This window comes from Cuculus canorus, chromosome 1 (genome assembly GCF_017976375.1).
Source record: "Cuculus canorus isolate bCucCan1 chromosome 1, bCucCan1.pri, whole genome shotgun sequence".
NCBI lineage: Eukaryota > Metazoa > Chordata > Aves > Cuculiformes > Cuculidae > Cuculus > Cuculus canorus.
This window is the reverse complement of record NC_071401.1, coordinates 170,476,974-170,991,195: the sequence shown is the minus strand read 5'-3', so window position 1 is coordinate 170,991,195 and position 514,222 is coordinate 170,476,974. Positions and strand designations below refer to the sequence as shown.

Genomic DNA, 514,222 nt, shown 5'->3' with positions numbered 1-514,222 from the left:
AAGTAATCCGTAGGCTTTGTAGTTAGCACACAAACATAGTGAAATGTGAGCAGCTGGTGAACAACCTGATTTTACAAGTCTAGAGGCTTGAGTAATTGTTGAGAAAGTCAAATAGTGAAAACTATAAACATATTAATTTATTGTGATACTATTATAAGTTTCTGCCAGAAAGCTTTCCTTCTCTCTCCACTCTGCTCTCATGAGACCTCACCTGGATTGCTGTGCTCAGTTCTGAAGCCATCAGCACAGGAGGGACATGGATCTGTCAGAGTGAGATCAGAAGAGGGCCATGAAGATGATCAGAAGGCTGGAATGGCTCCTGGACAAGGACAGGCTGAGACTATTGGGATTGTATAGCCTAGAGAAAAGAAGGCTCCAGTGAGACCTTATAGCAGCCTTCCAATGCTTAAAAGGAGCCTACAGGACACCTGGAAGGGGCTCTTTATCAGGGAGTGTAGTGAACAAGCTCTGCCAGACTCTTGCCTCTCTGACACCAGGGAAGAGATGATGATATCTTGATGATCTTAGAGGTCTTTTCCAACCTTAACAATTCTGTGACTCTATAAGTCTAAGAGCACAAAGAGCAATTATTAATACTAAATATCAACACACTTAGGTAATGCGCCTTTTATCAAGAGAAATCCTTGCTACATACTACATCCAGAGGTGGTGGTGGTGTTTTTGTTACACATAACACCTTTTATTCCACTTGTAACAGATTTTCAACAAAAATAACAACTGGATGGGTGACACAGGTGCAGGGAAGGGCTGGGTCCACCAGGAATACGCTCCACGGGCAGGTGGAAGGATGGAGCCTCAGACATTTTCAGAGTTTTGAGGGCTGATGAGAGAGCTGGCTGAGAAGAATCATAGAATGGTTTGGATTGGAAGGGACCTTAAAGACCATCCACTTCCAACCCCCTTGCCGTGGGCAGGGACACCAGGCTGCTTAAAGCCCCATCCAATCTGGCCTTGAACACTTCCAGGGATGGAGCATCCACATCTTCTCTGGGCTTCTTCTTTTCTGTGCCTGTGCCTCACCACTCTGATGGTGAAGAATTTCTTCCTAATGTCTAATCTAAATCTTCCCCCTTCCAATTTAAAGCCATTCCCACTCATCCTCATGAGGTTCAACAGGCCAAGTGTATGGTCCTACACCTGGGTCAGGGCAATCCCCACTTTCAGTACAGGTTGGGGTATGATATGATTGAGAGCAGTCCTGCAGGGAAGGACTTGGGGGTGCTGATGGGTGTGAGGCTCGACACCAGCCAGCAACGTGCGCTCGCAGCCCAGCAGGCCAACCATGTCCTGGGCTGCATCAAAAGAAGCATGGCCAGCAGGGCGAGGGAGGTGATTCTGCCCCTCTATTCCTCTCTCTTGAGACCTCATCTGTAGTATTGTGTCCAGTTCTGGAATCCTGAGGATAAAAAGGATATAGAGCTGTTGGAACAGGACCAGAGGAGGGCTACAAAGATGATCGGAGGGCTGGACACCTCCTGTATGAGGACAAGCTGAGAGAGTTGGGCTTCTTTAACCTGGAGAAGAGAAGGCTCTGAGGAGACCATGTAGTAACCTTCGAGTACCTGAAGGGTCTACAAGAAAGCTGGGGAGGGACTGTTCACAAAGGCTTCTAGTGATAGGATGAGGGGCAATGGGCATAAACTGGAGAGGGGCAGATTTAGACTAGACATGAGGAATGTCTTCATGCTGAGACTGGTGAGGCACTGGCACAGGTTGCCCAAGGAAGTTGTGGCTGTCCCATTCCTAGAGGTGTTCAAGGCCAGGTTGGATGGGCCCTTGGGCAGCCTGATCTGGTGAGAGGCGTCCCTGCCCACGGCAGGAGGTTGGAACTGGATGATCTCTAAGGTCCCTTCCAACCCAAACCATCCTACAATGGGCGGGCAGCGCTCAGCGGGGCGGGAGCCCCGCCCCCTCCCGCCCCCGCGGCGATGCTGCAGCCAAGATGGCGGTGGGCGCTGCGTGAGGGTGAGCGGCGGCTCCGCTCCCGGTGCGCTCCCCGCCCCGGGCAAGGCGAGGCGGAGGGATGACGCGCGTCCCCGTTCGCCGCCGGTCGTCGTGAGGGGCGGGGGGGGGAGGGCGGCGGCGCGGGCCGGCAGGCGCCATGGCGGGGATTATTAAGAAGCAGATCCTGAAGCATCTCTCCAGGTTGGTGCCCTGAGGGGGGGCGGGGGGAGCCGCGCTTCGTTGCGCCCGCGGAGGGGGAGGCTGCCCGGGGGTGACAGAGGCGGGGGCGGCCCCCTCGCTCGGTGACCGGCGGCGCGCGGGCGGCTCGGTCTGTGCGGGAGGGAGGGAGGCACCGGGAGAGCGAGTGAGTCACCCCCGAGCCCGCGCCGAGCCCAGCCGAGCCCGCGCCGAGCCGGGCTGCCGTGGTCGGGGAGAGCTGACCGCGCCCCGGAATGCGGGGGACGGCGTGGGAAAGAAAGCAGAGGGTAACCCAGATCCCTTCGTAATTCCAATCTGAGCGCCTGCGGATTGGGCCGGGGGACAAAGGCGATGCGTTCCCGTGCGGGCAAAGGGATGGAGTGAAGTTTGAGGTTTTCCGAGGGGCTGAAATGATATCTAACGTACCTTGTGGGTTAAGCAAAAATATAACCCAACCAAACAAAAAAAACGCTCCAACCAACCAGAAAAAAATCTCAACCTCTACTGTAAAATTTCATAGCTGTCAATGTCATTTGCCTGAAATCATATCTGACGTGCCTTGTAGGTTAGAACAAAAAAAAAAAACAAATGAAAAAAACCTCAACCAACCAACACCCCCCCAAACTTCGTAGCTGCCAATATTGTGTGCCTGAAAGATGTAAAACCAGCAGAAAGTACACAGCTGATTGATACAACTTCAAAAAGCCATATTACACTTCTCTCATTTTCTACAGACAGTACCTAAGTACCTATTAGGTACTTGATCTGTCATGGTATCACAGCATTATTAGTTTTCAGAGCTTACTTTTGTAAATTAAAAAAATGTAACCTTCAGTATTGGCTCCTTATTTGCTTATTTTTTCAAAATGTCTTACTCTGGTGTTGTGTGGTACTTCTGAAAGGTTTTTATTTTCATCAGTGCCGATAGACAGTCAAACAAAATTAAGTGACAGACTGTCATTTGACTAATCTGTTGATGGTACACAGGGAAAACACAATTCTCATTCCATATTCTTTGATCTCTATCCACTAAAGGTGATGTATGAAGCAGTAGTAGAATCATTTTTCTCCTGCCCTACTAATGACTTTTGTAGCTGGGATTGCTGGTAAAGAAATCTTGTCTTCACATGAAAATAACTGAGTACTGTGCAATAGGAAATGGGTTACGAAGATGTCATCAGCTTTGAGTCAGTTTTCTAACTGGAAATGTGCATGGACTTAATTTACTGATACAGCTCACTTCCTATAGTGCTATTTAGCAAGCTGTGTGGAAACAAATAAACTCTAGTTTCTGTGCTACAGGTTAAAGTCTAAAATGGTTCTAGGAAATGAGCATTAGTGACATGAACTGTTTTTTTCTTTTTCAGATAATTGCGTAGTTTAGAATTAAGTACTTTTTAATGTTTATAAATCTGTGTTTGCTTTCTTGTGTGATCTGATAATGCTAAGTCAAGAAGACTACATCAATTGATTGTGGCAAGTTTCATTCTTTTTAAGAAGCTTGTGGGATATATCTAACAATCTAGGGTTTGCAAGTTGAAGTTGAGGCTCATAATCCGTGTTATGTTGACATTAAAAGAGAATATAGGTATTATTATTATAAAGCCCCTTATTATTGGTGTTCTTAATCATATGATCAGATAATATCTTTTCTTCCTGCCAAACTGGTGTTTCAGTGGTTCCAGAAGCTGGTTACACAGGAAGACAGATTTCAGGTGGCATGAGCATCTGTAAGTCCAGGGACTTTTTAAATTTCAGGAACTTGTTTTTTCAACACAAATGGTAGTGTTCTTTATTTCAGAATTTTGTATGATATACTTTATAAGAACATGATTAAGGTAGGCTTCAAACACTGTTTTATTTCAGTCTGGAGCCAAATACATATGGCATTTCCTGTAATACAGAGGGTGCTAAAGAACACTTTCACTTTGTACTGTATTACTGTATTAGTTCCTGTTCTGCAGTTTTCATAGTTTCTCAAGACTGTTGGCTGTTTGCTATCTTCAACAAAGCAGGTGTTTAGTGGCAGGATTAAAATGTAGTCTGTATATAGTGAAGGAAGAGTGGAAAGAATTATCTTGTTATCTCAATTTACTTCTGTTTTTGAAGATCAAATTTAGTTTTGGATTTTTGAATGTTTGAACATAATATGAACATAATGAATAGAAGATTTGAACCTGTACCTTCAGTTACAGAGAAGTACTTTCCTTTTTTTTTGCCACAAATCACAGAGTTGTGGAATTGTTGAGGTAGGAAGAGGTCTACGGAGCTCATTTTGTCCAGCTCCCCCAAATCATCATTGATTTAGCAATGTTTTCTATGAAGACTGATGCAATATCTGTTACTCATGTGTTAACAATTTTCATCTTTCTTACTATCTGGGTACTATGTATGCACATTTCAAAGTGTTGTGTTATTCAGGAGCGTGGTTTCCATTTAGCAGTTTACTTTTAGATGAACTGATATGGACACCTGTGTTGTGAAGGAGCCTTATCATTCTACGTTTCTAAACTAGGGAAAATTTTTACATGGCTGTGAATCTTTAAGGTCTGAGAACAGGAAGAAGAGGGAAAGCCAAGGTGCATTTTGGAACAGCTGTGGTATCTAGATGTCTTTCTACCTTTGTGAAAGATTTTTCTTATTGCTGTGTTACAGCTCAGCAACAGTGAAGATAGTAGAGCTTATTTACTCAGCTTGTAACAAACCAGTATATTATGTCAGGATCTGGTGATGAGTTTTTCATTTTCTCACAGTCTTTTAAAAACTTCTAAAGTGTAAGTTATGTCCTCTGTCTTCAACATATGTTGCTTTTCTGGGAAAGAAAATGAGAAAGAGGGAAGATGGAAGTGCAGAGTAAAATAAATTTTTTTGTTGTTCTTCAGGTTACATGGTGCTTGGTGTAGGCTATGAAACTAAATGCTATCTGCTAAGCTGAAGACATGAGTTTGTCATTTGGAGGCTTGTATTTTTGTCAGCTCCATGTGTGTTAGGTGTGTTTTTTGTGAATGTGGATGGTGGAATGTCCTTATAATATATGTGCTCTAAAATGAAACAATTATCTGGTTAATGACATTATCCTTTACCAAGGTAGGAATGAGACCTTGTGCCTAGGAGTCTTCTGTGTAGTGTTTGGATTGCTTACCGTCAAAATCTTCCTCAGTGAACTAAAACTTGAGTTGAATTTTCCTATGAGCTATTACATGTTTTCATGGCTGGAGGCTTGTTGAGCAGCATCTTTTATTGCAAGATTTTCTGTGCACTGCTCTGTGTTCAGCGTTACTACTTTTTCTTCAGTTAGACTTTGTAGACAAGTGTATAAAAAACCCAATGATGTTACGGATTTCCAGTAGCACTCTAGGTTGCACTACACAAGTTCACAATACAGTCGTAGAATGGTTTGAGTTGGAAGGGACCCTAAAGATCATCTAATTCCAACCCCCCTGCAATCGGCAAGGACACGTCCCACTATATCAGGCTGCTCAAGGTCCCCATCCAACCTGTTCCTGTTAACCTGTCTGTAGTTATAAGGGGATCATCTTCACCACAGGGGTTTGAATCTTGAGTTGTTTGGATCCAGGATATTGACAGAGATTGAGTATTACTGACAGAGACTTGTATAAGGGTTTTTTCCAGGTGGTTTTGGGGCTTTTGGATGTTAGCGTCATTGACTAAAATTCGCATTCTAGGTAATAAGTGGCCTAGCCGACTCTTCTGTGTAAATATCTGTGATATCCATGCCTTTGAGTAAACAACAGTTCAGTTTTTCAAAATATGTTTGAGCAGATGAAAGAAAGCTTACAGACTTTGCCTCCATGCTGAGTTAATTAGTCCCATTGAACATGACATTCTTTGTCTCAATTACATATTAACTCTAAAGTTTACCAGTGATAAGACACCAACTTAACTATGTTCTTTGTTTGGATCTTATTTACTATTTTCAAAAAGAAAACAGGAGAGCTGTAAAAATGTTTCGTGTCGCAGAAATGCAAATTGGTTTCAGTTTGTGTCATTAGTTAATGTTCTGCCTGATCTTAGACCTTTGCTTTTGTTCATCTGAAGCCATAGATGTAAAAATACTAAGATTTCAATAGAAGAAAATTGCAGTAAATTTTGTGACAGTTTTTTTCACCTTACCATTGGGGAACCCTTCTAAAATGCGTATGAAGATTGGTTTTATGAAGAATAGCATACTAATTGTATGGATATGAGGAATCAGCTGGTTTCGCTATAAACAGTGATATACTCCATCATCTGGTACAACTTCACTAATACATGTCTAACCTAAATATTTGGCTTGCATATCACCTTGCTTTTATACCAATAAGATATGCCTGTTTGGTGAGGGATATAGCCACCTTGAGATCTGAAGAGACTCCTTGTAGAAGCGACCAGTGTAACACCCTTATTTGGCCCAAATGGTCTCATTCCTTCCCATAACTAAATAACCAAAGTTGTTTGGATGAGTTTTGAAGCTTCTGCTAGTAGCAGAAGAAGTAAAATTTTTGCTTATTTTCAGTTTTATGTATTCTACTTGTATATCGCTTCAGTTTTGTGGAACTTATCCAATTCTTCTAGCCAGCCAAAGAAAACAGACTGTGTACTTCTCCTAGAATAAGTGTAAAACAGCCTCACTTTCTGCTTGTACTGGAGATTTTACGGAGTATATTCTATATAATTGACTTTATTGGCTTCTGTGGTATTTGGGAAAATTGAAAAACACAACATAGACTTGAGAATCTACATTGTTCTGAATCAATCTATGTTAAATCTGAATGCTTTACGGAAAGTGTAAAATATACATCTGTCGTAAACAAATGCTGCACCTAGTGAAAAAGGAGTCTGAGAAAGGACAGATAGTAAAGCACAACTGCTTGAGACAGCAGAAGAGAATGAGGAGATAGAGCAATTTGAAGTTTTGTTATAGTCCTGTGTTTCTTATATTCCCGCGTGTTTGAAATTCAATGCTTTTTCCATTTAAGTGGAGGGTCTATGCCAACAATTTTGTCTGTGTGAATATGCTGGTAGTGTTCTGATGGGCATGAAGGCATGAATCAATGCTTTTTTTCAACACAAATAAAAAACTTTCACTTTCTTCTATTTTTTTTAGTAGCTTCATGAGTCATTACATTTTGAGCTTTTGTAATGGAACATCTTACAGAAGGCCAAACTGAAACTGTTGTGGTGCTTTATGAAGTTATTCCTGGTTTATCTCCAAAATACCTTTTTAATGTATTTGCTGGTAGAACTCTTAATCATTACATTTATTAAGATTTAAATCTATTAAATCTCGTGTTATACCTCAGAAGGATCTCCTGAGCTTTCAGTAGCATTTGTGTTAATAAAACGAGCTCACAGAATTTGATTTCTGGTTTTCAGTTAATTTTGCCATATTTTTGCAAATGTCTTATAAATCTGGATGTTGATTCTGCAGACATTTTATTTGTACAAAGAAGTTCTGCTGAAGCTTTGTTAAGTCAGACAACTCTTGTGTATACATTATAAAAATGCATTTGCACAATTAACAGGACTTATCACCAGCATTTTACTTGTATAGTATGCAACCATTTTCTTTAAATTCTCACAATATTTTTACTGGGAAATAAGTTTCAGAATGAAAATCATATTGAAGATTACTTTGTGTTCAAGTAGCTGATGTGCTAGTATCTAACGTTCTCTTGAAAAAGGGTATTGAAATAAAGCCTATGAGGAGTAAAATTGTCTTATGTTCTAATGATTATGGAGTATGTAAGAATCAAAACAAAGCCCAGAGTTACATTATTTGAAATATGATACTTCTGCTGAAGCCTTGATTTTTTTTTTTTTTTTTTTTTTTTAATATCAGGGGTATAAAGTTATCTACTAAATAACGTTCAGAGCGAGAGATGCCTGTTAAAGTGTATTTTATTTTATATTCTGCTTTCTTCTACAAGCAGATTGGACAAAGGACTTTAGATAATATCTGATGAAACATTAATAGAACTATAGGGGATTACACAAAATTACTTGTTTCACAGATATTTTGCAAATCATGAGAATCGTTACTAACAAGCAACTACACAAGATACGTAGGTTTTGGCTGCTAGCAGGGGAGCCCAGGTTTCTCAATCCAGTAGCTCCTGTAGGAGTTTTTCTGTCACCACTGTCGAGCTAGTGCTAGCCAGCGTTTAGATTTCTTAATTCTCTTTTCATCAGAAGGAACAGGAGAGGAAAATAAGAAAACAGCTCCCTCTCTGGCTGTGGCTTTCAGTACTTCCAGGCTCCTTTGTGCAGATGTGAGTCTTGTTGTGTGAAGCACGCCCCCAGCACATATTTTGTGCCGTGCAGCTTATCATATAGCTTGAGAATACCAGAGCTTTTATTTTCTCAGAGAGGTTGGCTTCTTCTGTTGTCTGACTCCCAAGGAGGCAACCTTGGGATCCATCTACCCAGGAATCTAGAAGTTAGGTGGTTGCTTGCTTCTCCAATAATTTTCATGTAGTTTCTGCCGTTGCTGGGGTTCTGAGAAAAGAGATCATTCATAACTACGTATCTGTAACTTACTTTAGTGATAAATCTCTTTAACATTGTTCAAATATCGCAACGAACTGCCTACTAAAGACACTGTCCAGATGCTTGCATTTCATTGTACCCAAAAGGATGAAAGTGTAGGAATTAATTTTATTTAGGCTGAAATGTCTTTTCAAAGTGAAGACAGTTAAAAAATGCTTTTTTTTTTTTTTAAATTACTTTGCCAAATTAAACATTCTGTTTTTCAGTTTTTGAAAAGCTTAGCATGCTAACGTTTCATAGTCTCCGAAATCAGAATGTCAGAAGTGCTCAGGCCTCCATAGTGCTGCCCCCAAACCAAAATCGAAGAAGTCCCATTCCCTGACTCTGTGGAGTCGTGTTTCTTTAGTGCTGGTTGTGAATAGGTGAAGTTGAGACACTGTGAAAAGGAGCAAATAATGTGGGCTGAGAAATCTTAGGCTAGGCAAACCAAAATTGAAAAGCTGTCTCCCATTTCAAAATAAACTAACTGTTCGGCTGCGTCTCTGGAGTATCTCCCTTCTTGCATTCCAGATAGACTTACTGAATATCTCTTACACCACTTGGCGATATAATGTAGACCTTGTCTGCATGATTAAATTTCTCTCCACAAGTTGTTCATTGAAATATGGCTGCAGTATTGTAGTATCGACAGCAGGGTAAATGCTCATGGGAATCTAGCTTTTTACACAGATCTGTTTCCTCTTTAGTTCTCTAATGTCATGATGTGTAAAAAACTGTTGTAAGTGCAGCTATCTTTAGCAAAAACTCTTACATTATTGTATCACTCCTTTTTCCCTTTGAACTTGATCCCTTGTGTGTTCCCTGTGTCCCGTTCCCTGCAGCGATCCCAGCTGACTCTGGTGGAGATCGGTATGCTGTGAATATCCTTTCTACCAAAATGAGTACCTGAAGCTTCTCAGAAGCCGTGGCAACTGACCACTTACTTTCACCAGGAATAGGGGCCTTTTGTCTGAATACCTTGCCCTCAGGTAACTTCCCCTCTCCCGCCTTTGTAGAGTAAAGAGGTGGTATGCATTTATATATATTTTGGAGTGAAATGGGCTCTATAATATGTTAATTGGGTTTTCTCTCTCCTGTTTGTTTCTGTAACTTACAGTTCTGCCAAAAAATTGTTTGCTGTGCATCTATGTTTGGTTTTTTTTTTTAAAGTCTTAAACTTAATTTGCAAAACTGGTTTGTGAAGTAAACCAGCAATCCCATTATAAACATACCTTTAGGTGCAATTTGTAAATGTAATCTCCTTAAGTGTTGTCCAATACCTGCAGACTATTTGGCATTTCCTATTTATAATTTTCACCTATTTAATTCCTTTGTGTAACTTGATGCTTATTACCTGTACTGATAGATATTTGAAGGATCAGTCAGCATTTAACCTAGTTTTCATAAGAGAATAGATGATTTTTTAGAATTAAGAAGTCCTTGCAGTTCCTGTCTTATTGAAAAGAACGTGTTTTATTGTGAGATCTGATTAGTTAGCATTAAAAGGGTATCTGCTAATGTCGCTTAAATAAATGATGTAGTTTCTGAAACGCAGATGTTTTCATGCTTTTACCCTGCATGTTACTTCTGGATTTTAAATTTATAAAACTGTTTTGCATCAAGTGTCTTTTCTTTCTGTTAGTTACAGAATGTTGTATTTTGACTGGAATGTGATAGTAACCAAGTATAACCAAATTCTCAAAATATTGTATGTTATTTTTGCTGCCCGCAGTACAGAAGTTGCATATAGCTTGCCACATATGTTTTAGTATATTAAGGATTTCATGTTACTTTGTACTCGACGTATGCATTAAGGTCTGTCATATATAGGATTGTCAAGTTTGGAACAAGTTTTTTTGGGTTTGATAGTGCTGAGCGATTCTGTGCTTGTGTAAATGGTATGTGAAAAGACTCATAGAATAGAAAAGCTAGTATTGAGTGAGGATTTATCATAAATGAAACAGAAATTACTTGAGTGATATTTTACTTACAAGATAATTAGCATTCATGCAGCGTAAGCTTCTCATTTATGCACAGTGCTTGGCTATGTCTAAACAGATCTGCTGCATGACAAATAATTAGATAACAGCCATTGGTGACAGCATCTGTTTCAGTTCTGCCTGTACCCGAAGAGCAACCAGTACAGATTTTCCAAATAGAAAGAAAATAATTCCCTGAATGTATTATTACAGAACTAACTAGGGGAAGCTTTATATACTATCAATTTAAGACAGTTAGTGGGAACGTCAGTACTGGAGAAAGTATGGAATGGGTCTTAAAGTGAAAGGATGAGTGTATTAAGCTGTCTTTAGGAAGTCAGCTGGAGTAGGAATACACTGAAGTCCTTCTGCATCGTGATGAAATGGAAGCAATTATATGGAAAGCATCAGCAAAGCAGATGTACAATTCAGCGCCCTGCCTCCTAGGATGGGAGAGGGAGGGCAGGTGATGTGACACTGCAGCAGATGCATTACACAAGTATTATGAGCTGGTTGTTGAGTCAGGTTCCTAATTAGTGATTTGCCTGAAGACTAAGATCTGTTTTTAGGCTATGATAAGTCAGAAATGATAGGTGGTTCAGGTCCTGAAAAGTGCCACTCTAAACTGTAGGGTTGTAGGTGGTGTTTTGGACTTGTCTAATGTGCTATAACTCATGGCCAGATGAGAGCAGTAGGTCCAGGCTGAGTGTACAAATGACAATGTCCTGTCCTTCTCTAGAGGGCTGGCCTGTTAGTATATTTGTAAGATGGTATGCGGCAGATCAAGCAGATCATCTCAGTGCTGCACATCTCGCAGGCCATGCAGGGTTTCCATCTTACACTCAGCCATGAAATACATACCTGACAATTCTACAGAACTTCAAGGTCTGATTAAATAGAGCATGGAGTCGTACGTGTGAGGTGGCTACAATACCAGTGGGTAAAGGGGTGACAATCGTTCTCCTCTTTACTTACAAAGTAAAGAACTTAAGTGTTTCTGTTTCAGAGTGTATCTGTTTAATCCTGGTATGTTGTAGGCATAAAAGGTATTGCCTCTAACTACAAACCCTACTGTGAGTGTGTGAGTGCCTTATTTTTTTTTCCTTTCAGCCTTTTTATTTTCTTACTGTATTCTGTTGTGGTGTTTTCATGGGCATTAAATTATTCTGTAATTAGTGTTTCCTTTTATTGACTTTAGATATGTTCTTTATTAGTTTTGTGTGTGTTTTTGTTCTTTTGTTAAGATAAATGAGTCTCCAATTAACCTTTTTTGTAATGTTCATTACCTTGTCATTAATGTTTCTTTCTATCCTCTCCATTTCTAAATTAGTTTTAATATTTTCAGAAATGTGAAATTAATATTTTCAGATATAGTGTCCAAGCTGAGGGCATGCCATCGTATTTTGTGGTGGTACTTAGTACTACTTACCATTCATTCTTTATATGGAGTAGTACTCTTAACATTCTTGTGTCCCAAGCAGTTTTTCATTGTGTCTTATCTTCAAGGTTTGCTGTCATACCTTTCACTTAGAACCCAGTAATTTCTGTGAAATATATCTTCATGTGTCCAGTATCTCACATCATCAGCGACTCAGCTGTTTTTGCAAAGCCATTTGCTGATGTGATGGGTTCCTCAGGTGGTCAGTTTTCTCTGGGCTTGATAATGAGACTTTAATGTTACCTGTCAACTTTTACACATTTTTATCTCAGCCTGTGGAGCTAAAATTACTTTACTCCAAATCTTACATAAACCATAGTTAATGGTTTCTTGTTGGGTGAAATACTACTTAATACACCACATTAAAATTAGAATATTCCTAGGTCAGCCAGGATCCACTCAATGGTTTCTGCAACTTCACAGTTCACCATTTTTTTCCAAGGCATTACTAAATATACTGAAGTGCCTCTGGATTTCTACGTATATGGACATATTAGATATTGCTGCTCTTGCAGTGTTCTGAGCAGTTTCTGCCACTCTTAAGTCCTTTCTGTATAGTTAATTGTATAGCAGCTTTTGTGATGCTTTTTGGTTGAGGTTTTTTTGAAGTACCAAGAGAAGATACCAGTTGCTTGATTCTAATCTTGTTTCATAGGCCTGAAGGATTAAAATAGACACTTTTTACAGAAGTTTGGGTTTTGTATTTGTTTTTTTTCCTTCCCCTGATGTATTGCATCCATGCAAAATTTTCACTAGTGCCATACTGCTTCAATACAGGTCAATCACTTGTTGTATCTGTAAACTCTGCCTGCCATTCATATAATGGCAGCTGAATCATTAATTCTGTATGACTGTAGTCCCTCTCACCTTTTCTTTTCTCTCCTGTTATACATGGATCAAGAAGGAGATATTTCTAAGAACTTTTGTAAATGTCGTTGTACTTCATGTTACTGGTATGCCAGAGTTGTTTTTTAATCTAGAGAGTCTGTCTTTTTCTCATGTAGGACTTGCCGCCGTCTAAATAGGTCTGAGCACCTTGGTAATTTGGATTTAACTAATGATGTGCTGCCATGGGAAAAATGTAGCGGTATTCCTGAACTCTGTATTTGCAGATGCTATTTTGTTCCTAATACCTAAGACACTGAATTTCTTATGGCTACAGGAAAGGAAATTAAAAAAAGAGTAAATTGTTGTGTTGCCTGCATCATGCCATTTGCTAAGGCTTTCATTTTTTACCTCTCTTATTCAAAGGTGAGGGAGATTTAGACTTCAACTTTTTTTCAGATCAAACAAGTTATTGAAAATCAGCTTTGATTTGTGGTGTTACACTGGATGAGAGGAACTCACTCATAAAAGTAAACATTGGTGATCCCAGTGCTTTGTTACTATGGCAGATGTGACAAAGCATTAGCTCTGTTCCTCTCCTATTTAAACACAAAGTCTTAAAATTTGAAGTGCCCCAGTGAGCAAATGATAGTAGACCTCCTACTCTCTGTTACCTAGGGTCATCGGAAGCAAATATCTTCTCAGAAATGCAATTGAAAAAAGACTGCTTTTCTTGCTTCAGAAATCATATAGAGTTCCTTAGCGATCTAATAACATGGTTCAGCCAGGTGGAACAGGACTAAAAACCAGTTATCGTTCTGTTCCATTTCTGCTATTTTATTATTAATACAGTTGCCAGTGCTTGTTAGGCTGTGTTGCCCCTTTTCAGAGCTTGTTATTTTGAACCTTGCATCTTTTTAAGGAGTCCTAGTTCATAACAAGGAGACAGGCAAAACATAGAACCATAGAATCATTTCAGTTGGAAAAGGCCCTTAAGATACTGAGTCCAACAGGAAACCTAACACTGCCAAGTCCACTCACTAAACCATGTCCCTAAGCACTGTGTCTACACGTTCTCTAAATCCGTCCAGGGATGGGAACTCAAGGACCTTCCTGGGCAGCCTGTGCTAGTGCTTGATAGCCCTCTCAGTGAAGAGCTTTTTCCTAATCTTCAATCTAATCCTCCCCTGGCACAATTTAAGGCCATTTCCTCTTGTCCTGTGACTTGCTACTTGGGAAAAGAGACTGACGTTCACCTCCCTACAACCTCCTTTCAGGTGGTTGTAGAGAACGGCAAGGTCTCCCCTCAGCTTCCACTTCTCTAGACTAAACAAGCCCAGTTGTCTAAGCTGCTCCTCACCGGACTTGCTCTCTAGATCCTTCACCTGTGGCATGTATTATGATTTAATAGTCTGTCATGATTAAAGCATACACATAGAGTCAAATTGCTTAAGAAATTTTATTTAGCAACGTGATCCAGTGGAAGGTGTCCCTGCCCATGGCAGGGGGTTTGGAGCTGGATGATCTTTAAAGTCCTTTCCAACTCAAACTGTTCTGTGATTCTATTATTTTAGAATTCTATTTAAAAAGCAGGGGAGGCATATGATAGAGCCAGCTGGAAGAGATTGTGTATTCAGGAGATGTGCAGAACAGCTGAGAATTCTGTATCCAAATGTGATCCAGACTTCTGTTATTTCTCTATTAAATCTGGATGTTGGAATTTCTGATGAACTTGACAAGGCATCTGGTGTTCTCTTCAAACCTTTGTGGAGTACTGCTCTAAGCTTCATGTGGTCTGTGGCCTTTGTTATACATGTGATAGGCTTATGCTTTCAGAGTAGTGTTTTCCCCGTCTTCTCTACTATTTTTGATTATTTTTTGTTTCTGGTTTTACTTCTCAGCCATCTTCTCTGCAAGCTTGTAGGAGTTCTCCATTCAGAGTTCCAAGCCTGTAGTGTTGCAAACCAAACTTTAGCAAATAAAATACTGGGCAAGTTAAAAAAAATGAATCTTCTGTGTGGATTTTAGTTGTTTTAGAGAGGAAAGGACTAAAAGAACTGTTGTGATCCTGACAAAATACAATGATTATAACTTATTACTCTACATATGATTCTTACTACTGTGCTGTTACTATGCAGTCTTTTACACTTTCCACCATCTCACTGTAAGTTAAAGTTAAACCATCTATCTAACAGTACAGTAATATTTAGTGTGTGTGTGTGTGTGTGTGTGTGGATATACATGTGCCTAAGGGAGCTATGTTAGGTTGTTTGTGGTATTGATAACTTTATATTTCTGGATTCTTGCCTTTAAAGTATCAAACATTTTATAGCATTAATCTACTTTATGGGATTTAATATTAAACTGAATTGAACTTCATGCTATCAGGCACACTGATTTGAATCTCAAATCCTCTGTTTTGAGAAAGGAAGGGTAGTTTGTGAAGGTGAATCTAAATCAATGAAAATGTTTTTACTTAGAATAGCTTATGGTATTAGCAAACCAAGTATGTAATGCCTCAATAACAGTGATGTCTTACTGCAACAGCAAAACAGTGTGACAGAAAGCTTTGGGGAGCTCAGCCATGTCCTTTATTTTATTTCTTTACCTCTTGCCCTTCCTTATTATTTTTTTCTATTCTGCCTTATTCACTTCTTGTACCTGGTAGTGGGCGATAACACTCAGTCTGTTCCCTAGAAAAAGGAGCATTGGTCAGGAGTTCATGGGATGTTGTGCAGGGAAATGGCCGTGTTGTTGAGGCCTCTGCTCCGGTTTGACCCACTTTTTAAGGAGTAATTAACTCATTGTAAGGAATGAACACCAGGGTGAAAAACAAATGGCAAGCTGGAAGGGGAGAGCTGTTTGCTTGTGCCAAGTCAGAGAGAGGAATGTGTGCTTATCATGAAATTGGTGATGTTAATTCTGAGTTGTTAAATGAAAAGCTAATGGAGAATTTTTAAATGGTTTTTGTGGAGCAAAGATTTCTGATCGTGAAACACCATAACACGATCTGCTGGAGGGTAGGGAGGCTCTGCAAAGGGATCTGAACAGGCTGGACTGCTGGGCCAAGACCAATGGCATGAGGTTTAACAAGGCCAAATGCCGGGTCCTGCACTTGAGGCACAACGACCCTATGCAGCGCTACAGACTGGGGGAAGAATGGCTGGAGAGCTGCACGGAAGAGAAGGACCTGGGGGTGCTGGTTGACAGCCGACTGAACATGAGCCAGCAGTGTGCCCAGGTGGCCAAGAAGGCCAATGGCATCTTGGCTTGTATCAGAAATAGGGTCACCAGCAGGTCCAGGGAGGTTATTCTCCCTCTGTACTCAGCACTGGTGAGACCGCACCTCGAATACTGTGTTCAGTTCTGGACCCCTCACCACAAGAAGGATGTTGAGGCTCTGGAGCGTGTCCAGAGAAGAGCAACAAAGCTGGTGAAGAGGCTGGAGAACAAGTCTTATGAGGAGCGGCTGAGAGAGCTGGGGTTGTTTAGCCTGGAGAAGAGGAGGCTGAGGGGAGACCTTATTACTCTCTACAACTAACTGAAAGGAGGTTGTGGAGAGGAGGGAGCTGGCCTCTTCTCCCAAGTGACAGGGGACAGGACAAGAGGGAATGGCCTGAAGCTCCGTCAGGGGAGGTTCAGGTTGGATATCAGAAAAAAATTCTTCACAGTAAGAGTCATTGGGTACTGGAACAGGCTGCCCAGGGAGGTGGTCGAGTCGCCTTCCCTGGAGGTGTTTAAGGAACGGGTGGATGAAGTGCTGAGGGACGTGGTTTAGGGAGTGTTAGGAATGGTTGGACTCGATGATCCAATGGGTCCTTTCCAACCTTGTGATTCTGATTCTGTGATTCTGTGATATCTGATTACTGAGTATTCAGAATAACCAGAGTCTCCCCTAGCTTTATGGGAAGTACTTCTCTACTTATAGTTTTTATTTAATTGTAAATATGATAGCCTAATATGCTCTCACATTTCAAGCAATTAAGCATTCTAAGAGGCAGACTTGGAGACACAGTGGTTCCTTAGATATAGAGATAACTTGCCAAACTCTGAAACTGTATTGCCTCCTTCTTAAATTTTACCTAGCAATAAATCTCCATCATCAGAACATTTAGAATAATATTAACATTTAATTTAATAACAAAATAAAAAATTAATAGTATTAAAATATTCAATTTCAGATTTTATCTGGGAAACAGTTTTGTCAGTGATGATTATGCCAACTTATGGCAGGTTCACAACAGCTCGCACCGAACACACATCCGTGTGTCTATGGTATGCGTTCTCTTGGAGTCTCTGTTGGCTAAAGGTGAAGCACACCAAAAAGAAAAGTCAAAGCAGAGTGGCTCGGAGGGACATATCCTCGCTTGGTGTACCATCAGATGCTAGAATAAAACCATTTGACAGTTGCGGTTACCCTAAAGCGTTGTTTTTAAAAGAACTTCTAAATGCTCCTTTTTTTTTTTTTTCTTGTCATTTGGCTCTGATTTTATGCATGAAGATCTGATTTCTTATTAATTCTTACTAATAAGTATGATCACATTGTGTTTTGCAGGGCTAGCTGCCCAAATAGGCTAACTTATAAATTTTTAGGTTTTTAAGTCAGAGACCACTGTATAAAACTGTATAAAAAGGGTTTCCTGTTTTAGCAAGTAGTATGAAATGGTTCTAAATCAGTGAAAATATTCAACAGGCAAACAAAAACGTGTTCTGTGGAACAACTGAGTTTGCAGGGAACTGGCACAGAAACATAAAGTGTTGGCATCCTCAGTGGAAAATTGGTTCTGGATGAAGCAGATAGACAAAACAGCTGTGGTTGCTCCTCAGCATCCACTCATCAGTCACATTCCACCTGTGGAAGGGGAAGGAAGAGATCTGCTGCTAGAGGTGCCTACACCTGCTGTATCTCGTCGTAACTCTCCTGTTAAGTTTCTTTTTGTGACCCTCCAAATGAAGGGTGTAGTCTTACAGATGGTCTGTGCTGAATGAAGCAGCACTCTGAGCTGTTTTTGTTTTGCTGATAGCAGGAGAGGTAACAGATTCAAAGCAATGCTCTCAAGATTTTTTAAAAAATGTAGAAATGGGAGGAAAAAATTATGTTCTTTGCTGAAATTGTTTTCCCTGTCATTCTGCCCCTTGTTGGAAGGAACTGGCTCCTAGTTTGTCTGTTTGAAGGATGTCGGAAGTAACTCAAAATTGGCTTTGCTGTCTCCATTCTCCCGTTTAATGGTGTCTTTGTTGCTATGAAGTTTAGAAACTCATTCTTGTTGATCATTTGGATTCCACTGTGATGTGTCTGCAGTTGAGACCAAGGAGGTGGTTAGATCTACCTCCAAATTGTGTGAATTTTCTTACGTGACATAGTGACAGGGAACTGTGAAGCAACTTTTTCCACAGAGTGTGAGTCTTGGGAGACTGTGTGCGCGCAATGGCAGAATACGAGGTTTGACACAAGACCAAACGAGACTAGCCCTGTAGCTTGGGAACCGAGTGCATCAGTCAATAATTGGAAACTTTCTGTCTTGGATTTCTTCAGTTTCATAATAAACTTGATATTAACTCACTGTTAACTCTTACATGCTGACATTTGCTGACCGAGGGTAAGAAAACGTCTCTTTGTTTGAACACCCATCCACACATACTGGGTGAAGCAGTTGAGTTGAGCCCTGTCTCACTGTGACAGGTTAAAACATGTTCTGTGACTGTCTCTTTGTCTCTCTCTTCCCACTCCCGGTTCCTAAGCTAGGGTTAGTCTCAGGGTGTTTTTGTGTTGGACCTTGTTTAATGGCATTCATTGTGTAAATGTGACTTTAAAATAACAGTATTTTGTGATTCGTATGTATACCTGCATCTAGAAAGTCAAAAGAAGAGATACTATGATGTGATTGAGAATGCTGAATGGCTGCTTTCTCTCTTCTAGGAATTTGAATTAGCTGAGTCAGCTGAGACGTGTTGGTGCTATTTGAGATATGAGGCTTCATGTATTGTAGTTTTACTGAGGCAGGTTATTCAGTTCTTTTCATTACTGTTGTTGAAAAGGACAAGGAAGGGAACCAGAAAATTAAATAATTTGAAGTCATTATTTTCCTCTTAATGTTTCTAGGCAGAGCATTTAGTACATTAGTTGTCAAGGAAAATATGTTTGTCAATGGTATTATTATATTTTTAATACTGGAATTTTAAAAATATACTATTCACAAATCAAAGCCCATTCCTTCTGTATAATTTATACTTTTTAAGCAGTACAGAAAGAACTACAAGACTTTTGTCATAGGCAACATGTCTAGTATTATTTGCAAATACACCCTGAATTATTTGAGACTTGGCATAGTTAAATGAATAAATAATAAGTGTATTTTTAATTCTTAACAAACTTCTTCATGTACATTGTGACTATCCCCAGGTATCTTGATGTCTGAGAGCTCCTCTTTGTGATTAAATTGATGAGTGATGAAACTCTGCAAGTTTATGATGTCTGGCTGGATCTTTCATGGGAGTGGTAAAATGAGGGGTTGGGTTTAGTCAGCTTAGGTAAGCGGATTTCCAACGCTTGCCATCAGAAGAACACATCTGAACACTTGGGCTGAGAAAAATGACTGGCATGGTTTAAGCCCCACTTTGAAGCTCTTAGGAGAAAAGCTTGCCAGCTTTCTTCACCTTCTTCCACTATGTCCCCTGACTTAATAAGTACCTTGTAGTTCAGACAGAAATTATTCTCTTGAATGGGAAGGAAATGTTGGACTTGCACCTCCTGGGGCATTGCTTCAGGGTGATGTTCAGTCATTGTGGACAGACAAACCTCTTTGCTCTCAGCCTACAAAACGTCAGCATGGAGATTTCATCGGGAAAACTCCCAGAGGGTAACGCAAACAGCAGCATTTTCTGCTACCTAATCTTGTAAAGTTAGACCTGTTTCTGGGCAGAACAAATATCCATGGCAGAGTGCAAGTGTGATTAAGTACAGCCTGTTGTTCAGCTTGTGGTAGGTAAGATGCTGTGGCTGTTGATTTGAGCATAAAGTATTCAGGATTTTTTGTCATCTCACAAGGATGTGAGCAGTTTGACACAGAGTCACGTAGACTGTTCAGTTGTATCAGGAAATCATAGTGCCTTTGAATTATAATGAAATTTATTGCATATGTACTCTTGTAATTAATAGATTTTGTGTATTGGCTTAACCTGTCAAGTTTTCATCAAATATATTATATGCCCCATGCTGCTGTGTGTGTATGTGTATATATATTTGTAAGTTACATTTTTAAATTCTGTGATTAAACCCAATGGATACTGTAAATAAATCTTTTCATTTCAAGATTTTAACTGTAAATACATATGCAAAGTTACTGTTTAAAAGGAGTAGCTTTTTGCTACTGCTTCTGAGTGAATCTACGTCACACCTGCTTGCACTAAGACAGTGTATGTTGTAGAGGGTTTGGATGTTTTGGACTTTTTTTCAATTCTACCTCATGTAGTTTAAAATAAATAGTTAAATACTTCATTTTTTATTCAGGGTGATGGAGAAATTAGAAGATACTTCATAATATATTAGTTCTCTTTATGTACTTGTAAATGGAGTTGATGAGATGCAAAAATTTAAAAGGATAAAGGAATTCCACGGTACTATTACTTTCCAGGGTGAAATTGTACCTAAGAATCTAAGAGAATTTCCTCCCCCAGCCCCCCAGATCATTGCTTTAAGTCAAACTGTTGGTATATGTGGGACAGCTCTGATGGCTTCATGTGCTTTTTCTTAAAGTGTGTGTTTGTTTTTAGGTTCACCAAAAATCTTTCACCTGACAAGATCAACCTGAGCACGTTAAAGGGAGAAGGGCAGCTGACCAATTTAGAGCTGGATCAAGAGGTGCTTCAGAACATGCTGGATCTTCCAACATGGCTTGCTATAAACAAGGTCTTTTGCAATAAAGCATCCATTAGGGTGAGTGTTTTATTGTGCTGGAATGGTGATTAGGCAAGTCTTTCTTTTTTCACTCTCTCTGCAACTTTCAAGCAACTTTGTATTAATAGAAAATTGTGATGAGTGCCTGATAGACTTTTAGAGAAAATCAAAGACGTTACCAGGAATAATTTCTTACTAAATTGTTTCTCATGTAATAACATGAAATATGTACGGAAATGATGAAAACGAGCAGTGATTTTTTTTATTATTATTATATTTTTTCTTGCTGAGTAGAATTTATTTCCTGCACATTCTGAAATAGGGGTAGAGGTAGAAGCTTGTATTTGCCCTTAGTAATTGGTCTACTATAATTATTTATTATTCACTTTTTTATGTGTTATTTCTTCTCTTCAAGAAGAAGAGAAATTAATGAAGAAAATTTCAAGAGAAGTGTTGTGTCTGTTGTTTTCACTTTTTTACCTTTCTTATTTCCAAAAATATCTTTCCAAGGGATTCTGATCCCTCTGGGAAATGTGGAAACACTCTAAATCTTGTAGGTGTTGCGTTTTTTTTGTCCTTGTGGCTGCAAAAAATTGAAGCAATGTATTATCATCTCTCCTAGATTATACTAGTATGGGAGAAAAAAATGAAGCTATGTTTTTTTTTTTTTTTAACCTAAGTTATGATCTAGTCAAACTGGCAGCTCTTCAGTTTTCCCCTCCCCCTTTTCTCTTTTTTTTTCCTGGATGGGAGATTGTCCTGATTTTTCTGCAGTGAGCTTGATGCTTTGTCGCAGGCATCCAATTACTTGTAGGCCAACAGAGCAAATGTGGGTTTTCTTTCCTTTTAAAGGAAAGAATCTGGAAGACGGTGTTGCTTTTTCTGATTCTTGGCAGCTTAGTATTAAAAAGAGAGATTCTATTTTGCTTCTCTGTTTTCTGCTCAGTGATAAGTAGATTTTTGAAGTTCTGTGTTTAAACACCTAAAATAAATTTGTGTGTGTGCATGAATTTGCTCTACAGTATTTTCAGATAAACTTGCAATTTTGCAAGTAATATTGTTTTGAGTTCAGGTGTTAAAAATATAATTTGTATACACAAGCTGCATTTTACTGTATTTTTAATATCTACTTTGCTTTAGAATAATGTTTTTCCTTGCAGATACCATGGACAAAATTGAAAACACATCCCATCTGTTTGGTGAGTTCTGCAATCATAACCTAAATGTACTCTTTATAGCAGAATTTATCTCAATGAATTGACCCTAGAAATAATTGAAAAATAACTGAAAGAACAATTGAACCTGAAACAAGCCTTTAATAAGTGTTCTCTGAGTAGCGGAAGATCAAGACACATTGCCTTAATGTTTTTGTTGGTAGCTTATATTTTTTAATCTATGGCTTTGGGTATCATCACTGTTATGTTTGACTGTTAGCTGATTTGTATCAAATTCTTCAGTCATTGCATCTTAGTTTGAGTTCAACTGAAGAGCCATTATTTGTCCAACTAAGTCTTTTAAAAATTCCTGCTTATCTTTTTGACCTATCTTTTCTAAGGACTTTTCTGTTCCGCATTTGTGCTTGGTGATCTCAGTTATAGCAGAGTTGATACATAGAACATTTATAAGGTTTCTGTAACAGCCTAGGGTTCAGCCTGGATATAATCAGGATGCAAAATAGATAAATTAGAAATCATGGTAATTCTTGCATTTATTTAATCTTGTTCTCTAAGTGTGCTAAGAAATGTGATAGCACCGGAAGTGATTTGCTTGATGATGACTAAACTTTCTTAGTTGTGGTTGCTTAAGAATGAATATTCCTTTAACTGTCGTGCTTCCCAGTCTTCCAGTGAATTCCTGAATGTGCTTGTGTTCCTTAGTTCTGAATCAGACTTGAAAAAGACATGTTATTTTAAAGACTTGATACATTTGCTAGTGACCTGGTTGTAATGTACCACTTCTTCCTGATACGCAGAGCTTTAAGTCTAGTAATGCTGAAGTGGGATGATTCAACCTTTGACTGCAGGATGCAACTACCGAATTAGGAGATCAGTTTAAGCTGTGCTATTCTTAAAAGATTACGTACTTTGACCTACAGTACCATGGCCTGATTGTTTGCTTTGCTCCTGTTGAACTTACATTAGCAATCTTTGAGGCTAAGATAACTTTCAAGGTCACCTTTTTTACATAAGGCTTTACTTGAATAAGTGCATTAAATGGAAATTGATAACAAAAGTTCACTCTGCAATGGCAGACTGTATAGCCTTTTTAATTTATTAAGGAAGGTGAATTCAATGGGCTAAATGTCAATCATGAGTCTTTTATTGAAACACTGAACTTCCACTATTTTGGTGCGGATTTTTTTTTGCTACTGAGAATTCAATTAAATTGCAACAGCATCCTTTGTATAGCTTAGGGGGTAACTAGAACCCTCTTGTCTTGTCAAAGATATTTTATTTGACTGGATTTGCCCTTTGTGATAATCTGTCTGTCAACATAGTGGCAAATATAAGTTATCTTTGCTCATAATCAATTTCTGTTTCTATATGAGAAACAGCATCATTTTGAGGAGTGCTTTGGGGACCAAGGATGCTATGCAGAAGTTTTTCCTCTATCAAAGCGCAGTAGTTGCTGGTGAGAAAAGAATAGACAGATAGCTACACCTAGGTTTCTTCAACTCATTAAATTGCTGCTCTACTGTTCTCTGTTCTAGTCATGTAGTGAAGGAAATTATTCTGAAAGTCTTTATTGAAGAAATCTTAAAAGAGTGGGCAAGCATCCAGAAATGTTAGGATAAGCAGGTGAAATCTTGACTTCCTTCTGCCTCCACTATCCTCGAACTAAGGGATTGGGTTTTATCCTTGTTATTTTTTTTCCCTGTTTTTGTTTTGCAGGAGAAGTTACTTATTGAGACAGCAAAGAAAATAATTTTAAAACGTCCAAATTTACTGTTAACAGCTAGCATTTCCCTTTAAGCATCAAAATATAGTGAAGTATGTATAAATCCAGGATAGAGTTTATGAATTTCTAGGCTGTAGTGAGGGCATTTCATGGCTAAGAGTAACACAGAAAAATACTTGTGGAGCGAGTGTATTATGAAGACAGGCACAATTAACACAATGTGACAATAAAGTTCAGTAGGTAGGGTACATTGAATCATGAAAAATCTAAAATTGAGGGCGAAGCTTTTTAGTGTGGTTTGTCTGACCTAAGGGAGAGTAGGTGGAGGAGTTCAGAAGAGATGGTATAAAGTCAGTGGCAGACAGGGGAGTAGTATTAGCTGTTCTGTTGTGAATGGGCTTCCCATTCTGTTCACCTGCTGTTAGTATGCATTATTTATAAAGTATGTTATAGTTCTGCTACTTATATATAACCTTCAGTTAAAACAGAACTTAGATACCTCATTCCCTTAGTTCCAAGCTCGTTTTGTAAGGGTCCCACCTCAAGTACAAAGAATCCAGTAATAGCATACAATTTTACTGTAATAGGATGTGTTACCAATTACACTAGAATAGATCGTTTTAGAAATTACTTGTTTTACTTGTTGAATGTACTGATTCATATATACACACAGAGTGCTTACACACTCGTTTAGATATTATATATATTCATATTTTTGTTCAAACATGCAGCACAAAAATTCATCTACTGTCACGAATTTTAGTGGACTAGTTTTAAGTCATTTCCCATTAAAATTTTCTGAACTTATTGAATCATGTAGAAAACTTGGGAGGTATTAAATAATTCAGCATAAGAACAACCAGATGGGAAGAAAACCTGGATGAGTATGCATTAAATTGTGCCCTCTTGAAGTGCGATTTTTGAAAATGTGTATGGTGGATAAATAATACTTGGGGATCAAGAATTCTGTAATCCAACAGTTGACTGACAAGGCCTGTTAGAATTCACAGAATTTAAAAACATATGAAGAAATCTTAAAAAAGATAATTTGGGTGCGTTACTGAAGTTTGTGGGAAAATTGACATGGTAAGAAGTGTTTTCTGTATATTTCAGAAGGAGTTCTCAAGTGTTCTTTTTTGTTTAGTTGAGTTTTTGTTCTTCCTATGTCATCTATTTACTTTGTAAAATTTTAGGTCTCAAATTATTTGTTTTGTTTTGTTTACCAAGTCCTTGGATAAAGTTGTAATGGAAATGAGCACATGTGAAGAGCCACGTGCCCCTAACGGACCCTCTCCTATAGCAACTGCATCCGGACAGAGGTCAGTGATGATGCTTCCATGTAATTAGATAAAAAAGTTTTGATGACACCTTCTGAATTTCTATAAAACAGTTAGATCATCTGTACGTTTTCAGAAGTATATGGGGTTGAAGCTTTCCATTTCCGTCTCTGCAAAGTATTTTTTATTACTTGTGGCTGGAGTTACATATGTATAGTGATAATGGAACTATCCAGAACCAAGCCTGGAAAGAACATCTGAACTCTGTATGGAGTTGTATGGCATGTTTAGTATGGGTGCAACTGCTACATCAAAAATTTACCAAATTTAATTGATTTTTTTTTTAAGAAGAAACTTAGAGATGTCTTGCCTTCAACCTATTTGAAAAATATATATATATATATATATATATAGTGTTTGGGCGGATTTTTAAAGTTTTATATTTTTCCTTTGTTTGGTCTAAAAACAGTATTAAGGGCTGTTTGTTAGTGTGGTGTTTTAAAGTTCTGTTTCTTTTATTGTGTCATCCAAATTTTACTGGATGAGTTCATGCACAGGTATACAGGCACAAAAGTCAAGTAATTTGGTGGAACAAGATAGCTTTACATCAGTGATTTCCACACACACATCCCCAGTAATGTCCTTTTTATGCACCCACAACATTTTTCAGTGGGCCTAGGGGACCTGTAAACAGAGAAATTAATTTGATGATACCATTGCTTTTCTTATTTTAACTTCTGCATAACATCTAGAAGTCCATGGTCCTTATGTCTTCTAGGGTACAGCTTGAAAATCATTGCCATAGAGATTCTGTGTAGGATGGAAGTTATAAAAAGGAAAGGAATGGCAAACCACATAAAGTGTTCTTTTAAAACAAGTCGGGGAGGAAATAAACAAAACAGAAAATTTTAGATGTTATAAGAATATTTAAAATACAATTTTCCATTTGCTAACCTAAAAAAAATTAAGAACGTGTAGGATTTTTATTAGAAAATTAATTGCAACTGCTTTTTTCACTACTGAAATGCACGTTACTTTGGTGCAGAAATGTAACCACCATTTAGGATGCCTTTCTTTTATAGAATGAAAAAAAAGCAACTACTTTATACGATTTTGCATATATGAAAGGTATTAGTTTTAATGGGTGGAATAACTTGGATTATAAATACTAACCAGACTGAAATTCTGAAAGTTATTTTGACGTGAATTATTCTTTGTATACGTAAAGAAGAGTGAAATGTCTGTGTAGTGCTGTAGACTGTTATCCTTATGTACGTGTAGTATGTATTTTAATTTTTATACGTTTATATATCTGTATACAATATTTATCATGGAAAAATTGCCTTAATTTATGGAGATTGATCTTGGTCCAAAGTGTGTTCCTTAATGACTATTTTGAGGTTAGGGTCATAGGGTGGGAATTACTGTAAACTAGATCAAGTATATTTAACAAGAATTCGTAACTGGTGAATACATTAGGAACTTATTTTATGGTTTGTTTCGTGTTGTATTTCAGCTGTTTAATAAGTTTAATTTTGTGCCCTTTCATTAGGTGAGTATTTAATATGTTGACATTTCACTTTTTAGTGAATATGGCTTTGCTGAAAAAGTGGTAGAAGGCATTTCAGTTTCTGTGAACTCCATTGTAATAAGGATTGGTGCAAAAGCCTTTAATGCTTCATTTGAACTTTCCCAGCTGAGAATATATAGTGTAAATGCAAACTGGGAACATGCTGACCTCAGATTTACCAGAATACAAGAAGCTCAACGTGGAGAGGTAAATACTGTATTTTGCTCACTTTTTTAAAATTTGTTTTTGTGGTAAAGGAGGAGGAAGTTGAGTTGCAACCTTATACAGTCTAGGAAACTTGCTGTTACTGGGAATGGAGACTTTCTGTGCTCAGTAATTTCAGCTGTTCTCTAGGAACACAAGGACGTGAAAATGGTGGATATGAGTCATATCAACTGTCATGTCTCTGGCAGTGGACACAGTGGGTGTTTAGGGAAGACCGAAAACCAGAGCAAGCACACATACTGTTTGCCCTTACGTTCTCCAAGCTTGTGACCATTTTAAAATGCAAACTAGACCAGACTTAAAGAGTACTGAAAGAAAAAACAATGGTCTATTAAATGTAGAAGGATAAAGCATTGTGCTATATATTAATATTATTACTTAACTGGTTATTTATTTGCTTGTGAGCGTTTACCTAATATGGTTGTTTTTCTTTAAGCAGTTTAAACTGAATCTTAATATAAGTTCCTATGCAAGAATTAAATATTTTTATTGGATTAACTAAATCATATGTCAACAACAACAAAAAAAAAATAGCAGGACATAGGCTGTACAATTTTCAAAATGACAAGGTGAAAATCATGGCTGGAAAATGAGACACATACCAAACGAACTCTTCCTCTTCCACTTTTTCCATGGCTGATGTTTTTTCTTCAGAGAGTAATGTATGAAAGACTTTTGGGGAAACTAGAATTAGTGTGTTTTTCTCTGATGACCCACTCATTTGATGTTCTCCATGATGTTGCTTCTGGACAATGACTACTTTTGCTGTATTTGATTTCTGACATCCAGCTATAATTGCTGCTCTTGTATGATTATTCTAACATTTGCTTCCTGTGTCTTCTGGAAATCCATGTCATGGGACCAAAGGTTGTGGGATCTGTATGGCACAAAATGTGCTCAATGCTTAACTTTTTCTTTTAATTGAGAGAGAACACTGCAAAAACACTTCTCCCATTTTATAGCGTTGCTTCCTTCGTGACTCTGTTCTTATATACTAGGATTTAGCATTCTTAAGCTGAACTATACAATCTTCTTTTTTTGTTTTCCGTCTACTGAAAGCAAAACAGGGCACAACAATTGTGACCTTTATTTTCTTCTGAATATTTTAAATGCTGCTTGTTACCTCTGCCTGCTTGGCATTAGCTTAACATTTCTGTGACATTCTGGAGGTAGAGAGGAGGATCAGGGCTTTACTTCCTGACACCTGTAAGTGGAATAATAAGTGACTTGTATTTGTTCTGTTTCTATCACCCTGTATGAAGGATACATGTGAGTGTGTGTATATACGTACAGATGTATATGTACACATGCATATGATTAGGTGCAAGTAAACTATCATATTGTATGAAGGTGTTTTTTATCTCTCTTTGAAGGTTTTGACTTTTAAAGAAATTACCTGGCAGATGATAAGAATAGAAGCAGATGCAATCCAGAGTTCTCAGCATGAAATCATGAGTGCTCCAGTTCGACTGATTACTAACCAATCAAAAATTAGGGTCACACTTAAAAGAAGGGTAAGCTTGAAATCTTTCATTATGTTATGAAGTAATTTTTAACTCATACTCTACATGCACGTTGTAAAGGTTTCAAATTTAAGCCATATAAAATATAGAATTCTGTGGACTAAATTTTTAATAACATAATTAGTGAGACTGTAGAGTTTACAGGAAATATTGTAGGCAGAATTTGGAGATGAAGACCTTGTGCAGGTCCTACTAATGAAACTGTTTATCTGTAGAGCTTTCAGAGAATAATAGAATCATTAAGGTTGGAAAAGACCTCGTAAGATTATCAAGTCCAACTGTCAGTCCAAACCTAGCGTGCCTACTAAACCAGGACCAAAGTGTCACATCTACATGTTTTTTGAACACCTCCAGGGACAGTGTCTCAACCACTTCCCTGGGCAGCGTGTGCGCTTTCAGTGGAGACGTTTCTCCTAATCTCCAATCTAAACCTCTCCTGATGCAGTTTGAGGCTATTTCATCCTGTCCTATCACGAGTTACTTGGGAGAAGAGACCCACATCTCATTACAACCTCCTTTCAGGTAGCTGTAGAGAGGAATAACGTCTCCCCTCAGCCTTCTCTTCTCCAGACTAAACAATATTGGTTGCCTAAGCTGCTCTGTATAGGACTTGTGCTCCAGACCCTTCACCAGCATCATTGCTCTTATCTGGACATGCTTAAGCACCTCAAGGTCCTTTTGTAGCGAGGGCTCTAACACTGCACAGGGTATATGAGGAGCGGTCTCACCAGTGCCAAGTACAGAGGGACAGTCACTTCCCTATAGTTCTGCTGGCCACAGTGCTTCTGATACAAGCCTGAATGCTGTTGGCCTTGGCCACCTGGGCATGCTGCCTGCTCATAATTCAGCTGTCTGTCAGACAGCACTCCCAGGGTGTTTTCTGCCAGGCAGCTTTCTAGCCGCTGTTTCCCAAGCCTGTAGTGTTGCGTGCGGTTGTTATGGCTGAAGTGCAGGACCCGGCAGTTGGCCTTGTTAAACCTCATAGAACTGGCCTCTGCCCACCGATCCAGCTTGTTCAGGTTGCTCTGCAGATTCTTCCTGCCTTGGAGCAGATCAACAGTCCTGCCCAGTTTCATGTCATCGGCAAACTTACTGAGGGAGGAGCACTTCATAGAATTATCGAAATCATTGATAAAGATATCAAACAAAGCTGGTCCCAAAACTGAGCCCCTGGAAACACCACTTGTGACAGGCTGTCAACTGAATTTTATTCCATTCACTGGATTTTATTCCATTCACTGGATTTTATTCCATTCACTGGATTTAATTCCATTCACTGGATTTTATTCCATTCACTGCAACAGTACTCTCAGTACTCTTAGTACTCTTGAGTGAATCCCATCCAGCCCCATAAACTTGTGAGTGTTAAGATGGTATAACAGGTCACTAGCTGCTTCCCATTGTGAGTTTATCCTGCTCTCTGTCCCTGTCTTCCAGTTCAAAGGGCTGAATACCATGAGGGTAAGTGGTCTGACTATTAAGGGCTGAGGCAAAGAGGGTTTAAGTACCTCAGCCTGCGTGGTGGTAATGTTCCCTCCTGCAGCTAATAAAGGATGGAGATTTACCATGGCTGTCTTTTTGTTTGTGATGATGCACGTTGTCTTACCTTTCTAGATTCAGGCAATGTTTCCATCACTTATATTTAGAGAAATGCGTTGACTAAATCCAATGCATGCCAAACAAACAAAAAGTAAGGCATAAATATACTGTTACATCGATACTTTATAGTTAATGAGAGGAATACAATTTAAAATAAAAAATGTTTGTTATTTATGTGGAAGAAATTTGCCTTTTGGGTAGTGTCGTTTTTGCATTCAGTGTATTTTTTTAAGTATTTGATATAAGAAATTATGTATTTAATGGACCCATTTGACTTGTTTACATTTTTATTTTATAGTTAAAGGACTGTAATGTTGTGGCATCAAAACTGGTTTTGATTCTGGATGACTTGCTATGGGTTTTGACTGATTCCCAGTTGAAAGCCATGGTGCAGTATGCCAAGTCTCTTAGTGAAGCCATAGAGAAATCAACAGAACAGAGAAAAAGCTTGGCTTCTGAAACAGCACAGGTACGGTAATTGATTGTCTCACTCTATCATCATCATCATATGTTCTAAAATACAACACACTGTGGTTAGTTATATTAATTTATTTTAGAGAATGTTCAATAACTCATTTCCATTTAGCTGTGTATCTTAAATTACATTAGGAATTAATCACAGTGGTATAAAATAGACTTTATTGTACAAGATTTGGTGTATTGATGTTAATTGCAGGAAACAAGTTTTATTTCTTTATCCACGTACAGAGTGTTTAGACTTTGTATATACTTAACAGTTGATAGAGGGTTTAGTAAATTTGCTTTCCAAATAATTTCTGGTTATTAGCCTGGAAAAAAAAAATAAGGCACAGTAAGGTAACCTTAATTTGTGGATAAACTTGCTTACTAAAATAAGCACTAAAGTGCTCATCTGGTTTGTTTTCGTAGTAGTGCAAAATTTGCTCTTAGGAAGAGTTTTCCTTCATGCAGCTCTCTTGTTGGACTATGTACTGAAAAATATTTCTACTTCTAAAATATTTCTGCTAGCATAGATGTGATATTGATCCTGCATGTAAGATAGTCTTAAGTAAATCTTGGTTGTCTTTCAGCACATATGGCAGACTAGAACAACTGGGCTTTGTGAGCATTGGAGGAGAGGGGTGTCTTCTTGTCTGTGAAGAAACAGCACAAATACGCTGATGAGATATGTTCTATAAAAATAAAACATGATTTACTACTAAGACTTACTGGGTAAATTTGCTACACTAAAGCTAGTGTACTGTAATGGAGGCCTTCAGTTCCTTTGGTGATCCTCATCTCACAGAATCATAGAATCACTTGGTTGGAAACGACCTTTAGGATCATCATGTCCAACGGTACCTGTCCACTAATAAACAGTATCACTGACTAGTTCATCTACCTGTCTTTTAAATACCTCCAAGGATAGTGACTCAACCACTTCCCTGGGTATCTTTTATGATCTGATTTGATGGTTTAGCTACAGCAATCTAGCAGTTAGATGCTACTGAGCAGGGAGGTCTTGATTCTTAAGTTCCCTGTACTTGCATTTCACCAGTTCTCTGGGTACTGGTACCAGCTCACGTTTGACCCTATTGTGATGTAGTTTGGGGAACTAAACTAACAAAAATGAGCCTGACAAAACCTTGATAGTTTTCTACTGGTTTAATTGCCTGAAGAGCTTGCCATAAAAATTAGAAAATCACCAGTACTGCAAATGACAAGGTTGTAAAGAAATGTGGGGGAAAGAGAGGAATGGGAGATGAGCTGATATTGCCTCTTTGTGACACCTAGCCATTAGTTTAACTTGGCTGTATTCTGAGACAGCACAATTAAATCTCAGTAATCATCCAAGGTGAGTGTGCGTGGCACAGGTTTTTCCTTATTTCAAAGGCCTGATGTGAGAAAGTAGAAGGATACTTATTGATTGAAAGGAAGGATAAACTCTGTAATTCAGTATGACTAAATATTTTTTTTCAGAGCTCTGCCCCTGTGCCCAGCTCCCAGCAGGTGAAAGCACACCAGACAACAACAGCGCCTGATCAAAACGATGCGATAGTAAAATTATTCAATGATTTTGATGTTAAGGAAACTTCTCATCACTTAGTAATTTCCCATTTGGACCTACATATATGTGACGATATCCATTCTAAAGAAAAAGGTAGCTTTTTTTTTTTTTAAAGTAGCATGGCTGAGAACTTCTTATTGTCTCTACTGTATTCCTCAAAATGTCTTTTGGTATTAGTCAAGAGTCTGTCTTTATTTTAGAGGAATACTGAGAATTGTCTTCCAGTGTCTGTAGACACATTTAAAATTAACTGTCTCTATCAGGACAACATCTTATTATTAAATGTGATTATTTTAGAATAAATGCAATAGAAACTGCCAGTAGTGCCAGTGGCTTCAGTACTTTTCCTGATTCTGTTCAGTCTGATTGATACTGGTTTTTTTTTGTAACAAGTTAATTGGTTTGTCAAGAATGTAGTGGCAGCATTACTGTGGCTTGAAAAGGTGGCTGTACACTCTGCTCCTGTAATACTCCTTATAAAATACAGACCAATAAAAGAGCACTGCTTTTTGTTACTGATTAGAGAATTTGGTGTGCTCTGCAGCAAACTGAAAGAATGGAACAAGTGTTCTGAGGTCTTATAATTTTGTGTGTTATGTTTGTACTTCTTCAAATGAAAAACTGTTGCAGTGTGCCATATTTATAATCAGGAAAAGAAAAAGACAAACGACACTACTTTCATGCCTTTTAAAAGAAGTTATCAGAAAAGAATGGCATATCAGTGTATATGCAAGGAGCTGGCTAGTCACTGCAAAAATATATAGAGGCGTACAAGGTCTACTAAAGAAAAGAGTTTGGAAGAACTTAGGATTTAATGACTGTATTGCCCTGATGAGGGAAGATACTTGCAGAGCATGAGCTTAACTGATAAGAGACGCATTTTTTTACATGTAGTGTATCGACTGCAGTTGGGATTTACCATTCTTAGTGAGATCTCTTTATTAGTACTTTATTTTTGGTCACGAAGTTTAAAATTTAGTGATGAAGAGATCAGAACAGAGGACTTTCAGAAGACCTTTTCACTGCAATAGTATTTGTCAAATAAGAAAACTGATTATATTTACAATATTCTCGAAATTAAACATTGACTTTGAGTGACTGATCATAATCATATATTCAGCGTAAAAAAAGTTTTGTTTCAGGAAAAACTGTAGCAGTGGGTATGTAAAGAGTTGTCTTACCTCTCAATACCATTTAAAACAATACGCAGTTTGTTAGTAATGACCAAGTACAGAACAGTGACAGAGTTCTAGAGGCTGATCTTTAGAAACCAGTGAAGATCATTTGAATGAAAATTTTGAGGGGAAGATAAGGCAGTTGTAAGGAGAGCCAGTAAAGGGGAGGAAAAAGTAGCTGCTGGGTGTTTAAAGGAGTGCAGCAACATGAGAACTAACATGCTAAATACAATGGCTGCAGGGCTGAGCATTGTTTTGTTTTACAGACTCAAATAGACGCATTACAGGAGGGGCCATGCAGCTTTCCTTCAGTTATTTAACAGTGGACTATTATCCATTTCACAAAGCAGGTATGAAAGCAAGGTTTTATGAATTATCTGTGAATGTAACTATCTTGCTTAAATACTAAAAAATTTGTATGTATATACATATGTATAGTTATAGGTATATGTATATGGCTTGGATAATGATGTTCTAAGTGTTTGATATACACACCTTTTAAATTTCATACTTATGCAGAACCAAACAAGAGCAGCAACCTGGTAACCAATTTGATTTCTGTTGAATGAACTCCTTTAGACCAAACGCTTTTCTGATGTGAAAAGAATTGTGTGTTGACAGGGAAGGCAGTACAACAAATGGAGAAATCACTCATTGGTTATCTCCAAGAGTAAGATGCAGTCATTTAATCTAACAGGCTTTTTTCCATCTAGAAGTCTATAATTTTATGGCCATTTCCAAGCAATATTTTGGGTTTCTTTGTTTTGCTAAGCAAGATTCCCAGTGTGTAGAGGTTCAATTGTGTAGGCTTTTGTTATGTGTGTAGGGAATTGTTATTAAACAGATGTTGGCAATTTCCAAATAAGCATTTCTTAAAAATAATTCCTAGTAATTAAGTTTGTAAGAAATCTGAAAAATTTAGAAGAGACCATGTAAGTTTGCTGTTGGTTTTGAGATTGAAGGCAATCCAGTACAATGTTGGGGTTTTTAGTTGGTGGAGGGGGTTGATTATGCTTTGTTTTGCTTTTTACTAAAAGAAACCAGTTACTCTGGAGTGGTTATCCACCTATATTAAAGATGTGACTTAGCAGTGGGTTGCCTCACGTCCTCTTTGTCATTCATGGTTGCAAATGGAATCCTGTAATGTCAATCTGTTTCATTCATAAGTAGCAGTTATACTTTCTGTTAGGTCAAATAAACATACACAGCCACAGAAAAAGATATGCTTAAGAATACTAGTATTCTGTCTTTGCTATAGATTGGCCTATTATGGTTTGAAATTTATGATGTTTATTTCCTTTCCTGTAAAAGTGGGACTTGAAGTTGTAACACATGCCTATGTTGTGACCCAGGCATGTTTTTTATTTACTGTCACTTGTAATGTCTGCTATGTCTAAGTGAGGGTCTGATCTATCTATGATTTCTGTGAGATCTCTTTAAGAAAAAGAGAGAGAACCAGGGAAATAAATAGTATCTTTTGGAAGGATTATTAGCCAGATTGAACCACACACTCTAGGTTTTTGGATGAGCCTGTTAGAAGCTCATTGAGAATGCTTTTAGGTTATGCCTACATGGGACGTAACTCCCACTACAGGAAGACAGAGATGGAAAAGATCATAAAATCATACAACAGTTTGGGTTGAAAGTGACCTTAAAGATCATCCAGTTCCAACCCTTCTGCCATGGGCAGGGACATCCCACTAGATCAGGCTGCCCAAGGTCCCATCCAGCCTGGCCTTGAACACCTCCAGGAATGGGGCATCCACAGCTTCCCTGGGCAACCCGTGCCAGGGTCTCATAAATCTGGCAATGTATCTCCATATATAGAATTATAGGATAATTGCCTTCTTGGCCTGTGCTTTCCAAAGAGCCTGTGTCCATCCTTTGCAGCACTTCAGTTGTGTTTGCCGTCTCACTATGCCTCTGTGATCCCAATGAGATCAATGACACAACCTGTGCCAGTGTGTCACCACTCTCATAGTGAAGAAATTCTTCCTAAAGTCTAGTCTAAATCTGCCCCTCTCCAGTTTATACCCATTGCCCCTAGTCTGTCACTACAAGCCTTTGTGAACAGTCCCTCTCCAGCTTTCTTGTAGCCCCCTTCGGATATTGGAAGGTCGCTATAAGATCTCTGAGCCTTCTCTTCTCCAGGCTGAACAAGCCCAACTCTCTCATCCTGTTCTCATAGGGACGGTGCTCCAGTCCTCTGATGGTCTTTGTAGTCCTCCTCTGGATCCGTTCCAACAGCTCCATATCCTTCTTATGTTGAGGATTCCAGAACTGGGCACAATACTCCAGGCGGAGTCTCACAAGAAAGAAATAGAGGGGCATAAGAACACTATTCTGTTGCTTGCTCTCATGTTTTTTTTTTTTCAGTGAAACATTTTTTGCATGTTCTCACATAGGAAATTAACGTGTCATCAGATTTCTCTGTACTGGAAATATCCCATGATGTTTTGAGCATTAGTCAGTGGTTTTAAAAGGCACGTGGCAGTATTATGGTGTTGTCTGAGTGGATTTGTGAAGCAATGAAACTTGGGTTTATGTAGTGTATAACTTCTGTTTGAACATCTGTTATAACTTCTGTAGTTCTATAATTACAGCGTACAATGAGATTATATTTTGAAGAGAAATTTTGAAATAGTGGAAATTTATTATTGGGCTAGAAGCAAACTTCTAAATGAGTTAACATTTCCTCCATTCCTCTTACTTGCAGGAGACAGCTGTGATCACTGGATGCATTATAGTGATGCCACGAAAACCAGAAGTGGATGGGCCGAAGAATTATTAAATGAATTCAAAGGAAATGTTGAATTGCTTAAGCAGGCTGTGAAAGATCAGGTCATAGAGTCTCCTCCCAAATCGCCACCTGCTGTATCTCCTCAAAATTTACAAACAGGTACTTTGTTTGCATCACTAATGCTTTAATTCCTTAAAATGTTAAAACTGTTCTAAAAAAAGACTGTTCTTTTCAATGATTCCATCACTGTTCTTTCCTACAGGCAAGGAACAGATACCGAAAGGAACATCTAGGGCTTCCTCTGTATCTTCCCAACAACCAAAGGGCAAACTGATGTCTAGTCCTATTGTGGTTAGACTTGCAGATTTCAATATATATCAGGTACCTATCTTCAAGTTAGTAAAACTCGGGCTACTTTGCCCTTAACTGTTACGTAACTATGTTTTTTAAGGGATGACTCTGAAGCCCATTGAAATTAATAGAAGTCTTTCCATTCATTATTGGATTAGACCTTTATGGGCCTGCTTCTGCTTGGATATTTTCTTACCAACTTTATATTAGATTATGCCCTATCACAGTTATGTTTTGGGTACAAGTTGTACTGTTCCCCAAATCCTGACATTTGGAATTTCACATCTCTTCATTGTTTTTCTTTTTGGCATCTTTTTTAAAGTACATGGGTTATTTTTTTTTTTTTAGAAGTTAAATTGAAGGGTTTTAACATCTTTTTCTCCATTCCCTCCCCCACTGATGTTTTGAGTAGACACTTTAACCGTTTTCCCCCTGCCCCCATTTGTTTCTGTGACTAGTTTTAGTTGCTGGCTGTGGTTCGGATTCACTCTTTGGTGCAGATAGGAGGCAACTGGAATTGAAAAGGAACATATGTCTAAGGCAGAAATAGTAGTGGTATAGGAAGATCTAGTCTAAGTGTCGGGCTCTAACAAAAATGGTTAGTGTGTGCCCTTTAATTATTGTGATTTCTGCTTGCTGTTGTTCTAATTTTCAGTACTTTTTTGACATATCGCTTCTGGTAGAGTGGGAAGTTGGAGCTTGCTGCCAGGGGCTTTCATCTGGATTTGAAGTAGTTTCATATCTTTTTCTACTGTCTGTGTTTTCAGTTGCCTTCTATTCTTCAGATGCTTGTCTCCTTCTCCTCCCTGTACAAATACATTTTCATTTTTTTTTAATTGTCATTATTTCTATGCAATTGACAAAAAGCTGTTTTTCTGAATCAGTCTGTTATTACTTCAATTTTTGTGTGTGTTAATACAAAGATGTTTGCAGCCTGAAAACAGCTACACAGAGTGAAGCAGGCTTATAAAGGTTATATATTCATTATTTCCAGTGAAACTGGAAATAATCATATATTCAGTATTAATAAGTTGGCTAATTTAAAACTAGCAGTCTGACCTACTAAGTGCTGGATGAAAGAGCTTTGTTTTGGCAACATACTTTTTAAACTAGGGTACATTCCAGAAATTTAAGGTCAAATATATATTAAAAGTTGATCTTTCTTTCTTGTTTCATAATTTGCATTGCAAGGAAACAGAAATGAAGGATTACTGTTCTACATTGTCTTGATTCTTCTCTGAAGTATACCTTTAAGCATAGCCAAGTGCACATCTCTGCCAGTTGCATGCTGAACACCTTGCTTAGCAGTATACAGTTGAGAGCTGGCCCTTACACTGGAATCTGTCCTTATGACAGCATAAGAACTTCCCAACCGTTGTGTAATAAACTTATCTAGCTTACCTGTTCCTTATCATCTACATGTGGGATCTTTTTGGACAGATAATATGCAAATGTACCACGTCTTAGCATAATTGGTTTTACAGGTGCTGTAGTATTTGCATTAAAGATAATGGATCATTCTAGGCTTCTACTGAATGCCTTTCAAAGCAGGCTGCTGCCTCCTGCCTCGCATGAAGGAAAGGGATCTGGTACCATTAACTTTATGTAGTTTGCTTGTGAAACTGTTTTATGTAGATTGCTTCTTCTACAAGGGAACTAGGTGTTTCTCATTGCACTTTGTGTAGTCGGGGATCTACATCTGAGAGCACTGGAATGTTACCTACCCTACTAGGGACAGTGCCTTGCAACTACAAATGCTTAATGATTCATAAAAATATAATGTATTAATGAAGGTAATTTTTTATCTTTTACAGGTTTCAACAGCAGACCAGTGTCGTTCTTCCCCTAAAGCTCTGATCTCTTGCAATAAAAAGTCACTTTATCTTCCATCAGAGATGCCAGCTATTCATATTGAATTCACTGAATATTACTACCCAGATGGAAAGGACTTTCCTAGTAAGACTTTTTTTTTACCAAACCATAGATGTTGTGTGTTACCTTCAGCTTTATGAACTTTAATACTGATTCCACTTTTACAGTTGGAAATAGATAGTGGCTTTCTAAAGCAGAAAAAATACAATACTGCTCCATTTCCTCAATGCTTGGTTGTGGCAAACTCCTATAAATACTGCTTTTTATGAACATGGTTTTTAATCTGAAAACACTCAAAGCATTCTTACAAAGACGTAAATTCTTCATTCTCCAGTATACATGTATTATTTCTGCAATCACCCTGTCTGGCTGCTTAAAAGAGCTCAATGACAACATAAAAAAACTATTGCAGTAATATCTAAGATACAGTGAATCTCTGCTGGAGTTATTAATGTGTCATGGGGCTGGCCCTGTTTTATATACAGAAGTGTCAGTGGATTTCTTTGGGATGGGGCTTAAGGACAGCAAATCTCCTTGGTCCTGCTGTTACTTTGTAATGAGGACTTTTTTCCCCTCTTTTCAGACTTCCTTCTGTTGTAATACTAGTTTTTACATTCAAAAATTCAGTTACTTGCTCAGAGGTACCCCCTAACAATTTATGGTGAAGTGTAGGTCTGCACTAATTTTTAAAACAAATGAACAAAAAAACCCCAACCCCCAAGTATTTACTTGTTCTCATGATTTTGTTTTGTTTTCTCTTTTAGTTCCATCCCCAAATCTGTATGGCCAGCTGAATGCTTTACAGTTCACCCTGGATGAGAGAAGTATTCTTTGGCTAAATCAGTTTGTACTGGATTTGAAACAGAGTCTTATTCAGTTCATGGCAATGTACAAGTTAAATGACAATTCAAAATCAGATGAACATGTTGATGTTAGAATTGATGGATTAATGTTAAAGGTACGCTGTCATTGGGGAGGGGCTCTGGTTTTTCAGAAGAAAATACTTTCTGTCTCATTCTGAAAAGCTGTTCGCCAAGCAGCTTAAGGAATAAATGAAGAAATAAATGAACAGACAATCCACGCAATAAACAATGCTGGTTTGGGAAACTATGCAGAATATGTTGGTTTAAAGATGACATCTGTCTTCCCTACCGCTTTATTTGTGTCCTGGGAGCATTTTGGTTTTGTGTTGAAGACCTGAACAGGGATATCAACAAGTTATTTCACTGTGTTCAATGAAACTGACACAGCAGAAGAAAACAAAAATTGAGCACTGAAGTAAAAATAACTAGCAAAAATTTAATATTTAGCCTCTATATTAATGCAAGAGCTCTCCCTTGCTCCTGTGGCTGTCCTATACCAAAACTCTTTTGTCTTGTTGGTGAACACATAGAGTAAAGAAAAGCAGTTCATCTGAAGGCTTATTTCCTTCTCCAAAACCCATTCTCACCATTTTGTTTCACACTGGGCCTTGGCTGGGCTCTCTATATGTTTATTCCAGAGGAGCAGCGCTTGTTAATGAGCTGAACATCAGTTTTGCTTCCCTTGTCATCGTCTTTGGAGGAGAAGGATTATTGAGCAGACAAGTTTCCGCTCCATCCCCCTCGACTTGCATTGGGCAGTGGTTTCCAAGTTTCAGAGGTGAACAAAACAATGAGTCTATTTGACGATGCCCAGAAGAGAGGTTTAAAGGGTTCTAAAAAGTCAGTGTAGGGAGAGATGGTTGTCTTTCTAAGGCTCTTGGTGCATATTTAGTGGCACACTAAAAGGACATGGTTTGTACTGAATGAAAACAGTACAGTACAAATACAGACTGATGTAATATTAAATTACTAGATATGAGTAGCCGACTAAACTAGGAGAAAAGTGAAAGTACTCTTAAATGCCTCAAAACTTAATTCATACTATTTCATCCCTGTCTTAACTGCATTATTTTTATTCTAGCAAATTACGAATCTTTTATTATTGTTGTGCGTGATGTTTCCATATCATATAGTTGGATATTTGGTTACTTTGTCCTGAGTCCTTTCATTTACATAAAGGAGCTACATCACTCCGGTCTCTTAAGTGCCTTTAGGATTCATATTTGACTCTGATCTTTCTTGCTTCAGCATGGAGATATTATGACAGAAGGCAATATTGCTGATACTATCAAAAGTGTTGGGGCCAAAGTCTATGTTAGCAACATCAGATAGAGGATTTGGCATAAAATACATATTTCTTTTAAAAGTTGCACTAAAGATATGCAAGTTAAATCCAGTATACTGAACTATTTTATTTTTTTAGGAGTTGGAGTATATTTTTCTGATAAAAAGAATGAGTATGTTTATCAGATAATGGTCACAAAATAACTATTCTGTATTCTCCAATGTTAAGAATGCTAGCAGTGTTAACACATTCCATTGTTCCTTGTACTTTGCGATAGAAATAAAATACTGTACTACACGGTGTAGTGAAAAAACCTATTTCACAAATCAGCTTGGAAAAGAGAGATTTGTAGTTTGGAGTACAAAGCTGTAAATAACTTGGAACACTTGAAGAAACTTTCTGCCAAGCTGTTTCTGAGTCACTTCCCCCTGATATAGCTGATGTAAATATAAGTCCTTCGGATAAGAAAAGTCTGAGACTCGTAATGTTTTTGTACAAATATTGAGTTTTAGATGCCACAGCATCCTTCTTAAAAATGAGAGGAAACACAAATGATAATCTGTGAACCTCACTCAACCCTGTTCTGTGTTAGTATAATTGAGGGCTCATCAAATTATAGTGATATTCCTTTGTTTTAGCTGTCTTGGCTACTATTTTGTTTCTTTAGTTGTATACCACCTTAATTTACATATTTATAACTAGTCAAAATATATTTCTCTTTTGCAGTTCATCATCCCTTCTGAAAACAAACCTGAAATTCATAAAGATCAACCTCGTGCACTTTCCATTCAAAGTTCAGAGATGATTGCTACGAATACGAGATGCTCACCAAACTGCAGACACTCTGATTTAGAAGCTTTGTTTCAGAACTTCAAAGACTGTGAATTTTTCAGTAGAACTTTCACTGCTTTTCCTAAGTCCCAGAAGAATTTTAATCTTTTACATCCAATCTTCCAGAGACATGCACATGAACAAGATACTAAAATGCATGATGTTTATAAAGGTTATATCACCCCAAAATTGAATAAATGTGCATTAAAGACATCTGCAGCTACTGATGTTTGGGCCTTGCATTTTTCCCAGTTTTGGATAGATTATGAAGGAACAAAAAGTGGGAAAGGCCGACCAATAAGCTTTGTGGACTCATTCCCACTTTCACTTTGGATTTGCCAGCCAGTAAGATTTGCAAAGTCACAAAAAGAGCTTTTATCACATAATCAGACAGCTTTGAACATTCCAAAAAGTGAATCTAGTGATCTTGCTAATAGACTGCAACGTAAAAAACTTTTAAAGGAATATTACAGCAGTGAGATGGAGTCCTTAACCAATGGCATTCAAACGTCAGACCCTTCAGGAATGCTTTCAGAAAACTCTTCCTCCGATGCAGATGTCCATGTTCTTGTCCATGTCCAAAAGCATGTGAGCGTGCAGATCAATCATTACCAGTATCTCTTTTTGCTGCTTCTCCATGAATCCCTTGTATTGCTCCTGGAAAACTTACGGAATGATGTAGAAGCAGTGACGGGAAAACCTGCAAAGCAAACAGATGTCTGCATTGGGATCCTACTGAAAAGTGCAGAACTTGCCTTACTACTCCATCCAGTGACTCAGGGAAACCCTTGTAAGTCTCCAGTTGCAGAAGAAGAAAGTCCAGTGGCATCAGAGCCCTCCCCTTTGGGAAATGGGGACGCTCTTACTTCAGAGAGTAAATTACCTGGCAATAAGATTGTGCAAGCTGGTATTACTGATTTTGATTATGTAAATGATTGCAAGCCTCTGAATGCTGACATTAATAAAGGAATTTTAATAGATCCTCTTTTGTTTAAATCAGACAGTAATATGGATTTTCAGAAAGGAATGTCATTTTCAGATGATGCATCGGATAAAGGTTTGGGAGATATAAGTGAAGGAGGAAGCAGTGGACTTTTTAGTAGAAGTGATTCAGAGGAGGTCTGTGGACCTCTCAGTGAGAAAAGCAGCTTACATCCTAGGGATTCATCATCCATTTTAAACAGGAGAGAGGATTCTGCTGAATTTTTCATTGATAAAGAGGATGACAAAAACATCTTCTCAAATAAGTTAAGCGAACAGGAAGGTACAACTGAAGAATATCCTAACCAAGTCACTGACTTGGAACCAGAAACTGCCTTAGAATCTCAAGAGCTTGAAATCAACAAAGAGAAAGTGACTTCTGTTAGAATGTTTGCATCCCAGTCTTCATCAAGGTATAGAAGATGCAATACTAAATTAATTTTCCTACTGTTTGAAAAGTATTTGTCAGTCTTGCTGGCTATATCTGTTTTGTAATGGTCAACAGAGGTGAACATCTAGGAGGTGAAAATTTTGAAAGTATACAAAGATATACTATGCAGTATCCTGCATTCAATGAAAGCTAAAATGAACTGTTAGTTAATGGATTTAAACTATTTACTTTCAGTTTAAATGTTATTGAATGCATATTGAGAGAAATATTGACAGGAATATCCACAGGAATGTGTGTTGTTTCTGTGCTTGTCTCCTTTTCGTGCCAAAGGATTACTGAATAATCAGATTTTTTCGTTTGTGTCTTGGCTAGTTTAGAGGGATTTTTAAAAGTAACTTCTATGCAACTCCTTTAATTTGAGATAATAATTTCCTAATGTCTTTATATTTAAAAAGTGCAAAGGCTAAGGAACGCTGCCCGTCCAACCTCCCTGCATTCTCTGTTTCTTACAAGAACATGAAGAGAAGTCCATCACAAGTCTCTCTGGATACCATCTCTATTGATAGTATGATGCTAGAGGATCATTTGATAGAGAGTGATGGAAGTGACAGCCAGAGCTTTCTGGAGAAAGGTAAGTAAGTTTAGCAAAATATTTTTGAGAAATACGTGAAAATGTTGTTTGTCACTAAAATAATACTCAAACGGATTGTAGTGCAACAAATCCTGGATACTTTACAGCACTAGGAACAGTTGGACTTGATGATCCAAGAGGTCTTTTCCAACCTGGTGATTCTATTTCTGTAAGCTTCTCCAGTCAGTAATATCGTCATCATTTCAATGGAAGGCAATAAGGGGTGCTATTTAAGTAGTGCTGCTTAATTAAAAATAGTTAATTTTTCCTCTCTTGAGGATAATAAAAGCACTGCAGTGCTATGTTGCAAGCCTGAATTAAGCAGAGGTGTTCTCTGCTTTGCTTAAAAGCCATTCCTTTGGCTGTAGGTGTTCACAGATTTGTACTCTGAATCAGTCTTCTGCTTGAAGTGATAAAGAAGCTTTAATTTTAAGAGCAGATGAAATGGAAATGGATTTTCCTTAATACTCACCATGCCAGTTACCAGACAGGTAGATTTGGTAGTCTCCTTGCAGCTTGTCCGTTCGAGAGTGGTTCCTAGCTATTGACTACCTAACAGCAGGTATTTGTCCAGTTCTTGCTCCTCTGTGCGCGAGTGTTTGCTCCTGTCAGAGAGAAATTCAGGCATATGGTAATTATGTCTGTACTATTGTGGATTTACACAATCGTAGTGATAAAGAAGCTCTCCAGCAAAACTGATAAAATACTTTCCTAATGTCAGGAAATAGAAGACGAACCTCTGATAAATTCTACTTTGACTAAAGAATGACTATATTTTTCTGTAGGATTTCTTTTCCATCTAGAGCAATAGTGAGAAGAATGCCTCAGTTGCAAGCCTGCTATATATTTGGATTGTAGGAGTGTTATTGTATGTGCTTATGTGGGAGAATACCATAAAATACGTTTTCCATTTTAAATAACCTTTATATGTCTTTTTAGCTTGTTAAACAATGTTTATCTGCAGGTTAAGTCTGCATGCTTTCTGGTTGTCAAGGAAACACTGCCATGATCACTCTAAAGAAAATATGTAAAGCTTATTTCTCTAAACATAAATCACAAACATTTGTTCTAAAGGCACAGTGTTTTAGATACGTGGCTTGGAATCTTTGATCTTTTTTTTGGTAGGATCAGTTTTATATTTGATTTGAAGGACTGAAAAAAGCCCTTCACAATGTTTTAAACAATGCATATATAGTGCCATTTTGGTTTTGTCACTATATCCTTCCTTACTTGTTTAGCACGTAGGACTTTGAACTCTCTGTAAGAGGAATGGATTTGGCAGTTCAGTCCTAAATATTTATTCAATAAGCTGTTAAATTCATCTTAAAAAATAAGTTAATGTGTGCATACAGTAACAGACACTAACTTTATTCTTAATGCATGAGTGATTCGGGTTATGCCATGCTAATTTTAAATTATTTCTGATGTATATATGGAAGGTATTACAGCCACAAACTATCAAAGCCCATCAGAAAATGCTCCTGAGGGAGGCACAGTGACTGAAAATTGTGATGGGTCATCTCCAGATGCCATGAGTGCCGCTTCAGAGAATGCCCATGAGACTAGTGAAGAAATGGTAATATTATTGAATTCCAATAGAATATGTGCTCCAGTAAATTAAACCTTGAAATAGAGATAAAATGAATGTTGTTAGAGGTGATTTTTCAAGTAGTTTTGAGAGTTTTTGTTAGTGTTGTGTAAGCCTGTAGATTTAGTACACTTTTATAAAGTACAGATGCAGATTATAATCCAAGTTACACTAAACATTTGCTGTGCTTGTTATCTTCTCTGTAACCACTGTTAATAAATGACAGTAGCCACTTAAAAATGTTAGAAAATACTTCTGCTTTAGTGTACAGCAGTATTTTGTAATACCATCGTGGTTTTTTTATGGTCTGTTGAATATGCTGTTTAAAATGAGCTTTGTAATGTCGTCAAGTATAGATAAAAGAAAGCACCATAACTCTGGCTTCTCTTAGATGGACATGTTTCCTTAGCACTGGTAGCATTCTGTAGTATTTGCAAATTGGAACATAACAACTGCCCAGTTGGCCCAGTATTTAGAGAAGGTTGTAAGAATAGAGCACATACAGAGAGATTGCCTCCCTGAGATACTGTGCAGGGTCCAATGTTTTCCATCTGCATATCTACTTGTTTCTTGCTGATCTTTGCCCTAATCGATGATTCTTAAATTGTGTTGTTGTATCAGTTAAGGCCATGAACTAGAAGCCTAAATATATATAAGCCCAAAGAAAGACAGTGAATTTACTGAAATCTGTTGTGTGCTTGCTGATGTATTTAATAAGGAAAGTTTTTTGTGTTTTTCTGTGAGCAAGGGTTATGGATGTAAATATTCTTTTCTTTTTGTGGAAGAGAAGGTTTAGACAGAACTTAAAAATAACCACTGTAAACTGAATTTATAGTCTCATATTGTTTTGTCTTGATTTTGTTGACAGATGTCTGTTGTGGTTTTCCAAATATTTGGTGTGAATGGTGAGATTGACATCAGAGGTGAAGACACAGAAATATGCCTACAGGTCAACCAAGTGATACCACATCAATTGGGAAATATCAGTGTTCGACACTATCTCTGCAACAAAACTGTTGGTAAGAATTAACAAATGAGATTTGTGTTGTGAAACTGGAGTTGGAAACATCTGTCCTAAGTAAATAAAAACAATGTGTTAGCTGTAAAGCACAAAACTTGTTCTACGTTAGCACAATAGCGTCCTTTAATGCTGGTTTAGAATACCTATTCTGATTTCTTTCCTAATTGCCATACACTGGAGGGGAAGGAAGTAAAAATGGAACCATATCGGGTACTGTAGGTAAAAAAAATGCATCGCATTGATTTCTGGTCATTATTTTTATTTTTTAAAATCAAATAAGTTGCATTACACTATTTTATTGTTTTATGAAGATGGAACTCCTTTACTGCTCTAATGGTACTTTCTACTTTGCTTTGTAGGGCTTTTCAAGATCTGTTTCTCTAGATTAACACCTATTATTATTATTATCAACACGTTTCTACAGTCTGAAAAAGTTAGAAGTTGAGACTGTGTCTGGAAAGACGGGCTGCAGGCTTGATAAGGAACACAGAGTGTAGTTCCATGACAGATGTTTGCATAACTAGATAAACCAGTGTATTGTCAGAGCTGTTCTTGGGCATGAGTACCTACACATTCTCTGCCAGAAAACCTAGTTCACATATTGTGAGGTGTTTTTTATTGGCATGATGTGTTGGCGTGCCACTTCATGTCGCAGTATGCCTTGCTCTTCTCTGCTTGCCTTCCACACAGATTGTTGGATGCCAGCTCTGTTGCACTGTGAGGTTTTGGGGGCAGATCCATGATGCTTTCTGCTTCTGGTTCATTTCCTTTCCCAGGAAACAGCTGTAGCAGCTGTTGGCTGCCGTTTATTTCCAGCCTTGCAGCAGCATGGACTTTCTTCGGGAAATTGTGCTTGTGACACAGCCTCTAATGCCCTAGCTAAAAAACCCATTTGCTGGTAAGCTTGAGCAGTTGCCAGCAGCTGCTGCCTGAGCAGGTGTTGGATTGTGTTGCAGTTGTATTCAGGCATATGAAGGCAAGAGGGAGGTCCAGGTGGGAAGACTCAGGGCTGACCTTCAGTTCATACAGTAAGCAAACTGATTTCTCATTATCTATCATATCCTCTGTAAAAGCAAGAGGGAGTAAATAGTAAGAACATGCCACCTTTCTGCTCTCATGTGGATCTAAAATTAGAAACTGCTGCCTGTGGTTCAGCTGCTTATGTGAGAGGCTTGTGTGCTGGCTAATTACCTTATCGACAAAAGCTTATAATGTGATTGGAATCTCCAAATACTGCCACTTAGTATCTCTTCCTTTCTCTTTCTGGTGGATATCTGGATGGGTGGGCCAACAACACTTTTGTGTGCATCATGGTCACTCCTATTCTGTAATGTACATCTTTTCTTCTCTCCTTGGATCTTTTTTTTCTCTCCATTGTAGGGCTCTGCTGAGTCATAGAATCATAGAATAGTCTGGGTTGGAAGGGACCTTAAAGATCATCTTGTTCCAACCCCCCTGCCATGGGCAGGGACATCCCACTAGATCAGGCTGTCCAAGGCCCCATCCAGCCTGGCCTTGAACACCTCCAGGGATGGGGCATCCACAGCTTCCCTGGGCAACCTGTTCCAGTGTCTCACCACTCTCATAGTGAAGAATTTCTTCCTAATGTCTAGTCTTATTCTGCCGCTCTTGAGTTTGTAGCTGTTCCCCCTGGTCCTGTCCCCACAAGCCCTTATGAATAGCCTCGCTCCAGCTTTCCTATAGGCCCCCTTCAGGTACTGGAAGGTCGCTATAAGATCTCTTCTGAGCCTTCTCTTCTCCAGGCTGAACAAGCTCAACTCTCTCAGCCTGTCCTTGTAGGGAACGTGCTCCAGCCCTCCCATCATCTTTGTAGCCCTCCTCTGGACCCGTTCCAACAGCTCCATCCTTCTTCCATTGAGGATTCTAGAACTCAGCACAGTATTCCAGATGTGGTCAGGAATATTCCACTGCTCCCGATCTCCCACATTTATTCTAATAGTAGAACTAAGGGAGGAAACAGGTTGGTAGAGAAAGAATTCCACAGGATCAAGATTGGGAAAGAGTTTGAGAATTAGATCAAAAGAAACAATTTAAATGAGTTAGTGATAACAAAATACACCTAGAAGAACCAGTGAGCAAAACTAAGAAAATATCCCAATAAAAGCAAATGCACCCCCCTTAATGAAACTCAAGTGCTGAATTAACAATTGTAACCAGTAAACTGAGGAACCATGCAAAGCAGTGAATAATCAAGTCATAACTACTATCTACAAAGGTGTTCTGGGTAAAAATAACCATTTAAACGTACTGTACTGTTAATATGGTAGGTGTAGAAAGAGAACAGTGTACCTAACAGCTGGAATAACCTTGAGGGCAATGTGGCAGCTGTGCACGTTTGTTGGATCAGGAATTGGCTGATGGTTGCATTCAGAGAGTGTAGTGGTCAGTGGCTTGATATCCAGATGGAGATCTGTGACAAGTGGTGTCCATCAGGGGTCCATACTGCGACCTGGACTGTAGTATTTTCATCAATGGGATAAAACAGCGAGATCGAATGCACCCTCAGCAAGTTTGCAGTTGACACCAAACTGAGCGGTGCAGTTGTCACATCAGAAGGTAGGGATATTATCCAGGGGGACCTGGACAAGCTGGAGAAGTGGGCCTGTATGAACCTCGTGAAGTTCAACAAGGCCAAGTGCAAGGTCCTGCACCTCGGTTGGGGCAATCCACAGTTTCAGTACAGGATGGGGGATGATGTGATTGGGAGCAGCCCTGCAGAGGAGGACTTGGGGATATTGATTGATGAGAAGCTCGACATGAGCCGGTAGTGAGCCCAGAAGGACAACCGTATCCTGGGCTGGATTGAAAGAAGTGTGGTCAGCAGGTTGAGGGAGGTGATTCTGCCCCTCCGCTTTGCTCTTGCGAGAACGCACCTGTTGGAATGGTCTGTAAAGATGATCAGAGGGCTGGGGCACCTCCCATACAAAGACAGGCTGAGAGAGTTGTGGTTGTTTGGCCTGGAGAAGAGAAGGCTCTGAGGAGACCTTATAGTGACCTTCCAGTACCTGAAAGGGGCCTACGAGAAAGCTGGGAGGGGACTTCTTGCAAGGCATATTGTGACAGGATGAGGGGGAATGGCTACAAATTGGAGGGGGGAATATTTAGACGAGACATCAGGAAGAAATTCTTCACGATGAGAGTGGTGAGGCACTGGAACAGGTTGCCCAGGGAAGTTGTGGATGCCCCATCCCTGAAGGTGTTCCAAGGCCAGTCTGGATGGGGCCTTGGGCAGCCTGATCTAGTGGGAGGGTTCCAACCCCCTCCCCATGGCAGGGCAGTTGGAATTAGATGATCTTTAAGGTTCTTTCTGACCCAAACCATTCTGATTCTCTGATTACTTAATATTAGATAGTACACAGCAAAGAAGCCACCACAGAAGAAATCTGCACTTCATGGAATCGCAGGATAATTTGGAGTAGAGGAGTGGAGGCAATGTCAAGATGTTTCTAGTCCAGTCCTGTTCTTCAAGCAGCGTCAGCTCTGAGATCAGGCGAGGTTGCTCAGGGCTTTATCCCATCAGCTCTTGGAAAGGACCTTGAAGGCCAGAGATTGCACAACTCTCTAGGAAGCCTGCACCATTGCTTTATTTCCCTCATTCCTTACATTCAGATTGAACCTCTCTTGTTGCAATTTGATCTGTTATCTCTCAACCTTCTGATGAGCACCACTGTGAAGAGCCTGGCTCTGTCTTCGTAACCTCATCGTACATATTGGAAGGCTGCTTGTAGGTTTCCCATACACCTTCCCTTCAGCTTTCTGGTAATTGCTTAGATATGCACAAGCAGAAATCAAGAAGGGGAGATTCCAATAAACTGCATGCCAGTAATGTGGTGAGAGGAGAAAGAATAGTATTGAAGAAACAAAAATAGAAGAAGGAAGTATTGCTTCATGTTTGAATTTATCTTTGTCTAATTTTTTTTCCAATTAATACAGTTGTAAACACTGGACTTTCCTGAGGGAACTGGAGTCTAAATCAAGCAGCAGCTTGTTTTGATTCTCTCATATTTGTTTAACAGTTAGATGCTTTACTAATATAAATTGACATGATTAATTTGATTTCACTTGAGTTACTTTGATTTCAGCTGTCATTCAAGTTTCAATGTTTGCTGCTTAATATAGTTAGCATGAATATGCTTTTTGTAGTTGTCATGGCTTAGCCCCTGCGCAGCCAATTTTGGTAGCTAAAACTGAGCATCTGAGCTCCCAGTTACCTTCCTCTCCACCCCTGGCGAAGGAGAAATGAGAGGAAATGACTTGTGGTTTGGAAACTAAACTTAAACAGCTTTAATGAAATATAATAATAACAATGAAGAAAATAGTAAGATATATACAAGTATATGAAATTGCAGCCCCACCCCTTGATGACAGTATATCACCATAGAGGCTGTAGGGCAGGCAAGGTGAATGGCAGAAGGGAGGCTGGACCCAAGAAGTGGATTCGGGAATGCACGGGTCTGGGATCAGGGGCAAACAAAATGAGGTCCCCACTGGACCATCACAGAAGAGAGCGAGACCCTTGTGGTCACCCGAGGTTATACCGAGTATGACGTATATGGGATGGAATACTCTGCTGGTCAGTTTAGGGTCACCCGTCCTGTCCAACCCTCCCTCTGTCCAACCCTCCCTGCAGGTGTGACGCTTTTTTGGCCTCTGACTTGCAGCATTCTGTCAGCTTGAGGATGGCCTTGGTTCCTATAGAAATAATGGCCTTTCTGCACACCAATGCTCTGTGTTATCACTTCTAGAAATGCTGTCTGAAAAACATGCAGTTATCTTTAAGAAAATAAGGCTACTTAGATGAGACTTAGCTGAAGTTATAAAACTGATTCTACTTTAGGTCAAACCAGAATACTCATACTTTCTGTAGGCCAGACATCATAGTGACCAAATGACTTTATAATCCCATTGGGTAATTATTTCTGGTTGTGAACCCACATTTTTGTGCAACACACGGATACTGGGTACCCCTGACACCGCAATATATGGTTACCTTAAATCATTTATTTTATTTTTAGAACTGTTTAGTTGAATGTTGCAGTTGTCTTTACTGGTTAAAGAGTCTGAAACTAATAAACTACTAGGGTTTTTGTGCGTGTTGTTACTTCTGTATTGTTGTCTTCTGTTGTAGCAGTGAGGTACTAGTACTTGTATGTACTGTTTATTTCTCTTTAGTACTTCAAAGTGATATACTTAAAAATTTGCTCTGAAGTTCTGTACTTGCAACACTAATTAGTGGCTAACACTTCTCAAGTACTTTTGGAAAATTAGCTGGACAAAAGAGAAATATTTGCGTCATAATTTTTTTCTACATTGCAAAATTTTAACACAAACTTGTTTTCCTTTTGCAACAGGTTCTGACTGTAAATCTGTGGCTGGACCAGTTAATTCTTCACCTGAGATTAGTTTGAGATGGGAAAGTGGGCCTAGTGCTGTCATACATTCTCTGCTTGCTGTAAAAAATGGTTTTCTTCAGTGTCACGTAGAGAACTTCAGTGCTGAATTTCTAACGTCTTCCCTCACAAATATTCAGCATTTTCTAGAAGATGAAACTGTTGCAGAAGTGATGCCCATGAAGATAAAAGTTTCTAATGCAAGGATTAATTTAAAAGTATGTTAACAGTGAGCTATTTGGCTGCTCTAAAGAAATTGTGTTCTTGTTTCTTTGATGATAAACTGTTAATATGGATACAGTTAACTTCAAAGGAACTGCTATCAAACTCTGGAAGGTCTTTAGATAACACTAAAACAACTAAAAATCCATAAATTTTCTTAGTTCTGTAGTATGCCTAGAAGGGAATTCTCTGCATGACCAAGCTATTTGTGTGAATTAATATTTCATACTTTTGTCCTCCTCTCCCAGTCTCTTTTGTAGAGTGACAGTGTCTGGGAGTTTTATGGGTAAGGTATACCAAGTTCCTAAGGGCACATTGTAGGGTTTTCTCACTCAGCTTTTTTTGCTTAGCATTGTAATGGTTTTCTATACAAAACACATGTTTTAATGGTTAATTCTCTCTTGTACTTATTGGATAGTTGTTCCAATGAAAGTTCAGTACAAAGAAGGGAAATGTGAATGCTGTTTCTTAGAACCCAGATTTCGTGTTCTGCCCTACCTGGAAACAGATACTAAATAATGCAAGCTTTTTTCACTGCCGTAGCTAAGAATAGTAACGTTAAGAGGGCACTCCTGCTTGGGTCTCCTAGGGGATTTTCTTTCAGACATTTAAAGGAGGTGGTGAGTTTTGTGCTGCACAATCGTTGAATATAAAGATAAGGACCCTTTTTTTCTGGGGGGGAGTAGACAGTGTTCAACACAAATGCAAGCAAACATAAAGATAAGATAAGTATAACATTGCTTTGGAAATTATCACTGATACAAACTTTGAACAAAGTCAGGACCGGAATAGCAACTGCAGTCCTGCTTCTGGGGCTAAAGGCCTTGATTCTGCTAAGATAATTTTAAACTGGAAGGGCAAGTATTATTTCTACGGTGTTCTACTCAAAATGCATCAATATTCGCTCCGTAATGCAGCTTTTCCATCCCCTGAGGATCCTTAGGCAATCTTTTATAGCCGTTTTTACTACAGGAGTAGCACTTTCTGTAAGAGCTGTGGGTCTGTTCCTCTGATAACAGTGTATCACAAATATGAATGCCCAAATGCAAAAAGGAAAGTCTTAAAATATAGCCATTTACACTTAAAAACAGAATTGTGCTGATTTATTGGGAAGAAGGCAGACCTAACGAAAATGAGAAAGCAGCTGTTTGAGATAGGGAATATACATTAATAAATGGGTGATAAGGATCTGCTTGGCAGTGAAAACACTGACGTGCTCACTCAAGAGTGCACACCAGTTGCAGTGAAGTTACGAGGGTTGACAAACTGCAGATTTTGATATATGGGTAGGTGATTCGTTTCTACAGAGGATGGTTGACAAACTGCGGATTTTGATATATGGATAGATGGTTCATTTCTACAGAGTTGAGTAATGAAGAGGGAGAGGATGTGGTTCAGATTTTTGCTGCATGGCCCATTCAGTGCAGTATATTCTGTTTCTTCTTCATGAGATCTGGTGTAGTGTGTTTCATGCAGGGGGAAGAATTTAAGAAAGGTTATTTTACTTTTTTGCTTTTTCTACTGCAGTCTTGGTGCTATTGCAAGAAACTTGGGCAGTTATATCTCAGCAGCTTTCTTGCTACATGCTTAATGCTGATATGTATAGTTTCTGATTATACTGGCTGCATTATTCTGCTTCATAGGGATAAAGAACTAGAAAGTCTTCTGGGGAGACCCTGAAATAAGTAATTTGTGAAGTTGTTCTTCTGTTGAGTACAGTAATATAACTGAACTGCAGCTGTTGTCATCCCAAACTAAATTCTAAAAAGACAAAATCCTCTCAGGAATGATAGCAGTGCCTATTCAATATTTAAATAGTTCAAGGGAAAATCAGATACTCTATGGTGCAAGCTTATCATCTCTGGCTCTGCGAGCTCCTGAGCTAAAGAAGGTCTTGAGTTGAGATATAATCTTATTGAGATGTCTGTGGAAATACTTTGAAGCATTTCAGTCAGACCGTATATATAGGCTGAGTTCAGCAGACTTCCTCCAGAGATAAGTTTGAGTCTTTAATATGATCCCTGGGGGAAAAGAAAAAAGCAAAAATTTAGTGGAGATCCCATTAGAAAATTCTACTCTGAAATGTTCCCTTTCAAGTTTTGCTAGATCAATTTATGTTGAATTGAACATCTTAATTAGCTATTTTTATTTCCTGCTAAATTCATTTTTGAAAACTTGTATTTTTTAGGATGACAGTCCACGTGAAAATCTCAAGGCATCTGAGCTCGTACCCATAAAATTACATATTGACATACTCTGGATAGAAAGAGATGATGATGGCTCTTTTCTCATTAGAGGTTTGTGTGTTTCAGCACCTTGGTGTCTCAATGCTATAACCTCGTTATTATTAATACTGTGTTTTTCCTTTGTGCAGATGTGTGGCTAATATCGAAAAGATAACCAATGATAATCTGTGTAAATTGCAATGCCATGTGCCTTAATTATAAGTGTAGTCACATAGAGGAATGCTGCCTTTTTTGAATAGTGTATTGGCTGTGATAGTTACCCATAGCTGAATCCATCTGAGAGAGATTAAAATATGCATATAATGTCATCAGATTATGCTTTATCAGTACGTATCACTTCTACATGAGAAGCCTAACGTTCCTTTGATTGACTACGAATCAAATAAAAATCTTTACAGATCTTTACAGATTACCAAAGTACTTACCTGTTGTTTGTGGTTTCATGTTATGGGTAGTAGTAGAGCATATTGTAAAACAGAAGACTGAGAAGTACAAGTAGCGGTTTTTGGTTCTGTATATTATGGTGATGGCCTTGCAACGCATGGCTGGGATTGTCCTGAGACTTTTATTTTGAACAGCAGTGTAACTTCATACGTTACATGAAACGTGTATACACTTACAGGTTGTTTTTTTTTTTTCTACATTTATAGGCAAATAGTTAAATATTGGTAACAAGGCAGTACTTTTAAACCTAGAACTTTACTGTTGTCTTTTACAGATATGTCAAAGAATCATAGAGTGCTCTAAGTTGTGAGAATCCTCTAGAGGTCATTCAGTCCTGCTTCTTGCTCAGAGCAGTAGCAGGTTAGGTCAAGTTGCTCAACGCCCTGTCCAGTCAAGTTTTGAGAATCAAAACCACAGCCTTGCCAAAATAATCTGTCCCAGTGTTCAGTCAACCTTATGGGTAATTTTTTTTGTAATGTTTAGTTGGAATTTCCTTTGTAGCAACTTGTGTCTGTTGCCTTCTCTCCTGCCGCCTCAGAAGAGAGGTGCCTGAGCGCTTCCTAAGCACCTCAGGGAAGTCTGGTCCATCTCCTTTGTACCCTTCTGCTAGGCAGGCAAAGGTGGCAGGCATTAAGATCACCCCATAGCCTTCTTGTCTTCAGATTTGACAAGTGCATCTGTCATTTGTACTTCATGTGCTCCTGGCCACAATTATCTTGGTGCTCCTTTGCTGTCAGTATCTTTCTCACAGTAGGGAATCCAAAACTGGATCCGGTATTCTAGATGTGGTCTCATTGGTGCTGAGTATAGGGGCGTAGTTACTTTCCTAATCTTGCTAGTACAGCCTGTAAGTGCCAGGTCTTTGCTGTGAGAGATCACTACTGACTCATAAATCTTCTTGTTAACCAAGGCCTACAGGTTATATCCTGCACTGCTGCTTTCTGTCCAGGTGATCCCCAGCCTGTAGTGGAGCAAGAGTTCATTCATTCCCAGCTGCAGGATTTCACACTGGCTTCAGCTGAACTTCATGAGGCTCCAGCCAACACATTTCTCCAGCCTGTTGCAGGTTCCTCTTAAAATCAACGTTGCTCCTCAATGTGTCGGTCACTTACTCTTAATTCGGTGTTGTTCACAAAATGGCAGAGGGTGCACCATTTCATCCGGGTCCTGAATACAGTAATCCAACCAAATGCCATGTATTTATATGACTTGAGGAAGAGGAGGCTGCAGAGTGATCTTAATGCCCCCTTCACCTACCTAATAGGAGGTTATAGCAAAGCTGGAGCAGACTTCTCAGGGGTATGCTGTGGCATGATTTGCTTGTATTTTAATTTCTCCATATTACCAAATAGGTTGTTTGAGTGTTTTAAGATGTTCAGTGCGTTTTGGTCATGTTTTTGTGCTAAGCATTGGAAGAAGTAGCAATTTAGTGAGAAAATCCATAGTTTTAAGGTTTCTTTCAGCTTATACTTTTCCCCTCTTTTGCTGAAGTGCTTTGATCTGTACTCTTGTCGTGGATTTCTCAGGTACAGTGGCTTCAAAGGCATAGGTCAAATGCTGTCTGCACTGCAGTGATATATGTGTCTGCAATACTACATTTTTGAGTCCTGACATGTGTGAGTGATGTAAAGAGAGGAGTGATGAACAGAAAACTCATGTTTAGAAGGAAATATTTAAAAAAGAAAACCAGATTATTTTTTTAGATAACTAAGAAGCATGACCCTTATTTTTCCCTTGGTATATAGCAGTATATTTTAATAGACATTACAGTGTACTTCAGTTATATATGCTGGAAAATGTCTTTAATACCAAGTCATTTAAGTTATTTTCAAACTGAAAAACTTGATCCTGTGGGTTTATCTCACCGTGTCTTCAAATATAAATGCACTCTTCAAATCTGTTTTGGATCTGGAGGCAGTATATTAATAGCAATATTAATAGTTCTCAACCTCTTGATTATTCAGAATGCATATTCTGTGGTGATGTTCTTGGTCAGTATAAAAATACAATAATTTTCTTCAAGCTGGAAGACACATACTACTTCTTCTCACACCTCCTTTCCTTTCTCTCTTTCTCCAAAAGTGTATATGACTTCCAATTCTTTTTTGTTTCTAAAATCAATTTTGGGAGGTAAATATAAATGTACTTAATATTACAAGTATATTTTTTAGGTGGTTTTAATTTTGTACTGGTGAGAATCAAACTTTTTAAAAAGAAAGGTGACAAAATGCCCATAGCATATAAACCCCTAACCCTCTTACATGTCTTTCTGTGATATAGACAATCAAAGAGTAAATGATGTGTCAAAAATGAAGAATTCAGGTAGTGCATTGCAGCAAGCAGCCAGACCTGTTGGACATAAAACACAGGACAGAGCCACACAGACTACTTGTGAAATTCCCAGGCCTTCTAAATCAAGCAGGGATTCAGACGACTTAAATAAAAATGAGGTATTAAGAAATTCCTTTTGACATCCGCACCTTTCCTCATTTCCCCCTCCCCCCAAAATTGTGGTATGAACGTGAGGCGTGATAATTGTTACATTATCTAGGGGTGGGGCTTGGGGGTTACATCTGTTTAAAATCTGTTTGAGATGGAAAATAAGAGTTATGGATATTATAGTATGGTTCAGCGCTTGAGCATGGAAAATAAATTTAATGCTACTTTCTAAATAGGAAAATAATACACTGTAGACTCGTTCTCCTTCAGAGGGAGTTTTATGAGACGGCAAGTCCCTTCTTTCCTGTCCATGTACAACACAACTGCCACTGACAAGGGACTAGACTGTTAAGTCAGACCCTTACTAATCTATTCAGTCATATCTGAATTTTGAGTTGATGATGACAGAACTCACACATCAATTCGGCTGTTTTTTCCACTGGGTAAGAATACTAGAGCTCAGAACCTAGTGTCATTTCCGCTCCACTCCAGAATGGAAACGGCACAGCTAAAACATTGGGTATCTTGTATTTTGAGCTAACCGTGTCAACTCCCTCCATGTCCTACACTCATTGACTGGGAATTGGTCACAACAGACCTGCTCTCAGTGATGAACTCAGTGTGTGGTGTTTTAAAAGTTGCTGCAATGAAAAAAGTTGACAGCATGCAAGAATACTAATAACCTTCTTTTCTGACTCAATCATTTCAGCTTATTGACGAAAATGAATGTCTCAAACAGGAACTAGCCAAAGCCAAAATGGCTCTTGCTGAGGTCCAAATGGAAAAAGATGCTCTGCTTCATCGTATAAAGAAGATGAATGTTGATCATCAGTAGGACAATGTTCTGTTAGTGCAAGGCATCATCAACAGGTCTTCAGGGGATGGTGTCATCTAAAATACTGTTTGTAAATTGCTGGGAGACACAGTTACTTTTTTTGTCACAAAGTTTTCTCATTACAAACAAAATGTTTGTGAACTAGTTACTGTTCCAAAATTATCATTAAACATCGTAACTTTTTTTATCCCATTTTAAACTGAAGTGACTTTGGAAAAAAAATGAGTTTATACTGTACTTTATTAATTTACTGAAAAAAAAAGATATACTCTACTTCTAATATTATCAAAGGAGATGTTATTTTTAAAATGTTTTCTGAAAAATGAATGGCTCAGCAATTAAAGAACGTGCCTAGGTGCATGATGGAGTAAAATGTACCACGCCTCGTTAACAAACTGTACCTCTGTTTGTTAAGATTATGTTGTTTTATTACTACCAGAAGGGATTTGTAGAGGAGGTTACATTTGCACTATGTTGATATGGGCTAGATCCTCTAGAATAGTATAGCTACTGAAAATTAAAATACCAGCCCTAAACTGGCCCTAAATTCAGTGTAATTTGCCCAGAGAGGATTTTAAGAATAGTCCTCTGGTGCTATATAGTTCCGTATACCCTTCCCACGTGCACTCCTAAAATACCACAGTAAATGCTGGAGAATTTAACTAAGAGGGCATACTACAGAGCTTTCTTTCTGCATGGAAGTCTGCTGCTTCTGTACAGCTGATGTAATTTAGACATTCACATTTTTCCCCGCTCTCCGTGATGAGGATATAGCCCTGCAATAGGACCCAGCCCTTTGTGAAAGATGAGCTTTGAGCCATTTTGCCAGTGTGTCTGATTTCTGCACTACTCATCAGACACGCCCAAGGATTTGGGCCAATATATTTAAATATGTCAGTGGGTGGGGTGGGGAGGAGTCCTACAGGGATTCATTAATTGTATATTGCCTTTTTTGATTGAAAAAAAAGCTGTAGAGAATCATTTAATTACCCAATGAAATTGTGAGATTACATGCAACGTAATTCTGCAGTTTAAATAATGGGTAATTTGTAGAAATTGAACAATAATTTTCAACTAAGAACTGGTACAGATAATAAAAAAGCACAACGCTGTAAAATAGAAAATGTAAGAGTGTGCTTTTAAACAATTTGGGAAACAACATACAAATCCATACATGCCTGTAAGAGATTGTTTTTACCATAAGTAAAAATGACTGGATAATTTAACCGGTGACGTTGAATCTGACAACTGAAAATCTTTCAATTGCTACCACAATTTTTTCTGCTCCACGGGATGTTTGACGGAAGTTTTGTTTGTAGATGTACAGACGAATCTCAAAGTATTTACTATACGATGGTTTGACTTCACATATTCAGCCTGTCAAACTGGTTTTAATTAAAATGGTTTTCATTAAAAATTTTTGGAGGACATGTAATTTAGGCTGCTGAAAATAGTTACTGAAAGTATGCAGATTTTATTTAAGAACTCTGTGGAAGAACTGGTTCAGGCACTATTTTAAAGCCTGCCTTACAAAATTCTAGTTGAAACTCCCTTTAAAGCCCATGGAAATGGTTTTTTTTCTTATTATTCTGAATAAGATGAAAAAAAATACATACAGCTGTTTCTAATAGAGAAAATAAATATTTGTATTTTAAAAGGTATTTAAGACAATGCAGTATTAAATGTGAGTAGTCCAATTTCACAGGAGTATCCTGTCAGATTCAGGGGATGAGTTCTCAACGGGTTTCATTCCTGTTGGTACTATTAAAGTCAGTAATTCTAACTCGGTTTATCCCTGCCAAGATCTAGCTGGAATTATTCTGAAGAAAGGAATGTATAGAATGCTTAGTAGCATGTTGCTGGAATAATATGTTAATAATTGTTTAATTTTTAAAAAAGAAATAAAGAGCAATATCAAACGCTTGTCCTTATTACTGTCCAAGCTGCTGCTTTTGAGAAAAAACACAAACCAAACCCAAAGCAACAATCCAAATCAGCTCTTCTCAGTACAGATGTTGGAATTCAGGGCGTCACTTATACTATAATATATTTCTACTTCATAGCAGTTTTGCAGTTCTGAGCATCATCTGTGGACAGTTCAGATGTGATGGGTGGGCTTGATTGTGGACAGAGGGATTGGGCTGTGTCACTCTGAAATGAGTTTTGCTATTGAAAGAATGCAGAGGGAGAGTTGTTTTATTAAGTTTGAAAGTAGAAAGTTAAATGGAACCTTACTAAGTTATACTAAATATAGTGATTAAAGGCCTTGGATTAAACAAAAAAGATTAATTAATTCATTCTTGGTGCTCTGCTATTGCTCATAACCTCCTTAATCCTAGATAGGAAATGTATATCATCAGTAGAACCACTTGAATAAGCTGCAGGTTTTGTTGTGCAAAGAACTAAGCAGGTCAGAGTCTGGAGAACTTCAGTGTATGCAGAAGAACTGACTCCAGAAGTTTTGCAGGCAAACTTTTACCAAGTTTTATTTTCTATTTTCTGTGGAAATTTAAACTGATCTAAAGATCACCTTAACGCTCATTCAGCTTTTCAGAAGTAGTGTTTTCATGTCTAATACAGCTTTCGTGTTAGCTCACTTTGCAGAGGCCGTGCCCTTTCCCAGGTGAGGTCATTGAGTCATTTGGGCACTGACTGTTCCAGTTCTCGCAGTAACTGATGCTGTTAGCAAGCACCAATTTTAAATCATAGTTGTGTGGCCTTATAGAATGGCTTATAAAAGGAATGTTGGAGAGGGATCTGTGGAGATTTATGCTTGTTCTCTGATGTCCCTGCTTCATGACATTAGCTATTCCAGTTGCTGGCTCTTGGCACAGAGGAACTACCGTTTGTTTCTTTTTCTGCCTAAGTCTATTATTTCCTGGTCCCATTAACCATGTCTATTTGTACACTGTCTTCCCAAGGCGTTGACTTGGGATCTTAAACTGGGATCCTAATTGGTCTCTAAAGGATAAAAGCTGGCTACAGAGCACTTCCTACATCTGACATGATTAGTTGCCTTTATTCATAATAAATGTAAAGGGAACGTGATAATCATCGAATCATAGAATGGTTTGGGTTGGAAGGGACCTTTAAGATCATCCAATTCCAACCCCCCTGGCATGGGCAGGGACACCTTCCATTAGACCTGGTTGCTCAAAACCTCATCCAACCTGGCCTTGAGCACCTCCAGGGATGAGGAATCCAGGACTTCTCTGGGCAACCTGGTCAGTGCCTCGCCACCCTAATAATAACACAGGTAAAGACTTTATCAAGCATCTACAATATGAGTACAAAATATGTGAATGTATTGCTGAAACAAACTCCCTGTAGTGACCAGATTTGTGGTAAGTAACAATAGAGAAAATGGTTTCTATATAAAAATACCCCTTGTATTTTCTGGTTCTTAAAACGTTAATCACAAAATGCTTGAAACGTATTTCAGCTCACTGTTGCCATCTGCAAATTTTAGAGAATGCTTCAGATTCTGATTCAGCTGTTGATACAAATCAATGTCTTTTTATCTATTGTAGGAACTGAAAATGACCTTGCTAATACTTTAAGTAGCAATGGAACTGTGAGTACCTGCTGTGAAACGCACTAATTCATCCTTTGCAGTAGGGAACTGTGTCTTTTGACAGCCCTGCAGTGCAACCTTATGTGTTTTTTTTTTCCTCCAAGCTGTGACACTTCACTTTTGCTGACTGTCTTTTGAATAGCTGCCCCATTTCTTATGCCTCATTGAAGAAACCTGTCCTTGGGAACCTCGTAGCAGCCTTAGTAGTGCTAAAGCACCTCTTGAATGTATTGAGGCAGACACGTGGCTTCAAACGGCGCAGGGAATCTGCACCAAGCTGCATGCAATATTTGGTTTTGTGGTAGTGTACCTAGTGATCTTCTACTCCTTATTAATGGTATGGAATCTGAAAGCATGAGCAGCATAAAGATCTCATTAATCAGTATTAAGGGGTGCAGAAAATGTGTGGTGAAAGGCTAGGAAAAGTGGTCTTGTCCTGGAGGAACAAAACTATTAATCAAATTAAGAAAGCATAAATCTTAATAGTAAACAGAAGCTGTGTAGTTACAGTTCTATGTATTTTTTAGCAGTCATATAAAATCTTAAACTTTAAAACCTCGCATTTCTAAAATTATTTTATCTTTGAAATTAGTTTTAGGGTGTTATTTTAACGTGATGGTTGTATTGCAAGTAGAGGGCCAAACCTGCTGTCACTTCAGTGAAGTAATTATGGACTTACAAGGGTTTCAAGGAACTTAAAACTGCTTCATGAGTGTAAGCAAGGATTAGATAACTATCTTTGAATTATCTGGTTGCTAATTAAAACCTGCATACTGGCTATTGTGTATTTTGCATATAAAAATTAGAACTATTCTAATTACAAAAGGTATTTTTGAAACACTTCAAAGTTAATATTAAAAATGAAATACTTAAAAAAATATTTTCCAGCTTCTTAAATACTTTCAAGAATGTGTAGTGCTACTTGCTAGCTGAAACGTTGCAGGCAGTGGATCTTCAAAAGACAGCTAAACTCTGGATGAGCCTGTGTTCCCTCTCAAAATAGGGGGGAAGCTCTACATCTCAAAGAGATGAATCACGTCGCCAGCTCTTACATGGGCCAATATTAACTTTGTTGAAAGATCATTTTGATTTAGTCCGTCATTGCTCAAGCTATACCTAACTGGTTACGTTAAAGTATCTGTATTTTGTTATTTCTTCGCTATCCCCTGCCTTTCTTTTTGTTCCCATCACTTAGGGGATTAGGGTTAGGGGTTAGGGTTAGGGTCACGGGTTAAGTATATGTATTTCCTAAAGTTTTCCCCATGTATTTTCAGGATGAAGTCGTATGTTTAATACATTCTGAAAGCATAATTTTGGAAGTGAAAAGATTCATCAATGATTCAAGAAATCATTGAAAATGCTGATTGCTTTATAAAGTGTACAATATGTGAACTAATGCTGTAGTTCAGCTCTTCTAGGTTATACTATGTTTAAAACCACCATGATTTGGTTTGAGTTAGATATCTAATCGGTAAGTAATTAAAACATTTGACAGAGAGGTACACAAATGAGCACTGCAGAGAGGTTAGTCTGAGCCAGTTGGTGCAGAATAAAGAATAAGGCTCTAAACAGCTTATCTGTGGAGCAGATCTGGAGGTCTTCACATTGAAGCTTTAATACACCTTCACCACGCAAGGTGCAGCTGTCATAAAAACTTTTTATCATGGTTAATTATTGTACTAGTGACTGTTGAGGTCTTTAAGCACTGGAAAATTCTGTTACAGTAAGAATCCTCATCTTGAACTCTATGATGGTTAATGTTTTACTAACCAGAAAGACAGTGCTTAACCAGTTCTTAGAGTCATGCATGAGTTTTCAGACGTTCTTTTTAACACGAATGAAGCATTGGTGCGGTCTCCCCTCGCCAAGCCACCACTAGATGGCAATCCAAGAAGTCACTTGTGGCTCCCTGTTCCCCTGGGTGCCAGTAAGCCTTGTTCCTTGACTCATGAACAGTCTCATTACACTAGAAAATGTCAGGATACCATTTGGAGTTTTCATAAACTTTCGATGACTAATTTCATAATGTGATGTTACATCAGGCCTTTTTGCTTTTAATTTAGATAGCTTGACTTTGTTTCTACTGCCTTCTTCATGGCATATTAATTTTTTTCTTCTTTAAATAAACCATATGAACTGCCTGAATGTTGTTAGAAGAAATACTTTCTTCCCCCTTTAAGGTTCAAATAGATTCTAAAAACATGTTTTTGTAAATATTGTCCCTTTTATAGAAAATTTTTATCATATTTGTAGTGCTTCATCACTATCAGTTAAAAAATTTAGGATTTTTTCTGTTTTTCCTGTCATTGCATAGACGAACAACTCCACCTTGATATCATCAATTTATTTGTCTAATTTCCCTGCTACCTAGCAAAAAAAAGTTTTACCTTTTCTTGCGGTATAACCAAATGTAATCCTTTACAAATGCTTACCTTACCCACCTTCACCGACTGGAAATCTAACAAGACAGTTTATATTAACACTATTGTCTGTGGTAAGTGGTCTGGAGTCATTTCTTTTTATATCTTGTTCCGCCTTTCAAAAACTTACAGGCAGAATGACTAAGCAGAGAGAAAAGCAATCTATATGAAATTTACTGTAGGAATGAGGTCACTTTATTTTTGTCAGATAGTTAGAGAAAATAGCATAGAAAGCAGATGTCTTTTCATTCCTCTGGAATCTTAATGTGGATTGTTCCTTCCACATATTTTAAAGTTTTATTTCTAATAATGGACTGCAATTCACAATAGGTGTGATGGGGACTTATTAAGGTGTCATCCTGCAACGACACATGCCAGAAAACATTGCAGAATTTGACAATACACTGGACACCAACACAGTCACGGACACTTACCTGAACTGGATTTGGTGTAGAATCTATGCTTCTCTGATCAAACTTAGCAGGAAGAATCCTGAAAAATCATTTGCATCTGAAATATAAGAGTCAATATTTCTGCATGTTAGAAAACACAGCCACAAAAAAACCCCCAAACAATCACAAATTTCTCGAGTACTTGAAAATATTTATATGACAGCTTTCTTAAAAGCTATAAAAAATATAATCAGCTCCAGCATTCATTTCTTATCCAGCAGCAATGTAAAAAATATGGAAAGTTGCAAACAGTCCTTGAAAAATTCTTTAAAGCAGGATTAGAGCTCTTTGCTTTAACTGGATCCTATATCCTCCCAAGTCACTAACTGGTGATGTGTAACTCTCATGGGAAACTGTGAGTTATAGTTTCCAAGTCAGATTTGCCTGAAGATGTATCTGAAAGTGGTCATGACATGAATGGTGAGGTTCTTGAAACTTCCTTTGCAATTATTAGAAGCATTTTCAGCTTATGCAACAGGAAAGTATTCCTTCAAAGTCATAACATTAAGAAGATTTAAAAAGACTCTTTGAAACGGGACTTGACAAAATACTTCAGTGCGTAAAGATGATGTAGAGTTAATCTCTTTTGCCTTTCCGTTATGCGAAACACGTCCCTTATTTAGCTACTCTAAGTCACTGCTGTCAGGAAAAAGGGAGGGTATTTGAAATAAGTGCAGGGAAAACAACATACTACAACAAATTCAGGGCACCTTATTCACCAAAAGTTATTCCTATCTGCCTGAATAGTTGTCACCCTCAATGTCATTGTGGCTGCCTTGAAATCTACAGCTGCTGGAGTCAAAAGCAAGATTTTTACCTAGCAGCAATTAGTGATTTATAGGTTATAACAGAAAGTTTTTATTCTTCCTCCTTTGGTGATAGAAACTTGTACGTGGAGCACTGGACTGTGTGTAGTAGCTGGCTACTAACTGACTGACGCTGCCATTTGAATATCGCTGTCATAATTTTCCACTTTGCTGATGTCCCTTCACTTTAAGGGCACTTTGGAACTTCTTATGCCAATCAGGAAAACCTGTATAAAGTAAGATTTATGAATAACAGGAGAGCTACATTAGATACTGTGAGATCTCACCCATAGTAGATTCCTAAGATCCATCGGAAATGGGCCTTCCAGAAGAATCTGGGACTCGGAAGCACTGGAGGTGAAATTACTGGCTGAAATTAACTGAACTCACACATACTTAAAAAAAGGATAAGGCAGAGCTGTAACTCAAACATGTCCAAAGCGCGATGTACGTTTTCACCACAACCACCCTAACAGAATAATCTTCCTTGTGAGAAATACGGAGTGATATTAAAGAAGAAAAGGAAGCAGAAAGAAGAAAGAAAGAGAATTTTTGTGAAAGGAAGTTTAAAAATCATGGTAAGAGAGAAATGCACAATAAATGAAGACATGAAGTATACTAAATCAGGTGGTACGAGTGTTTAAACACCATGAAGACAAGCATACACAATGTACATTAGATCAGGTACATCACAAAATGTACCAGGAGATTAAAAGTAACTGGAGAAGATGGTACGATGTAAAAACAATCCTACCCAAAACAAAAGAAATTTACTTGGCTTCTACAGCAAATCTGAGTTGTTTCCTTGCTAAAATAATGGTGAAACAAACTGGGTCATAAAAAGGTATAAAAAGACCAATGCAGGGCAGTGTCTTCACTGGGGTATTGGTCAGGGAAGCAAAGGTTTGAAGAAATGCTAACACCCAAATAAAACCAGGCAGTTCCATATTTTGCTTTTTATTTTTTAAAATGTTTTATGGCATCATCACCATAGAGAGGAATGATGTGATGAAATAGTAGTGTCGCAGCAGCTTGCTAATTTGCCATTACAAAGTTTATTTTTGAGAAGTTATATGGTTCTGGGCAGGTTGAGAGGTGTGAAAGGAGAAACAAATGTAAGAAAAAATTCATCACAGCAGTTATCAGATTTATGTGACTTAAGAGGTTTCCTACTCAAATTACTCACCCTACTTTAGTCATCTACCTTGCTTTAATGTAGTTTCATGCATCTCTTTATTGGAGGGGGATCTTTTTAGCTTCAATTTCTGGTATGATTAATTATTTGATTAAAGATTACATTGCATTAATTAGTGCATATTTTTCCAGGATGATGCTAGCCTATTTACATATCCCTAGCAGAGTATATCTCGATACTCTCTATCCTCTTAAGAGAATATGGAAATAGAACATCTATCATGAACTTGCACACTAGTTTTCTTCCTGTGTAAAAGACTCCAAAGATTAATCCTAAATTGTTTTGCTGAATCAGCTCCAGTTAGAAATGTGTAATGGATGTGCTGTTCCTCCTGTAATCCTCTCTGCTACCTTTGCTGCTGATGCTGTGGTGCAGGTCAATACGCTACTGTGTTCTTAAAACATTTATCATACATTTAATATTTTTTTGTGTATGTTTCTGCCTCTAAGATCTTAGCTTTAACTTAGCTGCTGAATTAAAATTAGTAGGGCTGTTTGCCTGGGGATGATGGCCACCTTCCGTTCAGATAAATAATAAGCGTAAATCAAATGAATTGGCTGGTTTAGCCATAGACTTTACTGATTTTTATTTTTGACCAAAATCTACTGTATTGTCTGAAGGCTGAAAATGAAAGAGATGTCACATTAGCAAACAAATTACTCATGCTAATATTTTCTTTTGTAATCCAGTTACACGAGAGATAAATGAGATTGAGAAATTCACTGCATAACCACATTTTCTCATGAAAAAGCAATAACTTTCTTCCCTAGGCAGTACAGGACTAGTCTTCAAATTTTAATAAACATTCTAGAATGTTGTTTTGTGGGTCTTGGAGTAGTAATTGAGAATGAAGAACCTTTTTACTGTTGGGCTAACTGAATAAAATGTGTCAGTGGCCCTAATATTTGCTCCTAGCACAAGATTAGCCTTATAAATTCACTCCCTCTGACAAATACGGTATTAATTGTTCTTCTTGGCAGACAGCAGAATTACCCTTAACATCAGAATCGCTGTGTGTTTGTATATGTACTGTACAAAACCATAATAAGCAATACTCAGTGTATTTAAATTCACATATGAAGACTAAATTAAACTGTGCTCTTACACGAGGCAGTGTTCTGAGTCAAGACAGATTAGCAAGATTATGAGCAAAGCTCACAGACCCATTGCTTGTGCTGTGTTGTTATCAGTGCTTATGCATGGGCAGCAGTCTCCACGCTAAAAGGTGATTTATCAGAATAAAAGCAAGTACAACCAAGCTTAATGCAAAGCAACCCTACGCCTATTCTAAATGAAAATATTTGAATGAAAAAATACATTAATGTGTTTTAAGCCTGTCCCCTGCCAATTTCATTTTTTTTACCTTAGTTCTTGTTTAGGAAAAAATAATGGATAATGGGTTTATATTTACTTTTTCATACTGCTAATAATTTTATATGCTTTTACTATATTTCTTATGCTTATCGTCTTTTTAAAGCTAATGTGGGTGGTCTGTTTAGGTTGTATGAGGGCTATACAACACATCTGATTAAACCACTCCTCATTTATTGTATCTTGCTAGTTCTGATGTAATCTTTTTGAGACAGAACTAACACAGTGATTTTATACATTGACATAACAATGCTGATTTCTTTTTCTAATTATTCCCTGTGATTTTATTTGCCATTTTGATTACCATATAGCATTAAACGGACAATTTCATAGAAACATCCACAATAACTTGAGATTAGGGAGCTGTAACAGCAGTTACAGTAAAAGGGAAATCTCCCTCCTATGTTGCAACAAAGAACGATTACTTTCTTTTGTCAATGTTGAATTCCACTTTCTATTTTACTGTCTACTCGAATAATGCTGTGATGTACTCTGCCATATTCAGTTTTTGTTCAAGCTATTTCAGTTCTGAAACCCGTTGTTTTGCTAGCAAACTTTGTTTTTCACATTATATTCTCCTGAGGGACTTGTGGACAGTGCAGGTCCTAGGAGAGATCCTTACACAGCTGTCCTGACAGCCTCTCATTGTTGTGAAAACTGGACATTCTTCCATTTTGCTTCCCCTCTAACCAACTGACCATTCACAAGAGACGCCTCTTATTTGATTCATGCTTCTTATTTGATGATAGTTTAGTTTCTTTAAAAGTATTCAGTAAGCACCTTGTCAAAAGCTTTTTGGAAAGCTAGATTCTATTGATTGAATTAGCATTTTCCATATGCTCTCTGACTCCTTTAAAGAACTCTAATAGATAAACGATATACGACTTGCTTCTCCGAAAGCTGTACCGAATCTTCGCTATTGTATGTAACCAGATATCTACCAATTTGCCAGGCATGGAAACCAGACTCAGTAGTTCTCCAAATCCCCCTTCAATCCCCTTAGAATTTATTAGTATCAAATTTACTGCCTTCCTCTCACCAAGGCCAATTGAAACAGTAGCTCACACCTCACCATTTTAATTTAATGAGTGATAGATTTGAGGTTCCTTCACACTCAATGTGGGGAATTTAATCTGGTCCAGTGAAGTTGGTTTTATTTATTGATTTATTTCATAAAACCCTTACCTTATGGGACTGTAATTTGAGTGAACCCCTTGGACCTCACCTGTAAAGAAATGCCCTAGTAGTTGAAGGGACAACCACTTTCTCACCACAAATGGTTATGTTCACTCAAAAAAACCTGGCCAGACACAAGAATCCAGTGCAAAATTAGCCAGATGCATAATTTGTATTAAGAATAACTATCAAAATCATAGATTGCAAAGATTGATAAATTACTGCTAGTAAGAGAATCAGCGGATGATTGTTCTTTATCGTATATTTGACAGTGCTGCCTCCATTTGTTTTTTGAGAAAAAAACCCCAGTGTTGTGTCTATTTGGTTCCATGTTAATTCCCACTGCAAATAAACTCATAAATATCATAAACTAAATTCATAAATATCATAAATTTCTTTGTCATGTATTTCTCCTTTCAATCATATTCCTATTATTCCTAGTTGTATCAACCTCTTACTGCCCAGCTCCCAGTCTGAGATTTATATCTTTTAAATACATATAGACAGTTCTGAGCCTTCCCAGACCATTACCTAAATATATTCTGTTTTTTTCTGTGTGCATGATTCATTTCCAGTAACCACTCTCTCTTTTTGACCCAATGAGGTCTTAAGCTATGTATGGCAGAGCAGCACAGCTGAAATTTCAAATGCATTCTCCCTTATTGGTGGTCATCATAATGTGTATCCACAAACATAAACATACCTGAAGGACATATAATGCGCAAGTGTTCGCTCAAACATTTCTGTTAATCCTGAGGAGTGATTTACTGCAATATATTCCTATATAATAGTTGCTGTTAGGACAGACACAAACAAAATGGAAACCATTGGCAGAATACTTCTAGCTATGCTGTTTCCTTACAGGGCATCAATTCCCCTCTGGTGGCATTCCTGTATGCCTCTGTTCAAGAGCTGAGGACAACATCCGTGCACGGATTTTAACAGCTGTCCATGTTTTAAGTTGTGGTCCCTCATCATTAGCATCTTTCAGCTGACATTTCTCTGTAATCCTTCTTTCAGGCAGTCAAAATCTGATGTGTGGGCAACGTTGTACCTTAGAGAGAAGGCAAGAATGGGAAAATATTTTAGAGTCCGAAATAGCTTGCAATTTATCAAAGGTAGAAACAAGTTATTTTTATTGCACCAAGCTGCGGATTGAGCAGTACAGGCAAAGCTTTAATACTGTATGGTACCTGTCAGCATACACTGGATTAGGGCATCTAATCAGCATTTTGCTCTTGACAGCTTGTATTCATGTTTGATTCTGCATTTCTCTCTAATGCATGAAAAATAGTCTTAGGCATATTTTGATAGCAAACTGCTCTAAACCTATGGCAAAGCAGAAGGATTGGATGAATAATTATACTGCTTAATCCCACCTGCTGTCACACAAGAAATATATGCAGAGAAATGTATAGATATACCAGTTAATCTTAGCATCTGCCATCAGGGCAAAATTGCAATTGCACTGGAAATGGCACGGCAGACAGATTTGACTCTAAGTACTATCCCATCAGCATCTTCTTGAGGCTCAGCTCTCCAGGGCAGACACACCCTGCAGCCTGTAAGGACTTGAAACTTTCAAGCAGTGGGACCCTACAGCCCTCTGGGGAATGCAGCACGCTTCCCATGGTACTCTCAGGTGACTCTGTCAGTGTCTGGGTGACAGAATAATAGTGTAATTTCTTGCTCTTCTTCAGTGTGCTCAGAGCCCCATGAGAATGATGCAGTGGGGTCGGCCAGTGCACAAGCTGACACAGCATCTTGCTGTTGTGCAGCATTGCTAAGGGTACGTTTCCTTGCATGTTCTTTTCCATTACAAATTTACACCATGACGACATTCCTGAAAGCAAATAGCGTTTACAGAAAATGTGATCTAGTCAGAATTGTGTAGTCAGAGATAGGATTGTTGTGGATTAGTCATCAAAAATTGCTTTTTCCTTACACGTTACTTCAGCTTCTACTCAATCCGAGGAGTCCGAGCATTCATGCACTCTTTTGAAACCTCAGCACTGTTGGTGGTTTTGTAGTCCTCGTGAGTTAGGTTTAGTACCTTCATATTCTATCATTTTCTTCTACAGTGGAGGAGGATGTAAGTCCCTTTGCGTATTTCCATGGAAAGCTAAACTAAAAAGCACATGAGTATTAAGGGGTGTCCCAGTTATCTGAACTGAAGGCCTGTCCACTGTGTCCATCTAACTTCTGAGCCCGTCACTGAGGTATGTCTTCAGAGGAAGGCTGGTGTGCACCGAGGTTTCACCCTGCCAGGGAACCAGGACACGATAGGCATTGACCGCTGGCCTCTAGAGCTCAGATGTGCACATGGAACCTCCACTTTGGACTTAGCCCTGAGCCCGATGTTCAGATGTCTCCTAGAAGAGCAGTCCAAATACAAAGCTGGTCATGGCTGGTTGAAGTTCACTGTGTGTTTTTCACACTGTGAATATACTGTCAAGAACAAAAAACAATAACAAGCCTGAAAAACATTTGCCACCTTGGTGCCTGAGAAACAGTACTATATTTTGGGCACTTTGCAGTCTTTGTCTGTGAATTACCATGGGTGTACAAAAATGAGAATAATAATTAGGCCTATTTCATGCTAATTTATTTTCTACTGCCAAACTGATCTGATGGTTTATTCCAGCACTTTGCGCTCTCTCTCAGAATATCCCTCAGAATTTTTAATAGAGATCTTAGATTTTCCTTCTATCTTTACATGAGAGAATTGATAATAGACATCCCTGAAATGTGATATTAATATATTTGCTATTCAGCACAACTATTTTTAATATCACTGACTTGTTGTTTTTTTTTTTTCAATACTTGCTACTAAGTTTTTCATATCCTTTCCATGCTCCTGCTTTAAAATAAGGAGGGGAAAGTCATGGAATGTTAGAAAGAGCCCATTTAATTTGTCTATAAGTTTGGGAGGAGGAAATGAAGAGGTTGTCACCTTGACAGGAGAAAAAAGCCAAGTGATAGTTGTATTATAAAAACGTTAAGAAAAGTTCCTGCATATTACAGTCAATCCCAGTCCTTCCAAATGAAAAACTAGTAAAAGAATTTCTAGGTAGGCTAACTGCTTTCTCTGGTATCTTAGAAAATGGAAGAAAACAGAAGGTAGGGCATATGTTGTGTTAAGAGAAATTTTGAGATTGAAGGTGTGATGCCACTTAGACACTGACAGCTGCAGTGGTCATAACTTAAAATGTCTTTGCAAATACTAAAATCATAGAATTAAAATTCTGCTGTGGTATGGAATAGCACTGCTCAATAAGGATACAATGTTTTGAAAGATCTCTTGGCTGGTTTACAAATTATTTTTTCTCATCTGTAGCTGCTGCGAATTATACAGCTATGTTTCTACTTTCCATGTCTAGTTAACATATTTATAGTTCATACAATTTTTAACACTCCACAGTGTTGTCCTGATATCACCAGAAACAAAGAACTTAAGACATTCAGAAACAGAACAGAGTCCTCCTGATCTAATAGGTTTGACCATTTATATTCAACTCAATCTTGGTATGTTTTCTTTCTTACTACAGTCCAACATCGATTTAATCTCTGCAGACAGACCAACCCATGTTGTGAATTCTTCACTTCAGTAGCTCTTAGAATTTATCCATGTTTAACCCTTTGATTAAATAGTGCTACTTAAATTCCATTTTACTTTTCAAATTGATAGAATAACTGGTTTCTGCTCTGTTTGCTAATGAAACTAAATCCTCTGGGCTTTGCAGTTTTGTTGGGCAACTAGGCTGATGAGTTTACTGGGGTATGTTTTGAGCATCACTACATTCATAAAAATCAGCCTGAATTTGCTGGCTACCGCATGCATCTGCTCCACTGATATTTCTGTCTCTGCACTGTTCTTCAACGGCTTTCTGGATGATCTTTTCAATTAGAGCACAGTCTTGAGATTTTATTTTCCCAAGAAGAATTATGTAACGTTTATACTGAGTCATATTTGCCATCTGCTGATCCAACGACATAAACAATCCAAATTCTTAAAAGCCCGAGTTTTCCTTAGTATCTGCCTCTAATCTGATTTTTCACAAATACACAGGTTTATGCAAATATCCCTGCCCTACAATTAGCCCTTCACAGAATACTGGCACCTCTTCAGAGGCTTTCAGCAAACTTAAAGAAATCTATTAACGCAGAGCATGCAGAGGATACATGTAAGAAGGTGTTTGTCAGGCAATGCACGTGACCGCATACAAAATCTGATATAAGACAGAAATAATGGGAAATTATAGCTATCTTAGCAGAAGACATCAAGAAGCTTCTGAATGCAGGGGTATTCATAGTTTATGGCTAACTTCTTCAAAACTAGTCAATGCTCAAGTGGCTCATAACAAGATACATAAGTTTTTATTCCATTTTCAAATTACTGTTTTCCACTGTGACTCTGCTGTGACTTAGACTGTAAATCCTAATTCAAGTGATTATGCATTTATTTATTTAAACTATATCTGATCACAGAATCAGACCTTAAAATTGCTGTTTATATTAGACTCTCTCCATAAGGAAGGCTGTAGTTACAGAGCCCCTCCACCTAATAATTTTACACCAGTATTCACTTTTGTGTCCAGTTGACAACAAAGAAGAAGACATCATTTCACATCCTGAAAATGCCAAAATATGTAAATTATGTTTACTAGCTAAAAAATAGTGTTTTTTCTGCTGTGGACAACTATATTGGAGCAATAGGTCTCCATGATAGTTTTTTTCCCTTCGTAACAGAAAATGTGACACCCGAAAAAACAATTCTGTGGATTTTTAAAAGATTAGAATTAAGTTTAAGTAGAAAATAGAAATAAGAAGATATCAATAAGACTGTTCCTGACTAAAACCAATCACTTGTGAAACCAACATGGATCTTCCCATTGACTTGAACGTACCGTAGGTCTGGAGTAACTAACACTCTGAAAACACAACATGGAAATCCTGCTTACCACAGTTATTTTGCCTTGCTTTACGTCTTGGTAGCACAGTTTGTGGCAGAACATCAGCGGCTGGAGAGGGGGGACAGTAAGGGGTCTTAACTTATTTGCAATTTCTACCTATGGAGGACCTTCAAGGAGCCAGGACATGGGGTTGTAATTTGGCTTTTCATGCATACGGTGCATTAAGGAAGGATGTGCCTATGAGTTTGCCAGAGCTGAATATTTTCAGTGTAGCTTCGTAAGAACCCAAAAGCCGTAAGGAATGATTCATTTTGGCGCCTGGAAAAGACGTACGATTGAAAAGGCTACATGTCTGAAACCTGCGACAGAACCAGGAGGATGAGAACAAGGGATGACTGAACGTGGCACCAAATATATGCTGTTAAACATCAAAAAGCCACGATCCCGCCGTGCGAGCAATCCCTCCTGGCTGATTCTCGCATTCGCTCCCGACCTCAGCGGAGCCCGGATTTTTCCTTTTTGCTCCACCTTTTCGCTCCACGAAGGCTGCCGGCATCCGTGCCGTGTCCTGGCTGGGGTTACATCCCCTGCCGGCGTTTTTCCTCCCCGAATCAGGGATACAGGCACACGGCGGTACCCGCCGCCCATTCCCACTACGGGGGAGCGCATCAGCTCCCACCTCCGAACCCCACAGCCGGTTCCTCGGCGCTGGGAGCGACATCCCTCCATCCTTCCCCTCTCCTCGATCCCTCCCTGCCTGCTCTAGGCGGGGATGGAAGGGCTGGGGCAGGAGGAGGGGGACGCGGGCAGGAAGGGGGGAGCCCCTCCCGGGCAGCCACTGAGAGCGCGCCAGCCGCGTCTCCCCAGCAACGGGCTGGGCGAGTCAGGGATGCGCCTCCTCCCTCCGTCCCTCCCTTCTCCCATCCCTCCCTCCCTCCGTGGGGGTCGTTGTCCCCGCTCAGCCCCGGCCACGGGCTCGGGGGGCTGCCCGCACCCTGCCCGGTGCTGCGGGGCCGGGGGGGGAGCGGGGCGGCGGGGGGGGGAGGCTCTTCGGTGGCCTCGTCCTTCCCCCCCGTTCTCTGCCACACTCCACCCAGAAATGATCCAGTGAAACTAGGAGGAGGTGATTCTCCTCCTCCCTCCTGCTGCTGCTCCTGCTGCTCTGGAAGGGACTGCAGGAATCCGCTCTGAGGCAGGGGCTGGGGAGGGTTTGCTGGGCTCCTGACCATGGGGAAGGACCAGGAACTGCTGGAAGCTGCTCGCACTGGGAATGTGGCTCTGGTGGAGAAACTCCTCTCTGGCAGGAAAGGAGGGATCCTGGGCAGTGGATCTGGAGCTATTCCCTTATCCAGCTTACTGAGGTAGGGACACCGCTCCCCGTCAGATGCTGGGGATGTTAACCTCTTCTTCCCTGCCATCACCATCATCGCCCCTCTCATCTTCATTTCCATTCCTGCATCCTTCATAGTAACAATAAATCGTTCACTCTCCAGCCAAGTACAAGTGCTTAAAGTCACAGGCGGTCATTTTATTCGCACAGCGACACTGAATTTCTCGCCTTCAATGCGTCTGTGAGGTACTTGTTCATTCTGGTACGTGCTGTGGTGCAGAACTTAGGGTTTTTTATTGCTGGGCTAATATGCACCGTGTTCTAATTACCCTGTGATATTTCATCTTCAGATTGCTCCTTTTAAATCACAAATGAAGTGTCAATCACAGACAAGGCATCGCATGTTGGAATTCTGTGTACAAAGCCATAGCTTCACCCCATACCCTCACTTGCAGAAGAAATTAGGCGTGCTGTAGTAATGAGCTTACAAAACAAAGAAGGGGAATCTTTTCTGTCATCAGGGCAGAGGACATGTAAAACTTAGGGAGCAGGTTAGGCAAGAGCAGCATTACTTTCAAGGTACCTGGATTTGGTGGTGTGAAACTGGGTTACTGGCCATGTTGTGTGAAAGGACTTAACTTTAGTCATTAGTCAGACCTCAGACAATCTACACCACGGCTTTGATGCTACATTTCATCGTGCTCCGAAGGATGTTGTCACAAGCATTTATGACATTTGACAGGATTCAAAGAAGAGGAGGGCTGCAGCACACAGCCCAGTGCCAGTGTTCAATAGTACACTGGAAATAGCAACAGAAGACAAAATGAACTGAAGCACCGTTGACCTAGAACTTGAATAAATTGGGGTTTGGCTTGTTTTTTTCTTTTTTTTTTTCTTTTTTTTTTTTTTTTTTTCTGGAAAGAAAAGGCCTAGAAAAATGGAAATTTCTTAAATGAAGATACATTTGTGATTTTATTGCCAGTACCTCCTTGTCAATGTATTTATAGTATTTCATCACTCTCTGTCAGAGGAAATTTACTCTAACTGTCCAAATTCTACCTGTTTAAATTCTATTACGAAGCCTCGGTATTTTAAAACTGCTCCAAACAACAATTCAGATATTCACAGTTTACCAAAGTTCGGTGGTGCCTCAGTTCAATTACTTATTGCACCATTGGTTAATTACCAGCCCACTGACCAAAATCAACACACACCGTGTCACTGCTTTCTGTGCTGTACCTGAATAGGCTGCTCGCTTGGGAGTGCACCAGGTAACCAGGTGGATTTAAAATGTGGGTCTTAAAATGTGATACCCGTTTTTTGTAAGTATGGAAGTAAGATGACTCGCTGTTTATAATCCAGTTCTGCTGCGTGATTTGTTTAGTGACTTTCTTCAAGGCCAGTGCCCATGCTATATTCTTGCATTGTTGCTTTCATGTTGTATATTGTCAGCTCTGTATATCCAGAGGGAGTGTATTTGCTTGTGTTGTTCTTTTTTATTAAAGAGCGGTGTTTTACTTTGTGTATATGGAACACATGAACTGTGTGTTTTGTATATACAGATGGGTCATGACAGTCATTGTTTGTTACTCAGAATATAAGTATTTTATGTTGTAAACTCAAATGTATTTTTTCTTCTTTTCTGGAAGTGCACTTACCTTATAGAGAAGTAGAACAAAGTAAAACACTTACTGTTTTATTTATGATATTTCTTGCTAATGTTATAAAGAATTTCTATGGCTTCTGTAAATGTAACTTCAAAATTTAAAAGAAAAAAAATTAGCATACAGCTGCCAAAATACTTTGAATTTTAAAGAAGTTATTTGAATATATTTTAAAAAATCAGTAATGGATTGATGCATAAATGTTCACAGTCTAACACACTATTGAACATAATGCTTTTTAGAGAGAATTGTAATAATTTCATTGATTTCAAAAGGAATGCTCAAAGTAGAGCCTACTACGCATTATAGAAAGTGTTTTCAAGAAAGAATTGTATGTGCTAGGTATCATAACATACCTTTTTTTGGGAGTGTTCCACAATCTAACCAATAATTGTGGATTAAGTTCAGAATGACATGCAAGATTAACATTGGATCAGTCTTGGTACAGAACACATGGAAACAAAAGAAAGTGCTGAGAGGGACTCGTATTAAAATCTTGATCCTGTTTAGGAAATTCACACTTACTGAAAATAGCAAAGTTGAAGTGCCATAATTGTATGGTATGAAAGTTTGAATTTCATGTTGAAAGTATTTTTTTAATAGAAAACCTATTGAAGAAGTTTAGTAGGAAAGATATAGTAGTATTTTTTTGCATATAGTTTATTAGACTAAAAACTGCTTTTGAATGTCATAATAGAGAGAAAGCAATAGAAAAAATATAGGGACATAGTTTTCTTCTTTTTTTGAATCTTTAGGAGACATTATGTTTGACAGTAACTTCTGACATTTCATTGATCATAATTATTGTTTGGTTCCTAATATTTTGCCCTAGTACTGTACCTGTCCCATTGCAGTGAGAAAGGTCCCTGTTGCTTTTTCTTTCTCCTTTTTGCAGTGCTGCTCCTAGCATTAGATTGGAAAAGTCCAAGCTTTTCAGCGTACAAATGGACTAATAATGTGTCCGATGTGTTGGTCTAAGTAGCAGCACAATTTGCCTTTTGATTTCTTCTAAGTGCTGAAGACAACTCGGTTTATGTGGCTGGATTCTCTATGACTTGATGCCTTTTTTAATTGTGGAAATCTGCTTTGAAGTAATTATGTACCTTGTGAATGAAATTTAATATTCATGAATTGACAAATCCTCATTGATTGTTATATGAACCAAGGAACGAACTCTCTGAGCTCTTACCTTCTATTTGCATCTTCACAGCACTTTTTTTCCCTGACTCTTAGTGTATTTTATGGTACTTTGGGGAAAAATAGGGCAAGCTTTTGTATGGTTATTTTATAGTTGAACCTAGTCTTTGATGTTAATTACAGTGTAAATTATCTAGTTTTTAAGGGCTGACTTCTAATTTGTAAGTCATTATATTAAATTATGACAACAGTTCTGGAAAACAACACTCTACCAGGCAGCTATTTAAGTATATGAATGAATTCCTGTGAGGATTTAAACACATGCTTAAAGCAGAGTATGTGCAAAGTGTATGAAAATGATACATGCTTGATTAAGAGGTAATAAACACCACAATATCTGTAATAGATACTATGTAGGACCTCATGCTCAAGTTAATTTATCTAAAGCAATGACAACAAAACAGTGATGTTTGACTGTGTGGACTGTATAACTTGTTTCAGTTCAGGAGAAGCACCGAAAGGTTCTAGGTTAGTTTGTGGCCCCCTTCCTCAATCTCCATACTTTGCTCTGGAATAAAAATATTGTGCGTGAATATACTGAAGGTGAAAGCTTCCAATGCGAAAGTTAGAATAAGGCATTGCAACATACTCAAGTAAATCCTCAGTAAACACCAGACACAGAGTATTTTAGTTGCTTAAATCCTAGGTATTTGTTGGCATTTTAGACGATCATGGATTTCTGGGGCATCAGCATGGGCTGGTGGACTTTAACAAAGGACCATGCCTTGTGGAGATATAGATAAATTCCAGTTGGGACACAGTAGGACATCTAAAGGTGTGTTATGTGTATGTGTAGACTACAGTCTTCAAACCAAAACAGTAGAGGAGGGCTGGGGTCTGTTCTTTTGCTATGAAACAAGGCTATTTCAAGACACCTCAGAAAACATTCAGAGATTTTTCTTAAGACCAAACTTCTTTTTCTCTGTTTCTTCTGGGATTCCACTCCCTGGAACTGTCAGATATTGATATATAACTATGTTTCCTAATATGTTTTTTTTTTTAAATGTTTTTTAGGTGTCTAAGAGATTGCAAAGAGGATTTTCAGATTTTTAAGTTATTTCACTGGCTTTTATATTATTCCATATAAACATGAATATTTGAGAGTGAAATCCCACTGTCCCTCTAGCAGAGTGTGCAATTCAATTCTTGTATCCCAAATCCTTAAATGATTTAGCACATAAAAAGAGCGGAGTGTTTCTAACAAAACTGCTATTTTTAATTTGCTTAATTTGACTATATTAGTACATAAGCATATATACTATGCTTATACATAGCATGTTTTTATTGACCGAACAGTTTTTCATTATTGTGGTAAAGACAGACTTAATTTTTTTCAAAGCATTTTAGGAAAAATAACTTTGAATGTTTTCCTGTATCTCAGAGGCCTTATGTCACTTTACCAAATGCAGACTTTTTGGCCTACTCATATCTTACAACCTAAAGAAAAATGGATAGTTCTTGCCTAATGCTAAATTTTAGTCTTTTTAAACTTTACATGTTAAAAAAAGCTTTGGATTTTTAACAGGACTATGGGATAGAATATGAATTAGTGTGATCTGGCACAGAGCAGTAGGAGAGGGTGAGTTGGCCCCTTTTTGCTCTTTGTTGGCTGCTGCCACTACACAGCACGGGAAGGCGGAGCAGCCTGTGTGGAGCTGTTTTTTTCCCCCTTTTATGCTTGGCAGACTGTGGCAGGGAATGGCTCTGTTCTTTGCTTATCCTTACTTAGTGCAGCTACACCGTGTATAGGCCCGGCCCAAGATTTTTCTCTTCTAAAGTATAAGAAACCCAGCAAGCAGATTGTCAGTCTGCGAGTTGCAATCTGTTTCCTCATCTGTTTCTCAGAGCAGTGTCTTGCTCACAGCAAAGCCACAGTTTAGCCTTATGGCCTCGGTGCTCGTTGAGAACCACACAATTCTACTGCCATCCTTGTGGCAGAGCCTTGTGACTATATTTAGCTTCCTGTGCAAAACCAGATCACACTTGCATATGGCTTGTGGGACAGAAAGTATTTAACAAATTTATTTTCACAGTATAATTTAAATAAACGTAAAAAAATAAAGCTCTAATTCTGTTTTACATTATAGATAATGTTTAAAGTAAGAAAAACTTTCTTAGATTGATATTATGAAGACATTGTATTATGTGAGGCTTGCAGTAGCATGCATGGGCTCACATACTTCGAAGGACACTTATTTCTGTGTTAGAAGGTATTTGTTTCAGTACAGATAATAAAACGGCAAGTGTTTGTTATGTAGAAGTAAATGGGGCAACCAATTAATCTATGTTTTTTTCAATATTAGTTACATTACTTTTAATTAATACACTGAGGGTTTTATTGTGATGTCCCAAGCAGAGAACAGCATTCCCAGATTCCCCAATTACCTTCTTTATGCTATTAGAGTATGAAACTTGAGATTTTTTGGGACATATTTAATTTTTCTTACTTATGTCTTTCAGTACAAAATGGAAATGAACGAACACTACGACTCTTAATTTATGTTGTTCAGTATTAGTTGATTGCTGCCTTGATTCTGCATGTTTGCCCTTTCAAATGTACGAGCCTCTTTTAAAACTTGAATTTTATTATTTTATACCTTTCTTGGACTTCTTTTTATGCTTATTCCTGATAAATGCTTTCAATAAAAGTTTAGACAAAATTTTATTCTTGGAATTCCTTAGATTCCTTTGCAAGTTTGAAACATTTACAATATACAAAGGTAGCAGCATGGGCACTATCCTTGATGTCTGGCAGAATCTCATTGTTAACGGCAAGGCAAAGTTTGTGTAGTAAATCTTCGCTTGGAGCTCAGAATGATTCTGGATTCACAGCTCTGTGGTTAATCTCTATGGATAAACTTTTCACTTCTTGCTCCACATCTTGTTTTCTGAGTGATGTTCAAGTGTACGTTCTATTGATTTTCTGAAGTGTTAGACCAAATGTAAACAATGAACAGCAAGAACTGTAGATCTAGTGTGAAATCTACCGAGTTCGTATTATCTGCCAATAGATAGGATCAAGATATGGGATGTAGCACTGCTGGGAGGATTTATGGAGTTTATGATGGAGTCAGGAGGACTAATAAGAGAAATTTTAAAAGTACGTTAAGAAGAGGGTAAGGAAAACGTCCAGAATGTTGAATTGTCTGTAACTTCAAAGACTCTTAAAAAAAATTCTTCTAGAATTCTTAGCTGCTAGATGGCCAATGTGTAACTCTGCAGAGAAACATATAAATGCATTTTGATCACCATCTTCTTTCCCGCTCGTGTCTCACACTGATGATTTTAGTACTTTGGTAATGAAACAGAATTAATATTGCTTTATAAATTTTAAAATTTGATACATGGCTCACATGGAGGGGGATGTTGATTGATGAGAAGCTCAACATGAGCCAGCAATGTGCACTCGCAGCCCCAGAGGCCAACCCTATCCTGGGCTGCATCAAAAGAAGCGTTGCCAGCAGGTTGAGGGTAGTGATTCTACCCCTCTGCTCCACTTTTGTGAGAGGTCACCTGGAGTATTGTGTCTGCTACTAGAATCCTCAACAGAAGAAAGATATGGAGATGTTGGAATGGGTCCACAGGAGGATGATCAAGGGCTGGAGAACCTCCCATACAAGGACAGGCTGAGAGAGTTGGGCTTGTTCAGCCTGGAGAAGAGAAAGCTCTGAGGAGAACTTATGGTGACCTTCCAGTACATGAAGAGGCTACAGGAAACCTAGGGAGGGAGATTTTACAAGGGCATGGAGTGATAGGACTAGGGATAATGGCTAAAAATTGGAAGGAGGCAGATTTAGACTAGACATTAGGAAGAAATTCTTCACGATGAGAGTGGTGAGACATTGGAACAGGTTGCCCAGGGAAGCTGTGGATGCCCCATCCCTGGAGGTGTTCAAGGCCAGGCTGGATGGGGCCTTGGACAGCCTGATCTAGTGGGATGTCCCTGCCATGGCAGGGGGGTTGGAACAAGATGATCTTTAAGGTCCCTTCCAACCCTAACTATTCTGTGATTCTATGATTGCTGCTTTCAAGTAGTAGTGTCATAGCAGAACTAAGAGGGGAAATAAGTGATGTAATCTGAAAGGTCTGCCGTCGTATGACTTGTCAAAGTTGGAAATATTATGATGAGAAAATACAGATGCTTTTAAGACAAGTATTTTCACAGTCACTGCACTAGTGATCAAGAAGAACATAACCATGTTTCTAAAAATCTACCGGTAGGTTCTTTTATTTGCCTCAGTTTCAACGTGCATGGCTATTCATGGATGAACCATTAACAAAGTGCTTATAGCTCTAGGACATTTTTTTTTGTTGTTGCTGTGACATAGGCACCAGTTGAAGCATCCTATAAACTACTTTATTTTCTGCTACTGGCTTATAATCTCTAAGGGACCGTACAGTATAGAGTGCAGTCACACTCCCTTTCCTTCAGCAAGCTTTGTGGGCTTGCCTGGGGAGGTGACATATACAAGAGTTCCACATCTGGAGTTCCCTTCTGCCATGGATTTTTTCTGCTGGCCACTTTCAATCAGAGTAAACATCCTAATGCTTTTTATTACGTAAAGATGAAATATTTTGACAGCTTTTAATGTTAAATGTGTAAGGCATAATAAGCAGTGTTAATTCCCTCCTACTGATATGACATTTTCCTGTACATGGATCCTTTTGAGAAGCAGGGAATACATTGTCTTTGACCTTTATGGAAAGACTTTTATTACTTTTTAATTACTTTTTCCTGACAACAGTATTTTCAGTATGTTCGTTTTGCATTTAAGAAGTGATATAACAAGTCTTTTGTACCTAATTTAACATCTATGAATCTCTAATAATGTACAGCTATCTAATATAAGAAAGGTTCCATGTGGTTTAATTCCATGAGGTTGTGCTTTTATTAAAATACTTTTATACTGTTTCCCATTTATTGCACATATATTTTCTAAAGAAAGAAAAATGTTAAAAATTGCATTTTGAGTGTAGTTTTGTTCCAAATTAAAATGCCCAGTGGCAACTATGCTTCTGTAGGTGTTGATGTCTCTACTAGGTGTCTTAAGTTCTTGCGTTAAGTAGCCAATGGAGGTCTAATCACGGAATCATAGAGCACACAGAGGGATTCCGCTCACTCCAAAGCAGATACTGAATGATTTTATTTCAAACTGAACAACACCCTAATTTAAAAATTTTTGTAGGTAAAAATATTTCACCAAAGAAAAGTTCTACTTGAAGGTGTATACATAGAATATATATATATATGTAAATGACCACTTTAATAGATAGCTTAAAGCAAAATCTGGCTAGAATTTATCTTCTTTTTTATTTTATAAGTAGTTTGGATGAATTCAGCAGTAGTACTGGCCAGATGATGATCTGGTTGGGAGACAAAATCAAGTATTAGATGGTTGAAGTTGGAGATACATGAAAAATAAATAGAATGTATGATGCTGTGTCCCATGATATTTGATACAAGTGCTCCAAGTCTGCAAGACTGAAGTTAGAAAAACCATAGATGGAGTTGAAACTAGTGAGAGATGGGAGCAGTAGAATATATTGACAGCAAAAGAAAATGTAAGCCCACTGCTCAGTGAGGGAGGAGACCTAGTGATAAAGCATATGGAAATGGCAAGGCACTTATTGCCTTTTCTGCCTTGTTTTTTTTTGGTAGTAAAGTTTGACTTCCCAGGTTCCTGAGCCTCCTAGCAAAATTTGTGTGGCTATGAGACACTACCCACAATAGAGGAATATCAGCGGAACACTTAAATTCAAGGGGCAATGTTATTGTGAGACCATCTTTGGAAGGTCATGTCAAGCTTAGGAAGTTTCTGATGACAGGAAAAGGAAAATGTCACCTCTGTCTTCGGGAAGGGCAGGAGGAACATTCTGGGGTCATCAGGCCCATCAGTCTAACCTCAGTCCTAGGGGAAGTTACAGAACATGTCCTCATGGAAGTAATTTCCAGGCACATGAGGGGTGACTGAGAACAGCCAGCATGGGTTTACCAAGCTCAAATTGTGCCTGATCAACTGCCTTTGTGGACAAGTGGAGAACTGTGAATGTTCTTTAACTTTTCTTTAGAGTGATCATGGGCTGATTGGAGCCTCTTGAAATTCAGCCAAAGCCAGTGTGAAATGGTACAGCTGGGAGTAAATAACCTCTTGCACCATTACGGGCTCTTAAGCTGTAGTTGGACAATTTTTTTGTGGTTTTCTTTTTCAGTCATATTTGTCATTCCAAGAACATTAATATCACATTTAGCCTTTGAGTTTACACATTCGTAACTTCTTTCTCCTTTAAGAATCCTGACTGGCGTGTGGATATATTTCCTAACCCTTCATAGCCCAGACGAGTGCTGAGATAGGTTGTGAGTAAGTATTCATGTTGTCACAGTACGGTAAGTGTCCAGGAAATAGATTACTTTTAGAGACAGGGTTAATTTCATTCAGAGAAGAGTTTTATAAATTAGTTTTGGAAATACCTTCTGGAATAGGCATTTTCCTTCTGCACATTGCCTAAATTTCAAACCTTTATGATGTAACTTGCTAGTGTTTGTTACTGGTAGTTCTGAGAGTTAACTGTGAGTTTAGTGTCTTCCATGTTTACTTGTTGACCTTCCAAGGTAATTGTTTTCTATTTTTAAATGAGTACTGAATCTGTGTGTCAGGTTATTTTTGCAGATTAAAATCCCCAACACATTAATATTAGCTGTTTGACCTCAGAATCTCAATGAAGTCATTGGTAAGGTTTCCTAAAAAACATAATTTACAGTTATTTTTAGTTTTCAGTCTTGAGTAATTATTTATCATCTTCCATATCATCCTTGTCATCTGTATAGCTAATTTGTCAGATTATGCTTATAAGTAGTTTGCAATCACTCTGCTTCCTGTTTTATGCACATTTATTGCAGAGCAGTATTTTGCATAACCAAAAGGTCTAATGATCTGCCAGAAGTATACTCATAATGTGCATGAGTAACATTTCAGTGAACCCTATACTAAATGTAGAAATAAGGCATGGGGTATATAGTATATGTATATGGTACGAATCTATTGTTTCCCTGTCACAACACTTAAATCTATATCTATTTTCACTTTCACATGGACTGTGTAAGCCTTGGTTTCAGAAGGATAGAAGTTATGACATAAGCGGAAAATGAAGCCTCTGAAAGAGTGGAATGGGCACATGTTCTGAGTGAGGAGATATGGCTAAAAGACAAGTGGAGGGAGAGAGACTTGAACAGGGGCATTTGGAGTGTTTTGGAAAGAAGGCTGTATATACAGTCTGAGAAGACCGGAATGCTAGAAATGGCTGGTGAAGGAAATGGGTATAAGAATTGAAACTAGAAATAAGAACTGTGACCGGTTGACCATGGATGCTAGCACTGGTGAGGAGTAGAAGAGACAAGATACAAGGATCAGGGCAGAAGAAAGATTCAGCAGAATGAAGAGGGAGTGTATATCCACTGACATAGTTTTCATTCAAAGCCTGACTTTCCATATTTCCTTGCTGTCATAAATATTTGTGAAATGCATTTGCAGATTGTCTAATTTTATTTTAGTGCTAACAGAGACAGAGGTTAATAAAGTGTCATCAGTCATTCCATTAGTTTAAGTGGAAGAGGTTTGTGATGGGTATAGAGATACGAAATCATCTGGTAAAGTTTTGCCAAGATGACACGTGGTGCAATTTCAGGAGTTTTAATTTGCTTTTTTATTAATGGTAAAAGTAAGGCTGCCCGTGCAGTTTTTATTTATCACCCTGAATGTATGCCTTAGATTTTTTTAATAACACAATCCTGTAGTCTTTTCTTTCACAAAGTCCTTTCCTGAGTTGTGGCCTTGTGATTGAGTAAGGATGTTAATAGCTGCAGTTCACAAATGCTCCCTGAGGCACAGTTAGATTATGGTGAGAAGGGTCCACTGACTTTTTCTAACAAGGAGCTCATTTTTCACAATGTTAATATAGTTCCTGTAAAAACGTAGGAATGAACCTTCTTGGTCAGAATGAAGGTCTATGTGGCTGGATGCTCTTCTCCAGTAGTGACTGAGAGTTAAGAGGCTGATCTTAGAAGAGTGTAGTAGCAAAACAAGCATAGAATAAGTAACACTCTCACAGATTCCAAGAATTTACAGCAGCTTTCTGAGACAGTTGTATTGTCTTTGTTTTTAATAGCCTCAGTGGATTTTTCTTCCATACATTTGTTCAATTGGTCTTTGAAGCAGTGCAAATTTTTTTAGCATTCACAGCATTTCACAGCAAGGGTTTCACATCTTAATGAAGTTGTATGTGAAGAAAATTCTCTATAATACGTGTTCAAATGTATAAAGATCTGTTCAGATGTTCAGAAGTTTGTTTCTGGAGTACAGACATGGATGGAATCCAGTTCTGTGGTACAGCATTAAACTGCTGTTCCAGTTCTGAACTTGTTTTTGTAAATGATTTAGTAAATACCAACGTGCCTTTTAATACCTTTGATTTTCTAAAAGAAAAGAGTTCTTATTCAGTAGGGGATAAACCTTCAACTATTCCAAGATAAGTATATATTGCACGGGGAAGAATAATATGGAACCATGTAATTATTGAGGCTAATACATATGTGTAAGTAGGATGACTTAGCAGCAACACTTTAATCCTTGCCTTTAAAACCTCAATAATTTTAAAATGCAGTTTTCTGTATATATGTCTATATATATTTTCAGAGAAAAAAAATAATAATTTTCAACAGAAAAATATATTTCTTTTTAGGTGTAGCTATAGACTGCCAGTGTGGTGGTGAACAGAACATAGTGAATTTGGAGGTTTACAAAAACCAAAATTCCTGTTATGTCTCCTATATGCTTACTTTGTCAAGTAATTATATGCATTTGAGCAAGATTCCCATTATATTGCCTGAGATAGCAAAGGTAAGGTGAAGGAAGCTTTAATTGTTAAGAGCAGTTTGTGAAGATGGAAATAAAACGGTTACCTGTAGGGGAAGGATGTTACTTTCCTCTTTTCTTTTGTGGGAATCATCTATTGAGGAAAGAGCAAGGTCATTCCCCAGTGATGAAATATTTCCCCTTGTATGTCATGCCCTAGAAAGACAGTTTGAGGCATAAACGGAATGTGTATCATTTCTCCACTTAAACCGGTAAATGACAGTTAATGAGTTACTACAAGAGTAAGCAGATGAAGCCAGTCCTGGTCACTGATACTTACCATGTTGCTGTTGCTATTTCTTAACCAAAAAAAGAGAGAGACTTTAGTGTTCAGCCTCCATATCTTTGTCATTCAGTCAAGACAAGTTCCCCTGCAAAGAGCAGGGACATCTTCAGCTAGGTCAGGTTGCTCAGAGCCCTATCCAACCTGACCTTGAATGTTTCTAGGAATGGGGCATCTGCCATCTCTCTGGGCAACCTGATCCAGAGTTTCACCACCCTCATTGTAAAAAATTTCTTCTTTCTATCTAGTCTAAATCTACCCTCTTTTAGTTTAAAGTCATTACCTCTTGTCCTACAGCAAGAGGCCTTGCTAAAATGTTTGTCCCCACCTTTCTTTTAAGCCCTGTTTAAGTACTGAAAGGCTGCAATAAGGTCTCCTGGGAGTCTTCCTTTTTCCAGGCTGAAAATCCCCAACTCTCTCAGCCTGTCTTCACAGGTGAGGTGTTCCAGCCCTCTGATAATTATTGTGTCTCTCGTCTGGACCCACTCCAACAGATCCTGTGCTGAGGGTTCAAAAGCTGAATGCAGTACTCCAGATGGGATCTCATGAAAGTAGAGTAGAGAGGCAGAATCACCTCCCTTGACCTGCTGGCCATGCTTCTTTTGATGCAGCCCAGGTTATAGTTGGCTCTCAGGGCTGTGAGTGCGCATTGTTGGCTCATGTACAGCTTTTCATCCACCGGTACTCCCAAGTCCTTCTCTTCAGGGTTGCTGTCAATCCCTTCATCCTCCAGCCTGTATCGATGCTAGTTGCTACACATAGGTGCAGGACCTTGCCTTGTTGAACTTCATGAGTTTCACACGGACACTTTCTGAGCTTGACCATATCAAGACTTAATACCAGTGTTTGAGGACACACTCATCCTATGTGACTTGAAGGAGAATATGTGGGATTGATTTGGAGCTGCCTATAACAGTCTAAAATGTTAATACTTGATTGTGACGTTATTGTGATACTACTTTTGTGCACTTAGTGAATTATGGCGAAGATTATCAGAAATGTAACCCAGAAAGAGGATTTAGATCCAGATGTGATTTTGCAGAAAACCCTGGAGAAACAAAGAGAGGTACTCAAGTTGGATATTTTCTATATTCCAAGAGACTTATCTTGAGGAGCAAGTTCAGGCTTGGTCATCAGCTAGGCTTAGAGGCAGACTATTGAGTCAGAGGGAGTGGAGTCTTGAGAAATGCAGTGAGACCCAGAATGCGATAAATTAGAGTTCCTTTACTTGCCACTCATTATGAGCTAGATCACATATATCTATAATTTCCAAAAATACATGGCAAATTTACCTGGAAGTGATAGAAGCTGTACTTAAAAAGCATGCGCCTTAATGCTTTTTGCAGTTCAAGGATTAAAGTGGCGAATTTTTCATAGAGTTAAAGTTCTGGATGTTTGTCAAGTGATCTCTATGTGTATTTTACACCTGCTTTTACATCTAACAAGCCACTGCTTAATGATTTGACCTTAAAGAATAGTAGTTTATTTTGAGGTATTTACTTCTCCGCTCCAAGTATGCAGAGTGCCAAAATCTTCATATTAATATGAAAATATGTTTCACTAGATTTGAAAATATTGCAGTCTTTTGTTCTTTGAAAAAATTTTATGTATCTTTTAAATAAAGAAAATAGTTGCAAACATTTTGGCTGAAAGATCTAGGAAGTTATATAATTAAAGGGCTGTCAGCAACAAAACACAACAAATTTTTAGATTTCAGAAATACTTCTAAGGCATTAACTTGTGAAAAAAGGACTCGGCCATGCTGAAATGAGAACTTTTTTCTTTTTGTCCTATATTTTCCTTTGTTCAATGTGTCTCATATAATCAGAAGAAGAATCTTTGGCATGTATTGCTCACTGACTCAAACTAGACAAGTATACTGGTCTATACTTCAGTTAGTATCCAGGAATAAGTTTTATTTAGTTGAATTTTTTGACACTATTTCTCACAAAATGCTGGATGTTCATCTTCTGGCTAAATAAAACTGAGCCAGTTTATGATGTGACTTTTAACAATGACAGATACTCAAACAATTTTTCTGTTAGTGAGAGTTGTATAATGGGAAAATTATGCTTTTTGTTTTCAGTTTTCAAAACAGTTGGAGTTGACTTTAATCACATGGTCTCTTTGCTCTATTGATCAAACTTGTAGGTATACAAGAACTCCAAAACCTAGACCCTTAACAGCAGTTGTGACAAGGTATTGCCACAGGAATCATTTAAGTGCTCCAAAACTGTTTAAGAGTTATATAGGTACAAAAGTAAGGAAAGGAGTAATAGCAACAGAAATTTTGTGTTGTCTTTCCAAAGCATAAATAGTTTTTACCACAAAATCAACAATTGCAACATTCACTTCTCCTCCTCTTTCTTCAGTGCTTACCTGGTAGGAACAGTGTGCAGACTCAGGAAATAAGTTTTGAGAAAAGCAAGTGTGGTTGCTAAGAAATGTCTGCTTTTCAAACAGTCGAGGGAGCATCCTCTCTGTCGGGTGGCCTACTTCAGTAGACAACCCCCAGGGAATAAATTGGCTAATTATGATAGCTGTGAGAGACAAACAGAGTTTTCTTTCCCTTCACTCAGTAACAAAGTATCATTTTCATAGAGTATTTTCTCCTCATTATCCCTCATTTTCCTCCTGGTGTAACTGTTTTTCTTACCTTCCTTTCTCTTAATGTAACACTCAGCTTGAAAAGGGGTAAAAAGTTAGGAAATGAAGAATCATGAAGTTTCTTGGACCAGTCTAGAAGAAGATGACCTTGCTGCAGATATTCACCCCAAGGCCAAGGAATCCAGCCTGAAAAGTTGAAAATCTAAGTTCATGCTTTTGGAGAATGCCGAAGGCACTAGAATCAACACTGGCATGGAAAAGTAGAACATAACCAGGCCAAAATTTATTGGGAAGCTTGAAAGAACAGACACAATGTGGGGCAAAAGTGATAAGATCAGGGATACAGAATTGATTTGGGAAGTGGGGTATGATAAATTCCTGGAGACAAAGTGGTCCCCCTTCAGAATCTCCCTCAAAGACTGATAAAAACTAAGAAATGGCAAATAAATTTATGTAGACTGACAAGAAAATGCATTTGAGTGGCTGGATATTGTCTGGTCTTTCCCAACAGTCCTGTAACATGCATGAATGAATCCACCTAGGTACTTGGGAAAATGCCAAAACCAAACCCACCTTTTTTGTCTGAAAAAAAGCAGAAGGAAGGAGCTGAATCCCTTTGTGGTATTTCTGTTGAAATGTGTTCTTGGTTTAAAAAAACTCTCAGGAGAGAAGGAGACAGCAGGCCTCAGGATGACTCTTTAAAGGATGGAGCCAGTATGTCTAGACCTCTTTGGAAGGAAACATACTCCTTTGGCAAGTCTTCAATTCATAGTAGCTTATTACTCAAATCTTTGAAAATATGACTTTCACAGAATCACCCAAAATGTCACCATTTCTGGATTAATTCCCAATAAACTCCAAAGAGTAAATAAGAGCAATTATCCCAGAAGGTCAGCTTATATTATATGTCTCTCTCCAAGTTTTACTTGCCTTATGAGATGCTGTGGCATTGTCAGTACTTTCAGCAACCATCATGCAGCATTGTTATAGTCTTTGGAGGTTCCTGGAAAAGTCCAGAATGCAGCTGAGATCTTCTCAGGAAGAATGAACCTTTTGGTAAAACTGAGAATTCATCGTATTTCTGAAAAGTGTATTCAGTTATTTTTGGGTCTTTGGAGATTTCCTTTCTCAGCTCTGTAGAAAGCAGTCTGTATACCAAATTAATTGCACTACTATACTTAATGGGCGTCATTTGAGTCACCCCAAACCCATATGAAACTCTGGAAATGCTGCTGTATATTCACTGTAAATAAAAAACAGTTGCTACCAAAGCAGTTGGATTGACACTCACACAGGGAATTGTCAGGAACTTTTAAAATGAGTGCAGAATTTTCAGCGAAGAGGGCTGTCCTGGTTGTGTAAGCACTGCTCACTGTATTCCTGTAATATACAAGTTTAGTCACATGGCCAAATCATCACAAGTAGATGCAGTATAGTTTTAATGACAGATCTCTTCCCATTTCAACCCTGTTAGGGCTCATTATTGTACATCTGAGCATATAGAACTTGACAGTGGTATGAATGATTAATATATTTGTTTTTCATTTAAAGTTGGTACTTAAAACACTCTTGGTTAACTTATAATTATTTTCTAATAATATCTTCAGTTTAGTTTTGATGCATGTCATGCAAAGATATTTAGCTAGATTTGAAAATGCTGAAAAACCTGTAAACAAACAAAGTGGACGAAGATTAGTGACCCACCTTAAAAATTGTCAGAAATGGAAATAATGGCCTGCCTTTAACTTCTCATTTGAAACCTAATTTGTCTCTTAATTTGATGCTGTGTTGCTGTGCTGAAGTTGGCCATATGTAACACAGTATCTGATTTTTTCCCATCCTATTGAAGTGATTGTTTGATTTTTGAACAGATTTTTTGGCTGGTAAGCATATGCTCTCAGTAGCAATTACTGTACTCAAAAGAGAAGCTTGCCATGCATCCCTTAAAACTGATTCTCAGGCTTAAGCTGTGATAATTAATATTTAGCATAACAGCTGAAGACTTGCACACCTAAACATTAATTCACATTCCAAGTGAATAAAATATATTTTGGCTAACAGCAATATATTCTGTGACTATACACTGAACATATTAATGATACCGTGTAACTGAACGTTACTGCTCCCATTTGTGCTAAAAATTACATATCTAAAATTCTGTTAGTGCTTTGATTATTAGATTCTCTATTCCAATTGAAACACTATCAAATTGTGTTTGTGTTTGCTGTTCATCACCAGTGAGCTAGCCTATCTGTTTGTCAGTAGGTTGGTATTTTCCAATACAGCTTAAAAACGCAAATATAAATAATTGTTCACTTCATCTTCACTCTTATTTCTGTTTAGGAATGTTACTTAAATGCTAGTGAGGCAGGGCTTGGAATCACTGTCCTCCAGAAAATAATGCAAGTATGAGAAAAAGTACTGAAAAAATTTTGCAAATAAATTAGAGTGATATCTTGCCTATAGAGGGAGCCCTGAAAAATCTGGAAATGATCACAATCACAGTTAGGTAGCTCTGTGTCCATTTGGATCTATGCTTCAGTGAAAGAGCCAAATTCCCTTCCCTAGAGGCACACGTTCCTCAAATGATGCAACAACATTGAAGGTATCTGTTCTTTCTCCTCACCTATCTATTTTCAGGAAAGTAGAAGTCTCAGTCTGTATGCCTGTAGGTGTGCATAAATACGTGACATAGCCATGAAAGATGGCTAATCTTACTGAAACACTTTGTAAAAGTAAAATGGATAAAGATCTCTTTTTTTTTTTTTCTAACAGCCAACTTTAATAAAGAAATAGCAGCTTTTCCTCTTGAACTGCACTAGTTTTTGTGGTACGTGTAGAGATCTAAGTTTCTCAGCATAGAAATGACATGGAGTGTAAGAAAACCCAAACCAGCAGTAACATAAAAATATTGAAATAGTTTCAAAAAGACTTAAAAACAAAACTTACAAGCATTACTGGTCAAGGACACTTGCTTGGAAAACAGAACGGTGGCAAAGAGGGAGTTTAACCTTCTCATCATAGTCCCGCAGTCTTGAGTTTCACATTCTGTTATTTCCTTTTTAAAAAAAGAAAACACCCCTCCTCCCACCTCACTTCAGAATGAATCTTAGTTTTAAGTTTCACATCCAAAAGTGGAATTATAAAAAATGCAAAAATTAGAAGTCAAACACTTTACTGATTTGTAAAGGCAATATGTTGCAAAGTAAGAGTGTTCTATTTGCTCTATGCTGAATCCTTTCAAAACTACACTTCTCGACTCCAATATGTTTTGTGTGATGACTTTTTTGAATGAATAAGAAATGTGTTAGAGCTGTGATGGTAGCTTCAGAAATGTTAGGACTGTTTAAAAATGGACTTGCAATATTCTCTGTGGCATGGACTTCAGAGTACAGGACTCTCAACTTCTCCAAGTATTAAGACTGGATTTTTTCAGACTTAGCAAGACCTACATAGTTCTGCATGTATCAGTCATAGGGTTGATTTGTTTATGTACTGAACAAGATTTAAAACTGTTCCCTTTTCAGATTGGTTTCATCAGTCAATTTTTGTCCATGGTGAAGTTCTATGTTTGTACAATAATTTTCATTTGCTGAAGTTATTCCTGTTCATATGTGACTTGTAGCTGAACTGTTTGGGGAAAATATATTCATCAAAAGATTACATTATTGAAATATGTCCTTCCTGAGAATGACCCAATGGCAAGTGTTCTTAGGCTAAAACAGGACAAGTTACTGATAATCCCATCCAACATTAAAAAGGAAAAGATTGAAATAGAGAGGAAGACATGTCTTACTTAGAATATGGAAATCTTCTTGAGTTGTATACTCTTTTCTATTGAACTGAGACTTACCATATAGGAATAACAAATATCCTAAAGAATTGCTGGAGTATTTGACTGATGGTACTAAGTTCCTGAAGGAATAAAAGCCTGTGGAGAAATACCTGAGAGGAACATGAAGAACTTCAAACGTTTAAGAAAAGAGCTTAAGATGAGAATGCCTGATATGTTTTCAGAGATAATTTAGATGACAGCTACAAGTGAAAAGGAAAAAAAAGTGCATCTAGGGATTACTGACAGTTAAGAAAGAAAAGTTTTAGATTCACAAGCATTTGATTGACTTTGGTGTTATTACTAGATTGTGTTGGATGGGTATCACATGTTCAGAAATGCCTTTCTTTTTATTTTGTTGTAAACAGAAGAATTTAATACTCAAGTGCTTGAGATTTACAATGGAGTTGCTTTTAAATAAGCATGAAAAATAAGATAATTGAATTAATTATTTGTATAGAAAAGCAAAAAGTGGGGAAAAGTAGAGTGACTGGCTAATTTAGTTGTTTATAACAAACCTGAGGAGACGATTTTGTTCGTTAAAACATAAGTATGGATGAGCATGTTCTATTATAAGAGATATACAGAGAAGATATGGAAGGGAAGCTCTTTACAGTCAGTTTGCAATTGTCTTGAGAAAAAGGTAATTCTTATAATGAGTAAAAAAGCTGTCTCGAAAAGATCGAGGTCATGTACTTCTGCACTCCACTTTCTAAGCCTCTCTCTCTTTTGAAAGTTCATAAGTCTACTTCCAGAGAGCACATTTAGGGTCTCTCAGAACCACATGCATTTGGAATCATGGTAAAGTTAATACTTAACGATATTATCTGTGTCAGGGTCAACAGAGCCAGGTAATAATCTATATATGGCTCTGCTTAGATTCACATACCTGGAGGAATGTCATCCAGCCTAAATATACACAGAGCATTGGGTCTAGCAGGACTTTTTAGCTCAGATTCTGCTGCATACAAATGTGACATCAATTCTTCCAGATCTTTTGTAGCTTTGAAAGCATTATAACTGCATGTAGTTGGCTAAGTAGTCCTACTAGATCCAAACTGGCTTTATGCTGGCAGTTTGTATGTCCCTGTACAAAAAAATTCACTCCATTTCATAGTAAAAGATGGATAGTGCTCTCTTAGCTAATTGCTATTTATTATATTATTTTGACATTGTTAGTGGGGACTTTTGCCTTTAGTGCATATTATGCAGGTGTTTCTATAAAGATAATTATTTTCCTCACATGCTTCTCATCAGAAGTTTGCAAACAGTGCATTTATTTTCAAAACAAGCTTGTTTGGTGACGGGGTATTATTACTCCATTTTACAAATGGATCTGTGAAGCCCTGAGACATTAAGAACATTATTGGGTAATTTTAGATGCATAATTCAAAACACCTAAGACCAGGTTTCAGATTTTGCAGCATGTTTGTCATCACATAGTATTTAAAAGTGCAAAGCACCATTTCCTCTGACTACAAGGGCAACTGCAAATAGTGCTTTTGCAGTAGAAATTCAGGATATGAAGTTAGGCCCCGTGAAATTTACATGCTTAATGATAATTTTTGCAAAGTAGGATTTAAAGGACTTTCCTACTGTCAAAAAAATCTCGGTGGTAGAAAAAGGCTACATCTCTTGGGCAACATTGCACTACCCTGCATACGAATTTGTTCTTCTTCCCCTTGCAGCCCTCTAGTAAATTCAAGATATATTCCCCTTTCTCTTTAACTTTACATTCAATAGCTTCTGTTGCTACAGAATCATGACCTGCCTATAGAGTAGGTTATATAGACAGGCTTACTGAGGAAAGTTGGAATTTCACATTCTGAGGCAGGTTTACTGAGGAAAATAAATGTGCAACTAATAGATCACGGAATCAAAGATTATGCATGCATAAGTAGAGATTTAATTAAGATCAGAAAGTATTATTTGTGCTATTCATTGACTTTTCAGTGTGACATGCTATAATATTTTGACATGATTTTATCTGGGTAATTTGCTTTTGTTTATTTGTAAACCAAACCAATAAACTAGGAATTCCATTATGTTTGTAGTATCAAAGCATTAGATCCATGCAATTTTTGCATCACAGCTGACCAGCTGCATAGTAACAAGTCATGGGCCTAAGAACCTGAGTGTTCATGGCCAAAGAAGTAATCTTTTAGGCCTGATCAAGCTTGCAAGCCACTGACTGGATGAGCCTGATGTAGGTCAATAACAGAGTGGGCACCTTAAGATGTGCTCCACAGAGTTCAATGTCCTTTAGTGGAGTGCTTGGTAGGAGTAGCCAGTGATCATGTGCATTATTATTTGGCAGAAACTTGCTGACGTTTGCCCAGTTTTCATGGGATGCAGGCTTTAGAAAAATGTGTTCTAGCAGAATGTCTAACAAATATTTCTGCTCACTTCTGGAAGTTAAACTCTTCTACTCTATCCAACAGTATTCTTAGGTTTAGCCCTTACTCCAAATATCTTGTATGTCATTGTGTCCTTTCGCAGCTTTTAGTTTTGTCCTGGAGGGTGATATTTCCAGTATTTTTACTAAGCTATCTTCATTCTTTCAACTCTCCCCTCTTGAAATTTCTGGTCTTGCTTGCACTAGTGTGGTGCTCTTTTCTGTCTTCTCATTTAATTTTATTTTAATATCCTGTGAATTTCCCTTCAGTGGGGTGTCATCCAGAGGGACCTGGACAAGCTGGAGAAGTGGGCCTGTGTGAAAGTCATGAGGTTCAACAAGGCTAAGTACAAGGTCCTACATTTGGGTTGGGGCAATCGGCAGTTTAATACAGGATGGGGAATGAGGTGATTGAGAGCAGCCCTGCAGAGAGAGTCTTGTGGGTACTCTTTGATAAGAAGCTCGACATGAGCTGGCAATGCACGCTCGCCAACTGTATCCTAGGCTGGATCAAAAGAAGCGTGGCCCGCAGGTCGAGGGTGGTGGTTCTGCCTCTCTATTCCTCTCTCATGAGACCCCACCTGGAGTATTGTGTCCAGTTCTGGAACTCGCAACATAAGAAGGATATGGAACTGTTGGAACAGGTCCAGAGGAGAGCTACAAAGATGATCAGAGGGCTGGGGCGCCTCCCATATGAGGACAGGCTGGGAGAGTTGGGGTTGTTCAGCCTGGAGAAGAGAAGGCTCTGAGGAGATCTTATAGAGACCTTCCAGTACCTGAAGGGGCTACAAGAAAGCTGGGAAGGGACTTTTAATAAAGTCTTGTAGTGACAGGATGAGGGGCAATGGCTCTAAATTGGAGGGGAGCAGATTTAGACTAGACATAAGGAGGAAATTCTCTACAATGAGGGTGGTGAGGCACTGGCACAGATTACCCAGGGAAGTTGTGGATGCCCATCCCTGGCAGTGTTCAGTGCCAGCCTGGATGGGGCCTTCAGCAGCCTGTTCTGATGGGAAGTGTCCCTGCCTATGGCAGGGTGCTTGGAACTGGATTATCTTTAAGGTCCCTTCCAACACAAACCATTCTATGATTCTGAGATTCTGTGATCTGCTCACTCACATTTTCTGCCCTTAGAAATCCTGTTTTCTCTTTTGACTCTAGATCTCCTTTCCTAGAGTTTTTTACCCTGAGGTAGGTGTCTGAAATGTGAAATTCCAACTCAAATAAAGTAGTTGTAGTTGTAAGCAAAGTAAAATGTGATTTTACACTGGGGAGAGGAGGTAATGCTTAAGAAATAGGGCGTTTTCTAAATTTACCATCCATAAAGAAGAAAAATTGGCTGAAGAAAGAACGTCCCTGGATCTGTGTTTTACTGATGGACAGTAACTTTTCAACATGTTTGTTCAGGAGACCCTAATTTATTTAATTCTGCACGGTAGGATGGACAGATTCGTAGAATGCACTAGTGCGTGGATGGCACACTCAACAATCTGATTATTATATTCAAATGAAGGGAATATTGTAGCATGGGGTAGTATGGAAACAGTTTGAGAAATCCTAAAATAGTATTCAGTTTTAAGAGATTTAAAAAAAAACATGCATGGCAGTGTATGAAAATGTATATATTGAAAAAATCTGCTGGTTGAAAGGGTAAGAAAGGCTAGTTTTTTATATTTGAGTATGTGTATATATAAAAAAGGAAGAATTAAACCTCTCAGTAAATGAATAAAATTTTATTGGTTTAACTAGTTACTGTAGAGAGTGAATGTGAGAAGTGCTTTGTGCCAGTTAAAGCACTGTTTCGCTCACATCTAGCGTATATGTATGTCACACGTACTTTGTATTACAATAGTACTGCTGTACTGGTAGCATGTTCCAAATGAAGAACTAGCTTCAGAATGCCAATACATCGACACCTTTATAAATCTTTTTTGACTATGAAATATACATTCTCAAAGTATTTGATGGATAAGTAAATGGAGAAGAACTTGTAAAATTTCACCAAAGTATATGCAGATATTAGAATACATGATACTTAGGTATTTTTTTGTTATATAGGCTGGATGTATTATTTTATTTAGGATATTTGCTTGAAGATGCACACATCTGAGAATTCTTTTTTAAAGAAAATTGCAAAGAATTGAAATCATTCCAGACTATGGTTTATAGTTTTCAAAAAGGAAAAATATGATGATAAATATTGCTTTCCATAAGGCTAATGTAATATTTTACTTTGAATATGAAGAAAAAAAGATCATTAATTATCTAGAACCTGGGCAGAAAGCATTAATGATTCATGACTCATAATTTATGAAAACTCAGTTCTATTTTAAAATAGAATTATAAAATTAGATAATGAAAAGAATACAGAATATGCAACATTTTTATTTTAAATATATAATTGGATTTAAGTAAACCAAATGATACTTGAAGTCTTAAAAAAAACCCATTGCACTAGTTTGAATATAAATGTTGGATAGGTTTTACTAGATAAGTTATTTTAAAAATGGAGACTATAAATGATAGCTTATTCTGTCAAATTCTAAGGTTAGTAACTAGAAGGTTACTCTAACAGAAAAACAGAGGAAGATGCATTTAAATGTGGCTGACTCCTAATCTAACCTCAAAAAATTCTGATATGAAAGCTGTCATGTTCCTCCAACCTGTTTGTTTCCATTGTTTGGTGTCTTGAAATAAGATGTCACTTGGGGAAGTGCCAAAGTTTGGTTCTGCTGAGTATTTTCATTTTGGAAGAAGAAACCAAAATTACTTTAGTCAATCTGATGGATGCTGAAAAACTGGATATGATTACAAAGTACTCTATAGGACAGGATTAGACTATAGTAAAACCTTGATATTCTGCAGTAATGGCTTGAGCTCAGTAAAATAATTTGATAATTAAAGAATATTTATAAGAATACAGATAAAACAATAAAGACAGATTATATAAAGAATACTGAGTATGCAGAATCTGATATCAGATCCTTTAGGTCAGACAGTCTGTTTACGCTATAAAAGACATTGAGAGATCCCAGGAAAGCTCAGAGTGTCTTAATTCTCTAGCAATGTATAGTTAGAAGACTCCTAACACCAAACAATTTTAAATACAAAACCATAGGCAAACAAAAGACATAGAACCCTCCAATGTTATATCTCAATTTTTCCTCAAGGCTAAAAAATAAGGATGTGTCAGAACTGTGATTTCTTTTCGCATCTTTTAGTCTGTGGTTCTTGTCTTTTTAGAGTCTGTCTAGAGTTCTTCAGATGTCTGCATTTTGGTATTCAGTTCCTTTTCAATATTAGCTTGTCTACTTTTAGTCTTTTTAGTCCTTTTTTTTTTCTTTCTTTCTTCACAGCTCACATGTAGGAGTTTCTACGTCTGAGTATTTGTCTTCTTTGATGTCTGTAGTAGAAATGGTGTCACTTGTACAGTTGATGCCTAGGACACATTCTGGTGCCTAGTTCATTTTGTGTTCAAACACTCAGAAGAATTCATATCTGGCAGTACCTGCAGGTAGCTGGGGCAAAGTCTGTTCTTTAGCCATGTAGCTGATGTAGCACAGTTCACCATGATCTATTCCTAGCATTTCAAATAATGAACTTTTTTTTTACTTAATTTGTGTATTAAGACTAGCATATTATCACTAGCAATAAGTTGTATCATATTTCAATTATTTTAAAAATAATTTAAGGTTAAAGCAGGTCCTCAGATTGGTGAAAATTTTCTCGTGATAGTAGAGTGCTGATCTAATCTGTGCTATTTTCACTTGATAAAATTATTCCTTGCATCTACAGGTTTCCACTTCATTTTCAGAAGATGTATCACACCTAATGATAGTCTGACTTCCACTATAATGAAAATTAGTGACTATAGGCAGCAACTAACTTGTTTATTTATAAATTAAACTTGATATCTAGGTGCTCACGTTTTGAAATGGATCCTTATGTTTTATACTGGATCTGTGACAACTGTCCTCCCTCTCCTTCCACACTGAAGATGCAATTTACAAGTTACAAGACCACCTTTAGCTGGTGCTGTTTTAGCCAGAATCTGAGAACTGAAATGCTTCTATGAACCTCAAGAGATAGAACTTTCACTGTCAGTGTATTTACTAAGGTTATTGAAGCCAGCAGGGTCTTAAGCACATCTTCAGTGCGTTGCACTGATGTTCTAAAAAGAGTATTGTATTTAAACAGTTGGAATGGGTGCATCATGTATTAGTCTTGTATTACAGTATTCCAGGTGTACTGGATTATTTCCTATTCAGATGTTTATGAATGTGTTTAGTGAACTGCATGACCGAAAATTCATGGTAAGCGTAGTAGACAGTGAATTAGAAATGAGAAGGAGGAATGTATAATATAATATATTAAGGCTTAATTTAAACAGAGCTAGCATTACCCATCCCCCTAGAAAATCTTCCAGGCATGTAGTTTGCCTTCTAAAGTGATTTTGTGGCAGTTGTGGTCAAAGTAAAACAAAGGTCTCATTCTTTATCAGGCTTAAAATGGAACAAAATTTGGAAGACAATTTGAAATTGTTATTAATTTTTTTTTTTATAAATAGATCAAGTATTCAAATAGTTTTGTTTAGGAATACATCTTAATAAGATTGGAGTAGTTCCTATAAGGATAATAATTATTGTTAATGTTTATCTTCTAGTTTACGTTATTAATATAATACAATAAAATACCAAGTTTTATTATCAAATTGTTCTCTATTTATCTTGATTGTTTGCCATAAAATCACATTTTTAATGGCAGTGTTTTCAACTGAAATTTAATTCCAATCAGTTTTAAAGACCAATATCTATTACTATACGAGTACAGAATAAAAAAATTAGCTGGTTTGCAATTGCTGAGTTCAAGATAAACTAGGAAAACAAGACTTTAACTAAATCTGAACAAATTTCATATTTCTGTAGGCATCCAATGTCATAGAACTAAGTATATTCATAAGCATCTGCAAAATGGAAGCCTCTATAAAAATGTATTTATCATGGGGAGAAATGAAGTAAGAGGAGGGGACCGAAGGGGGAAACGTCTTCTTTGAAAGTGCAGATGCTCTTCAGGAGCAAGTGTAAAGTGTTGGATAGTAAAAACAGGGAGGTTGCATTCAGTGAGAATGAAGAAGTGCATATATGTGTGGCTAAGTGGATATCTTGCTTGGCAGTGATTTACCCTGTCTTTTTGCAAGTAATTTTAATTTAGAAAGACAATATTTTCTCAAGACTATTAAATTTAGAACAGAATAGTAGGGACAGCTGGCTTCAGGATAATTGGTAAATTTGAACTCTGACAGACCAGGCTGACAGCAATGAGAACATATTTTGCTTTAACCATTTAATCCCATAAAACAAGTGTCTCAGTCCTTAGAATCCTAAATTGTTATAGCTCCCATACCTTTTCCCAGCTTTTTCTTTCATGCTCTCCCAGCATAATCTTACTCTTCTCTCAATCTTCTTTCCTTCTAAGTGTCTACTGCTCTTTTACCAGATAAAATCTACACAAATAAATGAGGCACACCTCCATTCGCTTTTTTAATTTAATTGTTAAGCAACCACCCTAATCCTGAAGTATTCTGAATCCTTTGACTATTCTCCTCTCGTCCTTTTTGAGATGAGTAATGTGCATCCTTTCCTGCTTCCTGCAAGGAGGGCCAGCAGTATTAGGATCTAGAATTAGTTGTTATTTGGGTCTGAAAGGATTTCAGATCATGTGCAGTGTAGGATAATATGGATTGTATCCTTTCTGATATGTATTAATCTATCAGTTGTAAGTCCAAGAAACAAAACAATCCTGAAAGTGTGGTGCATTTCAGAAATAACTTCTGACCACTTCACTGAGATGTTCTAATTTCCCTTTGTTGTGACTCCATAGATCTATTTATTTTTTAAAAGAGATAGCTTACCACAAACCGTGTGTTTGTTTTCATTTGACTGATTTTAGTGAAACCACCTGTCATTAAAAACACAACCCATTCACAGCATCTTATGTAATATATTAGCCTACATTCAGAGATTGCATGCAGGTTTTCTCGTAGTCTAGTCATAGTTACCAAGAGAAAATCCTTACTCTTTTTCATGGTTGGAATGTTCTGTTGCAAAGCCAGTGTTAAACAATCTATTATTTTTATGATTGTTTCTATATTTTATCTAGAAATACCCAAAGGTAAAACATAGAGCCATTCACTAGTGAATGCTCTAACATCTTTTTTTAAGGATTTGCCACCGTCACTGAGCACCTTGGAAAGAAAGAAGTCAATTTTTTCAATTCTTTGGAAAGAGGAGATGGCTGCTTATATTTATGAAAGGCCTTCTGAACTACGGGTCTTAGTTTTTCTTTAGTCTTGAGATGTCTCATCCTTGAAAAAAGAGGGGTTTTCAGAAACAGGCATATCTTCAGTGTTTCCTCCTTACTATTTTTAAACACTGCATACTGAATATTCTCATTTCAGATGATTCGCTGCTGAAATGCTAGCTGAGGTGCCTAATTCTGGCAATGCAATGTACGAGTGGGTGACATAGGTACGTACCTCAGGGTTCATCTTAGGGAGACAGACATCTAAAATCTGTGGTTTTGTCCTGCCTCATACATGCTGTCCTTTTCGTAATTCTAGGCCTTAGGAAGAAGCAAAACTACACTTTAAAATGAATGAAAAAGAATTTCAGGTCATGGAAATCTGAATAGAAAGCACAGAACATAGAATCCTTTCAGCTTCAGCCAGATAATATTTGCTTACTATTTCGTATACCCTTCTTTTTAGAAAAGCTCTGGAAAATAAAAGAGTTTTGCAACAGTAAATAAAAGGACAATACCTAGGCTTCAGTCTATCAATAAAGAGATAAGATCAAGATTTGAAAGTAAGATCACTTCTATTAAACTCTATATAGAATAAAGAACGTGAAATTATTATTTTTTTCTTGAATCATCTTCAGTTGTTTTAATATCCTGCCCCCATCAGGGTATCTGTGTTTTCTTCAGGATGCCAAGTCCAATTGCAGGAAAGGCAAAAGGGTGAATGAAGGAGTCGGCATGGATTTACCAGGACTAAATTGTGTTTGGTTAACCTGACTGTCATCTGTGGTAAGAACATGAGTCAGCAGTATATTCTCACAAAAGAGGAAGTATATATATGGTCAGCAAGTTAAAGGAAGTACGTATTCAGCTCTGTTCAGAGTGGTGTACAGTTTTGTACTCCACAATAGAAGACACGAACAAACTGGGCAAAATCTAGCAGAGAGACACCAAGATCATTAGGAAGCTGGAGCGCTGACATACAAGAAGTTTAAAGAGCCATTTATTCAGTCTGAAGAAAAGAGGACTAAACGGGATCTCGTTAAGGTTTCCTCAACTACTTGATTTGGTGCTGGAAAGAGCCAGACTCTTTTTAGGTGTGCACAGCAAAGAGAAAAGACAAACGATGCAAACTGCTACAAAAAAAAAGTATGATTAGGTATTAGAGATAAAAATCACAGTGAGGATAATCAAGCACTGGAAAAGACTGGCAAAAGAGGCAGTGAAATTTCTGTGACTGAAGATATTTAAAATGTGACTGCACAGTTTCCCAAGAAAATGGATTAGTGCCAACTTTGAAGTTTTCCTATCTCAGAGAAAGTGGTTGAATCATGTGATTCCAAAGGTCCATTTCATGTGTTCTGAGTCTTCACAATAACAGTCTATGCATGTTATTTCCAAAATGTGCTTTCTGACCATGACCATTCTGTCTTTTCTGGCAACAATATCTACAGCTGCCAAGTTCTTTGGGTGCTTGTGTTCAGGCATAGAAGTGATCATGATCAATCATGTCCACTGTTTGCTACTATTACTCAGCTTCTTGAGCAGTGAGACTCTTGGACAAGAGTGCTGTTCTCCTCTTTAACTATATTTTTTATAGTCTGTTTTCTTATTGACTAATTTAAAATACCTTAATTTAGGGACTTCCCTCAACAGTTACTTTCTTCATTAAGAATTGGTAGAGATGATTCTCTCTCTTCTAGAGGCATGTTCTCTTTGTTTTCTGCTGTAAAATATGTCATTCTTACATATGGCATTGTCCACAAATAATTTCACAGTAGAGCAGTTCTGGTACGTAGAAGTTCCTTCAGACTCTGAAAACTAACAAGTTATCTTTTATCGGGGCTGAGCTTCTGTTCTCCCAGTCAGCCCATTACCTACCTTGTCAGACACTCTGAAAAGATGTAATTGGTCAAATTGGCTTGCTATCTGGACCACAAATAGATTTTTAGCAGAAAAGAAGTTAGCAAGTGTGCAAATTTACTTGGATATTGTCATGTATTGTGATCTTACTTTTGGTACAAGTATTTACCACATTTTGACTAGTATCATAATTCTTATTGCAGTAATTAATAGAGGAATTTTTGACACTGTCCAGTCAGATTCTATGTGTTTCCAAGGATGGAGAATTCTCAATATCTTGATGTGTCCTGCTTGAGTGTCCAACATCCTTTACAGTAAAAAAGTGTTTACTTATTTTCAGAGGGAGTTTCATGTGTTGAAGTTTGTGCTTATTACCTCTTATCTTGTCACTGAGCATCACTGAGAAGAGTCTGGCTTTGTCTTCTTTACACCTTCCCATCAGATGTTTATTGATAAGATCCTCCCCAGGCCTTCTCCAGCCTAAAAAGTCCCAACAGTCTTAGCCTCTATTCTTATGGAAAATACTCCAGTTCCTTGGTTTTGGAAGTAAAACACTTTACTTTTTTTTCCCTTCTCAGTAACAGCTGGGAAGTAACTATGCTGATGGTTTGGACTTACATTTGTAAAATCTTTTTATTTTGATTTCTTTTATCCTGGAAGGATAACTTTATTTAAAGAAACTTTATACCTTCACATAGAAAAGGATTATCAGGAAAAAATCCACTTTTATATATATGTATTACACAGCTATAACTTACTCTCATTTTTTGTTTTCACCTTAACTACCAGAAAAAAGAAATAACAGTAGAACCAATAAAAATAGAACAAAATGTTGGTGGAAGCACTCATACATGGAGAACTGCTGCTTATGTTTCTTCAATTATTGACAAAGCAACTTTTGCTCATTGAGCTTCAAAATATTTTATGCAGAATTTATGCATGATAGGATAGTACAAAATGTAGTAAAAATTATTTTCTATTGTGGTCTTTACATGGCTGAAATATTGTTGATGATTTGTATTGTAACTATGTTGAATTTTGTATAATATATATTCTTTCAAAACTTAGGGTGGGTTCAGTATAGAATGACATTAAATGGGCACCTTTATAAAGATAAAATCCATACATTGTCTTTTGGAGAATATGAAATATTTTTCCTCAGATAGGTTACAAATATAAATTCTGCCTAATGTAGCTTAATGTTTAAGTATGAAAATGATATCCAAAGAAGGAAATGGCCTTGGAAAGAAGTGAATAATCATACTAAATGCATACACTTCTTATTTACAAAACCCTCCACAGCATGTTGCATTTAGAAGATTATTTTATACTTTGCTTGCAGATGTCTCACTTTGCTTATAGCAATAACTATATTTAAAATGATTTCAATTTAAAATAAGGTTACATTATACAGTGTGCCAAGAGATATGTAGTTTCTAACTGTGGATTGTATGCTTATGGACTGTTATTTTATATTTCATTTGAGATCCATGGGTTGGGGTCTGAATTTAAAACTATGTACTTCTTTTGGCTCACAGTGAACCACATCACTAGAAAGTGAAAACAAAGAGTAACAAAAGAATGTGACTTTTATACTATATCTATCTTTGGTTATTGTTATATGTAATCATGTGGTTGACTAGTGCTTTGTGTAACTGAGTAGGAGCAGTGCTATTTTTTTATCTTCTCCCCTTTTCCTTCTTTTATGTCATTGTTGTCCTCTTATTACCATGATTCCTCTCACACAACCAATATCCAATCCTGTCTATGAGGGCTTGACTTCTATTCCATTGTCTCATCCCTTAAGCCCTTTAAAATATTATTCTACCTAAATTTTGCTCTATGATTGACTTCTGCACACCTATGCCCATGCAAATGAATTCAGAACTTTCTGAATTCAGTAAGTGTCTGTAATTTTTTTATATCCGCCATGTACAGTGTAAAGGTGGTACAGCCAAATAAGAAGTCTTATGTTCTTTTAATGCTTGTAATCACAAGATTGAACTAGTAGGATCTCAGTTCAAATAATTTGACATTCTGATTTCCTTCTTCCTTTTTCCTGTATTGTATTTAGTTTATTTCTCATACACAGTATTAATTGCTTTTAGTTTTTTATAGGTGTTTTATTTTCTGCCTGCTATGTACTTTTTAGGACTTCAAGTCATAAGAAGAGATGGAGCAACTGTAAAACTTCTGTCTGCTAGATCCCTTTCTTTGTAACCAGGTAGTGACACCACTTCTGTGACCTCTTTACAGTCTTGGAAGAAGAAATCAGGAATCATTAGGAACATATTTCCAATGTGCATGGTGGTCAGGACAGTGATATCCTCTTATCAGATACCCGTGAATTGTTGCAGCATGTAGAGGACACGGGAGAAAAGCAATAGGAATCTTGGATTTTCCATAGTCATTCTTAATACCAGGACAGGGTGTTGTAACTGGACCCATCTGTGTCCAAGAAAAGAGTTATGAGTACTTCAGTTTCTAGTTATTGATGCCAGAAATGTTAACATTTGAGTTTTTTAGGGAATTACAACATTAAATGAATGATCCCTTGGGTTATATGAATGATGACTTGTCTCATTAATTACAAAGCTCACAAACTGAAGAGTATCAACACAAGGAAGATACCTTTTCAAGGAGAACTCTTATGTCTGTACTGTTGCTGTTTAGTACATCAGGTCAAGGTTCTGTCTCATCTTTCCAGGACAACACTGTTCTGTACAGATCTGTCCTCCATATTCTGCTGGCAGTTTTTCAAGCACACTGCAGAATGCAATTCGCTTGTGGTTCTGTGCATGGTCAGGCTGGCAACAAAGTTTGAACTGTAAAATACTCATATATGTCTAATATACTAAGAGGCTATTATCTTTTTTTTTTTTCCAGAAAAAAGGAGAAATAATAATATAATTCACTTTGAATTCATCAAAGTTATGTTTAGAATAAGGGCACTCTAGTTTTGTTGTGTATCTTTGTACCAGACATCACTAACATTTCTTAAAATATCCACGTACATGTATCCTTCCAGCCCCACAACAGTACAGAACATTTCCCATTTTCTTTCAGCTTTGGGTTAAAGTGGCCAAGTTTTCAGTTCCATTTTGTTGCATAGGAAACCAATAGTAAAACAGTTACTTTCAAGTATGAAAGAAAATTGAGATCCACGTTGAGCTTAAAGAAGAGTTCAAATGATAATATAAAAATAATAATATCAATAATCAAATACAATGATACTTTATGTTTACATCAACAGGAGTCATTTATATCTCTTGGTTTGTAAGATCTTTTTATTCCATAATGTGATGTATCTGTGGGGAATATGTTTTACTTAAAATTGATTATGACCAATTCCAATAAAGATTCCTGCAGTTTGGAATCTCTGTGACTTCAAGTGTCCTCAGTGAAAGTTTCCCATTCCCAGGTGGACTGGAGTTCATTTTTATCCTTACTGTGATGATTACGTGTGGAAAGGTAGATCTCTTGAACAAATATTAAGAAGTTTTCATTTGCATCTCCTCTACTTTCTTGGGTAGAGTTGACTAGAGTTGCTGTGTAGAAATCTCATAAGAGTTCCTAAAAATTACATTGCTCATAATTTCTAAAAATGAGAAAGCTTCCAACAGCTCTTCAAATTTCTGTCAGGTTGTGCTGGACTACCTGGTGTCATTTAATAATCTTTCCTGTCAGAATCCACAGACATTATAAACTTGTTTTTTTTGGTTGCTTGTGGCACTTTAAAACTTTTCAGTACTCCCAAACTATTTAGATAGTAATTTGGCCCGTAAGATTTACATTTTTCCTAATGGAAGCACATTCCATTTAGTGGTTCTGAAAAGATGCTCCTTTATTCTGAATTCCTATCCATGTCTCTTTCCTTCTCTGGAGACAGCACTAAGCCTTGCAGCAAAGACTCTCTGGTATTGACAGCAGACTCATCTCCATACAAATATAATGTTGAAAATATTTCTTTACCAAATCAAAAATAAGGAGATTGCATATGGCACTGCCACAATGTGATATATAAACAAGGAGATATGAAATTTCCTTCTGTATTGGGAACTCATTAATCTTTCATATTGGTATATCCAGTGTAAGATTTGAATTCCTAGAAGCTCTGAATATACTGTCAGACAGTTGACCTATTTTAGGCTTGTGAACTGTGAGTGGGTGAATTAGGACAACATTCTGAAATTTAGTCTTACAACTTGTGCCTCCCAGAAGCTGATATTTTTGTCTTAGAAATCAATAGAAAGGGACCCCCTGCCCTGCTTCAACTGTAGCAAGACCCTGAAACCTCGATTATCGATTACTTCTCTGTTTAAAGTCCCTAATGTAGACTTTCCTTTAATTTCCATTTTTTCTAGGAGTTCTCAGGGAAAGTACAAGAAGCTGACATTGTGGAAGTCCCTAGTTTTAGGGCATCCTTCATCAGTGGTGTGGATATCCAACTCTCGCTTTCATCCTTGACCTGTTCTTAAAACACACAGATTTGTTCTTTCTGGAGACACGATATAATTAATTATAAGAAATAGTATCTCTGATGAGTAGGCCAAATTTCCAGTGTTTAACTAGGTCCCTCTCACCTAAGAAGTCTTCTTTCTCCTTGATTTGTGATGACTGGGAAATTAGAAGTAAGACATCCATCAGTTTAGTTAGGACTTTGGCTGTCCTTAATTTCAGCTTGTTCTCTGGTTGTGGGAGTAATTATTTTTTCCCATCCAGTCGTTTCTGGGCTCCTCCCATACAATTTGGGTGGGAGTGGTTTTTCCCATGAGCTCCTGTTCCTCTATAGAACTTACATTTGGGTGTTTTTCATGAGAGAATTTTTCAGGTCTATGCCTACCTTGTCTTTTCTGAACCATGTTCTAAAGACTGCTTTTTTTGATAAGTATTCTGCCTGCTAAGAAGTTGAGGATAGTCATGCCGCAGTTACCATTAGCCGTCTTTTCCTGGAATAATGTTACTCAGGGTTGATTGTGTATTCCTGTCTTAGCTTGATACCAGAATGAGACTCCTAGACTACCTTGCAGGTAAACTGTGCAATTATGGATGCACTGCCAGGAATTTCTATCAATATGAGCGTGCATGTGAAGAAGGAAAGAGAAGTAAATTTAACTTGCCAACAACAGAATGTTGTTTGGGATATTCACATATACAACTTTCCTTCCTCTTCCTCTCTATCTTGAAGTCAGGCAAAGGGCAAAATAAGGAGATGGAATCATACTTACAACTCTTCACTTCTGTGACCTCTGCTGGGAGGATCGAAGGCATAAAGCACAAACATGAACTAAGGTCAGATGCTTATCAGATCTATCTGGTTCCGATCTCAGACAGTATTGCTCCTGTATCCTCTAAGCTGAGAAACCTATGACAGGAACGTGAGGGCACATCTAACTTTACCCTTCCACAGAACATTTCTGTGTACTGACTGGAATGTGCCGTGTAGCATTCTCCCACAGAATGAGCTACCAGGCACAGCTGAAGATCTGGGTCTAGGGCCTGATAGACAGTCTGGATGCAGCTATCCTGTTTGGAAGGTTTGAGTAGTGTAGGTATGCAGCATTCTATGGCAGTATGACCTCAATACCAGAAAATAGTTCCAAACATGTTTAATTTACTCTTGCTGTTGCAGCTTCGCTTCCTAGATGGTTCAGACTGGAGGTGATGAGGGAACTGAGATGATGTTCAAAGTCTGGCAGTACGTAGAGTCCTAACATGCATATAATTCATGACATAACTTCTGTGAGCTAAGCAGAGCCAGACAGTTTTAATGATCCAGATTATACTTCAAACTCAAGAATATATAAACGTTCTAGATCCCAGAATGCCCGCTGCCATTTTGTAAATAAAAAGGTGCAGTGAGTTCTAAAACAATTGTGCCTTTGTTACATTGAAGACAAGTACAAAAAACTTCACTACCTAAATATGATTGTCTGGAAAGAAATGTTATTTGTATTTATTTTATGTTGTTCAGAGGGACTGGAGGTTTTAGGAAAGTCTATCAGAAAAACAGCTTCTGTTTGTAAACTTAAAAAAGACAATCCAATATCAGTTTACCTTCAGGTGAAGATTTTTGTAGACATAATGGCTACAAAACTGAGGTTGTAAAATTCATCTTGCCATTTAAAAAAGTCTCCAAAGTAATTCTGAAATTATGTCATGTCCTGGTTTTATTACTAAATTTTTGTCTCCTATGTGGCAGAACTATGTGGTCAACTAGGTTAAAATTTGTGTTTCAGTGTCTTCATTGGCTACTGAACTGTTAAAGTTTTCTGTTTTGCAGAAAGGTCAGAAGTTATGTTTCTGGTTTTGTTTGATGTAGATTTGGTACAGTTTTAAAATTTCTGCTACCATAAACTACACTCTGGTATTCTGTTTCTGTGCCCACAGAGAAATAAACCTTTCAGCTTTGTTTGACTACTCTTCTACTGAAAATGTTTACAGATTGTCTATACATTCAGACTACTCTGAACAGGCATTATCAAAGTCTGTAAGGGACTATTTTGATCGTGGCTGACAATTCTTTATGCTAGTAATGTCCTCCTGATTAATTCTGGGTCTCAGTTATCAATATTAAAGGAGTACAGCTGTTGTACAATCTTGTTCCAAATCCTAAAAGCGTTATCAATGTAGGTATTATGTATAAATCAGCAATGAGCTCTCATGGCTTGTAAGATGCTAAGTTCCTTCAGATGACTCTGCACTCTTTTCACCTGGCTTCTTGAAAACCTGGAAGAGATGGATGTTGTAGTAACTAAGTGGTATTTAAACATTTGCCTTTTACTACAAAACCCCCACTGGCACAAATATGGCTCTGGAATTGCACTAAAGCTATGACATGCAATGAGATTCTTAGCCTGATAGCAAGGCCAAGGGAGATCAGCCAAGAACCAGCAACTAGTCAGGCAATTTAAGGAACAAGTCTCTTTTTCTGTAGTTCTTGCTGGGTGCTGGTTATCCAGCTACTCAGGAAAGCTGACCTAAACAATCTTACTTCAATTTAGTACTTTCCTGGCTGAAGCCTCAGCCACTTTTTAAATTTAATTCCACTAGAAGGATATATATTTTTCTTTTCTGATATGAGTCCAGATATAACAAGTATCATTTTTGATCAGGCTTCAGGACTCGGAGGAAAACTTCCTCAAAATCAGATTGTGCACCTTCTGGTGAAATAGTAGTTTATTTGACAGAATAATTATACTTGCAAGGTTGAAATAATAATCAAAGCCCCTTTTTGAAAGTGACTTTAAAATGAGACGTAGAAAAAGAAGTTTGTTTTTTTCAAGGTTAAAGATAATGAAAATTCAAAGTTAACTGGGTATAAGGTAGATTCAACGGGAGCCTGTTCTTCAAGGGGTCTTGACTGGATTCTTTCACCATTACTATGAAGTAGTTTGCAGGTAATCTAGCCCATGTATATGCCACAGGCCTTCCATCTCCATTATTCTATAAAACTCTGCACCTTTCTAGAGATTTCACAGACAAGGATCTCTTCCTCTCTGCAAATAACTTAAGTTTAATGACCTCTAATGTAAAACAACAAAATAAGTATGATGTATACATATAATAAAGGAAAGAAAGATGGAGTCTGCCATCTCACAAGTGTATTTCATAACCTTTTTTGGTGTATCACTTCCCCCTTTTATGTTGTAAGCTACTCTATCCTAACATGTATGTTTAATTTAGTACCTAAGATATTTAGTCATAGAATCACAGAGTTGTAGAATAGTTAGGATTGGAAGGGACCTTAAAGATCACCTAGTTCCAACATCCCACTAGATCAGGCTGCCCAAGGCCCCATCCATCCTGGCCTTGAATATCTCCAAGGATGGGGCATACACAACTTCCCTGAGCAACATGTTCCAGTGCCTCCCCACTCCCATGGTGAAGAAATTCTTCCTAATATCTAGTCTAAATCTGCCCCTCTCTAGTTTATACCCGTTCCCCCTCATCCTATCACCACAAGCCTTTATGAATAGTCCCTCTCCAGGTTTTCATAGTCAGGGATTGTTCTTTTATTGCTGCATTATACAGAGAGCTAGGAACACTATTTGTATTAAACATAGCTAGGCAAATCGTAGTAATTGTTGTGTGAGTCCTGCATATACTGTGGTGCTAATAGTAGATTATAGGGAGAGAGAGTTGGGATGAATCATTTTGCACAGTGTCTTATCATGGAACTGGGATCTCTTCTCCAATGTTTCTCAGAATCTGTGGTATTGGGAAGAATATTTGCACTCAAATTTGTATTCTCCAGATATCTCTTACCAAAAAGCCAGTTGAGAAAAACATTAAATTATTCCTGTAATGGCTGAGTCTTATGATATATTTTACATAAAGATATCTGCCAAAACAGATTTTGTGGAGTATCCTATCTTAAGGAGCAGAAAGACGACAAGATTATTCTGTTAACATTCTCAAAATGTTTTCCCTCAAATTTAGCATTTTTATTTTAAGATGCTGAAAAGTTCGTGATCCACGGGGCTGCGATTGAACAGAGCACTTACAGTAGCTATGGAGTAGATGGCTGCTTCGTTTTCCAAAAAGCATGCCCCAGTAGAACTATTTGAGGTACAAAGGACATTTAGTTTCTTTGTTAGCATTTCATTGCTTCTGTCGAATTAAGAAACATAGCGATCACTTTAGATACATGTAGAAATAAATGGGGGTTTTGGTCTTTTTAAGCTGTTCAAAGTTCTACAGCAGCCAGATCTTCCTTTATATTAGAAACTTCTGCATCTTTTAAACCTCCTAGTCTTGGATTTAATTTCTACATTTGATAAGGCTTTTAAATAGAAACAATAACTCCTAATGGATTTGAATAGGGAATTCAAACATAAATAGACTGCAGATTTAGTTAATATTTTTACTGTAATTACATTCTGCCTTCTAAACTATGTGTCATAAATGATTTTTTTCAATAAAAGGCATCATGCTGGATGAATTTATATTTTTCTGAGTGATCAAAGTCATTACTAGTACTTCTTACCACTTACATACTTTGTTGATGATGTGAAGAATATGGCCTTTGTAATTATTAAAGTAACAGTGTTCATGAAATCTTAAAGCGTTGAGATTCTTGTCACATACCCAAAAGCTTTGGAAGACCTTTGTAATATGTAGAGTTGTAAAGCTTCAGCTTCTCTGGTTAAAATATGTTATTCATCCTTCTGAAAGTAATTTTGTGGTGATAAAGTAATTCCAATCATGATCATAGTAAGACTTTGGATGCTTCTGAGGTAATTCTGACCTCTGTTGGCAAAGCACAGCAAATGAAATGTGTACTCCATAGCACAATTCTATTTTGACATTATTTAAGATGTGATGTGTTACTGAAAGGAGAAATTAAGACATTAACTGTGTTTTTATATTTCGAAACCTTTTTTCATCCTACTATTCTGATTAGCTTGAGCATAGGATAGAGGATTTATGCTCAAACTGCCCTTAGTTAATAACATTTCCTGGTTTAGTAATTATTGTCAGAGAACATAGTTTCATCCAATATCTTTCTTATCCAGATTTTCTATACTATGCCAACAATATTTAACCACATCACATTATAATAACTCTATGTGTTAAAGATTGGATTTTGCAAAGATTCCATTTTAGGTTATCTGGTATGTCTGATGTAGCCACCATTCTGTAATCAATATTTTAGCTCCTGATAAAATGGGATCTGTGGATTGGTTTTGCTCAGTTGTACTTATTGCAATAGCTAATTTCACACTAATCAGCTTTCTCGTTTAATGTGTTAATCCAGTTAAAAGAAAAGAAGAAATATTGATATAATTTGAAGGGTGCTATTTTTTTTTTCTAGGCATTAACTATAATTTTTACCATGTATTTGTCACATCTAACTTTATTTTTGAGATGTCATTCCTAGGTAGTGTTCTTATTGACAAAGGCAATATAATGCCGATGGAAAGAATGAGAGATAGCACTTTGATGGAGCCAGATAACATGCCGATACCCTATGCTAGCATTCTGGTAAAGACATTAAGTTCACCTCTGTTTGGAAACTACGTTACTCCAGAAAACACACTCAAATTGTTTAATGATTTATGTTATGGATAAGAAGGGATTTTATTGCTATATAGATTAATTTTGACCAAGGTCCATTTCAGCTGCAAAAATCCACTGTTCCAGGCTTCTGATATTCTCTGTCTTTCCTCATTGTCTGCTTGGGGCTATGGAGTCTGAGTAATCGAGGAAGAATTTTACCAGAAAACACAAATGTTGTCTATGTGTTGTATTTATGTCAAAGGTCATTGATAGACTTCAAGGGCCTTAATATCTCAGAATTCGTATTTTGGAAGTGAGTTGTTGGAGCTGCATTCTTTCACTGTTTTGGGTTTAGGTTAAGTTTATGGTAGGTTGTCCGAAAGGGCTGGAAGTCATTGCTGCTGTTGTGAGATGGAGATACGTAAGCTTTGGACTGAGAAAGTGGGAAACCATAGTTGATGTAATATCATGTGGATGTAAACATAAGATAGGATGCTCTTATATCTGTTACATTCTCATCTGTCTAGATTAAGACTACCATAGGTTGATTTCCAAATCTCCTAGTATCTGATAGAATTACCCTACTTTTGAGGAAACACAGATTAGGAAGGACAACATATTAAAGCCAGATGAATTGCAGACTCTGTAGACAGCAAATTCTGTTCTGTTTGTCCTAGAGTTATAACAATGAGTCTCATCCAGGCTGGTTTCTAGGCTGAACAGTCTGTGATTCTGGATGAGGTTGTAGTTCTAAGAGCATCTGTATTTCAAAAATTTATGATATATATTGTTACTCTTCCCAGTTCTGATTCCAGTTCCAGAGCTTCAGGAATGTCAATATGCATTCCAGGATGCATAATTAATCATTTAGAGGTTTTAAAATATCTTTTTATAATATTGACTTTACTTGTCTGTAAGAACAAGTCTTTAAAAATGCAAACACCGTGAATTTATGATAGATGTGAATACTGTCTTGGACCTCCAAAAATGTATTCTGGAAAAACTTTTAATAACTTTTCTTACTAAAGATTCAAGGTCAGTTGCATTAGGTAAAAGAATGGCTAAAGGAATGTCTCCTAACAAAATATGTCATCATATCTGTATTCTTGAGAGAAAGAGAAATAGGACTTAGCTTCAGTGTGTTTCTGATATGAGAAATATTAGTTTTGTTTCATTTTAGTGTTGTCTAGCTTTTACAGAAGAAGTCGTCAGAGTGGTCTGTCTGGGACCATGTACTGTTCTTCTAAAGAAAATACTGATGGTATATAGTATACTTCAGTGTTCTTAGGTATAGTCTTCTAAGTGTATCATACAATCATGAGACATACAAAGGCTTTCAAAAGCCTTTCGGAAGATCCACTTGCATTGCTGTGCTTACAGAAAAATAATTATTGTTTATATAATTTCACTAAATAGCAGTTGTTTGGGAAGACTTGAAAGAACCCAGTATTTATTTTATGTATTATAACAACACTGGAAAAAAGATATGGTCAAGTAAGTCTCTTTTTCTTTCTCTGTTATGTGGCCTGATGTTACCTAACACAGTGGGGCTCTGTTCCTGCTTGATCTTGATCAATCTGTATATCCTATACAAAACGTAAAAGTATGACTCGTAACAAATGTGCATAACCTGTCTACCTCATATGTGTAGGGAGCCCAAACTCATGATACAAATGATGTGGAGTTGCCCTCCACAGGAATAGTTAATCTGATGCATTGATCATCAGAATTAGCCATATGGCATCCTTGGAGATCATATAAGATCATAACTGTAGATATCATAGACATAATTTTTAAAACATGGTTCACATAAATGGTTTTAACTCATTAAAGATACTGTCTGTTGATCTGGTTTTGGACTGAGTATTTTCATAATTTAATTAGGAGCTGTTCTCACAGCACTGTTCTCACAGTACAGGATGATGCCAAATGAAAGTTAACATTTTTCCTGTCAGGATGACTGCATTCTCAAGGACAGAACTCTGGAGTGGATCCAAGGATCTGTCTGACTCATCGTTGATGAGCTGAATTTACCAAAGTTCACTATGAACTATGCAAAACCCCAGCTTGTCCCTATAGACAAGTAGAACGCAAAGGAACAGGGCTGTAATAACTGATGAAAGCTTTCTCTCTTTTTTGCCACTCCAAGCAAATTGGTCTTGACTGTAAGGATAAGGCAAAGCTAACCAGTACTAGTCAAGAACATATTGCTCTCCGAATATAGCCACAGTATTATGTGGTATACCCAGCCAGTGTATCCAGATGAGTAGTCTTTAGAGAATGATGAAGCCAAGCTGGTTAGATAAAGGTCAAATGCAAAGTGACCTTATATATGAAAGATGCTTTAATAAAGCATGACTAATTTATTGCCTATTCCTTTGATATCATCAAGAAGTCCAAGTGTTTCTCCTTTGCATTTTTCTTATTAACTGATTTTTGTAACATTTAAATGATATAACTTAACTCTATCAGAATAAAATTATATACCTTAAATGAAATTGATTCCAATTTCAAGCACTCTGAGTCCTAGCTTAGTTAAACTAGTTCATGTGACTTTTATTCAGGTTTATTTTATGTAATTTTTACTTTACAAAGTACTTAACTGGAGACACTGAGTATTCCTCAACATGTTTCTCTAGGTAGATTCTTTTCCAAAATGAATATACTGAAATTTGTTTCTACTTACACATGCACAGACTGTCTAATCTGTCTAACCCAGGGAGGTGGTCGAGTCGCCTTCCCTGGAGGTGTTTAAGGAACGGGTGGATGAAGTGCTGAGGGACATGGTTTAGGGAGTGTTAGGAATGGTTGGACTCGATGATCCAATGGGTCGTTTCCAACCCTGTGATTCTGTGTGATTCTGTAATCTGCACAGCCATAGACCACACCTCCCAATGGCCTAAGTCTGCCATTCAAGACCACTTATTTCTCTAATATTTTTAATACAGATGCTCAACGCTGGCTAAGAAAACCCCAATATAGTTTTTGTGGCTTCTGCAGAAATCTGTTGCTCATCTTTTGGTGTGCAAAATTAAACTTTCACCCTGTTGTCATGTGACAGCCCGTTTCTTGCGTGGTCTAAGCCCCAGAGACATGCAGGCACAGTGGCTCCCAGGCTAAAAAAAAACTTAGCCTTTTGCTAAAATAAGATTTGTTAGATTAACTTGATCACACACCTATAAAGAAGGAAGAACAATCTAAAGTTCGTCAGCTTTTTTTGTTTTAATGACAGGAAATACATACTTGTTATGAAATTCATTCATGATATCCAGTTATTAGGAGACTTCAAGTGACAGCCTCCAGATATATGGACTCAGTTTCTCACTGAGATAGATAGATAAAATTTTGCGTGAGGTATTGTAGGATGAAGTAGTTTATTGTATATAACTCTATCTCATTATCAGACCATTGTGTAGGATTGAGACTTGTATAGGAACTGCTCTAACTATAGCAACAAGTAAATGTTGTATAATAAATAATCAAAGTCATAATATTTACTGTATTCTGCATTTCATATTAAATAGAAATGTTACCAATTGAACAGAAGTAAAATCACAGTTTGGTGAAGTTCCCAGTTTTACGGACTTACACTAGTTTCGGCCAAGACTATAAAGAGATGAAGTTTAAAGAAAACAAGTAAAATAAGCTGCTTCAGAGACTGAACCTGAATAGCGTACTTAATCCTATGAATTAGTTAACCATAACTTCTGTTGTACTATTTATTTTGAGACAACTTAGCAGCAGGAATTGAAGAGAGATAAGCACTTGCCACACATTAAAAACTGAAATGTTATGAAGTCACGATTCACACTGATACAACAAAGACACTGAAATAGACAATTGGGAATATATAGACAATATGATTTAAAAAGACAGTTAATATTAATTGAATTGATAATCCTTCTGTCCTTCTAAATTTTATTTTTAAATAAAAGTAGTAAGAAATGATTATTTTAATTTTTAACTCTCACTTGCTACATGCAGCAGCTGCTTTTAGTGCTGTAAAGAAGATTGAAAAGAACCTTTTTCAAGGCATCATTGACTTTTGTCAATTTAAGATCTATCGCTACATTTCCTCAAAAAGAATCCTAAAATGCATTTTTCGTGTTGTTTTTCCATGTACAACATATGAGTACCTTGTAATTATTTACTATTTATTTATTATGATTTAAAATATGAGGTTCTAGAAGAGTTTTTTTCTCCCCTGCTGTCACTAAAGGTAAATATTTAAATTTGCTTTCCTTGATGTAATCTGAAGATATATCTCAAATTCAGCAAAACAATGTAAGCAATAGGTAAAAACATACATGAAAAAGACATACATTCTTTTTGCCAGATAATATATCTTACATAGCACTGAATTCCATCAAAAAAGAATCTATAGAAAGAAAAAAATACCACATTTACTAAAATGAGACACATAGATATTTGATAAATAACATTAATTTATATATGTTAGAGCACATGGTTGTCAGTTTGATTTATTTGTGCATAAAATGAATAATGGGAGCTATTTTGCTGCTGTTCACAGTAGGTAACATTACTTTGTGTCTGAATAACTGATGATACATATTCTTGTGTATAAGCCTGCGTTTTCAAAAATACTGTGTAAAATTGTCCTTACATGTTGTATAAGCTCAGTTTACAGGACTGAAAATGTGTAAGAATGTAGGCAGAGCACTAATGAGTATAGAAGCCTGACTGCATTCTCTAGTAAATTTATGCAATGTATTTCCATCAGATTAACACCACAAATTCCGGTAATATGTATTTATTCTATTGAATACAGGAACAATGAGGAAACCAGATTTATATCTGAGCTGGTTAGTGTTTGCTGCCAACATCAATGGGATGAAGTTTGGGATTTTCCAATATTGACACTGACCTGGCAAGATGAAATTCACTACTTCTATAATCCTGAAGAGCCAGGGGATCTATAAGAAGAACTTTCAAAGATATTGAAAACTTGGGAAGGAAGGTGGGGAGAGGAGTGAAAGGGGTGAGGACTAGGCATGTGCTAAGACACTCGCAGTCCTCAACAGGGTTTAGAACCTAAAATATTGAGGCATGAACAACACTGTTAAGGAATTTTGCATCCTCCATCCTGGGTTTCCTGGGGCAGGGTCTCAGACGCTAAATACGTCAGGGTAATTTATTGACGGTACAGCATCAGTTTACAGCTCAAGCAATTATAACCTTACAATCTAAGTTTCCAGCCCATGTGTGCTCTTCATCTGCTGTCTACACGCTGGGTGGTCAAATAGTGTTTTAGGGGCTGGTACCTTCTCATTCTTCGTTGTGTTCTTCCCTCGTTTCTAGGCTCCCTCTTTGTTTATCTTTAAGGTTTGCAGCTGGTGGTAGTTCCCTAACCTTCTGGCTGGAAGCAGGTCTGGGACCTTATTTTGAGTAAATCAGTAACAGTTCAGCATAACTTCATTGTATCTAGGTGAAAGTTCACAGCTTGATGCCTAAAGTTTCACAAATTCAGCAAAGAGTGCTAAGCAGGTTCTGCTCAGTCATGCTGGAGTTTTGGGCGACTTCATTTATAGTTCATTTTTACAGCTTGATGCTAAGGAACTAACTCCAGAAGTTTGGATTGATTATATTTCAGACAAAACCGATTAATATTCTTTAACAACCATGCTCTGTCCATCTCCTCTGGAGGGACTGTTTCCATCCAGACAGCATTATCCGCTTCCTTGCTGCTTCATTTCAGAGAAGAAATAAATGCCAATGAGAATTACCAGTCAGTTGTCAGATAAGATTTAAGTGAAACTAATGGGCAAACAGACACAGACGTCATCAGGCAGCTTTCTACGGCTTTTGAAGACTTCTATCATTGTTTTATCAAAATATTTTCACCTTGGCAAAACTACCAGAGCATAAATATTAAATAACAATGAGATAATAAAAAAAAATTAATAGAATGAAAGTGTATGGACAGAGGGGAAAATATGATGGAAATATTTAAGGTTGTAATGAACATTCTGTGCATGTATGCATGGTTTTTGTAATGTTGATAGGGAGTGTGCCTGTATGATGCAGATTAGTGGAATTAGCTTCAGATTTTGTTGCTTTCATGTTCGTATGTGTGTAACAACAGCCACTTCACAATTATTTTTTTGCACATAGCAAAAAACATAGTAAAACAGCAAATCAATCAAGTAACCAGCCTTTTCTTAAAATTGTCATTTTCACATCACTTTTGGAATGTTACTCTTTATATGTAATTATCTTCAGCTCACAAAAAAGAAAAGATGTTAATTTTCTTGCCAAGTAAAGAGTATTTCCAATTAATATTTGACATGAGTTGAAAAGGTCAATATCCTTTGTCCATAGTGGGAGCAAACTGTAATAATAAGGTCTTTCTGCTTTTAGCAATAATGTGTCAACAGACTTCACTTTTTTTGTGCCCCACTGTGGTGATTTATAGTGGAAGAAACTAATTGATAGTCATGTTTTAATTCAGATTTAATCTATCATTGACTGAAAACTGATTTTTTTGCACAAAAAGTAGGTTAAATTACTAGTAGGTTTCTTAATATTCCTTAAGTGATGGAAACGTTTTCCTAAATTACTGATGTACGTATGAAAAAAAACCCTAACTCACTAATATATGTAAAAATAAGAAGCTTGATTATTGACTGCATCAAAGAATTAGGAGAAACATGTTTTTGAGAACATTCAGTACTAATGGTAATCTAAAAAGCTACTAATCTTCTGTCAAAATCTTCTTTTCTAGAGGTTGGATGTTAATTTGTTTTTTTCCAAAGTGTTGCTTTCACAGTAACTACTGAAGTGTTTTAATACACAGATAAATCAATGTTGGATAATTGCTCATAAATTGCATGTGTTTATGATGCCAAAGAAATGTTCTCTAAGCTTTTTCTCTTTCTCCCCTACACTTTTCTCTGAAATTAGATGCTTTTTTACAGAGCTAATACACCACTTTACTTTTGCCTTGCTGCATTCTGATCACAAGAGAAGAGCTTTAGATGAACTCTCAACACAGCTGAGAGTTGTAGGAATAAGAATATCTATTTGCAGACTGTCCAATTTGAATTTGATTGTCAGCTATTAAAGCATAAATATTCAGTTTATATACTGAACCTGAATTCATTTTGTAGGAAATAATGTCGCAATACCCTACCAATGCAAGATCTCCTAGGAGTGGATTTCTTTGCTGGCCCAAGGGAAAAGAAATTCCTGCAGCTGAGTCCTGCTTATGTCTCCTGTGATGTTTAGTTTCATAACCAAGTTCTGATTTTGAGCATGTCTTTCGGTACTTTTTGAGAACTGACAGTGATTATTCTGTCCATCCCGTGTCGTCTTTCTGAATCACCAGGATTTACTTGCCATCTGTTGTCTCCCAACCTGAATGTCCTCAGATGCTTCACATAGGTGCATTTATATACTTATTAATAAAGTTTCAGTTTTCAAAAAAAAAAAATGAACTCAGTATAGTTTCATTTGAAATATATTTCATAAGTCCAGAGTCAGAAGTAGAATCCGTTAAAGAGTTCTTGGATTAAAGGAGAAAATTAGGGAGGAAAGGACTAGGTTTTGGTTGCCTGTTTTGTTTCTTTTTTTTTAAAACGCCTAATGCATCATGAATAATATATTAACTCATGGATCCCTTGCATTTTGAAAAAAACAAAAACCAGGCAAATCCTGAAAACTGTAAACCAAAGTAAAAAAGCAAGCAAACCCAAGTAAATTAACATTCTGGTCATTTGTGTATTTATTTTAATATTTAAAATAGGGCTGTCTACAGCATTTTCATTTTTCTGGTTCACTCTCTTATAAGCTGGTACAACTCAAAGGAAGAAAGTAGAATCCAATAAAGAAGAAAATAACTCAGAATTGAATATGTAAAACTATTTAAGAGGTTATAGAATATTCATAGATAAGGACTACTTTCCTTCCAAAAGATAAGGACATCCTGTCTTTGACCTGTAGGTAACATCTGTATATTATGAAAGAGATATTGTTCATGAAGTTAAAATAATTTCTTTTAATTGGAAAGATTAGGGTGACTTTCATAGCTAGAAGTCATCTCCTGTAGAAAAGAACATCTGCAGACTTTTGAGCAGATTAAAAAAATTACTTAATTTTTTGATTCTTTGCACTCAAGAAACTATTTGTGTCCTGTTCTTCCAAGAAATTAAATTTCAGGGAGAGGTGAGGTACGCACCACTGTGTAGAATTACACTCACTGTGAACACAATTTGTGTCGCAAAATGATTCTGTATGCATTCAGTATTACTTATGGGAAAACAACTGTTTGAATTTATGAGCTAATTAATCATTCAAACATACACAGTGAAAAAGAGGCCACCAGTATTCCATTGGTAATAAAATATGGATTCAGTAGTAAAGAATTCTTGAAAAGCATATATTAATTATAACATGTAATTTTATTGATGTAGTTCATGGAAAATATCAGCATGAAACCTCTTTTAACTTATTAGCTTCAGATTAAAAACTCCCAGACATGTGGATATGGTGGTGTTGGGCTGATGTTTGGACTTGATGATCTTACAGGTCTTTTCCAACCTTAATGATTCCATGATAATTTTCTTCGATCCTTTGGTGAAGGGAAAATATTGCTTGCCAATGACTGTTTAACATTGTGTCTTAGAAGTTTTAATACTAATGATTTAAAACTGTGCTACAGAATAAAAACTAGGCAGAAAATTGCTGGATCGATGGGCTGAGGCCAATGGGATGAGGTTTAACAAGGCCAAGTGCAGAGTCCTGCACTTCAGACACAAAACCCCTGTGCAGCTCTATAGGCTTGGGGAAGAACGGCTAGAAAGCTGCCTGACAGAGAAGGACATGGGGTGTTGATCAGCAGCTGACTGAACATGAGACAACAATGTGCCCAGGTGGCCAAGGAGGCCAACAGCATCTTGGCTTGTATCAGAAACAGAGTAGCCAGCAACACCAGGGAAGGGATTCTCCCTCTGTACTCTGCATTGGTGAGGCTACACCTCGAATACTGTGTTCAGTTTTGGCCTTCACTACAAGAAAGACATTGAGGTGCTGGAGCGTCTACAAAGAAGAGCAACAAAGCTGGTGAAGGAGCTGCAGAACAAGTCTTACGAGGAGTGGGTGAGGGAACTGGGGTTGTTTAGCCTGGAGAAGAGGAGGCTGAGGGGATACCTTATAACTCTCTACAACACCTAAAAGGAGGTTGCAGAGAGGAGGGTGTTGGTCTCTTCTCCCAAGTGACAGGTGATAGGACAAGAAGGAATGGCCTCAAGCTGCATCAGGGGAGGTTTAGATTGGACACTAGGAAAAATTTCTTCACAGAAAGGGTTACCAAGCACTGGCAGAGGCTTCCCGGGGAGGTAGTGGAGCCACTGTTCCTGGAGGTGTTTAAAAGGCAGATATATGAGGTGCTTGGGGACATGATTTAGTAGTAGACAGGTACTGCTGGAGCTGATGACCTCTAAGGTGTTTTCCAACTTAATGATTCCATGCTTTCACAAAGGATATAGTCAGCTTCAAATGTAATCAGTTAGCAAAAGATGTGCAGGTACCCAATATGCCTCAGTATCCAATTTCTAGGCTTTGATACTTGTTATTTTTTTGGGGTTTGTTTTGGTAGAGTAGCAGTCACATTTTTCCACTTTGAACAAAAAATTCTCCTTTATTTTTTTGTGTATGTCCATAATAGACCAAAAAACAATTGTACAGGACAAGCTGACTGTAAAATAAATGCTGCAAAATACAGGATAATAACAAAAAAGAAATATAATTTATTAAATTTTAAATGTATATGCACACATTCATATGTAATTTATTTAAAGGTATAATTAGTTTAAATTGGAGCTAAAATATCAGGCCAAGAAAAAGAATAAATTTACTGTCTCTTTGAAAGAGATGATTGGATCTCACTAATCTTACGTTTGCATGAGTCTAGACTAACTGAAGTAAAGTCAATGGAAACATGAAGAAAGTAGCGCAAAGTCAGATTATAGCCTCAGTGTAATTGCAACAGTGATACTGGGAGAACTGCTCTAATTGAAATGTCAGAAGAGTTATTAGTCTTTTGGACTGCCCTACATGAAGTTAATGACTTCTATAAAGATGAATGTGTAAAATTATTTTTATAAATAAATTATATTGATGTCAACGTGACACTTTAAGTTCCTTTCAAGATAATTTATCTCTTAAAGTTTAAACACACTTGTTGCAGTGACCTTTAGATTATTTATACATCACATTTCGGACATTTCTGTACTTGCCAAGCAAAAAAAGTAACTTTACAATTGTGCTTTATTTGCAGCATCTGGCGAGGACCAAATATAAACTGCACAGACAGCTCAGGTTATACTGCTTTACATCATGCAGCTTTAAATGGACACAAGTAAGTGCCTCACATTTAATTTTAATGTAGAATGATATTTAACTGAGTAACTTAAAAATATGTGGCATAGTGCTGAGATTTTCATAGAAAGTTGACAAAGCTGTCTTACTAAAATAATCTTATTTCCCGTGGGATACATTACTATAACAATTTTCGAAACTGTCATTGATACCAGCATGTAGTAACAAAAAATGGGAAATGCAGTTTAGAAGTTATTGATTCTATACTGGTTATTCCAAATTCCTGCTTGATTTTGACTAATTTATTATTGTTATTGCTAGTGGTGGCTCTAGTGCTTTTTAGCTGGTGGAAAACTACAATAGAAAATTTTGTAGTATATTTGTGTGTGTACAAATACATAGTGAGTTGAATGCTTAAGGAAACAACATTGTGGAACAAAAGAACAGTACAGATTAATCATTAAAGTAAAAGTAGCATGATAATAGTATTTAGAATAATATACCTGAAAGCAATAAAAAAATGCCTGTTACCTTGTATTGAACCTTGTAGCTTTTCCTTCCTTGCTATCCATCTAAGTTACCACGTGCTTGTGTCAATAAGCTTGGGGAAAGCCTGTAAAACCCACATGGAGGGGTACGGTACAGGCGTGCCAGTGCAGGTCACTCTTTAAGGCATTGACATGTCAGTAAAAACCTGGAAACTTGCTGTTCAATTTGTTATTACATCTTGTAATTACTTTTGTGTTACCTCTGTCATTACATGTTGCCCTTTGCTACGTTACCTCCATTGTATTATGCTGCCAACCGCATGTTGTTATTAAAATAGAACAAAGCACAAAGATTTTAGCGAGGTCTATAAATTTCTGTATGGGTAAACCCCACTGTAACCAAAGTAAGAGCTGCCCCACCTAATGCAGACCAGCTATCTTGTTTGTGAACGGACAGTGTTAACGCTGTATAGATTTTCACTGAGGAAAATGTTGACATAAGACTTTGGGTTTTTCCTCTGTGGGAGATAAAGCACTGGGCAAACCCCAACTGGAACAGAGACTGATTGATGCTATCCTTAATGTGATTTGGACTATCCATAAAGTAACATATGAACCCATAATAATTACATTTAGTTTACTCATTTGGCAATTTTTGCATTCTTCCTTGGAAAAATTAAAACTTTAGGATGTCTCTTCAATTGTATTCTAGAAACCTGCATATTTTCTTTTGAATAGATTAATTTTGGGTGGATATATAATATCATGTTTCTGAATATATAAATAAAGTTAACATACTGCTAAAACCAATATTGTGCATTTTGCACAATTCCAGTTCTGTAACAAGATTCAGAATCATGACATTAGTGTATTTTACTTCCAACGAATTAAGTCTAAGTCCTTATATGGTATATTAAACTCAGCCTTTTAAAAAACAGAGGCAATCACATTTCTCTTGTTTATAGTTTATAGGCTGTTTCTTGTGCCATTGCACATTTCTTGACTGACAAAAGCTCAAGCCTTAGCTTGCAAAGATTGGTGGTTTTAAATAGAAAAACCCCTCATTTTAATATGTTTAATACCGACTATAAACTATTGGTTACCCATCAGAATAAAAATATTGCTGTATAAACACTGAATCTATCAGAGATTTCAAGTGAATCCTAGCAATATAAACTGCAAAATCCCATAACATACAAAAGGGAAATAGCATTTTCTGACACAGCATTGGCCCAAAATTCTGCTGAATTCAGAGAGGACTTCAAGATGTGGACTTATGCACAGTAGCAGATATAACTGCAGCTGCTGAAAACGTCATAATAACCAGTGGGTGCTATAACTCCTTACTCTCACAGCAGGGTAAGTAGTGTTTACTGACATCACATTTATAGGTTGTTATAATAAAGTAAACTGCAATCCATCATGAAGTATTTAATGATAAATCATAATGGTTCAGGATCTGCTATCCAAGCTATAATACAGATCCTGCTACAATGGTAGCACTGTCAGCAAGAGAATCAGACAGACACCTGGTGGTGGTAATTGTGTTAGTCACCACAAATAACAAATAAATAGCTTGGCTCTCTGTTTCAGATTTGAAACTTGATATTCACAATCAATATTGGGTACTATCCATTGTCATGAAAGCCTTCCCAGTTAAGAGAAGTTCTTGTCCTTTGAAAACTTTTGGAGTTTTTGTTTTCCACACTTCATATTTTCATGAGCTTGAGAGACATCAGAGTTTTTCAGGAAATGTGAGAACGTAAGACTTAATGACTCAACCAATAATTTGTGACTGCGAAACTTGTTGAACACCAGTGTTCAAGTCCCCGTGTGATCACTGTATGTGACGAATTCCCTCCTCTTGGTTATTCTGGGATGGTTTCTTTCTTTTTGAAACTATTCTGCTTTATATAAGTAATTAAATCATATCTGGGGCAAGAACCTGAATCTCAGTCTCCCTAAGTAATTTTACTTAGCCCGGTAATATTACTGGGCTAAGGACTCTCAGTCTTCTCCTCTCTGAAATTTTTTTCTACAAAATGAAAAAGTTCTGGCAGAGCGCTAAAAACAGCTCACCCTAGAGAAGTGTGGTGGGTCAGGGCACTCTTGAAGGATGAAGGAGACTAGGTTCTATTGTAGCTTGTATCTTGCAACAGACTCTTCCCAATAGTTGCTGTGTATCATTAGCTATAAATTTCAGTTATGGAGGGGTTTTTTATGTTTTCCTCCCCACATATTTCTATTCTGTTTTGTTTGAATTATATCCCTTTCAGACTACTCTGCATCTTAGACCTTCTACTGCGAGACCAATTATTATGACATGAGAAGGCTCTCAAAGCTTATTTGAAGTAAAAATCCGGGGAGTCACTTTTCTGGAACATTTGGTGTACCAAAAGTCGTTCCTGTAGTGAAGATACTCTTTCTTGGTTGTTTTCATATTATTTGACCTTGTCAGGAGTAAGCAAAATCCAACCTAAATTCTCCTTTAAAGCTTAGGTAGCATGACTCCACTATCTCTATGAATTTTTTGGAGACAATTGGGAGTTTCTTTGGAGCTGGATATATTCACTCTTGCTTGCTCCTTTTTTCTCTGAAGACACAATTAAATAAGGTTCCATCAAGGTTAGGAGAACAATTGCCTCGGGATTTTCCTTCTGTCTTAATTTGTAGTCAAGTCATAACACCGGCTGCACCAAACTCCTTCCATCACACCCTAACCGCCCCCTCCCCCAGTTTTTTGAGCGAAATTGGTAAGGGCCAGTGTTTCCATGTTCAGCAAAAGCATGCATAGAACTGCCCGCATTGGATAAGAGATGCTATTAACTTAATAACTAATGAAGTCTGACTGTGTCAAACTATGAGAAGACAGATGGAGAGATAAGACTGAACGGATTTAGTGTTTGACATACTTGATAACCAATGATCATACCATGCAGCTGATTTTTAAGTTTAACCTTTGAAGCTAAGTATAGGAGACTGCTTAAAAATCAGGGATGCAATATGCCAGCTTATACTAATCTTTCATTTAATGTATGATAAGCCACACTGAAAATACAGAAAGTAATATAATAAGAATTAAAATAATAAAATTCACTTTTTTTCCTCACTGCTCTCAGGAAGCTGGATGCGGGAAATGAAAATAGAAGTAGTTATTCCATAGAGGATAGCATATATCTAAGTAGACCATCATTAAATTGTTTTTTCCAAAAGAACTTCTAATGTTATGCCTTAAAGAAGAAGAAAATCTGCTACTTTTAAAGCTACTGCAAGAACTATGTCCATAAAGCTACCCTCTTGCTTCACTGCCTCCAGAACTCAGCAGTGATGGGGATAGGAGTATTTCTCTGCCATTAGTGACTGGAAGGTTTGTCTTGAGGGATACACACACGACCTTGACTGTCAAATTCTAAAAAAGATTCTATGGCCAGGTGATATTGTTGGAAGAAACAGATTCAGAGAAGTGATAGATATTCATAAGAGGTAAGAATCATTACAATGAATAACACTTTGGCTATGTTTTACTATCTCGTTTGTTCTTAGAAATAATTTGTCTTCATTTTTGTAGCAGTGCCACTTCAAATACCTTTTTTTTTTTTTTGTGTGTTATTCAGGGTAAAAGTTTTGGTAATATTTGTGTTCATGTAAAAACTTAATAAAATAACCTTCCCATAAATCTTTAGATTTACTTCCTGTTTTTCAGGGATATAGTTCTCAAATTACTTCAGTATGAAGCATCGACTAATGTGGCAGATAATAAAGGTTATTTTCCTATTCACTTGGCTGCTTGGAGAGGAGATGTAGACATTGTGAAGATTCTCATCCATCATGGACCATCACACTCCAGAGTGAATGAACAGGTGAAATGATAAAAAATATTTATGTACATTATTACAAAAGAGCAGCACATATTCTTTAGGTCTGGCAAATTTATAGCCAAATTAAAAAAATATATATCTACTTTCCATTGTGTCAGTAATTCCTTCTCCAAGACCAATGAAATCTTCCAGTATAAGCATACCAGATATCTTTCTTCTGGAGGAACACTGACCTAAAGAATATTAGATTTTAAAAGTGTGAAAAAACTTTCTACTTGTTTCTAAAAATTGTATGAAAACAAACTCCAACTATGCATCTTGTATATATTAATGTTGATTTGCATAAACTGTGTCTTTTTAATTTTATTAGATATTAAATTGCAGTAAAACTTTGAGATAAAATTAATATTCTCGGTATATTTGGAGTACACTGTAGATGAACCGATGCACAGAGATATGATCATTCTCATCAGCTGTTGCATGTAGGTTGAAAACAGTTGAATTGTAGGATTACCTTTTGTCAAGGAGAAAGGGTTTTTTTTTTGTTTTACCTCTGAAACAAAATACCCCACCCCAACATTCTGACTGCGTATTATCCATTTGTTTGAAGAGATGCCTTGTACTCTGCTGACAGAAAACTGGAGCCTATGCAGGAATTTCAGAGAGAGGGACGGTGAAAAAATATTTCAGTACAATCAGAAAGAGAAATGTATATATAAACCCAATTCTTCCCAATCCCACACATATATCCAAACTTCTAGTATATTCTTGAGCTTGATTATGTGTGCTGTCCAATCTCTCTGACCAGTGGAGCAATTAAACAAGGTTGCACCTGATTCTATACCCCACTGATTCAAAAAGGTCTTGTTGTTCGATGATCTGCTCTTTATGCATTTTACTCAAAAACTTTATAATGGAAAATGTATAAGCAATCTTCAAAGGAAATATTGGACCCTAATTCTCTTAAGGGTGTCTGTATCACAGTAAACTTTGAAGTTAAACCCATATATACACAGTTCTTCTGACCTTGTAAATCCCCTTGTGTTCTGCTCTAGACTGTTGCCAGCTTTAGTAGGTGGACCACTTTTCTGGAACCAAATTTCCTGTGCTAATTAGCGTTCTGCACAGAAGAACATTATCCATATCATAGAATGAGGGAAGTGCCATGTTGATATAAAGCCACCCCCACCTACAAATCCTCAAATAACACCTGAGTGGCATCCTCACCTTGATGTCTGTTGTACACACCTATAAATCTATACGTTTCTGAGGTGTTTGCTTATTTCCCAATAGACTGTATAAGGCTCCCCATAGCTCTTATAGCTTCTGCCAGGTCTGTGGAGCTGAAGCTATAAATGTTAGAAATACTGGGCTATTTTCTTCCTTATTTTCTGAGAGCTGGGGATGACAGACATTTTTCCTATCACTTCCTCACTACAGAATTTATTTTCCTATTTTGTTTGTTTGTTTTCAGAAGTATTATATTAAGAATATATGTGCTTTCAGTTTAAGAAGATAATTACTGTCCATTATTTAAAAATTATGGAAATTAATTAGTAATACATCTTTTATTTTCATCTATTTTATTAAAATTCTGTGGTAAAAAATGCTTCTTTAAACTAAAGTGGAAGTAATGAACAAGACGACAAAGATGTAAATGAGAAGCTATCGATGCATAAATGTATATTACATGAGTTAGTGGATTTAATATGCTATACTGTACATTATTTGGACTGAATTCTACACATTTAAAATGCAGTTAATGAGCATCATAGGATCATATCCAGCATTTAAAGCTCTGAATGCCCCCTACTGTTCCTGTTCCGTAAAAAAAAAAACAAATCAGCAGTAAAGAGGCAAACAGTTAAACTACCATTGTTTTATGAGAGTGGTGGAATGTAGCCTGGCAGCTCTACACACAGAAAATGGTTACGGCATAACAATTATGTAAGAATAATTCTATCACTGTTTAACATAGGTATCGTAGTTGACATGCATAACATATTTTAAATTACAAGATACGGTGAAATTACATAAAATATAAGTGTTTAAACTTTAGCAGTGGAGACTTGAAAATATGTAAATTATAAATTGAATTATATAGGTAGTGTGACATCAAGATTTGGTAGTAAATTGATACCAAATATAATAAAAAGGTGTGCTGATAACAGTCAGATTACTTACGCGTTTGTTTATGGAAAGCCATCTGAGTAGCACAAACATTTATTATGCTAAGAAATCCCAGTCTGTGAAAAAAATATTAATAAATAACAGTGACATAGAGGTCAATATGTAGTGTTTGATATTAGAGCAGGAAATCACATAAAAAAGATGAATGACTTCAGGAATAAATATATTAAAATATATATATTTAATGTATTTCTACAGAATATGAATAGTAAAACATTTACAGGAAAAAATGTGAACACTTCCAAAATTTCTCAGTGATGTTGTTCTCTGTTTTGCGATTCTGCCTGTTTTTCTTTATGCACGTTACATGTCTTCCCCTGCACTTACATATTTAATGTACTGTAGATTTTTCTTTTCCTGTGCATCAGATTGTAGTTGTCATAAAACCCATATTTACTTGAGACTGTTTGACAGTTCTTCTGAAATGTGAAGGAAAGGCATTCAGAATACGTCCATAATATGTAAATACCTAGCATCTGACATATTTACCATCTTCCCCAAATCACAAAAATGAAACAAAGACATTATATGGTTCTTTCAGTGACACTTCAGGGACTTCCAGAAGTGTAATTCAGTTCCAAAGTAGCCTGCAAAACCAATCGTTTTGATGTTCCCCACACTCCTTATATTAGAGAATATGTGGATGAATTCCGAAATTTCCCTTGCAACTTTTATTATACCTATTTTAGCAGAAAAAAAATGTGAGGAAGCAATTTTTTTGATTTGAGCCAATTACAGCAATAAATTTGAAGAAAACATTTATTCAAAATACTCAACCAAATTAGGGAATCACTCTGTTATTTTCCACATTTCTACATATATTTCCACATAAGAGAAGGAGAATTTCCTTCCCTCCCTTCCCTGTAGTGTGCCAATAGCACCAGTCAGCTTGGTGTCACCTACAGACTTGTAAAGTGTGCACTGAATCCTACCGTCTATGTAATTGATGATGATATTGAGTAGTATTGTTCCCAGTACTGACCTTAAGGGGACACCACTGATCACTGGAATGTTGATTGGGAATTAGAATACAGAGGTTTAAACTACACTGAGAAGGTAAAAATGGAAATAGAACAGAGTAGCATGCAGAAAAGAAAAAATTCAAACAGGAATGGTAGGTCTTAAAAAACTCCAAAACATTGTCAGAGAAACACATACTATGAACACCTTCTTTTAAATATCTAATAGGTATGAACTGTCAGGTTTCTAAATTTTTGAATGTAACCAAAGTTTTGAATAGTTTTTCATCTGTATACGGTTACAGTTGTAGCAGAATGGAAGAAGATTTAGTCTTGTCTTAAATGCTTTGAATTTAAAATTAATTTTGAAAGTATTTCTAGAAATATTAGGGATGCCTAAATTCTGATGCTTGGTTTTGCATTTAAGAGAGTACTTGATAAGGAAGTTTAAGGGCTTTGTGTTTCTTTCACGAATTTCAAATTAGACAGATTTATTGAAAGCATGTGTAAGAAGAGGAATGTAATTAACTGTTTTTCACATAAACTGTAAAAACCTATGCACCATGTAAAAATCCATGCATCATGTAAAAATCCATTCTCTTCCTCAAAGAAAATGGACAATAAAGCCACAATGTTGTTCCCAAGAGCTCTTCTCATTCTTGTCTGTGTTTAGGGTTTCTGCTGTACATTGTTTAGCCTTTGCCCTAGACATGAAGGAAAGCAATTAAATTCCCATTATAATTAAATAGTGACGTAACTGAATCAATCAGGAAAACTTCCTTGTATTTTTGAGAATTATTAACTTATATTGGTAGAATTTCTTAGGAAACTACCTTCCTATTTATAAAGATGAAGTAAGACTATCTTGAGATCATTCACTTCTCTGTCTTGAATATATTGGGGCATTGGGATCATGTGATAAAGAAATGGCTCAATGATTTAGGAAGTCTCCCTTTTCAAATTAACCATAAAAATACTTGGTAAAGGAGTTGAGTAGTCTTTGGCAAGGTCTGTAAAATCACTACTTGACAGTCATTATTACCTGTATAGTACTTGCATAGACTTCAGAAGCTTTAAACTACACAACTATGCAGTAAAAGTTCTAAATATACTCACTGTTTAATAGCGGCTTTACAAGAACCTATATAATATTAATGAGAGCCATTCATTCTCTTGATATTTCCTGTACCTCTTCACTGTGTCAGACTGCCAAGCTACAATAGTTGCTTCTAGAACATATTTGCTAATCTGTCCTCTAATGAATAGACTTGAAGAGATGTTCTAGATTTTGCAGTGACGTGTATTCCCAGTAGCTAAATGACGTAGTACAGTCTGCAGAACTGACCAGATGCAAAGCTGTGAAGGCATAATTGAAGTTGCAGCAACACCTGTCTGACTCTGGCTGTACGTGGAAGAGAATAGATTCAGAAAAAAGCTAGAAAATGTTAGGACGGTGTTTATGAAGAGGCCCAGGGAACAACTGAAGAAGAATATTGTGAAAAAACTGCATCATGAGATGCTTTCCTTATTTCTGAAAGAGGTCCATTGGGACATATGTATAAGTACTTGTTTAAGACATTATCATTAATGGATATTAGGGACTTCTGTCTTATACTGTTTTTGCATGATAGCAGTCTACTCTTCTCTTTTTGTCTTACATTTTTATGTCTGTCTTGGTTATGATTTCTAGATCTTTCTTTTTCTTGTGACACTCAGCCTTGGGATCTATCTTGTAGTTTCTAATGTAATGAAGTATTGGCAATACTTCATTATTTGAGTAACAGATGGGTAGACAAGGTGCTCAAGGACATGTTTAGTGACAGATAAGAATGGTTGGACTCAATGATCTAAGAGGTCTTTTACAACCTAGTGATTCTATGATTCCATGATTCTATGTGTCTATGAAATTTATAAAAGCATTGTGGTCTGTTTCTTGAGCACTTTAGCCTTTGGATATCAGATGTGGAGAGCTAATCTCACAATGGTAACTTGCATGCAGATATTTGTATACCCATAGCAGGTTAATGGCTCATGGCAATGAGTTAGCGCATCAACATTCTGTACTCCATAAACAAGTGTTTACATTTGGGACTGAAAATGTAGGCAATAGTACTAAATTATTATTTATGTCTCCAAGAATAAGTTTTCATGGTTTTTAAATATTTCTTAGAAATAATAAGCTATTTTAGAGATATGAGGACAAACAGTAACGTAAAATGAATAGAATTTCACTTAGGTTAGTTTGTCCGCACAAAAGATGAGTCAAAACAACAGCATTTTTGAGATCAAGGAAATCACATAGCTTCAATACTTGAAATATTATCATATGATGTTTGTTTTTGGGTTTTTTTTTAAAAAAATTATTCTTATTGTATGTATGTCTTTTGTAAGCAAATGCCTTAAGGAGGAAGTTCGTAACACAGACTGAGACAGACATGTCCATCTTTCCTAGAGGGGTAAGAAGAGGAAGACATTTTTTCCAGTCTCAGAAATACCCTGTTATAACTTCCTCCGTCACAAGGGTCCTTCGGGGAATGCTGAACCCACGAAGTTCATCTGTTAGGCATTCCCTCCTTTCCTAAATCTGAAGATTGTGGGCTGTGTCAAAACCTATGTAAAAACTCAATGCTCTCTTCTCAATAAAAATCTTTTTCTTCCAAGGTGCTTCATTTTATGTAGACACTACCAAACTGTCAAAGTGAACAAATTTAGAGGGCAGTTAAACAAGTTGTAATTCTCTCTTTGAATGTTAAAAATAATTCTCTCTTTTATATCTGAATTGAGTTGATTAATTTATATTTTAAAGAGGGAAGGATGTTGCATTTTTACATTTTAATTAGGTAGTAACTCTCAGCTGTGATAACACAATACATACAATGCCTATTCTGACCATATATATGTACGTAATTCAATTATCATGTTTATTCATGTTGAATTATTCTATTTAATCCAGTGATACCTATTTCTTTTTAATTTTGAATCAATTTGATTTGTCATTAACTGAAATGTAGCTTTAATTTGACAAATGCAAGGAAAAACATACAGAAATGCTCAACACTGTTCATTTAAAAATAATAACTTTTTTTTCAGATTTACAGTTGCTTTTATGCACCATGCTGTTTTAAAATATACTTTTCTGTAAATATGCCCTTGCATGAAATTTTGGCTGGATATTTTTCAGTTAGAGGAAGCAAATTTCTGTTTGCTGTACAGTAGCAGAGATTTGGACTGGTTGGTCTCTATGTGTCCATATCCGTAGCTGAAATTTTGGCCAGTAACCACAGTTTGATGAACAGGCCATAGCAAATTTAATTTTTACATATCTTTGAAAATTTAATCAGAATACTTTTAAACAACAAAATTAGCCTGTTGGCACAAGATTCCAGATACTTTATCTATCTTCCAGAAATCCTCTAAAAAAATTCAGGCGTAAGCAGATCTTGGATAGACAGATATATCTGTTTGACAGTTGTATAGTAAATGTGTATTTTGCTCTTTACCTCACAGAATATGCATATAGTTATGCGTCAAATTTCTTTGTGTAACAATTTCCATTGGATATGTAAATTCAGTAACTGTAGGCAGAAATTACCATAATTGGCCATTTTCTGTCCAATTATCTGATCTTCATACTTAATTGTGGTAATTGGACACAAAATTAGGCTGCAATTGCCTGTTCTGTCCATGAAATATTGAAAATCTAAAAATAAGTTCTAATAAACTATGCTTGTGATTTGTGAGTATACCACTGTACGTAAAAAAAGTGCTCTGCCTTGTCCTGTACAAAGGATACATTCAAAGTCACTAGAGCACAAAAAGCATATCACAGGTAGTTGACAGACCATTGCAGCCACCTACTATTGTGATAGTACGTATTCTAACCTGAATTTCTGGTCTATGCGATAGAGAAAAACAAATGGTGCTTTGAATAGGATATAATGACTCAAATACAAATTAGCCATCAAGCTATGTCTCCCAATGGAAATTTCTAACTTTCTACCTAGTGCTTCTTACTTTCCAGCTTCTGTCTGGCAGTTTAGCACATTCCAGCCTCTGGGATCTTGTATGGTGTTGCAGCCACTCAAAGAGTTTATCTGCAACATTAATTTGTCTGAATATATTGGTTGCTCTCTTCTGTCTCCCAGGCTCATCTGAGTTGTTTTAATATACAAGATAAGATGAAAATGACAGCAATGTTGTTAAAATCACAAAGCTGAGATTTAAGTATTTGATTATAGAATTAGAAACGCTGTTACGTAACAGAACAATGTTTGCCCCCTTCTGACTTTCTAGTCATTACTGTGCAACATGGATTTTCTTATCCCAGCTAGCTTTTCAGTAAGAGGCCTCGTATCTGATTTTCTCATACTTTCTGTCTTTTCAAAGACAAATGTTTTCTTTCTGTTTTCAGTTCTTGGTCGCCAGAACTTTCTTCAATTTTTCCCTTGAGAAATACAGCCTAGGGATTCAGATTTGTCTCTTCTCCTCTCTTTAGAATTATATTTCTGGCCTTCTCCGGTATCTTTTCTGAATTGACATTAAATTTTTATTTATTTATATGACACTTTATCTTATTGGCCTTCTACTTTTCAGACATTCATGCATCAGAGGAGGTATTCAATACACAATTTTTAAAATTTACAGTGTCTAGACTATTTTAAGGCTTTGTACAGACTACATGAGTTATATATTAATAATATAGATGGCATGTAGAATTCAGAGAGCTCTATAAGTTATTTCCTTCCTCTCTACCTGAAGTCATTTGTCTGTTTGGGATTGCAAGTGTACAGGAAGAACTGGAAGGATACAAAGAAGATACTGCCTATTCTCAGTATTTATTTATTATTAAGTTTATTAACTAGTGTTTGGAGAAAGGCCTGGGGGACATTGCTTTATAAACAATAAAAATTATTCAATCCACGTCATACAAATAGGCCTTAAAATGCACATGCAGATCTTCCCGGAGCCCTTACATGGGCTGCTTACATGATCTGTCAAGTCTTTCTAATATTTAGTTGCTTCCAAACAATATTTAGTCTTCTTCCAAGCTTTGATTGTTGTTTTGATAGTGACTTTTATAGTGATATATGAAACTAGGCTTGCATACGATACATTTTAATTGCACAGTTTTTCTCTGTAGTTTCACTACTCCATTAACAAACTGTTATGATTTAAAATCAATTACACTGAGAAGGAAGACTTAAGGTGTCAGAGTACTTCTAAGAGAAGGACTCAGCTATGATTTCAGGAACAGCAGAATCAAGAAGTGTTAACATATTTAGCATATCGTGAACAACAAGGTTTTTTGGGGCGTGTTGTTAGAAATGGATTGTGAATAATGTGGATACACATGGACCTAATCTGCTTCAGAGCTGCAAAGCTGAAGCATTAATGTATTGAGCAGAAATTTAGCAGAGTAATTCTGAAGCATTTAAATTGAGTTACCATCCATTATATCGTAAATCTTGCCTGTGTAGTGAACTCATGGAGGCAATTTATAGAAGGTAGCAGTCCTGTTGTATGATTAAACATGAATTTCTGAAGCTTTTGTTTTGTTTTAACAGAACAATGAAAACGAAACAGCACTGCATTGTGCAGCTCAGTATGGTCATTCAGAAGTAGTTGCTGTTCTATTAGAAGAGCTAACAGATCCTACAATAAGGAACAACAAACTAGAAACACCTCTGGATCTCGCGGCACTTTATGGACGTCTGCGTGTTGTAAAAATGATCATCAAAGCATATCCAAACCTGATGAACTGTAATACAAGAAAACACACTCCTTTGCATCTTGCTGCACGTAATGGCCACAAAGCTGTTGTACAGGTGCTTCTGGAGGCTGGAATGGATGTCAGTTGCCAAGTTAGTGTGTAATTTCTTTCTTCCTTTCTTCCTTTCTTCCTTTCTTCTCTTGCTTTCCGTTATCATTAGAATATGGTTCAAATGAAATAGCTTCATACATTTTTTCCTTTAAAATACACTTGCATTTACTTCGTTAGAAATACTGCAAGGTGAAACATAATATAGATTGATTTTTTACAACCCAAATGAAGTATTCGAAGGGATGACACAAGAAAGGTACATGTATTCAAAGCTGAGTATATATGTATATATTATATTATATATATATATAAAATATATATATATTTTTTACAACATAGACTTTAATGACACTAAACTGATCTGCTAAAGCTATGGCTCCCAATGTTCATAGCAATACGAAACAATGTTTGAGTGACAGCTCATTTTCCCGGGGCTATACCGTTCTAAACTCAAAGTTACTAAATAATAATAACTTTGATTTTCTGCTTTTCCAAACATTTATTGTATAAATCTAGAAGAAATATCTATAGCATTACACTCTTGCAGCTATTGACTTTGACCTCTTAGCTGCTTGGTGCATATAATTCTATGTATAGTAAATTATAATTGTGTAAAAGAGGTAACTTCAAACAAAGGAAGTATAGATGGGAACGGATACCAAGTAAAGCAGCAGTAAATTCTATTTGCAAGTCTTTGTGGTGGAAAGTGTCCAAGCCTTTTAACAACAGAGGGCCTGAATCTGTTATATGTGAAGTCTTGCCTGAGCCGTATGATTTTTTGATTTGATTGACAGCACTGTATTTGAATTTAAACTCTATTTTATCTTCAGATTTAAAGTAACCTTCTTGTTGTCTAAGTATATATAATAAGCTTTGAATTAGGGTTGTTACAGTTTTATATCTATTTTTACATAAACCAAAAAAAAGTTATTACGGCTATTTTAGAGTCACATTGAGGCATTCTTTACCAACAGGTTAATAAAACTTGTAAACTTTGCCTAAACTTTGACTAAATTTTATAATAATTTTAAGCTTTAGGTGCATGTAACCAAACACTTTTTTATGTATAATTACCTTTTGTATAGAAAGATTGCACCTGGATTCCACTCACTTTGGATACTTATAGATTCATACATTAAGGTCATATTTTTCAACTTTGGAGGAAAAGAATGTGAAATAGGAAAGAAAAGATTAAAAAAAACCCAACTAAGCAAAGTAAAAAATATTAACATATTTTAAGACTAAAACCAGATATTCTCAAAGGCCTTAAAAATGAAAATATAGTAAAATTGTTTGGCTACTTTTATTGGCTCTAGTATCTTTTGAGTTAGTATTGTTACTTGCTTAAAGCTATTTCTAACTGAAACAATTTTTGGGGGTGTTTGCTCACTTATTTATTTGCCTGCCATTGTGCTTTCCAATTTAATTTGCCTTTTGTTTTCTTTGTTAGGAAGTGATACACTTCCAAAAGTTAATAAAAGCAGCCTGCTTGTTGCAGCAGTCCTTTACTGTAGCTTCCTCTTCAGTAATTTAGAAAAGTTTAATGCTAAGGCAACATACAATGGAATATGTTGTTCAAACACATGTTTCAAAATGTATAATTTCTCTTCTATTCCTAGTGAATGAATGAGGAAAAAGTCTGAATTGATGCCTAAGAAATAGAGTAATTGAAGACAAATAGTCTCTGTCATGGCAATTTACAAGCTGAGGGTTACGTGAGGGTTGAATATTACACAATGCTTTTATGAAATGTGTTCCTCCTCTTATGTAATCTAGATAATTTTAGCACTACTGTGAATCCTCCTAAACCATTTCTATCTATAGTTAAACCAAATTTTTTTTTTCTGGCCATAGGTGCTGCAAATTTTTTACAATCTTCTTTCAATAAATCACAGATTCTTACAATAATGGTGATCTGTTTGCCATCTACACTAAAACTCTAGGACTTTTTTTTTAAGTCTAATTTGTTTTGAGTAATTTATACTCATAGTTTTCCTAGTAAGTCTTAGGCAAGGGGTATTTTTGAACTGTATTTTGTTTTGTTTTATTTTAATTTATTTTATTTTATTTTACTTTTTGCACTGAATAGTCTTGTTTCTTCTGTGTTTGTGCGACTTACCATAAGGAAATAAAATTTATTTATTTTCTCACTGGAATACATGTTCTCCATCAATATGTTCTTTTTCATTCAGCATCTTAGCATACTGGCAAATTGGCTCTCTACATACTGTGAAATTATTACTTCTACAACCTCTAAATACTGGCAGCTTATTAAACTGAGCAGAGCCTACAATATTAGCCTGTCATTTAAAACAGAAGTCAGCTTGTTTAATATTAATTAAATTGCTCTGCATCACTGATTGGGAAAGAACAATATACGAAGTATAATCCCATGTGATAAACAAAATTGTAGACATTCATACACATTAAATAAATCCAGCTTATCAGCAGTAAAGAGCTTTCAGAATGTTGAGGGGTGATTACAGAAGCAGCCTATCTCCTATCACCCTGTAACTATAAATATTTATTTGTTTAAATGGGAAGTTTACTTTAGCCACATTATCTTTCTCTTCTGTACTCCCTGCGCACTTTTAATCATAGCAAATATTTGGACTAATAATAGATAGCATTTAATTTTTGATTGAATTAATCACACATTTTATTCATTTCCCAGGCCTATCCAATACCCTTCAATCTGAAATTATTTAGAAGCGGGCAATACAAATCTGCTTCATCTCTTTATGCTTCGATGTTTTCTTTTAAAATTCAAGCATATGAAAAATACACAGGTTTTGGGAGAGTGGTGGATTTGGGGCCCTCAGTAAAATAAGATACAGCACAGTTCAGTGTATTTCATCTAAACAGTAATTTTATAATCATAAATACCTTAAAAACTTGGCCCCTTCTGCTTATCCAACTTCTATCTACCCCTACTTACCATCCCTGTCTGTTCCAGTAATGATGGCAATTTCCATTGCTTATCACTGTAGTTCTGCAAAGAGCTGTACCCCTTCCTTTTTTGCTGTCACTGTGTGCAGGGGTTAATTCCGTGAATCAATTTGCAAAGCTACCATTCTATCCTTCAGATTATGTCTGAAATCCATATGAAAACTATAGAAAATTGCCTATGAAAAAGGACTAGAAAAATGACCTAATTACAAGCTCTTGAATATTTATATGGTTAAAAAAAATCTCTGATTAATAAATCCTTGATGCTTCTATGAGAGCCTACAAATAACATGCAAGTTGATTTGTGTATTCCAGTGTTCCTACTGACAATGCTCTTCTATCCTTGCTTGTTTTGTGTGTCCAGCTGTGACATTGTACTTCTTTTAGCTGTTAACTACTTGGGACAGAGACTGTTTAATTATATACTTAGCACAATTTGTGCTGTAGTTCTCTATATTTGATATATAGAAAAATTATGCCAATCTATAATACATTGATACAAACTCAAACATACTTTAGCTCACTGTATTCATGAAAAATATCAGCATTTTTTGCATTAAATATCACTATGGAGGAATTTCTGTATATAATGGTAGTGTTCACTTTTTCAGGAACATACAATCCATGGCAATGAAAGCTTCAGGAATAAAAGTTTTGAATATTTTCTATAAATCTTAAGTTTGCTCTTTGTATACACAACTAGAGTATATTAGCACATAAGTACACCACTATAAGTGAAAAAGATCTACCTGAAAACTCTAGTACATCTTTTAATAATGCATAGAAATTGTTTGCAACTACAATTTTTAATTCTTCCCATTTTTGTAACTTGCTCTACTGCACTAGAATCACCCCTTCCAACATTATTTGTGTCTTCAAGTTGTAATCTACATATATGTTTCTAAAGAGATATACATCTACTCAGCCTGTCCTCTGAGTCTCTCTTGGACCTGTTCATCCTGAGGCCGAGTATTTTCCTTATCTTAAAGTGGAGTTTATTAACTGAGCTCTGGTAACAAGGACATATCTGCCTTCTGGACAGTTTTTGGGTCAAGGGATCTGATTCACTCATTAGTTATTTGCTATTACCATGAAATCCTGCCTAGAGCTTTTAAGATTTATGTCAGCATTTATCTTGGTGACATCTCTCGCAGGATTACACATCTGCATCTTGCAAGTGTGCCTTTAATCTCTATATTCTTATTTTCTTTCATTTTTTGTAGTAATATTTCCCCTCTTGCCCAGAAAATCACCTACACAGTGGACAGAGCAATCCACTGGTATGCCTTTCAAATTCCTCTTTCAAAAAGACTCTAATAGATACCTCTTTTCTGGGATATGGTGCTCAGTGGCATTGTCTGATAGCTTGGTGTTGTAAAGCAAAGACTGTCCCAGAATTCAGGGCAGTGCAGAATGCCTGTAAAGCATTTCAAGATCATGTTTATATATGATAGGATATATCACAATAGAATAGACCAAGAATCAAGAATGTATAAAATGAAAAAACTGCCATTTGGGTTTGGTTTCTGCTTCCAATGCTATGAATAACGTATTTAGGTGGTTTAAGTTTCTCTACTCCATGATAAAGCTTTGTTCATTGTTACAGAACTATCTTCTGGCTCTCAAGCAGCCCACAGACAGATTAGTTTGCCTTAGACATCTACAGGGACTTTCTCCTTCTCATGCTAGCTTTTGTTCCATTTCTTATTAAATACATGCTTTCATCAAGAAAAATATTATTTGCCTTTCATCCAGTGAGGAACTTTGATCAATAGGAAAGAATTCTACCTGTTCTAACAATTATGTAAGGATCTTTTCCACACATTATCTGAAGAGTCTCAGGATAAATCCTCTTCCTTTTCTTCAAAGCTGTTTATTCAGCATGCTGAAACATTAATCTCTTTCAGTCTTAGATCATTAAAGTATGTCCGTTTTTTTCCCATCATAAGAAGGTTCATTATTAATATAAGTACAGAATAATCTGTACAATTTTAGAAAAGGTGCAGCTGGTTCCCATCTCTGCAGTTTGTTCTCAGGTCATTTGGTCCAACTCAAGCAGAGTCACCTAGAACAGGTTGTCCAGGAGCATGTTCAAGTTGGTTTTGACTATTTCTAAGGACTGAAGCATTACAACCTTTCTGAGCAACCCGTACCAGGGCTCAGTCACTTGCACAGCAAAAAATGTTTCCTTGTGTTCACATAGAAACTCCTGTGTTTCAAGTTTTCTCCATTACCTCTTCTATCACTGGACACCACCGAGCCCAGCTCAGTTTTCTTTACATTGTCCCTTCATATATTCATGCATATTGATGAGATCCCCTGCAAGCCTTCTTTTGTCTTGGGTAAACAGCTGCAGCTCTTTCTCATGGGAGAGATGCCTCAGTCTCTTAATCTTTTTAGTGATTCTCTCCAGTAGCTCTGTATCTACCTTGCACCAAGGAACCCAGAACTGGACGGACTCCTTCAGATGTGGCCTCCCCAGTGTTGAACAGAAGGGAAGGTCACCTTCCTTGACCTGGTGGAACACTTCTAGTGCAGACCAGGATGCATTTTGAGGCAAGGGCAGATGCTGGCACATGTTCAAATATGACAGAAAATGTTCAACAGTATTGAATATGTTCAAATAAGAGAGAAACGTTCCTCTTTTCTCAAAACAGTAACTGACTGAACCCCTATTTTGATGTTCTTTTTTGGCAGGTTACCATGCCAAACTTCTCCCTGTTGTGACTTTTGTATTTACCCACTTCTCTTTCCAAAGTCAAATACATTGAGGGTCAAATCTGTGCTTCACATCCTTGACAACAAGTAGTTTTTGTTAATAGTACCAAGTCCAACCGTTAGTCTTGAGGTTTATTCATATCGGTAAGCGACTGATGCAAAGGAAATGCCATATCCACACAAATAGCAAAGAGAATAAAAGGTTATGTCAAAGCCTTTTTCAAGATTGCTGGTGTCAAGCCTTTCAGTAGTCAGATATATATCCATCAGTGACTTTTCTGAGAACTGTTTTCATTCCCAGAAATGTCTGAGCTGCACCTTAAGCTCTGTGTGTACCTTGGTGATTGCACTATATTATTGCAGAGTTATCCAGCGTTAAAGTCAATTGCAGTTGCTGAACAACTCCTGTAGATATCTGAGTAAAGGATTCTCAAACCATCTCCAAGTAAAAGTGAATATTTTGTCTTCTTGTTCAGAAGAAGTCTGTGAATGTTCATCTGGATTGCTTCTGAAAATGAAAAGACTAGAAATTGTTTTTAGATATATGTTTCATACATGTATTCTCCTGTGATTTTCTTCTCTTCTACATTATATACTGTTAGTACAGCCGATATGCTGGATATAAATGACGTTGGGCATGCTCTACTTCATATATTCCTGTACTAAGCATGAAGAAAGATAAAAAGTCAGTGTTCTTTTATGGACATAACAAAGAGTTTTCAGGCTCAGTCGGTGGGGGATGTACACTTACTGTGTGCTCACATCCCTTCTCAGGATTTCTGATTACTTCTTAATATTCTGTACTTGTATTGCTATAGCCTTAGTGCATTCCGATGCAGCTAATAAATAATTAATCACTATTTCACTTCAGAGTTATTTTTTTTGTGCGTTTTAAAACTTTTTCCACCATATCAAGCATGACAATGGTGCATTGGAGAAAATATAGAAAAAAACAAATTCAAGCAGTAAAACCTTTAACATTTGCCCACAAATAAAAACCAACCAAAATCTAATTTAGTGTTAAAGAAAAAAAACAAACAAACCAAAAAGCCAGAGATTTAGTGAGACCTAGTAGTGCTTTAGCTAGTGATAACGTTATTGTACGGAAACACATTCTGTTCAAATTTTTCAGTAACAGTCAGCAGTATAAAATTCTAAGAAAAGTATCTGGTTAAGAGAGGTAGGGTTTTTTCAGTACTTTGGTTTTTTTTTGTTTGAGTAGAAGTCCATTCACAATTTAGTATCATGGAAATCTGCAAAATCAGGTTAACAGACATTTAAGGTAGAATTTAAATGATCTGAACATAGGCATCTAATGCTTTTTGAGGTGCCTTAGGGTTTCCAGGACATCTGCATGTGGCAGATATGATGCAGATCAAATGTGAGCATGAAGTGGAACAGCAGCTGGAGGACAGGTGGGATATCCTAGAGCATCTCTCACTGTGTGACTGAATTGACCTTCTAGGGTTGTGATCCAGCTTCAGATTAAAACTCTTAATTGTAGATGTCCATATGTAAACTATCTGATTCTGCTGAACAGCTATATTCCGCTGAAAGAATTGACTATATTTTCACTGCCTATGACAGTTTAGAAATTTAACACAAGTGCAGGCTTCTTAATATAGAGTTGTATTACATCTCCACTATATTTTCTTACATAGTTACCAATTTTTATAATAGAATTGACAGCATTTATGTTGTTATTTTGAATAATAATAAAAAAGGTAGTATTTGTTCTTGCCCGTTCAATGTTTTTTATGTGTAGATGAAATAGAGAGGAAAAATTAAATACCTCTTTTCTAAGAGTATTCTTTTCAAAAGGATTCATTGATATTTTAATTTGTATTTTAAATGTCACAACATTTCTTTTTCTAGACAGAAAAAGGGAGTGCACTACATGAAGCAGCCCTATTTGGAAAGGTGGAGGTAGTACGCGTTTTGCTTGAAACAGGTAAATCTTATTTACAGGAAAGAGTGAATGACTTTCCTTAATATTCCTAATCTGGTGTATGCTTCCGTCAGTTTTGGTTATACAGATTATTATCTGTATATCTTTCTGATATATCTGTTATCTTTCTCAGCCTTTGCAAATCTAATCATGTGTACCTCTACTTAAAATGGTATGCTTTTAGAATGAGATATTACTATGCACAGAGAACAAAAGGAATGTTTTCACCAAGACTCAGAAATTCCATATATGACTCAGTGTATGCCACTCTGTTCTGAGAATAAATATGATCTGAGAAGAAAATGGCTGCATAAAATTTTGTTATTTGTTCTGAAAGACAGCCAAGAATAGACTCATATTCACATATATTTCCTTCACTAGCTATTCTTAACAAACACACCATCTCTCTTGCTTCTTCATTTCCTGGATAAACTTTGAGAGTCTGTGAAGAAAGAGAAAGGCATTGTGCCACCAAGAATTGCATTTGTCCTGAAAGAACAGGAGAACAGGGATATGGAGTTCCATCAAACACATCTACTACAAAGTCAGAGTTTCGGAATTGTGTCAGCCACACTACTCATCTAAACAACTGTCTTCTCAGGTAAATGAGAAGACCAATGAAAAAGAAAATATCTAGAAATTACTCCTCTGAGATACATGAACTTCCATTACACTGAGAGATCTTATTGATATTTATTATCAGAGGTTCTGGAGTTATATATTGCAAATGACGCTATGTCCTACACACAGCTCCTCGTCTGAGTCTCAGCTAATGCATAACTGATCTGAGATCTGTTTTCAGGGAAAAAAAGGTCCTTCCAAGGTGCTTTCCTGCTTGGATGAACAAAGAAGTAGAAAGAGATCCTCACCTGCCCTCAAAAAGGCAGATCCTTTTTATATTAATTCCCCTAAAAAAGGAAGGACTGAAGAACATCACACAAAAATAGGATGCCCTTAGACTGGAGATAAAGAGTACAATTGTACGAGACAGTGAAGCAGAATCTTCACTGTCGACTCTTTCAACCCCAAATGCTCTGCACTTCTGCAACACTCCCTACCTTCTGCCCTTTTTTATCTAATAGTCCCTTTTTCTCTAATTCTGTTTCAAAAAAGACTCAGAAGATGTTGTAAGTAGCTGCTGCAAAGGAAAGGTGTAAGATTATGTCTCTGGCCTCTGAAAACCAGCTGCCACTGCTAATTAGCCCATCAATATTTTGGCTTTATTTTCAATGAGAAAAAATATCTCTTTCTCACAACAAACTAGGAAACTTTCCATCAAGTCAGAACTGACAAGAACTGCAGCCCTTTCTGGTAACAAATCCTTCCATGCTTCCAAAATGTGCTTATAAATCCTGCTGATTTCCTCTATTCAGTGTCCTGATAAGAATCTCATTCTTTCTTGCATGCTATTACTTTTTATTAAAGTACATCTAAACTGAAACCCAACTTCAGTATTCTACCATAAGGCAAACATTTCCAAAGTAGTCTCTACAAGACTAAGGTGGAGAATTGTTCAATGTTACATACAACTGATTCTCTGAGATCTGTCCAGGATAAGCCTCAAAATTATTTAAGGTTAACATTCACGATTTGAGTAAAACAATTATTTTGTCAACAGTCTGAACAGTCTGTGAGGGAATGTTCTAGCTATTCGCACAGCCCTTATACTACATATGGGTATTTTAGCCTATTTGGAGCATGAATTCCGAGCATTGTTCTTGAAACACATACTGGTACTATGGACCTAAAATTCCCCACTCAATCAGAGCAGTTTGGAGAGAATCAGAATCCAGATACGTAGGAAAATCATTGAGAAAAGTTCTTGATTTGATAAAATATTATTTTGAGGATAGCTGTTTCTTAGGAACCGCCTGTTAAAATAAATCAAGGTTTGGTTTAAGACGCTTACTTTGGATCCCCGTGAGTTACAGAAACATAAAAGCAATCCACGTTCAGCATGTAAATTCTAGGCTATTCAAGCTTCAAACAGAAATGATGCTGTACTTCAACTGTAACACAGCTGTTTATCTGCTACAGTTGTAAAGCCGCTTGCATTCAGTTTGCCAGATAATTAAGTCTGATATGCCACATTTATAATCAGAAGTATTTGGAGTTAAAAATTCCACCACAGATAATTTTCTTTTTCAGGAATTGATACCAACATAAAGGACAGTTTGGGTAGAACAGTTTTAGATATTCTTAAAGAACATCCATCTCAGCAGTCACTCCAAATTGCTGCTCTACTTCAAGGTAAGTCCTATTCAGTTATACATTTGTTAGAGACAAATCAGAATAGCGTGGAGAAATATTAAGATACATAGTAATTTCTATTCTTTAAATATTTCATTATACAAAAGAGAAGTCTTTTGAGTTAAAAAGACAAAATTATTGTTTGCTAGATTCAAACAAATGAGTGGTTGAATATGTGAATTTCAGACTAAATTTTTTTTTTGACAATAGACATTAGCATAATGTGTCAGTTATCGTTACTCTTTGTTTTTCATTACAAAATAACCTTGCAATATTTCTTTGCAGTTCTATTATACTGTGACAGTAAACTACAATTGAAATGTTTGATTCATTCATAAATAACAACTATGACTGAAAGAGGATAATGAACTTCAAAAAAACTTCTCTAATTTTCTTTAAATTAAAAAAAAAATTAAACCAGGCAGCAACTTTTGTCGTTATAACAGAAATCTTATTGTATGTATGTTTGTTTTCATTCCTCATCTTACTTGGGGTAAGACTGATGGAACTCAATTGTTTACTTCAGTTTTTCACTCTAGAAGATGAAAGTAAAGTTATAAAACATTGGCTAGTATATAATTCAGTATTAAACATCATTCTTTCTCTTCTATAGAATTTGTTTCCTGCATTTTCAGTTTAGTCTTTCATCAGCTGTGTTTGACAAGGGAGTTCCCTGCAGGTCTCATTGCTGCATCTTCACCTGTATTGATTATTTCCTTCTTTAAATAAGCCATTTTAATCAGTTCAGTGTTGCTTCTACTTATGAACTAGCTCATGCTTCAGTCTCTTGCGTAACTGTGTTTCATAAAAACATTTCCTAAAGAAAATGAGATCAAGTCGCCCCACTGTGTCCTTTGAGTATTCTTTTCTGAATAACTTCCAAATTTGTTTGCCAGCTTAAGTAAAGTTTTCCAGAGAGATAGTGGACTGAACATACAAAGATCCTGTAAGTGTAATGAAAATTTTGCAGGCTGGAGGAGACGTATTCTCTTAAGGAGAAGATTTCTGTTACAGCTGGACTGAATTAACAACTTGCCTTGAGGTGTCTCTCCTTCCTGTTTTCTTTTTTCCTTTCCTCCATTCCCCCCTTCCTCCTCCCCTACTTCCAACTGCACAGTTTCCTTCCATATTACTTGCTAACAGAAGTTGTAAAGTGATCTGATTAATGAATTAGTAGTATATAAAATATATAGTCCATTATATTACCTATACTTAATAGTATGCAACAATAATTAAAAATACAACTGTGATTAGATAAACATATATTTGTTTGTTTTAATGAACTTGCCTCCTGTGTGATTCAGGTTCCAGAATTAGCTCTGTCTCAGGTAGAAGACAGAAATGTGCATCAAAAAGTGAGGAGGAATATACAGGCAAGGGAAGTAGCATTTTGCCCTGTCAGCAGAAAGGAGTTCTTAGCGTGATTCAAACTGTACAGTGAAACTTCAGCCTTTACGTCCATGCTGAGCAGAAGCATGAACATGCCACAACGTAACACGAAAAGATGGTTAAGATTGTACTGAAACTTCTTCAGTGACAAGAAAAGGGTCACCCAGAGCTTCCATTTAGAGATCCAGGTCACTCATCATAATGTCCTATCACCAACTGAACTATTTTTTATTTTAGTATGTCTGCATTGTTCCATTTTCTCATACTCTGATAACTTTGCAGTCTCAACCCCATTGATGAACAAAGTTTCTTGAAAGTACCTTTGCTTTATGAAAAATAGAACACCCAAACCCCTCTCATGGGTTTGTCATGTCGGTGGATTGGTATCTGCCCTTATATTTTACCACAAAAAAAGAAATATGTCAGTTTCAAGGCTTTTTGGTGTTTTCACTTGTGTACCTTGAACACAGAAAGAAGACTGCTTAGTAGTTTCAGCTCATGTTAGTATGATGAAACTGTTTGTCATGAGCAGCTGTTTAGTGTTACGTCTGCCTTACAGTCAGAAGTGATGTGCAAGGATGAAAAATGTTTACAAAGATGCCATTCTGAGTCTTAAGAAGATCTGAAGAGCCACTTCAGAACCCCCTTGTGGAACCCACTGAGATTTTTTTCTCATCAGCAAAGAGTTCACTGAAGCTTTAATCATCAATGATAAAGTTTGAACTGTGAGCTGAAGTTGGAAAATAAAATCAGGAGTGGTAGGATTCAGAACTTGCACTGTTGATGGTGCAGTAGACCTACCCTTCTCTAAAAATACAGTTGAGTATGCACTTCACAGAAGTGTAGGTTTTTATCCTGTTGTAGCTGAAAAATCAGTAAAGCACTGGGATCTTGAAAAATCTGAATGTACTCTAGTTGAGTCCAACTTCAATGGTTAACGAATTTCATGCAAAGAAAGGGCAACTGCTGAGAGAGTTAAGGTCTTCCACGTACTTTCCTTTTAAACCCCCTGTCTTCAGATGACTGTCTAGAGAAGATTACATGTCTCCTTCATGTAGAATTAAAGGAAAAAGAAATTAAATTAGTGGCATCAGACAACTACTGACCAGATTTTGCAAGTTTCTTCCTATTTTTTTTTCTTTTTTTGCAGACACAATTTCATTGAATTGATTCTTTCACCTTGTTGACAGTATGTTCAGCTGATACAAAACCCACAGGACTGTGAGCCTCCTGTGAATGAGTCCTCCAGAATTTAAGAACTGTGTTTCTTAAGGAAGAATCTTAAGAAAAAATTGTGTTTCTTAAGAAAGAAGTTTCTATTGGTGTTCTCCCTTTTTAAAAAATATTAGCAAAGCTACTTTTGCCAGTGATCCTAGTGCTTTTGTGATCTTTATTTTATATCTTTTCTCACAATCCTTATAAAATAATAACTGAAGTTTCTGCAAAATTTTTTTTGTGTGTTTGCAAAGTCTGCCATCGTTTTTGACATTTTGGCACATTACCTGATAGAAGGAAAGCAATTAACAAAACCACTTTAAACAGCAAAGTGAAAAAGTCTGAGTGAACTATACACCGCTTGAATTTTTTTATTGCCCATTGATTATGGATGGAACTATTAAAAATGACAGTTCAAGTTTTAATTCTTTGTCATTCATAAATGTCCCATAATTTTCTGTATCTTGTTTGGGTTGCACTGAACAGTTGCACTGAACTCAATTAAAAATACTTATTACAGTTCAGATTCTTTATGTGGTAATGAAGAAATAGCTATTTATGCATTATATACTCAAAGAGCAGAGAATTAGAATACTGTGCCGAGTAAGGCTGGTTTGCTGGATGCATTTCACGGATGTAGTGAAACAACAGCATTCAGTGCTGAAGCAGTTAACAATATTGGCACTTAGGGGTGTATAATTAGGCATTGAAGATAAAAGGGATATTGCCAAGAGCTAGTAGGCCTAAAATTAAGTCGATCAGCTGTGTTTTAGTTTTAGCATGTGTGAACGTGATGCAGGTGGATGCTATACTATCATTCAACTCTTTCTCAACAGTCCACTATGCCCTTTATTAGAATCTTGTTTTTATAGTATTTCTGGGAGTGGAATTATTGCTATTATGAAAAATGGAGATAGTAGATAAACAGATGAAAAATGACACTAGCCCCAGGAAGGCACAATAAGCTCTGCTGCATAGACAGGGAGATGTAATGGAAGGCTGTTTCCTCTCATCTGCTGAAGCTGCCTAAGAATCTAACATTGTTTGTTCATGTTGCCAAATTATTCATAAATGGAAAATACATAAGCAGCTGCAGAACCAGGATTCCTTTCTTCTCCGCTCTGCTTGAATAGCTTTGATGTCATTAACACACAATTTCTTTTGTGCATTCTCACTCCCTCTTTCTCTTTTTCTGTGGCCCGGTAGAACTTCCATTCCCTTGAGTGCAGGAGGCCAGCTTCACTGGAAGGAATTGCCCTCTGAAATTTAGGAATCTGAAGTCAGCCCCGCCTCCATCTCAGCTCAAGTTTATCAGCCTAGCATGCCCGAAGGTAGCAGTTACCAGCTGATTTTCTGTAACTGTTGCTGTAAAGAGAAGAGGAATTGGGTCATGCCGCCTCAGGTGGGCTTCTTCACCTGGGAGAATTGAGCTGTTTCGGGAGGAGCTTTTAGAGAGCTTGCAGGCTGGGGCAGGACTCAATGGAGCTGTAGCATCCTCAGCCAGGTGTTGGAAGAGTCTTTGAAGGCAGAGCAGAGGATGCTCTGAAAATTGTTGCCTTTCAGCAAGATATGGAGCAAAAGAGGAGTCAGGATCCCCCTGCAAGGCCGTGGAGGGGAATGGTTTCTAAACCAGTTTTATTCCTCTGGTCTAGTAGCTTGGAGTATTCTGTTTGAAAGGGTGAGTGATCAGATTTTTATTCTAGTAACATTTGGCTTCTTTTTTGAGTTTAAAATGCCTTCTGGCCTCTTTAGGGGAAGTTGCTCTAGGAAGGAACTCTACGTGAATTCACCTCATGGCATGGCTGAAGCAGGCTCTTGAAACAGAAGTTGTTTTGTCTGGGTTTTTTTTTTGTTAAAAGAAAAAGTAATAAATTCTCTGAGCCTAATGTAGACATTGCTTTAAAAGCCAAGGTTTATAAATAAAGCAGAAGTCTTGACCCTTTGACGTCACTGAGGAATGAGAACCTATTGGAGCTGAAGTTAAAGTAAGCTGTGCTCTAGAGCCTGAGCTTTCAATGCTCCTGGATGTTCAATATCAGCTCCAGCTGAGATGGGCCATATTCTCTTCATGGCTGACCTTCTCAGCTCTGGCCACTCTGCAAAGAAGCAGCTCTGTTTTCCTTCTTACATGTTAATGCTTTGCCTTCTGCTTAGCTTTGGCCTAACCATTGCTGCATAAACTCAGAAAGCTGGAGTACTGGCAGTTTGAATTCTCCCTGCGCTTGTCACCTTCTTGGCTTCTTATTCCCCACTGCTCTTATTTCCACTGCTTTGTGATCACTTCTATGCTATTACTTTTGGCCCTAGCAACTAAGCAGCCAAAGCTTTGAGATTTGTTTTATCAATCCTCACTGAATTGTAATCTGCTGTTTGAGTCAACAGAAGTAAAATGTTCCATTCTTCCCAAAGCAGCGTGATGAAGAAACACCTCTGAAATGTGTATAAACGTGCGCTTCACCCCTTGCATGCTAGTCCTGCTGGCTGTCTTTGAAACGGGGAACAAGATGACAGTAAGCCGGAGAAGGAAATGTTACGAATCTGACAGGTCATGTTCCAAACAGCCTTTATTCTCCCCGGTCATAAGATTGACAGGCTTTTCTCTAAACTTGCGAGATCACAGCTGGGGAAACTGTTCTGGTCATTAGGTGGTATGAGTGACTAAGCTTGGCTTTGTTCTGAATTATCCTTCTCTTTTTGAGGAAAGTAATAAAATCCGGAGCAGTATCTCAAGTACACCATAGTCAGAGCAGACGATGCTATTAGTATAGTCTTTGCAGGTAAATCTGGACAGTCTTTGACGATAAATTTCTAGCCAGCTGCAGGTGAATAGCATTCACTCGCTGGTGAAAGAATCCACTGCTTTTGTTTACTTTGTCTTTGGCTCTTGACATACATCACCTGTTTTGTGCCTGTTTCATTGATAATATTATTGGTAAGTATACTTTTATCTAGACTACAAGATAACAACATGGTCTCACAACTGACCCCATGTGTTTATTTGTCTCATGCATATCTGGTAGAATTTTCAATAGTGTAAAACCAAGTTAGGAGTAGAGGTCCCATAGAAGCCCAAAATTTTAAGGGTTTCACTCTTACAAGGATTTTGGCCTGTTCTAAATTTCTACAATGTGCCTTGTACTGAGCATTTTGTGGAGGTTTTCTGGAAGGAGCTCTGCAATTTTAAAGTAAGTATTTATGAAACTTGCATTGAACTTGGATTTTGACCTCAGAACTACCCTTCCAACAGGTAAATGCATTGGTCTGAAAGTGAGGCCTGACAAAGAATGAAAATAAAGTAGTTTTACAACCACAGTCTTTAAATATTAAAAAATATTTAAATATAAAAATATTTAATTAAAAAATTAAATATTGTCCTTCACAAGCTCCATGCATTTAATTTTCTAATAATATCTATGTTAGAATCACAGAATCGGAATACTTAGGGTTGGAAGGGACCTTAAAGATCACCTAGTTCCAACCCCCTTGCCATGGGAGGTTATTATTAATCCAATGGGAAGTTATTATTAATCCAATAATTTTAACACTCCCAACTTGTAGAACTTAATTTTAGGTTTGCTTTTGGACAGTTACACAATTATCAAGCAAATATTTTCAGGCATGAATTCCTTTTTTTCTTCTATTTATCTTTGGTCTAGGTTCCTTTTTATTTCATCTTGCACATTAACTTGATGAATAATATAGCTGACAGCTGTATTATAAACATTCCAGACCATTTTGTCATACTGCTGGTTTTCTCATGGTTTCTTATGCCTCATCTTTGCTTCTTTTTCTTTCAACATTGCACACACACAAAAAATCCCCAAAACAAATGAAAAAACGAAAAGAAATGCCCATTTTCATATGAAGAAATGTATGACTGCCAGCCATCAAATTTAATATATGAAATTTTCAAATCATACATTCTTTTTAAAAACCCACAACAACCTGCAAAGCATTCTGAAACTGCGTGCTCTTCTCTGCCATTTCCAATTTCATTTTGTAAGATGTCTATTTTGTCACAGATTGTATTTGGGGTTTGGGATTTGTTATTTCATCAGGAATAACAGCAAGCTGAACAAGTGCACTGTAGACTGTGGAAATTAAATCCAGAAGATTTCGCTTCCCAGAAACTCTAATTTTTCTGTATGATATTGATGAAAGCAATTACTGTAGTTTGCTTTTGTGTGTGTTGCAACATGTACTGTTGTGGTTACTGTCTAGTATCAGAAATAATTTCCTTAAGTAACTTAAGAAAATGCAGATGCAGAATAACTACCGGAACTGAGAAGCAGTCACACTGCTTGGGGAAAAAAAGCTCCACTATTGCATAAAGCAACTTCTAATTTACTATTTAATATTTGTTCTATAATTACATTCATTAAGGTCTTGGTGGTCCATTGAGGTAGGCTGTGTACAAAACCCCTTGAAAATAATGTATATATTTACACAAAAATAATAGGAGTGAAATGGAAGTTCTGCATGTACATCATTCTGCATTTTTCTCTTTTCATAAATGGCATCCTTAAGGTGGGATAACGAAAGTTTTAAGGAGAAAAGGAAATTTTTTTGGACGCTACTTTTTAGACTGCTAGTTTGAACTAGATTTTTGAGATTGCATTATTTTTTCTCATATACTATCTCTGTGCTGCAAGCAGAATATTTGGTTTTCCTAACGGTGTCAATATCTTATCTACTTATTTTGAATGTCCTGAATGTCTTGACTAAAAACTCTTAACGAATTTAGAACAAGGAAAGACTTTTTCAACAGTAATAGTACAATGTAACAGTTATATAGATATTTCAACCAGACAAGAGAAACACAGGGATAGTCGCAAATCATTACTTCTACAATGAGATTTCTGTAGCAGTTTCAGCAGATTAAAGAACTGGCCATTATAAAGTTATATAGTACTTTAAATAAAAGATTGCCTTGCAGCAGTGTTTACGAACAATTACAAGGCTGTAATAAGAAAAATTGGAGAGGCTTTAATGAAAAAATAAGTAGTAAATATACTTTTGATTTCAATAAACTACCTTAATTCAGGATTTTAAGTGATTGTGTGTATTTAAATTGCAGAATATATGGAAACAGGAAGTGCAAGTATCTCAGAGGAACGCCCACTGGAATGCGCAGAACACCAGTCTTGCGTTTTGTCCTCAGAAGTTCCCCCGTCTCCAAAGGCTAAAAGTAAATACATGTACTCTGTGAATACAGAAGCTGTACTTCACTTCTCTTTAATATTAAAATTATATTGCTAACGCATTCATACAAATATACAAAATGAAATAGAGAGAATAAGAAAGTTACTGATACTGAGAAGCTTTTTCCACCATTAATTACCTGTCTTGACTAATCTGTATTGTATAGGAAAGCAAAGAGCTACATTCTGAGATAAGATGAGATCACTGACGGATTAAAATGTAGTGCATTATTTGATCTTAAATATTTTTTTAATTTATCTGACCTTACACATTTCATAATCGAGTAAAACAAAAGGGTACTAGGTATGTCAAAATACTCTGCAGGCATTGTTCTTGTTCAAGTTAAAGACTGAATTTACTACCTTTCCCAGTGAGTACCTGTTCTAATTGTGTTACATTGGAAGCCTCTTTCAAAGATCATGTGTGCACTGCTCTTCCATTCATCTCCTAACACATCTTTCATGCTAGCACTGACTGTCAATGTTATTTGAGTGCACGAGCTCTGGTCTTACATCCTGCTTCACCCTTTACATACCACAGCACCTAAATAAGCTGCTTTCTGAGTGTGGTGTTGTCTTGCTTTTCCATGAAAATCATCCTCCTGTAGAACCAAATCTGACTTCTACCTTCTGTAATCATCCAAATTAAATGTATTTGACTGCTGGCAACTAACTAAGCCTCTCTTCTTTGTTTTTGTGGTGTGGGTGTGTTTTTTTCATTTGGAGTTTTGGTGTTTTTGTTGGGTCTTTTTTTTTTTTTCTTAAAAAAACCCAAAAATTCACCTTTACAGGGACAGCTTTCATTCATGAGAAAACTGAATTTACTGCATGCCTCATTGTGATCTTCACGGTTATAGTAAACAAATGCATTAGTTCCATTCATGTTTTCCGTTAGCGTACTTAACAGATATATGTTATATGAAGATAAATAGTTCCTTTGAGACTAGTAGAATCATCAACTAGCCTATGCAATAGAAATGTCTGCCTTGAAAATAAGTAGTAAATTTTTCTAAGATTTGTTTTACTTCTTAACAATAAGGGCTTGATCTCAATCCCTTGTTTCCGCTTTCAAGGTATAAATACTGTAAGACATGATAGCTGGCTTTTGCTTGTCTATTGTGTAATCTGATTCTAATGGAAAGAAATTGTACTTGATTGTGCTTCCCATCCATCTGTCTGCCATTCTCTGAAAATCTAACTTTAAATAATTTAAACCAAATTCTGAAGAGGGATAGCAGTATCTATTACCTTTCTGTGACTCTCATGGAAATAGGTAGCTATTATAGATAGAGGAGAGAGCCCTTAATTAGTACCTGTACTGAAAGAAATGGATGAGATGTGTCTTTCATGTATTTGTTCTGGCAGTAGTCAGTCAGCCAGTAAGTGTACGCTTACTCACAGGTTATTCTGCATCCTTGCAGTTCCAGTTCTGTCATACAGAATTCTTTTCTTGCCCAGTAAGAAATATTGCAGGCTGTATGTGGGAGAACATGGGATGAGGGACATGAACATAATTCTAGAGGAAATAGTAGTCCTGTTTCTTTTTAGGGCACCCTATCATGATTTTAGAATAGTTTCTGATATTTAGTTATTTCACTTCCAATTTTTATTTATTATAATATTAATCTGAAATAGCCTCAATTTTTTTCTATTTAAAAGCAAAATATAAATAAACCTGATTATATTTTTGCTTAATTTACATGTTTTGTGCAAAGTTACTGTTGACTAAGTGTAACAAGAATGTTGAATATGAATTTTCATTACTTGGAAATTAAAGTTTCCATTACTTGGATATTAAAATGCAATTAGATGTTTTTAATTAACAAATTCTGTTCTGGCCTCTGAAATTTTCAGTCATAACTGACCATACTTGTATTTTAAAAATATTTTACAGTAGTTATGTTTACCTAACATGACAAACAATGACTATGAAGAAAAATGACACAAAAAGAGCTCCAGACCGAGCAGATATAATCTTATCTGGGGCTGCTTAAATTACATGAATGTACATATGTGTGCTGTATGTATGCTGAGCTTAATATACTCACTCCATTTTTCCTTTTAGCATTTTATTCACAAAGATAGAGTAAAATGGAATTATCTCTGTACTGTATCAAGTCTAAAGACTGTAGTCCCCAACGAGACTCTTGCAAAACTAGTAAAGAGATAGGGTTTCTTATTTGCCCCTGGAAAACCTGGATTTCACTCACATTTTCATTGCTGTTACTGAAGGTACCTGTGTAACATGTACATGGCAGATTATCAGCACCTAACGTAGTTAGTTGTTCACAACAAGTGCCTTTTTGCTCTGTGGAGGTCTTGTTGCTGACAGTGGACGGTTTGCAGGAAGCTTGGTACTCAATGTGATTCTACTACTTATTATTACAACTAGCATGTCTAATAGAGACCCTCACTTAGTATAGGCATATAAAGCCCACTGTCTTACTCTTTTGGTAGATTTCTTAACTAAAGGTATCTGATAAATTAAGAAGAAAACATGAAATACAATGCAGAGTGCATTATGTGCAAGTTTCTGGTAGACTTCTGTGGGGCAACTTGTTTCAAACTTGTGGATTTTGCCCTGTATAACCTTCCACCATTCCATTTAATCCTAGGAAAATGAGCAAGGATTGTTAATAAAACATAGCTACTTTAATGAGGCTGATGTGCATTCTCAGAAACTCAGTTCCAACCTCCTTACAGTTTATGAAAACTATGTAGTGTAGTAATTGCAGCAGCAGCATGAATCCAATGCAGAGTGTGGGACACTGATTTTTGCATGTTTGTAGAAAGTTTCCTTTCCTATATTAATTTTATGTTCTTGGATAGCTGCCATTTCAAGCCAATTTTCAGGATTAGATAACACAGAAAGGGTAAGTATATGTTGAAATTCATCATAATTAAATATAAGGTGCAGGGGAATGCAGAAGTATGTAGATTACCTCCAGTGATTCCCATTCTGGAAGGAGATGCCATTATTTCTGAGCGGACAATTGTGCATGAAGATCGCTGTTTAGATGAGAAGGTGTGGAATATAACAGATAATAAAATTTAAAAAACGTGCAGTTCTTTTTAGGCATAAATTACCCCTGGTATTCTAATTATTGACTAATGGTGTGTCTGTTTTTAAAGGTGAAGCTGTGACTGGAGAATTATCAAAGCTCTTAGATGAAATCAAATTGTGCCAAGAAAAGGAATACTCTTTTGAAGATCTGTCTCATACAATATCAGACCATTATCTGGACAATTTTAGTAAAGTATCAGAGGAAGAACTTATGACCAGTGGAAGCCAAACCAAGCTTAATGTAGTAAGTAAGATGGAATACACCAAGACAATATATTCAGTTGTATCTGCTTTATTTATGGCACATTCAAAAAAGGAATAGTACAAGAGTGAGAATAGTACAACTAACGTTATAATAGATGTGCTCCTTAAAGATTTAGAATTTAATGTTCTCTTTATTTTACAAAGATATTTATTACCAAACCACAGAATGGAGTTTTATGGCACCACTAATATGACCAAAAGTTAGTTGATTTTTGAGTGTAGGGAGTACAAGGAAGGGGTTTTTGAGAAATCAGTTGATATCAGTACATTCAGTAATATATAGAATACTTGCAGAACTTGATCATAAGTGCCACACAAAAGAGAATCTAAGCATCTTCAGTTGATTCTCATACATTTTATTACTATATAACTTTCCCAGCAGCCTAGTCTGTAATACTGAAAATTCTTGTGGTTGTGATATTTCAGTGATTTACAACCACAGGTAAAAGTATGACTTCATTACTACTAATCATGTGACTAAAATGCTGTAGTACAGTGTAACTATATATATATATATATTTTAAGTTTTAAATTGAATTCTCTTCCTCAGTAAGTAAGTAAATGGGATTGCTCAGGGAATAAAGCACATAACAGAGGGAAAATGCTAAGTGCTAAATTTCAACTAATGTTATTGATAAGTTAATAAAAATTATTCTCTTATATGTGGGGGGAAAAAACATGATGAGTTGAGGACTTATATGTTCTAAAGGATTTAGTACAATACACGTGAAGACAGAATGAAGTTTATGAAGACTGTTAGCTACCCTGAAATGCAGGGGATGCTTTTGTAAAGCTCTTTTAGGTGTTTGAATGATTGGATACATAACCCATATCAAAGTTAGTCTGAACAAGGTACTGATCCCATTTAAGCATTTTTATTCATCTTTCTAGTGTCTTTCTGTATGTAGGTGCTAACTGCTATTTAAAATGTGCTTAGCTGCTGTTTTACAGAAAACATAATCCATGTAATTCTGTTTACTCAGATTGACATTTTTAGAGATCTAGATGAAATACAATGTGAATATTAAGTATTGAGACTATAAATCTTTCAGAATCATAGAATGGTTTGGGTTGGAAAGGACCTCAAAGACCATCCAGTTCTAATCCCTCTACCGTGGGCAGGGACACCTTCCACTAGATGAGGCTACTTATAGCCTTATCCAGTGTTGTCTTGAATACCTCCAAGGATGGGACACCAATGACTTCTCTGGGCGACCTGTTCCAGTGCCTCACCACCCTCATAGTAAAAAATTTCTTCCTAATATCTAATCTAAATCTACCTTCTTTCAGTTTAAATTCATTAGCTGTTGTTTTGCGGAATCAAACCCTATAACCCAACCCCCTGTCTGCTTTTGCTCATCACTGTTGTCCTATCACTACATGTCCTTGCAAAAAGTCCTTCTTCAGCTTTCTTTCAAGATTTCCCTTTAGATACTGGAAGGCTGTTATAAGATCTCCCCAGAACTTTCCTCCATGCTGAAAACCCCAAACTCTGTCAGCCTTCTTTATAGGATAGGTATTCTATGCCTTTGATTGTCTTTGTGGCCCTCCTCTGGACTCACTCTAACAGGTCCATATCTTTCCCGTGCTGAGGGCTCCAGCGCCACGTGGCGGAGTCTCACCAGAGCAGAGCAGAGTAGAGGGGCAGAATCACCTCCCTTGGCCTGCTAGCCATGTTTCTTTTGAACAAACGCAGGAAATGGTTGGCCTTCTGGGCTGCGAGCATGTATTTTCAGCGCATGTCCAGGTTTCATTGACCAGTACACCCAAGTCCTTCTTTTCAGGGCTATTTACAATCCATTCTGTGCTCAGCCTGTAACTGTGGTTGGGATTGCCCCTACCTATATGCAGGACCTTGCACTTGGCCTTTTCCAACTTCATGAGGTTTGCATTGGCCCACCCCTCCAGTCTCAAGATGGCATCCCTTCCCTCCATTGTGTCAACTGCACTACACATCTTGATGGCATCGGCAAACTTGCTGAACATGCACTCAATCCCCACTGTCCGTGTCACCAAAACCGACATTAAACAGCACTGGTCCCAATGCTGACCCCTCAGGAACACTACTTGTCTCTGGTCTCCGTTTGGACACTGAGCCATTGACTGTAACTCTGAGTGCAACCAATCAGCCGATTCCTTATTCATCAAGTGATCCATCCATCAAATCCACCTCTCTCCAATTTTATAGACAAGAATGTCATGTGGGATGGTGTTAAATGCTTTGAGCGAGTCCAGGTAGATGATGTAAGGTGCTCTTCCCTTATCCGTCAATGCTGTACCCCCATCATTGAAAGCAACCAAATTCAGTAGGCACGATTTGCCCTTGGTGAAGCCACGCTGGCTGTCACCAATCACCTCCTTTTCCACGCACCTCAGCAGAGTTTCCACGAGCATCTGCTCCATGATTTTGCTTGGCACAGAAGTGAGACTAACTGGCCTGTAGTTCCCCAGATCTTCTTTTTTTTTTTTCTGTTTTTAAAAATAGGAGTTATGTTTCCACTTTTCCAGTCAAAGGGAATCCCACTGGATACCACTTCTCCTCCAATATGAAGGATAGTGTTTTAGCAACCTAATCTGCTAGTGCTCTCAGGACCTGTGTACCTGTGCACCTTCAGGTTCCTTAGTTAGTCTTGAACTTGATCACCTGATCTTCAAAAGTGTGCAGTTCTTCATTCTCCCAATCCCTGCCTTTGCCTTCTGTGCCTTGGTCAGTGTGGCTAAAGTACTTGTCTGTGAAGGTGGAGGCAAAAGAGTAATTGAGTACCTCAGCCTTCTCCATATCCCAGGTAATCATGTCTCCGGTTTCCTTGCAGAGAGGACCCACATTTGTCCTAGTCTTCCTTTTATCATCAACCTACATGTAGAAGTTTTCTTGTTGCCCTTGATGTCCCTTGCAGATTTAATTCTATCAGGGCTTTAGTTTTCTTACCTTTATCCTGCTCACACAATTTCTCTGTATTCTTCCCAGGCTACCTGTCCTTGCTTCCTTCCTCTGTAGGCTTCCTTTTTGTGTTCAACTTATTCCAGGAGCTACTTATTCATCCATGCAGGCCTCCTGATGTTCTTTCCTGCCTTCCCCTTTATTGAGATGTGTTGCTCCTGAGCTTGATGGAGGTGATATTTGAATATCAACTGACTTTCTTGGGTGCCTCTTCCATCCAGGGCTTCATCCCGTGGTACTCTACTAAGCAGATCCCTGAAGAAGCCAAAGTCTGCTTTCCTGAAGTCCAGGGCAGTGAGCTTGCTGCGTGACCTCCTTGCTGCCCAAAGGATCTTGATTTCCACCATTTTGCGGTCACTGCAGCCAAGGCTTCTTTTGACCTTCACATTTCTCACCAGCTCCTCCTTGTAGGTGAGAAAAAGGTCTAGCGTAGCACCTCCTCTCTATCCCTTGGAGAATGAAGTTGTCATCAATACATTCCTGGATTCCTTATGCTTTGCTGTGTTGTCCTTCTAACAGATATTGGGGTGGTTGAAGTTGCCCATGAGGACCAGGGCTTGTCAATGTGACGCTGCTCCTATCTGCCTGTAGAGGACCTCATCGTCATGGTCTTCCTGATCGAGTGGCCTGTAGCAGACACCCACTGTAAGGTCACCTGACCCCGTCTTTCCTTTAATCCTGACCCCTAAGCTCTCGGTCAACTCCTCATCCATCCCCAGGCAGAGCTCCATGCACACTAGCTAGTCATTGACGTAGAGGACAGTGCTTTCTCTTCATCTCCCTTGCCTGTCCTTCCTAAAGAGCCTGTATCCTTCCATTCTGACACTCTAAAGCAGCTGACCCACCACTTCTCTGTGATGCCATTAAGATTCTAGCCCTGCAGGCATGTGCATGTCTCTAACTCCTCTTGTTTATTCCACATGCTAGGTGTTTTTGTATAGAGGGGTTTAAGCTGAGCCCCGAATGAAATGACTTGCTGCCTTGACTGGCCACAATTCGTTTGTGCTACTCTTCAGGTGCTTTTCTACTGTCCTGTGTCCCTTCTCCAGGCTCTGAGAACCTATTGTTGGCATGGGCATCAATCTGGAAGGAATGGAATGGATTGAGGTTCCCCTTCCCTGCCTAAACTTAGTTTAAAGTCCTCTTTCCCAGTTTGGCAAGCCTATGAACAAAAATGTGCTTCTGCTTCTGTGACAGATGGACCTCATCAGCTCCCAGCAGGCCAGGTTTCTCAAAGCAAGTCCCATGGTCTAAGTAGCCAAACCCTTGGCTGTGGTACCAGTCCTGTAACCATTTGTGATTTGCCAGATTTGATTCATCCTTTCAAACCCTTTGACTAGGTGGATTGATGAAAAAGCTATCTGCACTCCAGAGTCCTTTACTGCTGCTCTTAGGGCTCTGTAATCCTTCTTGATACACTTCAGCTGCTCCTGGCTCCTTCAGTGATACCCATGTGGAACAGCAGCAGCAGCCTGTAATAGTCAGTGGATTGCATGACGATTAGTAGTCTTTTGGTGACATCACTGATACAATCTCCCAGTAAGCATCGCATGTCTCTAGAGAGTACGTCAGGTCATCAAGTAGGTGCCTCTGTACCCCTCAGAAGAGAGTCTCCTTCTACTATCACCCAGGCAGCAAGCAAATACAAAGGTAAATTAAGCAATAATTTTTGTGAGATTTCAGCCATGTGTATATTGAACTAAAATTGAAAACAAATCTTCAAAAATCAGAATTATTTAAAGCCTGTTGTGGGTCTCTCCTACTAGTGCACCCAGCTTTTCTTTCAAAGAAAACTAGAATCAGGGCGATGGGTACGCACTCGCAATATGAACTCAGGATACAGGGCAGAGCATGTTTTCCCCTACAGTAAACCAAATTATACAAGAGAGGACTCTGATGTCATGTAGGATATTCTATTTGGTCTAAAACATCTATTTCCTTTTTTAAAGTATTTTAATGTCACTTGGTCTTTTCAGTTGCTACCTGGCTGCCTTGTTATCCGAAAAGGAACTCGCTCCCAGTTTTGACAGAGTCTTTGTTTTTGGGGATGTGCTTCCTTCCCTTGGTATGTAGATTCCCTGTATAGTGCATGGGTGATATGAAAACCCACATGCTCTATAAGGAGCCATCCAAGACTAATTAGGAAGAAGCACTATAATGAAGAGATATGTCTAACTCCGGAAATGGGTAAAGGTGAAGTTTGCCAAACTACTCTGGAGGCAGGACCAGCAAGTATGGTTGTGGAAGAAGTGTGATAGAAGGGTGATGACTGAAGAAACTTAAATGAATATTTATGTGTAAGAATGTGGAGGGACAGAGAGAATGAGCAAAGTGGAGAAATACACAGATATGAAGAGTCAGAAATAGATTCCTTGGATATATATTAAAGAAGAGAAAATTCTTACGGCTTTTTCCGACTTTCATTTTCTCCTCCCTGGGAAGCTTCTGTAAAAGTCTTAGTAGAGTAAGCAGGGTCTTCTCTGTTATCTATTGCAGACTGTTCTAGCATCAGCTCTGAAGAGGTGTAAAAGTCAGATCCCTGGCACTGCATCAGATGATGCCGCTTCCTGGACAAATGTTTCCAGAGACAAAGAGTGATGCAGGCTTTTCAACTTCTTCTGTAATCTGGTGATCCGAACAGGTTCAAAAACCCAAGTCACGACAATTTGTGACGCTTGGGGAGATTCTGCAAACGAACTGGCTGCTAAGAGACATCTGCATTTTTTGCATCATGCTATTGTTCAGACAAATAGGAGAACAATACCGGGGAATTTCTGTTTGGAATAGTAGCTTGTGGGTCAAAAACTTTATAAGATGGAGCAAGGGGCACCGGGAGCCACCTCCTGAGAATACCATGGGCACGTGAAAGAGAAAGTGTCAGGGAGAAGTGTGTTTCAAAGCATTTTTTTATACAGTTACTTCTTTGGAAAAGAGCCAAATCATTTGTGGTACTGCTCTGGTTAAATAAGGTTTAGATCGATTCAGGGCTGTAGAAAGGAGTGTCTGTCTATCTAGGATCCAGAACCTGGAATTCTTTCCTGAATCTTAGTGCAAACCTCTCTTATTTGACAGAGCAGGTCTCACTGGTTTTGTTTAGTGTAAGGATAGTGGGATACTAGGATAGTAAGGATACTTTTTAATGCAGTTACTTAGTAAAAGGCTTAGCCTGGAAGGTGGAAGAGTGGGGTTCGGTTTTCTCTGTGTCACAAGAGTGGGTTTTAACATTGCATTTGTAGTCCTCCAAATAAAAGGACTGAGCATCAGTCTGTTGTTCTCCTCCAGTATCCTTTCTGAATTTTATTAACACTGGAAGCAGGGCTTAGGACTTCCTATTCATTAGCAAATTCTGTTCCTTTTCTGGCCTCAGGCATCTTGCAGTGTTTGTTGCTCAGTGACACAGCACCTGTAGAATACTACATCTTCTTTAGAAGATGTTGTGGGTTGGGACTCTCTTAGGTCAAGGACGGAATTGAATCCATTCTTCCGTTTGCTGAGTTAATGAACAATTAATCATCCAATCACTTAGCAAGCTGTTCTGGTTTAGACTAATGGAATTCCTTCTTTTAATCAAATTTGCATTGAAAACACCACACATTTTATCACTTAATATGCTTCTGTTGGCAGGTGTGTAACATGTGACGTAAGGTATTAATAAAACCAGAGGTTTACGTGCTTAGAGTATTTTGAAGTCAAACAAAGAACAGAGTTTACACAACTCGGGTGAAACTGAAAAAGAGCCTTCTGGATGAAAGTTTTGGGTTTAGTGACCTGAATCCCAAATTACTAGTCAGCTCTGTATTAACCCTTAAGTTTCCTCAGGGAATGGAAGAGCTGAATAGGAAAACTGAAGGGCAGGATCTTGGGGTTTGAAAGGCATGAACATCTAGGAAGGGGAGAGTACAATGGATTAGTAAGTAAAAGTAACAGGCATAGGAATAGACACCCCAGTATAGATGTAAATAAGAATAGATTTGGCAATGACTAAAAATGTCCCCACAGGACACTTCTATTCCAAAAGCTTAAAGGAAAACTGGGAAAGTTTTGAGGTTCTGGAAAAGCAGTCTGCATTAGCCTCTTTAATGAGGAGAGCGGTTAATGAAGGGAATGAAAATTGTGAATTCTTGTCTGCTGAATAGCAAAAAGTCAGATGAGAGTAAGTTAATGTGATCTTTTGTTTGACGAGTACGTTGTAAAGATTAAACTAAAGAAAGTCAAGTTAAAGATACATTGGAAACTTAATTTCAGTCATTGAGGCACACTGTGACTGTGTTTCAATGTACTTTTGATGTGCTGTCATGTAAGGTATTAATTCCATATTTCTTAGTCTGTCTTTACCAGTCATTAAAGCCTGTATATTATAAGATATCAGACAACTTCCTGTTCATTGCCTCCACAAAATTAAAGCCACATGGAACATAATTTTGCAACTGGAAATGTAGGTTATTATGCCACTTGAGAGAGAACTCCAAAAAGCCATTTATAAACCTAGGCATTGTTCCAGTTGGAATTGCCCATTTTTCTCAAAGGCTTGTACTCTGGGTAGGGTTTGCAGTGGGTTCATAGATTTTTACTCTCAATTCCTTTCTGCCTTTTTTCCCCATTTTAATCATGGTGATTTGGATACACTCTTTAGTACCTCTGTGTGTGCAAAGACATAGAGGGCCCTTATAGTTGCTGCACAGGGAAAGCTTTATACTTGTGTATTGTTCAGTGCTAACATATTAGTATTTCTCTGTTTGCTAAATCCAAAACTTTCACTGCAAATAATGAGAATTTGATTGTTCAGCAAGTCAGAAAAGGAGCTGCCCTTCAAAACATGTTCCAGAAAACATGAGATGGAAAAAAATGTAGGAAAGAACTAACCTGTGATACAACCAAGGAAACTTCAGTGTTTCTTTTCTAAAAATTAAACTGTCCCAAATATGATTTGTAACAAAGTCAGCTTTTGACAATAACTTATAGTAGTTTCAGTTTTCAAAAAATAAAAGTATAAATTAAAAAAAATATTTATTTTCCAATAGATGGCAGTCTGGCTCAGTAATTTCAAGAACAAAAGCAGACATCTTATATAAGAGTTTTCCAACTTTTTTTCTCATTGCTACATTAAAATCATATTTTTTTAACACAGCTGATAGTACAAAATGATTAAACTCAAACACCTGTAGTTCTTATAAAAGAAAAATTTCTTGACTGTCCTCATATACATTTAAACTGCAAATTAAAATATCACGGTTAAATTTAGAGGTTTATTACAATGCAGAGGTTACACATTGAGTATGTGTTCAAATGATTTGTGTGAACTGACGAGTAACTAAGAAAATTTATTTACATATAACTTGCATAGCGGAGATCCAGAAAAATTGTGTCAGGGACATTCACATTCAGGTGAATGTCAAAGTGTATGCTGTGAGGCATCTTCTCGAGCTCCTGCAAGTAAATTCCTTTAATTTAGATTCCTCTGTCCTTGGAGTAGTAACTAACACTATTTATTACTGTTTTTTTGTCAGGATTGAGGTTCTTGTGTATATGTTCACGTGAGACTAAATTATGTTAAATGTGATATTAAAACCAGAAATATGCTGCATTTATTGCAATGTATTTACTCATTCTGTTTCTTAATTTAAAAAAAAAATCAGAAAGGAGAATTATGAGCTTTAAAATTTCATAAGAAAAAAGTTCCTGTGGATACCAGAGTATGAGGTGTTATTTTTTATTTGCTTTGGACAGCATATGACTGCAGAACAATAAATAGGATATAAAGAAACTCTGCATTTCTATATACGTGTGTTGAACATATATATATTTTTAAGAGGTACATGTTGGATGCAATTAATCTCGATTTTTTCCTTTCATAAATTTGAGATTTTGTTTTAATGATTTGTTTTTAAAATTGACTCTTAAAAAGAAGTTCTTATGTGTTCAAGAGTTTATTATATATTTCCAGTCCTTACTTAGACTGAATTTGAAAAGCGTTATTTTCTTTTAACTGAGTAGCAATAACTGTTCTCCATATTTTTTGAGGTCATGGGAATTTTTGAACTAAAACTGACTTTAAAATAATAAAAATCTGCCATATACACACACTCAAAACTCCTAAAGCCTTGAACTGAAGTTTTTTCTTCACATAGATTCCTTTTTATCTTGTATGACAGGTGATTGTTTGCAATGTTTGCTTTTACATTTATACTATTGTGCTCAGAAGCATAATACATAAACTATATTATTGATTTCCAAGGTCAAATGCAATATCTTACTGTCTCTGGATATGTGATGTGAGTTTAGATTAAAGAATAATTCCAGAAAGTACTTTTATGCTGTTAACAGCAGAGTATTTCTTAAAGGATTTTTCTTAATTACCTGGAATAAATAATGAGAAACGTAAGTTATAAAATGCCTCTGTTTTTATTTTTTTTACTTACAGAATAAAACTGAAGATACTAAAACCATTTAGTATTACAGTGACTGCACTACAGAGGAATTTTACAGAAGTGGCAGCAGTATATCTGATGAAATTTAATGTGGTTGTATAATAGATAATAAAGGCTGGCAGCAGTAATTTAAATATAAACATGAAGAAAGGTCCTGTGTAGTCTCAGGAAAAGATTTGGGTTTTGTCACAAGCATATAAATGTCAATTCTGCTTACTTCTGTCATCCAGAAAGGGAAGTTGATACTTTTGTACATTAAGAGAGAGTGAAAAATAATATACTTGAAACATCTTATGTTAATTTTGAAAACAGTCATGGTGCACATTCAAAGAGAAGATTTGCTTTTTACTCTCTTATGTCTGAAAATCAAGAAGATGAGGGTATATAAAGGCAATAAAACTATGACCATGTTTGGTTTGTATCCAAGGGAAGATTTGAAAGGATAGAATTGTGTATTTCTGAAAGAAGATGGCTAAGAATGAATATACTAGAGGTGAATGAAATTTATACATGATCCTTTAGAAGTCAGTTATTCTTATTAAGTTTTTTCCCCTGAGGCAAAGAACAATTATTTTTTTATTAATAGTGCACATATAAAAAAGATTACTTTTTTTTTTTTCATTTTACAAGGTAATAATCACTGGAATTTGTTGAAGAATATTGATATAAACAATTTATTAACATTATTCAATAATACTGATTTTTTGTTAAACATAATAAATAAATAATAACATAATAAATAAATTGCCACACACACATAATTGGACAGGATGGTTAAATACTTGAGAAAATTTAACATTGTAAATCAGTAATGACTGGGCTGAAATATTATAGTGGCTAAGAGTGACCAGAGATACTGGATAAAATGATCACTGTCTGGTAGCCTTTAACAATACCACACACTTGCACAGAGGCATTATTGAGCGAGTGAGACAAAATTCCACATGGCAATAATGATAAGCAAGACAGAATATACAATGGCTGACTAATGAGGACACATTAAAAACACATTCAAGAACAATTTTGGTTACTTATTCATTAGGGAATAGTAAGATAATCAGGCCCGATTGTTTGGGACTCCATGGAAAGAAGGAGATAAATTTTATGTTATTTAATAGCTTAACTTATATTGAATTTGATAACATAGCTTCATTGTATTTTGAAGGTAATTATGGTGTTAAAAAAAAAGAGATTTGTACTGATGGTCACTGTTTGGAATATGGTTGCTTAATTCCCCTTTTAGAATAGTGATAGTTAATTTATGTATTGTGAAAATTTGACATTGCAAGAATTTTGTATTAAATTTCTCTTTAACTCTAAAGACCTATTTCAGTTATGAATCTCATTTTACAAGCATATGCTGCTTCTTGTTTCTGTGGGAAATAAAAACATGAAGACCATCTCTCACAGGATACGTAAACCTTACTTTTTAAGATTCCCTTGTTGCAAAGGTCTGCCCACTCTCTGAAAATAAGATTACCCAACTTTACAAACGGTTTTTAAAAGCTACCATCCAACTGAAAACCATCTGTTAGCCCCAGTTTCTAATGCACACAGTGGTATTTCCCACTGAGAAGAGCTGTTATTGCTGTTATTTTTTTCATTAGACTTTTATAATGTGACTACCAGTAACAAGCATCCAATTGGCCAATATATATATAACAAACTTACTATAGGCTACTTTAAAAAAAGATTTCTAAATTCTATCTAAACATGAGCTGGTCATTATAAAGAAGCAGAGTACCAACTAGATGCAAGTTTTTGTCCCTTCCGTTAGGCAGTTTACCAAGCCAAGGGAAGTTCAGACATTTTTAATGTATCCTTTCCTAACCTATGCTCTATAGCTATTAAGATAGACACAAAAAATAACCTATTGGTTATGCTATGCTTGTATTGTAAAGAGTTCTGTGTTAGAGGGATCGTAACAGCAGCCGTGTGGAACTCTACACAGAATAATTTACCGAGTGGCATGCTTCACAGCCAACTAGATTATCCTGCAGCTCCCTGCTGCTGCGATTTCTAGTAGAAGTATTGCTAGACAATCCTCCAGCATGCTGAGTAGACGTACCCTGTGAGATAGCCAGCACTTATTTAAGAGTATAAAATCCTGAAAAATGGTAATGTTTAGTGTGGTGTAAACTACATGGGATATAGTATAACCAGGGAAAGGTGCTGGCCGAGCCGCTGGTTCATCTAATCCGCATAAAAAAGCACCTACTCCTTTTGCACTAGAATGATTTTCTGGAATATTTAACCAGTATCTCCAATTATATATGTGTGGCAAATTCCTTGACTATCGGATAATTGCAGAAATACAGCTTACAGACAAATGAATCTCTGACTGCTGTTATGTCTTTAGGTTGCACTGGTGAATTCTAAATGTATCTAATCCTTTTGCTGCAATCCGTCACATTGTTTACCGCAATGACTCTGTGTTGCAGAACATATGCTATGTTTAGAGGCACTTTGTTTGCCAAGTATATGCTTCCATTTATTCTCCTATGGTAAAATCTGACAGAGTAGGAAAGAAGAAATAGTTTGTGCTTAACCTCCATAACTTGTAATACTTCAGACTTGTTATTTCCTAAAGCTTTTTTTTTTTTCTTAAGTGAGTAATCCTAGAATTTTCAGGTTTATTTTGTGTGTAAATCTTGCCATGCTAGCAACTACTTCACTTGCACTCTTTCATCTTAGCTAAATCTCTTTTACATAAGAATCTCAGATATGGATGTAGCTTTTTATCCATATAAGGTAATTATAATATAAGCTTTTCAGATCAAAGAGCTCATTTGTCTTTATGGCTATAAAGATGTATGTAAATTCGAGGTGCCTTGGAAATGTCTGGTAATATTTTATCTACTCAAGAATTCAGTTGGACAGCTATATTTTATTAAATTAACCACAGTAGATTTTTGCTTTTTTTTTCGCAAGGATCATTTCAGTTCAGATACTGTTGTATGTGTTAGTACTGAGCACATGTGATGTGAAAACTAACCTCTGTTTTGTTATACTTAAATAAATATCAGAATAAATGTACTAATCCCAACAGGATTAGCTATCCAAGGATTCTATCAGAACTGATCTTGAGATCATCTTCCCAATACAAAGTATATTAGCTTTAATTAAATACCATTTTTTTTGTGTGTTATTCAGTGCTTTAGAGACCAGTGCTGTTTTTTCCTTTCGACATCCCTGAGCTGCTTGTGCCATTGTAAACACTGCTGCTGGGCTTACATAGCAGAATGCTTGTCTGTTCAATTTCTTCTATGCCCTCAGTGTTCATCAACCTGTGAGTATGCAGTAGAGTACAACACAATGTCAGTTTTTACGCTACAGTCTCCAACTTCATTTGAGATCTTATAAGAGAATGTCAGTCACTTCTAAAGAATGGAGAGAGAAGATAACATCATGAGATTTCCACGCAGATAGGTGGTTTAGAATTATTAATGCCAACTCTGTTACATTATTACAAAATCAAATCATCAGGAAGACTGATGACTTTTGCTCTTACTAGTGTATCAGTCACCGGAGATATTTCCCCGAAGGCGTGACCTTCCCTAGAGTTCTACAAAAAATTGGTCATGGACTCCTGCCCTGCATTTCCCTTGGGTTTGTCCTCTCAGAGTGTTTTCCTGTGTTACAGCCAGAATCAGGTTCTTTTCACCATGATCTTCCTTGGTTCTCTTAAAATTAATTTTCTCCCTATTTGATCAGATTATCATCAGTAGGGCTGCTGAAATCCCAAAGATACGATTCAGCTGTCTTAACATTAAGTATCTCATGTCTCTGTGGATGCACAAGTTGCCTTTTGTATTGGGCTAACGTGGACTAAGTCATGCCTTCAGGAGCAGCAATTAAGGTTCAACAGCTACCCTTTAGTATCTAAAATGACACTGGTTGCCTATGCTTGGCAGCTGAATCCCACCATAAACTCTCAAGTCAGTTGCATAACACATAGCCATCTAGTGCTGTTCTCGTCAGCAGCTGAGACATCTACATGGGACTGGACAAAGTTCTTGGAGAATCATGGTGGCACTTAGAGACTAGGCAGGTTGCCCAAAGATAGGCACTGGACCTCGGTGTGGAGGCAACTGAATCAAGATCCAAATATCCCATCAGTAAGTTTGCAGTGTTGACATTTAAGGATTGAGAGTTGTTTGTGAAATTCTAGTAATCTGTTTGGTTTATCACATTTGAGCAAAGCAGCATTTAACAACATACAGGATGTATAAGGAGTATGAAGGACATTTAAGTGCTATTAGATTTTATTTCCTGAAAACTTATTTTTCTTCTGTTCAAAATGTAGTTTTGGTAGTTTGTAAAAAGCCTGAGCTGGAACATGTGGGAGATTTGTTTTTCACAGTCGTATGTAGATATTTACCCTAGGGGAAAGATAACTTAGTTAATAAGGAAAGAAGGAGAAAGAATGCTTTAAAATGTACTCTTTTCTAACCTGCAGTCTTAAACAAGAAATACATCATTCTAGAACATTTTAGCTTTTGTTGTTCCTGCATGTTACAAAGCTGGGCATTGCTGTAATTTAATTTCTAGAACCCTATCACTGTTGCCAGTAGGTTCCAAAGCATGTTATATTGTGTTTTTTAATACATAGTGGCCTTAGAATAAATGACTGTTCTATAAAGTCAACAGGATACAAACTGTATAGTGGAAAAAAATTAAGATCTTAAATATCTTTGTTTATAAACCTAAAGTCAATAGGGATTTTGTGTCTACCTTTTTTAGTAAATAAAGTTATTAAGCTTGGAACTGACAGTAAAGCCTGATAATCACCATCTGACAGGAAATGCACGAGAACAGTGAGAACCATATAGATATGTCTTTCAATTGTTTTCTGTAGTGGGGGAACCAGTGTAGTTTTATGCCTATGGTGTAAACAGAAGATGTAGTTTATTAATCCACCAGAGCTATGTGAACCTCTGCAGGGTCTATTAAGGAGTGGAGATAAGTGTCAGTTTCTCATTTCACTATATCATATTCTATGATTCTTTTGAAGATGAATAAGTAGGTGCACTGTTAGCAGCAAAAGTCCCAGTTTCCCTTCTTCAGTGTTTCTTCATAGGAGGTATACAAGTAATACTAATGGTAAATATTCTGCCATATTTCACAGGCATTGCGTTCTCTTGGCAGATTTTTTCCATTCCTGTGAATGGACTCATCAAGTAGAAATATAGATAGCAGAAAAATACATCGAACCAAATTCTTATACCTCTATAAAATATAAGATCAGGAGTAATTCAGAGCTGAGGGGGAACTGCCTAATATTTACAACGCATTAGATATGTAGCCCTGCAGTTAATACAGATCAACAGTGTACTATACATGCACCCTTAGCTTTTCTGTAACTTCAGTATATACTGAAACTCTTGGCTGAGTTCAGTGTTATAAGTTTTTAAATTGTGATTAGAAGCAGAAACCAGGGTTACTTGACCATGTATGCATCTGTTTTTATGGTAGTTTCTTTGCTTTTACAGGGGGATGTAAGAATTGAATGATTTGCAACAAAATTATCTATTTTCTTTTCTCTTGATATCTGCCCTTCCTAAACTTGTTATAAGTTCCAGTTTTGGGTGATGAGGGAATATCTCAGAAGAGGCTCTTCAGTTTTATTTGCTTCAGTAGTTATTTGAGATTGAGAAGTTTCTATTAATACTACTGCTATTATTTCTGTTGATATTGGTCCTCTGCCCAATATCTTTGGAATATGAACTGTTCACGGCCTGCAAAGAAGCAGCCTCAGCACTGCGTATCACTCTTAGACAAAAATAATAATAAAATGTAAAAATAATTTATTGCTATGCTGATCTTTTCTTTACTTATTAATAGTTAAATCCTTGTGAGTATTGGAATATTTACTATCTTGCCTTTGTCCAAAGTAGTGTTTCTTTTAAGGAATCTCACTAATTTTAACAGATCACTTATTTAGCCACAGGTACTTCATAACAAATAGTGTTACACAGGTGTTATAGATGAAGGCATGCTACTGACCGACTTGTTTATCTGTACTTTACAGGACCATTAAGACTCTATATGATGACTGGCTGAAGAAAGGCTTTTAAGTATTAGCTCTTCAGCTAACTAGGAATTTGTCTGGAAAACAACGTAAAGGTGTGCTTGTATTGCGGTAGATCTGTATATACTATGTTGAATCTACCACAGGCAGAAAGAACAGTGCAGATGAGCTAACATAAGAAGAGCAACCAATGTTCTAAATATTCTTGTAGTACTGGTTATTGAGAGGACTGCAGTGCAATCACTGTTATATAAGACAAGAAAAAGCAGCTTGCAATATGTGAGCTTCACACTGGCAGGTTTTCATACCAACCATAGAAAACCTTTGCCTTCCTAGTGAGGATGATCTTGCATTCTACTTTCCCCTGCCTTGCAAATCAGGCTGCGCTGAGAGCTGTTGTCCAGTTGATAGCATTCTGCATCTCTTAGGGCTGTACGTGATCCTTTTCCTAATACCTCTAGAAGAGTCTGAGCTCTTGCATGTTTTACTGAGATCAAAAGGTAGGCTACTACTTGACGGATCTTTTCCAGTTAGGTCTTCAGCTTCTAGAGCACCCTGACCTGCCTGTCAAGATGTTTCAACTGACTGTCAGCTATTCTACTACATTATTTTTATGTTATATTTTGTACTTAAGTGACAATATGACAAACTACTAGTGTTTTGTTACTGGAGGATCTGTAGAGAATCTAAACAAATGTTTTTCAAGGCCTTTTTGATTATCCACTCTAAACCAGCATTCATCTTCAGCTGACTAACTCACTGCTATATATAGTTCCTCTTTAGATTGGCCTTGTCTATTCAGGTATGATTTTCTCTTCTGTCCTTCATTAAGCCAACAGCAACTTAATGGAAAAATAACTGCATTTTCAGTAACAGACTTTAACTGAGAATATGTGTGCTAAATAAAAACCTATGCACCGGAGGAGTAGTAAAGTGGTGACTTCTGCCTACTCCCTCACCACTTGATTTCCCCCCTACTTTAATTTCTTTTCCTTCTGCTCTATTTCATGACAAATAATTTATTTTCTATAATTTTCATCATTCTGCCACCCACTTATACACCCTCTCTTTCACAACTTTAAAAAAAGAAAAATACATGTTTTACAGCTGATTTACTTTGCAATTACATTACACTGAGTTTTTCAAATCTTATATGTTAACATTCAGATAGTATAGGGATGTTAAATGCAGAGATGCCTCTGTAGTTATTCTCCAAGCAGTATTTTCTTTCTGTGACATTTAAAGCCAAAAATACTGATTGTTACTCTGAATGATATTATTTTTCTTCTATGCAAAGGCAAATATGCTTAAGCTTTTAATTCTATTTAATATTTCTAAAAATATTAACACTTTATTTTGCTTTTCTGCAGGCTCTTATACCCTTCATTATCAGTCTCTCATTTTTCCGCTGGTACATGAGTTTTTCACAGTGAGTCACATTTTGGAATGAGTCATGTGCATATTGATTCAGGGAGACACATAAGCCTGTCGTTAACATGAGAAATCCCATTAACTTAATGGGAACTATTCATGTGCTTAAACTTCAAGACTCAAAAAAAAGTCACCAAATTCCTGCATTTTTGCACAGCCCTCATTTGTGTATACCCTTCCTACATACCAACTTGGGTCAAATCTATGATGTTTGAGGGCTGGAAAGGCATTCCTAGAAATACCATGGGGTGTCCTTGCAGTCTATATGGTTTGCTGGGTTGAATTCTGGCATAAGGCTTTATGCTTCAACGTGCTAATTGCATTTCCCTTGGTCAAACAAAGCACTTGAAGTGCTTTGATGTTAAGTATTTGAAATTATTACTAATTGTGAAAATAGCCTGATTTAGGAGGGTTATGTACATGCTCAAAGTTGGACAAGTGCTTAAAAGACAGATGCACTTTATTTTGCCTAATGTTAAGAAAGAGAAATTAATTTGGAAGGCGATACAATCCTGTCCCAAACACAGACATTAGGATAGAGTATATAAGTGCCTATATTCCCATTCATTAAAGACAATTAGTTTAACCCACAGATAAAACAAATAGATCAGATTATGTGCTTAGCTTTTCAATAGGTCAAACTAGTTTGAAAGAATGATGCTTTAAATGCTTTTTTGAATCAGGATAGCATGTATTGCAGCTTCAGATAATACTTCATCCCATTAATTTCACACTGAAAAACAAATGCAGTCTATACTTTCCAAGATATCTAAAACTGAAGATTCTATAGGCTCCATCAACTACATAATTCCTAAATACTGTCTTATTATGGTTAAATTATAGGTACTAAAAACAGTTCTTGTTCCATTCTCTGCCATTTTTTTTGATTTATTCAATTCTTGAATTTTCTGTCGTTTGAAAATCTTCACCCACGTAGCAAAACTAAGCAGGAGTTAGAAAAGAGTGAAGTGAAATGCACTGAGGTGTCTATTGCTTTACACTTAAGATATACACACGAAATATCAGATCACTAAATACAAGTATCCTAGTAGTGCCTTTGTATATAGATGCAATTCCTTTCATATGAAGATTATCACACTCATTTCAAAAGATTTTATGTTCAGTGAAAAACAAATTAGCTAGATCAACCTTTTTATTAACACGACACACCATTTATGGGCCAATTTTTTCTTTTACTTTTTTTATTTAGCAAACAAAAAGCTATTTAAGTCTTGAAAAATACCTTTTTTACCCACTGATAAAATAATTAGTATCTTTTTTAGTCTGTGCTTGTTATTTCCTGATTACTTAATAGCTTGTTAAGTTTTTGAATCCTAAAACTTGTTTCATCATGTTTAAGTATGCATCCTTTTATCACTAATGCAAAGATTCAGCTCTGTCTTAATTGTCATTATTTATACTATGTGCAAGTGTGAATTAAAAATTTGAAATGTATGGCCCTGCTTTGAATACATATTTAGATGTACTCATTCATTTCATAACCTCATTTTTATTTATAATTTTGGCCTTGTTCAGTATACATTGCACATGCCACCTAGTTGCAAGGTGTGTTTACTGCATACTGTCAGATCTTGCTCTGAAGAGAGAATTATTGATTTCTGCGATGGTCTTCATGATAGATGTCAATAGCACTTACCCACTGAGGGGCAGTAACTACACATCCATGTGTTTTTCATCACGTATGTGAATTAATAATGTTTGCCTTACGCTAATACATTTCACAGTTGTTACATATAGTTGATTGCCATGACTGCTGACTTTTCGATGTCATCAAGTTACAGTAATTTCTTCTCAAGTTCAGACACGAACTGTGCTTGAGTTCAAAGCATTTCACTGCTCCAGACAAAGTTGGTTTTGTTTTGGTTTTGTTTGTTTTTTTTTTTTTTTTTTAATGGAGTCTAGTCAGAAAATGCTGTCATATGCAGCTTGGCTTATGTGTAGTTATGTAGAGGTGAAGATTTTCCCTGTCTGGGGCTGCTGGAACTTGGATTTCCAGGGTATTTAATCTCACATGCTATTGAAAGTGGTTGCAAAATATCTCATGCTGATTCCTAATGTAACCTGGCTCTGCTGCAAACTTGCCTTCACAATTTCAATATAGCCAGGAAAAAAGGAACACAAACTTAGCAACCACCTTGCAGAAGTTTAAATTACATGTCTAGTATTCCATGAGGATTATGACAGAGGCAGGTACAGTGTTCAGATGCTTTATGTAAAAGACCATCCTTGTTCTCCTGGTATTCCCTTGCTGAATACAGGAGGTGCAGTCAAACTGTAACCAGTCTCATAGAGAATGAAATGATGAAATAAATGTAGACTAAGAATATATTTGTGAAAGAATGGCTGCAGATGTACAGCGTAAGGTGGAGGACAAGATAATAAGGATGGAAAGCAGTGAGAAGGCTGCCTTAGGGGATTTGGGAAAGGCGTACCCAGGCCATCAAAATATTCACTCCTGTTTGTCTGTAAGACATAGATTGTCTTGTAAAGGAGACTTCTCCTTGTCAGGATGCTTACTGCATCCCAAAAGGGTACATTTGGTTGTTGTAGGGACCCTGCTGTGGAAAAATGGTGAAAATAGTAACTGATGGTGTAGCATTTCGTGCCCAGATGCTGCTTTTTCTCTTCTGCACCTATCAGGCGGTTCCCCCTGGGAACAGCCTAGGGAGCAGCAGGGGGAGCACTGAAAGCACAGGAACGTTATCCCAGCTCCTCTGTCCCTGGCTTTGCTGCTGCAGCTGCTGGGAACAGCAGCAGCAGAGAACAACCCACTCAGACCAATTTGTAGAGGGTATGCAGGAACAGTTTTCTCTTTATTGGTTCTTAGGATAACATAAAATTTGAGTATTACACTATAGAACTGTATTTTTTTGAACTTGTATTTTATGACATAATTACACATCCTTTTGGCCAGGCAAAGGAAAGGTAGAGGCATACCTCTGTAATCCAATGCTTAGGATCGTATGAAGTGTTTTCATTTCCTATGGCTGACGAACTGTTTCTTCAGAAGAAACCTCCTACAGACTTCATTGTTCCAGACTGAGTGGTAGCATTTAGCTTATCAAATGTCTGGTTGCTTTCTACCTTCCACAAGCAGTGGGAGTTTGCCTTCCAGATTTTGTCTCTCCTACTCCATATCAAAAAGCTTGTTTTCTTAATATGTGATATGCTGCAAGATAAATAAATAATTAACATTAGTATCCAGAACTATGACGCAATAGTGAACAGTAAAGTTCCTGTCATTATCTATCTTTTACAATTTCACTGCTATTGTGCTCTAGTGGATTTGCAAGGGCATTTACAATACTTCTGCAAATGGATGATAATTATGCAAAACCAGAGATATAAGAAGTAAAGAAAGGTTTATTTTTATGTCTAATTTTAGATTTCACTGGACTACTACAGGAAACTCTCTGTATCCTGAAATGGGGGAACTTAATCACATTTTAGCTAGCCAAGGGCTGCTTACAAATGTCAAGGCAAAAAGAGGAACTGTTTTCTTTAAAAACTGAGAAAAGGAGGGAATAAAAGGGAATAAGAAGTTGTTGTATGACTTACTGTATTCATAGAGAAAACTCGTCTAGATAATGAAGTCGTATAGTAGCCAGGAAATCACTGACATCTGCAAAAAAGAAAGTCAAAACATATGCTTTATACCTGCCATAAAGGTTCTTGAGCTGTGAGCTTAGTGGCTAATAATTAAGATTAAAGTTTGATTTTTTTTTTGTTTTCCTGTTCTACTTTAAAGAGTAGAACAGACCTTTTTTTTTGTCTATAGTCATCATTCTTCTGTTATTAAATATTGTTTTATTCTCTTAGATCAGGAGAGACATGTCAAGTTATTGCGATAGCCAATCTGATGTACCTAGATGTACTGATAGAACAAACATCCTGTTTATAGAATAAAGTATCCTTCAATATAACATACCCTACAGGGCAAATTTTGCCTTTTGTGTGGATGGAGACGTGAAGAGGAAGGCTTCCATACCTAAATTTTCAAAGGCATAATCTAAATGTTCATCAGATTTGAAAATTAGAGGTGATGTGTCAGTCCCAGTAGAGTCTGAGGAGAACTTGCCACTAATTTTAATGATTAAATGTCCTTGTGCTAGATCTTATTACTCCTTTACTGTTATATTATTATCCACTCTTTTTTACTTATGGAGAAATTATCTTAGTCTCTTACAGCTATAAACGATTAATTTGGTGTTCCAGTTAAAACCAGAACTTAAATTAATCTTCTCTTCTGTATCAATGTCTTGTGATTCCCTCACTGTTTATATATTTTTATATTTTATACATTTTTATAACTTACACCTAATATTTTTCAAAATTTTCTGCTATTTGAGAACATATGATGCTTATACTCTTGTCTGTTCTAGCTTAGGCAGCTTTGGCCTCTTTGAAGCTTATTATTACAGTTTATGTTGACTTCACCATTTCGTAATGTCAAATTCAATTAATTGAGCAACTATGATCTAGGTGGCATTTTGTAATTACATTTAGTTTTTCTTTTTGGAGTCAAAACAGGCATGAATAAAAGGTTCTCAATTGTGTCTGTTTTCTTTAAGTGACAGAAATTTCTTCCTCTTTATTTCTTTCTTGTTTTTTCTTTTTTTTCTTTTTTTTTTTTTTTCCTGAGAAGGCATAAATAACTTTAGTTTCACTAAAACTCTCTCCACAGGGCTATTTCCAGGCTTCCCAGCAGCACACACACAATTAGATTTTCACGTCCAGGGGATTTCTGAGGAGGCAAAATTAAATTATACAATGAACAGAAAAATGAGGGTGTTCTGGAAAAGGAATGACGGCAAGGAGAGAATAGGAAGAAACTAGGTGGCCTGGGTTGGAAGTTTTATGGGCTTATTTGTCTGAGGTCTGTGGATTGACTGTAGAACTCTCTGTATCTCTCTTGTCTCCTCCAGGTGCATCCCTCTACCTGGGAATGCAAACTTAGTCTACCTTATTTGGGGGACTTCTGACTCCCCTTTTTCTCATGCAACTCCTTCATTCCTCTTTGCAAATGCATCTCTCTCCCTTCAACAACCCCCATTTATAACTTTGCACCTGTTGCCTGGGAACAACAGGGCTTCTGCCAGCAAGGCTGGATGAGGAAGGTGATAGAGATAACTGTTTCTTGACCCTTCACAAGTATTTTTCGTAATGCTTCTTTTCTAGTACTTTATCAGTAGCAGAAATCTGGGCAAGAAGACAGAAATCGGTTATTAAGTATAAAAAGAGCCAACTCTGCTCTGCGGTAGTCCGTAAATTAGCCTGCATCATGTAATTCATACCTGGAGTGTCTGGTTGCATAAGAGTACCAGTAATTTTATTCCAATAGTGCATCTAATGAACTCTGACAGCTATTGGTCCTTTTTGGAATGATCAGGAGATCTGCCTGTACAATATGCCCCAGTTCTTTTTTGTGTTGATAGCATCAGTCTAAATTTCTGTGATCCCCACTCTATTCAGGCTATTTATATAAAATAAATCTAATGGAAATAATACAACTGTGTCTCATTCTGCTTGTGTATTTTTCTATTGTTCATCAATGTTTGCTTTGATTTCTTTTTTCAACTCGGTTACTGTAATGGCTAAATACTTACATGTTCTCCATTGAATGATTCAAATGTGTTGAATCTCTATTAGTCTTCCTTTAGTTGTGTTAAAAAATTCTTTATGATATGTTTGTGGGTTTTTTACCTTTAGAAGGTGCACTGGCTGTACTGTACATTTTTTTTTCTTGTTTTGGCTTTTGTCTTCATTCCCATATACTGGTTTGTAAGGTCACACAGCTAATGTGTTACCTGCTTTCCTTTACCTAGTGCTGCTGCAGTTCTTTGCTTTTTGCTCCAGAGGGCAAGAAACACTTTGCTCTCTGATACAACAATTCTGAGATTTAAAATATAAACGTAGGGCAACTACCATGGAAGATGGAATCATAAATAGAAAGGAAAGACCTGTAGTCCGATTCCTTTGTCTATGGAAACGCATAGCAGTAATAGTCCTTCACAACCCACATCCTACAGAGTTAACCCAATCCTTTTAATAATCTGGGTAAGAATATTGGTTGCTAAGGCAACACATTTTGTGGTACCACTTGACTGTCAAAACAACCTCATGAAATATCATGTTAAGAATGTTTTAGAAATCGACTTTTAAAATAAAAAATAAATAAATCCACCTAACTTTAGATGATATGGCTAGATTCATGAAGTCAGCAACCATTTCTTAACTGAGGGGAATCAGACTAGTGGTGACAGAGTTGTCATGTTTCTCATCTTTGGTGAGTGAGCTGAAATAGATTTTGGAAAATGTTTTTCCTCTTAAATTAATGATATACCAACCACATCTGTGTATAAGAAGTTAGCAGAACACTCCAAGGTTAAATGGTCCTTAGATGTTACACAATTTGATTTAGTACCTGTCCGTGCAGTGCCTTTGCTTCTCTTATGGTTACCATCAGCTTGTGTTCATCTTCAGACCTGCTGTTGTTTCTTCACTTCTTTTGCTCCTTACTTTTCCTTCACCTCTGCTTTCCCTTTCTTGCAGCAGGTTTCAAACGTCTTTATTCTATTGACTAAACTAATCTGCAGTTAAGTGGATTCTTAAAATTTTTTATATGGGCTTCATAGTGGTGCTTTTGAGCTGATGTTTCCACCAGATTAACAGATGTGGTCAGCCACAGTCTAAAACAGCATTGTGTTGGTTAGTCAAAAATCCAGCCAATTCTGAAGGATTGTTTAGGATAGACAAGCATAAAAGACAGCATTTAGTATCTGAATACCAGCTAGGCTGCACAAAAAAATTCCAAGCAGGCTAAAACATCTATTACACATTCCAATTTAAATATAAAAAAAAAGAATTAAGATGTGAGTAAAATTTCCTTTTTTTGTCATAGTTTTTTTTAACATGAGATTTTAAAGATCATTTGTTACTGATTTAACTCTAATTAAAGTTGTCACTGTAATTTGATCAGTTGTGGTAGACTGTCCTGTGTAACAAAACAACATAAATATAATATGTTCTTATATATTAAATATAACATTATTATAAATAATAATGCTTCCTGTCTCTGGCTGTCATAAAAACTTAGGATACTTGTTTCAAACAAAGATCACCATTGTTCCCTTATCAATGACACCAATACGGAAACCTTAATGCGCAGCATTGAATGACTTTTCCGCATACCTTTCATTGGTTGATAATGGTTGATAACAAAAAGTGAGACAGGTCAATTTTAAACACATTTTTTGCTTACAAAATAAGCTAACACATTTATTATTGGTAAATAGAATACAAAAATTGAAACCTCGTATTTTGACTGAATTTTTCTGCTTTCTGCAAACACCTTGGACTGATTCAGGTAAATTATTTCATAAAGCTGTACTTTTCTGAACACAGCAGGTGACTACTGAAGCAAGGTCCCCTTAGCTTATATTATTTCCTACTTGAGGACAGTATTTTTTTTAATATATTTAAGTGTTACTTTTTATTCTCTATGGGATATCCTAAACTTAAAGATGTTAAAGAATATTTTTAAGTAAAAGTAAGTAGAATTTACCTGTTAATTGATAAAGAAGAAAATGAAGACATATTTTTAATATATGTTATTATGTTCACTCATATTTAATGTATCATAGCAGATATGTCAATATGCACTTTCCTTAGAAAGTGGATTCTCATACAGCAGCTTGTCAGTTGAATAGTTACTTTGTGTTAAGACAGCAGTTTATATTTTGGAATTTATAAATGGGAATGTTTTAAGCTCTTTTCATAAAGTAAAAGGTTTCCTTATTGTATGCCACTGTGTTTAATATGGAAGTACTTTTTCTTTATACACAGAGGCCTTCTTCAACATGTTTATCACCAAGAGAAGAAGAAGATGATGATGCAGGTGAAAATACTTGTGGTCCTTCAGGTTTATGGGAGGCTTTGACACCTTGCAATGGATGCAGGAATCTTGGATTTCCCATGCTTGCACAGGTATATATTTACTTTTAATCATAAACTATGGAATAACTGCTTAATCTCTTCTCTGTTTTGCTTTTACAGTAATTTCTAATTTTAACTTATTCCCTTTGTAATTGTTACCATCAGTCTTCATTTTAACTTCAAAATGGGGTTTTAAAGATAAATGTCAAGTTTTCATCATCCTACTGTAATGCTCATCCAGATGAGTTTAATATTGAGACTGTTTGATGTTTATTACCCCCATTTCAGACAGATAGTTTTTATGTTGCATAGCTTTCTCTTCTGATTCAGTCTGGAAAGAAATTCTGAAGTCACACAGTTTCTTTTGGGATAAGCACTCTATTTTTGACTAGCTTCCAATTAATATAATGTCATCTCAGCTACTTTCTTTATAGAATTAACTGAGGACACCATGCATAACTCAACTGATGCAAGAATATAGCATAAGACTTCTCTTTGAAGATTATTTAAAGTAAAAAACAAAGTCCCCACACATTTTCAAAGGCTCATGAGAAAGAATATATTCAGAGGAGAATAAATAAAATGGGAAATATACTTGGCTTTAACTGTTTAAGTCTCAACAATTTCCAGACCATACTAGTCTGCAGTATCCACCATGGCACACCAACAGCTGTGTCCTGAAAAAGTGATACTGTATTGCTGCAGAACAGGATGATGTTTATTGCTGCTTCTGGGTCTCCCTTGTTCTCTCCCCCCACTCTACTTTAGCACTCTCATTTCTGTAACTTTTTTTCCCTGTGCTTTACTTGTAGCATTGAATGGAGTCCAGCCAAATTTCTGTTTATAAATGTCTGTTTTTTCAGTTGCATCCTTACTTGACACTGCAATGCTTTGTCAGATTCCTGTATACCAGATTGGAGTTACATATCCTGTCTCAGCACACTTGGTACTCTGTTGCTTTCATACCGTGACTGTAGGTTTTATTTCCTTTAGTCTCATGGGACTTGCACCTGTTTGAAGTCAATGCTAAAGCTTCCACTGCAGTCAATGGAAACAGGATATGGCAACTAACATGCTTGAATAACAATGAGCAGTGCCCTTTCTTTTTATAAGGAGCTTTTATATTCCTTTCCCTTTTCAATAGCTGTTTTCTACTTCATACTATCTATCATCTTAGACATTTGGCAAGGTACAGAGCTGTTCGAATTATACTGATTTACTATAGGAGTGCCATAGTTACTAATCCCTCATTTTTAAGAATTTGTTCCAAAAAATATTTCTTAAATAGGACTTTTCTCACATAAATATGTATCCCATATGGTTTAGTTATTGTAAAACTTCTCTATGACGAACATACATGCCACTTACATGCAGTAGGTCACTTCTGTCTCTACTGTGCTGGAATGTAAGGGCTGTTATGAAAAGTTCAGTGTAAATTGTTCTGCAGGTATCATTTAAAAACTAACATAACAGTAATATAGTTATTCTGGAAATAACCATCTCCCTTTAACAGTCTTGAAATTGGTGAAATCCTTGAAGAACTTGGTGGAAAACTTTGTATCTTGTAAAAATTCCAGGTTTTTAGAAAGTGCTCAATTCTAGATCAGAATGGAGCTAACATCCAGCTTCCTGCACCACCAAAATAAAATAAAAAAGAAAAGAAAAAAAAAAAAGCCAGAGTTCAAGGATACCCAGCTGGATTTTGGGAGACTGAAATTTATATGCCTGTTCTTATTTTAGGAAAGATTGAATTCCATTTGTAGGTTACAAGCTATGGTTAATGTGGGGCTATTTCTTTTTTCTGAAATTGGTCTTTCTTTTGGGGCAGAAATTCCATTCTCAGTAAAACTGATGCACACCTTTGTGAAGAACGTTGACTTCTACAATTGAGTATTTTATGTGTGAAAAAAAAAATTTTTAGGAAAATTCGAGACTGTATATTTTCTGGCTGCCAGTCAGCACGAAGGAAAACCCCCTTTTTCCACCTGAATAACTATCTTATACAGATTCCAGAATTTCTAGTTATCTTAACTATCAGCACAGTAAAAACAGTTTCAAATACTTTCAAAGATGTAAAACCCCCAAAGCCCTTCTACAGTGGTCTCAAATTCTAGGTTTGCAGGATTCATTAGAAACAGTTCACTCTGCAGGACGTCTGTTAGACTGAGACAAAGCTTTTGTAAATGGTATGATAGTACTAGACCCGCTTCCATGGATCTCCAGTTCTTATAAACTCTTCCTACAGTAGCTACCAGGGTTTTTAATGCTTTTATGTAATGGTTGTATTTCTGGCCATCATAAAAATATAATACTAATGAACATTATTCCTGTCCAACAACTGGGACAAAAGAATATGATATTTCATACAGAATTTTCTCTCAGAATAGCCAGAAAAATGGGAATAATGTGACAAAGTATAATATTTAGCTGGAGAAATTTTGCTATGCTGTAGGTAAGTACTGGAAAGAAAACAGATATGATCCTTAAAAATATTTTTGAGTGATGCCTGCTAATGATAAACAAAGCTGGAAGTATTGTCATGTCATTATTGTTGACCATCTTAAATGAAGAATTGCTCAAGAGACAGTTACTTCAGCTAAGTAGAGAATGGGAAAGTTTAGAGGTAGCAATAGCATAATCAGTTTCATAAGTATATTGGTAGTTATAGTTACAAGGATTTCAAAGTAAACACAAGCTGCCGGGACAGAGTTCTGCAGGTAATTGTGTGGACACTACAGCTTTGTTTATGCTCTTCTTTGGCTGGTCGGTGCATGAAATTAAGTTTCTTTCCTCACAAAGGCAGGTACAGTAAATTTACATTGAGTAAGGATTAACACCTTTATATTTTTGGTAAAAATTCCTTGGTATATGTTTGTACATGTCTATGACAATTTACATGGAGGGCCATAAACCAAAGACTACAGAGTTATGGTCATTTTTGGATGGTGCTTTTTCATCAGGTCAAATTTCAACTTGTATCAAAGTTTTTTTCAGCATAGTAAAAGATTTGATGGTACCTCTGTATCAAAAAAAGCCTATAATTTAATAAAAGATAAGGGTTGTGGATGTGGATCTCTAAAACAGAACTGCCCCCGCTCCAGCATCTGAATCATATCAGCTATGACTGCTGTAATTTCTGTATAATTTTGTTGAAGACAGGCACTTTTACCGGCCTAGATTAAAAATAAAAAGAAAACAAACTCCCAAAATGTAGCTAGCTGTTTCCACTGTATTCTGGAAGGAACCTTATCCAGTAGGGGTGTGATGCATTTTCGAGGGACAGGGAGATCATGAATTCCCAGGGAAGGCAGTGTGCTTCTATCTAGATAACGTATTTCTATTTAGATAGTTCAAAAAGATTCAAGGGCATTGTTGTCTACCATATTTTACTACAAATTAATGTTCAGACATAGTCATTAAGCAAACTTTGAGACATACTGAGGTAAAAAAGCTGGCCACAAGCTGCCCTAGCACAAGCAAAGACAAGGTGGAATTAAAATTACAGTTTCATACTTGCTGCTTTATTAAAAGCCAAAAGTTTTAGCATGTGGATATTGTCAGAGCGCACTGAGGGCTGGTGAATCCCTGAGGTCAAGGGTGTCAGGAGCCACAGAGGATGCCTGGGGTGGCAGGGCAAGCCCTCACCAGCTGGGGCTTGTACCACCACCCCTGTGAGGAGCCAGGGCAGGCCTGGGGGTTAGCTGGGGAAAGAACTGAGCAGAACACATCAGGCGAGTTAATGATGCTGAGGCAGGTCCGATGTAAGCCAAAAAGTCAGTCCACATGTTGGGGTCAGGATCAGGCCTGGTGAGGTTAATCAGTGCAGATCAGCAGGATGTTCATGGTGATGAGTTAGTTCTGGATGTGCCAAGGGGCATAGATGTGGCAGAGTTAGAGATGGGCACTTCCGCAGCTTGTCTTAGGCAGGAGCCGAGAGGCCAGGACTGAGCTGAAATCTGGGCACTGATGTGGGTAAGGGCCCCATGTGAGGCTGTTAAGGGACAGTAAGACCTATTGCTGCACTCAGAACTGTGACAGATACTAATAAAAGCAATAAAATACATAACTGGAAGCTGAATTGAATGTAGTAATTTGGCTTGTTACTGCAGAAGAGTAAGACCAAGAAGGAATACTTACTGAAGTACTAGATTGCTTTGCATGCACTTTATATAGAAGTTATCCATATATGTCCGTGATCATATTTAATCTGCTTTTATAGCTGCTTGTCTTGGATGGCATTTCTATAGAGATATTATTCCACCATAGAGTAATTTCCTGAAGATTCTCTCTATGCGTCAAAACCAAATGGGATCTGTAGAAAAATAGAGTTTGGCAAGGGCATTTATTTGCTTTATCAATTTGTTAAAGGCCTCAAGGTAAGAAAGGAGTAAGGAATATGGTAAGTAACCATACTTCTTGGTAAGTAAATGGAATTACTTCTTGGTCTTTAATCTTCTATTCTATAGTGTAGGTTAATTTACTATTCAGCTCCTAATATATTTATTTTACAAAGTTTATCTGTACCAACATATGAGTTCTCACACAAAAAAATACGAGACTAACCTCATAGCTTGGGAATTGGGATTGGGAGAGGAGAGAGAGTATTATAGAACATGTTCTAACCTGTCACAGTGACACAAGGCTCAACTCAATTACTTCACTCTGTATGTGTGGATGCATGTTCGAATGCAGACATTTTCTTATTGTTGGTTGGAAAATGTTGGTGTGCAAGAGTGAACAGCAAGTTAATATAAAGTTTCTTGAGAAACTGAAGAAATCTGCAGCGGAAATATTTCAACTATTGACTGGCTTAAAGTGAATAATACACCCCAAGGATTAAAGGAACCCATTTTTTGTTGGTAGAAGATGTGAAAGCAAAAATGTCAGAAATCCTCAACAGCCTTTCAGAAAACGATTTGCAGAATTGCTTTGAACATTGGCAGCACCGTATGCAGCTGTGTCGACTCAGAAGGGAGCTATGCTGAAGGTGATTGGAGTTGATTTTCTTAACTCGTTGAATAAAGAGAGCTACAGGCACAGGTTTGTTTGTTTTGGGTTTTTTTTTTTTTGTGTCAGACCTTGTACATATATGCTCACATTTTCTATGCAATAAAGCAGCATACTCCAAATATAGGAGACGCTGTAGTTTTCACTGAGTTTTCTTTTTCATGTGTAGCTTAATGTTGGATTTTCATCTTTTTACAAGCAATGAACTTCCACGAGACCTTCACATTTACTTTTAATCCTGATCTATATTCTTCTTGTGCAACTCCAAGATTCACAGAGGTAGGAACTCTAGCAACTTTGTCACAGATTCTCCCGTGGAAGAGAAATTTGCCCCAAAAATGTCTTTTATTTAGAGGGAGAGAAGAGAAAGAGGACTCCTAACTACAGTTTTAGGCGACAAACTCTAAATAATATGGTATTTATATCAGTGTGGGCTGTGATAGGGATTTTTAGAGTTTGGAGTTTGATGTATCATTAAATAGTATTTCAAATCGGGCTTCCAGAAGATCATCATGTCTGTACTTCTATTTACATAAATTTAAAAAGTGATTTTTAATGTTAAACATTTTTGTATTGTGTTTATATTGTAGAATTGGGTTAAGGTTATTCTACAGAAAGCCTGATATTGAAAATTATTATGTTGCAACTATGTTTACAATTGCAAAAACAGTTCTGGATACATGAGAAACAAATGAGGAAATTAAGGAAGGAGCTAACTCAGTTTTCACATAGAAATCAAGTCTATTTCTGAAAAATCTCTGTACTGGTACTCTCTGGAGAGAGGCAGCATGAATCTATGTTGTCTTTTTCTGGCAAATTTTAATATTAGGAAATTTATTGGGTATTATTTATTTTAATTTTAACATACTCTTCAAGTTTGAACTTCTATTTTCAGTTACTTCTAAAAATCTTCTTAGACTTTAAGCTCAGTGGAAGTGTTATACTATAGTAACTTATGGAACTGCTGAGATGCAGAGGAGGGAGTATAAAAGAAGGGGAATTTCTTCTTTGCTCTTTATTAAAAAAAGGTAAAACGAAAGAGTATATTTTTAAATAAACACTATTGGCTAAAGGATTTTAACAACTTGAACCCAAGAAATGGTATCATCCTTTAGTTTACAAACAACTTTAGCTCTCAGTGCATTCAACACAAATACATTTCAAATTAGACTGGTAAAGAAACAGATTTGGCTAATATTATACTGTGCTGAAGTTCACCAAAATTAGGACTAGAAAGCCTTGTGGCATTATCTAATTTATATGTTACAGGGGAGAAAACATGTTATCTTGTTTTGCGATGTACTACTTTGATGGGTGATGATATCGATGTGGTACAGACAGAATTATTTTGCAGAGAAAACCACCATTAGCCAGTAAAACTGTGGCATATAGAATACCTGGAATGTGAGTTGCCAGAGTAGGATTGTAGCTAACCTTCAATGAAAAATATGATTGTTTTTTTCTCTTCTAAATTTAGTATGTTAAACGGTGAATTTACTTTAATAGGATTGACACAGAGAGTTATATTACTGATTAAAAAATATTCATGTTAAACTCTTGATTTACAGTGTTGTGTCTTCTGCAGTAATCCGAAGTTTTACTAGTAATTTCAGGAACACACCACCCACACACTGAAGCAGCTACTAAAAAGTGCAATATGCGTTCTGCCTAGAAAGAATCAGCAGGTGTGTATTATACCCTGCTGAACAGTGATGGGAACTACGTGTATTGAAAAAATTGTGGCTTATTTTAGCGCTATGCTATATTTTCTGTTTGTGTTTTAAGGAATGAAGCTGAGCATTTTGTTCTTATATCCAGTATGGAGCTTCTTAATTTCCAATGTAAATTTCCAGTTGCTTATGACTTCAGATATCTTGAGGCAAATGCATTTTTATTGTACCAGTTGTACAATCTAGACAGCATTATGTGGGTATCTAATGTAACCAGAGATGTTGTAATCTATTTATCCTTGGGTATTTTCAGAACTGACTGAACAAGACCCAGAGCAACCTAATGGTTAAGATAGCTCTGCTTTGAGTGAAAGTTTGGATGAGATGACTTCCAGAGATCTCTTTAATTATATATAAATGTCTACATTCTATTGTTCTCTGAGAGTTCTAGATATGTGACCTCAGATGTGCTAATTTCTTAAAAAAATTAGGACTGCACATTTTGTCTGTAAATTACTGTTTGTGAAAGTACAGATGTCCACGTCCAGCACTGTGCAAATCTGGGCACTGCTGGTCTGTGTTGTTTCTTGGTATGATCATGAAACAGCAAAATTCAGTGAGATGAGACAGAGAAAGAAGTGAGATGTGGAATGATACTGAAATTGTTGATATATGTCAGAAATCATCTGAAGTATTGATGACTGTGCTGGTTTTCAAGATGGACTTTTATTGCTATTAAAGATATTTAAATTCATGTAGAAATTAATGTTGAATCGAACACTGTCACTTTCCAAACTGAAATATGGCACTGTGAACAACTGGGAAGATCTTAAATAGCGTAAGTGTGCTACATTTTGTTGTTTTGTGGTTTGCAGTTTAGTGGTAAACAGAAGACATACTCTCAGGGAACGTTTTTATTTTCAGTACTGCCTGACAACCTATGGGAAAATGGGAAAAAAAGATGTATTTGAATTGCACAGTAAATGGATAGCAAAAATTGGTAGTAAATAGTTTTGTAGATGAGAGAAGTTCATCTTTATATTAAAAACCTCACAGTTGAACTTCAGTTACTTCATAATGGAAATATTAAAGCAGTATGCTGAAACTTGAAAACTTACTTAGAAATCCGACCAAATTGGGTTTACCTTTCAGTATTACATTTTTGGGGGAAAAAACCTGTTGTAGATACTTTGTTGTTTCTAGAAGCAGGAAGAAAGGGTTTATGGACAAAAAGGCTTGTATTTGAGGTAAGTGAAGTTAAGAGATCAGTTAGGTGGTGATATTTGGACACTGTGATTACTAGATGGATTTACTACACAGATTAGCCATACTGTGGTATGGCATACTGTGCCATTAGATTAGGCATACTGTGGTAAGGTTGAGGTTCCAGAAGGGCTGTTTAAAGGCACTTGATATTTCGGGACTTTCTCGAAGCCTTTCAACTTTTTTTTTTCCATTTTGGGTTTTTTGTGTTTGTTTTTTTTTCACCAGCAGTACAAATGTATTTGAGAACCACTGACAAGCTAATACTGCAAACTCTGAGGTTGTTTTTTTTTTAGCTTCAGTTTTCGGTATTAGAGAAGCTCATGGCTTCATAAAGTCCCTTGAGAGGTCTGTAAAATTGATAGAATCTGATTTCTTTCTGAAAAAAAGACCTGGCTGACAACTGAGCATTTAAAAAGAACCTTTGTACTCTGTACTTGTGAATCTTCTCTTGCTGTACAAAAGAAATAGTCTGCTTTTGGTTTAATGTCATGTCTAGCTGTTGTATTTCACCAAAAACTTTAATTGCCACTACCCATTATACTGAGACCGAGAATGAGATAAACCCTGATTCAACAAATTACTTAAGCCTACTTCATCATAAGCATTAATGTTCTTAATCCTGTTTAGGTTTCCATAGATACAGAACTTTTTCAGGAGACATGTGTTCACAAAAATCCAACCTCAGTCTTATGGCTGAATTTCTCAAAATCTGAAACTGATTGTTATGATTTTTACACTGTTAATACTTCATAATTAAGATAAACTCATGAATTTGAAGTCAAATAAAACAAAGCTGAAGTTAAGGAAAATCCATATTTGAGATATCAAAGGAATTGTGTAACACTACTTTGTTGTATGTTTTCATGATGAGGTATTTTGGATTTGTTTATTGATATAAAGTATCATTTGCCAATTCCAGTCAAATACATCTTTTCACTTTAAGGTCTCTCAGAAAGGTAGTTCAGTTACGAAATGAGGACTGTCGCAGTTTATGCTTTTCAGCCTAGGATGGTGTTAATAATTCGTATTGCTGTATTATGCAAAAGCTCAGTTCACTTTCCATAAGCAATAAGCTGTCCTGACCCATAAAATCTTACTATAATGAATAGAAATAACAGTAATACTACCAATAATATAGGGAATAGTTGTGTTAGTTTGGAAAAAGGAGGAGATAGCTTTTTAAAATCTGTATTATAAATGGCTCTCTGTGTAACAAGAACAGTCCACCAGGCATTTTGCAGAGTTTTTCAACATAAAAGATATGTGTGAAGACATTGAGGCAAATTAGAAAATTAACAGTATGAAGTCGAGTATCTTATTTTTGGAGGTGCTATAATTTTATAGCATCCTAATTTTTGATTCACAACATTTTATATTATGAAAAAGAAGAGAGAAAATAAAATCTTTATCCAAAGTTAAGTCCCATTTAATTCTGCCTAATTTTGAATTTAGCAAAATCGTGTCTGTAACTTGCAGATGGTGTTTAAGCCTACATAATTGTCTAAGTACTTACAACCGACAGACTTCTTCCCTAACCAGCCTTTTTGTTTATGAGATACTTAAGTTCTATATACATACAGAGTAAACTGTTGTAATCTAATTTAGACAGGTGCCTAAATTCTGCCATATTCAGATTTGGTTGATAAAATTATTTTTTTTGCATTGTGATGAATAAATATGGTCAGCAGAAAGTTCATTCCAAATCCCATAGGTTTCCCACAGGTGCTTGTGCTCACTGTATCAGTGAGAAAGTGTGGACATCTCTGGAGATGTTCAATTGATACTTATGTCGAACAAGAAGTTACAGGAAGGCAGCCAGCATGAGACATGAAGTAGATATGTTTGACTACATGCCTACATGCCTGGATTTGTGTGCAAATTAAACACCAGAGCACTTACAGAGGGTACATAGCTGGCAAAGCAGAATGACTTCCTTCACTCTTTTCTGCTCACTTCCAAAGTGGACAGTTTGAGTGTATCTTTTTTTTATTTCTTTTGAATGTAATGTTCTATTGTAAAATGTGAGAATGATTTTTGAGCTGCTGCTTAAGTATGACTGTATTAACATCTTTCTCCCAAGGACAATTATTTCCAATGAGGATAGTATGACCAAAGAACTGCAGACACTCCACAGTTTGGATTGGAAGTGTCTAGAATCTCATCTTTGACCCAGAAAGGAAGATCCACTGCCAAGTGTTTCCTGTTGTCTGGTTGCAGGTGATTCTACATGATATGCAGGCTTTCTGGGTAGGAGGTTTCTTTTTCTGACCAACTGTGTTTCCTCATAATGAAATTATGAAAGGACCGTGGGTTTACACATTACTTGAATGTATGTTAGCTTAACGCATTCACATTGCTATTTTGAAGCTGAGTTTCTCATTTACTGGAATGTAAGAAATTAGTTAAATCAGAACCTAGAGCAATAGAGTCATCAGACAAAAAGTGTTGTGTACTTTTTACCATCTTGTTTGTTTGAAACATTGACATAATATTTTGCTCACATATGAAGAAAGGTCCCACATCATTAATAGATAATATCTGTAATAGAAATGTTACATACAGCCAGTGTCACTGCAAACCTGGGGCAAGATTCCTGAATTTTGGGCAAATAGACGTGATTCTGTGTTAATGAACCTGTAGAAAATTCTAAGCTCAAATTTCATTGAAAATGTGACATTGATTCCATTATAATCCTTATTCACTTCATTTTATATGGTCTCCACACTCTTAGTTTCCCTTATGCAATAACGAAGGCTGAGTATGTGTAATAGTAAGTAGATTATCATACCATAGAAATCATTATAGTAACAGTCAAAGCAGTAGAGCTTTGACACAGAACAATGGGATTCCATATTTAAAGAACCGTAAGGAAGTAGCATACTTGTTAACTGAATGTTTCTTCTTCAGAAATGACTAGTGAATTAGGTACTACAGTAATGTATTGCCCTTATATTTCAGTCTTAGCTAATTGAGTTCAACAGAACTTGAGTTTAGTAATTTGTTAAAGAAATAGAATTAATGTTGCTTAATAAATTTTTTAAATTTATACATGGCACTGCTTATATGGGTACGCGTGTTCTCATTGAAGAAGTTCGACACGAGCTGGCAATACGTGCTCGCAGCCCAGAAGGTCAACCATATCCTGGGCTGCATCTAAAGAAGCGTGGCCAGCAGGTTGAGGGAGGTGATTCTGTCCCTCTATTCCTCTTTTGTGAGACCCCACCTGGAGTATTGTGTCCAGTTCAGGAATTCTCAACATAAGAAGGCTATGGAGCTGTTGGAATGAATCCAGAGGAGGGCTACAAAGATGATCAGAGGGCTGGAGCACCTCCCACACGAGGACAGGATGAGAGAGTTGGGGTTGTTCAGCCTGGAGAAGAGAAGGCTCTGAGGAGATGTTATAGTGACCTTCCAGTACCTGAGGGGGCTACAAGAAAGCTGGGGAGGGACTGTTTACAAAGGCTTCTAGTGATAGGACAAGGGGCAATGGGTAAAAATCAGAGAGGGGAAAATTTAGACTAGGCATAAGGAGAAAAATCTTTACAGAGATGTGGACAATATTGTATTATTATTGTTAATATTGTATTAACATTTGTCTACTACTATTGTCCATATTTCTCCTGTTGTAATGGAATTATTTATTTCACAGTTTTAAAATACTGATTCTAACTTACAGTATGAATTTACTTTCCCTCCGATTGCCTCTTACTATTAGGTTTAGTTTTCACACTGCTGGAATACCATGCACACTGTAGAAAAAGGTTATCTGGTCCTCTTTAATTAGAAGATACTAACTGTTACAAACTTTTCATGCATTCCGGGACCTTTAGAGAACAATTACATAACGTTCTTCTGTTGATTTTGTACCTCATTTTCTCTTCAGCTGTGTACCAGATAAAGGTATGATTCACAACAAAGTTTTTCATTTTTGATAATGCAACTTTCAATAACTTTAATATCTGGAAAAACATTTTCTTGTTCATTCTGTTTTACGGTAGGAGCATGTGTAGGAGAGATGTCTTTTGTGAGAATCTTGGCTTTGACTGTTGCAATAGTGACTTTTATGCCAAACATAATTAAATTTTTATTTCTTCAGTATCAAATTAGAAAACTTTAAACATGGAAGACTCCTTTTCCTGAAACAGCAAAAGTTTATGTGTAGCTTCCATTAAATCCATTGTATGTGGCATCAAGTAGTTGGTTTCTATTGTGTAAATTGTGAAAGTATTTACATGATTTCGGAACAAGATGCATGGGCAGGTACAGAATATTTTCTAAAAATACACAGATTATTCGTATCACGAAGATGATGTGTTTTGCTTCCAGATCTAATTGCCTCTATTCCTCTCTCCCCCTAGTAGCAACCCATATATTTTTAATTTACTGGTACCGTAATTGATAGGAATGGAGTTACAAAATGTGAGAAAATTTCAGCCCAATTAACAGAGTAGCGTGTCAGTTTGTTTCTGCACTTGGTGTCTAGTGAGCACTGCCTCCACTTCAGGGTTTCTTGATTTCTAACATTTTCTATGGTTTGGGCTTTTATAATATGAGGGTTTATTTTTACTTCACATTTGCTGCTTCTATTGGAAACCCAAGACTGTTAAATTTTAGAAGAATAGGAGACAAAACTTGTTTCAGAGCTGGACCAAGCCTCTGGGTCTTTCACCTGTGGAAAAGAAGCATGAATGGTTCACTGCCTTGTGTTCTAAAAGCAGAACTATAAATTTGCAGTCACTCTTTCAGGACATATTCCACATTCTGTCTGTTAGATACCAGAAGTGACTTCCTCCTGTTCTTCTGTTTGTTTTGAACTTTGAAGCTCTCCCTTGAAACTGGGACACTCTTCTGAACCTCTTCATTCATCTTCTGAGACATCTTCTGGCCTAAACTTCTCATTTTCCAATGAGATTTTTATCATTTATTTGAGAAGGTGTTGCATGAAAATAAATGTTTGCAAGGGCCCTCTTCGTATATGAAGTTCTAGCTATAAACATATATATGAATACTTTGACAAAGATTAATCAGTGGCCTTATTATGAAACTCAGTGATGCATAATATCCTGTTCTTATTTTTTCATCCTGATGTTTTTAATTTGCAAAAATTGCCCCATGTATTGAGCTAACTCTGTGTGTGTGTGTTTAAAAACTTGGCATTGGAAAAAAAGCAACTTGGAGAGAAGTGTTGTTTCCATGGAGCTGAGGTTTCAGTTCATGTTATCTTTTTAATATAATAGCCTTTCTTTTAAATTGGCGTTTTCCTGTTGCTTGATATTCAAACAAGACATGCTTTTTGTTAAATGCTGTTCATGAAAACAGTAGAAAAAATGGGAGGATGCTTAACCTGGAAATTACTTTCTAGTTTGTAATTGCATTTTGTTTTGCTAAAGTAAGAATCGTTTATTAAACCAGTTATTGTACTATCCTACATCGCCACACAGAGTCGTTAGCATTTGCATAAATCAGATTATGTAGACTTACAGTATATGCTGTGTCACAGCGAGTTACTTATTAGAGGAAGCATCTGCTCTTTTTCATGGCCTGGATGTTGTATGCATGGGAAAGCATGTAACATGACTACAACAATCTTAACTTCATTTGAAATTCTGAATATCTGCCAGACAGATTTATGAAAACTCTGCGGAAAATACAGTGATATGTTTCTGCTGCTGAGGTTAACATTGCATTCATTATACTCACAATTTGCCCATATTTTCAAACATGTATAGTTTAGGCTTCTTTAGTGAGTTTTGAATTGTAAAGCTTTGTAGGAAACTTTAGCTTTCAAGGATTGACATCTGTAGAGTTTTCAAATGAAATTTTAGATTCTAAACAAGATATGTGGAAACATGTGTTTGGAAAGGAGAGGATAAACACACATTTGGGGTGCTATATAAATTAATGCTAATTTTTCCTGAACCACAAAGTTTGAAAAAGCAGACCTAACTTTTTCTCATGTTTTCAGAAAAATTGTGCATTGTCTTCACATTTCTAACAATATAAATGTACAAGACAAGAAATCTCACGTTTTTTTATAATGAACATTTTTCTCAGCTCTGTGGAAGTCCTACTGAAACTTTCCCATGAGGGCTGTTTCAGGTGCTGGAGGGAAAGAATGATTTCTGATAGCTCTGTACTTGTATTATTCCTAAAACAGCAAGCCCACTGTTTCAGACGCTTGGAAAGAGAGTAAGAGAAAATGCCCATTTAAAATTTGTATTATAAATAGCTTGCGAAGATCAGAGTAGACCTTCCAGTGTCATTACCCTTAAGTGAGATTATTGGCGATTTTCCAGATTCTGCAATATTTCATGAAGTGAACTTTATTATCTGTTCTATGACAAATTACATATTCAAGTGTTTCTAGCAGTCATAACAATGAATATTTATCATAGTTTGACTCATAAAAAATTATTCTAATTACAAGATACTATAAAAATTACTTGGGTTAAATTATTAGTAGTAGATAAAAGTGTTTATACTAGCCATAAAAGGATAGTAATATTCCTGATTTCTTTCAGTGAAGAGGCAGTCAAAACAAATACTTCACCATTAATTGTGGGTTTGGGTTATGATGACATAGGAAATACTATCAATTATTTTTCCTCAGTACATTATTGTGACAAAATTGCAGAATACTCTTCAGGTTTGGGCATTCTTCCCTACCACCTTTGCTGCATGTCAGAAAAATTTCCTAATTATCTTCATCTATTGGTCAGGACTATTCCTGATTGAATTCTTGATTCCTCTCAGCAATTTTTCTTACTTCTCATAGATATTTCAGTGTAAAGTGTCCCAATCCAACGATGTTATACATCAGTCTGTTTACAAACATCAAGAAGTATATTTGGTGCAAACACATACGGACTAGACGTAAGGAAGAATTTTTTTATGATGCAAGTACTGGAACAGTTTGACTGGAGTGGTGGTAGATGTCCCGTCCCTGTAAACATTCAAGGTCAGGTTGGACAGGGCTCTGAGCAACCTGATCTAGCTGAAGATGTCCCCTCTTATTGCAGGGGGAAGAGATACACTACTCTGTTGGATCTCAAAGGGTACGTCAGAATTTAATAGCAGTTCTTCATTATCTATATAAATGAAAAAGAAATTTTCTAAGAATTGCAGATATTTGCATTTTTCCTTTCTACATTTATGAGAATATTCCCTCTTTAAATTTTATTATTCAGAAGAAAGGAAACTCTGGGTATCTTACTTCCACTTCTTGTTCTTATATGTTTTTATATAACCAATAATTATACCCATAAAGTTTTCTTTGAAAGTCTGAATTGTCTGAAAATATAGTTTAAGACTATTGAAACTTCCCCCTAATCATTCTTTTTCTAAATCATTTTCCTGAACTTTTATTTTCAGGTATAACTGTGCACAGGGGCATTCTTGTTCCTCCTACTTTCCAAAATAACTGTTTCTTCTAACCTTTGTGAGTCTTACTAGGTTTCTTGCATAAATTGTGAGGTCTTTTTAGTATTTAATGACCAGGAAGTCATGTATCAAAAGACTTAAGCAAATTCAGATCTATTATGTTTTCAAATAACAGGATATGGTGTGGCCTTGACTGTGAATAGCTTAGACACTAGGAGGTTGAAAGAATTGTTCATAAATGTAGAAATTATACATAATAAATAAGTTAATAATTGCATGGTGAGACACAACGTACCTACATGAATTATCACTGTGATGAATGAAATGTTACAGTACATCTTTAAGGAACAGTTTTTATGCTGTTACTTTTCTGGCAGTCATGTCTGACACTGATGTGTTGTCCTGTGTTCCAGGGAAGTAATAAAATTTTAACTGACCTGATTTCTAAAGGAAAGAAGATAGACGGTATGAAAAAAATCTCAGTTAAATACAAAATCTATCTTCTTGTCAGAATGTCAGTTCAGATTAGATGCCTACCTAGCTTCCATAATTTTTTCTTAGGTCAAATGAACACGAATTTGTGCTTACTGCTTATATCTTATTCCTTGAGTATACATCACTCAGACTGATTCTTATAAGGAATGCAAGAGTAACTAGAAGCTTGACAGAAACATGGCAAAAAGGCCTAATTCAACATCATGTAGTTTTTGAAGATTTACTCATGTTATGGAATAGTGTTTCACACTTGCAGTTGCCAAGTAGATATTTCAGAAGCAAATCGATTCCCACTGATCAGCTCCCCACTCCCCTCCCTGGTTTTCTAGTCCTGTTTAAATTTCAGATTACAAATGATAGGTATTATACCATCAAAAGTATGCTCAGAAGAGATTTAGCTGGCTGGAGGCCTCTGAGTCACGGTGTGTCCCTGGCATGTGCTCTCCAACTTCAATCTCCCATTGCTATTTCTTTCCACAAGACAAAAATCTAATTTATATTTTATCAGTATGGACAACTGTTCTCCAGTGCTCTCCCAGTGACTCTTCAACTCTTTCTCTCACTCCTATTCTATATGTATTTTTGTTCTTTCTGCAAAAATACTTATTTTAATGTACTGGCAGTACTGTAATGTATGTTAATTTTGTAGACTTGTAATTTCAAATAAGAACTAATCCTGACTTGAATTGTCTTGAAATGTCTGACTTGAATAAGTGGTGACATATATGTCATCTTCAAATTTTTGGAATAGTTCACAGAAATTCAAGATTGAATAATCTCTAATTAAAAAAAATTAAATTAATTATCTTGATTACATGATTAAAGATTACTCAACTACAGTGAAAGAGTATTTCTTTAGAATGTTTTTATCATGCACATGAAAAGATCTAGCATGTGTAGGATTACTGTAGGTTTACTGGTCATTGGCAGTGGATGAGGTGAGGCAACAAAACTGGTATTATTGAAAAGAATGCTGAAGAACTTTTAATCTTAAAAAAAATTCAACCACATTGCTCAATGCCTCATGCTTGAATATGATTTTATGTCATCTGTTAACATCTAAACTGAATTAATTTACAGCTTAAAACTTTCTTGAATATGCTCAATACCGGCAAAACAGAGAACACATTGCAACAACCAGAAGACTAGACTTTGCATTTCCCCAGCAATGAGAAGTTTATCTTTATTTGCTACATATACACTTTTTAATTAAGGCTTATCATCTTCACTTAATCAGTTGATAGAATTCCAGACTTTTTGAAGTATTAACAATTCTGTTTCTACTCTAACTTATTTAAGTTCTGCTTGGCACACTATTATCATATTTGCTTTATTAGGAAGAGATTTAAGAGGAATTTACTTCTCAGTAATTTACATTCCAACCATTTTCTCAGTAACCCCATCATTTTTATTTATTCTTCTCTGACATTTGTATTCTTGCAAAGTTAATTACAGAATGTTGAATAACATTCAGAAAATCAAATTGAATGTTAAGAGCAATTAGGAAAGAAGTGGAGTACAAAAGAGGGAACATTGTTACATCAGTACAAATTCTTCGTGAGCCCTCAGATGCCATGGGAAAGTTTAATCCTTGTCACCTCACCGAAGAGTGAGAGTGTGAAGGGGTAAGAGGGATGGTCAAAATTCTGTAACATCTGGGTGAGCAGATTAGAATTTCTCATGTCCCAAAGCAAAGGAAGATGTGCAGTTACAAGGAGAGGATAAGAAAAGAAGAACCATTTGTTGCCTTTTGCAGAACAAGAGCTAGGAATGCCAAACTTCGTGAGACACACAAAACAAAATTGGGGCATGCAAACGGTAAAAATTGAAGTGCTGTAAAGGCAACTTGAGAAGGTAAAATTAGAAGGATTTTTTGGTGAGCAAACACGTGAAACAAAGTCAGCACCCTTTGATAATGAGGTGTGGGACCCTCACATTACAACTACACGCTTCTACTGGTCTTGTGCTGGTCTCACTGTTCTTGAGGCCAGCACTGTTGGTTTCCTTTGTGGGCAGAATATTGGGTGACATAGACATAAAGAATGATCTAATGTCTGTTCTTATGTTTTATATATCAAATTCTAGTGTGTTTTTCCTGTAGCTGAATTCAGGAGCTGAGCGGGGTTTCACTTTGGTGTTCGGTGACAATTCCAAGGCTGCAGTGTTTCTTTCAGGGCTTGCCTAGGCAGATTTACTTGCAGGTACAAGGATTAAATTGAAGTCTTCTGTTTCAGTCGTTGCTTTGTTAAATAAATTTTTGCCTCTGTCTTTTTACAGCAAAATTAAATGCTCAAGGCAGAAATTCCTTTCTTCCGAAGTAGAGAGGAATCCTCCTCTTGTCCTGGACTTGCACTTCACCCAGCCAGTTTGAGGCCTCCGCAATTATATAAGTGCAGTCTAGAGAGAGATATTTTCTATATTTATTATGATAAAAAGGCAAGACTATAATACCAACTTAAAGTGCTCTTATTTATAACTTACAAGAATTTTTTTGGATCATCTATAATTTAACCTAGGGTTTCAACTAATGCACTTTAATCCCAGTAATAAAATTCTCTGTTTGATTTCAATTACACTCTTCCATGTTCAGGCATGTTTTTTGAACACTGACCACAAATCTTGTATTGTTTGATAGTACATATTCATTTTTTATTAGAAATGCTTGTTTATATTGTGTGTATTTTATTTTGTTAGGGTTTTTTCCCTGTTAACTGTTTCTACTATTCATTTTTTAATTCTTTATTCAGTAGTGGTTAAACATTGGATTTAAAATTTGGTTCTTCTGAAGCCATCAAATGGAATTTTGAAATTGAGCTCCTGTTGCTGTCATTTCAACCCTATCCTTTGAGAGGTCTTGAATTATTACCAGATTATGAACTCATAAAAATCAGGTCACAAGACAATGAATAAGAAAAACTGCAAAAAGTTCAGTAGTATAATGGTCTACTAATGGTATAAATCATTTACCTAAAAAGGGGCTGCTGTCTACATCCATAGTTTACCTTAAGCAATATGAGATCTTTTGTTGAAGAAATTGCTATACCATATCCTGGTTTGGTCATCACATTCTTCAATCATTTTCTGAGTAGTGCTATGATATTATCTGTCAGCGTGCTTTCTAGCCCTTTGTGTTTTATTATATCACACTTGATTTATGTGCGGTTCTTGACTTTTCCAAGCATCCATATGTTCATTTTAAGAAAGATTTGGAAATATGACTTTGCCCATGCAATTGTTTTCTGTTAGGATTAAAAAGAATAAATCATGAAACAGGAAACTCTGGTTAAACTCTATGGTATTTTCTTATTCATGTTCCAAAGCAGAGGCAGTCTGCTTGATTGGACAGGTTAGTGTACCAGCAAAACTTCTGATCAATTTCTTTTTTCTGTCCCTCAACATTTTCTAGTGAGGTGAATTCACTATATGTATCGCTGTGAAGGCACCTTCTGCCATTATTGTTGTTCAGTCAAATATAGAGCAGTAATTCAGATTCATTCACAACCTGTGATTCTTCCATCAAAATGTAGATGCCATGTCTTTAGCTTTCTTTATATAATATACACATATTATAGAACCATCCCCGAAGAGAAAGTAATTGCAGTGGTTTAATACACCTGTCACCTTCATGAGATATAATTTAAAAAATTCAGTAAAAGACCTCACCTGAATTAGAATTTAGCAAAGTAGTCATGGCAAGACCAGTTATGTTGGAAATTTGCTAAATACAAAGTTTGATGAATAAAGACAGTCCTGTAACTAAACAAGAACTATATTACACAAAAATTTAAAGAAACAGGAAATGCTGTCTTCTAGCATGCAAGTAATTCTTCCAGTCTGTTACAATTCGGATTTCAGAAGAATGTGGTATTTAATTTGCTGAATTGTAAATCTTACTATCCAGTGTTATCGAACCTTGTTCTTTCCCTGTGTCATCTGAGAAATGTTTCTCTTACCTACTTAAATTTTGCTTTTCAGGAATCTTATTCAAAGAAGAGAGGTTATGCATTGGAAGCAATATCTTCTGTACCTCTGGACGCAGTTCCTTCAGAAAATGACAGCAGCCTTTGTGGTTCGGTAGATGTAGCAGTGACCAAAAAACCTTGTTCCCTAGAGATAGCAAGAGTTCCTTCCTCAAGACCAGGTAAATCACCAAATAATCCATTACATAGTCTTTGGTTAAGTGTAATATTATAGAAGGTATAACTTTCTATATAGAATGTATATGTTTGTATTTTTAATAATATAGTACTCTGTCTACTTATCACAGCACGAGTATAGTCTTCTGATAGCGACCGTAAGAGCTTAATATCAGCAAAAATTTGTTTACCAATTTATTTACTTTCTAAGAACAAACTTGTAAGTAGTCTGACTGTTAACAGTACACCTGCTTATTATATTTGGTATCAGTTTACTAACAAGTCTTGATCTCACTTCAAGGCCAGGTTGGATGGGGCCTTGGGCAGCCTGATCTAGTGGGACACGTACATGCCCATGACACGGGAGTTGGAATTAGATGATCTTTAAAGTCTCTTCCCAGCCATGAATTCTATGATTCTATGAATAAAAATTAATAGCAAAATGCTGTAAAAGGGAAAACAAAGCAGAGATTTGAATAATATCATAGGTAAACAGAAGATTGCAAAAAGCCAAATTAGAAGTGGAATTTCTTTAAGCCTTTTGCAGTAATCTATTTACTAATCTGTTTCTGGGTTTTAATGAAGAGCTTAGCAACAATGCTATACAACTAATTAAAAACGTAGAGTACTCTGTATTTCTGTTTTACATAAAGAAAGATCTGCTCTGGTTTTTTAAATGAAACAGTGCATGAGAATTGAAAGAAATATTAAATGACAGTTTGGCAGAATGCTGTTTGTTTTGTATTGGTCTGAATAGCAATGAGTTAGAATCGTTAATAACAACAGAATTATGCTGAGTCAGATAAACAATATTATCTGTAAGGGCTCTGTTTATGTTCTCCAAAATTATATGCTCTTCCATTACCCTTATTTGAATGCTTCCTTAGTTACCACCTGGTAGAGGAATTTTGGAATATAATCATTTCACTATAAATAATTGGGCTGAGACTCTGCTTTGACAAATTACAGCTCTCAGCAGCACAGACCTATTTGAAATGGACAATTGACTTTTCAACCCATACTGTCTTGACTATGAATCATGATTTGAGCTGGCCTCTTCTCCCAAGTGACAGGGGACAGGACTAGAGGGAATGGCCTGAAGCTCCGTCAGGGGAGGTTCAGGTTGGATATCAGAAAAAAATTCTTCACAGTAAGAGTCATTGGGTACTGGAACAGGCTGCCCAGGGAGGTGGTCGAGTCGCCTTCCCTAGAGGTGTTTAAGGAACGGGTGGATGAAGTACTTAGGGACATGGTTTAGGGAGTGTTGGGAGCGGTTGGACTCGATGATCCAATGGGTCCTTTCCAACCTTGTGATTCTGTGATTCTGTGATTCTGTAATATACAAGAATGACAGATAATTGTTGACTAATATAATATTACCTATTTATTCTGTGTAAGGGGAAACACCTTCTTGATTTCACAGCTAAACTAATATTGGAGAAGTGCCAGAGTTATATCAGGCATAATAGATAAGAGCCAGATATCAAGATATAGCTTTGGAGTCTGCAAGGTGATGTGGAGCAGATCATAATTCCCACATCTCAATGAAATTTAGGCTAAAGAAGACCCGAGGGAACATGTATTATGAACAGTGATCTATGGCACAAGTTGGGATAGCTTCTTTACAGAATAGTCGCATACGGTGGACCAGAATTTGACTTGAACATCAGCACTCCTACTTGAGTAAATGAAGGTTTACTTTGTTAATGTTCCTTTGTCTCTCATAATCTAAAAAATTAGCAGACTGTGCAGGTCAATATTACAAGCTGTCATTCAGTAAAGGAAGAAAATGCCAAATTATTTTTGTTTTTCAGACTTCTACTTAATTAATCACCATAATCATACTTATTGCAATAGGAATACTGCCATACACCTACCCCACAAACTGACCAAAGGAGTTCATTATCTATCTCTGTAGAAATGAGAAAGCTTTCCATTGCAATTAGTATTAAGAAAACAGACTGTTCACTAGTTAAAATAGAAGGCTTTGGAAATATGTTGTCTGCAGAACACAGGCATTTTTCTTAGGCATACTAAGTCCATTAACATCAGTATGAAAAACAGATCCTGAAAAGGACATTTTTAGGTCTTAGTCGGGAAATATGTTTTGTGTATAGTTAAACGTGGTGTGTATCAGAGGCCCAGAGAATAATCAAGGAAGCTGTAGGATGTTCATGAAGTCACCCATCATCTCTATAAGATCCAAGAAGGTCAAGAAGTTGACAATACAAATGTACCGTAATTCTTTCTGTGTTAGTTTTCTTTATACCTCTATGATATTTTCCTTGGCAATTTGTTGGGAAGAACATTTGGCTGTATAGATAAGCAGAGTCCAAAATGTGATTTTATTTTAAGCTGTAAATGTAGCAGTTATCTAACCGGCCTTGCTTGAAAGCTATATCTGTAATCATGTTGGCTGTTATATTAAACTACAAATGGCCCAAATGAAATCAACCATGTCACTCACAGTAATAAGGCACTTACCACTATGCATAACTGTATGTGAGTTTCAGTCTGCCACTTCGGTTCTTACAGATTTATTGCTTGAATAAGTCATGTATAATTACAGAGGTTATTAATTTAAAACAACTATGGAACCTGCATCCCCTTTTCCCTGAACTTCCCTGTTTTTGTATCACTGAGACATGCTGACTTTGAGAATAATGTTTCAAATTGCTGTACTATGTCATGTGTGGGGTTCATTGCAGAGCATGATGCAGCACTTTGAGCGTAAAATTGAATCTGTCAGTCTCCTTTCCTTAGGTGGTAGGACACTGATCCACTTTCCCTGCTGTCTGGGGCATTATTACATCTTGGCTGTGGAAGTGACACTGACTGCACTCAGTGACTGAAAATTCTCTTTTCCTATATTGAGAGGAAAGGTCATTCTTGCTGGCCTTTCAAGCTGCAGAGCTGCATGTTGTAACAATTACCTGCCCTGCCAGTAAACTCCTAACAGATTGAGAATAGTCACCTTTCCAGTCATCATTCTCTGATCTACTGGGCAAAAACCAGACTGCTCTGTAGTTCTCCATATTATTTTTAATTTCCTGAATCTTATTTTTGAATTGGTAGGGAGTAGCAGAGTGTAAGAACATATACCACATGGTAAAGGATTGTTATAATAGACATAAGGAAGAAAAACTGAACAGAAAGGAAATAAAAGTAGTCATAAAGTTTGTTACTTCCATTACTGAAATTTGATGTTTTGTGATTTTGATGTCTGTTTGCAAGAAATTAGGTTTATACAAGAAGAAGAATGGCTACATGACTGGTTTACACTGGCAGTTAAAACAATCTCTTCTACTTAGGACTGATCTTACAGTGAAAAATACAGCATGTGTGTCTGAGTTCAAGTTAAGCTGTTCTTTGTTTCTGTGGTAGATTGATAGGACAAGGTTGGCAGAGTGGGTTAGCATCTCTATCTCAGCATCTCTGCTTTTAAACTAACAGTTAAAACTTGATTGGAATATTCTGTAATACTGCACTTTGAGACAAATTTTTCTGCTAAGTAAAATAAATTTGGATTTAAAAGTTCATAAATTAGTCTAATCAAATTAATTTAATGAATTAATTGATTCATTAATCAATCTTACTGACCTTTCTATTGGGCTAATCCAGAACAGTGTCCTCATTCCTTAAACTGGACATTTCTACTAATAATTTTACTTTTTAAACTGCCCTTCCAGTAAAAAAGAGAAAACACATGACATATTTAACCTTGAAAAATAACCATAACCATATTATTCATAAGGCACACATTAGTATTGCCTTTTTAATCTTAAGAATGTAATTAAATTTTGTGAACTATAGTGACAGATTATCTCAGAAAAGGTGTAAAGTTTTAACAAATGTGTAAAGTTCACATTGGATCATTCTAATGCTAAAGTAAGTATTGTCAAGTATCATCATGAAGTTAATGTGTTCTATATCAGTTATCTAGTGTCTAGAATACTGGTAGCAGAAATTTAGGTGCAGCATCATGCTGCATTTGGGGCTGTGCTGTTAAATGTCCCTTCAGACTTAACTTGCATTCTTGGAAGCCTGGACATTTTGAACCATACTCCATCCTTGAACCTCGTAACGTCGTACACTTTATTTAGCAGAAATATTGAATGAAATCTGAGCTATGTTACAGAAGACATGTTAATAAATACATTTTTTTATTGGACTTAAGTGTGTGTCCATGCCCAACAGAGAGATCATATTTCTTTCATTCTACCTCTATAGTTTCTGCTGCAGAAACTCATTAGGAGTAAGGACAGGTGACAGTTGATGTGCTAATATGCCAATGCTACTTAAAGTATTTTTAGGTCTCACTTTGGGTATCATTAGGAATTACAGATGACTTTTCAAACTCTGTTTTTTGTGAATGACTCGGTGACAAAAAAAAATTCACCTTTGGGAGAGTTGATCTGTTCATGCAGGTTAACAAAGGTTTTAATACAGCATCTCAATAACCAGAAGAGACGTTACTGTCCCTAAACTGCATGAAAATCACCCTTATATATGGGAGTTCTAGTTTAAGGACCTATTTTTTCCAGTTATGTTACTTTACCGTGGCTGCAGGTCAAGGACAACATAGTGAGCCATCTTCAACTCTGGAAACAGCTCAGCTGTAGCAATGCAGAAGTCAGTGGGGGCTGAAAATCCAGCTGAGAAACAAGGTAAACACTTAGGAGCTTCACTTAAGGTGAGCTGTCAACTACTGCGGTGTCAGCAGTTCCCAACTTGGCAATTTTGATATAGCTCTGGTGCAACTAATCTACCCAGTTATATCTGAGAAATGGCTTCGGTCAAAGGGATAAAAATGTCCTTAGATATGTGATGAGTTGCCTGCAGTAGGCAAGCAGCGGGCAAGGAATTAAAAATAAAGGAAGAGACATATTAGCAGCTATTCTGATTATCGCTCCAGCTAAATGTACTTTGGAGAAATCTTGCTACAGTCAATCGTGTTTTTGTCATTTAGAAAAATTACTTAATTTGCAATTAAATCCCAGTGACTTGTAAGGAGGACCATGCAAGATAATAAATCTGTAATTAATGATAACTTTTTCTTATTGCCTTATAATCACAGCGGAGAAACTAACAAAAAATGCTTGTCACTGAATTATTACAACATATCAAATTGTCCCCAAGCTGACCCATGTACTGTGAAAGTAGTAAGTTTTGCTTTCTCAGCTTGGCATCACTCTCCTGTCGTTACAGTGAAAATGAACCTGAAAATTTGTAGCCAGTGTGTCAGCTCACCTTTGCCTGCATTCTTGTGTCTACTGTATAAACGATTTGCCATATCAAACAGATATCTAGGAGAGAGTACTGTAGCAACCTGAATTGAAAAGTAACCAGCTGTTACTAAGTAAGTTTGCGAAGATAAGGTAGATCTTGAGTCAAGCTGGAAAGTTGATATGCAGGTCAGGATCAGATCTAGGGACGTCCAGGAATGTTCATTATGACAAGACCAGTTCCATGGTCAAGTTGGGAATGAAGTCTGGGTACACAGGGCACAGTCATAAGCAGAAGACAGGCACTACTTCAACATAGCTCAGGAAGGAACTAAATTCCCCAGCCTGAAATAGCATCTCCAGGACTGGGGATGTGATTGAACGGAGAACCTCAGAATGCTGGTCAGGGTCCTTAGAGCTCATTAGTGCCTCAGGGCCTGACATGATAATCAATGCCCCTTATTCTTCTACCTATCACTCAAGGAGACAGTATCTCCAAAGAGTATAATTCATCTGTATGGTGAGTGAGAAGTGAAGAGACATTCAAAGCTTGTCAATAAGAAACATAAAGCACAGATGTGTAGGGTAATGTGTGCCATGCATTGGTTTGATGGAGTAGGTAACTGACAAAAGAAGTTTGCGTTTCCGTAACAACCTAACCGCTGAAGTCTTTCTTAGGCAGGAACTCATTTCTCTTCTAAGTAATTTTTGGCCTTAGAGAAATGCTCCCATTATTAAGTAAAGTTTCCCCGTTCTCTGTTTGTTTTATGTATTCCAATCCCCCTCTATACAGAAAGATTCATAGGCTGTAAGAAGAATGAATAAAAGCATCTCACAGTGCTCTGACATGATGAGGATACTCCCCATAAAGAGAAAAATCAGTTTCTGGCCTTTGTGTAGTTCCTTTAATAAACCTCTCAAGATACAACTGAAAAACAGCTGGGTTTCTGTGCCTGTTACTCTGAATAGAAGTCTGTTTCTGAACCACTGATTTCTGTACTAGTGATTAAGAAGCTTCTAATGTTCAGCCTCAGTGCATTTGTGGCCAACTGAAGTCAAGCCAGAGGAACCTTAATGTACTGTTTATGGGTAAGTCAAGTCATTCTTCAAGAAGCAATTCTGGACTGCCTCTGAATGATTCTGACAATCTCCTATTGCCTGTACTCATATCCATATGTAATGCCTTATTGTGGTGGCTAGAGAACTCCGAAGGGTGGTAAAATGTTGCATAGAGGTCTTCCAAAGGTGTGTAGCGTGTATCACAGTATGTTCAAGTTATTTTGTCTTATTTCTGTATATATGCATCCATTTAAAGTATTGGCCTTTATAAAAATCTGCATAATAGTATCTACGTACTGTGCCCTAATAACCTTCCCTTTTTCTGTGTAAGAAGAGGAGAGTGAAGTTACAAGGACTATAAGGCTTGAAGTGGTTGAACAAAATATCAGATATATTTTTGCAGTAAAACGTTGTATTTTGTCCAACTGAAAGCAGTTTTTGTTTTTGCTGTTTATTTACCTACTTTTTAGTGAAATTTACTTTAAAGTGAAAATTGAAAATTATCAAACAATTCTCAGCTGTATTTTTCAGTTTATAACCTATTTGTGCTGAAATATAATGCCTAACCTTTTTATAAGACCTTTTCTTTGCTCTTCTTTGTTTTCCTTTAACCTGTATCCGAGCAGTACAGAATGAATTTGGCAATGGTACAGAAATTATAAATTTACTTGTTTTAACAGGGTAATTTATAAAGATGTAAGTCTCACATTCAGAGCTTCAAGATACAAATCTTTGCCAGAACACAGTGTGTTGGAAACAAAACTAACCTTCTGAATGAGTTTCAGTGATGACACATTTTGTATGTGTCATTCCTACTGCCACAGTATAGAGTGCACACTTCTTATCAGATGCAATTTTGTCTAATGCACTAACATATGTTTGAAGTTTGGATTTTTTAATTTCACATGGCATTTTAATAAAGCTTAAGGCAGTGCTGATGGAAGAATAAAATACACAGTAGCTCTTATATCATGCATTTTGTTGTTTTTTTCTTCAGTAAATCTAGTACTTGTTTTAAACACCTTTCTAAAGGTGTAAAAGAAAAGATTTCTGAAAATTATGCCTGGAGAGTGTTTGCTGATATAGTTGTTTCTATAGTATAAATTATAAATCTATAAATTATTTTCTACTCTTTTCCTGGTCTTTTATAGTTCTTTTTATTTTCTCTGAGTACAAATCCCCAAAATATGGGAAGCTTGTTTTATCATAACGACATTTTCATATCTATTTTCTGTATTTCTGATATTTTTATCATAGTAATTGGAGTACAGTTAAGATGCTTTATATTAACTTTTTTAGTACTGTATCTCTTAGAGGACTGCAGTGCAACTGTGTTTCTCTTCCTACATTGATTACTTTTTTTGTTGAGGGATGTTATTAACCTACAGATTTTGACCAATAGGTCTTCAAGTGATCCGAGTCTCAGAGACTGGCATACATGACTAATCTCATTGCTGTTAGGCATGTTTCACCATTGATTTCAGTTCTGTTAGATTTTCATTGTATATATCTTTTACCAAAAGAAGGGACTTGATTAAAATTAAAAATTGATCAATTAAGTATTGATATGAGATCAGGAAAAGTGTGTGACTGGTAGCATAAGATGAAAAATGAGATTCTGTTTGTGAGAATATTTTCCTTTTCTTCTGCTTTAATCTGAAATCAGGAAAGGATAGCAGTTAAGGTATTATAATGCTGATTGATTGACAGACTCTAACTACAAAGCAGTGTGTTAAAATTTCATTCTTTGCAGTGTTGGGAATAAAATAAAAGTCGTGCTTTTTTTGTTTCATCTCACTTCTTACGTTTTGACAAAAGCAGAATTTATCCAGCAGAGCGAAAACATAACACCAGCATAACAAGGTGAGAAGCAAGCATTCAGTGACTGCTGTTTCTTGTGTCTTACTCTCTTGACTGATTCTTGCCCATTAAACTGGCAGCTTTCATGATCCCAACAAAGAGCATTAAGAGAAATGAGGTCTATACAGGGTTTTTTACCTTCCTTCCTCCCAACGGTACTTGTAAGATGAAGATGGGTAAAACTGCTTTGGTTTTTTTTTTTATTTGGGTAGTCTGGAAAGAGCGTATCCTTATATACATACGTCTGGAATCATTGATGGTTAACTATAAATTTACCTCAGTTACAAAAGTAGGCAACTTAAATTAACTTTAATAATAAAAATGTCATATTAACCCAAATGTATTATAGGAGTGAATGTCAAATTAACTCGATTTACTTGTATTAAACAAACATTATTTAATTTTATAAATAAGTTCATAAGACCCAGTTTCTCTGAAGCAAAGCTAATTTGCATGACTCCTTTTATTAATGCTGATACATATCAGGCATTCTATTATTCCTGATGTCAGGCTGAAAGCTAAGGTTACTCCATTAGCTTACTTTTAGTCTTCTTATCAATATTCCAAGTGCTATTAAGAAACAGCAGCATTTATTGAAAGAACATCTTGCCAGATCATTTGTATCTCTTGGATATAAATCAGATACATCTGCTGATTAAAAATCTCTATCTTTATTAACTCTTTTTTAACATTCCCTTTGGATATTTTCATATGAGCGTATTTTCATATGAGTTTGTGTTTTATGTTTAGAGGAAATATTTCACATCTCTATTGTTTTATAATATTATTTGTAGAATAATATGCCATAATTTGGTTTGTTCCATTGTCCATTCCGTTAGTCCTTTATGTCCTTGATATCTTGTGGAGAAACAGAAACAGAAATCATAGTTAGACTTCTTCAGAATGCATATGCACAGAAGGCTGAGTTGAGGTTGCACAAGCCAAGTCAATTCTTACTTATCGCAGCCCTAATGTACTTTCCTTTACAGCCTTATCATCCCTCTAGGAGGTTTATAGTATATAATTAAGATAATTGCACCCCATCATATGCTCCTCTAGATAACATCTCTAATAACATCCTTAACAATGAAACGCTAGTCTTAAAAATAGTCTGTCATTTCTGAAGTTAAAGTACAAGGGAATGACTGATACCACATGACCAGTTCATCATCAAAATACGTGCAGGTCTCCACCAATCCAGTATGTTCCAGTAAATATGTTTATGTTCTTAATGTAATTCCACTTTACAAATGACTAGCTTATGCTTTCTCTGCAAAGTCAGAGAAAAAGGCTGCTGCTTGACATATGTTAAACATTTTCTGATAATTCATTACTTTTTATTATTATTATCAAAGTTGAAAAAATCAGCTTTCACCGGAGTTTTGGGCAATTTTTTGCAAATGAGTCCTCATCAAAGTGCATGCATTTTGACCAACTCTCAGTTTTATCCATCCTGGTGTGATTACCATCTAAAATGATCTCATTATGCACTTGAGCGCATGCTGTCAGACAAAACCCTTTTTTCAAATCAAGACAATAACTCAAAAGAACCTAATTATTTTGAGGTATTTTGCATTTTAAAGCTCACTTAAAAATAATATTTAGCAGGATCTGATTTTTTTCTTTTTTTAAATGATTCTTAGTTTCAGCATTCTTTGCAAGTACTTCTGAGTCAGAGATGAAATATACATAGATTATATATAACATATTCCATTCTAGTAAATAACCCTACACTTCAAAATACTCCTGAGATTGTTTTATAATTAAGCAGATATAAGTCATATTACATTTAAGAAGTGGCAATAATTTAATAGATATATGAGGAACAATATAGCAATATTAATAAAACCCATGTAGTTGCTAATATTACCAGTAATAGTAAAACATCTTATTAATTTGTTTACACTTTATGTGCATCTGGTATGTTCTAGAGGAATATAAGCTTGTGTAGTGAGTATAGCACTGCATGGAGGTCTTCAGTAGACATTTAGCTAATACTATTTGTCTCCTGGTGCACCTATGAATATTCTACAAATCTTAAACTGAATTTTCTTCAGAGCTTTTCAGGTTGAATCTTATTTCGTATTAGAAATTGGGAGGAACCAGCTGTCTTGACTTCATACTTTTTATTCTGTTATACTCAAGACTTTGAGTGTTCTCCTGTTTTGGATTTAGGGGAAATTAAGTCCTAAAATTTGAGACATCCATTGCCCAAGAGTCAGTGCTTCACTTGGCTTATGTCTATAATGCAGTAATGTTCAATTACTGTAAATAGAGCTAAACTGGTTTTCAGAAACACTGTAGATGTAACAGGAAGTACAATATAGATATGTCTTGAATCACACAGAGAACTCTGCTGTCTCTTGTGGAACACTAATTTCTCCATTGTTTGTTCTCTCAATTTCATATTATAAAGCTGCTCGACTCTGAACTATTAATCATTAGACGCTGCAATATAAGTATCTTAGGATCATTTAGACATTCTCAGCTGCTTCAGAAAGCTCGGACATTAACAGAATCACAGAATGATAGGGAGATCAGCTTAGCAATAACATCTGCCAGGTCTCAGCACTTGTGGGTGCAGCCCATTGAGACCCATGGATTTGTTGGCGTCCAGTTTGCCTAAATGATTTCTAACCTGATCCTCATCTACCACGGGACCGTCTTCCTTTCTCCAGACTTGCTTTCCTCCTGGGTCTGAGATTCCCGCATGCCAGCTTTAGAGTAAAGACTGAAGCAAAGAAGGCATTCAGTAACTCTGTTTTCCCTCTATCCTCCATCACCAGGGCACCCACCTCATTCAGCAGTGAGCCCATATTTTTTCCTGGTCTTCCTTTTGTGACGGATGTACCTGAAGAAGCTCTTCTTGTCCTTGACTTCGCTTGCCAGATTTGATTGCAAGTGGGCCTTAGTCTTCCTTGGTGCATCCATGCATACTCTGACAGTGTTCCTACATTCTCCCCAAGTGGCCAGTCTCTTTTCCCACATTCTGTAAACTTGCTTCTTCTATTTGAGCTTTTCCATAAGCTCCTTGCTCATCCATGCAGGCCTCCTGCCTACTTTGATTGATTTGTTATTCCTAGAGATACATCAGCCTTGAGCTTGGAGGAAGAGGTGCTTGAACTAACGTTGCTAATGTAACTAACATCGACATTAACCATCCTCCTGACTCGTCTGCTCCTTCTGTAGTTTTTCAGGCTTTTTGATATTTTGCATTAAAGGTTGCAATTTTAATACAGTTTATCAGGGAGTGTTTTGTAACTTGCTGCGGATAGTAAACAGATGAAGCCTACAGGTGCCTTGTATCACAGTTATTACTATGCGATTGCCTTCAATTTAGATATTTGAGGTGATGACTTGGACAATTCTTTCTATTTCTATGTCCCACATCAGGACACTTATTTGGGATGTGGGGGATTAAGCTGAGAAGCCTAAGTACCAGGCTACCATGTGAATGTAGCTGTACCGCAGGATATTAGCATGCTATTCAGTGCTGGACTCATGTTTCACATCCTGTCTGCATCACAGCTCCATGTCAGACCACGATATATCAACTCAGTCCTTACCCTGCTGTATTAGAATAGGAGTGACTTCCACCAGGACAAAAGATCAGCATTTTGGGCTACTTGCCCTGCAGCACTTGTTTTCCCCCCTCTCCCCTCCTCCCCATGAGTCTTTCTTGAAAAAAACCACACCAGGACATCCATCCTGCTCCAAGAATTATTTCTAATGAAAATATCCCGAAAATTATTCATTTCCCTGAGAAAACAGGTTTGAATTAATCCGAATGGAGAACAAGTCTTACGAGGAGCGTCTGAGAGAGCTGGGGTTGTTCAGCCTGGAGAAGAGGAGGCTGAGGGGAGACCTTATTACTCTCTACAACTACCTGAAAGGAGGTTGTGGAGAGGAGGGAGCTGACCTCTTCTCCCGAGTGACAGAGGACAGGACAAGAGGGAATGGCCTGAAGCTCCGTCAGGGGAGGTTCAGGATGGATATCAGAAAAAAATTCTTCACGGAAAGAGTCATCAGGCACTGGAACAGGCTGCCCAGGGAGGTGGTCGAGTCACCTTCCCTGGAGGTGTTTAAGGAACGGGTGGATGAAGTGCTTAGGGACAAGGTTTAAGGGAGTGTTAGGAATGGTTGGACTTGATGATCCAGTGAGTCCTTTCCAACCTGGTGATTCTATGATTCTATGAATTTGTTTGATGAAAATAAAAGATTCTCAACCACCACCTATCCACTGCATGGTGGCTCTGCTAACAGGCAGATGCCGAGGTCTCTGGATCATAGCTCTGCCTGTCCCCTGTCTCTCTTTTCCATCTTTTCTTCCGTGTAGGGTTCAACTACTGCCACACAGTTACTGTGCTCTTTCAGATATGATAGGGAAGAGTCACTGGCTTTGATATAAATGCAATTAGTAACCTTACTCTCTTTTCTACAGTTGTAGTAGACTCTACCTACCACCAAACCAACAAAAAAGTTTTGCTGGTCCGTCTGACTGACAGTCTTTAGGAGAATTTATTTTTTTTTGTGACTGACTGTATCAAAATTGGGCTATGACTTTAGCTTATATTGTGCAATCAACTGAGTATGCATACTGATAATTTTATTCCAGCGTTGTCCTGAATAAGATCTGAAATAATAATATTTTAGGATAAAAAAGCCTGCCCTATGCCTCCTGTCTTTACTTTAAGTAACAACTTAAAAGTGGCAATTGCGTGAAAAATTTAATTTACATTTAATATTTCAATACCTTTAATCGTGTTCTGCTGGGCATTCACTTTTTCGTGAGAGTATATGTTCTACGAGTTTTTTTGATAACTTTGCTACTCTCTTTAGTACATTTGGAAAGCAAAATTCTTGGCACGGCTTGCTAAAGTTTGTTGAAATCAAAATATTTGTGAAAATATTAAGCAATTACTAAAATAAACCAATTTTGCACATAATGAACAGATTTATTTATTTTGTTCAATGTCAGAGATGATTAAAAATAGAAAAACATTGATTCTTAGTGAAGGTAGTCAGTGTTGCATTCTGTAAAAAAAAAATAATTCCCTTAAGTTAAATGAAAAACACACTTTTGCTTCCATTTTTTCTGCCTCTGTCTCCCTTTCTGCATCTGCTAGTCCTGATGGTAGTACTTAGCTTGCTGCCAAAAAGTTTCCTTGTATTACTTTACATTTTTATTCTGTGAATACTGTTCTCATTTTTGTGCCACCTCAAAAGGAAATTTGAAGTGTGAAAGAGATGTAGGATTTTGCTAAATATCAAAATAGGATGGGAATGGGTTGTTATTACCAGTCCACAAGAGTATAGATGCAGCATATCTTTGCTAGCAGCTAATGATAGAAAAATTTCTGCTGCAGTAGGATATCAAACTTGTCTTTTCTTTTTCTTTTTTCTCTTCTCATGTGCCTTCAAATACTGTAGATTTGGAAGAACCCTCATGGAAGAATATCTTCACACTGCGTTTCTTTATTGTTTTCAGAAACCAGGAAAGGTCTTCAGAAAGACTATTTCATACGTTTTCTTCCGGGGCAGGGTGCATTATTCTTTCTATAGTAAAATATATTATTAAATGCTGCAATATCTGTTCTGGGTGAGGATATTAAAAACAGCTGTTAGTAAAAGTATTCTTTCCACTCTGGCTCCAGCTGTTCACTCTATGCCCTTTCCTTTCAGATATCATTCCCTTCCTGTTGGAAGATACTTAAATATTATAGCACAGTTAAAACCTTTTTTTACCAGTAGTGCTGGGAGTGAAATTACTTTTTTCTCCAAAAGCATTTCCATTATTTTGACATCTATTTCTGTCTTACATTATGATGAAAAAAAAAATCAAAACTTGATTTGAATATTGTATAAGTAAAACTTGGGAAGAATATTTATGTTCTGGTCAGTTTTATAGGTTGTCTTTCAGAGTTCTTCCCTCACAACCTGTAATAATTTAAACAAGGATCTGCCACTGATAAATTTAACAAAAGTTTTAAATGACTTATGAAGCCGTTGCAAACAGAAAGCCATACATTTTAGAAATTGCCTGTTCAGCTGCTGGATATCAGCCTCATAAACACAATGTGGAATAAAATAGTGACTCATATTCTAATGGAATAATGACATATGCAATATGAAGTTGCTTGGGGGCTAGGAGTTTTGGTAATAAGTGTGACGGGAATTCTGTGAATTCTGCCTTTTGCTTTGGCTAAATACATATCTATATTCCAGTGTAAATTAACTGTAATCCTTTCTTGTAGTTTAACAGTTGAAGTTAAGGAATGTTGAATAGTTTTAAGCCACAAAGCTTGGCAAAAAAAGTGTACTTTCACTTAATTATGATCCCTGTTTTGGTATTAATGGTGGATGGGATCAGCTACTCTGTTTCTGCCCCACTGTGCTGGAATATTCCTTCATGTCTGAATATACTGATTTGACTCTAAGTAGAACAAATGGACTAAAGCTGCATGATCTAGAAATTTTGATTTATTCATTTGCTATCAACAGCAAATTCAAATACACTTCTTCAGTATATGTAAAGTTTTGTGCTATCTTTATAATCTCTCAAAAATTCCTAGGATTTATCTGCAGTCCGTATGTGTGGTCTCTGTAAGAAGCATAGTAGGTTGTGTCAGTAGGTGCACTTAATAGGAAGAATTCTAAGAAATATACGAAGCTAGCTTGTGGATATTAGAGAACCTAAAACCAAAACAAGAAGAGAAACCACTGAGGCAAACTTCGCATTGTGACAGTAACTAAATCAAATATGCTGGACTCCATCGAAGGTTCTAAACACTCAGAACAGAATTTATGTCAATCCTGCTTTCTCAGTCAGAAGGTAAGCTAAATAGTGTGTAAATATATAATATGGTTATAACATAGAGTTTCACCTAAATTGCAGCAGATAGAAAATAAAGTAGTGCAGGAATATTAATAAAAAGGTTAGAATTTGTATATTTTTCAGAAGAAAATGCTAAGTATAAATAAAAATATGTAAAAGTAATATTTGGCAAAATTCTTTTTGGTGTGTTAGTTATAAAAAAGAAAATTTGGGAATTAAAAAAATAAAATTGAGTGTTTGGGATTTTTTTAGTTATTAAAAACTCTAATGCTGTAGTGCCACAAATAAGCTGTTAATGGTTGGAAATTGGATTTTGTTATTTCAAAGTTATCGACAGTACTTCTTTGATCTTTCTCAGATCCTTTGGACATTATCAGGGTGACATGTTGGACTAGATAGCTGGACAATTTTTTTTATGCTTAATGAGTATACTGTGACACTGGATACAATAAATATTTCAAGTTTGCACAAAAAACTTTTTTCCTTGTGAATATATATTAAATACAAAAATGTAAATTTTCAGAGTGAGAATTGAGCTTTCTAACGGTACTCAAAAATTATGATCCTTTTAATAGGAATAACTGGATATCAAAACATATTAAAATATAATTTCTAACTCTGGCTGTAAAATATTTTGGTTAGTTTTTTACTTCAGTGCTCTGATAAAAAGCTTTATTAAGTACTTGATACTTTAGAACAACTGAAGCTCATGAATATACAGTTTTGTTCATAAATAATATTTCATCACAACTAAAGAAAGGTGCATATTGGAAGGTTTATCTTCAAGAGCGCTTAAATTATTTATTTACTGAGCTTGATCTGTGGGGACTATGGCTATCGTCAGTATTATTCAAATGATTTGAGAGCATGCACTTACTCTCACTGCCTTTTGCAGTTTATATTCTGAGATAATTTGAAAATGTACCCTAATTCACTAATCATCTATTGCATTTGCAATAGCAGAATTCTTTCTCTGCACAGCAGATTTTGGTTATTCTCTTTGGATTATAGGAGCAGCCTTGTGAAATACCAAGGGGTGCATATGATATCATTCAGTGTCCTTTCAATGCTGAGCTTAATTTAAATATAAGCACAGACATCTCCAGTATGTGTCATTCTTTTTTGGAGGATGTTTTTTTTTACAAGGCTACTAGGCATTCCAGTTTTTAGTCAACGACTGAAATAAACAAAAATATTTTGGCACCTGTAACTACACCCTGTGCTTTTCATTGAGCTTCCAGAAACACAATGACTACATGCTGAGACAAGGAAAATGCAGAAATCTATGAAATATCTGTCATAGGCAAGTGCAGTCATTTCACTGCAAACCTTTTAAACTTTGAAAAAAAACCAAAAAAAGAAACATTTCACACACACACACACACACACACACACAAAGAAGTGTATGGTAACTGTGTAGCATTGTTTTTGAATGCTCAATTAGACACCAACAGCTTGCAGAGGCAGTCTCAAAAGGTTACTCAGGAAATGGTGCAAATCACCCATCATCTCTCATTAGTACTTAATGAGAGATGTTTTTCCAGACAGTTGCCTGGTATTACAAGAGTTATGCAAGCTTGAAGAAGTTCCAAAGTCTATTTGAGCAGGTGGGTGATTAAAGGAATTAAAAAGTTGATAATAGTCATACCCAACTCTCATGGATGATGCAGAAACAACTAAGCAGACCCCCTGCTGCCACTGGAATGCACTTCACTGGTAATTAATTCCAAATACAATCTTGAAATAGCTGCCACATCCATGACTGGGCCAGTTATAGCTTCAAGTGCTTTCAGCAAGACAGTTGCAGATATATATTTACAATCCTACTCAGAACAATGGTTATTCAGGTTTAAGTGTGTGGGAAACAAAACAAATTCAAAAGAGCAAATTCAAACAGTTCAGTCCAACAGTTCTCTCTATGCATCCAGTGTAGCTACATACTGGTTCTATTATTCAGTATTCCATCTGCTCTTTTGAAATGTCTTTTGTAATGTTCATTCCTTGTAATGCTGGAATACAAGATTGTCCTTATCTGTGGTTTCTAGATTTATGCCATGTTGCATAGTCATGTAGGAGAGAAGATTTGCTTTGGAGATTAAATCAAGTTAAAACAATTTTAAAGCTGAATCCTATACTATGAAAAATTGCCTAGTCCTTTAATTTGGGCTATGTATAACATGAACATTTTTTGTCTGCCTGACAAAATAAGAGATATTCTAATTTTTTATGTGTGAACTTCAGCCTGGCTTAATTTACTGTATGCAATTACTCTGAATCTTTGCAATGGGTTCACCACTTACAGGAGACATCACATTTTTATGACATATGTTATTCAAGCAGCCTTATATATGGCAGCTGTGTGTAAGTTCAGGGCAATTAGTATATTTTGTGACCTACTCTGCTCAGTTTTGGGTCTTTCTTACTTTCTTCCTACTTGTTGCCTTGAGCTCCTGCCTTGTAAATTTACTGCTGGTAGAATCTGGCAGCCCAGATTGACCCATGAGGAATTAACCGAGCCTAACTAGTGCTGTTTCCATACAAAATGTTCAGATGCTTTGTTCTGAGACTTGCACTGAAATTTGCCTATGAGTAGGTTTCAGCGTGATGTGGTGATTCTGCTTGATCTGTCTTTATAAAGAGTTAATTGTGTTTTATTAGCCCTCTGTAAGCTTTAGGAAGATTACCGTGCTGAAATTCTGTTTAGCATAAGAAACAGTATTCAGATGATTCCTCTGGGTCTCTCTTTCACTTTTAGATAAAGCTCAGCAACAGTAGGAAAGATTCCTTGAGGCATAATCTGGGTAAGTTTCTTGGTCTGCTCCTCAGCACAGGGATACCAGCATATCTCTGATACAACTTCCATATCTTTGGCTATCCCTGGAATCAGAAAATACTGTTTCTTCTAGCACTCCACTGTGGTTATAAGTGGCAAATCTTCTTCCATTCCAATTATGAAGATTTTTAAAGGACTAGATAATTCTCCCATTACTGAAGAGCAATAACATCTAGTTTACATTAAGCTGTGCATTTCTTAGCCAGCTGATGAAACTAGCCCTGCTGGTGGCCGTGATCTCTGTGTGGAGATATATGTAAATGATGTCACTGGTGACTGATCCTTCAGAAATAATACTATTTCCATATTATCTCCTTTTGTGGTCTTACAAGATTTCTGTTGTGGTTATGATTGATTTCTGTCTGAGAGAGATACTTAGCCATGTCCTTTTCAGAGCTTTGTGCCTCTGTATAACACATTTGATGTTTAGAGGTCATATAACATATACAGACAAAGGCATTCCAACATTTTTTTTCTAAAAACAGATCCAAACTCATAGGAATTGCCAGAATAGGTAAGTGTTTCTGTAATAGTTTTCTAACAGCGTTGAGAACTGAGTCTGCTATAACTGATCAAACTTAAGTCTGTCTTGATACCACACTAAAAAGCATAATGATCCCAGAAAACGCTGAGCCATCTGGAGCTTTATTCACATTTTTTTTGCTGGGGTGTCTAAAGCAGATGCAGGATTTTGGCCTATCTTCAAGTAGTTTGAAACATTGCATGGAATGTTTCACACTGAGCAGAGCCTGAGGAATAAGAGGAAATTATTTACTTGTGATATGGTGCCTTTGAAGTTGTTTTCTATATACGTATGCAAGTCTATCTATACATTTATGCATATGTGTATATGTGCACATTTATTTTTCCACCCTTTTTCTTTCTCCTGGAGTTGCAGTATACAAATCTATCCAAGACCTGAGGTTATAATATAAAGCTCCACAAAGTCATAAAGATTAGGCTTTGTGCTTCAAGTATTTTGTTCGTGTCTAATATTATATTTTCAGAGGGTTTAGAATTTTTTGTATGTATATATATACACACACTATTAGACATGTAGCATATAATCTAGTTCTAGATTATTACTGATCCACACCTCTAAAGTTGAATATGTATTTATTTTGTTTTTATAGCAAATTGTAAGCCTGAGCATATAATATTTAAGTAACTCCACAAATAAGTGGAATGTGTATATAGCTGGATTTTGGTTCAGAGCATTGGATATGAATTTGAAATAAATCATAGTTCCCAGTTACTGTTCATTACTTCAGTTACAGGCTGGTTTTGGAGCACATAAAATAGAATGCTTTTTGATCTAAAGCTCCATTTCAGGTGGGCACCAAAAGTATGAGGTCTTCTGGAAGCTGTTAGGTACATGTATGGTGGAGACGTTTGGCAGAATAGATGAGATGTTATATAGTCCTAAAAATTCAGATCCACATACATTCTAAATCATGAGGATCAGCTGCTTTGATCTGCTGATCCACTGCCATTACACTAAACTGTAGAAATAACTGATGCAATGGCTAATATAGGCAACTATAGACTTTGAAAAGGTTGCTAGCATGCTTCTGTAGTGAAAGTGGAAGACTCCAGATTAAATGTGTGTTCCACTATGAAGATTTATTTCTGAGGTGAAATGTAATTATAATATAATATAATATAATATAATATAATATAATATAATTATATAATATATAACATATAATATATAACATAATATATAATATAGTATAATATAATATATTATATAATATATATTTCTGGAATATCCAGAAGAAATCCTTCCTTGGAAGTCTAAAGATCAGTTTTGAACTGCTCAGGACTTTGAGAACATACTAATACCATTGCATTGCAAAGCATTTTATCTACTAGCATATAAATACTAGCATATAAATACAGAAGTCTAGCTTTAGGACCTGAATTTCAGTTCAAAAATTAGTGTTATTAGATAACATTACATATATAAAACACATTACATAATGGCATTTTAGTTTTATTCAAGAATTGGTTTTGTACCAAAAGACTGCATTGCAAATGAATCACTGAATGCTTACTATGTCACTGATAGTAGACCGACTTTTCTTCCTTGGAAAGGATTGGTTATTATCATAATTCATATATAACTATCTTTTGTGTGAGGCATGAGGCTAGTGTAGATTCGTGGTTAGACATTTTTATGACTGAGATAACTGTATGCTTATATTAAATAGGCTTCAGTAATATTGAACTGGATAATAGATAACACAACACTAATCACAAAAAGCACCTCCCTTTTTTTACAGTCGTATTATATGTGATGGTATGATAAAAAATAGACTTTGTGGGGTGTTTGTCTTGCTGTTTTCTTCCTCCCTTAGTGTTCTCATAGAAAGGTGCTGTGAAAAATAGATGTTTCCAATGTGAAATTACTTAAATACTCCTAAATTAAGATTTTCAAGAAATAACAGTTAGGTGAATCCGTTCTTATTTAATGCTATTAAATTTATTTTTGTCATTTTCCTGTAAAAATATATAAAATATATAAAATAACTGCTGATGATGGGATAATTGGAGTAGACCAGTAAAGAACTAATCTGGATTTCTGGATTTGGTGGAGTTGATTCAATATTAATAGGTTTTAGTGTAACTGAAATCAAGCCACTTGTCTATAATCAAAGAGCGTAGTTCTAACTTACTTAAATAGTGCTAGTGTGTCTTGAGAGTAAAAAGATGGTTTTAAGTGATGGTAGGAACAACATGACCTTCAACTTCCAAGCAATGATATCACCATTTCTAATTATAATCACTTAATACATAAGGAAAAGAACAATAGATATGGGCAATTGGGTCACTAGCATGACCATCGCTGTAAATACTGAGTCTCCTTCTACTGTAAATATTTCAAAAATTGGGAAAAGTTGCAAATAGAAGTTTGAGGGGTATTAGGATTTGGAAATAAAGATTAGGATGTGGAAACCTGTCAAAATCCTGTGAGAAATTTAAGAACTGACTTTTTTTTGTATGTCTATTAGATAGCTAGTGGTACATGTGATTATAATGGAATTGTAACACTTTCTGGTCTTTAAGGCATTGTCTGCTGAGCCAATCAATCAATCAATCAACAAACAAAGTAAATTAGTAAGATTTGCCAGAATTTAAATCAGCATAGCTATTTTTATAGTCCAGACTAGATGAGTCCAGTTAATCTAAAACCTGAGTTTATCTAACCTTTTAAAGATTATTTTGATTATTCTTTACATAGAAAACACAACTTAATATATTTTCTTTATTGTATCCTATTCTGTTTCCTTTGCTCTGAAACAAAGGAAATGGAGGGTGGAAAATCCTCAGTAACCATTTATAAAAATCAGATAAGCTCCAATTACATAATCCTCATGACAGTTTCTCATGTATGATGGAGGCAGGAAGAAATATTGTTAGAGCAGGCTGCAGTTCAGTAGTTTTTAGCTGCCAGATGATCCCTGCAGTCTGGTGTTATCTGACTTGTACAGAAACATCTCTTAGCATATTGTAGCTTGAGCATGGAACTAGAAGAGAATGACAGCCATAAATACTTCCTTGTTGGCCCCATCTATAGCATCTATCAGAAATTTAGCATGGAAGATAATATTTTCTAGGTAAATTTGGTAGGTTCTCAAGTTTCCAAGTTCTTTTTGCCATGAAATGTTCCACTTAAAACTTACAGTATTACCATTGTGGTTACATAAAGGGGGGAGGAGGCAGTTTCCTTTAGTTTTCTTATCGAAGAAAGAGAAAAGATAATGAAAACTTAATTATTATATAATACAATTACAAAGGAAAATATATTCAATTTTATTCTTAATGAAACTATGAGTACCGTATGCATAAACAGAGAAGTTGTCCAAATTGGTTGCAGAAACTAATTTGATGGTGATATTCTCTCTCTGATGGAGCAGACCCAGGTAGTAAATCATTATTTGTTGCCTAATGGGAAGATCCTACTGTGAAAATAAACAGCTGTCCACAATAAAGAGATTGTTTACAAGAAACCATTACATGTCAGACACTTCATTCCCTTGAGAAAGGAGTAAGGCATGAAATATTGGGTTTTTTTTACTGGGATGTTTATTTCAAAGAAAAATATTTTGCAAAGCTTTATTTCTAGATTCTAATAACATGATTCTTTGTCATATTACCACTTTACTTCACTTGGAAGGAGAGATTGTAGCTAATCTTCCCTGATTTCTGCATATTATGAATGTTCCTGATTGTGTTATATTGTATGCATACACATATCTGGAGATACAGTGTGGGCACGTAACAGCCCTGCCTCCCCTCAAGAATATCTTCCAATAAAATTTCATTTCAAGACTTTCACTTGCAGTCAGTTTGATGCTTCTCAGCATCAGGTGAGACTGTATCTAGGGGCAAAACCTAGCCTTCAGGGACCTATCATTGAACAGGGTCAAGAAGAAGCTGTGGTCTTCCTTTGAAAAGATCAAAATCTTGCTCAGACAGCTTGACTGTTCCGTAAACTGAATATTTCAAGGGTCAGTAAAGTAAACTGAGGTGGACTTGTAACACAACAAAATGACGGGCAGAAAACCGTGTTCATTAGCATCAGCACCGACCTGTATTTCTAACTGTCTGTCCTTTGAATGATGCATTTTTGAGATACTTCTGCATCTGCAAGACATCCCAATTTCACTTGGAAGGTTTTCATGTGCAGGACAGCTGAAGGGCAGCTGTGCTTAAGCACAGCCACACAGGCTTCGCTGCAAAAGAACAGTAACAGAAGCTCAAGGACTGCTGAAGTACTGGAGAGTTTGTGTTCTTTGTAGGTTTAGTTGTTCGTCAGAGACAATAGTTTAAATTGTTTATTACACCAGTAAGTAAATAAGTGCACTAAGTACACTTAATTAGACTCATGTAGAACATTTCTGACTCTAAATGTTATTTTTTAGCTTAATAGATGGTGCCTGTATTACCACATCTCTGCAGCAGTATAGTTCTTTGTTTGTTATCTCCATATGCAGTATAGCGCTCTCTCAAAGCAAGTCTCTGATTCCTCAGTCAGTGAGGTTAGTCAATCTATGGATTGAGGTTAGTCTATCTATTGATTAGTCTGTCCATGGGCTGAAAGAATATGATATTTCATATTCTGGAGCAAAAGAGGAAAAGATTAAGATGCTCAGTCAAGATGCTCCTAACACTCATATTTAGTCTTCATCCTCATTATAAGATTTCCAAAGACTCTGGCAGGGCCTTAGTAGGGTATCATCTTGGCAAATCCCTGTGCCTCCTTTGATGAGCTAGGCATTCAAATCACAAGATATTCATTCACATTCTGCATGTAAATAGTTTTCCAGTTAGATTCAAGGCCAGATGGGAAAGCATGGGAAAGATGTAGGGCTTTCTGGAGTGCCACCCAAGTTCTTCCATGTTAGAGATGTTATGAAGATTTTTACCTCAAGTTCCTTACTAAGGCTGTATAAAAATTTGTTTGATTCATCATATTAAAGCACATGTATTACTTGCTGAGTGAAACTAATTCAGATCCAAGATTTCTTTTCACATTTGCAATGATTCAGGAAAAGCCATTCTGTGTCTTAGGCCTGCATACCTAAAGGACCAACAGTTTTGATGCAGATGCTTTTCAACAAAGTTGGAATTGTCTATGTCTCTGACTCTCAGACCTCAGGTAACACCTGAGGTTATGTACAGGTTATCTCCATTTCGGATGTCTGTCAGAATGCCATCTGAACTTTACTGTAATAGTATTGCTTACACGTTCCAGCCTGGTATTTCCTTTAAAAGAAGTTTGTTGGTCAGTATTTGACAGGAATCCATAAGGCTTCATTCATATATGTAGTGTTTCTACAGGGAGTACTTCTTAGAATTATGGATGTCATGAAAGTATCTGTAAGATGGAAAGGTCATAAAGTTTATATTCTTGGAACTAGTCTTATTTATCCTTTGTTAGCAACATTAATGTAACTTGATATTTCCTTCCCTGCTAAATCCCTATCATACTTCCAGAAATTCTTTCAGGTCAGTAGGACTGAGAGGGAGAAACTTCTGTCATTGCTTTCACAGAGGCATTTGTGGACTTATGCAGATGGAAGAGATTATGTGTGTTTTCCTGCAGAAGCTGATTAGGCAAAAATTCTCGAGCTTACAGCAGAGAAGCTGCTTTTATTTAATTAGAGTTCGGGAGGTTTTTTTGAGTGGATTTGCCCACAGAGTGGAAGTACATATTGGAGATACATCTCAATTACAAATAAACAGGCTTTCTTCTGTGAAATCTGCAGGCTGTCAATTGAGACCCGCAGACGTGAGATTTGAATGTAATAATTGTATTAATGCAGCCCTGTAGATTTTTTAGCACATTTAGGAACATGGCGTACACATCTCTTGTGACCCACAAAGAAAGGTACTCTATAAATTCACAGACACCATAAAGACCACCATGACCATGGACAGGGAACGGTATTTTCCCCAGAATCTGAACTGAAACATTTCTTTAATAGTATAGTTCAAAAGACATGAAGTAATGTGGAGCTTTTGGCCTCCTGCTAAGTCATTTTGGTGCTTGGTTACCATCACAGCTGGGAAGCTACACCTTCATTTCACAGCCCTGTCTGTTCTCTGATTTTCACTAACTTAACTTCACCTTGTTCTAACAGCATTAAGAACATTTAGAGAAGGTAAGAATGATACTTTAAGTCCCTTTAATGGTCCTTCACAGTGCCATAATCACAAAATATGTACGAAGAGCAGGTTTCCATGTACCTGCAGGTATGTAGAAATTTTTATGCCAGCTGTAGGTTGTCTAGCTGAGATACTGCTGGAAACGTAGCCACTGCAGTGCAAAGCTCTGTGGAGGGTGGAAATTTCATCAGAGAAGTTGAGTACATTTTACAGCAATTAATTTTTCTTGTCCATTATGTTGCTCACAGTGTCCAGAAAAGTTGTGACTGATGGCTATTAGCATGCTCTAAATTGGGTGTATTTTATATAACTTGTTGAACTGAGTTGTATGTGCTAAGATGTGTAAATTTTGGGGTTGTTCTATTCAGAGATAAGAATTGGACTCAATGTTCCCCAGGGCTCAGTGCTGGGTCCAGTCGTGTTCAATATCTTTATCAATGACTAGATGAATGGATTAAATGTACCTTAGTAAGTTTGTGGATGACACTAAGCTGGGAGGAAGCGTTGAACTGCTGGAGAGTAGGGAGGCTCTACAAAGGGTTCTGAACAGGCTGGATCGATGGGCTGAGGCCAGCAGGATGAGGTTTAATAAGGCCAAATGTAGCATCCTGCACTTAGGTCACAAAACCCCAGGCAGAGCTACAGGCTTGGGGAAGAGTGACTAGAAAGCTGCATGGCAGAGAAGGACCTGGGGGCTTCAGATGTCAGCCGACTGAACATGAGCCAGCAGTGTGCCCAGGTGGCCAAGAAAGCCAACAGCGTCTTGACTTATATCAGAAACGGCGTGACCAGCAGGTCCAGGGAGGTTATTCTGCCCCTATACTCAAGACTGATGAGACTACACCTTGAATCCTGTGTTCATTTCTGGGCCCCTCACTACAAGAAGGATGTTGATGTAGTGGAGCGTGTCCAGAAAAGAGCAACAAAGCTGGTGAAGGAGCTGGAGAACAAGTCTTATGAGGGAACTTTAGTTGTTTAGCCTGCAGAAAAATAGGCTGAAGGGAGACCTTATCACTGTCTACAACAGCCTGAAATGAATTTGTAGAGAGGTGGGTGCTAGTCTCTTTTTCTGCTTAACAAGTGATAGGATGAGAGGGAACACCTCAAGCTGCACCAGGGGAGGTTCAGATTGGACATTAGGAAAAAATTCTTTACAGAAAGAGTTATCAAGCACTGGAAGAGGCTGCCCAGGGAGGTGGTTGAGTCACCATCCCCAGAGTTATTTAAAAGACGGTAGATGAAATGCTTAGGGATATGATTTAGTAGTGGACAGGTATGGTTGGGCTTGATGATTTCAAAGGTCTTTTCCCACCTAGCAATTCTATGATTCTATGATGCTCGTGTGTGCCTTCCAACTTGTGTCATTCTTGATTCTGTGAAGGTTTTCCAGGATGAGATATGAGTTGCATTAGTAAGGTCCATTTTAAGTCACTCCTGTTGTAATGATAGTACTTGGATTCACAATTGGTAATTCAGGGTAACAGAAATAAAATATTTGTGTTTGTTTTGTGCCTTATTTTATATGGAGTGCTATATCCTGCCTTAACATTGAATGAATGTTTGAGCTGATAAAATAAGTGCAGATATGCAATATATTCCTTAGCAAATACATCTAAATTATATTAGGTTTTGTAAGTTGAAGCAGTGTTCTGAGTAGCATTCTGTTTTCAAAACATCTTTTTTATATTTTAAAATCCATGAAGTATTTCTAAGTTCATATAAACGCTATTTTTATTCACAGATAATGCACCTCAGGTAGCAATTACTGCACCAGGATCTGGTAACCATAGAAACAGCTCTACAGGCCCAACACCTGACTGCTCTCCTCCATCACCAGACACTGCACTTAAAAGCATAGTGAAAGTTATACGTCCTCAGGTAGGTGATCACCATAAGCATCTGCTTACTAGTTGTAATGTTCATTTTAAAATGGGGCTATGATGCATGTATTCTAAGAGGATGTTATCACACATATGAATAGGTCAAAGACAAATAAACAGAACTCAAAATATTTTCTGTACTTAGGAAGCAATCTTGATAGCCGGAAAAGATAGAACATTTTTCTTATACCATTTATGATGATTTAATTCTCTATGTAATATTTTTATGTCAGTTTTCTTCCAAGATTATGTTCTGCATTTACCAGCAAAAATTCCCTGTTACTTTTTCAAGTTTACATGGCCCTATAATGTTTCATATCTTCTCTAGTTTACCTTTTTATATAGTATTGCTTCTTGATTTTGACCCTCAATAACTATATATATTTCTAATAGTTCTTGGTAAAGAAGATGCTTAATGTGCAGAAAACTTGAATGCTCCTCATAATTCTTTAAGGACTACAACCTTTTAAAATAAATAAATAAATTAATTTTAGAATTTGTTTCAGTAATATAGAGGTAATCAGCACAGGGAAGTTTATTTTAGCATCACAGGATGCTAGCACAACACAAGTCAGAAGGAACCTGAGAGGATTATCTATTTCCCTGCCCCAAAAGTTGTGACATTAGGTGTGTCAAAGCCAGCTGTGACAACTAGGCACTCATTTGAATGATAGTGAAACATTTTTGGTGTGAACCAAAAGAACTTCTATTCCTCTCTGGCCAATTACTGGGTTCAAATGCAGCCATCTGTTCTTCGTTGTTGAGCTGATCTCTGCAACTTACCTGCTTTGATGCTAGTGGATGCAGGCTTTGCATCATCAGTATGTTGTTGGCATTTTTATTTTTACTTGAGAAGTAAGCTGATGGATACATGATATTTTGGTAAGAATTATATAGGACAGATTGTTTTGGTGCCACACTAGTGAGTGTGTTAGAGTGATGGAGGCAGGTCTTCCTTTCAGTACTCACTGGAGAATGCAGTTCAGAAGATCTTGCAGAGTTAAAGGTAATTACTAGGTGCATCTGCTATTTCTCTAGGAGCCTTTGTTCCCTATGGCAGACACTGTCAATATACAATAATTCTAAACACTGGCTGGTGCCGACCATTCCTCTATGACACTACGGTAGTCTGGGTTTCGCATCCTGGTTTAAATCTAGATTGCAGGTGTCTAAAATAGCTGCTTTTCCTCCTTTCTCTTTTTGTATTTATTTCTTATTTTTCTTGTTCCTGTAGTCTCTCTGTCCCTCCCACCTTACATCGGTATAGAACTGAAATGCCTCATTGCCTCTAAGCTGCTTTTTATAGTGGGCGGCAAGCAAACAGAAAGGTATTGGAATATCATTGGAACAAGCTGTTGTGTGATAGTTTCTTGAAAATAGCATTTAAAGCTGTTTCCATCATGATATTGCCAACAGATGGACCCAGAACACTGAATGGTGATGTGCCTCTGCTAGTTAACTCTGAATGGATTCAGCAGATTCTGGGGAGCTATTTTCAAATTTAAATCATACCATTTACCGACTCCCAGAATTCTCATCATTCTGCAGAACAAAAGCTAGCTGTGTGATATAAATGGTCAGAATTTTCACACATTTGCTAAAATGTCTCTCACGTGGCCCTATATGTGACACACTTCCTATGGAGAAGACAATAGCAGAAAGGCACGTGTAGGCTAGTGCTTAATGTAGGTTGTTAATCTATGCACTAATACATGAGAAGTTGATACACTATATCATTCAGATCCCATTGCGCTTATTGCTCCGTGTGTCTTATGTACACTTTTTCAGTATTTTTCCTTTTCTTTGTTGTTTTATTTTTTCTTAACTAATAACTCCTTCCTCCCAAGTCAGCAGCCCAATAATTTAGACAGAGAAGTTGTATATATTTGCAATGTGATGTTTGCAAACCATTAGTGTTAATTCTGCTTGCATATTTAATTCCTTTATTCCATGCTTTCTGCATTCAATTACAGGCAAGCTCTTTGAAGGTTAACACAATGAGATTCTATTCTTGTCTGACCTCTCACCGCTCATGTAAAACTATCGAATAGTGTTACACAATGCATGCAAAATAATTTATTTTCTGTTGTCTGACAGGGCCTTTTTTCACTCTTCCACCAAAATAAACAGATTTTAAACAGATCTAAACCAAGGATCACATAAGTTTCCAAAACAGCTGTCACTCTTTCCTCTTTTCATATGTCTTGTGCAGCCAGCACAGTAAAGTGCCAGTGAAAGGCAGAATGGGAAACCCTTCAGTAGCCGGTTTTGCTAGCAGCTAGGCTTTTATAGCTTGAATGAAGGTGCTAGGGATATCTGTCCTTTCAACTCATATTGTTATTTTCATTTATAGACCTACTTATCTTTCCTGGATGTTTGTGCATATAACAGTTTACCTGCAATGAGGAGAAACACTGTGTTACTGTGTAAGCAGCAGCAGAGGGGTCCAAAGATTCCTTCCTCCCACCAGTCTGGTGAGGGCAGGTTGTGGCAGAGAATGAAAAAAGGAGAAACCTGGTGAGCTCAGTTTGAAGGCAGAGATGGGGCTCATTCTGCCTCCTGTTTTCCTTGGCCTTTTCTTTCTAAGCCTGCGTGCCAGCTCACATGATAGCAATGCACATGCATGCTTCAGCACATGACAGATTTTCAAGATATTTTTATGAATATGAGGTTTAGCACAGCACAGTAGCCTCTACTGTCTTCTGTCCAGACACTGCTGTACCACAAGCAGCAGGTGGGGACCTGTCAGCTGCAACTGCTGTGTGGGGTCTCTGAAGAAAACAGAGGCTGTGAAGCTGCACTGCCAGACTGAGGGATGGAAATACCACAGCTGGGAGGTGTGAGACAGGAACACTGTCACACACAAAGTGTGAATCCAAGGGGTCTGGGTCATGGACAGTTAAGGGACTCCTCAGAGTACACCCAAAACTTGTTTTGTTTTTTTTTTCGTCCTAACTGTTTCTTAATTTGACCCTAATCATTCCCCTTCTTATATTAAAAACATGCCATCACGAAGCCTGGCTGGGAATTTCTATTTACCCCCAACTTTTTACTCATTGTTTTGAAAAGTTATGCTTTCTTCAATTAATTATAATGAATTCTGAGGTGAGAAACCTACAGTTTGTTGTGACCCTAACAGTCATTCCTTATGAGATCTCATTGCTCTCTATTTAAAACTCTCTTTGGATATATCTCAACAATTTAATTTGGTGTACTAAAGCTGAAGCCTATTTTAACTGAAACTGTGTATCTCCCTGACACAGTGCAGCACTCTGGAGAGATACTCAGATCTCAGAAACAATTTAAGTTCAGTGCCACCCACCTCTACTGCTTCCAATCCAGAAGCGAGCACACTTAACAGTAATTCAGGCATCTGTGCGCTCTTTTATCTGTGCACCTGAGCTATGGCTTGTACACATGATCTAGCATTTTGCAAATATCTGTGTTGTTTCCTAATTTTCATAGGGTCAGTCTCTGAAAAAGAGAATTTGTTGAAAAATTACACCAGTGCTGAGTACAGGGGCAGATAAACAAACAGAATTTAGTTCAGATTTTGAATCACTTAGTCTTTTTTTTTTTTTTTTCAGATTGTTCAGACAGGTCATAGTAAGTTTTTAACTCATGAATTTCTTATTAATGACAACTTTGACAAAGTAATACAGTCTCAAGGTAAAGACGGTAGACCTCTGTGAAGTGTACTAACAGCGCATGGGAGAAAAAATGATGTGGTAGGAGACCAAGTAGGTTAACATGTTAACTAAAGTCCTCTGCAATTATAGGCTCTCTTCCAAGTTTTAACATAGTTACATTAGTATACACAGTAAAATAAAACTTAGCAGACTGGAATTTTAAAATGTGATGGCAAAATTGAGCTTGTTCTAACAGAATTCCTGTAGTTCTCTGGATGAAGTCTCAACAAAATTGGGCTTCAGGAGGTGCTTCATGTATTCTTTGCATTTGTTACTCTTTTTAATAAGATTTTCCTTACCTAACTATTTGTTCAGCCCAATTTGAACAAATAAACTGTATACATAGAGAGAGAAAGAGCATGTTTTTCCTAAGAAGTTGTTTCTTTTCCCAGTGCAATGACTTGTGGGTCATTGGCCAGTTCTCATAAAATTGAGTTGTGACTTCTCACCTTTTACATTTTTTATTTAATGCAATCCAACATTTGCACATTTTCTTCTTGTCTTTCTAAGATATGTTTCAAATGGCTAACTGTAGGTACAGATTTTGTTGTCTAAATATGGATTATTTAAAAGTGACCTGGATTATATTTGTCATAAATTAGTATTTTCCCAGTTTTATGTGAATAAGCAAACTCCCTAAGCATATTGTTACTGTGATATAAAAAGGGCTTCTGATAGAAAGACAAAAGAGCAGAGAATTTCAGTATTTTTGACATAATGAAATTTCATCATCTTGTTCTTCCTGGTTTTATTCCTGAGATCTGTAATAATCTATTCATTATAATATGCTTTTTGTCTTGTGGGTTTGCATGCGCTGTCTTTACATTAGTCATATTTTTTCTATCTGTCTTTTTTAGTCTGTTTAAACAAAGTTACGATTCCGTCTATGGTTCACCATTTCTCTGGCTGAGACATCTAACAATATAATAGAAGATAATAGTTTACACATTAGAGGATGAAAGGAATTGAATCATTTTTCTGCAAGCAGTAATAGGATCCAGCAGGACATCTTTAGCCTCTGAAAGACTTATTCCACTTGTTTGGGCTACTAGGTGTGCCTTTTCTGATGCAAAATGTCTTGAGGTGAGGCAAGGTGAGGCTGGCATTACTATGTAGATGAAGTTCATCTAGTCATAGGGAAAGACAGGAACTATGATGTTTCAGCCCCTGTAGCAGCCTGGACATGAATGGACCCACCAACCGTAGGAGAAATGTGCTACAGAGCTTCTCTAGTTGACCTGAACTGTGATAGTAGTTTAAATTTAAGATAATTATATAGCATCCTTTTTGCAGGTAGGTGCAGGAATTACTTTGAACAAAACAAAGTCATCTTAGAGGCAGCTTTGGAAAATCACAGTTCCAGAAAATAATTTTTCAGAACAAGCTGTTCCATAAACAGGATGTTCAAGCGGATTAGTGTCACTGTTTCCCCACGGTGAAATAATCCTGGTTCCTCCCCTGCGCCAACACCCTACTACAGTACACTTAGTTCTTTGCAAATGAAATGCATCCTTTGTCACACTTAGCTTGAATTAGCACATGCCTGTCCCTGCAAGCTTAGGAACATGGGTCAAATCCCCACTACAGGCTGTTGCACCAGTACACAGATGCCTGAGAACTCTGTGATGTGTCTATTGACGGTGTTTTACAACACAACAAATCTGCTTTGTTACATCCTATGATGAAAAGGAGGGCTTGCAGCACACAGTTACATAATAAATTCTCACCACTCCTTTTTGTAATGAGATCACAGGACAGCTGGGGTGTAAGCACCTTCTTCCTCCTATGAACTGCTTTCTGTGCTCAGCCCAAGTTAGGGCATGCTCAGCCAGACAGGGAAAAACCAGGAAAATCACTGTGGAGAAATACCATGCAGGCACACTTGCTCCCTGTCAGGTGCACACTTCCTTTTCTATTATGTTTCTGTAGTGGACTTTGTGCAACCATGAGTAGTGTCCGTGCTTAGCACAAGAGGCAAATAAGACTAAGTAAATAAGATCTCAGTAGAACTGAGATGTATTCTACTGTTCGTGGATAGACAGATTTATCTTTCATCATCAGTGTGCCTGGTCTGGAGATTTCTCCTGCGTTGTGTAGTGCTTTCAAGGTTGCATGCGTGCATTAAGGCTGCAAGCACTTTAAGGTAGTTAACAGCAGTCAGTCACCTTGATTCTAGGTATGGAGATATATTCCAGAAAATTCTCTCTACATATATTTTTGTGAGCTTTTAAACCTTTAAAGTGCCTGTACAAATCTGCTGCACAGAGTTTGATATCATTCTAATGATGATGAAATGAATAAACAAAGAGAGAAACAGGTCAATAAAGCTCCTAAATAGAACTTTAAAGAAAAGGAAAAGGGGTAAAAGATATACTGTTAATGCCATTAAGATGTGGTTAGCAATTCATCTATGCGTGACTGAAAATAGGACAGACATTATGAAACACTTTTATACTGAGTACCAATTACAAAAAAAGGTTGCCCTGCCCTGGTACCTGAAACGCTTGGAAACAGTAACACACTCACAATCTGGAAGATTAAAGCCCTACCTATTGTGCTTTGATGGGTATCAAACCAGATTCATTGCATTTTCCTTTGTTTCTGTGTAGTTTTATGTACTTTAGTGACTGAGTAATCCTTTGTCATCATCTGAAAATGTGCCACATTTTCACACTTGAAACTTAAAAAACAGCCATCACCTTGACCTTTCAAAATTTGTAATACGCAAATGTAATTATATAAACAATTTTTATAATCTGTGGGTCAAAATGGGGTGTTGCCAGCAGCTGGAAGCTAAGCTTTTTTTTTGAAAATGGCTTACATATGTTTTCCAACTGTTTCAGTGAAAATAACACTATTTTAAAAAAAATCTTTGAAAGTTAGAAACTCTTTATAACTGAAGAAAAAGACATTTGTCTTACTTATCAAATTTATCTCTCAGAATTTGAAGCTTATTTCAAGCAATGTTTTCCCAGAATAGGAGTAATGGTGTGTCTTCAGAATTTGGTCACATCTGTCAAAGAGGGAAACCACTGCAAAGGTATTACAGTTTTTAACATTCAGGATTGCTATACCTGACAACCCACGACTGCAATATGGTTGCAATTAAAATGAAAGTAGAAGGCAAGGAAAATGGAAACTGCGAGAAGATCCATTCTTTCCCTTATTTATTCCTAGTCTGATTTGTCATCTGAGATAAGACCAGGGGTGGAAGATAGCAGGGGGCAACAACTCCCTGACCTTTAGTTACCTATTCCAGTAGAGGACTCCTAAAGGAGGAGCTAGTATAACATGCAGAGGAGAACCAAACTACAGGAACAGAGAGCATTAGGGATGTTTTGTACCTAGAGTCACATTGCATAACTTCCTAACCACAGGCTACAAGAAAGAGCTATGTGTCTGTGTCATCCTTGAGTGTGTCACTAACCGTGAAATGATCAAAGCATGCTGATGGTCCATGAGATTGCTGTAGAGAGGTACACGCTGCTCATACAAGGATGCAAGAGGTGTCTTCCTAAATTAAAAATCAGTCAAACAGAAATTCCTAGGACTTTGGCACTATGTTGCCATTAAAAATGAATTTAGTTTTAAAATACATTATACTTTTCATAATGAAAAAGATCTACAGTTAAAAACAGCAAAACCATTTCTTTTTTTCTTTTTTTTTTTTTTTTAATTCCCATGATCTTGTAAGCTTGCGGCTGCTTGGAATATATCTGTTGCCAGCATTGCATAATTTCTGTCGTCTGCTCCTAAACTAAATTGAGATGTTGAAAAGTAAAAACAAGAATGTCAGGAAAGGTGCTGAAACTGCCTGTATTTTATTTTTAATTGCACTCATACTTTAAAATAAGGTTCTATGAAATGAAATGGAAAAAGAAAGAGAAAATTATATTACCTTATTAAAAAGACAATGTGTCTTCACGTTGTTTAACATGGTATTTTGAGGCTTGGCAGAATTGATTAAGGAGTCTAGTGATAGTTCAGTTCAGTCTTCACTACTAGGTGACATAGATGAATCAAATCCAGACCCATTATAATCTCTGTTTTTTTCAATTTCAAGGCTACTTGATCATCTTATTTCAGATCTTACAAATCAAATAACTCTTGGCAGCAGGATTGACTAATGAGAATGAGTCAGGCCTGCTGATTGCTGCAAACCAAAACTGAGGTGCTGGGAACAGGAATAAGTGACGAAGCCTGTCCTCTCACCGGCTTTTACCGAGAGAATTATGAATGTTATGGGGTTTGATGTAAGTGTAAGCAAAAGAGACAAAAATAGAAACAGAGATGGTGTATTGGTATGTTGAGGAAGAGGACAGAGACTAAGAAACTGTAAAAGTTCAGCCTGGAGAAGAGAAGGCTCCAAGGAGATCTTATAGCGACCTTCCAGTACCTGAAGAGGCTACAGGAAAGCTGGAGAGGGGCTATTCATAAAGACTTGTGGGGATAGAACTGGGGGAATGGGTATAAACTGGAGAGGGACAGATTTAGACTGGATGTTAGGAAGAATTTCTTCACCATGAGGGTGGTGAGGCACTGGCACAGGTTGCCCAGGGAAGCTGTGGCTGCCCCATCCCTGGAGGTGTTCAAGGAGAGGTTGGATGAGGCCTTGGGCAGCCTGATCTGATGGGATGTCCCTGTCCATGGCAGTGGGGTTGGAAATCTTTAAGGTCCCTTCCAACCCTAACTATACTATGATACTGTGAAACTGTGATACTATGATACTATGAAAAGTGTTGTGAAAGTTGCTTTTAAGAGGGAGGACAGAGGTAAAAATTTGATGCATTGAAGGAGAGTGAGAGGGATGTATTGACTGATAAAGTCAGTGGGAGATAGGACCTTTAGGGAGAGTTCCTTTAAGGGAACTTGATGACAAAACCACAGAGAAAGCAGAGAAGCATGTTTTGCAAGATCAAGTATAACTGGAATCAACTAAGATACTACTGTGTTTTAGAGTAAAACAAGTATTGCTGGAGGCACTGTAACATAGTCAGGAGAAAACTGAGAAAAAGAAAGGAGTGAAAGAGGAGTGTGTAGAAACAGAATGGGATCTTAAGAAAGAAGAAAGCTTGAGAAAGGAAAATTTCTGAAGTGGGAGTTAGTTGATCAAAGAGTGAGAAAATGTAATCATTTGCATAGGTAGTAAAATAAGTGATTTATGCTGCTACATGGCTGCACTCGTACTGTTATGTATGTGAGATGAGCCTGAGGGAAGGGGCTACAGCCTCTTACTTTCTTTGATAAGTCTGTATTTTACGTGCTAGATAGAATTACAGAATGTGGGTTCAATTATCTGTGCTATCATATATATTCCGCATGGTGTAGCACAACTGAAATCAGGTTTTACATACGTAGGGCAGCTGGAATTTGTCAGGTTTCACCAAATGCGGAATTTCCTCAAGTTCGTTGGGTCTCAGTGGTTTAATGAGCCACTCACCTGTCCCTTAGGAGAGGTCTAAACCATAGTTGAGTATGTGTAAAATGGGGCTAATAGCTCTGCTATAGTGTGGAGGAGTATTGTGAGAATTCTTTAGCGATCGTGATGGTCCTATGTACAGAAACCCCAAAGATGAAGGAAGGCAGAGTCACAAACTTGTATTGCAGAGTACTTCAAGACTGCAGAAATATTTTGTTGCTAGATTGAGAAAGGAATTTTGCCCTACTCTCTCTTCTAAATATGAGAAATATTTGAATGAGTCAAGGTAGCATTACACAATTTGCATGTAATTTCCAGTCATGGGAACATTAAGCCTTTACCTGTCTTTTTAATAGAAAGGCAATTCAGTATGTGTATTTTGATGTCTTTCCTTGTTCAAAGTGGTGTCTTTCATTGATGTATGTTCACTACTGACTTGACATGACAATGTTCTCTTTATTAGACCTGATTTGAAAGTTCTTATTGCAAGATCTTTAAAGATTTTTGTTGATATATTTTTTATTCTGCTTTGATGATAAGGTTTCTTCATTAGCCTGCTTTACCGTGAGGTTTTATGTAGTCTAGGGTTTTCTAGGTCAGTATTATGACAACTTAATTTATAGTCATGGAGAAATATTTTAAAATAAACACAATCAGTCATTAAAGAGATTTACACATAACAAGTGAAATAGAACATGAATGCAATGAATAAAACATCCACTTAAAGATAAATGTGCATGTGGTTATGTAGCATACATACTGGGGTGAAGTTAAGCCATAAGTGTGCTACAATTTCACAAAGGTTTTCTAAGTGTGTGCAGAGCTTCTGAGTAGTATGAGGCAGATGTTTAATATAGTGACTGACAGAGCTATCTTTAGTACAAAGAATAAAGGAGACATCATCTCTTTGGGAAAGAGTTTTGTGTTTGTGCAATCTTCACAGCTATAAAATGTTGACCCCCGACTACAATTCCTGAATGTAATGGTATTGTATATAGCAAACTGTCGCTTTAGAATTATTCTGAACCTGTCCTTAGAGATCTCAAGGAATAGCTTTGAAAGATGCAATCCAGGAAACTGAGGTAAAAGGCTCCAGTAAGCGATTCATTAATTGCTGGCTACACATTCTGCCAGTAAGGCTGGAATTTGGCTCCAAATCCTAAAAATGAAGTGAGATATACAGAGTATCAATATGTGAGTTAGATGTGGGGTTCAATCTGTGATTAAAACACTTATGCTTTCATCTCCTTATATAAGAATATCTGTCTGATTTGGAGATCTAATCTCCTTTCATGCTCGGAACAGATATAGAGTTCAATTCACTTGCCTAAAAAATAGACATTTAATGTCATTTGAGGTACCATAAAGATGTCTTTATGCACACGGAGGCTGACGGGTATGATATAGGGCATACACAGGGGAAACCTGTACTCTTCTAGACGGTAGTTGGAGACCAAGTGGGATGCCCCAGTGAGTCTCCAGTGATGATGGATACCCCTGTTAAAGCAAGTGAACCTATACCAAAGTAACTGGATGAGGTGAACGGTTCTCTGAAATTTATTGATTGTATTGACTGAATCTCAAGGGACTGTCATGGGAGCTTAAATATCTAGTGTACATGTAATTAGCTATGCTGTAAAATTAGTTATCTAGATATGGAACTGAATTTAATCCTAAACTATTTTTCCTACAGTTTTTGTGCAAACTGTACTTTAGAGAAACACAGACAGAGGGATGCAGTAAACACAAACTGGTTTACTGCATCCCTCAGCATATATTAATAAACGGTTAGCATACTTTAACAACATAAGGTTTTACAGGACCCACAAAAGGTGCAAAAGGCTCCTCTAGTTAGCTACAAAAACTCAGATGCTAGATTCCTATCTAATTCTGTAGAAATTATTGGCATATGTTGCCAGATGGACCTTGTTAACTCAAAAAAAAAAATAGCAGAAGTGTTATAGTGTAGAGCACTAGAGACTGTGAGGTTCAGTGCAGAATCCTTAGATTGGAAGGACATATTAAATTGTGATATGTTTGTCTGAATTAATAATAATAATAATAATGTCAAAGCCTAAAATAATATAGGAGGTATTTTATGTTACCTAGGTCAACAGATGGTTGCATGTTAGCATGAATAAACAGAAAACATGTTTCTGGCTTCCATAATCACCTTTGAAAATCACTCTAGAATTATTTTATAAAATTAACTCATGTCTCTAGAGAAAATCATAGCTATTTATTAATGGAAATATTCTCAGAATCTCCGCTCATTTGCAAACTAAACTGATGTTTAAAAATGCTTTGGAACAGTTGGAGGTTTGGGGGTTTTTTTTGTTGTTGTTTTTTTTTTTCTCCCTCTCTCTGCCCCTCACCAAGGCCTTGCAGACGGTTTTGTGAAACTTTTAAAAGATGTTACAGTAGCTTTTAATTCTACACTAAGGTGAAACAGCTGATTGTAAGTTAGTGAAATGCCATATGCTGCATCAGATGCTGCTGTTCTGATTTCAAGAAAGGGGCACACAGTTGGAACAGTGGCTGGAGACCTAACTGGGCAAAGGCCAGAGCAGTTTTTGAAGATGCATAGGAAGACTGAGCTGGCCACCCTACCTGCCTTTTTCAGTAGGAACAGTCTCAGTTTTGGAATAATCAGAGATCTGACACATGGTATCACTTCAACCGGCACCTTTTCAACTTAGAAGCTGAATTCCCGCAAAACGAGAAAGGCACCATTGCTTGGGAAAGGGCCAGGAACGTGTTTTCAAATGATCAGAGATCTTTTTCAGTTTTAGAATTAATGAGGTCATTGATGAATTTATTGTCTAGCCAAAGTGTGCAGTTTAGGTTTAATTAGCACACATGAATATTTTCGGTCTGATCAGAGTTATTTTGGATCAGGTCCTAAACAATGACTTCTAACCATACTGTTGGATGTTGGAGTCTGTCCCAGTTAATTGAACTCTCCCATGAAATTACTAGCCCTAGGAGTCAGCCTTTCAAAGCAGGAGCTGATTTTAATTATTAAAGAAAGTAAATCCCCTCAGTAGACTGTAGACGGTTTCCAGATGAATGCCTAAATTTCCCCTTTGCAATTTTTCTCAGTTTTAACAGGACACAGTTAATTCACGTGGTGCCCAACACAACTTGAACAAACAATCACTATAATGCAAACCTAAGTATATACAAGATTTTGTCTGACATTCTGATAGAAAAAGTGGACTTTTAGTGAAAACAATCTAGATCTATAAAGCAAACATTGCAGAGTTCATAATCTAAAAATGAAATAGACCACAAACAAAATGAGAAATTACTCCATTGGGATATATTGTATTTTAACAGGTAGTTCTAAGTAAGGGATTGTTCAATAACTTCATAGTCTAAAAGAGATATTATTGCTCCCAGGGTACTAATTTTGTCTTGACGCTAATAAGTAGCAAATTCTCAACTTTTACAAATATTCTGACCTGTGAAGCCTGACATACTAAAAGAAGAAGAGTTAAGGCACCCTTTATCCTCTTTTTCTGTTTACTTTTTACGGCTTTGGTTATCTAAGACAGTAGATCCTGAGATGTTTTTCACTATTGTGAAATACATATACAGACAAATGTACGCCTGGATGCAGACCTTCTTCTATTTTGGAAGAGGCATTTAATGTTTCAGATCATTGGTTTTGAAGCAGCAGGGACAATCATGGGACTAGGATATTTTGAGCATGGAGCCGAATGAATGCTGCAACAGACTACTTAGCATGACATTGCAAACCATCAGTGGTCTGTGGCTTATAGTCCATGACATTGAACACTATTATGTAATGTTATGTTATGTCTATATTAATAAGTAGTGCAACGCAATGGGAACTGGTCTGTGTAGTGAAAAGGTGGTTGCTGACCTGATGATCACCCTAAAAAGGGTTCACTGGTTTTATTTGGCCTGTCTTTAGTATGGTCCTTTGTTCAAAAGGCCATAAGGAATTGGAGCACATATTGCACAATCCTGTAATGTCCCTTATGGTTGTAGTTCTACTCAAAAGTAATCAGTTTCTCATGCTCTGAAGCTGCTCTGCAATCCGAAGCTGAGCCATTAAAAGAGGTCAATGCAGAGGTACACTTCAAAAGTAAATGTTTGGTGATAATATCATGTTTTGCGCTATTCTGTGAAAACTCATGAAGAAAGTTTGATTTTCATGTATTTTTTTCAAGCTGACACTTTCCCCCTAAGCTCTTAGACATTTCAGTCCTTGAATATTTCAGGTAGCCCTTCATAAATTGAATAAATAGCAGAGGTTTGCTTTTGAGTGATGAGTGCTTGGTATTATTTTGTAAATTTCCCTATAGAGACATCAGCAGTCTAATTGTTTAGCAAGATGTACCCAGCAATGCAGCTGGTGAAGAGCTCCCCTTTCTTATCTAAAGATGACTGCAATTATATGCACGGCTCTAAACCCCTTTTTTATTTTGAAGTAAATTGATTAGAACGAAGACACACATTTTTTTCTAATAAAGATTAATCCAGATTTTGGAAGGAAATTATCTACATCATCACAGTTTGTCATGTGAAATGATTTTTACTAGTATAACCTTTGAGTCAAATAAAAAACAGTAAAAAAGAGCAACCCTAGCTAAATTTATTACATGTCAAGTAATGAAAACTCCATAAAAAGTCTGTATTTTTCACTCCAAAATTCTTTTTTTTTTTTTCTTGTAGCCCAAGCAGCGCACATCAATAGTATCTTCTCTGGAATTTCACCGAATGAATCACAGCCACAATTATTTTGAAATCAACTCATCCATTGGCTGTACAAGGTTTAATGCTACTCCTGCAACCAGTCCAGCTAATTATTCCTCTGGATCTCTGGAATACAATGTTGAAGAGAGAGAAATTCCAGGTATAGAATAAAAAGCTTACTTTGCGTATCAACAAAGCTTTATAAAACTATAGGTCAAATTGCTGTTGTCTTTGGTAGTGAAATACATTTATCATAAACACACAAAATTATTCCTGGATTTTTTTTTTTTTTTTGCTGCTCAAAAAAGATTTGTCATATATAATGACCAATATTATTAAAATATAATTTTTTTCTGAATATTATGTTTTGAATAAACCAAACTTTGTTTTCCAGAATGCCTAGAACTTAGTTATTGTAGTTTTTGAAATTAAAACAATTCAGGTACACATCTACTTTTATCATTGTGTGATCAACATACTCTAATATGAATTTTAAGGTGGAAAAATGTAATTGGAAATCGTTATGTAACCATCAGTAAAGATGAAGAAGGGAAGATTTCTAAGTAACCTAACATTGTTTCTGTAGTAGTAATGGGATTCATTATATCAAACTTCCATATATTTGCTCTGATTATAGGATTTGATAGCACAATAGTGTGATTGTAGCTGGGAAGGTTTTATCTATATATAGGGGTTTACACAGTAAAAATGCTTTAAACGACATTAAAATATTTTCTTCTTCACAGACCAAAACTTCAGGAGCAAGAAAGTGTCAGTAAACCGTACATTTAGCTACTTCTGTCCCTTGAAATTTTGTTTCTGATTTGCTAAACTTGTAGGAGAAGAGCTTAGCATTTGGAAAAGCTGATGTATTTAAACAAATGTCTTTGATAGCTAGTTTATGAGGTCTGCAAGTGGAATTATTTCTTTTAAAGAATAGAACTAGATGACTATTAAATGAAAAATAATACAAATGTTGAAATTCAGTACAAATTTATTGGTTAGTTTCTTTAGCATTGGTCTTCAAATGAGATGAGTCCTGTACATGTCTTGATGGTAGGGTTTAGAAATTTGGAAAAGTGTTTCTTTTAAATGATTAAAAAATAATTAAAAATAATTAATTTCATAGTTAGATCAAAGGAAAACTATATTGTTAAAGAGCTGTAATGAAATAAGTTATGAGCGAGAAATTCTCTCTGTTATGATGAAGAAAGAGTTAAAATTATCAGAAAATATTCATTTTTTTTACTTGGACTGTCTGTGTCATTATCTTTGAAACTAAAAGGATGCACTTATATTAATGAATATAGCAAATCTTTTCAAGCCTAGCTGCAAAAAATGGATTTGAATGGTATCTTTTATTCCCTGGCCTGGGGTAATTTCATTCTATATTTTTTGTGGGTTTTTTTAGTTGTTATTGTTTTTTCTACTGTAAGTTGTCTTCCATGATCACAGTATTATTCCGAGTATTTGCACAGTACTAAATATGTCTCTAATGTTTAAAAGCAAAAATTAGAAAACAGAAAGAATATTCATTGGAGTTAGATAATGAACTCCAGACTTTCGCTGTTGCATATATCTGGTTAAGTGTTTCATAATATCTAGATTTACTTTACTTTTGTCTTCTTTGGTTAAATTTACAATGGACTGAAATCAGTAACTTCATTTGGTCTGAAATTGGAACTATAATCTCACGCTTATTAGAACTGTACAATTCTAATTTGTGGATTATTTGATGTATGGATTGAGTCAAGATGCATTTCCTCTTGTCTCTGCCTAGAAAGCTAAGAAAAAATAAAGGCAGAATGACTGAAGCTCTGGGCATCTTTTACAAGTTTTTCTAAAGTACGGTTTACCATAAGTAAATTATTAATTTACTACCAATAAATGAAATAACTATAGTAGAAGCGCAAGTCTGTCCTCCCTGCCCTTCAATGGTGGCTTCTATCCTAGACTTATTTAAATAATACATAGGATCACAAAGTACACACAATCTTAGTCTGAATGAAAAAAATAACATTTTATTTTGTTCACTAAGGTCCTTTCAACTCCTTAATCATAGATGGTGCACTGTGATTCTGCAAGAGACCAGGAAAACTAACGTATAAAGAGAACAACAAAATCCAGAAAGAATAGATCGAATTTTTCCATCTCGGAAATATTCCTGCCCCTGAACCTTGAATAATAATGGTCAGCAAGCAGTAGAAGAAGTAGTGTTCTGCCACAGTTCTTTTTCTGCTTTAGCTAGCTGTTGTTTCACTGAAAGATTCCTTGTTCCTTTTCCAGATCTACAGTGACAACAATTACAATTAATCATATGTCTTGATTATAATCCTCTGAATTGCCAGCTTGTTCTGAAAATTCATGGAAGATCTGCACCTTAAAAGAATGTTTAGTTCAATAATAATTAAGTATTTGTATGCATTTGAGTGTTTCCATTCCTATTATATTCTTGGGCATTTATGTCTCTCATGTTTTTTAAAAAACATCAACAGCAAAAAGCAACAAATTATTTTTGCATACTTATCGAGGTCAAGGTCTTCTGGCTTACCAGAAAGAAACAATATGCAGAAGGAATCTGTTTTCATAGTAACTGCAGTTAGTAGTTTTCTGTTGCCGTCTTTGAAACAATCAAAATGCTTTTTACAGCATTTCTAAATCAGGAACTGCCATCTAAATAAGGCATTAGTATTTCCCTACTCAATTTCAGTGCTTTTTATTTTTTCTTCAGAAAACTTGCAACGATTCATTACCATTCAGATGAGAGCAGGAGATGAATACGACAAAATAATTACTCTAATTCTAAAATCTTCATCATTTTTCCTCTACCTCAATAGTCTGCTGCCAAAGAAGAATCAATCTCTTGTAACTTTTGGTGGGTTAGAAAGAATTCCTTTTTATATCTGGGGATAGCAATTTTGCTCTTGGTGTTTGTTAATTCCCTACATCCCCTGATTTGAAAAAAGGATCCCAGTTTTTAAGAAATGTATTTCTTTCAAGTAGAAAACCACTGAACTCTACCACATCACTGTATTGTCTAACTGACAGCATATGACAGGATTTTCTGATTAATTAGTTGGAGAGCAGTCCACATAAGATGGTATGTGCTTTAGCTTTGGGATCATATGGCCTTGTAGTGTGAACAAACCCATGTATGTTGCCTGCATGGATAGCAGAAGGCATCAGGTTGCCCACAACCAAAATGTAAGGATAAAATTCTGCTGTTTGTTTTGAACTTTAACTGGTGGAAAAACCTGCAACAGGTTGATAGATACTCCAGTATACAGAGAGAGTATTGTGAATGCAGCTTTGGTGTGGCCTATTTTCACACCTTCATTTGGAGCAAGAACATTGAATTCACATACTTGTTCTTGAATTTAGATTGAATGATCATGCTTTTATAGCATTTCTTTTGCTCTCAAGTTGGAGATCACTGGATCCAAATTATATCAGCTACTACCATTAAACTTTCTGTACGAAAAATGAGTCCACTCCATTCTACAAGGAAGTCATTATTGTATGTAACTCTGTCATGGCAAGATGCTAGTCATTGTCTTGATCATCTGAATACATGCTTAGTAGGTGTTTTGTATGACAACACACATGGAAAATCAAAGACCCATAATCAGGTGAGTATTTTGTGAGATGTTCATTCCTCCCATAACTTTGGCCATGAACAAAACCACTAGATGTGCAAGATCAGTCACTCCAGAAGAGGGCAGTCTGGGCTTTCAAGGAGATGTCTCTCTATTATAGCCGTGTGCCTAGTAATAAACATCCCAGAAGTTCTTTTGAAACTATAAATCTTAAAGATTGGAGGCAGTAAAACTGTGGCCAACTTGGTAACACTAGCTTGGCACAATGAACACTTGCAGCTGAAATTATCATTCTGGATTATTTTATTTTTCATCTCTGCTTGATCAGTCAGAATAATTATCTTTCTTTAACCCATATTAATATTCATTATGTCTTCTTGTACTGAATATATCTGGGCTGGAGAATTTAAAACAAGAGTTCTGCAGATATTCTTGTTCTGTTTCAGCCCAGAAAATAGATCTGTGCTCAGATGTGTGTATGCGGCAAAATTGTCTGCAGTTGTCTGTAGGTAATCTCATTGCAATCTTTATTTTCAGTCCATGAAACTCTTTACATTTTGGATAAATTCTGTATACCATTCATCGTGAAAGAGCATACAATTTTTCTCTCATCTTATTGCGGTACAGAAAGATATTTACTGAGTTTATCTTTTATTTGCAAAGTCTGTCTCCGCTGTAGGACCTTAATGTAACTCTTGCTCTCTTTATATGTCTTGCTTTTTGCCTACGCATAATGTTATTACATTCATCTGAGAAGCCTACATTGTTCCTTAGAACAGTTCAGAATGTATAATTCAAGAATTTAATTCTTAATATGTGGACTATATTTTTTCTCTCCTATGAATAATAAGGAGTCACACCTTAAGTTTTGTCTAGAAGTGTCTTCTGATCTTTATTTAAAGTAAATAGCTAATTAAATTGTTTTGTCTCAGAAGCCTGATTTTTTTTTTGAAGCAAAAGCAACCCCATAATTAAAAAAAAAGCTTGCAGTTTTATCTTCCTCTTTTGAGAAAATCAAGATATTAATCATACTACTGTGGCTGTTATAAAGTATTAGAAACTTGGTTCAGAGGTCTGGTCTAAAATTCCTGACCATGTTACATCCTTAGATACTGTCAAAACTTATTCTGCTGCAGGAATGTTCCTTTCTATAACATTAGCAAAGCTACTATTTAAGTATTTGTCAACTTTACATTCTTATTTAAGTATCAAATTTATTAAGATCTGATATAAAAGATTGAACTATGATGTCTATTTAGACTCGTCAAGCCTTGTTTCTTCAATTATCAAAAGTTTTGGAATTACTAGAAATGAAATAAAATTTAAAGGAATGCAAAGGAAAAATAAAATACGTATATTTTTAGGTGTGCTATATGTCAATTCACAGTACACAATCTGTCTGTTAACAATACTTTATATGTTATGAAAAGAAGATATGGTTTTCCAGTGACAGAAAGGGGGAAATGTTGATATGTAATGAGATAAGCATAATCAACAAGTGCTGGTAAATAAAGCATTCCCACTTCCTGTATATGGACACCTGCATCTCCTGCGAGGGAACACCTCCAAAAAAAAAGTGTTATTATGACCCTGTACCAACCTATCATTGATCAAGAACTCTATTCCAGATGAAATGCCTGAGAAGGTCAAATTAAAGCCCTTTTTTCCTCTGTTTTTTTTTTTAATTATTTTTTTTTTTCATCAAATTCTTGATTACCATACAACAAAATCTGCCAGGGCATTCTTCAAACCAGGTTAATTTGAGCTTTTTCATCTGTGAAGATTACCTGTTTTATAGCCAGGTTCAACTGAGTGCAACTACTAAGAATTAGTAGAACTGTTCCAGGAACTGCTACTGGGGATCATACCTGGTATTGTCTCAAACAATTTCTGTTTTGTTCTAATTGACTTATCCAGCAGTTGTAGCATGTTAAGGTCTCCTTATGTTGTCCTTCTTTTTGCTAATTCCTGATTCCAGCCTTTGCACAGTTATTCAAGGCAAAGATAGAGTCTGTCTCACAGGAACAGACTGTAGTGTAGGTTTAATTAATATTATAAACTTCTATTTGTTAACTAGTCTTGCCTTACACCTTCTAGTTTCTAAACAATATAGTCCATGAAGCTCATTGTAATTGTGTCTCACTCTCAACGATATGTCCATGTGTGCAGTATAGTGTCTAAAAATCTAATAGCAGAAAGATCGAGTGAGGTGATGCCTGGAAAGCTGTGCATCAAATGAAGTCCTATAGTTCCATTCAATTGTTTTGCAAGAAAATGATCTTCTGTACTAGGGCTTTTATGAGACGTTAAGTACAATAAGCCCCTTGTTGGAGATACAACGATCCTGTTGGAGATATATTTTTCGAACTTAACCTTAATGACAATGTTACCTAGTTCTTCATTAATGCCTATACTGTGTCATCTTTTGGTCTTTTCTCAGGCTTAAATGAGTCATCTACCTAAAGTCACTTAGTCAGCGTGAACCTGCTCTCCAAACATACTGTTTCATGTCACTAACTTTGTGGATATTCTGATTGCTAAATCAATACCAAACTAATATGAAAATAAAACAGTTTAAAGCAGGCATATTGAAGGAATAAAAATGCAGATGGGTCTCTAAGCCCTGTTGTCAGATTTAGCATTGGATGTGTTAATAAAACAAGAATTGATATGAACAGCTAATCTGTTTTCAAATTATATTCCAAACCATCTGACCACATGTGGATAAGCACACATTGAGCAATGTGAGTGCCTGTCTTTTATTCAAATGGCTCTTCTTCAGAGGATATGCTTTTTTCCCCGACATTATTTGCATTATTTGAATAAAGCCAATTAGCAATCATTGATAATACAGAGGAGGGGAGGGGAATCTTGTGTAAAATACATGTACTAGTTTTGAAAGCTTAGATTCTTAGGCCTCACTCTGGAAAGCAGGAATGTGGGAAATAGAGCAATGCTGTGACAATGCTGGAGGTAAGAATTTCTTAGACTGTCTTAAAACTGGGGAAGATATCCCTCAGGATCCTTAGCAACACTATGTGTTACACTACAATCAGCTTCAGGTACTAGCTATTTATTTTACTCTTTTTTTGCACCTAAAGTAAATGTCATGTATGCATGTTGGTGTACATGTCTATTCGTGCTCTTAAAATATGTTACAGCTCATTTAGTTGCATATGTCCTTTGTGAAATGACAGAGCAGACATGTAACAATGGTTCATCACATCATAAAATGTTTTCCTGAAGGAACATCAGATATTACAACAGTAATCCTACAAAGAATTTTTAAAGAACTTCTTTGGAGGAAAAAGTTATGAATGCAATTGTTAGGAGCAATATAATTTACATTTTTAGTTATGGATATCAGATGTGCATTTTTCCAGTTACAATAATTATCCTGACATATAAGGTCAAAAGGAAAAGTATTTTCTGTAGTGTTTCAGTTGCAATTGTTTGCCATTTCTAGAAACACAATAACTATAGGCAATACTCATATTTATCTGATTGTCATCTTAGTCAACTCTTTGCTTTATTGTTTTCGTTGTTTTTTTTTTTAACATTTTTATTTTTCTCTAAGCTGGAAGCAACATAACTCCTTAACTTGTAGTGGGAGCATTTGCAGAGACAGATAGTTTTAGTCTTTAGCTGTCAGCATGCCTTGAATTGTTTCCTTATCTTTCCTTTGGATATTTTGTAAATAAGATTGACCAAGCTCTGGAGGGATGCTCATGAAAACTTCATCAGTTAGAAGAATTGATTTTGCAAGATGAGAGCTACGAGAAAAGAGCGTTAGGATGTTTCTGTCTTCAGTTCCTCATAGTATTGTCCGTATTACAATAGGCAAATTAGACATTCATAAGTCTATGGGGCCAGATGGGTTTCACCCGAGGGCATTAAGGGAGCTGGGGGAGGTGCTTGCCAAAACTCTTTCCATCATCTACCAGCAGTCTTGGCTGACTGTGAAGTTCCATTGGACTGAAGGCTGGCAGATGTTACACTCATTTACAAGGAGGGCCAGAGAGAGTATCCAGGAAACTACAGACCTGTCAGTCTGACCTCAGTGCCAGGAAAGGCCACGGAGCAGGTCATCTTGAGTGTCATCTCACGGCACATACAGAACAATTGGGTAATCAGGCCAACTCATCATGGGTTTATGAAAGGCAAGCCCTGCCAGACTAACCTGATCGCCTTCTGTGACAAGGTGACCTGCTTGATGGATGAGGGAAAGGCTATGGATGTATTGTACCTGGACTTCAGTAAAGCCTTTGACACTGTTTCTCACAGTATCCTACTTGAGAAATTCGCTGCCACTGGCCTGCACAGGTGCACCCTCTGCCGGGTTAAAAACTGTCTGGATGGACCGGGCCAAAGAATGATGGTAAATCGAGTTAAATCCAGGTGGAAGATGTTCAGAAATGGTGTCCCCAGGGCTTGGTGCTGAGTCCAGTCCTGTTCAATATCTTTGTCAACAAGCTGGGTGAGGGGATCGAGTGCACCCTTAGCAAGTTTGCAGACAACACTAAACTGGGAGGAAGTGCCTATCTTTTGGAGGATAGGGAGGCTCTACAGAGGGATCTGAACAGGCTAGAGCACTGGGCTGAGGCCAGTGGGATGAGGTTTAACAAGCCAAAGGTCGGGTCCTGCACTTGGGGCACAACAACCTCGTGCAGTGCTACAGACTGGGAGAGGAATGGCTTGAAAGCTGCCTGACAGAGAAAGACCTGGGGGTGTTAGTCAACAGCTGACCAAACGTGAGTCAGCAGTGTGCCCAGCTGGCCAAGAAGGTCAACACTGTCTTGGCTTGTATCAGGAATGGTGTGGCCAGCAGGATCAGGGAAATGACTCCGTCCCTGTACTCTGGACTGGTGAGGCCATGCCTCGAATCCTGTGTTCAGTTTTGGACCCCTAACTACAAGAAAGACATTGAGATACTGGAGTGTGTCCAGAGAAGAGCAACAAAGCTGGTGGAGGAGCTGGAGAACAAGTCTTATGAGGAGCAGCTGAGGGAACTTTGGTTGTTTAGCCTGGAGAAAAGGAGGATGAGGGGAGACCTTATCGCTCTCTACAACTACCTGAAAGGAGGTTGCAGAAAGGTGGGTGTTGGTCTCTTCTCCCAAGTGATAGGTGATAGGACAAGAGGGAATGACGTTAAGCTGCATCAGGAGAAGTGTAGATTGGACATTAGGAAGAAATTCTTTACAGAAAGGGTTATCAAGCACTGGAAGAGGCTGCCCATGGAAGTGGTTGAGTCACCATCCTTGGAGGTATTTAAAAGATGGGTAGATTAAGTGCTTAGGGATATGATTTAGCAGTGGACAGGTGCTTTTAGAGTTGATGATCTCAAAAGTCTTTTCCAACCTAGTGATTCTCTGATGGTTTAGAATATTCTATCTGACATTGCAATCTACTTTTCATGTTTTTTTCTTGTTATCATGTCGTCTAGCAGATCGTGACACAAGCTGATGTCAGTTTTCTGCAGTTTGGCAGCATTTTTCACAGAACTAAGGTTCTTAATTCCTGAGACATGGGATCATTCTCTTTTGGCTGGATTTTTTTTTCTAGTTAAGGTTATTTTTCTTCTATCAAAAGAAATCCTTTGTTAAATTACTTGAAAGAAGAGTCTTATTTCCATTTTTGTTGGTGTTTTTTAGAACTCATTAGTGGTTATTTGCTGATATACATTTACAAGAACCAAAGTATGGAAGACTTACTCTGTAGCAGCATTATTTATGTATCTTAATTCTTAATATTTAAGTCATGATGGAGTACCCTGTTAAGAAGAACTCTGGGTTGGTCTTGTTCAGCTCAAAAGGAATATTACTCATCTCCTGAGGATTTTTTTATTTTTAAGAAAATATTTAGTTGCTGTTTCCAGACATATCCCATAGGAATGGCAGGATTCTCTATAATCCTCCTTCCCCAGAATCCACATTGGCAACAGTAGAAGTAGCACACATCTCGTATCACCAAAAATTCAAATATGGACTTCTACATAGTCTTACCGAGGAGTTTGTTTCTGATGATTGATAATTTGTAATGTTACCTGCAGTCTCTTCTTTAATCTGCCAGATAGCTTGTAACTTTGATAATGAGATCTGTACTCCTGGTATCAGTCAGGCTTTAAGTGGCTAAAGAGAAGTACATTCTTGCACAATTATGTGCAAGATGCTTACTTGTCAAGAAAGAGGAATCAGCATGCAAATCATCAAGCTATACGTGAAAACACAAACACATAGAAAAAAATAACTTCATCACAGCGTTTTTAGTACCACTTCAATTAAAATCTAGTTTATTTTAAATTCAACTTAGTTGAATTCTCTTGGCCCCAGTGTGCTTGTTTTTTAAAATTTAAGTGTAAGATTTTCTTCACATGTATTTCTCCCCTAGCAGCTTTTCATTTATCAAGCTATCAAGGTATCATATATAAATAATTTTTTTCATGCTTGTGAGTTGTCTTGTTACTGTTATGCTTAACTTATATGAGCTATAATCAGGAGAATGGTAGATGCAGATTTATTCACTTTCAATGCTCACTGAATTGCATAGAATACTATAATTCAGAAATTAATAAATATTTCAGTATAAATAATTCAATAGCAAATGATTGAAAGCTAATTTACTTTTTTGTTACTAGTTTTGGTGTTTCCCATAAGCAGGCAATGTGGTTGTTGCTGGGAATTTTTGTTTCTGTTAAGTGGGTGTAAGTTATGAAAAAGATACATTTACTTATGGAACAGACCACTGAGAGGTTATTCCTAAGGCAAAAGAAGGCCCAGATATCCTTCAAATGAGCTCAGTATATCATATACTTGCTGGATCTGAAAATATTTTCTCAGTAAGTTAATGTAACTTTAAAACTGGTGAAAGAACAAATCATTTATTTTCTACAAAAAAAGTTAACTAAAGTATAGCCCTCATATTGAAGCCCATCTTCCCACTTAATTTCAGCCAGAAGTAATACAGTTCATGCACTCTGAGATCGCTGCAGGATGTGAACCAAAACATAATAAATGGGAACCTTCAGAAGGTTTCCCAGCCAAACTAAAACACTCATGTAGACACATTTGTAAGTCTTCAGTATAAATTATCTCCTATTAATCATGGAAGAACCAGAAGATTGAAAGCAATGAGAAAGCAGAGACTCTGAATATTTTGGCTATAGAAAAAGTTCCAATTGTCACTTTTACCATACGAAATATCAGAAAGCCCGACTATGAGACTCAGGTTTTGTAAAAGCAGGCTTATTGTTTTCCTTTTCTGAAAGTAATTCCAGGAAATTCAATTGTTAAAACTGTAGATATTCAATGATTTGCTGTTTAGTCAAGCAATTAGAATAACCTTACCTGCTTGCTATGTCACTTGCATCTCTCTGAAAGAGTGAGAGGATACTCACGATTGCCCTCTTCTCCCTCCTGTGGAAGGTATCCTATGCCATCTACATAGGCAAGAGAAAGGCAACACTAAAAAAGGAAGAAATTGGATAACAAAATAAAAAAAGAAAAATACAAAAATACAGCTAAAATAACAGCTTCAGGAAACAGGGAATACTGTTTTTCCCTGTATCACAAGGTTTTTTTCACGCAGGTAAAAACATCCATTATTTCTATTAAGCAAGGTAGACTGCATGTAGTGTACCACCCCAAGCTCTTTTATAGCTTAGGAGGTAGTTTTGTATTATGACAATAGAATAATAAATATTCATCACATTTTTTTTTCATATTGTAAAATTATATGGTCTGTCCATCTTTTCTTTCCCTGAGTGATGTACTCCCCTTCCGAGCTTACCATACTCTAATAATTCCTATAGCTCTCCCGGACATCATTCCAAGTCAGTGGAACTGGCAGCCCATGTCTGCTTGACTGGTGTTCCTGTGGGTTGTCAGGAGAAATTTACTTTGCACAGTATATCACTTACTCAGAAGTACTCAGAGAATTTAGGCAGGCAGCTGTTTTGATGGTTTAACAAGTGGCTGGTCCTCACGTCATCTGCTGTATGTTCCTGCTTTTGTTCTACAGCAAATGTTGACTTAACTTACTTCGCAGTGAAACGGAGCTGGAGTACCATTCCTTGCCATCTATATAGGACCACTAAGACTATACACGTGGCCAGTTACTACAAATGCATTGATGCTCAGGTGACACATTGCCCCTTATCATGTAGCTATACTTCAAAAAAAAGGATGGGGAAATGGAAATATCACTAATCTCAATTAAAGATAAGGTAAGCAGCAGTGAAGTACTAAGTAGCTTGCTTAATTTTGAAGAAAAATTTTGGAGCAGATCTTTTTCAAGATCCAATCATGTGTCATAATCACACTTGTCATCATTTCAGAAAACATGCAGACTTATGATTATTTCAGAATTTCAGAAAATGCTGAACTGATATATTCTTTCTCTTAAGAACATTCTTCCACAGTATAGCAGCAACTGAAATATCACCTATAGCAACAGTAGCCATGGGGAAATATATTTTCTTCAGCAGTGAGAGCAAACCATGATTGCAAAATGTAGTACATACAATAATATCAAAGTAAGAATATCTCATGATTGTGCTTACCTGCAATCTTGATGAAGTATACACTCTTAATGCATACTTTATTTTTTTAAACGATTTCAATAATGTAATGTATTTTAGTCAAGACTGCTCTGCCCCTATTGCTCCCATGTATGTTATTGAGTTGCCTCAAATACTTATGTCAACTATATAAATAACCAGCACAATTACTTTAGGAAGTATCATATGGTTATTTCCTTTCTTCACATTTTGGGATTCAAAGAACCATAGATTATGTCATGAATAATTTTTTAACTTGTACAATTCAATACTGTGCTGTTTTCCTTATGAGATCTTTATTTCTTTTCATGGGAGTTGCATGCACTCTTCTTACGACTTACAAACCAAGCATGATTATTGGATATGCAATTTCCTTCTGTTCTGTTCTTTTGCCTCACAATCAATAAGACCACTCATGCTACTGAACACCATATTCATATGCTCCTACTGAGCTACAATCATTTAGATGAAAGAATAACCCACCCATCAGTCTGTGTATAGTTAAGTTCTGCCTCAACACCACAGACCATAAATCTTGTACGATTAACGTCCTATCTGTAAGCAAATTAAGCATAAAGAATCAATTACTAAATACTGTCATTAGTAGCATTAGGAAAAATACCCCACAAAATAGTATAAGGACATTAACTATATTTCACAGCCTAAGTCTGATAACCCAAGAATAAGAACACTGATGATACAGAAAAAAACAGTGTTTCTGAGCAAATAATTTTTTATCTAATAGAAATGTATTTCTTAGCATTATTATACCACTCATTTATTTGCTGGAAATTTCAGAGCTAAGCTTGAAATAAACTAAAGACATGGCAGTAGATCCAGTGATTGTCTTAAGTAAATGTCAAAGATGTGATTGTACTAAATCTAACAACATATTTAAAAGTCGTTTGTATTCTGACCTAGGGATACTGTTAACTATCGGAGCTGTGTGAAAAAGAGAACAAGAACAATGAAATAGGTGAAAAACAGGAAAAAAGAAGAGGAAAAAAAGCAAATAGTCAGCAGTTTAGTGGTTAGGATAGTTATCTATGCTGAAAATCCTTCTTTCAAGTACTCAGGATGAGCAGGGATTTAAACCTCTGTTTTCAACCTCACCAATGAATACAGAAAACTCCTGGTCTTGTAGGCTTATATGTTCTCTAGTTTCATCCATGCATTCTTGCCTGGAGCTGAGAAAGTTTTTGCCAGGAAAGTATTATGGAAGCCAACAACTACATCTCATGAATCTTCTCTTAGATGAGTTAACATTTTCCACCAAAAAGAACCAAAAATTATGTGAAAAAGTCCTAAATAGTTATCTTCTGAAAAATCAAATAAATGCAGTTACATTAACTTACAAAACAGGTAAAATAATTATTACTCCTTTTTAATGGATATAGGTATTGTTCCACATATTACCACTCATTCATTCATAATCTGAAAACCAAATTAGACTTTTTATGAAGGAACTTTAACCACATGTTGTAATTATATACTCTATACTATTCTTTGAAGTCACTAGATAGACCAAAATGTGTAAATAGATTTTGCAAAATAAAATATTTAGTAACGTATCTATGGCTGTAAAGTCTTCAGAAGACCTTATAGAATGTTTTACCCTGACAATATATACAATTCAGTAAGAGAATGTGTTTAAAATGCTGATTACCAGCATTCTAATCCTCTAGGGGCCTGATCCAAAGCTGATTGGTATTAGTGGCAATATTCATACTGAGTTTAGCAGATTTCAGATACAATCAGACTCCAACACATTAAAAATTACTAGTAGAAGAGCTTTTTCTTTCTAAAATCACTGGAGGCAATTACATTAGTTCAAAACCAGTGGGATATCATTCTGAACTAAATCTATAATTCCAAAGTAGAACATGTGCATGATAGGTCCAAACAGTGATTTAAAACAGATTTGAATTGGACTGGCACATTTAGCTGACAAGACTTGGGATTATTCTGTGCTCTAAAAAAGCATTTAAATCTGCGTGCTTCCTGTTTTTCTAAGGCTAGAGATCAATTTGGGGCATTTTAGCACAGTACATCACTTATTTCTATTTCAGATTCTAAAAATTACTTTGAAGTATATGCCAGAAGCAAAATTATTTCTGCCCATAGATGAAATAATTCACTCTCTGTGACTTCCTCAAATGTGGACTCAATCTCTGCTCAAGAAAAATATCATTTTTAAAAATAGAATAATATATAACTCCTAATTTTAAGTTTAGCACTTAGCATTCAGAAAATGTTAGGGGCTAAATCGTAGTGCATAGTCACAAGCTCTTCTGATGGAGCTACATCAAAGATGATCTGTCTCAGTTGGGCACAATCTGCTCTGGGAAATAAAGGAAAGAGGAAGGTCTGTTGTTGATTGCGCAATATAGCAAATAAGAATGATAGGTGTTTATTAGAAAAGCACGGGGGTGTTAGAAAAATTTGTTTCATTTCCAGTATTTTTTGACCCTTTCTTGAGACCGCATGTTCATGCAAAATAATTTGAGCCTGGTATTCTCAGATATGTAATGTATTACTTGCCAAAAGAAAAGAGGATTGGTTTATCTCTTCAGTCCCTAGCATGAAAAGAGTTCAGGGAGAGCCGCTGTCTGCTTTCTTGAACAGCTGTCTTGTTAGTTGGTGTAAGGTCTTATAGCAAGCTTTCACACATGCACAGAAGATGAGGAGCAGTACGCAGTCTGGCCCTGCATAGATTCAGAGCACTGTATAATTAGAAAATGTAGAATTGTGTTATATTTGAAAGAGATATCAGGTTCAGGCCACCACAGCTATAGTCCCATTACTACTGTCTGGTTTTCAGAACATTTTCTTACCAATTTTCTGCTTAAGTCTGAATTCTGAAATACTGTGAGATGATTGCAATGAAGCATTATTATTATGAAGCAGTCGTCATCTGTCTTGCTGAGGCATTCCAGGGTGAATTATATCTTCCTATGTTAGCATGGATTATAAGGACATATATAAAGTGAAGGTAGGGCACATTACTGCTAAGGACAGGATCTGTGAATCGCACTGTAGACAGTTCTGGAGTTGTCCAGGACACCAAAACTGTTTCATCAGTGGCTGAAGTGGATCTTTGAAGCTATCCGTTTGGTTCAGGTTGCCCTTCCTGGCTTGAGTTTGGGAAGGCAAACACTATTTTAAGACTGGTCACTAAAGCTTTTGTCTGCATAAAATAGTGAATTTAGTTGATGATAGAAAGTCTAAAGTACAGTTCAGAATAAATATATTAAACATGGGAATTAATCTAACATTCTTTTACGAATGTCCAGATTTCTGGAACGAGCAAACTGGATATACTGCTGAATGCTTTAGAATACTGTGTATGAGGAAGTGTGATAGGATAGACATTTACCCACAATTCAAAAGGTGTTTGCATTGTTTAATGGTATGTGGTGTAATGTTTAGCAAATGTACGTGTGTAGAGTATTCCCTTACTGGATTATCTTTTGGTAACTCTGAGCTTCCATCTGGATCCATAAAAACACAATAAACGTGAAGACTCTTTTAAAAAGCATAGTTAACGATGGAAATGTACCTTTCCAATGAGGTATTTACTAAAGCTGTTTGAATCCCAAACCCTGAATAAGCAGAAGAGATGCAAAAGTTGTCCCAATTATGGTTCAAGTGTGATTCTGCATTCTTTTTTTTTATAATTAGACAGCATATTGGAATTATAGAATTGTGATAAAGAAAGATTTGGTGAAAACTGTGCTGCCCTGATATTTTGCAAAGAGTTACTGAAAATAAGTTGTGTGAAGCACTTCCCAGATGGTAAAAATTCACTCCAAAGAATTTAAATTGATACTCAAAATGTTGCTGTGTTCATGAAGCTGCTTTTGCATCTTTAAAAAGAAAATTGCAATGTACTTTAATCACTGCCAATTGTACTGTAATTTAATACAGGGAAGATTAAATGACAACAAGAATTGCAGGTGGAAATTTGATATCTCTCTACATTCAAAACTTGTAGTATAATATTCTCATTTTTCCAGTTTTGACCTATTTTTACTATATTATCATAAAACCAAGATTTCTTCAGGGAAATATCAGTAAAACATTATGCCCTTATGAAACAACTGTCAGTATTAATTTAGATACAGAGACATTTGCTTCACTGTAAGCAAAATTTCTTATAATCTCTTCATGTAAGTATTAATTTTAAAAGAATATTTTTAACGAAAGGATTCATTATTGTATTTGACATATTTGAGTCAGCATAGGATAACAATCTTATACAAAACTTTCTTCAAATTCCTTAGCATTGCAGTTGTCTTACCTGTTTAAATTCCTTAGTTGTCTAAAGTACTCAATTGAGGGTTACCACTGGACTCCTTTTTTTCCCCACAAATCTTGCATAACATTTTGTTTTCTAACATTTGATATGTACTTTATGCAAACTGAGTCAATGCAAGTAATGCTTACTTGATTAAAATATAATTTATTTGACATTATCAGCTTAATAATCAGAACTAATTCATGTAATAAGTGACACATTCTTTGTGAAATGTGACGCACATTGAGAAAAACAAAATTAAATACCTCCATAATTAAAATATTTATAAACTCAAAACAGAAAAAGATTTTTTCAAGTTAAGGAAGTATATGTACATGCTCCAGCATAGACATGCCCTGTTTGCCCAGGATTTCCAACACAGAACTTCAGTATTTTATGAAAAACAAGCAAGAGCAAAAGGACCTCAGCTGTGACTTATCCTAATTCTGTCCTTGCTCATGTATCATTCTGAAGCTGATGACAGTTTTGCCCATATAGGTCACAATAGTTTGTCTGCACACTTTGCATATATTTCTGTGTACAGATACTAAACCATTGTGAAAGAAAGGCATGTACCCAACAGTAGAGGAATATGTCTGACTGTAAGCTAACCTGTGACACACCAGTAAACTAGTAATTGTTTTATATTTAAAGAGGCATTTAGCATAAAACGTGAATTGCAGCAGCTATAGTAGGTGACATACTTATTGTTAGATTTCTTATTAGCCGAAATCATGCATAAAAAAATCAAGTATGTGTTTTTAGTATGTAGTTGAGAAACTGGGTTAAAGGTTGATTCTTAGAATTTTACATATAAATTGAGCTACATAAAGAAGAGTTGTTAGCAGCTTCAGTATCTAATTTATTTTTTGCCTCTTTGCTATGATTTAGGTTATTCTATGTTTGGTGTTTTGAAACTTATTTATTCTAAGACATAGTTGCTGAGAATTAATCACTGTTTTCCTAACATCTTTATCATTGATCTTCTGGTCTTTAGATGGAGCCTCTCCCTTTCTAATACACAAGGAATGACCATGCAGCTGCTATTTTTCTAATTCAGTTGAATGTGCTAAGTACTGAGCTCTTGGCTGTGAACCCAGGCTGAATCTTCCATTGCTTGTATTGTTTCTCTAGCTTAACATACTCTGACTACATTTCCTTCTATATCAAATGACATTCATTTGTTCAAATGAAATTCTGAATATTTAGGAAGACCACATTCTTTAAGATACTGCTGTGGAATGACTGCTAAAATTAGAAGTACTGTTATTGTAAATAGTACTTTTTAAATACTATGGGGAAGTAATAGTAATGCTAAGATCAATATTCTTTATTCCATTACTAGTGCATATTTAAACAGTGCAAATATAGATTACTGGATTATTTTTTTTTAAGACACAACGAGAACCATATCAGCAAATTAAAAGGTGGTACCAAATCTGTGCTAAGACTACCTTGATTTGGTACAGTATTACTAGTGTTTAGTTGAAGTGATTTTATAAAGCTGTGCTTGCTGTTCAGGGCATAAGTGGCATAATTGAGCTCAAGAAGAGCTTACCCGTTATCTCTTACTGACGTAAAACTTCCTGTGAAATAAGGGAATGGCTTCCATAAATTTTGCATATATACGTGAGGTAAATTAATCAAAAATGTTTAAATGCTTTGCTTATAATGAAAGTGGTGGGAAATACCACTGTGTATTTTTGACTGATGTTGGATTTAAGATTTAGCTTCTTTAATGATTTGATGAATTCTGGAAATAATATAAATTGTTGATACCAGTTATTTTCCAGTTTTGTTGGTGTAACATATATATAAAACAGAGACAGTTTTTCTGATCTTATGTGAAAAGGTACTTCATAAATTGGATACTGATTCTGAATTAAATGGATTCCCATTCAGTGAGATTACTTTTTCCAAGACTTGTTTCAGCTCAGTGGAGCTGGGTTGCCTAAGCAACCAGTAAAATACCAAGGCTGGGATGTGACTGCTGCTTTCTTTCTCCCTCTCTTAGCCCGAACACAGTCAGTGCTGTGCTGCGCAGTGTTTCCAATCTTGAGTGCTCATCTGAAGAAAGCATTGCCCATCACACTTTAAAAAGCACAAGGTGAATAAACTCCTCTGGACTAGATGAAACCTGTGCTGTTTCTCCTAGGAGATACGGAACTGTTGCATTGGATGAGGTCAAAGAGCCAGGGACACAAATCTGAGGACATAAAGCTTCGTTAGCTCTGTTCTCTTAGAGCAGTTATCAGGGAGAAAACTGAAGTATCAAGAAGTGGTGTGACTTGATAGGAGACACAGAATATGTGTCACATAGAGATGTGCAGACACACACTTGTTAGAGCTTCACTTTCTCTGCATACAAAGTGAATCTTGCCCAAAAGATGTTTAGCTCTGTGAAGCAGTGTTCCCAGGAAGGATATATTTCAAGAGTCCTGTTTGTGTTTTTCACCTTTCGGCTATTGTGAGACAAAGAGGCACTTGACAGCCTCTTCTCTGGGATTGAACAGAAAGTGGACAGTAGGACCATAAACAGAATTTTTTGCTACGAATTGAAAATATCAAATTGTGGAAGTAAATCCCCTTCCTCTGTTTAATCTACAACAAAATGCCATTGGCAGAGTATCTTGAAATATGAGGAAGATCAGAGATCACTATGTTTCATTCATAACTTTCTCTTAAATGTCTTGATGAGATTAACTACTCTTCAGCTCAGATGCTGTGGTATGAATAAAATATGAATAATATATTAAAAAGATTTGCGGGGTTTGAGTTTATACAGTCAGAAAAGTTTAAATTCTCACACTGACATTGCCTTTCTTTGCTTGAATTGCTTGATAGCTCACATTCATTTTTGAAGCAATTTTTGTCATGCACTTTTCATTTTCTTATTTAGTTATGAGTATTTTCCACAGGGCTGTAATAGCAGATCTTATTTACTTCATTTTCAGTAAAAATTGAGGCAATGAGAAGGTATTTTAAGAAGAAGATTCTTATGCGTAGTGAAAGGGAAAAAAGTAAACTTGTATTCATCTTTTTATTTCTTTTATCAGTGCATAAAATAAAATGTGAATTTAGCATAAACTTATGGAGCGTAACTTTCCTGCACTCATATAGAACTATGAACCCCAATGTTCTATAGTGTAACAGAGAGCATTTTGCAGTCTCCCAAACACTAAAACACTGTGACAGGGACTCTCTGGAAGTTTTTTACATAGCCAGGCTGGATGAAACTATAGAAATCCATGTCTCGTTTCAACATGTCTCTGCTACCAAAGAACTGTGTGCAAAGGTGATTTATTATTTGAAAACAGCCCTTTTGCTGCAATAATTGCTGATTTTATTTTTTCGCTTGTAGAAATCTCTTCTTTAGAGGTGTGTCTTCTAAAAATCTTAATGTTAAACTGAAAATCCAGACCTGTGGCCATTTTAATAACAGGAGAAATCTTTAGAGGGACACCAATCCATGTGACAGTTCCATATATGCATGACTTTTCTCATGCACATGTATACTGACACTAACTGGTCAGCTTGAATGAATGACAATACCTATACACATAATTAAATATAAACCTGGTCTTTTTTTGTATAAAAAATGTCAACATACATTGCTTTCTCTTGAAAAAAGAAAATAAAATGTTTTTCCATAGTTTAAGTTTTTTTGAAACATCTCTAATTAACATAAGAAAAGTGCAGCCTATCTAAGAGGTAATTGCCAGGATATAGAATTGACAGCAAAATTAGTGCTCTTAGTATTTTATCATGTTATTAGCCCCTTCTACATACAGACTGAACAAGTCTGTTTTAAGCTGCTGATAGCTGATGAGAAATATTAATACACTTACTGCAGAGGAAAACACTGACTAATCACTTGCAAACCACATTGAAAAAAAGATCTATACTGAAATAAAAATACAAAACAAAATTGGGTTCGTGGCTTCATTTAGTTTTTGACATTTGAAAACTCAATAAAATGCATTTCAGCCATGAACAGGTATGCATTCTATTTCTGAACTATATCATTATATGGTTCTCTTTTTAGAGGCTTGTGTGTCTTCACAATCTGAGTAAATGTAATAATTAAACAGAAGGCTTGTATCCTGCTAAAGCTCTACATATTAGTAGTGTGAACAGAGTAGAAAAATGTAGCTTAATATAACACTGAGCTTCCAAAATAAAGAGTTAAATGACTACACAACTGTTGCTGAAAAATGCCAGAGAATTCTGGCAGTTATTAGTGTATTGCCAGGAAAACATGGGTTGCTTCTAAAAATACTTTGACTATTTTATTTACTAGATAGTCATTAAAGTAAAAAATTTTAATTGTAATAAAAAGAATTAGCATTAAAACCTAAAAAAAACCCAAAGCAAAGGGTCATGTTAAGAAATAGTGCTTACGTTCATTCTGAGGCAGTATCATACTCTGATTGACTTAAGTAGGCTTTGCACAAGGCTTCATATGTCAAAGTTAATGGCAGTTTATCACCATTTTATGTTTTCTCAGAAGCAGAATTACCACAAAGTCATTATTTTCCTAGTCATTCATGCTATCTATGACAAATGTGACACTCTGGAAATAATGCATAGTATATTGAAAAGTGGTAGATGATAACTCTATATGGATTAGTCAGGAACTATCGTAACAGCTTCATGAGTGTTAGGTGTATCAGGGGATCCTCTGGTTATTTTCACCTAAAGAATTCTGTGGGAATAAAGAGCCAAGAACATCTGAAGTATTCTTGATCTCTCCTGCCATTTTACTGCAGCATAAGTTCTGGTTTTCATACTGTGTCTTAAATTGTTTAGAGGAGCTGTTTTGGGACCTGTAGTTCATGGCATGTTTGTGGATGGTCTCCAAATTCTTCAGTACCAACGTACTCCAGCACCAGTTCCTGTTTTGAAGGACTGTATGTAGTGATCCTGTCTCAGGTTCCTTTATTCAGCCTTTAATGATGGTATTCCTCCATCGATGTCACATTTTCTTCTCAAAACTGAAGTTGATAGATAGTAGCTAATACAAGTGACATGTTTTGGTACAGCTGAAGCATCTTCTCTGTGAAGTTTTAGCCACTAGCTGAATAAGAAAAAAATGAGTGGAGGAAACCCAGAAAACAAAAACCTGGTAATAAAAAGAAATTGCTCTGAGTTAATATAAATATCCCTTTTCCCTCAATCCAAAGACAAATCGATGGTGCTCAGTAAAGAGAGGGCTTGTAATATAGTTCTATAATCTTTAACATTAATGATCGTAGTAGTAGAATAACCATATCTAGTTCTTAAATGTATATTTATGTTAATTATTTCTTACATCACCTTACAAAGGTCAGGATTGTCCCAGTTTTACAATATTTCTGTATTATAAAATGGAAATGTGAAGATGAACTGACAATTCAAGAGCTAGAAAAAATTCACCTGTAGACCTGTGTGAGGACTATCGAGTCCTGAGAGAGAGCACTAAATAGACAAATGCACTAAATGGACAAAAATATCTTGACAATAAGACATCTCAGACCTGAACTTCTATTTTTGAATGACATTGCATAGTGATGCTAGGCTTACAGTTGCATTCAGAATTAGATAAATCACATTACACAACTGTGTGGTATTTGGTGCTTAGTATGCTTTCCCTGGTAGGGATGTCAGATAAGAAGTGTTACAAAGCATAGGGATTTTCTGAGAAGATTAAATGCATAGGAAAGGGGAAAAGGCAGATGATTTGGATTGGAATCATAATTTGGAGCAATGAGGGAAGACTGCACATTGATACACCGTTTGGGGAGCTAGAGCTGTACAGTAGGAAGGTTAGGAATAGTGTTTTGAATGGAAGTTTCAAGATGAATTGACAGTCTTGACTCTTGTATTTTCTAAGGCTAGCACACGTAACTGAGATAGGTATAAAATCTCAAGTGATGTGACTTTTGATATAGAATTAAATTCTTTAAGTCACTCAGGTGACCTTAAGTCCTATCAGGCTCTAGGCAATAAGCTCAACAACTGCCTAGTTAACTAGACATATATGTAAGGGATTTATAATTTTATACGATAGTTTCTTCAAAATGTCTTTTCTAAATAAATATTGCTTTGTTTTTTAGAAAGGTCTCATGTCAGTAGTCAGCTTTGTTCCAGCTCATTTGTGAGCTGGCCACAGCTTCTGAAATAAGGTCATATCTGCTGGGATAATTTGGGGATTTTCAGGAGGATTTGTTTTATTAAAGTATTAAAGAAGATGAATACAGTTTTTACTACCAAAATCTGAGGAATAACAGAAGTCAAGAGCTAAATGGGTTGCCAGGGAAGAGATCATAAAAGGGCCAGGTATTTAATTGAGCTTGGAAATCATGACAACATTGAAGACTCCTGAAAAAAATTTTCTTCATACTTTTCTCTGTGCTGAAAGCAGAATAAAAAAACTTTTTATTAGAAAACTGCATTTCTAGTTCCTTTTCCACTAAAAAAAGACTTTTGAGAATCCTAGAGAGCTTGTTTCTCTAAAGCAGAACAGTAGGCTATCTGACCCACCAGTCTTCTCAGTAGTAAGAATACTAGGTACCATCTGCCTCTGATTTAAATTCATTGTATTGTACTGTGTGAAAAGTCACGTCTTGCAAAATAATATTTAATAATTTAAATATTTTAAAACTTTTAAAACAATTTCAGTAGATTTAAGCCATAATTATGAAACTTCACATTTTCTTTTGAAGTGTGTGTGCCTAGAAATAACACATCGTTACTAGAGCCAAAGGGCTTTATAAAACATTCTCTAATTTTTCAGCTTTCTAGATATATAATGACACTTTGTATACTCCATAGCTGTTTGTTTTTTTCTTATATATTCTGTGCTTAAAAAAGGTTCCTACAGACATTAGTAGAGAAGCATAAAACCACAGTATAAACATTTTTAAAGGACTTCAGAAAAAATCAGTTTTGTTGAAGTCTAATAAACATCTTTAAAGGTACTGAGAATACTTAGCTCTCATATAGTGCTGTTTTCGTTAACAGGTCTAAAAGCCCTTTAGAAGGACTGGTATTATCACAGCCGAGGAAATTCAGGCAAACTAATACTGAACTGATTTTCCAAAGGCACTTGGTATACTGCTGAAAAAGCTAGGAGTAAACGCAGAGGCCAAATATAGGTGGTTTTACTTCAGACTACAGTGGTTTTTTTCTGCGTTATGGTTTGCTTTACAGAATCACAGAATCACAGAATCGCAAGGTTGGAAAGGACCCACTGGATCATCGAGTCCAACCATTCCTAACACTCCCTAAACCATGTCCCTCAGCACTTCATCCACCCTTTCCTTAAACACCTCCAGGGAAGGCGACTTGACCACCTCCCTGGGCAGCCTGTTCCAGTACCCAATGACTCTTTCTGTGAAGAATTTTTTTCTGATATCCAACCTGAACCTCCCCTGGCGGAGCTTCAGGCCATTCCCTCTTGTCCTGTCCCCTGTCACTTGGGAGAAGAGGCCAGCTCCCTCCTCTCCACAACCTCCTTTTAGGTAGTTGTAGAGAGTAATAAGGTCTCCCCTCAGCCTCCTCTTCTCCAGGCTAAACAACCCCAGCTCTCTCAGCCGCTCCTTGTAAGACTTGTTCTCCAGCCCCTTCACCAGCTTCGTTGCTCTTCTCTGGACACGCTCCAGAGCCTCAACATCCTTCTTGTGGTGAGGGGTCCAGAACTGAACACAGTATTCGAGGTGCGGTCTCACCAGTGCCGAGTACAGAGGGAGAATAACACTTTAGTTAGACAGTGTTCCAGATATATGTTGCTCTAATAATTTATAACATTGTTCTTATGGATTTATAAATTAAAAAATACAGTGGTTTATATTTTTAAAGATATCTGACTGAGTTAGACAAATTAAGACAAAATCTAGCTCCCTTAGTCTTCCTTGAAAGCTTCAACATTTTACTTAAATTGTGGAGAATATTTCTACAAAACTAGAAATTATGCCATCTTTAAACTGTCTCTAGCTTGAGAACTGGTATTAAAATGGAGCATAGCATAAGCTAAATTGGTCTGGGGGTTGGAGCAAGTTTCACAGCCTATTCTATACACTACAATGATATTGCAGGATTTCTGCAACTATGTAGGACTTTTTTAAAGCAGTCTTGGACTGTACAGGGCACTGTAGTTCTTGTGAATGCAGTGCATTCATATGTCTCATATGTCTCTTTACGTAGTTTTGGTTTTATTTCTTTTTGCTAATCTTCCATATAACCTGTTACTTTCCTCCTTTAATCATGACTCAGCTGCAGTGTTAAATACGGATGAGAAAACTGAACACAAACAAATGTGTTTGGTTTAAGTTACACTAAAGTGATTGCTGTGGATCTTCTCTATGTGTTTGGGTACGCAGACATTAAACAAGACAGTTTTGAAGCATTTATGTCTACTGAGCTTATTTCTAGTGTAACACTTGTACTAATACTTAGAGCAGAGGGATATTTTACAGAATTTCAATACATACACTTAGTTTCAGTCAAATTAGTTTCCATCTCTTTCTTACACTTCCCATCATCCAGAGTCTTTCAGACACAAAGGAAATTTGCCATTTAATGACAATGAAGGTAATGAAGCATCATCTATGTTTTATAAGCAAGCCTGCGTACTCTCTGTCGTGTCTAGAAGGAGTTGTGTAAAAGCTTATTTTCTCTTAATGGAAGGGAAATTACCACTTCAGGTAGTTCAGATTTTTCACTGGATACCACAATTTATATTTAGAAAGGGCAATATCTAAACAGAATAGTCTAGTGAACAGCTGGTACACAGTTATATTTTATATCATTACAGCTGTCTTCAAAGTGATTTTATGACTCAGCCTTAGGTTGGTACCAAGACTAGAAGCTTATATTGTATTCAGTATTTCTCCCTTCGTACTTCAAAAACATGATTTCTTCAGAAATAAATTTTACACAATTCTTGACAATGTATAAAAAGCTAATAAATAACGGCCCTCTTTCAAGACAATTGATTCCACTCCAGTGGAATACTCAAAAAATCATGTTTCTTTCTAGATATTCTGGTGCTGATTTAGTAGGTTTTGAATATTCTACTGTGAAAAAAAATCAACTGAAAAAAATCAACTTAACTACATTTTTATTCCAATAGAGAATGGCTTCATATTGGTGAATGTAGTTGAATCATTATTATTCAGCTAGTCTATGTCATGTGTGCAAAGATATGTTCCAAGAAATCGTCTTTGCCTTTCCAAATTCTCAATTAAAAGCAGTTGCTATCCTGAAAACTACTCTTAAATTGGGGTTTAAGAAAATAGTGGAAATTTGACATGATGACAGATTTATGAGAGAAACGGTTACAATGTACTTACTGACAGATTTGCAGTATTCCCACTGAAATCGTGGGAAGCGAATTTTTTTCTAAGAATGTAGAAATCTGCAAGCTGGAAACAGGATTGTTAGAATCATCTGTTTGGAGGCCACTGTAGAACATGGTGCCTTTTATTCCAAATGTGTCATTGGCGTGGGTTATGAGAGAAGATGAACTACATCTGAAAATTTATCGTTGGCATCTCTAAGATCCCAGATGTCAATTAAGTGTTCTTGGTACTGTTGCAAGTGCTATAGTAAAGGCTCTACACAATATCCCTGTGTTAGTATTGTTTAATCACATAAAGAGTGTGTGAATGGTGGTAGCTACATCTAGCACTCCGTCAGGGCTGATGCTTTCAGTCATGGTGTTTATGCGTGAAATTAAGAAAGAAGTCTGCCTAGTTTACCAGATTATTTTAAGAATATGTGGGAGCCTAATTCTATTAACAGTCTTTGAAGTTGTCAAGGAAGCAGAACAATAACAATCTTGGGTGTAACAGTTCCAAACTTTGTTTGTGCTCTATCATAAACGGTGGACCTGCATATTGTCAGTGTTTCCTTTTTCTGAAGGATACAGCAGAAAAAGTGTGCAATTCAGTATCTCATCAAATAACCTTTTTGTCAAAAGGATGAAGGGCATTGTGAAAAGGATAAAATTTATCCTTAGATTTGTAATACTCTCTAGAGTAATACAACATGATGACTCCTTTACCTGATAAACTCTTTTTCCCTTTTCCCTCCATTCCTAGCTGTTTCTTTGGTGTAACTTTCATGAATACTTTTGTAGTGATGTGAGAATATAGGGTGAAACTCTATATTTTAGGGCTGAAGTTCTCTCTGTAAAGTTAGTATAAGGAAAAGTAGATTCTGTAAGTGTCTGCATAATTATCTTCTAATTCACAAGAAAGGAACACGTTCATGAAATAGGATAAAAATGTCTTTGTTATTCTGTTCCTTCACTTTGACCCTTCTGGCTACTTTTCAAACTGTTGCTTGGTTGAGGTTTGCCTCTGTTGCCCTCAGTTTTTCGGTTATTACTGGAATTATTCAATATTTCTCCTTAGGTCCCTGAAGTGGTGATTTTTCCTAGTGTCAGTCCAGAGATTAGCTGTGATCATGGTATCTGCTTCCAGCAACGCTTGGCTTCCAGCTTTTTACTGCCTGAAATTTGCACTATTTCTTTGGATTGGGATGTTGTTTCTTTGTTTCTTTTTTGTATGGTTCTGGACACTTGCAAGGACTGAAGGAGTGAAAAAGTATCTGGGACTGAGGATTTTGAGCTGGGGCCTATGAATACAGTAATCTTTTTTCAGGAGTCAAAACACAGGCCATACGTAAGACTGCACAATGAAAGAATAAGCGTGTAAAGACAGAGAAGGTGTCCCTGATTACTTTGGAAAATGTCTGGCTTCATGAGTGAAGGTTATGTTGGCTTAATAATAAATTGTCTTTACAACCTTGTTTGCAAGTCAGAACAGCGTGACACCTGTCACGTAATTTTGATAGCAAAGAAAGACTACCTATCGTGGGATAATTAAAATAGCAGAAATGGAAGATAGAAGCATCTAATTTCAGTATCTTGATCAAATGAACTTCCTGGCAGGAGAAACAGATGTAGCAAGAAGACTGAAAGCACTTGCCAAACAATGCAGTTCTGGTAACACACAATAGTTCCCTGGAGCTGAAATTCAGATTCCCCCATGGCTCCCACTTCTGTGTTTCTACAGTCTCCTTTTCAAATTCACTGTTCCCGAATATGTTTTATTTCACAGGCTTTTCAGCTCTTCTTTAAAATGCCTTTTTTTTTTCTTTTTCCCCAAATCTTCAAGCAGGGTTTTTTTTTTAAATTCCATTTAGAGTGCAGTGTGAAATAGAAATTAAGTGAGAACATAGGGGCTTTGCTGTTTACAAATACTTCAATAAACATTAAACTGTGAAAGAATGATCCCGTGGTTAAAGCTTAAAACTGATTTTTGTATTTACTGTCCTTAGAATGGGGACACTGGCTAACCTATATAATGCCCAAGAACTGGGTTCATCTTTTTTAACTCCTTTGTGTTTGCAATTGAATGTGCATGTTGTTCAGGGAGACGAACCAACTTGTTCTATGCTCTTTTATGCAGAACTAGTACAAATAACACTTTCTGACCTTTAGTTTATGAATTTGAGGTTTAAACTGCTGTGTGTATATTCTTTTTACAGACATTGTTCCATATATGTCGGCTCCAGGAAATGACAAGCCAGCATTTTCTTAAACTCTATACCACTTTAACCATTTGAGAGCCTTTGTCTGATGCCTACCTTTAAAGTTTATAGAGTCATAGAATGGTTTGGGTTTGAAGGTACCACTAAAGTTCATCTAGTCCATTCTCCTGCAAAAAGCAGGAATATCTTCAACTAGATCAGGTTGCTTAAAGTCCCTTCCGGCCTAACCCTGAATGCTTCCAGGGATTGGTCATCTACCACCTCTCTGGGCAACTTGTTCCAGTGTCACCACCCTCACCGTAAAAAATTCATCCTTATATCTAATGTGAATCTACCAACTTTTACTTTAAAACCATTACCTCTTGTCCTATTGATAACTTTCATACTAAAAAGTCCATCCCCATCATTCTTATAAGTCCCCGTTAATCACTGAAAGACTGCAGTAAGGTCTTCCTGGAACCTTTTGTTCTCCGGGCTGAACAACTCCAAACCTCTCAGCCTTTCTTCATAGGAAAGATGTTCCATTCCTCTGATTATCTTCATGGCTTTCCTCTGCATCTGCTCTAACAGGTCTGTGTCTTTCGTGTACTGAGGACTCCAGAACTGGATGTAATACTCCAGCTGGGGTCTCATGAAAGCAGAAGAGAGGGTCAAAATCCTCTCTCCAGTACACAACTCACATTGTAGTGTGTAGAGATACTTCCACACTCACAATGAAGATGAAATATTTCTGTTTGCCCTGAGTCAGTCTTCTAAATGTAGTGATAAAACATACAACAAAAATTACTTAGAGTTCCTACTTTTCAACAGGAATTCTTACATGGTTAGCCATGTAAGGAAAAGACATAGTGCCCTGCAGCACTTCTCTTGCGAATCGCAAAGTAAAGTTGTACAAGTGTGATGGTCTTTCTTTTCTAATAGTCTTCATCAATGAATTAGGTTCAAAAACTACCAAAAAAAGTAGCAGAACTTGGAAATGACTGATTTATGCTGAATCTTTGTCTTTCATGTGATAAAAACCTTACTGTGTTGACTTTATTCCGAAATATGATTTAAATATGTTTAACTGAAGTAGAAGATGGCTGTTTTAAGAAACAGGCAGTTACTTTGATTCAGACTTCTGTACTTCTCTGTTGTGATGTCTTGAGCTGCTATCAAATGATAAAAACAAAGTTCAGATTTATTAGCAGAACTTTGAAGCCACTTTCAAATTATAGACTTCTAGTTTTTGTATTGGCAGTCAGATGGAGAAGTTAGGTGAACTTAAATCAAGTTTCAGTTAAAGTTCACTTCTAAACTACTCAGATCATTTGTCGTAACTGTGAAGTTAATTTTGGTTTGGAAACGCATAGCATATTCCCTCATAGGTTTGTAGATTTTTTTCTTTTAAAATTTTGTCCAACTTATAATAAACATCCACAGAGAAGTTTGGAAGAAAGGAAGCTGCTTTGAAAGAAAAAAAACGCTATATACTTTTCTCTCCACAGATTTGTTCTTTTTTTACCAGTGTTATAGCTATCCCACCTGCTTTGTCTCACCCTTTGTTCTCTGAGGAGAGAAGATTTTAATAGCTTAATGCCTTGTTTTCCATAAAAATAAAAAAAAAAGAACTTGAAGAAAATTCAATATCCTGTTAACTGGGCTAGAAAGAGGCCTGTATACATGTCCCAGTTGGTAATTCATTCCTTGTTTATTTAAGAACTCCTGCCATTTTTCTCAGAAATACCTAATGCATGTCACTTATTCCCACCACCATCATCAGCCTTCTTTGATTTACGTTGGTGCAGACAGGCAGAATAATAACATAAGCTGAAGTGCTAATAATAATATAGAGTTCAAGGTAACCTGTTCCAGGAGAGACCATCTTGACTTTTTCTGACTGTACTTCTTTACCTTAGGTGCTAAACTAAAAATATTATGCTTTCAGGATGCAATTATTGGCTAAATAATTGTAATTTCATGTTTTTATTTTCATGAGATTTTTGAAAAACTAATAAAAAAATAAAAATACTTTGCACATAAAAAAAGTTCTTTTTAGAACCATTTGTAATTTGAAAATCTCATCAAAAGTTTCTGGGTTTAGAATCTTTGGTCGTCAAGATAGTTTCTTTCTTTTCCTCTCTTCTTTCTCCCCTTCGTCTCCCCACTGTTTTTTTTTTCCTGTTAGTTTTAATAGGAGGGCAATAAGGTGTTTGCTTACTTTTAATTAGAAAATTTATTAAAAAGCTTCCATTGTCATTTCTCATTATGTTAACAAGAAAAGCTTTTAAAAAAAATTGAAAAGAATAAAAGAAAGAAAATATCTGCCGGATTTTGTTCTGGTATCTGTTACATTGCTGTCTGGTATGTAGAGGTGTTAGTGAGGCTTGTTTGCTCTTTTAAAGAGAGTAAAAAGTGACTTGTGTAAATTTCTTGGGAGGCTGTGGTCGTTTGATTTTTAATATATTCCAAATGAAGAATATGCTAATGAAAACAATTATAATAGTGTTTCTGCAATTAGTTGTTAAGTATGATTGACTTAATGAACTACTTCTGCATGCTCAGTTCTCCTGCGTGTGTTTGGTAGGTTAGCCAATTTGCTGGAGCAGAACTTCGCCAAAGAGAACACTGGAAGAATCAGTGTTATTTAAAACTAAGTTGATCCTAAACAGTCACAGATTTGTATAACAGCAACAGCAGGCTTGAGGCAATGCAAAGAATTATCTTTTTCAGCAACATAATGTATACCAATGTTAAATTTTCCTACAGCTGTCAATTTATGTGAAATATGCAGTTGTTTTACAATCCCTTTGAATCATGAAATATTGGAACAACTCAGTTTTGCTAGATGACTTCTCAGCAGAAGTAGAAATAGAAAAACAGTAATAAGAAGGCACTCCCAGCACATGGAAGACAGAAACTGATTATTTGATGGTTATTTGATTGAAGATTTATTAAGAAAGAATTTTTATGCGATAGATTGCCTTAAAAGTAAAAGTTAGAACCAAAACATGCTCAGTGCAATGGACCAAGAAGATGACTTCTGTAGAAGAATTCCTGCATAGGTCAAGACCAGAGGGCTTGAAGTTTTATAGATACAAGCCAATGGTTTGAGTAGCAATTTTTAGCTGGGCAGGTAGAGGCCACATTTTAAAAATACTCTGCAGGAGGATGTGTTGAGGCTTAAATAAAAACATGTTAATCTGTGGGCATAAGAGACAATTTAGCACACAGGTTATAGAATAATGCCTATGAGAAAACAGTAGGTCTGCTCTTTCCTACTGCATTTGTATATCTGACTGATAAAGAACTTAGCCAATCTGTCAGTTTTTATAATTTCTCTTTTCTTTGAGGGTAGGAAGGGGTAAGAAAGGAAGAGTGCAGAGGGAGTGTGTGCAAGAAAGCTCTAACTTTCACATGATCCTAACAGAACATAAATGATAAGTACTGTGTAGTACTTGTATTGTGTAATTTTTCACCAGTTATTTAAGTATAGTTTTAATTGGATTAAGCTATGCCTCTCTCTATCAAACTCTATAGTCCTGAAACAGGTATGGCAAAACCTTTGTTTCTAACCCAAAGATCTGACCTGTATTTGGAAGTATCAAGGAAACATCTCCGGGAGCTTATGACCAGCAATTAGTTGGTGATTCATGCAGTTTTTCATTATCATATTTTTCTATTCACATGAGTATACAAAGAGGCTGGCTATTCAAAGAGGCTGTTTTGCAACTTTTGCCTCAGGCAGCTGCAGATTAATAATTTTTCTTCCCTTTTTTCAACTGGTCCTTTTAGCTCCTTAGGTGCTTCTTGTTCTGCTTTAGTAAAATTACTTAGTAAGGCACCATTTGTGATGGAGACCAAAAGATGATTATTGTCTTCCAAGTTTGTTCACTGCTCTTCCATATCTGAACTATTGTAGTCTAATGCTTGTTTTTCCTATAGCTAAATCTGAAATTGAACCAGCTTTTCTGCATCCTAGTAACTTAAGAAAGCAACACATTGACTCTCCTGGCAGCCATAGTCAATTCATAGCAGGTCAATTACATGTTTTAAATGCACATATATATCCAAAAGTGTCTTGAGCTGCTATCTGGAGTCAGCCAACCTTTCATGCTGAGTCGCTCAGGTGATCTGGGTTCTTAACTTGATGGCTAGTTAGGTTTAACTATCCAACAAACATTACTTAAAATGCTGACAAATTTTCAATTCCTATCTAAGGCAAGTGTATCTCAGTCATCTGAGGTGGGTTATATGCACAGAATCCCTTCAAGTAATTATTTATTCTACAGTAATGTATTCTTTGAGTTGTATTCTCTGCACGGGTACTACCATCCATACTCTTTGTCTGCTACTGTTTGACCTCTAAGAAACAATTCTAGTGCCCAAACAGAGATATCTAGGACAGTTTGGACACTTCCGATACCCTTTCTGGTCTGTAGTTACTTTCCCAGAGAGACCCAGGTTTCCAGTAAGTTGTGTGTCGCATCTGTCAGCCATTGCAGCCACCTTGGATACAAAGGCCATATCTGTGTTTAGTCACATGAATCTCTTCCCATCATTTCACAGAAACTGCTTTTAAACAACCTGCATATGATGTTACTTTTTAAAGTAACTACAGTTATTTGTGAAAAGTAAACATCTTTAGAGGTTGTCAGTCTGCCTGGAAAATTATATTCTTAGCTAAATTCTTTCAGACATAATAGTTTAGATTTGTAATCTTCCATGACTGCGTGCATCTGCAAGGAGAACTGGACTGTAGTCCTACAGCCAGAGGTATTTCTTAGTCATTTTTAATATTTATGCACTTACTTTACTCACAGATTTGTTTCTAACAGGAAATTTTGCAAAAATTAAATGAGGCCATTTGGGGTATGTGTGTATGTATTTGTGTCTTTATTTTACGTCATTTCTTATGAAATCACTAACTCCTTTCTTGCTGATTTTGAAACATAGTTATAAGATGAAACAGAGCATAGATGAGCTTGTATGTGGAATGAGAAGTGAGGCAAAGTACTATCACATCTCAAGTATCTTAAAAATACTACTCAGATCTGAAATCTATTCATTATTGAGGTTAGGAAAGACAGAAGTGTATGATTGGTGCAAATGTTAGAACATATATTTTGCATTCTCTGTGCTTTTGTCTCATGCTTGAGGAAACTGAATTGTTACTTAAGGCAAATCCTTCCTTCCATATATAACTGTTGAAATTGTTGAGCAGTGTCTTTTAGAAATAGCATTGTAAAAATCATCCACTATTTCTCTAATCTGTTTTGCCTTGACAATTATTAAGTTTTGTTCCCAGTTGGTGGAGAACATTTGTCTTTCCTTCTTTGCATTTGATATGTGAAATATCTGGAATAGAACAATTAACAAGGTTTCATTAGAGTCTTCAACAAAAGGATATGGTTTCAAGAGCTCATCTGTCACATTCATATTACTTTGCACTGATCTTGGTTATTAAGTGTCACCAAATTTTCCTCATCTATTACTCTTCCCTGATGTACTACATAGTCAAATTAACATGTACTTTCTGAGCAAAGCCACAGCCCACTCAACTGCTTGCGTTCTCCTGCAAGAAGAGATTACCACAGAATTTCTCAATGCAATTTTATGTGATCTTTCTGCAAAATTACATTTTGCATCAATTTTCATTCATTTCTTAGCATTTCTTATGAAAGATTGCTTGAGTGTTACAAAGAAATACTGACTTTTTTTTTTTTTTTTTTTTTTCCTGCATGGTAGGGATGAAATATCCTAGTAGAATTTTAGCTTGATCATGGATGTAGAATTACTGCAGTGTTTTACCTGGGGGATATTGAACATAATTTTATCTACCTCAAATTTTTGGTCCATAAAACATGCTAACATGTTAGTTTTCTGAAGGAATCTTATTTTTATGAGCAGATATGAGGCAGATTCTTCTGCTGTAAAATGTGATGGTTCATGAGAGGCTGTCTGTCATTAAGATGTCTAGGAACTATGCCTTATATAGTCATATAGAAAGATATTCTCATGGAAACAGCACTATGGAGGTGGCAGCTGCAGCTCTCTGTATTTGTCTAGGTTGAATTCTGCAGTTAAAGATTAACCCCTTATGTGATCTATGTAAGAATTACATGTGTGTTCCCCTGAAATACAGATTATACTCTATGAATAACAAAACAATTTCTGGAAATTTACAGGACAGTAAATACATCTCTATGAGTGTTAAAATTACTTTTATTTACATCAGGTTACCTTCCTATTGCTGAAATTTTGAGCAAGAACTATATTTGGATATTATAATGTGCTTTGATTTAGCAGTAATTTCCAACTAATATCACTGAAAGCTTTTTTTCTTCATTAGAGGCTAGCAAGCAGTGTTCAGAAAACTCAATGTAGACCTGTCTTTCCCTCAAAATCTTTCTCATCTTTTGGAGTTCATTACGCGTCACTGGGAAAGAGATGAGTAAACTGTGGACAGTGAAACTACCAAGAAGGTGGTGATAGTGAGGCAGTTGAAATGCTTCCGGTGCACAGTCAAATGAAGATTGTAATGTTAAGGGATTTAATTGGCAGTTATGAAAGGAAACATAATCCACAGAGACTTTTATTGTGATTTCAAAGGGACTGTGCAGCTTTGACATGTTAGTAATGTTGGAACCCGGGCACAGAACCTGGAGATTGCCCACACCAACCTTGCAAACCACATTTTGTTGGTTTCTTTAGATTTAGGAGGAAGTAGAAGGAGGAACAGCAAGCTGGCTGGACACTGTTGCTCCTTTACTGTGTTGTTGCTGGTGACAGTAGAAGCCCACATTCTTCATTAGTTGCTCTGTAATCATGTTGTTATGTCTCCCACACAGGTCCATGGTACCTTGCTATAACATTTACTAGAGTAAGAAAACATTGCACTGCCTCATCAAAGATATTTGCAGCCAACATATTGCCGTCAAAGAGCTGGAGCTTGGTCAAAGCACCATTTTTTTTTCCTTTTCTGGTGAAATAATGCCTTCCTGAATATTGTGTCCTCAGTTTTTAAATACTATGAATTTTCTCTCTTACACCTTTTCTTGCTGATTATCCCATTTTATGACATCACGTGGGGAACAAAACCAATATCATCACTACTGAAGGTATTCTAGCATGTCCAAAGCAATCCTTACTATGCAAAAAAGATGACTTTTTTTTTTACAATCCTTCTCTGAGAGAGTGCTCTCCAAATATTATTCAACTATGACTGTTAGTTTTATCAATTAACTGAGTGTGTGGAAAGCAGAGTTGAGAATACATTTAGCGGCAGATATTACACAGGTACAGAATATGTTGCTAAAAACATCTTTCTGGATCAAATGTAAACAGAACTCGACTAGATTAACAGTGGAGAGATGTCATGATACGTTTGTTCCTATACCTATAGAACAAAATTCTAGTGGATTTTTATTTTCCACTAAAACTTGTGCCATGGCAACAGCAGTGCCAGTTAAAGATGTAAAACTCATTATAATTTATTACATCTCTTTTCATTACTATTATTAACAACTATTATTCTCCTGAATGTACTTTAGCTTTGAACATGGAATCTCTTCAGATACAATTGTGAATAAGCAGATTTCCAACTTTACGTGAATACAACATTCACATTATTTAGTATACTCCTTATTTTCTCAGTGTGCTCTGTAGTCCTGGAGTCAGATTCAGAAAACAGGTATGTAAGTTTGATCATGCATTTGTAAATTATAACTCTTAAACACTGAAAGTGAGAAATGGTATTTCACAGAGTTCTATATAAGTACCACAAGTGACTTTGCTGGGATGCACCAGCATATGAATAAATAGCTGATTGAACTGCAATCCGCTGCCTAAATGCCAGTTTGGGTCTAAACAAACTTGTGATAATAGCAATATGTATCTGTAGCTTTGAGATTATGGCAGAATCGAATTTATTTGTAGTTCCAAATGTAAATGCTTTCCATGCAACACAGATATGGCAGTATCATAGAAGTGATTTTCAGAAGTAATCCACTCAGATGGGTAAGCTGTACACGAACATGTAATAACAGCAAAAATCTGTAGAAATGACACCTGGTTGTGTTTTGGTATTTAGGATACTATTTACAAGTAAAAAGATAAGGTTGTAAGAATAAAAGTAACTAGTGAGGAAGCAAGACCTCTTCCTATTGGTGTTCTTAAGATTATAATAATTAATGTTCTTGCAGAAAGAAAAATATAATTCATCATAAGCAGAAAATTTCTCTCCACTGAGATTCAATCCAAGAGCTTGAACTTTTCCACCTATCCTCTCTCCCTGGTATTTTTCTTAAAGTCCATTCTCAGATGAGTTATTTGAAAGCCCATAAGAAATCTGAACTGGTGTAACTCACTCACTGTGCACTGAGTACAGACCTATGCAATATAATTGTATATCATATTGTTCCTTACTGCCAGTTAGGTTGGTTGAAATGAATAAAATATCTAATGAAAATGTTCAAAAGCATTTGATAAAGTCAGAGAATGGAAAAAAATAGGAATGGAGAGTCTGAATTTCTCAAATATATCAATAGATTTAAGATTAATTCTAACCCCACAGGACATTGATCATCAGTAAATACAATTTAGTAGAAGGATTTCTTTCAATGCACAGCAGTATTCAAAAGAAAAAAAAATGATATGTTTAAAAACAGACAGAAAATTATACATAAAATATCACATTTTGTGCATCACTGCTAAGCCTCAGAAGAAATATTGATTTCAGTATCAGTTGTCTTAAAATTTATGGCAGAATTACGTGACAATAAAAAGGCACCAGTCTCTGACATGGGCACTTATTAAAAACTAAGGAAAGAGTTGGGTTTTTTTTGAGTAAAGTTGCCTATTTTAGCAAGGATACAGAAGAACCATTGTGTTATCTTGTATAGAGTTTATCATACTTTAAGTTCTTGAGACAGATCTTCGAAATTCATGAGAGCAATGAAGGTGTAGTTACAGTTTTAATGTGGTGCAGCTTAAAGGAGTTATTTGATATCTCATGCTTCAGGTCTTAGGTTAACAAATACCTGGTTTAAGAAAGTAAAACATACTCTGGCAAATTATTTTATAACTATCTATTGCATTGATTTTTTAAATTTTTTTTTATTTCTTTAGAAAATACAGTGAGTGGGAGTTTACTCTACTATTTAAAACAGTGGTATAGTCCATCTCTGTACTCTCCTTATTCTCTGAACTTAGAAGTTTTAAGCATTAACTGCATTAGGAAAGTATAATAATAATAATAATAATAATAATAATAATCTGCATTAAAAGAGCATTAGACTCAACAATTCAAAAGATTCAGAATTATAATTGGATCATAAATTGTTGGTTGGAAAGGATATCTGGAGGCTATCTAGCCCATCCTCCTGTTTGGAACATACTGTCATCATCAGATCAGACATGACTTTTCCTAGCCAGGTCTTGAAAACTTCTGAGGATGGAGATGCCACCTCTCTGGATAACGTGTTCTAGGGCTGCAGTGTCTTTTTCATTGCCTAACATAGATGTGGTTTGCATTGATCAATATTATATGAGGAAGAAGGTATAACTATGAGATCTTTGAGTCCTTTGCCATAAAATTATTAAATCTCTTATTTAAAGCAAAACGTATCAAAGGAAAGTTTCATTTATTATAGACACACCAAAGGTATTAGTGAAGATATTGTAGATATTAGCAAAATTGTTGCAATTTTGCTAATAGGTGTCTGTAATTTTTTTCCTGATTTATTCTTCTTTCTTAATTTGTCTTACATCTAGCTCTTAGGTAAGTTCAATGGACAACTGCTGAGACTCACCTCTGGAACAGCAGAATAGAATTCAAACCATGATTAAGGCATCTAGATGTAGGCATCAATGCAAACTTGATGCCATCTCCCATGATCATCATTGGCAGTCTAGTCAATACAGTTAACAGCGTGCGAGGAAAGATTCAGCTGACCAACCTCTACATACAGCAAGTGGCATTACTCTCTAAGACGCGCCAACTTTATCAGTCTGCTCTGACTGTCGTGGGAGCTTACCTAAGTACATATGTAAAGTGAGATGTCTTAATCTGGAGCTGAATGCCAGCTACTGACTTTCATTTTAGGTTCGCTTTCAAAATTATGGACATACGATAAATTCAGCAACTCTCAGAAATCAAGGAAAGTGAGAATGTCTCACACCCTCCTTTTCCTCTGCTTTTTCCCCCAAAACCAACTTTTCTGGCCTTAATTATTCCTTAAGCTCTGTCATGTCCCACTTTCAACCTCTTGCCGCAACACCTCCCATATTTTTAATTACAAAAGTTTTAAGTGTGTATTCTAGTCTGTTGTTTCCCAAAGAACAAGAGTAGGTTTTCTTAGGTTCCACTCTTAATCTTAACTAAAATTTTATGTTATTATTTTAACAAATGAGAAAAAACACATAATTTTACACTTTCAAGCTGCTGACTAGTAAAAGACCTGACACTGTTTTGAAGTACACACCAAAATCTTTCTTCTACCAAAACTTCCTCCTTTTAGAAGTGATTTATGATTTGAGATTTATGGCTGGTTTTTTACTGGCAGATATTTTACCAAATAGAAGGAAACTGTTCCATTTCTTTGCAAATTACGGCATGATGTCATCCATAGAGTCCTGCAGTTAGAGTCTACATGTGAACATACAACTTCTAGCAGGAATGAGATGAATGTATTTACCTTTAATGAAGTAGCTTTGGTGTTAGAGGGGACATAGTTATTCTGAGTAGAATCTGCAAAATTAATGCCATGCGGATAGAGTGATGTTATCTCCAGGTTTTTACAACAACAAGTGTAAAAAGAGCTATAAATTTTTAATAATCCAATCTGAACTGTGCCAAAACTGCATTTTTTCTGTAGTTCCTTTTATTGTGCGTGTGCTAGAATGTGTATAAAGAAGACTTACTTTCCTATTCTTTTCTCCTGATGCCTACTATTACTCTGAATCTATTCTCAGATTTTCCCAGAAATAAAAACAACACTGAGATCTGTTCTTTAAAGACTGTCAGTAAAAAGGCATCGTAGTGTAAATTCACTGATTATAATGACTATAAAAAGAAAAATTACTAACAATACTTCTGACTATACCAGTTCTTTATATGTTTTACTACCTACAAAGTAACTAGCTTATTCACGATACTTATCTGTATAATTTGTACACATTTCAACTCAATAACAAATTAAAAGAGACATCATCAAGTTGATGGAATAGCAATGACCTATTTTATTTTATAGATTAGTTTTTTCTGGAATGTATGTGTAGCACTGGGAGTTTTGGCTGTTTTTATCCAGTCAGCTAAATTAGTCAAGTTTAATATGAGAACCATTATTTAAGATACTAATAAATCAATTTTTGTCAGAAGTATCTTTTGTTTCTGTACATAAAAAAAGAACTAAGCAGCATGCAAAAGTAATTTTGAGGAGAGTAAGGGTTTTGCTGTTTGCCGTATTTTATCGCCCTGTTTCTTTACAAGGTACTCTCTCATTTCAGAGCGTCTTAGCAAAGGAGAAACATCCACTGACAGTGAGCTTCAGGAAGGATACCCCGCTGAACAGTTTGCAGGTTTACTTCATGGATCATCACCTGCATGTGACCCACCTGATAATCCTCTTCATCTGTACAGCAAAGCAATCCAGTGCAGTAGTCCACTAGAGAAAAGCATTTTGAGCAAGACCACAATGCAGCAGATCCAGTTACGGAAAGAAAGCAACAACGATCCTCCCATGAAGAAAAAAAAGCCACCAGTTGTAAACAGAACCATATTTCATACTAAAACTAAACCAGTAGAAAATCATACATTGGTTGGCACCTCCACAAGGATAAGTGAACAATGGGTCATTACCACTGGGGGCTTTGTGGAGCGAGCATGCACACTTGGGAGAATACGATCTTTACCAAAGACTTTGCTTGAAATGCATTTGTGCAAAAATGTTTCAAAATCTGATTCTAATCTCATCACCCATCCACCAAATGACAAAAAAGCAAGAAGCAACTGGAGTGAACCCACACCAAGCCAACAGTGCTCCAAAGGGAATTCAGAGAGAACACCTTCCTTTACATCAGAATGGGAAGAAGTAAGTTTGTTCATTTTGAAGTACCAGCAAATATATGAAAGTGTGAAAATGTTGTTATCGTTTTTGGTTTCAGAGATGAAATAAAAAGTGAATCTTCCACAGTGCAAATCCTCAGAGAGTGTGTCATAGTGTAATGTAAGAATTTGACAGCTGGCACAAAAGGCAGTGCATTTCTGTTCAAAATGCTGCACACTTAATGAAAACTCTTTTTCCTATAGTGAATGAAGTTAACCAGAAGTAGTTCTAAAATTTGTTGTGATACTGAAATTGTTTTCTACTAAAGCTCTCACCTTCGGCACTAATAAAAATTCATAAAGTTCTTGTAGCTATGCCCACTATTTACATATTTGCTCACTATTTTCCACCATGGCAGTGCCTGCCAGCAAGAGTCAAGAGAAACTGGCAGGAATGGAGAGTTTAAGATTTTTAGGTTGATTTTGTGTTCTCCAAACCCTCTCTATATAACATATCCTCTAACTGGAATGTAGCCTGTGTACAGAATTCTTGGCATATGCCTGACTTGTGTGTGAAGAGGGATTACACTTATAGCTACAATAAATTTGGGACTATTAAAAGAAATGGTCACACTGAGTTTGTAGTGAACATTTGCTCATACAAGAGACTTCATTTTAGTTTTAAAATAGTATTTTAAATCTATTCATCTTTTAAATCTATTCAGGTTTAAAATAATATTTAGACATCTTATTTTTAATTTGCTTTTCTCCTGTGCTAATTTTCAAAAATGTAAATGATTCTTCATAGACACAAAAGTTCTTACCTTACTGAGGTAAATTAAGCGAGGAAAATGTTTAGATCTTGTCTGCTATTACAGAGAGACAAGCATTTCTCTTTTAAAAGACAGCTATGGGGAAATGTATATACCTCTAGAGTGCCATTTTATTTCTAAGAGAACCCAGAGCTTGTTTATTGGATTGGTTATTTTCCTAGAAAAAGGTTTCCAGCTCATCTAAAAGTGTGATTTGATAGGGCATCTGAAGGTAGTTTTTGTTGTAAAGGAGTTTCTTAGTGGAAAGGTACTTAGGATCAGGCTTTTAATGTAGTAATTTACATACATGGGTATCAAATCCCGATACAAGCCAGGTCCAAGTTCACATTTTTAGAGGGACATCAAAGTTTTATTGTTCTTTCAAATAAAAAACCCTGTCGTTTATTACAATTTTTTTATAATTCTAAATCTGTAGATTCTGACATAATTCCCAGATTTTCTCCTGTCACTAGTGACTAATACATTTTTAAAAGGAAACACTTTTCCTATTAGTCATAATATTAAGCAGTGTAAGACCTGGTTTTCCGGGTCTTCCTTCTTAGATGACACCAGCCTTTTGATTCACTTTTTGTTTTGTCCTGTTCTTATGAATAATAAAATAGGTACAATTGTTTTGACGTAGTACAATGTAATTTAGAAATTTGCAAATGAGTTTTGGGATCAATGTAATGCTGTTTCACAAATTATACCTTTCTGAGGTATGTGGGGACACAGATATGTCTCATAGCTATTCAGTGGCCTTGGGGCAAATGGAAAAAAGAGAGCTAGGAAATTCTTTGGAAATCTTAATTGATGAGTTAACTTCAATACTTTATAATATACAAAACAATATTCCTATGCATTAACATTACTGCTTAAATAGACCTCTGGTGATTCACAGTTATTATTGAATGAAACAAGACTATAAAATCAAAATGCATTTCATCATATACTTCAATATATGCATTTTTCTCTTTTGTATTTATATACTGAAATACATAACAAAGTAGCTTTGAAGACATAGATAACCACAATCATCAGAATGAAATTAACTGTACTGCAGAAAAAGAAATACTAGTCTTAGTCTTAGGTTTTGGTAGCATACAAAGTTTGTGAAATAAAATTCAAAGTGGAGAAATTAGTTTTCTGACTTTTGATTTTTACATTTTGCAATCTTGATTGATGTTTTCCTAATGAGGGTAAAAATTTATGCATGAAAAACTAAACTAAAATAATAAAGATAGGGCCCATCAATTGTTTTCACTGTTCTCTCTTTTGTAGATTGATAAAATCATGAGTTTAATAGATGCTGGAATTAATACTGGACTGGGGGAGATGAATGATCACACTACAAGTAAGAAAAAATGACTCACTATTGTTTAATTTTGATTTAATGGTCTATAGGGAAACTGTGAGTAAGGAATTGCTAAGTAACCCACTGAGTTGAAAGCATTTGAAGGTATTTGAATAACCATGAATAGAATCAATATTGTTTACTGCTAGATGTACCTTAGGCCCAATATCTGGGAGCTGTTACTTTAAATAACATACTGGAGTCATTAATGTTGTTTTGAAATCTTACAAAAAAATATTCCATTAATGTCTTCTTACTGAAATCTTTCTGCTAGGGGGATATTTTCCAGTATTTTTCAGCTGAGATCTTGTTTTGAATGATGGGATCCTGAGTATATATAATCCAACAGCTGCTAACACTTTTAAAAACATCGTGTCATATAATGCTGCTTCAAGGAAATATTTGGAACATGGCTGAAAATATTGCTGACAGCCAGTGACTGTCGTTAACAATGATGGGAAAAATTTGCAAACCTTCAATACCACAGTGAATTCTAAGAACCCTAAGTCATGACTAGCCTGTTGGTGTGTCACCATAAACAATTGGGCAGTTGTGCTGATAAGAATTTTGGAAGTAATTTTCTGTGTCTTCTCCCTGACACATGGAAATAGAACTGAGTTGTATGTCTGAATAATTTAGTCTTGAGGCAAAACTATGTTTACTCACCTGTACTGATACATCCCTGATAGCTGCATCCAATGACTTGTGTATCGGGCAGGAGACTATGTATCTTATCACTTAATTTTTTTTTTTTTTAGTATTTTAACAGCTGTCCATTTCACAGAGCATTTCATCTGTACAGAAAGAAACTACGTCTTCCCAATTAGACAGAGCTGACGCAGCTATTTTAACACTAGCTGGACAGTGAGAAAGGAATCTAGGGAAAAGGGGAAATACTTGATTTGAATACAAATACAATTGCAGACTCAGATCTTTTTTTTCCTAAAAGAATAAGAAGCAATATCATGACAAGTGCTAGGTGTGTTGTCCTGGCAGGCTACTTTTTCTTTCTGAAACTTGCAGGGAAGGGAGATTTGGAAGGGAGAATTATTCATAGAGAAAATCTAGGTTAGAAGGTAGTTAATAATGTCTGAATATATTATGAGTATTTCAGGATTTGCTGCTTATTATTTTTTCTCATGGTAGTACACAGACACCAAATGCAAAATCAGGTGACAATTAAGAATTTGCACAGCAAGTAACAGCAGTGGAAAGGAGACAAAAGTAACAGTATGCATAGGCAAATTTACGTAGCTTAGTGGTGTGTAAGTACTACTCCGTCCATTCCTACGAATGACCACTGCTTTTCTTTTTCTACATTTTGAGATTAGAAAGTACCTCACAACTCTTGTCATCAGCTGTTTCATGGTTTCTACTGCATGCATTATGTTTCTTGGCATTCAAATGTGGCATTTGGTTCTTCAGCTCTTCCAGTTGGCAGGAGATCTACTCTTTTCTTCACTTCTTCTTTTCCCAGAGGGGACTCTGAGTCCCAACTTTATTTCTGTTCAGTGTGCATCTTCCTGCAAAGCAACATTTTTTCTTTTCTGTCAGCTCCTTAATGGTCTTTAGCTATTACACTTTAGAACAATAATCTGATCTTGCTCTTCATGAAGAAATCAAACTATCTACTATTAATCAAAATATAACCACTTTTCTTTAATTTTAATCAAGTTTGCAGTACATGCACATTGAAATAAAAATATTTCTTTCCGCTATAAAGCTGGCTATATGCAGTTTCACATGTGTTTCATGCTTTTTACTCCTCTATGGCTTTTCCTGGTAAAGTCAAACATAGTTTAGGCAGTAAAGTGAAAGGAACAATTATAGCATAAAATGTACTAAATTCATTTTATCAAATATATGGTACTACAAGTATACTAATAGCTTTTTATTAACAAAGTAATGGGGCCATCTAGCAGAAGATAATGAATCTTTATTTCTCAAAGGTAGTGGACTGGAGTAACCAATCCAATGGAGCCTTATTAGAGCAACATTCATATGTTTAATGACATATTTTACTTCACTTAAGATTTTAGCTTGTGTTAATTACCATTTATTAACTCCACAACACACTGCACAGGTTTTTCTTATCAAGAATACAACCTAAGAGATTTTTTTGATAGGTCTTTGGCCCCACTGCAAGTGTTGCTTTTAAATTTTCTGCAGCAAATCAACATTTTTTGTGCTTCTTCTATTTAAACTCCTATAGTTTATTGGCAAGAAGTGTCTCAGAGAGCCTCAGAGTTACCTCTCATAGCACCTGTCTAACTACTTATAGAAGCTGACACTGTCTGGATCTCTGTCTTTTACTCAAGGTTTTATCTGCCCAAGTGTTTTGATAATGAAGACATAAATTCCATCTCAGAACTTCTCATTCACTTTCTGTCTTCTTCCTGACTCTGTGCTAAGCGTTACACTGCCAAATATTATGATCTGGCCTGTGCTTAGAAATAAAAATTTAGCATATGGTATCAGGTAATATAATGTTGAAATACTTCATCAGTTTATATATAAATATGAGTTTTGATAGTTTTACTTGCAAGTAAGTGTGAAAAAATTATCCAGCAGAGACTAAATTAATGTATTTAATGTTCAGACTGTACAAATCAATGGGATTTCTCTTAGTGTTGAACTGAAAGCATCAAGATTGCTGAGCACTCTATTTCGGAAAAGTAAATTTTCTCAACTAATAAGTTTTTAGCAAACAGTAAAATTTCTGATAATACTGAATAGCAAGTATAGCTTGATATGGAATCCTTCATTTTAGTATTTACTTAGGCCTGTGGTTCATGTTATACGTCACTATTTTGTGAACCTGGTAAAAACAAAATTATATTAAATTCAAGCAAAGTATTCTTAATTTACTGGGCATGAAGAGCTTTTTATACTACATAGTATCTCATTCTCAGTGGAAAAATATTTGAGAGGGAATATGTCATACACTGATAATTTAATAAGTGTATTTAAAATTAGACAACAATGACAACTTGTGATTAAATACTTGAGTGGATTGAGGGGAAATTGGGAATATATTTTCCTGGTGAAATCTGGAAATATTCCTTTTATGTCTGCAGAGGAATCTCTTAAGAAGCAATTAGAGGAGCAGTGAAAGGAGAGAATCAAAACTGGCTAAGTATAGTCATAGAATCATAGAGTAGAATTAATAGAATAACCAGATTGGAAAAGACCTCTTGGATCATTGAGTCCAACCCTTTGAATTCATGAGGACTTCATCGATTTGGAATCAACTGAAAAATAAAGCAGAGCTTTCAGTTCGGTAGCAGTAGTGGAGGAGTAAACTTGAAACTATAGAGGAAGATGGCTGCTGATGGACATGCAGCATTCAACATCTGAATAGCTTACCTCTGAAACCAAAAGCAGGAGGGCTGACCAGGGAGCAAATAAGAACTAATCTCAATGTTAGCAGACAAAAAAAAAAAACATTACACCAAGGGTTACAAAACCTCTGTTCCCAAGAGAAACTAAAAGATTGTTCTAGCTAGTTACCTTGTGCTCAAGATGATCTGGAGACATCTGCACTACCTGGCACTTACATTATGGCTGGTGTGTTTGTTCATGAGAGTCCAAATGTGCCAAGTTTCAAAGGATTCCACCAGTCACTAGCATGTGATAAAGAATCCTAATGATACTACCAAGGATGATCCTAAGCAATCAAAAGTCCTTATAAGCCACTGTGACAATGGATAAAATTGATAAAATGGATAAAATGGATAAAAAGGCTGAACATTCAAGAGATTGTCTCTGTTCTCAGGTCCAAGTCAAATATCAGTCAGATATACCCTAAATATAAATACATGGCTTCCATTCTGACAGAAGAGAACTTTAAATTAAGAACCATGTGGCAAGGAGAGAAATTTTCATCTTAAACAATGCAAATTTGGCACAGGCCTAACTCGTGAGAAAGAAGATTATTTAAAACAGGATTACAGTCATGGGTCAGTTTGCCAGGTATCTTAGCTGTTTGTATACTTAATGGTAAAAGAAAGTGGACCAGAGAAGAACTAACAGAGGTATTAATTGAAGATGAAATTTGCATTGTAGAGAATTTAGCATATATATTACCCTAGTTGTCAGTCATGTAGAGGATATAAATACTTCAGTATGAAGGAGACAGGGAAGAAAAGAGGAAATATTGGCTTGTATTTTAAAAATACGGTAGTTGCTTTGAGATCTCAAAACCAGGATTGCTTAGAGCTGTTAAATACGTGTTGGTATCCATGAAAGCAGGAAAGAACATAGTTGGTTTTGGTGTCTATCCAAAGCCATTGGACTTGATAGTAGCGGGAGATTTTAGTTACCATGGCACTCGTTGGAAATGAAATTATATTGACAGACTGACCAGAGAAAAAAGTATCAAGAAGGTAGATGTCAATAAATTCAGAGAATTTATTTTAAAAAATCTCTCAGGTGTAAGTTAAAGTGAAATCTATGTTCTTCAGCAGAGCACTACTGAAGACCTTAGTATGAGCTTCACCCATGTAAAGAAAAGAAAGTGTAGAAGACCTGCTTGGTTAAATTGTCATCTTTTCTTTCACCTTAGAAATGATGAGGAAAATTTCTCTACTTACTTTAGCATAGTAAAATAACACATGCATATACAGAAAAATCAGAAGTGCCAAAGCCCTCAGTGAGATGCAACTAACAAGAGGAATGATTATTTAATATAATAATATTAGTGAGTAAACAGGGAGAAGAACAAGGAAATCTTTGGCACCTATGTGAGGTACTACAGGAAAAGAAAAGCTGCTTGCAGTGGGCGCAGAGAAGGCAAAAACATACGATGACTTTTTATCACACTGATAAAAATTTATGTTTACTGAAAAGCTCATCAGAGAGCACACAATATGCACAGCTAATCCTAGGGGTGGAATCTCAATTGTAGATAAGGAAAGAACAGGTTACTTAGGTTAGGTATCTTAAAGTTGATTTAATAACCTTCATTTTGTGTTACATAACTGTCTGAAATAAACTTAGGCCTGTTAGTGGATTTCAGTGAAAATTCTTGAAGGATGGAAGACCTACCAACAAACTAAAAGACAATGCTGTAAACTTATTTTGAGAAGGGGAAAGGAAGGAAAGCGGGGAATTGCATTCATTTCATAAGAAAATCACTGAACAGATAAACTACTTAAAGTATCTAGAAAACAGCAAATAAATAAGTAAGAGACAACATGGATTTGCCAAGACCAAGCCTATTTAAGCAATCTTATTCTCTGCTAGGAGAGGATTTCAGATCTTGTAGATAAGGAAGGACCAGTAGAGGCTCACTATTTGGACTTCAGTTAAGGTTTTGGCATTGTCTCATGTGTCTTTCTTGCAAGCAAATTAAGGAAATGTGGGCTTGATGAACATAATGGTAGGTCAGGCAGATAAATCTTATTCTTAACATCTAAATTCAGACTTCTACTGTGTAGACCACACTGAGCACATCTGAGCCACTAATATTGAGTTAGATAAGCGGGCACTTCTTTGATATCATTCATCGTGTCTAAATGTCTGAAGCATGGCAAATGGCACTAGAAGTATCTACAAAGAGAGCCTCAAGGACCTCCCAAGACATAGCTGTCTAAAACTAACTGACATGAACCTCCCCTTTTTCTCCCCAGTTTATTAGGGAGGCTATAACATTCAGCAGCATCTTAAAGACTTCTGGATATTTGCCAGAGTTAAAAATAATGGTTGGCTTATAACTGACCTTGGCTTGAATCAGTTCAATGATTAGGTCACTGTTTTAAGTCACTTTGAGTCAATTTTGTAATTATTCTGCCACTTTGATAACATGATTTAGATCAAACCTGTCTACAAGGTAAAGTTTAATAAATGAAACAGTTATCTTTTTTTGGCATGGTAGATACTTACACTCATTAGTAACATACATTTCACAAATGACTTAGAAAAGCTAATATGTTTAAATATCAGCCATCTGCACTTCCCTGGTAAAAAGAAGAAACATTTCAATTTTATATTTTCTTTGCCTAATTACAAACATTTTTTTTCTACAATAAAAAAAGCCTTTCAAGGCATGCATAGCAATATTTCTGTGTTATTTGGAGCCTAGTAGCTGTTCAAAGGTGTGTGATTCAGAGTTTACTTACACTTGCAAGTCATTTGGAATGGAATAATCAAGAAATAATCTACTTTGGAGACAATTTTTTTTAACATGGGTAATGGATATCATATCATCATCACTAAAGCAAGGATTGTTTCAAGTTAGAACAATTAAAATAATGACAAGGAAAACAATTGTTGAAGGTCAATCAATATCAAGATAATCTACAATCAGTTTAGGACTGTGCTGGGCTTTTGAGAGAACTTTTGTCAGATGTCTTCTAGCACACGGAGGGTGATTTACAATTTTGTAACTCTGCTAATCATGAATTCTTTTTTAGATGTTATCCATAAATGCACTGTCTGGTTCCTGTGTTTATACAAGTGCCCTGTAGTCCGTATTTCTTTGGTCAACTGTGTTTGTACCTATAGTCCATTGTTCTACCTAGAGGCATACATCGGATAGTTTCCTAAATTATTCTTCAGTTACTAGATCGACATTTTTTTGCTTGTGAAATGACTATACTGGTAAGCCTTTTTCTTACAGTTGTGATAAGTAAATTTATTACACTTAGCAAGTTTGGGTTTTGCAGATTTTATTTGTTGCCCTTTTGTGAGAACAGTGCCTTTCCCTATGCTTGGAGATAATTGTAGCATCGTATTGAGCATCTATGTCTAAATATCACGTCTCCAGACTTTGCTCACTGAGGCTACCTGAGTGAGAGCCTTTCAAAGATTAATGCTGTTTGTTACTGGAAGAGATGTATGTAACAGAATTGTACCATATTAAGAAAAGAAAAAATCACTTTCAACAGAGCTAGAAAATCTTCTAAAACATTTACTTGAGCAGCATGTATTACTATGTTTACAACTTCAGGGAAACCCTTGAACTGGCTCTTGTAGAGCTACTTTCAAACCAGAAGGACTCTGAAATACTGACAACTATGCCTAGGTGGACTCCACATGAGCCATATCTCATTTGAAAGTACCAGGGCTGCAGTGGGTTTTGCTGTATTCAGCATAAACCCTATAACTCCCATTTACATCAATTTTTTCCACAAGCAAGGCTTCATTGCTTTTGATATGTGCACTACATATGCATGTTTCTATGTCATGTAGTATATATTTAACGCCAAAGACTGGCAGTAGGTTATGGAGCACTGCATTAGAATACATTTTGTAGTGTACTTTCTCTGATCTTTCACATCAGATGAAAGTTGTAGACAGTCATCATACAAACTTAATTTTCTTTTTTTATTTTACCTTCTCTACTGACATGACAAAAGCCATTGTTATCAATGACTCCTTTACAGTGTGGGGAAAACTGCTAGAAATTTTGCTCCTCGTATTTGTGAAAGACATGATTGCAAGCACAAAGATTGGATAATTAAAGCAGACATGACTTCGGTGGACTGGGAAAAGACGGAATCAGGCAGGACCACAGCCAGAATGTGAATATGTGAGAATGAGAGGAGTAAAAGTTCATGTTACGCCTTGTGTAGCTGTAACATATAGTGGAAATTGTGCAAACCTTTAACTGCTAGAACCTACATGCTCACTGCCCTTTCTTTCTTCCATGTGTTCCACTGCCACTGCTCAGACATGAAGCTTTCATCTTCTCTGCTGTATGGTTATGCCTATAGAACCTAAAACTTCACTCAGAAGTCAAACTTTCTTTTAATAAATGAAGCTTTGATAGGCTGGCTCTTTTCTGTTTACTGCCATATGGTTGCAGTTTTGGCAAAGTGGTCTTCCTCCAAAGCTGTTAATATCCTCCCTCCTCCAAGGGCAGAAAACAGATAAAATGTAAGTACTTAATTAAGGCAGAATTTTAATGAGATATGTGTAGGCATGTTGGCATAAGGCAGTTTTCACAGTGGTAAGCTATATACTTGAAAATATATACTTTAATTATAATTTAGTGTCTATTTTGCAGCAATTCCTTCCCCTTTTTGAATCAATGTATGGTTAAACTAAGCACTTTATCAAAGTGGATTTAATTCATAAATTTTAATAAAGTGATCCATGCACCCCATGGGAGACCTTTTAAGCTTTCAGTATCAAAGCCACAACTCTAATTTTGAAGTAGCCAACCACAACAACCAGACTGTAAAATGAGGATAACATCACTTCTCTACCAACTCCCACCTTCCCATTGAAGTTGAGATGGTGTGAAAAAAGAGCAAAATATCTGTAGCATAATAAAGAGGGAAAAAAAGAAAAGACAGAGGGAACCTGACTCTTCAACTGATGTTAGAGGGATCTGGTTGGAGGATACAGCTCCAGCAGCTGGTCTCTGCTCCTAGGGCTGTTTGATGATTCCTCAACAGGAAATGAATATGAAGTTTGAAATTTTTAAGCTGCAAGTCTGTGAGATCTTTGCCATCAATTATACGAATGCACTAGAGGGAACAGAGCCACATATTTTGGTTTGATTCTGCGCTTCCTTATATCTTGTTAACAACTGCAAAGTGAATGTGGAATTTTAACTTGCAATGGCAGAAATGCTGGGGGCAATTCATACAGCTAAAGTCAACATGAAATGTTATGGGAGGTGAAAGTGATTCTTGTTTCAGGCAAAACTCTTTGCCGTCACTCATGTTCTTGTATGAATGTTACTCAATCTTACCCAAAAGCACTAAGATATGCATGTGTTCGTGTGAGCAATTTGCCTGTCTGTGGTCACTTTTGTGTGATGGAAGGCTGACCATTGCATTCTCATTGCATCTGTTAGGTTCCTTTTGATTAGCAATAGCAAACTTGTTTCTGGATAGATCTTTAGGAGTCAACAGGTCTAAGGCCTGTTCCTTTTGATCCAAAGTTCTGTTTACTTCAGTGGTGCTCATTGGTTTTGCCTCCTTATCTCGGATATTTTAGGGCTAGAGTCTGTCTTCGTTTGGGAATAATAGGAGGATGAATATCACATGTAATGTGCCGTAGTGTTGTTGCTGTCCTCCTATATAGTGTGGGGTCTTCTGTTGATGAATCATCCGTGCTGTTGTTTTATCAGAGCACGGTCCTCCTTTTCTTGATGGAAACACATTTCTTTGTGTTTTACCACTGTCAGGTGTGTCCTTGGTTATCAATACAGACCATACCTTTAACTCTTTATAGCACTGTTTCTTCTGACTCTTTCACACAGGCGTTTCTATTCATGCATTCTTCATACCAATCTTCATATTTCTTTTACAAATCTCTGCATTTTGAATTATTTGAATGGTAATTTAAGCGTATGCAACACTATAAAATAGTGGAGAAAATAAGCTATATAGCTGTAAAATATGTTGAAGAAGTAGTCTGGGCATTTATTTAATAGAACATGATAGTCATAATGCATTGCATGCCACTATACTTACCCAAATATCATATAAATACAACAGAAGAAACCACAAATAATTGGATTAATGTTTTGTTGTCTTCTACATTGTAAATGCCTAAGTAAGAGATAAAGATGCATCTGTTTTAATGATCCATTTAATCCCCAAACAAACCTTACAGAAGACTAGGCAAACTGCGGGATAATTGTAGAGCTTTTAACTCTCTTTTATAATAAATGCAATGGGAGTTGGATGAATAAGGCTGCAAGCATTTATTTTATTTTCTGTTATTCATGTATTCCTATTATACTGGCAATTTTACCCTGTAGTGTCATAAATGTTATATTCAGCTATATGCTCTTCAGAGCATACCAGTTAATGAGGGCTGGGTTTGAAACAGCCTACTACAAAAGAAAACACAGGCTAAACTGAAAATACAGTAAAAATGTTAGTCATGAGACCATGTTTATCCACGTGGTCTCTAACTGGTGCATTTCTTTTTACATTTTCCCTCTCTCTAAGTGCCTATCAACATACTTCTTGTATCTCCGTCCGTGGTTTTTGTGTTCAATGTTAGAGTCTTTTTTCCAAAACCATTTACAAAGCAAAAAAATCATTATAGTCACAGACTTAAAAAAGTGATTTCTGGTATATGTCTTCTAGAATAGAGAAGATTGACAGCAAATAAAGAAACTTAAGAAAATGGAAATATAATATTATAAATATTGACATTCATAAGTGAGTAAATGTATAGCCTAATTCTTGACTATGTTGTTTGTATTCTGCTTGTGACCATCAGATCTTCTCATGATAAATTTAGATACTCAGCAATAGGACTCCTTGAGCACAGGAATCTTCTGCAAACTCTCTTTTATTTCGAGGATTAACATGTAATTTTGACTGACTTAATATACCGAGACTTTTCAGAAGTATTTCCCCACATCAGAAGTAATGTTTTAGTGAGATAGCATAGGAGATTCAGAACCTATGCCAGTACTGATATTTTCTCTTTTGGAAAATTTGAAACCTTGGTAGTCTGGTCAGTTGTGCTGTTATTTCTGAGGTACCAAACTCATAGAATTAATACAGAAGATGCGTTCTTCCTTGGAGAACATGTAGTAAAACGTTTGTCAGACTTAAAAATACCTTTATTTTAATTTTGTAGAAAGTCTTAATCTCAGAAAGATGAATCATGCATATCAAATCCCTACTATCTCTTCTTTCATTTTGTTATTAAGCTAATATAAGATCTTTGCATGCTACTGTTAAATATGGTAAGAATAGAAGTCTATATGACTATGGACATGGAGGGTTTATGTGAAGTTTGAATATACTACTCAAATCTGTGAAAATTCAAGTAGTGTACTTACCACTGTTCTTAGAGCTTTGTTTCAGTATTTTTAAAATACTCTCATATAAAATAATTTCCCTTTAGAAGGAGTGAGAGATATTGAGTTATAAAGAAGACATGCACGTTAACAAGCACATATGGCACAAGGTAGACCTATACCATATTCATATATACTGATAATAATTGTTTCGAGACAGAGTGCAGAACGGTATGAAAACACACAGAAAATCAGATTTTCATTGACTTCCAGGGGTCTGAAGCTCAGAAATATTGACAACTAACAGTAAAATGGAGAGTGAAATAGTATGATATTCAAGTATGCTTGGGGACACTGATAATAAGAAGTTTATACATTACTGCAGAGAAAATCAAATTAAGTGCATAAAAGTTATTCCTACTTTAAAAGTTTGACTATACTTGCCTGTGGCCTAGCCTTATAAAATTCACTGATACAAACTAAACCAAACAGAAGCATCTTCGCTTGTATCAGAAATGGCGTGACCGGCAGGTCCAGGGAGGTTATTCTGCCCCTGTGCTCGGCACTGGTGAGACTGCACCTCGAATCCTATGTTTAGTTCTGGGCCTCTCACTACAAGAAGGATGCTGAGGCTCTGGACTGTGTCCAGAGAAGAGCAATGAAGCTGGTGAGGGGCCTGGAGAACAAGTCTTATGAGGAGTGGCTGGGGGAACTGGGGTTGTTTAGCCTGGAGAAGAGGAGGCTGAGGGAAGACTTTATCGCTCTCTACAACTACCTGAAAGGAGGTTGTAGAGAGGAGGGAACTGGCCTCATCTTCCAGGTGACAGGGGACAGGACAAGGGGGAATGGCCTCAAGCTGCACCAGGGGAGGTTCAGACTGGATATCAGAAAGAAATTTTTCACAGAAGGGGTTCTCTGGCACTGGCAGAGGCTGCCCAGGGAGGGGGTTGAGTCACCATCCCTGGAGGTATTTAAAAGAGGGGTGGATGAGATGGGACATGGTTTAGTGTCAGATAGAAATGGTTGGACTCAATGATCTAAGAGGTCTTTTCCAACTTAGTGATTCTATGAAATCAAATAAGTCAGTTGTAAATGTTGCTTAAAAACAATATTACTCCCATTACCCCTTGGATTCTATCGGTAGTAAATGGGTCCCTAACTTTTTAATGGATTTGAAAACATTTCTCAGGGTGATAACATCAATGCTGCTATCTACTCTTCCTGACCAATTCCCTCATCTGTCAGACCTGTCTCAGAAGTCACTCAGTTTTACATACTGTATCTTTTTCCACCATGGGGTTGAATACTGCTGACCTATGCCCACCTAGATAGGAGATAAAAGGAGAAACAAAAGTAGACTGCAGACTTCAGAACATGAAAAAAATGGTTTAAAATATTTTTCAAAGTTATTTCCAGTAGGACTGAGGTCTTGTATATTTCTCCAGCGAGCCACAACAGTCCAGGCAGGTGTACTAAGAATTTATGTCTACTCCACAAGGACAGTTTGTCTCTGTTTTACAAAGTTAATGCCAGCATGTTTGTTGGTGTGCCTAAAAAGTTACAAACAGTGCCCTCATTCTATAATGCACTCATAAACATCCTACTGTCATTCCAGAGGTTAAGAGATATTTTTTAGCCATGATAAATGAAATTAAAAGAATGATCAGATTACTTGAAGGTTTTAGAATTCACTTGCTTAAATTCAGCATTTTCCTTGCAGTTTAATCTGAACATTGTGACTACCTAATAATTTCCACCCATGTATATATTAATATTTAATTCACTTGATGTCACTTAATTGAACAGAATTTATTCCTTAAAGCAGAATCAAGTTCAATACCAGCTTAAAAATGTATGCAGAATAGGAATTGGCACCTCAGTGGAGTTAAAAGTACCTGATGAAAAATTAGGCTTTCAGAACCTGTGGCCAGGAAATACTTTAAAGTGAATAGAGTATTCCTATCTTCTAAAACAGATGGTGTGAAAATCATGAAGTGATTACTAAGGGCAAATCTCTAAATCTTTGTTCAATATTCTTGATGAGCTTGCGTGTTGTAGGTATTGCTCTTACAAATATATTAGGGTTAGAGACGTTGTGGCAAGCGAGACTATGACGAAGGTTACCTTTCATAAATTACATAGAAATCTAGTGTACTAAAACTGAATTAATAACATTTTCTTGAATGTTCAATTATTCACTCATATTTCGTTCTTAATCCAGCAGTCTTTAGATTTAAATAGATAAGAATCCTTGAAACCTCACACTTCGAGTAATCACAAGAACATCACATGCTAGTTAAAAATCTTTGGCTTATTATAGAATTTACAGCACACAGAATTGTTTCTAGTTTTAGATCCACCTACAAAATCAAAGTAATTTAGAATATTTAACTAACTAAACTGTATGCATTTGCTTTCTAACCCAGACTGGTAACCTGAGTTCATGATTGTAACACTAGAATCAGTATTTTTTTGTTTCATTGCCCTATATTTGGGAAGATATTGTATTGGAATGCCTTCAAGTCCCTAAAAAAATATTTGCTATTAAGTACATACCAGCTCTACTTCATAACCCATGATACCAAGAACTTCCCAAAATTGATTTTCTACTTTTAGCCGCTGCTGCCTTTAGCTCTTTATTCTAACTTATTGAATTATTACAAAACTGAGGTGGCTGGGGTTAAATTATTGATTGCTAATATGAATTTGCATTAAATGCTATTAACAAAATTTAGTGTAAAGATGTGAATTTTTCTGGTATCTAGTTCTAAAATATATTTATTATTTATTACTTCATGCATGAGTTTAGAGGAATATTTTTTATGAACATTTGATTGTTTTCCTGTTATGGGATGTCATGGATCATCTGAGTTACTTTGTGCTATTTCTGTTTTCTGGTAGACTATTTGAAATATTTTATAGAGCATAATTCCAAAGAATAAATTATCTTGTCAGTACACAAATCGACGTATTTGCATATGAATGTGGTGTCCATATAGACACCAGTCATTCCTCTCAAATTTATGCAAGTAAAAATCCTTGTTCATGAAAGTTTTCAAAGAGTGAATAGCAAGGAATGTAGCTAAACAGCTCTAGATCAGAATTTAAGAGAATAACTTTAGGTGTTGGTTTTGTTTACTAAACCAGCTCTAGTTTTGATCTTGTTTGTAATATAAGAAATAGTAGTTAATACGTTACAAAATATTAGCAAACCAGTTTGATGAATACACTTCCAGATAAACTCTACCTGTAGGACCACTTGAGTCTTGCTGAGATCCATTAGCCTTGACAAAGGAATGATGAAAGGAATGATGCCTGGAGTATAATCTATTAAACTTGCCCAGGAATTTCCATGTCTATCATTTCAATTTCCAAAACAAAAACCACGGACTAAGTACAACGCCACCAGAGGTGTTTACACTGTCCGTAGGCATCAACATAGATTCCTGAAATAGGACCCTAGGTTCTGTATGTGGGTAGAGGAAACCAGTTCAGAGTTCCTACTCCAGAGGTGGGAGAGTGAGAGTCGTGTAGTCAGCATGAGGGAGCTCGCAGACAGGATGAACAGGGTTTATATAACCTCATCCATATGCAAACAGTCCAGTGAGTTGCCAGAGCTGTGCCGGCATGCCACCCACTCAAGTAATGTCTTTATTATTCATTGAAAGATGCCGCAGTTTTCTTTTGGTGTCGCAGAGCCTGCGTTAGCAGGGGATAAATATTACAGAAGGTGGTTATAGAGTTTTTATGTAATAAAGCAAGTTCCTATCGAGAGCTTGACTTTTTCTCAGGGAGCAGAGAGGATTGATTTTTCCCTAATGGCAGTGAGCTGTGTTCTTATCCATGGAGTGCAGTCCCATGGGGTCTGCACCCCATAATCAAAGGCGGGTACTGGTAATATGCTCTATTGACCACCCTGAGAGTTATGCCTGAGAGATGACTGATGTCCAGGATCCATTGAGAGAACCTAGAAAGGAGCAAAAGGAGATTGGTTCAGAGATAGGAATGGAGACAAGGCTGTAACATGGATTCATTGTCTATGCAGGAAGCAGGGATGACAATAAGACAGGACAAAAGCAACAATGTATGTCTGATGGGGTCCATCCAGCAGACGAACTACTTACAGTGTAGGTCCAGCATCCATCCAGCAATTATGACTAGAGGCAGATTCAGAGACTTACACTGCGGTGGCATTGCTGGGACAGGGACTGACAGCCTAAGGATGAGATGGAATTGGGTCCTGGGCTACGGGCAGGGTCAGGGAGGCCTGGGGAGATGTTGAACACAGATGGCAAGGCCCATTGGTGCCCTCAGAGTACTGATGCCTCTGGTATTTATTCATCATTATAATTTTGTCTTATTAAATCAGTGAAATGTGGTAAGCCATGTCTGATTTATTTATTATTATTTTCTGAGATTTTGAATGTTATAAGAAATAAACAGGTGAGCGGTTTAGTCTCATTTTTCTGTAAAGAACTTCAAGTTACCTTTGCTCTTGTTTAATCATACTTTCTCCAGTACAGGCTTAAAGTATCATCTTTACAATTAGCTACTGGTTTATATTGAAGAGCTAATACATGTAGCAGATATTGTCCCATATCTAATCTATAAAAACGTTGAAGTTAGGATTACCTCAAATACTGAAATCCGCCCTAGTCTCAACTCTAGGCAAATCATAGGGCGTAATTTAATCTCAGGTAAGTAATTTTAAGATGAACATTTTTTACCTGTTTTAAGAGGCTTGAAAAGGGAACTGGGAGAAGAAATAAGTAAAAGGAAAATGGCAGATGTGAAACAAAACGACTGATTGCCGTACCTGCATATGAAGGATGACAAAAGAGCAAATGATCATAACTTACAAGAAGAATAATTGAGATAAATAAGTAGTGCAGAAAAAAAAGAATTATAAAATGAAGCTAGAAAGTACAGGAAGGAGAGAAGGGAATTCACCTGATCAGATGTTCAAAGGAGATAACTCTAAAACATGGTGCATCAAGGGCAAGGGAGCCTCTGAGCCCAACTAGGCAAAAGAAAACAGAAGACAAAGTGCCACAGTGTCTCAGGTTGAATCTGATTTGTAAAATAACCCCTGGAGAAATCCTTAACCTTTCATCATGCATACTTTCAAGATTCCTGTTTCAAAGATATGCCAGTTTACTGCAATCTTAGTGTCATTTCCACAGGACCTTGCAGCAGTTACCAAATCTATGAAACTGCAGTTACCATTTATTTAACGGCTGTATTTAAATGTGAGATATCTCTGTGCAGTGAGTGTTCTGTCAAATCTTTTTTGAACAGTTCTTTCAAAGCAGTGTTTTCTCTGCTACCATTTTGATTGTTTGGTAGTCCAGTGTTGCTTAGCACAGAGTTGCACAAAGATTTGCTCAAATTTCAAATTATTTAAATTTGCTTTCATAGCGCCAGAAATAAAGGGTTGGACTTGCATAGCATTTTTAGCGCAACTATGTATAGTATACGTTTATATAAACACACACACACACACACACACACACACAGAGCTAGGGTACTAGTTTTTCACAGTGGTCTAAAATCTTTACTGGATTAAATAAAATATTTTGACTGGTCATGGTGTCATGGAATTTTTTTAAATTTTTTTTCTTGCTAGACAAAAACAGTGAAAATGATTACTCATAGATGGGGAGTGTAGTGTTACTATTATCCTGTAAAAGTTCCTGAGGCAAGCACAGACCTTGCTCTAAAAATTCTTTTTTTTGAGAAAATGTTAGTAACTTTCATTGAAGCCAGAATAAGGATGTACCCACGTAATGACAGTCTCGAATGGAACATGGTGCCCTGAATCCCAGTCCAGTGGCTGTGCCCTAGAAAATGGGTCTTCTAATTTTCCAGTAAGATCTGTCTCTCATTCACTGAACAGGATGGGTTCTAAAGGAGACTAAATCAGAGCTGCCAAAGCAATCAACTGAACTTGAAAAATATCCTGAGTTTGAAGTGTCTGTAATAAGTATATGTTTCATGATGGAGTAGGTACTACAACTGAGTTGTTCCTGGGTAGATAATACATCAACACTCAGAAACATAAACTCGTAGAAAGGCCAGTGAGGTTCACAAAGTATAGTTCACAGTTGACAGCTAATCTGTCAATTATATGAATTGTCTTTGCTTACTTTGTAGTTATAGTTATTATAGGTACAGTTAGTGTACTTACATACTGGTAATGCAGAGTTATGATACATATTGGTATAAAAATCAGAAAAGAACTGACTTTCCTAGTCAATGAGGGTTGTTCCATTTACTTGCATTAGCTGTGATCTGAATTATTTTTGTCCCTTGAGCCACACATAAGCAATGGAATGTAACCTTTAGATTATAGATACTAGATAGTGTTATTTAAATTCAAGCTGTTTCTATTGATTTTGTTTTGTCCCTATATATGCTATGAAAAATGTCCCTAAAAGTACTTTCAGGAAAATATTCAGCATTACCAAACAAGATCATCCAAAGTGGCATCATCATCCAAAGATCTAGGCAGCTGATGAAATTGCAGATTTTATGTAAGGCTTTTTAGTGTTTTATGAAAAAGGTCATTTAAAATCTAAGCATTTTGAGTAGCCTGACAATATATCTGAAATGCATAAGATAAAGCAAAACCTTACATGTGCTTCTTGGAACCTACTATATTTCTCCCATAATAAACTTTATTTAATTTTGTTGTTCTGCGGAATGTTAGGCATAGTTTGTCTCGTATAACATACTGCTCCTAGCTAGTCTTACCTCCTTTCCAGGAGGATTAGATTAGTTTATTCACTATAACACCCTGTCACGCTAACTCTGCTGTAGAGCAAGTTCTGTCACAATATTGAGAGTTAACTTTATTATCCGTTTCAAATCAAAAATACAAAGGGGAAAATGGTATCTCATTTAGTGTTGGACAAGGCTGAAAGCTTTAATTAAAAAGTTTACAGTACTTACTCTAGCATTGATTTCTTCTCCAGCTTAGTTAAACTGGCTGGCAACTTTGAAAGAATTATGCTTTCATATTGAGGTACAGTCTCCATTCAGAAATTTCTTAGTCAGTGTCTACTAAAATTCTCCAGATTTTGATTCCTTTATACCAGAAGTGTTTAGCAATGTTCAACAGCTATTGAGCTACCTAAGAAAATGGTTTATAGTAATCCATTCATGATGACAGAGAGAGCATCCTCTACAAATAATCACTGAATTTCTTTCTTTTCCTGACTATAAAAATAAAAGAAAAATAATAAATAAATTAATAAATAAAAAATCCACATTAACAGAAAAGACAATGAAATAAAAGAGATCTTAAATTCCTTCACATTCAGAGCAAATCTGCCTTACAACATGTTTTAAGTCATGTGCTCTCTGAGATCACAGATTCACTCAATTCCAAAACCCACAGTAAAGATATTCTGAGTCTTATTGGGAACGAGACGTCTTGTAGAATTTATCGTATAGCATACCAGATGGCATCTTTCTTGCAGACATCTCTTCAATGTTCTTCTTCTATTGCCTTGGAGAAGATAGAACCAAATATTTGTATCCCTGTAAGAGAAGTGACAGTTTTCCTATGCAGGAATAGGTCCATCTTTTTTTGATTGTGATATCACGGAGGGATTATCAGGGGATTTATGTTCTTTGAAGCCATAGGAAAGCATAGTATTATGTAAATGTGTTGCAGTTGAGACCATCTCCTACAGTTTGTATGATATTTTCCAATATCAGGAGCAGATTTAGGCATAGGCAAAGTAGGCACTGCCTGCAGCCGCACACTGATGGGACTGGCACTGAATCATAGACTAGCAAAACGAAGAGACAGCCTTCTAGTCTCAAAGCAATAGCACCTTTTTCAGGTTTCACTTGCCCTGGCTTGGAAAAACTGTCCAAGGGGTTCCCCTAAGTCTCCTGGATGGGCAAAGCACAAGGAGATTTAAAGAGCTGCAAATTCCCATAATGAAAGACTTAATCCCTTATGCCCTAATCCCCACATTTTGAGCTCTGTGCATTCCTTTGCCTTTATCCTTTGGCAGAAGGAAGGGGGAGGTGTCGGGAGGGGGAGCAGGAAGTCTTGCAGATATCCAACAATTTATTTTCTTTTCCTTTGCTGGGCAGCCTTATGTTTTGTTGATTGGCTCAGACATGTAGTTATACTGGCAGGAGACAGAGTTGGAGGACAGTGCATACTGAGACCAGCAGTACTATAATCCACCAGTCATGGGCCATGGAGATAGACACAATACCAACAGCAACATGAGGAACTGTGTCTGGTGAAGTGCTTAAATACTGATTTTTGCCTACACTGTTCCCAGGCATTGAGCCAAACGCTTCTCATCATCTGCAGCATAATGTTCGTTCTGGTTATAGTAAGCTAAGGAAGAAGAAGTTTGACCATGAAATCGGTATATTGATTATTGGTTGTGCGTTATTGTGGACAGAACATTTTTGTTGTTGAGGGACAGAAGATGCAGAGACTTTTGTGTCAATGCATGTTTGGGAAATGCAGGAGTCAATCATGCATGGGCCTTTCAAAGAGAGGGATTATGCTTCATTAGTTCTCTTTCCAATACCAATTTGTCTGCTTATGGGGAAAAGGGAAAGACAGACTCAGAAATTCTATCACTTAAGGAAAGTTCAGCAAGGATTTAATTTTTGTCTTTTTTTGAGATAATTTGCTCTCAGTTTTTCCCTGAAGAGCTTGCCAAGCCTTTCAAATTTGCTTAGCCAAGGGAAGTCCACTATATTTCAACTCAACATAGCCTGCCCTCTGCCCTACAGCTATGACACTGCCTGGGCACAACCCTGAAGGGGTCATGTTCCATCTATGTACAAAGATATTGATTCACAGTAGAAAGAATTCTGCAAAATACAGAAGATGTATAGACAGGTGTCAACAAATACATTATTTCTGTGAGTCCTAGATTCCTATCAATTTGGTTTATCTACTTTCTCTGAGAAAAAGTGAATTATCCATTAATCCATTCCAAGTATATTTAGCTACTTCTGTATATTTTACTCTTACCAAAAATATACGCTCTATATGGCATGTATTTACATGTTATTGTTATTAAGTGTTTGAGAAAACTCCTAAAAGTTTCTTCAGGAACTACAGATTTACCAATGCCTGATAACCTTCAGCTCTTTGTTGAGACACATAATGAGTCTTTCATTCTTGATGTAGTAACAAATCAAATCAGTACGAAAAACTGAAGTAACATAAGATATAGTGGACTTGTTTTAGGCAACTTTCCAACCACATGAAAGCTCAACTAAAATTACTCTAGAAAGTCATTATGGACTTCAGTTTGCATGAGATGATCCATGAATCGAAGCAGCAATATTGGAATGAAAGCTCATCCATTTTCAGTCCAAAGACTAGTCAGGTTGCAATCAAAACTCTTATAATATTGTTAACTTTAAATATCCAGTGAAATTTAGAATTTGTTCTGGGACTGCTGGGGGAGCTCTGCATGTCACTTGCAGTAACTTTATATCATAACTTGTCGGTCAGACTGTAGGTCTGGATTTCTACAGAACAGATTTCCAGCCACAATACCATCAATCCTAAATGAAGCCTTTAACAGTCATCTATAATTTTCTTATCCCTGGAATTAAATTCCTCCTTAGAGGTGGTCATTACTTGAGATTCACAATGGACAAGAAAAACAAAGGGAATGAATTAATTAATATGTTCAATAAATGAAGTTCTACTGGTCATGATTCTTCTTAGGTTTGTACTCTAAATATACCCATTTTCTGCATTTTTTTGCTAAATCCTCTGATCTTGTTATGAAACACAGAAGTTTAGTAAACATTCCTTTCAGAACAAAGGTATAAAATATTTCATCTTGAAACTGTTGGAGAAAATTCATCATGAAGTATTTTGTTTCTTGTGCAGAAAATGAACTTTGCTTTCATTTTGAATTCATATTTTATTTTTTGTTCCAGTTATAGTTGATAAAATATACACTGTCTCTAGAGATCATGTAAATCTTATCTGTCTGCCTGTTAACATTCATATTTTTATAAGAAAAGGGTATAAACTTAAAATTTTATTTAGCAGAAATTTCTTTTAATTATTCATTTGAAATGGTGACCTTTTCAAGTTGAATTATTGTATGTTGGCATGAAGGTTTTCTTGTGTCTTATAATATTTTACGGTTGAAGAAATCATGCAGATAATCTAATTACTTTGACTAAAATTGTTGTGCCATTTATGTCTTTTGCTGTACTACAAGAGAGAAACTGTGAAATGTATTCATTATCGATTCATTAAAGGGTTTTGCTATTATATAAGCAGAGATGCAGACCACTACCGATCTTGTATTAAAAGAGAAAAGAGGAAAGCATAGTAAACTGTTCCACAGGCTATGGTTTATGTATTACATTTCTTAATGTCTTATGAAACGTAAAAAATCTACAACAAACAGATATGTAAAGCGTAACTGGTATGAAGATTCTATTCAGATTTAAGTGCTCTGGGTTGCTTTTGAATCTTGCTATTTTCTGCATTTGTTTTGACTGCTCTCATCATTCAAGATTGACGCTTGGATGGGTGTGTAGGAGGAAGCAGCAGCAGCAGGCTTACAGCTTGCAGACAAAAAAAAAATCTGCCTTATCTGATGGCTATTATTGAAAATGCGAGGTGTAGCCTAGGCTGGGTAATGAAGGGGAGAGAGCGAGGGGGAGCAAGAAGCATGGAGCTGCATACTGATGAGTGTAGGAGTACTTGATAAAAAGAATTCTTGCTGCTGGCAGTGCATTGCTCATTGTGGAGTATTCCAACAATCACATATAACGGAGAACAGCTTAGCTGACAGCTTGATATGCTTCTTTTTTTTTTTTTTCCTACTGTATGACGTACTGGTCTGTAGTAAAGATTAATAACTAAGAAATGTAGAGCTAGGATCAGATCTTACGCTGCATACTGCCCTGTAAACTATGTTTTACTTCTGACTTTTCTGCTTGCTGAAAACATCAATCTGTCAAGCTGGCGGGCTCCTTTGATACCAACTTTCCCAGGAACACAATGTGGCAATGCCACCTCTCAGCCCAGGACTACCGCTATTATCCAGTGGATGGTTATTCGTTGCTTAAACGCCTCCCTCTTCACCCTCCTACAGGACCCCGATGCCCTGTCCAGACAGTGGGACAATGGTTGGAAAATATTGGGCTACCTCAGTATGAAAACCACTTGCTGGCTAATGGATTTGACAATGTGCAATTTATGGTAAGAAATCTTCTGTGCATAGCTGTCTATATACACCGTAGCTGCCTTTTTTTGTCTGTCTCTTATATGCTCATAAAAACCTTAAAGCTATTCTGCATTGCACTAAGAAGATCGGTTTAGTGTTTCACTTTTCTGTGTCTAGCTAAATTAATGTATGAACTGTCCTTGTATAAACTCCCACAATATACATGTTACAAAATATTCTAGCCAGAAATATGGCAAGGGAAAATCTGAATATTAAGGTTTTCTGTCTCCCTCATCAATCTTCAGATTTAAAGAGAAATATGCACAGTTATTTTTATCCATTGGAGGATTTTCACAATATGTAAAGGCTGTAAACACTCTTATCTGCAATACATCATATTATTACTTATATTTAAATATTAACAGCATTGAAATAATAATTAAATATCATGCCATGCCATTCTTGCATTGAGAGGTATTTTAACACCAGAAAATTATTCAATAAAGTGTGCTCCCTCTGCAATTGATTCCGGATGTCTCAGTTAAATGTTTTTGCATCTTAGATAATCAGGCTATGGGATTCACCTGTTGAAACTTATACTCTGTGTGGAAAAGTAATGCATTCCTTATCATGTTTCAACTGTAGGCATTTATCAGGAACATACAAATGAAATAAAATTTTATGTACTTCAGAATTTACAGTATTGCCATGTGACGCAAAGCAATATAGAGCTGTCATCCACAAACTTTCAATTGAAATGAATATGGTCAGTAGAAAGAGAAGCTTACTTGTAAAATTATTACATAATCTCTTTTCTACCTGCTTCAGTATTCCCATTACGTGAACCTCTTGCAAAAATCCTGACCACATTTCTTATAAAGTATCAGAGCTTAAAATATTACTAATCAAGCCTTTTTAAAGATTTTTGTAGTAACCATGTATATCTTAGAACAGTTCTAACTTTTCATAACTTACACCTGGAGTATAAAAACAAGAAGTGAAACAGCTTGAATATTATGACTCTAAAATCTTTGCAAGTTATGTTTTTCCTATTTAATTTCTTTTGCCAACTTTATTCTATGCCTATGGGTTATTAATTAAGGCAGAGATCTCTGCCATTTCCCCATTATAACATTGTAGACATTTCCTACTGTTTTTACATGGCTGCCATGTGATCTTTTGCTTATATCAGTAAAAAATATTAGAATCTTTACCCTTAAAATAGCCTTGAAAACAAAGCCACAAGGGCATGCTGTCAGCCCAGCAATGTAAAAAAAATAATTCGAAAATGCATTTCAAGCTCAGTTTCCCAAAATGTAACAACATATTCTTATCTATGTTGTACCATTAGTTACATAAGTAGATGATGGTTTCATCTTAAAGACATTACTGAAGAAAAATTTTCACATGAGGTTGGTAGGTGGCATAACAAATGCAGAGGGGTACTCCTACCACAGGTAAATGAGGAGCACGAGAGAAGCCCAAGAAACTGTTCTGGAGGGCTTTCCAGTCATCCTCTGGCTCTGGAGGGGCCTGAGCCGCTTTCTGGGGGAATTCATGAGACTTCCATTTCCTGTGTCTCTTATTAGAATACTTATGTAAACCTACAAATTGTATATGAGATTCTATTATCCAATATGTAAATCGAACTTTCCAGGTATCAGGCAGATTAGTTATGCCTGCATACTTATGTGTTAGCTAATGTTTTCTGGTCATTTTAATTTAGTCCTTTTCTGGACTAAAGTGGTTCTTTCTAAAATATATATCACATATGAAATACATACTTACTTTTAATTGTGGTTGTGGTAGCATGCATATATGAATGGAAGATTAGACTCTTAAATTCAATGATTAAGCAAAATGCTGGAAAAGTGCCTAGTAATAAAAGAATACATAATTTCAGTAATTTAATAATTCCTAATTTATTGATTTCACACTGTTCATGCTGTTATATATTTCAGTTTTTGTTTATACCAGAAACTGAGTAATGCCCATATTTTATTGGAAATAAAAATGATTAGAAAAGACCAATTTCTTTGTATAGTATTCCTTTTAATATATCATCATTATGTAAGGAAGGTCTCTCTTGAAAAACACACATTGAAATTTTTATAATATCATCACTTCTATCCAAAGTGTTAAAGATAAAATTAAAATTGGAAAATATATAGGAAAATGAGAGAACAAAGACCTGCTATGCTAAAAGAGAAAAATCCGATTACTCCAACTTAAATATGTTGCAGTTCTCCTTAATATGAGAGAACTGCTTTACCTTCATTAAAGTGGTTTACATATCAAGCTATATTTTACAATCTTATTAAATTAAGTGATTCAGATAGTTTAGCTACTTTACTTGAATGCAGTAAAAATCAGTTAAGCATATTTATTCTTAATTCTATACCATATTCCTGCTTTTGTTTTTCTGGAAGCACATTTTGACCTGCATTTATTCATTCTGTTGCCTAAGCAACAACCATCACACTCCTATTAAGTATGATTTAGTAATACAGGTCTTACTAGATGTTCAGAACAGGAGAGGGAATATCACAATGATATAATTAACGTCCATGGAATAACATACATCTGAGAACAAATAATATATGCTATTTATACTACTCTTAACAGCAAAATTCTATTCATTGATTCTAATAAAAAGGTGGTTGTCCGATAAAAAGATTTCATGGTTAATCATTCATTAGATCTTAGAAATTAACTCCTTGTGTTTAGTCTCTCTTGGGCATTAGGAAAGTTATTCACTAGGCGGTGTTTAGAATTAGGAAGACGTGTTCATGTTACCTGAAGTTTATGGACTTTACAGTAAGAAAGAGCCTGTTTCCTTTTACTTTATAGTATGAATGTTTTTCCGTAGTTCATCAATATGCATGTTTTAAAAATTTATTGAAATATAATATTTAAAAATCAGTTGTGCTCTCATGAACTACTATATTCCTACTTACAGCATGTTTGTGCACATAGCAAGTGAAATTCCCGCCTACTCTTAGCGTCATGCAGGAATGACACTTGCATAGTGTTTAGTAGGCCCAAGTTAGACTTGGTCCCAAGGCTGGTTTATGTCTGCTTGTGGTACTGGAATCATACTTGAATATCTGTATATATATATATATATATATGCAATCATTATTAACATATATAATTTGTTTTATAATAGGCTGCAATGTCTTTCAGATGTAAAAACTTGTGGTGACTTTGTGCAGGGATACTCTACATTTGAAGATGCAGATGAGACTGCAGTTTCATGATGCAAAGACTACTTCATAGTTAAACTAATCCTAAAGCACAAGAAAACAATTAGATCAGTCATAAATTGGAGTATAAAAGCTAGATATAAACAATAAGGATAACTAATAAATCACTGAACTTTTTTTTTTGATGCATATAGCCCATGGATATCCCTGGGACAAGCTATAATCTTTACACAGACCTGGAGGCCTACTTAACTTAGTAAGGTCAGAAAAGATATTGCAGAGACAGATGAAAAATATTCAGTTTTGTGAGGTCACTAGATCTTTGCATGCAGCTTTCTACAACTCTAGAGCTTCATCAAAGACTTCATTCTGGTTTGACAGAGATAAAAGCAGTTCCATCAAATCACTGCCCAGTGGGAGCTAGTTCTGATTAGGGACTGCGTATGACTATCTGTTTATAGGTTTTTATAATCTTTTAAGATATTCTGAAATTTTATCACTTGCTTAATATTGCAATTTGATGAAGATAATCTCTCTTAGAAATATCTGTAAAATATTGTGTGAGAGAAATAGAGGCCAGGCAACCAAAGTCAGTTAACAGAAAACTATAAAGTATATTATTATACTGTTGTAATAATAAAATATTTCAGTAGTAATAGTTAATAACCTTAATTGCCATTAGACACTAGACATTCACTGCTGCTGTGAATTTGCAGACATGCACCACTATGCTTTCAAGTGCTTGAAAGGCTTGCATTGCCTGAGGATCTAAGTACTGCCCAAGTATTTTTTTAACCTCTCTTTTTCACTGTTGAGAAACTGAGGCTTAGAGTGACTGCAGGGTGGAATTTAAAACTGCTTATACACTTAATATAAGATGCTCTGGTTCTTAAAATAGCTACTAACATGATGCTTAATAGGTCAATTCAATTGCTTAAACATAGGCATTTAGTACCAGTTGAGATACAGCAGGGAATTCAGGAGATCTAGACAGGGATGACAGACATTACTAGGGACAAGAGACAGCCAAACCCTTTGTAATTAGCAGCTGAAGTCCAGCTGGGACACTACCAAACATCTCAGATGGCTCTAGAGTTCTGATGCTTATATTGTAGGTCACATAGAGCTTGTGACACATCTGGGAACTTAATGTAGATGTCTTGGGTTTCTACCTAGTAGCTTAGTTGTGTATGCATTTCTTTTCCTTCTAATAATATTCTGTGTGTGTGAACTTCCCTGCACAAGTATTTATCTGGTTTCCCAGTGCTGGGCATGGACTGACTTCCCATATCCCCTTTCTTTCTCTCTTTCTTTCTTTCTCTCTTTCTTTCTTTCTTTCTTTCTTTCTTTCTTTCTTTCTTTCTTTCTTTCTTTCTCTAGGCCTGAAAGTTTTTTTAGTCAGCTAATATTTATCCAGAGACTATACTCTCTCAGGTGTCATTCCTAGGATTTGCTGTCCTGCGATATCCAGTAATTCTTCTTCCCTTTAATTTCTCTGGAGGATCTTAAACTCTGTATAAATTATAAAGAAGAGAAGTAACTTTATTGCTTTAGAGTGAAATGCCCTTGAAAGAAATTTTATGTGTACGTTGCCTCCAAGTCCTGCACTTGTAGAGGACACAACAGTTTTCACCCAAAATTACCTGGTGCAAAGATTGATGATTTGGGCATTAGATGAAAGTTTGAAAGAGTGAGTCTGCCAACACCTTTCTACAATTAGCCATGCTGAGGAAGATGAGAAAGAGTTTGACAGGGGTTCTACTCTGTAGTGACTTTAGTGATTTTCAGAAGCCAGCTTCTAATGTGCTTAGGAGAGCAGATCAACCTTTGAAACATCTATGCTCTTAGCTCTCCAGGTCCATACTGGCCACTGCAGAGACTCATCAGGGCCCTCATGCATCATCGGAAGCACAAGAAGACTTAGAGAGCATTGTCTACCTGTAGTTTATCCAGAAATGCAGAACCTTCTAAGGCAACTTTAAAACTGGCAGTCAGTGATATGCATATTTTTAACAGAGCAGAAATAATACAAGTCCCACTGATGCTAGAATAAGCTGTAGTCTATACATCTAGTAAAATCTTGGAATATATGCCTGGAGTTTCAATCCTTTCATTTGGACCTCATCTGCCAACCTCAGGACTTGCTGTAAGTCTCATGGCACATCTACAGAACTTGGCACTAAAACTGTAGAGCTCCTCTCAGTGCCAATGTGGCCCTGGCTTCTTCCCTAAGCAAAGCAGCTCTTTTTCACTCTGCTGTCTTCTGAGCCTTCCTCTCCTTTACCTTGGTAACCCTTCCTGACTGTTGCTCCTGAGGCAGGGCAACTCTTCCCTTATTCCAGCCTTTTAGCCAAACATAGAGCTGGACAGAGTTAAAGTTCAAATATAGACATCTACCTGTACACCAGTCAGTAGATAGTCAGGACTCAGTTCGGTCATCCATGTGTTGGAATCACTTGAGATGCCCTAGACATTTGTGTAGGCCTGAAACATGTGATACAGGATCTATAGAAAACACATGCCTGTCTGGAGCTTCAGCTAAGTTCCAGGCAAGGTACTACTGCAGCACCTCAAATGACTCTAAATTCCTATCTGTGGGCACCCAGGTGAAGCACCTAATCAGCCATTAAAGCCAACGGAGCAAATAATGCAATTCAGCTGACTGGCTGACTAACTACTAGGGTACTTGTTTTAGGATAAATTAAAGTAGATTTGTCTGGTCAGCTGAATCACTGTCTAGGCTGTATTGATTTTTTTTTTTTTACTAAGTCTCTTTAAGCCATCATCTAAACACAAAAATTTCAATGGCTCGATTTGGGCTAGAATCCATCCAAGGTTCACCAAAAAGGAAACACAAAGTAATTTTATTAAAGCTTTTTCTGTTAGAACATCCAGCCCTGAGGCCTCAAGATCTTCTTTCTCATCCCTAGCAGGGATTCTTTTTATAAGACCTGTGAAGTAGATCTCAGGTGGGTGCCAGAGAGGAAGATTGTGCCTGTCATCCTGCAACAGCAGCAGGTCTAACAAATCCCATTCCACATGCTCTAGTTAATGCTTCTGTCAAGGTATTCCTCAGACTGATTGAGAGTCAGAAGGGCTTATTAATGTACTCCTCAATATCACATGTGTAAATAATGGCTTGCACTGTCTTGAGGTCTCAGACCATTCTTCATCATCTTGTATGAGTTCATGCAGGTCTAGAAAGGCAATTCTCATTCCCAGTGGAAAGGGATTTTAGAGGAATCTGTTTCATGTTTATGTATCTATATATGGGTGGGTGGGTGTATGTGTGGCACTGCAGCCTGGTGACTGATCCTGCACTTAACAAAGAACTTAATAAAAATTTGGCAAGTAATGTATTTGTAATTGCTCAACAGAGAGAAGAAAAACAAGTCAGATTTTTTGTGTATTTCATGTGAACAAGTGATTCATAAGAAGCCCATTTTGAAACGGACTTTTAACTTCATAAGGGATTCATTGAGAGTCAGAGGGAGTACTTTTTCATCTGAAACTGTTCCTAGCTTCTGCTAAGTTAACATTTTGGTGATTGTTTCTCTGGTTCTCCTGGAATAATCCTACATTTCTGTTTAAATTTTGCTCCATACAAGGTTGTACATGCAGGGCACACAGGCAGGACTTAGGGCTGTAGCCTGGGTAGACACGAGAGGTGCCAGTATTTGCAGTGGAATGGCTTTCTGTTTACTTCTGCCATTCAGGTTAATGACACCTCATATATATACCCCTCTTTGGGAAGATCACTCTACAGCAGTCTGAGAGAAAAGAGCTTGTCCTATGTACATATCAATGTATTGGACTCAGTCTTACCAAGAACAGAGGACCAAATCCAGACTTTGAAAGCCATTGCGTGTACCATCACCACTAAAACTGAAACTATTTCATGGTACATGTTTGTGAGATTCAGCCTCAGTACATATTTCCAGACTCCTGACCTCTTTGTCTCCAACGTTTCACCCTACAAGCAATGCCTTGTTCAAGAAGGAAATGGATGTTGATGTTATTAGCAACCGACAGCTACTGCCATCAGTACTGATTCTGGCAGGGGGGGAAATGCAGAAGTGAACAGAATGTTGCAATGGGATGCAATGGGAAAAGAATAACGCTAGATGAAGTAACAGTGCAATTGGGAGATGAACAAGATATGTAATGGAAACCAGTAAAGAAACAGATGCATTGTACATTGCATTGTGCCTCTCAACATGTAGATGAGAAGCTTTCCTTCCATCAAAAATGATTAAGATTTTGAGAAGGAAGACAAGCCTAGTTTTACTAGTAAAACTACAGCTAACTTTTAAAAGCTGTTCTAGAATATGATATGCCAAAATTGCCATGCAATCAGGCCATTCCTGGTATAGAGTTTGCCTGACAGCTTCTGAATTTCCTGGGCAACTAAACGTTCTCTCCTTCAGTTTAGAGATCTTACGTTTTCCCACACACTGGTAAAAATGTTTCCTTCTCCCATTCCTCACGCTCATATATTTTTTTGGTACTAATAGCCCAGCACTAGTTTTAAGTTTTTTAATGACAGGAGCAGTTAAAACCATGAAGCCATTATCAACATGCTCTCCATTCTGCCTGCCCTTTGCAATGTGATTTCTCTTTTGCCTGTTCACGCACGCACTTGCACACACATGTGCACACTCACATATGTGTACTACACAAAAAAAGTAATTCTCGAAGGTGGAAAATTCCACATGCTCAGAAATAAAGAACTGGAGAGTTACAGTAGCTCTACAACCTCCAATCATCCCTCACGTTCATATGCTTTATGATAAAGTCTTCAATCACAGGTTTCTCTCCTATTTTTTTCCTCAAAATTCCTTCCCCATTCTGAGTGCTGAGATTTCAGTATTCAAGAGCACATATTTCAAAGCATTAGCAGTTAAAAATAAATTTTTTTCTTGATTTTCTATTGTTGCATTACTTAAAGATTTTATTTCCTTAGCTCTATGGTTGTTTAAAACAATTATGAGACTCCGAAACTGTCTTCTCTTCTTATTCAGCTGTGATTTACGCTCGTCTAGTTTGGTTCATCTGGAACATTAGACTTGTGTTATCACTCTAAAGTACTTATGCATCCATACATGCTTCTTGTTTGCATTTGTGTTTTAGAAACTAGGTTATAAAGAGTTAGAAAATATAAAAGGATAACACTTCAGATGATAAGTTCAGACAATTAAAAATGAATATGTTCAGTTGGAAAAATTTTCATCATGATTTTTCAGCTGAGCACTGCGTCAAAGGTCACCTCCAAAAACTTTGCCCAAGTGTTTAATGAAGGTCTAAACAGAAGTTCAGTCCTAAGAAAGTTAGTATTCTAATCTTCCAAGGGGAAAAATGATATACCCTTCAACTCCTGAAAGTAAGATAAAGGTCCTTTGCAGACAAAGAAAACTGCCTTGTCTTTACTATGATTTTAGTCCACATAAGCATGATTGATTGAATTAACAATAGGCTTTTATTCACCACAAATGCAAGGTCACGCAATGAAATTCACACCTGCTCTCTGGTCTTCTTAGCCCACTCCTGATTGAAATATATATTCAGGAAAACAAGTAATACAAATGGTACTTTACTCTCCAAGTAATTTATTTCTATAGGCTTTAAAACACTACATTAAACATTTCAAACATTTTATTCACTATGGAACATATTACATTCTGTATCTTTTGCTATCCCTCATTAAGCTCCAATTACTGTGCATAAGGGATAAAATCTTTATGCAAAAATATGCTATTTATTTTAGGCTGGCTGGTACCTATGAAACTGATGGTATATACACTTATTGTACATACAACCCATAACTTAACTGAAATCTCATGTTTCAGATGTTTATTAGTATTATCTTATGCAATACTTTATTGAATTATTGGAAATTGAATTATTTAATAGCAGTCCTGATGGGAACAACAATGGGTTTAATTGCAAGATGTACCATAACTATTCCAGATTTGTCTTGAAAGACTTAGGGTAATAATTCTTTGAGACCAAAGACCAGATCTGGATGGGAGTTTGGAAATACAACAAACAAAGTATTTGCCCAGGTGACAGATGTCTGGAGAGTTAAACTTACTGTGGATACAAGTGGTAACTGTCAGTTTAAATGTTAAAAACTGGAATACCATAAATAAAAGTTTAGTGGATAAACACCTGTCAAACATCTTTTCTGATCTAAATCCCAGACAATATTTTTTCTTACTGCCTAATTAGCAGTCATGAATTGGTAAAGATTAGTCCTCTGTGCACAGTCCTCCTTTGCAATTAAGAAAAGGAGGGAAGAAGTCTGCATCTTATTCACTGGTACCTTATAGCTCAGGCTAAAGGCAAATATATGTGCAGCTGGTTACAGATCTTTAGATCTCTGAAATGATTGAAGGTCCTATTTTTCAGTAAGCCACACTATTTAACAGCGTGTTCATTGCTTCAGGTATGCTATCTCCAAACAGTTTCTCTTTTAATCACACAGAAAGCCCACCTCTTGAATTTAAGATAGTGTTTATAAAGAAATAACAGTTCTGGCTGCTATGCTAGCTTAGGCTAAATATTGCACAATTCTGAGTTGGTTTTTAGCCTTGATCCATTTTTAAACATAGTATGAATATTGTAGTTCTGTTAGCATCTCTGAACTCCCTAGGTATCCTTCTTGTTACCAGAAAGGAATCATGAATTGACAATGCAAGTTATTTTCCATCTCTCTTGGAATTTGGAAATGTGTCTATTCTGTCCATGAACTTTTGATTTCCTGGCATTCTGATTTTTTAAGTACTTGTTTTATTGCCCGTAGAAATAGTAGATCTTCACTTTCTGCCTGGAAAAATAACTTTACGCAGCAAGAGTAGAATATTATGCCAAAGAACCCAGATACAGACAAATCTTTTGTTACCTGTAATATCAAGTTTTTTGTCAGCAAATTCTACTCTTCCTGCCATATGGTTTGATTTCTCTCTGTCTCTTAACTGAACTATGTGTATAATAGTATCTTGCTTCATATATGTATTTGTTTAAAGTGTTGATTTCCTTCCTTCTTGAACAATAACAAATAGAGACTCAGGGAAAAAGAGAATCAAGAAGACATTTGCTATCATATGCAGGAGAAGCCTGGCACATGGAGAATGCATAGGACAAAACATCTAAAGGCTCTTTTCTGAGGTCAACCTTCAATTTGTATTATGAATTTGGGGAAAACCTATCTCTATTCCCTTAATTATCTGGCTAGGAAATTATGTAATATTGCTTACCCACATACATAAAAGCAAGAGATGACCCCGGGATAGAAGTGTCTGTACATTAAGAGCTATCTTGTGGCCAATTATCTGCTTGGGTCTGTCCTTTGACAGTACAGGTTTCTAAGTGCCTGCTGTTGGAAAACAGTTTCTCAGGAGGGAGTCAGAGGTAACCTGATTGCCTGAAGAATCTCCTTGAGTACCTTCAGTTAAGTTCTGAACAAATTCACTGGCAATGATTGGACTCAAGCTAAAAATAGTGCAGGAAAAGGAAAGACATATTTAATACTTATTAATATTTTTAAGCCTCAAGCAAAATGAATCAGGAACATTTACTCTGTGTGAGCTAGCTATATGCAATTGATCATTACTTTAATCCTGAACTCATGCATTTTATTGCTTCTATAAGCCAGACTTATGGCAGAAACTTTTTCTTAGCATTCCTTTTATCTTTCCTGGAGCTATCCAGGTTCTACTCTTCCTTTATTTTTGTTTCTTGAGATTGTATCTGACCCTCTCCCAAAAAGTGCATCTGTGTTTCTGAGCTCTCTCCCTACCATGCTGTCCCTGCAGACTGGGCTCTCCTTGTGCTTGCTATCTCCTGCTGTTCTCCATTTCTTCTTTCCTCAGAAGTTATTGTATATCTTTTTTTTTTGTGGAAGGAAGGAAGGAAGGAAGGAAGGAAGGAAGGAAGGAAGGAAGGAAGGAAGGAAGGAAGGAAGGAAGGAAGGAAGGAAGGAAGGAAGGAAGGAAGGAAGGAAGGAAGGGAGGAAGTCTAAGTTCTAAGTTTTCTAAGGGAAACTTGAACAAAAGCAAGGGACATTTAATGGGATGGTTCTCACAGAGGCGGCCTTGTCACTCTTTGGGAGACAACTCTGTCCAAACAGAGTTGATGCCGAGTGAGAGTTAGTTTGCTTGGCTGCGCTTAAGCTGATCCTTGCAGAAAGCTGTCTGTGCTATCCAACATGATTTATAGTACTATATTATTCTGAATTTTCATTTTCCAAGGTGTCTCAGGCTTCCAGTTTACCTGGACAGCTAGCTACAAATTATGACAAGCTTTTCAGATAAAACTGTTGCAGTGAAAATCCTTTGATACACATGTGCAAGGGAAGGAGCTGCATTTGGATTTGCTGAAGTGTGAGTGCTCACATTTAAAGCTGAATTTGACTACAGTTGCCCTACATTTAGGGACTGAGAACTAAAAGATTTTTTTAAAATTCTGGTCCTTTAATTCTTTATCTGTATAATGGGTATAAAAATGCCACCTTGCCTTGAAGGAATCTTATAAAATATATTAATTTCTGATTTGGAGCTGTCTAATATTATTTCTATCTAAAAAAATGTCAGAAGAAAGTGAGTCATTCTTACCGGTGAAGTCTGCAATGGAAAGCTATATATAAGATATGGACCCACACAGAGAATGATAAAGGCTAAAAAAAGAAATATTAGCTCTTTTATTTTGTTAGTCCCATCCACCTTCAGCAATGAACTAATGAATTATTAAAAAATATAATTATACTGTGTGCATGGTGCCATGTAGTATATGTATCCTGGGGTGAAGGGTGGTTAGCCAGAGTTGAACAGTTTCCATTGTCATATTTTGTATCTTCATGACACTGCAACATTCCTTTAAAGTGTGGTGGGGATCATCAGCTCTTATTTTGTCTGTTTTATTCATTGCAGTAACCTTTCCTTTTAAGAAGTTGTACAGTAATATAAAAATTATATCAAGTGAAATTGCAGTCTCCCACAATCTTGTGTTGCTAAATTGAGAGCATACAATTTTATTATCCAATTTGTTGGTGGCACTGGTCTGTTTTGGACCTGATATTAAGAGGCAGAAGGGGCCAGTGAGATTCACAAATGTTGACCAGGACCATTAGGAGTATCTTTTTATCACAAAGAAAAGTGAAATTAGAAAATCTTGCTCACAATGAAATTTGCAAAGGAGCAGTAAAAGAACTGCCTGAATTTGTATAGAGGGTGGCCCCAAGGACACCGTAAATGTTAGGTGTTGAATGGAGTAGCCTTCTATAGGGAAGAGATTGGTGGAAATTCTCATCACAATAGCATCAGGAAGAAGGGTGCCAGATGAGGTAGACTGACTGGGATGAAGGTTTCCTTATGACCAAGGAAAATGAAATACTAGACTGTTAGATTACTGCACTTTGACAGTAGATGACCCAATGTGTACTTGGAAAATCAGCTGTGCAGCAACATTGCGGGATCCTTCTATAGTGTTTTGGGACTGGATCAGTCTGCATACAGGTGCTACTACTGTAATAATATGCCAAGCTGTCCTCTCAGTAATTTTGAACATGTTAATTCTGGCTTTTAAGAAAATGCAACAGGTCTATGGGAAGAATAAACAGTGCTTTCGGATCAATAACAGAACAAGTGTACCTTTACTGAGAAGATTCTTGAAACTAAACACTATTTACTAGGCAGGGGGGAATAGCTCAAAGGGTTAGGATTGTCTGTATGTGACCAAAATGTTACTTCAGCTTTCACAGCAAGGAGTTGCTTTGGCTGGAGACAAGTTATACAGTTCAGCTTCAGAGAATAGACTGCAAATGCATGGATTGTTTTCTTCTATTCACTAGTAATAAAAGATTATTCCTGTCATTGTACATCTAAGTAATTTACAGATTTGTATAAAAATGCCATGTTCTGTGAGCAATTTCTTAAATATTCGTAACTTGTAACTACTTGGTTGTGGGAAGAAAAAACAGAACTATGGTAGTCACACTAATTACTGCTTTTGTGTTTTATTGGACATAAACAATACAAGAATATTTGCAAAAGAGTGAAAAATGTGTAAATAAAGCACAGTATGTGAACAGAAAGAAATGTCATAGTATTAGCACGATATCTGAATACAGTATGTGAATTGGGAATAAGTTGCACAGGGAGAAAAAACAGACATGAAGAAAGGAAGGGAACAGAAAGTAGATAGTTTATGATCTGGCTCACACAGCCAGAAACCTTAATTTAACATTTATTTGTTTGTTTATTGGATGTTTTTCTTTATTTTTGCATTCCATAATTAGAAATGTTATTGTGCAATGGCAAGATAATAGAAAATTGTGGGCAAACTCTTTTGATGCCTGTGGTAATTAATATTTTATATGCAATCCAGGCAATAACTACACAGGTTTTTGTATAGGTCCTGGGTGATTGTTGCTGTATTATTGGTGACATAGCTAGACCATTCTATATGAAATAGTATTGCTTAATGTTAAAAATATGTTGTCATGGGCTGGCAAAGAAATATTAAGAAATGGAGTGCTCGGTGAATCAAGCCAGAGAGCACTTCTTATGTGTCAGCGGCTACGTAGCTGTTTTCCAAAATGGAACCTTTAATTTTTAGGGAACATTAGCATAAATGGGCTATCTTTTCCCCACTTATTGGACTCATTGTCCATTTATACCTTGTTCAAGTGCTTTAGGGATCGGTAAAAGACAGAGTGAAATATCTGCTTTATGCATAGAATGAATGCCATCCAGAAGGACATTGATAGGCTTGAGAAATAGGCCCATGTGAACCACATGAAGTTCAACAAGGCCAAGCGCAAGGTCCTGCACCTGGGTTGTGGCAAGCCCCAGTACCAATACAAAAGCATTAATGAAATTAGTAGGAGCAGCTCTACAGAGAAGGACTTGGTGATACTGGTGGATGAAAAATTGGATATGAGCCGACAACATGTGCTTGCAGTCCAGAAATCTGATCCTATACTGGCTGCAAAAAAAGAAGCCAGGGGTGGGGGGAGGGCAGGTTGATGGCAGTGATCTCTCCCTCTATTCTGCTGTGGCGAAGCCCCGCCTGGTATTGCACCTGGATCTGAGTTCTTCTTCGCAAGGAAATTAGACCTGTTAGTCGAGGTCCAGAGGAGGGCCACAAAAATGATCCCATGATGGAATATATCTCTTTTGAGGAAGGGCTGAGAGAGCTAAGGTACTTCAGTCTGGAGAAGAGAAGGCTCCAGGGAGACCTTATTGCAGCCTTTCAATATTTCAAGGGGCATATAGGAAAGATGGAGAGAAACTTTTTACCAAGACCTGAAATTACAGGGCAAGGGGTAACTGCTTTGAACTGGAAGAGGACGGATTCAGATTAAACACAGGGAAGAATGCTGGCTAACAATGAAGGTGGTGAGACACTGGAACTCGTTGCCCAGAGAAATTGTGAATGCCCTGTCCCTGGAAGTGTTAAAGGTCAGTTTAAATGGGGTTTTGGGCAACATGAAAGATGGCCCTGCCTGTGGCAGAGGGGGTGGACTAGACAATCTTTGAAGTTCCCTTCTGACCCAAACCATTCTGTGATTCTAGTTCTGTGACTCTAAGTAAGCTTTCTTCCGTGCCCTCTGCAAGTTTGTGCCTGTCATCATAGTACAGTTTTGAAGGAACTACTCTTACTTTGATTCTTGTGGAATTCTTGTGGTCCCAAAGTCAATTTGTAAGAATGCTAGTCCAGGGCTTCTGCCACCTCTGCAACACATAAAAAGAAATAAACTTTGCAGCACAGAGATGATTTTGTAGCAATCTAGAAAGAGGATGGTAAATCGGCTTGTTCCAAATGCTAAAAACAGCTGAGCCTTATATACTTGTTGAAATCTATGGAGGATTTCAATCTATGGATATGATGGCAAAATGAGGTCTTCTGCCTGCTGTATATCCAGCACACTACAGTTTAGCTAAATGCCCATAGGCTTAACTTTCAATTAGCCCATTGATGATGGAGAAAAAATTATATAAGACAAGTTTATTTGTGGGTTTGTTTGTTTGTTTGTTTTTTCTGGAGAGTTTTGGCTGCTAACCCATAAGTTAGAGAGAGCTTTGATCTCTCTTAGTATGGTCATACTGATGGTTCTTGAGAACTACACCCTCGATGCAGATTCCCTAACATGTTTTTGAGAAGCAGTGTCTGCTCAGTGCTGAACAGAGGCTCCGTGGCGCAAACCATTCCTGAAGTTGCTACATATGAAGTGAAATGCATCTTAATATGATGTCCAGGCGTGACACATGGGATGACCATCCAGTGGAATGATAATTAATACTCCTTTATGAGGATAGGGAAACGTATCTCCCAAATCATTGCTAGAGAACAATAGCACCACGTAGTGAGATAAAGCGTATGGGATCACATCGCAGCAATCTGCTGGTTGCCGTGGTGACAGGAGTGGGCCCACAATGTGAGCCACCTGGCTGCTGAATTGGAAGGGATAAGAAAAACACAGCCCACTTCCCATGTGAAATGAATTACAGGAACAAGCAAAGGAAGAAAAGAAAATTGTCAACCCTTAATCAAATGTTCTCATAGTTTTAGAAAGGGTTTGAATAAAATAAAGGCCATCTCTGTTTACCTCTTGGGCTTCAAGGACCTGGCTTGTAATATCTGTGCACATAGTGTGGAAATAAATCACAACAGTTTGTATAAGAAAAATCACATGTAAGAGAAATCTTATCTGTGTGACGTGGGAGACAATACCTTATTCGATCCTGCTATTCATTGTGCCTGCCTTAGCAAAAAAATCAGTAGGAATACATTAAAATGTGTCTCAACATAACAACTGTGTTTAGCAGGCAAGCCTGAGTGCATATTTTCCCTGTACCCTTTTAATTTTCACCTAGAAAAAGTTAGTATATTCCAGTTCTTTATTAGCTTACAAGTGCTCTGAGCTTTTATCCTTGCTTCACCACTACAAATCAAAAGCAGCATGGTGGAATGTGAAACACATTTAAACATAGCAAATTGGTGATGAATAGATAACATTGTTCGTTTTCCAGTATTTCTTATTTTTGGGGAATTCTATTTTATGCTAGTCTAGTCTAGTCTACTAAACAGCAAGTTCAGTTGACCTAACAGCAGCCTCCAATTACTAGCAGATAGATCCTGAAAACAGTTTGGGAATTTGCAAGACGGGCAGTACCTTCATTTTGCAGTCCACAGAATGGACTCCAAACAGCAAGGTGAAACCTCCAATACTGTATTAAAAATGCGGTTAGTTGTAGCAATGGTGAACATTGCAACGCTTGATTTTAGAGTTCCTGTCTCTGGGAGCAGGATGCCTACAACCGAATGAGGCATGCAAGGCTCTGCTTAACTTAATACGAAGAGAAAGGCACTAAGAAAGAGGTCTGCAACAGTAAGCAGAGGAAGCCAGTAAGACATTCTAAAGATATTCCTTATATCCTTCCTTTGCAGCCCTGCTTTAGACACCATTAGGAGGTTGGATTTCCCATGCTGCTCCCTGGATCTTGATGTTTAAGTTGTCCCTTTGGATGAGAACAGCTATCTTGCTGTTTTCTTTCAAATGACGGTATGCACCAGAAGCATGAGTCTGTAGCTCAGAAGTTAGGATACTTGGTTGAAAGAAACAAAAAGTCCGAAATTTTTAGCTTTTTCTCTGCTTTTTATATTTGGCAGTCAGTTGGTGTAAACCAGAAACATTTCTAGCAACAGCACAAGATTGATTTACCACAGCCAGCTGTCACTTATCTAAAGGATAATATTCCTTCCGGCATACTGGCTAAACTTCATAGGAATTTAGTTTCAGCAGGACCAGTGAATGATTCCTCCTCAATCCCAGAATGCCCTTTCCTAACAATTGCTGCGTACCTTCCTCTCTTTCTAGGAAATTTGAGTTTGAGAGAGACATATGAATATGATCTCCCTCATGCACAAGTCCTATAATGACTGGGTTTGTTCCTTCTTTCTTGTAAGATAAAGCAGCTGCAAATATATTGTATGCTCCTGGGTTTCTGTCTTAGGCATGCTCTTTTTACTAGATCATGCTTTGATGGCATCTAAGAGGAGAAGCTACTTTCTAGACTCACTGATAGGTCTGATGTGGTTTCCAAGCTGCTTTCTTTGCTCAGAATGGAACGCTTGAACACCAGGTAGTGCAATGGGAAAGGTGCCAGTGTGAGCAGGATTCAGCCGCAGGCAGGAGGTGAACAAGCACTTCCAAGACCTCAGTTGTAACTTTAGGGTGTGTGAAGGCTTAAGTATTTTCTTGAGTGTGTTTTCCTTGCTGCTGTTTCACAGACCATTCCTGTGTATAACCTATTTTTCAGACACAGAACCTGTCCAGAATTTTACAGCTGAAGTCTTTGACTCTATAGTGTTTACTCTCCAGGCTGATTTGGGTGGCTCAACATTTTAAACAACATGACGAGAGTTGATAAAAATGTGAGGAAGGAAGCACTTCTGTGAGATATTCTGGGAGATTAACAGAGTTTTTACATTTATCGCAAAAACACTAATATTAGTCCCAAGGTTAAACAGAACTCTGTGTTACATATGGAGCAGGTATTCAGCATTTTTGTTATGTCTGATAACAAATTATGTTATATTAAGTCTATGCACTCCCCAAACTTACACATTTATTGGAGAAAGGAATATTTTTTCCGAGAATTTAGAAGTCTGTTAATTAGCTCACAGAAATATTGATTTTGAAGTGGGTCCATTGAGAAATTTAGCATCTAAGCTAACGAGCTTTTATCTCAAGTAATCTGAATAATGGTACAATATAGACTCTCTGGAATTTTCATTACTCAAGTGACGTGAAATTATCTTCATAATATACGTTCAAGACATTAAGATGTAATTTAGGTAAGTATTAATAAGTATTTTATTGAATTGTTATGACTAAATAGGCAGACAGTTGGGTCAACAGTGTTAGTAATTAAGTGGGCCAAGTGTGACATCAGAAGTAATTTTTTCAGTTGCCGCCTTATCTGTGCAGCTAATTTGCATGTGACAATTGTGTTGGTTGTAATGAATCAGTGCTACAAGGAAGAGGGGATAAAAATAGCAGTTCTTCCTACAAGGATCCTTATCCAAGTTATCAGTATTTTTTAATTATCACTATGCTTTAATTACCTATTACCGTTGTGTGAAAGGTCTGTGACTATGTTCATTTGGATATCAATATTTGAAATGCTTTTGATGGCACCAATTACTTCAGGTTCACTTTTGGAAAAACTTAGTCTGAACCAGAGAGAGACCTTTAAAACACAGCTAAAGTGGGACTAGGGTCTGTTTGGACTCCCTTTTTAAACTGACCTTTCTTACATCACCTTCTATTATTATTCATAGTTTGCAAATTAGGGCTCTGAATTTCATTCACCTCACTTTTATCTATGAGTGAAATGGCCTTTTTTAGTTAACATTTCAATAGTAGTTTATTATTACTTTCTAACAAAATGACAGTAATATGGAAAAATTCTATTTTTGTGGTTTTGCTGGGTTTCTAATTGCTAAGAAAGTCACAAATGTTAAGATTGACAAAAAAGCAAGGTGAGAATTGAGAATGAGTATCAGTATCAGTAGATTAAAAGCAAAATAATTTTGGGAGAATATTATCAAACAATTATTTTACAGCATGTTCGGTCCTTTATTCCTAACATATTTTATAATTAATCTCTTTTCCTCAAGGCAAAATTTCATGCTCTACAGGGGATTTTTCTAACACAGTCTTGTCAGGTTTGGATGAAAAAACGGTTTCGGCAGTATCTCCAGGAATCTGATAAAGCTTTCTGACCTCAAAGTACAAGTTAAGCATTTCACTCAATAATCATTCTTACAGATCTTGTTTTCATGTTAACAGTGGCAATACTAGTGAAAGGCAACCTATTCACTCATACTGAAGCTTGCTAAATTCTGGCTGTTTGCCAGTTCTTGTTTGGAAATTAAACATGTGACTCATTGCCCGAAATTTTTGCACTGATAAGAAGCAGTTTACATTACCAAAACCTACATTTCTCTAGTAATTTCTTGCAAGTCTCTATGAAATAAACTCTTCTAGCTTGCAGAAAAGCTATGTTGTGATGAAAATTTTTAAATCTTCTTGATATGATTTAGTCAACAAAAAAGTCCTGGTTATTCAGTGTGTCCTTAACCATTCCGTGAGGTGTCTTTAATTTGTTCTCAGCCAGAGGACACTTCAGATGTCAACTATTTTAAGGGGATGCAGTTTAGAAGGTGGATGAGAAGCAAAGCAATTTAGAATGAAGAGGGGCCTGGTTTAAGTGAGCCATTCAGAATCTGCTCCAAAACAATCTTTGTTCATATTGGTACCGGATGCCTGCTCCCTTTCTTCCCAGTTATGCGTTTGAGATGGAAGGGGTAAGGAACAACAGCTCTTTGATGTTGTTTGCCTCAGTGTTCTATCATTGACATTAGTCTCCAAGCATGTGTAATGGAAGAACATTCCCATCTGCCCCTGTCTTCTCCCACCTCTCTTGTCTGAAGGGTAGGAATGATGATTCTCAGATATTCCAGCTCTATGTACCACTTCCCAAATTCTCTTTTTTCTTCTCTGTCCCAAGTCATATTTCCTGCAGCCTTGAACACCAAAGTATGAAGCCTGTTGCCCCAAATCCATTCAGCTTCTTCCAGCAGTGCTTCTGCAGTGTCAGGGCTCAGTAGGCAGAGTGAGATTCAGTGTAAACTCAAAATGTTGATGATGGAGCAGATTACTTCATGGGCATCTGGAAGAGAGCAAAGGAGAGCATATAGTGCTCCCCAAGCAGCAGGAGTAACGCAACAACCAGTGCTACCCCATCAATATTGTATTTACCTCAGAATTCATCTTTCCTCTACTGACAACAGCTCTGCTCGTGGGTAAACAGATTTCCTATACACCGAGACATAAAAATGTTGCTGGAGGTTGTTGCCACTTCCAGTAGCGCTTGATTCTCCAGTTGAACTAGATCTCAAAAATGGCTGCTCAGCAAAGTAATTCAACTTAACCTGGTGGGCAGCAGCTCTTACACAGCTTTAGGCACCAGATTCTCTACTTTTCCTGCTCCAGCTGACACAGTTGATCACTGAAAACCTGAGTCAGTTGGTATTGCCAGAACTCTCCCAAATTTCATGCATAACAATCTTTTCTTTTGTAAGAGAGAATAAAGCTTCAACTGCAAAATTTTCTTTTCTCAGCCATTTTTACTCAGTTTTCATAAAAGTGATGCATATGCATTTACCAATGCATTGAGGATTTTTTCCCCAGACCGTTGCTTGCAATGAAAATTTATGAAATGTCTCTCCAATCTTTATTAGGATATCAATCTATTAGCCAAGGTGAAGGGCAAGAATAAGACAAAAAGCATAGGCCAGTAGCTTGTTCCCCACAACCCCCCTCTTCCAACTTCAGTGGTTAAGTTTTCAGATAAGTCTAGTAATGTATCTTCCAACTGTTTTAAAGCTTCTATACCATTTTTATTTTACTTAGATGGCAGAACTAGGAGTTGGAATTTTTAACCATAGGTCTCATGAGCAGAAAATATGAAGAAAGAATAAAAATATAGGTACCAAAAGGGGGCAATGAGAAAGATACAGTATATACTATTCCAATCACCACATTTTATTATCTTCAGGGACAAATCATCAAAGTGCTTTTGGTCCTGCAGATTGTAGAATTCATGTTGGTAGAATTCATTTTTTTTTTAACAATCTTGAAAGATTTGTCTTGATAGTAAATGAAGCTATCTACAAGTTTATTAGTCTTTTGCTTTGATTGGATTTTAGAGGTTCTTTGAGCTGTGTAATGTATTAATATTAGGCTGGTTTTAATAGTTTTTATTTTTTTGCTAGACATATGGCATGTTCCAAGTTAAACTGTTTTCTAAAGATATTGTATATGTACAGCTGTACTTACATACATTTGAAATCTGATATAAAGGTCTAACCCAACGTTTTTTCAAAGGCTATATTAACTTCAAGTTGAGAGTGGCAGAGGTGATTTTGTGTGGAACCCAAATGAATGCTGGTGAAATCTTTATCTCATAGGGTACCCTTATGTATTTTCTTCTGCATTTTTTTATAGAATTATCTCAGATTTTGGCAAAATTTCTGGGTTTTTTAGATTGTGTTGGTTTTCATGTGTCTTTACTCTCCCACACGCAGATTCGGTTTTCCTTCCTTCTTGATCCCAACTGTTCTGTGAAATTACTGCCTTCTTACTCAGGAGACTGGCTTCCTGTATATACTTACAGGGAGAAAGATTACATTCCTGAGAATTGCGTGGGACCACAGATCCCAAAGAGGGGTGGCTACACTCTTTCCTAACTGGAACTTCAGAACCAGAGTCTTTCTAATTCATAAGTAAGGCTATCTCTTACGCAGTAACAAGGTCGGAATTTCAACAGTGCAAACTGAAGTGGATGTGATCTGAATCTATCCTAGTATAAGCAATATCTCAAAAGTCTTTTCCAACCAAGTGATCCTATGGTTCTGTGATTTTGATATATTCTTATTGCTTTAATTCAGAGAAATAAGTTTTCCTTCCAACTAAGGTTTCCTGTAAACTTAAGAAACTACATTATCACAAAGCCTCTTATGGGTTTATTTCATAAAATTTCATAAAAACATCATAACCCCAGAAGAGATTGCTGTCCCATATTTCCTGTTATAAGACCCTATTTTGTAAATAAGCATAACAGAGTTAAATCTTTGGACTCAAATTCTCAAGGTGTCTACTAGAATAATTTCTTTTCTGTGAATGTTTCAACTAACATAGCTTAGCTATTTCTAAGGTTGAAATAACGTGAAAATATGTTCTTGCATTAATATTCATTTTAATTTCATTTACCATGTCATCTCTGTAAAGTTAATTGAGTTAAATTTGGCCCGGCTTATAATGAATGTATGCATGGCAGCTAAGAGGAGGGAGAGAATTTCTCCTCTTGTCTCTGATCTGCTGCAGAATGGAGTGAGGTTTTCCTCACTCTCAACATAGGAACCTATGGAAGAAGTCTGGAGTAGCACCAGAAGAGGAATCAGGTAAAACAAGAATCAGGGACTGGGATTAAATGAAGAATGGGAGCAGACACCAAGGAGATAGGAATAAGGTGGACTGTTTCTTTCTCTTCATAGGCATGTCTGGAAACCAGACAGCGGCTTTCTGCTACTATCAGTTTATTCCTCTGTGTTAAGCCATAGTGGGTATATACTGAGTATCTAACGTTTCCTGGTGTACTCTTAAGGAAAGTTGAAAAGCTGGTTTAGCTCCATGGCAGCAAACAATGCAGTATGTTTTATATGAAGGATGAGTGTCTGCTACTGTTGACGCTGATGGTAACACAGGAAAAGGTCCAAAACCTAAGCACACTGAAAGACCAGGTTGTTGCCTTCCCAATCAGGGAACAAGAAGGCAACATGAATTCCAGGCTTTCCTGCGTTTAAAATATTTTGTATCCTTGACATACCTTTAAAAGATATATATAATACCAACTGCAATGAAACACAATGTGTAATATATTTTAAGATGAAAGAGGGTGGATTTAGATTAGTTATTAGGAAGAAATTTTTACTGTGGGGGTGGTGAGACACTGGAATATGTTGCCCAGAGAAGTCATGGGTGCTCCATCCTGGAGGTGTTCAAGGCCAGGTTGGATGAGCCTTTGAGCAGCCTGGTCTAATGGAAGGTGTGCCTGCCCATGGTAAGAAGGCTGGAACTGGATGGTCTTTAAGGTCTCTTTTAACCCAAACCATTCTATATTTGTATGATTTTATTACATGGTCTAATATATAAGGAAAAACAATAGTAAAGAATTAATAAAATAATGCTCTCTCTGCTATACAGCAAATTTGTGCAAACAAACAGGATTTTTCCTGGGCTTAAGTATTAGCCTAATTGTTTTTTAAAAATTGATATTTGAAGATGGATGCCAAGGTTACTGACACCAGTAAACTGTGTGTAGTAATTCAGTGATGAGTATTCTGTGATTGTGTATAAACATCATGCAGCGATGAAAGGTGAAATCTGAGAATCAGTGAAATGAAGCAAAAGCAATAGCTGTAAACAAAATAGTTGCATTTATTAAATGAATGAAAATGTATAGTCTTTGTTTTGGACTGGATCTTCTGCTGGCTTAATTTGCTTGAATCTGTTTATGCTACCTATTTCCAGCAGCTGGATAATTCAGCCCAAAATGCAAAGTTCTCTTTCCCCAGTTCTTCCTCTAAGTTTACAGACTCCTTTAGTTTATTTACAAGAGAAAGGCAGAAAGGGAAAATCATACTTTTATGTGTTTACCAGGGAGATGAAGGGGGTATTAACCCCACCTCATGGCTATCACTGTTAGCACAGCCTGCGCTGCACAGTCTTTCACAGTGTGATCTACTTAAACTGGCATGATTGCACAGCTTCTCCCTTTAAAACAGATCTCTGCCTGCCCCTGTTCTGAATGCTGCTCACAAATACTTTCAGCACATGATTTGCAGAACTGTAGTCTTAAATCATACCACTTACTGTGAAATATAATTTTAAATGTGACAGCTTTGCCAAGTTTCCATGATTGCCTTAAAAAGACCTCCCCTAGATTTTGCGGGGTACTCTGCACAGTAGCACTTGAGAGTCCTCAAGGGTACATCTGTAAAATAATCAGTCCATCTGAAAAGAATGAAGATTTAGCAGCTGAACAGGGTGAAAGGTTACATATTGCACTTTGCTTTCTGAAAGCAAGTTATGTTGCTGTGGGACAGGAGATTTGATATTCAGGAAGAATTCATATCCATTATTAAGCCCCGATTCAGCAAAGTATTTAAGCATGTTCTGTTTTGCGCCTATTAGCTTTTCATTTTGCTGCTGCTTAAGAGCTCCACTGGTTGGAGATGAAGTTTTCCATGGATTTGCTCACATAAATCCTATTTCGTGATGATGTTAAATAAGTACAAATAATAAGAACTTTTGCTTCCAGCAAATGAGTGTCATGAGACTCCAACAGGGGTAAGAGTTCAAACAGGTCGTCTCATTTTTGCAGGTTTTGTTCACAACTATAATAGTTAGAAGCTATTTAAGACTGATTTTAGTTTTTTTTTCGAATGAGATGGCCTAAAAAAGTGATACAAGAATGCCAGCCTGCTTTGAACCATCTTGATTTCATCCCTGGCTGTAGTTCTCTTTTTGAGCTACTGTTGTGCCTCCTGTGATCCTCAATAGCCACTGCCAGCTGATCAACTACTTTAATCTTCAAATGCTGAACTTGCTCTCTAGGTGGTGTCAGACTCCTTGAACTTAGGAGTTGTATTATCATATTTGTGGAGCTATAGGTCCCCTCCTACAGGTTGCAGCTCCTAAGAATAGAGGCTTGAATCTTGGAGTCGTATTTTATGGACTTTTATGGGCACTTATTTTGTATACTGTTTGAACAGATATTTTTTTTTCTGCTCTTTGCATGTTAGGAGTTATTTGCCCTGCCTGCAAACAGAGAGATATGAGCAGTGATGGATGAAGTTAGGACTGCACTGGCACTGTTACATTCAGGGGATTGTATGGGGTTTGTTGATACTCCTCCTCCTCTTTGATCTTTTCAGCATTTTACTAACAAGGAACTAACTAATGTTATCCTCATCTACTCTGCTCATCTTATTCTGTGCTAAGTCTAAAGAAAAACAAATATTGAATATATAACTGGATGAGGTAGGAGGGGAAATAAAAAATAAGTTTCTGAAAATGTCTCCAGTCACATCCTTGGTTTCACTCAAATGAAAGAGGGTTCGCATCTGGTATTTGGCTTGACTGAGAGTTACAGTTTCTCCACTGGCACTGCTGCCAGCAGTATAGTAATTGTCCATGGGTTCAAGCAACTTGCACCATCTTTTGTCATCATGAAAATGAACTCAATCATCAGTAATTTATGATTCTCGTCAGATACTATAAGTCGAGCAAAATGTTCTCTTTTAAACACAACAGAAGGGCTTGTTTCAGGCTATTAAAGATACTTTCTATTTTTTTGATTTTTATTCTACCATTTTTCCCGTTTTTAGGGAAGCAACGTAATGGAGGACCAGGATCTCTTGGAAATAGGAATTCTTAACTCTGGGCACAGACAGAGAATACTCCAAGCAATCCAGCTTCTCCCAAAGGTATAGTTTCTGTTATTATCCAAGTGAGGGAACTAACACCTACAGCTTTCATGTTATTTAAAACACTTTTTTGAATGCAGGTAAGTGTAGCTGTCTACTGGTTTTGTAGAGATGTTATTTGCATAGGCAAATGTGGCATAATGTAGCATCATTGTGTTGTACTCACTTTGTATGGATGTAATTGATGAACAAAGCAAAGGAGAGTAAAATATATAATTTGAAGTGATGGCTGTATAGAAATTATTTTAATTAATTTTCTCTTTTCAATCTGTTTCTAGACTGCCATTACATGCATGTAAATCAGGCCATCAGTAAATCACAGATATTTGTCTTCACATAGCAGTTGACCTGGAAATAAATTGCCCTTTATATAACTATTCTTAAAAGCCCTGGATGAAACACTGTTTTCCTAATACCTGCCTTTCATGTAAGATATGGAGACTTCCTGGAGGCTTCGTATTTGATTTGCTGCTGTGTTCATGAATTTTGCTTCTCAGCTGTGGACAGAATAACTTGCAGTCATTCTTTCAATCAGTTTTGGTGCTAGCTGATTCAAAGTATAGATTTTAAAATCAGTGATAGAAAGGGATTGTTCTTATATTTCGCATACCAGAGTATATCAGTGGAGGCTTCTACTAGCATTCAAAACAAGACAGATAGTGGGCTTAGCATGAAAACATATATTTGGTTTTGGAAAGCTGCATAAGGAAAACGAATGAGGAGAAGTAGACACCATTAAGGCTCAGAAGGCTGCCACGTGTGATGCAGGCACTAGGTCAGGATTAAAATATAGTGTAGAATGTGTGGAGTGTTCTGGCAACAGCATGTATGGAATAAATGAGGTAAATAGAGATTAATCTGCTTGCAGTTTGATAATACCGGAGAATGAGAAGAGTTATTAAAGGACTTTTCAGCCTAGAACATGAGGCTGAAGTTGCTGGGAGAGGCTTTTTGATGCATCATGGCTTACTGGATGGATGATTTGTTAAAGAAAGCAAGAGTTTCTTTTGAATGGGAAAATTAGAAGTTGTGAACAATTTCTGCATCTGGAAGTGTTAGTCAATCCATACATTCTATAACACAACTCTGTGCACTGAAACACCAAATACTATTAAGCATAGTGCTATTCCACTTACAATATTAGACAAGTGAGATAAATGGTGTTAGCAGTAGGGCATATAAAAGCTGCATTTGATAAATTACAATAGGTATTTAAGGTTTAACTATTAATTTATGCATTTTTCAGCAATGCTATCATTCAGAACAATTTTTTTAATCTCAATCCTTGCTCTTAGCTCATGAAGTATTTTTTTCTGGTTTTCATACTTCTTAAAGAGATCAGCTTTCTTATATTCTTGTTAATTTTTTCAAAATTAATGAACTGATTGATAATGCATCATAATTTTAGTGCTATGTGCACTCAGTAACTGGTGCTCAGGAAAGCATTGTTAATAATGTTTGCTTTCAAAGAGTATGTTAATGCTGAGACTAGATTCTGTCATAAAAACTCTAAATGAGGTCTTTTTAAAATGTGCTTAATGTGAGAAAAAGGGACAAGATCTAGAGATACCCTCAAAACTGTTTTGTTGAGAACAAAATGGTTATGCAGTTATTCAGAAGAATCAACATCTTCTGAAACAAAGATAATTAAGTAACACAGAACAGCTTGAAGCATGGGCTGAATAACAGTGAGGGAGTCTTTAGTAGATTCCCTGTTGAGCTAGAAAAAAGAGGCCTTAAGGACCATGTTTCTAATGTGTTTTTGATGCAAGAATATTACACCAAAACAAAGGTAGTCAAAAGCAGAAGCTGTGCATCACATTTCTTCACTTAAATTACTAAGAAATGCAAGAGACCTTACATAGTAAAAACACATAATTTGCCATTGAAAACTGAGTTCTCTTGAAGGCACAGCTACCAGAATACTTATGGGGCCCAAAAACTAGGATCGTGGTAAGTCTTACTTAATGTAACTTACCCTTGCTGTATTCATAATAGCTTGCTGAAGAGCTAAAATGTTTTACATCCTGCAAAGAACCATGAAAATTTCTGTAGTTCTATTTGTTTGTTGATAAGTTCAGCTCTGTCATCATGCATTCGAAATAGTGCACACCATTTAAGTATTTTAAGATCTCAAACCATAATTGGAGTCTCATTAATTTGAATCTCATCAGATAAAAATTCTTTTAGTTTGTTTGCTGTGAACATGCATGACTTTTCTGTTTCTCATTTAACTTAAAACTTGATGACTCCTTGGGTTTTTGTACTTAATAACACTGTGGATGGTGTTATTTTTAGTTTTACTATTAATGTTTCCTGTCTTGTGATACTTTTTAATTCCGATATTGAGGTGGAAGTTAAGTGCTTTAAAAAACATCTGTGGAACAGCACTTCCATAAAGGCATATACTCAAGTAGTATTGAGCAAGCTTGAGGGTAAAAATCAAGAAACAAAGCTATTGTCAAGGTTTTAAAATACTCTTTTTTTGAAAAACTCTTTGTTATTCTCATCACTACTCCTTTCTGCAGCCTGAAAATGCAACAGGCGTTTAGTGGCTGAAAAGAGAGACTGTCTTTTTTAACTCATAATTGCTGGATTCCTAAAGAGTGATGAATTTCTGTAATACAAACACCAGTAGCCTGTTTAGAAACTGGTTTCTAGAGCTTGAAGTAGTTTCAAATAAGAAAAAAATGTAACATATCTGTCCATAGATGAACTAATCAATGTAGTTTATTATGTAGTGTTTAACCAGTATAAAAAGGTATGTTTACCCAGATTTCTCAAAATATTTTCCCATGATGATTCTGTATTTCAGGGGGACATTTCAGAGAAGGGTAAACTAATATGTTTGTAAGAGATAAGCAGAGTTGAAATCTTTCAGTTAGATTTCTGCTTTACAAAATATCCTTTAATTTTGTTGGATTAGAGCTGGTAGCTCAAATTCTCATCTCTCACTAGTGTAATTTAAGTTATTCGAGTTTCACATTAATATTAATTAGAGCACTTTATAGCTTATTATTATTAGATAAGGTTAAGACAATGCGGTAGAAATATCATTTGTAAAGTTAATTCATGAAATGGAAATCTTTTATGCCTGACATAAGTCTGGGACCAAATTTCATTGCAAAGTTTGATACTGCATTTAAGATTTTTTTGTGTGTGAAAAGAATGAAATTAATAAATTTTTGGAGAAGGACTTTATATCTTTTATTGAAAGGATGTTCAGACTTGTTGAGAGGCAGAGACAATATCTAAAAAGATACCGAAGTTGCAAGTACAAGGTCTTGAGGAAAAAAAGATACTTAGAAAAGAAGTAAAAGAGCTAAAATGTTTTTGAAAATAAGAATTATCCATGCTCATTTGAAAACTTAGATAAGAAAAAAAGAAGGGTTTGTGTGGGTTGCTCAGTGTATGGTTTCTTCTCCCAGCGCATAATGGGAACACATTCTCTCAGCTGACAGATGGAAGAAAGATGTTAGCTGAAAGCAGTTTTCTCCTGGCTTCAGAGTTATTCTTACAGTATGTAACTTGTTCCTTCCTGCATGGAAAGGTCTCAGCACAAAGCAAATTTGGGAATCTGGTAGCAGTGATGTGCAGGCAGCCAGGATCTTTCCTGGGTGCTTTGCAGAACCAGACAAGATGTAGAATATGAGCAGGCTGTGAACACATACTCTCTATGAGTAGTGTTATACGAGCAGAAAACCTGTGCTTCCCAAAAGAGCTGGATCTGTTACATATATGTAACACTTTCATACAAGCACAGTAAGTCTGACATTTAGGAGAACAGAACTGCTGCGCATGTGCACTTTAGTTATACTCTCTGTGTAAGAAAGACCACATCATAGGTTAGCTATTGCTATATTGCTGTTGGCTTAGAAGCCTCAGAGCTTAGCTAGCTAATTTGAATCCTGGTGTTTCTCTCTACCATTCAGCACAGCAAATAGGTAGATCATTCCAACTTCCACTCATAAAGACGGTGCCTAAATTCGGTGATGCTGCAAAGTGGGTACCATAATGTTTATAACCATTTCCTGCTATGACTCCTTGATTCTGGTCTGCTGGAAGTGAAGATGAAAAATAGTATTCAAAGGAAATGCTTTCTACCTTGCTACTTTTCTTCCTTCTAGTGCCTCTAAGAATTACTTTCCTGATTTGGAAGGAGGAAACTCATCTGGTCATTGCACTGCTTATAAGACCTTTTACCATAAAGACAGAAAAAAGTGTTAGAATCCAGCATAACGCATGAACCTTTCAACTGTGAAACACAAAGACGCAGTCTACATTATTTAAGTAATGCAGCACAATAAGGATGGATCAGCAAAACAAGGCGGTTAGATGTATCCATGCTATAGTTCAGGATGTTTACTTCAAACTAGCCTTAGGCTGGTCGCATAGACTAGATGTCCCCTCCACTCACGTGCTTCAAAACTGTCTGATGAAAGCAGTGTCACAATATTTTCCTTCTTAACTGAGCCTATCAGTGAGCCAATCTAAACATGACATGCTGTCATTTATCTGTATTATGTAGATGACAGTAGCATGTCACTGGTCCTTCCACCATTGCCCACACATTAAGTTGTATTTCTCTTCCTGCTTCATATACGCTTTCTTATTTGTGGTTGACACACAACACCTCATGCCTACCACCTGCTCTGAGAACAGCCAGCAAGCAAGGAAAGATGCTATCAGAGTGGAAGCACTATTCTCTTTCTGTGGCAGCTAGACTAGGATGACAGCTTGAATGAACTGACTTAGATTTTCTGCGTATCCTTTTGTTTGAGAGAGAAGGCTCTGACAATTGCTTTCTGGGAGTATTTGTTGGTGTGGCTGTCCTGCCTCAAGCCTTTACTCTTCATGTGTTCGTGAGCTCCATAAAGGCCACTGATAAGATACACGTTCCCATCTGCAGCCTGTCCACCGGCAGCTATAAACCAGAAAGATTACTAATCGATTGTCCCTTTACTGATTGAGGTATATTTATGAACATATTTTCAGGTCATCTAAAGGACTTCCAATACCTCTATGGTCAATAATTACAGTGCTGCATTCAGAGGAAACACTAGCATCTTGTCTATGGATAGCGATAGTGTTGGCATCATCTACATACCGCGTGCCTCGTAGGCAATGCTAAGCACCATCTTCATAACCTCGTCATGAGACCATACACACCCAGAAATGGAATAAGTACCAAATATAACTGTAACTCTGTCACATGTTGTGTGAAAGGACACCATCTGCCTGCCAGATAGCATTTCCCATGTTTCACTAACTGTAGGTCTGGGCTGTGTTCTGCAGATTACAAAGATTACAAAGAAATGGATCTTTGTTTTCTTGTCATTGAACTTTTATCCCCACTCCCATTTCCACACGAAGGCAGTGGAGATGTCTTCTTGGCTTCCAAGCCTTGCTTACTTCACCCATTCACTCCTCAATGGCTTTAGGTTGATAGATATGTTTATTCTACTTACTGGTGAGTGGCTGTTAATGCCTGTCTGCAGTGCCATCTGGAAACTATGGAAACTCTGCAGGCCACATCACCATTAAAAAAATTCCAATTGTAGCTGCTAGAAAATGATTGGTGAGGTGGGAGGAATGAAAAGCTAAGAAGGCATGTGTAAGTGACTGCTGTGACTTGGGGAGGGTGGAGGAGGAACAGCTGAAGATAACTAGAGATTCGGGATCTGATTAGGTTGGAGAGTACTTTTCTATGTTTCCTCTCACCAAGAAGCTCTTCTTCATGTCCTCCTCCCCCTCCTCCTGTGAGATGTAATCCTCTGTTCCATCCTCTCCCATGTTTCATCTACCAAAAGAAATATTTCAGCTACTCTATGCCTATGCCTTTCGTTGAAGCGCTCTACTCAGAGAATGACTCTCCCTTCCAGTCATATGATGGGATCCTAGTATATTGTATTCAAGGTAGTGCCCCAGAGTGTCCCCAGCAGCATATTTTCAGTCTCAGAAACAATCTCTGTCCACACAGCATGCTGTGTTCAAGTTCAAGCTTGAACCTCGGCAGAGAGGTTCAAAGGTCTCCAGAGAGGCAAGGTGGACTCCAGAGGTACCTTGAACAGCCCATGGCTCATAATTCCCACTGCTCAGTCCCAGAGAACACATTTGCATTAAAAAAAGCTGAAAATCATAGTGACTAATGACACAAACATTTTCTTGAGGGCTGACATAGTGCCCCATGGACTAGCAATGACAGAAACTGGTCAGCGTGGCCTAATGAAACAGGCAGGAGTAGCACTTGCAATTGTAAGAAAACCAGAATAAAGTCCAACAGTCTGATGCAACTTGAACACTTAGAAAGAGTCTGCAAGAATGAGATATAGAAGAGTGCCTATCCATGGAAGCAGTGTTTCTTCCTCAGGTTTGGCCTTGCCTCCTTCTTCATCTGTTTCTCATTGCTTCTGTAGCTGCTGCAGAGGAGCATGATTAGACAGCTCTGGACTCCCAACAGCAGTCATGTCAGCAGCCTCCTGTTCCTGACATCAGGTTATCCCCCTATTGGGAAGCTTTTGACTTTCTAGTAGAACAGGTTGATGTACAGCATCGTTTCCTTGGCACTCTAGTTAGCACTCTATGGAACCTTCTGTGAAGCTGAGGAGACTGATGGTTTGTTTAGCCATCACAAAAAATAGCATTAGTAAAAGGTGGATGGTAATAAAACCATTATAGAAGCAACAAGAAATTCAGCAAACAATTCTGAGCTCAGCAACAGAAAGTGAGGCAATTAAACCAGGAAAAGCATCAAGGAAGGAAATTACTTGAGTCAAGAAGAGTTGAAGGGTATTGGCAGAAAATACAAAGGTATACTTCCACCATTTGGTCAATGTGTGCATGTGTGTTCTCTCCCTTTGAAAGTGGTAAGGCTGTCAACCACTTGCTTCAGTTCTTTGTGTCCCAGTTATAGGGCTTAAAATGTGTTTGATACATGACCAATGCTGATCTTCTGGTTCACTTTCCTCCAAAAAGAAAGATGGATAGAGTGTACCCAGACCTCTCTGCAAAGCAAATGAAGGCAAAATATGTTGCTTTTAAAGTGCATTTTGGCACCAAACCATAGTACTATTGGGCCAAATAGATCACCACTAGTGCAACACCTAAGTGCGATAAAAAGCTTAAAGTGTAGTTGATAGCATGTTATCTAAAGTAAACCAGGAGCTACTCAGGATCCAGCATGTATGTATGAAAATTTGACTTTGGAGGTGTCAGGCGGTGCTAATATCCAGTTTTTGAAAGTCTGCCTGTGAGGCTCCAGCTCTATGCACCAAAGTACCAACAAATATCCCCAGGACATCTTCTAGAAATTATACTCATAGAAACTCTTGAGATCAAAGGCCAAAGCTTCCAAGTAGTCCACAAATTCCAGATTTAGGTCTTCTTATGATTATATTATATGTCATTGAAATGTCCTGAACTGTTGCATACATCCTCCTCAGTAATACTAAAGGAGACCTGTTCTTCTCTCATCCCAGACATTGTGTCTGATGAAGAACCAGGAGGCCTTTTCAGTCTCCGGAAGGGGGTCTGTTTAAATTTTTCCAGGAAAAAAAAAAAATATGTGCATGCATCTATTTTCCTTTAAATTCAGAATATAGACTGAAATTGCAAAAATCACAGAAAGAGTGCCTATTGCAGTGCTGGCAATCTTACACAGGAAACTCTGAACCCAGTTCATGGTATTCTGGATTTATTATAACATCGGAGCAGGATCCTGAATCAGGCAGTGCAGTGATGCGAACATGCCTACACTGCCTTTTTGTAGTAAGCTCCACAAGAAGGTGGAAGGCTTTTGATTGCAGGAAAGAAAAGTCAAACCTTATTAGAACACAAGTTTTAATAGTTAAATTTTTAAATAGGTGACAAAATAGAATAGATATCCAAAAGGTACATATACAGCTTTTCCTCACCAACTATGTATTTCCAGACCGGAAATACTGTTTTCACTCAGTGGCTTTTTTAACAGTAGCAAGTACAAAGTCTTCTCAGGTGCTTAAGGAACTGTGCCCACCCCTCAAGAGATATGCCGCTCTGCCCCTGACTGCAGGCTCATATCTGCATGGGCACTGCAAACAGCAGCTCCACGTGGGGCCCCTGTGCCAGTCAGTGTCACTCTCCTGAGCCTTTTCTTTCACTGCTCTGGAGGAAGAATTATCTCCTCTTCTAACAAGATAAGTCCAACTGATAACATTTGTAAAGTACATAATATGTAACAGATAATTCACCAAAACAGGGGGAAAAAGAACTGATACCTTCCCCATTACAATCATCCCGAATTACTCAGATTGATAGTTGATAGTTTCATACAAGTTCCCAAAAGTGCTGCTTAAATCTTTCAGCAAGGTCAGCAGTTTAAAAGAAAGTATTCTGTGCTTGCTAAAAAGATCTTTCTTGCAAACCAATGCAAGTGTAAATTCACTGTAATCGTAGCTATCACTTAGAAAGGTATGAAAGTCAAGTCATCTCTCTTTATACAGCAGATAAAAAGCTTGATTTTAATACACACAGAGTTGAGATCCACCGGATAGTGATATTGCCCATGGAGAAAATAGCATTAGTTCCCCAGCTGCTTGAGAATATCAGAGAAAACTGGTAACAGTCTGTGTCACTGAATTCACCTTGATGTTTCTGGTGAATATATGATTACTTTGAAGCTCTGTTTGTGTTCATTTGGCTACCTTTTAGAGACAAAATCTCAAGCACTTTCTATCCTAATGTAAAAGACTATATAAGTATAGCAGTGATGCACCTTTAAAAGACTGATGTATGGATGGTTTCTTGTAAAAGATTTCTCAGCCCACTAGGATGCTACTTAACATTACTATTTTGTTATGAGAAACAGCTATTTCTGTCTCCTGCTTTCTATTTATTTCAAATGAAGCAATTCTAGTGAGAGATCAATAGGACCTAGGAGAGAAATCTCTTATGCTTTGTGTCTTCTTCCACACTTTGTTTATATCCTGTTTTCTTAAACATTTCTTTTTCTCTAAATCCTATGGACTTCTTTCCTAGCCTTTTCTATAGCTGGCATGCTAAAATTGTTTGTGATGAAACAGCTCACATAGATTTTGTTCTTTAGAGATAACAACCGAATGAACTAGTAGCAGTGTCTGTGGAAGAACAATACTGCCCCTATTTACGAACAGTTAATATGTGAAAGACTGTCATGACTTGAAGGTTAGAGATTTTGTACTGCTCTGTTTGACACCATTGATGCATGTGTTGTAGCTGGTGCAAAGTGATTGAAATTTTATACGTGGAAATACTGTCAGTAGACAGGAGGAGTATTTTCTTCCAAAAAAATCAGTCAGCAGCTGGCATCAGCAAGGAAGCCTACAGTGTAAATGATTTGAGAGAGGAGTCTAAGATCATGGTGCAGTATAGAAAAAATGCAAAGAATCCAAGAACGTGACATATTAACAAGCACTGGGATAAGATGCAACTAAACAGGAGCTCTAATAAAGTAAAGGGGCAGCACTTCCAGATAGCTATTTCAAAGTGCTTTTGGTTTTATTTTAAAGCTCCATAACTTTTTGTATGTAACGCATATACTATTAGTGACACTGTGACATCTAGATAACTTATCTGTCTGTCAATAAATATTTGAAAGAAAAACGTTTAGCCAGCTATGAATGACAGTTAATAAGCTTGTTGATGTTATTAACAGACAGAACAAAATTGTCCATACAAAAGGACAGATACAGAAAGTTTATTAATTCTCATTTATTTGACACACTTTAGAAAGTTTATTTTAGATAAGAGGTTGGTTCTTGGTTCATGACAAAACAAAATACTGTTTCAGTGCTGAAACTGCTGGCAAATAGTCTAGTTCTGAGATTAATTTTCTGTGACAGAAGCAGCAGCAGGGGTCAGTTGAAGGGGGACAATGGGGCAGGCAGGGAGCACCAGCACAGTGTGAGTGGGGCAGGGATGCTTGTAGTGACTGCAGACAGACAAATCCATGGCTAATCCACAGAGAAGCTTCAGGAGGGTGAGTTGGCGGGTGAGGGTCAGCAAGGTGCATAGCTGGGCACAGATGTACCTATGGCATAGCTCAAGTTAGTGTCAGGGACATGGACCTGAGCTCACATGCAGCTCTTACAGAAGGTGGGTTGGTCCCAAACAGACTTCTCACTGGTCTTTTTCACGTGGGCCTAATCCAAGGCTACACTGCTGTACCATCCCTGACACGAACACAGGCAGCTGGAGCAGGGAAGGAGAAAATATTTGTAGAGCCTGCTGCTGCCCAACAACAGACCGGTGAATTTTTGTGCAGATTACTGGGTGACCTGATGAAGATTTTGTCTATTGGTACTAAATCAAAAGGGTGAAATTGCTACACACACTTCAGTTGTTCTCAGTCTTTTGCTTATTGGATTGTTCACCTGTGTTTGGTATCCTGCAGCCCTTCGCAATACACCTTAGCAGAGTGATATCTGTTTTAACAACTCTTCTGGTGGAGATTTCTAGTGGGAACTCAGAATTCAAGAAGTTCTTATGCTGTGTTCGCTTTTTATAGGGGCTGATGTGTTACCAAAATTGTGGACCAGACTCCATGAGATTTCTCAGTCAGCAGGTCAAAAACCCAAAAATGTTAATATCAGGATTTATCAAACATAAAGATCAAAGAGTAATAGACAAAATAAATACTTTACATAACATACACCATCTATATACATTGAAAATAATTTTGAACGTGGTTCCTTTTCTTTGTTAGAGAAAGAGAACAAAAATACCTTATATCTTTCAAAAGTCATGTGGAATGTGTACTTCTCTGTGTCTTCTCTGTATTACATTTTTCTTCTTCAGTTTTTTGGGGTCCTTCCTTTTTAAGTGTCCATTGTTTAAGCATATGTCATTTCAAATCAGCTCTTGAAATAAGTTTCCCAAGAGTCAGAGCTACCAGAGTCATCCAACATTTTTGCAGTCTGCTGGACAGACTACTGTCAGTCTTAAGATTTAAAGTAGATCTGAATGACAACAAAAGAAGGATTTGCCATAAATTTGACATCTAAGAATTTCATTCTAAATTAGGATGAAACTGAATTCGAAAATGTCACTTTCAGCAACAAAACTGAGCTCTTGCTTTCTAATATGACTCCATTGTAACAGAAGTGACCTGAAAGGCTACAGTTCCCATTGTTGGCTACATGATTTCTCTTTTCTCTCTTTAATGATTTAAGACAATTATTTCACTACATTATTTAAATATTTCCATTAATATTTTGTATTCAACTTCTGCAGCAAAATACCGAGGAGTGAACTGTCATATCTATGATGTAGTCTGCCTGCATCACTCCTCTCTGATACTGCAGGGAACCAAGATCAAGATCATGACATGCTGGCTTTCTGCATTTAAACAGACAGATTGACGAACACTATTGCCACTTTCAAATGCAGACTCTGATTTTTTTCCCTGCTTTGAATTCAAATTGTATTTCAAGTAAGCCATTAGAAATTAATCAGTTCAGGCAAGATATTAAGATCAGAATTCTCTCCTTTTTAAATTACTTTGTCACTCACTTCAAAATTAAGCTCAAAACATTATTTTTCTGTCACATTTCACTTGTTTCTCAGAAAGTAGGAATGTACATAAGCTGGCAGAAATGGGAGGCTGGCTTTCACTGTGCACAGCTTCACCCTTGCATGGTCAGAAGATTCTATGCAAAGCACAAGATTTCTAAACCTCTAAATCATCTTAATGGTTTACTAGTTCAGTGTATTATCAAGTTAGCAATATTTATACTTCTATACAAAGATGATGTGCATACAATAGTGTTGAAAGCTGAGGCTATTGCATTGGATTTTCCACTTCTTTCTACTTCTGCCGCTATTGCGTATTACTTTAAAATTCAAGAAAATGGTATGGCGTGACAAGCTGCACAGGTAGAGGCTTTGCACATTATTATCTTTGATGTCTAGCTTGAATATCTTTACTTGGGTCACTGAGAGACGGTTGTGAAAGAGAAATTGCAGCAACCTGTCACGGTTTAACCCTTCCTGGCATCTAAACACCACACAGCCGCTTGGTCACTCACCCCCAGCAGGCTGGGGGAGAGAATTGAAAGAGTAAAAGCAAGAAAGCTTGTGGGTTGAGATGAAGATAATTTAATAGGTAAAGCAAAAGCCATGCACGCAAGCAAAGCAAAACAAGGAATTTATTCACTACTTCCTATCAGCAACCAGATGTTCAGCCATATCCAGGAAAACTAGGCTCCATCATGCATAATACTTACTTGGGAAAACAAATGGCATCACTCCAAATGTTCCCCCCTTCCTTCTTCTTCCTCCAGCTTTATATGCTGAGCATGACATCATTTAATATGGGTTATCTTTTTGCCAGAAGGAGTCAGCTGCCCCAGCTGTGTCCTTTCCCAGCTTCTTGTGCACTTGTAGACCACTCACTGGTGAGGTAGGGTGAGAAGCAGAAAAAGCCTTGCCTTTGAGTAAGCACTGCTAAGCAATACCAAGAGCACCTCTGTATTATTAACACTGCTTTCAGCACAAATCCAAAACATAGTGCTATGCCAACTACTATAAAGAAAATTAACTCTATACCAGCCAAACCCAGCACAGCAGCTTAGTAAAATTCAGAGAAATAAGATGCCAGCAGCATTTCTTAATTTGTTATGAAAAAATATTTATGTAATTATGCTTTCTGTGCCTGTGTTGCTATATAAATGCAAGTAGTGTGTGTGCTTCTGCGTACAACATTCTGTCAATTCCACTCCAATAATGCTTGGTTTCATTGTCCGGTCTCAAGCAAAAAAAAAAAAAGCTTAGAAAAGTGTATTTGCAGGCAGACAGCATCTAAAGCATTTTAAATTCCCAGGAGTTCCATGAAAAATGTGATCAGATAGAAGAACAAGACCTTTTAAACCTCCCCTGGGACTGGAAAAATATAGTGAGGATTCAATCATTATGAAACATCAGATAACCTAGTAGGAGAAATTAATTAGGAATAATATAATCAAGGCAACATTTTTTATTTGCAGTGTGGTACCAAAAAAAAAATCCATTCCTCAGTCTCATTTCTTTCCCTTCTTTGAAATCTTAGGTGCAAAGCTGGCATGTGCAGTCATGATATTAATAATCTCTCTTTCACCCTTTTGCCTCCCCTCATTTATGGATTCTCTGATGTGTAGTAAGAATTGAGCTCCAGCTATGGTCTTAGCATACTCTAGTTTAAAAGGGAAGCAGCCATAAGAAAAAGATCCATTGAAAACTAAGTTTCATTAGTGCTTTTTTTCACAAAATTGTTTCATGTTGTAATAATCATTAAAAGAATGTAGATCAGAGAATAAAATAGATCTAACACAAAGAAAATAATACACATAACTGCTGTTCTGAAAGATGTTTAATGAATATTATCGGTAATTCTTGTTCTTGTTTTTCAGATGAAGCAGGTTGGTCACGATGGCTACAACCCCACCTCTGTAGCTGAATGGCTGGATTCCATTGAACTGGGTGACTATACCAAATCCTTTCTAATTAATGGCTATACATCGATGGACCTTGTGAAAAAAATCTGGGAGATTGAATTAATTAATGTAAGTTGATCAAGTTATACCAGTAGTTTCTGCTAAATACATTGTAATACTTGTCCTTACATAGCAAAGAGAAAACACAAAAGCAAATTGCACTACAAATACTGTCATCAAGTACTGTAATGATTACAGCTTTCATGCCTATATCTGGGTCGACTGTACTCTTTACTTCCATTTGCTTTGCCATTGTCTTGAGCATAGTATTCAATCAGCATGATTGTGTCTGCCTTCAGGATGCTGAAAGACATTTAAAAATATATTTTGGTAGTTTATAGCTACAAGGCATAATTCTTTGCTTTTAAACTGCTTAGCAACAGTACTTCCTGTAAAGATACTTAAAGATACTTACTTTTTCTACATGTTCTGGCTAAATTAAACAAAAAAAGGAAACCTTAACAATAGTTAATAAGTTATGCTACAGGAACAAACCATTTTATTTAATTATCACTTCTGCTTGAAGCTCTATTTACATGAGCTGGTTAAATTAGATGCCCATATATAGACAACTATAGATGTTACTGTGGACTACAGTGCAGAGTGATTTGGAATGAGAAATAAGTTTGTACTTTTACAGTGAAGACATTGACAGCGCAGATTTGCCAATGGAATTTTCATGGAAGTTATATATCTGAAACTGAGTTGTTTCCTTTTATAAAATACACGTGATTATAGCTTCGAATCTGTTGTGGCTTTTGAAATCAACAGTTATTGTCAGTTTATCTGAACATTAGGGGTATCCTTATATGAAGAAAAGCCCCCTATCATATTTTATTGGCTCTTCATGGACAAAAGGACAAAGGGCTATGGTCTTCCTTCCAATATAGGTGATACTGCATCTTTTCCTCTAATTAGTGTCTAACTCTTGGAACAATCAAAGTGCTACAAGTAACAGTAGACAATGAAGCATAAGGTAAAGCAGCTGATATAACTTTATACTGGGAAACAGTTCCCAGCATGTCCCAGGCTGGAGAAGTGGAGAACATAATGATGGTGTGAAGCCATGTTTCAACACGATAACTGATGCATGAGGCATAAGTAGGTACAGCCCAAGACCAGCAAACTAGCACAAAAATGTAGAGTAAGAGAAAAGGACCAAACTCTGCCATATATGTTATGTCTGTTGCATTCAATGTATGTTGCAGGTGTGTAACTGAAGTCAGGATATGGCTGATGCTGTATATGGGTCCTATTTATAACTGTGATTATTTTTCTTATAAGTGGCTGGAATTTTAATAAGAACTGGGAACCCTTTGCTACAAAAGAAAATACAGACTAACAACTAGCACTGAGTTGAAAAAAAAGTGGAAGTGTCTGAGTTACATTGCCTTCTGTAACTCAATTTTCAATGCCAAACATTTTGCCACAATCAATTTGGAAACAAATTACCCTGTAGCTCCCCCAAGTGGATCATTAAAACCTCATTAAAGGCTTGCGGTTTGGTTCCAAACTTGCTTAAACTGATGAAAAGAGAAATATCTACACTGAAATTAACAGGAATGCAGTACTATAAAACTAGTATAAACCAGACAAGTATATATCCCTCTAATTCTAAGACTTAACTTCATGCTCTTTTTGAAGGCCTGAACATTTTGAGAAAACACACCTTTTTGTCATGAGTTGAAAGAAGCTGTTAAACAGTTGTTTTATATTTGTATAGCCATAGATACCTATTCTGATCAACATTTTTCCCACCTGATATAATGTTGGATTATGCTGGTCAAGAGCAGTCTCAGAATTTCTGTTTTAGTCCAGTCAGTATGTATTTGATTCCCATCAATAAGTAGTAAATAACTGTAATGATATAATCTTCACTGAGAAAATCTGTAGCTTAGAAAATGTTTGCTGTTATTTTTCTGTTTCAATTGAGGGAATCTTTCAGAAATTGAGAAGAAATTTGTTTGAAGTGTTGTGCAGAATGACAGAACAGCATACTTATCTGTGACCAGCAGGCGTGCTGTCTGAAATCAGTTTCAAAGGTCTCACTTTCCATTCAGGTGATGGCAAACTGAAGCTTATTACAGAAAGCTTTTCATAAAGCAATGCGTAAAGGTCAAAGCCACTAACTCTGGAACAGGATTCCTGACATGAATAAGTCAGAATGCAAGCATGTAAAAGCCAGAAAAAAACAGACTCAGCATCCTGAAAAGAATTCAGTGGACCCTTGGTTTGGTGGCTCTTGGTGCTTATATTGTAGATGGACCGATAAGTTTCATCTGCACTTATGCCAAATACACAACAAGAATGTGTCAAGAGATGCAGATATGGTAACTTTTTCATTTTAGCCATCATTTTAAACAGTTGCAGCCACTGAATTTTACGTAAAAGCCATTCCTACTTTGGTATGAGGAATCCTTTAGGCATATTTGGTGCTTCTTTCCATTGAACTACTGGGAAATCATCCATGGCTTCTGAAGGTGTAGAAACAGATTTGAAGGTAGAGGTAGTATATACTGTTAGATAAACTAATAGAAGAATAAACTCCATGACAGTGGAAAGAAGGTGACATTTAAATTTTTACGAGCTCTTATTTACATCTTAAAAAAAGAAAATTCTTTTTTATCTTGTTTACACGCTTTTTGTGATCATCAAGTTACATGCCTATGGATGAAATTCAGGAAGTTTTAGATTTTTTTCCATAGATCTAAACTAGTAATAATGTCTTCATTTATGATGATGCATCTGAATATACTATTGAGTTTTACTTATCACAGTTCTCTGAAGTTCAGTGTGTGAATACTTTTCTTCTTCTTCAGGGCATAAATTTATTCAATGAAGTTATTAAAGTAAACAGTTCTTTTTTGAAAGACAGAAAGAAGAAAGCATATTCTGAAAGTCTCCTTGCAGCTGAATGAAGCTAGCCTCCCTGAATTCACTTTATAAATGATAAAGGATGGTGAAAGAAGGGATCATCCAGAGGATGATTCAGAGTGGTTAAATTTAGGTTAATTATCTCGATTACTTGTTTGTCTCTCCCTACTGACATACAGAGATCCTAAGAAGATTAGCTTTAGCATGAATCTTGATGTGCTTCAGGGTAGAAAGCCTCTTCAGAGGGATCTGGACAGAATGGATTGATGGGCTGAGACCAGCTGTACAAGGTTCAACAAGGCTAAGTGTCAGGTCCTGCACTTGAGTCACAACAACCCCATGCAACACTAGAGGCTGGGAGACGAAAAGCTGCCTGACAGAAAAGGAGCTGTGCTCCCCAGCTCAAGAAAGACAAGGAACTACTGGAAAGAGTCCAGCAGAGGGCTGAAGCTTCTCTTCTGTGAGGAAAGGCTGAGATCTGTGTCTGTTTAGCCTGGAGAAGAGAACACTGAGAGGGCATCTTATCAACACTTATAAATATCTAAAGGGCAGGTGTTAAGAAGATGAGACCAGACTTTTCAGCAGTGCCCAGTGACAGGACACGGGGCTGTGGACACAAACTGGAGCACAAGAAGTTCCGCTTTTGAACATGAGGATATACTTCTTTACTTTGAGGGTAACAGAGCACTGGAACAGACTTCCCAGAGTGGTTATGGAATCTCCTTTTCTGGAGGTATTCAGAACCCACCTGGAAGCACTTCTGTGCAGCCTGCTCCAGGTGAACCTGCTTTTGCATGGGGTTGGACTAGCTATTTCCAGAGGTCCCTTCCAGCCACGGCTATCCTGTGATTCTATAACCATTCTGTGATTCTATAACCATTCTGTGATTCTATAACCCATCCAAAGTGTGCACCTGTGCTTTAAAGTATAAATTCTCTTCTACATGACTAATCATATTATTCTTCTCTGTTATTCTGGATTACTTATGTAACCATCCCCCTCGGGGAATCACTTTCTTCAGGGATCTTTTACCAAAGACATACTTCAGGCAAGATATAAACAGTTTAAAAGCACAAAGCAAGTTATTTATTGTCTAACACACACAAAACATTGCAGGACTAATCCACTAGGCATTAAATCAACAACCATCAAATGAGTCACTAAGACTACTGGGCAAATAGTCATCGCTCAGGTAAGAGACGGCTGGCCTCTGTTGCTCCCTGGAACAGGGTGATCTCTAATGTCACTGAGCTGCTGTCTTCTCTGTTTTCTCTGTTTTTCCTTGGGATTTTATACATTTTCATGTGAATGTTGTTATCCTTGAATCCTTGAGGTGCCAGTTTCCCGTCTCAACAATCGTACTTATGCCTACAACTTTACCTTTCTTACCTCACTTGCTTCCAGCCTGTGCACTCTCTTACAGCTCCTTCTCGTGCCCTAACAATTTTCTCAAAAGAAAACTGAGAGCAGTTACACAGATGTGCTGCACAGAAAATAGACCTTGAATCACAGATAGCTGAACTCCTGGGAGGAGGGTTACATGTAAGTGGCCTGCTTTACATTTCTTCTCAATTAGTTCATCCTGTACTGCAAGCTACTTCTATTTTTGTACATCCATCCTTCACACGGATGATTCAGTCTTTGTCTTCTTTAAAATTAATCTTTACCAAAAGGGTTTTAAACTCAATTACTGTCCAGATTTTGAGCTTTTGGAGAAGTGTTCTCGATATTGTCTCTCACAGATTGCTTTCCTGTTCAGGATCAGATTAAATATGCTAGAAAGAAAATAGATAATGGATTGCCTTCCATTAGTTTATAACTACACACTTTGGACCCTCCATAACACCATAGACAAGTTTCACAATTTAGTTTAATTATATACTGTGTGAAAAGTGATTATATGGTTATATTAAAGGCTTCTGCATGGTGATTTCACTACAGTCCGATAGGTTTTGTACTGTAGGAATGAAAGAGCATGAAAATAGACATACTGAAACAGATCAGAGGCTCTACCTGACCCATGGCGCCATCTACAAAAATGTCTTTAAACAGATGACCAGGAAAGTCTACATGAATAGGACAATCTTACTATCAACTATCTGCAGAACGTTCTTCTAGTCATTAATCATTTTCAGCTCTAAGACTTCTGGAATTGAGCCAGTTCTTCCCAAGTAGTCCTTGTCTTTCTGAACCCCACCATCTTACTATCATCATTAGGTTTTGTGATCTTAGTGCTAGTCTTCTTTTCTACGGAATTTGTATTCCAGCAGAGGTCCGTTCACAGATCTCTTCAGGAATTCTCTAGGAACCTTCTTCCACTTTGAAAACTGCATTTTCTCCTACAGTTTCCTGGTTTAACTAGCTATTTACCCATGAAAGAACTTCTTGTCGTTTAGTGCTATGTCTCTTTTTTTGTGTTTCTTTTTTTTTTCTTAAAAACCTTTTGGAAGTGTCTTTATCAAAAGACTAGAAAACCAGGAAAACAAGTAAACCTTCAACATTCTCTATTTTAAAGAACTCCAATAGGCTTTTCAGATATGAGACTCCTTTACTAGCAGTCACTTTAACTCTTCTTGGTTGTTTTTATCCACGTGTCCACTGCTAATACGGATTATTAAATTCCTACTAATTTGCCTGGGACAGCCTTAGGGGACAGTATTTCCATGAATCTTCCATGAAACTCTTCAAAAATTGGCATCAATTTCGTCGTTTTCCAGTCTTCAGATAACAATAAGGTTTTAAGGGAAAAGTTACACATCATTGCTAGCAATTCAGCAAGTTCATCCTTGAATTTCTTTTCTGTTTATCTTTTCTGCTCTGTGGTTAATTTACACACTTCTATCATTTCTCCTTTCAGCCAGCCATTTGCAGACTGACAAGTCTTATTCCGTTTAGCCATTTCATGCTTCCAGAAATCCTTGTTTGATATCTTTCCAGTCCTTCTCTGTACAGCTCCAGTACACAAAGTGCCAGCTACACGTCTAATTTCAGAGTCAGAATTTCTTTATGCATATTTAGCTTAAGCCTGCAGCTCTAAGGTGTAGAAACCACTGTACTGAACTTAGTTCTCAAAGCTTTCGTGAGGCCTTGGCCAACTAATGCACCTAGAATGTCAGTACGACTCTCTTCTTTAAGAACTTAAACATGGACCACAAACTACATTGAAATTCCTTAATCAAGTTAGTGTTTCAGTGTCATGGCAGCCTCCCTATCTACTCCAGTGACGCAGATAGCAATTCCAGAGCTTGACTGTGTAATACATACCAAATGGATGTATTTTATAATCTGTTCACTTGACAGCTTAATTTCCTATGCTCTATAGCGTGAAAAGATGCCCTTTTCTTAGGAGGGCTGTTCTTCAGATTCTGTTCAACAAATTACTCTGTGACTTTTCTTCTCTTGTTATTACTTAATTTCCCAAGCGTGCCACGCTGCAGAGGCAGTTTTGGAAGAGGAATGAGACATTACATTTCAATAACATGTTCTCAGACATTGCAACTGCAAGTCTACAATTCCCGTTCCTTCTCTTGTCTACCTCAGATCCTGTGCTTGATTTCAGATCACTGAAAAGAATTAAGTGTAACCACAGTTCTTTCTGATCTCCTAGAGACACTGCTGACTGATAAAGATGCACATAGCTCTTCCTGTTGTTGCTTTCTAAATGGCTCCAGCAGTTTTGATAGCCAGAAAAATCTTCAAGGCTGTGAGTCTCAGTAGGCTGTGGGATCTCACCTTATTAGGTATCTTGCTTTTAAAAATAACTTCTATAGTTGCTGAGTTTATAAATTGCTCTTTGTGACTTTTTCTGTGCTCAATCTTTCCATGCATTCAGAAACAAATTACTAGCGTACTTGATTAAGAAAGTACTTGAAGTTTATTTATGTGTACAAATACTTTTAAAACAGCCACATATATAAATGTGTGCACACACTCATATATGTGTGTGTATTTATATATAAATGCATATAACTGAAAGTAAAGAATTCTCCAGCAAGCTAAATGCCACTTCTGCAGAGACAGCCATGCTTATGTAATGTGCAAATCCAGAAATCTCGTATTTCAAAGTTCCTAAGAAGCATAAAATTCTTTAGAATCTCTCTGACATCTTGTAAAACAAATGTGCCTCTTGCACTGAACAGATATTTCTAGCCTTTGAAAATTTTATGGGTGTCTTTATAGTTGTCTGTCAGGCAGGCTGAACTTTGGGTCTCTCACTCAAAGTAGTGATGTATGTATAGGATGCATTAACACATTTAAGAAAATCTTTTCTACTGCATTTGTGGTGAGTTTTACTTTAAATAACTACAAATTTGAAGTGCTTAATGCACAACTGTGATTGGTTCAAGGAAATGTGAAGGAAACTTCCAATATCTGGTCGAATTCTGTGGCTAATGTTTGCAAAACTATCCTAATCAACATTAATAATAGGCCCAAGTATTAAGCAGGTTTTTTTGACAACAGGATAGTTTCTAGTATATTTTAAATCAAATGCTACAAAGATGGGTCTGGAATTGAATAGCTTTCATCATAATGTATTACTTCTTCATGAGGTAAGATGTATATAGATTTCCTCAGTTGCTCTTACATTAGCAGAACAATGCTGCAAATGAGATTACACTAATGTGTTAGCTGATACAGTTGTAAACACATAGGATTATTCTCCAAATTACTGTGTTTCCTTTCTAAATGGGATCAGTAGGTCCACGTAAAAAAAGTTGTGAGATATTATACAAACAAGAAGGTTTTTTTCCGTAGTGTATAGTTGTGTAGTTTTCATTCATTCAGAGTACCCACAGGGGTTTCAAAAGAGTTCTAATAATGCACATCTTTGTTTCTTTTGCAAGAATGAAATGCTGACCAATTGCAACCACATAGTAAATTTGGTTCATTAGGTCTTGCATTTGAGAATGATTCTTTCTGCAGTCAGATTCTTTCTACTTTGATTACTGGTAACATCATCATCAATCAGCCACTCAGTTCCTAAATGACTGAGGATGTTACTGATCACATAGAAACTGCTGTTATATTGTAGTATTGCAGTGGATGGTTCTAGAAAGCTCATTGGAAGCTCTATCCTCGAGAAATCCATGTGCAGTATTGTAACTTCATAACGCCTTTAACTTATATAGAATTTATACATGCAATGTTTTGCATATGTAGTGATCTCATAGCCTTCAAATGATTTGATGCACAAACTTCTGTTTGCTCCTCATGGCAATGCAAAATACTTTTAAAATATGTCATCCTCTTTCCTCTATCCTGTTACTTGGAAAAGATCAGGAGATGACAAACCATGTCTACTGTTTACCTCTTCCTACTCCCACCTTGGATCATGGCAGCGCTCAGACTCAGAAGAAGTGGGAGGAAAAACACTTCTTTTAGCTCAAATACAGGGCTTTATTGAGTTTACAATACAACATGGTAAAGAGAGAAAGAGAAAGAATTTGCACTGTGGACATTTTCATATCATTTATTTTTTGGCAGTATGTGATTCTTTTGTAATCTATCTGGTATAATTTTACAGTAGACTTTATTTAAATATAAGAGATTATGTAAGTACTTTGAAATAATTTCCCTAATTTTATATTAATATTTACTTATATCAAGAAAATAATAAAAAGTATTGTGTTCTGATTAGAAAGTAATAGTAAAATAACCATGCTTTATCAGTAAATCTAGCCATAGAAATGTGCAAATTTCTTTAAATGTTTCCCATTTCCTGCATTTATTTTCAAATGTAAGGATTTTAGCCATACCAAAATGATATAATTTTTTAGCAATCACTTTTACCTCTTTTTTGAGGTAAATCTTTGTTCTTATATTAGAATTCTTAAAACCAGAGCTTTTTTCCCCCGTATTTTTCTCCTTTTTCTTTCTCTCTGCCCCACGCTCTCTTCAAAACAAATTATAATCAGGTAGTGATTGGCAGCAATTTTTAGCACTAATAATCAAAGCTGAGCAATTTTAGCACCTATTGTGTTCCACCTGCAGGATCATTTTCTTGTCCTGTAACACACTAGGTAGCACAAATGATTGATTTATAATACAAGATAATTTTTTTATTAAAGCTACCTATTCTGTGTAGTGCCAAAGAGCACACTGTCTCTGAAGCACCCTAACAAAATCTCTCTCCATTCAGACAGCAAATAAATTCTTATCACCTGATTTTCTGTCTGAAATCCTAGTATTATATAAGAAGGTTCCTGTTTCAAGTTTCAGAATGTGATCTCCTTTCCAAGAAGTACAGCAGAAGCAATGTGTCTTCTTATTCTCTTTTAAAATGCTAGAAAAATAACCTCTCTTCCCAACCCACAAGTTCTCTACAAAAACAGATAAAATAGTCACTAAATATTTTGTTGTCCTAGGCAACAACTTGTTCTGCCTTCACTAGCTTAGAAGAGCTCTGGATAAAGAGTTATATTTCACCAGCTTAACCTTTTCAATGTTGTTGAGCCTGCAAGAAAACTAGATTTCTATTTTAAAATAATGTCCTTTCTCAGATCCTTTCATCTGAGATTAATTTAGGAATTTTAGACACATCCTGTTTTGAATTTGGCCTCCTAAACATGCTGTCCTCCATTACATTGTAGATTGTAGTAAAAGTGGCTTCATTATGAGTATTTACATGTTGTTTTCTAGACAATATTTATGCTAGCTTTGCTGGAATAAGTTGATTGTTTTGAATGTTTGCATTTGTTCTCCCCAAACCCTACTTCTCATAGTTCTTGGGGCATTTTTAAAAAGGTGATGTTGATTGAAGGTCAATGTAAAAGCAAACAAACAGAGTGATGTTAATGAGGTAAAACAATACTTCTGTCTTTTCTTTCATGAAAATTTATAGTGATAAAAATCATAAAGTATCCCCTGTTTGCAAAGAAATTAAACTGCAGAATTTATTACATAATATCTTCAAGGACTGCAGTACTATTTTCATACATTAAAAGAATACTGTTTTTCAACTAACTCTCACATTCAGTTGTGTGCGGAGAAGAAATCTTCTTTAAAATGTTTTAAAATCTTTTTTTTCCTGCTTCTTCATTGCTTTATAGGATATTGTGAGGAGATGTTCTTTCCAATAAAAATTATCAGCACTATGTCAAACCTTGACCATCATAATTCGTCTTCTGTTCACAACTTGTTTTAACAGTTAAAGGTAAAGAGTACTGAATGACAGTCATTTTAGCTATAAGGATAATGAAGATCAGAAACATTTTCCCTGTACAGCAGATCCTGTTAACGTTCTCAGATGTAAGAGCAAATGCAGTGCTGTGCCATACAGACATATAAGAGTGATTATTGTGCCGGAAATAGGACAGCTGCATTATCCTGGGTCTTCTGCCTGATCCTCCCTTCTCACGTCGTTCAAAGCTAGCTCGGATAACCCTGCAATCCACTGCATTTGTATCATACAGACGCAGTTCTGGATTTCAAAAAAGAATCAAGTATTATACCAAAGTATTATACCAAGATTATTAATAGAAGTAAGGTCAGAATTTTTCAACACAATAAAGTATTGAAAGATGAGGGGAAGGAAAGTATTCATTTAGCTACAAAAGGTTCTATTGCAGCTTACAGAGTTTATTGCAGTCTACAGCCAATAGGGCTTGAATTCTTAAAGTCATCTTCAAGGATTTTGTCCTTCATTGTTTTTACTTTTCAAAAGAATAAGGTTTCAGTCACTCTCCATAAGGGGGAATTCAAAATGTTGGTAGCTGGTGGTGGCAAGAAACCTTTCATATTCAGTCTCTATTATTTCAGAATTACATACCATTATCTCCAATTATCAACATTCTACAGATCTAAATAACACATTGGCACCCAAATTTTGACACCCCTGACATAGTTATTGGCAATACTTGTGATCCTTTTCATAATGATCAAGTCATTACAAGGTTACATACATTTAACTCCTGATTTATATTCCTACCTCAGTTTGTAATTTTTCTTATTTTAAAATGTATTCTTCCTATCATGTAGAGATCTAAAAAATGTAGTATTCATCCAGAAGTAGTCTATTACATGGATTTTAATTCTCTGCCACAATTGAGAAAGAATGTGAGAAAATGCAGTTAATATGTTTCTATGTGCAATAATATTCAGAATTTTATTCAGAAAATGAATTACGATATAACTATTGCAAATCTGTTACCCTGTTAATAGAAAATCTTTTACTGTATTTTATCTGTGCTTTTCCATGGAGTACATGATTCAGATGCAGTAACGACAGAAGGTACTGGAAAAAATATAGTTAGACCTTAATTATACTTTTTTTCCAGTATTGAGAGCTGGATCAGAACTTGCTTGAGCCAGTGTCAGGTTATATGCACGTACTCAACAGGAAAGGCCATACATCTATTTTCCAAATAGCATTTTATATTTTTCTAGACACAGACCAAGCTCCTGGACATCCTGATTTTCTCAGGGTCTGAAGTCCATGTTACCATTTAAAGCAACAAATTCAATAACAAACATACTGGGCGGTTGCGGGTGAACTGCTAATGACTGTGTGGCAGTCTCTGTCATCAAAAAAGGTTTTGTCATCATCCCCTCTTCCACATGCATTATCTATATGAAGATGGAAACCACAGTCTTAACTTCTTTCTTTGAAACACTTACCCCTCCAGTAAGCCACAAAGAAATGCATATGCACTCATGTGCACACATAAAGCAAAAGAACAAGAATTATGCAGAGCTAAGTATTTTAAACATTTGTGTTCCCACACGCAATATGGTTCTACTGTGTTTTCAGTGAATATAACTAAGCACAAGGTAGTTTGTGCTTCCTGACTTATGAGTTAAATTTATGTAAGAATTATACAAGCAGTAGATAAGCACCCAAGCCATAGCTGAGGAGGATGAATAGCAAAATGCTAGGCTAGTTCACAAATTTACATTACTAAAGACTAGTGATAGATCTACACTGCTTCTTTTGTTGAAGCTGAGCAACAATTTGCAAGCAGAAGTAATTCTTCTTACCTGCTTTTAACAGCAAAGTATACAGTAGCACTAATACATGACATCCACCAAAGAAGTTCATTATCTTCAGTTATTTGCTGTGATATGTGAACATTTTTTTTTGTTAATTTGTGGCTCCTTGGGAAGCAGAAGCATAAGATGTAACTTAATGTGACAAAAAAAATGAAAGTAGTTTAATATGCTTCTAAGCATATGGAGTGTTAGCTTTAGAAATTCACTAGAACTAACGTGTGGGAAAGAGGAAACTGAGAACTGAGGAGAGTTAGTAGTAAATGAGGGAATTATGCGCAAGGATGAGATGTTAAGAGTGGGAAGCAACTGCCATTAGATGCTAATGGGTCTAGACAGAAACACTAGAAATACAAAATGAAATAACTAACACAGAGTATGTAAGTATCATATAAACCAGAAAAATATTAATTTAATTAAGTCCTTACTTTACGTCTATCTAAAATATAAGCAAATGACTATACCGCTACAGAGAGAGTTTCGAATAATCAAAATTATTTTCACAATTAGGTTTTCTCTGTTTTCCTTTAGTCTTCAAATTAGTTTGCAGGCTCCTTATGGCAGGGAAGCATCTTCGTTGATTGCTAAAGAGCTCCTAGAACACTCTCTAAAGTATGATCTAAAATTATAGTTTCTCTTGCTATTTTTACTACTATTACTTATAAACAATTACAGGATATCAAAATGATGGTTTACAGAAAAAGTGAAAGATGGCCATATCTTATGTGTTACAGAAGAAATTAAACACTGGACAGTGTTTTAGGTAAGAAGATTTGTGTCAAGAACACCTTGATGTGAGAAAGAGTTTAAAAAGATTCTTTGAAGATGTTTCGTTTAAACTAAGGTTCTAGGCAAAATAATTTCTTGGGGATTTTAGTATAATACATTTCAACTTTTCACCGTAAGATTTCTAATGGTCTCTGGAATCCAGATAAGGAAGACAAGCAAACTGGCTGCTATATTCTCTGCACTTCTCCAGGGATTTGACACAGATTATTCCAATGTGTCAACAATAAAATATGTTCACTCTTTTGCAGGAGGTGCTGTCAAGCCAAATGGCTGAGATTTTGTGTTTATTGCTGACAATTTGTTATATTTCCATAAGCAACAGCCATTTTAGTGTTTCGTTTGGTTTTGTTTTCATAAATATTTTTTTCTGTGTAAGTATGCAATGAGCTACCATATTTTTTTTCTGAGAATCAACAAAGATATTACTTATAATTCAGTACAGACCCATTAAGAGGGTAATGAAAAAACATTATTTGGTCCTGGAGATCACTTATTTGGTTTGACTGCATGTGGCAGTTATCAAGACAGTAAATACACTCAGATGGTCAGAAATACAGATCTTCTGATGTGAAAATGTCAAGGTAAGTTTAAAGGAAGAAGAGAGTCAGAAATGGATTTACTGATACTGTAGAAATCTGTCACCAGAATCAAAATATAATTCTGAATATCTGAAATCTTGTACTCAGATTCAATTCTTGTCACATCCTACTGATGTCTTGAACGTGGCAAAATTATTAAAAAAATAAAACTAAACCTTTCCCGACTGTCTGTCAAAGTGAGTGTAGGATGATGTGGTAAAGGAGATGTCTCTGTATAACAGATCATTTCACTGACGTGTAAGAGGTGAGTGGTAGGGATAATACCATGGTCAGTTCTCACATGCAACTAGTAAAACAATAAAAAGAATGTGGCATGCTTTGTTTATTTCAGAAACTAGCTGATGTTTGACTTTGAAAAATACCACGTGGAATTAATTCTTTTTGTTGTTCGTTTTGTTTTCTGGTTCATCCTTTTATCTCAAGGGCAGTTTCCATGAAAATATTTTGGAGCTCTGTTTGTTCTCACTGATTTTCCCACCTGAGTTTCTAATAATTTTAGCTGACCTACTGAAAATAAGCTGTAATGGTGCATAAAGAACAATCACTGGTCATTAGAATGTACATTCTAGGACATTTCTGGAAGTTCTATATTTTCTTGGTTTTCACCAAAGAAGTCTTGGAAGTAGCTGAAAACTTGGCTTGGTGATGCATATGTCGTTGTGTGTGTATGCATGTGAGTGTATAAAGCTCCGGACATCTGTTTCTCCTCATAAAGTTTGTTGATATTCTAGTAACCCAGCTAGTTTATTCAGTGCATTGTTTGCCATGAGGCTTTTGAGAACATTTTAAATGCATGAACTGAAGTGACTGTTGCAGTAAGGTACCATGACATGCATAGGTGCTACGTAAAGCTGTATGTATAGGAGCATAAAAAGAAGCAGCATTACACAGTTATTGAACAGGGTAATATAATTTAATATGTACTCACCCAATTTGCTTCTTGTGTTATGTTTAACTTGCCTTCCTCCCCAGGATTTTATTTTTTAAGACCTTTCCTTTTCCAGCCTTCATATGGTATTACAAACCAAGTCAAAAAAAGGAAGATGAATGGCATTCTCACAGTGCTTTGACCCAACCAGTCTCTCTCCTCAAGGATAAGCGGGAGGAACCTCAGTTACATTTGGCAGTATTTTAGAGTACATCATCTAACCAGCCATTCCCAAAATGTTTCAAGATTCCATATAGGATATTAAGGCACATCTTTACTAAATCTTGCAGAAAAATGGGCAAACTTGGGCACAATCCACAACTGTGTCTTTCATTGTGAAGATGAATTATAAAGGCTAATTATATTAATATAATTTTTGCATGTTCCAGTCATGAAGTGGGTGGAAGTGTACTGAGACATTGTGTTGTTGGAAAAACCTATGCTTTTCATATACATGTGTTAACTTTTAAGTTCCTTGCAATGATTGGTGCTGCTGTATTCAATCATGGATATACTGGAAACCTGCTAGAATATTTTACTTCTGCTAAAACAAAAGAACAAGTTGGCTTAAGAAACTATTTTTCGTAACAATATCAAAGTTTTTAAAAGGAAATTCAGCTTTCTTTTTTAAATTTCTTTTTCAAAACTTGAAAAATTTAAAATGTAAAAAATGTTTAAAATTACTTTAAAATCATAAAGTATGCAGAAGTATAAACTTGATTATATATTTCTTGTAGCTAGGTGATGGCTTGAAATCTCAGACAATGAGGAAGAATTCGTTAAGTGTTTTCTTTAACCTGTATTGAACTTACTAAAGCATTTTATACTTTAGCAAAAGAAGGGCATGTGTAGGGATAAAATTTCAGTTGCTGGCTCTGTCGGTGGAATTCTTATTTATGATTCTGACATAGTCATAGGAGATACATGTCTACATTCTTGTTATTATCATTGAAGATATACAGTCATTTCTTTGAAATGATTCATCCTGTTCTAAAGCAAATGCTTAAGTGACATCAGATGAGTCATGCCTTAAAGGTGCCTATTTCTCTCTGCTTAAAGGGACCCTTATGTGAACACTGAGATCTCCATTGTGGATGAATATCACTCTAAATCTGACTGTAGCTTCACACATCAGAAAATAAAATAGAAATTCTTGACAAAAAATGTGATATCCAGGAAAAATAATGACCTATAGTTGGGAGGTGAGGGAGAGAAAAAAGAGAAAGGAAAAAATGGGAAAAAAGTCCCAGTGTCAAAACTTCTGAGATGAAAGCTATTTTGCCTAGAAACCTGTTTCTCATTTGTGGAAACAAACTGGAAAATCTTGGTATGTTCTGAGAGTTATTGTTTCTCATCATCATATACCAACACATTTTATCATTAACAACCACTGGATGTACCAGACTGCTAAATTCTGCCAACTTCATAGGAAAGTCATATATCATACATCTGGAGGTTTTCAGTCTTGCAACTATGTGCCTCATTGACCTCTATGGGAGTTGTATCACAAAACAGAACAACTTTAGCCTTAGCTTTCTAAACCTACGCTATTAATTATGTATTGAAAGAGTGGTCAAAGTAAACACTACTTCATCTTTAGTCTCAGTTTCCTGACTTGTCAGTTTTTTTTGAAAAAAGTAGAGACTAATTGCATATAAAGCAGATTTTCAGATTCTCTTTTAAAAATCCTGTGTCCTGTCCAGGAATTGTGTTTCTTATTCAGGCATGATAAGTCCCATTCAAGTGGAGCAAATCCTGATTTTCAAAGGGCTGTTCTCTTTACCGCTGTGCCTAAAGATTGGAACCTATGTGCACTTCCTAAGGATAAGTTTTATATAGGATGATACTTTCTGAACTTAATTGCAAGATAATAAAAAATAATTCTGTGTTTGGCAGTTAAACCAAGCTGTTGCTGAAAGTATAGCTCTGTACATCTCTGAAGTTCAACTCACCTATTTGCTTTACATTTGAGACCTAGAAAAATTTTATAAACATTTTGTACTGGTGTCTTAGAAAATGTGTACATATATGGCAAAGAGGGATTGACATTTCATAGAATCATAGAATGATTTGTGTTGGAAGAGACCTTAAAGATCATCTAGATTCAACTGCCCCACCATGGGCAGGAACACCTCCCACTAGGTCAAGCTGCTCATGGCCCCATCCAACCTGGCCTTGAACTCTTGCAGGGATGGGACATCCCCAGCTCCCCTGGGCAACCTGTGCCAGTGCCTCACCACCCTTATTGTGAAAAATTTCTTCCTAATGCCTAATGTAAATCTTCCCCTTCCAACTTAAAGCCATTCCACCTTGTCAGATCACTACATGCCCGCTTAAAAATTCCCTCCCCAGTTTTTTGGTAGGCCCCCTTCAGGTACTGGAAGGTTGCTATGAGTTCTCTTTGGAGCCTTCTCTTCTCCAGGCTGAAGAACCTCAACTCTCTCAGCCTGTTCTCATATGGGAGGTGCTCCACCCTTCTGATGGTCTTTGTAGCCCTCTTCTGGACGTGTTCCAACACTTCCATATCCTTCTTATGCTGGGGATTCCAGAACTGGACAAAATATTCCAGGTGGGGTCTCATGAAAGTGGAGTAGAGGGGCAGAATCACCTCCCTCAACCTGCTGGCCACGCTTCTTTTGATGCAGCCCAGGATACAGTTGGCCTTCTGGGCTGCGAGTGCACGTTGCCGGCTCATGTTGAGCTTCTCACCAATCAGCACCCACAAGTGTTTCTCGTCAGGGCTGCTCTCAATCACATCATCCCCCATCCTGTGTTGAAACCACATATTGCCCCAACTTAGGTGTAAGATCTTGCACTTGGGCTTGCTGAACCTCATGGGGTTCACACAGTCCCACTTCAGCTTGTCCAGGTCCCTCTGGATGACGTCCTGTCCTTCTGATGTGGCAACTGCACCACTCACCTTGGTATCATCTGCAAACTTGCTGAGTGTGCATTCGCTCTCACTGTTGATATCATTAATGAAAATATTAGACTGCACTGGTGCCAGTACAGACTCTCGAGGGACACCACTTGTCACGGATCTCCATCTGGACATCGAGCTGTTGACCACTGCTCTCTGAATGCAACCATCCAGCACATTCCTTGTCCATCACAGTCCACCCTTCCAATCCATATCTCTCCAATTTAGAGAAAAGGATGCTGTGGGGGACCATGTCAAAGGCTTTACAGAAGTCCAGATAGATTACATCCATTGCTTTTCCCACCGATGATGTCACCCCATCATAGAAAGCCACTAGGTTGGTCAGGCAGGACTATGCTCATTGAAAACAGAGGAGCCATACATGCAGAACTACTAACTCCTGGTCATATTCCTGAGATTAGTTTATTTATAGAAAAAAAGTTTGAATATGTCGTTACAGCAATTAAAAGACATGTTATCAAAGCATCTTTTATATTGCCTTTGATATTTCTGTGCATTATTTTTGTACATTTTTCCAAACATCTCCAGAAAGATGCTAAGATATGCTTCTGGGAATTGAGAGAAGAAACAAAAACTCACCATATAGTTGACAAAGCCAGTTTAGAAGGTATCAGTATAAGAATTTAATACTGTTGCCAATACTGCTGTGGAGCACAGAAGGGGCATGACAGTACTTTATGGGCTTGAAGTGCAACACCAGAAATTTGTCAGAGTAGTGTATTTAAATTTAAAAAAAAAATTACAAAAAAATAACATTTTAAAAATAATTAAAGAAAAAAATATTCATGATATATGAAAAGTTAGAAAAATATCTATCAGAATGAGCAGTGTAAACATCATCCTTTGGTACATTTAAAGTAGGTGAAAAAACAGTGTAAGGTAGAGTAATAGCTCTGTATGACAGGAAGACAGGTCAGAAACCTAGTGGGAGTCTATCCAGCCCTAACTTTTGTGGTTCAGTGGTGATACCACATATTAACTTTCTCAGAAAGCAGCATATATCGTGATATCACCTGCAAAATGGCTTTTTAGAGTCATTGTAATAAATGAAAATTCCACTAGGTGGTTCTGGTGCTCTTCTAGCAAGGACTGAGAATGTTAGTGCACGGCAGTTCTATGCTCTTTTTTTGCTGTACTTTTTTCCTAACTATTGTCAGTACATCAGAATCCAAACATTTTGTTTTGTTCTGAATGTTGGTATTAATAATATATTTCTTGATTAAAGATAAAATACCCTTGGTCAAATAAGATGAAACTATAAGACTTTTAATATCACGAAATTCCATTGGTAGGTAGGTAAGATTTATCAGTGAAACTGCTAGAGTGATGTTTTACTTTAGCCTTAGAAATTACCTTCTTGAACCTGTAAACTAGAACTATAACCACAATGTTCTTGTAATTAGGGTTTTCTTTGTGAAAGAAAAGGTGTCATCAATCTAGTAGAATTTTAAATTAGTACTTGTATTGCACGTAAAGCGTTGCTATCATCTAAGGTGTTATGTGACAACAGATCATGAACAACTGTGTGATTAAAGGGTCTTCCTTTTTGTATGGGCTGTTGTTTAAGACAGGATACTCATTTAAACACAGCTCTGCTCTACAGCTCTGCTACGGTACAGTGCAGCTAGTCTTGCATTTTGATTAAAATCAGCTTATTCTTATCACCTTTTCCCATAGCAATTCCTTTCTTTCACAAATAGCAAGTACTTTTTCTCTCAGATGGACTGAGATAAACAACTTGAGATATGCAGCTTGCATATTCTCAGCTTGTATTCCTTTTTAAAAGGTGCTATTGCTATTTCAGATGTGAAGAAACGTGCCCAAACACCTGAATCTCCCCAATGTGTCACTTTGGTCTAGTAAAAGGTGTTATTTATTACTACAAATATTGCCCTTTTGAGTAAGTTTAGAGTGTGTTGTTGGCTTTACAAAAAGTGGGATTTTTTTTAAAAAAAATTGTGAACTTTTTCTCTGTGCTTTTTGTCATTTTTGCTACAATGGGACATGTTATTAAAGCTAGGTAACTACTCAAATATCTCTGTAAAAGGACTACAGAACTCAGTTTGATTCAGCTGTGTTTGTATTTTCCTAATACACTAATTAATGAGCTTCATAGGAGTGTTCATGGGAGCAATTTACAGAATGTTACAGAGATTACAGAGACTACAAGAGAAGCAATATGATCAATTCCATGTCTGCACACCAGAAAACCAATTCTGATAACTGGTGTTTTTTAAACTATTTTAGTGTATGTGCTCTTATATTTTTTTTCTGGTAGACATGTAGACTGGTAAGCAGCAAGTATAAGCCTATTGACAATAGCTCTGCTCAGCCGATAGAAATCATTGACAGACCCATGGAGCTCCACAATGCAACATGAGCTCACATCAGCCCAGCAATGAAAGCTCATATCACGTACTGCAGAGAATTGCAATTCATCTGACGTTAGGTTTCCAATTTAAATATTGAGCACTCACAAATAAGTTTTTTAAAAAGCCCCTTGATCAAATTTCAGAAAAAAGCAGGAAGCAAGAAACAGGCACAGCTCATAAATTCTTCCATTTCTTTTTCCATTTCTAGTCCTTGAATCTACCTTTAGGAAGAGATTGTCCATTTTAAAAACAGTTTGCATAACATAATCACTGCTAATTTGTGCTTGTGCCATGCTTTTCTGAGCTTATGCTAGTGGTGGTTTGTGCACATTTTAATAGCACTCCTGTAATTAACGTGATCATCATCACCAGAACTTGTAGATACTTCCTGCAGGTGAAGTTTATAGTTCTTTATCCCGCTGTTAAGAAAGATTGTAAAATCAAACTGTGCATTTGCTGTTAAATATAAAGTTGCAGAACATCTACTCATGTATTCATCTGATGCTCCACAACCTATGCAGGGAATTTAAACTGAACTGACATCCCACTTTACTAGAATAGCTTTCTTACTTCTTTTCATGGCAGGTATAGAATGGAGATCTGCTTCATTGATTGAACAAGTCTAGAACTAGAGGTATTTCCCTGTACATAAGAATTTCAAGAAATTACAAAAAATGTTGTAATCAGTGCAAACATTGCAAACATTTGGGGTTTTTTATGAAAAAAAAATTAAAAAAATTCATCAAGAAGAGTAAACCAGTCTGAAATGCCTTATGACATATAGCTTAAAAATACTCTGTATCAGCTGGCAGTCATAGAAAGCTTCATCTTTCTATACAAAGGGAGAAGGCACCTAAGGAAAACGCTTTTCAGAAAAAGTGGTACACTTTTCCTAAAACTCATAGTCATTCGTTCATCCTGCTAGGGCCAACCATCCATAAATCTGTGATGTACATGCTTTCTAAGCCCTAGAAAACTCACCCATATAAATAGAATATCAAACACGCGATGGATTGTGATTTATGTGTTGAAATTCTCTTATAACCTCCGTTATTCTAGAAAGACATAAGACCTCTTAGAACTAGATATTGCAGTACAGAAATGTGTACATGGATATAAATTAATTCTCTTTGTAGCCAAGCATTTGGTTTAATGTAATTAATCACTCAGTAGTCAGTTCTGGATGCAAGAATGTGTGAATTTGCAGCATTTCTTTTTTCTAGATTTTGTTACTGAAGTCAGAACAGACATGCCTTTGAAATACAAAAAAACCCCACTCAGTCTTTATGATTAAAACCTAGAATCTCATGAGTTAACCAGGAATGGAAGTGTACTTTTCAAATATTTTGACTATTGTTCCTTGACACATCCAGGGACTACCACTGTAAGCAATACTAAGGCATTTGTGGAGAACTAGCAAGGAGCATTCTCTTCTTATTTTTTTTTTCCTAAGCAGTACAGTAGGTGAAGTAACACTACCATGCTTCAGTTCTGCCTACAAGCCTTGCCTTAGACAAAGGAATACTAAATACTTTTAGAATGCCATTACTCATGATTTACAAAATCTGTGCGTTATGTGAAAACAAAATAATTTTCTGCCAACATTTGGGCATTTCAATCTTGTCTTACTCCTCGAGATAAAGAACATAGAAGGGAGTCATTTTGGCATGAACAACTTATGTATATGGTTCATAATCAGTATTACCAGAACTGACCTCAAACTCAGAAGGCTGAAAGTATATTACTTTACTCAACAAACAGAGAAACAACAAATAGAAAGAGTTTCTCTTTCCCAAAACAATATTTCTATTATAACATAAATATTGTTCATCATTGTGCACTTTATTTCTAGAGTACTCTCTTATGGTATGTTATTTCCCAGAATACATTAAATGGCACAGATCAGCCTGGTAGATTTTAGATTGTCTTGATGGTTCTTAACACACTGTGACACCTTAGCACACCACTAGAGCCAGAAAACTTTAAAGAATTTTAAAAAAACTTTAAAAAACTTTAAAGTAATTTATTAGAAAAAGTCAGCAATGACACCTAACAATGACACTGTTCCTCTTTACAGTCCTCTCATGCCTAGTTATTAGAATATTTTTTAAGAGCTGCTTGAAATAAGTGCAGATTCTTTTTTTTGCTTCTTCCTCTATTTTTTTTCTCCTTGCATTGTATCCTAGTATTCTAGAAAAGGTGGGAGTATTTGTGTCATCAGCATGATTTTTACCACAGTATGGTAAGGTATATATGCACATCGAACCACCTTAAAAATCTCCTGTCCTATCTGCAATGATAAACATGTGTATTTAACTCCCAGTCCTTTTTGTCTCAGTTATACCAAAACTCATCTTGATTACTGTCATGCTGTAACAACACTTTATATGAAATTCTAACGATTTAGATCTCAATGGGGTGTTTTAATTAGTGCCAAAAGGATTCTATTTCTCTTTCTCACAAAACTGTCGTATAAGCAGCAGATGAAAGGTTTAAATTTTAATGTGTACTCCAGCATACCCCTTTGATTTGTGTTGTAAATACTATTTGGCAGCCTGCTCTTATTACTGTATTTTACTTTATTACCATATATAACTTTAAAACGATTACTTTAAAAATTGATACAAAGTATGGGCAAGAATAATCTAGGTATTTGCTGTGACACATCTTCCATTATCATCTTGTTTCTTTTCAACATTTTTGCTTTGTTTTTTAGCAAGTTCACATTCTATGATACACAAGTTTTTCAATTGCTTTCTAATTTTGATATCAACTGTAAATTAAAGCCTGTTACTTATTCCATTGCTCACTCTGTAGACATTCCTACATTAAGATTGTAAACTCCTTAGAGGAGGGATCACCTTACTGTCTGTGCTGTACTTAGCACAGTGACTCCCTAATTCATGATCTATGTTCCTGTCCATTTAGTAGAAGAAAAAATAGATATATCTGTATTTTGTTATGGGTGATTTTAATTTTATTTCAATTTGTTAAGGTCAAAAGCAAGCGAATCAGACTCTCCCTGCTGTCCTGCATCAACAAGGTGGCTCTGATTGCCTGCCCTGAAGTGCAAAGACGTGATTTCAGAGGCCTTATCCTTTGCAGCTGAATTGTTCAATCCTAAGCTTTACCCAGGGGTATATCTTAAAAATGTTGAACCCAATGGTATCACAGTGCGGTACTGTCAGTAGCTACGCTGCCCGGGTATGTCAGCACAGGCTGAGGTCATAGCCATTAGTTGATGCTTACGTATGTCTCAGCCTGTGACTCGCCTTCCTGAGGAATCCTTTGCATGCCCCACAGAAGTGGCACAGGGGGTGTCTGACGCCACATTGACTGTGCTGCGGGTTTTCAACAGTTAGAGGTGATGTAGAGGGGCTGCAGGTAACACTTCAATTGCAGCTGCTGAGTCTTTGCCTACTACTGGCAGCGCCTGAGCCAAAAACAACTCTACTTTTCTAGAAGATACTGATCAAAGTCTCAAGCACTGGTATTTAAAATTGTGGTATTTCAAAGCTGAATTAAACCTACATATATTGCATGTCATGGAGATACACAGTCTGTTTTATGGAGCCACTTCACAGAAGATTTAAAGCAATGTTTTACCATGAGTGATGAAAAAGCAAGAATGGATTTTGAGAATAGACATAGGAACAACAAGTTTTAGAAAGAGTCCAGAAGTGTCAGGGTCCTACAAGGCCAGGGGCTCACTGAGGTCAGGGTAACAGAAGCTGCCCAGGACATCAGGGCTGGACCTGGGAGCCCAGGTCCATCTCACAGCTGGAGACAGGGCAACTGGGGCGGGGACAGGGCAGCGCTGGACATCAAGGGCCACCCTAGGGACCTGATGAATTCAGCCCATGAGTGGGTGTCAGGATCAGGCACGTGGGGGAATGGAATCAGATATGGCCCCAGGATGGTGGTGCAGGGTCTCCCCACGGCACTGCCTAGGAGCCTTGATGAGCCCATGGACACCAGAGGTGATGTGCTCTGGGCCCTCACCAGAAGCACAGAGATGTCTGAATGCCACGTGGCAATGAAATGGTGTATAGTGACTATTTTCCTTGCTCCAGTTGTTAAAATCCTCCAATATGTAATAACTTTACTGCTTATATAATTTAGAGTATATTGGAAATTTTTCACTGGAGATTCCCAATAGTTTAGATCTTTCAAAAAGTTCATAGAATTGGATGCAGTGATCTACTTGTTTATATCCTTTCTGACAAAATCTGTGTATAAGAGAGATTGCTTTACTGAGCATCGCTGGGGCATAGATGTATGAGGTTACCTTTTTCTATTGAGGAATTCCTTAGGATATAGCTAATGATATGGGAACATGTGTTGATATGGGAACATGTGGGAAGTGTTTCTACTCAAGAGTTATTTCTAGGATATCTGACCCTATCTTTTCTTTGGGTGTGACTGTCTGGCTCTTATTAATTGAGATGTATATGAAGCATGGTGATTTTGTTCTTGTTTCGTTTTTCTACATTTTTGTAAATTAATCTCAAATTTAGTCATAGGCTTCTAGATATTAAGTTGATCACACTATCTCTGCTGGTAGGAAGCTGAAATTTCCACAAAATATGACATCCTTACCATTTAGTTCTTTTTCATTGCCAAGGAAAAGAAAATAAGGCAAATTAGATTGTATTTTTGTTTATTACTAAAGCAAGATATTTGTTAGTTACTATAATATTTAAATTCATGAAAATGTAGATAGATGATTTGATAATGTTACTCTTTGATACAAGTGTACTAATTTATTATCTTTGCTACTTTGTAGGCACTCTCCAGGGTCAGAAGAGGGAAATAGGTACCTCCTATGACTAAATATTCTATACTAAACCGTTGGGGTATTTTGAGATGATGCTTTTGACCTCTACTGTTCCAAGGGCTACCATATGTTGGGGAATAAAAATTGTGCTAAGAAAATATCCAGGTTCCATGTTGCTGAGCTCTGTCCAAATGAAAAATTACCTCATTACCTCCGGATAGCGATCTTTTCTGCAGCTTCTGATAATTTCAATAATCATCTTGAAGTGACCCAGAAGCTTCTCATAATCAAGTTTCTACTACATCAAATACACCATGTATGTTGAGCAAAGAAATATTCTTACTAACAGGAGCAGGCAACATGCAGAGGAGTCAGAATCTGTATGCTTTTTGAGGTCGAGTTTTCTAAGGATTTTGATTTGAGGAGTAATTCAGAGCACAGGGGGTTTCTTATAAAAAGATTTGAAAACAACTTATTTCTGAAGCAAAATACTTCCACTCAGGAAATGTTCATGTGTACTACAGTAGTGGAGATATTTCTGAATTTGAAAATCGATACATACTCCAAAAACTTTAGTACTTTTTGACATTTCTGTAACTTCCATGCTGACACTGTGTAATAGGCTTGTAGAAAACCTCTAGTAGACACTTTCTGCTATCAAGTAGTATTTACAACTTTGATGCTTGTATTTTCTTCCTTCCTGTTCTCTGCTGCCTTAAGAACACTGACAAACTAGCATAGCATATGAGCTTTTTAAGGATTTGAGAAAAGCCGTTAAGTCCGGTGTATGATGAAACAGTGCATAGGTACTAGAAAGCCACCAAGTCCAGTCTCAGCTGATGGAGTAAGGTAGGTACTGGTAACGTTAGAGATTATTTAAAGGAAGACTTTTCAGAGGGCTAGGGCTACAGAGACCGAGTTACCTTGCTCACTAAATATTTGGGACTGTTTATGGGCTCTGAAACGAAGTGACATGGGCTGACTGGTATCTGTTCAGCAAAAATCTCATTCTTACCCCCAAAAAAACACGTGATCATGTCTTAACTAGTTAGTGAAAACAGTCCCTGGAGCAGGCTGTCCTGTGAACTATCCCTCAGGGAGTGCTAATTGGCCATCCCAAGGAGAAGGCTATCAGTTAATTAATGTGGATGATCAGCAGTGTGGTGCCTGGGCTCACTCCCTGGCTCTGTTCCACTGAGCAGTTTAGCCATAAACAGAGATATCCATCCTGGAGTGAGCAGCTTTTCTCTGCAGGCTTCAGGCTCACTAGTAGGCATTGCTGGTTGATCCAAAGGCAGGTTGTGATTTAGTCTTGTTCTGTGGATTGTTTGTCTGCTGTTCTTGCTTTGCTATATATAAAAATATAACATGAATTGATGGGAGCACCTCTGCTAGAGAGTTCTGGCAGAACTTGGTGCCTGAGCTGGCAGGTAAAAGCCCAGCTTATGCCTCATTCTCTTTCATGCCATCCTAGTGCATTGTTGTTGTGAAATAAAGACAACTTTTGAGCAACCTAGCCAAGTAATCTGGTTCTATGTGTAAATGCCCTGGCCCTTAGTCACAAGTCCCATTCTACAGGAAGAAAATATATTTTGAATATATATACAGCAGCTTATCAAATCCAGATCTCTGATTTTTTTCTCGTGGGTGTGATGGGTAAGCTAGATTTGCCGCAGTCTCTATTTGTTTTTATGAGAACTATAATTCTTTCTTTCCCTACTTGCATAAAAGGTATTGTTTTCCCAGAAGAGCTTAGGAAAAACACCAGGAAAATATGAAGCTCTGGTCCCAGACTTTAGCTTTTGTGCGATCTTCCACAGTTCATTTTTGTGTGCCATAATAGTCGTTCAAGGATTATATGACTCTTCTTGCATCTGGACGGTCCTTCCTGAGCCAGGAGGAGGCAAATGCTTACCTCTTTAAGGCTCAATCGGTTCATTCTAATTACTTAGCTGAGTTCTGCAACCTTTATTATTTGTAGGTGTGATTCTTTTGTTTTGACCTACTTATATGTTCAGTAATGACTATATAAGCTTGTTTTACTGAAGTCCTCAACCAGCCAGAAGATGCACTGTCTCTCACATTTTGGGGGAACGTTAAGAAACACTCACAACTTCTCATTATGATTATTCCAAGCATTCACCAGGTATCATTCAGAAGGTGAGCACAGCAACAAGGAGTGATGCGACCAAATACTGAGCACTGTCTTTCCAAGTTTGGAAAACAAATGGGTCTCTGTGTTAGGGTGATACATCTGCTTCTTCTCAAATGATATGGAATAGATTGTGAAGTTTTTTGCATTTGCAGAGCCTACTGCGTTATTGAACATCAGCAAAACAATCTCCTGGGTAAGGAGGGCAGGGCAGGTATTACAGAAAGCATTCAAAAAGGTGATCAAGAAAAACAGCCCACCCGTTCTGGAAGGGAAAACACCTCTCTGGACCTGCAGGAGAGCTTACTATAAGAAGTGAAACGGAGATATCGAAAAAAATGGAGCCACCAAACAAGGTATTTTGCTTTTTAATGTCACAGCTCTTATTGGTGTGTGGGATTTTTGTGGGAATGCCATTTTTTATAACTTCAGCAAAAAGTATCCAGGGCATATTTTATATCCAGGATATATTTTTTCATTAATGTCTCTACCGTCTACCTGACTAATTCAATCACAATATCCTTTATAGACCATTTCTTAGCTTTACATTTCACTTTAAGAAGCTACTGTTTCTTATATGCACTTCTAATATAAATATGCTGCCCTCCAAAGTGAAAAATCTCATCTTATCATTACTGTAAAAGATACATGCTTTGCAGAATATTAATATTACAGAGGAGAAATTGAAAACATTAAATCCATTTACTAGAAGATAACTAGCTACTTGGTTAGTACCTACTATTTACCTTAGTACAGATAGCTTAGTTAGTACCTACACCTTAGTTAGTACCTACTACTTACTATTAATGAATTGACCAAAATGTTTAGATGATGGCACTGGAATAGCTGCCTATCTAGTTTTCAGTGTGTGATTGCTTAGTTGGCTGCTTCACATTATCAAGACATTTTCACTGTGCTGGTTTAGTAAGTTTCACTTTTGTTTACTAAATTTACTAATACTGAAAGCTAGAGCTTGTGAGGCCAAGAGGTCTTCCACATCTTCTGTAATCGATGCTAACCACTGCAAACAGGATCTTCTGGATTAGGACTGAGTGTGCAGCTTTGCAGTATCTACTGTTGTGCTCTGAGCTGGTCCTCTAAAAAGGAATATTTCCATAGAGGTGATTTATCAATGTTAAGGTTGAGGTCCTCAGAGAATCTGAATTAATGTTGCTCCACTGCAAACTTATCTTTAATATATTATATATCTAAAACTTGATGAGAAATGGATTACACAATATCACTGCTAACTCCCTCATACGTTTAATTTTTTTTCCAAGATGTTGCAGTTGAGAATAAGAAGACATTACATATGGTCATACAACAACAGAAAGAGGCTACAGGAGAGGTCAGCTGAAACTTTTGGAAGAACAGAAGACTGAAGGACCATGTCTTCCTCCTTTTATGCAGGGAAGTATGAAGACAGCCTGAATTGCAAAAACCCAGGAGAATAAGGAAGAAGAGAATAAGCAAGAATAGGATGTGAACCCATTTGACTTTCCACAGAGACTGCATGCTCAGTATATCAAAACAACACTGAAAAGGAGGGATCAATAACGACAAAAAAGAAATACTGCAGAAGAAAGTAAGATAGAAAGAGAAAACGATCTCCTAGGATTGGGTGTTTTGAAAAATGAAGGCACTTAGCAAAATACTTAGCCAAGTTGTCAGTTTTCTTATACTGTCAGTGTCCCTGGCCAAGTGTGTTGTATATCAGACCTGAATTAGCAGAGAAGCAGAAAAATTCTGTGCCCTGTAAAAGTGATAGGGGAGGGGAAAAAAAAAAAAAAAAAAGAGAGAGAAGCAAAGGTGGAAAAATATTTTCTTTAAACCCAAAGTGTCTGTTATACAACAAAATATGCAAAACCTGCTTGAGTAACCATATTTCTTCCACAATACTCTAAGACAAAAAAGCTCTGAAAACCTTCTGGAGGAATCCGTCCCCTCCAGAAGGCAAAGTCCTCCAAGCTCCTGTAATTCTTCCTTGTTGGCTTCTCTCATTTCAAACAAAAATACAAGCCACAAACTTTTTTTTTTCTTTCCTGCCGCCATACAAACATAAGTATCTTTATATTAAGACATTCGAGTTGTTGTAATATATCTAGCTTTTTGTTCTTTGGACTACCCATGTTTGTGTCCACATTGTGCTTTTCTGCCAACATGCCAGTCTGAAGTGGCATGTGCCCTCCTCTTTACGACAGTGTGTCTGGCCTTTCTTCAGATAATAAAAGTGAATCTTCCAAGATATCCTGAATTTTGAGGTTTTTGTAACCTCATCTACTTATGACTGTAGGAAAGGCAAGCACAGATTCACTCTTTTTGTCTGAGTTATGCCAGGACTGTAACAAAACATGGATCATAGTTTAGCTGCCTGTTTAGTTTTTCTCTGAAACCATTTCTTTAGTTATATAGATTACTTTCCCTTCATACTAGCCTTCTGTCTTCTCTTGAAGAATTAAAGGTGAACAAGAAGTAACCTACTGCCAAATTTTCATGTTACTGTTTATGTCCATAGGTGAATAATGAAACAGAATTACAGGACATCCCTGAATTATATAATTATTTAGTTTTCACATTTTGCAACAAATAACATCTATTTTAATAATTTAGTCAATTAATTAGTGCCGTCTTTGCAGGGCATTGCATTGCCCTCTCTGTCTCTCTTTCTCTTTACCTTTTACTCCAAAAACTTTCAGCCTGTATGAGATACCTGATATCATATCTCCTTCCTTTGCCTCTCAGGCCATTCTCAGAGTCATCTATTCGAATTGTGAATGTGAATTTAAAAATTGCAAGCACTGAATAAAATGTTTTTAATGACTACTACTACAGCTGCTTCACCTTGTATGTAATTGTGTTTTGGAGAATTGAGGGAGAGTGGTCTCCTCACAATTTCTTGGATAGAGAGAAAAAAACTCAAAAGCCCTACTGTGGGCCATCATCCCCAAAGTTCAAACCAAGGTCCTGGCTCTCAGAACAACTTTCCCTTTTCCTCTGGAGCACATCCTAAACAGATTTATTTGGGGATAATTCACAGCTCCTTCTCAAAGTGCTTTGGCCATTTGTTATTGATTAGTGCAGAAATATTAGCACATCTCCAATTTAAAGGCTGCTTTTCTCACTCAGATTTCTTTCTGCCTCTAGTGACTACTCAGCAAAAAGAAAGTTTTCATGGCGGTGAAGTGATCCATGCCCGGATCACTTCACTGATTGTAGGTCTAAAGCCATACTATGAGTTGATGGAGCATATCTACTTGGGCCTACATTATGATTTAAGGTTTCATGCTAAATTAACAGTTTTAAAGGTTACAAGCAATTTTTCTGCATGTCATCAAATTCAACAAATTAAGTTTTTCTTTTGCTGCTTCATGATATGTTTGCATAGAAGCCTGTTTACCCAAATATAGTACATATTGATTAGATGCAAATACTCGATCACTTTGTTCTTCTTTTTTATAAGAAATTGCCAGGAAGCTAAAGCAAAAACTTTCTTATAATAAACTCATTGGCAAAAAGTTATTTTTTTTCTGTTTGTACTGTAAGTAATGCAGCACACTTCCAGCAGTTGTAACAATGATGACCTGTTTAAAAAAAAAAATTAATAAAAATGTAAGACCATGTAAAAATGACTGATTTTATTCTGTCATACCTAAAAATATATGTAAATTATATCATCATGAGGAAAGGAGTGAACGGTGGCTATTATGAATGATACTGTTCTTCTTTTAAAGTATTTTTCTCTTGCTTCACTAGATTGGTACCTGATATTGGCGATGACTAGAAATTTCAAATAATTCATGGTGAATAATGGATTTAATTAGTTTTAGCTCTCTTTCAGCATGTGATTTTGTCATGAACATCTTATAATTTTCTCAAATGAATTCATGAGATAATTTCTCTGAGTAAGTTTTAGTGTATATATTGTTCACAACTGCAAATATTTGAAATTCAACATCTGAGATGTTTTAAAGAGCTTTGATTGGATGTATGAGTCATAGAGTATCTTTCTGTTCCAGGACTGGTTAAAAGAAACTTATAAATTTTTATGACTAGTCACATTTACCAGTTCAAAATTTGCTGTGTTCTTATTCTCTAATATTCATTTGCAAAGGTTCTTTTCTTCGAACTGTTCTGCTATTGACTTCTTTGCCTGAACAGGAAAACAAAATTATACTCAAAATGAGTCCAAACACAGCCACAGTAGAGTCAGCATTTTTCCAAGTAAATATTTCTGGAAATTCTACTCAGGTAGATACATGTCTCATCAACTGGCCATTTCAAATGTGCTTTGACACACTTTGTTTGAAGTAGTTTTGTGACTGGAGTATTTAGATTTTGAAAACTAGAAAAGGTCATCTACAACTCTTAGGTATTTTGAGCTGATGTTAAGGAAAAGCATTTAGTGTTCCTTAGTGTCTGAGTTCATATAAACAACCCTGAATACTAGCCCAAAATGTCTGGATGAAACTATACACTCATTTTTGCATTGACAGTGTGCCTACTGTGATGCCACTAAAGGAACTAGCCCTTGAACTAATACTTGATTCTAGGATAGGGTTAAGAGGTATATATGTTTCTCTTACTCTAAGTTCTATAACTAAATCAAAAGTGTATATCTGACGTATGATTAATTATATGCAGTGAATAAAAATTAAAGCTCTGTGCTACTAATACCCCAAGGCAGCCTTGAATTAAGCTGGTCACTTTTGACCTGCTCACCTAATTCGCATACTCCCTAATGGAATTAAATACTTTATTACATTTTGGTTGACCTGCCCTTTACCTCTAATAATTTGTGGAAGAGAGAAAAGCAAACAAAATCTATTGTTATGTACTCCACAGTTATGTAGGGGTTAGTATAGTTTGAAAAGGAAGTTATGCATGAGAATTAGTTCATTACTGTACATGCTTACACTTGAGGTCACTAGGGTCACATCTAGAGTGGCATTTATTACCTTGAATTTCACCTGTAAGTAGTACGATTTATAAAAAATACATTAGTGAGACTAATTCAAAATTCAGAAGATGCTTACATTCTTTGTAGACTTGAAACATATGAGGATTGAATACTCTGTGATTTCCACTATGGTTCTCCCTGCTCTGCAGTAACTAAAAGCATGCATATACTTCTCTAACATAGGGAAATTACATACACTTTACAGCAAGTTTTATGTGTTCAACAGAGTTCATTCCACCCAACCCAATACTCTGTAAGTTTGCTACATAAGAAACGTTTATTCATACATCTTAATTGCCAATGATCTTAAAGTCTCCTTTTGAGCAGCATTTCTAAGGCTGCTGTTACCTTCAAGTCAATTAGGAAAGTGTGATCTTAAATAATATCAGTCAGGTTTACTGAAATTGGTGTATTTTAACCTCCATTTTTATTACTTCTATAGCCTCAGGTTGAATTTGACTTGTAGCAAATACTGCTTTCAGTCGTATATCTTTTTTCAAAGTAACTCTTAACTTCCTAAAGACTTATCCTAGAACGATAGGAAGGTAACAGAAGGCAGAATATGGCCAGAGGTTCCTTAAACTCTTCTATCTATAGAACTTAATTGCTTGGCTTTTATTTCAAGTAGATAGCAGATGCTTCTTCTGGCAATCTCACAAAAAAACTATGAAGTTGTTCTCAGTAAATAAATTATTGGTTTGAATATCCAGCAGAAATAATTAAGTGCATGTTATTTTCCCAGAGCTATTCCACCACTTAGAACAGGTAATGCTCTGACAAAAAATGTTAACTTTAGAATAAGATGAACTTTTATATTTTAGCCTCTGTAGAAACGTGCTTAAAAAATCAACACTGTCTAGCAACCAGAAAGGGTGTTTATAGCTTTCTTCTTCTCTACGAGAATTCCTTTAACAGAATAAACACAAGGATATCCCTTATGTTTTATGATGGCTTGTTCTTCTGCCTTTTTTTCACGCAGAGGGACAACCATACCTTACATAGGATCCCAGCAGAAAAAAACCCTAGAAATTCCTGGAAGCCCTGCCATCTGTTGGAGCATAGCAGAATGGGAGCTCTCAGATATATAGGAGATTTTGGTCCATCACCTCTTCTACACTTTCTGTAAAGAACAGAAGATAACACACAGCCCTCCATTTGAGTTTTGGGTAAGCCCCTTTAACATAATTTTTATACAAGGATGTTGCTGGCTTACCTGATGCCCTCTGAGATCACCAGTTTGTGATCATCATTATTTTATTGTATTAAGTAAAAATGAAGGAGTAAAGATGTAGCAAACTAAATGACACCAAATGAACACAAGTTTTGCAATTTCTTTTCAAGTATGAGCTTCATATCCTCAGATAATTGCTAAATATCATTGTTATTTATCAGTATACAAACTTGATAGTACAAAAGGAATATAAAGGTTATTTCCTCAGTGAATGGCTTTGCAGCAATAGTATCCCACTGACAATCCTTTAACAAATAGAATAGCTTTATCTAATATTCCTGGCCTTCCATGAAAATACCCTGCATCTACTTTTTTTCTCCTATTTTGAAAACAAAGGTAGAGCAGATAGAAGAGGCAGGATAAAATGGCATAGAAGTATTTCCTGTGGGGTTCCTTTCATTGTACTGCTTTAAACAGATTATCGTAGATATCAAGATTACTACTCTTTTTCAGGCTATATGAAGAGAGAGATAAAGCATATTTGCTATGAAGGAACATACAGGTTAAAAATAACCTTCTGGCAAAACAGCACAGTGAAATAAGAGCAGAAAGGTCACATTAGACAGCATCTGGGTGGATTGTGACAAGGAAGAAATGGAGATGAATGACTAGTTTTAGATTAAAAGTTCTCAGAAGTGTCTTACAGTAGAGTAATCATCGTTGCATAGGTGATTAAAATAGCACGCTTAGTCATGTATCCACTAATCTGGAGAGAGAACATTATTATGCAGCACTTATTCACATATGTAGTACATGAAGGCAGAATTTTAAAATGGTAAGTCCCATTCGGCTTGTGAGTCAAGCGAAGATTATGGAACACCCATTTAATTGCCTCTGTAATGCCACAGCTGCAGTATGTGTATTTCTGTATTCAAATAGTAGAAGCCACTTTCCTAGCTATTTTAGCTCATTTTACCTTCTTTCTCTTCACTTCCCTGCTAAATCAGCTGCCCAAGGCCTAGAGTGAAAAATAGCTTTCTGCAGTCTTCCAGAGGAAGGTGCCTCCTGCACCCAGCTGGTCTGCAGTAAATCAGAAATCACCAACATTTCTTTTCAAGAGGGAAAAAGCTTCCAACTCTGGCTGAAGAAAACATTGCTGGCATTTGTAGCAGACCAACAGAGACCAATCTGCTCATGAAATCTTCCTTAATTATTTTCATCAAATTTTACTTAATGGTTATGCTATCTGATCTATCCAACCGTCTCTTATAATTCATGGATCTAATTCCTCTGATTCTTTATCAGATGTATGATCTGAAAATTCCTGCATGCAGTCTGCATGCTGGAAACTTTAGGCTACCATACTACTGCATTAGTTGTGGTTTATCTTTTCTCACATTAGTGTTAGAAAGAGATTTTTAATTCATGATAGTTCCTGGCCTGAGGCGATTCTAGCCTGCTTGTTCTTGTAAAAGTAAGGTGACCTTGAATATCCTGCAGCCTTAGAGAAATGTAAGAAAATAGCGAAGTATTAAAAGAGATCTTGTCCAAATGTCTCCAAGGTGAATAAACTGTGCCACTTGCACCTTTTTTATCCACTCTATGCTTAAATTCTCTTGTGCACGTGAAGACTGATTAAGGAAAACAAGATATTTAACTGGAAATATTATCAGCATAAGTAACTTACTTAGAATCTGAGAGTGTAAAACAACAGTGAGACTATCTTTGATGCATTAAATTTGTGAATTGAAAATTATTTCCAAAAAATAACTGACATAATTATTGCAAAAATATCTATAAAAATAAAATAGTTAGATAGAAAAATATGTGCATTTTCCTAAGTTGAATACTTCTGTTTCTTGACTCATCCAGGTAATAGTTAAACATGGAACATAATCTTAAAGGGAGCTGCAGTGCCTTGATGTAGACGGCTTTCTGAAGCCTTAGCCTCTAGGGTGTTTCCAAGATAGAATGGCAGCTTACCTAGGAAGCAATATAACTGCACTATTGCAATCTGCTTGTTTTAATTTGTTCTGCCAAGAAGTTGTGTATGTTGAACAAGGCACATTCCCACTCTGGTGTGACTATGACGCTGCTAGTCACTGATCTACTGTGTGCTGAATTGTGCTGCATAATCGTAATTGAAAAGGTTTCTTCTTGTTTAAAAATGCAAAGATAAACAATTATAAAAGATTTTCTCTTTCATGCATTATTCTGAGTGATATCGTCTGTTCTTCATTCTAGTCTCCTTTTTTCCTCACATATAGGAAATTCTGGTGTAGTGCCTGGGAAAATGATTTGTCAGGTGTCATCACTCTCAAAACCCTTGTGATATCTGGAAGATTTTTCAAGATCATCTTGCATAATTTCACTAATAAGGGACAGCTGCCAACAAAACACAACTGAAAAAGAAGTCTTAAGTTTATATTTTTTTAAATATGCTTCAAGCAGTGATTTTGTTGGTCTGGCTTGAGCAATAGATATTGATTAATTACAAAACCAGATCATTTATGGGACACTCTCAGATAGACATGTCCTTTCAGAGAAAGAAATAAAACTACTACTTATATTTGCTAGCCTAGAGATTTCATCCCTCTATAGGGAGCTATACCAAGCTGCTCTCCTCAGCTGTTAACATCCAGGGTAAATAGGCAAGATCTTTTTCTCCCTTCTTCCTTTTCTCCATTTGTGAAATACATTCAACTCAAACAAGAGATTGGCCCCTTCCCAGGGAATCCAGAACTTCATAGCCCTAGAAGCTAATACTCTTCTGTGTTCTGCAGCAATATCATGAATATTATTCAAGAGTCAGGATACTGTCTGTTCTGCCAGGGAAAAGAAGGCTTTTGCCAGATCTTAATCATGAACCATGTAACCCAATAGTCTATGTTTAGAAACTTCTCTTCCAGATGGCGCGTATTTCTTTTCCTCATCTTAAAATTTCTTCCACTCAGTTGGACTGTTTATGTTAATCATTCCTGCTTTTCCCTCCGTTTCTCTTCAAATGAGACTCAGAGTTAGTCAATAAAGTTACAGTAAAAATTCAAAATTATTCTCAAAGTAAAAGTCATTTGCAAGAGGTAAGTGGCTTCATGGTAAAAATCTGTATTTTTAGATTACTTAGTGCCTTTTTTTCCTGGATAAGTCCAAAAATACACTGAAATTATGTTTTAAGTACTCTGAATGTTCTACCATTTCCTTTTATTTGAGGTGGCAGTAATTTTGATGGATTCACATTCCAGGGTTACGTTTTAGACTTCCTTGCACTGATAGAAAACAGTAAAATTCTGAAAATGAGAAGTTTGAAAGGCATTGTTCCTTAGAAACTGGACCAGCAAGAAAAGAAATTATAAATCACTACTGCATAGTTGTAGCGCATAGGGGCATACAAGAGAAGAAAAAAGTTCAATACAACTCCAAGCTTACTAAAAAACAGTCATTGGAAAATAAGGAGAGAGCATTTTTTTGTTTCTTTTCATGGGAGAAACCATACCGTTCTCTTTCTTCCTGGGGTATGAGAGTTCACCAGGAAAAAAATAACCAACAAGCAATGAAGCGAGCATAATTACTGCCAGATATGCAGGGGGCACATGTAATTTTCTCTTGGGTGAGATAACCCACCTCAGACTTTTAAACATGCACTTGATCGCATTGTAGCAATGCTGATGAGAGCCTTTCTTTATTGCTGTCTCTTTGCCAAAGGGAAAGTGCTGTTGTACAGGAGCACAGACCAAATAGCTTTATTTTCACTGTCGCACTAGAAGCTGTAGAAAGAATGGTAGTGTGCTGAACATCTGAGAAATAAGAGTGAAAAGTAAAAATAGACCTAGAGATAAGCAAAACAAGATTTCAAGAGAGAGAGGAGAAGTGGCAGCAAAAATCAATATGAAGTCCAACAAAACATCTTTAGTAAAATCTCCATCTATCCCATTGCTTAAGCATTGACAGTGCACCAACTCGAAAGAGTGTTGATAAATGTTAAAGTGTTATTCCTATTTCCATTCCCTTTTTAGTGCTTAGGATTTGTAGCAAGATATTCTGATATGATACATAATTATGGAAAGTGCCTCATGGAGCACAACACAGTAGATAAGCATTAGTATCTTAGAAAACTATTATCGGATTAGTAATGAACTGCAAAACTTGATGCTGTTTTGATAAAGATGGTAACAAAAACGAATAATGGTAGCCTTAGGTTATCACAGTTCTATTAAATCTTCAGACAGAGAGTCACCAAGGTTTCAGGGGCTGAAGGTAGGATTTCTCTCTCTCCTACTGTCCAGCCAGTCTGATCTCAGTAAACTAGGATCATGGGGAATTTTTATCATATGGTGAAGGCTGAAGTTAGTCATGTTTGTATGCTGTCATATTACTCTCCTTCCAGAATCCTTTCCTGGGATATGGGCTTCTACCTCTTTTCCCCTTAATCTCTTCTGGGGCTTTACAACCCTAGTTCACAACTATTATCTGCTTTTGTGAGGGAAATGAAGCAACACTGCAGGCTGTGGGGAATGACGTGTTTCAGGCATTTTGCACCCCCTCTGTAGGGTAGCTACGGAGGTAGCCTCTCCCCAGCTTTTGGGAGAAATTGTATTAAGAGATCAAGGGAGTAATATCTGATGAACATTATTGGACCAGGTAGTGCTGAAGAAAACAATAACAAGATTCTTGGTGTGGTGACCATGGTGGTACAGTACTACCAGTGCCTAATAATTCTGGTAGAGTTTAGTATTGCATCCTTTTAAAATCTCAGTGTTGTTAGTTGTGTAGTATGGTAATATACAGTGATATGATACCTACACCAATGAGGATATTGGGTTTTTTAAAATAGCAAGGAAGAGTGAACTCCTTTTAGGTCATACATACACACTGCAGATAGATAAGCTGAGGAATTAGGAGCATTATACAGAGATTGTTCTTTCTTTTTGAATCTGAAATCCTTCAAAGCTAACACAAGCTGTTAATACTGAGTTGTTAATACTGCCATCTAATGACTCTGGAGTGGACTATGTGAAATATGTTTCATGACTGCCATTCTCGTTTCTATATTTGTCACAAACTGTCAGTGTTGTTGGTTAAAGATTATGTGTACTCAGAGGCAAAATTATTCGCATGTCTGGGGAGCTGATGCTTCCAAAAATGGTTTGAAGAGTCCTGGCAGGGCTCTGGGGAAGTTTGCAATGGGAACTGATATACTTATCTAGTGTGGAAATGTGAGCTTAAAAGAGTAAGCAAAATGACCAAAAAAGGTTTGAAATAAAACACAGACATTTGGAAGAAGTTAAAATGAAAAGCAGAGTCAAATGTTAACATAACGAAAAAAAGAAACAATAATAATAAATTGAATAATTATTACTATAGGGAAAATTAGAAAGAAAAATGTACAGGACAATGAATAATGAATAGGATCAGAAGGGAGAAAAATCTCAAAATTACTATATAATTCATTGGCATTTACACCCTTGAGAGAAAATTATTTCTAACTATTTTTTTCTGTAAGCTAGTTACCAACAGATGCTGTATACTTTGATAGCTGGATTTTTTTTTTTTGGCATTTTTATGGTATCTGGAGAAATACATTTCAAGTCTATTTTAACTGTTAAATGTAGTTTTTTCACTTTTCACTTATTATTCAAAGATCCAAAAATTAAAAAAAAAAAGAAAAAAAGGTGTATTTTCTGGCCACAAAAGCTTGTTTACATATTGTTGAATTTAATGACAAGATGATAGTGATAAAGTGATAGCTATCAATAAGATCCTAATATTACTCTTCCATTATTAATGATAGTTCAGATTTCATATTATAAAAAAAATCCTATGTATATAACTCACATGTAAAATCAGCAGCAGATTATTTAGGAGATATCCAGCAAGATCCTTTCTATTTTTTCAAATTATCTAATTTTATGAAGTTTCATCTTTCTCATACATTTCTCCTTCTTTCATCAGAAATGATGATGTTGGGAAGCTGATACCTCTTGAAGAGTGCCTTTAAGAACAATTAAATAATATTCTGGGCAGATATGGACACATTAAGAGATTTTGCCATGGTGAATATTGAGTTATCTACTGAATATAATTCCTGAAATTACAATCAAACTCCACTGATTCCTTCATTCTTTTCCCCCTTGCTAGAAATATTTTCAAATTATTTCAAAACAGATTTCAAAACATTATTTGAAAACGATGTTAAACAGCAGGTGAGAACATTGGTGATTAACAGCGCAATTCAAATGAATATGTTGCTCTGAATAGATTAGCAATCATGATGACTAATTACTGGAAAGAACAGAAGATCACTAGGACCTTCATGCATCAAGAAGAGAGTGGATATGAGACCAGGCATTACATCTACAGGATTTTTTCCCTGAAATTGTTTCAGCTGGAGGGACAAGGCTATTTTTTGATGCTTCAGAACATAGGAGACTGACTATACAACATAGACCTGGCAACTCAGATGAAGCTGTAGCTTGGGCTGTAATAGGAGTGCATTTTTTTGTCTTAGGTGTGAAATGTGTTTAGCCCTTGCTTTCTGGAAACCTGCTTCTTTTCTAATTGAGTTAGCCTATAGTCAGCAATTTCAGTGTTGGTAAATCAGTGGCTGGAGGTGTTTTAATAACAGCAGGTACTATAATAGGTCAAAATAAGTCTGCACCGGTCATAAAACTTGGACTAAAACAGATGGATTACAGTTTTCAGCCCCAAAATAATGTAGACATGCATGGCTAATATTTGCCCTCTCCCTACTTGGGTAAAAGACACTGCAAGTTCCAGTTAATTAAGCATGATTGACCCATTAACATTAATAAATATCTGAAAAGGTCCATTGTACTACAACATTTTGATATTTCACCCTGCTCCACACAATGAAAAATGAAACTCTTGCCTGATGCAGATGTTAATGGTGCTATGATTCCAGATCTCATGCTAAAATATGCACCTGGTCTCATGCTTCTCTGTTTCACAAGAATCATTGGTCTTAGTATGCTAAAAGACGCTATTTGTATCCAAATTACAGAATGATATTCATTTAATGAAGTAGATGTTTGTAGTGTCTGCACACCAGAAAGATGTTTACACAGAGGTGATGGATGGGGAGCAGTTACAGGGAGTCTTTCAGAATGTTCTCAATAGGCTTCAAAGTTGTTTTGTCAGATGTCCTTTTGGACTTCAGGGTCATGACCAAGTAAATGTTGTGCTTTATTTGGAAAGCAGAATTTGTATTGTGAATGGTTGATGTTGTGCATGAAATTATTACTTTCATTTTGTTAGCAAAATATTTTAGGGCGGAGATATGGAACTTTATGGCGTTTTTCAGGTAAATGCACTTCTAAAGAGTAATAAGATATAGCTTTGATGTATAGCAACATAGTAGGCTGAAAAGCTGAAGTAACATAGAAATAGTCAATGTGCAGAATAAATGCATATTTGTACAGCTGTGGACCACAACAATTTGTAGTGGGGACCATAGATGTTCTTGTTGTGATTCCTAATGTGGAGGGGATCTGTCTGTCACATGCAACCAGAAGAATGAAAAGGCTTTCAGTGGTCTCTGTACTCAGGAGGCTTCAGGACAGGTTAAGATAGGTCGATACACTTATGCCTCGTCAATCACTGTTGTTAAGTGAACTCACCTCTTCTGCATCACATCCAGCATCCATTCCTGAATACATCTTTTTCTACCCTATCTTCCTTTTCTTGACTATTGCTTGCATTTTTCTAGGTCTTCTCCCTTGTTCTTTTCTTGTAATATATGACTGCTATTGTTCAGCTGCTGACTTGAAGGCACAGCTGGGTTTTGTTAAAGCAACACAATTCTCCTTCATTTCCTTTCTCATCCCTCATAGATGTAGCAAGATATTAACTACTGATACCATTTTCCCCTTTGAGTTGTGCTGTGCTTGGTGGTAAAAAAAGAAACTTTTTAATTCGCTTTCTGTGGTGTATTTTCCAGCAAGAATAGTAAGATTTTAAAGTTGGTTGGTTTTTTTTTTTATTCTAGTATATTTTTCCTACTATACAATCTACTAGTAGCCTTTCAGTGATGACCACACATCTTCATAAGGGATTCAAAAGTAGTAAGAGCAGTAACTTCAATTTAACCCATCCTAAACAGGCTGTTCTTAAACTGAAGATAATACTTGTCAGCATGCCTTCAGAATTAAAGTATGCTCTGAATCAAAAAAAGTGAAAATTGAAAAGGTGGATTGCATTTGTATAGTCTGACTGTCCTGGGCATAAGAATGACCATGGGATGCACCATCAGAAAATTACTCTATTAGTTGCTGTGAATCCTTTCCAGCTCCTCCTTTAAAGTTTCTCGGTGTCCTGAGAACAAGGATTTAGCAAATGGCATAAAACTTGAGAGTTACCAATGAGTGTTAAACATCTTGTTTCTGCATTTTGTAGGTAAGCATAATGACGTAAAGGGTCAAGTCAGTCAGCAGCGAACAGCACATATGCATGAATAGGCTCAAAGAGATCTAGTTCAAAGAGATATACTTTACCTTTTCTTCAGCCCTAAACAGCAAAGATAAACTCCTGTTATCAGGTTCTACTGAACTGAGGAAAAATACATTGCGTTGGAGAAATTATGTTTCCTTTTAAACAACACATGATTAAGATATAACTTACAGTGTTCCTAATTGATTCTCTATGAACAAGATAAAGAGATACGTGAAGCTTCTTCATTTCTCCAGTAGTGTTCTGCCACTGATACCAGATGCAGTTCATAAACAGGACAAGAAAATTTATCACCCAGGTCCTCTTATTGTACAGGGGATAAAGGATTTAAATGCTGCTTAATAAAAAATTCTCTTTGAGATTTAGAATTATTAATTTAGGAAGATATCATGGGAGATAAATGTTTAACCTAGACCCTGACCAGCATCTTCATCACATGTGAGTACAAGTAGAATGCATTTCTGCATATTTGTGCTGTTTAAAGGGTTTAGACAAATTTCTTTCTTCTGTCAGAATATTACTGAGCAGCTGCAAGCATATTATATCCCTGCAGATAATAAAATTGCTTTTGCATGTGACAAAGTTTAAGAATGTATGAGAGGTCTTGTTAATTTGTGCTCACCAGTTAAAGATGGATTTTTGTCATGGGACTTTAATTTGGCAAGGATGTAGCCTGGATCCATTTGAAAAACATGGTGGATTATTATTTTTTATTTAACTATTTCTTCAACCTCTTTTTTTAAGAATCATGTCTGCAAGGCTAGAGGAATTTGCTAGCTATGGTGTCAGCTGCTCTTTCCCAAAATATTAGCCTAGAATCCTTTTGATGAGGCACTCTCTGACCTAATATATAGTTGCAATTCACATGCTTATCAATTTATTTGTGATTTACCATTCTGAGACTGCCTATTCATAAAGGAGAATACAAAAGCACATTTCAGGGTAACCAACAGTTAACTTACTATAAGAATAAGAGATGTTTCTAAAATAACCTAGATTTGTACTTCTTATGAATATGTTTTATTTCTTATTTTTATGGCAACTGTAGAAAAATACTACTTCTCAGTCGTTATATGGGTGGATTACTCAGGATATAGAAAAGGGTCATAGGGCGGTATCACTTCTTCCTTGTCTGAGAATTTGCATTAAATTGATGACAGCAGCAGTGGACATATAGTTAGCCCATCTCGACATATTTCTGTTCTTGAAGGATCTCTATTCATACAATACAAAACAGTATTAATTACACCTGGTTTCTAGGTCAGCTGCTTAGTTTGGCAGAACAGTATTTCAATACCCGTTCAACAATGACTGAAATGTACTGTGACTGGCAGAGTATGGAGAGTTCCTTCGTCCACCTGACGAAGGAACGGATGTTACATATTCATGTACTTTCAGGTTCCGCTTACTTTATCTTTTTTGTATGGGAGGGAAAAGGAATGTTAATAAGGTCAAGAAATATCCACAAGTCGGCAGAGAAAAAATAACTAAGATGTTGGAAATGCCTTGGCTTTCCTTAGTGGCATGGCTTTCAAGATGGGCATGAATTCAGAGAGGGCTGCTCATAAGGGCACCTGAGCCTGTTGAAAGGAAATCTGGACAACAGCCGTTCTCTGGAGTGCAAAACTTCATCCTCTCTCTTAACTCTGATTTGACACTGCAGAAGCAACCTCCATTTCACAAAATGGTGGTGAAGTAAGGGAAGGACTACCTACAGCCACGCCTGCAAAGCCCTTTGCTTGAACTTTTCTTTTAAACCCCAGTTCCAAAGTAAAGTGAAGTAGTAATATCTGTAGCAATTATTTAGTCTTCGTGATGCATATATCCTGGCACAAATTTAAGTGTTATTTACAAGTGACTGTTTGTTGAAAAAATATTTATAATCCTTGCTGTAATAATATTTTACACCATTTAGATAATTTTTAAAAGAAATCATAGAATAATTTAACCTCAACTGTGCAGATTAATTTAATTATATGTATAAGAAAATCTTATTATCTCTAGCAGTTCAGAACAGCACCAAATTTGTGACTTTATGTTAATTTTCTGCTTGTAAATTTCTTGGACTTTTTTCCTTTTGTTTTAATATATGGCCATGGCAAGTTCAAGGGTATTAATACTTATTTCTGAATGTGCCACATTGCCAAGTGGAAAAATTAAGATGAGAAGCAGTTATAAGATAGGAAATAGAGAAGTAAATCAGAAAAGCAGGCAGAAGTAGTAAATTTTGATTTATAAATAGGGGAATAAAGTATGTAGTGGGGAAAAATTGTCGCCATTTTTACTGATCTGTTTTCTTGCTTGAGTAATACTCTGAATGTGCTATAGCATTAGAAAAAAAACTAAGCAGCTGGAGGACTTTAAGGGCATTGGTGTCTTGGATATATTTGTCTTCTCTCCTGTCATTACTTGCAAAACATGGAGGTAGCACAAAAGTTTTCAATTCCTATTCAACAAGCACTAATGGGTGACCTACTTACTTTAAAGCACTTTGTACCTACTAGATTAGAACTTTTCAGCTGTATTTTTACTCAGCTTTCTCATAGGCTATTTGATGTCAGGACTCTCACTGGACAGATAACAGTCTGAACACAGCTGAAAGCCAATATTTCTCTTGACTGGACTCTGGTGGCTTATGTGTTCTCAGAGAAATGTTTGATGTTTTGCAGTTCAGACCCAAAATATTCAGCACATATCATGGTTCTGTGGTGACCGCCAGGTAAAAATCTGGTCCAGCTTCTCATGTAGTACATATGGAAATATACTGGTGAACAGAGAAATTTATTTTGTCTTCGGTATTTGGTAATTCACCCTGAACACTTTAAAAAGGAACTTGCATCATGGAAATAGGATTTCTGTGTTGGTTGCATTACCTGCAATGTGCTAAGACATACATGAGGAAGACATTCCTCTTCTCAGAGGCTTGAAACACCAGGATCTTGTGTCATGGCTGTTCAGAAGCACAGGACTGCATAGAGCTGATTCACCATCTATGACCTTGTCATGAGGTGGAATTCGCAACTGCCAATTGAATATGTCTACCTTTAAACAAATAGGGACTGACAGAGGGTGAGGGGGAACATAGAACCAAAGAAAACACATAGTTCTCTAAGTAGAGCAGACCAGATGTGGAGCAACGCAGTTGGTGAGGATAGTGGTGATGACTAATTGAAGACATAATTGAAATAGTCAGAACAACCTAGCTCAGGATGAAATAGACCAGTGTAGGACAAATTTTACATAAGGTGAAAATGATTACTTTGTTTTATGAAAATCTTCAAAGTATAGAGAAGACCTCCATTTTGGTAGAAAAGACTCCATTTGCCAAAAGGCTTACTTTGCACTTCGCAGAAATATAAACCCATAAATTTCACGTAACCAGATATATTTCATTTTTCTGCAGAGCAGACTTTCAGGTTTTGTTAAAAACTCACATTTTGGTATAATCATTCAGAAGAAGCCAGCAAAAGTGCTTCCACAACAACTTCAAAAGCCTCTCTCTAAATGGGGAGGAACTGGCTGTCAAAGCATCAGCCAAAGAACCAACATAATATTGTCAATTCAAATAATGATCCAAATAGAAAATAATGTTTCACTTTAGAGGGCTTTAAAATAGTTACTCCTTCCTCACATCCTCACACTGAACACACTGTCTGATTAGTAGAAAACTGCTAACAGTACAGTTCTTTATTCTAGTAGTTAATCAAATAATATGAAAATTTTCAGTTATGAGTATCACTGTTGTTTTTTATAATTCGGTACGGGCATCATCCAAAGCCCATGGCAACAGGAAGGAAAAGTAATGATATCTTCCTGAAACCTATCAGCTCATTAAGGAATTAGTCTCCTTGGAGATGACATCTGAATCCTCCTCTACTGAGTTTTCTATTGCGAGTGTGAAGTGAGGGTGATAATATAGCCATTAAAGAAATTGGTCTGCTTTATCAAATGCAAGTTTGTTTACTTTTAATTAGAAAAGCTTTTCTGAAGAAAAAAAAGGTCTGTTTATTCTTTGTACATCATCATTTTTTTGTAAATTCGTCTCTCTTAGTATGCTCTGTCTGGGTTCTTAACTCTTGTCATGATAGCAGCTGAATGTTTCTTCCTTATTGCAGAAATTTCTGCAAGAAGAGACGGCTGTGTATATTTTATTATGAAAGGCTGCTATGCCTGTACCTTGAGCTAACAGCTGAACCTACTGAAGCCCTTTCCGGTGACATTCTGTCCAGTACATGCCTTGGAACTTCTTTGGAATTAGCAAAAGACACACTGAAATATAAGTGTTATCCTAAATCCATAAACCACACAGTTCTGACTAATAATCAGTATTAAATAGAATAAAACATCTGATTATGAACTGAAGTACAGTCAAATAAAGAAGAATTCTTCTGCCTGCTTTAATAACTTTTCTTATTGTTTTTTAGGTTGTTGTTTTCCTTCTTCAGGACAATTCTCCCCTCCCCTTAATGTACCAGACTGCAGGGCTTAGTCATCCCTTCCCTTTCCTCTCCTCCCCCAGTGACAGAACTTTCATTTACGCTTTCGTTCTTCAAAAAAGCTAAAGCAACATTTATGTTTTCCTCATGATTTATCTGTAATCCCCTGAAGTTCAAGGAAAACTTGAGCAGAGTATCTTTCATAATATATGGGTAATAAAATGTGCCTCAGAAGCTCTTCTCAGTTTCCCAATTTAGCATACTTGCTTTGTTCTTTCTGCTGCAGTGGACAAAGTCCTAAATAACATTTTAATGTTGATCACTGACTCCTGGCCTAGGAAAACAGTAATCTTTTGAGAACCTATTAACACCATGTAGTTACTTGGAAGAATTATTGCTAGGCAATATGGGCACCTCTTCACCTGTAGGGATTAAGCATTTGGCATCCGCAGGCCCATTCATCTTTAAATTGAGAAACCTGGGCATAAGGTTGATGCTAAATCTTCTTCATTATAAGACGAGGAAAGTAATTATCAGAGGGCCATGGAAGCAACTGTTAATTTTATCTATTTTTTTAGTGGCATGTACATAGTTTTGGATAAAAGCAAATAGTAGTTTGGAGATTCCCATTTGCTCAAAAATTTTGCCATACTAAAGCCGTTGATCTTATATCTTAGAACACTGTAGCTCAATTTACACTATTTTAGAGGAGCCTTGCTCTTGGAATGTCCAATCTAGATATGAACAAGTGTCATTAAAACAAAATCAATTAGAACTCTCTGACCATCCTTTTACAAAACAGTAAATTTATTAAACTAAATTAGATTAGAATTTGGTCAAAAGAGGAATTAGGGGTCACTGGTTTTTCCACAGACATCGATGGAGGGGGACTGGACTTTGTGTTCTAGACTTAGGCATTTAAATCATTGTTTTCCCACAAGAATATTGCTGTTTTCATTTGATGGTTATGTTAGAACAAATATTTCTTATAGTAAAGCTAGACAATGTGGCAAAATTTCAACACACAGCTTCAACAAAAAGCAAACGATCAAAACCAGATTGATTTCAACTAAGTACGCCATGTATGACTGTTGACAGCACAGATGTACTCTGCATGGATGATCACCCGTACTTCACACCACCAGAGTGCTTGCCTGGGAACTCTGTAATTATCGCAGTTCTGCAAAGTGTTAAGCAATTTTCCAGATACCTGTGGCTCTCACTGGCTTACTCTGGCTCACCACAATCGGAGGCAGAAACCCAGACAGACATATTGCGCCCCTGCTGAAACTGGGACTGTGAAAGACAGATAATAAGAAAAAAATGATTGCTAAACAGAGTGTGGAGAGGAACTGATAATGCTTTCTACTGTAGGAAATGATCTAGTTTAATTGATATATTTTATATTTAGTATGCATCCCAGTGTTTTGGCTGCTTCCCTTTGATGGGAACTGTTTGGGTTGTAAAGGGTATTGGTTATTCCTTATGCATTTGGAAGCATAAATGCAGATGTTTCTGATTATATTTAGGTTATCATTGATTACTATATTCACTGAAGGATCAAAGAGCAATACTTTACACAGTAGATTACAAAATACAGTCATTGCAGTACGCTAGTGGAAAGATCAGAAATAGCTTCCAGCATCTTTTAAATCTGCATTTCACATAACTTGTGAATTTGTCCCACTGAATAAATGTTTTCAGCTTGGTTTTTAAGGCATTTATGGTCACTGGATGAATTAGTATTTCTTCTGCCCAGCTCTTCTTTTCTAGAGCTTGAATTTTCTTTCACAAAACCTATAGCCCTAAAAGCTGTGTGGGAAAAAAATTAGTATGTTAAACAGAAGGAAAATTATGCAGCAAGTCTACCTATGTTTGCATAGAGAACTTAAAAGAAGTCTCAAGTTGGATTTTAAGGTGAGAGAGTTATGAATAACAATTCATCTGTGTGTTTAAGTCCATCAAATGACGAAAAAGGGAAGTGAAGGAGTACAATCTGAACAGCAGCTCCTTGTTGGTACAGGTATTTGGACTTAGGAATTATTTCTGCTATTTGCTGTCACTCAGAAGGAATAAAGACAAGTCCAGCAAACCATCTAAGCTTCACTGGGGAAAAGATAGACCAGTGTTAATTGGCAGAGGACAGAGAACATGCATGATAATAACTAAAGTTAGACTACCTTCTGCTGAAAGTACATTACTTCGTTTCCCCAAGAATAGAGTGGAAGAACCAAGGTATTCTTTCCCCAGATTTCTTTAGTGCCATGAAAGTATTCTGAGTTACACACACTGGTGGAGCTATAATGCTAAGTTTGCTATGAAATCTATACATTACTGAAATGAGAAAAAAAATAAAGTGAATTATCTATCCAGATAGGAGCATTTGGCCTTTAACAATTTATTCTGACACATCCAGGACTTGGCTAAAGGTCATTGGCAAAGGCAAATCCTTTGGATTTGTAGGGTTTGTCATGTAAATACAGGGAGTTTTCATTCTGTAAGAGACCTGAACATGATTCTTGCTTAGATCCAAATACCCCACCTTCCATTTGGGCATGAGTCCTTGAGGCATACCTGCCTTAAGGCTTCAGGGTAAGTAATATATACAGTAGACTTCTCACAAGACAAAGTATGCTGATTAGAAATGTGCTGTAGCCATTCTCACAGCCATTTATAGTGAAAGAATACTATCTTAAATTAGCTAAAATAATTTCCCGTAATTATTGTGCAATAATAATTCAATGTGGCGAATATTTTGTCATTTAACTAGAGCAGTCATAATTGGGCATTACAGTATGCTTGAGATTCTGTATAACTCACTGATAGGCAAACCTTCATATATTCATAAATAAATTATAAGATTATTGTAAACAGAAACATAATGTATAAAGCTTATATCTAAATGCAAATATCACAAGGAACAGTAATTTGAGAATAATGTGATGGCTAGTTGTCAAATGAGATTTTCCCATTAAGTTAAATAAAACTCTACTTTCTTGAACTATTTTTTTAAAAAAATATCTTTTCAAAGTTACCTCCTAACTGTCTTGGTTATGGTGAGCTGAGTTTTTCCTCTACATGTTAATGTGACTGAAATCCTTCTAAGTAAATGTATCACTGTCTGACTATCATTTACTTGGATGAATTGTCCCGGTGGCATTTTGTGTTTACCAAATTAGTTTATATCCTGCTTGAACAAGTTTCAGTGTCTGAGAGAGTCAGCGGGAAAGTACCTGGGTAACTGAGGACAGACCTTGGCTCGTATAAATTTATCATTCAAATAGACGTATTTTTGTAAGTGCCAGCTGTGAACACTGAAGCTACGGTTTATATTTTTATGCATAGTTAAGAATAGAATATCTGCAGGTTTTATTTGGTTTGACTCCTGTTGCCCTGTTGCTTTCATAGGATCACAAGAAATTTAATTTGGAAGAGACCTCTGGAAGTCATCTGGACCAAATGCCTGTTCAAAGAAGAGCATTAGTTATATCAGATAGAGTTAGATCAGCTTGCTCGGGGTCTTTTCCAGTAAAGTGTAAATCTCCAGGGGTGGAGATTCAACATCTTCCCCTGGTAACCATTCCAGTATTTCTCCACTCTTCTTGTGAACACTTTTTTTCTGTTATTTAGGACTTCCAGTGTTGCAGCTTGTGTCTGTTGGCCCCTCATCCTATCTCTGCGCACCTCCCAGAAGAGGCAGGTGATACCTGCTCTACACTCTCGCATTAGGTGGCTGGAGATTGCAATAGCATCCCCGCTTGCCCTTCTTTTCCCAGGACTGAACAGGCACAGTTCCTTCAGCCTCTGCTCATGTGGAGGGTAGATGTGCAAGTGTAGCTCCTTGGAGCTTACGTACAGCTTTACTAACAGCTCATTAAGAACGGACATTGTCCAACTCCTTCTTTCTCTGAAAGCCCTGGAAGAAAGTAGGACCAGAAGGCCTCAGATACAACTAGGATTATACATTATTTGTGGGTATAAACTGGAGAGGGGCAGATTTAGACTAGACATAAGGAAGAATTTCTTCACCATGAGAGTGGTGAGGCACTGGCACAGGTTGCCCAGGGAAGCTGTGGATGCCCTATCCCTGGAGATGTTCAAGGCCAGATTGGATGGGGTCTTGGGCAGCCTGATCTAGTGGGATGTCCCTGCCCATGGCAGAGGGGTTGGAACTAGATAATCTTTAAGGTCCCTTGCAACCCAAACTATTCTATGATTCCACAATTCTATGATTAGAACCTGAGGTTTTATATGTCACTGCACCATTTATACTCAATTGTACATTCCTTTTACTATAAAACAGCATTTTTCACATTAAAAGAGGTGTTTGCTTCTTTCATAAAGACAAAAAAAAACCTTTTTTGATCCTGTGTAAAGTTTCACAAATATATAAGGTTTTTTTTCTAAGCATTTAAAAAGCACTGCATTACTATATTATCCCTGCAGTAGCATAATGAGATGTAATCTAATTCAAAAACTTAGGTCAGTTTGTGTGCTTGCATAGTAACACTCTTCTAAGCACTGTCTCCTGCAGCTGAGCAGCTCTACTCTCTGGTCAGAAATTCACAGGTATCTGCTGACAGAGATTATTCCTGCTCAACTTTGGTTAGTTTTGGACTACCACAGAAGTCTGCTCGTGAACTGTGCAGCTGCCTAACTGACTCCACTACAGCAGCAACACATACAGCATACACTACAGCAAATGTGATGTTGGAAGCAGTTCCGCTCCAAAGGCAACAACCATTTTTTTCTTTTTGCTTCTGGCTTTCCAATGACTTGAACACAGGCTCAATGAAAATGTTGCCATTGTGCTTTTACTTCTAGCATCTTAATAATTCTTTTAAAAAAGGAGTTAAGTTTTCAGTCAAGATTTGTCTAACAAAAACTCAGGATGCTTTTGCATACAATTCCCTCACAAGTCAAAATCTAGCAACTTGGTAACTACTTCCAGCACTTTTACTTTGTCTCTCTGCATCATTATCAGTTTTGGGAAAATCCCTGAACCCTGTATCTTTAATATGACAGACAGGTGAATACCATTCCTTCCCTTCTGTAGTGAACATAGGGAGTGAAGTGACTTACTTGGATTACGCAAAGTCTCTGACAGAAGTATCAATACTTCTCAGAAAGAAGCTATAAGACCTATCAAAATAGTTGCTCCTTTAGGTGGTGTCAAACAACAGCCTCTGCCATAAGTAACAGCATGATTCCTCCGTGTTCTGGCAGGAAATAAACTGGGGGTGGTAATTAAGCACCACAAAGTAGCAAATTGCTGGATCTGCACTTCCTTCCTCGTTTCGTTTTCCTCAGCTGTCCACTACATGTAAAAAATAACTGTCACTTTCACAGTAGCTTGTCAAAATTCATTATTATTACTATTATCAACTGAGCTAGCTAATTTGTGCCAAGTCTTTGTGCCTTCTTTTTCCAAACACTAAACCCACCCTATTTCACAGTGACATAAATTTTCTTCTTTGTCCTTTATGTAGCCAGAGTTTTCCCTGGGCAAAGCTAATCTCTCTTTGCTCACAAGCAAAATGTTTGGGGCGACGGGAAAGGAAAACAGAGGAGAGGAAACAGGAGTAGGACAGGGAAGGGGATAGTCCAGGAAACCCTCAACAAATAGTCAGTGTGCAATGTGACTCTATTTAAATGTCTGCTTTTCCTACTGCAGAGATTAAAATCAGGAATTGATATGATCTTAGTGTATATCACATACTTAGTAGGGATTTTTCTCTACTTCTTCCTTTCTTTCTTCCTGCTCCATATCTAGGATACCTATCATCATTAGAAACATCCTGTTATATTCACTTTATAGTCTGTCTTCTGCCATAATTCTTTTGTAATTTTTTCTATGGTAATTCTCAGTGCCTGTAGTGGTTGGCCAGGTGTAACTACTGTATTTTTCAGCTAATCTGATAAAACTGAGATTTCACTCAGCTTCATAAGTGCTTTATTTATACCAAACTGAAAATTTTATTAGACTCTGAGATGGCCCATCTCTTACTTTGAACCATCTCTGCAGAAATGGGATGCAAAAATAATATCAAGCTTTATTATGAGAACAACATTGTCAAGGATATAACAAAAACTACAGTGGAGCAAATAAACCTCAGGCTTGAGAGGTTAATAAAAAAATTCTAAAGCACTAAATAGATCTGGGTTGACAAAGGGCATAGATTTTAGGAATAATTGGGTAACTTTTCAGTAATATAACAGTCTGCAAATGACTGAAATACCAAAGAAGGAGAAAAATTTTATTCATAAAAGAATATATGGCAGCAAAGGCATAAAATCTGTAAATGAAAACAGAAAATAACCCAAAACCCTGAGAGTTCAGTATCATTGAGGTAAAGTATGACTGAGATAAAGTGTATAAGACCATTGGGGAAGTAGCTGAAACATTCTCATTTAGGAACTTTTAATATAGACTGGAAGAAAAATAGAAAAATGCAGGGAATAGCCTTGTATTTTCAGAGAGTTAATGGGACATTAAAAAAGACTTTATCCAGCTGTAACTTCTATGAATCAATTTAAAGCAGGAATGTCTAAAATGTTGACGTCAAAGACAGAAAATGACAAACGAGATTATGCTTCAGATTGTCATGGATATGGACACCAATCTTAAAAAAAAATAAAAAGTTGATGTTAGGTAGAAACTTAAATACATTGATTATGTCTCATACTGGTTAGAATAGTAAACAAATTACATGCATGTGTCATCAGGGCACAAAAGCAATAACCAGAAGAAACTCCTACACAAAGTTCCAGTAAGTAATTTCCTTGGCCAGTGGTGCTATACTGTAGACAGAAATGATGAGTAGCCCTGTACCTATGAGGACATATTGTTATGCTTATGTTCCTTTGGAAAAAAAAAAATAAGATTCCATGTTATAAGATTTTTATACCAAAAATGTAAGCAAGTTCAATTCCAGTTTGCAAAATTTGTCTTTGAAATATGTTAATCTGGAAGTCCAGCCTCCCTTTTGGACACTCATTTACAGACCTCAAATGTCCACTGTTTCTGTTTCCATGACCATCACCTTTTCAGGGGTCCTACCGTGAAATTTAGGACAGAAAATAATTGTACCTTGGATGTAGAGGCATCTTGGATGCCAGACTTCCTCCCCATTAAAAAACTCCTTTTCACATTTCAGAATCTTGACGTACTGCTCCAAAGGTGATGTTACTGTGCCTCCTGCTTATATTTACCATGATTGGTCTTTTGTCCCAGACTCTCTTTTTAATCCTTTATTTTGTAATACAATTTGTTTTGCTTATTTCAGATGTTAAAAGAGTGTGTTTCATTGTAGTTTTTACTGTACTCTATCATGTTTTTAATAACATCCAGAAACACTACATTTATCAGGGGAGTTCTCATTTGGCAGTTAAATTATTTTTATCATAAAGTGGATATTATCAGACTCTTCGAGAGGAAGCATGAGACTGAAATAATGGGACAAAGATCAAAGCCAGCAACTACACAGTTTCTTGAGTGGATTCCCTGATTGGAAAAGAGAAGCTGTCTGACGGCATTTTTTTTACAACTAATGAAGATTTCCCAAGAGGTTGAATCTTCTAATAGTTTGAAAGATGTAATAAAAACTCATTTCAGACTAATTCAGAGTTCCCAGGAATATTTGATATGTATTCAAGGTTGCCCTTTACTGCTGGTACTTTTTCACCACCTTAAGTTTCTCTTCTGCGACGACACACAGAATTAGTCCTGTATGTTTCAGTGGTTATTCCCAGAAAAAATGTAGAGTCGAGTCTCACAGCTGATGATTCTTTTCTAACCCTTTTTATTGAGAAGATCTGATCTTTCCGTCAGTAATCTTGCATTTTATCAGTACTGAAATTAGTCTGAAACCCTTTGATTAACTTGATACAATAAGTGCCTGAGAATACATGTATTTCTTTACCAAAAAGCTTCTAGATAACTGTAATGATTAAAAAAATAGTAAATTAGTAGAAGTGATAAAATATTAGTGCATTTTCACCACATTCCTTGATATCGCATAAGGAACTTTCATAAATTCTGACTTGTAATTAAGATCAAGTGTTTCATTCAGCTATCTGGAATACACTCATTTCGTACGTATTTTAATATTACTACAAAATTACTTTTTAATTAAAATACCTTTTTAAAAAAGATTTTAAGTGCAGTTGAGAGATGCTCATGTAAGATTTTGAAAATAAATGTGGAAAATAGGTAGAAAAAGAAGGGAAAGTAACAGAAAAAAATTATAATGACTAAAGAGTTAGTGATATATCTAATGAAAAAAGTATGCGAGTCACACAAATTAGGTAATGTATTAACTGAAATGAAGCAAAATGTCCAGAATAAGAGTCAGGTAGCAAGATTCATCTGTTTTCTGGGAAACTTTTAAACAGTATTTTTTGCCTTTACAACTACAAGCAATTAGGTATAACGTTCATATAATATGGCTTGTGGCTTGTATACTAATTTGTTATTTACTCATAAGGAAGAGCACCATTCATTAAACCACCAGAAGCATTTTGTGCAGTGTTACAGGGTTTCTTAGCAGGAGATCCATCACAATAAAGAGGACTGCAATTATTAAGATTCGACAACTGCACCATCCCAGTGAGAAACGTAAAGGTTGTTTAACTACAATTCCAGCAGACTGTAAACTGCAATAATGTCTAAAAACATAAAGAACTTCAACATTTTCATCCTGTACGGTCAGTTTTGAAAGCATGTGCGTTTTCAGAATTTTTTAGAGGTCTATCAGGAAAGTAAATATTATCCAAAAAACGTGTGATGTCTTTCTCAGTTTCTTGTTTTTGTCAGAGCCCAGTGGGCACCCAAGAGGGAGAAAAGCAGTATCAAAAAAAGATACCTTTTGTTCTGAACAGTGAGATCTCCTTACACATGCTGCAGCAGCACACGGATTGCTTGGACAGTCTTAGCCTTCTTTTCCCTGAAATTCAGATGAAAAGATCCCGTAAACACTGAGGCAATGATATTGAAAGGGTTGTGTATCAACATTGGCATTAGCTGTTTTCTAACTTTTTTGACACTCACGGTTTTAGCAGGTTTTTTCTCTCATTAAATCTAAGCTCCATAGCCATAAGAAATATGTGCCTGTGACCTCAGATTGAGTCACCATTTCCAGGACCAACCATTTTCAGTTACTTAGAAGCCAAGTGACATTTTCAGCATAGATGGGCAAAACCATTGAACAGCTGATGGAACTGTAAGAAAATGATGCTCAATCAACACTTGTTTAGATGTGCTAAGGGGTTCCTTGACATTTAACACACCCAAAATGTCTTACGGTAGCATTTAAGCTATCTTACTGATCCAGCCTTTCCAACAGTATCAGTAATTTCTTTTTCAGGGAAGCTTCTTACCAAAAGTTCCTTCTTGGTGGAAGATTTTCTCCCTCTCTCATCTCAAAACTGGCCTTCATTGGAGAACCTTAACAGCAATTAGAAAAATGATGTAAAGCATTTTTTCCTGAGCAGTCTTTTCTGGAGAGTGAGAACAATAAGTATTTCTTGTGATTGCCTTCATTTATCCAAATCTGACAAATCGAAGTATATCCATGAAAATGAATCATCCAGTTTCTCTCTGTAAATGAATTATTTTCTTTCTGTAAAGGCAATCTTCTGCTTCATGAAAACGATCTCAACCTCAGCCTGGGCTTCTTCCTCTTGGCAAGTCTTTGCTCAGATCTGAGAGTCAGGCAACGTCATTAGCCTTTGCTGCTGCTGTCATTACTTAAGACCTAATTTAAAGTATCTGTTGCCAGTCACATATTTTTAAGACAGTCTGTTATCCTGATGCTGTCGTCCTTTTCTTTATTTCTTTTTTTATTCATTACCTTAGTTGAGTGTATAACTGTAAATATGCATGTCAATGAAACCCACAATTTCTTATTTGGTTACAAGTTTGGGGGGTTTTTTGCATGTTTGGCAATAAGCTTGGTTACAGAAATATATATGTAGAGTGCCAATAGTACTGTAAGGCAAATAACATAGAATACAGGGAAAGGTGGAAAAAGAACTTATTTTTGTCCTGAAATAACAAAAATGTGGAGCTGCAGATCAGGTTTTCAAGGTTGAAAGATTACTGTGCTTCCATTCTGCTAAAAGGCATAAGGAAGCATATTTTATATTTCTAAAATAGCTGCAAAAGTTAATTTTTCATATTAGAACTGTAATTCTGGAAACCAGGTATTGTAGTTAGTTCTGAGTATATTGGTGGTAGAAGTTAACATAAGTTTTCACCCAGTAATAGAGATGACACTTCATTCCATTAATTGTTATTTCAGCTGCTGCTAACATAGGGGAGAGAAAATTTAGAGACATAGATGTAGCCACTGTTGATTATGCAACAGCAGATAGCAAAAATAATTACAGATAATGCAACAGTTTGTGTTTTTATGAAATAGTATACAAAAATAGCAAAGCTGAATTAATTTCTACATAAATCCCAAGAGAGCAGTAACTCCTATAAGAAAAGCTAAAAAGAAAATAAGTAGTTTTGCAGGAACAAGTTTTCTTCACCTTAATTGTCTACCAAAACCAGATTGAGCATCTTTACTGAGCTATTAGCATATTTTATCTTCTATTTTTATCCAGGAAGGCTCTGTTCCTCTTTGGGCTCAGGCTTAAGAAAAGTGTTTTGCTTTTGAATAAATTTAAAGCTGGGTAGGTTGCTCCAGTAGCGTGGCCCATTTCCTTTAGTCGCTATATTACAGTTCAGATTGGTAAAGAATAATTTTATTCTGCTGTTCTGTATTTCCATTGTTCTTTATTTGCTGAGATATGTAATGGTGTGCATGTGGCAAAAAATGTGAGGTATTATGAAAAAAAAAAGAAAGAGAAAACATTAGTTTAAATTTTGAAAGTATTACAAATATTATTAAGATTTTCTATTTGAACTCCATATGTTTCTTTTAAGATTGTCTTTTGTTTCTTCGGGTTATTTTAGCAGAAGTAAATATATTGTTAAAATTGATTTCATGTTATAATTGGCTTTAGTGATTTGGCCTCTAAAAGATGTCACTTAATTGATAAGACTTCATGCTTTACTTGTGTAAATACCAGTTGATATATCCATTATTTAAAAGCTGCAAAAGGTTATAGATATCATATTTATTTATCAACTACAAAACTGCTTGTATCAATGGTAAACAGAAGCAGCTTGTTTCCATGCTCCAGATTGGAAAACAACTTCAAAATGCTGATTATCCTCGAGCTACCTTTGCTTACACCCTGAAAGCTCTTGTTTCATTATCACCACCTGCCGTTGCTATTATAGATTCACAGGTGAAGATGAAAATTGAAACCAGTGAATCTTCCCATGATTTAATGAAAAATAACTATCAAAATTATGCACATTTGAAGAAAAAAAAATATGCAGGGTTTCTTTCTGTTATGCCTAGGTTCTGCTGAGTACAACAAAAGCAATATTCATTCTGGAACAGGCTCGAGCTTGCTGATATTTTGGCCTATTCTGCCTGAAAAAAACATTAAAACAATAGTATGGCTGATAAAAACTTGCACAAAAAGGAACTCAAACCCCTTTGACTACTGTAGGTAAGGCTGTGTTGCACCCCAAATGTGTCGGTAGACCTCAGGCTGTTGGACCAAAAGTCCTTCAGACTAAACTGTCTAGAAAGATGGATTACCAGAGTTACATGTTTCTGTGCTTATACTTGGAGTTTAAAGTTTGCTATGTACTTTGTCATTAATATAGATACTGGTACCATTCAAAACAGGTATGAATCAGATAAATCAAGCTAAGTCATACAGCCAGATAAATTCCTCTCTACTTTCTCCCTAAATATGGGGAGGATGCTTTATCATCTGGCTGAATTTTGATAACAAAAATCTGAACTGGCCTGGCTGCCTTGCTTATGTCTCCTTCCAGTCAGTTAAACAAAAACTCCAGCCTCTGATATGCACATTCACCTTACCGCAAATGAACAGAGGGAATTATGATACATTTTATCCTGATAGATTTTTGTCTTTGAGACCCTTTCTACATTTTTACTGCCGTCTGCACCATGGACTGCTGATGTAATGCTAGAACCACATTCATAGGAAATATCAGACATTCAGATTTAATTAACAGCTAATTATCAGCCCTTCTGGCCTTTGTAGTTAATACCACGCCAAATTCAAGAAATAATTTGGATAGGTAATTATAAATGCTTTTTTAAAGTAAGGAGTTAAGCACCTACAAGATTCTACCTTTACAAAAATGTGATTGCTAAAACTGTCACTGATTAATCCGTATTTGGGAGGAATAGGCAGCATTTAAAAAAGACAAAAGTGTATTCCCATTGTCCAAAAAAAGCTCATTAGAAATTAGACAGAAATTCATAAGATCTCTAAAGAAAAAAGATATGAAATGGAAGAGGGAAAAAAGTAATTTCTTAGAACTTTTCTTTTAATGGATGAAAGCATGCAGCATCCAATGCCAGTTGCCAGGGACCAGGCTTTGCAGCATGCTGGGGGTGATTGTTACACCACAGTGCATATTACAAGACTGGGGACTAAGGAGTCACTGTCATGCACAATTCAATTTATATTTAATTTGTACAGGCTTGCAAGAATTGTTGTTTGCATAACCAAATGTATCCTTTCATAATACGGCTTTTCACTCTGCTTTTCCTTCACTCATGCCCATAAATCACCATTTTCTGTTTATATTCTAAAGTTACACTGCCGTCCTTAATGTAATAGCATTCGAAGCAAAACATTTATGAAAATGAATGGTTTGCATATGTAGCAGTAAATGTCTAAAGTACCTAGAGGTGGTTAAAATGCAATATAATTGTATGATACAAAGGCCTAAATCAGTCTTACTTTTTTGTTGCCTTTTATCAAAAGCCATAGGTTATTGTAGCTACAGAGTTGCCTGGGCTTGAGATGACCTCTAGGGGTCACCTGATACTTTCTATTCCAAAGCCTGAGGTTTATTTAATTATTTCTAAATTCGCCCAGAAATAAAAGACTGCTTGAACAGATTTTCACTGTAAGCTCTGTTTTGTACATGAATTCTTATTCGTTCAGGTATTATGCAGTCTCTCCTACAGTGTAACCTAAATTTTATCTTCTTCACGTTAAATGAGTTCCTTGGTCTTCTTTGATTAATCCAAAAACTGGCCTACTTTATGACATGGCTTTAATTATTTGTAGACAGTTCCTGTTATGTCATTTTCCTCCGGATGGCACTTGCTAACTCTGTCATCCCACACAGATCTTGTTTCCCAAGAACCTCTGTTCCATTGCAGTCTTTCCAGCTTCCTTGGCCAGAGCGCATCCTTTTAAATGTGGTGTCCCTAGAAAATTCCCTGACCTTTAATCTCTGTCGAGGACCGCATAGCCATCTCGCTCAGTATTTGGGTTGTGCTTTTCCAGACTGAATGAAAAAAAACCTGAAAACCTGAGCCTAAAGAAAACCCTACAAACAAGGAGGAGGAAAAGGCCAATTTAAGGGAGAAATTGAGAGTGATGTTAAGAGGGGCAGCAGCTGGGACCGTACTGAGGTTCTGTCCCCTGGTTTACTCATGTCAGTCAGGTGTAACTACAGAACAGCAAGAGCTGATGTTGTTCTGGTGAGCCTAGGAGGGGTGTGTTATGTTATCAACTTTCTTGCATACAGGCATTCCCATGATCAGAGGCAAGTTCTTTAGGTCATCCCCTTTGCCATAAATTGTCTTATGGTATGGAATTCCAGTATCTTAATAGAGAAAAATAGCACACCTACCACTTCTGCAGCAGTTGGAAATATTAACGTAGGATCACTTTACATTTGATCCCTGGGAGAGAAGTGAAGGTCATTGTACCTTTGCTTTGCATTCATTATGCACCAATCTCTTCTGGCCCTAAAATACAGGAATTTTCTGAACAATTAAAGTGGTTTGTATTTTTACAATGTATGTTTTGTCTTTAATTTCTTCCTAAAGCCTGAATGGTTTTTTTTCTTAAAGTGATAAAAATAAAGATTTTTCATCCACTGAATATTCTATAAGCTTAAAATTTCTTTTAACTTTGACTCATGGCAAGAAAATGAAATCACAAAATATTTAATGGAGAAATTTTTCTGAAAAAGTTTAATTCAGAGACAGCCAGATGCTTCTTTTGAATTTTAAGTCAAAACAAAATTGCAGCATTGTAATTTAAAAGCCTACTGCGTTTATCTTAATCTGGGATCAGTCTTCATAGACACATTTCATAATAAGCTGTAGTCTAGTGACTCCTCTGATTCACCGTGGTGTTTGTTCAGAAGGAATCTCATACTGTAGTGAAAGACAGACCTTGAGGGACTCTACCCTTCTGGGAAAACACAGAAATCTTAATTACAGATCCCGTGAGAATGTCACTGATTTGGAAAGATAGTAGACTTTTTTGAGCTTGTGGGGAAAAAGTTATTGAAACGGAATACTTAAATTTTTTTTTTGTTTTACTTATTCAAAGCTCACCATCCCAGGAAGAAATGCTTCCACTGGATTTTTGAAATGAAAATTCTATGTCTTTAATGGAATATTTAATTATGAAGAAATTACATCTATCAGTAAACTGGGATAGTAATGATACTGTGTACCTCTTGATTCTCTTTTGACTTTTTTCTGATCTCTCTACTTTATAATTCATCTATCAATCTGCTAATAATATATTGACAAATTTTACACTGGAGAGTCTCAGAAATTTGCATCTAATATTTGACCATTTGTATCTAATCTTTGAATAGTGTGTATACATTATAGCCACCATTACAATACAGTAATTATTTGCAGCATGGCCTTAGACACCAATAACAATATTCAGTATTTTTTTTAAACATGCATATGCATCTTACAGTGCCATTAAATATATATATTTGAAGCCATATATTTAGTGACTGTATACATTCTGCATGCTTACATGTGCCTTTCTAAAGTCAGCTTTCTCTTCAAAGCTGATCATCACGTGGTATTTTCAGACTAGCTATACTGTCCAACTCAGAATTTATTTTCTCAACTAACCTGCTCTCTCTATTCTGTGAATCATTTATTCCTTTCTCTGTGTCTCAGAAATTTTTAAAAATAGTGCATTTACAGGAAAGATAATACAACAAAACAACTTTTATGCTTTTATGTTTTCTTTAACTACACGAAGGCCACCAACTGGCCAAGCCAAGTGTCTCCTTACCTCAGTTCAGTACTCCGTTATCTCTTACCTTCTCCCACTAAAGATATGCACAATAACATGCACAGACATTCACTTCATAGGTCACTGGTTAGTTATTTGATTATCAGGAAGTGAATACTCTGTTCTATAGTTTTGAGGTAATATTTCACTGTATACATTTCTTAGTCAGGATTAACAGCCTATTTCCACTCTTTTTCAACGCTTTCTTTCCCGATCACTTAAGATTATATAAGTTCATTTACCTACTTATTTTCTTTTCTAGTTAGTTACATGTAGAATAATCATTGTGGTCACAAGAATAAAATGGGTCTGTGTGCTTTTCCTAATTTTTTTTAGTTTCTTTAAAAGATTTCCTAGAATCTACTTGAAAACCTACTTGAAAACAGATTATATTCATATGGATATTCCATATGGAAAATTAAAGACACTTCAAACTAGATTCTCTATGGTCTTTTAGAAACTATTTTTTTATCTTTTTTCCAACAATTTGGGTTGTAATGCCTCCTCACTCCTGTGCTCTGTTTAGGCAAATAAACAAAATCCAAAAGCTTCAGACCTGTACTGTCTCAGGAACTCCTTTCTGCTGTCTTCTGCTCTCAAAGAAACTGTCTTTACAAATATTCCATATTTATAACCACCACCACCAGTAACTGCCCAACTCACTTCTTGTCACCATATTTGAAGGCAGGTTAAGGTAGTTTGTAGTTACTCCATTCCTTTGTCACTCAGGCACTAGCTAGAATCGGGCATTTAGTGATCCTGTATGAACTAGACATCTCTATTTGCCCATTATTTGCCCAGGTGACATTGAGATATTAAATTTCTTCTTTCATTAATGCTTCTTCTTTTTTTTTTTTTTTAAATAGATCTATGAGATTGTCCAGGAAAAACAAGAGCATAATGTTGTGTTTGCCAGTGAGAATTCCTTCCCAAACCCTATCACACTGCAGCACTAGCCCCTACAGAGATTAGAGTGGTTTCAGATGACAGCCCCAGTTATCTCTTTGGGTGCGAGTCCCGCAGTAACTACTTGTCCACACAAGTTTATTTGGACTTGCTATACCAAAGAAATTGTATAGCACAAATTTATCAGCTTCTTTGGACTTCTCTCCGATGACAAAAAATTTTTAAGAATAAAAATAAAAATTAATTCTGGACTGTTCTGAAACATAGGTACTTGGGCTTCTAATTTGAGATTTGAATTAGAAGAAATGTATAAAGAGGAGTCTGGTTTTACCATAGTAGCTAGATTTATTTCTAATTCTTAAGTTTTCTCGTCTAGGATATTTAAGCAATCAGAAGCGTTTGCCCTGTACAGCAAGATCCTATCCTCTGAATGCTGACCCAGAGATGAAAATAAAGCCAACTTGCAGGACTGGCGGTAAATTCCCCTGGAGACTGCTCTGCTTAAACCAGCATTCTGTTAGTTTTCGGTGTTCAAAGATGACAACTCCCTTTCTCTTCTCCAATTTAAACCTAATTCTCTTCTTCTTCCCCAAGCCAACACAGATTCTTCATCTATCTTCAGTTAGTGTACTCCTTTCATCCTGATTCGTCACAGTACTGTTGGAAGTGTTTCAGTCTCTGATGAGCTATACGTCATTAGAATAATGCATATATATTTTACCAAGTGCATAGTCTTCGTTACATACTTAACTTTCTTTAAGGACCATGACTGATCACTCATTGGAGTTATAGCACATAACTCCCAACAACAAACTTCTTTAAACATTGTTTGCACCTCTCCCCCTCCCCCACACCCTTTCTCACCTGTATACTCACCCTTAGGCAGATATAGGATCTTTTGGCATCTCATTTCAGCAATATAGTATAATAGTAAAAATTTCTAATATGGTTTTATCCATTGGATCAAAGTATGAATATGCTGGCTCAGCAAACATACCTTAGCAATTGTTTTATTTCAATATCTGAATAGTATTATGTTTATGTGTATTCTGTGGCATGGAGTCAATCAGCTCAGTCTCTATTCATGAAATGTAAAATTGATGTATTTGGCCCTGAGAAAGGATTGTAAAAGCAGTCCTATTTAATATTTTAAATGATTTTTATCTTGCTTTTTATTAAAGATCATTCCCCTGCTTGCAAACAGGAATTAATTTTATCTTGCTCTGACTTTCTAGATCCCTTGATAGAGACTCAACCGTTAAGGGTATGGATATCAGCAAAGCAGTTCCAATTAGCAAATACTTATCTCTAACAAGAAGTCAAGTTATTATAACACAGAACTTTTCAGCCTTGTTGAAAGAAAAAGAAATAGAACAAACCTTTGAGAAGTTATTTGAGCAATCAGGATATATTTTTAAATTTTACTAAAAATAAGTTACTTCAACTTATTTTCAAAAATAAACTTTATTGCTGAAGGACAATAATTTTCCATGACTAAAAATTCCCAATATGAAGCTAAGTGTTTATTAACAATAAATTCTAAGTATAAAACAAATTTCCTCCCTTTTTTCTGACAGGCTTCATTTTTCCCTGAAAATATATGTAACATTGTTTGTCAATAGAAAAAATAACTATTAAGGGTCATTTTGTTAAAATCTAAGTCTATTTTGACTTTTTCATGAAAGAGAACCAGGTCTACAAATCAACCACAATGGATGAAGCTTGCAGGAATGTGTAATGGTATGAAAAAAAATCTGCAGCCATTCACTAGAACAAACAATTTGACAGGATTGTGCCATTGCTGTAAAAAAGAAAGCAAGCTGTCTAACTCCTTTTGAGAAGAATCGTGGCCAGCAGAAAAGCTCCTCATCCTGTAGATCTGTGGTAAACAGAACTACAGATAAATGAAGTGTTGGACCAAGCTTTGATCACTGTGATCAGCACGTGAGCACATTTTGCTGATCAGTTCAATGAGAAACAAAGGGAATTTTTAAGAAAAGAAAATTCTATTTCTGATCTGATCAGATCCACCCATACCATCACTGACAGAGTTTGGTCTCCACACACCCCCCTAAGAATTTAGAGCTTTGAAAAATAGTTGCTAAAACTCATTGAATCTACCCTTCTGAGTAGATTCCCAGTACTAAAACAAGTTGTTAATCTGCTTTCAGGAAAAGACACTCACCATATAGTGGCCCACACAGCCCTCAAACCAGGACAACCTGTCAACAGCCCCTACTTCCCATACTGTATTTCTGCCCAACCTGTAACATCCACAAGAACATTAACTGAAGAAACGACCTATTCACGGCCATGAGGGAGGCAAAGTTTGTCTCTTTATAGTAGCAGATCTCTCTGATAGACTGTGAAGTATCCTAATGTACATAAATGTGAATGGTCAAGCACTTCATTCATTTTTGCCTTTAGTTATCTGGTCCTATCAGGATGCAGGGTAGCCAACCTTGCCTTCAATTCCAAAACAAGAGCAGGTTGAGAGCACCAGGTAGAGCTGTCTCCGCTGATGACAGCATGCAGGTGCAGATATGTCTCACTCATCGCTGACACAGCCATGACACCTACTCAGCCACATGCAGTCAGACCTTAGAGAAAAAGCTGCTGGCAGGAAAAACATCCAGGCAGGATGAAGGTGAAAGTGACTGAATGGGAGATGTACCTCGTGCTGCAATAATGCAGATCTTGCCTGTCAAAATCTGGGTTCATATTTGCCTCCTTGCCAAATTCCTAAATTTCTATCTCCTTTCTTTCAGTTTCTTGCTATAAACCATCATCCTTTCCTAGGACTTGCTAACAGTTACACACTTGTTTCTTTCCTGCTGAGCTGCTACAGTCCACAATATATTACAATCAATGGAAGTAATGAAGTTTACGGCAGGTATAGAATCTGGCTGGCACTTCCACCACGTTCTGCCATCATCACATTGGGCTCATGCTGATCTCCTTAACTTATTCCTCCTTTGGCTTAGCAATTCCATTAAAGTATTGCTCTTAACTCACAAAGCTGTTAACAGAGCACATCCCACCTATACCAAAGATCTGATTTCAATGTACAAATGCAGATCACAAACCCAAGACAAAGTGAGTTGGAACTATGCAGAAAGTCTTGTATGCTGAAGAGACAGAGATGAGGAGATCGAAGGTATTAGAAAAGTTTAGACAAATTCATAACCAACATTAGACATTTCAAGGAAATATTGTCAAAATGTCTGCTTTGAAAAGACCTGTTCATGTCAGAACAAAGATGACACTGATAATTTAGATGTAATATTTTATACGGCATTAACATATTTTGAAAAGATGAAAAAAGAAACGTTTTGAAATGGTCATGTTCATATTTACAGTCTAAATCTTTGGAATTCTATTCAGGAAACATTTCAAAATGTTTATGTTTTCTCCTGATTCAGAACGAAACCAAACTTTTGTATTCTGTTCAGCCGTTCTCCGTATGGCCTACATCAAATCTATATAAACAACAGACTGCATCTATAAGATTTTCTTGAAAAACTGGAGCTGTGGGAAGCAGACCGTATTCAGTTCAAATCAAAATAACTTTCCAAACCTCATCCTATGATGTGCTTTTGAATTAATCCTTAGGGTTCCCCAACATTAATTTGGCAGGACTAATTAATTAAAGTCAGTTAAAATATAGAAAACTACATCTAAGAGCTTGCATTACTACTTTAACATTCCTCTCAACTCCTAAATAACCAACAGTTGCTCTTCGTAATTCAAAGAAAAACTTGCTCTACTGCCTTTGCTCATATACGTACTAGCGCCTTCAAATCAGCGCTATATTGGGGTTGAGTTGAGTCAATCCAGATGACCCGTTACATATCACTGAGCTCGGTGTCTATATGCATGGCCCAACGATGCTTTTTGTAGAGAAAGGGTGTATTATCAACACTGTTTAAAGCCAAGAGAATCATTTCTGAATATGATCAGATAGTTCTTGAAAGATTTGCTTTTGAAAAAATGCAGCGTAGCAGTAGTTTAAGCCCCAATTAAAGCTCTGAGGGACATACACTCAAGAGAGCTTCAAATGGGATTTATTTTGGTGCTTGATGTTCTATCTAAGCATGAGCAGTTGGACATGAATTTGGTTTCTACATTTAGTCAGTATGAGGTCTTTGAGAAACTTAGGCTACAGGCTTGTATGTGTGCTTGGAAAGTTTGCATTGCCGGTGTACCGGCTCTGAAGCTTCTACTTTATTCCATCTGTGTTCATCCTCTTGCAGTGGCTGCAAATCACTGTGAATTTCAGCACTGTGAATCGCTTGTGTGAAACCGTGCCCAAGGAGTGACACTCGTAATATTTATCTCATTTTTTTTATTAAGCTTTTTATTACACAGCAGATAGAAAAGCCAGTTGTCTTCCAGGCTTGGTAGCTCCAAAGGCAGGATCAGGGCCTGGGGCACCTCACTGGTTGGCATCTTGGATAACCCTGCTGGGAGCCAGCCAGAGAAACGCAGCCTGCGTTGGAAACCGCATACTCCCCTTCACTTTACCTGCTGTAACACGGTAAAATTTTTTTGACTTGGTAAAATATTTCTCCCAGCCTCTGCTGGTTGAGCTTGTCAGATAACTGTGCTCAGCCATGGAGTGTGGAACCACCTCGGGGAAGCCGAGTAAGAGATAAGAGCCGCCATGGGGGACTAAAAGTGCAGCTCTGTCCTCTGACATTTTGTAAAGTTAAATTGCAGGGGCGTTATCTTTTGTGTTTTATTTCCTTTATTACCCAGCGCTGGTGCTGCTTAGTGGGATGCGGTTACCAAAGTCAACAGTCCCAGGGGATGCTTATTTGTTCGTATTAACGCAGGGATTCGAGCTCTGCTAAGATTTACTTAGACATTAGTGTTTTAAAAAAAAAAAGAAAAAAGAAAAAACAAAAAAGAAAAAAGAAAGAAAGGGAAAAAAAGAGAGAGAGAAGGAAAGAAGGGGGTTTTGCCGAGGGAGCAGGGGAAGGCGCTCGCTCGCCAGCGGCCGCGGGCACAGAGTTTCGCCGGCGGTTCCCACGGCCCCCGAGACGCCCCGTCTCCCTCCGGGGAGCGCCCGGCCGCGCTCCTGCCTCGGCTGCGCGGGTGGGCGCGGAGGTAGAGGCAGGGCCCATATCCATAGTAACGGCGGAGGATGGAGATGGGGAGGGAGAAGAGGGAGGCGGCGCGGCAGCTCCCCGCCCGCCGCAGCCCGCGCGGCGCCGGGAACCGCACCGAGACGCGGTGAGCGCGCGCGCGCGCGCACCCCTCCTCCTCCTCCTCCACCCCGAGGAGCGCGCGCGCGCGCCCCCGCGGGAGGGAGGGAGGGGAGGGGAGGCGGGCGGGGGCGCGCGCGGCGGCAGCTGGACGGGGAGGGCGGCGGGGGCTCCGGTGCGCGCGGCTCCGCGGCGCTCGCCCTCGCCTGACTCACCGCGGGGAAGATGCTCCGGGCCGAGGGGTAGCGGCTGCGGAGCAGACGTCCCCCCCCTCCTCCCCTCCTCCTCGCCCTCCCCGCCGCCGCTCCTAGGTGAGACCGGGGGGGGCAGGGGAGGGCTGGGCGAGCCGGGGGGCCGGGCACGGGGCCACCGGGCGCCGCCCCCGCGCATCCCCGACCCGGGCAAGGGGGAACGGGGGGGCTCGGGGAGGGAGAGCGCCGGTGGCAGATCCCGGGGGCTGATCCTCGGGGCCGATCCCGGGGGCAGATCCCGGGGGCCGATCCCGGGGGCCGGCGCCGCCTGCGGTTGCCGCTTTCGCAGGATTCTGTCATCCCTCGCCTCGCCGGTGCCTCCGGGTCCCGCCCGGGGGGGAGGCGGGGGGTGGGGGGAACGGGCAGCGGGAGTTTGAGCCGCTCGACGTGTGCGCTTGGCCGGTGAGTTTTCACCGGGCCGACGTGGGAAGGGGGGAAGAAGGGAGCCCCGGGGAGCCCCGGTGTGCTCCGTCCCCTCGATACCGAGCGATCGCGGGGATGCGGGAGGACGCGGGCATCCACACCGTCTGCCGCACCCGGGAGAGAGCGGCGCACGGAGCCGCCGCCGCTTTCGGAGGGGGCTGTGCCCGCGTTCGCATCGCCGCCTCGGCTGGCTGAGGTCTTGGAACTTGGCCGTGACGTGCCCTGGTCTTAAACTTGTCGAGGAGGTCTTGGCCTCAAGGCACTGCTGTTTGTCTTCTCGGTTATTGAAGGAACGCTAGTGGAGTGAAGTGCTACGGTTCTTTAAATAATAAATCAATAAATAAAACCCCAAAAAGGATGGAAAGCAGAAGTGTGTACAGATTAGAATGATGGTTTATGCTTCCGTATCTCAGAGAAGACTCGTGTTGGAAAAATACATCCTCGCAGTTACTTTACCTTATGGCAGGAAGGCGGTGTTGGTATTGGGAGAGGAAAAACATGATACCTGAGAATTTAATTTGGAACGCAGTTTGCTGCACACGTGCAGGAACGGTGTTCCTGAGGATTTTTAGCATGTGGGCTGATGCATGTTGCCATGTGCCTTGCAATATTCCTTGTGCTCTGTGAGCGGTGGCAATGCATTGCCCACATGCACGAAATCAAGGTGTGCTCCATACTGTTCTCAGCAGCAACTGCATTAGCGAGGGAAAACTACAGTGTCCGTCTGTGGCAGAGTTACTGATACAATGTATCATAATGGCTCCTTAAAGAACATTTTAACTTATGCCCTTAAGGAGACGTCAACTAATGCTAAAGTAGACCCTGAAGTGATGAGTAGTAAACCTCTCGTTTGAATGTGCATTAAGAACCAATTTGTGTCATTTTCTGTATGTTGCAATATACAAAATATAATAATCTGCTAAAAAGAAACAAACCTCAGTGGAACGTTTTTGCATGATAACGGTACATTTTTTCCTGAATAAATATGAATAGGAATTGTAAGCATTCATGTAAAGTTGGTACTTGCTTTCCAAGTACAAAACCTCGATCCTGGTGCATGCAGTTACCATAATGAGTTAAAACTCCATTCTGATGGCATCCTAAAAATTCCAGTGATAGTCTGAAAAGAATGGTGAGTAAGTGTTTTTAGCTGACGAGTTTTGCTCTGGAGACACTTGCTCACCAAGAGTTCTGATCTTTTTTTATGTGTGTATATAACTCATACAAGCTGTGGTTGTGCAGTCACTCGTGGACCCTCTTAACCTCATACACCTGACAAGTTCCATTTCAAGAATTTGTACAAATTGTTGACAGATGAGAGCTGCAGAACCCGCTGGTGTATTCAAAGTAAGCTCTGCTTTCTGTAGTATTGGTAAGCTTCTTTATATTATTTTTTTTTTCCCAGAGAAAGGAGATGTGATAGTCAGGAAAAGATAAATATATCCAGTAAGAAGGCCAATTAAAACGTACCATACATATTCATTCTATTTAGAAGGCATATATACATGCAGTACCCCAAAATGAATTTGAAAAGCTGAGGGCTTGATGCTTTTTCTTTTAGTATTTTTTTCTTTGGGGAGGGGTAATGACACCTCTAACTAGAAGTGGGAACATGGAGTTAAAAAGGGAGGGTAGAAAATGTGAAAATTTGGAACAGAGCTGTCGATAAAGCTGCTATCAAAGAAGGCTGCGCTGAACTGAGAAACTAAAGCTGATCTGCTTTAGGTAAGTTTTGCTGCTGAGGAACTTGAGGAAGGAGCTGTGACCCAGGTCAGTTGTGATTTGACTTACATTCTAAAAGCAAGATGTTGGAAATGCTTACTTCAATTTATTTCCATTCATAGGAAGGATTCAGATTTTGCTTTGCTTTTAATATTGAGCAACTGGCATTTTGTATTTAAGGATTATATTTAAGGATTATATTAAGGATCTTTGTATTTATTTGATATTAGTGATTGGCATAATGAATAATATTCTTCACAAATAGTAAACTTCCACCTTGCTTTGAGCAGACAGAGAAACCGCCAAGCCTTGGACTTAAGCTCTCTTGGCTCTTGATCCTGAGAAATCTGCTCTGCATGCAGACTGGAAGTTAAAGCAGAGATGAGAGCGAATAGTATCATTCTGGGTACAATCCTATTCACTTGCTAAATACCAAGCATGCCTATTATCACAATGCTTTGCTTACTAGATGTTGAAAATTTATGTTAGTCTTCCAAAACAACAATCGTTGTGATGAGCTGGCCAGTTTTTACTCAGAGAGATACAATTTGGGATTGTTTTCACATTTGGGAATGTGTTGCTTTATACTAGTTCACATTTTCAATGTTGTCTTCACAGTTATATGAGCTATAAGCTTATTTTTAAGAAATCACAGTCAAATTCTGGAGAATAACACCTTCATAAAATTGTACCAGTCTGGCACACTTCACTCTCCAATGTAATTTTTCCCTTTGTGTAGGCAATAACAGAGGGCTGCTTGTGCTTGATCTTTTAGTCCATGTGCCAACTATGCCAGCTTGTCTACAAGACAGTAGTCTTGGTTCCAAGTATCAAAGGGTTATGCTGTAGATAAACCTGGCTTTGACAAGGTAATCAAGCTAGGGAAAGCATTTCGTTGTCATGGTTTGATTGCTGTCTGTATCCATAGTCTTTCTGTATTTTTTGCCTTTGAGGATAAAAGCTTTGAAATGTGATAATTTCAGTAGAGTGTTTGAGTGTGTTAAACTGAGTATTTTGAGCACTGAGATTCAAAGATGCAGGTCTTCACACACCTTATTCTCAACAGTTTAGCTTTAAACGTTATCAGTCTGCTCCGTTGTTTGAATTGCTCTGGGAGATTGTCTTGGTTTATGAATTACATTTAAAGACAGTGGGGTGGTTTTGGCAGACTTTCAGTGATCATATTGCTTTTGACATGGAGTTATATGCTGCTCAGTAATCCAGGAGAAGAGGAGCAGACACTTGATGTTGGGGGGTTTTATCCTGCCTTTTTATTTACGTACTCTGGAGCAATAGAATTTTTCTAAAGGTCCTTCAGTCAACTAGCAAACATTTCTTCCTCTCTCCAATAATTTTAAGAAAACTTCAAATTTAGGCTGGATTTACTTTCATGAGCTTGAGTGTAGTGCTAATGAGAGGAAAGGATCTTGTTGAAGTTGTCATCCCGTAATGAATTTCTCTGAAGTTCTTGCTACATTCCAAATGGCATCATTAGGGAGCAAGCCTTTCTTCTTTGGTAAAAGAAAAGTGATTCTGAGCTAATAAGTGCTGGAAGACCTCCTGGAGACTATCTCTGTCCTTCTATCACAGAGTAGAACAGATTGTTATTGTTGTGGAAATCTTCAAGCACAAAAGAGATAATCCAAGAACAACTCTGGTCTTTCTCTGTTTCTTACTTCCTGCCTTCAGCCTCCTACTAGTGGAATATTTCTAACTCAACTGGCTGAGGAACATCTTGGAGAGTTTTCTAATGCCTTTCATAAAGAGAGATGACACTCGCATAGTCCTCACTTAGCCCATTCCCCTGGGGCTGGAGAGTATCTTTGCAATACCTCCGGAGAAATCACAAGAACATACAGACTGCAGTGTTATCAACGTCATGATGACACCCAGCATTTGCCTGTTCGTCATTAGGACTCCAATCCCAATGTATCTGTGCACTGAGATTGGGTTAAGGTCAAATGCAGCTTGATTAAGGGGAGAGAGAGGTCATGAGTAAGGACAGTGTATCTGAAGATCTCCTAAAATCCCTGGCTATTCTATCACGTGAGGGCTCTTGCTCGAGTAAAGTTGTCTTCAACACCAGAGCATATTCACTCTATGGAAGGTTAAGATTGTACTTTTTTTTTTCCTCTTGTAGATACTCATAACTTGACTTGTTTCCAAGACTTGCATGACCCCTTGCTAAACAATCAAAAATAAAGGCAGTTTTCCTTGAAGAAAACAAGTTGGCAATTCCAGCTAGTCTAGAACTGATAATTATAACCATCCTATTTTTTTTCTAAATGTACCACGCATGCTATACGCTTATATGAGGTTTGTTGCATGTAATTAGTTTATTCTTCTTCATTCAGTTCCTGGTTTTTGCAGTAAGCAAACATCTGAAGTGGGTTTTCTGTTGTATAGAATACTTTAAGTTCTGATGCTGTAAAAGGGGTAGATTTAATAGTAGCTGCAATAATAGCAGATGAAGTCAACAGGGAGTTTTTCCTGTTTGACAGCAGATTTTAGCCCATTGTTTGATTTCTGAAGAACTTTTTTTTCCAGAAAGTGCTTCTCTACAGTAGAGAATAAACATTTCATTTTTCAGGACATGTAAACATGGTGAAACATGAAACTAATAAACACTTGTGTTGTTTGTCCAACTGTGGATGGTTATCTAAACTTTTCATTTAGCTGACTGGTCCTCCATACTGCAGAGTGGAGTCAGACCTTCAATGCTTCTGGGTATTTATATGTATGCTGCTTTGGCTGGTCCTTAATACTTTGAAGTAAAACTTGTAAAGATGTCAGTGAGATTATGTCTTTTTTTTACCAAGCGCATACTGAAGATAATTTCTTTCTTCTTTGTGTATCTGTTCAGTGAAGAACACTATTACACATATAATCCTTATATTTCTAAGTATTGTGAATGATGGTAAAAACCACTGGTAAATTGATAAGCAACAAAAATGGTTGGATGGAATTATTCCTTATATAGGAAAATGCAAAGTGAGTTTCAGTGTTCATCAATATTTATTATATAATACTTAAATGTGTAGGTATATGCATGTGAATACACATGTATAATAGGAATAACTTTAATTATGAAAGTTTTACTGCTGTAATGCATGATCATCTCAGTGATATTAGGCTTCATCTCGCTCCATTGAAATTGATATTAAGGGTCTCGTAATTGTAAATAGATTAGTAAAGAGTGCTTTTGGAAACAATCTAGCAACTTCTTAACTGTTGTATAAAGTCTTAGATAATGTCACTTATTGTATAAATAAATTTGTTGGGTAAATGTCAGTTTGCAAACAGTTAAACCACTTACATTTTAACATAATTGAAAACAGTCTGATTTTCTCCTTCAGGATCCCATAATCAAAGAGCTGTTATACTTGTCATGCTTTGTTAATGCTTTTATTTTCCAGGTGTGTTTTCAGAGGCAATTCTACAATCTAGGAAAAGTGTTACTTTGTTAATAGTACAGTCACCTGGAAAGCTTATTGTTAAGGAGTACCCAACTGGTTTGTGAAACACCTGACTTATTATAAAATGATAAAAATATATAGAACTTCAACATGCCATAGTAGTATTTGTAAACCACCACAGAGGTAAGTGGATATTGGAGTAAATTGTCAAGCAGAAAAATACTTTAACAAAACCTAAGGGAATTATTGTACAAGTCATTTGTACTTTTACTGAAGCCATTTATGAAACAAAATGCAAGTTATTATTTTTCTTTAAAGCCTGAATGTGTTGGTGTTCCTTTTCTTAACACTAGCCAAAAACAAGAATTCAAGGATTTTCGTAGCTCTTTATGAGTACTTCTCAATCCTAACAGATGTTATGTCCAGCTTAGGTATCTCAGAAGCAAAGACTGGCTCTTTATAAAAAGATTTCCGAACCTCATCTTCATTTAAAATCTCACAGTTCAAGCGTTAAGAGTAATGGATGCTCAAAGGTTTAAAAATCTCATGTGCTAACCTTTTCCTACTTATTGATTTAATTAACTAACTGTCCATGTGATTTTTATGTACTTGTGCAAAATGACAATTAATCTATTAATATTGCCTGAATACTGTAAATTTGCACTCGTTTAAGCACGAAAGCATGGGAAGAGCACTAAATATTATGACTTTCATTTTCTGCTTGGATTCTATTGGTTCTAATTTTTGTTGTTTGAAAGGCTATCTTTGTGACCTGTGTGAGAGATTAACAGGCCCTTTTGCCTTAGCACAAGATACTGATTTTGAGGTCTTCATGTGGTACCGTGACTTGACTTCCAAACCACTGTCTGCACCCAACCATCTCAGTACGCTGCCAAACAGCTCCATACTTGTTCATTAAATTCTTTATGTATGTGTTAGTTTGGGGCTGGCCTGAATGAAATACACCCTTTCCACCTCTAGTGCATGGCCGTGCCCATTCCTGCTCCCTTTCTAAGGCTTGCTGTCACCATTCCTGTTCTTTACAGAGCTGTCTGGGACTAAGCGGTGGCTCTCAGGATGATACGCACAAGGAAGCGTAGGGTAGGAGAAGAAAGCAATCAGATTTTGAACGAGGTTCTCAGCTGGTGTAAATTGTCATAGCACTATTGATTTCATTGACCGCACAGACTGAAGATCATGTGTCAGGAGTAATCTTCATGCTAGGAATAAGGACAAGCAGTACAGTACATTCAGTTATACCTGCAATGAAGCAGTGTTTGGGCAGCTCCTGACATTGCTATCACTGTCATGAGAGTCCCAATGCTGATAGAAGCCCCATGGATTCTTCCTAAATATGCCATCTTTTGATGTGATTTGATTTACTTCTTGATTCATTTGCATTGACCCATTAATTGGCTAAAACTTCAGAAAAGATGAATGTTGAACAGGAAAACTTGAGAATATTTTCCTTCTTTGTAGCCTAAAAATTAGGCTCTAAACTTGATGATTCAGTATGTAGTTTTCAAAGAAAAGGGTACCTTTAGAGGAAGCGTTAGTATAGTTGATATTCTCTGTAAATGCCCAGTTGTGGAAACAGGAAACTAACGTTAGGCAGTCCTAATCTGGAAAGCTTGGCTATAGAGTTTAAAGTTTCCCTTTGAACTATATTTCATTAAATATGTTGTGTTCTACTAAATATACAAGCAAGTGTCTTTCCTAGGTCAAAAATTTTGCTGAAATCTGTTGGTCTACTAGTGAAAGTTAAGAATAGTACTGCAGAACTACTGTAATGAGAGCATCGGTAGTGTTCATTAAAAAATAAATGCAATTTAAAACATAAGGTAAAGAGCAAGTCATAGCCCCCAAAATAGCATTTTCCTCTTTAAGTAGTTGACTGATTTGAGATTATATTGTCTTTGTTATCATATATACTAAAGACCACTTCAGTCAATGGGAAGCATCTTTATTTTTGAACAGTTTCCTAATTATTTTCGCAAGTATAGAAAAGCTACCACTTACTTTTGCTGACTCTTACGTGTGGTGCAGCATTATACGTGTGATACCTGAGGACCTGGTAATGCCCTGGAGCAGTCAGACCACACCACAGTAGCTTGGTCAGACTAGGAAATGATTCCCCAACTTGTTGCTCTTAGGTATCTGAGGTTGGTAATCTATGCTGACTATTCGGGAAGAGAAGAATTCCTTTTTATCTGCAGAGATTTTACCCCTGGAGGTGCAAATACTCATGTAAAATAAAATTTCTTCTTTTCTGACCAATCTTCACTTTTATTGATCTGTATGTGATGACTTTAATGCAAAACTGTTGGTTCGTGGAAGTAATCCTGTGTTCATACATTATACAGAAGCTATATCTGATATTGTTGCTATTGCCAGGAGCTGATGTGTCACATTTTTATAAATTTTATTTTTGGAATATCTTATTTCAGCCACCACAATTCCTGTTCTGGTTAAAACTCTGTTATGTTGATCCTAATGAAGAGATGACATAAGTAAGAGAGTGAGTACATTAGTTAAAAACTAGTAACATTCCTGAAATATTACATTAATTTATTAGGAATGTAGGCAATTCCTACAAGTTAGATACATCTCAAGAGGTCATAATAACAAGGAAATGGTCAATTAAAACATGTAAAATAATGATAGCACTTTTGGTTTATCTTATAGTTTTCTGCCATTCACCTCCACGCTGCTTCTTTAGTCTGAAGTTTATACTTTCATGTTATGCATCTTTTACTTCATTATTCACAGCTGTCATTTCAAAAAAATACAAATCCTCACCTTTTGCCCTGGCGTATCTGTGCTTCTTCATGGGCTAAAGAGGGGTGAAGCTGCCTTACTGAAGCGTGCTTGGAGAATCCCCTTTACTCACAGTCTCCAGTGTGGATCTCACTATCCAGCTTCTTGCTGTTCCTCCTGTTCCTGCTCTGTCACCTGAGCATAGAGCCCCACTGAAGAGGGTGAGATGATGGTCTAAATCTCCCTGCCTCTGAGAGAGTGTGGGTGGTTGAAGCTTAGCTCAGCCTTGAGGCAACACCACATCCTACAGGTTGAAACTCAGTATTAAGGGATCATAAGTATAAATTCAAGTCACTTTTCAGCACACATTACTGAAGAAAGCAGAGGATCTAGTCCAGCAGTATGAAAACTGACATGACTGAGTTAATTCTAAAGGTTTTCGTGTTGCTGCATTCAAACATAAAGCAGTCAGAGTTTGGCTCAAACTTTAATGGTGTGTTTGTGTCTGTGTAAACAAATTTGAAGATATTTACATAATTACTGAATTACCAGAAGTGTCAGAGCTGTCATGCGTTATTATGCTATAAAAACTAATACCTTTTGTAGACTATGACACATAGAGTGTTTTGTTTATGCTTTTGACATATTACAAAAGGTTGTGTGATGCATTCAGAAATTACATTGACACTGTAGCAATCTCTGTCTCCCTTTTCTACATGGCAGTTCCTCAAAAAGGAGAATGTCACTAATGGTTTCCTATAATCTGAAAAAGGATAAAAGATGAGGAAGTTCATCACAAATGAAAAATCTTGATACATTTTTTTCTGTTCCTTGAAGCTCTGACAGAGCGGACTCCCTCCTAAGTCTATGGTACATTTTGAGGCTGTGAAACTTGGAAGTTAGGGACAGTAAACTTGTCAAATTGTGGACAGGATTAGTTGAAAACAGGCAATTTTGATGTTACCTGTTTGTATTCTGGAAAAGATAGCAATGGCAAAAGACAACAGAAACTTCAGTTTTGCAGGAGAGTTTCTAGATACTGTAGGAATTGAATTGTAATCAAGGTTTCAATGATTACAGTTTTTATTTGTATTCTGGTATCAGCTTCCACAGACAAGAATCCAGTAGGCATAATCTAACTTAGATTTTGATAGGGCTGTTTTGAAACATCGTATTACCTGTTAATGGTGGCATGGAGTCATTTTACTTTTTGGGATACAAGACTTGCTGAACTCCCATTTGTGAGGATTCTGCAAAAAAGTTATTTTCTATTACGCTCCAAGTGTGGACTGGGGAACTTATTGTGTAACCCAAGGATGCTGAATGAAGCTTTAGTCCACCCTCACTGTTGTATCTGGGAGATATTTCTATACCTATGTATGTTTTTCTTGGGTATGTAAGATACATACAGGGAATACGCATATTAGGGCAAAGGGCACATTAGTTTTTTTCAGAGCACAGCCCTTCTGTGTCCAGACATCAACTTGAAAATGCAATAGTCATATTACTTAGCTGAACATCCACAAATTTCTGGAGCTAGTGTGTTTTGTATTGCGTATGTGCCTGTAGTATTGCAGTGCTTGGTCTTTGAGAACTTTCTGGTGGATATCACTTGGTGGAAAACTCCTGCCCAAGCAGTGCAAAGTGTGAGTGACTGAAGTGGCCCATCCAGTAGTCCTCTGTTGCCACAAAAGACATTGCAAGTTATATCTCTTTTCAGCAATAGAGAGTGAGAAAGCAGGGTCTCAGAGATGTGTGCTCAACTAAAACAAATGCTCCTTTATGAAATCACACTGTTTACTCTTATTCCTGGCTTTCTATAGAAGATTAGAAAGGATTATGCTAGTCTGCTACACATAGCCTTGGTATCGGTCCACAAGTTTTGATTTTCTTATAGTAGTGATTCAGATATTTCTGCTCACTGTAGTGAATCATTCATCTGAAGCAGGGATGTTTTCTACCAACCAAACCAGGGCTCTGTTAGTGATAGGGTTGATTGCTCCTCCAAAGTATAACAAATCCTAGTGGAAAGCAAGAATACTTTCACCAGGAGCGCTTGTTCCATGATGAAAGTGGAAATGGTTTTCTGGATGAAGTAGATAAGAAATTGAGTGATGCTCATTTCAAATACTTTTATCCTAAACTACTGACCTCTTCTCAAGTAGTCCTGAATTTCTGTCAGCTCAGTAAGAGCCCAGGACTTTCATCTGTCTGTTTAGGATAATATTATGTGCATGATTATTCTACAGTTAAGAAGTTTTTGAGGGATTTATTCTCTGTGTTTCCTCTGCTGCCTGAACCATACCTATCCTAGGAGTTGATTGCAGTATTTATCAAAGCTATGGAGCCCCCATTTGAGACATCTGTAGGTAGCGGTTGTGCCATCTGTCACTGAAGACTGCTTTCCAGAGGGAGAGACAATACGCACAGCCTTCGTCATACAAAGCCTGTAGGGTATGGTCTCTGATTTTTGGTTTATTGTTGAAAGATGTATAGGTTTCAGTGTTTCACTAACTTCTAGAATTTTATTGCTAGAGGCTTCCTAATGCTGTGGTAGCTGATAGTTCATCCACACCCATCTGTATGCATTATGCATTTTACTGAACTCCATACATTCCTCTGGGAGGTAAACTATGGTACCTACTATGTTAAAGGCTGCAAGAATATTAAAAGGTGGGCAAAATCAAGCTGCAGAATATTTCAAACTAGTATAAAGCACTCGGAGATAATGGTAAGAGTCACACAAAATGAGGTGCCTTTGGGTGCAAGCCTATCATTTTCTGAATATTTTTGCTATGAATTATAGAGGATTACAGCAGCAGCAGATGTTCGAGGCAGCGTGATGTAGCTTGTGTATACTTTTGTGTTATGATTAACTGAGACAATATCCCTGTATTCAAAGAGACAGGTGACTTTAAAAAGTTTCAAGAGAACATTAACAGCATGATTCAGGAATAGTCTCACTGCAGATGTTGCTACCAGAAGCAGCATTCAAAATTTTTTTCCATAGTGTGGAGTGATCATCTAATTTGTGATTAGCAGTAGTGGTTTGGGATTAGCCTCTAAATTTGAAGTGAAATTTGCACTGTCTTCAGATGTATTTCACATTGGATCTGAGGGTAGTGTGATGACCTAGACAATATTGAATATGAGAACACTTACCTGATAATGTAGCTGTGGGCCTTCAGAACAGCAATTTTCATGACTTCATAGTCTTTCTGTTGCACAAGCTTATTGGCAGTCCTTGTCACAGTGAGGGATATGTCTTCATACTGTGCGGCTATGGGGTCATGAATCCTTCTGCTGCCTTTTTCCACTTGGGATAGAGCATGGACAAGGCACACGCTGGTAACAAGAGGATTCAGAAGCTGATGCTGAATTTGTGTGTTGCTTGGGGCAGTAGTTCATCCATGCAAGGAGGACTCCTAAGCTACCCTTGTCTGGTTTTGCCCCCACACGGCATTGGCAATGTCAGAAGTAGGCATGAAATATAAAGAAACAAAGTAGTGGGTTTTGTAGTACATATGTTTTTGTTTTATGCAACATGAGGAATAATTTGTACAGATAACAGAAACCTAAAAAGAAACATTGCATCAGTAAGAGGGGATAGTGCATATTGCTATGTTAAACAGGAAAGGAACTGATTTAGCATAAGCAAACGGACTTGAAAGAAGCCTGGCGAAAACTATTCCTATTCTAATACAAATCAGATGTAGCACTAAGAGCCTGTCATGACTTATATGTGCAATGTCTGTGTACTTATATAGGCATTAATAAAACATTCCAAGAAATGCATGGCAAGAACATTATATCATCAGTAAGAGGTAATGCATGTTTAATCTAGACCAAGCCTCTGAAAATACTCTTGAAACATAGAGGATCAAACATTTTATTTAAATATTGAATTTCAGGGCATTTGAGTGGATTATTCTTTGTTCTTTATGGCTGTTCTCTCAACGTGAAACCAAGGGAATATATAAATACATAAATTTCCGTCTTTTTTTTTTTTTTTTTTGCAGTGTAGCAGGGACTTGCTCAGTTGCTAGGTAACAAGGTATTGCTTTATTTGCAGGAGCAATAGCTGAGTTGATAGTAGAGGCAATGATTTATCCAAAATGTATTAATATATACTGTAGTAGTAATAATGGTTATTGAAATTGCTTATTTTTATGTGCTCCATGCCATGGAAGAAAATATTATCATTTCATTACAATATTTCCTTCTGCTGTGTGTGAAAAAACTGCTTAATTACTAAGAATGTCCAATAGTTTAGTGAAGCAGCAGAATCTGTATCGTTTATTTAGTGTCTTAAAATTAGTTATTTCAAAAACAAAACAAGAAATGTTAATGAAAAAAGGGCATTTATAAGGAGTAGTTATTTCCCTAATTTGTCCATTCATACCATTTTTCAGCCTTTCACAGACAGGCTTGCTTTTCCAGCAGCAATACATATTCCTCCAGGGATCAAGACCAAACCTGTCAGTCACCAGGGCAGAAGTTGGCTCATTCCTGGTGGCACGCTGCCATCTCGGTTCTGCCTCCAAGAAGACCAGCAGGTGATCCGCAGGCCACTCCACCTCTTCCATTCAACACTCAGATCTGGAAATTCAGAATAGTCAGAGTTGCCTTCAGGGCAAAAGCTAATGCCACTTCTTGCACTTCTGGCACATGACTGGCTAGGTGGTGTTGGATGCTGTATTTGTGGCTAAAAATGTCACTGCCATTCATCTTCTTCAGTTTTGCTGTTGTTTAGGAAAGGGAGGCATATATGGTCCTTGGATATGTGGATTCACCATGGTCTTGATGCTCCTCTTAGGTCAGGTTTCTCTTAGCCAGGTAACTGTCTGTTATGTGAGGTGTATTAACCAGATCTCATAGCTATTCATGGATCCAGGAAGATTCCGCTAGAGGGCATGGAGTAGAGTTTCTGTGGTCACGCTGAAGAACAAGAGTTTTTTCTTTCAGAATAATGGGATCTATATTGACTTGGAAGAAATTTGTGTTCAGTCTTAGCTAAATTAATGAGTGTGGTATGGCTGAGCACTTTTTTTAGTATGATTCAAGTCACTCTTTTTGCCTAAATTTTTGACAACTTTCCTCCTTGCAATGACTGATGTTCAGTAATACATCACATGTATAATTCTGTTATTTTTAGAGTGAACATTGACCTCTTTCCCATGTTAATCAGTTTTTAGCAGTTGTAATCTTTTTAGCCAACGAGCTCACCTGCGCTAGCAAGCATTTGCAGTTATGGGCAACATATTATGTTCCTGCCTGAAAACCTGTTTGTAGCTTTTATATTCTATAGTACATGACATTATTGGTTAGACTTCTAATGACTTCTAACACAGTCGTTCACATAATCAGTTCATAAGTAAATAGCTGCAGGCTTGGACAGTGTCTTAACAACTAAAGTATTGCTGAACCTTTGGCTTTCATTTCAGCAAAAGAAATAAGTAGATTAAATAAAAAGAGGCAAAATGGCACTCTCACAGTATCTGGCTTCCTAAAAAGTTGCAGAAAAGAAAGAAGAGCCAAAGTGCAAGAGAGTTAAAAAAAAAAAAAAAGTTAGAAAGTTATTTCTGTATCTATAAATTCAGAAGACTAAAAAAAAAGAGGGAAAACAGAAAGGACAGATGGGAAAAAATGGGTGCAGCAATAAAAAAGCAGCAATTATGCTTCAGCATGAGTCAAAAGGACACGGGAGAATGATATTCTTCTGTTAACTGTCAAAAGGAAGGTATTTGGAGCCATTTTAGGCTAAAGCCTTCAGAATTTGCAATTACATTGTCTTGAACTTAGAGGAAGTAATTTTTTTTTACATTTTCATGCACTATCAAGTGAAGGCTGTGCATTAAGGAAGCTCATGCTTCTGAGGTCAGTCACTGCTGGTCTGCTCATCCTTTCCTTCACTTTCAGGAGTTCCACTGCTTATGACAGCGCCTTACTGCAGCCCATTGGTGCTCAGCATGCAGCTGCCCTGGGTGCTTTCTGTTGGCAATAGGAGCATCTAGAGAGGCCTTGGGTAACTGTCATCACACAGAGGCTTACTAACCTGGACTATAGGAATCCCTTAGCTCCCCAGATTTAGTAAGCTACATTTAATTCATTTTATTGCTGTTTAAAATTCCCCAGTTGTAATAATAAGACTGTGACAGAGGACAACATTTGCCTGCTTGATGTTTTTGTATCTGAACAATCAGTTTCATGACTTGGTTCTTCCCTGAACAGATGATTATCTGTATGGCTATTTTGATAAAAACACTTTCCTTTGTCATAGTAAAAAAATATGGATTGTTTATAATTTCAAAATGCTTTATTATGATTATATTAATGTGTTATAAGCTTAGAAATTGATCTGATGTTTGCTTGTTCTAAGCAGTGGACCTCTCTTTCCAATCTCATTTGAAAGAATCCTGTGTAGAAATTTTGGATGTGCATGATCTAACGAGAGAAATCACTGAAGACAGTTGCTTAATTAATCACTGTTTTGGCATGAGTGTGAAATGGCATTCACTCTACATGAATGTCATGTCATTTATGTAGACATGAATGCACAGCTTATGTTTGTTTCACTGAGTTGTGTTTATCACTTCTGATGGACAGAATTGAGTCTAAAATTGGGATACTTTAACTTTTCTCTTTGTAGCAAGAGAGCATGAAGTCTACCACGCTCCTTTTTTATGAGGTGAATGATGATTAAATAACTGCAGTTACGTTGATGTTACATAAGAAACAAACTTGAGGTCCTTGCTCTGAGCTATGATTATTTTAAAAGACATGTATTTTAGAATATTTTGTCAATTATTTCCTCCATTAAAGTTCTAGGTTTGGAAATACTAACCTAAAGAAGCATGGTTTTGCAATCATGCTGTCAGTCTTTTGAACTTTCAAACCAACTGGGGATTTGGCCTGGAAGAATTGTTTATTTCAGGAGTATTAAGTTCCCACAACTTTCATGAAAGTGAGTAGAGGGAACCCTTTTTAACACCCTCATTGAGGCAGGGATATTATGGCTTGCAGTGCTGGGGATAGGAAACACTGCAGGTAAGGAGTGGTAGAGCCATGGTGGGAACCTGAAATTTCTAGAAGGATTGGGGAAACCGGAGGTAATCTGGAGGAGAACGGTACATAGAAAGGAGGAGTTGTGTTGTGATCTGGGGCAAGGGAAGGATTATGGATACCTAAGTGCAAATCCACAGCAAAAGGCACCATTATTTTTGCTCTTGGTGGCATATGTCAATCACCAGATGCCTCTCTAAAATTAGTCACTATCATGTGCAGCACATTGGCTGAAGTAAAAGCATTTATTTGGTTGCATGTTGTTTCTCATGCCACTGTGTTCACTGTGCTAAGCGCCCTGACTGGCACAGGCCATGAGCAGCACCTAGTACTCTCGTCTTCTGCCCAGAGCAAATGTGTATGCCACAAAGTAGGTCTATTTAGCAGAAAGTTAGTTTGTGGGAAAAGGTTCTTCTGTGTATGTGTTGCTATGTAGTGAATAGGAAAGCAAAGGCAGATAAATATACCTTCCACCCAGAATGGAATGATTGATGGCTATGTTAAAAATCTAGTTTTGCTTTCCTTTTAATCAGATATTTTACTGTTTTACAAGAATTATTGTTTGCTAATCCTTGATTGGATGAAGAGTATATATTTTTATAACTTTTTCCTTTATATTTGTGATCAGTAAATGCAATGGCACTTAAGTAATCATAATAATTTTTCATCTAAACTAGCAGTATGTGAGAAAGTGGTGTGATTTTCTTAAACATCGTCCTTAGTTTATGAGAAAAAAGGGCAGCATAAGGAAACAACAGAAAATCTTATTTTAGTCTTACAGAGAATGAGGACTGTGAACCACATCTTACAGTGGCCAGACTGCACACAGGGTGGATGTTTTTTAATCAGTCTTATTTCACCCATTCTAATCGTGTGGCTACAGCGAGTAAGGTTAGGGTGATTTTGTGAATAAAACACGGCAGTAGGATTTAGGAGATGTCATTTTCATTCCTATTAGTATCTCAAGTTTTATCTGCAGCCTTAAGTTTATCAGTTAATCCACATGTGCTTAAGTTTTTCGTTTGATAAGAAGAAAATAGGAAAGAGAAATCAAGTTAATATTTCTTTTTTAATTTATTCTCTGCACCAATAGAAGCATACACTGACATTGTTCAGTGACTAAAGAGCCACACATTGTCAGCAGTACTGTGTGAAGTGACCACATTGCAACAGGGAAAGTTGTGTCTATTTAAATTAAAGTAAAGGCATTAAAAAAATAGGTTTATAACCTGATATTTATACTGTGGTAAGACTCACTAGAGTACAATAAAGCCTGATCATATGCTATGTAGTATAGTGGATTAAATTTTGTAAATGCTAATAATAAGTAATCCTCCTGTCTCCAGAGTATATAGAAGGTTGAAAGGCTGCCAAACCACTGTGTTTTCATTGTGTCAGTCTCCTTAGCCATTCTCTGTGGAAACATACTGCTGGGCGGGAGGGAGGTTAGAAAGAGCCTGTGGATATGTATGGCATTGCTGTCAGGTTCATAAACTACACAAGTCCACTGAAAAGCGGGTGCGCAGTAGCACACATTGTATATCCTCCTGTGACACTCCAGTGTGGTGTTCTTCTGGCACAGAGGATTCAGTTATTCACGGCTCTCTCCATCTCTTAGTTTCACTTGTGAGCTCATTTCACAGGAATCTATTCTACTCTTAACAATTCTATGTAGTTTTTCCAAGTAGTAGAAGTGTATAAAAGCAATGACAGAAGAATAGACCCATGAGCTTGGACTCCATTTTCACTGCACTAAATTCCTGTTTTACCATTCATAAGCTCTCACTCTACAAAACCTGTGCTGCTGCTCTAAGATAAAGTGTGTAGGTTTGGATTTCATTTCTCTGAGAAGCTGGATAATAGGCATAGAAGTGATGCATACAGCACCATTATCAGAATAGTTCTGTGTGACATTGCTTTATTTGAAAGTAAAGCTAAAAGAGCAAATCTTTTAATCTTTTTCGCATTTCTTTAATCACTTTTTTAGCATGCTGTGCATAAAACATACTGTGTCATATAATTTTCTTAAATCACATTGCTCAACCCTGTTCTTATTTATCTAGTGAAGTGGGAAGCCATATCTAGCCATGTGTAGTTTGGAACTGGAGCAAGCAAACTCATTTAATGTTCAGTTTACAGCCCTCTCTCATTTCGTCTCGCTGGCCTGTGTCTTCTCTCATACTTTAGCATAGAGTGATGGAAGTCCTGGATGCCTGAGGTGCAAGGACACATTTTACCAGATTAGAAGCATGATTCCCTTCGTTGCACTGTGGACATTGTTCTTCTCAAAACCTGGGCTGCTTAGCTCCTGGTAGGCTTCTGCTGTAGTAAATCATGGGTGTTAAAGCTGGAAAGGTTGAGAGTTGACAATAAAGGATCAAGTGCAACTATTAGTAAAAGTTGCTATCATCTGCATCTTAAACTAGTATATCACTAACGTGACTGGGATGAGCTGATTTGTGGCTCTTGCTTACCACTGATGTTAACAGCCTGGGGGAAGTTCCTGTACGGTCAAGAAGAAGGAGAGACTTGTCAAAACTGCAGGTTGTCTCCAGCTTATCTCAGATCTGCTTCAATTATACGTGCTGTATCAGTGGATTGGTAGGAGAGGATTAGCACCAACAGTGTCGTTTACATCTGGGTCACAACAAAGTCATTTACAGAGCTAGGGAGAACTATCATTATACTACTTTTCTCATTTGTCTTTGCATGTGCTTTTTTTTAATTTTAGTAGTTTGATGAAACATGGGTTGGGTCCAAGCTTTTCATAGAATCATAGAATCACTAGGTTGGAAGGGACCCACTGGATCATCGAGTCCAACCATCTTTGCATCCCTCAGTGACTATAAATTCCTTTTACCTTAGTGAAAGTTAGAACCTTTCATAACCCAGTGCTATAAAAAGCTGAAGATCTAGTGAAAAGTAACAAAGTGCCATATTAATTTTGTCTTAAGGACCACAAGGTAAAAATTGTCAGGTTTGGAAAGAAAAGGTTTTTCTTAACTACGGTGTGCATGTTGCCTGCAAGTCTAATTTTGATGTCTGAAAGGCTGTCTTTCTCACTTTTGCATGGTAATAAAGATTCTGCAGGCTGTATTTTCAGTAGGGCTGCTCCAGCTTGTGTAAACCGTTCCTGTGCGTAGAATTTGAAAGCTCAGTTGTCCTTTGATTAGCAATTATGTAGATGCTGAAAACCTAGTCAACTTCAGGGCTTCAGATATCATAGGAAAATTAAGATGTGAGGGAGTTTTGCCCCTCCCTCCCCCTGCCAATATTATAATTCAAAACTTTCTATGTGGTCATGGGACTTGTCCATTTTTCTTCCTATATGAAAGCTAGAATGCAAAGTTTGTGTGTTTGGGGGGAAGATAGCCTTTGGTGAGACTCATGATGAAATCACAAGAGTGAGAGACAATATAAACAGGGTCTGATTACTCTCACAATAAATGTGCCATCTCTGAAATGGAAATAAAAAGTATTCCTAGTTTTTTCTTCTAGCCAAGAGTATAAGCAGCTCTGAGATTGAATGTATTTATAGGATAGGTCTGCTGAATAAGAAAATACTATTTTTACACAGTCAGCTTTCATTCTAGCATTTCATTTTAACTGTACCCATCCTTTTCAGTTCTGCAATGCAGTGTAATCCCTGTTTTAGTGGAATACAGCATGTCCAAGCGAGACACTGGCTTCATTGCAGTCGATGGTATTTTGACACTGACATTAAAGAAACCAAGGTCTCATCTTATTATCAATAAATGGTATTTGAAAGAGGCTCTTTCACTGGCGTTAGATCATTGTAGGCAGGTACTTTATACACTTGTAGAAAATATTCTAGATGCTATCAAAATTCATATGCGTGTATGTTGGATTAAGTTGTTAAACAAGTGTTAAGCTGATATCCAGTATATATTGACAAATTAAAGGAAAGCAAAGGTTCCTTTGGGAACAAGGCACCTTGGAACAAGAACGTATATGTAAATCTAGATGAAGACAAGGTGTTAGCTAGAAACTAAACAGGAACCATTTTGACAGAGAATATAGGTTTTGCATTCCCAGATGTCGAGCACCCTGGTGCTCAGGCAAGCTAAGAAGGATTCTCAGTAGATTCTGATGCCCTAGACTTATACATAGGCCCACAGGCAAGAGGGGGTGGGCGTGGAGAAAGGTATTTTTATTCTGCTTGGAGGAGTTTGTGGTTAATGTTAATGAAATGTCTGACCTATTGAATTGTTTCCCCAGCCATTTATCCAGCTTTAAAATGCGTGAAAAACTCAATACCACTAACACAGCAAAAATGATTTAAATGTTGTGTGTTCATTGAGTGCATAATAATCTGCAGCGCACAGATAACTTTTCAGTTTGCTGCGCAGAGATTTAGCTGTGCAACTTTCAGCTACATTAAAATAATGATATACATGTTTACATTGAATTTTAGATCCTATTTTCCAGTATGTGGGTCAGTTCCTTAACTCAGTTCTGGATTAGTCTTATTGCACAAAGCAGGTTTAGAACCATGATCAGGTCTTCCACATTTTTCTTTCTTTAAAATACTGAACTGTAAATGAGATGTTTACATGCAGAATTGTAGAGGTGTCCAATGGCAGTTATTGTCTTTTTGCAATCTGCACAACAGAAGTTATATTTACCCTTTGAAACAAATTATTTTTACTAGTGATGCTTCTCCTGATAATTCTCTGCACCTTTTTAACCTTTCAGGAATTAAAGACTTTGAAGAGAAAATAGAGTTGCTTTCTTCTCATTATAAAATCAGTTGTAAAGTTTAACAAGTTTAACTATCACTCATTAGCTCATGTACCTTCTCTGCCATTGTGAGGAGCATTTTAGGACACTAGCTTGTGTCTGCATTTTTGCTTGGGAGAGGGAAGATAAGCTGCCTTGATTTGGAACTTGAAATAGATTGTGTGAGCCTCTGTGAGCACATCTGCATTAATAATTCTTTGGTTGCACACTCCAGAAATTGGAAGTTTAACTCACAGTTTGCTCTGGTGTGGAGCAGTTTGATGCTAAACAAATCCAGGCCTTGGTGGTCACTGTTTCTCAGGCACATTGTGGCTAGCTCCTCTGCAACGGTGTAAGGGGTCCCTTGCACGTTTTTCTTTGCTTCTTTCTATTTGTGTATGTGTGTGTGTATGAAGATGATAACATGCATTATGCATTCTTGTATAAAGGTGTGTGTATTTAAGTACCACATACACACTTGCACACCAAATATTTGGAATGATCTCAAGGAATCATGCCCATCCATGTTTCATTGCACTCTCCATTTTATGCTTAAAACTATGCCTTTAAGAGTAGGGTAGTCTGGGAGATTTGTCAGTGCAGATCACTGGAAGGTACCACTGAGGGATTCCAGCCCAGGTCTTGTCCGTAGAGCACTTTGTATTTAGGATATTTGTACTATTCATATGTGGAAATTCCACTTGCCCTCCATTTAAATTTGACATGGGCTGTGTTAATGCGCATTTTCTTATTACACATACAGAGAATAAAAAGGTATTTATCCTTACAAGAATGAGCATCTGCCCTTTCACAAATGGGAACATATGTGTTTATTCTGGGGATATATATCACCTGGCCTTTAATCTTAACAGGTGATATGAAGTTATGAGCTGCTAGGTAAATATTACCATTTTCTCTTCCCTGATTTTAAGAGATATGCGTAGTGCAAAAAGTTTTGGGTAGTGTGGGCTTCTGACTTTTTTTTTGTCTATTGAAAAACAATTCCATGCAGATCTTACGGCAGACACTCTGCATTGTGCTCATCAATTGTTTCACAGCTTCACACATATTTCAGATGAGGTAGCTGGACTATGCTACTTTAGCATTTAAATGAAGCCAAATTAGTATTCTGTCAGCAAGCAGAAGGAGTTTTTATACTAGAAAGGTGTAGGAGGGAGATGGATACTGACAGATGAAACTTGCTGATACAAACATGTGCCATGTTTTCTTAAAAATATAAAATTCTGAACCACTGAAGCTTGTACATTGCTAAACCTGACCCTAGATGATTTTAACACATATGTCAGTTCCCGGGGGCTTACAAAATTTATTAGCAAAATAATACAATGGTAGCATACAGAAGTGAATTTTGGTTTTTTTTTAAGTGTTTCTTGCGTCATGTCACTGTAATAATTTTCAGGTTAGACAGTAAGAAACACTATCCCAGTGAAGAGATTTCTCAAAATTTTAAATAGCTGAAAAAAAAAGCCGTGGCATGACACTTCATTCTTTTAAAACGTTATTGAATGGCTCTTCTGCAAAATGCTTCCTGTTGCTAAAACGTTATTTTCTCTATATGTTTTATCTCAATAAAGAATGAAATGATTATACTATGCCTTGTAGTATACTAAGTTGTCCTAGGTAACAGCTGATGAGGGGAGCTGGTTGCCGTGCTCCTACCAGCACCACTTGTACAGAAGGCTCACTGTACAGACTACGAAAGAATAGAAATGTATGTGGGTGTTTGTTCTCTTCATTTCAACGGTATCCTAGAGGTGCAAACTAAGGACAGAGATTGCTGAAGAATGAGGTGGTCTCCTTCTGCAAGCTTGGGTGATTATCCTATAAATGACTTATGTAATAGACATTAAATGTACATTAAGGATGTTTATTACATAGTTATTTCACTGCTTATGGAGGAGAGCAGGTGCCACTAAATCAGATCTGATTTTATTATTAATCCAACACCTTCCTTTCCATTGTCCCCCAGGCTTTTTACATTACTCATTGGTCAGCTGTTTTTGCTGATTCTTTTGTTGACAGTTCTGCCTGTCACCTCATAGTAGTCATAGTGGGACAAGATGGGAATATGGTTGCAAATGCATATTAAATTTCTGAGCTGGGTGTGGGATCATAAAGAAATAAGGAGAACGTGGAGCAAAGCTGCAAAGGGAAAAGGAATTTGGGGTCTGTTGAGCTGTAAACAAGATGTGAAGAGAGAGAGGGGGAAACTTGACAGATGAGAGAAAAGGAAGCTGAATTGGCAAAGAAGAAAATGGGAAAGCTATCCAAACAGCCAGAACAGACAAATAAAATAAGGTACTCTGGTTTATTACAAATGCATTGCAGATGTCGCCTACTGCTATCCTTCAAATAGTTAGTTACCTGTTAATTTTATTGTAGAATGTAAATGCATTAGCTATTTCTCCTCTGATTACTATCATGACCCATTTTCCGATTTTCCTAATCTTCTCCCGTGTTATTCATCCTCTTAAAATTTCTGGCACTCATTTTGTCTCTCAGAGATTCCAAATTCCCATTTTACCTTATTATTTCAGGAGCTTGCGTTGGTTGTATCTGCAGTTAAGAAGCAGATTAATAAAACTTAATATTTGCATTTTAAGTACTCAACAGATATAATTCCTTGTACAGTTACAGCTTAGTTGTAGCTCATGTTATCTCTCTCCATTTTTTGGTTTATGAATTTGCACACAGTGTTTTGTCATTTGTTTGCTTTCTGCTTTGCTCTCTGAATAGTGGTGTAGAGGAATCCCTGGTCTATGCAAGGTCTCAGTTCACATTGCTCTGTAGCACAAGTGTAGTTTGCAATATTGTATATTTGTAGCTCTCTGAAGGCGTTCAGTGCCGCCTGTGTATCCTGTTGATGAAGCACACAGCGATGCATTCAGCGTGACTCTGAGCAGTGCTGCAGTCGGGCTATGGGATGGCAGTGAAGCAGCTTTGAGTGGAAAGGGCATGCCAAGGTGGTGATGGGGAAATGTGAACGTTAAATCATCCCGCTATGCTTTGAACTCCTTCCCCTAGCAGTCTCCCAGAGTGCTGATTTTGAACTGGTGCTTCTGTGTCAGAGACCCGAAGGTCTCTGCCAGCAAGGAGCTATTTTCTGGGAACACACTTTGAAATTTCAGGGTACTTGTGGGAGCACCGTGCTCTGCTCTCTGTGTTAAACTTAAATACGGATTTTTATCTCCTGGACAGCTCTGGAGCTCCAGTACCTCTAGTGTTTTCTTTTAAAAAAAATTGTTAACTTTATATATTGTTCTAAATCTTCAAGTATGAAGAATCTGGAGAATTTTTCCCAGTCCATCAGGCTGCACTTCCATGGGAAAATCTGGCTGCATCGCTCTCATGCTGGTTTTGTCCTCTGGGCTCACGTCCAGGGGGGCACCCAAGTCCTGGGGGCTCAGTGGGAACATCAACATACGGTAAATTCCTTGTGATTGATATTAATTCAGAAAAGATCAACCCTACCTACCTCTGGCCAAATTAGGTTGAAATGCAGAATGAGTTTGTGAAAATTAAGGAGTCATCCCTGGCTGAGTAAGCTCATTGTACGTGATAGAGAAACACAACATTTCAAAAGTGTATTTTAACCATTTCCTTAAGTATATTTCATTCCTACTACTATAGATACACAGTCGTTTACTTTCAACTCTATGGAGAAATTTGTTTTACTTAGGCTATTGAGTGCCTGCAAGAAAACTGTATAAGAAGAAAATATGGAAACAAATTATTAATGGGAAATATTTTATGATTCAAAAGTTCATATTACAGCAGAAACAAGTAACTTTAAATGTCAAGGTTCTTAAAATCAGAAAAACCTTTACAGATCCGGATCTGGATCACAAATACAGGAAGAATTTAAAAACCCCACATAAACGAGATCTTTACTTGAATAGTGGAGTTTCTAAATCTATATGCAATTAACAGTGACTAAATTTAGGCTTACATAATCGTTTGAAAACCCAAAATGTTAGTTAATTCTGTAGTATGGCTCAGAAATACATTGTACATCTAAGTCACCTGAAGATATTCCAGGTGGCTACATAGTAGAACATGGCAAATATCTAAGTTACATTATCACCTGATAGTCGATTGCCTGTAATAACAAAGGGGTTTTTTCTCTTTGCTTGTTATTCATGTAATTGTGCGCTTTTGATTCATTGCTAATCATAGGCCATGTGGTGATTTGGTATTAAATGTTCATAATAGGATTTCTTATGTTCTAGTGAATTAATATGATCCATACTGTAATGCACGTTTGTGACAAGATGAAGTATAAACTTACTTGGCTTCACAGTAATACTGCTGATTATTATACCTAACACTAAATTAATACATAAATACACGTATAAACTAATCTCTTTTCTTTAATATTTAACATTTCAAGCTCCAGTGAAATTAAAGGTTTGCAAACTTGTCATTCCAAACAAATGTGAATTTTCATGGCATTATTTCTGATCTGAAGGGTGATTATTTAATGTTGTAGTAACATTTGTAAAACAGGATTAAAACAGAGTGTGATCTTCATAATGTGTAAGTGGGCTGAATTGGTTATGTAAGACTTAATTGAAGAAATGTGAAAGTGATTTATTTTAGAAGTACAGATCACATGAGAGAATATAAAGAATTCTGAGTATATTACTGAACAGCAGCACTGGGGGAATAATCTCATCAGGAAGAGTCGAACTACTGGATGTTTGATTGAACATCAGTCAGCAGCATAATACGAAAAAAAGGACAGTGATGTATGAATGTTGTGCATACCAACAAGAGGAGTGTGTATAAAAATGTATATATTTCTGTTCCCTGGTGTGGTTCCCTTTGTTTCAGCTAGAATAACATGCTTATATGTTGGATCTTTTGTGTCCAGTTAAAACAAATTTAGGAGCAAGTGTTATTCTTTACAGAAGACTTTTGCAAGATTTCGTGTGTACTGTGATAAACGACTTGCAAGGGATAGAAAAATTATTCTGTCTTTTTTTCTGATTTATATTTTTTATTTTAAAGTAAAAATTCTATGAGTTTGTATTACTTTTTAGATGAGGGGAAGAGTTGGCTCTTTTCTGCTCAGGTTGTACATTAGAAATCACGATTGTGTGTCACTTGGAAAATTTGTACCCAGATACCTAGTGTGATGGGCATGTTCCTTCTAGGGAGAACAAGACAGGGTAAACGCAACTTTCTGCCAACATGTAAGTGGATATTATAAAGGAGATAATGATTAATTATTTTAATAAATGAGTGAGGACAGACCAAGAGCTAGAGAGAAGACAACTTAGGTTAAATATTAATAAAAACATAATTCAAGAATCAGAATGGTTAATTATTGGATCAAGGGTATTTGCTAAATTATAATATTCAGAATTATAAAAGGGCAAGACTAGGCATTGGAGAGATTCTTGGCAGCATTGATTGGTTTGAGATTCATTATAGATGTGATGTGGGGCCTCTGACTTCTTGCTGTGTGGGGCCACTGTCCTGCTGTTAGCTGCATGCACAGGTCTGCTAAGTCGTTTTAGTTTCATGCAGGTCCAAAAATTCTCTCATGTAACACTGCAAAATCAAGACTGCTGGTGTTACTACTACTGACGGGAAACGTGGAAAATGAACTCCTTAGCACTGTTTTTCCCTCTTTTGACTTTATTGCATGGGTTGGATGGGCGCAAGGTAAAGAAAGCAAAGCCTGAGCTGTGGAGTTTAGAAATATCATCTTTTTGTCATTCCCTTTGAAGAGAACTTTCCTTTTTCAGGAACTTTTGATAAGGATGAAGGAAAAAGGAGAGAAAGAGTAAAGGTGAACAAAACATGCCACACTACCCTGTCCTATGAGTCCTGTGCAGCGCTTCTCACTGAGTAAATTCAAGTAGAATTTGTAGCAAGAAGGGCTTTCCCATTCACTGGTGGGTTTTGCCAGAATACTTCATTAATAATGTGTCTGCCCAAACAGTGGGATTCAAAAAGATACACACATCTATATTATTTTTAATTTATAAACTAACTTTAAGGACAAGTTTGAGATGACCAAAGCTCTGCTGGTTTTCACAGTTAATATAAAGTTCAGTTTATCCTTTTTTTTTAACTGTAGTACAAAATCAGCTTCCTGTTTGGAGAGCTCTTCAGCACAGCTTGCCCACTTGCTTTGTTCTAATTTGGTTATGTACCAAAATGTTTTTTCCTTAAGCCAGACTAATGTTGAATGTTTAATGAAGGAATCTGCATAAGAAGATGTGTATGATCTGAATGGCCTTCAGGTTGCAATACATCTCAAATCATGCAGACAATTATGTTTTATGTTGGAATTTGTCATGTTGCTTGGAGCCACAAGGCAAAAACTTACTTGAGCTATTGACAGATGAATATTTTTGCCACTTTATTTGTATCTTTTTGTAACCCCACTTTTTGATGGTGTTCCTTCCTGCTCTTTCCTCAAGGCATTAAAGAAAAAGATATTTTGAGAAATGCTTTTGCTGTCCTCTTGCTGCCCCTGGCGGTGTTAATCCAGCAATCCTGCTGTGCTCATAGAGCCTGTTCTCTCCCACCCACAGTGCTTCCTCCTCACAGATTAAGAGTCAAAGTACAGCATGATGCCAGCTCTGCCTATGATGTATGATTCTGCTCTGCCATGGTGGCCATTGCCTTTTTTTTAAGATAGTAGTAGCATTGCTTCAGTTGTGATAACATAAAGGATATAAATGAAGCAAGGATATAAGGGAGAACTAATAGCTTTTTTAAGGTCATATCATGTAGGTGGAAAATGGACAAGATTTGAGGGTCAGAATCTGACAAGTGACGCAATCCAAACCAAACATAGGTTTGACAAAATTGCTCTTAATTTATTTTAATTACGTTAATATATTAGACTACTTGAAAGAAGACAGTAGATTGCTGTAGCTGCAGTTGAGATGAATTGGTAACTTTTACATATGCCGTGGGTCCTTTGCTTCCGTGTTAAAGCATGAGATTGATGAAGGTGAACGGCAGTGTGAAACCTGTGGAAAAGGACTATTACAATTTTCTTCAAGGTATGATTTTCTTCCAGAACCTGTAGTAATTGTTTTAGTGAGTTTAATTAAATAATTGTTTGATGAGCAGGGTTTGCAAACCAGGATAGTATAAGAAAACTGGGAGAGTGAGTTGATGGTGATTTATTTATTATTTTAATGCTAAGGTTTGTATGCCGTGCCATAACTTATACTGAGATTATCAGTCATTCAAATTTTATTCTTTTGGGAAGTGTCCTTGCTGAGAGAAAAGTGATGAAATTGATGAGCTGGCAGTTGCTGCAGAGCAGGTAGAATGATAATTGAGGGCCTTTTTTACATCATGTTATATATATAGGTACTTATTTCCTGTAAAGCAATGCAATAAAGATCTTCGTAGCGGTGACATCCCTGCACTGCATAACACACGGTATCCAAAACAGACCCAATGACACCTATACTAGAATATCACAGAATGTGTTCTACTTCATCCAGTGTGCCAAATGTTGTCAAAGAACATGGTGTGGCTAAGACTAAGCATCCACTCTGCAGACGTGTCCACTCTGTGGACTCTGTGAATTCACACTGAGTACTGGTAAGACAGGAGCAGTTAAGAATTTTTCTTGTAATGGCTAACCTGTCAGACATAGGTTTGTTCCAGTTCTTGGGGGGGAAATGGTAGACACCTGACAGAAAAACTAGAAAACTAAATTAATAGCTGCTGAATTCTGAAAAGCATAGGTTTTTATCATAAACTGTGATTTTTGTTAAAACGTTGGCTTTAGGCTTCCTTACAGATTTATTTTTTACGCTAGCTGCCTACATCTTTTGGGTGGTCCAGTGTGAAGGAAACTGCAGTTTCACTGTGGTGGATGTCTCTCGCATTTGGCTTGTGCCCCTAAGCACAAGCAGCTGCTGAAATTGAGATTTCCACCCGTTCCTCTTTCCCCCATCCTTGCTTGTACTTTCCTGACCATTTACTTGTGACAATGTTAGCTCTTTGGTGGTCAAGTAAGGAAGCAGATGAGGAGTTGGCCCTATGGAGAACTGCTCCCTGCCCACTTCCCAGGTCTGTTTCTAAGGCAGATGAGATACCTGGAATGAAATCCTTGGGAGGTTGCTCTGCCACAGATGGTCCCACTCTGCAGCCCAGCACGGCTCCAGTTAGACCAAACTCCAGTATTTTCTTCTGTAGATCTTCTTCTAAGGAGGCATTTCCATGTAGTTTTCACGAGACCAACAGGACAATTCATCTATACTTTGGGAGTGAACTGGGATGAGTTGTGTCCTAGCATCATGCTATCCGCTCACAGTATTGACATTGTCAATTGTCTCTTCTATCAAAGGCTACACTTTTCACATCTTTACAATTTTTTCACAGCTCTTCCCTTAAAAGAGTGGATAAATATTAATGCTAGCAGTAGGGAAATAGTGCGTGATCAAGTTTGTAATACTTGTAAGTGTATTTTGGATTGCTGTGTCTGGTGTTTTGTGCAAACTGCTCCATAGCATAGCCCAAACGTGAGCAATAGGTAGCTTCTGTGCATTGATTTGTCTTGAACTAGATATTTGAAAGTGGAACCCATGCTTTTAATCTGAATGTTTTACAATACAGAAAAGTTATTTTACTCAACTGAAAATATTTTAATAGAGTAATAATTAGGTCTTCATGCATATGGCTGGTAACTTGCAAATATAATAGGAAACCGAATGTGTCCTGAATGTCTCTTAACAGCATTTGTTTTGATCCTTGGTCCAGGTTCTCCTGTCCAGTATCTGGCTTTTCTTTCTGTATGTTTATGAGATTCTTTCTGCAGTTCTTAAGTATCTACAAGGTGTTGATTAAAAAAAAAAAAATGCATAGAAGGATCTCTACTGAATTCTAGCATTAGAAGGAGATACTTAACACCATCTTAAGTTTTTCATTACATTTATTGCTATTATCAGAGTATATAATTGCATACAATCCATTTTGAATTCTAACATATGAATATCTGTATAATTAACTGATATTATTCACGTATTACAGAGCTTACCTTTTAATGACTGCGTTGGTTATAGCTGCAAGCTAGAATAATCCACATTCTCACTCTGAGCAGAGAATGGCTGTTTTCTGCTTCTGGTATTATGAAAACGTTCATTACTGTGTGTTATTAGAAAGCTTGAGTGTGTAAAAAGAAAATATTTATTTAGTAGACAAATGTCCTGTTCCTTAAAGGGTCTTGAATGTTGGGGGTTTTTTTTCCTTTTCTTTGGAATTAAGTCTGTCATGAAATTGAATTGAAATCAGAAAAAAGATCAGTTCTAGGGCTGTTAAATTGTTCTGTGGAGATTTGTATTTTATCTCCTATTTCTTGTTACACAAGCTATATTTCACGCTTGTGTACAGATTAATGTGCTTTGCTGATAACTGCGTATTAAAAATAGATAAATAAATAATTAGCTCATTATGAAATGTGTTGTAGTACTAGTAACTTTAATTATAATTTATCTGCTATGTAAGTAATCCTGCAAAATGTTGTGGGATAACATATTGGTATTGGAATTGCTCGCTCATAGTACTATATGATTAACATTGTACTATATGATTAACGTTGAAGACCTCAAGGAGGTTGGCCAGGAGTAATACTCCTGGTCTCTGTGAACATACGTTCTCCAAATCTGATCTGAACCAGCGGCAAGACCTGTCATTAGGTTAACACACAGGTGGAAATGCAAGTCATTAGCAGAGGAAACAGTTTAAGTCTGTCCTCTCAGATGGGACTCAGTTTAGGAATTTATTCCACCCTTCAATCTGTCAGAATTTTTTTCCACTTATTGCCCATGAAAACAGAAGGAATGTTTTCATTTTATGTACAGACCTGCTTAGAGCTTGCTATTTTTCATATAAATCATATTTTCAGCCTTGTAACTTAGAATAGGTAATCATTATTGTAATAATCTTTGTGTTTGTATGCATAATAGACTTTTAGGATTTCTGATTTATGGGGTTTGAAGCTCCGATAATAAAAATACACATGTGTAATATTTGTCATTACATCTGAGGCTTGAGAAATCATTAAATTACATTTTCTTTAAAAAGGCCAAGTGCTTAGCTTCTTTTTAATTAATAAAAAATTCGTTTTAAAAAGTAGTTGAGCCTGTAGCCTGACACATTCTTGGGAGGTAAAGTTGCCAGGTCTTGTTTCATTACATTGAAATAATAATATTTACCAATTAAACACACAAAATCACTATTTGGAGGAGAGGTTGTTAGTCTTTAGTGGATCAAAAAGTACTAGCACCTGATATTTAAGCCAAGTCTTAAGCTGATGAGACTTTGGAAAACAGTTTAATGAAAAAAATTACTTGTGAAGGCACAGCAAAAATTCCAGCTGCCTGGGTGGTACCAAAGACTGTCCTGAGAACTTCTGCAAAAAATATAAATCCTCAGTTGCCTGGATCTGACCTGAGATGGCAATAACTGAATAGTGTGGTAACACCACCACTCCGGCAGCAAGTAGCATGCAGCAGTGCAGCTCGGAGAAGTATTAACAACCCGGGATTAAAAATTGCCTTTACTTGGAAAAGACTTCTGGCCTCTGACTTATTGATACATTTAAACTGGAGATCTACAACAAAATTATGATTTGGGAGGGGGGCAACACCAAGCAGACATCAGTTCCTCATGATAACATATGAAAACGGGACTTAGTAGGCAGCCATCTGTCTTTGTGAAATGCTGTCACCAAGACAACTGACATCTGTTTTCAGCTAGGTAATTAATTCATGGAGATAATGGCACATATTTTATATCATTATGATATGAAATCATAAGTCTCTTACAAGTCTCTTCATATTCATAATAAACAGTTGCTTCCATTGCAGTTGTGGCAACCATAGAAGTCTTGCATCTTGCAGATTTGCAGTGAATCTCTCATCTCCTGGTGCTTCGGAGCCTCTCGATTTTCACATGATTGGGCTTTGCTGAGTGTGCAAAGCTGTACAGGAAAATCCCTGCGCTGTTAAAAATGGGAAGGGTTTGTTATAATTTCAAGTTGGAAGGAACCTGCAGTTGCAGTCAGGTTAAGAAAGAGCATAAAGAATTTCTATGTGAAAAAAAAAATGCAACAGAAGTTTAATATGGTTTGGACTGGATTTGGCTATGTATAGCATTGAGAAGCCACTGGGCATTCGATATTGCAGCTGACTCGAGCGTATTTATCTTTCAAAATATGCAAGTTATTATATCATGTAATTTCAATCAGTATGTGGGATATGAGGGTTTTTTGCCCCTACCCCACCCCTACCCCCCCCCCCATTTCTATGGATAGCATTCACAAAATTTTGAGCAGTTGTAAGTGCTGGGAATTTATATAGCAAGTGTATATGTAATTCATTCTCAAATTTTCAGTTAAACCAGTCATGGTGATGAGGTGAGGTGTACTTGTTGGTCTGGGATTGTTTCCTAGGTATTCTGGGTACTGCTATGTTTTAGGATTAACCCTGTGGATGGAATTGCGGCAGGAAAGGGCTAATAATCAATATAGTCTTCACCCACAAGTCCAGATAGCCTGGAGTTTATTCCAAAGCAATGTAAAATGGTTAGTAAAATTGAATTTAGCTAGCATTTTGGTCTGTTTACTTGCAGAAATGGGAAGATCACACCTTGTTGGCTTGTATTTACAATGTTTTCTTTTCAAATTCTAGAAGTGTCTAATGCTGCCACTGGAGAATTACTAGCACTACTCTGATCAGTCTCTAGTTTTCCACTTCGTATCTAGTTCCCAGTGTCTGACTACTGCTACATGTTTAGTCCAGATCTCTTGCACTATTATGGTACTAATTTTACCCTACACAGTAACTTTCCAGATTATTCCAAAACAAAGGGAATTGATGTCTTGAATTTCAGTAATCTTTATAATACCCATTAAAAAAAAACCCAGAATAATTATAAAAATGCAGTATTGGGTCATATTATTCAATCAGAAGGAAAGATCAGGCAGAAGAATGTTGCAGAAATAATGCTCTGGTTTAGATGGAATAACTTGTTAATTCCAGCATCTGCACATATGCAGTCATCAGGGAGCTACTGGGCTACATGTGTTTGTTTTTTAAAACATCTGTCAACTAAGTCAGAAATCTAAATGCTAAGTGTTGTGTTGGTTATATTTGTGGATTTCTTACGTTTCCTAGTGGAATTTCACTTTGTATGCTAATTACTGGAGAAAATGTAGGTAAAAATAGGATTAAATTTGTGTGCACGTATCATTTCTTTGGAGAAATTTCTTGCCTCATTCTCCTTCAATTATATTATAATATCAAATATAAGAAAATATATGAGATGGAGTTGCATTATTTTTGTCTCAAGTGTCCTACTGTAGTTGTGGAAAGACTCATGTCATGTACACACTTCTTTTTGCCCCAGTAACAAAACAACAGGTTGTGGAGGGCCTTAAGCTACTCTTAAGGGTTTCATGACCTGTTGTAGTTGATTTCTGCAGCCATGCTGTAAAGCTCATTTTATTGTTATATATGAAGTAGGCTACAATCCTTTTGACAAAATTCTTCACCGCGTAGCACTTAGATGCATCATATCGACTGTCCTTATAGTTCAGTGTTACTATGTTCAGTATTACTTGGTATATAGAGAATATTCATAGGGAACTAACTTGTGGGCTGAATAAGTGCAAGACTTTTAAAGGTTATGTGATACACAACATTAAGATATTTCTATATAGTGCTTTAGGCAACTTCACTGCACACCGTTGACCTATATTTGTGATATTTGACATTTTTGATAAATGCTGTCAAGGATAATCCATCACAGAACAAGTTTTCAGAATTTCCAGGTGCTTGTTATACTCTCATAACTCAAATAGAGAAGGGTTTTAGAAAACAGTATTTTATATTGGCAAGTTGAGTAACAGGTAAGAAAATTACTAGGGAGTCCATTTCCAGAAGAATACAGTTGTTTTCAGTTAACAAGGTGTGTGGTCCAGATGAGACTGGGCTGCGTCTGCCTGTTGGCTGAGGACCGTACGTTTCTCTAGGTTGCGTCTTTAAATCCCTCCCACTTCAGATTTGAGGTGACCACCATTTTAATAGGAAAAACAAAATGTGGAACAAGCTCAGCAGTGCTTATAGTGTTCAAAGATATGTATTGCTTTCAAATTGAGCACAGTTGTTAAAATGATAAAACCATTTTGACCTATCTACTGATCTCTTATGTGCAAAATCCCTCAAGATTTGTGTCCTTTTTTCCCATGTTGTTCAACTGCTCTGTGAAGTTGAAGAGAATTTCTTTGTGTGGTTTGATATAGCTAATAAAGCGCTGAGGACCTTGAAACAACCCAAGAACTGTAGCTTTACTTAAAAATCTCTGAGTAAACTCTCTTGATGATTGGGAAAGCATAATAAAAGCAACCGGTTCACTGAAGTGTATTACCTGAGCAATGCTTAAAGCAGTTGTAGTTCATTCACGTTTCATATAGTTAAATAAGGAGATAAACTGTGTTTAACATTCAATATAAACTGAATACATAACTAAGTCTTCTACATGCCTCTGGCATTTTTCTGTGTACCGCGCCATCTCAGCTTCACTTGCTTTTCTCCAGATTTAGACTAATGGAGCACATAGAAAGATTGTGGGACTCTGCGGCTTGGGTCTGCTGTTGAGCTGCAGAGTCTGCAGCAACCCTGTAAGCTGCCTCTCAGAGGAAGGGTGTAATCTGTTTCGTGTCATAGCCCATCGCTTTGTAGATATGGGCAAACAAGATGCTGTTAATATCCAACAGTATCAAACTGTACAGAGACAGAGGAAGTGTGAACTTCACATGCCCATGGACAGGCAGGAGTTTATCCACCAGAACAATGACAGTATATTGCTGTACCATATCCTGAGATCTGAGGGATGTCATATAGGAGTTGCTGAGGTTTAGGTTTTGTTTGTGCTAGTGAATGTTAGGTCTTTAATAGTTGTACTGCTTAAGCTGTGATAGTTGTTCACCTAAGAGGTAGCAGTTTCAGGGTTTTGGGGGTACTGTTAATTTTTCTAGGTTGAGTAAGAAATTCCTCTCGACTGAAGGGTGTTGACACGTGGTGGTCCTAAATATAGTGGGAAGTACTGTCTTCAAAGAGGGAATGGAGGCAGCTCTGGTGTATGAAATCGTATATAGAGTCTGGAAGAGTTACGTGAGGACACTGCTGTGTGCAGAACAGAGGCTTGCTTCTACAGTTGGAGCTGCTTTACACTTTGAAGCCTTTGTACCCATTAAAGAATAGCATTGAAATATGATTTTTCCACTAGTGCTTAAGTTTCTGACTTGTTAGTTCTGCCCTCTCTGTTTTCTTGAGAGCAGTGCTGCCTTTGTATGTGGCAGGGACACTGTGAGATATAAGAGGGGAGTGATTGCAGTAAATTTGGAACACCTTTTTGGCAGCATTCTGGAGTTTGGACAAGAGCAAGGTATTTGAACTTACCCACTGATGGTCTGTGCACAAGAGAGATTTTTTTCATTGCATCTGACAAAAGCAATAGACCTCCAGGACAAAGCTTTTCCACCCTGTGTTTCTTACCCAAGGATGATTCTACCCGATAATGCAAACTGTACGTGTCACTTTGAGACTACTTGTGAAAGGCATGGTGAATAGATTTGAAAGTGATAACATTTATTCATTGTGCAGTTCCTTTTTTCCCTTCTTGCCCTCGTTAAGCATTTTCTCGCTGTTCCTCCTTGTCTTCCTTATCCATCCCATGAATCTCTTTAATCTTCATCACTCACTGTTTGCCTGCACCTCTACATTTCCTTTTCCAGTCTTCTCCTTCTCTTGTTTTCTCTCCTATTCTGCTGCCTTTTTTTCCTGTTGCGTATTCCTTTCCTCCTCATTCATTTGTGGGCCTTTTTGGTGTTTTTTCCCAGTTTTCCACATCTATACTTGCTCTGGTTTCTGCCTCCATTTTACAGGTCTTTTCCTCTGTTTTATCTTAGCTCTCATTTTCTCTGCTGTTTGTTTGCCTTGTACTGCTCTCTGTCTGCTTAGCCTGTGGACTGTCTTGTTTAAAGGTTTAAAGAGAAAATGGCTTCACTTTGGGTGGATCTTTATTTCATGATTACAATGTTTTCTTTTTAACAAAATATTCTTTTATTATTGTTTCAGGTCTTAAAAATTAGCTTGATTGGCCACCGAAAGCGTGTTCTGGCATCTTTGGGAGACAGGCTTCACGAAGATCCTCCTCAGAAACCACCTCGGTCAATAACCCTCAGGGTGAGTGCCCATGAGAATTTGTTTGCATTTCTCAAAATGTCACCAAGTGTTCCATAACATTCACATGAAAACAATGGCTTCCTCAAGTGGGATTCAACTTACTTCACTTCAGGTGTTTACAGTGTTGATGTCTTAGGCTTATCTGCTCTGTCACACCTCACTATAAAGTCAGCAGAAATAATTCACATTTTTACAGGGTGATTCATCTGACCTGTTTCAGATGTCTACATTAGGATGAGATGCATAGTATCTTAGAAGTACCAGCTTATCTTCTCTGTTCAAGATACTAGATCAAGACCAGGTGTGTGCAAGCTGCATGTCTACATTTGTCCACAGGAATCCCAGCTCAACTGATTGATATTGCAGAGGGAGACTTACCATTTTCCTTTCATGTTTTCAAATGCTTGCACTTTTGACATATGTGCTCTATGCTTGCTTTATAGAGAGTCTCTTTAAATTGTTAAAATGCATATGTCATTAAGGTGTTTCAGAGTAGGAAAAGTTTTGTGGCTTTAATTTGTATTCCCTCTTTCAGATACTTTGTGGCAATGCCCCTGGGTTTTTTCCCACACTTGATCAGATTTAATGTCCTCTCATTATACCACCTTCTCTGGGTTTCTCCTATGCAATGTCCTTGCTTCCTTGCTGTCTGTTACCCTTATCTAGATGTGGTCTGATGACCCCTTCCTACTGTGTTCTCTCCGAAGGAGTTCATATCAACACTTCTTATTTTTATATTTTAGGCCACATATTTTGTATTTGATTGGGTCTGATTATTTTCACAGGGCTGCATTTCTGACTGGAATGTCATTTGGGACTAAGTTTCCAAATGTCAGAGAGTGTCCATGCTCCCAAGTTAAATTTCCTGGTATAAAGAGAAATAGAGAAAGACAGAATGAGGGCTTATTTCACATACACTTAAAATTTCTGTGGCCAGCCTGTTTTCACCCTGCTCTACCTTAGATGCCACGTATAGGCATTTTAGATATTCCCCCAAATTCCTGATGCCATGTTGCAAAAGGTCTCGCAAGTCTATAACGTCCCATTCTAAGGGATATTGTACAAACATGTGGGTATTTTTCTTATGGTTTTTTTTTAAATGTATTATGTGAAAGATTCCTGATGCATGGCAGGTGTTAAAACACTCCCAGGAGAGAAGAATAATTTGAAAGTCGCACATTTTTGCTCAATACTTTCAGTACTCTGAACTGGGGAATTAGTTCCTCTTCAGCAGGTGGGAAAGTTTCCACAGCCTGTATTATTGGTTAGGACTTTATATTCTCAGTTAATAGTGAAGAGAAAACTGGATGTTCTCCATCTGTAGCCAAAATGATAAAAAGTGGTCTGCTGCTCCAGAGCAAGAGCTACTGTTGTGGCCAAGTGCTAAATGTCATTCATCACCTTGTGGTATTGGAGTCTTCACGAAGAATCCTGAAGAGGAGGACATGAGTTTGGATATTTACTTTCCCATCAGCTGCTACTTTGCCATTTCACATGAAACGAGGACATAATATTTAGTTTGTAGTTCGTAATATTTTTTAGCTTGAAAATTCATTTAAATAAACTGCTTGCTGTACTAGAAGATCAATTTATATAGAATCATGGAAGGTTTGGGTTGGAAGGGATGTTAAAGATCACCTAGTTCCAACCCCCTGGCCATGCCCTTTCCACTAGATCAGGTTGCTCTAGATCAGTAGAAAAGACAGTTTGTTGTTTAAAGAGTCCACTTTCAACATCCCAAGGTCAGCCTAAGCATGGCTAACATTTCATCTTTTTTGACTCTTTTTGTATTAGCTTTTAAAATACTTCAAAGGAAAAAAACATTTAAATATTAAGGAAAAGCGACAAACGTGATAAATATCCACAAACTGTGTTATTCCCACAGTAAGTAGGTACTAAGGAAAAGTTATGTTAATTTCAAGGTCATATACTCAAAAGTTAGAAAATACTAAGATCTCAAGTTACCTATGCAATCTTGCTTTCCTTTCTTGTGTGCATTATAACCTTTAATTACAGGACCAGTTTCTGAGTTATTCATGGAATCCCTTCCTCATTTGGTCAGCACTGGAGGCTGGAATTTAAACTGAAGGAGCAACAATTTAGGCTGAAAATTTGGGGAAGCATTGAAATAGTAATGGTAGTTTAACACAAGAATTAATTCACTAGAGAGAATTCCTGTTTTTAGGAACTGGTTAGACAAATCTGTATGGCATGAGGTGTGCCCAGGCAGTTCTCCTAAGCTCCCTCCAGCCCTGACCAGCATGGTTCCAGCTTTACTTGACTGGCAGGAGTAAGAGATGGGGATTAAGCAGATTTCAGTAGTGAAGTATGTGATCAGGCATCCCTGCAGGGCATGTATCCGTGCATTCACTACAGGGTGGAACATGATATGAATTCCTGGTGACTAACAGCAGTATGGTGCTAAAGACATGATAGCACCTGCACAGGCATCCATGCCTGGTCTGCAGATTTGTTAAGGAGAGGAGAAAGCGGGTGTGGAGTGAGGAAGAGGAATGAAGGAAGAATGAGAGAGAAACTCGTGATTAAAGGAATAGCTATAGCTATGAAAGTACAAATTTACACCTGCTTTTGCCACAAAGCCCTTGGATAACGCTTGGTAAGTTATTTAGCTAATTGCCTCATAAACAGTCACTAATTGTATGTTGCAAATATCCTCCATATTTGACTGGAGTCTGGAGTCTGATTTATACAAGTGCTGAGCACACAGTGCTGCAAATTAGATCAATAGAAGTGGTGTTTTGGATACAAGCACTTGGAAAATCAGGCAATAGATATTGTAGTTAGGCATCCAAAGTGACTGATACTTTTTGACCTTTGTCTGTGTGCCTCAGTCCCCCACACTAATGCTGTGATTATAAAATGCCAGAAGTCACAGGGCATGATGAAAATAAATTGATTTACATTTGTAAAGCACTTATGAGCATCATGGAAATGACGATATTAGTCATCCTGTCTTCACAGCAGGATCTGAATAGAGTTTAGGGAAGGGGTTTGAGGCCATGAAACAAGGTGAGAATAAAATACTGACTACAAGATAGCTAATGATAACACAGTGCTGAGTATATGACAACATGCTGCACAGTTGAGGATCCATCTGTGCTGTGAAGGACAACTTTGAGAAAATAGCATAAAATCATACAATTACATACTGTTCCATATGCAAAGGCGCCGTATTTCTTTTATTTCTTGACTTTGTAATTCTTATCAGTATTGCCTTGCCAACAGTCTTCCGATATAGATCTCTGAGTGAATTTCCTCTTTATATGCATTTAGATAGAATAAGAAAAGCTTAATGAGAGCTGGAATGTGTATGTGCATTGCATGGTCATCTGTCACTTTGATGTGCTGATCGCCCTATCAGTCTACTAACAGTGGGTGAATCGTGATTTGGAGCGAATAGAGGTTACCTACCTGGCTGGAGCGGCAGGTAGTAGTCATGAGAAAGGATCTTGTTTGGTGCACCTGTACTCAGGTTATTTTCAGGGCAGAGGCATTTGCATCATCTAGCTGGATTTGGGCTGGTGGAGGTTAGGTTTTAAAGATTATGCCTCACCAAATCTTCAGAGCATGTGCAGACTACAGCTTTTCAGCAGCTCTTAACTGGGCCAAATGTAGGTGGGTTTTTGTGAAGGAGGGAAAAAGATTATTCCTAGGAGGAAAACACTCCTTTCTTTGCCCTGGGAAATGTCGAGTGCTTGTCTCAGATCGTAGGGAACTAGAGAATTAAAAACCATAAAAATCCCCTGTTAATTAGAAGTAGCTAATCAACTGTATATCCCTGATTTTAGTCAACCAACATGGAAAATACTAATCAGTTACTGTGATTGCAAGGAATAATGTCATATAGACTCCTACAGTTCAAATATTAATGTCAGATGTCACTATCACTTGGACACAGACAGAGAATTGCAAGTTTCCCTTCTATTTGGAAGACATTACACCTCTCTGATTTCTTACACCAGATCTTACTTCTTAACAGCATAAAATACCTTGATGTTTTTCAGAATTACATTTGCTTCAATGTGATCATGCATGAAATATCCATTTTGATTCTTTCTTTAAATAAAAAGGCAGATTTTTTACCTTCCATGCACGCTGGAGCAGGTCTTTGCTTCCTCTGATATCTTAAAGTCCCTTTTTGTTGTTCAGCACTGAAGTATATCATTACTGCAACAGGTTATTTAGACAAGGTCTGCACTGTGCAAACACACTCCTGGGTATGCTCTGCCTCCAAAGAACTTAATATCAGAGAAATCTGTAGTGTCAGATAAATTTGGCCCAGTAACCTACATCACGAGAGCAGAATATGTTTCCCCATCCAGTTGCTATGACAGTGGTTTACAGTCCACACTGGGATGGTGTACACTGTAGCTCTGCTCCTGCTGATTGTGATCTCCAGGACAGTGTTGAACGGTGGAGGTAGGCATCGATGTTTGTAACTGGTATTTGAACGAGTGATGTGGTGTGCATAAGAACAGGTGTTTCTAAACATACATATAGCGGCTGGCTGTGAGCAGTGTGGTGGCAGATCCTGGTAAAAAGTATAATCGAGAGGACGTGTTTAGTGGTTTATTAGATAGAGTTCATGTATCAATTCGCTGTGGTATTTGCACACTGATTGGTACAAGGTCACAATTCAGCACAGATTACAAGAAAAGCCTGGTGCAATATTTGTACTCTGAGGCTTTCCTGCACTCTAGGAATCGTTATTTATCTTGTTTCTGATATCCAGTACTTCAAGTTAAACGGATGTTCTGCAAGACCTATAAAAATTGCAGACGCAGTATCTATATTTTGTAAATGTTCATGCATTTCTTTTTTCCAAGAAGAGATGTTGCTATAGTTCAAATCACTTTCACTGCTCAGAGTGGCTGCTCAGGAGTGTTGAGAATGTATTTCATCTTAGAAATAGCTAGTCCTAAATCATGGCTTTATTTGGGCCTTGACAAGAAGTAACTCATTGTTTTATCTCTGTAGCAGTCCTAGAAGGGAGTATATATTACACAAGGAGGTTTTGGAGAGTGAATTTGCCAATAGTTTGTGGAAATAGTGAATTATTTCTCTTTCCACATGGGCTCAGCACCTTAAATAGCAAATCTCAACAGTTCTACTACAGTAACCTCTACTTTGGGAACTGTTCCTTATTTTTTTGTTTATGAATAATTAAAACATACTTTTAAATGTGTAGTTTGAAGTTAGGAATATGCTCTTCTTCTTACGCTGCATTTTTCTCCTTTCTTTCCAGGAACCCAGCGGTAACCACACTCCTCCTCAGTTGTCTCCGTCACTTAGCCAAAGCACTTTCACTACTGGTGGCTCCCTGGACGTTCCTCACATTATCATGCAGGGCGATGCAAGGAGAAGAAGAAATGAAAACTATTTTGATGATATTCCGCGTTCAAAGCTGGAGAGACAGATGGCACAGGTAGGATTAAAACGATGCCACTTAAAGGCTGTGCCTTGCTGCGATTGCTTACAGAACTGAACCTAACCGTAGCTGTGGGTCGTGTATGAAGGCTGATTTGTAAACTGCAAAAACTGACAATTTTCCACAGCTGTCTGTTCCTGTTCTCAATGTTTCAAATAGTGTAAGTTGGTGTGCAGTTTCTCCTGAAGAATAGAATTTTGGGGGTGTTTAGGTGCCTGGAGCCTGAGAGGAAGGTGCCTCCTGTGCAGCAGAGCATGCAGAATCCCACCAGCATTGGCCCTGCCTATTGTTTCTGTAAGAAGATGCAGATTCCTTACTTTCTGAGCAGCCTAGATAAAAATAAGCTGACAGTTTACTGCCAGAACTCAGAGAACTGGAGGGGTGGTGACTGCTGCATTTATTAATGGAGAGGGTCAGCATTCTGCTAAACTTTGTAATCTAGGGATATATCTTGGGTTTTTGGAAAAAGATTTAACTGTGCAGCAACTCATTTGAGTGTTGCAATGCTGCTAGACTCAACTGGACGTTAAATCAAACTGTTCATGAAAGAAAGCCTGAAGTAACCTCCATCTCTTTTTTGACCCAACCACAAGAAGAGTGCTGATAATTTTATATCGAGCATACTTTGACCAGAGTGATGTCTTCTATCATTCTAAAGGGCAGTAAAGTTAAGCTTGGACAGCCTGTTGGCGAAAAGGCTTTAGGATGAACTCTGCTTTTTTTGGTTGTACATATGATGAAAGACAGCCAGCTCTTAAACCTTGTGGTGCTTTGCAGCACAAGGTGGAAATGGGGCTTTAGTTTGCTGTCAGAAGGAGATGGGCAGGCAGTTTGGCTCCTGAGGCAACTCACTGCACAAAGGAGCAAGTTGCTGCATTCTGCCCTGTGTGAGGCTTTGCAGAGGTTCTCTGCCTGCCACAGCCCAAAATAGAGCCTCTATCCAAAATTCAGCCTCAAAATGGAAACAGCTATGCAAATAACTATGTTATGGTTAACATAATGAATAAAAGGCTGCAGTCTCTCAGCTAATTGCATGAACAAGAAGGAGTAATTAAATAAACAAGCCAAACAAGGTGCTGCTGTTACCTCGGAACACAAAAACAAATTGAATTCCATTTGTTCAAAGGACATTTCTAGGGAAGTGAAATTGCATTTGCTTGGGTGGTGCTGTTTCCTTGCCTTTTTTTAATCTCCTAATTTTCTGCTATATGATCTTATTGTACAGAATTAAGGGTAAAGTTGCCTGGTGAATGAACTTGTTTTCAAACCAAAGTCTGCTGAGATTTTGTGGCAAGAACAAGGTTGAGCTGAAGCCCAGCAAGGAAAAGCCCAGTTCTTAACATGAAAGTATTTCTTTGAAGGTCATGAATTCTAGGTGTTGTAAACTGATTCATCGACTTAGTTCATTTTATTACTTGGTTCATAAATCCCTATCCTCATTTCATCTTTTAGTCACGAATATTGAAAGAAACAAACCAAAACAAAACAACCTCAGAAAACATACTAGCAATTCTCCCTGTCTCTTTTTCACTCTTTTCTTTTCCTGAAGGCCTAATGTTCCCAAGAGATATGACACACTGTAATATATGGCATCTGGAGATTTTCTTTGGGCTGTTAATAACTGCTTTTCTAGAAGGACTGTGATATGTTCCGTATCCAAATAGAAAAATGAGCACTTAGTATTTACATCAGTCCGAACCACTTTAAAACTTATTAAGTGCTGGGATTTCTTTTTTGTTGTTGTTGGAGTGTGTACCCACTGATGGATGACTTCAGTGCCTTCTGTCTAACTTTCACTATGGAATATAGCAGTCATCCTTTGGGACTACAAAGGGGAAAATGGATTCAGATGAAATCCATAAAACAGTGTTTTGTGTTAGTCCCTGAACTCCAATCTGTTTGGAGTCTTTCTCAGTTCTGCCCCCAAATTCTGCACTCTCCTCTTCTCCAGGCATGTGAGATTCCCTTTGATTTTAATGGGAAAGTCAATGACTCCCTCTGGTGATTATTCTCACTAAATTGGACTCACCCCATTAAGAGGCTAATCAGGGATTTATTTCTTCAACCATTCTACCCAAAAATAGATCTTAAAATTTATGTTTTGCAATATGTGCTTTGCTAAAATGAACTATATTTCTTGCAATCTTTTCCCCCAAACCCCCTTTGAAATTAAAGGTAAAATAATTCATTTTGGAAAAAAAAAGGACATAAAACTGATTCCTAACATGAGCCTTCTGCTCCATGCTTTTTTATTTTTATCTAGCAACTTCCTCCTTGTAGTTTGCAGGTTCCTTTGACTTATGTCAGATCAACAACAACTTCTGAGCTGATACCAGCCCATCCAGCTAGAATATTTGTCACAAACAGAATGATCTAGAGATATTATTGGAATTGCTTTGGGAATGTTCTTTGTCTTAACCTTTTATTTGCTAGGCTGTTTGCATGCTGCTGTATGATTCTGCATGTTTACTGGTTGCTGTAGTAGACAGATGTGCATAAAGACACGTTTGGTGCTGTGATTTTTGAAAGGTTTTTGAGTGTGTTCTTTGTGATGAGATTAATGGATATTTTTATGGCCTTAAAGAGAGAGGCTAACGTGGTATTGAGAGCTTATTCATGGATTGCTTCCATGAACTTAATTTTATGTCAGAAATGTTAGGATAAGACTATCAATTTACAATCTAAAACCTGAAAGTATTTTGAGAAAATGGTGAGATCTGTTGTTTCTGTCTTTTCTATGGCCTGTGTTTTCACTAAACTTTTACATGGAAGTCATGAAGTGTGTTGAACTTTGCATCAGATATCAGCTAGCTTTTGTTAAGACAACGAGCTCATCAGTTTAAATCTATTTTCCTTTGATCTGCTATATGGGTTTTAACAATCCTCTAAACCATAACCAAATCTTCTTGTAAGTAATACAGCACTTAGTTTCTTGGAGGAAGCACTGATTCAGATTTACTTTATGTGGGTGTTTTTGTCTCAAGGCCAGTGTGTACCTTCATTCACAGTTCCCTAGCAGATTGTTTGCAACTTAAGAAGAGAAAATCCTAATATAAACAGTGAGTCTAACCAAGTTAGATTGCCTGCTGGAACAGATTTGGTCATCCAACTTTCCAGTTGGTCATCCAACTTTGAAAGTCTTTGACATCTAGTTCGATAAATCACAACTGCCAAAAAGGTAATACAGAACTTTGTGAGATGGTTTGTTTTCAAAAAAAAAAAAAGGAAAAAAAAATCCAGAAAGGAATGAGAAGTCTGAGTCATCTTTGACTGTGGATGTTAAATTCTGGGCCTGCAAACTGTAGGTTAATATGATCAAATTAACATAGTTTAAAATAACTGAGGTTTCTCTTAAGATTACCTAAACTTTTAAAATAGAACTGAAATCATACAGGCAAAGCCTAAGGACTTGGGAACCAAAATCAATAGGAGGAGTCCCACTGTAGGGACTCGGCTCTTCATTCACACCGAGAATCAGGAGGCAGAGGGAAATACATATTTATAGGAAGAACTTTGGAGGTTAAAAGGAAGCATAGCTAAGTTCATTAAAATACACCACTTAAAATGTCAGATCTTTAGGATTTGTAATTCTCCAGGTAGCAGAGAAACTTTAGGTACTAGCTGCAAGCATATCCCAGACTGCCAGCCCTGAGGCTATTGCTGTTTACTGCTCCAGCCAGTGACATATGGTGCTTTTAGCCACTGTGGTCCATAAGACCTCTCACTGTGGTGTTCGGAGCACTGCACTGTGCCCTGAGCCGGCAACGAGGGCCAAAAGCATCCTCTCCTGTGTCAGGCAGGCAGGGAGATGCAGGAGCACTTCTGCCCATGCCACTCCTTGCGGAGCTGGGTGCTGACACATGTTTTCCCTATGGAGCTGAACCTGCTGTGCACCCCAACATGGGGAGACGTCTGTCATGTTGGGAGGTGATGAGTGGGCACCTCTTTAGAGCTCCGGGGAAAGCTTCGGGCTGTGTCTGCCTCTGGGAGGAAAAACAGGTAATGAGTCAGATTATGCTTTCTGGTAGGATAAACCTAGTCAGGGCACCCCAGTGGGCTGTGATGGGAGGCTGTCTTAAAGGAGGGATCTCAAGGGAGCTGGAAAAATTATTCATAAATGCTGGCAGGAGAAGTTGTTTCTCAGAAATGCTGAACTCAGACTTCATTTTGAAAGCCTTTCTGGATTCTTTGTTCTCACGGTCTGAGGGCTCTTCCTTTATTTTTTTTCTTTTTCTAGAATATAAGATAACTTAAATGTAAGGTCATTGTAATGACTGGGTAGTAGTTTGAAATAAAGCTAGCCTGATTATTTGGATTCTGCTTTGTAACATTATTTTGTAAGGTACAATAATTCATTGTCAGATCAGGATCGATACACAGGAGATAGTCATTTAAATGGAGTTAGTATCTGAGATTCTTTATCTACAATAGAGGAAAAGCATAGTAAAAGCAAGACAATTAGCAAGGACAGGTTTATACGAAAATTGTGAAATAATTTTTCTTCTTTCTGAAATAAGCCTTTAACTCAATAATACCTTCCAAATACTTCACAGATACCGATGCATTCATATTTCCAGTGCACTGTGAGGCTAAGTGGTTTACTATCATGTTTTCCATTTTATATCTAAGAAAACTAATGTACAGGGACGTTGCAGGTTTGCTAAGATGACATTGAAAGTTCAAAGGAGCCAAAAATAAAACTTGTCTCATAAGACCCACCTTTAGTTTTTTAACTTTTAACCACAGTATGGCATTTTTTTTATTTGTTTGTTTCTTGTTTGTTTTCCTGTCTCCTTCTCTGCTTTGGAAGGATTTAAGGATTACAGTGAATGAAGGAATATATGACCGGGAGACTATTGGTGCGTAAAATGAGATTATCTAAGAAGCAATGAAGATTGTTTTATGAATGGTGGATATTACAGGCAAAATAACAGAATTATTTACCAGTGGATTTAAGAAGTGGTAAATACAAAAATTCTGTTGTCTAGGTTATTTCATTCTGGTTTTATTCCTAAGGTTTCTTACTTCCATTTTTTATAAGCATGAGATAGTGTACATTTTGAGGCAGCAAATTATATATATTTATATATATAGGCAGCAATTATTTTATATATATATATTTTATATATATTTTTGTTGTATGGTGTAGATGTTACTGACAGTTGGCTTTTAGTTCAGATAGATAGATATTAATGCTGGAGTGCTGTATTTTGGACTGCAATTTCCGACAGACTTTCATCTGTAAACCTTTTGAGTATTGTGTATTTAATGTACAAGTAGTCTGATAACGACATTATGAAAAATCTAAGTAACTTCTGTCTGAATAAAAAGATACTTTTTTTTAAAGACTATTACAGAAGCTATCATTTTAGAAATAAAACCATGGAATATGGATCATACCTACATGCTGCTTCAGCATATGGAATTAAGGAAGCTGTTTCTATACTTGGTATTAATGATCCAAACTGATGCCATAAATAATACACCAAGAAGCAGACAGATGTTCTTTCAAGATGGGGAAGCATATTCTTTATTAATTTACTGTTTTTCACACTCGTCTGGTGAGCTAAAAGCTCTATATTGGAAAGTTTGTATGAAAAATGGAGAGAATGAGGTAGTTTCTACTGTCAAATTAACTCTGTTCTTATTGAAAATCTGAGTATTTCAGATTTAGAGCTGAATTTTAATATCTAACATTTATATTTTTGAGCTGCTGAAAAAAAAAAAACGTTGTACTTAGAGTTTGAGGTGCTTTTCAGAAAGAGTCTACGTTTTTTTGTTGCCTTATTTTTTTTTTGCTAAAGTGTAGATAACAGTATCTAATGCTCAGGGACTGAAGTCTCATAATCCTTATCAGTGGTATTTGTCCAGAAGTTTGTATGCTCTGTGCAAGGCTGACAGGCTGAGGCACGCTTGTAGCTAGCAGTGGCAGTAGAAGGGGTGTTGTCAATCGGAAGAGGCTTGCCTGCTCGCCAGAGGTTGTGGAGCTGTAAATCTGCCCCTCCAGGAGCTGGGCAGGACAATTGCAGCATTAGTAAACCTCTGGGAAGAGTCTCAGATGGTCCTCCCCAGCAGGAACCCAACTCCTGCATTACTGGATAGAAATCAGATGGAAACTGCCTCCCAGAGAAGATGACCATTGCATGAACGAAGGTATCTGCTGGGTGAGAGAGCAGCACAGCTGTGTTATTAGTTTCTTCTTGTTGGAGGAAAATGTGCAAAGTAGGGCTCTGAGTGGAGGAAGAGGTAGAGATGCACAGAACCTAGAGCTCTGGGAGTGTTCAGCAAAGAAGCATCTATTGAGAAGGCACAACTGCTCTCCCGCAGTCCTAAAATATTTGAAATGACTATTACAAAAGGGACCAGAGAGCCTTGTTCATTCAATTTTCGTTTGTTTCTCTCAGCTGTTGCACCTTTAAAGATTTTTCGCTATGCCAAGAGTGATTTTTATGGAATTTGATCAAAAATTCTCCTAATTTCTGGAACTAGACTGAATTATATTTCCCAAGGTAGATAATGTGCATCAGAGGGAACAGGGTTTGCTGCTGTTCCTCTCCTTTGTGCCTCAGTGGGGCTGAAGCAGGAGGAGATGAGAGCAATTTCCCAAGGCTCAACCCTTTGGTGAGACATAGTGAAAGAGGTGGCAGGGGAATAAGTCCAGAAGTTACATTCTGGAGATCCTCTTCTTCCCATGTAATAGCTCTGTGATGTGCAAGTGTGAGAGAGGGCTAGCCTCGCCACAGACAGTTGGAGAAGGCAGCAGAAGACCAGGAGTCGCCAACAGCTCGGACCAGCTTAGGGGTGAACAGACCATTGGGGAAGCACGTTAACCTGACCAGGGGCACGCCCTGGTGTTTTGTAGGCTTCTGTTTGTCCTTATTAATCTCTCCTGGATTCCCTCAATGTGCTTCCATCCTCAAAGTGCAGTGGCTGAAACTGGATGCCGCCCCATATATGACCTCACTGGTGGCTGTGAATAGCACAAAAGTTTCTTCCCGTGTGTTACAATATACTATTTTTATTAAATACCTAGTTCTTTATTTAGGAGAAGGAAGCTCAGCAGAGGGCCACGACCATCTTGGTGACTATCGTGAGCTGGAGCACTTGCCCTCTGAGGAGAGGCTGGGAGACCGGGGCTGGCTGGAGAAAAGGCAACTTTGTGTACAAAAACTGAAAGAGGAGAAGTGCTGACTGCATGACAAGAGAAACTTTCTCCCTGTAAGGACAGGCAGGCAGGGAACAGGTTGCTCAGAGAGGCTGTCTTGTCTCTCTCATTGGAGGCTTTCAAGACCTGGCTGGATGAAGCTCTGGGCAACCTGGTCTCACCTCACAGCTCCTGCTTTCAGCTGGGGTTGGAATGGAAACTTCCTGAGCTCCCTTCCAATGTGAATTATTCTGTGGTTTATTTGCTTATTTTTTGACAATACCACTGTATTTAATTTGAAGTTTACTAAAGCTTCTAGATCTTTTTGTGTCCTCTCCCCACCTCCTTGTTAAACCACACTGCTAATTTGTTTACTATATTATTTGTGTATTTAATCCTGCATTCCCAAGAAATACTTTTGTCTTAATGAATTTAATCTGACTGATTTCTCAAGTTCATCAATTACATTTCCACTCCTCCTGCCATTGTGGAAAGTCCCTCACTTCTGGATTCTTCCTAAAGGGCCTAAGCATTCCTCCAGCCAATGCATAGAATGGGTCATTACAGATTGCCTGAGTATATTCCAGCCCAGTTGTGTTTAAATACCAATAATTATTCTCTAACCGTGCATTTTGTGCAACCACTGCATTTTGACTAAGGTTAGTTTGCATGTGGCATATGTCACGTGTTGCTGCAATCGGGAGTTTCATAATCAATGTCCAAATCCTGCCGTGTCTCTCCTTGCTGCTGCTGATATAGTCAGCCAGTTTTCCAACAAAGGAAGCAAATTTCATCTGAGATGATTCATATTGAACAACTTCATTATAATTTAGCTTTTCTTGGCCCGTAGAAGTTCTGTCAGATAATACATGGCAGCAGGATCATGCCTTTTCTTTGTTATCCTCCATGGATATAGACATATATACATACATGCACATATTCCTAAGTGTTTATTTCAGGAGGTCAGGAGTAAAGTTAGAAAGTCTCATAGGCCACGAGGACTATCAATGGTGACTGGATTTTTAAACAATTTTTCTAGTAACTTGCTGGTTCCTGCAGTTAGGCTGGCTATAATATTCTGAATCTTTGTTTTCTCCCATTAGACTTTCTTTGGTCCTTTGAGTATCTTCTGTGACTTTCTGCGGGCAATTGCTCCTAGTTTAGGTAAATCTTTGACTTCTCCTAAACTGCTGCTGAATGAAGTTTGGGGACTGCCTTCCACTCAGATGCTGTTCCTTTTGCATATGCTGTCCAGGCATTCTTTACAGTTGATTTTCTCTTGTTGAAAATACACAATTTCCATGATCAGTCTTACTGGTTTGTGATAATTTTCAGTACAGTTACTTTCTGTCTTCAGATTATCAACAGTCTTCCATGTCTATAGGGATGAAGCCTAAAGTAAGTTCTTTTTAGTAGTTCTGTTCACCTTATGAAACACTAAGTTGTCTCCAACACAACCCATGACCTTGAAAACCTGTATACGCACTACCCTACAGCTTTTCCAGTAAATATGTGAGTAATTATAAAGATTTGAAGCAGATGGAAATGTGTGAACACTTTGTAAAATGGTTGACTACTGACTTTACAACAGAGGTAATTATGCCCTATTTTCTTCTGTCAGAGAGGACGTTGGTAAGAAGAATAAGAAATATTATTTCTTATGTGAATGTGTTTTCTTAGAATCAAGCAGGTTAAGTAAATAGGAAAAGTGAAAGTGTCCTTAATTCTTTCAAGAGGCAGTCATAAAGGGATTAGGAGACTGTGTCAGAACTGCGATTGCTGAGAAGGGAATGGATAAGTGGAGGGCAGGTAACATGCAACCTCACCTCCTTCCTTCTCACACCATTAATCGGTTCCCTGTATCATGGATAGCAAGCGGCAGGACCTGTGCAGGCCATTCTCTCCCTCCCTTTGCCCTTCCTGCCCATCAGAGTTGTGTCCTATGGTGACTAGACATGGTTATATTTTATGCATGGGACATCTGTAGCTATCACTAAAATGTGGTAACATGTTAGCAGATTCTTGTTGCCATACTATTCATATGGATTTATCTTTTGTGAAGAATAAGAAAGGTGCATGTTTGGTACTAATCAGGCAATAGATGATGCTATATTTTGCTCTTCTTTACCATATTACTTAATAAAATATTCTTTGTGAGCCACTTTTTCACAGAACCTCTATGTCAGTGGTATTAAGTGCCCAAGCGCTTTTGGTTTTATTATGGTAGAGGTACATACACAGGTTGAATTGTTTTCCTTCTTTTTGAGGGCATGTGTTTTGGGAGATAAAAAGTATCGGTGTTTGAAGCCTAATTCCAGTTCTTCCTTCTACAGCCTATTTTTGGGCCTCAGATACTCACTTAACCTTTTTCCTTTCCTTGGTTCCTTTGTCCCTTTGTCTTCAGCATAGGGGTATGCAATATGAGTACTACTTCTAGCAGTTTCATAATTCATTACAATATTTCAATACTTTGAAGACATTTATATGTATATTGTAAATGCTAAATATTTTTACAGTGGTGCAAGGAAAAGGTTGGTTTCTGAATTTGAATTCATTACCTTCCATAAAGTTAATGTTCCATCTGCACTGCATTTCAGTACCTTAGTAATTCAAACATTAATGAGTGCAGAACTGAGTAATGAGTTTTGCACTGCTGCCCTTCTGACTAGGTATTCATGCAATCGTGGGAAATTTTAAGTCTCTTCTGGTTCGTTTGATTTATTACTGATATAATAGGTCAAGTTACCTGTATTTAAAGATGATTTAGCTCATTCCTACATCTTCCAAACCTTTAATTCTGGAGGTAGGTCTGGTGATGCAATCAGTTCATTTAAAGAGTACTTGAAGCAAAGACATGGACCCAGAACATGTGTCTTGCAGGTGAGGGCTTCAAACATCTGCTTTTAAGCACTATTCTTTCTCTGAAGAATTAAAAATAATAAGATTGGCTTCTCTTCATTTATAAAAATTGTTGAAGACAGACCATCTTTTGCTGCTTTAATCGATGAAAGAGGAAAGTGAAATATATTGGTGTGAATTCCCCGTGTCAGAGAAGGGCACCAAATTATCTAACTCTTGGGAGTAGCGCGCTTACCCATGAATTTGTTTGGGACAAGGTGAGCTAGGGAGGGAGGCACAGGGGTACCGTTAGCACGTGTAAGAAAGGATTCATTCCCTCTCCTTTTTTAAAATGGTGCAACTTAAAGCTTGCATACACACTTACTGCTATGTCGTATTACCTGTTCCTGAGTTAGCACCAAAGCACCAATAGATGTATCTGGTGTATTGATGTGTTTATATGCCGCAGCATGGTAGGGCCACCATCACAGCATCACTGTGTCAGCGTAGCAGCCGTGCAGCTGCAGAGGCAGCACTGTGGGGAGAAAAGGGACCGGCTCTGGGCTGATCTGGCCAAGGCACAGCACCACTCCCTACAGGCAAGTCCTCAGGATGAGCAGGATTTAAGGTTACACCTTTGTCTCCAGAATACCAAGATGGTAAGAACCTGCAGTATGATACGACAGCATCACAGCAAACCTGTGTCAGCACTGCTGGCACTGGGGAGAAATAACGTCTGCTAGTACACAATTCCATGCTGCCTTACTTTACTCCTTTCAGGACCTCAGCAAGTTGCGTCCAAATAGCACTGGTCTGTTTTCCTGATTACCACATGCTTAGGAATGCTGCATCTGGCATGGAAATGCCTTCTCTTCTACTTTTATCTCAAAAAGCGGAGGCACAGCCTCCTGCCATGAATTTCCCAGGCAAACAAACACAGGCATCACAGTGATGGGCATGGCTGGAGCATCCAGAAGTCAGCTTGCTTGGCATACAGAAAAAAAAGGTCATAACTACTGCAGTGTCTGAAAAATGGCTCAGCAGAAGTAGCTGGGGCAGTTTGCTACTGGCCTGGCAGTGAGAGTACCTGCTCGTGACATAGAGGACTGCTTTGTAGCAAGTTGCAGACTTCTACAAGGTGGAAGACTGTGAACCAAAGTTTTTGTTAGCTAATGCGATCAAAATATAGTGTCTTGCACATCACCAAGGACAAACAAATGCATTGAAAACAAGATGAGGGACAAGAAATTAACCAGGTATGGGAAGTTTAAGAATTACTGCAGCTGGGGGAAGGCGTGTGTGCACAGGCATTTCAAATCATGGAGGAAATAAGGGACAATTAACACCATGAGGCAGCCACCAATGGGTCTGGCAGTGCTCAGTGGTCAGTCCAGAGGATGCCAGCCTGTCCTGACAGCAACCAGAAGAGATAACCTAGTCTGTCACCAGCCAGGCACCAGGTTTCAGGCTACAAAAGGTAAGACCAAGAGCCATATTTCTAAGAAGAGTTGCACTTTGGGTTGTTTTGAGCACTGGTGTTAAATTCCTGCTGCTGCTGCTGACAGGAACCAGCAATGCACATTCCTGCTGTTGTTAAATTATGGATATATTAATTGCTATCTCATCTGGATGCTGCAATCGCATTTTTCATGCGTGTTTATTGCCTTTTGTTGCTGCCTGTTGAAAATACTGTGGGCAGATCCCACGTATGATGCTCTGTTTTAGTTGCCTGGCTACTGTAAAATGTTATCTTAGCTTTGGCTGAGGTGTCACAGATGCTTTCTTGATGAGTGTCCAAACAAGGAAATATGTAAAAGACGCTGGTGAATGCTATGCTTTCCTAGTTTTGTTGCTTTTGCTAGAGATGCTACAATGTGCTTACTTTGCTTTGCTACTAGAGACTATATGTAAAATAATGTAGAAGGTAGACTGAAACCTTTCATTTATACAGTGGAGTCATGGTTGATACTACAGGTAATATTATCTGTATCTTTGTATGCAAAGGAACTGTTGTTGGAAGGAGATAATGGGCAACTGCTTTACTTCGTTGCAATGGATTCTTTTCTGGTAATTGTTACAAAGAAAGCAATTTTTTTTCCTGTTGACGGTATAGCCAGATTTTTCCATTCCTCTCTCCCTGTGAAAGTCTCCAACAGAGAGATTCAAATCTCAAAACTTAATTGGGATGTTGGCTTCAGACTTCTTCCTTGCCAAAAGCTGAAAGTAACCAGTATTTTTTCTGCTCTCTGCATTTTCTGTTTATGCCTGCATAACTTTATCTCTTTATATCACCAGCACTTCTGACTAAATTGTTTTCTTGTATTCACAGTTTGAAACCTCTTCTAAAGTCTCTGAATAAGCTATGTTTCCTTTCAGTCAGTCCAAAAATATTTTGTCAGCAAATAAATAAAAAATTAATTTTAACAGCTGTTTTACTTCCTTCTTTAATGTTATTGCAAGCCTTTTCATAATTATTCTTGCCTTTTGGCAGTTGCCGTGCATTAATATTTACAAGATGAGATATAGTTTTCTGTTTATATTAGCAGTCCTCTGTCTGTGAGATCTGGACCAACCAGAATGCAGGATATCCTTTCTCATCGATTCATCAGGTTCATAATGTAAGATACAGTGATAAATGGGTATGTTGTCACTCTATGGATGTACAGTCTGTTGCCATGGTGTTATCTGCGGGTGTCACGTCGCTGAAATGACAAAAAAAAGTTCATAACTTGTCCGCCCTCCTTTGGGATTATGTGTGCGCACATTCATGTATCGTGCCATGTGGTTAGCATCTGTCGGCTGTATGGTGTACATACAGGACGTGGGGGATTGCCAGCAGCGTCTCTCTCGGGGAGCTTTGACTTCTGTTCCTGATGTTTTCGTTTGCTCACTTTTCCAAAGCAAGAAACCGTGTAAACAGCTCGATTTGCACAGTTTCACCCCCACAATGTGTTGTGCTGCCCTCTCTGTGTTAATCTATAGGCTTTGCCTAGCTGAGAATCACGTCATGTTTGCAGAGGCACTTTTGGGGAATTAGAGGTAATGTTGATGGTACTCTGTATTTCCGTCACTTCTGTGGCAGAGGCACATGTGCTGTGCACATGAGAGCAAACGTGGTGATCCGTATTACAGCATGGTGAGGACAACAGCCCGTCGTTCAGCACAGTATTTTCAGAGGAGCTGTAGATTTCTTCTAATTTCTGTCACGTAACAGAAGATCCTTGGAGTATTTCTGCCAGAGAGGGGCTGTTTTGGCCACCGAGCTTTAGAAGCTTTAAAAATGAAATTACACCACTCACCTGTTTGCATGATTTCAAAAATCAAAGATATATGGAGCTAAAAAAATTCTCTCACTCTAGGAATTAAACCAGAAGCAAATAATGAGGATTCAGCTGGTCCACAGAACATTTACAATTCTTACAGGGATAAAATTATTAATTTTTCAGCCAGAAGTGTTGTATCTGTATGTGCTCCAATTTATTGTTGTCATGGTGACTAATGCATGTTACCATAACCAGGCACGAGGCTTTAACAGGTGAAAAGTTATAAGACGTGGTCCTTGTTAAAAATGAATGTATTTGAGCTCTCAAAACCAGGCCTTTTTTTCTTTATTTCTGTAGTGTGGAGGGGGTTTAACTTGATATTTTAATTAAAAAATGAGGCAGGTGTTAGATTTTTATAGAAGCTTTATTGAGATTACTTCGTACCTGTGACTGCCTTTGCATCCAGGCACTTTTAATGTGAGTCAAATACAGTTTTCAGAGAATAGGATGAGATAGAAAAATATGCAACAATTGTGAAAATTTACCTAATAGCAGTAATCTGCTTCTGTAGCTCATTTTACATCAAGCATCTCACCCTTTCTAGACCCCTGGGAAGTGCACATCTGCCGATTTTCAGGGTTATGAAGCACTGCAAGAGCATGAGATATTGGTCTTTAAGGCTATGACCCTTATGGTTAAAAGTTGTCACTGTAAAAAAAAAAAACCAAGTCTTTACCACTCTGGCACCTGGCTTGAGACTGGTTTGTGATTGTAAATTCTTTACTTGCAAAATGTGGAGCAAAGAATCTTCTTTCTCAAGGTGAATGAGGCCAGAGGGAGGAAAGGCACTGGTTAAAGATTTGGGGAGGTTAGCATACTAAAACACAGGCAGTACAGCAAAAAACACGTGATAAATTGCACAGCTGTCTGATGAGCTGTAAAGTTAGATGAGGAATAAATTATCTCTTGCCTTTTTACTTCATCAGGATATAAAAATCTCCATACGTATATTGTGTCATAAAAAATACATAAGCTTAAATGTTTGATTATTTCTTGTAATTGCAAATTAAATATTCAAACCAGAAAATCCTTATCCTGTCTTATCTACTCTCAAAAATTAAATCAAACATCATAGCTCGTCCTGCGTGGCAATTTACAAACATTTCTATACTGCTTGAAAGAGTTTTAGGGGCTTATGAAGGTCTTGAATCTCTATACATCACTCATGTGTTTTTCCACCCCAATTTCTCAGATTTAGATTTACTAGTAATTCATATTTTTCTCTTGGTCAAAGATGTTGCTGTTTTGTATTTTGACTGAAATTAATTGCCATCATCACATCCTAAATCTCAGAATTTCAGTATCTGACTAACCAGTCAGCTGAGAAGCTGCCTTTTTCCTGTAGAGGTTTTTAGACCCAGATCTATGAAAGTATTTAGCTGTGTAAATCTTGTTTAAAAGCCTTTCTTCCCTTTGGGGGGGGAGGAGGGGGAAAGAAAGTTCATTGCATGGGGATCTGTAATAGGCATTACACTTCTAAACATCTTCATGGATCTGGGCTTTGGAGACTACCCTGTTATAACTCAATCTAAATAGGTAATGAATACTGGCAATAGTATGGTTTAAAAATCTGAGGAGTTTGGTAAGAAACAAAAGGAAAGGAGACCAGGAGATACTACTGCTGACTTTTTCAAAAAAAGCACTTTTGGTAGAGTTAAAAAAGAAAATGTTATGCTTGTATATTATGTCTTCTTCATCCATCATCATAATCTGTACCTATGATATTTAATTTTATGCAGTTTTTCGTAGAAGCTGCTCCCTCTACAAGACACACTGAAATACATGAAAGGTCTTCAGGGACAGTGGTCTGTCAGGAAAAGTAGAAATCCTGTATCTCTGCACGCCCTTAACCTCAGCTGTATTGTGTCCTAGACACATTTACAGCAAGCATATTAATTCTGTTTGGTCTAATTTAAAATGAGTAGCTACTTAGATTATTGTATATATTTACAGAACAATTAATGGATACAAATGAACGGTCTCCATACAGTCCTTCTCTAAGTGTCTCATACACTAGTTTTACTAGCCCGAGAAATATTGAAAAATATTTCTCATTTCCTTATGGTTATTGCTTCCCAGCTCCTTTATGAAATTGAACCAATATGAGAGGTAATCACTGTCCCTCTCATTACTGCCCTTCATTTACAGACAGAAAGAATACAGTTTTCTGTACTTTTAACATCTTTCATGCAAAAGGGCGTCAAACTGTAAAATTATATACTTATTTCACTCCTTACATACCCTGGTTAATTTGTCAGCACTGTCCATTTCTTGCATGTGAGGAAAGTCGCCTGCAGACCAGTGCAACGAAAGGGTTTGGAGCACTACCCAGGATCACTGACTTCTACCTCACAGCCATCTCCATGCTTCCATGGTGGAAGGACTGGTGGTCAAAAGCTACACTTTTTAACCTTCTCTATTCTGGATTTACTCCTGTTCCATCATAATAACATTTTGCTAAATGGATAGGATTTACCTTCTAAGATCTTCTTCCTTAAACAAAACGTGCAGGAGTGTGTCTTTATTAGGAAAAAAAAATAAAAAGGACCAAGTGGTCTGTTAACTATGGCCTTGAACAGTTCATTAGAGACAGCCAAGCACACTGAGCATTTGTGATGGGTGCAGACCATCCCCTCTTGCGGTCACATACAAACTCCACTAATAAGAATGCAGATCCTTACCCCCTGTAATATAATTGAAACCTTATTTTATAAGGAGAACTGCTTCTTAAGGAAACCCAATTCCCACTTCAGATTAAGTATGGTGGAAGGTGTATACTCATTAGTGGTCAGAAGGATTGATTTCTGTGGATACAGAGTGCCAAAAATTGAAGCAATTGCTCCTGCTGCTTTCATTTCAGAATTTGAGGTTGACGTTGTATCCGTAGTGTATAGGCAACTTAACTAGGCAAAACAGAACTTATAATACTGTATAATTTGTAGGTGTGCTAAATAATACGATTAACTAGGTTTGACTCGTTTTATGATGTTCACTTGCTTGAAGTTACCGTATCAGCAGGGTAATGTTGATGTTTCCAGATTTATCTCTTGCTTTTCGTTGCAGAGTTGTGCAAATGTGTGTCATTTCATTATTTTGTGACACATGAAAATGATGTACTTGTTTTGTTTCCTCTGTCCTGATTTAATTAGTAGGATGTGATGGTTTGCCAGACTTTTGAATATCTTCTATAAGAATTTTTTCATGTGCTTTTGATGCTTAACTTCTATTTGCTTTAGAAGTCTTAACTTCTAGCCAGATTCTGTGTGCAATGCTGATGACAATTCCTTGCCAGCTTCAACACTTATTTTAACAATATGAAATGCATAGAAAATACACAGAGATAAGTGCAGGTAAAGAAAGAAGTAGCATAATCCAAATGGAAATAATCATATTGGGGAGGGTAATGAGAGAAAACAAGCAGAAACAGGCCAGACCTGACAGGGTAGGGGAGAAGTGGGGCTGATGACAAGGAAAAGAGGGCTTGGGAAAAGGTGAAGGACTCAGTCCACGGGTCATTTTCAGTTAAAGTGTGCTGCTGCTGCTGGTTTGGCAGCATCCCTGGTATTGAGGACATGGGCAGCGTGGGCACATGTGAACCAAAAATAGGAGAGATCACAGTTAAAGAATAAATAATCACAAAATAATAATTGTTTTGCATAGGCCTGCAGGGTGGAAGGAGACCCCAAGGACCCTGAGGTCCCTGAGGTCAGTGTTTTTCCAATAGAGCCATATCCAAAAATACTCATTGGCAGGTGAGACCCAGACCAGCACTGCCATGCTAGGGTTATTCCTGTACTGATGCCTGTGTTGGCTCTTTTTGGAAGGGAGAAATGTGTCCTGTGAAGGGGTTTGGCAGCAAACTGCAGTCCTACCCACATTCTCTGAGGGCTTTGAGGAAAGAGGGGAGATGACAGCTCAGGAAGGTGATCACCTATATCAATGAGAATGATGTATGTAGAAGGGCAATGTCAGTAGCTCTACAATGAGACATCAAGAGAAGGTGATCAAAGTAAATATTCATAAAGAGATTAAAGAATACCTCACATATTTGAAGAAAGTATAAGTCTTCACATCAAAGCGCAGTCTCAGTTATTTAGCCATTTAGGAAAGTTAGTTATCAGTTATATATGCTGGATAATGAAAGACTGATTAACTGTGTAGGAAAGCTTGTATAACACGTAGCGGAATTTGTGAATGGCATTTTTTGCCTCAAGATTTTTTTTTCAAGTGCTCTCATCTTCATGTATGTATTGTAAACAGTCATTTTTAAGGAACATTTCCTGTGCCTAATGATTTTATTCTCAAATCAAATAGATTTAATTAAAGCCTCATTAAACACTCCACTAGATGACTTTGGATTATAAATTAAATCATGAAAAATGCTGTAGTTGTATTCTCTTATTTTAGTAACATGGCTCTATGTATAGAAAACAAATTATTGTTAATTGAGCACAACAATAGAGGGCTACTTTATAGGGAATTTTGCCTGCAACTTCTCTTATATCTCAAAAACCTGTGATTTTTCAGACAGGAGACTGGGGAGAACCTTCAATTACCTTGCGACCTCCGAATGAAGCCACAGCATCAACGCCTGTACAGTATTGGCAACACCATCCGGAGAAACTCATCTTCCAATCATGCGATTATAAAGCATTTGTAAGTGTTGATAAATTTAGTAGTTTGGTTTGGGGGAGATATATCAATCCTAGATTTTGATAGACTATTAGGGGTTTTGCATTTAAAATATTTTTGCAGTCACTTTTATTGAGGGTCTCCACTTCCTCTGAGATACAGTAATTGTAATAAATGAGAAACAAGGATGCACAGTACTTTTTACTATGAATTTTGTGATATATTGTAGTCCATGTAGCAATCATGTTAGAGAAATGACAGTATGGATAAGTGGCTAATTGTTGTAGAAATGGCAGTGAGAGCTACCACCCCTACTTCTCATCTGTCAAAAATACTGTCTAGTACTTATGGAAAAATAATAAAACATAATATGGGATCCTCATGCCTACCTTAATGCTGTGTGCGTAGTAGTTAAAGTAAGTATTGCCTTGACAGAATTTTATACAGCTCGTTTTGGGGAAGGCAGCTAAGGGAGATGGAGATAAGGGTCCTGAAGAAGTGTTTTCTATCCACGGGACAAAGACACATTCAGACCTCTCCCAGACTGATGACTACTACCAGTAGCAGACAGTTCCTTCAGGGCAGGGAGTATTTAGTTTTACCTCCTGATAGCTGTAACTTGCTGTCTCTGGAGAAGTGGAACTTCCCTCTACAGGTAAAGGTGATAAATGTTCTCTGTTACAAATGCTGATGAAGAAGGGGAAGTTCTCCTGAAGTACAGAAAGGCATATTGAAAAACTTTGGGTTTTAAAAGAAAAGCGTTTTCCTAAAGCCTTGAAGTCAACAGAGCAGGGATTCAGTGCTTCTGGGGAGCTGAAGAGGTGCCTCAGCCCACCTGTTTAAATTCTTACATTTTCCCCTCTGACTTTGCTGGAAAGCACTGTTTAAGTTGCTGAAGGTGCTTCCCAGACCACTGTGTCATCTTCAGAGTTAGTCACCTGGTAAAGCAAGGATGACTTATTTTACAAAGGAAAGGGGCTCAGTAGTCATGGTGCCTTTAGCATAAGACCTCAGGGGTTAACCATTTGTCCGGGATATGGATATTAGATCCTTTTCACCTGAACGGCCTTGAATCCTCGGTGCTTTTTAGGATAATGCTCTGTTCACTAAGCACTGGGGCATTTTGAGGGAGAGCTGAGGGCTGCTGGACCTGATTTAAAGCATATCCAGAAAGGTAGGAATTAGAGAGTAAGTGCAAGTGAGACGGAGTCTGGCTTTCACTGTGAGGGACAGAAGGGGTGTTAAAGACCCATCTCACTGGAGCATATCTGTATCTTCCTTCCGTCAGACCTTCATCAAGTAGAAATCGCCATGAATGCAGTCATTGTCCCTGGACAGTAATTAAAACCTCTGCCTTCCTCAGCAAGTCACAGCCAAGGTCCAGGTTGCCTGCTCTCAGTCTCGCTCTCCTCCTATGCAGCATTTCACATTCAAAAGGAAGCTTAGTGACTTCTAGTTCTTTAAGTATTTTTCATAGTTTTCAGTAAAATGAACAGTTTTATCTCAGAAGTGCATCTTATCTCAGTACTTGATCCAGCAATAAGTTCATAATCAGATGTAACCTTTGTAGCATATTGAAAGGTGTGGGGATCATTGAAGATATGAAGTTGAGATGACCAGGAGTATCCAAGTTACTGGTGATTAAGGGAACATCTCCCTTTCCTAAGGGCCATGCGTCACTGCACTGTCTCAGCTCCCTGAGCTGTAATGACCTCAGCTTTATGGAGTAAAACTCTGGCTTGGAAGTTATAACAGGGGTAGCTTTCATTGTATGCCACATCACACAATTGAACTGATGGATGTCCTCTGCATTGCTCCCACATGGTCTGTGTCTTTGAGAAGGAACATTTCCAAAAGTACAGCAAGTCAAAGGAAAGCAAAATTCCCTCCTAGAATTTGTGATTTTACTGACAACTAAATTGGACGGTACCTCTGTGAATTGTTTCTCTATTACACAGTCCACCCTGGGAAGCATTTGTGAATGCCTGCAGCTGAGGCTTTTTGCTGATGTGCAGATGGGACGGGAGCTGCCTGTCTTTTCTTTCTCCCTTTTGTTCTGCCATGGGCTCAAAAGCACTGCTTTTTTCCCTCTGATGCCTGACCAACTGGTAGCTTTCAAGGAAATATTAATTTGTTGTTCATAGTCTATTAAAAAAAATAAGTAAATAAAATAAATGAAGAAATTAATTGCATCTTTCCCAGAAAAGGCTCAGGATGGCAGAGGTACCAGACAGCAGGATCCAGAGAAAGATACAGTCCAACGCAATATTCTTTTGTTTAGTTTTTTAATTTCAGAGCTTGCTTTAAATTTGTTGTTCTTCTGCAAGAGCGATACCAAGCCATCCCATCAAATCAATGCCCAGAGCCCTGTTCATGTCACCATGAGCCCCCAGCTGGACTCACAGCTGCTTGGTTTATGAATCTTTCACATCTGCAGCCCTCCAGGAATGACCTTCAGTCGTTCCTTTCTGCTTGTGCTTATCTGGTAGTGACGGTAGTTGCTCACCCTTCCATTTATAATGTCCTGTAAAGCCTTTCTCACTAATTACCATGTTGGCTACTGTCCACATTGAAATATTTATGTATTTTCTTGCAGGTCAGAGACTCCTGCAGTATACACTGTGATATGAAGGCTTTAAAGAAAATGTCTCAGTTTAGGTCAAGAGACCAGAAAGTTGAACAAGTACATTTTCTGTTCAGTTCCAGCTTGCATTCAACTGTAGCCAAAATTATTTGTTATAGGTTTTTGTTTAAGATGAAGCTGGCACACTATCTGATTGGGTCAGCTTAGGCTGTTTCCAGGAGGGGTCACTGTGGTAGAATTAAAGGGGTCAGGCAGTGGTGGTGGGCAGCAGCGTCCTCTGGGAGGAGGCTTCTGCCCGTGGCACTTTCTTTCCTCCTGCAGCTCACCTACCACGTTCTCACCAGTGGCATGACTTTTCTTCAGCTCCCATATTGTTCATGTGGGACTGAAGACTTAAGAGAAGCCACGGCACTGCACTGCTCTGAGAATGCTGAGAGAGACACCTCTGTGCCTGTGGAGGAGAAGACAAGGGGTGGCTTGCTGTCCTCTAGCTTTAATTAAGCCAGACTTGCATTTGGCACCATATAGAAATACAGGGACAGCCTGTGCACACTGGGCTATACAGACGTGCACATCCACAAATGTACACGTCTGTAGTGTCCTTATGAAAAATGTATAGAGCATCGCTCTTGCACAGCCATTAGTAGCAACGAGTCAGCTCTGCTAGGCAGAAGCAGCTTGGACAACGTAGCCAGCTCCATCCATGGAGGAGCAGCACCATTCACACACAGTGGGAGAGGTACTGAGTGCCCAGAGGAGCAGAGCTTGCTCTCGGGGTGCAGGAGGGCTCAAACTGCACATGCCAGTGAGTGACACGGTGATGAAGAGGCAGGTAGAAAAGGAGACATGTCAGTGAGGTACTCACTACCTTGTGAGTCCTCAGAGATGGGCACGGTGGCTTTCAGCAGGCTGAGCCAGGACTCAGCACCAGCGTCCTGCTGCTTCCTCTCACCCGGCCTCCTTCAGATTAGGTAAAAGCCTCAAAATAATAGTCCAGGGTCAGCCTTTTCTTGGGAAGAAATAATGGTTTAAACAAGTTTCTGATTCAGATTTATTTTCTCTGTTTGCTGACATTGGGCACATAAATCAGTTACAAACTGAGTACACAGAGGTTAACATCTCGCTGCCCTTCACGTCCATGTGATTGCATAGAGAGCAATGTGAGTTTGGCAGATGGCAGCTAAATAAAAGCAGATTCTCCCTTTTTTAATCAAATGGCATTTTTTATGATGGAATCTGTAGTATGTGGTTGTTGTCTGAGTGACTAAGATGACAAGCTGGAAGACTTTCAGATACTGTTTCAAAGGACTTCATCTGATTCAATAAACTTGTTGCTGTGCATTCCTGTTTCATAAGTGGATTAACACACTGTTTTAAATTATTTATCAGAGAACTGCAGAATAAAAAAACATCTAAAGCGATATATTAAGTTGACTGCTATCACTATGGGGATTTAGGCATTTTTAGTGCATTTTTTGCAGATGTTTGTCTATTCTGGAAATTTCATTATATTAAGATTAATGGATTTTTATTTTAGTATTTAGGTTCTATGCTGGTAAAAGAGTTAAGAGGCACAGAATCAACACAGGATGCATGTGCAAAGATGAGGGTAAGTTCCTAAACCTATCCCTTTCTCTGTCATGATGATATTAAATATTAGCTAGTGATTACTTGTACTGTCCCCTTTTTGCTTTTACGATGTCGTTACCCATTTGTTTTCCACTGGTCTTGCATTTACATTGACATCCAGAAGGAAGTCTGTTCTGCCTTTATTTTAATTTAAAGTAATACCAGAATTTAAAGGCAGAATTTTATTTTGCTTGTTGTATCTAAGAAAAAAGCAAATGTATACATTATGTTTTTTCTTGAACCTTCGAGTCTATTTCAAAGTACTTTCCACGCACTTCGAATATGCACGTATCACATATTTATAGGTCTTGTGTGGTAGTCTAGATTGAATATACTGCATGAAAATATGCACTAGTAAATATATTAACATGCTACCAAAGCCATTTTTTTTACATATGGTCGCGTAATCCTATGGATGCTCTTACTTATATGAGTATTCCTATTTATTATCAGTTACTTATATGCTTATTGAGAGAAGGATGAGAAGGCTAGTTAAGTTTCACCTGATGGTGGAAAAGCAGTTAGGTTTTCTTCAGACTGGTAAGAATATGTTTTCCCATGGCTCTTTGGCCAGATATTGGCTTAAAGAAAATTACAATGTGGCTCAGACATATCTCCAACAAACATACTGCTGCTGGAAACTCAAAACAATCTATAGGCCAGCTACACGATTTATTCCCAACTGTAGTTGTAATAAGAATGCTTCTGTTCATAGAGACAGAGAACATATCGTGGTCTAGCATTATTAATTAAAGAAGAATATAATTGTTCAGTAATCTATAAAAGTGTAAAATTACATAGATGAATGAGTGAAATCCTTTCTTCTGTGGATCATAATTCTTTTATGCAAGATGCCTCTGAGCACTAGACGTAGCGTTCGGATCAATTAGAAAGCTAGATGTGTACAGTTCGTGCAATCAGATAACCATTTCCTATTGGTTACATATCTGCAGCACACAGGCTTTTGTACAAGCTGTTTTAGCTAAAGGCTGGCAGTAATTCTCGCTTACTAGATTGCCTGAAGATCTGCAGCTTTTCAGCTAATTACATGCTAATCATTCATTATGTGGGCTTAAACTCCTCTAAAAAACACTCCAAACAACTTGACACAGAAGATCTTGATCTACAGTAACATACATGTGTTCTGGGGGATTAATTGAGGCTGCAAGTATGACATCTTCCAAGCCGGTTTTCAAACTGTCAAACTTAGAAGTTCAATTATTTTAGGCATGTGCCTGTGCAGATCTTAGGGCAGAATTTGACACCATAGTAGCATATGACAACTTCACTAAGTTACTTGACTGAATCAGGAAGCTTAACATCAAAAATGTCACTCTCAATAATTTAGAGCCATTTTGAGGAGATTTTTTAAGCAGTAAATTTGGCAAATTTAAATTGTGTACCTGACAAAAATGTATTTAAAAGCAAATTGCATTTACAATGCAGTTTTTCTTTAAAAATAATGAAGTTCCACTAGTAGTTCATATACACACAGAGGGCACTTATCTAATACAGTGATGGGGTTTATATATATTTATTTTTTTACCTTCTCTTTTGAAACCGTTGTGCTGTGAGAATGTTTCTTTTCTGGTTTGAGGGGGTTTTATTGCAAAAGGGCTTGAATAAAAGAGTTTTTAATCAAGATTTCTTCTATTCTTTCTATGTAGTCCTTTTAATCATATTCCTATTCAAGTCAGAAACAAAAAACATTGACTTAATGGGAACAGATTATTATTTTAGCATAAGTTTCTAAGTGAGAAAAAATGTATCTTTTTCCAAAACTTTCTTTCTCTGGTTGTGTTCTGAAAGTTGTTGTCTATGAATTGGGAATCCAGGTTGTCCTAATCATCCTGAAGTTTTGCTGTGATGTTCATTATTGTATTTAAGTACCAACGGGTTGTCATTGAAAATGTGGTTTCTTTTATAGTTACATTTTACCTTAGATGTACTGAAAGAAACATTTCACTTACAAAAAATAAGTGAAAAGCTAGATATATTATTTGACTGCTTCTCAGGTACTGAATTCTGTCCATTTGTCCAGTCTTTAAAGTCAGTAAGATTTTTACGTAGGGTTGTACTAACATGATAAAGCAACATTTTTTTATTTTAATTTTGGGTTTTTTTCCATTTATATACTTCAAATCTATAATATACTGCAGTCTGAAACATGTTAGGAAGAATATCACGTATAACCTTGTACCATGTTGAGGTCCTTTCCTGCAGCTTTTTAAAATTTCTCGAGTCAGCCACATAATGTTTTTTAAGGAGAATGTATGAGAATTAGGTATCTAATTTTTTTGTCAATGTGACTTTAGCATCTCCATGTTTAACCTAATGCTGCTCAAATAAGTGTTGATATTCACTGGATGTCTTACAGTCAGCAGATGCACAAGGGTGAAAGAAGCTTATCAGTAAAAAAATGTCTTGATCTTCCTTAATAATTCATAGATACAGAGAAACAACAAAAATGACATGTTTGCTGACTGCAGATCCCTCCCTGTTATTGTAGGTGCTTTTAGTTATTGCAGTTGTTGGGTTTGGTTCTCAAAGAAACTGTTATGCAGATATTCCTTGCCTCTCTCTACAGAGGGGGTTACAGCAGTCTTCTTCATTTATAGCTTAAGAGCAAAAGTAGATCCTAAATCTTCTATAATTAAAACAAAACAAAACAAAACAAACTGGGAAATTCTGTCTTAATAACTTTTCTTGGCTATCCACCGTGCTTCTCAGCATTGTGCTCCAGCAGGGCAGATGATGGATTTGTTTGGGAAAATCATGCAGATACAATAGATTGAGCTCGGTACAGGAGGCCAAGGTTATACATATTTTCTTTTCCTACCCAAACTTCAGACTCTTGCAACCATTCGAAATTATGGATATTTGGCAGGAACTATGCCTGTTGGAGGGATTATACTTTATTTTTCCATTCACATATTTGTGCTCCAAAGATGGATTTATATTTTATGGTTTCCTATTTGTTTTTGGCTATTTTCTCTCACAAACTCTCTCTGCAGTCAACAGCACTGCCTTCTTATCTCCATTTCCCACCTGCTGTAAACTGACCTTTGTTATTTGGAGATTAAATCTTGCTGTCCTGGCCAGAATAGATGTGTTAATTATGTCTGAGAGATGCCTTCAAGAACTTAAGAGGTTTCATCTTTCTCAGCATAGAATAGGAAATATTACAGGTTGTGTTTTCGAGCAGAAGCCTTCACTTCAAATCACCATAGGAACACGAAGCAAAAATAAAATGTGTTTACATCAAAATAAAGAAAAGGAATAAAGTTTAATTGGAGCTGCGAAGAGACTTATTCTCTGCGGTAGACTCCATCTGGCATTTACACATCTGACTTCCATGACAAGGTAGGAAGGGGGCAGTTGTATACTTCTTTGCGTGAGCACAGCAGCGGGATAGACTCTTACCTTGCAGTAGTGTTAAATCACTAATGTATACACCAGTTGCACAGTCTGAACCAAACATATATTCACAGCAGTAAGGAACTTAGATTTTGTTCTTGGATCCTGGCACCTTCCTGAGTATTATGTATCTTTCTTCAAGGTTTTCTTGTTATAAAAGAGATTCTTACATTTTAAGTCAAACGTCTGGAGAACCAGCAACACAATTCTGTTCACAAAGCATGTGTTTAAATATCTTGCTGACTTTAGAAGAAAAGGTCAAAGTTGGAATTGTTACAAAATCTACTTCTCTTGTCTCTGGAGAGGCAGATGAAGATGATGATGAAGCAGAGTTGATTCTTCTGGTGAAAATAAGCAGGATCTGGGGTTTTCCTTCTTGATTTCTTTGTACATGAAGCCAGACAACCTGGATATAGATGGCAATCTCCTTGTTTCTGCAAATCCTCTTCTACTTTTCAGTCTTCATTTAATTTCTCCTCCGAATGTATAAGTGTCCTCCATGTCAGGACAATTTAGATTCTTGGATCTCTGTCCTCTTGGGACTTGCAGCTCTGTCTCTCTCATGTGGCCACTTCTTTGGGGGGATCTGCGGAGTAACAGGCATGTAAATATTACTCAAAATGAAAAACCAAGTGTTGTCCTTGACCCCTGGCTGATAGGAATCCAAGGCACAGGAGGGGTGCGCTGCCCTTTCAGCAGCAGGTGAGTGTGTACAGATATTTCAAAAGCAAAAAAACTCTCATTCTCAAGTAGATGAGTTGCAGGTGCATTTCCAGTGCAATGTTCATATTAATGATGTAGCTTGGAGGCATCCACTAATTGTAGAGAAGTAAACAGTCTTGTACCACAGGGATTACAGGTGCTATGTTATTCCAAGAGGTATTAAATTATGTCAGTGATGCATTTTTAAGCCTTTTGGACTGAGAGAAGTTAGCAAATGTTTGTTTAAAGGCAGATTGCAGTTTAAAAATTGGCTTCAAAACTCACTGGTCAAATGTGAACTTAGACTTTTTATTTCCATTTCATCTCATGCGTGATATTGTCAGAGTGATTCACTCAAAAGGAACTGTTTAATGAGACTTCATAAACCTTAAGTAAGTAACAGACTTATGGGTATGATGGTAAGTGATACCAACATATATTTTGAAATTAGCAGTTTGATGCCATTTGAAATTAGTAGTTGCTACCAGAATAGGAAAATGTTCAGATTCTTTTAGGGAAGTGAATTCCGGTGTGTAATTTAATGGTAAAATTGCCAGCTACAGCCTTCATATGGCTATTAAAAAACAGTATAGGACAGAATTAGCAGATTCATTTGCAGAAGTAAAAAGCTGAGATGAAATCTTAAGGTTTTATAAGCTCATAAACTTGTACTCAAAATTTATGTATGGAATTATTAGTGACTTGGCATAGATGAATAATGTCTTTTTTACTGTGTATTTGCAATCGTTACATATGCAGTAAAACCTAAAAATGACCATGGTTTCATTTTGACCACTGTATAAAAGCTGAGTAATCCTGTTATAAATCTATATATAAGTTCATGAAAGTGGTCAACGTGGCAAAGTAGAAGTACTGTTTTCCTCTTGGCAGGAAATAAATAGATGAAATTAAAGCATTTTGATAGTGGAAGGGATTACACTGCATGATACAATATATCAAATGAGTGTGTGAGCATCTTAGTTGGACACCATTCTACATGTGCTCCTGAATTTCTTAGTCAGCTGCTTTGTGTGTGTGTGCACAGAGATACCGTGTTTTGTACACTGCAGGAGCATTCAAAAGTGTTGGATTAATGCTCTCAGTTCTGCACAGAACAAGGTATCGCAGTAGAATCCTGTCTTGGAAGGATTAAAGGCCCTTTAGGGTGTATGTTTTGTATTTGCATGCATTGCCTTTTTAAAAATAAACAGATGGTTTATATTGCTTTATTCTTGGAGCAAAGTCATCCGCCTCTTAAGCCATTGTTAATTATCTTGATTTGTTAGGTACAGTGGCTGGGTGGATCTCAAATTATTTGGAGTTTAGTTTATATTCTAAATAAATGTCCAGCAGTTCTGCATGGCTTTTACCTCAAAATCAAAATACAGGTAGTAACGCTTTACTCACTCAGGACAATTTGTAGTACTGTGCTATGGAAATCTGTTTAGAGTCTGCTTGTGAGTATGTTTTTTCAATGGAACTAAAGAAAATTCATAAACAAGATCAGCAGCAAGCTTGCTCTCTCACTGTCTCTGGCATCACTGCTATTGCACCCCTTTGTAAGCAGTTTCAAAAGGAGGAATTGGGAGCAGCCCTGTCCAAGGCTATACAGGACTTTGGCACATCCTGCATAATGGCAGCAGTGGGTTCAGATGCAAATTCAGTAGGGTCGTAAGTCCAGACCTTTATTGTAAAAGCAAGAACTGTAATAACTGGTGGTTTTACAAGAGGTGCTGAGGGGACAAAGCAGCTTCATTGCAGCAGCTGCATCAAAATACAGGCAAGGCCACTGTTTCTGGTTATTCTTTATTCCGAAGCAAAAGAGGGTCTATGTCTTTCGAGGGGTCCAGAGAAGCTGAAGAAATGTCACATTGAGTTTAGGATGGCAATGCTTTCTTCCATTTTCCTGTGTCTGCGGTCAAGCCTGCTTTATGGTTCTTGAGTTACACATGACCTACTTCCGTATAGTCATCTACCTGTCCCGTAGAAAGTATTTCAGGAGAGCAACCAAAAATCAGTCTCTCTGGCACACAGACTCTGCAGCATTAAGACTCCTCACTGCAGGAGCAGTGCACCTGAGGAGACAGGGTATGCACATCTGTCTTTATGTAGATGACCAGCTGATCAGAGACAGGCAGTGGCAATGAGCCTAGGATGTGCTTGCTGTTCATCCAGGTGATTCTCCTGAAGAAGCATATTAAAACAAAGAGCCAAAGTTACAGTCACCAACAATGGAGTTCATATGAACTATGACCAGTTCCAGGCTCATGAGCACTTGCCCGAAGACGGGGTCCTGTCACTGTGATTGCTTCTATGTGAGATAAAATCTAGTCCTGCTACAATAGTATGAACATGCCTCGGAGCATTAGACCATATGTCAACATGCACATGACATCCAATGCCAGCATTCAGCTGTGGCTCCTAAAACTTTGGCTCAGGTCCACATGCTTCCCATAGAGGCACCAGATGGACAAGAATATTTTGTCCTGTCATCATGCCCTAACAGGGTTGATACAGTGGTTGAACCTGAAAAGACCAAGGAAAGAGAATTCTGACTCCTGTGTCCCATCTTCTTCTCAGATTTTAGTCACAGACACAAGCAGAGAAGCTCACCTGGCCTGCACAGAGGTGTGAAATATCTAACCATGAAAGCTTTGGAACTTCATCTCATTATCCTAGAATTTAGAGCCAAAGCAGTTACAGTGCCTGAGCAAATTATATTCATATTGTATCTCTGAAAACTCATGTTGCGCATCCGGGCAGCCACCTCCTCCATTAAAAAGGAACAACAAGTAAATAGTATGAGCTCACCATGACAACTCAGAACTGTCAAAGTCTGGAAACTTATTGGGAAAAGTAATTATATGGTGGAATTCAGTTACACTGTCACACAGAGTTGAGCTGGGGGATGGGGGTAGGAATAGAGCTGTGTTTTTAGTTATAGGACTGTCATAATAACCAATGATGTTATTCTACTATCCAGTTCTCTGTTGTAATGAGGGTGCAAGTGCAGAATTATTTCCCGGAATCATGTTTCTACACTGAACTACAATCAACCGGAACACCTTTGCACAAATCCTGGGATTTGTATGGTTTATAAGCTGATAACAGATATCCACTGCTCCTTAGCAGCTGAGACAGTTTGGCTTAATAAATTACAGATGTCCATCAGTCTCTGATTCATTTCCTAATTTACCAGATGTAATTTAATAGCATCTTGATAAGCTAGTCCACTCAGATACAGTCTTCTGGCAGTTCATGACCTTACTTAAACACTAAAGATCAGGTCTGCTTTAGTCAAACCCAGGTGAATGTGGAGCAGATAAGGAAAATTATTAAATTACAAACTGCTGGTCTAGATGAAAGGGAACTCTCAGGTGGTTAATACAAAGTAGCCTTGCCATCAGGAAGCTTCACCTTTATGGCAAATGGAAGATAGAATGGAATTAGAATTAGACCAAGAAGCTAAAATAAATTGTATATTAGCCATGTTTGTATAGAGTGTTGGAGGAGAAGAGAAATTTTGCTGCTAAGGAGGCGAGGAAGGAGATAATTACAATAATCAAAATGGGACACAAAGAGCTCCTGTGTGTAGCTGTCGGAATAGAAAGAAAGGACAAAAGTTAGATGATTGCTGCGTTGCCAGATGATTAAACTGATGTTGTCATATTTGCGAATATTTTGTCTGGATCAGAGCATATGCGGGGTATGTTGCATGTTACTCTGATAGATGCACGCATTGCAGCTTCCGTACAGTCACTGTCGTGCTTTGTGTGCGTTGAAATTGAATTTTATGAAAAGGCTCATTTGAGATCTATTATAGAGAGACATACACACACGCATACACACACCAGTATGTACTTGCACTGCTTTTGGCAGGGGAACCGTTTCTTTCTCTACTCGGTTCAGAGACATGCAAATCAGATTAGTGTTTCCCTTCAGATTTTGTTAGATTCTTCAGGATGTTTTGCCATTTAAGCTTTCATTGTTTCAAAGTGCCTAACCTTCTGGGTGAAAGAAGCATTCTCCAGGATAAATTGACACTTGATTGTCATCTTGAGTCTTGTCATTTGATACTGAGAATTCCAACAGTTCCCTCCCTTACACGAATGAGTGAGGTTCCACTTGAGACTTTAATTAGAGGTTTTAGCCTTCATGGCACAGGACATTAATTGCAGAACATAGCTGGATCTGTAGCTTGGAATTTTATGCTGGCAAAAATGGAGTTTCATTTGATTCTGGAAAGAAGGAGATCTGATGAGGAGACGTGATTAGAGGGTGTTTTGTTTTAAGCTTTTTTTTGTTTTGCTCTCTAGTGTTAGCATCACCTGTTTTTCAGACATGTCTGTGTTTTCAAGCTTATATCTGTGCTATTTTATTTTTCTTGAAGAACACAAACCCGCCACTGCTACTTTTGTTCAGCTGCTGTAATGATCTTTGGAGGTGCCAATTCTAGAACTTTCAATGCATTTATACTCACATTCCATATGCAGATATTTCTTCATTTTTAACTGTAGCTACACTTACTCTTTCCTCTCAAGAAAATGTTTGCTTGATCTTTATTATTGTTTGCAGATACTACCATTAGTGAATGTTCTCCGAACTTTATCTACATTATTTATCTACAATAGTTTTGCATAGAATAGTCTTGTCCATCATTGCCTTCCACCTTAAAAGAATTCAAATCAGCTATAAACTATTACAGCAATTTTGTTTGTTTGTTTTAGTAAATTTAATCTGTAATCTAATCGAGAGGTTTTCTGCAGAGACCTTCAATCTATCCCAAATGTTTGCTCGATCTTTTTGGCAGAAAATATTGATGTGTGCATCATGTTGAAGTACACAAAAGTAGATAAGCATAAAAGAAAAAATACCCTTATAAGAAGACATGAACTGTAGGTAGGAGAACCTGCACTGAGAGAATGCAGAATAAGCTTCTGTGCTAATTTGTGTGTAAAGCAGTTTCCAGTAGCAGCTGCACTCAAGGAAGTGCAGACAGTCAGACATGACAAGATACAGCACTGGACTGACAGACTGACTGGCAGGCTTAGAGGGCTGCAGGGATGTCACAAATACAGCTGCAAGAAGGGAAGAGTGTGGAATATTTCTAAATAACAATTAATTGCAGCAAAGAAACAGTATTATGAAAAGCACTGTGCTGTTGGTTTTTAGAGCTGGGAACAGCAAGAAGATGGGAGGGGAGGCTGCAATAAATGGGGCATATCAGATAGGTGTCTTAAACATGCAGGTTTTGGGAAACTCCTGATTGCATGGCTGTTTGGTTTTGGGTTTTTTTGAGCATCTCAAACTTACTTCACTATCTTCCCATTGTGGAGAATTTCTAACATACTCACAACAAACTGTAAAGCTCTTTTTAGTTTTGTTACTACAAGACAACTGTTTCAAAACCGCAGAGTGTGGTCAGCTCAAGAAGAAGTAAATTGTTTGGATAAGCACCTTTTAATTTACGTATTTTGTCTTGCAATGCAACATAATTCTAACAACATCATTTGTTTCCAGAAGTCTACAGAACAAATGAAGAAAGTACCAACCATTGTCCTGTCTGTCTCTTACAAGGGAGTCAAATTTATTGATGCAACAAATAAGGTATGTGCAATTGTTCAGTATTAGCTTTCTGATTTTCACAAATTGGAATGCCTATGAGGCTGGCTCTGTAAGAGTACCAGTCCAGAGTGGAGACAGAGTTGCACTTTGTGTTTTCCTCTCCTTTTTCTCTTCTCTCTAAAATGAATATAATCTTATTGTCATTCTCCCTAAACTCAGTTTGGAGGACAAGAGAAGCAGCTTTAATGGCTCATTTGGAGAACATTGTGTCCAACCTTCTGCCATTAAAGGGCAACCCTATCACAAAAGGCATTTGGCAGGGAGCCTCTGTAGAATCCTTTACCATATTCTTCCCTATACAGTTCTTTAAATGTGCAGAAAATATGTATTTGTTCATTCATATAATTTGGGCAGAAAAAATAATTAAAGATTTCCCAATGAACAATAAATGTGCAAGATTTTATGCAGCCATTGTAGGACTAAGAAACATGAGCCTTGAATGTGTTTTTCATATATAAGCTCTGAAAGCTGTTTTCCTCGTACAAGCTGTTTGACACCTTGAACTGTAGCAGCGTCTTAACAGTTGTTATTCCATTTTTTTTCATCTTTCACTGTGGCTATGCCCCTGTGCTTTGTTTCTTACATTTTAAATACATCCAACATCTTTCTATTTTTTTTTTAAAGGCAGAAATTGAAAGATCAGAGAACAGAGTGATGGATAGAGCAATGGGTTATTGCTTAGCTGAATAAAACGTACAAGCTCTGTAAACAGGAGTAAAGAATGCATGAATTTCTCTTCTTCAGATGTCTAAAATGGCAAGAAAATGCAGTCCATATCAATGCTTGCATATGAATAGAAAAGGAATTATCTTTTCTGTTATGTGACTAAAACTCACTAAGCAATATAAAAAATAAATCTGACAACCCAGCTACCTGACCAGGTTAATAATGTATATAACTACTTTGTGTTGCTGAACATTCAGGCCACACAAACATCTAAGCAGTGTCCATCAAACTTGCCAATAGAATCAGTTTTTAAAGTTGTTTAACTAGAACTGGGTTTTAAGTGAACGAACAAAAGCAGATTTGTGAACTTTGGCTAAAGTTTGGAAGCCATATACAGGATTAAGAGATGGCACAAAAGAAAAACAGAGATGAAATTACTGTTATGTCAAGTCTGGCATATTTGCTAAGAGCAGAGAGGCTAGGGATTCCTGTCAGCTCCTTTTTCTTCCATTGATTTAAAATTGAGCTTTTACAACCCTCATTTCCTTTGTGTTCTCTGATGTGCAGGGCATAAATCAGGACATTGTAATGCTGTTAACTCTTACTTGGATAAGGCCTGTTTTCAGCTCTTAAATCTCTTCTGTAGTGTAAAAGATGCAGCTGCAATGTCCTTAGGTTGACAAAAAAATCAGGAGAACAAAAGGAGATTCCAGTATCTCTTTACACAGTGCATAAAATCTTATGTAAGAAGGAAACTTGAAAGAAGTTTGGCGAATTGCATTGGCTGTAGCCTCGACCCAGTCATATCTTGTGTCTAGTAGTGCAATAGATGCTTTTGATGTAGGTAAATAATGCCACAGTCCTGTGCTTTTTCTCGAGTGGTAGATTGCTTTCTCTCCAGTTCAAAATCTGCACTGCCTTTCCCTTCTGTAAAAACCAGGTAATAGCCTGCAACTCTCCCAGGAGCGTTGTTATCATCCTTGTCCACAGTGTGCTGTACCCAATTCCTTCAAGACCCAAAACAGATTAGCACTAAGGTGAGATCCTATTCAGACTTGTACTGCTTCCATATGAGCTTCTAGTTGACAGCGCTGGGCACCACTTAGCAATAAATGCATATTTTTAAATGACAAAAATAGCTAGCTAGCAGTTATGTGCTTGAAAACTCAGCTCTCATGGCTGTTCATCCTTTTCCTTTACGCCACCAAGCTAAGAATTTGTACTCTGAGGCATAGCAGGCAAAGCTTCGGGTGACAAAGGGGCCTTGACCTCATTCCACGACAGCTATTTCAGTGGCGCCTTGAAGCTTGGCATGACACCACTTTGACATGACACCATTTCTTTGTAAGTGAGGCCAGAAAGAAATTGCTGCTCAGGAAAAAAAAGCAGACTTGCAGTATTTTCTCGTGGGTCACAGCTAACCCTAACTTTTGGACAATTTCTTCCAGGAGTGGGATTGTCTGACATGAGGTAGGAAAGCAAAAAGGAGACTGCTTAGCAAAAACCTGGTTTCTCCAAGGTATTTCCTTGGCAGAACCAGAACTGACTTTTAGCTTCTCTGCTTTTTGAGAAGCGCCAGAGGTTTCTTGCCAAACTGAGTGACAATTTTTAGAATGGCAACTGTGCAGTGTCAGTCAGTGTCTGTCGATCATACTAAGAACAGCAAGCTGGTTCGTAGCTTTGTAATTTCTACAGAATAGGACTATGGATCTACTGGAGTAGTGATCCTAGGAAACGATGAACCCAGGCACTGAAAACAAGCTTAGTTTTGAAAGGAGCTCCCAGAGGACATCCTATAGAAGCTAGGAAAAGGCTCAAGTTTACTACTAATTTCCATCCAGAAGATGTAGTTTAGGTATACTTTATTTTATTCAAAACAAACTCAGCATGGGCGTGTTTCCAAATTCACTTGGTTTAAAGTTGAAACATTAAAATAATCTCCATGAGTTTTGACTCAAGTGCAAAGCCCCGTGTCAATCCCAGGTCACCTACGAAAAGTTTAAGTATAGCTGCTGAGCTCTTTTCACACACATTGCCTAATTTCAGGTGGCTACTTTGTGGCTCATGATTTGGCATGAATACTTCACATGGTTTTAAGACCTTCCAGACTTTAATTCTTCCTGCTTTCTAAACTATAATGTTGCCAATATATCAATGGCAGTATGTTACAGCTATATCTGGATATCTAAATCCGTGGGTTTGGTATAATTGTAATTCTCATTAAAATCTTTATTGAGGGTAAAAGTTATCAATTTGAGAACAAAGAGAAAATGTTTAAAGTAACATAAAAAGCCAATAATTGTTAAGCAGAGATTATATGTGTAATTATAAATTGGCATGTATTGAAACATAAGTACTGGTTTTGTCATTTTTATGAATAATGCATTAAACAGAAATAATCAAGAATGTTGCAATTTAAGATTAAGAGGATTATTTCATTTCTTCAGTAATAGTTTCCTTATCTTGGTATTTCCATAATTTGAAATTTGGAATTAATATTTCTTCAGTTAGATATATTAATATGTCTTTTCAAAAACTTGACACCTAAATGCAAGGGGGAAAGTTGCTTAGCAAATGAAAGAAGATATGGCAAAGCATCTGAAATGACTTACTTGCATATATATCCTGTTCTTCAGAAAAAAAAAAAAAAAAAAAAAAAGAAGAGGGAGAGGAGATGAAGTGAAAAGGAAAAAGAGGAGTGAGGGAAAACCAAAGATGCTCAGACATTATTTTAACTTCCACAGATGCCACTGAGGCAGCAGGAAACAGTGTCTCTGCGAGGGACCTGGGACATTACAGATGCCACATATTCTAGGGGGCAATAGCGATGTCATGCTGCAGCAGGCTTGTTCACTTTGGGTTTTTGTGGAAAAGCCAGAGCTACAGCCAGCAGGGCCACAATTCGGAAAAGTGTGTAAAATAATTGCTACGTAAATTCATATCCAATGAATCATTCTTCTGTTTAAATAAATCATTTGAAATGCACGTGTTGCTGAAGCAAGGCCTAATCATAAGCCACTCGCAGTATCTTCTTCTCTGGCTTCATGGTTCCTTTGGCCTGAATACAATAATTACATATCAGCAATTTATGTAATGAATTTTTTCCAAAGCTTTAAGACAGCTTTTTTTTTTATTTCATTGGAGAGACATGCCCCACCTCTATCTCTGTAGTATGCTATAGCTTACATTGGCTGTTGCAAGTGGTGTTGCTCGGTGCATGAATGGTTTAATATTTCTACATCTCTCTTACAGGATGCTGTTGTCAGTAAGTGGAGAAAATTTACCAGATCCTTCTCTATTTATCTTTTTACTAAGCCGAAGCCTTTCAGGAGCTGAGGGTTTCAATTATAATTGATGTTTGGTGTTTTTTATTCTTGAAAAAGCATAGCCGAAATTCGTCAAACATCACATGCAAAAAACTTGATATTGAGTGTTTTGGGTTTCACCAAATCACATCTGCCAGTAAACTGAAGCTGTGTCATATAGCGATCGTGATACAGAAAGTCAGCAGCATCATAAGATGCTTGTATAGTGCTTTGAAACTGTATTTACAGCTGTATGCCAGGGAACATGTCTCTTTGTTATAGAATGCTGAATAAACTGTATAATACCTTAGTGGTATCTTGGGTATCTTGGTATCTTAGAATCTTCACTATTCCTTAGTGGAATCTTAGGTATCAGATTATTGGCAATTTTAGACATCATTGGAAAGGCTCAAAATTCCAGTGACCTGTGTAAGATCACACATGAGGTATATATAATTGTTATTAAGAAACTTCTGAAATACTTCAGCACAGCAGGTGAACATGAATGCAAATCTAAAAACGTGTCTTTTATGGCTCTTTTACATTTAATTCCTAAATTAACATATTTTTTTTTTTAAACAGAATATTATTGCTGAACATGAAATCCGTAACATTTCCTGTGCTGCACAAGACCCTGAAGACCTCTCTACTTTTGCGTATATCACTAAAGACTTGAAGACAAATCACCACTACTGCCATGTATTCACTGCGTTTGATGTGGTCAGTTTACAGAAGATACTCATTTAATAGTTCTTTTATTATAGTAATAGGTTTTAAATTCTGTTAAAACGTTTCCAGGGTATAGGGTGATTAATAGGATGTATCATTCATTTACCATGTGAAAAGACTAACATACTGTGGAACAGTAAAAGAACGTTTCTGGAGAAGAGCAAAGATTTTCTTTGATATTATCTCATTTCCCATCTGAAATAACTCACCTCTGTAGTCTCAGCTGTTGACTGCAGATTTAGCAAGTAGCTTTTCACACAAGTCTTGACATGTGATTCTTTTAACCTAATCTATAGCCTTCCAAGAGGTCTGTAACAAACAGATTTGGCCATCCAATCATAGCACACCCCAAATAAACAAATCAGAACTGGATCAATGTGCTTTATATGCAGTGCTTAATCCTTCTAAAAAGTAGGTTCAGTTTGCAGGGCATCCTGCATTTCACGCTGTGTTGTACTGCCTGTGCGGTCAGGGAGGATGGGTTTGGGAACATCCAGCCTTTTGGCTTTTACCCTCACGTGTCCATCCAAAGCCAGCCAATAAGGAGTGCTTTGAGCCTGGACGCATCCCATCTTCATGAAGCAGATGTGGGCTGCTTTTGGGACTAGAAGTCCAATGTTACCACTGTGTTTCTTCAGATTCCTTACCCTACTATTATATGACTTTTAGTTTTTTAATGTTAAGCTGGATCAGTCCCAAAAAATCTCTCCAAATGGTTTTTAGACTTTTTTGACATTATACTGAATAAACTGAAAAGCTGAAGCTTCTTCTGCAGATGTGTAGAGAAGGTAGGAGATTTTTTGTATTTAATTTACCTAGAGAACCAAAACACTTACAGATCTGACAGAGAGCACGCAGGTAGCTAATTACATATCTCAAGAGGTCCTAGGAATATTTGGCAACCACAGTGAATCTGAAAGATTTGAGCATATGTGATAACAGAGATCTGTTCAGAGGACTGTCCTTTCTGTGTTCCTGTGTAAGAGGTTATCCCTGTAACCATCAACACTTATTAGGTGGTCTCTCTCTTCTCTGCTGTCCTCTGTCACTTCAGCAGCAGTTTTAGCTTAACAAATAGAGCAGATAAAATTTGGAGAAGTTTTATTTTAGCAGTACCTTTACCTTTTCAAAAAGTTTGCCTTTACTTTGAAAATAGCAAGGTAATGCTTTAATACTTATTTTTTCTTTCCAGTCTTCTTGTCTAAAAATCTCAAAAACGTTATTTCAGCAAAAGTTCTTACAATTCCTGTTATTTTGGTGAAAAAGACTAAGTGCTTCCTATATTAATGCTTCTCAGATGGTGATGCACAGAATACTAGTGTTTCAAGCCATCTTGAACACATATCAGTTAATCAGTCATGCTAATTTCAGCTCAGTTTAGTGAAATAAGTGGTGGCTCTAATTTTTAGGACTAAGAAGGCTTATTGTCCAAAGGCTTACTGGAGTACTTGACCTTTGAGTTAGCACAAGAGAAATTTAAGATGCTCTTCAAATTTTAATTATTTAAGAAAGATATTTTCATAGAATCATAGAATGATTGGAAGGGACCTTAAAGATCATCTGATTCCAACCTTCCTGCCATGGGCAGGGACATCCCACTAGATCAGGCTCCCCAAGGCCCCATCCGACCTGGCCTTGAACACCTCCAGGGATGGGGCAGCCACAGCTTCCCTGGGTAACCTGTGCCAGTGCCTCACCACCTTCATTATGAAGAAGTTCCTTCTTATATCTGGTCTATGTCTGATGTAGTATAATTTGTATGACTTCTTGAAACATACTTACACAATTATAAATAAGTTAAATCAAAAAACAGATGTCTGAATTGAGGCATTTTATTTGGGACTGGGGAAATAGCACTGCAGAGCAGTAGTATGTAGGAGAGTTTAAATAACAAGATGAACAGGAAGGTACGTTAGAAGGAATTTTAGTGTTTTGGTTCAGCGCTTTCTTTTTTAAATTCTCCCCTGACATTTTAGTGTCCACGGGGAGTGGAAAAAACTTCAAAATTGTGTTAAAAATAGATACACCACGGTCAACAAGATATTATGTTATACAGGTTTTAGTGGTAAGTGAATCAACTGAAATTAGACTGATTGAGTGAGGTTATTATTTCTCCTGATCCATTTAAATACTTCTTAATGGTTTCAAAGTACTGCAGTTTCATGTATAGGTTTAAAAATCAAGCACAAATATAGAGCCAGGTATAGCAGATGAAATTAATTTTCTTCTTGCTTGGCAAGGAAAGAATAGTGATCCAGGAATAATTACAACATTTTGCTCACTTCCTGTACTTTAGGAGGAGAATTTAATACCCCAAGCACTTTAAATGGCTATTTTAAGCAATATAGAAACTTTAATGTCTAACTGTCTTAACTCAGTTTTCTCCTGCAATATATTACTCAGTGGGGTGTTACCTACTCAAATATTCTCTTTTTGTGTTGTTTTATTTTTCAGGATCTAGTATTTTTGGTGCAAATACAAGTTCCATTAAAAATAGCTAGATATTCAGAAGACAAGCATACCATAAATTAAATTTTCTGTTTCAAGTCTAACACTTATTGTTAGCCTGATCTTTCAGTTTGCTAACAGAAACAATCCTACCCATTTGTTAATGGATAGAAGTCCAATCATGTTAAGAAAAATAAGGTTTAAAATCTACAATAAGGTTTAAAAAGCATGCATCTTTAATAATATATATTGTGGTAATGCAATATATGCAATGGTATGAAAAAAATTTAACTCACTTAAGTCCTTCATTTCTTCTGGGAATGTGGGCAAGAACAATTTTTTTTGCAGACAGGAAAGCATTTCAGTGTAGTGACATGTCAGCTATCAGCATAACTGATACTATTTAGGAGTGGTATGAGTAACTTGTATAATCCAAGCTAAAATTCTGTAATTGCAAAAACATCAGACTTGATTAAAGAATATTAAAGGGGACAAGATTTGGGGGAAGAAGAGGATTTACTGCTTAATGTTTGAAATCCACTCTCATTCACTTATAAAGCAGCCCTAAACTACCAGTGAAGGATTCCCTCTGGAGAAACATAGTGTCGTAACAGTTCCTATATCAAATTCTGGTTCACGTATGGAAGGCATCCAAAGTAATTTCCATCAGATATTCTTTTATTGCCCAATGCAGGTATGAATAGAAGACAAACAGTATAAATTGGAGTAATTTCTGCTCTTGCTTATGCCAAGGATTAGTCCAGTGCTCTGCATAATACAAAGACTTTTTTCTTCTTTTTTCTGTACTTTTTCTTCCATCACTGCACAGACTTAAGCTGGATAAGAACTGGAAACTGCTAGTGTGCAGGGAAGAAAAAGCATGCATTCAGGTCCTGTTCATTCCCTTCTTCCAGGGAATTAGAGGACTTATTTTTCTCTGTTCATATGATCATCCAGGAGCAATCAATGTGGCATCCTGATATCTCCGGAACAGAAAACCTCTTTCTTTGCAGTACCCAGAGACTACAAGCCTAGATAGTCCCCTCTGTGGGGCGTATTAGGTGGAATACTGAAAACCATTTCAGTCGCTTCTGGCAAACTTCTAGAGATGGATCACACTTAGGTACAAGGATCTTTCAGCTCATGAGCAAATGAATCTCCCCTCTGTCATCTACATCAATGGCTTTTGCAGCAGCATGAAAGGCCCACTTTGAAGGCCTGTTTCCATCCTCCCACATACAAGATATCTTTCTGTGCTATATTAAAACAGTGATGGATTCAGAGGAGTTTGCCATCCGTGTTTGCTTTAAATCCAGGATGAGGAAAGATCAAGGATTTAAGTTGCAGGAATGGCTGATCATGAAAACCTTATGCAGCCCAGGAGTCCACAGCTGTTTCAAACAAATGCCAGTCATGCTGGTCTCATCACACCATCTTTGGTGAGCTGAGCTTTCTTCCCCTTGAACACTCAAAGGCTTACACGTTGGAAAGCGCAGACAAATGCCCTTTCTAGATCTACCCAAAAGTAAAAGATCTGTGGTCTGGAGGGATAAAGCATATATACACTTAACAGTGTAAATGTAAGTGTATGTCAGGTCTGCATCTCTCATAACTCCTATTACTAGTAAGTAAATAACCTTCCCTTCTTATCAGGTTTTATAATAGAAATCCTCAATATTTATTCTTGAAGAGTCTAGTATTATAGGCAGTAGGCAATCGATTTCATCCCAGGGGATGGATATTTTGAACTGAGTTGGGATTTTTCAGATTTTTCAAGTAAAGTTTCCATGTATTCTGATCTCCTTAATTTTGCCAACTGCAGTTTTAAGTTTGGTACCTTGAACACAGGGTATCCTAACTGACATTCCTACACATCCAGTGCAATGGGGAGATCACTTTAATCATCTGCAAGACTCCAAAGGGAGGTTCTTCAGGAAATTCAGTATTCAAAAAAAGACTAGATTTTACATTGACCTTAAAGAAGGAAAAAAAAAACATCACCTAAAAGCAAAAGCTCATAAAATCCTCATTATATAAAAAAATGCTTTCCCCAAAAGGCAAAATGTTAGTTTTTCCAAGAATTCCCTTGCAAGTGACATTTTAAGTTTTTATAGATCAAAATACAGAAATCTTACTCTCATTCTTAAAATGTACCTGAAGCTTCAACATAGCTTTATAAAAGTCTGAAAATACAATGAAGAAGCAGTGCCTGCTGCAACTTACACAGTAAAAATGTCAGTTAAAATGTGAGAAAACAATTAGCCATTGTTAATAGGTTGGCTGAGTTACAGCAGCTGAAGAATCCTGACTTAGACTTGTATTAGGGCATTGAATTATAACTTTACATGGCAAACAAGGCGACTGACCTCAGTTTTTCGTCTCCCAGAAATTGTTGCTTAAAGGCATTTGCTTACTCACTTTATTTCTCTGCTGTGCCAAGCAAGGAATGGGATTGTAGCAGTTTCAGAAGCACTGTGATCCTAAAAGCTTTCCTTCCCTTCCAAGGAGCTTGATGGTGTTCTGCAAGGGTCAGTGTCTTCTATAGTGACCTCAGGGTTTACAGCTTTTGTGCTAAATCTCTTTTGGGGAGGCAGATCTCTTCCCTTCCTTTTGTGCCACATGTAAAAATGTCAATTAGTCTTCTCACTCCATCAGAAGAATTTCCACGACAGCTCTTTTTGTTTGGTTTTCCATCACCATCCCCAAGGGAATCCTGCTCTTACCCCTCTGATACAGCCCATGCAAGGACCCCTACCAACTCTAATCCTCGTATTCCTCTCTCAAGACTATAGGTGACAAATTCCTCAAACCAAATTTATTTACTTCTGTTTTTTTTCAAATATGATTTTGCAGATACATTTTACAAGGTACAGGTTTAAAGCCCTCCTTGCCTCTTTCTGCAGACTTCTCTACAGCAGTACACAATGTATAAAATCTATGTACAAATTACGTGAGAGTTTACATTCAAATCTTGAACAAAACAGAGAATGTTTGGGTTTATTTGCTATATTTCAAGTATTTATTAACCACAGAAACAGTTACATGATTCCAATGGCTTTTGGGCTCCAGGCAGGCCTATTTTTTCATTTTACAGACTACAAAAGGAAACAATCCAAAGTGACTTCTGATAAGAGGCAGGACCCAGATCAGTTGAATGTCTCTGTATGGCAAACTCTTGGCTTGTCTCCAGTCTTAGCTCAGAGCTTCTTAGGCCTGTCTCTCAGTGACCTTTTTGTATGACACACTGGATGGTGAATTCTCACAGTTCCAGGACTATTAACAGTCTGTTTTTTTTCTCCAAGCCGTTACTACACCCTGTCCTGCTGATCTGTTCCTTAGCTCTAATAATGTTGACTGTAGACAATCCCATGATGATACAGTATCTCATCCTACCGTCACGACAGCTGATTAAGATGTCTTTAGAAAAATATTCTTGTCCTACTAATAGGTGTGTACCTTTTCAAATAATATTATTCTGCACATTTTTAACAATTATACCCTGTGGCCATTAATTCCATAGGCAGTGTACTGCTACCAGGCAGGGCACTTTATAACAGTCTCTTTAGTTTTTCATTTATTACTCCACTGGCAAATTGCATCCTCAGTGTTTATCGCTCCTGGCCAGTTTCCTTAAGTTAAAGGCGAGACAATTGGGAGACTACTTCTACCAAATCAGGCAGACATTTTTATTTGGGAAGCTATGAAACTTTGGCTAGCTTGCTGTTGTGATCGCAGTTGTTAACAGCTAAGAGCAGATCCCAGTGGAGGAGTATAATTGTTTCCTGTCTGACCTAACAAAGACCAGAGCTGGCACCTTTATAAGGAGCTTTTATAATGCGCTAAATATGCTGAATTTAGTCGTATACTGAGATAGTATAATGTGTGATAGCCAGGGCATGGAATTTCTTCATGACTACAGTGAAATTACAGTCTAGGGCACAAATTAAATGCTTATCATTTTAATTGTGTTTTAATGATTGAGAGGCAGACAGTGTACTTCCAGGTGTCTTGCATTGCTTTTTGGCTTATTACAAACTCAACAGTTAGACTTGACTAGCTAAAGCGATATCTCATTTAAAATTATATCAGAAGTGTGAGACTTTTAAGGGATGATCTATCTAGTTTCAAAGCAACGCAGGATTGCCTCCAGCTATGGGCTACAGAGGTTCAGGAAAAAGAGGGCAACTTCTGAATTACATCCAAAAATTATTCTAAGGAGACTGTAGGATATCAGGAGGCAAGCCTGCAGGCTTGCATTTGTTCTGCAGGGTGTTGAAATATTATTGGAAAGTTATGAGCCTATAAATAAATATACCAAAACAAACCCACAATCCTGAAGAAAAATTACCATAGGAATTCACTTGCAGTTTAGATTAGGGTCACATTTGAAACTCACAGGTCCTTCTTTGTTGATTTAAAACTGCACTGAGCAAATATTTTTATTGACACCCCTGGTTCTTCAAGCATTATAGACCTTTTCATAGGTTTTCTTCTACACAGGCAATGAGATCTCAAAGTATTCTAGCTATACGACCATAGTGGTCTTAGTCTTAAAAGCCTGACTTCTTTAGTCGTACTACACTTACAAGAGAATTCTGATAAGCCAGTTTAAGCTCAAACATTTTCACTTCTAGGAATCAAAACCATGACAAGGTTGCCCCAGCACTTGAAACACACAACTGAAGCAGAGCACTGATTTTCCTGCACTTTCAACATTTGCTTTTTGTCCTCTTGGAAGCATCAACACTGCATCCTCTTCCCATGCTGTTCTGTGAGAGCACAGAACAGAGAATTCTGAGGCGCACCCCCAGAGAAGGCACGCGTGGGCTTGCCAGCTCTGGAGGGGAACAGGTCAGCAGAGGAGATCTGAAATAGAGCATGGCTGAATGTCAGATAGGTGCAGTAGTGCAGGGTGCATGATTTCTTGAAAGGAACAGATATGGGGTGAGCTGAGAAGGTGGTGGGGGGTGAATGTACTTGTTCTAAAAAGAGATGACACACACACTCTCCCACTCCTGTTGTCATGTTTGATTAGACAATGTTTTCAAGGTTTTTACAAGTAGTTACTTTCGGTACAATAAATGTAATTTATTGTACTGAAATCAATGAAAAATCAAATGACAGATATAAATATTAGAGAGACTAAGGAAGTTATTTAGCAGTGTGATTTTAATTATTTACGTTGCAAATCAGTTCTGTAGGCTGTTCTACCCCACTTCATGTATCTGATCATAATTCAGCCGGACTCCAATTTTAACTGTTTTTGGTTTTTTCCAGAATTTAGCTTACGAAATCATTCTTACACTAGGACAAGCATTTGAGGTGGCCTATCAGCTTGCACTACAAGCACGGAAAGGGGGCCATTCTTCAACCCTGCCAGAAAGCTTTGAAAATAAACCGTCCAAACCCATTCCCAAACCACGTGTTAGTATTCGGAAGTCAGTGGTAAGTAGAAGGTAGCCATGCACGTAAAATAAAAACTAAATTCAGCTATACAGTTAAGAGTTGATATGCTAGAAGCTGTACAAGCAAATATTCCTGTTGAGTCAGAGGTGCTCCATGTCTCAGTTGTGCCACTTCTGCTCATTAGCTGGTAGAGTTGTGTCCCTGCAGCATGGGCAGCCATTTCGAACAAATACTCATTTCAGATTCCTCCAGTTTAAGATGTTGCTTGGCTGGCATTGTGCATATGTCTTTTATGGTTACAGAGTTTTAATTGATTCAGTCTAATTCCTATGTATGGTGCTTTTATAAGTGCTGAGGATTACAGACAATGCATATCTCTAAAACTCTCCAGTCCCATGGGCTTTCCTGATCTCCTACCAAGAAAGAAATTCCACACCAAACTTGTTTGGTACACAATCACTTCATGTGTATCCTAATCAAATTACAAATCCAAATCAATTTGCAATTATCTTGTCAGATCAAGCAACTTCTTGGAGTTTTTTGACCATTCCCTGTTCCAAAACTGGGATTCAACATACTTTTTAAATATTTTCTTTGGAATCGCAAACTCCTAAGAACCCAAGCTTACTGGATCCTGCATATTGTCTTTAAAGTGCCACCCTGAAGTGCATAGATGGCCAAGAAATATTCTTGTAGAGTGGAGCTTTTAAAAAAAATATGAAAACTATTTTAAATCAAGTGAGAATCCAGAGAAGGACTTGGGAAGGAAAGAGGAAAAATGTCTGCACACTTTATTATATTTACTGGCTATAAAGTGAAACCCTTACTCTGTGATATTAATTATTGGATGAGAGGAAGGGGAAAAAATGATGACTGCACCCTTTGTCATCCATTGCCACAGAATCCCCTCCATAAAATTTTAAGAAAGAACATTTCCTGATGCCATCATCTGTCTCAGTAGCAGAAGAAGTTCTCAAGCTCAAGGATGGCTTTAACCAACTGTGATGCCCTATGGCTTGGGAGTAGACACAGCTCTGATCTGATCAGAGGGCAACCATGGGTATATGAGAGCATAGACCACCACACAGTTGCTGTAGGATTTTGTTTTGTTCCATGTTTTGTTCAATTAAAGAAAAAAACTTGTGCTAGAAATGATGCGTGCAAAGACGGTAACCCGTCTGTCTGTTTGCATTTGTCTTAAAGCAGATAGATCCATCCGAACAAAAGACTCTGGCGAATCTACCATGGATTGTTGAACCTGGACAAGAAGCCAAAAGAGGCATTAATACCAAGTATGAAACTACAATTTTCTGATAAAAAACTGTCCCCCTGTTCCTTGTTGTGCCTTGCACGCCAAGCAGTCACAGCACAGCCTTTCCTTTATGGCAACGTTTCAATCCAGCAGAGAGGAAGACTGCACTGTATGAGTGGCCTTGTAACTAACAAAAAAGGCTGACAGTCATTTCTGGTGATGTTCTTCTTCCTGCAGCACTGACAGAAGAATGACACTATATGAAGACTTTTAAAAATTACAGTCCACAAGAGGAGTGAGAAACCTTATTTTTCACGCAGTTCTCCCTTGTGACTCTGCCACAGTGCTTTCTTTGATTTCTTATTTTAGAATTCTACTTTTTAAAAGAAACAAAAGGTCTCTAAACTAACACTAATGCTGCCTATGAGTAGAATATTTGATTGGTTTTATATTTAAATCTTGGCAGTTTTTAATTGAAATAGAACCAGAATTAATAAATAGAGTATTTGTGAAACCACTGAATTCATTAATAATTACTGTGTTGAATAAAAAACTCATTAAAGTGATAAGAAATTAGGCATCCTGATTTCTGTGTGCGCTGCTTTTATATGTAATCGTTGGTGTCCTTTGATCCTCTACAGAAATAGCGACCTCTTGCATTGCAACAAAGGATCAGAGTTTTATGAATGGTTAGAAAAAGGTATTAATAATGCACAGAAAATCTTTATTAGATATTTTTATGGAAGAGAAGTACTATAGGAAAACTTATGAATATATATGGAAGGAAGCCAGATTAATTATGACAAATATTGTTTATTTTAAAGTTAAGTAAACCACTGCTATTGCAGCATTATGAAAATTATAAGAGTTGTAGCATCAGTGCACAGGATGTTCCATGTGATCAGTCTGAAATGAAAGTGGAATGGTCATTCTACTACACCTACGTATAATTTATGCAGGTTATCATTGCTATAGCCATGAATTCTAATAGTATTTTTAACAAATAATCTCAGTGGTTCTAAAAAAAATGACATCATCGATTTTGCTATCAAGATTTCTGTCACAGAAAGCTTGTTTGGAAGAGTGTTGATAAAATTCTACTGCAAAACATTTTCTAAATAAAAATAGCAAGAAAAAGAAAAAAATTCCAAAGTAATACAAATGTTTTCATGGAACACAATAGTTAAGCACTTGCTTAATATTTGATTAAATAAGATTTACTTACATTTTCTTTGAGGTGTTTTAATTTTTTTAATGTCTGTGGAGTATTTGTATAATACCATGATGTATATTTATGTAGAACTGAAATTATAACGGTACAAATATCACTATAGGAGAAAAATGACATTTTAACGTATATTGTTCTATCCAGTCAAATTGTGAATCATTTTGAAGTTCATTATAGAGATATTGATAAATTGTGTGGTTGTCTTAATGTTTTTTTAATTATTATTTCATATCCAGCTGAGGTTTTCAGTTTAAATCATCGGTTGGTAAATTCCAAAAAATGGATAATTGAACTTGGTTTAAACCTGATAATTGTATATGGTTTAATTAAACCTAATCATAGCGCTGAGTGATGACACACTTTTAATACAGTATTCAATTTACTTGAACAAAATAGTTCCTTGTACATATTTTGCCTATTCACTGTTGATATGTACGTAGTCAACTGACATTAAAAAAAAATAACCCTAAAAATATGGTACCAAAAGGAAAATTGTATAGGAGAACAGTAAATAGTAGCCTCACTGCAACAAATACTTATGTAAATATGCTTGGGCTTCCAGTTATAAATTTTGTAATTTTGTCATTTATTTATATCCTATAAAAGCACACAAAATAAAATGAAGTTGTACAGTCCCAGTGCTTTGTGCATCGTTTTATCATCACTAAAGGAGATAGGGGGCTGATCCAAAGGGTACTGAAAGCAGTGAAAGGTCCTCCCCTCCCACTCCCCCAGTTTCTTTGGGGTTTGGATTTGTCCCTCACAAACCCAGGCAGTGTTGTGGATACCATTTTGATTTAGAATACAGATTTTGTTTACAGATGGTAAATACTTCATAAAGTCCTTAATTAACTGGTTCTTCGATGCACTACGGAACTGCTGACTTTCCATATGTAATCACACCATGTAGAGTCACACAAGGAATTACGTTAAAACCCGTTCATGTCAGGCTCCAAAAGTATGAAGTGGTGAGATTTTTCAAGCTATAAAACTGGGGCAACCCTTATGTAGCTGAGTGACCCCCTAAAATTAAAGGAGGAGACGGGAGCTGCAGCACAACTGTGAGCAGATGTAAAGGGAAGGAGAGAAACAACACGAAGAACCAGCAACTTGCAGGAAGAATTTGATGTAGCTTCATCAAAGAGATGTCAAGCAGGTAAGGTGGCACAATAAGAAGCTGAACTTTTTTGGGAGAGAGAACTGGGGCAAAAGACACTGAGGAAAGCTGGCAAGACTGATGGAAGATGAGACAGATGAAAGACTGGTGGGGCAGGGAGTGAGTGTGAAGAGAAGTTTTGAGACACAGTGAGTCAGTGAAAAATAGACACCCTCACAGCAGACGTAAAGTGAAACTGGAAGGATAGAGAGGAATTAACAGGCATAAGGCACTTACCTGTTTGGAGAAAACTGGTATTTTAGAGGGAAACATTTCCCTCACTAATACTAGTCTAAGCCAGTTTGGAGAGAAGTCCCTAGCATTGCCTCTGGCATGAGACGGTGGCTTAGCATTCCTTTCTTCAGAGTCAAAAAGACTTCTACAAACCCATAATAAGCCAAAGCAGTTACCACTTGATATTCAGTCGCTTTTAGCCTGGTCTAGTGCCCATGGCAGGGGGGAGGTGGAACTAGATGATCTTTAAGGTCTCTTCCAACCTAAACAGTTATTCTATGATTCTATGATTCAGCCTTTTTTGGTCAAGGTGACTTTCCATTCAAGTTCCTGGGATGCTGGAAGTGTAAGGGGGCAATAGTCAGTTATAAAAGTGAAGGTTGGGAAAAAGCCAGACACCTCCAAAAGATCAGAGAGTAAGGCAAATTACTATTCTTGACCTCTAGTCAAGGTAAGAGGGAAGCAGAGGCAGTCAAGGAGACTATGCGAAGAAACTGGAGCATTTGAATGTTGCAAAACCAGAAGTTAATTGCAACAACTGCCTTACAGTGAGAGAGGGGAGAACGAGCAAAACAAGGCAGATAATATGGAAGTAGATTGCATTTGACATGAGAAGATAAGGAAATTGGAATCTAAGTGAGGTAAGTGCAGATGACAAAGGATTTTGAGAATTACTTGGGTAGTGAGGTCTCTAAAATGGAAGGTAAAGAAGCTGCTGCTGGGAGAGAGCTTCAATCCTAGAGAAGGTCCAGAGGAAACAACAGAGAAATTCTGTTTTGTGAAGGTGGAGGGTTTCCTAAAGCAGATGTTGCATTTCAGATCGGACATGGTGACACCTCCAACCTGGCCTGGTGTTTATTAAAAGCCAGAGGAGCTACTGCTCAGAGCTGGCAGGAGAAGGTGCTCAGTATATCTGGTTCTGGTATTCTGCAATAAGTTTATGAGAGACTGCTTCTCCTGCAGAACCACAACGTTACTACCTGTGCCTTGCAGTCTGAAACCCCTATCTCAGCATCAAAAATTGGCTTAGCCATAAAATCATGATCATTGGGAAGAAGTTGTGTTTGGAAAAGGTCCTTTGAAAGAGAAAGCAGCACTAGACAACTAATAAACTTTGAATTCCAACTGTGAAAAAGTTTATAACTTCCATTATGGATTAGAACAGGCATTTTATGCCATGTGCTGAACTCTCGTTTAATTTTGCCCTAGATTTCTTTCCATGTGTGCTGTTCAGCTGTCGGGCTTCACACTTCACTGGAAGATGATGTCTAAGATGTCAACCAGACTAAAGTCTAGAAATAGTAACTTCAACCGTCTCCAAGTTACCAGTCCGCAGAACAATTGACTCCATGGAGGAACTATGTGGCAGCGATGAGTGTGCAAGTGAAAGACACGGCATAAGGATTAGAGATGATATTAAGATGCAGGCACTTATCTAAGAAGGGCAACAACTTATCTTATGTAAAATGATCAACGGAAGAAACTGGGATTAAGAAAAGGACTCAACTTACACAGTTTTTAGCTCATTTGGGAGGACAGTGGGATAGTGCTCAGGCTTTTACAGAAAAGCTCTGCAACTGTTTAGTACTCTGTGACTTCTTCAGGTGAACCAAGTCCTTTTCTAACCTCGCAAACTGACCGTATTGCTATCAAGTCTGCCCTTGAAATACACTGGCTCCAGCTAACTTTCACACCTGTGAGCTGATAACCCAAGCTAGGCAGAGGCTGTTTGCAGGCTCAGCTGACAGAAACAAACATAAAAGACTCACTTGCAGCCAGAACTCACACTAGGATGTAGATTTTGTGGATGCTTTCATTCCCACTGATTAGATAGTCACACTCATGATAACCCTGCGTGCAGCCAGCCCAAACACCACTGTCCTTCTGAAAAGGCAGAGAAGGGAAATCAGGGAAACAGCCTTTGGTCCTTGCCTTTCAGGAAGGATATGCTCCAGATTCAGGAGTGGGAAATGGCACCTCCATGCCTGACTCCTGCTCTTTTGCAATACCACGGGTACATTTCTCTTCAGTCCTACTTAACGTGCACACACATTTGCTAGTGCCACATCTTTCACTCTTTTGCTAGAGAAGTCGGGTACCTACACGTCTTTGAGAATGTGGGCCTGGGTAAAGTGCTTAGAACTAGCAGGCAAAAATGCCATCGATGTGTAAATGAAAATTCTCTCTCTCTCTACTCTTGCCACCAGGAGCGTGAAAAAGAAAACTACTATTTCTATCAGTCAATAAAGCTGACTTCAAAACACTTTACAACCTCATAAAAAAAAAGTAAAGCTTAGGCAGAAACTGAGGGCCTTAGATTTCTTCCTCACACATAGAAAGTGTATCAACAGATGTAACGTTATAAGCTCACCTAATTGAAAGATACATGCATTTTTTATTTTTTTTAAAAGTGGCGATTCCTACCTTCAAGTCATTAGAACAACTGCTCAAATTCTTCAGATCCATAGCTAAATATATTCTAGGAAACATATTCTAGGATGAAATTATTTTAAAAAAAAGAGAGAGAGAAGAAAAATTAACGCACAATGTTAAGGATGGGTCAATGGTTCAGAGAACATGTCCAAATTTGAAGGCAGCATGTTTGTTATCATCTTTTCTAAACACGCTTAGACAGAAATCCCAGGAAGTCAGTGTGAAACAAAGGAAATGGAAATATGCTCCAGTATAGAGAATACCCAAAGAGCATTAACTTTATCCTGTAGTGACACCATGAGGAAAAAAGAGATAGACTACACTAACTGTTAAGAAAAATTAGATGCAGTGCAGTCTGCGTTCTTGTGCTTGTGATTATTGGATAGTGATAATTGCTAGACTGCAGAATTAAGGGCTTAGGTATATCCTAAGCAAAAATATCCTAATATATGTAATATGTAATATATGTAATTGGGGTTACCACTACATATTTCTTCGGTTTATTTTGCAATGACAATTAATATTTTTTAAAGTTACCTTTATATACTTCTACTGTTATATAACATCTGGAAGGTATCAGTGATGGATTAGGTTAACAATTCTGCATTGAAATTAAACAGATCTACTGAAACCTCCATGTATCTGGGAATGCTCTGCATGAACGGAGATAATGTGAAAAGACATTAAATCATTCACCGTGGCCATCTCTCTGCCACAGCCATTACATTTCACCCAAATGTACTTTTGAGAAACTTCAAGAACTACCTAGGCCAAATACTTGAAATCTAGAAAATTAAAGTGATTGCTACAAGAAGTAAAGAAAAGAGACTGCTGAGGTGCCATGATTATCTCTAGCTCCTGATGTGGCAGGAAAGCACTTGTGTGAGAAGTACTTAAGTAATTCCAGCTGATGAAACACACAGCCTGCCTATTATACTATGGAAAAATAGGAGGAAATATTTCCCTGCCAATCTGACTTCGGGGAAACTTGTTTCCTAGCAAGAAGTCCAGTCACTACAGGATGTAGTCTGAAGGAAACCACACTAGGAAAACAAAACACCTATCACACCTGGAGTCACAGCTCACCTGTATTCAATACTGCACTTCCTAAAGCGCCCAATCTCAAAGGCAGGTGACAAAATTTAAAGGCCAAATTATACAGTACAAGAATGAAGTTCTTCCTGATCCATAGGTGACCAGTAAAACTCCCAGAACCTTAGCATTTCATTGCAATTATTCTCCTAGCACAGGTCGTGCAGACCTGAGACAAGGAACTTTATCAGAGGGTCTCTTAAGTTCCTTTCTGTACCTATCTTTAGATGAGACATGCAAGGAAAGGGAATAAAGATCTTAGCTCTATAATGATCCATAACATTTGAGGCATACAGAACAGCTGGGAGCATTTAAGTTGGAACTGAATGGTTTTTTTCCCCAAGATATTTGTTTAGACTTGGTTTTCTGCAGAGCAGTAGAAATTAAGAATTAACTCCCTTGCTTTGCATGATTTTACAAGGTGTTTTTAGTTCCAAACAATAGAACTTTTTGGTCTTTTGTCAGCAACGCTGAAATGTCCTGCCTCCCTCCCCCACCTCACTAACAGAGTCACTTCTCAGTCTTCTCTCCAATTCAACAAGACAAATTCAACTCAGACTTTACACTGCAAGACTGCCCAGCTCATGGATCAGTTTTTGTGGTCCTTTTCTAAGTTTTGGTTGAATACAATTTATCTCTGAAGTGCAAATATCAGAGCTACATGCACTACTCAGCTGATTTCTTGTTAATAAAGCACAGTCACTTCCTCAGGATAGAGCCTCGTAATGTACCCACAAGTCCTATTTACATACCAGTGCAGACACTTCGGGGTTTGTATGGTTGATACCATCCACTTGCATTTCTACATCACTGTTTTCAAGATGGTCTCACTGACACTCTTGAGTCCACTATGTATGACAAAACTGTATTTTGTCCATAAAGTAACAAAAAAATCTATAGGGTGTTGAAAATAGATAGGCATCACATTGCGATAGCTACTTATTCTTGCAATTCACTTTTTACCTAATTTATATTATCTGCAGCATCAGCATCAAAGGTTTTATAGATATTGGACAAAACCATTAAATAATACCATACCAATAATGTGACCCCTATTTTAATTCACCTAATATGCTTTCTACTGGTGCTGTAGGATAGAAGATCTTTTAAACCAAAATGCTGAGTGATAATAAATCAAATTCCATAAAGAAAACCAAAGTTCATATCTTGACACTGAGGTTTAAAAAAAAAATCACAAGAAAAACAATTAGAAATCTGTCAGCAATGTTTGCTGAAACCAATCTCTCATAAAACCACAACAAGTAGCGATGCCCAGAAAGGTGCTGTGATGTCTAGAGTAGACTCTACACTTCCATATAAAATTACATTTGCCATCCTACTCTTTTACTCAGGACCGACTGCAGGTCGATAGTTGCCTTCCTCACCTCTTTCAAAACACCAGAATTGTCATGATTCACAGTTCTTTTGAAATTTCTCATTTTTTTCAAGACATGATCAATTTTACCAGGTGTGATTCAAAGGACACTTCATTTATCTCAGACATTTGGTTATTTGTTGTTCAAACCTGTTGAATCAAAATTCTTCAGTTTGAGAAAATGTATCCTTGCCACGTGTTCTGTTTAATTATAAATTTCTCATCCCAATGATTAATATATTCCAAACATTCCATCTTTTCAACATAATACTTCACAACCCTGTCACTATGATCAACGGAATAAGCTGGGGTTTATTAATTGCATAGGTGTAATGACCTCTCATTTACTTTGAGTATTGATATTTCACTCGGTGTAAAAACCTCTGTCAGTTCCTCCTATATTTTGCTTTGTAATTTACACTCTAAAATATTATAAACATCTCCTAATGTATTTATCTGTGTTTCACTGCAGATTCTATGCCTTCATTTTAAGGAATGTCTTGTAAGATAGCATGTCATTCAGTGGATTTTCTGGTGGTCCTTTTTTTTTCCCACATCTGCAGAACTGTGACTCCTTGGACCCCTTTCAACAATTCCCAGCTTCAACACGTCCTACATTACATCTATATTCCCAGCTATGCCAAAAATTGTTTTGCTGGAATGACTCCAAATCCATATCTCCCTGCCCAAGGTAATACCCTGTTATACAAGGAATGTGCAAGTAGAATACAATCCATGACACCTGGAAAACTGCTGATTTTTACACCTTAGATTTGATTTCAGAATAAAGATTTCATAGAGGTTTGCTTTTCAAGAATGACTTTGCTGATCCAAAGCCAAGTGTGTGGGCGTTTTTCGTCTTACTGTAGTTGATTTAACTTGTAAAAAGGAGACTTAACTTCCTCTCTATATTTTCTTCCAGTTACATAAACATTCCTGTGAACATGTCAGTAAGAATTTATGACAGATTTAGAGCTGCCTGGTGATAATTTATGAGTGCTTTACATTGGCCTGATTACCAAAATGTTTCTTAAATGGCTTCACTTGTTTAACGTAGCAAGAATCTGCTGGGAAAAAAACAACTCTGAAAGGGAAGGTTAGATTAAGGTACCCAGTGTTCAAACTCTACTCGGTTCTTAGGGAAAAATGCCAAAATCATTTGAATATCCTATTCAGAATAGCCTCTAAAACCAGCTTAAAACAGACACTGTGGTTATAATTACACCTTTCCCTTTAACACGCCGCAGCTACTGGATTATCTGTGCCACCGACCTCTGACTGCAGCCAATTAAAATTTTTCTTGACTTTCTCTGTGCAAGAATTTTTGCAGCCCTCCCATTTGGGCCAAGTCCTTGGGTTACGATACCTAATTTAGCTGTTCTCACCTTGAACTTTTGACTGTGCTTAGGAATTCCAATTTTTCCCTTCAGGGAACCTTGTTAGTCATGAATGGACAGTCACCTTAGAAACAGCATAAAATCTCTCAGTGATTTCATTTCAATAAGGAAAACCACTTTGACAGAACGCAAACATCGCATAAACACAAATTTCAAAACAGAAGGTACTCAAGCTCAAAGCCCCTCGTTACTTGTCATACTTATCAATTCCAATGTAGACATCCAAAATTGTTTTTGCAAAAAAGGAGAATATTTCAATGTTAAGAGCTCTTGTGTTTGCTGCTAACTGCTGAAAGCATTCACTGTGTTCAAAGTCTCATTTTCCACATAGGTTCCTGCTTAACAAAACAAACACATGAACAGACACATAGTTTTATCCTAAAAGAACTTCTAACCCCTAACAGAACTCAAATAAGGAGCAAAATAAGTAATGCAAAATGGAGGTACAAGCTGCAGGAGCTGGAAGCACTGTAGCTTAATTTTTGAAAAGCAGGAGATGTAATTTGCATGCAAACTAAAAATAAAAAATATAGGATTATAGTTTTTAGAGAAGGTGATCTTTATTTCCTAGGTTCACATTTTAGCAAGAAAAAAGCGATATAATGCATAATACACTTATGTAACAGCTTGTTAAAGTTCCTTCTTCTTTTCACTTAATATCCGCCTAAGAAACCAGAGAGATTCAGAACACACACTGAGAGAATCCTCCATTCCACAGAACTACTTTGTCGTAAAAGAAAGGGTACTCAAATACAACTTTGTTCCAGAAAATCTTCCCTGACGTTACCGATATTAGAACCCTGAACAGTGGAAAGTCCCATTCGCGATGAGGCTGACAATAGTAACTAAGGTCAAAATATGAACAATAATGAGGAGTAAAGTAGCTTGAGAAATTCCAAAGTGTAAAGAACTCTACAGCTAGTAGAGGTTTAAGAGGAAAAGCAGACCACAACTTCAAGGAATAGACTTTTTTTCTATGTATCATAACCAAAAGTTTAACACTTCGAACAAAGATATTTCTGGAAAAAGGAGATAAAACAATCAACTTCATAGCACATTGCCATTTACTGTGTTTGATGTTTTTTTAACTGAATGTAAATGCTCAAGATACACTATGAAGAAAATTCCAGGTCATGTGTAGTTCAATTGAATTGTCCCTGTCCCTGGCAGGTCCTCACTGCCATGATCTTGCTGTGAAAAACACACTATTCTTCCAGATTCAGTTCAGCCCCTACCATTCTTATTTTTGAACAAATGTATACCCAGAAGATCTACCTCAATCCCAGTGTTCCAGACTATGAAAAACCAGCTCTGAGTCAGAACATCAATTTAATAGCTGAATTCTCGATACTGTAGAAGAAAAAACCCACATTACTATCTGTTCTATAATTTTTAGAGGGGACAAAATCACGTCTTTGGATTAAGAAGTTGAGAGTGTGACATATGCAAGATGTTTCAAATATATCTTTAAATACTTTGAAAATTCAGAAGCACTCGGGTGACTGTTTTTTCATGCTATTGTTAAACAAATACTCAAATAGAGGTAAAATTTAACCAACACTTAATCTGTTCAAACTCTTTGAAACTGTTCCCCCTCACATTTCCCATTCTGAAATTGAAGTCACATATTGATGTCGTCTTCCACATATTTCTCTCTTTCTCATTTCTACAGCTGGAAATATAAGATGCCTAATTGCTATCCGGTACTGAATATAAATAAACTCCACAGCTAATTGTAAGAAGTCTTGGAAATACATTGAGAAATTTGGGAGCTACTGACTGGCCGTAAGTAAATCTTACACTACCGTCTAGGTGTTGAGTGCTCAACAATCAAGACATAATTATTGGCTGCAGATTGAATTCTTAAATCAAAATGTTTGATCTGTATTTAAAGATAGATTTCCACTGACTTACACCTATGTCTGTTCATTCACCTATCCCTAATAAATAAAATCTAAAAAGCCCCTACACATAACCCACCCCACCCCCCAGAAAAACCACAACAGAGACCGAAAACTGTTAAAACTCTCAACACTTTCAAATTTCACTTTAAAAATATGCCATTGATCTCATGCAGATTGCAGTGCTATTAAACCAAAAGTATATTTGTCAGTGTTACCTTAATCTTTGTTTCCTGCTCTACTGCCAAGGAGCTTACAAACAATAGCAAATACTGATCATAGTATTAAAAGATGGATTTATGCGGTTCTAACCGGGAAGTGCAGAAAGAAATATTCCTGTCATTGTATCTCTGGGACCAGAAAAATTGCTCCCAGGACATGACAAGACTAAGATTTCTCAGCACTGGAACAAGAGTTTGAACCAGCAGGGTACAAAATCTGAACAAGTATATATAAAAACCTGAGCACTGACTCTAGCAAGGAGTAGGAGCATGGGCCAGTTATTACTATTTTTGGAACATATTACAGACAAATAATGTGATTTTTAGAACTACAGGAAATCCCTGCTGTCATTTGTTACAAAGTATTGGTTATTTATAAAAATGAATTTTGCTATACAGTTAGTAGGAAACAATTAAAAGAGCCCATTGCTTGAGAAATGTGAGAAACGTAAAATACTATTTTTAAAATATTTTCATTGGAAATAACACCAGCTTTACATAAACAGCATAGTATTTACTTTTACACACCTGGACTGGGTCAATTTGTCTTTGCCTCATTTTTGAGTCATTTTAAATATCATGATTTTCAGAATTCAACTGAGTTCATATGTTACTAAAGAAACAGAACAAAGCCAAAAAAGAAAAAAGAGACACAAACAAACTGAAAGGAATGAATGGAAGATATTAGAAATACCACACACAGAGACACAAAGTCTGATTGTGGCATCCTCAGTAAGTTCTCAAATGATCCCCCTTGAGTACAGAGCAAGAATCCACTCTAGCCTGAAGGACTTGAATCTGATCATTCTCAGAGCACTTGTTATACATATAACATATAGTTTGTAAAATGGAAACAAGCCACAGGAAGCCAATTTGTTCTGTAAACAGTCAGACCAAAGAGAGAAACTGCCTGTTGAAACACTTAAGATGCTTAAGCTTTCTTATCGTTCTGAATAAAAACACCTAAATAATTCTACCATTCCAACTACCACAGAGTTGTACTGTGTCCCGAAAGTGTAGCTGTAGGAGATGATACAGGAACTGTTGAAGTTGTCAGGAACATGTTCAGACTAAAAAAATCTTACTCTTCTATAATCACTGGAGCTTTTAGGATGCACTCTAACAGCCCAGCTTAGGCGTCTATTAAATCTAGTTGCGAGGTTTCTTACAACAAGCCCCCGTAGGAGAAAGTTGTGCAGCAAGCTAATTTGGAAAATAACCCTCAAATCCCAAGAAAACCCAACACCCTTCATCCAAAACCACCTCTCCCTACCCTTCCTCCCCCAAAAAACACTAACATGCAAAGACATTGGTAGCAGCACGATGCACAACAGATTTGGAAGAGCTGAAAATTATAGGTCAGCCTACTGGAGAGCTCATGCCAAAGAAGTCTCATCTCAGCTTAACAGTTTACTGCACATTGGCAGAGCCAGTGGCTGTGTCCCATTCCCAGCTTAAAAGAGCAAAGTCAAATTGAGCACAAAAACCACACTGGAAGTGTTCTGAGTAGCTGGCACATTCCCTGTTCTCCAAACAGTAAGGTTCGTTTTGCTTGAAATCATAACAGAAATAAGGTATCCCAAGTCCTCAGAGCTCTTGGGCATCAACCATCACCATCTATAAGCCCCAAAGAAATTTGTGATTTTGTAGTAGACAAAAGAAGGAAGAAAGCAAATTGTGGACAAATACACCGGAGCGTCTGCTATCAAGACGGAAATACCAGACAGCATGTTCAGCCACTGGGCTGACTTTTGCACTCCTTGGCATTGCCACAGCATTTGTACATGCTATGGAGAACCAAGGGCAACCGATGAGTCCGTGTTCTACTACTAGTTTGAAGAACATACTTGAATTCTCTTTGACCTACTGGTATTCTGGATTTACCTGCTTCTTGATGAGGCAGAGTGGCCTCCCTGCAAGATTCTGTTCCAGCAGGGCAAGACCACACAACCTGAACCAGACTGCTTTCTCGCGCTGGCTTTCCTCTGAAACCTGCAAAGGTGTCAGCTTCTGTGAAACACCTCAGGAGAGAGGAGATGAAGACACACACTCCAGCGCAGCAAGATACAGCGTGGGGAACTCAATCTCACACAGAGACTTCACTAAATAAAAAAATTAGTGGGGAAATCCAGCAATTTGCACAGTGTTCTGTAACAAAGGGTTGAACCACATCATTTTTGGGAGGACATAGAATAATTTTTGGGTAGAGGATGTTCCTCTACTGGCAACAGGTTACCAATTCCAGCTCTATCCACCCACTCCAGCACTACAAGGGGCCTATAAAAATGTACATGGAAAAACCTCAGGCAATAATCGCGTAGTTCCATTTTAAATGACTGTGTAAGATAAGGGAGAGAAAAGGGGAACATTGTAGTTAAACAAACAATACAATTCAGGGCAATATAAGGCATTCTTTTGAGCAGCTGTATGGCATGTAGGTAACAATCCTTATTAATAAAGAGAAGATATTTGTGAAGGAGCTGTAGGTCTAACCGCCAAAGTGAAGAGACTCAAAACTTCTACAGAAACTGACAGGCATTGTTAAGAGGAGGTGTACCTAAACACTGTTTACACAAAAGCATATAATAATTTTGGTTAAAGAAGTAGAGAAAATAGGCAATGCAGATCAGTTAAATTTGAATGCAGATTGACTGAGCTTGATCTGGCATTACCAGAGATAATTGAAGTACTAATGTTCAATCTACATAAAAATTGCTTCTGGCCAAACTTTCCTTTCCTTTAAAATACATTTAACGCCAAAGAGAACAGTTACATCTGATGGTACAAAAGGAATTTATTTTCTGTTACAGTAACCTTCCCAAATATTTTAAATTAAAGAAGTTGTTGCCCTGGTTGGTCCCTATTTTAACAATCTTTCATTTAAATTTTGTCATCCTCTTCCTGCGAATCATATCTATTCTTTGTCCCTTCAGACTTTCTCATCACTATTTCTCTTCCTCTACCCCAGCTACAAAGACTTACAGCCAAGCCTATAGATGTGCACATGAAAGCAATCATCTTGACTCTATCAACACTGCCTTCTTTAAAGCACAGTCTCCTCAGTTCCAGCAACAAGCATAATGCTCCTGTGTGTAGCATTCCCCATTCTTGCGGAATAATTCAGGAATGCACTATTTATCTCACACTTCTTCAAGCTTCTGTGCTACTTGCTTCAAAATTCCAATCACCTATGAACTCTGCTCATTCACAGTTCATTTACTTCATTAAACAATGATCAGTTTTTCCTATCATCAGAGCTTTACCAGCATTGTCACAAAAGAGAACCTTCTGCTCTGGTTCCTCGTGTTTATCCTGTATCTTTTTACCTAGTTACAGAGTCATGGAGCAGTTTGGGTTGGAAGGGACCTTAAAGATCATCGAGTTCCAACACCCCCCCTGCCATGGGCAGGGACATCCCACCAGATCAGGCTGCCCATGGCACATCCAACCTGGCCTTGAACACCTCCAGGGATGTTGGGTCTCCGAAGTTCGGACCAAAGTGGTCCTGTGTGTGGTCCTGTGCAACCTGACGCTGGCTGAGAGAAGCTTCCTGCTCCTTGAATCTTCAGGAACTCAGGGAGGATACTGATGAGGTCTGTGCAAACTAGACAGCAGGAGCAACTGCATCGTGAACATTGCAAGACGTGTTAAAAGGCTTCAGTTTCCCTTCATTCACTTTTTC

General features: G+C 37.1%; 2 protein-coding genes across 14 annotated transcripts; both read left to right on the top strand.

The window, feature by feature from the left end:
* Nucleotides 1-1,949: 1,949 nt before the first annotated feature.
* On the top strand, nucleotides 1,950-59,334 carry BLTP3B (bridge-like lipid transfer protein family member 3B). Of its 3 annotated transcripts, XM_054074918.1 has the most exons (22): nucleotides 1,954-2,166; nucleotides 9,534-9,680; nucleotides 20,707-20,869; nucleotides 21,991-22,029; nucleotides 24,956-25,047; nucleotides 26,593-26,782; nucleotides 28,174-28,314; nucleotides 30,221-30,391; nucleotides 31,861-32,041; nucleotides 33,390-33,473; nucleotides 35,840-36,022; nucleotides 36,126-36,244; nucleotides 38,029-38,170; nucleotides 38,851-39,044; nucleotides 40,961-42,459; nucleotides 42,893-43,068; nucleotides 44,508-44,644; nucleotides 45,525-45,675; nucleotides 51,050-51,306; nucleotides 53,499-53,607; nucleotides 56,281-56,450; nucleotides 57,149-59,333. In XM_054074918.1, exons 3-22 carry the CDS (start codon nucleotides 20,807-20,809, stop codon nucleotides 57,272-57,274), a joined length of 4,224 nt encoding a protein of 1,407 aa, XP_053930893.1. In that variant the 5' UTR covers nucleotides 1,954-2,166; nucleotides 9,534-9,680; nucleotides 20,707-20,806; the 3' UTR covers nucleotides 57,275-59,333. The 3 variants fall into 3 exon arrangements, 2 of the variants coding, with proteins under 2 accessions (XP_053930893.1, XP_053930888.1); XM_054074913.1 differs by lacking the exon at nucleotides 9,534-9,680 and having other exon boundaries at nucleotides 57,149-59,334; XR_008451322.1 differs by lacking the exons at nucleotides 9,534-9,680; nucleotides 44,508-44,644; nucleotides 53,499-53,607; nucleotides 56,281-56,450; nucleotides 57,149-59,333 and having other exon boundaries at nucleotides 1,950-2,166; nucleotides 51,050-51,190.
* Nucleotides 59,335-74,229: 14,895 nt separating this feature from the next.
* On the top strand, nucleotides 74,230-501,366 carry ANKS1B (ankyrin repeat and sterile alpha motif domain containing 1B). Of its 11 annotated transcripts, none has more exons than XM_054066166.1 (26): nucleotides 74,230-74,542; nucleotides 123,855-123,935; nucleotides 128,087-128,243; nucleotides 136,915-137,211; nucleotides 144,714-144,789; nucleotides 146,935-147,036; nucleotides 154,718-154,828; nucleotides 157,974-158,149; nucleotides 182,867-183,007; nucleotides 202,750-202,915; nucleotides 229,139-229,275; nucleotides 243,090-243,270; nucleotides 282,583-283,166; nucleotides 285,214-285,286; nucleotides 307,121-307,227; nucleotides 332,419-332,517; nucleotides 345,918-346,070; nucleotides 448,247-448,354; nucleotides 453,621-453,800; nucleotides 466,332-466,403; nucleotides 471,636-471,764; nucleotides 475,862-475,933; nucleotides 485,593-485,679; nucleotides 490,251-490,388; nucleotides 498,123-498,290; nucleotides 499,458-501,366. In XM_054066166.1, the coding sequence occupies exons 1-26, from the start codon at nucleotides 74,409-74,411 to the stop codon at nucleotides 499,563-499,565; spliced, it is 3,837 nt and encodes a 1,278-aa protein (XP_053922141.1). In that variant the 5' UTR covers nucleotides 74,230-74,408; the 3' UTR covers nucleotides 499,566-501,366. The 11 variants fall into 11 exon arrangements, with proteins under 11 accessions (XP_053922141.1, XP_053922080.1, XP_053922097.1 ...); XM_054066105.1 differs by having other exon boundaries at nucleotides 499,455-501,366; XM_054066122.1 differs by having other exon boundaries at nucleotides 466,329-466,403; nucleotides 485,596-485,679; nucleotides 499,455-501,366.
* Nucleotides 501,367-514,222: the final 12,856 nt, after the last annotated feature.

What these genes read in the sequence shown, in the direction of transcription:
- BLTP3B (XM_054074913.1), top strand. Translation starts at nt 2,123, where the DNA reads ATGGCGGGGATTATTAAGAAGCAGATCCTGAAGCATCTCTCCAG. An exon ending in GCAACTGCATCCGGACAGAG is followed by an intron (nt 25,048 to 26,592) that starts GTCAGTGATGAT and finishes TTCACTTTTTAG; the next exon opens with TGAATATGGCTTTGCTGAAA. An exon ending in AAGAAGCTCAACGTGGAGAG is followed by an intron (nt 26,783 to 28,173) that starts GTAAATACTGTA and finishes CTCTCTTTGAAG; the next exon opens with GTTTTGACTTTTAAAGAAAT.
- ANKS1B (XM_054066099.1), top strand. Translation starts at nt 74,409, where the DNA reads ATGGGGAAGGACCAGGAACTGCTGGAAGCTGCTCGCACTGGGAATGTG. An exon ending in CCCTTATCCAGCTTACTGAG is followed by an intron (nt 74,543 to 123,854) that starts GTAGGGACACCG and finishes CTTTATTTGCAG; the next exon opens with CATCTGGCGAGGACCAAATA. An exon ending in ACTCCAGAGTGAATGAACAG is followed by an intron (nt 128,244 to 136,914) that starts GTGAAATGATAA and finishes TTGTTTTAACAG; the next exon opens with AACAATGAAAACGAAACAGC.